Source organism: Panthera pardus, unplaced genomic scaffold (genome assembly GCF_024362965.1).
Source record: "Panthera pardus isolate Hobbes unplaced genomic scaffold, ASM2436296v1 HiC_scaffold_6, whole genome shotgun sequence".
Classification (NCBI taxonomy): domain Eukaryota; kingdom Metazoa; phylum Chordata; class Mammalia; order Carnivora; family Felidae; genus Panthera; species Panthera pardus.
In genome coordinates this window covers 123,925,140-124,501,855 of record NW_026526991.1, presented here as the reverse complement: position 1 = coordinate 124,501,855, position 576,716 = coordinate 123,925,140, and the positions used below count along the sequence as shown (strand labels likewise).

At 41.5% G+C, this 576,716-nt stretch overlaps 4 protein-coding genes, 4 long non-coding RNA genes, 1 other non-coding gene and 1 pseudogene across 28 annotated transcripts in view; 6 read left to right on the top strand and 4 right to left on the bottom strand.

Moving 5' to 3' along the window:
* Window positions 1-1,868, top strand: part of SLC39A12 (solute carrier family 39 member 12) — an 87,416-nt gene extending 85,548 nt beyond the window's left edge. For all 5 annotated transcript variants that reach the window (XM_019460646.2, XM_019460644.2, XM_053895124.1 and 2 more), the window contains one exon: window positions 1,279-1,868. In XM_019460646.2, the coding sequence (XP_019316191.2) occupies window positions 1,279-1,407 (129 nt within the window). In that variant the 3' untranslated portion in view covers window positions 1,408-1,868. The remainder of the gene's footprint in view (window positions 1-1,278) is intronic.
* Window positions 1,869-95,386: 93,518 nt separating this feature from the next.
* Window positions 95,387-481,401, top strand: CACNB2 (calcium voltage-gated channel auxiliary subunit beta 2). Of its 12 annotated transcripts, none has more exons than XM_019460628.2 (14): window positions 95,387-95,555; window positions 104,624-104,716; window positions 350,239-350,358; window positions 442,669-442,791; window positions 444,846-444,982; window positions 448,751-448,827; window positions 454,917-454,978; window positions 458,077-458,157; window positions 458,887-458,945; window positions 468,629-468,738; window positions 474,300-474,451; window positions 475,880-475,975; window positions 476,953-477,138; window positions 478,037-481,401. In XM_019460628.2, the coding sequence occupies exons 1-14, from the start codon at window positions 95,433-95,435 to the stop codon at window positions 478,529-478,531; spliced, it is 1,914 nt and encodes a 637-aa protein (XP_019316173.1). In that variant the 5' UTR covers window positions 95,387-95,432; the 3' UTR covers window positions 478,532-481,401. The 12 variants fall into 12 exon arrangements, with proteins under 12 accessions (XP_019316173.1, XP_019316175.1, XP_019316172.1 ...); XM_019460630.2 differs by lacking the exon at window positions 454,917-454,978 and adding an exon at window positions 454,431-454,450 and having other exon boundaries at window positions 95,388-95,555; XM_019460627.2 differs by lacking the exon at window positions 454,917-454,978 and adding an exon at window positions 454,152-454,285 and having other exon boundaries at window positions 95,388-95,555.
* Window positions 187,094-200,342, top strand: LOC128775050 (uncharacterized). The gene is made up of 2 exons (XR_008419640.1): window positions 187,094-199,265; window positions 199,317-200,342. It is a non-coding gene; the product is annotated as an uncharacterized LOC128775050 (long non-coding RNA).
* LOC128775049 (uncharacterized) lies at window positions 211,942-215,234 on the top strand. The gene is made up of 2 exons (XR_008419639.1): window positions 211,942-212,965; window positions 213,000-215,234. It is a non-coding gene; the product is annotated as an uncharacterized LOC128775049 (long non-coding RNA).
* LOC128775048 (uncharacterized) lies at window positions 250,167-258,433 on the bottom strand. Its single transcript, XR_008419638.1, has 3 exons — window positions 258,225-258,433; window positions 257,540-257,681; window positions 250,167-250,270 (listed from the first exon to the last, which is right to left on the bottom strand). It is a non-coding gene; the product is annotated as an uncharacterized LOC128775048 (long non-coding RNA).
* LOC128775051 (uncharacterized) lies at window positions 354,803-359,592 on the top strand. The gene is made up of 2 exons (XR_008419641.1): window positions 354,803-358,482; window positions 358,540-359,592. It is a non-coding gene; the product is annotated as an uncharacterized LOC128775051 (long non-coding RNA).
* On the bottom strand, window positions 473,798-543,675 carry NSUN6 (NOP2/Sun RNA methyltransferase 6). Of its 5 annotated transcripts, XM_019460640.2 has the most exons (13): window positions 543,119-543,672; window positions 540,975-541,130; window positions 539,058-539,137; window positions 525,581-525,690; window positions 523,612-523,765; window positions 515,160-515,241; window positions 510,552-510,671; window positions 504,763-504,907; window positions 489,452-489,600; window positions 485,959-486,084; window positions 483,172-484,267; window positions 482,770-482,832; window positions 473,798-479,771 (listed from the first exon to the last, which is right to left on the bottom strand). In XM_019460640.2, the coding sequence occupies exons 1-11, from the start codon at window positions 543,191-543,193 to the stop codon at window positions 484,055-484,057; spliced, it is 1,410 nt and encodes a 469-aa protein (XP_019316185.1). In that variant the 5' UTR covers window positions 543,194-543,672; the 3' UTR covers window positions 473,798-479,771; window positions 482,770-482,832; window positions 483,172-484,054. The 5 variants fall into 5 exon arrangements, with proteins under 5 accessions (XP_019316185.1, XP_019316186.1, XP_019316187.1 ...); XM_019460641.2 differs by having other exon boundaries at window positions 482,770-484,267; XM_019460642.2 differs by lacking the exon at window positions 543,119-543,672 and adding an exon at window positions 541,656-541,964 and having other exon boundaries at window positions 482,770-484,267.
* Window positions 504,046-504,234, bottom strand: LOC128775219 (U2 spliceosomal RNA). Its single transcript, XR_008419859.1, has one exon. It is a non-coding gene; the product is annotated as a U2 spliceosomal RNA (small nuclear RNA).
* On the bottom strand, window positions 533,967-536,967 carry LOC109273671 (60S ribosomal protein L23a-like; annotated as a pseudogene).
* A 4,790-nt stretch (window positions 543,676-548,465) lies between the features above and the next one.
* On the top strand, window positions 548,466-576,361 carry ARL5B (ADP ribosylation factor like GTPase 5B). The gene is made up of 6 exons (XM_019460626.2): window positions 548,466-548,818; window positions 563,295-563,355; window positions 564,937-565,084; window positions 567,962-568,045; window positions 570,412-570,563; window positions 571,931-576,361. Exons 1-6 carry the CDS (start codon window positions 548,770-548,772, stop codon window positions 571,977-571,979), a joined length of 543 nt encoding a protein of 180 aa, XP_019316171.1. The 5' UTR covers window positions 548,466-548,769; the 3' UTR covers window positions 571,980-576,361.
* The last annotated feature ends 355 nt before the right edge of the window (window positions 576,362-576,716 follow it).

The following is a 576,716-nucleotide window of genomic DNA, read 5'->3' as shown; positions in this document are numbered from 1 at the left end:
CATTTTTGGTTGTCCCAACTGGGGTCAGAGGTACAGCTGACATATGTCAGGCAGAAGTCAGGGATGCTGCTAAGCGTCCTACAACCCCCGTAACAAAGAATTATCCAACCCAAAATGTCAACAATGGCATGGGTGAGTTAAGTCTCCCCTCCAGGCTGACCTAATTTTCTAGGTTTCTAGGGAGTAGGTATTAAGTATTTTGTAACTGCTTTGGGAATTTGAAAGGTTATTAGGTTCTGAAAGCCTGTTTTCTAATAGAAATAACTATGTCATACTAGAGATCTCCGCTCACCTTCCCGGGGTGAGGGATTTGAAAGAATGTGAGACAAAAACACATCACAGGGAGGACAGATACGGCACAGGGAATATAGTCCACGGTGTAAGAGCGTTGTAAGGTGACAGATGACAGCTACACTTGTGGCCAGCATAGCATCCGGTATAGAGGTGGTAAGTCACTAGGTGGTACGCTCAAAACTAATGTAACGTTGTGTGTCGACTGTACTTCAATTAAAAAAAAAAAAGAAACCAGAAGAGACCCTTCAAAACTGAGAACACACTGAGGGTTCATGGGGGATGGGAGGAAGGGGAGGGTGGGTGATGGGCATCGAGGAGGGCACCTGTTGGGATGAGCACTGGGTGTTGTATGGAAACCAATTCGACAATGTTTCATATTAAAAAAAATAATAAAGGCCAAGTGAAAAAAAAAAAAAAAGAAAGAAAAAATACTACCTTGAGGTGCTGTTCCTAGATGCTCCCAGGAACATTTTGCTCTCAATGGTGTTAAAGCCATTTCACAAACAAAACCCTTGTCACTCGCCTCTAGGAGAGTAAAATGTAGCTTTAGGGCCTGATTCCTTTATTGTTCTGAAGGTCAGAAAGACCTTGAAGATCTCTTTGAAAGGAAACAAATATGTGCTTTGTAACAACCAGTAAGTTTAATGGCTCCATAAACCTAACAGAACAGTCAAAAGTAATACTTTTCATCTATTGTCTACTTTACAGTAAACAAAAATAAGAAGGATTGCGCTTGGTTTCAGTTGATAACTCTGTCATTTTAAGACTTCTGGCAACACTAGGATTCTTCTAACCGCAATCAAATGACTTAATTTATCTTACATTTTCAAATTTTGGTTGGGAGTAGGTATTAAGCATTTTGTAACTGCTTTGGGAATTTGAAAGGTTATTAGGTTCTGAATAACAGTCTCATGTTTTCCCACCAAACTTTTCCCAGCAGTGAATATATCTGGATCTTATTCTGGTTTTTTATTCTTTTTTTAGCTTCCTGAAATGACTCATGTTCAAACACGGCGACCCTGGTTGATGTTTCTCCTGCAGAACTTTGGATTGACCCTAGGTTGGCTTTCTCTCTTACTGTTGGCTATATATGAACAAAATATTAAAATATAAGTTAAGAGTCTCACACTTCTTCAAAAAACGAATTTATATGGCCTCCTTTTGTTTCTTTTGTCGTACTCTATATAGTGATTGTAAATTAATTATTGTTATCTTAGACAAAGTATGTGTCTTTTAGTTCATTAAGTTATTAATTTTATAAGGCACTTTTGTTTTAGGATACAAAGATCACGTTGCCCTCAATTGAAATTCTGGTTTTAGTCCCCAGCACCATGATAGAACTCGTATCTTTTTTAGTAATTAGGAAATTCTAAATTAATTCTGGGAAACTTTCAAACAATATTGTTTTGCTAATAAAGAACGTTTGTTTGTAGTATTTGAAGTGGACAGACGCCTGTTGGGATAAATTGGCTGCAGCTTCTGTGATATCAATAATATTTTTCTGCTTGTAAGATGACAAACCCCAAGGAAACTAAATGACAGACAAATGTAATAAAGCCTAGTGTTAATGTGGTGATTTGTATTACCTTCTGTTTCTGAGTGTCAGATTCTGAACCAACTCTTGCAAAACCAATATAGTATAGTTCTAGAAACCTTGCCCACTGGCTCATAAGTGATGTTACATCAGCAAACTCAGGAAGCCTAGAGGATAATACATGAACATTCTATCTAATCACTAAATGAAACCTGTTTTAGGTAAGGAGAACTGGAAACAAAAAGGGAAGTTCAAAAAAATGTTTTAAATAACAAAAGCTTAAGTCAGGCCGTAGATCAATGCATAAACTGTCACAGGGGAGGGGCAGAGAGAGAAGCAGACACAGAATCAGAAGCAGGCTCCAGGCTCCAAGCTGTCAGCACAGAGCCCGACGCAGGGCTCAAACCCACAAACCCTGAGATCATGACCTGAGCCGAAGTCGGACGCTCAACTGACTGAGCCACCCAGGCGCCCCTACACTGTCACAGTTTTAACAGATTGTGCTTATGGATATAATATTACTGACAATGTGATATAGTTTATATTTTTGGGAGGAAATCTAAACATGATTCCAGTAGGTAAGTTCATGAAATGTGCAAACAACGTTACTGACAACCTAGCCAATTTATTAAAATAGAAAATAACCCCGGCTTTAGTTATTTTTCTTGGAAAATAGAGGCCTAATATTTTTCTTATTTTTTTAATGATATATCTTGACAAGGGAAAAGGCCCATTTGACTGCCAAAAAGACTCGTAGCAACCAATCCAATCCGTCTCTCCTGCCTTTCTTACCGGTAAATAGATATTCTGCCTTGTCCCACCCAAACTCGATCTTTTTCTACCACCTTTATTTGACTTCAAAGTGAGGCGGGTTTCTTCTTCAGTTGTCCCTAGAGCCTGATTTCAGGGGGCCTCATGACAAAGTACAGCAGTTCACAAATGGTGGCATCCAGTAAGAATGAGGAAGGAACATAAGGCAAGCTGATAGGCCGCAAACATCCACACCCCCCCTCCCCAAGCAGGTGGGATGTGTGATACTCCTTGGGCACTCCTGGCTGCCCAAGAACAAAGGAAAGGGGGAAAAACAAATGGTTAACTGATAGAGATCATTGTCCTGCAGGATCTAAGCCTCCATCACCCCTCCATAGTGATGTGGGGAACAAAGGCAGAAGGAAATGGCAGATAGAACTAAATTGCCTTCTAACCTGCAGCCCATTGACAAATACTTGGTGTTCCTCCAGGAACTCCCTGTGTCTTAATGCTAATGCTTTGCTAAAGGGAAAAACAACCCTAGCTTGACAATAGCTAGGCCTCCAGTATCCCTTGAGTCTTCCTTAGCGTATGAAAATCTCGCTGGAAACTTCCCCTGGATTCCCACACCCCCCCCCCCCCCCACTCCATAGTATATAACCAGCGTCTCTTCATGGACTTGGGGCAGCTCTTCCTGCCCACGGGTCCTGTCCCCGTGCTTTAATAAAATCATCTTTTTGCACCAAAGACGACTTCAAGAATTCTTTTCTGGCCGTCGGCTCCGGACCCCGTGAACCCCGCTGTCACCCCAAAAAGCCTCATCAGGATCAACCAGGGGACTTCCTAAAACACAGACTGTTCCTCCCCATCCCGAGAGTTTCTGATTCTGTGAGCCTGGGTAGGGTTTGAGACTTTGATTTTGAACGGCTTCCAGGTGATCGTGATGCTGCTCGTTGAGGCACTCCTGGAGCTCCGCCGGCTCGGTAGAAGTCAGCCACAGCTGGCTTCGAGAAAGAGCAGGCACACAGCCCCGCTGCCCAAGGGCTGTGTGATTCCCGTTAAGTTGATTAACCACTCTGTAAACCTCACACTAGGCCAGCGTTCCCAGGTTGAAACTCCTTTCCCTTTGCCTCCTGGTCTCGGAGCAGAGGATCAGTTACAGGAGTTACTGGATGAGGAGTCCACAGACCTGCACTTGCACTCATAGTCGCCTTAAAGGTAAGCAGCCGCGACACCTAGAGCTTTGCCCTTCTTTTGTTAAAAAAGACACTCGTTTGTAGCCGAACAAAACCACCTTTGTGGTCAACACGGTGTGGAGGTTGCGTGCTAGAAGCACCTGGCGCCATTTGCGTTTGTCTCTATGACCCAAGTTCTGATTTTGACATGGAGCCTGAGTTTGTGCCAATTTAATTGGGAAAGTTCTGCTGGGTAAATTATTTCAAGTTCAAGTCTAGCGCAGTTTGGGGCTAGCTAAATTACAATTTGGGGGGTGAGCGACTCACAGCGTAACGTTCCAGGGAGAGTGAATTGAATTTGACCTCTAGGATGAGTTTGTGGGTACGGTGCAGAGGGGCTGGAGTGATTGGAAGGACGTTCTCGGTGAACGTTTTGCAAGCCTGTAGCTAGTGCCCTGATGGTAAACAGAGTCCTGGCCATCAGAGGTCATCTGTAGGATGTCACCCTAAGGATACGGGGGTAATGACTTCTGAGGGGCACCTTTCTGGGCTCAGCACTCCTTCCTTCTGCTCCCTGAGCTGGCTCCTTGCTAATCTACTGAGCAACCCCGTAGCCCGCGAGGGACCTCCAGCCACAAGCAATCTTAGAATTGCCAGCAATTCTCTTTTCCTCAAAACTGAGGGGTAATGATAAAAATATTAGGACAACTCTTCGCCTTCTAAATATGGGCAGAGTCTCAATTTGGGATGGCTGCACATCATCATCCCGTGAAGTTATCTAAATTCACGTGTTCCTGAAATTCGGGGTAAATGGCGTTTTTCCTGAGGCCAGATTTCTCAATAACCGTAGAGTCTTTCTGTTTACTAGGCCTAAATTTAGGATTCCGCTGTATTTCTACTTGGTGATTGATTTCTTTTGTCGTCACTGAGCTAGAAATGGTCCAAGAGAAAAATAAAAGAGCAACTCACACAGAAATCTTATGTGAACAGACATCTTTATGGAAGACGTCACCATGTCGCTGTGATGCCAAGTGCTGGGCCTGGGGAGATGGTTCCCGTACTGCGTGCTTCAGGGCGAGAGGGTTCTGCGTGTGTGCTCATGCGTTGTGGCCAATACCACTCTGCCCAGAACCCAGACTCTGGAGGTGAGACTGTGCCTCTTGCTGAAAGACGTACCGGTCAGGACGCTGCATTTTTACACTTCCTTTCTCCTTCAGAGCTGAGGGGAAGGGTCCTACCATTTGGCTGCTAATCGCTAGGGTACACGGGATTAATCAGATGGGGGGTTTTGTGTGATCATTAAAAAAATAGGCTTTTTTGAAACTGGAATCTTGGTTCAGAGACCAATACTGCCACTCAATAGTCTTGCAACTTGTTTAAACACCTATTTTCTTCTCATGTAAAATAAGGCTAAAAAGGGAACCTCACTCCTAGGATTGTGGTGAGGTCCTTAGGAGACTCTTACTGCTCATGAGGCCCTTAGCTCAGTGCCTGCAGAATGGAAATGGATCCATAAAGAGGAATTTATCATCGGTACCCGCTTGGTCGTCGGTTCTGTGGTTTACCTCCCAGGGCTGTGCTTTGGGTCAAGGAAATGTTTTGTCTTGGTGGAGAATGGAGAGCAAGGCTTTTTATGTAATCCTCTTGTGACACCTCCAAGCCAGCCCCCACCGGTCCTTCAAAGCTGCCTTTCACCTTTACTCACTTCTGGAGCCAGAGAGATGGGGGGTCCCCTCTGGTGGACCCTACTCTGCCCATCTCCCTGGGAAGCCTTCAACCATCATGATTGCCCTCAGTGTGAGCCCCGCCACCCCCCCCCTTTCTCTTTCTCTCTCATAATAAATGAAAACCCATTACGTTCTACTCCACTCACACTTCTAAGGCTGTGGAGGTTCAATGATGGAGCCTGACGGAGAGAAACCTGAGGCCACAGCTATTGTCACAACTTGATTTCAACTTGGGGAGACAAAAAGTAGTTCCACCAATTGCCCCTGTTACCATGCACCTGCTGAGGGAATGAAACCAGGTCTGAAAAGAGTCCAGCCCCATCAGGGTGAGCGGAGCCTCTGCCTGCTGGAGGCCTGGCCTGTCTAAACAGCCAGGTGCCCTCTGGCTGGCAGCACACACAGCCCGCGCTGGACCCCGAGGTCACCATGGATGGTGGCACTCTACCTCACCCAGGTGCTGCACCTCCCCCTAGGCCGTAGCTCCCCTCGCTGTGGCGCGATGAGCCCCACATGCTCACACTTTTACTTACGGAGGCAACTCTCAAAACCCAACGGAAATTGTAGGGAGTTTGAGAAGCTAACGAGGCTTTCCCAAATCCAGAGTGATCTTACCCCACACCCATTGCTTCTTTGAAGGGCCTACCTATGAAATGCGTTTGCTCAACTGACTGTACCCACCCCGCCCTGCCCCTGCCTCCATGTCCAAATCTCAGTGGCAGATATTTGTCGCGTGGACCTTCCCCCTGCACATTCCGTGACACCTCACCCCCGATGCACACGCCCCTTAACCCTTTTCACAAAGACTTTTGTTTCTCAGAAGCTTTCCTTTCATTATATAACTAACTCCCTCCACCTCCCTAGTCATACTGAACAACATCAAAAAGGTCTTCCTCAGGGAGGCTGGTTTGGCTCAGTCAGTTGAGCATCTGACTCTTGGTTTAGGTTCAGGTCATGATCTCAAGGTTTTGCGAGTTTGAGCTCCGCACTGCTCTCTCGCTCCCTCTCTCGCTGTCCCGCCCCCCACTCGTACTATCTCTGTCTCTCGCAAAATAAATAACTAAACTTTAAAAAATTTCTAAAAAATGATCTTGCTCTTCCCCCGCCCACAGAGAGGGATGCTTGGTCCAGCCATAACCCACCTGGGCTCCCACCGATTCCCATTCCCTCCAAATTTTGGCAAGTACCTAGGACTTGAGTTTTCTGGGTTAGGTTGTCTCATGGTCTCAGTAATTCCCTTAAATAACAAGTTATTTATTACTTAAATAACAAGTAATTCCCTTAAGTAACAAGTAATTCCCTTAAATAACAATACTCAGCCTCCTGCAGCGCATAAGGCTAGTGCTGGAACCCCAGTCAGACACTTAACTCTGATCTTAGCATAGTGTCATAATAGCGAACATTTTTATAGCATTTACGGTGTGCCAGATGCTGTGACAAGTGTTTTATGAGAGTCATTTAATTCTCTTAAGGAGCCTGAGAATGTAGGCCTAATACTATTTTCACGCGCCCTTTTACAGATGAAGAAACTGAGTCCCAGAGAGGTCAGTTAAACTTGCCCAACGTTAGAGAGCTAAGGCAGGCTGGCTCCAGAATCAGTGATCTTAATCCCTATATCACACAGCGTCTGTAGAGGGGAAACTGAAGTTTGGAGAGTCTGAATGATCACTTGAATTCTCATCCCTGTGAAGGTGTTGACGTAGGACTTAATTTAGATCTCTGACTGTAGTCCAGCCATCTTAACAAATATCTCCATTCACCCCTGGTCCTGCCCAATCAATATCTCAGTCCTTTGAGGTTGCTTTTACTACCCAAGTCATGTTGAAATCCGTGAGGATTTGGAGTCTAAGCAAGTTTTTTTTTTTAAATTGAGATATAACTGAATATAACAACATTATATTTCAGATATGCAACATCATGTCTCGATGTTTGTATGTATTGTGAAATGTTTACCACAATAAATCTAGTTAACATTTGTCACCACAAAGAGTAACACATTTCTTTTCTTGTGATGAGAACTTTTAAGATCTATTCTCAAAAACTTTCAAATACACAACACAGTATTTACATTTTTTTAATGTTTTTATTTATTTTTGAGAGAGAGAGAGAGAGACAGAGACAGAGAGAGGAAGACACAGAATCTGAAGCAGGCTCCAGGCTCTGAGCTGTCAGCACAGAACCCAATGTGGGGCTCGAACTCATGAACTGTGAGATCATGACCTGAGTCAGCCAAAGTTGGACAGTTAACTGAGCCACCCAGGCACCCCTACACAACACAGTATTGTTGACTATTGTCACCATGCTGTGCTTTACATCCCATGACTTAATTATTTTATAACCAGAAGTTTGTATCTTTTGACTACCTCCCTGCATTTCTCCCACCCCCATCCCCTGCTTCTGGCAACCACCAATCTGTTCTCTGGGTCTATATGTTTGGTTTGGGTTTTGTTTTGTTTTTTTTTTTCAAGATTCCAGTTATCCGTGAGATCATACAGTATTTACGTTTTTCCGTCTGACTTATTTCCCTTAGCTTAATGTCCTTAAGATCCATCCATGTTGTCACAAATGGCAGGATTTCCTCCTATTTATGGCTGTATAATATTCCATCACACACACACACACACACACACACACACACACACACACACATATATATGTGTGCGTTTTCCTTGACTGTGAATGATCCTGAGCACCTTTTCATATACGTATTGGCCATTTGGATGTCTTATTTGGAACAATGTCTATTCAGGTCTTCTGCCCACTATTTAATTGGACTTCTTGTGGGTTTTGTTTGTTTGTTTGTTTTGCCATTGAGTTGTATGAATTCTCAACATATTTGGGGTGTTAAATCAGATATCTAATTTGCAAGTGTCTTCTCCCATTTGGGAGGCTCCTTTTTCGTTTTGCCGATGGTTTCCGTAGCCGTGCAGAGCTTTTTTACCTGTGCTTTGGGTGTCTAATCTAAAAAGTATCACCAAGACTGGTGTCAAGGAGCTTACCACCTATGTTTTCTTCTAAAAGTTTGATGATTTCGGGTCTTAAGTTCAAGTCGTTAATCCATTTGAAGTTGATTTTTGTGTATGGTATAGGACAGTGGTCTGGTTTCATTCTTCTACATGTAGCCATCCACTCTTCTCAACATTATTGATTGAAGAGACTCTTTTCCCCATTGTGTATTCTTGTCTTCTGTGTCATAAGTTAATTGATCATGCACATATGGGTGTATTTCTGGCCTTCTGTTTTGTTCTTCTGATCTATGTATCTGTTTTTATGCCAGGACTATACTGCTTCTTTTTCTTCCAAGATTTTAGCTAAATTCAAGTTAGTTGACGTATAGTGTAATGATTTCAGGAGTAGAATTTAGTGATTTGTCACTTACATATAACACCCAGTGCCCATCCCAGCAAGTGCCCTCCTTAATGCCCATCACCCATTTAGTCCATTCCTCCTCCCCCCCACTTCCCCTTCTGCAATCTTCAGTTTGTTCTCTGTATTTAAGAGTCTCTTGTGGGGGCACCTGGGTGGCTCAGTTGGTTGAGCAACCGACTGCAGCTCAGGTCATGATTTCACGGTTTGTGGGTTCGAGCCCCGCATCAGGCTCTGTGCTGACAGCTCAGAGCCTGGAGCCTGCTTCAGATTCTTTGTCTCCCTCTCTCTCTCTACCCCTCCCCCACAGATACTCGGTCTCTCTGTTAAAAATAAGTAAACCTTAAAAAATGTTTAAAGAAAAGAGTCTATTATGGTTTGCCTCCCTCTATTTTTGTCTTATTTTATTTTTCCTTCCCTTCCCCTATGTTCATCTGTTTTATTTTATTTTTTTAATTTTTTAATGTTTTATTTAGTTTTGACTGAGAGAGAGAGACAGAGCATGAGCGGGGAAGGGGCAGAGAGAGAGGGAGACAGAATCTGAAGCAGGCTCCAGGCTCTGAGCTGTCAGCACAGAGCCTGATGCAGGGCTCGAACTCACAGACTGCAAGATCATGACCTGAGCCGAAGTCGGACACTCAACCGACTGAGTCACCCAGGCGCCCCTGTTTTGTTTCTTAAATTCCACATATGAGTTAAATCATATGGTATTTGTCTTTCTCTGACTGATTTATTTTGCTTAGCATAATACACTCTAGTTCCATCCACATCGTAGCAAATGGAAAGATTTCATTCTTTTTTATGGCTAAGTAATATTCCAGTGTGTGTGTGTGTGTGTGTGTGTGTGTGTGTACATACATACATCACATCTTTTTTATCCATTCATCAGTTGATGAATATTTGGGCTCTTTTCATAATTTGGCTATTGTTGATAGTGCTGCTATAGACTTTGGGGTGCATGTGCCCTTTTGAATCAGCATTTTTGTATCCTTTGGATAATTAACCTAGTGGTGCAATTGCTGGATCGTAGGGTAGTTCTATTTTTCACTTTTTGAGGAACCTCCGTACTGTTTTCCAGAGTAACTGCACCAGTTTGCATTTTGACCAACAGTTAGGTAAGAGGGTTCTCCTGTCTCTACATCCTCTCCAATATCTGTTGTTTCCTGAGTTGTTAATTTTAGCCATTCTGACAGGTGTGAGGTGTCACAATATCTTATTGTGGTTTTGATTTTTATTTCCCTGATGAGTGATGTTGAGCATTTTTTCATATGTCCATCAGGCAGTTATATGTCTTCTTTGGAGAAATGCCTGTTCATGTCTTCTGCCCATTTCTTCACTGGATTATTTGTTTTTTGGGTGTTGAGTGCAATAAGTTCTCTATGGATTTTGGATACTAGCCCTTTATCTGATATGTTGTTTGCAAATATCTTCTCCCATTTCATAAGATGCATTTTAGTTTTGTTGATTGTTTCTTTCACTGTACCGAAGCTTTTTATCTTGATGAAATACCAATAGTTCATTTTTGCTTTTGTTTCCCTTGCCTCTTGAGACATGTCTAGTAAGAAGTTGCTACAGCCAAGGTCAGAGAGGTTGTTGCCTGTGTTCTCCCCTAGGAATTTGATAGTTGCTGTCTCATGTTTAGGTCTGCCAGCACTATACTGTTTTGATTACTCTAGCTTTATAATACAGTTTGAAATCAAGGAGCATGATGCCTCCAGCTTCGTTCCTCTTCCTCATAATGGCTTTGGCTATTTGGGGTCTTTGTGGTTTCATAAAAATTTTAGGATTATTTGCTCTATTTCTGTGAAAAGTGCCATTGGGAATTTTCATGGGGAAATCACTGAACCTGTAGATTGCTTTGAGTAACATGGACATTTTAATAATATTAATTCTTTCAATCCATGAACATGGAATATCTTTCAACTTATTTGTGTCTTCAATTTCTTTCCTCAGTGTCTTACACTTTTCAGTGTACAGGCCTTTCACTCCCTTAGTTACATTTATTCCCAAGTATTTTATTCTTTTTAATGCAATTGTAAATGGATTATTTTCTTAGTTTATCTTTCTGATAGTTTGTTATAGTGTATAAAAATGCACCAATCTTTGTATATTGTGTTACTATATATTTCCCTATTCAGGTCTATTAATACTTGCTTTTTATAATTATGAGCTGCTATGTTGTGTGCCTAAATATTTATAATGTTATGTCCTCTTGTTGGACTGACCCCTTTTTCATTATAAAATGACCTTCTTTGTCTCTTGTCACAGTCCTTAAAGTCTGTTTTATCTGTTCTAAGTATAGCTATCCCAGTTTTCTTTTGGTTTCCATCTGCACAGAATCTCTTTTTCCATTACTTCACTTTCAGTCTGTGTGTGTCCTTCCTTCTGAAGTGAGTCTCTTGTTGGCAACATATAAATGGGAGTTCTTGTTTTTGCTCATTCAGCCATCCTCTGTCATTTGATTGGAGCATTTAGTCCATTTACATTTAAAATAATTTTTGGGGTGTCTGAGTAGCTCAGTGAGTTAAGCATCCAACTCTTGGTTTCACCTCAGGTCATGATCTCACAGTTCATGAGTTCTGCCCTGCATTGGGATTCTCTCTCTGTCTCTCTCCTTCTCTGTCTGGCCTTCCCACTCTTTAAATGAATGAATGAATGAATGAATGAATAAATAAATATTGTAAGTATGTACTTATTTCCATTTTCTTAATTCTTTTCTGGCTGTTTTGTAATTCCTTTTTTTCTTTCTTCTCTTGCTCTCTTTGAGACCTGATGATTTTCTGTAGGGGTCTTGGGTTCCTTATTCTTTCTCTTTTTTGTATCTACTATAGGTTTTTACTTTCTACTACTATGAGGCTTACATTAAAAAAAGAAACCCTTACATTTATAACAATATATTTTATGTTGCTAATAACTTAAGTGTGAATGTATCTGAACCTCTACATTTTTACATCCCCTCCCCACATGTTAGTTTTTTTAAATTTTTTAAATATTGTATTTTTGAGAGACAGAGAGAGAGAGACAGAGCAAGCATGAGTGGAGGAGGAGCAAAGAGAGAGGGAGAGAGAGGAAGACACAGAATCCGAAACAGGTTCCAGGCTCTGAGCTGTCAGCACAGAGCCTGAAGAGGGGCTCAAATACGTGAACCACGAGATCATGACCTGAGCCGAAGCTGGCGCTTAACTGATGAGCCACTCAGATACCCCTCCCCCATGTTTTATTTTTGATATCACAACTTACCTCTTTTTATCTCATGCATCCATTAACAAATTATTGCAGTTTTAGTCATTTTTACTACGTTTGTCTTTGACCTTCATATGCCTTTACAAATGATTAATCCATCACCTTTACATTAGATTATTCTAATTTTACTATATATTTACCTTTAACAGAGAAATTTATACTTTCACATGTTTTCCTTTCACTACTTAGCACCATTTTGTTTCAGCTTAAAGAAGTCCCTTGAACAGATTTTATAAGGCCTGTCAGGTGGTGACAAGTTTCTTTAGTTTTTATTGGTCTACAACTCTTTATCTGTCCTTCAGTTCTGAATAACTATTTTGCCGGATAGCATATTCTTGTCAATTTTTTTTCTTTCAGCACTTTGAATATATCATGTCACTCCCTTCTGACTTACAAAATTTCTGCTGGAAAAATCTGCTGATAATATGGTAGGGATTCCCTTGTACACAAAAACTTATTTTTCCCTTGCTGCTTTGAAGATTTTCTCCTTGTCTTTGAATTTGACACTTTAATTATAGTGTGTCTTCGCATGGGTTTCTTTTGGTTTCTCTGGAATTCCTGAATCTGTATTTATGTGTCCCTCCCCACTTTAGGGAAATTTTCAGCCACTATCTCTTCAAATAAATTGTCCATTTTACCCTTCTCCTTCTTGAACCCCTATAATGCAGATGTTAGTGTGTTGGTTTGTTTGATGGTGTCCTATAAGTCTGTTAAGCTGTGTTCATTCTTTTTTCTTTCTGATGCTTTGATTGGATTAGTTCCGTTGTCCTGTATCTTGAGTTCACTGATCCTTTCTTCTGTTTCATCTAATGTGCTGTTGAAACTTTAGTGTATCTTTCAGTTCAAATACTATATTCTCCAGCTCTGTGACTTCTATTTGGTACTTTCTTATAGGTACATTTTTTGTTGAAATTCTCGGTTTGTTAATCTACTCTTCTCCTGAGCTCAGCGAGCATATTTATGGCCGTGATTTTGCACCCTTTTTCAGGTAGATCACTTATCTCTGTTGCCTTGAGGCCTTTTTCTGAGGTTTTATTTCATTCTTCCATTTGGAACATATTCCTCTATTTCTTCATTTTTCCTTGACTTGCCATGTTGGTTTCTATGCATTCGATGAAACAGTCCTCTCTCCCAGTCTTGAAGGAGTGGACTTGTGCAGGAGATGAAATAGGTTGTTCAGTCCTGCTGTAGCTCTTGGTCGTCTCTCAAACTTTTGTGATTGTCCAAGGAGCCTTCTTTGCACTTCAGCGACTTCTAGCAGTTGAGGGTGTGCCGTCGTCTGTTACTGTCCCAAAGGGAAGGATGTCAATCAACACCTAGATTCAGGCTGATTAGAAGCTAGATCCTCAGGTAGTAACTTTTTAAATGTGTGAGTTTACATCTTTCAAAGGAAGAGTGGAAGGCAGGTGTTTCGGCTCCCTCAGCACTGAGCCCCCATGTGAGAACTCTTTTTTTTTTTTTCTGTCACCATCCCATTGAACCTTGAACACAAGCCACACTGGCCATCACAGTTAGGCTATTTAAAAAAAAAATTTTTTAATGTTTATTTATTTTTGAGAGAGAGAGAGACAGAGTGTGAGCAGGGGAGGGGCAGAGACAGAGGGAGACAGAATCCGAAGCAGGCTCCAGGCTCTGCGCTGTCAGCACAGAGCCCAGTGCGGGGCTCGAACTCACAGACTGGGAGATCGTGACCTGAGCCAAAGTTGGACGCTTAACCAACTGTGCCACCCAGGCGCCCTGATCACAGTTAGGCTATTGAAGGGTCTGTCCTCCGGGTGGCAGACACAAAAGCGGGGCTGCCAGATGTAAAAACTGGAGCTCCAGATTTGTACACGAGCTTCTCTCCGGGATATCCCAGCGTTCCGGAACGCAGCAGAGGGAGAACACGAAGATGGCACCCAGCCTCCAAGGTCTCTGAAGAAGATTCCTGTCAACCCTTATATGTGTGTATGTGTGTTAAGTTAGATGGCTGCCCCTCTGACCACAGCTCTAAAGACAACCTAATTCAAGACAACTTACACAGCAAGACCGGTTGCCTCAGCCTGTCGCCTCTCTGCCGTGCTCCGTGCACTGGAGCTGGTTAAGAAGTCTTTCTCTGTTTGCGACCGTCCTGTGGGACCTACCAGCATAAGACTCACTGGGCACCAGAGCCAGGCAATCTAGAGGTTTGCCCTGGGCAGCAGCTGCAAAAATCAGGGCGCCAGATAAATATAGAAGCTCCTTTCTGGGAGACACTGGTGCTAGAGTGAGACGGGGAGAATACTAAGGCGGTGCCTGCCAGCCTCTGTCTTTGAAGAGTATTTCACTAGGCCCCTAGCTGTGTGTTAAATTGGATGCCTGTCTCTCAGGCTGGTGCTTTTGAAAAAAAGCAAAGAGGTCTCTTTCACGAAAAGTCTGGGCACTTTTCATCCAGCCCTCTGAGCTGGGCCCTGGCATGGATGAGGCTCGATTTAAGAACTGTTTCTGAGCTCACTGTAGCCTGATGGGTCTAGGGGGGGCAAACCGTGTTGACTTTCAAAAATAGATGTTTTGGGGGGCTCATCTCTCAGGTAGAGGTCTTAAAGTTGGGATGCGGGATGTGGGCTTCAAATGCTTTATTCTTCAGGAAAAAGCTCAGGATTTTGAGTTCCTCTCGATTGTGGGTTGTCACGCTGGGGGTGAGGTTTTATGGTCAAATTGTGTCTCACCCTCTCCATCCCACCTCGATGTGGGTTTTTTCTCTTGCACCTGATATGGAAGCTCATATCACCTCAGCTCACGTGGGGGGCCCCCCCAGAGGAAATTACTCCTTAGTATCTATAGATTTATCTGTGGGAAGAGATAAGTTCCAGATCCTTCTACATCGCCATCTTGAACCAGAAGCTGTTTCTTTATCTTGCGATTTGGGGAATATAGCAAACAATTGCAAAATATTAGATGTACAAGGTCACGTAATGCGTTTATTATGCATTAAAAAACTGGTCTCATTTGGAATTTTAAATGCATTTCCCTTTTTAAAAATGCAGAGGGAAATACCAGGCTATCAGGCCAACCTGGAAAATATAGATGCTCTTGTGGATGCTAAGTCACCCGGATCAACAGTCACAATACAAGAATAGGTGGGAATAGATGTCCAAAATTGCCTAAATCTTTTTTGTGTCCAAGAGAGATAGTATTCTATGATAGTATTATGTGTGATGAAGCCAGGTAACAAGTACAGCACTGAAACCAACATTTGGAGAGAGTTCATGGAAGGAAGTTTTGCTTTCTTTAAAAAAAAAATGAAGTGAGGAAAGAGGACATATCGAGAATTATGCTTTAATAATAATGGTGATAGCTATGACTTAATTGAATTTCTTTATACAAGGCACTTATCGCCTTTCCTGTAATGCTTCTCTTGTCATTTAAGTCCCGTATGAGACCATTTTGGAGATGAGGGACTTGAGGCAGAAAGTTTAAGTAGCTTAACAAGGACACAGCACCTAAATGCAGAGCCACTGTGATTCCATGGCCTTGGGTCTTTCCCATCACACACATTGCCTCAGACAAGAATGACAAGAGCTCAAAAGGCGTCACTAGAAGTGATGTGCTCTGCAGGAATCCCCTTTTTGACACGTCTACCTCCAGCAATGGAACAAGCTGCTTGGGCATGAGGTGATTCCCCAGTTGGGCAAGGCTGTTATTAGGAGATATGGAGCTAGATGACCTCTAAGCGCCCCCCACCCAAGACTGGGAGCTGACAGCCGTTCAGAGGCATTTTGTTGGAGGGAATGGAGGCCGACAACCTATTTGTGCTGCAAAGACTCAAACTTCATACTCCATACAACTCCAGGAAGAGAAGCACTTTCCCATCTATTTCTGGAGCTCTTTTAGCTTTGCCAACTCTACCTGTGTGTTGTCTTTTCAAATATCCAGTTACTGTCATAGCCCTCAGCAAAAATGTTGAAGTCGACACTTTCCTTGTCTGTGTTTTCCGCCAGACTTTTAGTTCTTCCAGGGTAAAACGCTCTCTCTCACTCATGTTTATACTCTTAGAACCTAGCATTTAAAAATTTGTTAAAATGAACCGTCTAAAAAACAAATCAGAGGACGTCATTCCCCTATTTGAAATATTTTGTTTCTCCCTATTGCCTTCAGGAAAACGTCCAAGTTACTTAACACAGAATAACTTAATAAATGTGTGATTTGTTCTGTTTTGACTTCTCCCATTGCATTTGCATTCCCTCTTTGTTTGTGTTTTACATTCCAACCAAATCAGACTGCTTGTGTATTTTCCTTGTACTGTTGCTGTGTCTCACCTCCATGTGTTTGCAAGGTGGTTCCCTCTATCTGGCAAGCCTTGGGCATGACTTCCTTGAGAAGTTCTTCCCTTGTTCTTCCGCCTAAGTCTCCCCAAATCCAGTGGGATCCTATCACCATCTTTTCTCCTTCCATTGAATCTCTATCATGGTACCCATGACTCATATTATATATCACTGTTTAGACAGTGCTCCTTCCCACCAGACAGCGATCTTCTTGAGAACAGATACTACATCTTTATATCTACAGAGCCGTGATCTTTACTTGGCCCTTAGAAGGCATTTAGTAACTATTTGGTGAATAAGCACATAAATCAATTAAAGTGCTTTGGCAACTGAATTGAAAATTCAACCAATATTTCACAGTTGTTTCTTTTTTTAATGTTTTCAAAGTCTATTTGAAAAACAACAGAAAACCTCACAGAGATGCCATATTGCTTTGTCTTCACAAATAAGAAACAGATCTAATTTGCCTAAATGGCAGTGAAAGGAAGGAACCATCTCCATTTGCTTCTCACAAGCTGATTATCTGGTTACCTTATAGATTCCTAAGTTAGCTGAGGTGTGTCTAGAAATATGGCTTCACTTTGTTTTAAACAGCTATTTATGGTGACCACTGTTAATCCTTGGTGGAGATCTGCAAATCTTTAGGCTCCAAAGAATTACTTTGTATGAGTTTTTCTTGTGTGTGTGTTTTTTAATGGCATATAATTCTGTGTTCAGTATTGTTTTAATGCAAGACTTTGAGGAAGCTTCGATTATCAAGAGATTAGTATCACCTCTTAAATTTCTCTCCTGGCATAAAATTTATAAATCACCCTTCATATCGGAAACCTGTTGAGTAGAAGAGACCAGTCTAATGAAACCCCAGCCTAATCTTTTGGACGGGATCACAAGTAAGATATTCAAAGTACTTACCTATAGTTGTACAAGTATTAGCCTTGGGTTTTTGTAAATTACATAGAAAGTTTTTTCGTTATTATTCTTTTTTTTTTTAATTTTTTTTTTTTAACATTTATTTTATTTTGAGACAGAGAGAGACAGAGCATGAACGGGGGAGGGGCAGAAAGAGAGGGAGGCACAAAATCGGAAGCAGGCTCCAGGCTCCAAGCCATCAGCCCAGAGCCCGACGCGGGGCTCGAACTCACGGACCGCGAGATCATGACCTGAGCCGAAGTCGGACACTTAACCAACTGAGCCACCCAGGCGCCCCTCGTTATTATTCTTATAGTGTCACTAGATGGATAAAATGGTTAGCCTTGTGCTATGGACTAAACGCTGTGTGTGTCCCCCCTGCCCACCCCCCCCCAAATTCATATGTTGAAATTCTAACCCCCAAGGATGGTATTTGTAGGTGTGGCCTTTGGGAGGTGATTAGGTCATGAGGGTGGAGCCCTCAGGAATGGAATTAGTGTCCTTAAAAAAGGACCCCAGAGAGCTCACCTCACCTCCACCATGGCAGTACAGAGTAAGAAGACAACTATCTGTTGACCGGGAAGCGGGCCTTCACCAGACACTAAATCCTCCCATAACTTGATCTAGGATTTCCGAGCTTCCAGAACTGTGGGAAATAAAATTCTGGTATTGTTGGGCTACCCAGTTGCAAGTATTTTATTTTAGCAGCCCAAACAGACAAAGACACCTTGGTTTTCAGGAAAGGTAACGCTAGTGAGCCACTGAGAGATTCTTTTGCCAACTGCCCAGGCTACATGTAGCTGCAGAACTCAACTGTTGGTGTGCCACTGTTCAGAGTTTCCTTCATGACTAACACGGAAAAAGATAGGTGAGACATGTGACAAGATCACGGTTTAGGTATGGTGAGGGGTTCACACCTATCTTTTAGGGTTCACGTAAGAAGCACATGAGAGAGTGCAGTTGAGAGTGTCTGCAAACAGTAAATATCTCTACAAACAGTAGATTATTTCATTCTGGACAATTTATTTAAAGAGGAGACACACTCACATTTGAGCTCATTTAATAATATTTGTCTGATTGTCTAATTACATCCTACATCAGGGCTATTGTTGATCTGATGTCAAAGCCTTAAAAGTTAAACAGAGCTCTCTGAAATAGACATGTAATGTGATTATATACAACTCCACGTACAGAATCGGAGAATGCTTGGCCTACAAGGAAACTTTGATAGCTTCCAGCTCAATCTGTTATTTTACAAAGGTAGAACTTAAAATACCAGGAGGCTAGTATAATGTGGTGTGATCAGAAGTATGTTTGGGGGAAACAAAGTGTTGGCAGCAAGGGAAAGAGAGCTACAGAAAGAGGTTTGGAGAAACTGACTCGGCTTTGGGGGGAAAGGAGCTGGAAGAACTAGAGAAAGCTGTCCAGGCACAATGTTGGAAGGGGTGCCACAGCCTCCTTCCTAATTCCAGATGTTTTCTTTCCAATTAGCATTAAAGGATCCAGAGTCAGACGGGCTGGGGTTTGAGGCTCTGATCAGGTTGATGGCTGGGTCACTGCATCTCAGAATTAGACCGGTGTGTCTGAATTTCAACATCACCCCCAAGTCTCACTCTACTGTTGGCTCATCAGAAGATTTGGGAATCCAGGAAACGGAGATTGGGGCATCACCCTGACCCTGGCCAGGGTGCTGCACTTGGTGAGTTGCAGGGCTGAGCCCAGAGCCCAGCTCTCCTGACTCATCATCTCTCATCCACGCTGCCTGTCTATTTTGAGTGTATGTTCTGGTATGGTCTTCTTTCTGGGACCTTCGTTGTCTCTTTCTTCAGCCAGAGCTTTCCTTGCAGAAGGACTAACGATACTATTTATGTGACTCTATAACTGAAAGCATGAGAGGTTTGGGGGAATCATTCTACATCTACATCATATCACATAAAGGGAACAGCTAACCCCCATGCCCCTGCCAGTCCTGGGACCACCACCTTCATTTGTGATGTACCCATATGTACCAGGCACTGTGGTGGGGCGGGGGGGAGGGGATCTACTTCTTGGAGGAAGTTATTCTTACATGAGTCCACTGTTGTTTAGAGAACATATATAGCCACATATGGGTATCATTCAACCTTTCAAATGAATTTACTTCTTCATGTCGTCTGTTCAGTAATAATGAAATTTGTTTATTAGTTCTGGCTTCCATAGCCTGGCATATTGAAAGAGCATGGGCTCCAAGGCCTGCCTCTGACACTTGTTTGTGGTGGTAACTTGAACAAATTCCTTAACTGCTTTGAACCTTAGTTCCCATGTGAGGCAGATGTAACACTTTCTGCCTTGCAAGGTTGATATGGTATATGGAAGAAACATAACATGGTCCCTAGAATATAATAAGCGGTCCATATATGATAGCTGCCATTATATTGTTGCTTTTGTTAATAATATTTTTTTATCAGCCCAGATATAAGAAAATGGCTGAACACTAAACTGAGTTCATTCAAAAGCAATAATGATATTAACATTAGCGACATTCGCCAAGCACTTTCTATATCTTGGGCACTATTTTATAACTAATTGCTTGTATTATCTCATTTAATCCTTACAACCACCTTTACTACCTAAAATTCATGATGAGAATCAAGGAGTAAATACGAGTAAGCAGTTAGCCCAGGAACTGGCGTAGAGTAAGTGCTCTAAGAGTTTATCAAAGTTAAGAAGATAAATACTATTATTTTCCTCATTTATCAGATAGAGATGTTGACTCCCAGAGACTGTGACTCCGCCCAAGGCACGTGGCTAGTAAGAGGTGAAGCTGGGACCCAAAGCCTAGCAAGCTAATTCCTTCATTCGTCACCCTGAAGTGTCACAGCAAGTGGTACTATCATTTCCCACAGAGTGGACGTTTGTACCCCATGACCGAACTGAGGGTTACCTTCCGTAAACTGGTTGAGTTGCCTTTGCTCTTTCCGCTCACATAGGGACCTTGAAAAATCTCCATTCCCTCAAGAGACCACACCTTTTCCATCCACACTGTATCTCGCAGGGCAACCCAGATCAGAAATCTACATGCCCTCTTCCCTGAGTTTTTCTAGAATGTTCCTAAGTCCCCTTTTGCACAAATCTCTATATTCTTTGCCCCAAATCTCAGAAGACACACTCCTAAAAATGTGCATTTGTGTTACATAATCATACAGGAGAAGTTTGGGACACATTACCTCCTAGGGGCCTGTGTCCGGGCAGCCAGTGGTGTGACGGTCGGAACGTTCGCTCATTGTTAATACAATCATTTTTACCTTTTCTTCTGCGTAGCCCATATTTCATGCATTTCCACAGAAAGCCTCCTTTGGATTCTAAGCCTGTTATTTTGATCTGTACGATAAGAAAATCACTGTCATTTCAATCCGTAGCTCGCGGGGCCTGCTTTGCTTTTTTTTAAGGACGATAAGTTCTTAAACACAAGCGAGATGAAAACCATACCGCGCTTCCCTCGGGGACTATTTAAAATGTAAAATATAAATATTTCTTCTTTGAATGTACTTAACTTAGCAAGCCCGTGTCTGGTTTGTGTCCTTCCAGTCATCGCACTGGCGCTGTGTTTGCTGTTCCTTCATTTAGCTGAGTAGAAATGAGCTGGAGAAGCGAAAATCAGCACTTCAGCCTTTTCTGCGGAGCAGAGCGCGTGAAGCTTGCCAAATCTTCCTTGATCGCATAATGCCTCTCAGATAAGGTTAACTCTGCAGTAGGCCTTGCCTCGTGGTAGTGTTTTATGGTGACAGATATGCTGGCTCAGGGTCTCTTGGTGCAGTGGGTCCGGTGTCAGGAGAAGCCAACAGGACAGTCAACTTTCGGGGGCGGGCCACACGTCATCTCGCTTGGCTCTGCGTTTGGGGCTTGTGGTCTTTGCCTGGTGAGGCCCACCTCAAAACCACCCTACTCCCTACCACTCCTGCCCCTAACCAGGGTGTCCTGAGTAATTTGTGAACATGGAGACACTAAGAGAGTGGTAGCCTCTCTACCTTCTGGCATCTTCTTACTTCACCGAGCTTAACTGCCACACTTCAGGTCAGACTGAGAGTCATGTTCTTGCCTCACGCAGTGTTTAATTTTTTTTCATGTTTATTTATTTTTGAGAGAGAAAGAGCGAGAGCGAGCGTGAGCAGGGGAGGGGCAGAGGGAGAGGGAGACACGGAATCCAAAGCAGGCTCCAGGCCCTGAACTGTCAGCACAGAGCCCGACGCAGGGCTCAAACTCACAGACCGCGAGATCGTGCTCTGAGCTGAAGTTGGACACTTAACCAACCGAGCCACCCAGGCATCTCTCTTTTTACAGGTCTTTAGTTATGAGAAAAATCAGACAATGAAGGAGACTATCTGGCAAAGGAATAAAATGTCTGTTAAGACGGGGGACACTCAGGGGGTGCTTGAGTGGCTCGGTCAGTTGAGCATCTGACTCTTGATCTCATCTCAGGTCTTGATCTCAGGGTCTTGGGTTTGAGCCCCACATTGGGCTCCGTGCTGGGTGTGGAGCCTACTTAAAAAATTTTTAGAAGACGAGGGACACGTTAGTACCCCAGAGGCAGCACCCAGTGGGAAAGTGGCTTCTCAGTCTCCCAGCCACTGAAACCTTTCCTCAAGCACAATCTCATGAGGAAGCCCCATTAGAATGGGAATGGGGTGGGGGTAAAACAAATTTCATATAAAATTAGCATTTTAACCATTTTTAGAGGCACAGTGCGGAGGCGTAATGGCATTCCCAGGATGTGCTACTGTCCTCACTTATATGTCCCACTTGGTCCACCGCCCCACCAGACACTCTGTGGCCATCAAGCAGTAACTCCCCATGCCCGCGACAGCCTGGGTAGACCCCAGTCTACTTTACGTCTCTTTGAATTGGCCTATTCTAGGTATTTCATGTAATTACGCAGCATTTGTCATTTTATGTCTGGCTTATTTCATTCAGCATAATGTTTTTAAGATTCATCCGTGTTGTAGCAGGTGTCAGAACTTCAGTATCTTTTTTTTTAATTTAAATATAATTAACATGCGGTGTATTATTAGTTTTAGGGATTCACCGATTCTATACATTACTCAGTGTTCATCAAGTTAAGTGTATTCTCGGGCGCCTGGGTGGTTCAGTCAATTAAGCCTCTGACTTTGGCTCAGGTCATGATCTCACAGTTTGTGAGTTTGAGCTCCACATTGGGCTCTGCACTGTCAGTGCAGAGCCTGCTTGGGACCCCCCCCCCCCCCTCTCTCTCTCTCTGCCCCTCCCTCCGTCTCTCAAAAAATAAATAAACGGGGCACCTGGGTGGCGCAGTCGGTTAAGCGTCCGACTTCAGCCAGGTCACGATCTCGCGGTCCGTGAGTTCGAGCCCCGCATCAGGCTCTGGGCTGATGGCTCGGAGCCTGGAGCCTGCTTCCGATTCTGTGTCTCCCTCTCTCTCTGCCCCTCCCCCGTTCATGCTCTGTCTCTCTCTGTCCCAAAAATAAATAAAAAATGTTGAAAAAAATTTAAAAAAAAAAAAAAAAAAATAAATAAATAAACATTGGAGCCCCTGGGTGACTCAGTTGGTTGGGCGTCCGACTTTGGCTCAGGTCATGATCTCGTGATTCGTGGGTTCAAGACCCATGTAAGGCTCAGAGCCTGGAACTTGCTTCAGATTCTATGTCTCCTTCTCTCTCTGCCCCTACCCTGCTCATCTCTCCCCCCCCCTCTCTCTCTTTCTCTTTCTTTCTTCCTCTCTTTCTCAAACATTAAAAAACAATTTAAATAACTAAATATTTTTTAAAAAGATAAGTGTACTCTTAATCTCTTGTATCTTGTTCATCCCCTTCATCTATTTCTTTTAATGACTGAATAATATTCTATTGTATGCATATACTGCTCTGTGTTTATCCACTCACCCCCTGGTGGACACTTAGATTGCTTCCACATGTTACCAATTGTCCATAATGCTGCAATGAATATTATCATACAAGTGTCTGCTCAAGTCCCTACTTTCACTTGTTTCGGGTATACCCGTAGGAGCGGAATTGCTGGATTATTTGGCAATTCTGTGTTCACCGTTTGTTTGAAGAGCCACCAAACTGTTGTCCACAGCAATCGTATCCTTTTACATTCCCACCGGCAATGTGAGGGTTTCAATTTCTTCACATCCTCCCCAACACTTACTATTTTCCATTATTATTGTTATTATTATTCTTATTACCATCTTAGAGGGTGCCAAATGGTATCTCATTGTGCTCTTCCTTTGTATTTCCCTAATGACTAAGGGCGCTCAGCACCCTTTCGTGTACTTATGGGTTATTTGGGTATCTTCACCGTAGAAGTGTCTACTCAAGTCCTTTGCCTTTTTGAAGTCAAGTTTGTGTCTTTGTTGTTGAGACTTAGGATCTCTTCATATATTCTGGAAATATGATCAGGTATATACCAGATACATATTTTGGAAATATTTTCTCCCATTCTGTTGGTTATCTTCTCACTTTCTTGATAATATGTGTGGATGCACGCAAGTTTTTAATTTTGCTGATGTCCAACGAATCAACTTCACCTTTAAAATCTTTTTTAAGTTCTAATTTTTTTTTGAGAGAGAGACAGACAGACAGAGAGAAGGAGCAGGGGGAGAGGCAGAGAGAGAGAGAGAGAGAGAGAGAGAGAGAATCTTAAGCAGGCTCTGCACCAAGCCTGACACGGGGCTCATTCTCACCACCGCAAGATCATGATCTGAGCCAATACCAAGGGTCAGACGCTTAACTGACTGAGCCACCCAGATGCCCCTCAACATTACCTTTAGCTGCTTGTTTGTTGTTGTTGTTGTTGTTGTCTATCTCAGTATCCATAGCCAAATCCAACCTTACAAAAATTTACCCCATGTTGTTTTTGAACTTTTTTGAAGACTTATTATGTCTCTGGCACCTCCCATATATAATCTTATTTAATCCTTGCAGCAAACCTATGTGGTATTATTATCTCCTTTTGATTGATGAAAACACTGAAGCTTAAAATAATAATTTTCCCAAGATTGAGCCACTAGTAAAATGATAGAGTGGGAATTTGAACTGGGACATCCAAATTCCTAATAGATACTAATGTGGGGGGTTCAAGAATGAGATATAATAATTTATCTGATTTCTCAGGAATTTCCCCAAACTATAAGTTATGCTTAAAATACTTCCAGCATTCTTTATGCACTTTACTCACTAGTATGGGTATCTAAAATTTTGTGTTTGATGAGTAAGAAATATTAAGTTGAGTAGTATCTTTAAACCACAGCAAATGTTCAAATGTTGGAAAATGCCAGAAAACAGCGCTGGCTAGTATTCAAATAATGTAATATTTGGATCTCCCAAAAAAGTGAACATAACAATAAAATTCATGTGTAGAAATTGCCAATTTAAGGATTTATTTGCTTCTAAAGTTGTTGTTTCTTAGAACATCATCTATAGGACTTAAATAAAGCATACGATGTGTATAAACCTACTAATAGTTATTTTATGGGCCAGAATGACTCACTCTTAGCAGCAGGTAAAGTCAGAAGCACACACGTATAGCAACAGCTACAAGTAAGACTGGCTGGTTAGATCATAAATATTCCCCTTCTATGTTGATGGCTAAGCTTTCGTTTTTGCTGGAGAATTATATTTTCTCCTTTCCCCAATTTCTCAACTGATCTTCCCCAGGATATAGAAACACATACAAATTTTTTGAGAAAGGACAAGAAAGAATTCTTGCATGGAAACACTACTTAGAACCAGATCTGGATTTTTCCCCTTAAAACCCGTATTTTTGCTGCTGCTACAACTGGCAGCCTCCCAAGAGAGGCTCAGAAGGAAGAGGAAAAGGAAAAGAGCCCTCAGTTGTAGGATTAGGAGGTGTTCAGTATAACACGTTGAGAGTGTTTCTGGTGTGTATTTATTTCCTATTTCTGTCGTAACAAGTCACTACAAATGTAATGGCTTAAATTAACACAAGTTTATTCTCTCAAAGTTCCGGAGGTCAGAACTCCCGAATCAGTGTCACTGGGTTAAAGTCAAGGTGCCAGCACGAAGGTTCTGATGTTCTCTGTACTTTCAGCTTCTGGTGGTCACCTCTGTTCCTTGGCTTGTGGCCCCCTCCTGATGATCAAAGCCAGTCACTCCAGTCTCTTTCCATTTTGGGTCACCTTCTCCTCTTACTCTAACTCCTTCATCATCCCTCTTTTAAGGATTGCTGTGATTGCATTGGGCCCTTTGGGTAATCCCGGAAAATCTCCCTCTTCTAAAGCTCTTGAAATTAATCACATCTGCCAAGTCCCTTTTGCCCTACAAGGCAAGATTCACAGGTCCCAGGAAACAGGAAGAGGACTCAACTCAGGGACCGTTATTCAGCCTACTGCATTGGGCATGGTCTACACTTCCAATGAGAATGAAAGGCAGATGGGGGTGGCCAGGACCTACGAACAGGGGAGCCCCTACGGCAAGGTATGGAAGAATGTGCCCAGGTGCTAGTAATCCTTCATTGTACTAGGGCAAATTCAAGGTCTAAGACAACTCCACACGCTCATTTCCTGATCAAGGTCAAGAGCTGGCAAGAGGTCTGAATCTGACAGTGGACCCAGAGCTCCTGCTTAGGTTTAGTTTTAAAAGAAGATCTAGTCTCTTGGCAGGAAAACAGAGATGGATCAAGTGTAGCTTCAGGGCTCACAGGATAAGCAGAAGAACCAGTTTGTGCCTGCACTGGGAATTCAGAACGTGGAAAAAATGCAAAAGCATCGTTCTTTCGGCCTGAGGGTTAAGAGAGTGTGGGTTTTAGAAGTCGTGTTATTCCAACCTGGGATGGTAAGCTCTGTGTGAGTAGGTGAGCTGAGACCCAAGAAAAACATGAGGTTCTCTGTGGTTAGAGTTAGGAACAGGCCCAGGCAAATCAGATTTGCAGAAATAAAGATTTAGTTATTCTTAAGGCCATTGAGCATTTATATCTGGCACGCATGTACGTGTGCACACATAGGGCTGGGTGAATTTTAGAAAGTATATATATTTTATGTATCCCCTCTCCCAAGTGGTACATTGCAAGACTGTCTATAGCTTCCCGATACCAAAACCAATATGAACGTTGCAATAATTATACTCAAATTCTTCTCCCTACGGATCTGCGTGAGGATTTCTTTGAACGTATACCCGGAACAGGACAACATCAGTCTGACAGCTGACAACGTCAGTCTCCATTTCCTCCAGCAGTGCATGAGGATTCAGATACATCCCTGTCAACAGTTGTCATTTTCCATCTTTCTAATTTTGCCTGTTTATTAGGGGATGTGTCCTGTCTCAGTTCACTATCACATCATTGTTTCTTATGCTCCTTAGTCATGTGACTTTCCTCCGCTATAAATCGCCTTGTAGTATCCTTTGTTGACTTTGTATTGGAATTGTTACTTTTTCCTTGTTGATATGAGAATGTCTCTTGTATGCTCAGATATTAACCTTCTGTTGATTTTAACCATCGCAGATCATTTTTCCATCCTGTACCTGTCTTAATTTTGTCCACGATGTGCTTTGCTGAACACGCATTTTTAACTTCAGTGTAATCGAACTCATTAAGTTTGAGATTTATTGTTTGAAGATTCATTTGAAGAATTCTCCCCATTGTGGGGCGCCTGGGTGGCTCAGTCAGTTGAGCATCCGACTTTGGCTCAGGTCATGATCTCACAGTTTGTGGGTTCAAGCCCCGCATGGGGCGCCACACTGTCAGCACAGAGCTTGCCTAGGATCCTCTGTCTCCTTCTCCCTCTGCCCCTCCCCCGCTGACTCTCTCGCTCGCTCTCTTTCTCTCAAAGAATAAATAAATTTAAAAAAAAAGAGGTTTCCCCATCGAAAGTCACAAGAAACATCCCATTTTCCAATAACTTCAGGTCTTTAAGCCATGTGGACTCCATCTGTCTGGTGTTAGCTAGTAATTCAGATTTATTTGCTTCTGATAGTAGGTCCGCTTTGCTAACCGTAGCTATACAACAATCTATTCTTTCTCCATTGATTTGTGGTACCAGTTGACTATATATTAAATTTCCCTATACACATGGACCTGCCTCTGACTTTTAGTTTCTGTTTTATTAGTCTACTTTGATGCCAGACTGTACTGGTTTTATTACTGTTATTATGCTAAGTCTGAATAATTGATACATGTCCTGCTCATAGATATTCTTTTAAGAATAACTGTTAAAGACGTTCATTCTTTTCTTTTTAATTTGAGATATAATTCACCCTATCGTAAAATGTTCCCTTTAATGGTGTATAATCCCATGGTTTTTAGTGTATTTGTAACCATCGCTATACTCTGAACAGAACCTTTTTCTTACCCTAAAAAGAAACTTAAAAAAAAATATTTTTTTGATGTTTATTTATTTTTGAGAGAGAGAGACAGAGCACGAGTACGAGTAGGAGAGGGGCCAAGAGAGAGGGAGACCCAGAATCCGAAGCAGGCTCCGGGCTCCGAGCTGTCAGCACAGAGCCTGACATGGGGCTCCAACTCACAAGCTGTGAGATCATGACCTGAGCTGAAGTCGGATGCTCAGCCGACTGAGCTGCCCAGGTGCCCCTAAAAAAGAAACTTCATACCCACTAGTGATGACTCCCCATTTGCCTTCCCCAAGCCCCTGGCAACTTCTAACCTACTTTCGATCTCTATGGATTTACCTATTCTGAACATTTTACTTAAATGGGATCATACTGGAGCACCTGGGTGGCTCGGTTGGTTAAGCATCTGGCTTTTGATTTCAGCTCAGGTCACGATCTCACGGTTCATGAGTTCGATCCCATGTCAGTCTCCATGCTGACGTTACGGCGGCTGCTTGGGATTCTCTCTCTTCCTCTCTCTCTGCCCCTCCCCCACTTGTTTTCTCTCTCTCTCTCTCTCTCTCAAAAATAAATTAATTAAATGGAATCATACAATACAATACATGATCTTTCGTGACTAGCTTCTCTCACTTTGCAGAACATTTTCAAGTTTTGTCTGTTAGTATGTATCGGTAGTATTGAATATTTTTATTGCTGAATAATATTCCACTGTGTGGATACACCACATTTTGTTTATCCATTCATCAGTTAATGGATATTTGTTCTTATTTTTTACTATCATAAATCATGCTGCTATGAACATTCGTGTACCTGTTTTTGAGTGAACATAGTTCTCAGGTCTCTTGGGTATTTACCAAGAGTCAAATTGGTGGCCATATGGCAACTTTACATTTAAGTTTTTGAGGGACTCCCAAACTGTTTTCCAAAGTGACTGCACAATTTTCCATTCCCGCCAGCAATGTATGGGGATTCCGATTTCTCCACATGCTTGTTTTACTGTCAATCTTTCGGAATACAGCCATTCTACTAAGTATGAGATTTGCCTCATTTGGTTTTGATTTCCATGTTTCTTTCTTTTTTAAATTTTTAATGCTTATTTATTTATTTTGAGAGAGAGGGAAAGAGAGTGTGTGTGTATGAGCAGAGAAGGAGCAGAGAGAGTGGGAGAGAGAGAACCCCAAGCAGGCTCCGCACTGTCAGCAGAGTCCCACACAGGCTCAGTCCCTCAAAGCATGAGATCATGACCCGAGCTGAAATGACAAGTCAGACGCTTAACTGACTGAGCTCCCCAGGCGCCCCCTGATTACTATGTTTCTGATGACTAATGATGTTGAGCATCTTTTCATGTACTTGTTGGCCATTTGTACAATTTCCCTGCAAAAATATCCATTCAAATCCTTTGTCCATTTTTAACTGTGTTACTTGTCTTTTTATTGATGAGTTATAAGTGTTCTTTATATATTCTGGGACCTAGACCATTATTAGATATAAGATGTAAATATTCTCTTCCATTCTGTGGTCTGTATTTTCACTTTCTTTGAGTCCTTCCCATGGACTTTCTCAAACTTCCCAAGTTTTCCCATGACTGTGAGAGGCTGCTGTATGTTTTCATTGTTCAGTCCAAAAAGTTTAGAATCATTCTTGACTCTCCTTCTCCCTTAACCCACATCCAGTCTGTCAGGAAGTCATATTGGTCTGACTTCAAGGATAAACAAAGTCGGATCCCTTTTCTCCTTATCTACTCTTCCCTCCATCAGCGTTCCTGTCTTTACCTGGATCATTGCTTAGGCTCCGAGCTCTTTTCCCTGCTTCTACAACAACCCTCAAATTGTCTTTTCTCAGTATAGTTTCAGAATGATCCGGTTATAGTCTAACTCAGATTATATCACTCCTGTGATCAATTCCTCCTCAAATCCACTCAGAGTAAAAGCCAGACTCCCTGCTGTGGCTCAAGACACCTGCCAGGTCTGCACCCCACCCACCCCCTCCCCGCTGTGAACACTTTTCCTGCCGCTCACCCCGCACTCAGCTCTGCCCCAACCCACTGACTCCTTGTTGCCTCCCACCTCTGGGCCTTTGCACTTACTGTTCCCCTTACATTGATGCGTGTCCAAAGATGCCCACAGGATGCTGATTTTTCAGGTATCTGCTTAAATGTCGTATTTCCGCAAGGACGTCCTTCTTTACCTTCTTTAAAAATCACGCCTTATCTTCATCACCACCGCCATGGCCCTCCCTTTCCTGTTCCCTGGTTTATTTATTTTTTTCCATAGCACTTGTCCCCTGTCAATTACTCTATGTTGCACTTGCTTTGTTTTTGGTCAGTCTGTCTCCACCCCCACTTCAGCAAGTAAGTTCCATGAAGGCAGGGATTCAAAAGACATTAAGATGCACCAGACCACACGTTTTGAAACTTGACTGTTTGGGAGTCAATACAGCAGCAGTTTGAAGCATTTGTCTTTCCTGCTTGCCACGGATTTGGGTGTGGTCTTTCCTGCTCCCTCGTGCAGCGTGCTTTTCCATGGCGCTATGACCTCTACGAGAGTGAGTACTCTGTTCGTTTTTGTTTGCTTTTTAAAATCAAAAAGTGCATATGTATTTTAAAAAAGAAAAGGAATCACTGAATCCTCAGAAATCTGTTCTTTCTTTCCTTTTTTTCTGGAGGTGATATCTCATGGGAGTCTGGCTTCCCTTCCCCACCTAGAACACCCAGCTTCTCCTTAGCAGCATGCCTCACGCTCATGGGAACGCAGAGCAGGGAGGGCCTTAGAGCATAAACTCCAGGGTAAATTGCCCTCGGCCACCCAGCAGTCCTGCTTCCTCCATTGAGACCATCCCCTTGCACTCACTCTCTGGTATTAGTGTCTCCTTAAATTTATTAGCGTAGCGTACGTCCTGAAAGGACACAAATCATAAGTGCACGGCTCCGTGAATTTGCACAGGGTGAACACAAGTGTATAACCAGCTTCAAACAAAGAAATCCAGCCCTGCCTAGGAGACCCGCAGCTGGATTTGTTGCACTTTTAGCTGATGAAGGAGGCCGGGGCGAGAGAACGAACAAAGGGACCATAGAATTACACATTTTTTTAGCTTTAAAACCAGACCGTATCTTTTCAAAGACTGGCTTCCACCGAATGTGCCTGATATTTCTGGATTTCTGAAATGACCACGTGTGATCTCCGTGCACGTATTTGGTATACAATTTATAGTAACATTTTAGCTTTTCTCTCATTTAAAAAATAAACTTAATGTTTTATTTAGGGAGAGCTAATTTTGAATGTACGTGGCCCATTTGTCTTTTGATCCCGCAAGTGGATGGCTCCCGGGACAAGAAAGGCAGTGAGGCGCCGTCTGACTTGACTCTGAGATAACAACACTCTCCGAATCCTGTCCCTCCTGTCCTCAAAGCCTTGCCTGGGATCCAGGCTCTCCCTACCGTCAGCAAAGTAGACAACTGTCTATGCCCCTGAAGTGCGATGAGAGCCTCAAGCTCAAAACATCCCACTGGGTCATTGAATTCAACTTCCCTAAGTTTTAGTTTCATTATCTACAACCTAGTGCTAGAGTCCTAAGCCCCCTTAAAATGGAAATAATCATAGTAATCATGTGGTGGGAATTGGATGAAATAATGTATTTGTGGTAGGTAGAATATTACCCCCTTCCAGATGTCCATGCTAATCCCAGGAATCCGTGTATATGTTACCTTATATGTCAGAAGGGACTTCGTGGTTGATTACAGTTAAGGAACTTGGGATGGAAAAATGGCAAAGGGGAATTAAGGTTACAAGTGGAATTAAGGGTATGCATCAGTGGACTCAACCTAGGGATTTATCCTGAATTATCTGTGTGGGTCCACGTGTCATCAGAAGGACCCTTAAAAGTGGGAGAGGGAGACAGAAGAGAAGGTCAAAGGGCTGTAAAGAACTTGACCCACCATTACTGTCTTTTAAGTAGAGGAAGTGACCCTGAGCCAAGGAACACAGACAGCCTCCAGAAGCTGGAAAAGGCAAGGAAACGGATCCTACCCTAGAGCCTCCAGCAAGAAACATAGTCTTGCTGACATCCTGATTGTATCCCTGTGAGAATGTCACATTTCTAACCTTCAGAAGTGGGGGATAATACATGTGTGGTGTTTCAAGCCACTAAACTGGTACACTTTGTTATAGCGGACATAGGAAACTAATAATTTAAGATCCTAATGAAGGTCCAGGTACATGATAAGTGATCAATAAATACATGTTAGCTATGCAGGCTAAATAGGGAAAGGGGGGGATGAATGCTTCTAAAACCTTTTACAATTTTGTCCAAGGTTGACCCTGTATAAGTCATTGAAGGCCTGTTCCTAAATCACATAGAGATTCACAGAGCTGGGTGCAGAAATGAAAATAGTTTTTCCTCTTGTCAGAGTTGCCATGTTTAAGTTCACCCCTAACAGTCATTTTGCCTGGAAAGTGTGTGTGTGTATACATATACACATACGTAACTATATACGCCTACGTACCTGTATACAAATACGTACCTGTATACACGTATGTACCTGTATACACGTACATATGTATATATGCCTACAGAGCTGTATACACATACACATATATACACATAGACATATATACACATACATGCATATATACATATTCTATCAAAAACTAAACTAAATCTTGGGCTATAGCCGTGTCGAATGAATGCCCCCGATGTTATTGGTTACCATGATGTTAGTGCAGACCCCATCACCTCTCACGTCAATGGTTTTGACAGCCTTCCGATGGGTATCCTAAACACTGCTGGCTCCTGCCTTCCAATCTGTCTTCCGTGGTGCCTTTATGGAGATTCTTAAAAAAAAGTAAATATCTGGTCACGTCGTCCTCCGTGTAGGGCATTCAGTGACTTCCCATAACTCTTACAGGACAAACTCCTAAGCTCATCAGTGATTTTCAAAAGGACTTCGTAGTCTGTTTTCAAGGCCTTTTCGTTTCTAGAAAACTTCAGCTCTCACCGCTTGCCTACTTGAGCTCTGTGCCCTGGCCTACCAGGGTAACTCCTGCATCCCTAAATACACCCATTGCACCTACTTACCTCGTTATTTGTGCCATGCTCTTCCCTTTTCTGGAATGTCTTTCTCTAGCATCTTGGCAAGTTTTATCCAACATTGTCTAAAGTGTTTGCTGATCTACCCAGCTAGAAGTAGTCTCTCCTCTGCGTTCACACACCATCATTGTGCTCACCTGCTATCTTCTGAAACGGTGGTTTTCCTACTGTCTGAACTTCTCTACGAACACACAAGCTTATAGGGAAAAAGGGTGGGAATCGGGGGTACAATACCTTACACGCTGATGAATCCCACACAGTAGCTGCAATTGTGCCTTCCCTTAAAGGACCCAGGCCACGTGTGGCTATCTAGATTTAAATTAGTCAAGTTTAAGCCAAATTAAAATTTATTAGTCATACTAGCCACATTGCAACTGTTCAATAGCCATGGGTGGTTAGTGGCTACCATACTTGAGAGCATGGACAGAAAGTAATTCCGTTATCGTGGAGAGTTCTGTTCGTCAGTGCTGCTCTAGAACGCAGTAAGTGATCAGCGTATACCTGAGGAGAAAAGAAGGAAAGAAATAATAATGAGAAAGAAAGAGGAATAGGGAAGATAATTAAATTCCAAAAGGATGTCAGGAGAGATTGTCCAAGACTTTGAAGTGGGTGAAAGAGCTTGCCAAGTGTCCTTTCAACAAAGGGTTGGCAATCCCTTTGGAGATTATCTGATTCTGTAGCGATGTGTACCTTTGACTTATTATCTAGGCAATTGTACATCTATGTAAGGGAAGAAGTTAGCTTATGGAAAACTGATAGCCGTACAAATGATTCTTGTCCGCAATGATGCAAATGAATATTGTTCCACTAGAGAAACAGTTCATTTCCCGCTGGTATAAAAGATAATTTCAAGCTTTACATCTGATTTTCCATTAGATATTAACACATTTTACCTCTGTTAACAAATTTATTTCAGCATTCGTAATTGATTCTGTATCTCTCTGTTCTTCAGTCTCTTTCTTTCTTTCTCTCTCTCTTTTTGTTTTGAGAGAAAGAGAGAGGGCACAAGTGAGCAAAGGGCTGAGAGAGAAAGAGAGAGAGAGAGAGAGAATCCCAGGAGGGGCAGAGAGAGTGAGAGAAGCGGGGCACATCCCAAGCAAGGCTCCTGTTCACCCCACGTGGGACTCAAACCCACAAACCGTGAGATCATGACCTGAGCCGAAATCAGATGCTTTATGACTGTGACACTGGGGCGCTCTCTTTAATCTCTCTGAAATAGCCTTCATGTCTTACCAGTTCCTTTTTTGATTATTACATTGGTTTTTTTTTTTTCTAAGATTTTATTTTTAAGTAATCTCTACACCCAATGTGGGGCTCGAACTCACAACCTCGAGATCCAGAGTCGCATGCTCTACTGACTGAGCCAGCCACGCGCCCCATGTTCATTTTTGCCGTATGCATCAGATGCAGGTTGTTGACATTAAAAACATTGTACCTTAAGGATGTTGGAGGCAGCAGTGCTATGTTCAAGTGGGCTAGACATGGAAGCCTGGAGAAATGCACTGCTTGGGAAGTAAGCCTTAGGGGCTGTATACGCCCAACCTTATCTCATCTTGGCTCCCAGTGTGAATAACAAAAAGCAGAACTGTAACTTTCTGTTACTGACTCTCAGTTCTTTAGATTCTTCTGTCCTCTCTAATGGTTTTGGTTTTTTGAGTGTGTGTACGTTGTTTTTGATTCCAGTTCGTGCATGGCCACTAAGTCGTCTACCGTTGGCTGCAGCAATGATGAGTTTAGTTTTACAGTCTATCTGGTGCTTCTTACCAGATGGATGATGAAAGGAATGAGAGCCATGTTGAAAAATTTTTGAAAATTGTTCTCTAGCAGGGCAAAGCAAGCGACAAATGGAGGGAGGATCCTTTGCTGGAGGTCTTTTTTGAGCTACTGGTCCCAGTACATCTTGTTAAAATCAGAACCTGACAGTAAAGTGGAAGAAAGAGATTTTATTCAGGAATGATTGCAAGAGGGGAAGAGAGACCTCCACATAGAACTGGGATCAGTTCTTTTTTTTTTTTTTTTAAAGTTTATTTATTTATTTATTTTGAGAGAGAGAAGAGAAGAGGGGTAGAAAAAGTGGGACAGAGAGAATCCCAACCAAGCTCCATGCTGTCAGCACAGAGCCTGATGCGGGGCTCAGTTTTATGACCTGTGAAATCATGACCTGAGTCAAAGTCACGCTTTGGACAGTTCACCCACTGAGCCATGCGGGTGCTCCAAAACTGGGTTCGGTTCTAAAAATAGCATTTGCAGGTGGAGACTTATAGCCCAGGATCAGGGTGGGGTCAGCAGATGGGACATTACTAAGGAAACATAGGGATAAAGGGGATTCTGGCTAACTCAGCTTGACAGGACTTTTGCTAAAGGCAGGCCATGTGATTAGACATCACCTGGGGGAAGTGAGGGGGTCAGGAATTTGATCAGACATCAAAGTGATCAGTTATCAAGTGGGAGAATTTCTCTGTTCCTGACTTAGCGGGGGGGTTTGCTAAAATTGGGCAATGCACGGATGGACAGAGGAGTCCTGAAGTTGAGGCCTCATTGAGAAGAGAGTTCAGAGCCCCCTGACTCAAGTTTGTGCAAGGAGAGCGTCTTCATTAACAAAAAGGAGCTTTGGGGATGGCCTTTGGAAAGAAGAAAATTGCTTTGCCAAAGGTATAGAAACTGAGAATAAGTAATTAAGGCAGAGGCTAAAAAGTGGAAACCTTTTGAGTTAATTTTTTGGCTTGAAAGGTTAACAGGAAGGAAAAGTCTTTAAAAAGAGTCCCATGTGGTCAAGGTAGAAGTTTGTTACTTTGATTTTGTTTTATAGTTTGAAATGTTAAAATATATAAATATATATAATGTTAAAATATAAGAAATAAAGACAATAGGGGCGCCTGGGTGTCTCAGTTGGTTGAGCACCCCACTCTTGTTTTTGGCTCGGGTCATGATCTCAAGTTTCTGAGATTGAGCCCTGCATGGAGCTCTATGCTTGAGATTCCCTCCGTCCCTCTTCCTCTCCTAGGCTCACATACATGCGCTCTAAGAAAAAAATAAAGGAAGTCAGGAAGGCAAGAGAGAAAGAGAAAGAAAAGGAAGGAAGGAAGGAAGGAAAGGAGGAAGGAAGGAAAGAAGGAAAGAGAATGAAAGAAGGAAAAAAGGAAAGGGAGAAAGGAAAGAAAAAAAGAAAGAAATATAATGGTGTCAGGGAGGAGAGTGTAACCTCTACCCTCTTATATTGAGAGCCTGTCAATGAAATTAACAAAAGACAGATTCCTAAGAGAAAAAGATACATAGCTTTTATTAATACTTACATGCATGAGAGCTCACAAAAAGAAGCAAAACTCAAGGAAGTGGTTAGACTCGGGGGTTATATACACCTTTAGCAACACAGGAGGGGCTGGGCTTCAGGGTCCCATGTGTATTGGGGAAGTAACTAGGAAATTAAGAGAGATAAAGGTTATTTTAGTAAGATCTCTTTAAGCAAGTTAGCCTTGTTGCTGCCTCCCCTGTTTCTGGTGATGTGAGTTGCTCTTCTCTTTCTGGGCAGGGTGGGGAAGAGAGAGGGACACCATCACCAGTGGAAAAGTATGCGCTACCTTTAGGCAGAAAAGGGAAGGGCAGAGAATTCGTCCTGTATCTGTCGATTCTAAACTGTCTCTCACTCAAAATAATCTTGATGCCAAAGTGGCATACTTCAGGATGACTTATTCTGATTCCCTTCATTGGCTTTCTAGAACGGTATTAGATTTTGATGTGTGAAGGTTGATAAAAATTGAAGAAAGCAATTATTCATTCATTCATTCTTTCATTCGCTACATTTTTATTGACGGATACTGCTATGCCAAGCTCTTGGGCAGGAGCTAAAAACAGAAGGATGAGGCATATTCTTTGCTCTTTAAGGATTTCATACAAGCAGGAGACTGATACGGAAGAAAATTAAGTGAAACAGAATGCCCTAGGTGCTGCAGTATAAGTACGCGATACCAGAGAAATACAATAGGATAAATGGTCTGTTTTGGTCTGGGAAAAGCATATAAAACAATACAGGAATACATGACTATTGTAGTTACTTTCCATGGCTTCCCACGAGCTCTGAGCGCAATCTGAAATCAGTCAGTCTGTGACTCAGTAATGACTACTGTCAGGCTGCAGACTTAGCTAGCAAATTAGAATTCACCGGACGCCTTGTTCAATAAACAATTCATTTTCAGATGTTTCTTTGGTTAAAAATGCATGTCTTTGGAAGTTTTACTAGTTGCTTATTTTCTTTAGAGGAGAGTAAACCAACAAAATGGCAGCAATTACATTCATATCCAGTCATACATTACCATACGAATATATAAAATTGGAGGGCTTAGGCGATTCAGTGCAATCTCCAAAGTCGACTTCAGACTGTCTGTTTCACTAATGTATGTCCGGAATACCTTTATCTGACTTCTAACCCAGTCTGGGGAGCTTTGGATAGAATGTTTTGGACGGAATTTTGTGTAGCGACATCTGTTCCCTGGGTGAAAATGCATTAGCCAGATTTGTTTACTTATTTCTATGCCTCTGGTTAATCTTTTTCTTAGAAGTTACCAAGTAGCTTGCATGCAAATTCTCGCAAGAACTCAACCTTCCGTAATGGGCTCTTCTCAGCTAGCTAAACTTCTCTGAAATCTGCTGCTGTTCTCCTAACTGCCTGATATCTCTCTGCATACCTATTAGAACCCATTCTCAAATCTATCACAAATAAACTTCACCTTGCTTCAGCTGTCACTCACAAGCAGGATCTCTTTGAATTAAGTCAGTTGCCCTGAGCAACACTAACGTGCTACATGTTTCGAGGAAATCAGCATGACTCTTTGGAGGGAAAAGGGATAATTTTCCATGCTTCATGCCAGTGCAGAAATCCAACCTTGGTGCGACAATAATACAAATGCGCTGCTCTTCAATCACAATCTGACTCAATGGCTACTAATGCCAGAAGAAAGGTTCTTTTGTATGAAAATTCCTCCTGTGTCTTTGAACATACTCGTCTGTGTGGGGGCCATCCGGGTGGCTATGCCCCTGGGGGTTTTGCCAGGCGATGACAGCTGTAAATGGCCATTTATTCAGAAAGCCAGGCTGCTCACTCCTGTGTGCAGAGAACACAGCAATTATTTGAAATTACCTCTCAAAATCTTACCTCTGCCTTCATGTTTTTCTCGTTTAAAGACTAAGTTCACATTAGCCGGTACAACTTACAAAAGGATTTCCAGAATTAATTTTTGTCTGGCGCCATTTTTTTTTTTCCCTGGGTGTTTCTGTCAGGCTGTTCTGTGATTCTTTTTGAACATCCAGTCCTCTCTCCCACACACCCACCATTTTACAGACCAGGGAACAAACCGTGATGACCTCAATTTCCCAAAATTGGCGGAGCGGAGAAGAGGGCCCAGGGGTTCTAATTACAAACACCACTTGACGTGGGCCCAAGTATACCTTCTAGAGCGTTTTGTTTAGTCAGGTGCACACAGAAACTTGTTGCCACATTATATAGTTCTGAAGAGGATCCTTGAGACCTAAAAATATATCCATTGTGTGGTTTACATTTAGCTACACTGTTTGCTTCTCTCTCTGTCTCCACCTCTGGTGAGCCATGAGGAGCCATTGAGCCTTCCTTCTTTCTCTCGAAATCCTCCCATCCTTTCTTCCCTTTTCTTCTGGTCTTTCAGCCCGTTCACCTTCCTCCTCAGCTGTTGCAATGACCCCTGGGGTAGTGCCGCTTCCAGCTTTCCCCCTCACCCAACCAGGTCACCCTACTCAGAACCAGCAAGAAATAATCTTACCATGTTGGCCCTCAGGCTCCCCGTCCCTAAAACTGGAGTCCACGGTCTTGGCGGAGTTTGGTGATACCCTCTCTGGGATCTCTTACTTTCTCCATAAACATTTAAAATGGTCGTGTCTTTGGTCTGATGAGGAGATCTAAAATTAAAATAAATATTGAATCATCTGGGTGCTCATAACCTAATGTTGACATTGTCACCATCCACGTTTGTTTCTGTGTGTGCTTGTCCCCCACAGAACGGGTAAAAATGAATGCAGTTTTTCTTAAACTTATGGTTAGAACGATAAGGGAATTTAGGTTGAGTGAAATAGTGAAGCGGGGTTTGTTTTTTTTTGTTGTTGTTGTTTTTTGTTTTTTTTTTTAAAAGGCCATTTAGGCACAAAATGGCAATTTTCAAAATTGAGGCACATTTTGTGAATTTTTTGAGGATCAAATATAATCATGCTCACTGGTAGACGATTCCTTTGGAATTGTCTCCACATTCAAAAGCCTCAATCAGAGGGGCGTTAGTCATATTTGCACGTCGAAACACAAAGCGGATTTCTCCGCTTTTTCCCATGAGTTGGTCGTCTAGGTTTCTGGTTTCAGAGGCTGTGAGTTTCAAAGCCTTGCGCTCAGCACCTCGGAGTCTTAGGACATGTTTCCCCCTGCTGTGCCTCAGTCCAGCCTCCCGGCTCTGTGATCTGTTCTCAGAGGCTGGTGACTAAGTTTTTCGAATTGTCAGCTGCACGTTTCAGTGGAACAGTCCCCCTCCCCCGTTTTCTGGCTCCTCGTGGCTGTTTCAGCTCCAGATCACCCGCGTTGCTCCTCTCGTTGTCTTCTGGTTTCAAGACTTCTGATGTTTTTGTGCCTTCCCCAGGAGCGCTGCTCGATGGAGAGGGTAGGGACAGGAAGCATGTTCAGTACTTTGGGCGGACACCGGTGACTTGTTTATCCTGTAGCTGGGAAAGCCTTCTCGTGGGTCATTTCTCATATTCTTCTCTCCTGCGTTTGCCCGCCTTCTGCCTCCCGTCCTGCCTCCGCCTCTGTCTCTGTCACATGCACGCGTGTGTTTGCAGTGTCTGATAAATCACGTAGTTACTTTTGACTCCTAATCCCTCTCCTACGTAGCCATGCTTGAAAAAAATAAAAGCCATTGTGCAACACGTGAACTGGGTTAGGTCCTCTGCCAGTAACTTTCACACACTGTGTCGGCACCATTTTTAAGAAACCCACCTCTGCCATTCAAGCAAAAGAGGGGATAGCTTGGCTCCTATCTACAGACCAGCTCCATTTCTCAAAAAAAAAAAAATTCCTTTTACATCTGACACCCCACGATTTCAGCCGTGGTAGGGAGACTAACCATACTCATTGTGGTTGGAGTACAAAATGTTAGAGGGGGGCATGTTGGCTTCCCCTGGGCCAGGTGCCCACCCTGGAACCGATCACCTGGGTCCAGGGACAGGCATAGTCTCTTCATGTGGCACCTCCCATATGGACCCAGGGCAGGACATGCAGGGGGTTGAAAGAGGGGTTACTAAACAAATCATCTTCAGGAACCATTTCATATATGACATAGTATATGAAAATCTCAACGACCACAGGAAATCAATATTGTGATTTCCGTTTTACAAATAACGAAAGATTCTTGGAGAAGTTACGCCACACAGATGATAAGTGATGGGGTTAGATCAACTTCTGAATCAAAACTTACCCCATTTCCGCGATGACATACGATGTGATAATATTTGGTTGGAGACGAACATTGACTTGCTTTGGTAAAATAAAGGAATTCTTAACCACTTCTTACCCAGTATCGCTCACTGAACTTCACTAAAAGTCACCATTTTCTTACTTATTGGGTACTTTTATAAATCCAAAAAATATGACGTTAGAGCTACAAGGGACCGTGATCCTCTCTGCCCGAAACTCTACTGGACCTCCAGCCGCCTTCATCTCCATGTAAGCAGATGAAGCAGACCACTCTCCCATCTCCCAGTTCTTAGGCCCCCTGAGCTCCAATAACCCCCCCTCTCTCTTTCTCACTGTCCACTCTCCCCACCAGACCCCAGTTACCATACTCCTCAAACTGCTCCTTTGTAAAATCTTAAATCCAAACCTTGCCCTTGCTGACCACACCTTGCCTCTTCTAGTGCTCTCATGATTCCTGCTATACTTGCCTTTGTCTCAGTGAGGTATCCAATCCCTTTGCCCCCAATCGCCCTCCTGCCTTCCTCTCCTCCTGCCACCCTCCCCTTATCTTCCCATCCAACCAGAACAAATCCTTCTTTGTATCAACTAGTCTTTACCAATTTCCTCCAGCCCTTGGCTACCATGGTCTCCACATCATGCTGTGTATCAATGCCCCAACCTCGCACCAACTGAATTGTTTGTGTTCTCCACTCACTTGTACTCTTATGATGTAAAAATCACCAAAAGTACCGATTGGCACCACTAGGCATTAGTCCCAGGGCCCTCCTGTCCCATTCTCCACAGTGGCCATCTTAAGACTTTACTGCTTTTTTCAATTCTTCTGTCCCATAGTAGCCTTCTCATGGCTCAGCAGGTGACTTCAGGAGGAAAATCAAAGCCTTTTTAATGATAAAATTCTCTCACCTTCCAATCTGCAAACCTGTGACCTTCTTTAGTAAAACTTTTATCACAAAGGAACACCCGACCCTCTCTCTCTGGCCTCTGGGGACAGCTCACCTTCTTCTACAGATAGTCTTCCCACTTTCCAGAATCTTCCATATATTTTTATCTACAGCTCCTTTCTCTCAGAATTTAAAAATACTTAGTTCGACCCATCAAAACAAAACCAAAAATATAACTTACTTCTTTAAGACTGCTTCCGGTCAGTCACCAGTAGAATACAAACTCCTTAAGAAGAAAGAGGATCTTCCCTCAGCATAATCCCTGCTCTTAATAAAAATATTTATTCATAAATATTTGATAAAATTAATGAATGAATGCACTCATTCAGATGCCTCAATTCATAGATAAGGAAACTGAGGTCAGTTTATTGTCCAGGTGTCTATAATGCCAAGCTGGGTTTTATTAGCTATCTGTAGATGACAGGTGTTTAATGTTCCCAACATTTTAGTCAACAGGTATAAAAGTAGATATTTGAATGCAATATATAACATGGTTTATACTTAGTTTGGGATGCTTTTGAGATACACATTCTGGACTTGCTGAAGAATAATATCGTCCATGTATATGTAAGCTGATTTTGGATTTACTGGAACAATGCAAGTGCTCACAAGCAGCAGTCAGTTATTAAGTCAACACAGGAGCCAGAACCTTTTAAAATCTATGTCAGATCATGATACGCCTCTGCTCAAAACCCTCCAATGCCTCCCACCTCGCTCAGAATGAAAACCCAAGCCCTGATCACCAGATCCGGGGCTCTCCAAGACCTGACCTTCCTTCTGCACCCGATCGCTCCATTCCTCACGTATCCCTGAACCTGCCAGGCTTGGCCCCTCCAGAGCCTCTGCCCTCCTTCCTTTGCCTGGGAAGCTCATACCCCAGGACGCCACATGAGGGGTACACTCCCTCTCCCTCCTTTGCTCAAAAGTCACCTTCTCAGTGAACTCGAGGAAGCTCTCTATCAGTCAACAAAATTTAAAGAATGAGGTGCTGTGCTTAGAGAAAACGATCTTGGAGGATGTCTTCCTGCTGTGTTACGGGAGGAGATGACAGCTACCAGGGGCTTAGGGGAATTTCAGACAGACTTTGCCGTGGAACAGCTCACCTCCCCCTCTGCTTCCTCACGCCCCTTTCTCCCTTCCCAGAAGAAAGGATGCCAAGGTGCTGATGCCTCCCTTGGACTAGTCAAAGCTTCATGGCTCAGCACTCCCTCCCAGACATTCTGTTTCCCAAAGTGCCTTCCTGGGGATGCCTGGGTGGCTCAGTTGCTTAAACATCCAACTCTTGATTTCAGCTCGGGTCATGATCTCACAGTTCGTGGGTTTGAGCCCTACGCGGACTCTGAGCTGACAGTGCAGAGCCTGCTTGGGATTCTCTTTCCTCTCTCTCGCCCAAACACACACACACACACTCTCTCTCCCTCTCGCCCAAACACACACACACACACACACTCTCTCTCTCCCTCTCAACATAAACTTTAAAAAAAAGGGGCCTCCCCCTTTTCCTCTCTCCCTCCCTCCCCCACCTTCCCATCAAAACCTCCTTTTCTCAGAGCAACCGAATTTGTTGGGTGTTAAATATGTAGGCACTATAGGTAAAAAAATCTGCAATGATTATTCTCCACGCAGGTTGCTTGCATCTTAAAAGCTGAGCTTTTATTAGTTCAAACAAATAGCAAATTCGTAGATGATACAGGGAAGCAATTTTTGGCCAGGAACAATCCTGTGGAGACCTGGGCCTCCTTTGGGATCTAGTCTGACACCGTGACAAAACATCAGCAACCTTACTTTCTAGAGTCGACCAAACCCTGATACGTGAGGCATTGTTTGTAAGAGTTCCATAAAAAGTAAGTTATTGATGTACTGAGATCTTCATAACAACATGCCCTAAATAGTATTCTTCAATTTGGCATTTCACATATAGAGTTTTTCAAGCATCATTTTTTTTTTTTTAATTTTTGTAAAGCCAGTATCTCAGGATTTGAGCGGGGGCCCGAGTCCTACATTGTTTTTGGTTTTGGCCCAAACTGCTCATTAATCTCACAGTGTAGCGCCTGGCGATCATGACCTGAAGGATGTGCTCTGTTTCGAAAGGAAATGTTTGACCAGGAAGCAGGACAACTTCTCACAGGCACTTAATTTAACGTGGAAACCCAGCTGTTCCTTTCTCTGGAAGTCTTAGGAACTGTTAAGGAAGGTAAAGTGGGAGAATTGGAACGTGTACTCTGGTTCATGGGCCAAAACCATTTTCAGAAGAAGGACCTCCAATTGGCTGAAAAGAGAGCTCAGCACACGGTGGACACCCCCAGAATGAGAAGCCAGAATTCTCAGAGCATTGCCAACCAACACAGCCCGGCCTCCTGGAGCTGTCCTTTGTTGGCCGCTGGCCAGAGGAAGATATGTGGAGTTCTTGGGAAGCGTGCCCAACACAGAGTTCAAAGCTCCCTTTCTGAACAGATTCCGAGTCCCAGGAGATAAAAGGCCGTCACCAGAAGACTAGGGTGCTTCTCTTCGTGGCCTGATCTCCAAGTATTTCAGAATGTGCCAGTCTCCCTGAACCTAGTATCCCTGGCTGTTGCCTTTAATCATCAGCTTTACCCAAGCTGTATTTTGGGGGCGGCTTTAACAAAATGTCATAGCTTTAGAAATTACAGAGTGGTTAGAACAAAGGCTTTATGTAGAAAGGAGCAGTTGTATATAAACTCCCATAACGTAATTTTCCCCCAAATGATAGGATTCTGACTTGGTGCCTATGCAGATTTCAGATTGGATGACTGGTTTTGGATGTGTGTCAAGTTGGGAGGGGGCAAACTAAAATTCCTTCATTCCAATTTAACTTGATGTCTTCAGAGATTCCCTTAACTTGCCACCATTCTTTAAAGATAAGCAAAATATAATTATCTCTTTTTTTAACGTTTATTTTAGCGAGAGACAGAGTATAGGTGGGGAAGGGGCAGAGAGAGAGACAGAGACAGAGATAGAAGCAGAAGCAGGCTCTAGGCTCTGAGCTGTCAGCACAGAGCCCGATGGAGGGCTCAGACCCATGAGCCGGGAGATCATGACCTGAGCTGAAGCCAGACGCTTAACTGACTGAGCCACCCAGGCGCCCCAATGATGATCTCTTATCACTAAATTTGTTTGGCTTTGAATTTGTGACCTACCTTGGGGTCATTTTTGAGGGAATAAGAATGATTCTTTGTGGATCAGTGAGAATTAAGGAATACAATAAGACAAGTGAAGACGAGTCCTTCAGTAGGTACTGTGTTAGCTCCTTGAGGAAAATTACTATGTCTTATTGGATGGTTTCCCTAGAACCTAGTATAGTGCCTCACGGGTTATAAGTGCTCAGTACCTGTGTGTTGAATGACTAAATGAACAAACGAATGAATAAACAAAGGAATAAACACTGGGGACTTGGTTTTTTAGAAAGTATAATCTTTGGGGGTGTATAAGACGAAATCCTTACTATATTTAAAACAATATTGGAAAGGCTATATGTTCAGGAAGTTCAGATATGTCACTTACGGAGAAACCGTCTGGTAAACCTGTGAGCAGTCAGAGACAGAACACAATATAGCTCGAGTCAAAGCCCATTTAGGCCATCCAAGAAGTGGGAAATTGGATAGGTCGGGGCGGGGGTCACCTGGGATCTTCTGACAGTGGAGAAAATACTGAGAGTTCCTAAATAAAGGCAACTGGGATACAGTGAGTGTAACTTTACAGACATCCCCTGGCAAACACGGGTAGAAATGTACATTAGGGGCTACGTCAACATCTCTTTGAGTTTCAAGGTCCTATTAAGAGCTCCCCCAGCATCCCTAGGAAATGAACTTACTCTCACCGGTACCCCGAGCCTGGACAGGTTTGCAATTTGCATTCACTCTTCCCCGCTCTTTTCATACCTCGACTGTCTGAACTGGAAACATCAACTCTCTGAGCTCTTCCAAGAAGACCCAGGCAGCCTAGGGTGGGCTTGCATCCAGCAGGTGCTTGAGTGCTGCCCAAACGTCCCATCTGCCACTTTGGATGAGTCTCCTCATGGAGTCAGTGACGAGCTAGTTCAGGTCTGCACGCTTCATTTTTCATCTGTTTACCGTAAGAGGGACTGACTCTGGTCCATCACCATCAGGCTTAGTGAATCGGCGGTACTGGGGATTCTTTGACTGTGCCTGGAGGGAAGGGATAGACTTGGAAAGGCATGCATTGCCAGGCCCTCCCTGGCCCTTGAAGGAGGGACCCATGTGGGAACCACGAGGGAACCATGAGGACAGTGGGACCACAAGGGAACAGAGTAACTCTGAAGAGCCCCTGACTAAATGTTTTGAGAAGCAATATTGTAAAGGGGAGTTTATTAAGATGTTTTATACTGATATCCTTGAGATTCAGTCAAGTGGTTCCAGAATTGTTTTCATATATTGTTGCATTTGACCAACACTGGGAGCACCTTTTAAATTTCTCTTCCTTCCTATGTATCCCTCACGTAAGGCACTTACTTTTAGAAGGCTTTTTGTCCTCTGTTAATATTCTTTTATATTTTAGTTTATTTATTTTTGAGAGTATGAGCAGGGGAGGAGCAGAGAGAGAAAGAGGGAGAGAGGGAGAGAATGAGAGAGAGAGAATCCCAAGCAGTCTCCTTACTATCAGTGCAGAGCCGATGAAGGGCTCGAATTCATGAACCGTGAGATCATGACCTGAGCCGAAACCAAGAGTTGGTCGCTTAACTGACGCCCAGGCATCCTCTCTGTTAATATTCTGACATTAATGATCGAGTTCGTTGGCACATATCGAATGCCTACTGTGAGGTCAGCACTGCGCAGGCCCCTGTGTAGATCCTTCTACATGCCCAGTCTTGAGACTCAGTCACTTCAAAGAGATTATCATCTAATTCAGGAAATAGAACTCACATAGGGGAGGCCAAAGTGCCACAGGAAATCAGGAAGAGGGGCATCCGTGAGGGATGGGCCAGTCTGGGAAGGCTTCATGGGGAGCTGGAGCTGGGGCATGGTAGAATGAGGAATGGAATGAAAACAAATGTGGTACCTTGGGGAGGCTGGCCCAGTAATCTGAGGCAAGTAGTGTGTGCATGTTGGTGGGGCATGAAGGCATGACCTGCGTTGAGTCCCGGAGCCCAGGGAGGAGTTGCTACAGCAATTCGGGCATGTGGTGGTGAGAGCTTGGGCAAGGGTATTAACCATGAGAATGGAGAGTAGCTCAGGTCATTGAAATACATGGCAGGAAACGCAATAGGAAATCCTTTATATTGACTGAATGTAAGAACGGTTCATTATTTCTTGTGTTTCCTTCTCCCTACGATTTTATGCTCTAAATATCCTCAAACATAACGTTTTCTGAATTCCTGAGTACATTGAAGGTTACATCTTCATAACCAGTCTTCTAGCTGTGGCATATAACAGAAAATAGAATGAGGATATATGGTGGAGAATCACAGGAGCCTACATTCCAACCTGGGCTCTTAGTGTTGTGACCTTGGGCGAGCTAGTGAGGATTAAGAATGCTCCCTAAGGTTGTTGTGAAGATTAAATGTAGGTGAAGATTCCTAGCATAAAGGACCCCTTTCCTTTTCTTCCTTCCGGAAGCTCATGCAAATCTGGAGAACACCTGGCACGTTCAGTCCCAAGTTGTAGACCGTGGATTTGCCAAGTCCCACCATAGACTTCTCAGGACTCGTTTGCTCTTCACATTGCAATGCCATCATCCCAGTACTTACACAATCTGTGCCTTTCACAATTACCTTTCTGGAGCCCCACTTTGCACACTTACTTTGTTTGCCTTTTTCCCTACCACGATAGATATTAGAGTTTGCAACCTAAAAAAGCAAAACAATGAAGGCACACACTTCTGTAACCTAGAAGCGTTATTGTCCTTGGTCCCAGTGGGTCTTCTAACCAGGCCTTTATTTGGTCTTCCTATCAAGAATGTCTCTGTATTTGCTGTAATTATCTTGCAAATGAAGTCATCTTGTCCTAAGTGGGTGCCTTTTTTTTTTAATACAAAAATAGAAAGCTTAACTTCTACAATAACAGAGTTGAGTGTTACGCTTATTACATTTTGGAAATACATCAAATGGCAATGATTTAAAGAACAAGAAACGTTGTGTTTGAATTATTTTTTAGCCTTCTGATTATTTCACATTATCAGCCAGGTTTCTTATCTAACCCTTCCCCACCCATAGGCTAGGTGGGGAAGACGGGCTGCTGAAAGGTTACTTGAGATGGGAGGAGATGTCTTTTTTCACATTAATCAAGAGTAAGTTCTCCTGGCTAAGAATTATGGACTCTCCACAAGACTTAGAATTTGACCAGATCAGATTGTGATGTGCAGAACTGAATATCTTGACTATAAGGAAGGAAGGCTTCTGAGTTCAGTGTGAACTCTTTTGGTTCGGTTTACCTAAATTGTAAAATTTCAAGATTTTATTGAAGACTCACTGTGTGCTAAGTGTTGAAAATCCCAAGGATATTCTCAAAGAGCCTAAATGCTTGGGTAAGCAGGGGGAACATACTCTTACTGTCAAAACTGGCCCAGTGTAGGACACACTTCCCTAGAGGGACAGAATCCTGCTTCAATGGGAAAATGGTCTTTATATGGGAAAACACCTAACAGGTCGTTAGGTTCTATGAGTAAATTTCAGAGCCAGTCCAGATGAGAGAAGGAGAGAGGTTGTCTTCTTAATATGTAAGAGAGGGATAGAGGGAAAAGCAGAGGTTGGTGACAATGACCTTTCTCCAAGGAGAAGATGGCCAGTAAGCAAGTCTCTTTGCTACAAGAGACTGGGGAGTAATAGTGACACCCAATATTCAATTCTAAGTTATTCCCTGCTTTTCTACATTGTGCTGTGGTCCAACTTTGTCCCAGTTTTTAATAATCTTAAACTCCAATAAATCTATGTTTAAAATAACTTTCTTTGAAGAATGAAGGAGAAAAAGATACCCAGAAAAACTGTGAAAGGTTTTGTAATGGGAAAAAAAAAATTACTCAGTGTCGAGAGTACCCTTCTGTGACCCCCCCAGGTTTCATTGTCTTTTGGGCTATTTTACAACTCTGGAAGGGAGAATAGCTGTAGTGATACAAATGACTCTGTTTATAAAAATGCAAATTATGTAGAGACGCTGTTGATTATTGCCATGTGGTATTGACCACTTTTATTTTGATCGTCAGTTTCTTTCCACGTCTACGTGTGTATTTTTAGACCTTATTTGAAGCAGTGGGGATCATTTCACTGGTTCCCTCATCATTGGTGAGTTAAACAAAATCTTTGGCAAGTCTTTCTTTCACATTTGTACAGCCATCACAATTTAATTTTTGATGTTTAACATTTTTAAATTTTAACTTTTGATTTCAATATAGTCGACATACAGCATTATATGAGTTTCAGGTATACAAACACAGTGATTCAACATCTATACACATTATGAAATGCTCGCTATAAGTAAAGTTAGCATCTTTCACCATACAGAGTTAGTACAAAATCGTGGACTATATTCCCTATGCTGTGGCTTTTATTCTCATGGCTTCTTTATTTTATAACTAGAAGTTTGTACCTCTTATTCCCCTTTATTCCTCCCATCCCTACCCCCCCACCCCCCGCCCCTCCTGGCAACTACCAGTTTGTTCTCTGTATTTATAAGTCTGTTTCTTTTTTGTTTGTTTTTTTGTTTTTTTTTTTTTTGTTTTTTTTTTTAAATTTTTTAACGTTTATTTATTTTTGAGACAGAGAGAGACAGAGTATGAACAGGGGAGGGGCAGAGAGAGAGGGAGACACAGAATCCGAAATGGGCTCCAGGCTCTGAGCTGTCAGCACAGAGCCCGATGCGGGGCTTGAACTCACGGACTGTGAGATCATGACCTGAGCCGAAGTCGGATGCTCAACCGACTGAGCCACCCAGGCGCCCCTGTTTTGTTTTTTTAGATTTCACACAGAAGTGAACTCCTATAGTATTTGTTTTTCTCTGTCTGACTTCATTCACTTAGCCTAACACCCTCTCGGTCCACCCATGTTGTCCCAAATGACAAGAGGTCATTCTTTGTTATGACTGAACAATATTCCATTGTGTATATGTATGCCACCTCTCTTTTATCCATTCACCTATGGATGGACACTTAGGTGGCTTCCATAGCTTGGATATTATAAAGAATGCTACAATGAACATAGGGGTACATGTAGCTTTTCAAACTGGCGTTTTTGTTTTCTTCAGGCAAATACCCAGAATTACTGGATCCTGTGGTTATTTCTCTTTTTAAGTTTGTAAGGAACCTCTGTACCGTTCTCCACAGTGGCTGCACCGGTTTGCGTTCTCACCAACAGTGCACGAGGGATCCCTTTATTCCACATCCTTACCAACACATGTTTATTTCTTCTTTTCAGTAACAGCCATTCTAACTGGTATGAGGTGACATCTCCTTGTGGTTTCGATTTTCCTTTCCCTAATGATTAGTGATGTTGACTTCTGTATCATGTGTCTGTTGGCCGTCTGCATGTCTTCTCTGGAAAAATGTCCATTCAGGTCCTCTGCCCATTTTTCAATCAGGGTGTCTCTTCTGGTGTTGAGTTGCATGAGTTCTTTACGTATTTTGGATACTAACTCCTGATCAGATTTTTCATTTGCCATTATCTTCTCTCATTCAATAGGTTGTCTTTTCATTTTGATGATGGTTTTCTTCCTGGTGCAACAGCTTCTTAGTTAGATGTAGAATTCTCCTTTAACAAAGGAGATGGAGCGGGGAGGAGAAGGAGCATATGAAGAAGATAGGGGCCACACTTTGAGAAAATCTGTATAGATTGTAAACAACAGAAAAAGGTAAATAAGCAAGGATTGAGACTATATGGGGGGGCACCCGACTGGCTCAGTCAGTAGAGCATGTAACTCTTGATTTCAGGGTTGTGAGTTCAAGCCCCACATTTGGGGTAGAGATTACTAAAAGAAATAAATAAATAAGAAAAATTTTTTAGAAAGAATATATCAGGAGTTAGGATTCATAAGAAAAGATAAACCATGAAACAACCATCCTTCATTTGGAGGTTCAACACAGAATTCTTGGGGGTATGTGTTAGGGTTTTCACAAAGGAATTGTGCCGTAGATAGTTTATTTGAATATTAAAATAAAGAGTAACCCCAGAAAGGTGGAAAACCTGGATGCTACCATATAACACAGGTAAACACATAATTATAACACACTGTGATAAATTGTCAGATTGGAGATGTTTACAAATTCCATGAAATCATAGCAAGGACCCCTAAACCCGCTGATTATGTCAGTCAAGTTTTCATTTAGTTTTCTATTAGTGTTTGCAAGTTGAATTTTCAGAAATAAAAGAAGAAATATCAATATCTATCCATATCTGTCTAGCCCTTTCCCCATACATCTATCTAATCATCCATCCACCCATCCATCTTTGTATCGTTCTAGGGAGACCCTTCTTATCAGAGTAAGTCTCTCCATCGCTCGATGGACAGACTAGCAATTGTGCTCCAGGCAGAGTCCAACATTGTCAAAATAGCTGAGAATCCTTCACTTGTCTAATATGAGAAGTTGCTTTTGGAAATAAATTAGCAATGTCGTTCCTCTGGGAGGAAAGATACCCAGAAAGGGAGGCAAGGACGGTTTCATTCTCCAAGGAGCTTCAGTCCTCTGAGGAGTCTCAGTCAGGGCAGTGCTAGGGAAGGACAGGAGAGGGTGTTGCTCTGAAGGTCAAAACCTCGGGTTTTTTGCCCCTGTCTCCGCTGCACCATCTCAATTTCTTTGTCCCACCCTCACTCAATTATCCCTGGGAATTACCACCCTCAGTTGGCTCTGCCCCAGGGGCAAGTTTTTGAAGCCCTTGCTAGGAGGATGTCAGCCACAAACACAAAAATCAGAGGTGCCCTGGTAGTGAGGTAAAAACAGAAAGTGAGAGGTCACACAGATTTGACTTTTCATCCGACCTCCGTACTCTTCAAAGTGTAAATGCTTCACTTCCCCAGATATTTCTTATATATGAAATACTAAGATATCATGCTAACCTTAGAGGCTAGTTATAGGTAGGTAGGTAGGTAGGTAGGCAGGCAAACAAATATAATTCGTAGAACTTGGCATATGATGGATCTTCAGTGTGGTTTCCACTTTCCCCTGTACCACCAGCGAAGGAGAACGACCTAGATCTGAGAGGCCACAAAGGTTTTAGAAAAAGCTGAGATTTCCAAACAATTTTTTTTAGGGACATAAGATGAGAAAGGGTTTGGGGCTTCGGTTTTTCCGTCTTTCTGTGATTAGGTTTGTGCCTGTCTAGGGACAGATCTGTGGTTGGTTCTCAGTGGCAGTAGATTCGGTTTCTTGTTCTCTCGCCTCTTTCGGGCCCTACTGCAGTGAGAAAAGAATCCTGATTACTCAATAGCCTGTCCTCCATTGGTTATTGATCAGGTTTCTGGCCAAGACGCCAGGCTGCTGGAATTGTCACCTTCGAGCATCCTTTACAGCATGCATGAAGAGGGAGCAAGGGTTGACTTTTGTACTCACTATTCAACACGAGTACATTCTGGATTTGTTTGTGGCAGGTAGATTCGGCCTCGAGACTCTGTCACCCCCACAACTAGTCATCTGGTTGACTCCTACCCACAAGACTGCCTGTAGCTGGGAATAATCACTCCTCCTAAACTGCGAGGATGACTCAGTGTGAGCTTTTTGTCCCTGATTATTTTCCTGTAATTTTGACTTACATAGCACGATGCCATGGCCCTGGTAACATTCCTTCTCTCTTCATAGTACTGTCTGTAAACACATTGCTATTTCAGAGAGTGGCATCAAAGCCAAGGCTGGGAAAAGAATTTCCAGAATGTTCACGAGACGGTCCCATTTTAAAAGGATTTTCAGGCATGAGCAAGACCACTCAGTATTTCAATTCCATTCACCCTTCACTTTAACACTGGTGCAAGGTCACTCTACCCCCGCCCCCGCCCCCCCCCCCCTTATTTGGGAATATGACACAACTCTGCCCACTGGAGCTGTGGGGGCCCCTCAATACCTTAAACATTCTGAAACAGTGCTGTGATTTAGCTCCACATACTATTCATTCATCTGTAAACGAGCGATTTGTGATCATGGGAATCTGCTGAATACGGTTGTTTTAAAAAGAAAGAAGAAAAAGGAATGTTAAGCAATATTTTTGTGGGAGGAGTTTTTCACCAACAAGGTGGGTCAAAGCCCAAGCCCCAGAGTGCTTTCCGGTTTTGGAAGGCAGATGATGGAAGTTGCTCTGACCCCCTTTCAAGAGCTGACAGTCTTTTGTCCAGGCCCTGCTGGTAATATTAAAAGTTGCTCAGATTTAAACAATGGTTGCAGGCAACGTATTGCTCAAACTATTAAACTCTGAACGGAGGTGAAGATTGCAAAAAAAAAAAAATCACATCATTGCTCTCCTTTGCCAAATGGGAGTATTGTCCTCCTATCTGTCTTGCAAGAATATTAAAAGCTTTTTCATTTGTAAAATATTTTGAGTTCTTCCGAGAGAGAAGCTCTGTAAATACTAAGGGATTGTTATTTTTTAAACATCTTAGGAAAATACTCTTTCTATTAAATCATATTTGCACATGTGGATTTCTCTCAGACTTTAAGGCCTTACACTCTTGGTTCTGCTCAATTCTCTTGAAGTGAATTTTCACGTTTATGGTGGTTTGTGAACATCACAGCTGGTAAAACCAAGTCACAAATAAGACTGCTGTTACACTACAGCCAACAAATGGAAAGACCTACGTACGGATGTCTGCTTGAAATCGTTCTATGAGCTCGTGTGAGTCACCTTTCTCCCAGATTTCTTAGCTCCTGAGAGGTTCTAGAGAAACACACCTTGCTCCTTTCTTGAGTGAATAGTGTTGCTGTTATAATAACGAAGTGAACCCTCAGGGGGCAAAGCAAATTCCAACACACTCTATTGCCTCATCTATTACTGTCTACCAAAAGTTCCATTTGAAAGTGCCCAGGGTCCTTTTGAGAAGAGAGAGTGAACAGGAGCTCATATTTCATGGATGTATCAGAAGTGTGAAGATTAACCATTGTGTGTTTCTTTCATTTTCTTTTTTTGTTTTTTTTTTTTTTAATGTTTTTTGAGACTGAGCTGAAACCAAGTCCAACACTTAACCCACTGAGCCACCCGGAGGCCCCCATTGTGTGTTTCTTTCAGAGGCAACCGAGTTTCCTTAGTTTTATCCCCACGTATACCTACAGACCGTCAATAGGAATATTTCCTTTGCCAGGTATGGAAGCCTTGTCATTTTTCTTCCTACTTAATTGCCAAAACTCAAAGGCGCTCTTGTGATAAATCATTAATTGTTATTCTGATAACTTAATAGCCACCATTTATTGAGAACTCGCCAGCCCAGTAAGAAAGACTTCACATGCACGGTCTCATTGAACCTTCACGATAACCTGTGAAACAGAGAATAGGTCCATTTTACAGTTGAAGAAACAAAGGCCTAGAGAGAGAAAATCCATTGCCCAGGCCACGCTTCCAGAAAGTGGCAGCGTCGGAGAGTATTGATACAAGAAATTAGGGGCTGGTGTTGTGTTTTGCTTTGTTTTGTGATACTTTTAGCGACCCCACGTAAAAGGATAGAGTAACACGTCTGTAACTTTTTCTGCACATGTTAGTCTCCGATCAGCCCGGGGATCGCATATTAAGTCAAGAATGTCAATAGGCATTTGTGTTCTGCCTCATTCATACAGGACGGTCTACTGGGCCTAGTGATAGATACATCAGTGAGTTCATTCAACACTTGTTTCTTGTACAAGTCGTCTGATTTTATTTATCTTCAGGCCCTTGCTCCACTCATCCTTCTCTCCAAAGCCTTCCTCAGTTTATCTTTATCTTGTGTGCCTTAATACCCGCTTACTTGTTTTTCCCTGGTTCCTAAAATGGATGTGTGGACCCCTGGGGAGATACGAGATGGTTCTAAGTGATGTACAGACAAACATTCTTAACAGTCTTGGTTTTGTGTTGCTTATTAGAGAAATCCAACTAGCACATCAAATCTGTGATGTCACAAATATTATTGTTTACGACAAAGCCAAAGTTCTTTGTCAGTTAAAGATACTAAATAAATGACAGCAACGTTGGAAATATGATGTGTGACATCTGAGGTTAAGGAGATGTTGGGGAATACCATATAGAATGAGAGGTTATTACATTTGATAATGTTGTCTACTTTTTACTCTATGTAAATTTGATTTTGTGAACATGACCATTATCTTCATTAACACTTCTGAATACATCTCCATATGTTACTTCCTATACTAAACACATAGATACATTACTTCAGTTCTCTCTTATGACAACTCTGTGAGGTGTGTATTATTATAAGCTTGTTTTATAGAAGAGGAAACTGAGGGTCACAGACTTCAAGAAGCCTCCTCAGGTGCACACCGTAAACAGTAGAGTTAAAATCTAGGTCTGTCTTTTGTGGTTCTATACAAATGTCCATCAACTGATGAATGGATAAAGAAATTGTGCTTTATATACACAATGGAGTACTATGTGGCAATGAGAAAGAATGAAATCTGGCCTTTTGTAGCAACGTGGATGGAACTGGAGAGTGTGATGCTAAGTGAAATAAGTCATACAGAGAAAGACAGATACCATATGTTTTCACTCTTATGTGGATCCTGAGAAACTTACCAGAAGACCATGGGGGAGGGGAAGGAAAAAAAAAAGAGGTTAGAGAGGGAGGGAGCCAAACCATAAGAGACTCTTAAAAACTGAGAACAATCTGAGGGTTGATGGGGGGTGGGGGGAGTGGGTGATGGGTATTGAGGAGGGCACCTGTTGGGATGAGCACTGGGTGTTGTATGGAAACCAGTTTGACAATAAATTTCATATTAAAAAAAATCCAGGTCTGTCTAGTGCCAGGACTCATCAACCGCCTGTATGGCCTCCCTTATGTTTGTATATTCCTCAAGGTTAGAAATTGTTGACAAGTATTCTAGAGTCTAAAACTATTGCTAGAGTACTTTGACTTTTCAAGAAAAGTTTAGAAAGCTAGAACTTCTCAGACGCAGGGATGAATTTTTTAAAAGAATAAAGGCTTTTCTCTCTTAGAAGAACATGAAATATCAAGAGCTGGAATTACATTGTGTTCTTTCCAGTAATAAGAAGAGTGTAAAGTTTAAGATAATTTTCTATGTCTTTAATCAATCTTTAGAGACACTGCTGATTGAAAAAGAAAAAACAAAACAAAGCAAAACAAAAACCTCCTAATACCTTTGCTTCATCGTTCTCTCTCTCTCTCTCTCTCTCTCTCTCACACACACACACACACACACACACACACACACACAAACATACAATCCTTTCTTGAGATGTCAAGCCAACATCTTGTTTGGGCATCTAATATGGGGGGCATAACTGACTTTAATGAGAGGGCATAGCCACCTTTGGGGACATAAGCAAATTTTGTGGAATACATTCACTCTGCCGGTTTTCCCAGTCCATTGCTCGAACTAAAATTACCAATCCTCTCTACACCAAACAAAAAGAATAGCAGCCTGCTAAAATCTGTGGTGATTTAAAAACCCAAATGCAACAAAACCTGCTAAAGCCAGATTGACTCCATTTCAAATCCTTTCCGTTTTTAATAGAGCAAACTCTCCTTTATATTTTATTGATGAACCCTAGAGATAGATGTGGAATTTAGGTACATGGCATTCTTAATTATTTAAGTAGGTTCATTATGGTGGTTCTGGAAAGAAAACTTCATCCCATTTTCCCCAAGTCATTACCTTTATCAATTTCAATCTAGAACTAGTGCAGAGTTCCCCGGGTGGGTAGTGAAAATGGGCTAATCCCTCCAGCCTTGGCCTAGGTATATATATTAGTCAAGGCTCTCCAGAGAACCAGAATCAATAGTGTGTACATATATATGCATACAAAAAGGGGGTGGTATTTATCATAAAGAATTGGCCCAGGTGGGGCGCCTGAGTGGCTCAGTTAAGCATCAGGCTCCTAACTTCAGCTCAAGTCATGATCTCATGGTGTGTGAGATCAAGCCCTGCCTCAGGCTCTGCACTGAAATCTGGGAGCCTGCTTGGGATTCTCTCTCTCCCTCTCTCTCCGCCCCTCCTCCACTCATGTGCGTGCTCTCTCTCAAAATAAACGTTAAAAAAAAAAAAAGAAGAAGAAGAAGAAGAATTGGCCCCTGTGGTTATGGAGATAGGTAAGTCCCAAGATCTGCAAGGTGGTCAGCAAGCTAGAAACCTGGAAGAGGGAGTGATGTGATTCTAGTCCAAAAGTCAGCTAGGTTGAGACTCAAAAAGAGCCCGTATTTCAGTGTAAACCCAAAGGCGGGGGGGGGGGGGGGGGAATGATGTCTTAGCTCAAAAGCAGTCAGGCAGGAGGACTTTGCTCTTCTTCAGGGAAGAGTCAGTCCTTTTATTCTCTTCAGGCCTTCACCTGATCCAGCAAGGCCCACCCACATTAGGGAGGGCCTTCTTTACTCAGTCTACAGAGTCAGATGTTAATCTCACCCAGAAACAGCCTCGCAGACAAACCCAGAATAATGTTTGACAAAATCCACGTGGCCCGGTCAAGTTGACCCATAAAATCCACCATTACAATACACTCCCAGCATTGTAGTGGGACATCTTTAGACCATATCTCCTAATTCTCAGCCCCCGACTTTGCAGGGTTTCCCTAAGCCTGAACAAGTCCTAAGCTTCTGTGTACTTCCCAATGCGAGGCCCTTAGTAAGGAATCAATAAGTGTTGCTCAAATTGCTTTTTTTTTAAGGGCCAAGGACAATAAAAGCTTGAGGGAGGAAGATGGTGACAAGGGACTCCATCAGCTGAATTTCTGTTGTCTGTGTACTCAATCTGGATGCGAAGAAAATAGAATTCCTTGAAGACAGTAACAAAGGAGACCAGCTGAGTTGCATCACACATTGTAGATAAGAAGTAAATGTTTATGGTATTGAGGGTGTTAAGGAGTGTTCTGAAAGGTACATGGTCTCCAACAAACCGTATTTTTTTTAAACATTTCCATAATTATTAAAATGAGACGGTAAGTAAATTTTAAATGCATAATCACTAGAAGTTATAATAAATTAATACCTTAAGGCACATGGTTGCTTTCAGAGTGACCTTTGGTACTTAGTTCCAAGAAGAATGGTCCAGATACCTCCACAGGTTCTAGAAAATGAATGGGCACACAGGGTTTTGAGGATAAACTATGGCAATGATTTGCATTTTCTTCCTCATTGCCAAAAATAACGTTAATGCCTTCTGGTGTTCGTGGCAGGCAAAATAAATGCCCTTTGTCTTTCCCCTTGTCAGAAACACACTAAATCATTCAGGATTGTTTGAAGTAACTTCTTCTATTTTTGGTCCTGTTTTCACGAGCATGGAATCTCTCTTGAGAACCTGGGGAATGCTTTCTGTTAAAAAGTCATATTACGATATGTTGATTTGTGATGCCTATTTGTATGTGCACCCCCTTGAAGGGGAACCAGCTCACTTTGAGAAAGGGATGCCCTCCCCTTGACTTGGGCATTCAGCCAGAAACTGGGGGTTCTCTCCTTCCGGAACATCCTACTGGTCATACAAGAGCATACTGGCACACTGTGTCAAACTATTTTTAAAGGAAAATGAGGGATGATAATATTCTGCACCAGGCAAATGACAATAACCTGATGTCTCAGACACCAACAACCTCTTGCTGTCCTAGGGGCTTTTATCAATCATGTCCTACAGGAAATGAGTTCCATAGTTTGTACGCTGCCCTCTGCTGGCCCAGCCTGTATTTTCTGATGCAGAAATGAAAAGATTTTAGGAAGGGAAACTTCTGCATCCTTCTCTGGCTGCGACCAGCGATTACAGCTCTTCTAATGTAACCCGTAAGTCCATCCCCCCAAAATGCCATTTATATAGCACTCAAGGATCAGTTACTCTTTGCCAGGCAATGTAGACACTGAGAATATAACAATGAACAAATCACAGACCTCGCTCTGAACATGGTCTGGTAAGCTAGTAATTACAGCAAGAGGTGAAAATGTCCATATGTGCATAATGACAATGTTGGTGGTCTTTCTGACTGTGACTATAGATCATACTCGTTCTGTTGGTATAAAAAGACCATATCCTGATCTTGATGTACTTACCACAAATATTTGGCATTGTAGGTTTGCGACGCTCCAAATTTCCTTTGGGTGTAGGCCTGCTCATTGTTTGTCTGGAAGATTAATGATAAAGGATGCCTGTCTAGGAGTTTGGACACGTAGATAAAACGTGGTGAATGGTTAGGCCCAATGTTTGAGTCCGCAGTTACAGAGACATCCTAAATCATTGAGACATATCTAGAACAGCAACCCAATTTTTAATACACTTGATATTCTATACCTTCTGACCAATACTCCTCACCAAACGAACCGCACTGGAAATGTGATTTAGTGGGTTCAAGCTTAAAGAATAACAAAGTAGTCGTTTGCCGTTACATCAGAAGCATGATCGTAATTTAACTCAGAGGCTTTTGAGGGAAACGTAAGGATATGGATGATGGATGTGAGGTCAGAGGAAGGGGTGCAACCACGAAGGTTGGCAAAGATCTGAGATGGTAACGGAGAGGACACTTCATCTTTCAGTACATATTGGTTGCAGGTTTGGAACTGCACAATGAGAAGCCCGGGGGGTGGGGGCCTGGTAATTTCCCTTTTCTGAAGTTACGATAATTGCTGTTCAGTGGGATCTTGGTCCAGAGGCATCTGAGTCAAAGAAATTCCACAACTTTCCGCTCAGTTGTGCTTGTTCTATGATAATAGAATTAAATGAAAAATTTGTTTTCAACTCATAAAGTACCTATCAACTATAAAAGAATTTAAAGCAAGTCTGAAAGAGTGTAGTTACTTAGGTATCTTTTCTCACTAATAACCAGCTTGTAGTAACCCTTGCTTAGTTCGACCTCGTTTTCATTCGTCTTTCACACTTGAGTAGAATAACTCAGCCTGGTTTTTTGTTTTTGTTTTGTTCTATTTTGTTTTAGCATGTCCGTGGCTTCAAGAGCTCTACAGCTATCTTTTCATAAGAATTTGACATTGGAACTTTTCCTCTCGTTCTGGATTTTACTGAAGTTAAAAACTCCGTAGATTCTAACTTAATGACAGAAGTTACGAACGTGCCTGCTTCATACTCTTAGCCCTCTGAGTTCTAAAATTTTCTGTTATGTTCTCCATGACATCCATGTTTTGTCTTCCCTGCTGTAGAAAATAAGTAAATAAAACTATCGGGGAAAGCATGAATTGTAGAAAATATATACTTGTAGTAACTTAAAGTATTCATTTTGTTATTTATTTTTATTGTTCGAGAAAGGTTTCTGCTGGCATATAGTAACACTCCTTTTAAGATTTCTTAGCATTGGCATTTGGAATGGGGTGGGGGGGATCTGCCATCTGAGGGGAGGCCGAGACTGAGAAACAAGGCTTGCTCTGTGCAGGAGAAGTCAAACTTGGATAGCGGTCCACCAGCAACCAACCCAAACTTATCACTGGCTTCTAGCAAATACTTAGTTATTTGCTATAGCAGGTGAATGCTTGTTGAAGGAATAGTTAAATGGTGAGTAAATCTCTTTCTGTGCCTTGTATAACCAAGGGCTATTACTGGCCCAAGGACACACAATTACTTAGGGGACAAGCCCAGAAGCGAAGTCCGATTTCTTGACCTCTAGCAAATGTACCTCTGCATTCCACAACCCACCTGCACCGACAAGGACCAAATGTCACTCGGCCCTCCTTTTATCTGCTTTTTCCCAGTCGCGTTGACTGATAGAGTATAAAGGGTGGGTGACCGGCTTCGGTCTTCTCCGTTCTTTTTTTGGATTTGTCCAAGTGGGTCTTTCAAAGTCTTTGTTATCTGGTATGAGTGTTGTAAGAAAGTCAAACATAAAAAAGGTAGAAGTGAAGAGAGTCAGCACATTTTGAAAATTAGCAAAACTACCTAAATCTCTCACTTAAGTGGGTTTATATTTGACAAGAAACTGAAATATATCTTTACCCTATTTTCGACACCATAAAAGGTCGAGCCGATTTTAGGTATCTTGTGATCTGGAAAATAGAGGATTTGAATAGTCACTGGCCTTCCTACCCCTCCCCGTGTTTCTCACCATCAGGATGGTGATACTCAGTAACAAATTTAGTATATTTGGGTATGAAGTTACCCATAAACCCGCAACTCAATTTAGTCTTGAACGGTAAAACCTTATAAAGAGAATGCAGTTTGGGTCCTGAGGGGGGAAAAAAAAATCTCAGAATCTTTAATAACAAATGAAGTTAAATTGCCGTTAATTTATTTAAGCTGAAAAATGTTCTTCTAAAAACAGACTTGGATCATGAGACCCGTAAGGAACGTATTTGAAGATTCCACTATCAGAAATAGCCAGCATAACACAGGAAATGTGATCCTTTTTTGGACATGTAGCGAAGGCTCGAGTGCAGGTACTTTGACATTCTCTGATAAAGTGAAATGACTAAACATTTATCTGGATTAGGAGTTTAACAAGGGGAAGAGAGGAAGCCGTGTGGTCGGAAGTGATCTACAGGGTAGGAATGAAGACCAGCTTGATTTTGTGAGAGTGCTTTTCCAACATTTGTATTTCTGTGTCTCTAATATAATAAATATTCCCCAACACTTGGGATTATTTATAATACTGTGGGCCCTTCATAATCTGCTCGTGTTTTAAAATCTCTTTTATGACACTCACGTTTGCTCTTTATTGCCAGCATTGTCTTCTTCTCTCACTGTGGATTTTAATAAATTAAAAAAAATTTAATGTCTGTTTATTTGAGAGACAGAGACAGAGCATGAGCGGGGGAAAGGCAAAGAAAGGGGGAGACACAGAATCTGAAGCAGGTTCCAGGCTCTGAGCTGTCAGCACAGAGTCCGACGCGGGGCTCCGACCCACGAACCGTGAGATCGTGACCTGAGCTGAAGAGGGATGCTTAACTGACTGAGCCACCCAGGTGCCCCTATCACTGTGGATTTTAAACTTTTTTTTACATCTTCTAACTGCCTTACAAAGGAAATCATTAGGTGGGATTCTTCATTGTTTTCAGCCACTGGGATACTCACAATGTGGCAACTCACTGAGGTGGAATGCACAGCAGGGACCAACCCAGATGTTCTGTTCAGACTTCAATCCCAGCTTGGCCACTTGCTCGGATCTTGGAGCTTCAGACGCTATTTAAGTATTTGCGCCTACCTGCTTTGCATATTTTGCATATACTTTGCGTATTTAATAGAAGTTTTAAAACTCCTATAGAGTTGTCATGAGGATTAGATGAGACAGTCTATGTCAAATCTTAGTTTAGTGACCCGTCCTTAACAAAGGTTGGCTTTTATTGCTGTTATTATTTCCCGGGTCCCAGTGAGGCTCTTGGAGTTAGCTAAGATGTGAAAAAGGCTTTGTGTGAGGACAGGAAAGTGGGCGGGGCTCTCTCTCAGCCATTCACAGCTTAGCCTCTGGGACCTCATTTGATCATAAAAGGAGGGGAGTGTGTGTGTGTGTGTGTGTGTGTGTGTGTACATAGTAGGAGTGCTCTCGGGTGTTTCAATGAAAACCAACACAAACTGACTCCCAAAAGCATGGACTGCCATGCTGTTCCTTACCGAAGTTGTCTAGCGGGGTAAGGGACCACTTGGCACAACTCAGAGAAATTTTGTTTTTCTAAGGTTCCAGTCTTCATGGCAGTGGCTCAAGGTTTCACCATCCTTCCCATCTCCCCCAGCCTCATCCACCTTCCTGGATCTTTCCCTCCGGTGCCTTCCTGATCTTATCTCATGCAGTAAATGACTGCATTTACTCTCTGTAAATGACAGTGACCTCTCTGTCCTTCTATTCAGAAATCATAGCTTTAAACAGTCAACAGAATAGAGTCCAGCGCGTAAGCAGAAGAATGCACGGAGAAAGAAAAAAAGGTGATAGAAAGCAGTGCTGTTGCAGAGGAAGAGTAATAAATAAAAATAACAGAGGCTGTACCTTCTTTAGCTTCAGTTTTTGGCCTCCCTCACACCAGTATACCTGACAAGTTCATACGTGCTGAACTCTCTACTTGGAGTGCTGTGCCCTATCCCTGGGCTTCCGGTCTAACTGTTCTAAGAAGGGGGTTAAGAGGAAGTTGTTGGTTTTGTTTGTTTCCTTGTTTGTTTTAAGACGGAGGTATGTTTGCGTGCTGATGGGAACGCTCCAGAAGGAGTGCTGGAAGGGGGATGAAATAGGAGACAAATGGGGACATTTACCTACTCATCCCTTGAGATTCAGCTCAAAGACACTGCATTTTTCTGAAGTGCTCACCCCCCCCCCCCACACCTACCACAGTAAAAGACTCCTTTTTCTGTATTCTCAAATAACTTTGAACGTACTAATTGTGCCCCTACGTTCTCTCTCACTAGAACGAACGTAAGCCCCTCAAAAAGGGGAATCTCTAATTCGGTAAGTGATGGGTGAGTTTTTACTACCGTGCCAGGCTGTGTTCAAAGGGCTTAAGAGTCATCGGTGAGCAACACAGAAAGTTCTTGCCCTTCAGAGAAACTGCATTCTGTGGCAGGCACAGACAGCAAACGACAGAGAGGAGATAGCCCTGGATACAGTTAGGGGAGGAAGACGCGGGAAGACGACACAGTCACATCACGGGAAGGGCCCCAAGGCCGGATCTTCCTGGAATTTTGGAACAAGAGCAGGGAGAGGGGGAGCGAGGAGACAGTAGCCAGAGAGAAGGTTGGAGAAGTTATGAGAACCATATCATCTAGTGCTTGGAAGTCAACCAGGCTTTGGCTTTTACTCACATGAAATGCAGCAACAGAGTGACGTCATCTGACTTACGTTTCGGGAGGATCACTAAGGCTGCTGTGTGGAGCATTGACTCTAGGAGTACAAAGACAAGAAGTAGGAGGGGTGACTGGGTGGCTCAGTCGGTTAGGTGTCCAACTTCGGCTCGGGTCATGATCTTTCGGTTGGTGAGTTCGAGTCCCGCGTCGGGCTCTGTGCCGACAGCTCAGAGCCTGGAGCCTGCCTCGGATTCTGTGTCTCCCTCTCTCTCTGCCCTTTCCTGGCTCGTGCTCGCTCGCTCTCTCTCTCTCACACACATAAATAAACAGTAAAAAAAAATTTAACAAAAAGATAAGAACTAGGGAAGCCTGTGAGGAGGCTATTATAGTAATTAAGAGGAGATGGTGGGTGCCAGAACAAGATAGTAGGATTTTTGATGGTAAAACGTGGTCAGATTCTGGATAGATATTGAAGGAATTCAAAGTCAGCAGGAATTTAAGAAAGGACTGTTACGATTTGGGTCTGAGCCATAGGAGGGCAGGATTTCTATGAACTGATACAAGAAATACTTTGGATGGAGTTAGGTGTGAGTGTTATCAGTATCTCAGTTTTGGAGATACTGAGTTAGAGATAGCTCTTCAACACCCAAGAGATACATCAAGTAGACATCTGGGTATTTGAATCAGTATGGAAAGAAGACTAAACTGGAAATCAAAATGTGGAAATCATTGATACATAGCTGACACTGACAGCCATGTGACTGGAGTGGGCGTAAAGAGAGAAAGAGAGAGGACCTGATACCATTAACTCATCAGGACACAGGGACAAATGAGCAGAGGACACTGATGGGCCACCAGCAACGTATGAAGAAAGCCAAGAGAGCATCCTGGAAGTCAAGTGAGGTGATCAACTGTGTTAAAAGTGGATCACGAGATGAGGACTGACACACAGGAGCCATTTCCATAGAATGGAGGGAAGAAAAGACCTGACTGAAATAAGCTGAAGAGAGAACGGAAGGCGAGCAGTTGACAGCAATGAATGTCAATAGACTTTTTGAAGGAAGTTTGCTAAAGGGAGCAGAGAAATTGGTTGGAAACTGGAGTTGGAAGAAGGGGACTGAGAGGAATTTGTGGGTTTTGTTTGTTTCCTTGTTTGTTTTAAGATGGAAGTATGTTTGTGTGCTGATGAAAATGCTTCGAAAGGAGCGCTGGAGGTGGATGAAATAGGAGAGAAATGGGGTCACTTCTGGATCACTGTCTTTGAGAAGGGAAGGGGATATAAGCTCTAACACTCGGGCTTTATTAGCCCGTCTATATTAACGAGATCAAGCCCGAACTTTGTTTTCCTGCAGTGGCACCATGTTTGTCCACGGTCGATATCCAACGAATGTATATAATTGTTGGCTTTTTCGCTAACGTAGAGAAAGAAAAAAAATGTGTACTCTCTCATGTCTTCTTCTTCCTCTCTCTTTTATCTATACCATATTATACTACAGTCAGTCCCATTAGTTCACCCAACATTTTCATAAGAAAAGAGAGGTAGCAAGGTTGGCTAGGGGAGAATAGTTGGAGAAGGGGGCAGGCAGGAACAGAGACAGAGAGACAGAGAGAGACATGTGAAACTCTGTGAAACTTTTTTGTTCAATTATCTGACAAGCGAGTAAGTCAAGCAGTGAAGGAAATGCTGTGTTGCCTGTCCCTGCCTTACGTGTAGCCAGGTAGTTTTCAGGGTAACCTAGTTGTGAATTAACCAAAGTCCTCTGTCTCTGGTGGCTTTGCTGCTAACAGAGGGAGCTGTTTTCCAGCCCACTTTCTCTCCTTCTTTTCTGATGCCGCAATATTTTCCTCTCTTTGGCTCTGTCCCTATGTTCCCAACTGTCTTTCCACCCACACACGCAGGGACTGATTTCCTCTGTGGGACAAACTTTTTATTTTCCTTATAAAACTTGAATGTACTTTGTGTTGCTAAATTAGTTTTCTTTCTCTTCCGTGTCTAAACAGCCTGTTCTAAATACTGGTGAGAACTGACCTAGTGTAGAAAGGCGTTCTAAAGTTCCCTCCTAACATTTTCTGGTAATTAAGTATCTTCGTGATGAAAATTAAAAAAAAAAAATTAAATATCTAACAATGAAGCAAATCAGACCACCACAAAACTACCGTAAGAATAATTTAGCCAAAATTGGTGTGGTCTCAGCTGTTACCAAGGTGTTTGGTGTTTGATGATTCTGGACCTAGGAATAAATGGCACATACTGTAAATCTGACTGTTCTGGGAAAAACTGTCATTCCTCCTGGTCCCTCCATGTCCGAAGTACAGAATTAATCTTGGATTTCACAGAAGAGTTGATTTAGGGCTATTTTAAGAATTCCCTAATCCAGAGCTTCTGAGACCAACAATTGGCTTGGAGAATACAAGCTGATGCCAAATGTTTATGGATCTGGAATTTTCTCCTACCTACTTAAAAGTTATGGGTTCCTGCCATACCTTTATCTAATTTATGCAATGAGGCCTGCAGGTGCTATATTTCAGTCTCCGAACTATGACCCAGAAGCTGAGGTTCTTTGTTGAATTAACTTTTGACACCCTATGTGTGTATTAGAAATGGCAGACAGAGCTCCTATTGAGGAAGCAGGCAGTGGTGTTGTGCCCCAGGGGGACCCTGCTGTATCTGGAGTAGACACATACATGAGGAAATCGTTTTATAGGGTGACCATTGATTTACAATGGGGTCTGGTACTAAAGGACAAGATGGGCCAATCCCTATCCTACTCTCATAGTTTTACTGGGAAACATTGATAGAATTAGGCAGTTACTAATGTGAGAAAATACAAAGTTATGGTAAAATCAAGAGTGACCAGGGAAGCCATCATGGGCATGAGAGCTGAGATCATGAGGAAGCAGAAATTATCGGTAATCATAGGACACCAGCTGGTAGAAAGAAGGCTATTAACCCATGAAAGAGAAACATTGCTGCCTTGGAGATAAAAGTGTTAACTGACAACTGGAAGCAGACCCAGAGAGTTCAGGGCGTGAAGATTTCTAATTGTCTTGTGTAAGAACAAGGATATAAAATGGCAAATAGAAAATCATACTAGAGTCTCTCCCAGATTTGTGGTGAAGATCCAAGCTAGTCCTAGGTCCTGAGGCCAAAAGGATTGAATATGCAATTTTAAAAAGAGGATATACAAATGGCCAAAAACTAAGAAAAGGTATTGATCTTCATTATCAGCGAAGTGCAAATTAAAACCATAACGCACTACCACTGCCACTGAAAGATAATCCTGCATACGTCTCTTGTGCTTGTGCCTGTTGTGCAAGCAGAGATAATGCTGTGCTCTGAGAGCCTGTTTGTTTGTTCCAGACCACCTTTTCAACGATGTTTGCCTGGTGTACAGACTCCGAAAATACAGATGGTGTCTTCCCCGGGAGCAAAACCAGCCTGCTTTCTGCCCGTTAGAAAAGATTTGGGTTCCCTAACATGGGATCCCTCTCCTGTAATGCAACTCACTACTCACGCAGGTGCCATCTGGCTTTATTTGCATTGCTCTGCAGGAACGGAGACCCAGAGAACTTATGCAGAAATGTGCATATTCTAGTTTACTGTAATTGCTGTGAAAGAGCTGTCCTTCATCTCTGACCCAAGGAATATTGAGTCTCCTTTCAAGGTCCGTGAAGGTGGAGTAAACTAACCACTTTGAGTATGGGATAAACATCTCAGATTTTTGCCGTCCTTGACACTTGACACTCGACGTCCTCTGGAATGGCTAAAAATAAAAAGATTAATGATACCAAGTGTTGGAAAGGATGCGAAGCAGTTAGAACTCTGCCTGTTGTTGGGAATATAAATCGGCACTCCACTTTGGAAAACTATTTTAGAGCGTCTACAAAAGCTGAATGTCGTGTCTTAGGACTCAGTAAATTCATCTCCTAGGTGCACACCCAATAGAAATATGTCCACATATTTACCAAAAGACATGCACAAGAATGTTCATGGACACGCCTCCCAGGGCAAAACAACCCAAAAGTCCATTAACAGTAGAAAAGACAGATAAATTGTTGTATATTCATACAATGAAATACTGCACAGAAATGAAAACAGGACTGCAATTACACACAGCAACTTGGAGGAAACTTCCAAACATAACATCGAGTGAAGGAAGCGATGTACAAAAAAGAACATGTCATGCTATATTAAGAAGACCGCTAACATAGAGAGTCAAGAATCATGAGAGTGGTTTGTTTGTTTTTTGATGGTAGTTTGTGAAAGTCGGAGGGGGGTGGTACTCTGGGATTCTTCTCAGGTGCTAATAGTTCTCTCTTGATCTGAACAGTGGTTGTGCAAATGTGTGCTCATTACATGAAAATGCATTGAGCTATATACTACTCATGATTTGTGCACTTTCCTATATGTGTGCCGTATTTCTGTAAAAAGATTAAGAAAATCACAACTCTGCGGTCTTTTACTTAGCATAATGTGTTACCTTGAGGTAATAATTCTATCCAATAACAATCTCATTTAAGATTAAACTGAGAGGGTGCCTGGGTGGCTTAGCTGGTTGAGCATCTGACTTTGGCTTAGATCATGGTTTCATGGTTTGTGGGTTTGAGCCCAGCATTGGGCTCTGATCTGAGCTGACAGCTCAGAGCCTGGACCCTGCTTCAGATTGTGTCTCCCTTTTTCTCTTTGCCCTCCCCTTGCTTGTGCTCGCACGCTCTCTCTCTCTCTCTCAAAAATAACTGAATGAACATTTTTTTGAATGATTGAACTGAGCATAATTCAGGGTTCAATGGGTTTAAAGGGCATGAACTCCATCAAGAAAGCAATCATAATTATAAAATTGCTTTCAAATGAATTGCTTTTATGTTTATATGTCTTCTGTCACACTCTGTAATTTTTCTTATTTTTTGAAATGTTACCATATGTTATAGAGAGAATTATACTGATTCTGATTATTTCGATAAGATAAAAAATGAGAGTGGAGCGCTTGGGTGGCTCAGTCATTTGAGCATCCTACTCTTAATTATGGCTCAGGTCATGATCTTACAGTTCATGGGATCAAGCCCCATGTCAAGGTCTGTGCTGATGGCCTGTGCTGCCCCTCCCCCACTTGTGTTTGAGCTCTCTCTCTCTTCTCTCAAGATAAATAAACTTTATAAAAAAATTAAAAAATGAGAAATTTACTTAATTCAAGATTGTTGAAAACCAAAGCTTGACAAAGTCTGACATCCCTTTACTAATAAGGACTATAAAACCATAGTAAGAATGACTAGTATTTACTGAGGGCTTACTGTGTTCAAAGCGATCTTTGTCCTTGATGGATGTCCTTCAAAGGAATCTTCTCAACAACCCTGTAAAGTTGCGTAGTCCTTGAACTCTGCACACAGTCCCTACCCCAGCATTGCTTGTGGGTCATTTCCTTACTTTAAAGAGCATTACAGATTATGTTGTCAACCATCAATATACCAAAATAAACATAGCAAAGGTCATTTGTAAGGCGATAGCCCACTCTGTTAAGAAAAATGCAAGGTTGGGGAGCCTGGGTGGCTCAGTCGGTTAAGTGGCCGACTTCGGCTCAGGTCGTGATCTCGCGGTCCGTGAGTTCGAGCCCTGTGTCGGGCTCTGTGCTGACAGCTCAGAGCCTGGAGCCTGTTTCGGATTCTGTGTCTCCCTCTCTCTCTGACCTTCCCCTGTTCATGCTCTGTCTCTCTCTGTCTCAAAAATAAATAAATGTTAAAAAAAAATAAAAAAAGAAGAATGCAAGGAATAATTTTGAAGTAAAAAAATTATTGAAAATAACCACCATTCTCTCAAAACCTGCTCTGCAAAACTTAAAAAAAAGATGGATTACTCATAGTACTTGCTTGCTTGTGTTCTGACTCATTTGCCATTTAATATTACGTTAAGTGAAGGTAAAAAGGTAGAATGTTAACCCAAGCCTGTCAAAGTGGATCGTACAGAATTATGTCTAACAAATTTGAAAGGAGCTCATGTTAACCAGCTCTGGTCAAATATCCTTATTTGTCGAGGCCAGAATTTGTTGTTATATTGCATAATACCAAAGAAACAGAAGACTGGTCTCTCATAACACTGTTTGATGTGCCGCTTTAAAGCTCTCTGCTTATGGGAATCTACTCCTGAAGCCAAGACTCTACTGTATATTGCCTAACTTGACAGTAAATAAATAAAATAAAATAAAATGAAATGAAATAAATAATAAAAAAAATAAAGTTCTTTGCTTTGGGCCTTTGGTGGGGGCAGAGTAAGGGAGATGCCTCCTACATGGTTCTAATTCTTTTTTTTTTTAAATTTTTTCTTTATTTATTTATTTTGAGAGAGACAGAGACCGCACTAGTGGGGAGGGGCAGAGAGAGAGGGAGACAGAGAACCCCAAGCGAGCTCTGCTCTGCCAGTGCAGAAACTGACACGGGGCTCGAACCCACAAAACTGCAAGATCATGACCTGAGCTGAAACCAAGAGCAGACGCTTAACCGACTGAGCCACTCAGATGCTCCTAATTCTTATTTTTTAAAAGGGTCAACGACCATTTCTGAGAAGATGTTTAAATAAAACTTCAATATTTTTCCATTTAAATGTGCAAATTAGCATGTAAAAAAGAGGAGGCTTGGGGTAATTTTTACGAGGTTACATGTGAAATCAAGAGATGTATCATTTATGTGAGGCAAGAAAAACAATTTTTTTAACAAGTTTGCTTTGGAATTGATAGGAGAGGCCCAGAATAGGCCTATCCACGATTATGTAATCTTTAAAAATCATCCTTGATAAACCAGTGTTCCCACAGAGTATACAAATGCAAGCAATCTGTGTTAAGGACTTTTTTTTTTTTAAGGTTTATTTTTGAGAGAGAGAAAGTAGGTAAGTAAGTAAATAAGAAAGGGCCAGCGAGACAAGGAGACAGAGAATCCCAAGCAGGCCCCACACTGTCAGCACAGAGCCCTACATGGGGCTCAAACTCATGAACTGTGAGATCATGGCCTGAACTGAAATTAAAAGTCGGCATGCTTAACCAGCTGAGTCCCCCCAGGCGCCCGCTGTGTTAAGGACTTTTAATCATGAATCAAACGTGCCGTGGTAATAACAGATAAATTTCAGAAGTCTCTGAGACTCCTTCATAAGGTTCAATTTGTTCTTTTCTGACAGACTTCGGTGTACTTGTTTCTTTGGGTTTTCCTGCCACAGAGATTATGAATAACAACGAACACTTCTAAAGGGCTGGCTATATCAGCAACGCGTTTAAATTCTGTGCATCTACTTTTACAATTCCCTGGAAGATAGAACATAATGTATTAAGGCAATACAATAATATACCCCCCCAAAACATTTGTAAGTTATCATGTTCTTGTCCCCCAAATTCCCACTTACTAAGTCAAAGCATGGACACACATATCCGCGAGGTCTGCTTTTTTATATTGAGAGAAAGGACGAAGCCTTTTTTTCTTTCAGTTTGGATGGTCTGAATGATGGGCTAATTCATTCGTTCGTACGGCCGTCTATACCTGTGACTCTCTGTGGTAGACATAATGTTGGACACAAATAAACAGAAAGCAGGGGGTGGGCAGGGTAAAAATTCCAAGGATGGGGCACAGAAGAGTTCGGGGAGAAAGAGAGGAGCGTGGCCAGGGACCTCCCCTGGGACCAGCAGAAGCTCACACAGCAGCAAGGTCTTAGCAGAGAGAACTTGGTAGAAAGTTTTCTGCATACCAGAGATACTTGTCACAGTGTTTTGCTTTTTAAATGAATCTGCTGGCAGTGTTTTGATGTGAATGGAGAGAGAGGCCTCTGGACCACCACTCTGTAGAGGTTTCCAGGTGTAAAGTGAGAAATCTAGATTTGGGATTGCTGACTAGCCTGATGATGGAGGGAAGAGAAAAATAGAATTGCTTCGAAAGATATTTGTCAAGGAGGAATTAATGTAATTTCCTATCTGATTGGATGGAGAGACAAAGGAGAAGAAAGCTACCACGGAGGGTTCAGGCTGAGGCAATTAGGAGAATAGAATTTCCACTGTGGAAGAGGAAGGCAAGAGATTCGGTAACAAGATCTTATTTTAGATTTATTAGGGGGTTTTTGCTTTGTTTTGTTTTGATTGCTCTAATGTCAGAGCTAAATTTGTTCATCCGCAAGAAGATTCAAATGTGAGATTTTATGTTCTGAATCCAGAGCTTCTGTGAAAATATTTTCATCAAAATAATTGTTACCTATTCACAATTATTTGGCGGTTGCCTTAGCATTATAGCTATGGGGCCGGTAAATAGAAATGCTGGAGTATCAGTCCTTTACTTTCTATGAATCCTGTTTTTCCTTCTTTTCTCATTCCTTAGGATTGTGTGTCAGTGGGGTGTGGTCAGTCGTATGAGTGTGTGAGAGAGAGAGACAGAGACAGAGAGAGACTTGGGTCACCACATTTACCACTTGGCGCAAAGGAAGAGGCAATGAACACCCTTACCCTGGAGATACCTGCAAAGAGGCATCAGAATCCCTTTGTAAAGAACCCAACACTTGAAGGGTTCATGGAGGCCAGCTAATGCTGGAGAAGATATTGAAGGAAATACTTACAACAGAATTATCAATCTGAGCTTTTCGGCTGTGAGTTTCTTTCACACCTATTGTCTTCTTATGGTCGCCATGTATAAGTGAAAGTTATCCACACCTGGGGGAATATTCCTCATTCTCTCTCTGCCAATAGAAAAGAGGGAAGGAAGGTGTAATATTTATGGACTGGGTGCCATTTTTTAAAATCCTTATGCTCATTAGTACATTTAGGGGCCACAACTTTGAGAGATAGGGATGATTATTCCTAACTTATGGATTAGAAGCCTTCTCCAGAGGGGTGGGAGAATTTCTCCAAGGCCCCAGGGCACACAATTTGTGGGGATTCAAACCTAGGCCAGTGCCCTCTGGCGTGAAGCCATTTTGCAAACTGTAGTTTGATTCAGATGAAGGGACCCAGAACCTCAGACCCATTTAGAGCCAGACATGATGATGAGGTTCATTAAATAACAGCCTCGATCCAAGAAGATTTCAGCAGATTTTTCTCTCTCCCCTCCTCCTTCCTTTCTTCTGCCCTCCTTTCCTCTTTCTTCTTTCCTTCCTCTTAGAACATTACCTTTATTTCATAGATTAAAATATAAGTACATGGCAGGATGGTGGCCACATTTCACCAGGTTGAATTACTGTTTGTTTATCCATTTTATAATTAAATGATTCCAGGACAGATCCCTAACACCAATAGTAGAAATGATTATATTCCAATCAATCAATATAGATATAGATATAGATATAGATTGATATATATATCAATATTGATGGTATATTGATTGGAATATACATATATACATACATCTATATATACACAGAGATATATAAACCCAATTATCTGCTCAGCCTTAGGCAAGATGTTTCTCCTTGCTAAACATCCTCTTCCTCTTTATAAAGTGGGGACACTAATGGGATCTCTTTCAGAATTGCCATGAGGATTAACGTGCGAGGCACTTGCATAGTGCCTGGTATATATTAAACACATAGTACATGTAAAAAAATTCAAGTTGTGCACGCATCTCCTTGAAATACTACGCTTCCGATGCTTAGGGTTTAACTTGCCTACTTAATTTTTTTTTTTTAATGTCTATTTATTCTGAGAGAAAGAGAAAGAGATTTAGAGAGCAAGCAGGGGAGGGGCAGAGAGAGAGGCAGAGAGAGAATCCCAAGCAGGCTCCGTGCCATCAGTACAGAGCCTGACATGCGGCTTGCTCCCGTGAACCGTAGGATCATGACCAGAGATGACATCAACAGTCGGATGCTTAGCTGCCTGAGCCAGCCAGGCGCCTCCTTGCCTACTTATTTTCGTAAACCATTACGTCTTAGTATTCCAAGCCTATCCTTCCCTTCCTGCTGCCGAGGACGGCCTTGCTTCAGTCAAGTAAGCAGCCCTTCCCAAATGGTTATCCCGTTGGTGTGTGCGATCGAAGGCCCACTTCTGATCTCGCCACGTGGGGCTTTGCTTAAACACGTTCGCTTACCTTTACAAAGCTCTTTGGGGTCTTTTAGGATGGAAGAAAGGTGCTTTCTATATTATTATATGTAATATATTATTATTTTATAAAATCTATTTCCACGTATTATAAACGTATGTTTATATGTATACACTAGCTGCCATAAGGGATCTTGTGTCTGTTTTATATCTGTGGTTTATGTGACAGCCGTATGTTATTCCTCCCGACGTCTTCAATGGGCGGTATAAAACCTGTCTGCCAAAATGTGGTTAGACTTCGTTAATTTGTAAAGTTCTCTGGAACGCTTGAATTTAGTGTACCGCAATTAGTAGAAAATACTATTATCAGTACTCTAATTATAAAGCCCTCGTAGATGCCTCTTCAAGTATGGTCGAGACATTTTCCTTAAGTACATGATTCAGAGAGCTAGTAATTCTGGCATCAGGATGGCTTATCCGAAGAACATAAAATACTTACACATGTGCTGAAGTTCACTCCTTACCTTGTGCAGTAAGAGAAAATCAGGCTCAGGAAGATGTTCTGTTATATTCTCAAATCCACCCGCAAATACTTTCTTATGGAACGTGACAATGCAGGTTTTAGCTTCTCTTCTCTTTGCTACCTTATTTGGGCTACCGTATAAAGATGCTGAGTCATCTGGATTCTTTCTGAGAAATTCCATGTTTCCTCTGAAGGGGTTGCCTCCAAACAAGACAGAAAGGGGAAGAGGTAACTTGCTTTCAACTTCTCTCCCTAAAATCTTTGGATTTCAGAGCTGAGAGGAATGTTGAAAAATACTAAAAATGTCCTCGAATTTCCTTCTTCTTTTAAGTGAAAGAAAGTTAGGTAGCGCAGGTCCCCGGGGTTTGCGTCTGGAACTTGTTCTTAAGGGTTTTTTTTTTTGAACCACAGTATCAATCCCGTTGTGTTACAAACATTATCCAGGCCACCATGGGAAGCTGCCTGTCCTGTGTTGTCTGTCGTTCAGACATGTCACTTTGAGGCGTCTGGGATGGAGAATTCTCAGCTAAGTGGAAATAGTTTTCCACATGTTCAGGAAAAGGCAGAAAAGAGTGGGAAGTGAGAGAATCAATTCAGTGCCTTTATTCAAAATAACAGAAATACGGAAAATCAGCTAGATTTAGTCCATATTTACCATGATCACTGTTGATACTGCTACTCTCTAGGACCTCACCCTCATAAAATATTGGACCAAATTAAAATATTTTGAAAGATTCCGCATGAAGTCTCCTCAGTCTTTCTCTGAATTCAACAAACCAAAATATCACACACCCTAAGAAGTCTGGCTTGGTAGAGGTTTTTGACAATGGCATTTTAAATTTTTTCAAAATTTCACTCCCGAATTTTGAAACAGATGTAAAAGATCTAAAAAGCAAATTCCCTTGGCCACTAAAGTCTGTTTGATAATCCTAGTGTCACTTTCCTTAAATGATTATAAATAATACCTTTCTGTCAAAGTCATGTTTATAATGTTTAATGTTGAAGGCATAAACAAAGGCCACGTCCGTCTGGCAAGTGACTAAGCATACAATAAATAAATTGAACGTCATCAAAAATGAAAAACTTCTGTGCCTCACAGGACATTATCAAGAAGGTAAAAGGACATCCCACAGAATGGGAGAAAATATTTGTCCCCAAATATATAAAGAACTCCTACAATTAAACAGCTCAGATAAAAACGAGAAAATGACTTGACTAGACAATTCTCCCAAGAAGATTTTTAAATAGCCAATAAATAGGTGGCGCATGTTAAACCTCACTGGTTATTAGGGAAAGGCAAATGAAAACCACAATGAGACACAGCCACACACCCACTAGGACAGCTACAGTCAAACGATGGAAAGTAGCAAGTGTTGGTGAGGATATGGAGAAATCAGAGCCCGTGGATGTTGCTGTTGGGTGAGGAAAACATCGCAGCTACTGTGGAAAACATTTTGGTGGTTCCTCCGAAAGTTCAACAGAATCACCAGATGACCCAGCAATCCGCCCCAAGTAAAGAATTGAAAAGAATGACCTACCCGAAAGAATTTAGTTATTCAACCAAAAGCATACAGCACTCTTCGAAATAGCCGAGAAGTCGAAACAACCCAAATGTCTGTAATGGATGGATGGATGGATAAACAAAACGTGAGCGGACTTATTCAATGGAATTCTTTTATTTTTATTTTATTATTATTTTTTTGGAATTATTATTTAAGCGTGTAAAGGAATGAAGTTCTGACATGTGCCACGACATATGGGAACCTTGGAAACATGAGGCTACGTGAAATAAGTCAGAAACAAAAAGAATGAATACGGTAGGAGGCCACCTACGTTGAAATATCTAAACTACGCAAATTCATGGAGCTAGAAGGCAGGTTAGTGGTGAGCAGCGGCCAAAGAGAGGGAGAGATGGCGAGTGATTCGGTACCGGTCCGAAGTTTCCATCTGGAGCATTCCAGAGTTTTGGAAGTAAATGCAGATGGTAGGTACACAACACTGTGAATGCACCTGACGCCACTGGATTGTACCCTTTCAAAAGGTGACTTTCTGTTACGTGAATTTGATCTGACCGTACAAGAGGGAACTAAAATATCTCATTATGTGCTAGCCTAACAGAGAAGAGGGAGGTTTACACACAGATCGTGAAATAACATAGGAATTTTTGGGAAACGTTTGTTCTAAATACGTGTCAGAGATTTAGAAAACAGTAAGCGTTTGTTCTCACGTCCTTTTGTAAAGACGAGCCTCTAGGGAAGCGCAGGCTGATCGACCAGCAGCCCTAGAAAGGCAGTAACCGAAAGCACAAACATAACAAAAATGAAGACGGTGACTGACAGCTTGAGTGGCATTTTGCTGCAGATCGGCTTGCCAATGGAAATGCGGGGACCGTTAAAAATAGACCCGATGGAGGAATCCGAGCAAATGCTCGGGGCATGTCTGTAACGCGATTGAATTGAATTATAAAGATAAACTCTTTTCACTGTTTACACTAGTATTTATCCCGGCTCTGTTGAAATAGGGATTGATATTTGGCTTCATTTTGTAAGAATAACATCTCCCGGTTCTTCACAGATAGTTGGAGACCGTGTGCATTGTCTGAGCATTGCATTTGAGCTTGGGTAGAGCTCAGGTCCTGCCTCACTTAATTTTGCTGAGCCTCAGTTTTCTCAGCTGTAAGATGGAGGTCACAGCACCCTTTTCTGCGTGTGTGGGGAACGTAAGGGACCATTTCTGCAAAACAGACTGCCTGGCACAGAGTAAGGCGATTATTAAGTATTAGCTCTCCGTTTAAAGGAAAACCTTCTGTACCTAAGGTTGTCTCAGTGACGTTTAATATTTGCACCGTTTTAGGTGTAAGGTTTTCAATATTTGCACCGTTTTAGGCTTAATGTTTGCACTGTCAGGTTTTCTTCAGGGACGGGTGAGAGGAAACGTATTAACGTTTTGTAAATGGCAGTCTTTCAAGGTAGAGTACCATGGAGCTGTGAGCTTAACCTGAACCTTTTCTATGCCCTAAGAAGTGGGCTACTCCATACAAAATTCTCTATACAGTTAAAGATCATCATGAAGAGCCATCTCTGAATAAGCACCTTTCCATGGCTGTTGAGTCTCAAGGGTATTATTTTCTTATTATTTAATCATCTGGGAAGATACAGTCCTGAAACTGGGAATACAAAATTGGGAGCTCAGAGGAAAACCGAGGAGACTTACCTTACATTATAAATAAAATTAACTCAAATGGAGCAAAGACCTAGAGGTAAGACCTAAAAGTATAAAACTCTTAGAAGAAAAGGAGGGAAATGCTTTGCAGTATTAGATTTGGAAATAGTCAGTAGAAGAGAAAATAAATTGGACTTCATCAAAATTAAAAACTTTTGTGCACTTTCGTGCAACCTAGTGAAAAAGGCAGCCCACGGAAAGGGAGCAAATATTTCCAAATCATGTCTCTGGTAAGGGATTAATACCCCCACATACATAAAGAACTCCCATAACTCATGACAACAACAAAAAGCAACTCACTGAAACAACGGACAAAAGACTTCAATAGACATTTCTCCGAGAAGCTAGACACATGGTCCGTAAGCGCATGAAAAGATCATCAATATCACTAGTCATCAGAGAAACACAAATGAACAGCCAACACTTCACATCCACTAGGATGGTACTAGAAACAAAACAAACCAGAAAGTAACAAGTGTTTATGAGGATATGGAGAAATTGGAACCCTGGTGCGTTGTTGGTAAGGCTATAAAATGGTTACAGCCACTCTGGTAAATAGTATGGCAGTTGCCCAGATAATTAAAGATAGAATCACTGTAGGGGCACCTAGGTGGCTTAGTCCGTTGAGTTTTGGACTTCAGCTCAGGTTTTGATCTCAGGGTTCACGAGTTCGAGCCCCGCATTGGGCTCTCTGCTGTTAGCAAGAGCCAGCTTCAGATCCTCTCTCCCTACTCTCTCCCTCCCCCGCTCTCATGCACTTGCTCTCTCTCTCTCAAAAACAAAACAAAACAAAACAAAACAAAGAACTGCTATACGATCCAGCAACTCTCCTTTTGGGTATACACATAAAAGCATTGGAAACAAAGACTTGAACAGTTGTTCACGTCAGTGTTATTCACAATAGCCACAAGGTGAAAGCAACCCCCATGTTCACTAGCGGGTAAATGGATAAATAAAATCTGATGCATAAATATGATAGACTTCTATTCAGCCTGAAAAAGAAAGGAAATTTCTCCCCCCCCCCCCCCCACACACACAAAAGAAATTCAGAGACATGCTATGGCACGTACGAGCCCCGAAGACATTATGTTACGTGAAATAAGCCAGTCACAAAAGGATAAATGCCACGTGAGTCCATTTACACAAGGTACCTGGAGTAGTCAAATTCATGAAGACAAAGGGTAGAATGGTGGTGGCCAAGCAGTAGGGAGAAATGGGGAGTTAGTGTTCATAGAGTTCCATTTGGGAAGATGCAAAAAGTTCTGGAGACAGAGGGTGGTAAGGATTGCACGAGTGTGAACGCACTTAATGCCCCTGAACTGTGTACTTCAAAATGGTTCAAATGGTGACCTGTCTGGGAGGTATATTTTGGCACATGTTTTAAAAACACCAAATCTGTACACTAATCGGTTCATCACAATGAAAACAGTGAACAGCAGTAATAGACTATAACTTTTAGTTCAGATACATTTGCTTTTCTAGGGAATCCCCGTAGGCAACCCGCCGTCCTCTTGAGCAGCACGGTCCAGTGGAAAAACAATGCAAACCACATATGTAAATAGGTAAGCGATTTAAAAATTTTGAGCAGCCATATTTAAAAAGCGAAAGAGAGGAGGCCTGGGTGGCTCAATTGGTTAGGTGTTGGATTTTGGCTCAGATCATGATCTTGGGGTTTGTGAGTTTGAGCCCCGTGTAGGGCTCTGTACTGACAGCTTGGAGCCCGGAGCCTGTTTCAGATTCTGTGTCTCTATCTCTGTCCCTCCCTGCTCACTCGCTCTCTCTCTCTCTCTAAAAGAAATAAACATTAAAAATAATATTAGGGGCGCCCGGGTGGCTCAGTCACTTAAGCGTCAGACTTCGGCTCAGGTCATGATCTTGCGGTTCATGAATTCAAGCCCTGTGTCAGGCTCTGTGCTGACAGCTCAGAGCCTGGAGCCTGCTTCAGATTCTGTGTCTCCCTCTCTCTCTGCCCGTCCCCTGTTCACACTCTGTCTCTCACTCTCTCTCTCAAAAATAAACATTAAAAGATAATAATAAAGTGAAAAGAAACAGGAAAATTTAATTTTAATAATTTGAGTAATTTAGCATTTTATTTAGCACTATGTATTCAAAATCTATAATTTCAACATGTAGTCAATATAATATTATTAAGGAGATAGTTTTAGTCTTTTTTGTTGTACCTTGCTGTGGTTTAAAAATGTTCAAGTGTGGCACCAGCTGCATTTCAAGTGCTCGGTAAGAGAGCGGCTACTGAGTTGGTCTGCACGGCTCTGGGGGGTTTCCTTTTCTCCCGGAGCTGTTTGTAGACCGAGCTGAGAAATCGGACCTGCCACAGGGGGGACACAACACACACCATTCCAGTTCACCGCTGTGGAAGGAGCGTAAAGACCTTCCTCAATTTGGTAATATGACAAACCAGCCATGTTAAAACTGGCTACTAAGTGCAGAGATCCAGAGTGTGCCTGCTTATGGACCTAATGGGAAATGAGACAAAGGAACGGTTGGTTTGCTTTCTGAATGGTTTTGTTTATTTCTGCCTGGGGAGGCAAAGAGTGAACGAGAAGGTGAAAGGAGAAGAGAAAGATCACAGTTGTCGGGGGAGGCGGGGCAGGTGGTGGAGAGAGGGAAATTAACAAAGAGGCATCTGTGTTGGGGAGGAAAATAGGATTTTATCTTGGAACTTTTTTATCTGTGCATCACCATATCCTAAGGCCAAATCAATTTTTTTTTTTCCCTTGGCGGGGATATCAGAGGTTGAACACTATATTTACCAAGTGCAAAAGGACTGCCTATTAAGTCCTTCTAATTAATCTAAGGGATTAATAGCCAGAATATATACACAACTCCCCCGTTGATAGTACAATACCCTAAAGAAATCATATGCTATATGTAAAACAGCAAAGAACTTAAACCAAATATTGACTTGATTTATAGTGTGGTATCATAATAATAAGAGGGTAGACCAGTCTGGAATGATCTCTGTTTATAGTTGTTTCTAGACAGTTATGTTCACCTGAATTTCCTTTACTTTAGTGAATCTTTAGCGAATGTGGCACTAGGTACCTTGGATTATAAAAATGAATAGAAGAGGTGTCTTGTCCTAACAGTCTAGTGCAGAAGAGAGACAGGTTGTTATTTTCATGCCAGTTTGTGAGTGCCAAAAATAAAAATGTAAATAGCAAGGAAAGGCACTCCATCCCACACTCAGGTGGTGAGAAAGAGCTTCCTGGGACAGAATTTAAGAAAAAATTGGAGGTAGCCAAATGCAGAAAGGTATGCCCTTCGAGGCAGAAGGCAAGCATGAAGTAGTGAGAAGTAACTATCCATCCATGAGCGAGAACTTCGAAGATCCTCCTTATCAATTGAGAGGCATCATCCATTTACTACCTGAGTGATTTTTAGGAGGTTACTTAGTTTCTCTGAGCCTTGGTTTACTTTTCCTTCAAATGGGAACAGTAACAGTAACATCTCAGAATTGTTATATGAAATAAACAAGATAACCTATGTAAAGTTCTTAGTGTGGTGCTTTGTACAGATCAAGCATTTGATAAAAGGTGGGTGCTTTTAGCAAACGTGGATAAATATCTGTTTTAAATGCAGTCACTGTTCAAACAGGATTTCAAACATGGAACATGTTACAATCTCCTAGGAATAGTTGAATAAAAGGGCAAGAAATACATCAATCTGTATATGAAGTTCTATTTCTCAACCCAGTTTGCTAGATGCACTACACAAAGCTTTGTGAAAATTAACTCAGCAAAATCGTAACACAGACAACTATGATAATGTTATGTTGGGGAAGAATCTTTTTTTTGGTCCTATTTCTCAATCTTCCTGATGACTCCTAAGAGAATATTAGGCTGCTCCCAAATATGAGAACAAAAGGCTATTTTTACAGTATAGTCTTCCTGAAGTCTTACCTGATTGAAGTTTTTTGGATTAGTTATTGAAGATCATCATAAAGTTAAACATCAAGGAAGCATCCATATGCTTTAGTGAAGGTGGTATTAGGTACCTGGGAGTCCACAAAATACATGTAAGAGAGGTAAATGATGAAATTCTACCACTTTTTATTAAAAAATTTATTTTGATTCTTATTTGAGAGAGGGGGCACAAGTGTGAGTGGGAGAGGGAGGGGCAGGAGAGAGAGAGAGAGAGAGAGAGAGAGAGAGAGAGAGAGAGAATGAATCCCAAGCAGGCTCCGCATTCAGTACAGATCAGACCTCAGCACAGGGCTCGATCCCATGACCTTGGAATCATGACCTGAGCCTAAATCAAAAGTTGGACGCTCAACCAACTGATCCACCCAGGCGCCCCTCTACCATTTTTTCAAGATAAAAGTTCACTTCTGATGGGACGCTTCAATCTATCATGAAATGATTCTGCCCCCGTTTTATGAAGTTCTTGGTAGTCTAATTGCGCTTTTTGTTGCTTTGCTGATTCCTTTCTTGTTTGTTTTTAATTTCATCTTTTGAGCTTATGCTTATCAAGGTTTTATGATAGCAATCTTCTAACGGTTGAATTGAGGGTACATCCCTGTAGACAGGATTTCCATACGCTCCTGCCAGTGTCCATAGAACTGCCAGAACCACCCTTATACTTGGAGAAGAGAACACCCTGCCCGTGGAATTCGACACTCAGCACAGCACCGTCCGAAACATCGGCTCTCATGACTAACTCCATTCACATCCCCGGAAGAGACTTAACCCCATCTTATGTTCGATATCTTGGAAATAGGAAACATTAAGTCCCAATGCCACTGGTAATGATACACATGGATACCACTTCAAAGGCGATTCACAACAAAATAGAAATAAAATACCTCAGTTGACCTAGAACTCATTAGGAGATGGAATCTGTAATCAAAAATTTCCTGAAAATGAAAAGTCCTAGACCTGATGGCCTCACTAGTGAATTCTACCAACCATTTCAAGAAGGATTAACACCAATCCTTTTCAAAAATTGTTTATGTTGAAGAAGAGAGAATACCTCCACACTCCTTCTATGAGGCTAGCAATACCCTGATACCAAAGCCAGACAAAGAAACTACAAGAAAACTGGAGAGTACTATCCCTTCTGAACATTGATGCAAAAATCCTCAACAAAATACTAGCCTACCGAACTCAGCAGAATATTAAAAGGACTATATACCAGGACTAAGTGGGGTTTATTCCTGGAACGCAAGGATATTTTAACATATGGAAATCAATTAATGGAATACACCACATTAACAGAATAAATAAGGACAAGATCCCGTATGAACATCTCACTTGGCAGAAACGGCATTTGACGAGATTTAGTACCCTTTCATGATACAAAACACTCATTAAATTACCTTAATATAATCCATACATGAAAAACCTACAGCAAACATCATACTCGATGGTGAAGAACTGAAAGTTTTTCCTCTAAGACCAGGGACAAAGTAATGATGCCTGCTTTCACCACTTTTACTTAATGAAGTACTAGATGCCCTGGCCAGAGCACTTAGGCAAGAAAAATAAATAAAATGCATACAAATTGGAAAAGAAGAAGTAAAATTATCCCTGTTCATAGCTGTCATAATCAAGTGCTAACGATTCCACAGAAAGTCATTAGAACTAATAAATTCAGTAAGGTGTCAGGATAAAAAACCAACACACAAAAATAGTTGAATTTTTATACACTAATAGTGAACATTCTGAAAAGGAAGTTAAGAAAACAACTCCATTTACAGCAGCATCAAAAAAAAAATAAAATATTTAAGAATTAATGGTATATATATGTCATCTTGACTTAATGACCTGAAGAGGAAATTTACAGGTTTAGTAAATTTCTCCTAGTAACACTCACAGAACTAGATACTTACGGCACTTCTTGGTGGTTTTCTATGCATCCTCCTGAGGACCATAAAAAAAAAATGCTTCCTCTCCTAAACTACTGTATAATATATCCTATGAGACCCAGAGGAAAATTTTTCTAAAATTGGGGCATTCCATGGAGAGTCAATATTCTATATTTTAAAATGTACCTGGAAGTGGTAATGGACTTACTTCTCAGGATCTCTTTGTTCATAATTAGGGATATAAAAAATAGAGTTCAGAAGTAAATGAAATAAGATTGAAAGGAGAAGTCTTGATAAGGAAAAAAAAAATTAACCAAGGAAATGAAAGACTTATACAATGAAGTCTATAAATATTATTGAAAGAAATTCAAGAAGACACACACAAAAAATGCAAAGATGGGGTATCTGAGTGGCTCAAGTGTCCAATTCTTGATTTTGGCTCAGGTCATGATCTCACAGTTTATGAGATCAAGCCCTGGGTGGGGCTTTGCACTGACAGCACAGAGTGTGCTTGGGATTCATTCTCTCCCTCTCTCTCTGCCCCTCCCTGCTCTCTCTCTCTCCCTCTCTCTCTCTCTCTCAAAATAAATACATAAACATTTTTTTAAATGCAAAGATATCCCATGTTAATGGACTGTAAGACTTACTATTGTTAAAATGTCAATACTGCCCAAAATGATTTATAAATTCAGTAAAATCCCTATCAAAATCCCAATGATGTTTTTTCAGGAGTAGAAAAATCCATCCTAAAACTTAAATAGATGGGGCACCTGGGTGGCTCAGTCGGTTAAGCGTCTGACTTCGGCTCAGGTCATGATCTCTCGATTTGTGGGTTCAAGCCCCACGTGGGGCTCTATGCTGACAGCTGAAAGCCTGGAGCCTGCTTCGGATTCTGTGTCTCCCTCTCTCTCTTCCTCTCCCCTGCTCACACTCTGTCTCTCTCTCTCTCTCTAAAAAATGAATAAACATTAAAATAAAATAAAATTTACATAGAATCTCAAGGAACCTCAAGTAGCTAAAACAATCTTGAAAAATAACAGAGGTGAAGGACTCACACTTCCTGACTTCAAAACATATTACAAAACTACAGTAATCAGAACAGTATGAGACTGGCAAAAAGATAGACATATAGACTAATGGAATAGAATAGAAAGGTCAGAAACAAATAATTGCATATACAATCAAATGATTTTCAACAAAGGTGCCAAGACCATCTAATGGGGAAAGGACAGTCTTTTCAACAAATAGTGCTGGGAAAACTGGATATGCGCATGAAGAATGAAGAATTGAAGTTGTATCCTTACCTAATACTATATATGAAAATTAACTCAAAATCATCAAAGACCTAAACATAACATTGGCTTTAGCAATGATTTCTTGGGTATGACACCAAAGACATAGGCAACAAAAGAAAAATGGGCAAACTAGACTTTAGGAAAATTAAAAACTTATGTGCCTCAAAAGACATTATCAATGGAGTAAAAGGGCACTTTACAGAATTTGAGAAAATAGTTGCATATCTGATGAGGAATTAATATTCAGACTATATGGAGAAGTTCAAAATCTCAACAACAACAAACACAAAAATTGGACACAAGATTTGAATACACATTTCTTCAAAGAAGTCTAAATGGCTAATAAGCACATGAAAAGATCCTCAACATCACTAATAATTAGGGAAATGCAAACTAGAACCACAATGAGATACCAGCTTACGTGCTGGTTCTCCAAAAAAGTAAAAATACAACTACCATATGACCTAGCAATTCTAGTTTTGCATATATATCTACTTTAGATTGCTCAGGCTACTATACCAAAATGTCACAAGCTGGGTGGTTTATAAAAAATAGAAATTTGTCTCCCCCGGTTCTGGAGCATGGAAGCCCCAAATCAGGGTGCCAGCATGGTAGGATTCTCGTGAAAGGTCTCCTCTCGGTAGTAGATGGCCAATGTCTTCCTGTATCTCATATGGGGGAGGCACGTGCAAGTTCTCTTTCATAATGGCCCTAATCCCATTCATGAGAGCTCTGTCCTCATGACCTAAGCCTTGCCTCCTAATACTACTGCATTGGGCATTAGGATTTTAACATGTGAATTTGGGGAAGCAATTACCCCCCCAAAAGGAAAGCGGGGTCCCGAATTTGTACACCTACGTTCATGCAGCATTATTTACAATAGCTAAAATATGGAAGCAAGCTAAGTATCCGTTGACACATGAATGGATACAATGGAATACTATTTGGTATTAAAAGGAAAGGAAATCCTGATGTGATACAACATGGATGAATTTTGAAGGCATTATGCTAAGTGAAATAGGTCGGTCACAAAAGGACGGATACTACAATGGTTGCATCTATGGGAGTACCTACAGTAGTCCAATTCAAAGGGCCAGAGAGTAAGAGTGGATGATGGGGGTGGAAGATGAGGGGGAACGAGGAGTTCTTGTTTAACGGGTATAGGATTTCAGTTTGGGAAGATGAGAAAAGTTCTGAAGATGGATGGTAGTGATGATTGTACAACACTGTGAAAGTACCCAATGCCACTGAACTGTATGCTTAAAAACAGTGAAGATGAGGGGTGTCTGGGTAGCTCAGTGGGTTGAGTGTCCAACTTTGTCTCAGGTCATGATCTCACGGCTCGTGAGTTCGAGTCCCATATCGGGCTCTGTGCTGACAGGTCAGAGCCTGGAGCTGCTTCAGATTGTCTCCCTCTCCCTCTGCCCCTCCCATACTTGCACTCTCTCTCTCTCTCTCTCTCTCTCTCTCTCTCTCTCTCTCAAAAATAAATAAGCACTTAAATTTTTAAAAAAATGATTAAGATGGTAAATTTCATAATATGTATTTTACCATGATAAAAAAATTGAAAACAGGAAAAAGTAACTAATGTAAAAAATCCAAAATTATATTCCTAGACTCTAACTCTCCTTTCTCATTAATTGATAGAATAAGTAGATCAAGAAAAAAAATGAGTGCGGGGACACTGAGTGGCTCAGTCAGTTAAGTGTCTGACTTCGGCTCAGGTCATGATCTCACGGTTCATGGGTTTGAGCCCCATGGGGCTCTGTGCTGACAGCTCAGAGCCTGGAGCCTGCTTGTGATTCTGTGTCTCTTTCTCTCTTTGCCCCTTCCCCACTCAGACTCTCTTTGTCTCTCTCTCTCTCTGTCTCTCTCTTAAAAATAAGCATTAAAAAAAAAATGAGTGCAAACATTGAAGATCTGAAAAATACTACCCCACACAACTTAATCTAATTTCTATTTATCTAACATGCCACCCAAGCAGAATAGAACTTATTTTTTTTAATATAAAATTTATTGTCAAATTGGTTTCCATACAATACCCAGTGCTCATCCCAACAGGTGCCCCCCTCAATACCCCTCACCCACCCTGCCCTCCCTCCCACCCCCCATCAACCCTCAGTTTGTTCTCAGTTTTTAAGAGTCTCTTATGGTTTGGCTCCCTCCCTCTCTAACCTTTTTTTTTTTTTTCCTTCCCCTCCCCCCATGGTCTTCTGTTAAGTTTCTCAGGATCCACATAAGAGTGAAAACATGGTATCTGTCTTTCTCTGTATGACTTATTTCACTTAGCATCACACTCTCCAGTTCCATCCACGTGGCTACAAAAGGCCGTATTTCATTCTTTCTCATTGCCACGTAGTACTCCATTGTGTATATAAAGCACAATTTCTTTATCCATTCATCAGTTGATGGACATTTAGGCTCTTTCCATAATTTGGCTATTGTTGAGAGTGCTGCTATAAACATTGGGGTACAAGCGCCCCTACGCATCAGCACTCCTGTATCCCTTGGGTAAATTCCTAGAAGTGCTATTGCTGGGTCATAGGGGAGATCTATTTTTAATTTTTTGAGGAAACTCCACACTGTTTTCCAGAGTGACTGCACCAGTTTGCATTCCCACCAGCAGTGCAAGAGGGTTCCCGTTTCTCCACATCGTCTCTAGCATCTATAGTCTCCTGATTTGTTCATTTTGGCCACTCTGACTGGCGTGAGGTGGTATCTGAGTGTGGTTTTGATTTGTGTTTCCCTGATGAGGAGCGACATTGAGCATCTTTTCATGTGCCTGTTGGTCATCTGGATGTCTTCTTTAGAGAAGTGTCTATTCATGTCTTCTGCCCATTTCTTCAGTGGATTATTTTTTTGGGGGGGTGTGGAGTTTGGTGAGTTCTTTATAGATTTTGGATACTAGCCCTTTGTCCGATATGTCATTTGCAAATATCTTTTCCCATTCTGTCGTTTGCCTTTTAGTTTTGTTGATTGTTTCCTTTGCTGTGCAGAAGCTTTTTATTTTCATGAGGTCCCCATAGTTCATTTTTGCTTTTAATTCCCTTGCCATTGGGGATGTGTCAAGTAGGAAATTGCTGCGGCTGAGGTCAGAGAGGTCGTTTCCTGCTTTCTCCTCTAGTGTTTTGATGGTTTCCTGTCTCACATTCAGTTCCTTTATCCATTTTGAGTTTATTTTTGTGAATGGTGTAAGTAAGTGGTCTAGTTTCATTCTTCTGCATGTTGCTGTCCACCTCTCCCAGCACCATTTGTTAAAGAGACTGTCTTTTTTTCCATTGGATATTCTTTCCTGCTTTGTCAAAGATTAGTTGGCCATACTCTTGTGGGTCCAATTCTGGCGCCTTCCTATGCTACCATCTTCCCCAAGAATACAACTTATTTTTAAGTAGATACAAAAAATTAACCAAGGTAGATGATTTCCTGAACCACAAACATAAAGCAAATCTTATCAAATTTAAGATGGTTGAAAGTATATTCTCTGAGTATGATGGAGTCAAACAAAAAGTCAAAAGCAGAAATCTATCTGGAAAATGTCCCATATATATAGAACTTTAAGAACTCACTTCTGTATAACCCAGGGGTGAAAGAGGAAATCGTAGTTAAAATTAGAAAATATTTTGAATTACATGCAAAGAAAAATACAAGTCAAAATCTGGGGATGCAGCTAAATAGGTGTTTAAGGGAAAATGTATAGTATCAAATGTTGATATTAGGACAGAAGTAAGGTAGGAAAAGGTATCGGGGCACCTGGGTGGCTCAGTCAGTTGAGGGTCCAACTCTTCATTTCAGCTCAAGTTGTGATCTCACAGTGTATGGGACTGAGTCCCGCATCAGTTTCCTTGCTAATAGCACAGACCCTGCTTGGGATTCTCTCTCTCCCTCTCTCTCTGCCCCTTCCCTGCTCATGCTCACTCTCTATCTCTCTCTCTCCCAAAATAAATAAACCTAATCAAAAGATATGAAAAGATCTAAACTTTCAGCTTAAGAAACTAGGAGAAAAGGGAAAAAAACTAACCCAAAGCAAGAAGAAGGAAGAAAATGATAAACTGAAAAGCAGAAATTAAAAAAAAAACAAAAACAGAAAAACAAGAAAATCAGTGAAACATAAAGTTGACTTGAGAAGATTGATAAAAATGATATGCCCTTAGCCAGACTAATCAAGAGGAAAAGAAAAAAATGCAAGTTATTAACATCAGTAACAAAAAGGAAAAATGTCAGTACAGCACCTGTAGACATTCAAAGGATAATAAGAGATTCTTAATAACATTTTATGACAATAAAACTGATAGCTAAGATGAAATGAACAAATTCTTTGAAAAACATGAATAATCAAGGCTCAAGAAGAAATAGATCACTCGAATGGTCCCATATCAATTAACAAGATTGAATTACTCATTAAAAACAAAGAAACCGGGGCGCCTGGGTGGCGCAGTCGGTTAAGCGTCCGACTTCAGCCAGGTCACGATCTCGCGGTCCGTAAGTTCGAGCCCCGCGTCAGGCTCTGGGCTGATGGCTCGGAGCCTGGAGCCTGTTTCCGATTCTGTGTCTCCCTCTCTCTCTGCCCCTCCCCCATTCATGCTCTGTCTCTCTCTGTCCCCAAAATAAATAAAAAACGTTGAAAAAAAAAAAAAAAAAAAAAAAAAAAACAAAGAAACCTCCAGATCTACTAGTGAATTCTTCCAAATATGTATGAAACAAGTATCACTGAGTCTTTATGAACTCTTTCAGAATATAGAACAGGAAGTAACCTTTCCCAGCGCTGGCCTTCACTTTATGAGGCCAGCATTCCCCCAATCTATAAACCAAGATAGGCTAAGTTATACTTTAAAGTTAATTTTTTATACATCTTTTAGAAATTTTGGGGGCGCCTGGGTGGCTCAGTCGGTTAAGCGTCCGACTTCGGCTCAGGTCATGATCTCATGGTCTGTGAGTTCGAGCCCCACGTCGGGCTCTGTGCTGACAGCTCAGAGCCCGGAGCCTGTTTCAGATTCTGTGTCTCCCTCTCTCTCTGCCCCTCCCCTGTTCACGCTCTGTCTCTCTCTGTCTCAAAAATAAATAAACGTTAAAAAAAAAAAAGAAATTTTCTTTAATGTTTATTCATTTTTGAGAGAGAGAGAGAGAGAGAGAGAGAGAGACAGAGTGCAAGTGGGGGAGGGGCAGAGAGAGAGGGAGACCCAGAATCTCAAGCAGGCTCCGGGCTCTGAGCTGTCAGCACAGAGCCCAATGTGGGGCTTGAACACACACACTGTGAGATCATGACCTGAGATGAAAGACGCTCAACAGACCGAGCCACCCAGGCGCCCCAAGAAAGTTAGTTTTTTGTGTTTTTTTTTTTTTTTTTTTAATTTTTTTGTTTTCAACGTTTTTTATTTATTTTTGGGACAGAGAGAGACAGAGCATGAACGGGGGAGGGGCAGAGAGAGAGGGAGACACAGAATCGGAAACAGGCTCCAGGCTCCGAGCCATCAGCCCAGAGCCTGACGCGGGGCTCGAACTCACTGGACCGCGAGATCGTGACCTGGCTGAAGTCGGGCACTTAACCGACTGCGCCACCCAGGCGCCCCGAAAGTTAGTTTTAAAAGAACAAAAATAGGGGTGCCTGGGGGGCTCCATTGGTTAGGTGTCCAACTGTTGCTTTCAGCTCAGGCCATGATCTCACAGCCTGTAGCATGAAGCCCTGTGTGGGATCGAGTCCCATGACATGCTCCGTGCTGACAGCAAGAAGCCTGCTTGGGATTCTCGATCTCCCCCTCTCTGTCTGCCCCTCCCCCCCCCATCAAAATCAATAAACAAAAAAAGAAAAGAAAAACGTTTTGAGTAATGAGAGCATATCTAGCTGGGTTAGGTTTGGTATGATTTATCAGAAGACCTAAAGTGACAGACGTTTAAGGCAATATGAATGCTTATTCCTGCCTAACTTACAAGTAGGCAATTCTACGGTAGCTTGACCTGAGCCCCCCTTTTTCCCCTGCTCGTTCAACTTCAGCGCGTGGCTTTTATGTGGCTTCATTGTCTAAAATGTCCACTCCTAGCGTAGCTGATACATCTACAATCTGGCCAGCAGGAAGGAAGAGGAGGAAGAAGAGTACTTCTCTCCCTTTTATGGATACTTCCGGAAGTACTTCACCACACTTTGCTTACATTTGGCAGAATGTAGCCACGTAGCTGCGTGGAGGTGCAGCAGAGACCGGGAAATGCACGGCCTTTTATTCTAGCCACCCACATGCCCGGCTGCGATCGCAGCCTCCATCAAAGAGAGGTATGGACAACTAGGAATCTCGGCGACAAGTAAGCTGACTGCGTTGAGTATGGAAATTCAGATGTGTTTCTTTTTTTTTTCTTTTTAATTGTTTTAATGTTTTTATTTATTTTTGAGACAGAGCATGAGCAGGGGAGGGGCAGAGAGAGAGGGAGACACAGAATACCAAGCAGGCTCCGGGCTCCGAGCTGTCAGCACAGAGCCCGACGCAGGGCTTGAACCCACGAGCTGTGAGATCATGATCTCAGCCAAAGTCAGACACCCAACCGACTGACCCACCCAGGCACCCCCAGATGCGTTTCTTGATAACGCAGATCTCATTAGTCTATGGTCCTTTGATGCATGAGTGTATGTGTAGATCTCTCATAAAAGAGTCACAAGGATTTGGAAAGTAAAAGCATGGAGGACCAAAGCCTTTGCTTGTATATGGGACATTCCTATCAAAAGAATGAGGCCATAGGAGAGCAAATAATATGGGAAGTTGCATATTTTTCATTATCTGCCCACCCCCTCACCTTCCAACTCGACCTTCTAGCTGTACTGAACTTCTTCACCTTCCATTTTTGTATTTTCTGTTTGGTTTACCAGAAACATTTTTTTCCTGATTTTTTACATTCCCTCCCATAGGATTTTGCACTCATATTTATCCTATTTTAACTGGGTCTTCCTGACCTCCCCAAGTACAGCATTGTTCAATGCTATTACCTTTATTGCCCTGGATTATGGTGGGCACTCATGTGTGTACACACACACACACACACACACACACACACACATACACACAGACCCTGGATTAATAGCTCTTCTGCTATTCATAGCTTTTGTGAGATCAAGTTTACTTCTAGTAAGTACAATATTGTACTTATAACGTGAAGCAAAAGAAATGCATAAATCTGTTTCTCTAAACAAAAATCCAGTCTTGACCTGTGTGGCAGACCAGACAGGCAGCTGGGTCGAACCAAAGCCAAGTCTCAGAGTTGAGGTTTCAGAGACCTGTGGTGAAGTCTTGCCACTCATGAGCTGCTTGGGCTCGGTGAAGTCAGTCTCTGCTAGCTGTGGATCAAAATCCACTCTCCTTTTCTCCCGAAGGCACCCTACTGGCCTGTTATCTCTCAACTTGCCTTCTATGTTTTTCATATGACAGAGTTCCAGCCAGTAAAATAGAAGTGAAAGAGATGCCAGTAAAAACTTGTAAGCCCAGGACACGTCATCCAACTCAGACGGGAACAACTGGGTGACAACTAGGTGACATTAGAAACCACAATTTGAATATGGTAGTCACTCAAGACTTGGTTCATAAATGTCAGCACGAAGCAGAGTTACTTCTGATGGAGAACCACCACCCCAGCGTCAAAGGAATACATTTCTCATTCTCTGATCCACTAAATATTTAAGATGTACTTGGTATAGTAATTGGACTCATCCGAACGAACATAAGAGTGATATCTAATTCATAGATGAGATGAGGTATATAAATCCTTAGCACAAAGCCTGGCCCCTTGTATGTAAACAAAAGTACCAGTTGTTGTAACAGGGTTTGGATGAGAAATAAATAACAAATGAATATGTTTTATAAACTAAAAAAAGTGCTATAGATTATTAGATATTCCAGAGTTCTGTCTCTCCTAGGTAGTTCCAAGAACTCATGAAATCTTATTATTTCTATGAAGTCTTTTCTTTGGAAGTGAAATTAAGCTTTCCCTGACCACTTGCATTTCTGCTGTAACTGTTCACTACATGCACACACGCACACACACACACACACATCCCTCTTATACTGGATTTGCTTGCATCTTTATATGCTTTTAAATAACAGTCTGTAATCCAGAACATTCATTTTATAGTGTAAGTTTACACAAAGCAAGTGTTAACTTAGCGGAATGCATCATACCAAGTTAGGTCAGTGGCCGATACAGGTATATCCTTATGAAAATGCTATTAATAATGACAGAGATCCAGAAGTGTAAATGAGGTGAAAAATGATTTACAAAGTAACATGAAAAATCACACATGGTGCGTATCTGTCCTAAAGAGCTCTTACCCCAAGGTCTTAAACATAGTCATAAATCTGCAAGCAAGAGAGGGGTAAAGTCATTGTAATCACTGTTTCTCCTAGTTAGGGGGAAAAACCCAACTCTTAAATTTCTGGCTTCCTTGGCCAATGTTTCTTACTGGCCCCTGTTCTCATTTCAGAGCATTAGTAATGCCCATAATATGCTGCCCATTACAACAACTAATGAGCACGCTGACGTTTACATACAGCTTGAACAAATTAGTCATCTGCATTTGAAAGCCTCCGCTGCCGATTGTACATCCATTATTGCTGGAGGCATCTGCATAACTTTTAACATTGAAAAGAATTGGGCTTCACTTATCAAATTTTAGCATTCGTCTGTGGTTTTTAAAAATTGCACAAGTCAAGGTATGTTAGAAACATAACTGACCACGATGGCATCCATAATAAGCTTCTCAAGCCTTTTTCTATCTATATTTATTCTGACATTGTTTCCTTTTTGGGGTAGGGACAACATTGTCTTATATTTTATTTGAAATCTTTTACAAGGCAGACTAGAGTCTGAATGGGTACTGTTCAATATACTAATTGAATCAGCATAGGTTATAAAGAATTAATATAATGCTTTCATGGGATTCATGATCAGGTGAATGTCTTCCTATGTTAGAACTTGCAAAGTTGTATGCTATGTTTTAAGACACATGGAGAGTTGGGGTGCCTGGGTGGCTCAGTCGGTTAAGTGTCCTACTTCGGCTCAGGTCATGATCTTGCAGTTCTTGAGTTTGAGCCCTGCATTGGGCTCTGTGCTGACAGCTCAGAGCCTAGCTTGCTTCCGATTCTGTGTCTCCCTCTCTGTCTGCCCCTCCCTTGCTTGTTGTCTCTGTCTCTGTCTCTGTCTCAAAAATAATAAACATTAAAAAAAAAATTAAGACACATGGAGACAGAGCATTCATTCATTCATTTCCACAACTATTGTTTCCAGGCTCTAAGTGCCAGATATCATGCTTAATGCTGGGGATACTAAAATGAATTAAGACACAATTGATTGTTCTCAAGAAACTATGTACTGGAGGAGAGACACATAAAAACAGACTTTGGTATCATAAATTATATATTGGATCGCACATGAAACATTTACTTGCCCTTTGGCTCTAAGTTTTATTAGAAATGATTTGCTATTTTGTGATCCCTTTTAAAATGTAATAAAAGATAAAGTTCGATTTCCCAAATGGTCATAACTGAAAGTGAACATACAGATAATTCTATAAGAAGTCACACAAATGTCTTGGGAAAACACCGAGTTTCATCAGAGTGGTGGTTTTTAAAAACCATGTTAGAATTCATCCTTCTTCCTTCATTCAACAAGTATTGATAGGTTTCTCAGTGCTTATTAACTACACCGTAAGCCCCAAGAGACCTGGATTTTTGTTGTCTGTGTTCTCCCAGTAGCACAGAATAGAAGCTTGATTCAACTTTATTGACTGAATATTCAAAGAACTCCGGGTAGCCTGCCACAATCTGAGTGTGCCTTAATGAATAAGGGTGGCTCCTACCTCCCCACATAGAGCTTACAGTCTAATGAAAAACCGGACTTAATGTTCTCCCTGAAATTTTAACACTCTCTCACGAAAACTGAACACTTGTTAAATGAAAGACCCAGGAAGGTGATATCATCAGCAGATCATGAAACTAAAATACACTATAACTCCAACACTTTAAATACAGTATCTTTTTTATTTATTGTCATATACACATGCATGCATATGCACGTGCACATGTACAAAACTGCTGTTTTTCCCCCACAAATCTTATCTGGTGGGGTTTTGGGGAGACTCCCAGCCATGGCTACAGAGGGGTGTCTGGGCCACCCACACATATCCTAGCCAACAGCCTCCCAGTCTGTTGTGTTTCGAAATGTCACATTATTATTATTGTTAGTAGTGGTAAGTACTGACCAATATTTCGGTGCTTCTATTTGACATTCGGTAAAATTCAAATAAAAATGACCACTTTAACATCAAAGATGAGGAAAATCCGTGACACTATGGAGATGCCTCCATTTTTAACCATACCAAAACCTGTTCTTTAAGCCTGACTAAAATCAGTGCATAATGGAGACAGGTTTAAGCTGTGTTTGAGAGGAACAAGTACTGTATCCCACGATAATTTAAAAGGCAGTTGAAGCCTACCTACTGCAGTATATTTCCGTAAAATATAGATTTCAGTACACTAAACTTCATACCTTGTATTTTTACAAAACAATACCGATGCCTGGAAACCTTGTTCTATTGAATTTCGCTGTAGTAACAGTTGTGGAAATGCGAGGCGCCCTCGGATGGAAAAATGAATCCTATCAGGAGGATCTAAATGGGGGGCTGCGGGTGAAACGTTCTTGCTGGGTCCACTACCCTCTTTATCCAGAATTCAGAGCAGTAAAGAAGTGCCCCTGTTGTCCAACACGTGATACGAAGACTTCTCAACTTTGGAAGCACAAGCCCAATCTGGGAGGAAAGCAGTGCTGTTTGGCAAAGATGAAAACCAACAGAGGTCAGGAAGGAGAAACTTGGGACCGGGGTTTGGACCTGGCGGACGAGGCCAGCTGTAGATCCCGGCGAGACCGCACTTCCCAGGTCATCAGCCCCCGCGTCTCTTCTGCCACCGCGTTACTGCCACCATCGAGTGCCTTCCACTGCCGACGGGACGTCCTCCGCAGACGCTCGCCCCCTGGGGGGTGGGGGGGCGCCGGAGGCCTCCCCAGATCGCAGACGTGCAGCTTCGGACCGGAGCCCGGGCGGCCTCTGCCGCCAGCGACCTCGCTCCGGCCCGCGGGCTGCCCGGCTTCCCGCGAGGTGGTCGCGGAGCAGGAGGGGCGGAGAGCCGGGCGCGGCGGCCCGAGCGACGAGGCTCCCGGGCGCAAGGCCTCGCTTTCGTGGCTTTGAAAACTTTCCAGCGCGCGTGCCACGGCGACGCGCAGCGGCCGGGCCGGAGCCCACGCGGCCCGCGCCTCCCGCGGGGAACTTTTCGGCGCCCGGCTGCCTTGTCACTCTCGCTTTCCGACGCGCCTCCCCCTGGGCTCGCGCTCCCCGCGCTGCCTCCCTCCCTCCCTCCCTCCCTCCCGCCGAGGAGCTCCCCCGGGCGCCCGCGGCTCGCGTCCCCGTCCCCGCCGCTCCGCGCTCGCCCTGCCCGGCCGCCCCGCCGCCCCGCGTCTCGCTTTTCAAAATGGCCCGGCCCCGTCCCGCGCCCTGAGAGCGCGGCGAGCGCGGCGCCGAGCCCCGGGCGGCCCCCCGGAGCGGGGAGCGCGGGGAGCGCGCGGAGCGGACGGCAGGGGAGGGGGGGGGGGCGGAACGGGGGAGCGGAGGAGGGGACCCGCCGCCAGGGGCCGGCTGCTAGCTCCGCGCCGACTTTTCGCCAATGGTCCAAAGCGACATGTCCAAGTCGCCTCCCACAGCGGCGGCGGCGGCGGTGGCGCAGGAGATCCAGATGGAACTGCTGGAGAACGCGGCTCCCGCGGGGGCGCTCGGAGCGGCCGCACAGGTAGCGACGGCGCCGCGCCTTCTCCTTTCTTTGTGAGCATTCCGGGCGCCGACCCCCCGGCTCTCCCGGCGCCTCCTCCGCCGGGCTCCCTCGCCTCGCCGCTCCCCTCCCGCCCGGGCTCCTCCGCCGCCTCCTCTCCCCTCGCCCTTTGCCACCCACTTCTCCCTTCCCGGCGCCGGGGGACCCTGCCCCTTTCCGCCGGTCCCCGGCTCTGGCGCGGCTTCCATTTTTCTCTGCTTCCGAAAAGCGAGTGCGAAGGGGCGGGGGGGAGAGACCTCCGAGTCTTCAGAGGCTGCCCCCGGGGCTGCTGGGGCTGCCCTCCTCGCCCCTTCCCGGGAGAGGCACATGGATAGACATGAACCAGGCGAGCGGACTGGACCTGCTCAAGATCGTGAGTCCGGGTGGGCGGGAGGGGCTCGGCTCCCCCCGACCCTTCCGGGCGTGCTCGGAGCTGGGGTGGGGAGGCAGCGTGGGAGGCGGTAGGGGTGCGCAGGGGCGTGGGGCGCTGGGCCCCGGGCACCGGGCGCAGCCGGGACCCCCCCCCCCGCCCCCGCCCCCGCACCTGGGGCGTTCTGCCGCCTTGACGGCTCAGCTCCCCTCGCGCCGCTTGCCGCCGTCTGCCTGCACCCCTCTTTCTTTCTCTTGAGAGAGTTGGGGACGCGAAAGTTTTTATTTTTTCTCCCCCCCCCCCCCCGCCCGCCCTGAAATGTTAGCCGTTCCAGGGAGCCCCGGGACCCCCTTCCTCTCCGATGAGTATTAGCGGTTTCTGGAAAAATTCCGGTTCGCTGCTCGTTGTGAAATAGGAGATGTCAGTTGTGGGCGTTGGGCAATGATAAGGTGGTGGCTTTTACGTAAGGCTTTGGCAGGTACAGTTTGGATTACAGACACCTCCAGGTCTCAGCGGTAAGGAGTCTCTCAACTTTTATCCTGCCAGGGAGATGACTTCAGACTCCGAGCTGTGGGCTGCTGGGCGAGCGATGTGAGGAGGTTAGGATTACATTTCAAGCATCGTTTTGGAGAAATGTCTCTTTGCCTAGCGATACGGGCTTGTTGATTTCAAGCCTGCATTTGCTAGATTGTAATTTGTGGTGGTTACATATTTCTGTACTTAAAAAAAACTTATAAATATGTCGTTTCTGTTTTTTATATTTATATATGCTCAAGAGAGAGCGTGTTCTTAGAGTGTTGTTTCCTGTAGCAGTGGGAGGGAGTAGGACACGGTAATAAAGGTTACAAATGTTTTGTTGCCATTGTTGTTTTGATAGGGGATAGAAATTGACGGCTCTGAGATTCTGTTGATACCGTTAATAATGGCGGTGTCATTGGCTTAATCATGGAGCTTTAGTGAACTTTCTTTTGCTACCGGGAAATAACCTTGCTAACTTAAAACACATAATTCACTTTGAGATGGAAGAAAAATGTGGAAACCAAATTGTGTAATCAGAAATCCATTTCTTTCATAGGGGTAGCACAGCTAGCTTTTAGTCGGCCTTGGGCTGTTTGGCTGCTGAACCAGAGAGGGGACGTATAGCTAACCACCCACATTCCCATCTAGCTTCTGCTGGGGGACCTGAATTCTTACCAACACGTGTCAGATTTGTTCTAAACTCCTGATTTGATCTAGACTCTTAACCAGGTTAGATGACAGTGAGAAATGTACTCCGAGAACTCATTTATTTCTGGATGAAGGTCTTGAATTTTGATAGAAGAAAGGACTTTTAGGCCATTTTTTTTCTTTGATCTTCCTTTAGGGATTTTTTTTTTTTTAAGTTTTCACTCTTATGATAAAAATAGAGTTCCTGAATTCCTGGAGATCAAAGTTACTGCTGACAGAAAACATGACTACATTCAGATAAGAAATACTAAATTCACTTAGTGATTTATGTCGTTAAATGTAAGTCAACAAATTGTTGTTAGTTGCAGTTATGAAATGATTCATATGTGAGGAGACACCGTTTCTGCCTTCAAGGGTGACAAATGTGTGGCAATTGTATGGTACAGGACTCTAAGTGAGGTACTGAATCTTCTATGGTTTCCGAGGAGTAAAGATCACAAACGTTCTATATGGAGTAATCTGCAAGGACTTCATAGAAGAGGTGGCTTTTGAGAAGAGCTTCGAAGGGTGGGTGAGGTTTGACTCGAGATTGTTTCTCAGAGAGATGGTGGGAGCCATATAGGAGGTAAAGTCGCAAAAATTGTAAGTCTTGTAACATACTGATCATGTGTAGCTTGAAGAGAGTATGGAAAGGTACAGATTGGGCAGAGTTCGGCAGCAGATTGACAAGGCAATTTGAGGCCACATTTTGGAGGCATTGGAACCTGCCATGTGATGAATGATAGAACCATGGAAGGGGTTCAACCATGGAGTCGCATTCAGAAGATACACCTAGGAATGTTCTGGAAGGTATTTTAGAGTTTCAGGAGTCCAGAGGTGGAGCTGCCAGACAGGAGATTGGTATAACAGTCTGGACAAGAGGTATTAAGGCCTAAACTAAAGAGAGAGAGAGAGAGAGAGAGAGAGAGAGAGAGAGACAGAGAGAGAGAGACGATAATGGATACGACAGGCCCGTGCGTGAGACACTTCAAAGATTCAATGCACAGGAATTGGCTAGTGAGTGGATAAATATACGAGAGGGAGGAAGAAGGGAGGAAAGGATATTACAAGCAGGTTGGAGGTATAAATATTCAACTGTGTCCACATCCGTCTCGTTGCTTTCTCTACCTTCCAAAAATGAAAGCAGTTTTCCTTGAATTGTGTGTCTATCACCTCGGGTATTTGAGGGAAACTTTGCCATGCTTCTTTTATTTCTAATAAATCATGGCATCGTAGGATCAGAGGGCTGTGAAAACTTGGCATCTATTCACTGGGCAGGACAGGACAGCAGTAAAACCGCCTAAAAAGGGGGGGGGCAGGCTGTCTCAGGAGCGTCCCCCTTTTTTTGTGATACTGAGTAATAGTAAATCTACTTAGAAATGGGATTTTCACTTGCAAATGGTGTGTCTAAGCAATCACTGGTTTTAAGAATCCTTTTTTCTTTTTTTTTACCTCTGGATTTTATTACAAGTTCTGTATGAACAGAAGATTTAGATTCACAGACTTCCCATTCTCCTTTTTTATGTTAATAATCCTGTCGAGGGAGGGATGGGGCACCCCTCCTACACCCCAACCCTTTCAGTGCAGCACATAAACAACACGAATAAGTTTCTTACATGAGAAGAGGGTTGGCAGTCTAACTACGGGTTGTAAGTTCTGATGGAAGCAAATGGCATCGCTTTTTGGGTAACCTGCCGAACAGCGTCACTGCAAACTTGGACCTCCTCCAAAGTCGGGCGCCAATCTAGTATTCTGCCTCCAAAGCTTCAAATCTGCATTGTCTACGACTATAGCCCCCAGCCACGCGTAGCCTGAACTGAGATGTGCTCTACAAGTCAAATGCACACCAGATTCCAGAGACTTGATACGAAATAAAGAATATATGTCTCATTAATCATTTTTATATTGATAACATGTTGCAGTGGTAACCATTTGGATATATTGGTGTAAATAAGACACAGCATTGCCATTGATTTCCCTTGTTGTTTGCCTTTCTCGTGTGGCTACTAGAACGTTCCAACGACACGGGCTTGCATTATATTTCTGTCGGGCAGCATTAGTCTAAAATGTGGCACTGGTAAATCTCAGGGGAGTGGACTCGATGGTGTGTGATGACTGGGGGGATGGGAAGCAGGTGAAAGGGACTGAGAATAGGATAGAGACGGAGGAGACGGGCAAGAAACAAGACGGGTATGTCAGCGCTTTCTGCCCGAAAGAGATTGTAACCGGCACCTCCAGCCACACCTGAAAACGAACAGACAGTAACCAGAGGTCCTGTTTGTTTTGCTCCTAGCAACAAGACCCAGCTGGTTCCACCCCAGCGGAGTTTGCCAGATGCTTTTCAAGCATGTTGTAGTAATACCAGCTGATAGTGGCAACATCCTGAATCACCGTAGCAAGGAGCTTTATCTGAAAAGGGCAGCGGCCTTTCTCCTGGGGCTCTCGAACCACGTCCGTGTGGTTTTCCAGAAACACTTTTAGGTCCGAGGTAGAGCTTAGTCTTTTCACAGTCTCCGGAAGGAATGACCGTGGGTCTCGTGCGTCACGTTTTGCTAAAACCTTCCCCTCCGGGCCCCCCACCCCTTTCCTCCTGATTGGTATTTTCGTTCTGGTACCTGTTGCTGGATTTGATTCCGTTGAATTGCAGTGACGTAGCTTTAGTCCTTTCAGGAAGAGCTGAGCAAAATGTGTTAACCCCGTAATGGGTGGTGGCACCCTTCCCTGTGTGGCTGCAGCAGTAGTCACTGTCCTACAAATGACACACTCAGCATACGCTTACTGTCACAGCTACGCGGAGTTAGAATTAATTATGACACCACCACCAGTAGCCGAGGCTGCCTTAGAGTTCTTTCCAGGCCTGGCTGGAGGCTGCTTACGAAGAGGGCAAGGTTGATCTTCTCCTGCCCTCCCTGCCCCTGAACTTCCCCACTAGACATTTCTCTGCCGTCTGGCCTTGTCCCTCCTTCCTTGTCTACCTCCCGATCCCCAACGCAGTTCTCTTTAGGCTGCCTCTGGAGTCCTTTGTGTAAACTGATCCATACAGAAAAGAACTTACGGTCTCCTTCCTTTTTCCTAGGGAGGTAATCTCCATTACTTTACTCCTCGTAAAGGATCTGACAGTCTTGTTCGTACTAAGCTATCAGTAAATGAGGAGATTTAATGTCTGATTTCTCTCTGGATCATTTTTGCTTAGTTTGTCTGCGGTTCAGAGGGATAAATCTCAATGAATGCTAATCGAGAGAGATGGAAACTTAATTTCAGGTATCAGCATTATGCTGACGAGGAGCAGTCTGCAGGGAGGAGAACGGTCACCCTATCTATCAACCACAGAAGCGGCATCATTCTTGAAGCTGTCCCCAGGGCCTGCCAAGCCAACTGTGTGTGCACGGGTGGGCTCAAATCTACAGTTAACTGGCAACTTCTAAAATTAACTACTATTGTCTATTTCAACCATACAGAATTAGGTTTCAGTGATCTGTGAAATATGAACATTTAAAACTCCAGTCCAATTTTCAAAGTCATTTAGTATCAGAGAAGACATTCATTTACACAGAGCTGATATTTGACATCATCGTGACTGTTGGATATCATTTTAATAAGTCATTTATATACTTGTGGAAATTTCTAGAATTTTTTTCTAGTTTCTGAAATCTGACTTAGCTTGGTTGATGTTTTAGGAGAAGTAAAGGAGTTTAAGTTTACAGTTTTCTTTTTCTCCTTTTTGCTGTGGTGACAACAATTTGTTTTTAGTAAGCTTCACATAACTAACAGGCAGTGAGTGGAAATGAGTGACTTTTTCAGGCTGTGTTCCAAGAAGGATTTAGGGGTCTGCACGTGTCAGGGAGAGTATTATGGGTTACACTTTGTACTCTGGCCAAACACAGACTCCCTTTCTCCTCTCCCTTTGGTGTCCTGACACTTGGGTGACTCTGATTATGAATCATTTTATATATTGGGTGTTCATATATTTAGTGTTGCTAAAAAAAAAAATTTAGAAAAGCCATTTGTCCTAAAGAAGCTACATTTGCAGTAGCCCCTGAACTAAGAAAACTATATACTTCTTTTCCAGGTGGAGGCAAGTAAATATTTGATTAATCTTTCTTGCCTTCCTTTGTTTTGGGAAGATTTGGCCTTTACTTTCTTCTTCTTCTTCCTCCTCTTCTTCTTCTTCTTCTTCTTCTTCTTCTTCTTCTTCTTCTTCTTCCTCCTCCTCCTCCTCCTCCTCCTCCTCCTCCTCCTCCTCCTCCTCCTCCTCTTCTTCTTCTTAATAATTCCTGCAGATGAAATGCTCTAGTCTCCATTTTCAAGGATTTAGAGTAACTAAAGAGCAAGTAATTTCAGCAAGATGGACTTAATTTTAAATATTCATTGGATCAAAGGAAACTTTGCTTTGTAATGGTAGTATAAATTTTCACTAACATTTTTTAAAGTACATCGAAATGGACTATATTAGCTTTCCAAAAGATGCTTTAATTTGTTTTCCTCTTGATCTTGGGTATTGTTACAAGAAACGTTAAAAATTAAAAAGGAGACTATAGGAGAGAAATGATTGCTATAGTTAGTAAAAGGACAGAATAGAGGTGTAATTACGCATATCTGCTTATTTTAGCTTTTAATAAATTTGATACATAATGAATAAGGATTTGCTATAACACTATTAAGAAATGAACAAGTTAATACTTTGAATAAAGCATTCCCCTTAAATTTAAGTGAAGAGGAAAGTATATATACTTTAAAACTATCACCAGTTTGCATGGGCTTCGATGGGCCACAGTTTTTTGTTGTTGTTGTTTAGTTGGTTTTGTTTTTGTTTTTGTTTTAGTGTGCAAACTGTGCCTTAGTACAGTTGAAAACTGATAATCTAACATATATGCTTAAATATATATAGCATAGGTAGCCAAGTGCACCTGAAGTTATGTTTATGAACAGTGTTCGTAGGGGCCCAGAAAAATTAACATGCAGATACAATTAAACACTTTTTAAAGGTATCTGATTTCTTGCAGAGAACGGTCTCCTCCTCTGGGACAGAATGTCTGAAATATTGTGTGGTTTTCACAGTGCCTGTTGTGCATTTATGAGCAACCACGAAAAAGCTTACACACCAAAGCAGCTGAATAGTAAAACATATTTATCCTGAAAAAAATCTGAAGCAAATGACCATGATAGAATTTCAGACTCACTTTCCACCCATTTCAAAATGGTACTGGAAGGACACATCATGATGGAGTAAGGTTATATTTTGACTTTGTTCTCAAAGATGATTGTATGCTCCTCATGAAGACAAATAGTGTGTTTAAAAAAAAAAAGAAAATTTAACATAGATTTGTTCCCCAACCCCCAAAGAAACATGTTAGGCCTTTAATAAAAATCTTTCAAAGGTAATAAGTCTTTTTCTGTATGGAAATATATATATTTTTCTGTATGGAAATATATATATATATGTGTGTATACATATATGTATATATATATATATATGTATACACACACACACACACACACATACATACACATTATTTAAAGAACTTCTCATGCTTTATTTTAGTGTTCTTAGGCTTTGGAAGAAAGACACTTCTGTCCAAACCTTTGTATAATAATTGGAAAAGGAAGAACGCTCTTGAAAGAATGTTATTTTTCAACAGTTTACTGAATAATGTTTACATAAGTAAGAAGAATAAGCTGCTGAGTGAGGAGAACGTTGTATAATACATTGTGAAAGCCCAGCCTAGGTTGTCTTTCCTTTTATGAAGCTGAGAGTTAATTAAATGCCATGGAAACACATTTGTATTATACAAATCCCGTAGATGCTTGAAAGAGAACAAACATCTTTAAGAAAAATTCTTGCTTTAAGATTATACCACCGTCTCACTGATTGCAAAGTCCTGTAACTTAGTCATAACACAAATGTTTGTAGTAGATTTCAGTTCGCCTAAGTGCTACATATACCATGGTTTATGGGATATTTCTCTTTTTAATTAAAAACATATGTGTGTGTCCAATATCACAAAGCAGTATTTTCAAGACCTGAACACACTGATTTTTTTTAAAAGTAACTTTTGTAAATTCTGATGAACTAATGAAGCCTCTTTGAGTCTCATCATTCTAAATGTTATATACCTTACCCCACCTTTTCCCCACTCTTCCAGTCTGTGTGTGATATTACTTTTTATACTACGTATATTACTTCTTAAAATAAGTATGTCAGTTTTAAACTATTCTTCTGACCCTGTGCCATATGCTAGGTCTCATACTAAATGCTCTAAACCTGTTATTTCATTTAATACTTAACCCGGTGAGGTGAGTGTTAATATCCCCTTTTAAAGGAAGAGAAGCCTGTTGTTTGGAGAAGTTAAGACACTGGCTCACTTTCTGCTCTAGCAGGGTTCCAACCTGTGTGCATTGAACTGTAAAGCTCAGCCTTGAGCTACTTTTCGATTGTATGTTAATGTTCAATATTTGCAACGACGTTATCTTTGCCTGGAATTAAACAGAGATTGATGCATAGTTTATTCTCCGTGCTCCGAATGCAAACGGTAGACATAATAGGAAAAGCAAGTTCATTTGCATACGTTCGGGCTTGGCTCGATCCTGTCAATTGAAGCAAATTGTCTCACTTTTTAACGCCCTGTTCTGAAATGCTTGTTTTATTATCGTTAGGATTCTATAAAACTGATTTTTCCTGTGTGCTCAGCAAAATCGCTAAGTGGATAAAAAGCCAGATTTTCATATCCCATTCAAACATGACAATAACGGGCCAGGCATTTTTATGAACTACTTTTAATTTCATCGAATTCTCCACCTCGTCTATAGCCATTTCACCACTTCCAAAAGCAGTCTCTACATCCATTGATCACAGGAGGAGCTGGCACCGTGTTTCCTCCGTGTTCCCTCTGGACCTGTATAGAAACTTCTATATATACATATATATGTATATAAATAAGTTTCAGGGCCAGCAGAATTCATACTGCACGATGTTCTTCAGCCACCATATGCAGTTCTTACAAGTACCTATGGAGTTACAGATTAAAACATGAAAAACAGCTGAAATGGAAGCCCGCACCACTGGGCTGCTGGAAACAGCATTTCATTATGCACAATCTGTCGACGCATCACCTTTTCTCTCACCTTGCTGTTGTAGCTTCTTCGGTCTCTCCTGCACCGAAATCCTTGCTTTTAAACGTTTTTATCTTCAATGGCTTTGCCTCCAGATGACAGATATGCTAACAGATCACATAAGTTGTTTTAATTCGCACGTTATTGAACCCTTTGTCTGGAAACCTCTTTTCCCTATAAACTCACCATTTTGAAATCGATACTTGTGATTCCAGTGTCATTTTCTAATGATGCCCACATGATGGCAATTTATATTTTGTTTCGGTTTTTGACCCCTTTCTAGAAGTAGGCCTAGATTTTGGTGAAGAAGGTCTAACAATAATCTCATTTATCTTTTTTTTTTTTTTTTCCCTTTCTTTTGTAGTCATATGGAAGAGGAGCTAGAAGGAAAAACCGATTTAAAGGATCCGATGGGAGCACTTCCTCGGACACTACCTCAAATAGTTTTGTTCGTCAGGTAAGAGAGCTCTTAAATTTCTGGTTCACAGAGGTAGATTCAAATGAATTTAATTTTTTGAAGGTGATTTTTATACCATTACCCTTAAGATGTATGTGGTGCTATGGTACTTACTTGCAGTTAAAGTGAAAAGCGTGCAGTTTCATGTGATACTTAAAATATTTAAATTTTAAGTGAGATCACGTAGTAATTCCACCCTTTCCTGGCAAGTTGGGGAAAGACAAGTGTAAAATTCACTACAGAGGATTTCTTCGTAACAGAATGAGTGAACTCCAGCAGAAATGATTATGGCTTTGGGCGTTTTTTTTTCGGCTGGGGGAGGGAATCTCCTGTTGTGGGCATCCGTGTTGCCAACTATGAACTTGAAATACCGGTGTTCCCCTAGCTTGAGTTTTCCTCTTCCCTGTTGGGAATTGGATTAACTAAAGAGGAAACTGTTCTTGGTCTTGGAACGACTGAGGCTTCTAAGGTTAAATAAAGCATATGATATCTTTGCGGCATAACTTGAACTGCCTTTGGAGACGTAGCTTTTATTTCAGGTGCTATGTGGGGTATTCCTGTCCAGCTGTTTGCAACTGTCCCCTAGACAGTGAGTGTCCACATCTTTAACATAGAAAACGTTCACACGTGCTAACAGAAAGGATTTTAACTGCCAGAGCAAGAACACAGGCAGCCCTATCTCCGAGGGCAGTAGGTTGTGTGTCTAGACTAAAGTCTTGCCAGGTGTAGATGAGTGTGTATCTTCATGCGACTAACGCTTCTCGGTGGAAAAGAAATTGGGAAGGACAGTGCTAGACAGAACCTGATTCCGTGGCTGAAGGACTCCCAGTATCTGGCCCTTGTGCTCCGAGGAATATGTCGGCCACAGGTCTTTCCCCCCAGATAATGGCGGTCAACCGGAACACCTCCATTTCTCTTGGTGGCCACTTTTCCCGTTGCTTCTTGCGCCCCTGCTCCGACACGTCCCCCCACGGTTAGTAGCACTTGGGCTTCCGTTTGTCCACCTGCCGCACCACTGGGGATTCTGTTCTTGGCTGGTTGCTGCCTCCTTACACTTTCGCGACACAGACAAAGGATGATCCCTCTTTGGCCCCCAGTTCCCTCTCTGCAATGTCAGCTATGCCAAAGGTATGTCTGAGTAACTCACATGCAACGGGAAAAATCTTGGTTCTGGTCTGTGCCAGTTAAGAATTGTTTCGGTTGCAGGAAGTTAGAACAAGAGTTGGTTAGGAAAGAATGGGGCTATTTTGCTAAGAAACATTTAGAAAGAAAAACAGAGCTGTGTTTTAACGGTGTCAGAAAGAAGGAGCCGGGAAGGGCCCAAGAGGAGCCAAAGGTGTGTGCGTTGGCAGAATCCAGGCGCCATGGTCCTAAGAATAAATGAAGGGCCTGAGAAATAGTTGCTTAGCTTAGGTGAGTCAGTGCACAGAAAGTCACCCAAGGCCTTTTCCATTTCAAGCATCCATCTCGATTCTGCCTCTGGGACAAGGAGACTGAACCAGAGGAGTGAGAAGCCACAACTGTGAGTCATTATCTCGGGGCCGGACGTCCGAAGCAGAAAAAAAATAAGCTTCTTAGAACACGTGGTAGTTGTGGCAAAGCCACACAAAGCGACAGGCAGGTTGTCGAGATTGCATGGGAAGAGAAACTGATGTTTGAAGTGAATGCCGCGTTGTGGGCAGAAATGAAGAGTAAACCGAGTCCTCTGTTGCTCGTCTTCGTCCTGTTAAAAATGTCATTGTGAGACAATGGTTGGACTTCACTTTCCAGTTGCCCCTGGCCGTGGATTTCTCTTTCATGGTGCTTTGAGAATTTCATTCGTTAACTTCATTCATTAAGGGGTGATTGCCACACTGCATATAAATTAACTGCGATTTGCTTTTCTTCACGATAACTTCCTTTCGCTTTTGCGTTCCTGGTGATGTGTGTGAGATTCTGTGCTTGAAACACAAAGATTATAAAGAGAGTTGTTAAACTACTTAATGTAAATTTAGATCTATATTGCCAAAACTTATGTGGGCATTTAAGAAGACAAGACAAAATAAAGCAAAACAAAACAACAACAACCCCCCTCCCGCCCCCCCCAAAAACCCCTCTATCCTAAAGGGGCATCTCTTTGAAAGAAAATAAAACCCATCTTCCTGAGTCCTAGAATGAGGTGTGTGCCATGGCATGGGTTTGGGGTGATGATTACACAGGTAATGATTTCAAGGACCCTGAAGTGCCGACTTCCTTCCATCACAGAAGGAAAACCAGTGTCTGTGGCCAGAATGCTGAGTTAAAACCTAGTTTTCCTTCGATAATTTAATCTCTATTCTGTTCAAAACAGCATTCATATTTTGCTGCCATTTGAAAATAAGCAAACGTTACCTTGATAGAACTAGATATTTAATAGAGATGATTTCATCAGAGTGTTTGAAGAAATGCATGGTAGATGTTAGATTATTAAATCACCTGAAAGAACATCTTTTAAATGTGTTCTTTTTATCATAAGTAGATGTTTTGTTAAAACAAGTGACTTGTGTCCATGTATGTTACTTACCTGTCTGTGGCTGGGGCATATGTATAATTGGTAAATCACTACAAGTGGGATCTATTTAAAAATATCTTACAGTTAGATCATATTCCTGCCCTTGAACTAAAAATCATTTCCATATAACTTTGAAACCTTAGAATTACATTTTTAAAAAATATTATATTATTTGTAAAGACTTTTTAACTATTTGGTAACCACTAGGTACTTCAGAAAGTTTCAGAGTTTGGAAATGAAAATTTTGTATAATAAATATATTAAAAATTTCAAAAATAAATAACTGACAGAATAGCATAGACTTGGCTCTGAACGGAGTTGTATCTCCCCCCAATTCCTATGTTAATTGTGTTTGGGGGGGTCTATAAGGGGATGATAACAAGGTTAGATGAGGTCATATAAGAGCAGGTCCATAATCCTACAGCACTGGCAGCCTTATAAGAAAGAGATACCAAGAATGTGCACGCACAGTAAAATAGCCACGTGAGGACATAGTGAGAAGATAGCCATCTGCAAGCCAAGGAGAGAAGCCCCACCAGAAACCCACCCTGCCAGCGTTATGATCATGAACTTCCAGCCTCCAGAACTGTGAGAAAATAGATTCCTGTTGTGTAAGCCTCTCCCTCTCTGGTGCTCTGTTACGGCAGCCATAACAGAGTAATACAGGTATGTATATAAGGGGGCACGAAAACAGGCCTATTTTATGTATTTATTTATTTATTTACTCTTAAAGTAAACATTCTTACTGATCTGTAACAAAAATGCCCCCAAATGCACAAATCATAAGTGTTCAGTCTGATGAGATTTCACAGAGTAAGTCCCCATGTGGCTATCACCCAGGTCAAGAAATCAATATCACCAGCACCTGAACTCCCCCTTTTGACCCTTCTCAACCATTATTCCCTTCTTCCTTACTAAAGCTAGCCCATTACTTCTTCTTTTTATACCATAAGTTCCTGTGGCCTGTTTTTGGAGTTTTATATAAATAGAATCATTTATATCTGAATTCTTTCACTCAGCTTTACGATGGTTATATTCGTCTGTGTTGTGTGTTGCAATAAACGGTGAATCTTCTTTGCCGTATCGCACTCCACTGTTTAAATATAGCACAATTGCTTCTCTACTTTACTATTGCTGGACATTGGGTTATTTCCTGTTGGGGTTATTGAGAGTATGGCCGCGTACATGTTCTGGTATCTACCTTTGGTATGTGCACGCGTGCATTTTTGTTTGATCAGTAGAGTGGGATGGTGGGCCACGTGAACGTATGTGTTTAATTTAAGTACACACTACAAGCCAGTTTTCCAGAGTGGTTGAGCCAGTCTGCACTCCCACAAGTAGTGGGGAACAGTGTCAACTGTTTCACGGCCTTGCCAACACTTCGTATTGTCAATGTTTTTCCTTTTAGTCATTCTTGTGCCAGTGGTATGAATAGCCCTTTCCCTGATGACTAAGTCACAACTTACCCATGCTGGATTTTAGCCCTGTGGCTGTTTGATGAAAATTGTCTGCTAACCGTTTGTTGGAACATGTTGAAACATACTGGAATGCGGTAGAACGTGAACATGAAGATAAGTCTACAAAGTAGAAGGCTGAGAGGCCTTCACCCATGGTTTTATTTTATTTTTCCAAACTTTTTGTTGTATATTTTGTACCCATCATTTGTTCGTGGTGCTCTAACTAAAGTTATTTTGTAAGAAGGATCCTTAGTCTTAAGGAAAAGTTGCTTATAGATGGGTTTCTGCTTTAGGTCCTGAAGCAGGATAACAGGGACCATGAAAGAATTTCACAGTCATAGATAAAGATTCCCGGTTGTTAGTTCATCAGTTGACCTTAAGTTAACCAACTGAACAGTCTTCTGGTCCTTCACATCATCAGCCTGTTTGAGGTCAGTGATATTTCAGAGTCGGGATTGGAGGACGACTTCCTTCTTTAACTTAGTTAATTTCCCCCCGGACATCAGTTTTATGCAGGGGCTCTGGGAGAGGGGCGGAGCCCTGATCAGCATTGCAGCATGGCCACTGCCCATGGGTTGTTGGCTACATGTTTCATATATTGGTAGGCTTTTCCAGGTGCTGTGGGAACCGAGGTCGCTATGATTTCTACTCTATATAAGCTTGTTGTGAAGTGATGGCCGAGCTCACCTTATCTGTCAAGCATTTCAAAGACAGACCTTGTTCTTCCTCATATTTCCTAAAACCATTAGTTGGAGGGAAAGTTAATTGTGGTGTTTTTTAACTGTGGTCTTACTCCTTTATGCTGCAGCGGAAATGTTACATATATGCAATATATGTTCACAGTATACCGCACTTAAAATTTCCATAGTTCTCTTTGATGTATATTGTATCAGGAGACTTACTTAAAATGGTTTCTTTTCAAGAAGGAGGTGAGTGGTTAGGGGTCGCTGTGAAAGGACTAGAGTCTGAAGCCAGGCTGCTCAGTCTCAATTCCGGCTCTGCCATTTACTAGTTGGCCCTTGGACAAGCAGCTTAATCTTTCTATTCCCCAGCCTTTTTACCAGGGAAATAGTGCCGACTTCCAAAGTTAGTTGAAAGGATTGCATGAGTTCAAACTTGCCAATTGCTTAGAACTGTAGCTGGTAGCTAGAAAGTACTATTGAAGAGCGTATTATTATTTATAAATACTATAGGCCATTGAGAACATCAGTTAAAACCTGGATAAGAAGTAGAGCATGGCAGAGGAAATCATAATAGTTAGGTGATATTAATAGTTATCTATTATTTCATTGTTTACCGCGTATTCTTTCTGCACCTCTGTTTGAGGCACAGAGAGGTTAAGTAACTTGTCCACAGTCACATGACAGGTAGGGTTGGAGTCAGATTTTGAATCCAGGTAGCTGACCCCAGATTCTTGCTTTTTTTGGATAGGCTACATCTCCTTGTAACAAAAGCCATGAGTAAATCAAATTGAATGACAAGTGCTTTCTTCTTTCAGCTAAGGAAGACACGTGGAAAGATTTCTACCGGTGTCTTGACTGGAGAACACATACAAAGTTAGTCTGCTTTTAACTTCCTTCCCCACAGGAAGGTGAGGATGTCTTCAGCATTGTAAACATCCCCTGGACATCATGATGCAACAAACCAGCTTTATTCCCTTATTTCTTGCATCAAAAATTGCTGAGTTCCAGTTTGTGCCACCATTCAGCACACTCTGCCTCCTGTATGAGTAATGCCAAGTGGAAAAGTAGTGCTGGGAATGTTTCCTTTCTCCCACACACACTTAGAACACACACTTAGAATCCTGAAAGTCCTCTTTTTCTTCTTCTTGTTTTGAATACACTTGGCCGTGAACTTAAGTCCGAAATCACCTGCAGCATCATGCTGGTCCACTTTGAGGTTTAGCTGAGGCTGATACAGGCCCATGAATCATTCTTATTGTGAATCTGGGTAATTCCAGGTCCATATACAACACCTGGCTTTACAGCAGGTCCGTTAGAAATGGTTTTTTAGTTCCTTAGGCTGTTGCTTCATAAACAGGCATTTTAGTTTTAATTTGTTAAGAGGCAGAAAGTGTTAAACATGCCTTCTAGGCACCCTAATTAGAATTAATGAAGATTATTGTTCAAATTATTTATGTACTAAATGGTATTTAATATATAAAGCTGCAGTTATCTTGGATTTATTGAGATTATTACGATACCGAGGTTGTCTTCAACTCAGGGAAAAACTCTTTGTACTCTGGCTCTGTGTTGTGAACAGATATGTTGATAAAAGAACTTTATTCATCATCATAACAAGGCCAGCAAAGCTACCATTCTTAAGATTCTTGATGTGTAGGGCCTTGCTTAAAGTTATAGTCTATTAAGATAATTAAGTTGTCATATAATGTAGCTCTTTCCTTCCAACTTCATCACAGAGAGAGAGAGAAAGAAAGAAAGAAAGAAAGAAAGAAAAGAAGGAAAGAGAGAAAGAAAGAAAGAAAAGAAAGAAAGAAAAAGAAAGAAAGAGAAAGAAAAGAAAGAAAGAAAGAAACAGAAAGAAAGAAAGAAAGAAAGAAAGAAAGAAAGAAAGAAAGAAAGAAAGAAAAAGAAAAGAAAAGAAAGAAATCCCAGGGGTCTGTTGTCAAAGGAGGAGGAGAAAAGAAGAATGAGTAGTTTATTTTAGCACCAGAACCTAAGCGAGTAAATTAATTTACTGGAAGAAAAATAGGTGGAGAAGAGTAACAAGGCCTGCCTGGCATCGAAGGATAGAACGTTTGTGCTGTTCTTTTCAAGAGATTGTGCAAGAACCGCTAACTGTATAAATTCCTCGATACTGCCAAGGTCAGGGAAGCTATGTACATCTGCAAATGAGCGCTGGTCATCAAAGTTAAAGCAGCTCACGGGGGGGTGGAGAGGGCAGTGTTAGTCCTTCTCTCGAGCCCAGTCACTTCTCTTCTGTGTGCTCCCTTCCTTCCTTCCTTCCTTCCTTCCTTCCTTCCTTCCTTCCTTTTTTAATTTCTTCATTTTCTTAAAGACATGTGTTCTCCCTGGCTACATTTATGTACCTGGCAGTATTCCTAAGATGAACACCAAATGCTCAGCGGATGCCTGCCAGTTTGCTTTATTTGGACGACTCCACAGCATGGCAACTTTCATTGAGAGCAACGCCGTCATCTGAGCTCTGCTATAGGCCCTGCCGTGTATGGCCAGGACCCACAAACCGTTTCCACTGCTGATTTTCACAGGTCACCCTGGCTGTGCCAACTGGGGTCTTTTGTGCGGAGACTTCAGCCTTAGGAATCAGCAAGTCTTTTTTTGGAATTTTCAAGTGCCATTATTCTTTGGGGGCTCACGAGGGAGAACTCTGCAACCGATCTGGGATTGTGCTCTCGCCAACATATGTTGTGGTTGTAACAAAATAATCCTGTCGCTTCCAAGGGCTTCCAGAATACAAATCAGGATGACAAAATGGAATGAACCAAATATTTAACAGAAGGTTGCATGACACTTCCAGAACATGGTATTCTAAACAAATTCCATCTCTTCCAGTACCATGTTCTGGGTGCCGCTTTTTTGGACCTTTTATTAGTTCAGATTGGCTTTAAATGCGAATGATTAATCACAGAGACACACAGCCTATTTTTTAGTTTTGTTTTGCAAAGGCAGATTAAATTGTGATAATGATTACAGACTCCAGGCCTGCGCAGACTGATATGTTTAAGGCTGGATAAATCTTTCAGCCCTTAAATACTGGCTTGTTGCCTTGTTATGCTGTATTCGTCACAAACACAACTATAAATAATAACGTGGGAGATTTATTGCCACTGTGATTTCCTGTAAAGGTCTTTCTATCTTATTAGGCATTCACCTAGGTTTTGTGAAGGATAGGACCTGTTCTGAGACCTCTTAAGAACTCGTCTTAAATATATCAGTAGAAAAATACAGAGCTTTTTAGGAAAGAATTCCCTTGTTCTTTCTACCGTGTCAATCTATATACAGCCATGAATGTTTCACTTTTTTTTTTTTAGGAGGCATTTTAGAAAGTATTAAAACAAAATTTAGATTTTCGTACTTTATACAATTAGCTTTAAGACGTCTTTCTTGATGTAGGTTTTGTGGGAGAACAAGGGCATGATTAGCTATGAAATCTGCCCCATTCTCAGACTGTGGTCATGTATTTGGAACACCTCCTGTGTGAACTAGGTTCAATTAAGATCTCTAATTATTAAAATGGTTTTGTGGATTGAGGCATTTTTATCTTTGGATGTTTTTTTCCTATTGATACAAATATATAATTTTAAAACCGAGAATTATTTCTGCAGGTGTTTTTAGTTTCTTTGACCCTCAGATGTTTCAAATTATAATATACTTTCCACTTATGCCCCATTTTCTGCTGTTATTATCCATCCTCTTTTTGGCCAATGTCTGTAGTCTTGGAAGTCCTAGACTGAAGTAACCCCAGGAGATTAATCGAGAATTTACAAGTGATCTGATATGGAGTAACTAGTATGCCTAAGAAAATGGAATTTCATTAAATACTGAATTTGCAAAAACTGTGTCTTTCAGTTGAACGTTTAGAAGTACCACTTAAGATCACTTACTTAGCTTAAGGTTAATTATTCATGTGTCTTAGGTCTTCATAGACACCATACCTGAGATACTAGTCTGGTCCCACGAAGGGACACTCTTTTTAGGGACGGAATTATTGTCAGCTTCTCTATTGATTTGTTTCTGGAAGGCTTCATGTCTGATGGTTATCAGATGCTAGGGAAGTCCGTTTTGAGATTTGGGCTTATGGCTCAAAAATACTTGCTGTGGTTCAGTTCAACAAGTAATTATTCCAATTCTGTCGCATCATTAGTCCACATTCGTGACCAGGCATGTGTGTTTATTACGAAGACCCCGAGATGGAGTAAAGTGACCCAGCCCCCACCTCTACCTCAGATCTTATCACGCTTCCTTTCTCCATGTGCTTATTTTAGAGTTTGACCAATAAGGGGGGGCGGGAGGGATAGGAAAATAGTCACAGGAGGAGGGGGGAACATTTTTATAGAGTCTTCTGTGGCTACGTGATAGGGAAAATGAAGATGGAGCCCTTCAGGGAGTCCTTGTCCCCTGCACCAGCTCACTGTCCGTGTCAACCCTCCCAAACTGCCATCAAGTTTTAGAGAATTGTCTTGGCTCAGGGCCCTTCATGATTCCCTTATGTCGTTGGTGTCTGTAAAACGTTCCAGCGTCCCCTCCTTCTTTTACTTCATACCTGGTGTTGAGTCACCGGGGGACAGCTTGACTGGCTTCTGACCAGGACACGTTGCCTTAACTCTGCTTTCCCTTCTCCATCCTGGCTGAGAGTCTGGGCACCGGGACCTCACCAGTTTTTCTTTCCTGGAAAGTAGTATTTTCTCGAAGCCAGGGTCTTCTTTCTCCTATAGGTGGAAGCTTGAGGGTTTACTCCCCTTTAGAGGTCTCACTCCCATGGAAAGATTCATGATTTCTCTGTGGTCAGGGTGCTGTATTTGAAAATTGGTAAATGGGGGGCACCTGGGTGGCTCAGTCAGTTCAGTCTGACTTCGGCTCAGGTCATGATCTCCCCGTTCATGAGTTCGAGCCCCACGTCGGGCTCTGTGCTGCCAGCTCAGAGCCTGGAGCCTGCTTCGGATTCTGTGTCTCCCTCTCTCTCTGCCCCTCCCCCATTCATGCTCTGTCTCTGTCTCTCTCTCTCTCTCAAAAGTAAATATTAAAAAAATTTTAAATAAAAATTAAAAAAAAATAAAATTGCTAAATGGCCAACCACCTTTAAAAAACAAAAACAACCCCCGCCCCCCGCCCCCAACCAAACCAAACAAGCTAACTGTTCATTTGAAAGAAAAATACTGCAGGTGGTGTATTCCTTTGCTAGAGTTTTTGTAACTACGTACCACAAACGAGGCGGCTTCAACAACAGAAATCTATTGTCTCACAGTTCCGGAGGCCAAGACTATGAACTTGTCCTTCCTTCTGAGGCTGTGAAGGAAGGACCTGTTCCTGCCTCTCCCTGGCTTATAGGTGGCTGTCTTCGTGTTCATGCAGTTTCTCCCCCTTTTGGGTCAGTCTCCATATTTTCCCCGCCTCCCTTTTGTCCCCCCCCCCCCATTTTTTTAAAATTTAAATTTTAGTGAAGATACAGTGCAGTATTGGTTTCAGGAGTAGCATAAGTGATTCATCACTTACATCACCCAGCGTTCATCACACGTGCCTCCTTAGCACCCGTCACCCATATAGCCCATCCCCCGACCCACTTCCCTCTGTCGACCCATAGTTTGTTTTCTGTCATTACAAGCAGATCAGACATGTTGGATTAGGGTTCATCTGGATGACCTCATGTTATCATAATTACCTCTACGAAGACCCTATCTCCAAATAAAGTCACATCCTGAGCTCTCAGGGCTTAAGTCTTCAACATGCGGGTTTGGAGGGGGGCGGATCATAACTCAACCCACAGTAGATGGTGACTGTTACAATTAGCTTCATATGTAATTTTGTTTTCTTGTAGCTTCCATGTTTAACATGAAGATAGATTTACACTAAAAAACCAGCACAGAAATAAGTCAGAGAAAGACAAATACATGATTTCACTCACATGTGGAATTTAAGAAACATAGGGGAAGGGAAGGAAAAATAGGATAAAAAGAGAGAGGGAGGCAAACCGTAAGAGACTCTTTTTTGTTTTAGATGTTTTTTAACGTTTATTTATTATTGAGAGACCGAGAGATGCAGAGCGTGAGCAGGGGAGGGGTAGAGAGAGGGGAGACACAGAATCGGAAGTAGGCTCCAGGCTCTGAGCTGTCAGCGCAGAGCCTGACGCAGGGCTTCAACTCACGAACTGTGAGATCATGACCTTAGCCAAAGTCGGTCGCCTAACCAACTGAGCCACCCAGGCGCCCCCGTAAGAGACTCTTAAATGCAGAGAACAAACTGGGGGGTGCTGGAGAGGTGTTTGGTGGGGGACGGGCTAAATGGGTGATAGGCATGAAGGAGGGCACTTGTTGGGATCATCACTGGGTGTTACGTGTAAGTGACGAATCACTAAATTCTCCTCCTGAAACCATGATTCCACTGCATGTTAACTAATTTGGATTTAAATGAAAATTTTTAAAAAGCTAACATGTATCAGAAAAACATCTTTTTCTAGAATATTAAAGGAGTAAAGAGGTACGTTTCCCCCATATGTGTCAATGGGATTCCTGTATCTTCCTGTGTATGAAATAATACGTGAAAATTTCATGTATTTTCATAATTGATCTAACCAACTCAACTAATATGTCAATTATGAATTCTCTTCAATTTTCACTGTATGAATTTTCATTTAGATTATTCCATTTCTTCAAAGTATAAGACTTTCTTTCTAAGGCCTTGATTACTTGCACCTAAGGACATGTCAGGGATTTATAAAGTGTTCAAAAGGCTTGGGGCTTTTAGAGATTAAATTCATCAGTGTTACCCAGAATCTGGTTCACTCCTTAGCATACTTTGTGTGATGGGTAAAACACACATGAACTATTGCATATCAACAACAGGTGGGTTCTTTGTACTTAGTTTCGTGACACCTGTCGATATACACACACAAGCATTTTTGCATGTGTGTGTGTGCATGAGTATGTATTTGTGACTTTTAGGTTTTCCTTGTACCCTTTAACCTCTCACATTTAAAAACAGAGCTAAATTTGGGGCACCTGGGTGGCTCAGTCGGTTGAGCGTCTGACTTCAGCTCAGGTCATGATCTCACGGTCTGTGGGTTCAAGCCCCGTGTCACGCTCTGTGATGACAGCTCAGAGCCTGGAGCCTGCTTCAGATTCTGTGTCTCCCTCTCTCTGCCCCTTCCCCGCTCATGCTCTGTCTCTCTCTCTCTGTCAAAAATAAATAAACATTAAAAAAAATTTCTAAAGCAGAGCTAAATTGAAAAATGTACTGTGTTATGGCCTACCTCAGTGTTTTTCATTTGTATCAAGATCTGAGCCACTTAAAAATAATTTTTAGACTTGCATTTCTCACAGTGAATTATTAACTCTGTTGAGTTTTTGCAGTTGTGATTTCTAGCTTATAGTCATTTGATACCAAGAAGAATGAGGAATTGAGGTCCTCCTTTAATCTTTCAGACAATTATAAGGAGAGCCGTAGCAATGAAGAAAACCACATGGTCGGTCAGAATGCCCCGTTACGTATTAGCCACTTGTGGGGAAAAAAATCAAAGATCGTCTGGCAATCCCTTGCTGATTCATTTGATGGTGTTTACTGGTTCACCAAGGTGAGAAACATGCCGAAGAATGTTATTTACTCTTTTCAAGGTCTTATTTCCAGTAATTTTCCTTCACTAAGCCGGATGTGTTTAAGGAGTCCAGTCTAGAAATCTCAATGAAAGATTTCAGAGTCAAATGTGTCGTTAGCGTCAGAGCGCTGGGCGTGTGCATTGTGGAAACAGTTCCCAAGGGATTCTAATGCTTGCTCAGGATTAAGCGCTGTGACCTGGAAGGGATCAAGGGATCAGGCTGGGTCATAAGGAAAAAAATTAGGTAGGAAGCAGCCACCAGGAAAGTAGTAAGCCAAGACATGACTTACTGACATACAAATAGCTCTTTGGTTGTTGTTGTTTTTTTAAGTGTATTTATTTATGTTGAGAGAGTGTGTGCGCACACACGTGAATGAGTGGGGGAGGGGGAGAGAGAGGGAGGGAGAGAACGAATCCCAAGCAGGCTCCAGTGCTGTCAATGCAGAGCCCGATTTGGGGCTCAGTCCTACAAACTGTGACATCATGACTTGAGCCAAAATTGAGAGTCAGCCACTCAACCGACTTAGCCACCCAGGTGCCCCGGTGGCCATTTGGGAACTTAGAGGAAGTGTGTATTTTAGTGGAGGAGCAGAAGGGAGGCCTGTGTGAGCCCGGAGGAAATGACATTTCATTCAGAAGAGTAAGAATAGGAAGGATTTGAGCATTTACTCCAAGAACAATTTTATATTGAGATTTTCGATTTAAATTAAGAAATTCAATTTTAAGCACTGAAATTAATATTCAGATTAAATTAAGAATAACTTAAACATTTAAATGTTAAGCACACAGGGTATTTGGGGGATGCTAAGTATCCATGTGTATGGAATCTGGATGTATGGAGATATGGATGGGAGATGAAGTTAGGGCAGGTTGGAGGGCACCAGATCCCAGGGCTTCTGTGCCTTGAGTTACGCAGCAGCATCCTGGGTGAGAGAAGCTTTGAAAAAGTGCACTGATGGGTCGGCTGATTGGAAACCAGTCCCTGTCAAAGAGCGTATGAATATAAAGTTGATAGTGATAGCTAACTTTTACTGAATACTGATGGTGTGCCAGCCACTCTGGAAGGCACTTTATTAAACAGTAACCCAACTCACGGAGGCAGGTGCTATCGGCATCCACATCTAACAGGTGACGAATTGAGGCCTTAGGTTAATTGATTTGCCCAAGTTCATACACTTAGAGAGTCATTATTAGATCAAACTGGTATATTCTTGGGGACGTTTAAGGCGTTCGTTTGGGCAGTCAGAGACTTCAGGCCACACTGATGCTCCAAATGGGGGAGAACATGACATGGTAGTTCTGGGTCACTAGGCCAAAGCCATCCGTTATGACTGTGTGCGGAAGGCCCGAGGTCCAGCCACCTGAGCCGTGACTGCCAAGAGCAGGGCAACCTGTTGGGTCCCAAGAGTGGGGTTGGCTTCACGCTGAGCTCCAGTTCCATCAGGGAGTTAGGAGAGTCGCCTCTTTAGTGCTGAGTATATATGGGGAAGAGCTGTTCAAGGGTAGTGAGTCTAAGGGGACGCTATGTTAATCATACCATTCTTCTAATTTTTCTATAGTTTTGAACAATTTCAAAATAGATTGGGGCAGGGGGAAGTGGTGGGGTGGGAGGGAGAGGACAGAGTGCTGAGTAAGCTAACAGCAGAGCTCTGTGGGAGCCCTGGACCCCAGGGCAGGGGCAAGAGAGCTGTGCCTGCTGAACGGAAGCACACAGAGAAGGACGGGGCAATTTCTCTCTCAGAGATTCCCTCCACAGTGTCCTGCCTGCCTGCCCGCCCGCCTCTCCAGAAGATGTTTCTGGGGCCAAAGGGCCTAATAAAACAGAGCTGGGAGGCAGAGGCTGATATTTTCTACTGGCAACCTTATTCCAGAATTTTGCATTTAAAAAAAAAAAATCTTACAAGACTGTTTCAACAGGTAAAGTAAAACCATGTACAAATCCAATACAAACAGGTTTTCCTCACAGATGTCAAGAAGGTGAGAGGGTTTATGGCCCCAAACAGCTGTTTATCTTAATATCATATTATGGCTCTTTCAGTGAATTTGCACAAACCTCTTTGAACCAGCCATGCTGACTAACAGCCATTTTCCCCAGAGTAGAAGTAGTCATTAGTGGTCGTATAAGTTGAAACTCAGCCATTCTCTTTCTGCCTCAGGCCATTCGTTTGTGGGAGAGCAGTTGTTTGAGAAAATTAGGTTATTTGGTTACCAAGAGACACTGCCCTTTCCCCTATCTAATTACCCTCTTTTGGAAGAAGAATTGCTTAGTATTTGTTAGACAACTCCACGTGCTAATGGTGTTGGGGGAGATGTTTACGGCCTTCCTATAAAACAGATCAGAACAGTTTTACTGTTGTTTTGTTCATATAAGAAGCATCAGCATCCTGAAGATGTGATAAGTCCTGTGAATGCAATAAACTATGTTTTAATGATTAAAAAAAAAAAAAAGATTGCAGATGGCCCGATTTTCACACACAGTTGTTTTAGGACCAGACATCGGTGCTTAGTCTTATTTAGTCAGAGCGGAAAAGCGACTCTGGACTCAGGGTTTGAAGGTGCCTACACTTTATTTATGAAACAGTGTCTCCGAGCATTTGTCTGTGTCAGTGTGAAAACTATATTGGAGACAGGCCACGTGTGCGCGTTACCCTCTGACTCTGCTCAACTTTATTTGTACTACGTTCTCTTTACTGGTTCTCGTTTACTCATCTGCGTATCCACTCACTGACTCGTTCGTTCACCAACATGTGGAGTGTCTTTGCCCGGCACTGGGCCAGATAGAAAACAAAATAACAAGGTTCTTTCCAATCATCAAATCAGTCAGTCCTGGGCATGCAAGGTACAGCATGGTGACTGCAGTTTATAAGGCCGTATTGTGTGTTTGAAAATTGTGGTATAAATTAATTCAGATTTGAACTGCCTTGAGTTTTAAGATTCATCGCTGTTAATTTATAATGGAAATACTTAGGACCATAATGATAATGCTGGGTTACTGGAGAGCTCTGAGGGCCCTCTTCTTTGTGGGAAAAGATCACCGTAGTGATCTTTTCGCAATAGATACATAAATCATTTCGACGTTGTACACCTAAAACTAATACAATGCCGTCTGTCCCTGGTGTCTGAAAAAAAAACAAATAACAAGGTTTCTGGATGAAGATATCAGAGTGTTAAATGGATTCGTGCTTTACAGCCCGGTGTTACAAGTTCCATAATAGAGGCGAGTTCAAAATGTGGCAGAGACACAGGGAAGGGTCTGTGGTGCAAGGAGTTGTAGGTTTCTGGGTCAGGCATGTGCTTTCTTTTGGATTTTCGACCAAAAGAGTCTACTGAGAAAGTTAATTTACTTTAAAAAGCAAGCTTTAAATATAAATTGATCCTGTATCCATAATATGTGTGACAACATATATACATATATATGTATAAATGTATGCACATTTCTTTTGACAGATTATTTTAGGGATTGCATGATGAGTGTAACCTAGCATTATCGTTATGGTCCTAAGTATTTCCATTATGGATTAACAGCGAAGAATCTTAAAAATCAAGGCAGTTCAAGTCTGAATTAATTGATATCACGTAGATTTAGGAGCTCCTTTGCTTTAATCTCTCAACTTAGAAATCTTCCTGGATGTATGTTTGAGAGACGATAAACACTTTATTATTTGGCGACTAGTTTCTTCGGTGCACTAATTCTTTTGGTTTATGAGGTAGAGTTCAGGCTGACGAAGAGGGAAAAGGTCAAGTGGAGGGCCCTCAGAGCTCTCCAGAATTGGGAAGTACAAAGAAATTTGAAGTAATTTGAGGTCTCTAAACCGTCTAGATCCCACTATCTTCCTATTTTCCTTCCCAGTTACTGAGAATAAAACTGGAAAGGGGCACCTGGGTGGCTCAGTCGGTTGTGTGTCCAACTTCAGCTCAGGGCATGATCTCACGGTTCGAGCCCCACATTGGGCTCTGTGCTGACAGCTCAGAGCCTGGAACGTGCTTCGGATTCTGTGTCTTGCTCCCTCTGCCCCTCCCTTGCTCGCTCTCTCTGAAAAATAAATATTAAAAGAAAAGCAACTGAAAAGTCTTTCGAGCCTGTGGCCACCACTGCACCCTTCCTGACTAAGTCACCCCCCCCCCCCCGCCATCCCCCATTCATAAAGATCAAATGATTAGAATAGTTCTCAGCTTCTTAAGGGAAAATAGGTACAGATTAGGTAGGGGTGCTGGGGGGTGGGTGGGAGGAGAGCATACCCATCATTTTCCCTCTCTTTAGGCCACTCAGCCCTGCCGCTCATCTCAGAAATGCTTGAGCTGACTGTGGAAAATAGTGTTTTTATTTTGATTCGAGGCTCTGCTGCTCAGGACCTGTGTCACCTGGTAAAGGAACAGGAACCGTCAGCTCCTCTGGAAACTAAGGATAATAATACAGAACGGCCCTGGGGGCAGCCATTGGGAGGCGCCCTTCAGCCTGCTCATAATCTCTGTCATCGTAGATCTACAGTCCAAGGGAGAACAGAGCATTCCCTAGGTGAGCGCGGCTTTAAAGACAGGTGTCCTATCAAACAAATATATGTGACCCCAGTGGAAGCTACATGCCCACCAAACGAATGCATCTTCTCAGCAAGTTTCTCCAGGCCACCCGTCACCCCCATTTGGGGACACTTTACTTTTAGATTTTGCTCTAAACCCCTTTGGGTTGGAAATGCCGGAGGACCCATTATAATACCTCCACGTCTAAAAAATAACCAGGCAGATGTTTCTTCTATTCTGTGCAGTCGGATTGTCACTGTTACTGTTGTTCGTTTGGACTTGTTTTTGCTTATTTTTTTTTACTTCTTTTGCAAAGGAAGGCTGGGGAGGATGTTGATCGAGGTGGAAAGGCACTGCCGCTGGATAATCCCGCTACGAGAAGAATCCTTAATCAACACATAATTAACTGATTTTTTTTCCCCTCTAGAAACTGATTTTGAGCAGTGTCTCGCACACAAAGGACCTTCATTCAGCAGAGATGTGGTTTCTTGATATCTTAGTCTAGATTTGCGTCCTTCCCACCCACCTCAATTTTTCTAGTTTGTTTCCAGAAGCTATATTTAGAATACATCAGTCACTTTACACTGCCATTTTCTTTTTCATTCTCTGACCTCAGGAGCTAAAAGATCCATTTTGTCTATTCAGCTTGCCAACCTCACTCAAATATTTGAATACAACCTCCAGGTTTTTGGGTTTTTTTTTTTTTAATCAGTGTGCTTCTGGTGTTGCGTGTGGAAGATTGGCCTAGGTGATTTAGTGGACAGTTAGTTGGACTGTAGAAATCCATTTTTGAAAAGCAAATGTGTATTATTTACCCCAGGTAAAAGCTCTTGATGGATGATTTACGTAGACCCATGATATTAATTTGGTGGTGGCTTGTGTTTCCCTGCAAAGACCTTGTGAAACAGGCTTGACCTGGAGATGTTTCTTTTCTACAGTTTTTTTCATAGCCAAGCAATTTGAAAAACAACTATTTTCTTCTATTTTCTTCTCTTTCTTCCATTCATAATTCCCATCTTAACCATACATAACACATGGTGGCCAGGTACCCAGACTAGCCTAAAGAACCTGATTATACCAAATCATAGCTACAATAGCATAGAATTTCAAAGGCAATTGGGAGCGATAATACTGTGGCGTTTGTGGTAATTTAAAAGAAACTGATCCTTCCTGTTTGATGTATCTGACATGTATTAGAAAAAAAATAAATTTGATCTAAAGATGGTGAGAAGTAGATGGTGTAATGGTGGGTTGGTACAGCTAGAAAAGTCTGGTATGCAACGAGTAGTTCTTTGGTACAGGATATTTATGAGTTTACTAGGTGGTTCCACTTAACATACCTATTTTCGTTCTTGTTTTATACTTAAAAATAGGTGTTTTTTCCTGATCATAAAATTAAATATAGGCACACTTAAAATAATTTAAAAAATAAAGATTGCTCCTGATTACTATCCAGATCTATTTACATTTTAAAGTACAGTGTAGAGAATTAGGATAAAAGCATAATTGTATGGTAAAAATACTGCCCTCCAAATGAAGTTCTCTGAGCATAACTTCCGAGTATTTTGCTCAATTTTAGTTTTTTGTCCAAATGTGTATGTAATGTAAGGTGGACATTTTATTCTAGGACGTATAGATTAATGTTTTTGTTAGAAAATTTTGCGTGGGTGACGCATTTGCCTCCATGTTTATTGCTTCTATTTATGGCACCAATTTTTTTCACTTCCTCCCATCCTCCTTCCGATTTTCCAGTGTTGATCTGAAAAAACAACCACAACAAGAAGGTACATCAGTTAGAACTGTCCGCTGCAGGAGACTGTAAAGTAAGGATGGCTTGAGCAAAAGGAAATTCGGGGGGCCACTTAACTGTCAAGCCCAGGTGTTGGTGACCGGAGTAGCTCGTATGTCATTGGGCACTCGATTTCTTTCCATCTCTCATCTCTTCTGTCTCCCAGGTTTGCGTCATTCTCTGCTCTAGGTGGTGGCGGGATGGTTCCCAAGAGTGTTGGGTCTACCTCCTAACGAGATGAGTTGTCTCTCGTTGGCTCTGATTGAATGACTGTGCACCTGGGAGCTAATAGCTCAAGTTGTCCGTGATCAGCTGATTGGCCAGACCTCAGCTATGTGCTCTGCCTGAAAGTGGGAGTTGAGTCAACTTGACATAAGATCCATGGACTAAGAGTGAGAGAAGTGTTGCCTTCCCAGGAGAAATAGCGGAAGGCTACTTGTTACCAGGTGGAAGATGGTGGAAAAAAGAATGAGGTCCACTTTGGGGGGTAAATGAAGCCTATTGACCTGGGAATGTGCATGTAAATATATCCTTACAAGAATATGTGTTCGTGGGCATGTGTGCTACCTGTATATTTTTCAAATGATCAAATCATAAGAAGACCTAAATCTAATAATTATGGCCTTAATAACATTTGAGCAGCAGGAAGGTGCTAGAGGCAGAACAGAGTTACACCGGTTTTAGAAAACAATAAGCTATGTTCTTTTTTTTTCCCCAATGAGTTTATCATATGGCGATTTCTATAAAAGTAAGACACGTTCTTGAAAACGATTATCCTTGGCTTGAATCTAGTATTGCCAGGCTTTATGGCAACACTAGATACCTTCAGGGAATTTAATGAGATGTCTGAGAATCGTACTGATTGGAGGAAATAGCATATGAAGAGTTAGATCAGATTCTTCAAGTGATAATGATAACTTTTGCTCGGAATCTTGATTCAATGGAAAGGTTCATTTGCCAGTTGGTGAGGTGTTCAGCCCTGCATATGTTATATTCAGTACCACTGACCTTGTCATTGAAAGCATGCTTGGCACACCTCCCAAGAAAATTGTTGTTCTTGTTTTCAGACCTTTGTGGTACTAACTGCCCCTTATGCTTAACAGCACAGGGGATTTTGCAAGTGGAATTGGGTAGACCTGTTAAGGACGTCCAGTCTTGTCTTCTGCTGAGAATTAGGGTTCCTTCTGGCGTATGCTTCACTCAGTTTCTCCATCCAGGAAATGTAAGGGCTGACCTTTAGAAAGGGGATTGGGACAAATTAGGATGTTTTTCGGTTGTGAGTGTGAGAGTCCCATCTCAAACTTGCCTCAGCAAAAAGGGATTTGTTGCCATCCATAACTGTAGAAGGCTTGGATGCTACTGGAGATGACCAGATGCTGGCAGGACTGTGTTTTCCTGCACAGGTGTTGGATTTTCTCTTACCAGACAAGGCTTCCCCGTGTTGTGCAGGGACATGGCAGTGGGAAGTTCCAGGCTCCCTTCTTGCCAGCTTTGATAACAGAATACAAGGCTGCTTCTTTCTTTTCACTCCTTCTAATTCCAGTCCAGTGAACCACAGAATAGGACTCTTAACTTGACCTGCTTAGTTCACGTACCATCTTTTGGACCAATCTCTGCGGGCGTGGATGAAGGACCAGTTTGGTCAAATGTGTGTGTGCAAGGGTGGGCAGTGGTGCAAGTCAACCAGAGAAGGAGGGGAGGGGGTGTTGACAGAAGAAGTTGAAAAGGATGCAGGGCAAGCCAACCATCCGTGGAAATTGTTGACCTTCATTGTACGTGATAATTACAACAAGCGTCCCTTTGTCCCCTGCGCAATGTGCAGAGGGCAACATACACTTCATGGATATCATGTGTCCCTTATCATACGCTGTGTTTTTCCCATGAAACAATGGGTCCTCTAAACATACGTCTACATAAAGGATAGAGCGGAGTGGTGGGTAAAAGGTCTTCTCTCCTGGGGAATTACAAGGGTGACATCTTTCGAGGTATGAAGAGCTAGCACTCCCTCTGAGTAGTTGATTGAAAATGCTTTTCTCTTATCTCGAATTTTCACTCTTCCCCTTAGATTCCACTCGCATCATGCTTTCTAGTTTTTCATGCATTTTTTTTCATATATCATTTCTTTCCAACGATATAGCATCTTCTGAGGGAATGGAAATAGAAGTTCACAGAAAGTAGTCCCAAGGTCCCGCAGCTAGGGGACAGCAGAGGCAGGATTTTAACCCCGGTGTCCTGTGCCCAGGGCACCACACCTGGCTGTCTTTGTTATCACGATTTTGTTTTAATACTCATGTCTTAGCTCTGCTAAGAGCCTACAAATATTTTATTTTACCTTCAACGTCTGGCTTACTTACTGACACGTATAAGACTAGCTCGTCAGTGTTGGCCATTTAGTGGTAGGATTGCCTGGGAATTACAAGCCCAGACTCTTGATTACAAGCCCAGAGTCAGACTGGCTGAGTTGAAATCCATGCTCCCAAACTCCCTGCTTGTCTGACTTAACCCTTAGGAGTTTCAGTTTAGCTTCACATGGGGAAATTAAGAGGGCCTATCCTATGAAGCCACTGTGAGAAATGAAAAAAAAAAAAATGATGTAGATGAAGGAAAGCTATTTCATCAAATCCTATGGTTTACATTAGCCCGGTACATGGTAAACTCTGTAAATATTGGCTTGAAGGGTGCTAATGAAACATTCGTGCCGGTGACTTGTTTTAGGACAGTGTGTATATCCATACAGGATACCCACAGTAAGAGATGTATCCATGATTGAAAGATTCCGAACACGTTAAGGAAGAGGTGCCTTAGAGCTTTAGGTCGTAGGAGCATTGAGTTTGGTTTTAACCTTTTTGGGTGGGTTTAGGGTTCCTTAGAATCTGTCAAGTTCATTCTTTAATATTTTCTGCTGTTGCAGTTAGCATCCTATAATGAATAATTGGGGGTTCTGAATAGGGGGAGGCATACTTTTCGACTGTTGACTGTCACATGATTTCTTAACATGAAAAGCAAGGACATTGTATGTTTTGTTGATATTTAGAAGTTTGTATCCTGTGGTAGGGCCGTGTCTTGTTACATTTTTGTAGGTTTTGAAAACACGTGGCAATTCATGGAGACTTCTAAATGTTTAGATTTTACATTTCTATAAAAGTACCACAAATATATTTGCAAATTAGTAAGCTCAGGGGAACTGGGGGTAGCAGAAGTAGTTTGCCAAGAGAAAGCTGTAGTTGGTGAGTCTCAAATGACCTTCATTAAATGAGTACTTTTATTAGTAAAAATCTAGTAGAAACTTCTGGAGAGTGAAACAGAGACTGTGTAATAGTTACTGAATTGAAACTGTGTTCTACAATAGTTTACCTTTTGAATACTTTGAAAATTTGTTAAATCTTATCATCGCTCAAGACAAGTAAAATCTTAGTAGCATTGAAGGTGGCAATTTGAGACACCTTTACTTGTGACTTTAGATTTGCTTTACTGTTTTGCATGATTCAGGCACTGTGGAGGAGTGTGTGCACCAGATATCTGTTCTTTCTAACACGGATTCAAATTTAAATACAATTTGGATTTGTTGAGTATGCCCTTTACACTTTTCCCTTAACTAATACAAATGTTTAAACAACAAATTCATTGTAGAGAATTGGGACTTTTTATTTTGGTTTCAAGACTTTAAAAATAAAAATATAAATTTAGAAACACAAACCAAAGTGAAGAGTGTTACAGCATCAGTGAAATAACAATTCTTTAAAATAAAATATTAATATGCAACATATGAATAAAATAACCTTTAAATCTGTTCTATTAACCACCTTTAGCTAGAGACTGGTAAAACTATTTTATTTGGTTGAAATAGGGTCTTCTTTTTAAATCCTTTTAAATAAATCTATAGAATATTCCATTTTCCATGTTTCTTAAAACTAAACCCAATGTAATCACGTTGGCTGTTGTCAAAATTTGCACAGTGAAGTTTGAAATACAGATAATCACTGTTGCTGTTATGTTCCCCATTGACATGGGTTTGGTACTGGGACATCTCCTTTGACTGACGGCCTCCAAGTAGCAGAAACTTGAAAGATCTGCACTCTCCCAACATATTAGTTAGTTACCTTTATCAGTTTACTTTGTTGCATATTAAATAAACAAGATGTGTAGGTTGGGTCAGAATAAAAGGATTATGTGTGGAGAACAGGTTAGAATTACTGAAATATTAAATCAACATTAGGAACAAAGTGTTTATGGGAAACATTCATTTCCTTAAAGTTAACAGGTTCCTATTCATTAAGTCTTCAGAAATCTACACACACACACACACACACACACACGCACGCACACACACGTGCACACGTGTACACTCAACATGCAATTTATAGTACACCCACTCACATACATGCCCAGAGGCACTGCCAGGGGACAGGAGGCTCCAGTCTTTTGCCTTTTTAAAAACAAAATACCCCCTCGGATTACTGGTGTCCAGTAGAAAGAAAGCACCACCCTCCATGTTTTTTACAGCAGAAACCTAGCTTGGTGGGGGGTAAGTTCTTGCTCCTGTGCTTTTTACGGACACTTTCAGACTGGGTTGAATTCTGAATTCAGCATGTTGTAGATGAGAACACCTTCTATGTCTTCATCAGAGCCATTTCTAGTATGCCAAGGAAGATTCTGCCCTCCAATTACAATGACATAGTGTTTGCTAAACAATCATATGAGCGCATGCATATTTGGCTTTGTACAAACAGGGTAAGGAAGGTAAAAGTGTCAGTTGTTGGGAGAGTGGGAGGGGGCAGAGAGAGGAGAGGGAGAATCTCAAGTAGCCTCTCTATGGCCTATGCAGAGCTCAGTGCGGGCTCACACCCACGAACCGCGAGATCGTGACCTGAGCCGAGCTCAAGAGTCGGAGGCTTAACCACTGAGCTACCAAGGCGCCCCTACAATCTTTCTTTTTTGATTCATTTTATTCCTGTTTATTTCTTCAGGGTCAGATAAGGTCACAAAAAAGATAGTGATTTGGTGGAGGCTCTTTTCCCTTTTTCTGGTTGCATTTAGCATGGATGGTAGACACATCTGTGGCTGGAGGTAAGAAGATTGGGTATGAGGGTGCATATGTACGTGAGATGTAAGAGCTAGCAAAAAATCAGTGAAATCTGAATCACTGTTTCGGCCGCCTTCTGCTCCAAAGTTCGTAAGGTCTGACCTCGGTGTTGCCATGGGGATAGGGACTCAGAAGGAGCTACCGTTAACACGTCTGAAACGGAGACCCTTTGAGCCACAAGGGAAATGGTGCTGGGATAAGCTTGGTCGTGGAGCGCTGGGGGAATCCCTGGGTATTTCAGCTGCCAAACCCTGCACGGATGGGCGTGGGGGATCGGCCAAAACAGAGAGCATGGAGCTCTTCACTCTGACATTTTATTTATTTTTTTATTTTTTTTTATAATTTTTTTTTTTTAACGTTTATTTATTTTTGAGACAGGGAGAGACAGAGCATGAATGGGGGGAGGGGAAGAGAGAGAGGGAGACACAGAATCGGAAGCAGGCTCCAGGCTCTGAGCCATCAGCCCAGAGCCCGACTCGGGGCTCGAAGTCACGGACCGCGAGATCGTGACCTGAGCCGAAGTCAGCCGCTCAACCGACTGAGCCACCCAGGCGCCCCCACTCTGACATTTTAAAAACAGACAGGCAGACAGAGAGAGACAGAGAGACCAAGACTTAGCCACTCTGTTCTAGCCGAGACATGCATGTAAACAGACGATCACTTTCTAGGCCTTCCTACAGAATGGTTTTTTACCAGCTGAGGAACGACTAAATTTCCCTTGCGATGTCAGCTTAATCCTATGCAATAAATGTCAGTGGCTTTTTTCCACCTCCTTTCATGACAGTATCAGAAACCATGATGATCACACTGTGAGTTCTGGAGAGAGAAAGACCTTGTAGGTAGGTGCGGTAATGGCCCTTTCGATCTTGTGAATTGTTGCAGAGAGTTGATATTGATCCCGTGATTATTAGTAAGGGTGCTCCGTGCCCCTGGGGAAAAGGGAGGGTGACCCAATTAGCCCATCAACAGTTGAACTGGGGACACTGGTCTTCCTTCCCGCACTGCACCCCACACCCCAACACTGCCTTCCTTCCATTTAGTCTATAACATTGTCATTGTTGTCAAATCCAACTTGGACTTTGGGGGTCAGATACAGTTTTTTGTAATCTAGTTATTCTGAACGTGCCGTAGTGAGATGTACATATTTACCTCTTTTTATGAAAATTTTTTTTTTAGGATCTTTGGGTAAAGATACGGTCAAATCAGATTGTAAATTTAGAACTCCAGGATTTTTTCCAAGTATTTTAGTTTAGCAGTCTGTTTTCGTTTGGTGTTTCAATCTTTGTATTTGCCTTATTGCATTCTGGTTATTTTCTTTTGCTTATCAGTAAACACAGGCATGCGTGTGTTCAACATGTACTTCACCAGGAAAGAATGACATTAAAACTCTTATAGTTCAGGCAAGTGCCCCAAACTCCCCATTTTTCCCCAGGAGTCTCACCGGTGAATTTTACCTTTCTCTGATTGCCTAATTTCATAAAAAGACTTTCAGCTCATTGCTGACAAAGGTGGTGTCCTTCCTGGTGTTCTCCTTGCATATAGATAGATTAGGCTTTAAGAAAACGGTGACCTGAAGAATCCATCCTTAGGCTTCTATGTACAAGTTGGCATGACTACGGGGTCCGCTTCCTCTGCTGGCTGGAACCGGGGCTATTTATAGTCTCTTTTCTTGGCTTCCGAGTTAGTGTATCTGTGTATTTATGCAAGGGAGAACTCTGAGGCCATATAAGACTGTAGTTTAGAAACCTAGTAGCCTCGTTTGCCTTTTGCTCTCTGGAAGGACAGGAATGATACTCTGTTTTGCCAACACAGAAATGTAACAGGATGGAGTGACAAGACACATCGCTGTGGCTTCTCTGAAACCACAGGGGACACAGGCAAGCCTTGAGAAAGGGTCTACACACGGAGCAGAATTGGCCCAAGGATGAGTGACAGGGGGCGTCTTCCTGGACCAGGGGGCTGCTATCAGATGCACTAGATGAAAATCTTCAGTGCCTTTGGTAGGTGGGCAGTACCTCCAATTTCCTCTGCCTCCCCCAAGGGGCAGTGACGTTTTTCACTGAAGCCAGTGATCCCCCATTATGATGCCAGGGCAGCTAGGGTTACGTAATGCAAAGACCTCGGGCCAGATAAGACTAGCTTTTCACCTTGGGCCCTGCGGTCACACACGAGTCGGGTGATGTTATGAAGGTTCAACCTCCCTGGTCTCCAGTTTCCTCATCTACAAGATGGGGAAATCATATCCTGCCCTCACAGGGCAGTGTAGGGGCATAGGGATAAAGGTAACCACAAGAAAACGTCTGGCATGGAGCAGGTGCTAATCAAATCCTGAAAACTCATGGGCCATTTTTTCCCTCCAGGATCCACATTAAGGCTTTTAGCCAAGACGAAAAATAGAGATCAGAGGTATCTTTGGGATCCATTTCTCATTTCTTCTTTTTCTGCTTTCGGCATCCAGTGACCCAGGGGCACGCTGCCCCCTAGAACTCTCCATCTGAGCAAATGCCTGGACCCAGATGACCTCACTGAGTCCCTTCCCTGCTCCCAAAGCACTTCCCTCCTGGTGAAAGCAAAGCTAAGACTTTGAGACATTCTCACAGTCAGTAGCCCTAATCCAGTGAGTACAGGTGAGCCCGCCTGCTTTGGGGAAACCTCTTCACCTTTTTGGCACCTGGTACTTCTGTTGAGGTTTTTTAGCCTTCAGAAAAAAGAGCCCTCTGGCCCCACTCTCCTCACCATTGTTTTTTAATGGCTGGTAGTCAGAGTTTTGAAATTCCAGGGTGACTTCAAACCGCAGCCAAACGAATCCTAAGAATTTTCAGAGCCTGGTGACACCTGTGGGTAGGCTTAAAGCGCTCTGCTCGCCTCTGTTGTGCTGGCTGATTTTAGTATGGAAGAGCAGACATATGGGAGAAGGGCCGAATGGCAGACCCCCGATAGGGGTCCCCTGGGTGACAGGGGTGGGGAACAGTCTCCCCTTTGGCCCACCTGTGTCTGGGATGCCTGTTTACCATTTGTGAAAAGTGGGTGGAAGAGGTAAAAATGTTAAGTCAAAAATCGGATAATGTTTTACAGCAACGTAATTTAAACGTGCAGTGAGTTCAGTCATAATGTGCTACGTTGCTTTTTTTCTAAGCATGAAAGTCACATGCGCTCATAAGAGAAAATTTGAAAGAGTAGAAAAATTTGTTTTAAGTTTTTTTAATGTTCATTTATTTTTGAGAGAGAGAGACAGAGCATGAGCGGGGAGGGGCAGAGAGAAAGGGAGAGACAGAATCCAAAGCAGGCTCCAGACTCTGAGCTGTCGGCACAGAGCCTGACACGGGGCTCAAACTCACGCACTGTGAGACCGTGACCTGAGCCAAAGTCAGACGATTAACCGACTGAGCCTGCCAGGCACCCCTTAAGAGGCAGATAAAAATTACTCGTAATTCCCTCCACCTAAAGTTGTAATTATTATTAATATCTTGGGGGTCTGTATCTCTGTGCCTCACTCACACACACTTACATTATGTCATCACACACATGTGTAGTAGTTGAGAAAACGGTGTGCAAGTCAAAATTTCACATCCTTGTATTGTTTTCATTAGTAAGAGGCAGAGGAGCAGTGTGGTTGAGAGATCGTGCATTCGGACAGCCCTTATTTGAGTCCGTGCTTTGTGGCCAAGTATGTGATGGTGGGAGGAACTTCAGGCCTCCCTTTCCTCCGCTGCGAAACGTAGATACGCCGTGCAGTTGTGACGATTCAGTGAGATGTTTTCTGTAAAGTGCTGAAGGTAATGCCAGCACCGAGACCTCATTCTCCAAACTGTGGCCAAGGCAACATTTATAAGCAAGCCCTTCTGCCCCTGTGGGCTGTCTGTCCCCTCCTTCTACCCTGTCCTTCTAACCATTTTTTAAAATCCTACCGTTTAAAGGTAAACTCAAATGTTGCCCCATCTAGGGAAACTCCCCGGGTGGTGGGGATTCTCCTAGACGCATGCCGATAGGTGCTTCTGGAAGTCTGTGTGGTGTCGTGGTGAGAAGTCCCAGTGCTTCACCAAACTCCCTGGGTTCAAGGCCGGCTCTGTCATTCACTAGCTCAGCATCCTGGGGAGAGTTCCTTAATTCCTCTAGGGCACCGAGCGCCCCTCATGGTACCTACCTTACAGGGTTGTCAGAGGGTTAAAAGGGTTATCCCATGACAAATACTGAAAACAATGCTCAGCCAGTGTTAGCCGTTATCACACAGAACATCTGCATGGGGGTTAGTGACTTGGGTGTTGCCTTTTTCTTTTAGAAAAGCCTGGATTTTATCTTACTCGTCTTTGTATTCCCTGTCAACCCACCCGAGTGCCAGCCTGGAGCAGATGTTCAGTTTGCACTTGTGCGGTTTAATCGCTTTGGGTTGAAAGCTGCAGGGGGAAGTCAGGCCTGCTTGAGATGATGGCACGCCCAAGATTTTATTGCCGGAGCTTCCGGGTTGATGGAAGTATAAGCACTTGAGTTACAAAGGCTAAAGGAAATGAAAAGTTTTCTCCTTTATCAAGTTCGTATTGTAAGACAGTTGTAGAGTTACAGAATTATTGCGAATAGGGTACAGGGAGTTCCCATATGATCCACGCCATTTCACGCATTTACTAGTATCTTACGGTGTGTTGGTTACAATTAACGAGCCGATACCAGCTAGTGCCCGTCCTGTATTCACATTTTCTCCGTGTTCCCTTAAAATTCTTTTCCTGTTCCCGAATCCCATCCAAGATGCCATATGGTAGTAGTCCTGATATGGCCTGAGGCTCATCTTGGCTGTGATAGTTTCTTAGACTTTCCTTGTTGTTGATTCCCTTGACAGTTTTGAGGAACACTAATCATGAATGACTAGTTCCACAATACTTGTTCCACAAGTAGGATCTTTTTAAAGTTTTTAAAAATTAATTTATTTTGAGAGAGAGAGCACATCAGCATGTACACAAGTAGGGGAAGGGCAGAGAGAGAGAGAATTCTAAGCAGACTCAGCAGTGAGTGCAGAGCATGACGTGGGGCTCACTTAACTGACTGAGCCACCCAGGTGCCCTGCAAGTGGCGTTTTTAATCGAGATATCATTGACAGAGTACGAAATCCACCCTTTTGAAAATGTGTGCAGCCAACTCAATTTAAAATAATCCTGGGTGGCTCAGTTGGTTAAGCGTCCAACTTCGGCTCAGGTCATGAGCTCGTGATTTGTGGGTTCGAGCCTGGGGTTGACAGCTTGGAGCCTGGAGCTTCGCATTCTATGTCTCCCTCTCTCTCTGCCCCCCTCCCTCCCAACCCCCTGCTCAAGCTCTGTCTGTCTCTCTCTCTCACTCAGAAATAAACATTAAAAAATTTTTAAAAAATAATCCTTTGGTAGTTTTATTTTGTTAGAACTAAAATTTATTAATAAAACCAGATTTCCTTAAATTGTATACAAAGTGCTTCCAGATAGGAAGTGTGTTATTTAAATTCCTTTTATATGGTGAGCTCAGCTGCTTCTGGTGAGCATTTATTTGAGCAGGGTTACAATGCATTTTGGCAAAAGGGAACCAGAAGGTCATCTTGGGTTCTCTGTTGCCCTGGAAATGTTGAAAGGAATGAATTTGTTCTGGCATCTTGGACTGTTTTGGACACAGTTTCTAGCAGGGTACTTGTTTTTATATACTAACTGAAATAGTACTGATGTCAGAGTGGCTTGCATTTGGAAAACAAAAAGGAAAATGGAAATACATCTTTTTACCTTGACGAAAAGCTACCAACAAATGGGCAGAGATGATCCGTGAGTAGAAATCAGGGTGTGGGAGTGGGATTCCGGTTTATGCAGCTTTCACTGCATGCCTAGTTCGTTCGTTCATTCATTCATTCACTCATTCAGCAGATCTTTATTCAGTGCCTCCCATGTGCCAGAAACTGTTGTTAGTCCTTGAGATGTAGCAAAGAACAAAGCAGACAAAATCATGCACTCCTGAAGCTTTCACACGGGCAATGTAGACAGTCAACACATAAATGTACGTCAGGGGTGATGGGACACATCCTTTGAAAAAGGAGAAAGTGGGTCAGGCGATACAGAACGGGGGATGGGAGGTGTTCCAGAAATCCCTCTTTGAGTTGAACTTTAGGCAGAGACAGATGTATATTTGACTAAAAGTGCGTCTCCCGCATGGAAATTCTCTCTGGAATGAAGTTCTTTCAATTAAAATCCATCAACAAAATTAATGGAGTAGCTTTCTACCACTGTCACCAGGCTATGTTCTAGGGACTTTTAATGGTCAGTAAATGCCCAGTCCCTGCTTCCAAGGAACTTCCTGCCTTGACTGGGAACAAGATTAATCAATTAAAAAGAAGCCCTTCGTGACCAGTACTGGCACTGTGACAAGTGCTGGGAAGGAGGCGACAGGGGTCCATGAGCCAGGAGGGGGGCGGGGAGGAAGCCAGTCTCATCGGCTTGGTCAGGGAAGGCTTCCTCGAAGAGGGACGCTTGACCTGCAGGCCAACAGAGAAGGTGGAATGAACAGCGGTGATTAGGACTCAGGAGGAAGGCCAGAGAGCCTGGGCACCGGGAGCCAGAGAGGATTATGGGAAGACCATGTGGTGGGGGCAGTAGCCAGGAGTCAGTCACGAACTGAGAGAGGAAGTCTGAATCCCTTGGTGCCATTGCATTCTTGGAAGTGGGTATTCTTGCTATCATTAAAAGCGCCTGCTAGATGGTTCTAAATGAGAATACATTCATCTGAACATTTGTCTTGCTTTGACACTTTTGGAATTTACAGTGTAAGCCAAATTTTGTAAAGATAAGCTGGAATGTGCTATGATGCATCCAATTCAAATAGCCACCAATGAGAAGAAATCGATTGCATTGACAGCGTTTTAAAAATGATTGCCTGGGTGACTCAGGCAGTTAAGCATCCCACTTCGGTTCAGGTCACGATCTCACCGCTTGTGAGTTCGAGCCCCGCGTCGGGCTCTGTGCTGACAGCTCAGAGCCTGGAGTCTGCTTCAGATTCTGTATCTCCCTTGCTCTCTGCCCCACCCCCACTCACTCTCTGTCTCTCTCTGTGTCTCTGTCTCTCAAAAATAGATACACGTTAAAAAAAATGGTTGAGTAAGAACAAAAATAGATTCTTTTTAGGAAGACAATTTTTAAGCTCAAGACATAGAGGGTTCTTTTATTTTTCTTACGTGTTTTTAAATATCAGTAAGTGATATTTTAGAGGAGACGCTTAATTGTATTAGGCAGTGAGTATGGTACTTAGAGGCAAAACAGCCCTCGGGGAATGTTTTTTAATCTAAGAAAATGAATTATCTTTGTTTAAAGCTTTTCCTCTAGGACATTCAGTTACTCCATGTTGTGCATCGTCTTGTGAGAGTGTTTGGATCTGACATGCCCAGAATCCAGTGACTTTATAAAGACTGAACAATGCTTTTGCTAAGGATGCAAAAATGCCTAATCTCCGGCTTTTAAAATGTTTCTGCCTTTTTAGGAAAATCAAGATGTGATCGTGGAGTAGAGTTCGATGAAGGTCTTACAACAGCGGTGGGGGCGGGTGAATAGTGCTGGAGGGAAGGCAGTGCTGTAGTTGTCTTGGTCTGGCGAGGTTGGGTTTGGATTATGACCCTTCCCTGCAGGTGCACAGCAGATCCTGTTTGATGACAACGCGTTTCACATTCCCATTTGTTAAAACAGTTAACAAACACACCACCCAGATTTCCAATTGTCATTTAAATTCTTTCCAAAGCTTCAAAATGTTGACCAAACTGAAACTTAGGACCATTTTGTTTGTGTATTTCTAATTTTTTTTTTTTTTATTGTGAAAGTAGCAGAGGCTTTATTTGGGAAATTTAGGAAATACGAGAAAGTTGAAGGAGACAAGTAATCTCATCACTAATCATCTCCTTATGGCTTGTGAGAGTAGTATTTTAAATGCAAGTAGTCTTTTTATGATCATGGAAATGATATATACATACTTTAGAAGGAAAGATAATATATAACGAGATAACCACTGGTAAGGTTTGGCCGATTTCTGCAGTGTGTGTGTGTGTGTGTGTGTGTGTGTTTCATTTGGCCGATTTCTGCAGTGTGTGTGTGTGTGTGTGTGTGTGTGTGTGCGCTTCATATTATAAAACTTGAATTCAGATTAGTACTGGAAAGGGTTAAGGAATGTACTTTCAAGGATTGTCTATTAAAAAAATTTCTTCAAAGTAGCTCCTTCTTGAAAATCTTGGGCTTTCACATTTTAATAACATTCTGATATTTTCAAACTGGCTAATTTCATAATCTCAGTTGCTGCTTTGAGGGCCTTATTTTGAATGAGAATTTAATGTTTATGAATAGGCCATTAAAATAGTTACTAAATTATTTAGCCAGAAATTCCATTAACTGAACAAGAATTCAAAAATAAATATAGCCCAGAAAGGGGGTAAACATGTATCAAATAACTTTCCAGATATTGTACTTCTATATCCTTCCATACTTTTTTGGATGCATGTGTGTGTGTGTGTTTACACAAAATTATTTCATGTTGTTTGCATTATTTTATACCTTGTTTTCCTCCTTAAGTTGAATAATAGGAACACTTTTCTATTTCACACAACAGAATTTTCTATTAGCATTTTCAGTGGCTGTAAATTATGTGATTTTATAGTAATATCATAGTTGAAACAATTTTTTATTGTAAAACATTTGGGTTGTCTCCATTTTTTTCTATTACTAAAAACAGTATGGTTGTAAACACTGTTGCTAGATTATTGCCTGAAGATGATTTCTAGAAGTAGAATTTTTCAGCATTGAGAATATGACTAGTTTTGAAGCTTCTGTTACGTATTGTCAGCTTCTCTTTCTGGGCCACCGCATTCTTCTTCACATTTTCATCAACAGTGGATATTATCGTTTTTTAAAATACTGTTTTAAGTTTCTTTCTTTATTTTTAGAGAGAAAGAGCATGCACAAGTGGGATGGGGGCAGAGAAGGAGAGAAAGAGAGAGAGAGAAAATCCCAAGCAGGCTCCCCACTGTCAGTGCACAGCCTGATGTGGGGCTTAAACTCGTGAACTGTGAAATCAAGACCTGAGCTGAAAGTCAGGCACTCAACTGACTGAGCCACCCAGGCGCCCCTATCATTCTTTTAAGTTCTTACATACCTACTAAACACAGAAACGTGTCTATTGTTTTCAACTTCCCTATACCCTGATCTCCTCCCTATCATATTTTTGGACAGTTCAGTTCACGGTGTTCATGGAAAACTTGTAGGCACGTTCCGTTAAACGTCAGCACTCGGATGTGGACCTTGAGCAAACACGCTGGCAATCGATTTCAGATTTTGATAGTAGAGAATGGGAAAGGAAGCTTTGGAAATTCAGAACTTAATTCATATTTACTGCTACGTGATGACTGGCTTACGTGCCACTCAACTGGAAATTTATTCTTTGTGAGGATGTGTTCCCAGCATACACAACAAGCAATCAAACTGTCCAGTTGCTAAACTTAGATTCCACGTAAACTTAGTAGTAATTATTTGAGTTTGGGAAGTGCCCAAAATGCACGTTAATTTGATTTGCCCCCAAAATTCAAGTTAAACATTGTGTAGATTTTTTTTTTCCATTTCCAGAATTTAAGCTTTGCTAGTATGTAAGGAACATAGAATCCTCTAACTGGAGACGCTTTAGAATCTCTCATCCGATAGTCACATATTTGGAACCTAAGACATAGAAAGATAAAATAGCTTGCTTGAAGTCAGGTGTAAACTCAGAGCCCCAGGAAACGGTGTCTCTTGGTCTAGTGCCTTGTCCTTACCTCTGCAGCTGAACATGGAAACCTGCAAGAGAAGATGTCAACTCCTCCACTCCCTCCATACAGATGTGCCCAAGATGCACCCAATCTTTAGGTCAAAGCAATTGAACAAGCTGAAAAACCCTTACAGGTGAAGACAGAGTTGGGGCTCAGGACTGGCATATGAAGAAGACCCTTATGGAAATATTCTTTCCTGATATCATCACATGTTTAAATACTTTGCTCTTCTTAGGGTTTTCCCTTCACTTCACTTATCTGGGAATTACATTTTTATATGTGCATAATTCTTAGAAGTCGGAGATTACATTTGGCTTTCCTGTATCTCCCGGCACGACCTGTTGCCCGCCCTGCCTCTGTGCATATGGAGGTGATCGTGCTGACCCCGTGCCAAAAACATGTGTGGCCCCCCACGGGAGGAGATGGTTGGAGGAGAGCCATCCTTCTGTGAATGGAGTCCATCTGTGGTCCTTGAATAAGGCTTTTCTTCACGTGAAATGAAGGATTCACGTGGGTTTTGACCCTATGGCTTTATGCTGTTGACAGTGTTCTCTTCCCTAACAAGCTGACGAGTTGATGAAATGGGGCCATGGTCAGTGTCACACTTGGGGGCCTCTGGGAGGTGGACTCTGAGGCAGATGGCAGGCAGGAACCCACATGATTGGAAGGGTGTGGGAGTAGGAAAGGAAGCCGGCTATGCAGGGGGAAGTCGGGATGCGAAGCAGGACTGGCAGCAGCCTCCGTCACCACACGGGGAGCTCTGGAGCTTAAATGACCAGTCAGACTTGTCTGGGGTTGGGCTGAAATTGACTGGATTTTATTTTATTCTTTATTTTTATTCTTTTTTTGTTTCAGTACCTTGGCTTTTGTTTTTATTTATTTTTTAAGTTTTTATTTACATTCCAGCTGGGTAACATACAGTGTAATATTAGTTTCAGGTATAGACTATAGTGATTCAACACTTCCCATACAACACCTGCTGATCATCACAAGTCCCCATCACCTGTTTCACCCCTCCCCCACCAACCTCCCCTCTGGTAACCATCAGTGTGTTCTCTGCAGTTAAGAGTCTGTTTCTTGGTTTGCCTCTCTCTCTCTCTCTCTCTTTTCCTTTGCTCGTTCATTTTGTTTCTTAAATGCCATATGAGTGAAATCATATAGTATCTGTCTTTCTCTGACTGACTTATTTCACTTAGCATAACACCCTCTAGCTCCATCCACATTGTTGCAAATGGCAAGATGTCATTCGTTTTTATGGCTGAGTAGTATTCCATTGTGTGTGTGTCTGTGTGTGTGTGTGTATGTATAGACACACCACGTCTTCTTTATCCATTCATCAGTTGATGGACACTTGGGCTGTTCCCACTGTTCTGCCATTATAAATAACGCTGCTCTAAACATCGGGGTGCAGGTATCCCTTCGTATTAGTTTTCTTGTATTCTTAGGGTAAATACCTAATGGTGCAATTGTTGGGATTGTAGGGTAGTTCTATTGTTAACTTTCTGAGGAACCTCTGTACTGTTTTCCAGAGTGGCTACACCAGTTTGCATTCCTACCGGTGCAAGAAGGTTCCCCTTTCTCTGCATCCTCGCCAACACCTGTTGTTTCTTGTGGTGTTTGGGTGTAGCCATTCTGACAGGTGTGAGTGATATCTCATTGTCGTTGTGATTTGTATTTCCCTGATGACCCGTGATGTTGATCATCTTTTCATGTTTCCTTACCCTCATAGATGAGAGTCATTGGGTGGGGACCCAAGAAGGGCTGTGTGACCTTCGTAGAGGCACTTGTCACTGATGGGGCAGCAAGTGATTGGGGCACACATTCCAGGGAGCACTGCGGTCAGCATCAGTCATCATTGGATAAGCGTCTATACACATGAAGAAAAGACCACTGACCCTAGATATGGAGATAAGGAGTTTTGCCTCATTTGGTTCTACTCCAAGAATTGACATTTGTTGACCAGAGGCACAATGAATCCCTAATGTGTGTAAATACAAAACAAAATACAAAATACAGAATACAAAACAGGAATTTAAGACACTTCATCCCCTGGGGTGTGGGTGGGGGAAACTGACCCTTCCTTCTACTGTGGGTTGAGAACATTGAGCACCACACGTAAACCTCTGCATGCAGGATCTTGGGTCAGTGGCCATAGATGAAGAAGGGACCCGGCAAGGCTTGTCTGCTGCACAGGGTTGTGCTATTTGTACCAGTTGGCTCCTACAAGGGGCTTCCTGAGGTCCTGAAATTGGGGCTTGAAATTTGGCCCGTGCCCTCTCTGGCTGGAGTTTAGAAGAAGGGTTGCCTTTACTATTCAGTACACCTAGAGGGAGTCAATTTTGTTTATTTACGCACAGCTGTTGTATAAGCTGGTCATAGCCCTGCTCAGAAATGCTTATTGAAGACTTATTTTAAGTGTGTGTGGGGGGGTGTGTGTATGTGTATTGAGACTGCTTATATGTGCCTTTGAGTATGTGTATGCACACCTGTGTGTATATATGTGTGTGCACGTGTAAGGCTCTCATAAAGCTCAGGCCAGTGGAGGCGGGGCGGGGGGGGGGGGGGGGGGGGGAGGGGAGGGGGAAATGTGGTAACTCACACACAGAGAAGTCCTGGGCTTACTTCCTCACCTCCTAAGTCCCTTTATTGTTTGATCTCCTTAAGGACCCAGCCTGTTTCATTCATGTTTGTATCCTCTGCACTCCTTTTTTTGTCCTTCTTTTTTTTCTTTGGGAGAGAGAGAGCGAGAGTGAGTCGGGGAAAAGGGCAGCGGGAGAGAGCCAGCAGAATCTTAAGCAGACTCCATTCTCCGTGCAGAGCCTGCTGTGGGGCTTGATCCCAAGACCGTGGGATCGTGACCTGAGCCGAAATCAAGAGTTGGACGCTCAACCAACTGAGCCACCCAGGTGCCCCTGTACCCTCTTCACTCTTTTTTTTTTTTTTTTTTTTTTTTTTTAACATTTAGTTTTGAGACAGAGAGAGACAGAGCATGAACGGGGGAGGGGCAGAGAGAGAGGGAGACACAGAATCGGAAGCAGGCTCCAGGCTCTGAGCCATCAGCCCAGAGCCTGATGCGGGGCTCGAACTCATGAACCGTGAGATCGTGACCTGAGCTGAAGTCGGACGCTCAACCGACTGAGCCACCCAGGCGCCCCTTCACTCTTTAGAGTTGTAGCCTCTCCACAAATATAACTCAGAAAGGGACACTCCCACTGGCTTTGTACCCGTGGCCCCTGTGGATCTTCACAGGAAGATCCATGTGATAATATGGAGATATTCACCTTGGTTTTCCCCAATACGGAGGGTCCAAGAATATGATGGTGCAGGAGCAGCTTCTAGTACCTCAAATATGTTCCCTGCAGCTATTCTTGCAATAAGAGAGGACACAGTTGCCCACCTGCCATGTTTTCTCTATTTTCCCCTGAGATCTAACCCATCTGAGTGATTTTCCCACGTGGTAAGGACACTTAATCCTATATTGGCGGGGAGGTGGTGGTGGGGGGGGTGGTCAGGGAAGACTTCTTAGAAGATGCAGTGTCCTACTGAAATCTTATGATAGAATTTATCCAGGTAAAGGGTTTAAGGAAATGGTAGTGGTGGGGACAGAGGGAGTGTGAGGGAGGGAGAAAACGGGGGAAACCTTTGTAGGCAGCACGGTGCGTTCCAGAAACTGAAACTGAGGTGTTGGAGTCAGGCAGTAAAGATAAGACGGGGTTGTTTCAGAACAGGTCTTGAAGCCATGTTAAATAGTTTGCTCTGAGGGCGGTGGGGAACTATTGCAGGGTTTCAGGCAGGGGTGCGGCATCATTAGGTTTGGTTTTGGAAGGCCCATCTGGCCACACAGTGGAGAGTGCGTGGGAAGAGTGAGCGCTGGGAGTAGCCTTGGCCTTCCTTAACTGGTGAGGACGAATCTGCCGCAGGATGATGATGATAATGTCGCAAGGTGAGTTAGTGAAAGGGAGCGTGAAAAGAAATATAAGAGATACATGAATTGGAAGGGGCGCCTGGGTGGCTCAGTCGGTTAAGCTTCCAACCCTTGGCTTTGGCTCAAGTCATGGCTCAGGTTCATGGGATAGAGCCCCGCCTCGGGCTCTGTGCCGGCCGTGTGGAGCCGGCTTGGGATTTTCTGTCTCCTGTCTGTCTCTCTCTGCCCCTCCCCCACTTGCGCTGTCTGTGTCTCTCTCCAGATAAATAAACTTTAAAAAAAAATTAAAAATCTATATATGAATTTGCAAAAAAAGAAGGAGGAAGGATGACAGAACCGGGTACCTGGGTTGTTTGCAAAGTACTTGAGCTCCTTTTCTTATCCAACAGTTGAAATAACCCTGTAGACAAGTAGAATGAGAATTATTATCTCTCTCTTTTTTTTATAAATGAAGAAACTGGGGTTCTGAGAAGTTTACTGAATTGTCTGGTGACACAGAGCTGATAAAGGAACTAGAACTTAAGGCCAGTTGCCCTGTTATATTGCTTCTTTTATAATCCTCTGTTTGTTCCAGTGATTGAGTAAGGTCAGGGAAAATTAAGTACCTCCAAATCTAGTTTACTTCGTCTCCACTGCAGTGAAAAGGATTACAGTTTTCTCTAATAGAAGTACAAGGTACAAGTGGAATGAATAGTCTTTTTTTTTTTTTTTAATTTTTTTTAAGGCTTACTTATTTTTGAGAGAGAGGGAGAGACGGAGCATGAGCAGGGAGGGGCAGAGAGAGAGGGGGACACAGAATCCGAAGCAGGCTCCAGGCTCCGAGCTGTCGGCACAGAGCCCGACGCAGGGCTTGAACCCACGAACTGCACGAACCGCAAAATCACGACCTGTGCTGAAGTCGGACACTCAACCGACTGAGCCTCCCAGGCGCCCCACAAATAAAATGAATAGTCTTGAGGCAAGGGTCTACGATGGTAAACAACTGAATGCTGGGTAGCCATCTTCCCCCACCCACAGACCACCTCCTCTGACCTTCAGTGGGTGCACACAGAGGTGAAGAGAACAAGGCCAAAGGCATACTACATTACTTAGTTAGCTTTGTACCCAAACCCCAGTGGATTTGACAACTTGAACCTTCAAGGATTCTTTGTCCATACCAAATGGACCTAAGTGGCTTCTTGTTAAAATTTTCACTTAAGGGGTGCCTGAGTGGCTCAGTCACTTAAGCGTCTGACTCTTGATTTTGGCTCATGTCATGATCTCATGGTCATGAGATCGAGACCCGTGTGGGACTCCACATTGAGTGTGGAGCCTGTTTGGGATTCTCTCTCTCTCTCTCTCTCTCTCTCTCTCTCTCCCTCCCTCCCTCCCTCCCTCCCTCTGTCTCTGCCCCACTCCTGCTTGCATGCTTTCTCTTTCTCTCGCTCTCAAAATAAATAAACATTAAAAACATTTTCCCTTAAAATAATGTTATTGAAGGGCGCCTGGGTGGCTCAGTCGGTTTGAGCGTCTGGCTCAGGTCATGGTCTCACAGTCTGTGAGTTCGAGCCCCGCGTCGGGCCCTGTGCTGACAGCTCAGAGCCTGGGGCCTGCTTCAGGTTCTGTGTCTCCCTCTCTCTCAGCCCCTCCCCTGCTCATGCTCTGTCTCTCTCTGTCTCAAAAATAAAATAAAATAAAAATTAAAAAAAAATGTTATTGAGGTGAAATTCACATAACATAGAATTCACCGTTTTAGAGTGAACAATTCAGTGGCATTTAATACATTCACCTTGTTGTGCAACCACTGCCTGTGTCTAGTTCTAACACATTTCCATCACTCCAGAGTAAACCCCCTGTTAAGTACTTTCCCCATCCTCTCCTCCCCCAGTCTCTGGCAACCATCAATCTGATGGCTCCATCTGGCATTCTGTCTCTATAGCTGTATCTATTCCGGGTATTCGATGCGTAATTTCATGGAATTATACAATGTGTAATCTTTTGTGTCTGGCTTCTTTCATTTAGCATCATGGTTTAGAGGGTCATCTACACTGTAGGGTATATTGGCACTTCATTCCTTTTCATGGTTGAACGATACTCCGTCGTGTGAATGTACCATGAGTTGTTTATCCATTAATCTGCTGATGGATGTTTGGCCTGTTGTTTCCACCTTTGGACCATCGTTGAATAGCATTGCTCTGAACAGGCGTGCGCATGTACTTTTTTAAGTACCTGTTTTCAATTCTTTTGGGTATATGCCTAGGAATAGAATTTTGAGGTCAGATGGTGAGTCTATGTATCACTTCTGAGGAACCGTATACAAGTGTTTCCTTTCTCTCCCCACCCTTGCCAACACTTGTTATTTTCTGTTTGTTTTGTTTCATTTTATTATAGCCATCCTAGTGGATGTGAAGCATAAGTGGCTGCTTTTTATTAGGCCATTCCTGGTTTCCACCAGAGGAGAAAAGTCCCTTTAAAGTAGAAGGGAAACAGGCTAGCCTTTCTTTCTTTCTTTTTTTTTTTTTTGCCAACTGTTGTGGGAGGAAAGAAAATCTCCAAGGAGATTGTTCCTAGAAGGATCCCTAAAGAGGGAGTACCCTTCTGGAACTCAAGGCTTTAATCCCTGGGCCTGACCCCATGATCTTCCCCCTGCTCTAGCATGGAGGGCTGGTAGCTGCTTTACCTTGGAGGGACTCCCTTCTGTCATCTCTTTTTGAAGGTGGAATGAGCCAGCAAACTATGAAGGAGGGTGTGTAGGAAGGAAGCCAAAGCTTACTGGACACATAAATTCTTAGATTCATTCATTTATTCAGTACATATTTATGAGGTATATTTTATGTGCTGGACAGTCTTCTGGATGCTCATGATACATCGGTAACTCAAACAGATACAAGTCCTTGCTTTCCCAAGCTTTCCTTCAGATGACATGGGGGCAGATAGAAATTGAACAATAAACACAACGAACAAATTATATAGTATGTTGGAAGGTGGCAGGTGCCTTGGCAAAAGAGAAAGTAGAGCATGATGGGAAGGTTCTGGGGTGCTGGGATGGGACAGTGTGAGGTATTTAATAGGATAATGGGTAGACCTTTTGGGGAAGCTGGGAATTGACCACAGCCTGGGAAGACCTGGGCATAGAGAGATTTTCTGAATCAAAAAGCTTCACCCAGACAGCCTGAGATTCTCAGTGCAGCGCTGACGTCCTACTTCTGCTTCGCTTACTGATCTCTTATTCCTCACTTGTTCAGCTGTTCGTTTTCTTAGCCGTCTTTTGACGTTCGTCTGTCTGCTTCCCTTTGCCCAATGCACAAACGGGCCTTCCTGGTCATGACCGTCTGGTTAGCAACAGTGAAAATTTGGAGCCTCGGGCCCTTGAGCAGCTTGGGGCCCTTGAGACGTAGGAAGCCAGATGTGAGTGAACAAAATCTTCCCAACGGTAAGTGAGGTAGAGACTCAATGTTGTAGAGGCTTGTAGGCCATAGCTAGGCATGCTAGGATTTTGTTACTTTGTTTTCAGTCTCCTCTAGGAGGGACTTCTGGAAGACTTTGGAGATCGTTCTAGCTGAGAGTTCAGAAAACGTGTGATTCTCAGACCCCCCCCCCCCCCCCCCCCCCCCGCGCTTCTGGTGTTTTGCCAGTAGGGCACCCAACAAAGGCGTTAAGCTGGTCTGGTTTCTCTTGCAGTTCCCTCCTTATGTGGAGCTGTTTCTTTTGAGATGAGAGACCATAGCAAGGCATGGGCAGCTGTGGGGGAGCTAGACTGGCTCAGTGTCTCAGGAGGCTTGTACTTGGAAGAGGAGATCAGAATCATTTTGACCACGAGACCACATCCATATTCGATCTTATTTTTGCTGACTTTTCAATGTCCTGTGCTGATGTTTATGTTTTATGAAATGAACATGTCTACAATCGTGCTTTCAGCAGACCCATTGTGTAAAGCGGAGAATACAGTGTAGACAGCATGCTGTGCTTTCGTTCACTTCACAGTGGTCTCTGATTTCAAGTTTGGCCAAAGAGGATTCATTTCCGAGACAAAATTTGCTTCCGATATTAAACTTCTAGCTCTGGTTTTAGCATGTAGAGAACTGCACGTAGTCTGGTTATTAGTAAATTCATAGTCTCCAAATTTAAAATACATGGCTCGGTCTAATGAAGATAAGACGTTGCTTTAAATATCCAGGTGTTGCAAAGGGGAGCTCGGGAGCTCTGGAATACTTTTCCAAAATGAAATGGGGTTTCGGTTATTTTAGGCAGTCATTAAACAGTTGTTAGCCAGTTTAGTAAGTTTATATAAAACTGCATATTTCGAAGCTTTAAATGCCGCAGAAGTTCCAGTGTAAACAGAGGACAGAATCAGTGCTTTACACGGAAGCACCCAGCACTGTGCCTCATTCCAACTGAGGAAATGCTTACAAGTTCAAGGCCAGACGCAGGTTGACTCACCCCAGCAGTTAAAGAGGCTCTGGGGTATTAATCTCTTCAGGTTAGCAAGTCGGGGCCAAGAGGCCGGGTCCTGGTGCTAGTTCCGTGCGGGTCAGCTAGGTTTGCTTTGTTCTGCGTTTTGCAGATTGTGTCACAGACCCTGGTAAATGTCTCATAAATGCATTCCACTCTTCAAGAGAGTGTGGATTATGAGCTGCTGGCTCCTAGCCTGAGGGGGACGCTCAGCAACCCTCTGACAGGCGTGCCAAGAATGTTCTCTGTTAGGACTGTCAGTGCCTAACGTGGCGAAGACAGCTCTTGCTCTAAGTGACACCTGCCTTTGGTAGAAAGCTCTGGAACTCACGCCTAAATATGGTGACTGGCTCTGATGTTGGCCAATTTCTCCCTGAGTTGCTGTTGGAGAAGGAAAAGAAGGAGTAAAAACTGCTGTTGATTTCTGTGTGACGTCTTTGAACTTGAATTTATCAGGAGAGTCAGTCCTTTGGTACAGAGCATCTTATGCATTGGTTCACGAATTAAAATGCACGTGTGCTCTTACAAAGCTTTAATCTGCATCACTGCAGTGCCTTGTAAAAGTTCCTGATTCCGAGCCCTTCTCATCTACAGTGTGAGTAAGAGTAGCGATTAGTGATGCTAATAATAGCTAACGCTTCCCGAGCATTTACTGTGGTCCAGGCTTTGTTTTGTCCATGTTATGTATTATTATATATTCATTATTTTCATTGATATATTATATATTATATTCATTATATTATATTATATTGTATATCAATATATATTTTATCATTTATAATTATATCTTATTAAATATATTTTATAATTTATAAAATTTATATAATTTATAAAATATATATAATGATATATTTTATTAAATATATTTAATTATTTTCATCAATATCTATTATGTTCATTATATTATATTATATTATATATTCAATATATATTTTATTATTTATAATTATATTTTATTAAATATATTTTATAATTTATAAAATTTATATAATTTATAAAATGTATATAATGATTATGTTTTATTAAATATATATTTAATTATTTTCATCAATATATATTATGTTCATTATATTTTATATTATATTACATTATATTATATTATATATTCAATATATATTTTATTATTTATAATTATATTTTATTAACTATATTTATAATTTATAAAATTTATATAATTTATAAGATAATGATTATATTTTATTAAATATATTTAATTATTTTCATCCATATATTATATATTATATTCACTATATTATATTATATATTCAATATATTATATTCACCAATATATTATATATTATTACATATTATATATTCACTGGATCCTCAAAGTAACCCTGTCACAAGGAAGCTATTCTCAGTCTGGCCACCGTACTTCAACCCATTGCGTGAAACTGTCCACACAACAGCAGCAAGAACAACCCACTTTGAGTGTGCCCTGTGTGCCAACCACTTATTAAAGCAAGTCTTTACTTTTACTGTGTCATTCAGACTCATTGGTGTCTAAACCAAACTCCTCCCTAACAGAGAAGTGCCCTACCTTTTTTTTTTTTTTAAATCCCAACACCATGGCTGAAATGCCTTTGTATGTGTGTCCCACTTTATTTTCAAAATAATTTAGGAGGACTTTGAGACAATTGTCTTCCAGGCAACAAAGCTTAAATAGCCTATTTCTCTATTTTCCTGATTTTTTCCGTACGGTGTCTTTAGAGTGCATCCAGTCCTGAGTTTTTCTTGCTATTCCCAAATTTCGGATGCTCTCTTACGCCTCTCTCTCTCCTCTCCTCTTTCCCTCTGTATTTTATTCTCCGTGGGACACTCCATTATGCCTCTTAGCTACATGGCCGTTGCTCTGTTATAATGATCGTGACATTAGCCAACAATTTTCAGAGCTTTTTGACGGCAGGGAACTGTGTCTTATTCATGCTCTTGTTCTAGCACCTAGCACTGAGGCCTGGCACATCGGGAACGCTTGGTAAATGTTTACTGAATGAGCAAATCTCTTCCTTCCCATTCCTTCTTTTCTTCTGCCAATAACCTACTCCAGACACTCATTATTTTTCATGCCTAAGGTATATCAGAATGTGTTTGCCTGCACATAACAGCAAAGACAACTCAACCTGCTTAAGCAATAAGGAATTTTACTGGCTGACAGAACTGGAAGTCCAGAGATAAAGCAGGCCTCACATGGACTTAATCCAAGCACTGCAGCATTTCTTTGTGATTCTCTTGGCCCCGTCCTCCTTTGGCTAACAGTGTGGCGGCTACAGGAATTCGGATCCTCGATTTTGGCCACAGTGACATCGAACCTGTATCCGAAGAGTGCGCTCGTCCTGGAAGTTTCTAGGAGATGTCCCTTTGTGTAGTTCATTGGTTTGAAATGTGTCACGTATCTGCTCCTCAGCCGGTTCTTGTAGCCTGAGGATTGCCATATTCCAGTTAGTTTACAGCTGGATTTGTGAAACAGGCAATGACACGGAAGAAGGAATTACTCTGAGATAAAAACGGAGCTGGGTTCACTTCTCCAAGCAGTAGGCCTCTCATGGAGGGTGGGTGGAACGCTGACTGAAATTCACGGAACTGTTAGGAAGGGGCGCCAGACTTGCAGGTAGCAGCCATCAGTGTGAAACTTCCTAATTGGTGTTTCGCCCCCTGGGCACTCCCTCCTTCCGTGCACCTGCCACCAGATTCATCTCTCTGAAACGTGATGTTTACGATACAACACTATTGAAAAAATGTTAACTGACTCCCCGTTGCCTATTGGAAAATATTCTGACATTCAACCTGCTGTTTAAGACAGTCCCATTTTATCCTTAAAGATTCATCTTCTAGTTCTCTTCTGTACTAAAACCGGTATCATTTTTTATTTTATTTTATTTTTTTTGAGAGAGAGTGAGCGAGCGAGCAGGGGAGAGGGGCAAGGGGGAGAGAGAAAGAGAGAGAATCCCAAGCAGGCTCCATGCACAGTGCGGAGCTGGATGCCAGGCTCAGTTCCATAACCCTGGGATTATGATCTGAGCTGAAATCAAGAGTCAGATGCTCAAATGACTGAGCCACCCAGGCATCCCATTAAACTGGTATTATTGACTGAATGTTTGTCTGCCTCACAAATTCATATGTTGAAATCTTAACCCCCAATGAGGTGGGGCCTTTGGGAGATGATTAAGTCATGAAGGTGGAACCCTTGTGAATGGGATTGGGATCCTTATAATAAGGACCCCAGAGAGCTCTCTAGTCTTCTTTCTGCCATGTGAGAATACAAAGAGAAGGTGCCCATATGCTTTCTGGAAGAAGGCCCTCACCGGATCCCAATCATGCTGGTCTCAGGCTTTCAGTCTCCAGAACTGTGAGAAATAAATCACTGTTATTTATAGGCTACTCAGTCTGTGACATTTTGTTACAGCAGCCTGAATGGATTAAGACAGCTGAGTGTTGGCCAACATGGCTTACTAATCATTCTCTGATAATGTAGGTTTATACCTTTGCTTCTGTTTTTTCATTTCCTTTACATAGAGTGACTGCTTTCCTTCTCTGTGAACATGAAAGTTCTAACCTTGATTTCAAGATCCACTGAAGAAGAGAAAGACAAAGAGACAATGTATATTTAAAGCAATAATGGCTGAAAACTTAGCAAATCTGAGGAGAGAAATGGACATTCAGATCCGTGAGGCCCAGAGGATCCCAAATAGGCTTTGAACTTGAGTAGGGATACACTGAAACAAATTATAATTAAATTGTCAAAAGTTAAGGACAAAGAACTTTAAGAACAGTAAGGGAAAAGAGAGAAGTTACATACAAGGGACCTCTCATAACACCATCTGTGGATTTCTCAACAGAAACTTTTGCAACTAAGAGAGAATGGAATGACATATTCAAAACATTGAAAGAAAATAACTTTCAACAACAATTCTATACCCAGCAAGGCTGTCCTTCAGAAACAAAGGAGGGATAAAGACTTTTCTGAACAAAGAGAAGCTGTGAGAGTTCATTACTAACAGATCTGCCTTATAAGAAATGCTAAAGGGAGCTTTGTTAATGGAAATCAAAGAACAGTAATTAACACCATACAAACACAAAAAGGTAGGTAAATCTCACTGGTAATAGTAAATACATAGTCACTGTTACATTCTGCACTATGATAATAGTGATGCATAATTCGTTTACAACTTTAGTTTAAACATTGGGAAAAAATGAATGTAGTAAAAATAATCATAGCTAAAATATCTGTTATGTACGCAATATAAAAAACATGTAAATTATAATCATAATAATCTAAGATATTTGGGGGAGGAGAAGCAAAAGTGTAGAGTTTATGAATTTTATTGAAGGTAAATCATTACCAGTTTAAAATTGGGTGCTATAAGTTTAAGATATTTTATATAAGCTTTATGGTAACCACAGGAGAAAATCTTGTAGTATTTATACCAAAGAACATGATAAAGAAGGCAAAGCATATTGATACCAAAACATGTCAAAACAAGAAAAAACAGCAGTATATAAGAAACAAGGAACAACAAATCTATCAAATAAGCAGAAAACAGTTAACAAAATGGCACCAGTAAGTCTTTACCTATCAGTGATTACTTTAAACATAAATAGGTTAAATTCTTCAGTTAAACCACAATGAGGTAAAATGAATGGATTGAAAAAGTAAAAAGGAGAACAAGATCCACCAAGATCTCTGCCCATAAGAGATTCACTGTAGCCTTAAAGACACACATAGACTGAGTGTGAAGGAATGGAAATACACATTTCAAGCAAATGATAAGTACGAAGAAGAGGTAGCTATACTTATAGCATACAAAATAGACTTTAAAAATGGTAAAAAGAAACAAAGAAGGTAATTATATAATGAGAAATGGATCATACATCAAGAAGATAGAATAATTGTAAATATTTATGTACCCAACATTGAGGCACCTAAGTATTTAAAATAAAAACTAACAGAGGTGAAAGGGGAAGTGAATAGTAATACACTAATAATTGGGGACTCTATAACACTCTGCTCTCAACAATGGATAAATCACCCAGGCAGATAATCAATAAGGAAACAGATTTGAATAGCACTACAAACCAGATGGACCTAACAGACATTTACAGAACATACTATCCAGTAACAGCAGAATACAGTTTTCTCAAATACACATGAAAGATTTTCTAAGATAGACCAAATGGTAGGCTACAAAACATGTCTTAACAAGATCAAGAAAATTGAAATCATATCAAATCTCTTCTCTGACCACAATGGCTTGAAACCAGAAATCAATAACAAGAAGCAAACTGGAAAATTCACAAATACATGGAAATTAAACAATACTGTCCTGAACGACCAGTGGATCAAAGAAGAAATTAAAGGTGACATTTTAAAGTTTCCTGGAAAATGAAAGTGGAAACACAACATACCAGAACTTGTGGGATGCAGCAAAAGCAGTTCTAAGAGGGATGTTCATAGTAATAAACACCTGTAATAAAAAGCAAGAAAGAACCTAAATAAATAACCTAACTTTATGCCTTAAGGAACTAGGGGAAAAAAAGTAAAAAACTGAGCCCAAATTTAGCAGAGAAAAAGGACATAATAAAGATTAGAGAGAAATAAGTGAAATAGATAACAGGAAAACAATAGAAAAGAATCAAACTAAGAGTTGGTTCTTTGAAAAGATAAGATTGACAAACCTTCAGCTTACCTTGACTAAGCAAGGAAAAAAGAAAAAGCGTTCAAATCAACAAACTGATAAATGAAAAAAGAAGCATCAACATGATTATCACATGTAAATGAACCAAACTGGATCCATATCTTATATACTACTCACAAAAATTAACTCAAAGTGGATTAAAGACTTAAGTATAAGACCTGAAGCCATGAAACTCATTGGAGAAAACCTAGGAGCAAAGCTCCTTGACATGAGTTTTTGGATCTGACACCTAAAGCACAAGAAACAAAATAAAAAATGAACAGTGGGACTACATCTAACTTAAAAGCTTCTGCCCAGCTAAAGAAACCATCAACAAAGTGTAAGGAAAACCTACAGAATGGGGAAAACAATTTGCAAACCATATGTCTGATTAAGGGATAAACTCCAAAACGTATAAAGAACCCATACAACTCAATTGTAAAAACCAAATAACCCATTCACGAGTTACTTTCTTGCAATGGGAAATGCTCCATACGTAGTTTATGTGTGCCAGCTGTGAAGAGTGGTAGCAAAGAAGCATAGCTGAAGCACTGAAAACGTGAAGGTTCTATCTAGCTTTTTGAAAATTAGTAGTACAAATATTTGCCGGTAACCTACGATGCATCGGGCACTGTTCACGGTTCTGGAACTTGACGACAAGCAATGAATAACCAAATCCCTGACCTCAGTGAACTTACATTTCTAGTGGACAGATAAACAAATTAAAAAAAAATTTTTTTTTTACATTTATTTATTTTTGAGAGATAGAGAGAGACAGCATGAGCAGAGGAGGGGCAGAGAGAGAGGGAGACACAGAATTGGAAGTAGCCTCCAGGCTCCGAGCTGTCAGCACAGAGCCCGATGTGGGGCTCGAACCCATGATCCGTGAGATCGTGACCTGAGCCGAAGTCGGACGCTTAACTGACTGAGCCACCCAGGCACCCCCAGATAAACAAATTAATCTGTAGTAAAATGTCAGATAGTGTCAAACGCTGACAAGATGGAAGATAAGAGGGTATTTTGAAGGTAGAGAAATCAGGGAAGTCTTCTGACCAAGGCCCTTAATGGAGCTCCAGGAGATGATATGGGGCAGAGGGAACCCCAAGGGTACAAGCCTTGAGGAGAAAGCCTGCTTGACACACTTGAGAGCCAGCGAGAAGGCTGACATGGCCCGAGGGTACTGATGGATCAGGAGTGATGGGAGACACTAATGTCAGGGAGCCAGAGTTTGGATAATGTGCCTTCAGGTAGGCCGTACCGGAAGTCCAATATGACACGACATAGACTGCCCTTGAAGGACTTTCATCAGGGTAATGGCTTGGCCTGATGTACGTGTTACGAAAATTGCTTTGTCTTCTGTGTGGAGAAGAGATATTTGCGTTGCCAGAGGCGAGGCTCCTGTGGAAGTAGAGGTGAAGAATGACGTGTCCAGTTCTGGAATGTTGGTGGTGGAGTCAGGGCAGAGTGGTGGGATCCTGGACACAGGTGAAGAGAAGGGCAGCAGGACTTGCTGATGGAATGGCTGCCATTTGTGTTTGTGTGTGATTGTAAACGAAGGTGAGCGAAAAGGAATGAGGTAACATAATGGTGGCTTTCCAAAAAGAATACTTCATGTAGTTTGTGTTTTAAAAAATCAAATAGAAATCTTGGAACAATGGACATTTTATTTATTTTTTAAACGTTTATGTTTGAGAGAGAGGGAGAGAGACAGAGCATGAATGGGGGAGGGGCAGAGAAAGAGGGAGACAGAATCCAAAGCAGGGTCCAGGCTCCGAGCTGTCAGCCCAGAGCCCGACGTGGGGCTCGAACTCACGAACCATGAGATCATGACCTGAGCCGAAGTCGGTCGCTCAACCGACTGAACCACCCAGGCCCCCCAACACTGGACATTTTAAACTATTGCTCCCAAGAAGTGCTAAAAAGTTCCAAGGTTATTTAAAAACACTTAAATAAATGACAAACTAATAAAACCAAAGGGCCCTCGGAGAGATTATTTGCATTTGTGACATTACCTTCCAAAATCTCTACATTTTAGGCATCTTTTTTGTAGACGTGGTGTTAATTATATTTTAAAAATTTTGCTCTGTTGAAAATCTTTTTTGTGGTAGACATGATTAAGTTGAGAATGTTTTGATTATGTGACCTGTATCTGGTACTAACATTTACAATTGACCCAGTTTGGTATAATCTTTGGTATATCATTTGGCTTGCCTGAAATTTGATAAATTTGTCTTTCCACTGATAAAAAGGAAGGGGAAATTTGCTAGAATTAGTGCAGAAGAATAAGCATAAATACTTAAAAGTAATAAAATTTAAAATGATTAAAACAATACTTGTTTTAAAAACTATTAGGCATGTTTTCCGTAATATCTGATTATTCATTGTTTTATCTTTTTTAATGAATTCGTTCATTTTTTTTTTCCTTGATAAGGTGCTTACAAATGGAAACATTTATCATTCGTATACCCGGTTTTTCTGAGAAACTCAGAACTTTATCAAATCTATTAATTTTTGTAATAATTTTATGATTGTCAGGTGGCAATTATTTGTCCTAATTTCTTAGGCTGAGACAATTTCAGAGATAGGAAAATGAGTAATTGCCATTGGAATTTGTTTCCTAATGTCCCCCATGCCTGAGGTAACCTCTGTGTAGAACACCTTGCTTCCAGAAACAACAGGGTTTGGTACTACATATATTTTTTGCACTGAAATTCACCTCCGTGACATATACTCTTGTACAACGAAGTAAGAATTTGGTCTCAGTAGGATTACAGGGCTGATGTTCATTGGCTTCGATGTTATGGCCACACTAAATTTGTTGGATGATAGTGGTTTGAGGTCCCTCTAGGAGAGTTATTATTTGTTCACTTATTACTTAATAACTAATGACTTGCAGTACTTTATGGATGCCTTCCTCTTTTATTCATTCTTTCAATAGAAATATACTGAACACTATCTTTTTCTAGCCACTGTGGTTGCTTACTTACTAGAAATTGCAAAACAGGAATCCTGTTAGGTTTCTCACCCACTGCCTTGTAACAGGCTCCAGGGTAATTTTTACACGTCTTGTACAGGCTGAGGAATAAACAGAGATAACAAACAGAACAGAATAGGTACAATTTCAAGCTTCCCTCCCCTGTCCCTTCTCATCTGCTTTGATCGTCAGATTTTCTTTAATTACGTGGCAAAATTTTTCATCGTGTCGCTAAATAGAAAATGATTAAAATACTCATCTTGGTTGCAGGGCTCTTTAACCAGAATTTTACCAGCGCAGTGCTCATAGACTGTTCCCTGTTTTATTGGTAGTTAGATTAGAGAAGAGAGAGCACGTGCTTTGGATTCCTGAAACAGAAGGTGAAGGTCAGTGAAAAAGTTACCTGGAAAGACAAAACAGGCTGTGTGTGGACAGCCTCACAGTATTGCGTGGGTATGCTGACGCCTTTGGGTATGGTCAGACAGAACCACTGAAGAAGGTCATCCTGCATGATTTGGAAGACAAGCGTTCGCAAGATAAGAGAGCTAATTTCTAGTTTCTTCCCTGGCTGTGATTGAGTGCGTGTAACTATTTCCTCTGAGCCTCAGTTTCTCTAGCTTTCAGATGAAGGATTGGATATAGTCTGAATGCGTCCCCTTTAACATTCTTATGTTGAAATCCCAAGCCCCGAATGTGATGGCATTAGTCGGTGGGGCCTTTAGGAGGTGATGAGGTCATGAGGACGGAACCCTCATGAATGGGAGTAGGGCTCTTATGAAGGAAACCCCCCAAAGCTCCCTGGCCCCTTTCACTCTGTGAGGACCCAGTGAAAAGATGTGTCTATGAAGCAGAAAGAGGGCCCTCACCCGGCCCTCCCGGCGCCCTGATTTTGGACTTCCCAATCTCCAGAACCAGGAGAGCTCAATTTCTGGTGTTTATAAGGCACCCAGCCTCTGGTATTCTGTCACAGCCCAAACGGACTAAGATAGCACCGTGCTTTGTAATGTCCATAATGTCTTTAGAATCTGAGAGATGTGGGTGGCTGTGCCATTTCCTTCGTGTTATTTCTTAACTCCTCTAAGGCTTTATCTCCTCATCTGTACAGTGAGGGTAATGATATACAGTCTCTGAGGATTTAGGAAACCTCGAGATAATGTAGCTTAAGGATTGAGCATAGTGCCTGCTCCGTGAATGGCAGCCAGATAGAATAAATTGAGCAGGTTGCAACAGGGTCCTTATTTCCAGACTCACTCTCGGGTGCTATTTGGGGATGTTTATTCCACTCTGTGTTATGCCTGTGTGATAACCTCCATCTGAAATGTTGTAGCTCCTAGAAACAGCAAGTTCTTTGCCCTGTTCTCTTTGTCTCAGAAAGAATTCATTTTGTAATCTCATGTTTTCACATTGAAACTCGCTTTCTCGGGGCGCCTGGGTGGCTCAGTGGGTTAAGCATCCGACTTCAGCTCAGGTCATGATCTCACGGTTCGTGGGTTCAAGCCCCGCGTCAGGCTCTGTGCTGACAGCTTGGAGCGGGCAGCCTGCTTTGGATTCTGTGTCTCCCTCTCTCTCTGCCTCTCTTCCACTCATGATCTGTCTCTCAAAAGTAAATACACATTAAAAAAATAATAAAAAAAATAATAAAAAAAAAAAGAAAGAAACTCACTTCTCAACATCTATGCCGACGTTGTGGAATTAGGTTGGTTTCCTATCATCTCTCTTATCCAACTAGATTGGATTTTCATTGTTTGGAAAACTCTGTTAACAAGGTCCTCCCTAACTGAGCCATCCTTGAACGTCACCTTGACTGATGCTTTAAGCTTCTGTCACTCCCTCTCTGAAAATGCCACGCCATGTAGTTCCAGAGCAGGTAGTATCCTGTGGGTAGAAGGGGACACAAGAAGGTCTGTTCTCCTGCTGTAGCATCCAGATCCAGTCCTCGGTGAAAGTTTGGTTCCTTCTTCTGTATTCCACTCGACCACATGGAGGTAGATACAGTCAGGCTGCCAGTAGGGAGGGAGGGATTGTAATAAGCGGCATCCCACAGTTAGACAGCGGGCAAGTCGTGTCAGAGGTGTGGCATCTTCGCAAGCCAGGCACACTGGTGTGTGTGGTGTGAATTGTGAACCCCTGACCACAGAAGGGGCTTGTACCTAGGCTGGTGCTTAGCCATCTTTCCTTTATAGATGTATGATGAATATGCAGCACTGTATGTTTAAGGTGTACAACATACTGATTTGATACGCTTTTATTGCAGTCTGATTGCCCTGAAAGCCTTAGCTAACATCTCTTTTGCATCACATAGTTACCATTTCTTTTAGCGTTAGGAACAGTTACGATGTAGTCCCTTAGCATGATTAATGCGCAGAATACAGTTTTGTTGTCTGCTGTGACTGTGGTTTGTATTAAGTCTACTAGTTGCAAATATGTACCCTCAAACAGCATCTTCCCTGTTCCCCTACCCCCTCGCCCCTGATGACCACCATGCCGCTCTGTGGTTTTTCAAGGTTCCTTTTTGGAGATTCCCTGTCTAAGATAGCACACAGTATTTGTCTCTCTGTCTGACTTATGCCACTTAGCGTAATGTCCTCAGGGTCCAGCCACGTTGTTCCAATAGTCATTTTCCTTGTTTGACATGCATGGCTTTCTCTTTCCTGCGTGTATCCTTCGGGTGGCATACTTTGAATTAATGCAGACGAGCTTTTATCATAAAGGTAGCGATTTTATGAACAATTAAAATGTTTTGTTATTTTCCTACATCCCACATACTTCGTTTCCTATATTGCATCAACTGGTTCCTTCAAAAGGTGAGATGACTTACTGAGGGAGGAGGTATAAATAAATCAACAGCCACATACGTACGTATACACATAATATATACATATGTATGCATATGTATAGAGAGAAATTTTAGGGTTACATGTGAATGACTGTCACTTGTTTAGCAGAGGCTGGGGAGTGGGCAGCCCAGTTACATATATGGTAATGAGGAAGGAACAGTAATTGTGTTGTGATTTCCCTACCCTGCTTTTTTGCTGTTGACAGCTATTATGAAAAGCAGGTTGTCGGAATACGAAACACTAAATAAAGACCCATCATTTTATAAGAGCGTTTTATAGAATCTGTCTTTTGAAGTATAATAAAAATGTTCACAATCTATGTTTCTCTGCTTATGCCAATTACCCATTGTGTTTGTGCGTATTCATTTATGCATGGAAGTTTCGGGAGGAAAATACAGTCATTTTTGTAAATGTTAGATTTATAAGCCTCAGTAAAAACAGGCTCATTCAAACAAGAAAGCAGTCAGATTGCAAAATGGCAAATAAAAGGGGAGCATATCCTTATAGGAAACAAAATACTAAATTTTAACATTATGTTGCACGAGACAAAGGGACCTCCTGCAGACTTTTCAAGTGTTCATTTTGCTTGCACTGCTGCGGTTGGCTTACAGATGGTCCATGCGATAGTTGCTATAGAAACCAAACCTTTTTCATCAATCTCTCTCTGTTGCTATGGTGTGTTTGGGGTTGCTGCACGTAAACTTTTGTTTTAAGTGTCATTTATGTTTTTCATGACTGACCTGTAATGAAGCGTATCGATTACGCATTAACCAACAAAGTATAGCATGAAATGATGCATTACCACTAACCATCAGTTACTAAGCAGAATAGATGGACCTCAACTTATTTGTAGACATGTACTGTGCATTTGTTAACCAGGCTATTTGAAACATTGTGATAAAAAAAACAACAACCCTGAATTGACAGAAGTAGAATCTTTTTTTTTCTCGAGAGTGATCCTTTTTTGGGTAAGAGTTGAGATCTCCTCAGAGTTAAAGCTGCAGCGGGATTCAGAAATCCTGTATTGTGATTTTTGCTTTGACGTTGGATGTGTGGCTTTCGGCCAATCGTTAACCTTGGATTTAATGAAATTATGAAACGGTGGCATGATGGATGTATATATGGTACGCTCCACGAGGGTTGGTACACGCCTGTTTTGTTCACTCTTGTGCTTTTAGAGCCCGGTACAGTGTCTAGGAAAAGAGCCTGGAGCATAGGATACACTCAGTGTGGTACTTGGTGATGGAATGAGTACACACGTTGTTTCCGATCATATTTTAGTTTCTATGTTAAGTCAGTTTGAAGAGTAGGCGTCATTGCATTTTAATTCAACAGACAGTCATTGAATTCCTAGCTGTGGGAAAATGCTTCCCTTCTTGTTTGATTCCTTGCCCTTTCCAAAAATTTTGTCTTTCTTTCCTGAGATTCTGTATCCCAAAGACCCTAATTTTCACCAATCTGTGGATCTCAAGTATGTTGTTGTTGTTGTTGTCGTTCACATCTTAGGGTATGTGTCCTTGAACATAAATTTTCTGATCCTGGGGCACCTGGGTGGCTCCGTCAGTGAAGCGTCCGACTTCTGCTCAGGTCATGATCTCACAGCTCATGAGTTCAAGCCCCGCGTCGAGCTCTGTGCTGACAGCTCAGAGCCTGGAGCCTCCTTTGGACTCTGTCTCCCTCTCTCTCTGCCCCTCCCCCACTCACACTCTGTATCTCTCTCCCTCAAGAGTAAATAAACATTAATTTTTTTTTTTTTAATTTTCTGATCCTTCCTTTCCAGGTACATTATTAACAAGACTGTTGTCTATCCAGTGCTTAGAAGCAGGAGCCTTTGAGTCAGGCAGACTCAAGGATGCACATAACTACCTCTGCACTTTTGAGAAGGGTACTTCTCATTGCTAGACTCGGTTTTCTCATCCATATAATGGGGATAGCAATACCTACCTCATAGAGTTATTATGAGAATGAAATGGATTCATAAAGTACTAACCATAGCAACTAGCAGAGGGAGAGATTCATAAGCAGAAGCTCTTGCTCTCTATGTGTGCAGACAGGATGCACTTGAGTCTCATTTGTTGAAAAGTCAAAAATCTGCAGATTGATTTACTTTGTTTCCCTCCAATGCCTCTAACTGCTATATGCCCGCTCTTACTTTTTCCACTGGGTGGGGATATCTCAATACCATTAGGCATATTCTGTAACCTGCCAGTCCTTTTGAGGTATTAAGAAAAAAAGGTCCTGTGCAGTTTAAAATTCCAATCACAGACATGCTTCAGATGTGATCTCCGTGACCTCCAAGCCAGTCTCCTGGGTCTTGCAGTCGGATGGGGCTTGGGCTCTTCCATAAGTTCTTTCTTCTACTCCAGCAGCTTGGACGTGGGGGGCTGGGGTGGTGTTTAACTCCTCCCTGCTCCTCATCAAACCTGACTCCTCTGGTCATGTGGCCGAGATGGGAACTGAAGGCAGCGAAGATTCTGTGTCACCTGTCAGAGATAGAAGATGTCTCTGTTCTTGCTCTGGTCCTGCTCTGGTTCCCTCTGTTGCCGCAGAGTCCTGTGGGTGGGTCCCGGGGAGAGGGTATGCCTGGTCACAGTTTCCCCGGCCCCCCCCCTCCCTCCATGAGGATTCTCCAAAAAGGACCACCGTCTCCCCTCTGACTCTTGCCAGCTGCCCTCTCCCCTAGCCTCCTCCCCCAGTGGGGCGTTCTCTTTCTTGGGCTACTGCGGGGCATTCCCCCAGCAGCTGCCCCCATGGAGCCACTAGACAGGGTGACTCCCTGCAGCCCTGTTCTTCCACCCCCCTGCCCCCGCGCTGTGCTGTCTTCCCCCTTCCTTGTTGGCAGCCGTGGCTCCAGCAGGCCTTCTTCCCCCTTTTTTGGAAGGCTTAAGAAAATTGAGACACGAGACACAGCTGGGTCCATGCGCTTCTCCCAGACTCCAGAAGGCACATCTGGACTCTCCCAGGAACCCCCTAGCGTGCTGTGACCCGCTCCAAAGGCAGTGCTCGGTGAGGCAGAGATGCTTCCTGCTGGTGCTAAGACTAGGCAAGCAAAGGTCAAGATGGAGATGGGAGTGTCGTCGTCATCTTCTTCCCCTCCTCCTCCTCCTCCTCCTCCTCCTCCTCCTCCTCCTCCTCCTCCTCCTCCTCTTCTGTTTATTTATTATTTCTGAGGGGCAGAGAGAAATTGAGGTATTAAGCAAGGGAGGGGCAGACAGAGAGGGAGCCACAGAATCCAAAGCAGGCTCCAGGCTCCGAGCCATCAGCACAGAGCCCGACGCGGGGCTCAAACCCACAAACCATGAGATCGTGACTTGAGCCAAAGTTGGATGCTCGGCGGACTGAGCCACCCAGACGCCCCAAACCCAGTGTCCTCTTGTTGGTGGGTAAGGTTGGATGTGCTCACATACACAGATACTTCAAATTTTTCAGTCCTCTATGGAGCAGGGTCTGCTATATCTTAGTTAATAAACATTATATCCTAGAGCATTACAACACGTATAGTTATCATTTAACAAAAATTAAAGTTTATAACATATATGGAAACCGTATGGCGCTTAAGTCTATAATGTCAACACCTGCAGTAGCAGAAAGCTTAGAAAATCGCTTGCACGCATTCATTTGTATTTGATCCTTCATTGTTCTGTCCTTTCAAATGCATTTAACATATACATTGTAATGGACATGGTGTGTTACCTTGCGTACCATAGAAAAAGTACTTCATTTGTTACTTAAGAATAATTACTGTGAAACACACGTAGCATTGTACCAGCCGGAGCAAAAAGAAAATCACTAGGGTTGTGATGTTGAATTCTGCATGGTGCAAGTTGACATATGCTCGTTTGGTATGTGCTGCTTTGTGTTTTAATCTCACAGTTCTTCTCAAAACCCTGAGTTTTAGGGGCACCTTGCCGGCTCAGTCGGTTAAGCATCAGACTTGATTTCAGCGGAGGGCACGATCTCACGGTTCCTGCATCGGGCTCGGCGCTGACCGGCGTGGAGCCTGTTTGGGATTCTCTTTCTCTCTCCGTCTCTCACTGCCCTTCCCTTGCTCACTCTCTCTCACAAAATAAATGACTAAATTTTTTTAAAACGTGAATTTTAAAAAGATACAAATATTAGATGCATCCTTGTAGTCGGAGGGCCCGTGAGGTGACAGTTGAACACAAATACTAAGACCCAGGCTTGTGAACATGTCCGTGGGCTGACCGGCCCTTTTCTTAACCACCGTGAGGAACTCCAGAAGGCTATGCTAATGGCAGTTCTCTTTTAATGGGTCTCCTGCTCTTCCTCAGTCCTTACGGCTTGATCACCTCATCTGTTAAATTGTTGTCAACAGTCAGACTGATGCTCAGCCTGAAGAAGGTCTGCAGTCCTTTTCCACAGTCAACTCAGCTATACTGGAAAGGCAGCTCTTGTATTTTTTAAAAAATTTTCATGTTTATTTCTTTTTGAGACAGAGAGAGATAGAGCTCGAGTGGGTGACGGGCAGAGAGAGGGGGAGACACAGAATCTGCAGCAGGTTCCAGGCTCTGAGCTGTCAGCACAGAGCCCGACGTGGGGCTTGAACTCATGAACCGTGAGATCATGACCTGAACCAAAGTCGGATGCTTATCCTACTGAGCCACCCAGGTGCCCCCGCCCCCCAGAAAGGCAACTCTTAAACTTATTTTAGAGACGGTCTAAGCACCAGAAGATACCATGCTTGAGAGAGAAAATCCCTGAGCACAGATGAATCCCACAGAATTCTAAGGAATTGGTAAAGGGACATCTTTATAATAACACAGGGTGATACCGAGCTTCTCCTGTGTGGGATTCCGTGTGGTGTGCCACTGTTTTGCTTGATGATGGGGAGATCACTGAATCTCAGCTGAGAATGCTCCTATTTAAAGGGAAACTAAATCTTTATCCATTCATCCGTCGATGGACATTTAGGCTCTTTCCATAATTTAGCTATTGTTGAAAGCACTGCTATAAACATTGGGGTGCCTGTGCTCCTATGCATCAGCACTCCTGTATCCTTTGGACATATTTCTAGCAGTGGTATTGCTGGGTCATGGGGTAGTTCTGTTTTTAGTGTTTTGAGGAACGTCCACAGTGTTTTCCAGAGCGGCTGCACCAGTCTGCCTTCCCACCAACAGTGCAAGAAGGTTCCCGTTCCTCCACATCCTCGCCAGCGTCTGTAGTTTCCTGATTGGTTCATGTTAGCCACTCTGACCGGTGTGAGGTGTACCTCAGTGTGGCTTTGATTTGTATTTCCCTGATGAGGAGCGACGTTGAGTATCTTTTCGTGTGTCTGTTGGCCGTGGTTTATATATACAATGGAATACTACTTGGCAATGCGAAAGAATGGAATCATGCCGTTTGCAGCAATGTGGATGCAACTAGAAGGTATGATGATGAGTGAAATAAGTCAGTCAGAGAAGGACAGGTATCATATGTTTTCACTCATATGTGGTTCTTGAGAAACTTAACGGAAGACCATGGGGGGAAGGGAAGGGGAAAAAATAGGGAGGGAGACAAACCATGAGACTCTTAAATACAGAGAACTCAGGGTGGATGGCAGAGTGGGGGAGAGGGAAAATGGGTGATGGGCATTAAGGAGGGCACTTGTTGGGATGAGCACTGGGTGTTGTATGTAAGCGAGGAATCACAGGAATCTACCCCAAAAACCAAGAGCACAGGGTACACACTGTATGTTAGCCAGTTTGACAATAAATTATATTTTAAAAAATAATAATAATAGTAGAGGAAGTGACCATTCCATCATGTCAAAACATAAACACTTCTAGAAATAAATTGGATTTTTCCCAACGAAAAAATAATAAACCATGAAAAAAATAATAAAAAATTAAAAAATTAAATAAAAAAGCAAATAATAATAATAATAATAATAAACGGACACCAAATCTAATCAATGCAAAACAAATATAATCTTTCCCAGATTAGCTGCCATTCCACATTATTTACCGACTGCTTCCTTCCCCTGCTGTGGGTCATGGGTTTGAGTACATGTGAAAAATAATGTAAATAGTATGCCTTATTAGTGCTTTGAGGAAGATCTGCCTCAAAAATGACTTTTCATCACACGCACAAAAATGTGGCTTTTTTTTTTTTTTTTTTTATCATGTGCCTGAGGCAAGAAGCAGTTTAATGGCAAGATCAACTTCACGGAGCACTAAGAATTTTCTTTGATAGATGGATGTGTTTCTCCAGGGGCTTTCTGCTTTAACTTACAAATGGTTATTAAATTTTCAAGGAAGGTCTTCTTTTAACTCTCAAAGTCAACCTATTTTCGACTTTTACAGCAGGAAACCCAAGTGAGGATGTGCTTTTCCAGATGTTCCCATCATGCTTTTCATTAACCGGGCGGCTTTTTAAGTTGTTACCTAATTTTCATCTGTATTGTACCAGCAGTGAGAGGGTCTACCTGCAAATTTGTAAGAATATTGCAGTCCTTTTACTTATATATGCTTTATTGAGTTTATATAGAGTATATCCAAATTTGATGGTTTGAACATTATATTGTTGTAATTAGTGCCAACAACTTTGTTTTAAGGGAAACGTGATATGTAGTTTTTGTTTCACCTTAGGAGTTCATTGTTTCAAAATTAGTAATTTTCTTGAGCTCCTTTTGTGCCGACTGTTACTCTGGACACATTTAACAGGAGAAACCAAATATAGTCTAAAAAAAACCTTTTTCTCAACCCATATTCTTTGTGAAGATAAAATTTTTACTTCAGATATGCAAAGAGCAGTTTTGATAAACTATTGAAAACTCTTTACTTTCTTATTTTTTTAGTTTTTAGACAGAGAGAGAGAGCACACAAGTGGGGGAGGGGGCAGAGGGGGAGAGAGAATCTTAAGCAGGCTCCACTCGCATCATGGGGCTGGACCCAGGGCTCTGTCCCGTGACCCTGGGATCATGACCTGAGCCAAAATCAAGAGGTGGACAGACACTCAACCGACTGAGCCACTCAATGCCCCTTGAAAGCTCTGTGTGAATATCTAGGTTTTAAAATGGATAGAAACAAATGAAAGAAAGAAAGAAAGAAAGGAAGAAAGAAAGAAAGAAAGAAAGAGGAGGAAAGAAAGAAAAGATATGAAGGGAAGGAGAAAGGAAGGGAAGGGGAGGGAAGGGAAAGGAGAGAGAAAGAAAGAAAGAAAGAAAGAAAGAAAGAAAGAAAGAGAAAAGAAAAGAAGGGAAGGAGAAAGGAAAGGAAGGGAAGGGGAGGGGAGGGAAAGGAGAAAGAAAGAAAAAGAAAGAAAGAAAGAGAAAGAAAGACAAGAAAGGAAGGGAAGGAGAAAGGAAAGGAAGGGGAGGGGAGGGGAGGGAAAGGAGAAAGAGAAAGAAAAAAAGAAGGAAAGACAGAAAGAAAGAAAGAAAGAAAAGAAAAGAAAGGAAGGGAAGGAGAAAGGAAAGGAAGGGAAGGGGAGGGGAGGGAAGGGAAAGGAGGAAAGAAAGAAAGAAAGAAAGAAAGAAAGAAAGAAAGAGGAAGGGAAGGAGAAAGGAAAGGAAGGGAAGGGGAGGGAAGGGAAGGGAAAGGAGAGAAAGAAAGAAAGAAAGAAAGAAAGAAAGAAAGAAAGAGGAAGGGAAGGAGAAAGGAAAGGAAGGGAAGGGGAGGGGAGGGAAGGGAAAGGAGAAAGAAAGAAAGAAAGAAAGAAAGAAAGAAAGAAAGAAAGAAAGAAAAGGATGTCTTGCTTCATACTATCAAGCACTTAAAGCTGATTTCTCAGAGAAGCTTTGCTCAAGTTGATGAAAACAGATCCCCTGTAGGTTTACAGGAGGAGAGCATGTTCTCTTCCTCAGTTCAAAGGTGAACTGTTCTTACTATTGCCATGTTTCCATTTGGGAGTGTGACACAGTTGGGACCCACCTGGCAGGTGCTCAGGCTTTTAGACTGTATTGAAATATATTCGAAGTTGGTGACCATGGTCAGTTTTAAGCCAGTCTGTCAAAGGGATAATGCAGCTCCATAATAGAAATACAAACACACACGTATGTATGCCGCACCATTGCTTATAGAATCGTCTTTGATAAACGGGGATGGTTTTTTTTCCATAGACCTTGAGAGTTGGCAAGGGTTGCTGCGGTGGGGTGATTCTGTAGAGCCAATAAGTGGAACGTCACTGTGGTTAAGAGACCTGGTCTTGTGGATTCTAGAGAAAATCTGGGTTTGAGTGTTGGTTGTGCTGCTCACCAACTGTAACTCTGGGTTACACTTACTTACCTTCCGTAAACCTCAGTGTCCTTGTCTGAAAATTGATTATCATAAAGGACTCTCCCTTCTAGAGTTGTTGTTAGCGTCCAGTGTAACATGAATAGATCAAAAGTAACTTAAATTTGTCCTCTCAACCTTAATTGAGGAACTTAATTGAGGAACATCATAATTGACGAACTTAAATGCTTTTAAGGTAAATATAAAATATTTATAATATCTTGCATGCGGATTATGGAAAGGGGAATAACAGAGTTAGTTGATAGCAGTATGGCGTTTGGACTCAGTATGTGGGTTGGGATCAGGAGTCCTCTGTTTTCTTTCTTTTTTTTTAATGTTTTCATTTATTTTTGAGAGAGAAAGAGAGAGCGTGAGCAGGGGAGGGGCAGAGAAAGAGAGACACAGAATCAAAAACGGGCTCCAGGCTCTGAGCTGTCAGCACAGAACTCGAACTCACGAGCTGTGAGATCATGACCTGGGCCAAAGTCAAATGCTCAACCGACTGAGCCACCCAGGTGCCCTAGGGTCCTCTGTTTCCCATCTGTGTCTGTGGATGAGTCTCTCAGCCTTCCTAAGGTCCTCTTTCCCCCTCTATGGACAGACCTCGTTGTAGTCACTGCTTTGTAGAATGCTTGTGAAGATTTGATGAGATAGTGTCTGAAGCACCGAGAATGGGTCCTGGCTTGGAGTGAGGCCTCCATAAATATGAGCTATTATTGTTGTTGTGGATGGTTCTTCTTAAATGTTTATTTATTTATTTATTTTGAGAGGGAGAGTGTGTGCCTGCCCTAGCAGGGGAGAGGGCAGAGAGGGAGAGAAGAATCCCAAGCAGGCTCCACGCTGTCAGCCCTGAGCCTGACGCGGGGCTCAAACTCAAGAACTGTGAGATCACGACCTTAGCTGAAATCAAGAGTTGGACACTTAACTGATTGAGCCATCCAGGCGCCCCGTTGTGGATGTTTTCAAGAGACTGGGAGAAGTGTGTAGTAAGTCAGTTTGAAGCCGAGAGACAGGATGGGAGAAGACGAAGAGTAGAGAAAGAGGAAGATAGAAAACAAGGCTGCAGCCACGATGGGAGCTGGAGGGCAGGGGGTCTCTGCTGGTTTGGAAATGGAGTGGGAGACGCGCACCTGACTTTCTACTTCAGTGTGGGTATCATCTCTGAAACTCTAGTCTTTGAAATGCGTAAGTCTCCATTCTTTATATAAACATTTACTAGCAAATAACTTGATGGGCTCTCTTTTTAAAAATTTACCATGCAACCTGAAAGACCTGCAAAAAGATATAAAGAATAATAAAATATTGACGGGGTTCATATTTATCGCCAACACATTTGTTGCTCTCTGTGTAGCTCTCCTCTCTCCCGCTGGCAGAAACCGTCACCTTGATTCTTAAATCAGTCCCATGAATTTTTCATATTTTCATCATGTATGAATATGTCTTTAAGCAATGTAGAGTGCTGAGTATCCTTGTAGGTTTTCCTGTAAGTTGTATTTACGTGTTTTAGCTTCCTATGAAGGTTAGAATACTGGAGTATGCTTCTAACGCTTTTTGTCTGCTAAACATATGGTTGTAATTCATCCATAATGTTACACGTAGGATGGTTCACTCATTTTCACACAGTAAAGTATTCTATTGTGTGAATGTGGCACGATTCATTTACTGCTTTTTCTGTTAGTGAATATTTAGGGAGTTTCCTTTTTTTCTCTTTCTTTTTTTTTTTTTTTGGCAATGACCTACAAGGAAAATACTCAGGTGCGTGAGCCCTGCTACAAATGTGCAGGAGCTTTTCTGGGCAATGCTTTCATGATCCTTTCTGAGTTGTGGTGGATGTAGAAAATAATATTTTTGCAGGCCGTTCCCAGCTGCAGCAACTGGCCCCAACCCCCCACGCCTCCACCAGGCCTCCACCTGCTCCCGACGCTGAGTCTGGTGATTCCTCAGCCACACCTGGAACTCATTTGCCTCAGTGGCCTGTTTGAGAAGCTCTGCCTAAGGTATACCTTGGAATGGAATGCCTCAGTTGTCGAGCGTGAATATTTTTACCTTTATTAGATATTGTCAAATTGCTCTCCAGAATAGCTGTGTCATTTCTACATCCCAACCGGCAACACGTAAGAGTTCTCTATTCCAAATGATTGGGGTGCCTGGGTGTGGTTCAGTCAGTTGAGCATCTGATGCTTCATTTCAGCTCAGGTCGTGATCCCTGTGGGGTTGTGGGATCGAGCCCTGCATCAGGCTCTGCACTGAGCCAGGAGGCTAATTAAGATTCTCTCTTGCTCTCCCTCTGCCCTCTGCCCTGCTCGTGTGCACACACTCTCTCTCTAAAATAATACTTAAAAAAAAGAGTCCTCATTCCTCGACATCCTTATCAACACTTGGAAATATTGGACTTTTTTTTTTTTTACATTTTTGTCTGTCTGATCCTCTTGCTTTTATACCTTGCCTTTATATCTTTTGCTATGTATCTATTGTGCTGTTAGCTTTTTACATGGGGCTGTATAAGGTATTTCTATTCTTTTTAGTAACCCTTTGTCAGTTACAAGTATTGTAAATATCTATACCCAGTCTGTAACTTATTTTTCTTTGGATGAATGTATGTTCTAAATTGTGATGTTGTCCACTTCAACAATTTTTCCTTTATGTTTCTCATTTCTTATCTTGTAAGAAATCCTTCCCCAGTAATAAGGGCATAAAAATATTCTTCTGTGTTTACTTTCAAAATATTTAAAATTCTTGCTTATTTGTTTTTATGCTATGAGGTAGTAATCTAATTTTATTTTTTCTGTTTGGATAGTACATTGTTCCAGGGCTACTTATTAAATGGTATTTTTTCCCCTACAGATTGGCAAGGACAGCTTTATCAAAATACAAAGCACCTGTGCTGATTTCAATTTTAAGTTTGATATGTTTTGATTTTGAAAATAGAACTCAAGATAAAATTGTGCTTCCTCCTTTTGAAATTAAATCGCTGGATTCAAGTAAAGAGATTTGGGTTCTTAATCAGATAGAGAGCCAGAGCCCCCATACTAGCCAATAATATAAACAGTATGTATGGTAAGAGTCAACAATGTTAGACTTTTTTGACTTTGAGTCCAAGTTCGTGTTCTTCCACTTTGGGACTTTGTGGTAAAGCACATGAGGAAAAAAGGGAATAGAAGACCCTACCTCTATAAATGATCACTCCATGCAGCTAGAATGTCACTTGTGGGAGCAACATGGTCAAAACTCACTCCTGGTTTGTTAGCCTGGGGACAGAGGGAACTCCTGGGGCTGCTTTTCTCATAAGGGGTGTAGCTTGTGGCTACCATGGGGTGGCAGGGACTTAGCTCCTTTTTTTATAAAAAATTTTTTTATGTTTATTTATTTTTGAGAGCGAGAGAGACAGAGCATAAGTGGGAGAGGGGCAGAGAGAGAGGGAGACACAAAATCCAAAGCAGGCTCCAGGCTCTGAGCTGCCAGCACAGTGGCCGATGCCAGGCTTGAACTCATGGACTGTGAGATCATGACCTGAGCCAAAGTCAGTTGCTTAACCGACTGAGCCATCTAGGTGCCCCAGGGACTTAGTTCCTTAAAGTGAGTGCTAAACTTCTTTGGCCTTGGCTCCCCCATCTATTAAACAAGGAACATGGAGCAGGTGATTTCTCATGCTTCCAGCTTTTGTGAGTATATGGCATGTAATTCTGCGTAACTGTAAGTCAGGCACCAAAGAGCTGACCAGCAGCTTTCAGAATCCAATAGGTGGCCTTATCTTTGCTCTTTCAAAGTTGGGCGCTGTTTCATTTTATAATGCCTTAATATCATATTTGAAATAAGTATCAACTGAATTTTGGAGAGCTCAAAAATACTAGTTTTTGAATAATTTCGCCACTTCATTCCATAATGTAAGTCATCCTACAAACAAAAGTACTTTAGCAAAATTCTCCACTGGAAGAAATGTGGTCACCTTTATTGATGTGTTTTTAGTGACACACACATCAAATTTTCAGAGCCCCTTTGTGAGTGAAATTGCTATAGACTATGGGGGGGGGGAATTACTCTTTGATCTCCAGCACTGTGCTCATACATACCCAAAAATATCTTTTAGGCCACTTGCAAAGACATACAGTATCGTGGCTAAGAATACCGTGTCTGGAGTCAGATTAGAGTGCCAGTGGTCAAGAATTAGGAGGATGACCTTGAAGACGTCGATCAGTTCCCTAACCTTTGAATTAATTTGTTTTCTATGAAATGCAGATTGTAGGAGTAATTACATTCACATGGCCCTGAATTCACATGTAGGAGTAATTAAATTCACATGGCCCCCAGATAATGCATGTCAAATACTAATTGTTAGTTTACATAGCAACTGACCAATATGTGCTAGCTACTAGTATTATTACTGATATAGTTCTCTAATTTTTTATTTTTATTCATTAAATTAAAAATCATCGTACAGATCCAACTTATGCATTACCCTTTGACTACAGACTTTTCCCATTTTATTTCCCCAGACTTTAAATTTCTGTACCCATGGGGCTCTTGGGTGGCTCAGTAAGTAGGTTAAGCGTCCGACTCTTGATTTCAGCTCAGGTCATGATCTCACGGTTTGCTTTGTGAGTTAGAGGCCTACTTCCGGCTCTGCACTGACAGCACAGAGCCTGCTTGGGATTTTGTCTCCCTCTCTCTGCCCCTCCCCCCTTGCCCTCTGTCTCTCAAAATAAACTTAAAAAATAAACTTAAAAATTCTGTACACAGAATTGACATTATTTTCCCACTGCAGTTATATGATCTGGATCAGATTTTACTAAATCACTAAAAAGTGATTTCTCTTTTGATCATTTACATGTGGCGAAAAACTGTAAAGATAAAAAAGTTTCCAAAACTCTTTTCTAATATTCACCTACTTTTGTATGTAATATAATCCAGAGATGTTTTTGGAAGTTCAGCGTCCAAAAAACAAATTTTTAAGTTTTGTGTTATAAAGGAAGTTCCATCTCTTGTAGACAAAAAATGTTATAACGTCCTCTGTTATGCTTTTCCCAGCCCTGACTCCTCTGTCCTATGTGACAGGGTAGACATGTCCTGTCAGGCACCTGGGGGGAGGCCCCTGTGTCTATATAGGAAAAGAAAGTAGCAGCTAAATTCTGTTTCTGCAGCCCCAGGTAAAACAAAAAAAAAGCCAAGACTTCTGATACCGAGGGAAAAAAATGGATTACATGAGATTTCTTGATTTTCAGCCTACATTAGTGGAATGGTTACCATATAGGTCAACTCTAACTCGTTTGCATATGCAAACAACCTTGGCAGTTAATTATTTCATTTTTTTATGAAACGGTACATTTTGTGTTAGATTTATCTAGCAGCTGAATATAGATTCTTTGCCATGAAATTTGCATGATTATTTCCGGGCAGTCTTTCTTGTCCTAAGCTCTTTTTTAAATTATATTTTTATAAGAAATCCCTCCCAGTCCTATGCCCCAAAATGCATCAAGACTGCCTATTAAATATTTTGAAATAAAAGATTAATTCCTGATAATGTCCTCAGATTATCATACATGTTCCTTTCTGAACAAGAAATATTCTCTTAATTTTATTAATCAAAGTATAATTCCCACAAATGCGTAAAACCTACGCTCATCCATTATTCATGTCGTATCTCTCTCCCGTTGGAGGTGTGAAACCTGGGAACACATGGAAGAATTAATTAATGATAAGGTGATTAGTTAATTGTGGTTAATTAAAAGTGATTATTTTCCAAACTCCACATTGAACTTGAAAATACATGTGTTTCACGAACTATCCTTAGTACTTTTTATTTTTCCTGGTATGTATTTGTACTTACTTTGCAGTTCACCTTCCCCCCCTTTTTATTCCAAGCGTGGAGGGACACGTTCAGATCAGAAGTTGTTCATTTTATTTTCATTAACAAAATAAAATTGTATGTGTGTATAAATGTCCTTACGAATATTTGGCTGCCTACATCTTTTAACTTTAAAAACTGTAAAATGGGTGAACCACCGAAATTAATGACAAACAGGACTGGACCCAACTTCTGCTACGCACACACACTCGGGAAGTCAGAGAAACGGGAAAAACTTTTGCTTCCATTGTTGATACTGGTGTTCTATTTATACTCTGAATTATAGAATTAAACTTTTATTTCACAACTATATCTTTGGGTTATTTCTTTTTTAAAAATTTTTTTTTTTCAACGTTTTTTATTTATTTTTGGGACAGAGAGAGAGCATGAATGGGGGAGGGGCAGAGAGAGAGGGAGACACAGAATCGGAAACAGGCTCCAGGCTCCGAGCCATCAGCCCAGAGCCCGACGCGGGGCTTGAACTCACGGACCGCGAGATCGTGACCTGGCTGAAGTCGGACGCTTAACCGACTGCGCCACCCAGGCGCCCCTGGGTTATTTCCTTTTTAATATTTATTTATTCTGATTGAGAGGGAGAGAATGTGTGTGCAGAGGAGGGACAGAGAGAGGGGGATAAAGAGAATCCCAAGCAGGCTCCACACTGTCAGCGCACAGCCCGTCGCGAGGCTCTGTCCCATGAACTGGGAGATCATGACCTGAGCTGAAATCAAGACTGGGATGCTCAACCAACTGAGCCACCCAGGCGTCCCTATCTTTGGGTTATTTCTGGGGACCAGCTCGGCCTTCTTCTGAAAGGTGCCCACATCTCTTTGAGTTCCCTGCCTTTGTATCAAATTTGTTATTTAACAAATCGCAGAGCATCCTGGAACTGACTTGAAAACAAGCGTTTCTGGATTACACACAGAGAACCTCTACTTCCGCATCCATTTTACTCTACACAGGGATGATAGAAACATATTTCACAGGACAGCAGCCGCCTATCGGGGAGATCACCCACCATAACCTTGCTTGCAACCCCTCTCATTGTCGGATCCTGGGGAGGTTTGGGACGGTGATGTGATGAGAGCTTTTGAAGGCTTGGAGCAGTGACTCTTCATGAACGAGTAAGGAATTGTGCCATTACTGCACCAGCTGTCATGGCTGTGCCTCTGGGTGCTGATTCAGTATCCCCTGGGTCATCCACTCCAGGGTAATTTGCCCAGACCACGATAGTAGGCTAATACTTACTGTGATCACAAAGTAATACTTATTACTTACATGGCTTGAGTTTTAAAGAAAAAAAAGTCGGTGAAAAATCTTGGGGCTTTATTGGCCGCGAAATGCAAAGCTTACAGTGCCAAAATTATGGCAATTGGAGTCAAAGGCATATTTTGTGTTCCCTCACTTTGCTTGCTGTTTCCCATGATGGCATTTCATGGGAGTAGTGACACCTAGTGTTCCTTCCCAAGATGGCAGTGACTGAGCTCAGTAACTGTGTTTATTTCAGAAGTAGCCTGCAAACTTGATTACTCCTTCCACGGCCTGACTTTCACCATCTTTGAAGCACGTCACGTTCATCTAAGTCAGGGGCCCGGTTCGTTCCAGATTTTCGTAACCACTTGGGCAGGTCTGGCTGGAAGGCCAGACATTTTCTTGCCTTCTGGCCCAGCTCCACACAGTACTCAGCTCAGAGGCCCCCCATGGGAATAGGGCATTTCTGGGACCAATCTGAGGATTTGCAACACATTTTGAGTACAAAACTTCTTTCAATAAAAAGAGGGCACAAACTCAAACCTAGCCTTTTCTCCTAATGCATTTTGACCAAAATGGTCACTTTGAATCAGGTGTGATTGGAGAGGTCTTAAGAAATAAAAAGGAAAATGCACAAAATCTTCTAAGTCTATACGTGTTCTCACTTTTGCTGTTCTTTACCTCTTTTTGTAATGCTTGGGGTTTCATGAATATGTATTTTATTTGTACTTCTTGGTGCACACAGCAGAGAGGAATTGACTTTGAGAAGGGAGAAAAATCCTTAACCTTTCATTGCCCACTGAGGACGCCGTGTTGATACAAAAGCTTGTGCTTTTTATTTCTGGGTTTTTGTTTTTATTTTTGGGTCTAATGTTGGTGGCAAGTAGGTGCTTTTATTGTTTCTTTTCTAATCATTTCTCAACGCTTTTCTTGCTGGGCTGCAAACAGGCTTGTGGTCATGTGTAACTTTGAAATTCCCAGTCATTATCATTCTAGAATTCTCATTTTAATGTAAAACAAGTTTTTGTCTTCCCTGAAATTCTTGACTATGAAACTCTCCCTTAGAGTGTATCAGACCTTCCCATAGGCCCCTTCACCCCTTCAGTTTTTTTTTTTAATTAAAAAAATTTTTTTTTCATGTTTATTTGTTGTGAGAGAAAGAGACAGAGCGTGAGCAGGGGAGGGGCAGAGAGAGAGGGAGACACCGAATCTGAAGCAGGCTGCAGGCTCTGAGCCATCAGCACAGAGCCCGACGCGGGGCTCGAACCCACGTGTGAGACAGATCGTGACCTGAGTCGAAGTCCGATGCTCAACCGACTGAGCCACCCAGGCACCCCCACCCCCTCAGGTTTAAGCAAAAACAAAAACTGCATGGCCATTTCATTACTAGTAGATGTGTCCTAGGATTACAACTTTGTGCATCATCATTAGCTCCTGACTTGGTGAGTGATGTCAGTAATTCAGTGCTAGACTGTTTCTACCTCGGTTTAAGAGCATTTAATTGTTATAGACCTTTTTTTCCTTTTTTTCTTTTCAACTGAAAGCTGGTACTGAATAACACAAATGCTGATCTTTCTGGGAATGGGGGAAGAAAGTGGAAGCACACCGTCTGCTGGTTCCTTCCCTTTTTTCGCAAAGTACTTCCTGTATCTCTCTTAGGTGAAATTTAGCCATTCCTTAACCTCTCCACATTCCAAAACAGAGATCTCATGAAAAGTCGCTTAAAAGCAAACATAAATAAATACATCAGATTATAGATTGCTCTTAGGTGATGAGCCAGTGACAACACAGATGTATAACCTGGTCAGGATGGAGGTACTATAAATGATTTCTTTAACCAGCCCATTTATTTGGGCCAAGTTAATCAATTTCCTAGAGATAACGCAGGCATCCTTCCTGGATTATAAATGGAAACCTCATGTTCGTTCATTTCTTTATACATTTATTGAATAAATATTTACTTAGTATGCGCTATGAGCCAGGCATGTGGGATGTGTCATTGAACAGATATTTCTTATTATCCTGTATTCACTCCGGAAAATCCCCTGCCCACCTGGGTTTACAGTTTACGGGACAAATACAACTATACACAATAAACCTAGTAAGTAAGCCTATTGTTTAATATGGCAGAAGCTTATAAATGTTACAGAAAAAAAAAGAAAAAGAAAATGGATTAAAGGAGAAGGGGGTATATGTTTTAACCTTAGGGAGTCAGGATAGTCCTCACTGCGAGAATATTTCAGCAAAACTAGATGTGAGAAATAGGTCACGTGGGTATGTAGGAGGAGAACATTCCAGACAGAGGGAAAAACGACGGCAGAGGCCTCAGGAGGAAGTAGGTCTAGTGTGTTCAGAAACACCAAGAACACCAGTGTAGCTAGGGCAGAGAGAAGGAAGGGAGACGGTGTGTAGGGCAGGAGGTAAGAAAGGGAACCAGGCCAGCACATATGTTAAAACATGGTTTGTTATCCTCTGTGCAGCCTAGGAAAGGCCTGCCCTTCAGTCACCTTTAATAGTCTTTCCTTGCTGCAGACAGTTATGAGTATTCTGGCTTTTTGGTGGCAGTCTCACACTTTTATGAAGAGCCCCTTGTATCTTTGATATCATTCTACATCATGATTGATGTGCCATTTTATCCCGGTATTACCGTTTGGAAGACATTCTAAAGGTTTGGGGGAGAACTGAGTTCTCCCTGGGGCTGCCCTTGGGGCTATGATGATAATCGCCCTGCAGACCACTTTTGTGTAATGTGGCATTACCATTTAAATAGAAATATTTCCTGTGTGACTAATCTATAACAAATGTAAACCCATGGTTAGAGTCTGTCTTACTAAGCTCTGAAGTTATTTTTGCCATTAATGGGATGATAATAATGACATTCTGACTAATCAGTTCAACTTTGTTTTAGTTGATTAACCTATTGAGTTGATTAAACCTATTGATTAACTCACATAGACAAACTGATTCTGCATTCCCACTATATTAATCCCCCTTGAATCTAACTCAGTTTAATGAATTTGAAATGATAAAAGTACAGATTCTTTAAATTTTAGATCTCAAGGATCATTAGATATTGTGGGTTTTTTGTTTTTAGTTTATTTATTGTGAGAGGGTGGGGGGGGGGAAGAGAGAGAAAGAACCCATGGGAGAGGGGCAGAGAGAGAGGGAGAGAGAATCCCAAGCAGGCCCCATGCTGTCAGTGGGCTGGAACCCACAAACCACGGGATCATAACCTGAGCCAAAACCAGGAGTTGGATGCTTAACCAACTGAGCCTCCCAGGCGCCCCAGTATTCTCTGTTGTAACTTTTCCATTCCATAGGTGAGAAAAATAGATGGCCAGAGAGACTTTTTTGATGGGCAGCACAACCATTCAGTCAGCTGTGCATGTGTCTCAAATTTATCTTTTCTTGAAAATACTTCTTCCTCCAGAGTTCAGAATGGTATTTTTCCACTCCTGTTCTTACAAGAAGATAAGTGAATTTCAGACATTTGCTAGTTATAACCTGTTCCTTTTTTTGCCTCAAATATGAAATGACTCAGCACTCATTGTTCTCTGAGGGTGGGGACATATGTGATTTGAGCTGGTGGTGAAAAATAGGGGAGTCATGTGACTTGATAATTCAGTTTCCAGGTGCTATTGGCAAAGACATCTGACCTTCTCAGAAAGGTCAGCCTCTGAGGACTAGATATTGTTAACTTTAAATATAGTTACTAGAGAATGCTTTCCCTTATCCTTTGCCTTGCCTTCTTAATGCATACAGCCCTGGAACAAATTGTCAAGGACAAGTGGCCTAGCATGGAAGACGTATTAGAAATTCTGTCTGGCTCTATATGTCACTTACAGATTAAGTAGCCAGTTGGGGCATCCTCTGGCATATAAAAACTTGGGGAAGTTCATTTTTCACATTTACGTTTCCCTAAAGCTCAATAGCTTCTCTTATGCATCTTATCTCTGCCAAATTTTACTTTCAATCTTAGCTCTTCTTCTTAATTAACTACTTATTGGATATCATCATCTCTATTTCGATAGTCCAGAGGAACTCTAAAGGATGAAGTTTGAAATTTTCCATTTTACAAGAAAATACAGGCTCCCTTGTGATGCAAAGAAATTAACCTGGAGCTAGGCTGGCTGCTTTGTTCTAGTGAGAGAGAGGTGCTGTGCTGAGAGAGAGAGAGAGAGAGAGAGACAGACAGACAGACAGACAGACAACAGGAGGGGAGGGGAGGGGAGGGGAAGCCAGGCAACTTCCCAAAGGTCTTAGTCCTTTTGCTCAAGTCCAAGAATTTTCAGAACTTGATACGTGCTTATATTCCAGGGCAAGTGTATAAACCCATTCTAAGGCCAAGCAGTAATAATATTGATTGTGTCTTGGAGCCATATGGAAATTAAAGACTTGCTGTTTCTCATGCCATATGCACATCTGCTAATGCCTGGAACTATTGCGTGGTTCCATCAGAATTCATTAGATATCTCGCAAGGTTCAATTTGAGAAAAGTATTTGCTTGTGAGCACTGTACGTCCATTTTAAAAGACCGTGATATATCCATTAAAGAGAAGTAACATATTTGAAGACGATATCTCTTTCTCCCCAGTGCAGTTTTCCTTCCATTGGTTGAAGCCAATCCAGAATCATTTTATATCGTCTCTTTATCAAAAACTGTGGTGACTACTTTTTAAAAGTAGGACGGACTAAATTATCATTGGGGCAGAGTTTCTCTTTTTAGAAGTATTCCAGCTAGAGGTGCCTGGGTGGCTCAGTCAGTCAAGCTTCCGACTCTTGACTTTGGTTCAGATCATGGTCTCACATTTCACGAGACTGAGCCCCACGTCGGGCTCTGCGTTGACAGCATGGAGCCTGCTTGAGATTCTCTCTCTCTCTCCCAATCTTTCTCTCTCTCTCTCTCTCTCTCAAAACAAATAAATAAATAAATAAACATTTTAAAAAAAGAAGCATTCTACCTAGTACGTGAAGAAGGAACCAAGACATTACAGAGTTTCACTCTTGTGCGATCCTAATGCTTGATTGGCTTTAGGTGATGATGTCATAGCTGCTAACTTCTTAAAGGAAGGAAGAACCTGGCATATGTTCCTCCTGCTGGGAGTAATGATACACCCATAAAGTGTCCTTGGCACCTACTGATAGAAATCTGATCAAACCTCTAGATCTATAACTGGCAGTCTACACTGGAACACATTCAGTGACAGTACAGGAATTCAAAATCCAGACTGTGTAAAACTCTATGAGACAAATGGCCAGTTTTCTTCCGCAACCAAATTGCAAGGGGAGCAATGGACAGAGATCCTTTCTCTTTCCATTCTCAATTGCAAGAGAACAATGGTGGGGCTCCTGCCGATTAATGAAATTTGAGAGCCAGCAACCAGCTGCAGTGCATCATCCTTATTGAGATTGTGGTTTAAGCAAAAGGTAAAACAAAACAAAAAAAAAGACAAAAAAAAAAAAAAACCCACAACAAATGCTCAGAGACAATAGGGGAATTGTTAACAGACTGGATATTTTTCTATTATTACAGAATTACCGTTAATGTATTAGTTTGCAATAATGTTTCTTAGGTTCCTTTTTTAAAAAGAGTACTTATTTTGGGGTGCTTGGGTGGCTCAGTAGGTTAAGCATCTGACTTCAGCTCCGGTCATGATTTCACAGCTCGTGAGTTCGAGCCCCATGTCAGGCTCTGTGCTGACACCGCGGAGCCTGGAGCCTGCTTTGGATTCTGTGTCTCCCTCTCTCTGCCCCTCCCCCATTCACATTCTCTCTCTCTCTCTCTCTCTCTCTCTCTCTCTCCCCAAAATAATAAAACATTTAAAAAATTTCTTATTTTGAGAGAGAAAGAGAGAACGCACGTGTGCACACATGCACGAGCTGGGGAGGGGCAGAAAGAGTGGGAGAGAGAGAAAATCCCAAGCAAGCTCTGAGCTGTCAGCACAGAGCCCAACTTGGGGCTCAATCCCATGAACCACGAGATCATGACCTGAGCCGAAATCAAGAGTCGGACGGACGCTCAACCAACTGAGCCACCCAGGCACCTTCGGGTTATTTTAAAACAATACCAGTATTTCAGAGATACATGCCGAAAGATTCATGAGTGAAATGAAAAAATAGTATTAAACTTAAAAAGCACATTGATAAATTATGTGAAACCTGTCTCAACATTATGCTTTCATTCCACTGTTAACTTATTTTTTTATTGTTCTCTGTGTTACATAGATGACCCATAAATCCTATGGGACCAACGTGAGAATGTTTGATGTTTTGCTGTCGATCGCATACATATATTATGCGCACGGCACATAGACAAGTGACGGCATTTACATAAGATTCTGAAAATTACTAATTTTGCTTCAGAAAGAATTCTTTGATTTTGGTACTGTTTGCTCAATCTTTGCATATCTGCTCTTCAAAGGGAACTGTGGTTTGAAATCTCATACCCTGACCTTTTACTTATGTAATACTGAACACTGATTATTGATAGAAATCATCACAACTAGACAGCACTGTAGAATATTATATCATTTAAGGGGCGCCTGGGTGGCTTAGTTCAGTGGCCAACTTCAGCTCAGGTCATGACCTCACAGTTCGTGAGTTTGCGCCCCACATTGGGCTCTATGCTGACAGCTCAGAGCCTGGAGCCTGCTTTGGATTCTGTCTCTCCCTCTCTCTGCCCCTCCCCCACTTGTACACTGTCTCTCTCTCTCTCTCTCTCTCTCTCTCATATAAATAAAACGTTAAAAATTAAAAGAAAAGAATATTATATCATTTAAAAAGCGAGCCAGCAACAAGTATCCAACCAATGTTTGTGAATGAATAAATGAAATTTCATGTAATCTATTAATTTCTTTGAAAAAACAAAATATTATACTCTTAATACATTCTTGTTCAGTAATAACTGATTTTAATATTTTACAAGATCTTAAGAGGAATCATAATAAAAATATGCTACTCTTTAATACTTATAGAGAAATATCACATAAAGCAGAAATGCTCCTATATTTCCGTTTTTATTTTATTTTTTTTACATTAAGGAGCTTTATTTTAAAAAGGTTTTTTTTCTTTATAAACTATTACACAGTCACTAATGAAATCTTCAAAGACACCCAAAAAGGTTTTATTTCTTCACTAGACACAACCACTATGAGCGCTTTTATTTCTATTTGGTCTTCTTAAAAATAAAGCTATAATCATAGTAAGAAATATTCTTGCCTTCAGTTTTAGAGACAGAACTGTAGTACATAAATATTTTCTTTTACATTTTGTCTTGGTATTTTTTTTTCCTCTAATAAAAGAGGAACTTCGGACCTTTTTAGAAAATGAGAACTCTTCTGACCAGTGAAATATGTAGAAAGCAGATAATAAACACTGTCAACACTTTCCAGTAGCGTATCATTACATCTTAAAAAAGGGGGGGGGGAGCCTATTTTTAAATTTTTAAGAATTTATATTTGTGTATTTATTTGCCCTGAGAACAATGGGGCTATTTTAATGGCTGGAAACAGTGAGGTTTCATTTGGTGAGTACTACTTTTAGATGGACCTAGAGATTAGTAACAAAATAAATTATCGCAAGATATAAAATAAATAAAAATATTTCTCCTTTGCAGTGCTTTCCTTCCCTCCACTGGTGCTGATCAAAGCTACAGTTGTATTTTGTCTCTTTGTGTATGATTGGCCCCCGGAGCCTGGAGCAAATATTCGTGTATCTTTTACTTTTAACACAGCTACACTTTTGGACTCCATCCTCTTGGCCCTAAGCACGGTAAAGACCTACTTTCTTTGTGCCCGCTTCCCGTTTTCCTCCTCCATCCACCCATTTCTCCTTTCAAAAGAAATTTTGAATTCCTTTCTGGCCCCACAGCTCTGCATGTGACGAGGTTTACACCACTGGAGAAGAGACCACATGTGAAAAGTGACTTGTCTTTCTAATGGAAGGAATTCCATTCCGTTTGAGAAGATTGCCTCCTTGCAGTCTCCCATCTTGTAGCTGCTTTACATTCTCCAAAGGGTTTCTTTCTCTACGCCGTGAGGGGACTGAGCAGGTGTTAATCTTAGTTTAATGAGAAGGAGGCAGTTGGCCCAAGTTAGATCGAGCTAAAGAGCTCGGGCTGGACAGACCCGGACGCGAATGGAGTTGGAGGTGATGCCTGGAGGCAGGAGGCATATGTCCCACAACCATGACCAACCAAGTGTTTCTTGACGCTGACTGTGCAGTTGGCTCACTCTTCCAAGGTATTTACCCTGTAACAGGCTTCCGTGGTCTGTAGAGCCAAATTGAAGTCAAGCCACATCCCTGATTACAGGAGCAGAAACCTGTCAAAAGGCCTAAACTTGACCATCTGCATCTGGACCCAAATGTTTGTTGCAACCCAACCTTTCACCGCCTTTTTCCAGATTAGCTTAGTGTGGGCACCAAAAATGTTTGCACGTTTCTCTCATCTTTTCTAAGGTCATTGTCCTATCATCTAGGCTTCTTTTTGCTCAAGACCGGGGGTACTGGATTACTTCACAGGCTTTTCATTTCCTTCCTTATACGTGACTACTATTCATTCCTCAGTTTTCTGGGTTTCTATAATAAACGTCTAAAAAATGTGATCCATTGTATTTCCCATATTGGGAGGAGTCAATGGGACCTTTGAATACTGGAAATTATAAATTCCCTGGCAGGGTGACGGTAAACAAAGCAGAAACATGGCTAAGTAGCTTAACGGCACCTCCATTGTAATAAGTCTCTACTCATTGCAAACATTTTATGTGTCATCTCAAAACTATAGGAGTCTTTCACAATAAATATTCTATCCCTCATTTCCCAGAACAGGAAACCAGGGTTCTGAGAAGTATGACCAGAGTCAGGACTGAATATGGGTTTGTGGACACTATAGGCATGCTGTCCTCTGATCCTCATTCAAATAATGTTCAAATACGCAAAACATTTTCTTAGCGGGGGAGCAGGCTGGCAATGATGGTCAGGGATGCTTTTATAGTTTTGTTCACTGCCGCTGGCCCCTTCAGCAGGCATTGGACCTACTTTGACAACTTTGTAAGAGTTACCACGAGATCTGAGATCTTTTCCCAAATGATTCTGACAGTGTGGTAGTTCCCCCCTGTAGACCGGTTCTCTCCTTCCCACTCCTTAATTTTCTCTGATGCTAGGGTACATGGCTAGTGAGTGGTAGAGAAGGGGTTTAAAACCCAATTTACTGTGTCCTTTGCTTCAAGCTTCTGCTAGCACTTCTTAAGATTTATGACTATGTCATCAAATGATCATTAATGAATTACTGTACCTTGATGAACATTGATCAGGTGACTGTGTCTTACATTCTTGTGGGCTTTACAGTTTAAAAGAATTTTTTATAGCCATCATCTCATTTAAATCTCACCCAGAAACATATGAATGCGGTAGGCCAGGGTAGATCCTAACTAACGCATGCAGAACCCATGCAGAACAGGGCCTCAGTAGCGTCAGGACATCCCTGTTTTTTAACTCCAAGTTTTATGATTCTGGGTAGCTCGCATGTTACTGGATTTCTTTCACATGCTCCTACTGTTCAGCCTGGCAATAGGAAGAAAAGAGAGGGAAGGAAGAAAGGGTTACTTAGCAAGCTGCGATTTTGAAACAAGGAGGATGGCCACTTACATGAAACTGTTTCTTCTCTGGTAGCTTCTAAGGATGGCATTAGCAGCCCACATTAGCTGCTGAAAAGGACGCCTTCCTTCTGAAAAGACTATCACGATAACGCATTTCCTGAAATTAGAGTAAGAGTTTTATGTTCAATGACATAATGGGGTCATTAAGTCTTCATGGAGGTGATGCCATTGGAGATGGGTCTTGGTGAGTAAGTCAGAACTTATCCAAAGCCAAAGGGATGTAGGAGGCAAGACTTTCCTTACCGAGAGGGAGAAGAGGAACACACTCCCAGAGGTATGATAAGGAATGGAAGGTTGAAGAGTGGGGAGTCCTGGCTGGGCAGGAAGGTAGCACTAAGTGTAGCCTGGTGGCTGAAACCCTGGAAGCTTCTATACCAGAGGTTATAGAATCAAAGAGGTGTAGGAGAATAACGGCCCGGTTGCGAGGGTGGACTGATAGAGCAGGAAAGCCCACACATGGGCTACTCATATTCTTTCAGTTCAACACTTAACAGCATCAATTATGATTGATGTGTTTATCAGAAGAGTGAGCGCGATCAAGTGGGATCTTCAGTGTATCTTCTGGAAAGAGAAAAAGCAACAGTCACCATTTTTTATATTCTTTCAAGTGAGAAGGACAGTCTGTTTCACGAAGTATCATTTTGTGTACAAATTAAATCATCATAATCCAAAGGATTAATTATTCGAGGACTAGTTTAAAAAATAATACATTGTTTTTAGGCATTTTTACAGAGACTATGCCCGTTGAAGATAAAATATCTCAGTTGTGTTTCTTATGGAGTCCTGTGAATAACGTTCGTGTGTTTAGAACACGGAATTAGTATTACTAGTCTCATTTGTATGGGTAATATTGGCATGTTCATGAAGAAAAGACCAGTACGTTGCCAATCTGAAGAGTAGATCCACGATTTCAGTTACGTGTTTTTATTTGTTTATTCTTAGAAAACAAGAATGATTATTCCCATATTCAGGGGTTGAGGCACAAGTTCAAAACTTCAGTTGTATTTCTGCTTGGGAAAATAGCAGAGATCTAAAATTAGTCTTAGAAGACCACAGATATGTACCCAGCCAAATTTAATGTGGGATTTTAAAGTTCACGGAGTTAAAGAGTTGAAAGTAGCACTGTACAAAGCAAATAGAAAATGTACTTTCAGGCATTTTTTTTTTTTCGTTTTATTGGGTAAGATACCAAATCATGTGAGGAATGTATTTATACTTTTATGATGATGATACTTAAAATATTTGGCATCATGAAAAATATATTAAATATTAACATATTAACAAAACGAGTGTTTTTCTTTAAAGGGATTTCTTGGGTAGAAATCCCCTTGCTACATCCAAAGAGGTAGAAGGTTTCTAATTCATAGCAACAGATCTCAACAACTTACATGTGGCGCTGACTACAGGCGAAACTACAGTGTTAGAGCACTTTTTTTTTTTTTTAATAATTTATTGTCAAGTTAACTGACATACAGTGTGTATACAGAGCGCTCTTGGCTTAGGAAGTAGATTCCCTGATTCACCACTTACATACAACACCCAGTGCTCATTCCAACACATACAACACCCAGTGCTCATTCCAACAAGTGCCCTCCTCAGTGCCCATCTCCCACTTTCCCTGCCCTCCTCACCCCCATTAACCCTCACTTTGTTCACTTTTTATTTTTATTTTTTTAATATTTTAATATTTATTTGTGTGTGTGTGTGTGTGTGTGTGTGAGGGAGGGAGAGAGAGAGAGAGAGAGAGAGAGAGAGAGAGAGAGAGAGAAGAGTGGGGGAGGGGCAGAGAGAGAAGAAGACACAGAATCCCAAGCAGGCTCCAGGCTCTGAGCTGTCAGTACAGAGCCCGACACGGAGCTCAAACTCAGGACTGCGAGATCATGACCTGAGCCGAAGTCGGCCGCTCAACCTACTGAGCCCCTGGGCACCCCCGTTCACTTTTTAAAAGAATGTTTGGAATTGAGTTCTTTCTTTTTTATGTAGTTGAATAAATTTGAGTTAAGGCTTGCTAAAATAAAATTAGATATAGCTTTTGTCTTCCCATTTAGAAAATTGAATTATGGCTTGTAGCTCCTTCAGTATTGAAACTGGAAACCCACATTCAAAGCAAAAACAAACAAAACAACCACGACAAAAACGAAACAAAAAAGAAAAAAAGAAAAAGAAAAGAGAATCTTGTGATTGCTTCCTCTATAATTCAGCCTCACATCTTCCTGACTATGTTCCAGGAATATTCATTGCACTACCTAACAGAGGAAATGACTGGTATCACATTTTATACAGTAGGTTCACAAGGGTTAATTTTTGATTAGAGGGAAGGCAGAAGAGGGACACAGTGTCCCCACTGGTTAGGATAAAAATGATAGAACAGTAAAAACCATCTCCAAATCAACAATGTATATTTCTGCTCTAGTGTAAATTTCCTCAAACAGTAGAGAATAAAAGCAAGAGTGAGCTCCATTTTGTGGAGGGACCGTCCTCCTTTGTCAACTCCTCTGTTGGTCCAGTCTTTTTTCACATGATTATTCAACAAACAAATGGACATAATATGCAGAAAAACTTACCCATTATGGTATGATAGGAACTGTTGAAGAAACCCAACAGCATTAGTGTATGGTATATAGTTTCTTATGCTGGTTTCTTGAGATTTCAAAACATTTGTCACCTGAAACTTATGTAACATTGTGTGTCAGCTATACTCAAAATTTTTAAAATATACAAAGGAAATTAAGTAAGGATTTAAAACAACATTTTAAAGACATGTAGTAGTAAATCATGGTATGATAGAATGCAGATGGGGGAAAAAAAACCCAGTGTTGTCTTGGAAAAACCTATGAAATGATGTCTGAAGCAAAATATGCCATTCTTAAAGAATCCTCAACATTTAGAAGGAACCTTGAAGATGGTTTGGTCAAACCTCTTCAAATAATAACATACATACACCTTTTATTTCCTTAATTAACATAAGAAATTATTAAAGCCCAGGTGAACTAGAATTGAACCATGGAAAGGAGAGCCAGGGTTGGGGCAAATTACATTATGCTTTTGTAACTTTGAGTCAACAGTTCTGTATGAGAAGGGATTAAAATGAACTGTAGGTTCTTCAAGAAAAACCCATGAAATTACCCGATGGCAGGATGTATAGTATGCAGCTTGGGTCGGTGAGGGGGGCCATAGGGAGAAGGGTAGCATGCTCAGAACTTCATTATTTGTGTATTCTAACAGCATATATGGAGGGAGCCCTGGCTAGGAGTGGTCGAAAAGCAAACTAAAAAAATACTGCCCCCCAAATTAGGTATTTGACTGCCATGATAATGCATGACTCCTGGCGTATGCCGTAACACAGCCGCTGTGTTTTGTGTGTCCCCTGTGTATTTGAATTCTCTCAACGACACTGCTGTCTCTTTCAGGGCACGTGTCATAGACTGTAGTCTGTGTCTTATCGATAACATTGCACCTTCACTGGTGCCTTTTGTGGCACTTCACAAAAACTTGATGGTACAGTTAACTGTACCTTTAAATAACCGTACCTCTAAATAACTATACCTTTAAAATAGAAACTTTATATTCTTTATCTGTGTGACTCAGAGGTTAAGGATGGTAAAGATGTACCTTTCCAAATCAGGTACTTCTATTTTTCTGTACTCTCTCAGAGTTCTGATTACTTTCTCTCCCTCTCTCTCTCTCTCTCTCTCTCTCTCTCTCTTTTTAACTTAAGTCCAAATTAGTTAGCATATAGTGTGATAATGATTTCAGGAGCAGAATTTAGTGATTCATCGCTTACATATAACACCCAGTGCTCATCCCAGCAAGTGCCCTCCTTAATGCTCATCCCCCATTTAGCCCCTCCCCCCCACCTCCCCTCCAGCAACCCTCAGTTTGTCCTCTGTATTTAAGAGTCTATGCTTTGCCTCCCTCTCTGTTTTTATCTTATTTTTCCTTCCCTTCCCCTGTGTTCATCTGTTTTGGTTCTTAAGTTCCACATGAATGAAATCATATGGTATTTGTCTTTCTCTGACTGACTTATTTTGCTTAGCATCAGACCCTCTAGTTCCATCCATGTTGTTGCAAATGGCAAGATTTCATGGTTTTTGATTGCCAAGTAATATTCCATTGTGTGTGTGTGTGTGTGTGTGTGTGTGTGGTATGTTTGTGTACACACACATATACACACACATATATAGACACACGACATCTTCTTTACCTGTTCATCAGCCGATGGACAGTTGGGTTCTTTCCATAATTTGGCTATTGTTGATAGCGCTGCTACAAACATTGGGGTGCATGTACCCCTTCGAATCAGCATTTTTGTATCCTGTGGATAAATACCTATAGTAGTGTGATTGCTGAGCCATAACGTAGTTCAATTTTTAATTTTTACTTTCTGTGTCTTTTAAAGTAAGAGTTAAACTAGGAGCACAGCCCCTGACACGTCCCTAGCCTGAACCTCCTTGTAAACAAGACATATTTCTTTTCTTTTGTAAAAGTCTTAGCAATGATAGTGATAATATCTGCATAAATACATATTTGGAATAGACCAACCCCCCCGTATAAAATATTCTAATGCCTTATTTTGGAAGTTTTCCTCTGCTGGTTTTATTTTATTTTCCTTCCCCAAGCACATAAAAACGACCACAAAGGTATTTATACAAAACATTTCAAGCTTGCTTTTGAAGATAACGACGATACATATTTGATGATTTTATTTTCTTTTGGATTTAATAATAAAAGGCTAGAAAGAAGAGTTTGCCTCCAGGGAGGATAGAACGTTATCACTAATACTCCCCATGGCACTTTATATGTGATCACTCACTTGATTCTGATGACGAATCCATGCAGCCGATTATATTGTCCCCATTCTCATTTTACGGAAGCTTAGGAACAGAAGGAGCTTGAGTAACACGCCCCACAGTTACTCAGCCCAGATCTGAGCCCAGTCCTGACTCCACAGCACCATGTCCCGAGCCACTGTACTGGGCAGGTGCACTGGGCAGTCTCTGGAATGTAGTAGGAAAAATACAGGATGAGAATAGTTGGAATCTCACATTCATGGTGCGCAGTGTTGGTTTTAATGAAGACAGTTTATTGAATTATCTGTGAATCTCCACCAGTATCCCGTTTGGGGGTCCAAATTCTCCGAACTCTTACTGTAGTTGTTGGTCTCACAGGGAGCTGGTGTCATCACATGACAAGGCCGAGTCTTGTCAGCTTTGTCTGTTTGCACTGCCCTCTGTGTAGCTTTTGCAATTTTTGGAAACTTAAAAAAAAAAAAAAAAAAAAAAAGATTCTTTTGTGTACTCATTAAAAGCGTATGCCTAAGTTTCCCAGTATCTTAAATAGTTTGCAGGGCTTGGGAAAACACAAAGATAGGTTCCTCGCACGTGCTTTTGACATGAAATTGGCAAGAGTCTCGTCTAGCAGCTCTGCCCGGGCATCATACTAGCCTGGACCTTGATGTTCCAGAAATGACCGTCGTTGCAGAGAATGCTGAAGTCACACCGCCACCTTCCCATAATGCAGTTTCCGCTGGAGGATGGAGGATTTGAGCCGTCTCCCGATTGATTAGCACTGTTGCCCCTTTTATGCGTTTAGTGACCTGGTGATTGTATGTGTGTTGCTTTAAAAACTTGTAAGCCCTCGAGCCTTGGGAGCTACTCTCTGATGGAAACATCTGTTTGTTTCTATTACCGTGACTAGCTAGGTTTCTTGTCGTTAGGTTAAAAAAAGGATGATGTCCCAAAAAAGAAAGAAAAAAGGCAGTGCCCTGGGAGTTGAGGATTGGGGTTGGATCTCAGGCTGCGCCAAAACTGTGACTCTAAGGAAGGAAAGTCAGCTCTCTCGGTGTCATTGTTAAAGGAGCCAAGCCATTGTTGAGCGCTAACGGTTGAGTGCTAACTGTTGAGCACTGTGCTGTGCGTATGGTCTTTCTCGTCTTTATGGAGCTCCCACTATTTGTGAAAGAAGGGCTACCCTAGATTCTTCCGGGGCTTGGAAATAAAAGGAGGTCCTGAATACATGGGCCCCCTGTATTATAGCAAACCTTATTGAGAATTCATTTTAGTAGTAACTTTGGTTAAAAAAAAACAAATCATGTCCCCTCCCCTTGTCCACCCCAGTGTTAGAAAATAGCAAGCAAGTGCCTTATTGCTGGCCGAGCTGAGGGGAATCAGCCAGGTCTGTGTCCTGTCGAGAGGGACTGTGTCACCGAGTGCCCGCTGACCAGGAGCAGACTGGCTGGAATCCCCCAAATCCACCCAAAACAAATATGTTCCTGATCAGAGCTTGGGAGGCCCCTGCCGATGTGAACATAAGATGCATTCTTAAAGGAGAGCACAGTACTTCCTGTTTGCTGGCTTTAGGACACCTCAAGGACCCGAGGCAGGCCATACGTGGCTGTGGAAGATAGGCTGCAAAGTTAGATCCTGGCCTCAGAGGCCAGTTCAGGACAGACGTGGTGGGGCACCTGCGTGGCTCAAGTCGGTTAAGTGTCCTCTGAACGCTTGGTTTCGGCTCAGGTCACGATCTCACGGTTTCGTGAGTTCGAGCCCCGCGTTGGGTTCTGTGCTAACGGTGGGGAGCCTGCTTGGGATTATCAGTTTCCCTGTCTCTCTGCCCCTCCCCCACTCGTGCTTTCTGTGTACTCCGTCAAAATAAATTGAAAAAATAAACTTAAAAAAATTGAAAAAAAAAGACTGAGACATGTTGTCTAAGAGAGATGTGTGTTCTCCCACCCTGGCCTGAGGTTGTCGGGGGACAAGGCTGGAGTCTCGTTTTCTAATGTGCTTTGCACCGAACGGGGGTGTCGGGGTCACTTTTTCTCTTCAGTCTGTCTTCAAATGAGAAGAAATAGTGCAGCCTTGGTGAGATTGTAAAATGGCACGGCCCCTGTGGAAAACAGTATGGAGGGTCCTCAAAAACTTAGACACAGAATCATGGTAGGATCCAAGAGTATGCACACAAAAGAATGAAAGCAGGGACTGGAAGAGAGATTTGCACAGCCATGTTGACCGTGGCGGTAGTCTCCGTAACCAGAGCGTGAAAGCAACCCAGTGGCCATCAGTGGGCGAGTGTGCAAACAAAACGTAGTCGTGCTGGACGGTGGCCTGTCACTCAGCCTTAAAAGGAAAGACGTTCTGACACCTGCTGCAACATGGATGAAACTTGAGAGAACATCATGCTAAGTGAAATCAGTCAGTACAGAAGGACGCATACTTACGTGAGGTACCTATAGCCACCAAACTCAAAGAGAAAGAAAATAGAATGGTAGATGGCCGGGGGCTGGAAAGAGAGGAGAGGAGGGAGCTGGCGTTCGCTGGGTACAGAGTTTCAGGGAGGGTTGATGAAAACATTCTGGAGATGGATGGTGGTCCACCCAACAAAGTGAATGTGCTTGCTGCCACAAAACTGTACCTTTAAAACTGGTTAACAGGAGGGGCACGTGGGTGGCTCAGTCGGTTAAGCGTCCAGCTCGTGATTCCGGCCCAGGTCATGATCTCGCGGTTCGGTTTGGGAGTTCGAGCCCTGCGTCCAGCTCTGTGCTGACAGCGTGGAGCCTACTTGAGATTCTCTCCCTCTCTTTCTCTGCCCCTCCCCACCTCTAAGTAAATAAATAAATAAATAAATAAATAAATAAATAAATACACTTTAAAAAAATGTAGCCTCCTTGGGGGCGCCTGGGTGGCTCAGTCAGTTAAGTGTCCAACTTCAGCTCAAGTCATGACCTCAGGGTTTGTGTGTTCGAGCCCCGCGTCGGGCTCTGTGCTGACAGCTCATAGCCTGGAGCCTGATTAGGATTCTGTGTGTGTGTGTCTCTCTCTGCCCCTCTCTCTCTCTCTCTCTCTCTCTCTCTGTCTCTCTCTCTCTCTCTTGTGCGTGCAAAAATAAACATTAAAAAATTTTTTTTAATGCAGCCTCTTTTTCCAGAAAGGAGGGAACTGTTTGGCTGAACTAGAAGGACGTAATACAAAGTGGTTGAGATCAGACACTCATTCAGGTGAGGGGGCTGCTGCTCTGGACCTGCCACCAGCTGAAGACAAGTCCACTGCAGCATGTGGCCCTGCTCGGTCCTGCCCCAGACCTCAGGTTGTCTTGCTGTGATAGACTCTGTCAGCAAGAGGGGTGATGAGGTTTGGGTTGGTTAGCTGATGGTCGGCCAGGGTTTCTGATCCTGAGGTCCGAGGCTGGCCACAGCCTGATCTCGAGACTCTGATCCTGTACTATGCCATCCGGGCCTGGTTACTAGCCTGGTTGCCGAAGCACCACTGAGATCTCCAAAATAGGGGGGAGAAAGTGTGAACTCAAGTTATGGGGTTTCGTCTCATTGGCCTGTGAGGTACAAAGAAGGTGAAGGGGGCTCTGCAGATGCATTAGCACTTCCCGTTTCCCTCCCTGGACAATTCTCCATCATATCACTGTTTCCAGAGCCATCTCATTATATCTCCCAAAGAGCAAGGGGCCACCTTTGGCTGAAGCTTAAAGGCCAAAACAGAATGAAATGTACTAGTTTTGGGTCAAGCTGTTGCAGAAAAACATACTCTGTTAGGAGACATGTATTTGTGTTATATATAAAAAAAGCAAGTACCCCCAAAATGGCAGGTTCAATTCACAGCCTACCCATGCTCCACCATTCCCTGCTATTCTCTAAAGCCATCGACACCCTTGGAAATACTGTCTTCAGGGATCCAGGGATTTATGGCCCTACCCTCCCCCTTTCTTATCCAGAACATTGCAGCCCGAGCCTCCCTTTAGCCAGAGTCTCCCCTGGGAGGTTGTCTAAGTCTGACATTGTAGCTTATCTATGGGGAAAATGCCGGGGAGCTGGATGGTCCAGAGAGAAACTGCAGAGAATTATGCTCATTCACGGGCCCAGAATACTACGCACCAGGCAGAGTGCCAAGCAAGGTAAACACAACAATGGAAAAAGGGAAGGAAAGAAGGCCCCGCTGACCTGGGGATCTGGCAGGCTGGAGCATGCAGGCAGAGTCCTTGTCTCCAATGTGGTTAGCGCGGTTGTGGACGTACAGATGAAGGCTAAGGATGAAGAGGGAGCCACACACTGCTGGGGAGAGAGATGGGGAGTCAGAATGGGGGCAAGGTGCTGTGTAGGTTGAACTGTGTGCCCAGAAAGATACGCTGAAGTCCTAACCCCCCAGTACCTGTGAATGTAACATTATTCAGAAACAGCATCTTTGTAGATGTAATCAAATTACGATGAGGTCATACTCAAGTAGGGTGGGCCCTAATCCAACCTCACTGATGTCCTTATAAGAAGGGAAAACAAGTACAGATGCACACAGATGGCCATGTGAAGATGGAGGCAGAAACTGGGTTGAGGCATCCACAAAGCCAAGGAATGCCGAGGACTTCTTGCCACACCAGAAGCTAAGAGAATGGCACGGAACAGATTCTTCCCTGTAACCTTGAGGAGGAGTCGTTCTGCAAGCGGCTAAGCAAAGACAGGAAGAGGTGGGGCAGAAGAAAAACAAGAGCCATCCAGAAGGGGGGGGGCCCACTGGGACCCTGGGATATCAGGGTCCTAGAGCACACTGGTGTCCCCCGGTGTACCAAGAGAAGAGTAGGGTTATGACAAAGAATGATGACGGAAAGATAGGCAGGAATCAGCCCAGACAGGGCATTTATGCTATGCCAAGGAGTCTGGACTTTATTCACTGAGGCTTTCGTGGCTGATTGATTGTTAAAAGGCACTTTGAAGCCTCATGTGCTCTATTCCCTGTAGCTTAGAGCATATCCTAGTTCGGACCTGACGTTGTCTTGCCCCCTGGAGTTCTCCCAGATGGAAGGTCGAGCCAGATGTAGACCGACTTCAGGACTGGAAATGCGGCGACTGTTTCTGAAATCTCTCTCCTCATTGCATTTGGCGTTTGGTTTTATATAGCTCCCCGTCTCCATCCAGACACGACTCTCTGATTGGCATATAGTGTGCTCGAATCCAAACCATGATTAAAGTCTGTTTTGTTTTTCAGATTCTTGGCACCATTTTACGAAACTCTTCCAGAAATTCTAGTCTGGTCCTTACTTAACAAAACCAAAACGTTTGATATTGTATTCCAAGATTGCCCCCACGCATGTGTTCTTATTCTGCAATGTGGAAAGCCAGAGTTTTGGTCTACCTTGGTTCACATTTTCAATTCATATTTTCTTATCACAAACCCAGTCCGGTCTTTTCATTTTTCCCACTATTTAATTAATGATATTCCCAAACCTTCTGACTAGTACGTTGTCTCCATAATGTGAGCAACAACAATAACAAATCTGACCTCAACATAAGAAACTATTTGGCTGTACTTTCTTAACGGACTATTTTAAATCTTTTTGCATTTCTAAGTGGCTTCACTTAGTGTAGCATGAGTGAATTGGCTGCCAAGGGTACGGGATTGTAGTGATTCAAAATTTCCTCGCCATCTACCCTGAGAATGACTTCATAGTTGCCAGAATGGCTTCATTTAGATGATAGTAACTGTTACAGTGCCCTAATTTTAAAAACAGGGTGGAAAAGTACTAAAGGAAGATGCCAGAGGCCTGAGTTTGAGCCCCATCTCCGCCATTAACTAATGCAACAGAAAACCTTTCAATTATTTTTTGACCTCAGAGTTACAATGAAAAAGGGCCCAGTTAGATTGTCTCTAAAGTCTCCAATTGTGCAATTGTGAGTTTCTTTTTTTAACTAAAGAAGCATTGTGAACTCTGAGCAAGTATCTTAACATTTGATGGCAGCTGTAACCCAAAACTTGTTCCTGAGATTCAAATCTCATGAAAAGCTGGTCAACGATGTCAGTATTCTTTAGCAAAGTTTGCCACCTAGTGGCCGCAAAGACCGAAACAGAACTTTGCTTTAAACAGTGGAACAAAAGAAGGCTCCTTTGTGAAGTTTAATTGGCCACTGAATACAATGATACTGAGTTTTTAAAAATCAAGTCTATTTTAAAAGTAGGAAGTTGTTCTAAATACCAGTTAATCTCGGGTCTTAATTGTTCCAGGGTTTTTTTGTTGTTGTTTCTAGACCCTCCAGCTCCCACCCCACCCCTACCCCCAAATCTTATGTAAAGCACTTAAATGCTTTTCTTGGTCTCAAAGAAGGACTGGTGGGACCTGAGCCCTAAGTCTTACGTCCGTGCACATGCACATTGTCTTAGCCTTGGTGGATTCCTTTGGAGTCTTATGTAGACTGCTGCTTTATCAGCTGCAACAACTTCACGTGACCTTTGAATAGCCTCACGTTTTAAAAAAATATGTGAAAATCTTAGGGGTGAGAGATTAAATATTGTCTTCATAAAAATACTGGATGACCGGAATGTTAGGAACAGGTCATGCTCTGACCTAACAAAGCAAAAACTGTGAGTATTCTATTGACATTAGACAAATAGCTAAAAACATATCCTGCTTGACATTTTGCTTGGTTCCACTTGGACGTTCTCTTGGACAGTGTTAGTCTACAGTCCAGAAAAACATGTTGCAAAAGATTTGCTGTGACTCAAACAACTAAGCATCTTTGCATGCGTTTATAAAACTTAACCAAAAATTTGATTAAAGTCTTTACATAGAGTTGATGTCCACTCAGAAGGAGTGCCACACTGCTCTGCATTTTGGTAATTTGCCCGCAGTGAGATAACGAGATAGTGGAGGGAGTAACCAGGTAATTCATGATCAGTCTTTTATCTGGGGAACGAATCCAGCTGCTTTCTTGACATCTCCTCTTGGTCTTCTCAAAGACACCTCATACTCAGTACGTCCCAAACTGAGCTTGTGGTCTCGCCAACTTCCCCCCAGCACCCCCCCCCCCCCCAGACCTAGGTCATTTTCAGTCTTTTCTCCCTCTCCCTCGGACCCAGTAGCCAGTCTATCACCAATTCCTTTATCATTATTATTATTATTATTATTATTTACATATAGTTGATACACACTGCTACATTAGTTTCAGGTGTACAACTAGTGATTCAACAACTCTGTATGTTGTGCTGTGCTCCCCACAAGAGTAGTACCATGTGTCACCGCAGTACCATCGACTGTATCCCCTGTTCTGTACCTTCTATCCCTGTACCTCCCACTCCCCTTCACCCATTTTGCCCATCCTTTTACCCTGCCTCCCCTCTGGCAATCACCAATTTGTTCTCTGTATTTATGGGTCTGTTTCTGCTTTTTGTTATTGTTGTTTGTTTTGTTAGATTCCACATAGAAGTGACATTACATGGCGTTTGAGTTTCTCTGTCTGACTTATTTCACTTAGCATAATACCCTCTAGGTCCATTCTTGTTGTTGCAAATGGAAAGATCTCATCCTTTTTTATACAGCTGAGTAATATTCGATCGTGTGTGTGTCTGTACACACATTTTTATCAGTGGACACTTAGGTTGCTTCTGTATTTTGGTATTATAAATAAATTCTGCAGTAGACATAGCATATATCTTTTCAAATTAGTTTTTGTTTGTTTGTTTTTTATGAAAACCTAGGAGTGTAATTACTGGATCATATGGGATATCTGTTTTTAATTTGCGGGGCAATCTCCATATTGTTTTCCACAGTGGTTGTGCCAATTTACATTCCCACCAACAGTGCATGAGGGTTTCTTTTTCATCACATCCTCTCCAACACTGGTTATTTCTTGTCCTTTTGATGCTATCAGTTCTGACAGGTGCGAGGTAATATCTCATTGTGCTTTTGACTCGCATTTCCCTGATGGTGAGCGATGTTGAGCATCTTTTCTAGCGTCTCTTGGCCATCTACATGTCTTCTTTGGAAAATGTCTATTCATTCCTCTGTCTATTTTTAAATTGGATTATTTGTGGATTTGTTGGTGTTGACTTGTATGGGTTCTTTATATATTATGGTTATTAACTTCTTATCAGATATATTATGGGCAAACATCTTTTTCCCATTAGTAGGTTGCCTTTTTGTTTGTCGATGGTTTTTTTCACTGTGCAAAAAAGCTCTTTATTTGGGGGGTAGTTTCAGTTATTTATTTTGCTTTTGTTTCCTTTGCCTGAGGAGACACATCGAGAAAAACACTGCTACAGCCAATGTCAGTTGATATTTGTGTCTGTTTTTGTGCCAGTACCATACTCTTTTGACTATAGCTTTGTAGCAGTGTATCTTAAAATCTGGGGCTGTGATACCTCCGGCTTTATTCTTCTTTGTCAAATTGCTTTGGCTAGTCAGGGTCTTTTGCAGTTCTATACAAATTTTAGGATTATTTCTTCTGGTTCTGTGAAAAATACTATTGGTATTTTGATAGGGATTGCATTGAGTCTGTAATTTCTTTGGGTAGTATGGGCATTTCAATGATATTAATTCTTCCAATCCATGAGCATGGTATGCACCTCCATATGTTGTATTGAATTTCTTTTATCAATGTTTTATAGTTTTCAGGGTACAGGTCTTTCACCTCCTTGGTTAAATTTATTTGTAAGTATTTTATTCTTGCGATGCAATTGTAAATAGGATTGTTTCCTTAATTTCTGCTTCTGCTATTTCACTACTAGTATATAGGTACACAACAGATTTCTGTAATTTTAATTTTGCATCCTGCGAAATGATAATGAATTATGACATGAATTATAAATAAAAATGAATAATGAAAAGAAATGGATGATCATGTCATGTAAAACTAAAAAAAAAAAAAAAAAATCAAACACATCAAGTAAAGGCATTTAGAATAAAAATATTTCAGCAGGGGCACCGGGGTGGTTCAGTTGGTTAAGCATCCGACTCTTGGTTTTGGCTCAGGTCATGATCTCATGGTGTGTGAGTTCGAGCCCCACATTGGGCTCCATGCTGACAGTGTGGTGCCTGCTTGGGATTCTCTCTCTCCCTCTCTTTGCCCCTCCCCCACTCGTTTTGTCTGTCTCTCTCTCTCAAAAATAAACTTAAAAAAAATTTTAAAAAATATTTCAACAAAAGGAGATATAAGAAAAATATATAAGATGCTGCTGTAATGGAGTTTTAAAAATGCATTCAAGAGACTACATTTAGAGTAATAACAGAACATGCTTACTTTTTTAACGTATTCTCTACTTTGTTCCATTAAATATAAGTGACCTGGAAAAAGGTATATGGAAAACAGGAATTGAAAATTACTTAACAACAGACGTAAAAATGAGGCAAGGGAAAATAAAGGTAAAAATCATAATGTACTCGAAATTGATAAGGATAAACTTAAAGAGAGATGCGTGTAATGTATTTATCCTAGAAGATAAGCATCTTCTATGGAGGCCCCCTCTCCAGGATGGATGAACATAAGGCTTTGAGGAAGAAAGGGAATGTCTGCATTAAGGCAAGAGTGGCCGATCAGTGTCACTGACACGGAGGTGTTGGTTGCTACACGTGGCTTGCCCTAGAACACACGAAGCTGTCTTTTCTACCCTGTGTGTAAGGAACATGAGTAGACTCTAATGGGGACTAAGATGGTGAATTAAAACTGCATCACGGAAGATCACATCCCTAACGAATGCCGAGAGAAATAAGCGAGTGTTCATTAGAAAGGCAAACAAACAAATTTTCATCAACGGCAACCAAGGAGGGAAAGGGGCGTTGTCTAAAGGGATCCCTTTCAAAAGCTGCCATCTAAGGAAACAGAAGATTATGGCATGTCCTACAGTTCAATTCTGAAGAGCGAATGAGAGTGGAGTGTTCCTACACGTACCTTTCATTTTCCTTCTAAAAGTAAGGAGTCACGGGAACTAGTAAAAATCGGTGAAGCAGAAAGTAAACGGTAGGACCAACACTTTCCTGAAAAAAATGAAAACTTCAAACATACATAATGAATGGGAGCAGTTTTCGAAAGGAAAAGGGTCACTCCATCATCTCATTTCATAAGAATGGATAGAATATGAGAATTGTAGCCCTCAAACTGTAACTCAGAGGTGGAAACAATCCGATCTGGGGAATCATGGAAAGAATTTACTCCCCATATTATAACAAGTAAAATGAGGGGGCAGAACGGCCTAGGTGTGCCCAAGCAGGAACCAAAACCAGAAACAAAAGACCAAACAAAATGCTACAGGAAAAACCGCTTCAGGGGCGCCTGGGTGGCTCAGTCGGTTAAGCGACTGACTCTTGATTTTGGCTCAGGCCAGGATCTCATAGTTTGTGAGTTTGAGCCCCGTGTCAGGCTCTGTGCTGCAGCATGGATCCTGTTTGGGATTCTGTCTCTCTCTGCCCCACCCCCGAATAAATAAATAAACTTAAAAAAAAAAAAAACACTTTAAAAAGCATACAGTGCAAAAGAAAAAAAAAAACCCACACCCAAAGAAACACCAAGGTATAGGAAGAAATGTTTTATAATTGCTTCCTACGTGGTATGATTCATAGGAACATGGATTTAATAAAGTAACACTCATGGAAAACATGAAAAAAAACCCCTCAATAGAATAAAAAAAAAAAAAAGAGGAGCGCCTATGTGGCTCAGTTGGTTAAGCATCCAACTCTTGATTTTGGCCCAAGTCGTCATCTTGTGTTTCATGGAATTGAGCCCCACGTTGGGCTCTGCTCTGACAGTGTGGAGCCTGCTTGGGATTCTCTCTCCCTTTCTCTCTGCCCCTCCCCTGCTCCCTCTCTCTCCCTCTCTCCCTCTCTCTCTTAAAATAAATAAACATTTTTTTTAAAGGAGATAACAATTCTGAGGAAATAGAGGATCAAAACAGTATCACTTCCAAACTACCGTATCAATCAGAAGCAGCAAGGAAAAGATTATAAACCATAGATAACTGAATTATTGACACAGAGGAAAGGCTTGGGGTAATCATAGTGACTGCAGATGACAAGGACTAATATTAAAACAATTAGAGAAGAACTAGTAGGTTATAGAAGGCAGACAAAAGAAGAGCCAACGTAAGAATAACCGATACTTAGCAGGGGAAGAGGAGAAACTCAGTGAGACACAAGACGTATTCTTTGAAACGAAGAAAAGGGGAGCCTGGGTAGCTCAATTGATAGAGCGTCCAATTATTGATTCGTGAAATCAAGGCCCACGTCGGGCTCAGCGCTGACAGCTCAGAGCCTGGAGCCCGTTTCAGATTCTGTGTCTCCCTCGCTTTCTGCCCCTCCCCTGCTCAGGCTCCGTCTCTCTCTCTCTCTCTCTCTCAAAATAAATAAACGTTTTTTTTAAAAGAAAACATTCAAATGTTTTAGCAGAATGAGAATGTAAAGGTAGTGGAGTAGGAAATGACTCATTTATGCTGTCTGATTTGTTTTATCCTTTAATTACTAGGCAACATTTGCCTCCCTGCTGCACTGTGGGTGCATAAGCCCCTGTGATCAGAGCAGTGGAGCTTCCTAAGGCTGGACAGGCAGTACGGGGTTTGCAACATAACGCGGCACAGGAACGAGAGGAATGTTATAAGTACTGGGTTTTGCAACATAACGCAGCACAGGAACGAGAGGAATGTTATAAGTATTTGGCAATACGGATCCTTTTCTCTTGCTAAAACACAAAGGGGAATGTATCCTACATTCTCCCTGGGACATTCCTGTAGCTAACCAGATTTTGCAGTTAACCTGAGCAATTTAGGTGACTTCTTGATTGTTTTTATTTGTAACAACTTTTACTGAATTTAAAGTCCTATGTGTATATTTTACTGCAAAGTCCGAGAAACGACCTTTGAAATGTTTATACAAATAGTATGTATTGCTAAAATGAGCTTCTGTGTGATATACTATTTTGAAAGAGAAAAGTGGTAAACAAGCAGGTTAGTCTTTTTGGTTATTATGGTACATTCAAGTAACAATCGAGAAAAATGAGGGATGCATTAAAAAAATAATAGACCAATAGGATATTCAAGAAAACTCCTAACTGACCTTCAATGTATGCAACATATATAAACAAAAACACAATAAAACCATAAATATGTAACAAACAATATAAAAATTGTATCGGGATAAGTAGTTAGCTACCTAAAAAAAATTGGAGCCACACCTTACTATCAAAACGAATTAAGGAGTTAAATAGAACATGTCCTGGGGTAAAGAGTTTAATGTAAAATAAATCATGATTAGAGGGGCGCTTGGGTGGCTCGGCTGGTTAAATGTCTGACTTTGGCACAGGTCATGATTGGGGTTGGTGGGTTCGAACCCCGCATCAGGCTCTGTGCTGACAGTATGGAGCCTGCTTGGGATGCTGTCTCTTTCTCTCTCTCTCTCTGCCCCTCCCCCACTCATGCTTTCTTGCTCAAAAATAAAATAAATAGGGGCACCTGGGTGGCTCAGTCAGTTAAGCATCTGACTTCGGCTCAGGTCATGATCTCCTGGTTCATGAGTTCGAGCCTGGGTGTTGAGCTCTGTGCTGACAGCTCAAAGGCTGGAGCCTGCTTTGTATTCTGTGTCTCCCTCTCTCTCTGCTCTTCCCTCGCTTATGCTCTGTCTCTGTCTCTGTCTCTCAAAAATAAATAAACATTAAAAAAAATTTTTTAATAAATAAAATAAACTTTAAAAAACTAAATAGGGGTGCCTGGGTGGTTCAGTCGGTTAAGCCTGAACTTCAACTCAGGTCATGATCTCATGGTTCACGAGTTCAAGCCCCACATCCAGGCTTTGTGCTAACAGCTTGGAGCCTGGAGCCTGCTTCAGATTCTGTGTCTCCCTCTCTGCCCCTCCCTTACTTGCACTCTGTCTCTCTCTCAAAAATAAATAAACATTGGGGCGCCTGGGTGGCGCAGTCGGTTAAGCGTCCGACTTCAGCCAGGTCACGATCTCGCGGTCTGTGAGTTTGAGCCCCGCGTCAGGCTCTGGGCTGATGGCTCGGAGCCTGGAGCCTGTTTCCGATTCTGTGTCTCCCTCTCTCTCTGCCCCTCCCCCGTTCATGCTCTGTCTCTCTCTGTCCCAAAAATAAATAAAAAAAAAAATAAATAAATAAATAAATAAATAAATAAACATTAAAAAAAATAGATAAAAATAAATCATGATTAGACTAAAAGAGTGTTGATTAATCAGGACAATGAGAAAATAAAAAAAGTTTTGGTTTTGATGCGATAGAAAACTCACAAAGAACAATGTATTGTTATTTTAAAGTATTAAACTGTATAACAACAACGACCAAGCAAATAAAATGAAAAAATGAGCCGGGAAAATATTTGAAGCAAGTACATTAATGAAGAATTGAAATACCGCATTGTTTCTATGAATTGGTAAGGCCGCAGCAGTGAAGAAATCGAATTCAAAAGTATCTGTATCATAAATGCAATTAAGTAAAACTAGCTAAATTTTTAAACAAAACATGCAGAAGAAGATTCAAATTCATACATGGAGATAAAAGCTATTATTTTTCACTTCCTAACGTAGCAGTATTGTTATATTTTCAGTAAAACTGGAAGAAATTCACCAAACGTTCTGGTAGATATGAAACAAAACTATTTTAGAACTCCCAGGACCCCCAAGATAAAGTCCCTCAATTTCAACAGCAATCTCGACTTACTGTTGTATTAAATATGACCAAAAAGTAAGCAGAAAGTTCCTGCTAAGACATTTATTGAAGTTAAAAAACATGGTGATTCAGAAGGCTTTTGCACGGCTAGGTGGAAGTTTTGTGTTTAGGAGTGGGGCCGCTCAGCCCCCCTCCTGGGAACATGCTGGACAGTGTGGGAACAGGCAGAAAGGTGAAGAGGCCACCACCCAAGACGGGCTGGCGAAGTTTCAAGCGCAGACATTTGGGGGCGCCTGGGTGGCTCAGGCCGTTAAGCGTCCGACTTCGGCTCAGGTCATGATCTCTCGATTTGTGGTTTCGAGCCCCGCGACGGGCTCTGGGCTAACAGCTTAGAGCCTGGAGCCTGCCCCATGTTTTGTGTCACCCTCCCGACCCCTCCCCTGCTCACGCTCAGTTGCTCTTTCTCTCTCTCTCAAAAATAAGCATTAAAAAAAATAATAATAAATTAATTAATTAATAAAGTTCAGGCGTTTGGGGGTCTGAGGACTTTGAGCTGGAATCCCTGCTCTGGCACTCACCAGCATGCGTCCTTGGACACCCACCAGGGTGTCATCTCGCCCTGGGGACCCCATTTCCTCATTTGTCAAACTGAGCCACTGGTCATTGACCCTGCATTTCTAGGGAGAGTCACAGGATGCAGTGAACCCAAAGTAGAAGGAAGCATTGGCTCTTGTCATTGGCTCTTGAAAAGCACTCCATTAGCAGGAGCTGACTGACTTCTCCCTAATACAGTGTCCTTGCTATCTGCTGCAATGACCTTGGCCACAAGACCATGACATCATCAAAACCCCATCACAGAAGAGTCTGTTTGGAACCACAGATGTCTGGTTTCTTTGCTGAGATCCATGTAGAATAAGATCACTGAATTCTGCAGTGAATTTCTGACATCAGAATGTAACCTTTGAACAAAACCCATTTAAAACCTAAAAGTAGAATTATTAAACCATTTCCCAAACCCCCCTATGCCTGTGGAGATGGAGGTCCCTGTGGGGTACGACTTTTTCTAATGTGCAGTGTAATCTCTCGTTTAAAAAAAAATTGCCAGTGTGTATCAGGTGAAACATAACCCTGAGTCTTGCCCACAGCACAGACGCCCGTTAAGTGCACCGTGGAAATTTTGCCTGGAAGTTTGGGTTTCAGTTGGGAAATTCAAATTTCTGAACAGTGTTCCAGATTCTTTTGTCAGCCTTATGTAGGAGGACTTGAGGCTTGTCAGGGTTCCATAGCGAAGCACCCTTGGAGAAGGAATGGTCCTACTCTGCACACACAGACATGGGGGCTGGCTGTTCCCCCCATAGAGGAGGACTCCGTCCTAATCCCCAGGACCTGTAAATGTATTACCTGACATGGCGAAAGGGCCTTTGCAGATGTGATTTCGTCATCTTTTTTTTTTACCCTGTGAAACTCATTTGGGAACCTTTGACCTCCAGAACTGTAAGATAATACATCTGTGTTGTTTTTAGCCACTGAGTTTGTGGTAACTTGTTCCAGCGGCCATGGGGTGCGAACATAAGCACGTGGTATGTAAAATTGCCCCCCTCCCCCGTGTGCCCATTGTATGTGTCCAGGTGACGAAGGGAGGAGCTGCGGTGTCCTCGCCTGTGTTCACTTTTAGTTTTGCCAAAACAATGCAGGATGCGTTTCACCTTTTGGGTTAGCCACGTGATTACCTCTCCTCCACCAAGAAGTGAGAGTCAGCTGCTTCTGGGCATTATCCTCGCCAGCGGGGCGCGTTCTAAAGCAGACCAGAGAATTTTAATTGAAGAGAGAGAGAAGGTCCTGGGGAGGTGAAGGTATGGGGTTGAAGTGTTCCTACTTTCCTTTATACAGCAAGAACTTTCATTTATTTTTATTCTGACCTTGCTTTCAACTATACATCGTTCTCGTATTAATCAGGAGCTGGGAAGCAGCCCGCGGGCATCATGGGGTAGGTGCCGGGGAGGAGATGTTCAGAAGGGACCCTCCGTTGGCTCTTCCCATTCCAGGAGTGCAGAGAGCAGCTCTAGGTCAAAAACTGCAGTGCCTCCCCAAATCCCTGAGGGAAAACAGCCTTAGTGGAAAGGCTGGATGCTCTACTGGTGAAATACCAACCCCCCCCTTTCAGACCTCCTAGAACTGAAGCCCCGTTTCACATCCCCTAGCTATGCAGCTCAAGCCGGTTAGGTAACCGCTCTGTGCTCAGTTTTCCCGTGTGATAAATGGGTTCAAAAATACTAGCTTAAAGGATTGATGGGGAAATTAAAAAATATAAAGTGCTTAGCACATAGTAAGCACTCCATAAATGTTAAACTATCATTAGAGTTACTATAACCTTAGGGAACATCAGAATTTTTAAAGGAGGAACCAATAGGGTCTAATTTCACTGTTGTTGTTTTTTTTTAATGTCTATTCATTTTGAGAGAGAGAGGGAGAGGGAGTGGGGGGAGCGGCAGAGAGAGAGGGAGAGAGAATCCCAAGCAGGCTCTGTGCTGTCAGCACAGAGCTTGATGCAGGGCTCGATCCAATGAACTATGAGATCATGACCTGAACGAAAATTAAGAGTTAGGTGCTTTAACCGACTGAGCCACTTTTGAATGCAATTTCCTCTCTTTCTTTAAAAGAAATGCCTTTTTACAATATTATCCTTGCCTCCTCTGTTACATAAATGAAGCAAAGGTCGCCTCTGTGTATTGAACCATAGGTTATACATGTCTTCACAGAGGGCTGAAATCTGTTAGCTCAAAAGCCAGCTAGTACCAAATCCAAATTTTTTACATATCCAATTGTTTGTTTTTTGAAGAGGGGATAAGTAGGGGCAGAAGGAGAGAGAGAGAGAGAGAGAGAGAGAAAAAATCCCAAGCAGGCCCCATGTTCAGCATGGAGCCCAATGAGGGGCTTGATCTCTCAACTGTGAGAGCATGACCTGAGCCGAAATCAGAAGCTGGACGCTTCTAGCTAAGCCCCCCAGGCATCCCACATATCCATTGGTTTTAGGGGCACCTGGGTGGCTGAGTTGGTTAAGTGTCTGACCTCGGCTCAGGTCATGATCTCACCATTCATGAGTTTGAACCCTGCATGGGGCTGTCTGCTCTCAGCACAGAGCCCGCTTTAGATCCTCTGTCCTCATCTCTCTGTCCTCTCCCCTTCTCATGCATGTGGCATAGCCCAAACAAGCAGATTTTTAGCCCTTTAGAACCGCCTGCTTTGCTTAACCCACGAAATTTTACCCCGTGTGGACTGGCCACAAGGCCCCAATCTGCTTCAGCCCTTTGGAGATCTCTGACCCGGGGGCTCATGGCCATGCTACTGAGCGACCTTACCTAAGCCCTTCTTCTATTCCCTGTCTGCCTTCTCCTCCCCTTCTGAGTAGCCATAGTCTATGGACAGACTCCTGCTGTGAGGAACCACCCCCCCCCCCCACCATGCAAATCTGTCAGTCACCCAATAAAACTTCTGTCTGTCATCGCCACCTCAGGAGTCTTATCTTTTTCCTTGATCAACCCCCAGATCACTCAAACCCCCGCATCTTCTTTTCCAACTAACACCAACTTCCAGTAAAGGAACATTCAAGCACATTTTTGCTTCTCCCCCTCATAATAAGCTAAATAGAACCAAGGGACAGAAATGTAAATGTCTTCATTTTCCATACAGTTGCCCAATTTGGGACATGAAATGTTGGATATAGGAAGATTGTCAGGAATGCCAAATATCTCAAATTATTACATTCTTTCCATCACACCTTAAAAAAAAATCACACTAAGATTTTAGGCACATCTGTTGGTACTTTCCAAAATAAATCTACCAAATGAGAAAAATGAAATTCAAATGTATAAACCTAAGCTTAGAAATTCAGTAGGAAAGCCTCACTTCTCCAGAGCCAATTAAGTTGAGTTAGGACCCAAATGAACTGATCTTTATGAAGGAGGAAAAATGTTTATATCAAACATTCAAAGTTGGGGCTTTCAAAAAAGGAAAATTGATAGTTCAGTGATTTCTCCTTGGGAACTATCTTGTTCACAAGTGAGAATATTAGAATACTTCTGTGGTCTGTAATAAAAAAAAAATGGGGCAGATACTCTATGTTTTAGAAGTTGTTTATCCCTAACCAGGTGACTCTCCCCAAGTTCCACTCTTTTGATCTTCCATTTGAGAAGACTGTTTTTCTGTTGCATCTATCATTCTTGTAGCGTCTTGAACTCATTAGATCAAACAGGGAAAGAAAAATTATCTTGTCCATTCCTTTACCTCCTTGTTGCTCATTGCTAGTACAGTATTACGAAGGGAACTTCTTTTGAAGACACCTTAGGAAACAATGTCTGTGATCTCCTTTGCCATGTCTGATATTACTCTCCAAAAGCTCTTGTTCTATTCTATAGTTTTGTTTCTTTGTCACCGACGTCTTTTCATAGCCCATCATGCCTCCTCCCCCGTACCCTCACTTTCCTCCTTACTCTCTTGAGGTTCCATGATCCACGGATACATTCTCACCTTCGCTGACAGCACAGAGCCTGCTTGGGATTCTCTGTCTCCCTCTGCCCCTCCCCCACTCGCACTCTCTCTCGTGCTCACACTCTCTCTGAAAATAAATAAATAAACTTTAAAATTAAAAAAAATATATATATTTCAACCCAAATCTGTTTTCTGAACTTTGGAATCATCTGCTAGATTGCCTACATGACATCTCTCATCAATGTCCTATGAGCTTTTCAAAATTAATATCCCCCCAAAAGTACTTTGTTTGTTTTGTCCTTCAGGACTGCTCCTCCTTAAGTGTCCCTCTTCTCAATAACTGGCATGACCATTCACACAGTTGCTTGGCCCTCATCTGCCCCTCTTGCCATGTTGGGCTCATTCCTGGGTCTTTCCTTTCTCTTCAACACAACATCAATCAGTTCTGTCCCCTTTGCCTTTAAAAGAGACCCAGAATCCTAACACTTCTCAAGATTTCCTCCCACCAGTGCCTTAGAGCAAGACCTCTCTCTTTACCTGGACTGTTGCCAATAGTCTCAAAAACAATTTCTCTGTACCCAACACTAGCTCCTTGCATTCTCCATACAGCAGACCTTTCCCCACTTTGAAGGTGTAAATCAAATCATGTGTCCTTTGCAAAACCCTCTGATGATTTCCCTTCACGATGAGAATAAATTTGCTTCACAATTAGAAGAGAGACCTGAAGACCCTCAACGATCAAGTCCCTGGTCACTCACCTTGCTCCAACACCTGCGGCTGCTTCCTGTTCTTCCCATGGGCTGTGTGTATTCTCCCTGCATTTGCCTGGACTTTTCTTTCCCCCGATGGTCACTTTTCCTCCCCTTCCCCCTCCCACCCCCCCCCCCCCCACTTTATTCTGCTCATCTTCCCAAGAAGCTTTCTCTGGCCAACTTGTATATAACCCAAACTTCTATCTGTCCATCTTTACTCCCATCTCTCCCTCACTTCACACAAAGCAGAAAATTTGCATGTTGATACTTTTTAATAGTTTCCATTTCCATTGCCTGCCTGGTTCCATGAGAGCTGAGATTTTTTTGAGTTGCTCACTGGGGAACCTCCAGTGTTTGGAACACAGCCTGGTACATGGAAGGTACACAAGTGATCGTTGTTAAATGAATGGAACATTTAACACATTCTTTTGATTTGCTCAGCAAATAATTGAAGACAGCAATTAAGTTTCAGCTTAGGCTAGTAACCCCAGTTTATTTTGTCTTTCCCCAAGGCCTTATTCCTCAACATCAGTTTTGCATTTTAAAAATATGTGTATATTTTATATATGTTGTTATTGAATATTTTACTATACATTTATATACATTTTAGATATAAATATATTTATTAAATTTTTAATTTTAATTTAATTTTAAAATATATATATTTTAAGTAATATATGTATATTTTTTTCTACTTAAGTCAGGTAACTCAGCATTAGACAAATATCTAACAAATGTCTTAATGGATATGGCTTTTCCTGTTTTTTTTAACATACCAAATTATGGGTTTTTTAAAAAAAATTCTCATTGCCAACTCATTTCTACCTATTCTTTATTTTTAAATGTAAACACTATTCTTTATATTTTCTTCTTCTTTTTGCATTTATTTTTCTCTAAAGGGATTCTTATCTCACTGTATTTGTTTTGTATGTTATTCTCAATGCTTAGGCTTCGGCCTCATGTTTTCAATGTCAAGGAATACTTTAGGGTATTTATTTATTCATGAATCTAGCCAAACTACCAATACTGAAACCCTATTATGTACTAACAACATAATTTTTTTTAAGTTTATATATTTGTTTTGAGAGAGAGAGAGAGCACACAAAGCAGTGTGTGTGTGTGTGTGTGTGTGTGTGTGCGCGCGTGTGTGCGCGCGTGTGCGTGCAGGTGGGAGAGGCCAGAGAGAGGGAGAGAGAGAAAATCCTAAGCAGGGTCCACGCTGTCAGCTCAGAGCCCAACTTGGGGCTCAGTCCCACAAACCATGAGATCGTGACCTGAACCTAAACCAAGAGTCAGATGCTTAACCAACTGAGCCACCCAGGCTTCCCTAACAGCATAATTTGAAGAGGACTCACCAATATCATCAGTTTGTTTACAGATTTCAGCTTAGTACGTAACAGAAAGTTTGGTAATCTGGGAGGATATTTCCATGAAAGTCCCAACAGAACCTACATAACATTTGGCTCAAGTGATATTTTCTTACTTTGTTTCTAACTGGAAAATTTTAGGTTTTGTAGAGGAATCTAAAGTCTTGCTAAAGAGAATCTGTACAGAATCTTTGATCCCCTGTTGGCCACTTTGATTTCTTCTTGGCTGACATCCATTCTAGCGCCCCATCCATAGGAGATGCCCACTGATCGTCTTGAGTGAGCAGGGCCTCTACCCCTTTCGTCTTTTAAAGTAATTAAGTTAATCTGGAAACACTCAGTTTCACATCAGGATAGAAAAGAATAATACCGCATGCTTTCCTTTGAGGATGTGATAAACTAAAAAAGCTCATTAAAGCTATAAGATCTAAATTGAACATAAGGTGATATTAATACCAACCTAGTAGTCTATTTTGAGAGTGTTCACTAAGTGCCTTGAGCATCTATTCTAAAATAGAGATTTGGTAATTTTGGATGTAATTCCATTTCTCCTGAAATGCATGCAGACATTTTGCTGTCCCTTTGTCAGCTTCTGCTCCTGTCTAATCCTCCCCCAAACAATCTTCAAGCGATGTGAGAATGGCCAGTTCAGTGCATGTCACAAGGCAGTTAGTGGTTGACTATTTCGAGACATCTTTTCTAACTAGTTCCCGTGGGGTGTCCCCGATCGGATGGGGGAGCACCAAATGTGGGCGTTGTGATCGGGTGGTGAAAGAATTCACCCAAGGCAGAACAAAGGAGATAAAAACTTACTGGATACGCTGCGAGGGAGGGAGCAGAGGGCGGGGACAGCAAAGGAGAGACTGTCTGCAGTGAGGCGATGGTGAGGGGCCACAGTTCTAGGGCAGAGGGAGGGAGTACGGGAACATATGGAATTTTCCCTTTGTGGTAACCTTAGGAACTGTGCCTGGTTGTGATTGGTCAGTTAGGGCCCGTGGTTGTTTCCAAGTGGGTGGCTTAATGAGCCTGCCTGCTTTCAGCTCGGTCGTCGTGGACGTCACTGTGGGCCCTTTTACTTTCCTCAGGTTTCCAGGGCTCAAGCTTGTTCCCTGAAAGGGGCCTCTGGGGTTCCTCAGGCCAGTTTGCCTTGCCCCCACTTTGATCTCCCTTGTTTTGAAGATGTGGATTCTGAACTTCAAGCAGCGATGATACCAGAGCCTTTTACTTTTGGACAAACTAAAGACTTAAGGTTTAGGATCTGCAGAGAGGGCGCCTGGGCGGCTCAGTCAGTTGAGCATCCCACTCTTGATTCGGCTCAGGTCATGATCTCGAGGTTCATGGGTTCAAGCCCCGTATAGGGCTCTGCGTGGACAGCACGGAGCCTGCTTGGGATTTCCTCCTCCCTCTCGCTCTGCCCCTCCCCTGCTTGAGCTCTCTCTCTCTCTCTCTCAAAAAATGAATAAACATAAAAACAATTTAAGATTTAAGATATCCAGATACTTGTGACTCCCAGAGAAATGCACCGTAGTTTAGTGTAGGACTAAAAAACTCTATGCAAATTGCTTTAGATCTAGACAGCCTTTATCTAGGGCTTTCTCTATGACCGTTCCCCGCACCTTTGCTGTCTTAAAAACCCAGCAGCGCTCAAGTTGAAGCTTCAATTCCTACACCCCATTCACTGACACTACGTCCCTCCCTCTCCCATTCTCTGAAATGTCTCCCCGGGAGTGAGGTGTTTGGAAGAAAAGCCATTTACTCTGCCGCAGGCTGAGATGGGGTGGCCTTGTCGTCTTCTTATCTTTCATTGTACTTCCAGCTTGATTATTGTGTTGAAGTGGCCACAAAAAACTAAAAAAAAAAAAAATCAGTCTTAAGGTCACTAGCCTCTAATATTTATCAGAAGCTCGTCAATGAGGAACAGTCGTGGAATGGAATTCTTTGCATGGCTCAGAGCCATCACTGTCTAAAAGCTCTGGGGCCCTAGTGGTTGCAAAGCAGGAACTTTGGAGCCCCACAGATCTGGGTTCCAATCCTGTTTACGCTGCTTACGAGTTGCGTGTGGCCTGCACCGAGTTGCGAAACTCTGAAACCCGTTCCCTCATTTGGAACCCGGAGATTGATCATAACCGCACCTTCCTCAGAGCTGGTTAAGAGGATTGAAGGATGGTCCTCACTCCATGCGTGCTCTCTCAGCACCAGTGCACGGGAGCGCTTTCTTTGGCTTCCTGCCGTTGTTACTATGACCCTTGTGTCAGGCCCCATCTGTGACGAGGCCGGGGTCCCGCATGGCCCCCCGCTCCCCGCCCGCCCCCCACATTGTGTCACTGAGTGTTATGTGGCTGGAGACTTGTACTTGCCAGTGGAGATCGGGCTGACGTCCAGCTCTGTGAAACCCACCGTGCCATTTACCGTCGGGAGTGCCGTGTATCACTTTACACAATGTTCCTTTTTGTGGGGACCTCCAGGAGACTCCATTGTCTGGAGTTAGCGCCAGGCAGTCGTGCTTCAGAGCACTGGGGTTATTCTAAGCTAATGGGCAGTAAATTATGTAACTGACCAAGTTTCCCTTCTTGAGTTGGCCGCTAGAAAGCTTAGAGCCAAGTGGACGCCTCGTTTGTAGGAAGCGCATCGATTACTGCGGGGTGCACTTCAAGCCTCATGTCCGTCTCCGTTGTCTGTCCTCATTTTATTATTCTTTTTTTCTTTTATTTCGTGCTACCTAAATGTTACTTTAAAATGTAGTCCTGTAAATGGCGTTAAATTATTTCTAAATATTTAACAATGGGGATGGGGAATAAATACAGATAGGTAAAATAGATTTTTTTTAGTGTTTATTTTTTGAGAGAGAGAGAGAGAGAGAGATACAGTGTGAGCGGGGGAGGGGCAGAGACAGAGGAAGACAGAATCCGAAGCAGGCTCCAGGCTCCGAGCTGTCAGCACAGAGCCCAGCGCGGGGCTCTAACCTGTGAGATCGTGACCTGAGCCGAAGTTGGACGCTTAACCAACTGAGCCACAGGCACCCCAAAATAGGGTTTAAAAGAAACTGACTTGTTTCATGACTTATAGCTTCACTAGCTAACAGATGTTTACTTTTTATACGAAGATACCTGTGGGGCGCCTGGGTGGCTCAGTCGGTTAAGCGTCTGACTTCGACTCAGGTCATGATCTTATAGTCCATGGGCTGGAGCCCTTTGCTGACAGCTCAGAGCCCAGAGCCTGCTTCAGATTCTGTGTCCCCCTCTTTCTCTGCCGCTCCCCCACTCGTGCTCTGTCTCCCTCTCTCTCTTTCAAAAATAAATACACGTTAAAAAAATTTTTTTTCAAAGAAGATACTTGTTAGATAAGATGAATTTTCCAGTTGGTAAAATTTCAGACTTTGCAAGAACGAGACAGAGATAGGCTCAAGGGTTGGGCATGTTTTACAGAAAAATACGGGTGATTTGGAAAACCCGTAGAAGGGGAACCACTGAGCTCAAAAAATGTCTGTTGTATGATTGGATTATTCGATGAATCATTGTGTTCTACCCCAGGGTCAGCATATAAAAATAATTTTGGCGTTTGATAGAGAGCAGAGGAGGGCCAGCGGGCTCAGGAGTCAGGCTCCTTGATAGAAACCCAAGCTCTGCCATTTCCTTGGACAATTTACCTGACTTCATTGTGCCTCCATTTCTTTCTTTATAAAATGGATTTAAAACAGTACTTACCTCACAGGGTTCACAGGAGAATCGAAGGGTAACTGTATGAAGTGTTTAGAAGAGTGCCTGGCACTTAGTAGGAGTCCATAACTCTCAATATTCTTCCTTCTCACCTTCTGCCCTTGAGCCCACGGACTTTCAAAAGGATGTCTTTTGTCAGTTTTGTAATGAATTGCATAGTGGGGTTAGTCAGATGGTGGTGGGGGCTGATGCTGATGGTAGTCTCCATGACCAAGTAAGGAATTAAATAAAAACATACCTACATACCTAAATAAATAAATATATACATAAGTATATATGTGTGTGTGTGTGTGTGTGTGTGTGTGTGTGTGTGTGTATACACATATATATGAAACAGAATTCGACAATCTATCCGGAGTGTTGTCTGGCCACTTTAGAAAACAAGGTGTGCTTCTCTTTCCTGGTCTTTCCAAACAAACAGGAGATCAAAATCACTGCCGTGAAGTTTCTTATCCTGTTCTCATCGTAGACATGCTCATGAAATGTTGTACTGTGAATAGGGCGCTTTGCCTTTCATCACCGAAGTGTCAGTGTTTTCCTTTCTTATATGCACGTTGCATCTCCTCGTAGCTGTAATGAATGAAATGAACTGATCAGATCTAGTCTCTGAAAAAAATTAGTGCGGCCTGGAAAAATCGGAAACACACATGTTCTCGGCTTTTCCCCTCTCCTTCCTCGCTTCCTCTGCCTCCTGTAATAAATGCCTATTCATTGTTTCTTCTTCCAACGGTATCTAATAATGCTCCCTCCTGGCCAGCCACCTGTGATACAAAACCTAAAGTCTAGGTAGAGAGAGAGCGTGCTGGAGACATAGAACAGAAGGCGTAGGGTTTTTGTTTGCCAGCTGTCTTTGTTCAGAATCTGAGTGATAGGCAAAGTGGGGGAAATTGAAAGAAAATCAAAAATCACAAACAACAGAAATTAAGCAAACGTACCAAATATAAACCTAGGGATGTGTATTTATGGAGAGAGAGAGATCCAGGAGGATGAATGCCTGGGAGAAGAGTTTTTGAATGTTTTTGTTTGTGTTGAAAAGTGAGGGCAGGTTTACAAGTGGCTTTAGGGTAAGAGAGAATTAGAGAAGAAAGGAAAGGAAATTCTTGGGAAGCGTGGCTGTGAGTTCAAGGATTCTCTCTTGTGATCTTTGTGCCATATATAAGTTGATTTTCAATCACTTTTTGTTGTTAGATGGCATTTCTTTCAACATGACGAGGCTGTAAGAGACCTGGGACTTATTGGAGTTGCATGGGTTTCTCATGCTTTTGAATATAACATGCGTATTCTAACTCTAGAACACAAGGTGTATTCTGCGTATTCCAACTCTAGAACACAAAATGTGTTCTAGACTTGTGGTTCACATTTCCTGATTATTATTCATTTTGTGAGTATGACTTCTCCCCCAATCACATCGCATGTAACTGTTTTCTTTACTTCTGCTGCCGTCTGTATGTGGGTGGCAAATAAACAAGTGATGTCACTCTCATTACTGAGAAGAAACGCCTGGTTGTTGGTCTGAAACAAACAAACAAACAACCAGTAGATAAAGAGAACCTGGACACCCTGGTGAGAAAAAAATTAAAAAAAAAAAAATGAAAACAACAACAACAAGAAACTGAGAAAGAGAGACGATTTTCAGTCCGTAGAAGCTGGAATACAGTACAGTGGTGCGGGGGCCCCTGGGTGGCTGTCGGTTAAGCATCCGACTCTTGATTTCAGCTCAGGTCATGATCTTGCACGTGTGAGATCGAGCCCCACACCCGGCTCTGTGCTGAGCATGGCACCTGATTGAGATTCACTCTCTCCCTCTCTCTCTTTCTCTCTCTCTTGTTGCCCCTCCCTTGCTTGTGCGCCCTCTCTCTCAAAAAAAAAAAAAAAGAGTGGTACTTTTCAGTGGCTAAAATAAGTAGAGCTGAATGGAAGAGACAGAGGGCTAACGAGAGATCCTGTTCGGGATTCTGAGAGAAATGAGGATTGACCAAGAATAGAAGCAAAGTGGAACTGACGTGAAAATAAAGATTTATCATGGGTTGTGCTATTGGAGACTGAAGTTCACTAGTGGAGGGAAATACCCCGCACTGAGAGAAACAGGTATCTTTTTACATTGGGTTTCTTTTTCTGTTTTCTGTACTTGTGCTTATCCGCTTTGATTTCCCAAATCTTTCATGGTTTTAGCCCCTTCTCTTCCCTGCCACCTCCTTGCTATAAGATACCATCTGATTTTACTTGGATGGTTACGGCAGCTCCCAAGCTGCTCTCACTGCCTCCTCTCTGGCCGTCTTCCACTCTTGCTGCAGCTCCACTACTGAAGTGTGTTTTAAATGATACAGATTCTGGGGCGCCCGGGTGGCTCAGTCGGTTGAGCGGCCGACTTCGGCTCAGGTCATGATCTCGCGGTTCGTGGGTTCAGGCCCCATGTCAGGCTCTGTGCTCACAGCTCGGAACCTGGAGCCTGCTTCGGATTCTGTGTCTCCCTCTCTCTCTGCTCCTCCCCAACTCATGCTCTCGCTCTCTCTCTCTCTCTCTCTCAAAAAGAAATAAACATTAAAAAAAATTTAAATGATGCAAATTTGATCATGCCCCTCTACTGTATGAATAGAATCCCACTGGTGTTAGTGTAAAGATAAAAGTTGTTTCTGGCAATTATATACCTTTTTATCCTAATCTTGTCCCACCCTCCCGCTTCCTTTATCCTTCAGCTCTTAGACTGAGCATTCTTTCTTCTGTCACAAAGACCTTTGTAAATAATGTTCCCGCATTCGGAATATGGCTCCCATATTCCCTCTCCCTGCCCCATCTCCCCATCTCCCCTTGTCTTTTCCCCTGGGTTTTAGTCGCTCTGTAGTCAAGGACCATGGTTATTGGACTTGTTCTTTTATCCCTAGTGCCTAGGACATACGTGGCCATGGTAATTATTGACTGAATGATACTGTTGATGAAATAGACATTTGGTCCCTTTTTGCTTTTCGTTTGTTTTTACTGAAATCAGCGGAGAACTTTTTGGTGCACCTCAGAACACCAGGCTCCGAGGCTTTGCAACAACATAGTGTGAAGGAAGAGTTCAGTGAGTCTATGGGATAGCGTCTGTGGCGGGAAGGGAAACCATAGCCACAAAAAGAGCCATAAATGCTCCAGCAGAGTCAGCCTTGACAAGGAACCGTCAGCTTCCCTGCAGAAGGCCTCTCTTGAGCTGGTTTTATTCTTCTGTTTCAAAGAGTTTTCTTCTCCAGAGAAGCATTTCATCTGTGTTTAACACCCACCGGGTACTTCATTTCTCCTAATAGTAACGTAGAAAGGGATGAGTGAATAAACATGAATTCTCACACTTTCTACAGACTTCCCAGATGTAAATCCCTTGAACTTTTAAAAATACCTGGCCTTGGGGCACCTGGCTTAGTTGGTTAACATCCGAGCCTTGATGTCAGCTCAGGTCGTGATCTCACGGTTTGTGGGATCGAACCCCGTGTCAGGCTCTGCACTGGCAGCACTGAGCTTGTCTAGAATTTTCTCTCTCCTTCTCTCTCTGCCCCTCCCCTGCTCACTCGTGTGTGCATGGGCTTCTCTCTCTCTCTCTCTGTCTCTCTCTCTGTCTCTCTCTCAAAATAAATAAATAAACATTCAAGAAAAAAACCTGGCCTTGACAACATTTATCCGCACTTAGTTTTAATTTGCTGCTTTTGTCATTCTAGCTCTCATTGTCATCTTTTAATATTTTACCTGCACGCATCTTGCATCATAGCAAAATAGCTAACTTAACAATGCATTAGATTTGTGATTTAGCTACATGAACCAAACAGCTAGTTTTATTGACTTTATCTGATTTCGGTTTTTAGCGGATAGATATTTCTTGTAGACAATTATATAAGTTCAAAAGCTTCAGATTTCTACTAGTATTGAACTATGGACTAGTTTTTAAAACCAAACAGTCTAGAGATTTTTTTCTCCTACTTTTTAATAAAACAACACAGACTTTCACATTTAAAGGCTTTGCTAATTCTGAGGGCGCCTGGGTGGCTCAGTTGGTTAAGCGTCTGACTTCAGCTCAGGTCATGAGCTCGTAGTCTGTGAGCTCAAGCCCCATGTCAGGCTCTGTGCTGACAGCTTAGAGCCTGAAGCCTGCTTCAGATTCTGTGTCTCCCTCTTACTCTTTCCCTCCCCTGCACATGCTCTGTCTCTCTCTCTCTCTCAAAAATAAATGAACATTAAAAAAATAAAAAACAAATAAAGGCTTTGCTAATTCTGTATGTCCTAGAAGAGAAAATCTGAAGTCTCAAAAGTGATGTTCAAAGTACTTCACAGTCCAGTCCCATGCTGCTCTCTTGATTCTCTCCCACTCCCCCACTGCCCCCCCCCCAACTTTAGAGTCTGTGAATTAATCATTCATTCCAGAAACACTTCGAAGTACATTGTTTTGAGGTACTTTGAGGTATTTTTTGAGGTATTTTGAGGTGTTTTTTTGAGGTATTTTGAGGTAACTACACATTTAGCTTCTATAACCGAGGTCAGATTAAAAGTGACAGACAGAAGTACTCTAGGAGTTTATTTCTCTTTCACGTCACAGCCTGCATGCAAGGAGCAGAAGGACTAAGGACTGAAGAGCGTTCAGTGTCCTTCTCAACTTGAGTGGCTCGTAAATGGTTCCAGCTCTCAACACTCTGTCCACGGTCAGAGCAGCAAGACAGGGAACAGAAAAAGGGAAAGGCAAGCTCCATTCCCTCTGAGGACAGGACTAAGATGTTGGCGTGTGTCGTTTCTTCCTGGAATGTGGAACAGAATCTGGTCACATGGCCATACCAAGTTGCAAGGGAGGCTGGGGCATTTCTCCTAGCCCAGCAGCCACGTGTCCATTTCTGTTGCTCTTGATGAAGTCAAGAAGGGACGATGGGGGAACCACTGTGCATCTTTGTCACACCTGCTACGTGTCCATCACCGCACTCAGTGCCAGGGGTATAGAGATGGGTGAGGCCTGGATTCTGGGGAGAACCCAGTTTAGTTTGAGGGATTTAGGGTATATACCTGTTCTCGGAATAGATCGTGAACATTTAACCTGTTTACCTTTTCTCTACGTTCTCTATAAACAATGCATTTTGTATACTGCGTATAATCCTCTGTGCTTTTGTATCTGCTGCCCCATTGCCTGGCATGATTTCTGCCCCTATTTTCCACTGGATGCAGTTCTACCTACCCGTTCTGCTAAGGCTACCCCGAGAGTTCCCACCTTCGAGAAGCCATTAGCATTCCTTTCTGGTAGAGGTAAGAGTTGTACCATTGGTGTTCCCATAACACTCAAATTCTGTGTTCTCTTTGCTCCGTTTTGTTGTAAGTCCCTTAAGACATGTAGGGACTGTATTTTATTCATTTCCTATTTTGAGCACCTAGCAAGCACAGTGCTGAGCAAATAGAAGGTGCTTGAAAGATGTTTGCTGAATCAAATTAGAGCTTGGCATCCTTTCATGGATTCTTGAATGGCAAGGTGGGTGGAATCTCTAATGAACTGGGGATCTCCGTCATATTGCGGATAATGATATCAGAGTTAATAAAAAGTTAAGTGAATTCCAAATCAAATTCAGAATCATAGAAGAGATCATGTCTCCAACAGTTCCATCTTATTCTAACTAGAGTTCATTTTAATTCTTTATTTTTATTCAGTTATTCTAGTAAATGTGTCTTGGCTGAGATTGATGAAGGGTCTTCAAGAAAAAGCCTACATTTGAATTATAGGTTCTCTTATCTCGCTAAAAATTATATCACATATGTGGGGTGCCAGGGTGGCTCAGTCAATTAAGTGTCCGACTTCAGCTCCGGTCATGATCTCATGGTTTGTGAGTTTGAGCCCCACATCGGGCTCTGTGCTGACAGCTCAGAGCCTGGAGCCTGCTTCAGATTCTCTGTCTCCCTCGCTCTCTGCCTCTCCCCTGCTCACACTCTGTCTCTCTCTCTCTCTCTCTCAAAAATAAATAAACATTAAAATTTAAAAAAACTATATCACATATATTTCTCACTAAAGTTTCTCTAAAAAATCAAATTTATGTCTTATCTACGGGAAATCCATCTTGGATGGTCTAGAAGATGTTGAGTTTTTTTCCCCCCTCAGATCTCCCTTTAAAAGCCAATTTGCAATGTAATTTAGAAATTTTCTTTTCTTCTAGGTTTCTGATGTCATCACAAAAGTAGCCTTATTGTCTGTCTATAATTTATTCATTATTTCCCTTTTGGACCTTCTGATACATGGAGGATTAATTAGTACATGATAAAGCCATAGAATTTTCGTAGACTATTTAAATTACATAAATTACCGGGTGTAGTAATACTATTGCTTATGTTACTTATAGGCAAAACACCTGCTTATTTGGGGCCTTAGTTACTTTATTAGTGAAGGAAGAACATTCAACTAAGGCAGGACTTGTTTTGTTGTTTTGTTTTTTTTCATCTCCAGTAGCCCCTTGGGCTGTTACTAATAATAAAGATTTGTTACTTTAAATCATAGGTTTTAAGGAAATAATGGTGAAGTGTCGACAGTTCATAGGCTTGCACTTTCTAGGGCCTGAAGAGCGTAGCGGTGTGATCTTCATGGGTGGCGGGAAATAGTTAACCTCTCTTCCTGAGTGGCAGCAGCCTCTGGAGTGACTTGGGCATGGGGTCAAATGCAGATCATTAGCTGTGGCACACTAGGAGGCTGTATGAATCCTTGCTTGTTAGAATGGGTGATACCATACAAATTAATAGTTTTACCCCCAAATGCCTTAATAGTTCGTCTTCTCAGGTGTGGCGTGCACAAGGCCTTTTGGAAGAATGTTATGATCGGCTCAGTCTCAGCAAACTGTATCTTTAGAGAAGAATGTAAATTACAGCTTGCAAGGAGCATTCATTTGTAACATCTCCTGCTTTGCAGGCACCCTCACTTTGTGTCTCGTGTCTAAATCGTAGGCGATGGATCATCTAATTAATGATATTATCTAATTAATCATGTCTGACTCTGATCAGATTTACTTACCGGGGTTATGTTTATTTCATGTGCTGTAACGTAGGAAGTGAATATTTTGGCAGTGAGCGCCCGTGTGCGCGCACGCACACACACACACACACACACACACACACACACACACAGAAACCTGTGTGTAGCTGCAGTGATCAAGTGAGTCGGGTCCTGAGGCCACTCCAGCAATCTTTTCTACAATTCATGTGAAACACGTACCACAAGACAAAGCGTCTGACAGTTTGGAGGGTGGTTCTGTAGTCCTAGGAATCCAGAGTGAATTAAAGTCTAGACTCCGTCATTTTTCAGGGGAAAAGGGAGGAGGGAGAAGTCGCAGATCAAATATGCCCGAAGTGTTACAGAGAGAACACGGAGGCCAGGATGCTGCTGCTGGTTTGAGCGCTGGAAGGGAGGCAATAATGGCAGAGCAGCAGCGGGGGGAGCCGTGCGCTCAGAAGCAGTAGCATAAACAGCATCAGGAGTAGGGCCTCCTCTTGTAAAAAGCAGGATACTGCAGGCTTGTGAAAGGCAAGATTCTCTGATGTCTGACAGTCTCCTGAGTGGAGAATGGCTACTGTAAAAATGTTGCCAAGAAACTCTACCGATCCGGACGGTCATAACTGTGTGGTAGTAATAGTTACCTCAGGAAAATAAATTTTACTTTTGGCCGATTTTCTGGTCAGTAGACAACTCCCCGAAGAAGATCTCAAATTACCCGAAAAAAAAAAAAAAAAAAAAGAAAAGAAAAACAGGGACAACAAAGTTTTGGCATGCTCGCAAGGACCCGTGGTGTTTTTTAGAAACTACCTAGGAAGGCAGAAGCTAAGTGTTGATTTGCCCATGCCTCTTACCTGGGAGCACAAGGTGGGAAGAAATGGACAGTGGCTGTGATGAGACGAGGAGGCACAGTGCAGCTCGGTGAAGCCACACGCTGACTGCGTTCCGCACCGCTCTTCATGCAGTGCTGTGGGCTGGTGCATCGGCGGCGAGTACGGGTGTCCTATGTAAGTTTCTATTGCTGTAGAATTGCAGCTAGGGGCTGAAAATACGGTTCGTGTCTGTCTCGTGCATGTTGCCTCTCTCGGATGTTTTTAATCCCTGTGCTGAGTATCAGCCAGGGAATCAGTCATTGGTACTACGAGTTTTCAAGGCACCTGAGGTATGGGAGATGCTGCGATTGTTCCGGAGACGTTTTTATAGATCTCTGGTGCCGTGTTACTTTGATAAGATTGGAAATCACTTGCACGGGGATTGTTTGGGAAGTCCATTGTCTCAGAGATCTGTATCAGTTCAAACCAGTTGATATTCTCTTTTCCCTAAAGGAGTCCTTGTTTTCATGTGTGAATTATGGCATGGGAAAAAAAAACATTATCTCTTTTAGAGAGGGATACTATGGAGTTTGTGAAATTAACGATAGCCACAGAGGCTCCTATTAAATCCTATTTTGCACAGCTTCAGAAAAAGCGTAGATGATAATCGCTTGGTGGATGACACAGCTGTTGCCACTAACGCCAGGATTTATCGCAGCTTTATCATCCTGTGACTATTTCACTGAAATAGCCCTTATTTCACGGACCTGCTGTGTTTTGCAAAATGGCTGTCTGAGTATTAAATTCTACAAGGCAGGCTTCTGCAAACACTGAAGTATCACTACTTAAAATGATTGGATGCTAATTGAAATATGCTGTGCAGTGCGCTAGCCGGCAGGCTCTGGGGAAGCGCCGGCTTTATTTTCCTGCTCTTTTTTGCATGCGGCTACTTCATTTTCAGGGACTGATGTGAAAGAGGGAGGACAAGAGGTTTCCGCAGGCTAGCCAAACTGCAGTGCTGAACGGCTTCACACTGGTCTGCGATTGCTGGCTGCAACACAAATGGAAATTCCACAAAGGGAGCTAATCAATACTTAAGGGTGTCATGTAAAGAAACCCGTGACCTTGGAAAACTGGCCACCAGCACAGATAGTGCGTGACACTTCCAGGACAAACAAGGTCAAAATCTGATAGGATCTCAATAATAAAGTTGAGGATGGGGAGTTGGAGGCAGGGAAGGGATGACTGCTTTCCCATCGGATCCGAAAGAGAATATTCAATTTTGTTAAATAAGGCAAAGCGTGAGAAGCCCCTTTCACGTAAAGGTTTCTGTAATTGTTGTATATCCAGGGCCATTTGTCTTTTGAATGCAACAGTTGATACGCAAGGAGTGAATGTAGTAGTGAGGTAGGCAGCAAAGGTTTTTAAAGACGACATCTGCAGAAATAGTTGGGTTTCTTTTTTTCTTTTACCCCCAACAGAAAAATCAATTCTTTTTTAATAGGAGTTGAGGGGAAAAGCGTTAGAAAGTTTTTTAAAGTGTAAAATTATCCACATAAAGAAAAGCTTAAAAGTAATTTGAAATGAAAAATCCCTATTTTTCTAGAATAATGAAGGCTGACAGCTCCAGACCTTTATGTATTCCTGTTTACTCTTATATAATGAATCAGAAGAAATCTGTGGTTACGTGGCCTATTGGATAGAGGAATTCTGAAATAAGGCCTCAAAAAAGTAATAATTTTTCTCCTACTTATCTTTGTCCTTTTTCTTACACTGGACATGTAAATAAATGGAAGAGACAGCACGATCTGTAATTTTTTGGAATGTTGATGGAAAGTTTAGAAGATTTGGCTCTCCTGCTCATTCTCAAACTTTTTTTTTTTACCTTGCATTTTGGTTAAGGATCCACAAAACTTATAGCACAACTATATTTTAAACAGATAAAAGAAATTCATACCTTTGTCAGTAGAAATAAATTTTCCTTTATTTTAGAACATTTATCTCTGGGGAATTCTAACCCGTAACCCACCTACTGTTTTAGTCTTGTTGCTTTGGCAGTTTAAAGTATGGATTGCAATTTTCCTTAGAGATAGCCACCCCAAAGCTATAGGTCTGTCAAATGTGAAACATATTTCGTTTCTGTAGAGGAAAAGAACTCTCTGTGAATGGGTCTTTCTGTGAGATCTCTAACTTGCCTGTAAGTCTCCAAATGACACATTGAGTCTCGGAGCTGCTCATTGAATGACTGGGAGACAACAGGGCAAAGGACAGTCCAGAACTGTGTGTGGGAGCAGTGACCGGGCCCTTGGTCACTGAATACCCCTTATGTGGACTGTCCTGGTGGCTTTTCTCCAGCCAGTGTCCATTTCAGAGGACGATGGCTTAGACCATCATGCCAGTACCGAAATCCAGCTGAAGCTTGGGAATTTACAGTGTGTATAAATTAAAAAATATATGTATTAGCTCTAACATACAAATCAATTGGGGTGTGTGTGTGTGTGTGTGTGTGTGTGTGTGTGAACCCTCTGCTAGTTCTTATAATTTTTTTTTTTTTTTAGTATGACAGCTTTCTTAAGGATTCCTCCTACTCCAACATTGTCTCAGAAAGAATATGAAAGTTACGTGGGTTTTGAATAAAGTTATGTACATATGCCATAGTTCTTCATTTCGGGGGTTTTTATCTTCCACAGCTGTCCCCTTTATTAGGGCCCCTCCCCTAATTTGCATAACCCCACCTCCACATTCAAAAGCATTCTGCGAGTGACGCCCACCCTGCAGGCTGTGACCCCTTTCCTTTTCTTTGAGACTCAATGCAGAAGCCTTTCTCTTTGGCATTCTTCTTTGACTCCAAGACCTAGTCTTCATTATTTGGTTTACCCCTCATGATCATTCTGTTTGAACCCTACTTCCTATGTCAGAAGAAATTCCTATTTTTATCTAAACTGTCTTGCTATTTTCATCATATTGAATGACATGAAAACCTGTCAGCTGAATAAATACTCTTAAGCTTAAAAGGCTATATAAGCATAGTAAGCCCTGTGTGCGCCCTTGTGAAACACTTCTAAACTACTGACATTTGCATGCACTGGAGAGCAGAGACGGATACGAACTCTTTTCAGTAAACGTTTTATTGAGGTACCGCCTCCCCGCAGAAAAGCGCAAAAATCCTAAGTGGCGACCTTGACGAGAGTTCACAGGGTGAACCAGCCTGTGTAACCAACACCCAAACCAAGAAACCAACCAACATCAGCACACTCATGGTCCCTTCCGCACACTGATCACGCCCCCGCCCCCCAGCCAGGGCACCCACTCATCTGGCTTCTAACATCCTGTTTCCAAATTTTATACAGCTGGGCTCATACAGTATATACTTCTCTGTTCAGTTTGCGTCGTTCATCATGATACTCACAAGATTCATCCATCCATGTGGCTGCACGTTGTGGCTTATAACCTGTTCATTCTCATGGCTGTATGGCATTTCATCACGTGGCTGTACCGTATTTTAATTACCCATCTGACTGTTGATAGGCCTTTGGGTAGTTTCCAATTTGGGGCTGCTATAAATACTGCCTCTGTGAACATTTGTGACATGCTATTTTATGGATGTTTGCATATGTACTTCTGCATATGTATATGCATATGCCAAGTCGTGGGGTATATATATGTGTATTCAGCTTAAGGTGATAGTGGTAAACAAAGTATTCCGAAAGTAGTTCCGTCAATTTATGCTCCTACCAGGAGTGCCTCACCAAAACTTGGTGTTACCTCTTACATTTTAGCCCGCCTGGTGAATGTGTACAAGAACTCCATTATGTTTGTACTCGGCATTTCTCTGATGACTAATGAAATCAGGCACCTTCTCATACACTTAGTGACCATTTGGATATTCTCCTTCGTGAGCTATTTGTTCAATTCCTTGCCTCTTTTTCTATTAGGATATTTGTCTTTTGAGGCTTTTTTCTTCAGAAAAGAATAAGCAGTGGGGCACCTGGCTGGCTCAGTTGGTAGAGTGTGTGACTTTTGATCTTGGGGTTGGGGGTTCGAGCCCCGGGCTGGGGGTAGAGATTACTTTTAAAAAATCTTAGGGATGCCTGGGTGGCTCAGTCGGTTGAGCGTTCGACTTCAGCTCAGGTCATGATCTCACGGTTCGTGAGTTCAAGCCCCGCGTCGGGCTCTGTGCTGACAGCTCGGAACCTGGAGCCTGCTTCGGATTCTGTGTCTCCCTCTCTTGCTGCTTCTTCCCTGCTCACGCTCTGTCTCTCTCTCTCTCAAAAATAAATAAACATTAAAAAAAATGAAAAATCTTAAAAAAAAAAAAAAAGAACCAGGAAGAAGTTGATTGGCATGGTGATTAGCCAATATTATACTGTGGTGATTAGCATAATAAAATGCTTAGCGACAGAGGGGTATATATAGATATTATTGGAGCTTGCACTCAGGCTAACCTGGGTGTGATTCTTGATGTTCTCACTTACTTACTCTGGGTTAGTGGGGGGTTATTTTCTTTTCTGAGACCCCCCACTTTTCTGAGAAATCTGTATAATTGGGAAAGTAGGAAAAGCTTACAGGGTTATTTTGAGAGTTAAAATGAAATAATGTTTGTCAGCCCCTAGTATATTGCCTGGCACACAGTTGTCTCTCCAAAGCTGGAGGCACTATGAAATGAGATCGTGAGACCAAGTGACGATAGTAGGACAGCGGTAGGGAATGGTAGTGAACAAGATGGGGGGTGGCTGGCCTCAACTGGCTGGTTACTGCCTGTGTTAGCTACTACAAGTCTTGAAAAGCCTTGACAAATGCGTTAGATGGTGGAGAATGACCTAGTCTGTTACCTGTCTCCTATCAGAGCACTCTGTCCCTGGTATATGATCACTTCTGAACTTTCAGAGCGTGTAAACGGAGTGAGATCACCCAGTGATGTCACTTGTGTATAAACAGTTGACCCTTGAACAACACAGGTTTGAACTGAGCAGGTCCTTAAATATGTTTTCCTTATGACTTTCTCAATAACATTTTTTTCTCTAGCTTACTTTATTGTAAGTATGCAGTATATATTACATATAACATACAAAACATACAAAATGCATGTGAGCCGACTGTTTGTTATCAGTAAGGCTTCCAGCCAGCAGAAGGCTATTAGTAATTAAGTTTTTGAGGGAGTCAAAAGTTATACATGGATTTTCAACTACGTTGAATAAAACAAGCATGTTGTTCAGCAGCGAACAGTCTAACATAACTTCTGAGAAATTCAGGACTCTAGGTAAATTCCAATTGTTATTGTTACCTAATGCACAATCGTATAGACTTTTACAGAGTTTACAAAATACTTTTATAGCCCATTATTTCATGTGATGTTAAAGTAACCTTTTTAAGGCAAGGCAAATGATGATATCCCCATTCTATAGATCAAGAAACTTCAAGTGAGGAATAACTATTGCCTCAGGCCTCAAAATCCAATAGGGGCCAACCTGAGATTTAAAGTAATATGTATTCTTATCCATATATAGTGTTCTGTGCCTCCTGCTTGGGATGTATTTCTAAGTTTAAATAATGGGATTAAAATTCAGTTTAATTAACGCTAGAAGTTTTTAGTGCATCTGAGTATAAAAATCAATTATCATTGAACTTGAGAAATGTCCAAGTTGTCATTGAAGAGATTTCTTGTAGTAGCATTGTGGGTAATGTACCCTTTTGACTTATTTCTCTCACAATTTCTGCTTTATCCAATTCTCACAATTGTCTTAACTAGTTAACTAGTTAGGTCAAGGTACACATTTACTATTTTTGCATTGGAAAATAGGTTTTTCATGGAAAATGACTTTTTAAAGAGTTTTGGTGGCTTCCATTCTGTCCCTTCACAGATAAAAGAGTCAGATTCATAAGCACAGTAACATATATATGTAAATGTATATATGGATGGATGGTTACATGTGTATGTGTGTACGTGTTTACACACATACCTTAAATCACTTGGAGCTTTTCCAGCTATGACTTCAGATGTTTTTGAAGAGTAATATTTGGTGTTTTAAACCTGCCTCTCGTTTAAAGTCAAATTTATATACGGTTTTCCTATAAGTGTATATACATTCATATACATTTAAAGTCAAATTTATATACGGTTTTCCTATAAGTGTATATACATTTATATACATTTAAAGTCAAATTTATATACATTTTTCCTAGCCCATTTTTCTCAAGAGATTGCTGACTTTTCAGGTTTGGGACTGCGCGTGTTTGTGATAGCTTTTAATTTGGGCCATATTAAAATCCTTGATTTGACCCTTCAAATTTTTAAGATGCCGCTGATCCTAAAAAATATTTTTGAACTATTGCTCGTCTCTATAGGATGTGACAGTATCCTTCGGAAGGCATGCTTCCATCAGAGTAGAAGACCTCAGCTTCAGAAATGACAGCCGCACATGTTTAAAATACCTCACAATAAAAATACTGCTTGATGATGTACTTTTTTAGAGCTTTAAGTTTTGCTTTAATTATAAGCTTCAGTGCATGAGGACATCTTATTAATAGAAAACGAGATGGATGAACATGCCTACAAACATTAAGGAGCATGGGGGGGGAGGTATGAAATTCACTTAGCAGTCTGCATCCTTTGGGCGTGTGTAGAGAATGAGCCTCCTGATCAATTGTCACAGGTATGGGATCATCCAGTTGCTTTAAAGCCTCTCAGCACATTGCTGGTTGTCTCTCATTGCTTTCCCTTCCCGTTGGAGTGGCATTTGTTTTTTTGTTTGTTTGTTTTTTGGAAGATCACATTCTTTCAGCTTAATTGAGGTATAATTGACAAATAAAATGGTAAGGTATTTAAAGTGTACACCTGATGATTTGATATATATTGTGCAAAGATCCCTTCCATCTAGGTAACATGTCCATCACCTCACACTATATGTGTGTGTGTGTGTGTGTGTGTGTGTGTGTAGTGTGTGTGTGTGTGTGAGAGAGAGAGAGAAAGAGAGAAAATGTAAGTATCACTGTCCTAGCAAATTTCAATTATACAATATAGTGTTATCAGCTATAGTCACCATGTTAGTTATTAGATCCTCAGACCTTGTTTCTTATTGCTGAAAGTATGTAACCTATTACTAACCTCTTTCTATTTTCCCCACTCCCCAGCTCCTTCCAGCCACTTTTCTACTTTCTATGACTTTGATTTTTTTTTTTAATTTCCACGTTTAAGTGATACCACATAGTATCTGTCTTTCTTTGTCCAGCTTATATCCCTTAGCATAATGCTCTCAAGCTCCATCCGTGTCGTTGCAAATGGTAGGATTTCCTTCTTTTTCATGGATGAACAATACTCCATTGTGTGTGTGTATCTCACATCTTTATTCCATTGCGTATGTGTATGTATGTATGTATGTGTATATATATATTCACATATCTACATTCATATATACATTCATATGTATACATTCACACACACACACACACACACACACACACACACACACACATCTCACGTCTTCTTTATCCGGTCCTCTCATGATGGACAGTTACATTCTTTCCATATCCTGGCTACTGTAAATAATGCCACAATGAACTGGGCAGTATGGAGAGGCAATTTAAAATGGGAATGACAGACTCTGGAGCAGAGGCCTAAAAGCCATACCTTGTAGACCCTTGGGCAAGGGTCCATCACTCTGTGCCTCAATTTCCCTTTCTGTTAAATGAGGAATAACAAGAGAATCTTACTCCTAGGTTTACTGTGAATGTTATATGTGTTAAACTATGAAAATACTTGCCGCATAGTAAGTACTCAGTGAAGTGTGAACTGTTTTAATTATTGTAATTCCTGCCTCCCTCTGCTCTGAGCACCTCTCCTGTGGTAAGAAGGTTGCTGAAAAAGAGCCGTCACTTTCAGAAGGATAAACTCATTGTTCGAAAGAAAGGTTTTGTAAAGTTTATCTACTTACGGAGAGCTTCAGCTGTCGTCAGCCACCTGTTCATTCACGAAGGGATTACTCAGCACCTGCTTTTCGCCCACAGCTAACCAGAAAGTTCAAAGTACAGAGAGGAACTGAACCCCTAATCCCTGCCTTCAGGAGGGCCTGGCTTACTGGTGGAGACACATGAGTTTATGGAACATTAAAATATTGAGTTAACTGGAATATCCAACAATAGGAGACAACAAATGGTATGCCACCTGGAAAGAATACCAAACAGGCATTAAAGGAAAAACAGAGTGACATGGAAGGAGGTCTGTGTTCTGAAACTATGGTACCCAAAAATTAAGTTGCAGAGCAATGTATATGGAATGATCACATTTACTCTGTGGGTGTTTGTATCTATATTGGCATCCGCATAAGAAGAGTCTAGAAGGCTCCTGGGCTCCTGGGTGGTTCAGCCGGTTAACTTCAACTCAGGTCATGATCTTGCAGTTTGTGGGTTCGAGCCCCACGCCAGGCTCCAGAGCCTGGAGCCTGCTTCGGATTCTGTGTCTCCTCCTCTCTCTGCACCCCATGCTCATGCTCTGTCTCTCTCTGTCTCTCAGTAATAAATAAATGTTAAAAAAAATTTTAGAAAGCTATAACAATGTGTGCCAAGTTCACAGAAGTGGGATTATAAGGGACAGGTGGGATTTTTACTTATTATATCATTTGACATTTTCCAATGAGCATGCTTAATTTTTTTGATAAATATTTAAGAAGACAAATGCCTTTAAATTACTCTTTCCCTCTCCTTCTTCTAGAAAGGCTTATAAAATATAAATAAATACATATAATGCATATTTCAGCTCGTTAGAAAACATTCCACTTGAAGTGCATTGAGTGAAAACAACCCAGAAATTGAGGAATCTGTGAATTGAGAAGTTGTCCTATGTGCTCACAGAACTATTGTGAATTAAGAAAGGCCGGGTCTGGCTGGTTTCTTAGGCCTGTCCTTCCCGGGGGGTTACATGTAGATGTGCTCAGCTTGTGGGCCAAGGTCTAGTCCTTCATGCATGCTTAGGTTGCATGCTAAGAATTGGTCTCATGCAGGCTGGTCAAGTCTTCTTAAATTCATTTGCACCCTGCATATCTTTACTGTTAGCACATTTCCTAAGCAAACGAAGATCAAAAGGAATGAATAGATGCGATCTTAGCGGAGCAACGTCAATCATCTTAAGAGGTCTTTCCATGCCTGGTGGAGATCTATGCCTGCCTAGTGGGTCTTCCTCACTGAGGATACACACCAGTCAGAATGGTCAGATCATCAGATGCATTAGCCATGGTCCCACCCCACTGTCCCACCCTGAAACAGCTTACCCTTGACTTCTGTGATACCTCATGCACCTGTTTCCATATTTCTCTTCCTCCTCCTTCTCATATGCATGCTATGACTTTGTTTTCTTATTTATACTGGTGTTCCTTCAGGCAGTCAGACATCTGTAGTCAGTTCTTAGAGAAGCTGATCAACACCAATATACAGTTGAAAGAGGCTTGAAAGCAGTCAGAGTGGCCAAAATGAACCAATCAGGAGACTATAGATGCTGGAGAGGATGTGGAGAAACGGGAACCCTCTTGCACTGTTGGTGGGAATGCAAATTGGTGCAGCCGCTCTGGAAAACAGTGTGGAGGTTCCTCAAAAAATTAAAAATAGACCTACCCTATGACCCAGCAATAGCACTGCTAGGAATTTACCCAGGGGATACAGGAGTACTGATGCATAGGGGCACTTGTACCCCATTGTTTACAGCAGCACTCTCAACAATAGCCAAATTATGGAAAGAGCCTAAATGTCCATCAACTGATGAATGGATAAAGAAATTGTGGTTTATATACATAATGGAGTACTACGTGGCAATGAGAAAGAATGAAATATGGTCCTTTGTAGCAACATGGATGGAACTGGAGAGTGTTATGCTAAGTGAAATAAGCCATACAGAGAAAGACAGATACCATATGGTTTCACTCTTACGTGGATCCTGAGAAACTTAACGGAAACCCATGGGGGAGGGGAAGGAAAAAAAAAAGAGGTTAGAGTGGGAGAGAGCCAAAGCATAAGAGACTCTTAAAAACTGAGAACTGAGGGTTGATGGGGGGTGGGAGGGAGGGGAGGGTGGGTGATGGGTATTGAGGAGGGCACCTTTTGGGATGAGCACGGGGTGTTGTATGGAAACCAATTTGACAATAAATTTCATATATTGGGGAAAAAAAAGAAAAAGGCTTGAAAGAAGGAAAACCTTAAAAAAAAGTAGATTGAAGAAGAAATGGCTGAAATAATGCAAGGAAAACCATTCTTACTTTGTATCGTTTATTTACTTATTTTGAGAGAGAGATGGGGGAAGAGGGGGACGGACAGAGAGAGAAAGAAAGAGAAAGAATCCCAAGCAGGTTCTACACTGTCAGCCTGGAACCCGACCTGGGGCTCGATCCCACGAACCGTGAGATCATGACCTGAGCCCAAATCAAGAGTCAGATGCTTAACCAACTGAACCACCCAGGTGCCCCAGAAGCAAAACTATTCCACGTATATGCTGATGGCTCCTAAATCTGTATGCCCAGCTCAGATACTCCAGCAAGTTTCACAGACGTGTAAACACTGAACAAAGTCCAGACATCTCTATTTGGGAACTCTGCAGGCTCTGCAAACACAGCCTGTGTAAACCTGACCCCGTCTTGCCCATCCTGCTCCTCCTTGTCTCTGTGCCTCCTTCCCTTCCCACCAATGCCTGCATCTACTCCCACCTCATCGGGCAGATTGGAAGGCACTGGCATCCTCTGCCTGGTCCATGCCAGAAATGAATCACTTTCCCTTCCCTTCACTCTCCGACCCAGTCAGTCGTCACATCCAGTCACTTCTACCTCAAGATCTTCTCTGTCCCAACTGTCTCGACCCTAGTGCGGACCCCAGTTGTGTCCCTCCCCAGATTACTGCAGCAACCCCTTTGACTGGTCTCCCTGTCTTACTTGTAATTCTTGAACCGTCCTTTCAGCACATGGGAGCAGCCATTGTGACTCTTGTCAAATGCAGTCCTGTCATTTCCTTGCTCAGAACCCCCAGTGGATTCGTGTTCTCTGATCGGCATGCTGCTCTCCTGATCAAGCCCTGTTTGCCTCCTGGGCCTTAACCCCTAGCATCTTCCCACTCAAGTCCCAGTGGCACTGAATGTCATTCTTTTCCCCCAGTGCGCATTGCGCTCTGTTGCCTGTGCTCCTCGGTAGAGGCTGGGGTAGTGTCCGTGCTCTTTTCCTGCAACAGCACTTACTATGCCTTATCACAGTTACTCCTGTAAATGTGCCTCTTTGAACACTCTGAGTTCCCTTTTCATGGTTGTATCCTGATTATCCAGCAACAATGTGTGCCTGTGGCACATGGTGACGACATATTTGTTGAATGAATAAGTAAATAGTGCTGGAGAAATATGATTAAATTGTTATTTTTTGTTCCTACTGGTCATTATCATGTGCAACTTTTATTTTATATTTATATAAATTCATTATATACATGGGTATATGTATGCACACACACACACACACACACACACACACACACACACACACACACACAGAGCTTTGTGATGATACAAAGTTAAATTCCTTGGTGTTTTCAGTATTTACAAAGTAGAACATAAACTTTGTTGCTAGACTTTGAAACTATTTACTCTTTAGGCTTCTTCTCCCTGCTTAGATTATTGATATTCTGTTCATTTAGGATCTGAAACAGGAAACAGGCATTTACCCACTGGCAAGGGCCTGCTCTGAATGCAAAAGAGATCTTAGCTTGATTTAAATGATGAAATTAGCCAAAACCCATGAACTAAGTCCTTTTAAAAACAATGGTTACAAAATAGGTAAATGTGATTTGTTTGTTTAAAAAAAACATACTTTAAAGTATCCTTAAGCACGGCCATTTCAAAATAAAAACATCACCGGATTATTTTTTTGAAGCCTTGAATTAAAGGCTTTAACAGCCATATGTATTAAAAGCTACCCTGTCTTTTCCATATTAAACTAGCGGCTCCTGTTTTAGATGTGTCATTCGCTGCACACCCCCATCCGAGCTCGGGCAGGTAGCAATGCTCTGACCAGCCTTTTGTGTTGTTGGCTCAAGGCCTTCTATTGCCAGATGACCTTTTTGCTGAATAGATCTGCTTCCCATTGAGCCGGACTCCTCCGTTGGTATTACATTGAGATATCAGCCAATTCTCTTCCGTTTGAATCATCAGAAGTAGCTTCATTTATTGTTTACTGGGGTTCCCTCCCTCCCCCCTCCCCGACCCTGGCACTTTTGTGATGAGCATAGTGCCTTTCTCCTCCCCATTGCCAAAGGAATACATAATTTATATAACCCTCTCTGATTTCCAAACAGCAGCGCAGAATGAAGGGGGTAAGGGGCAAAGTGGTTTCTTTCAGGACTGACAAAGGTCCTGGGTGTGTTAGAATCTCTGCACGTTGTGTCTCTCGCCCTTTTGGAGGGTCTGAGGGGAGGGCAGTGGTATCATGGGGTCTGTGAAGCTTCCCCACATGAGTCAGTGACTTCTCTTGGGTCATTTGCAGAACAGGGTGGAGGGGAAAGGGGGAAGGTTAAACACTACACTTGAACGATCTAAAAATCTCTTTTCTTCTCTCTCCCCAAGGTACGTAGCTCTTTATTAATCATCACTTTGCAAAGCTTTATAAAGAGTGGATAAGATAAGGTAATTTGGGGGTACACAGTAGAAAATCACCTCTTTCTAGGGCACCTGGGTGGCTCAGTCAGTTAAGCATCTGACTTTGGCTCAGGTCATGATTCCACAGTTCGTGGGTTTATGAGTTCGAGCTTTGTATCAGGCTCTCTGCTGTCAGCACAGAGCCCGTTTTGGATCCTCTGTCCCTCTCTCTCTGCCCCTTCTCTGCTCATTCTCTCTCTATCTCTCTCTAAAAATAAATAAATAAAAACTTAAAAAAAAATCCCCTCTTTCTAATTTAAAACAGAATTCATTGGTTGTTTATGGCAGTGTTTCTCAATGTGTTCTTTGGGGCACTAACATGAGAATTTTTAGGAGTGTTTGTCAAAAAAAAAAAAAATGCACATCCTGGGGCACCTGAGTGGCTCAGTCGGTTAAGCGTCTGACTTTGGCTCAGGTCATGATCTTGTGATTCGTGAGTTTGAGCCCTGCTTGGGCTCTGTGCTTACAGCTCAGAGCCTGGAACCTGCTTTATATTCTGTGTCTCCCTGTCTCTCTGCCCCTTCCCATTTATGCTCCATCTCTCTCTGTCTCTCAAAAATGAATAAATACTAAAAAAAGTTTTTTTAAATGCACATCCCTAGGAACGATCCCAGACCCATAAAATCTGCATCTCAGGGATGGATCTTCATCATTTAATTTTTAATAACCTCTCAGTGTGATTTTTGTGCATCCTGTGACTTGCGGAGATCTCAGAGAATCCAAGGAAATTTGAAAGTTGGGGTGTCAGGAACACAGAGAATCTGGATTTGTGGCTACACTCTTCAGCGCCCTTCCTCTAAGGTGAGTCGGCTCACCTCACGTCAACTTGTGTCGGGTTACTCAAGGTTCAAATTCCTCAGAGAGGATCTGAGTGGCCAGCTTGATCTTCTCAGGCCAGGAGAGGGGCAAGGGCTACTTGACTGAAAATGCAGAAGAATTTCCCAAAGTAAAAGGCAAGTGTTGTTTCTAGGGGGAAAAAAAGAAAAGAAAAGAAAAGAAGAAAAGAGAAAAGAGAAAAGAAAAGAAAGGAAAGAAAAAGAAAAGAAAGAAAAGAGAAAAAAAAAGAAAAGAAGAGAAAAAAAAGAGAAAAGAAAAGAAAAGAGAAAAGAAAAAAGAAAAGAAAAAAGGAAAGGAAGTAGGTCCCGGTCAGCATAAACCACAGATGATCTTTGCACACACATGGAACACAACGATAGGAATTTTTAAATGAACCAGGCTCTCTCATGGTTAAAGCTTAGGAAGTGAGCATTAACAGCCTTAAGTTCAGCTGTGCTGATGTTCCTTGGTTACATAAATGGGGATTATGGAAGATGGAGTCTGTAGGAGAAATCCAGAATTGCCTCTCCAGTCGAATCAGTGCCTGGTAAAAAACCTGTCAAGAGTCAAGACCTAATATTTGAATTGATTTAAGTGACCAATAATGACTGTAAGCATTTTATTCAGATATTCTGTAACTATTGGCAGCCTGTTGAATTACAAGATTGAATTACAACTGAAGTTCATAGAATCAGCTAAGGAACAGTGTGAAGAGTGTGAAGAGTCTACCAATAAAGGAGCTAAAATAAAATACTATATATATATATATATATATATATATATATATATATATATATATATACACGTATATATATATATATATTGTTTCTCCTTGAGCAACACTGACCTGGGGACCATGGGTCTGAGCTGACACAGTTCTGATGAATGTCTAGCATGAATGATAAAACATGGATTTCATGTTTCTAGAAAGTTCTTTTTTTTTTTTCAGACCTCAGACTCTCCCTTCCCCAGGAACCAGGAATCTGGGATCCCAGCCCCCTCTTCCCTCACACCCATGTTCCCAACCTCTCCTTCCCCCCAGCCCTGGCCTTCCCTCATATTTCTAGAAAGTTCTACCCCTTGGGAGTCTTAACTAACCTCTAACTGTTAAATCAGAAGTAGGGTATCCTGTGTGCGATACGCTGTGTGATAGGCCACACTGGCAAAATCTGTTGGCAGCTGTCCTTGTAGCAAGGTTAATTTGGCTGAAATAAATTGACTTGTCTCCTGATTTTAGTGAACTGAATTTCAGTTCCAGAAAAATAGAGGAAAGGAGGCACCTGAAGTAGAAAGGGATAAGAAAGAGATTTTACAAAGTTGCTTCAAAGTATCAGCACCTCAGCACTTTTTTTTTTCTGAACAAATCCTGAAAATGCCTTTAAAAGGGATTTAATTAGTTGGTTTAATTTAGTTGGTTAGTTCCTGAACCAACTACTGAATGTCCACCCCTCAGATTTGAATAAGGTGGCTATACAGACAGACCCTTGAACTTGTAATCTTGTGTTTAAGGGTTTCAGCAAGGTGGGCCTGTTCATTTTTTTCTTGTTGGGAGGGAAGAGAGACCAAAGCTTCTGCCTGTCCTGTCTCCTCTTCCTTCGGTGTCACAAACATTTTAAAACAGAAATCTTTGGGGTGCCTGGGTGGCTCAGTTGGTTGGGCGTCCCACTTCGGCTCAGGTCATGATCTCACAGTTCGGGGGTTCGAGCCCCATATTGGGCTCTGTGCTGACAGTTCAGAGCCTGGAGCCTGCTTCAGATTCTCTGTCTCCTTCTCTCTCTCTGCCCCTCCCCCATTTGTGTACATGCTCTCTCTCTCTTTCCCTCTCTGTCTCTCTCAAAAATAGATTTTAAAAAGAATAATAATAAAAGAGAAATCTGTGTAATTTTTTTTCATACAATGCAGACCTCTAGTTAAATTCTTCTGGTTTTAAAAATGTTTTCTTGGGGTGCCTGGGTGGCTTAGTCTGTTAAGCAACCAACTTCAGCTCAGGTCATGATCTCACAGCTCGTAAGTTCAAGCCCCATGTCTGTCTCTGTGCTCTGAGCTATCAAGCTCAGAGCCTGGAACCTGCTTCTGATTCTGTGTCTCCCTCTTTCTCTGCCCCTTCCCCGCTCGCACTCTATTAAAAATAAATAAAAACATTAAAAAAAATTTTAATGTATTCTTTTTAAGAACCCTTGCTCAGTCCCTCTTGAAACAACCAATTTCATAGATTTTCACTTGTGAACCATGATTATAGTGTGCTCATTAGTGTTTAAAATAATAGAACTCTTATTTCTACAGACCAAGGAGCACTTAAAATTTTGAAATGAATCTTTACTTTAAAGGCAAAAGCCATCACTGCTAGAAGGTACTTTTCTGATCTTTCATTTTTTCCCTATACGATTCCTTATTGCACTGCTTCTCTCATTGAACTTGACTTTTGAACTCTGATTGACAGTACAGTCAGATTAAAGAACACTCTTAAAAGGCACTGATTGGCTTCTTTCACCCTACAGACCCATGAAAAATGAGGTGACAATCTGACTTTTTTTTTCTGAGTTGATTGGATGTCTGTGTTTACCTTTTCAAACCCTTGATGAGACATGTACTTCTCCATGGCATTTTTTTTTTTTTTTTATATAGGTGTTCAGGCAGTGAGGATTTCTCTCTGACAACCCTGTTCCATTACTCTCTGGAGCAAACAGCAGTCACCTGGCATTTGACAGTTTCATCTATGGTTCAATTTCAGGCTATAGTTAACTGCTAGACTTCCAGGTCCAGTGGGTCGGGTATGAGGACTGATATCATTATTGATGTCAGACAGCTACTACTGAATACTAGCTCTCAGGATTCATTTCCCCAACATTATCCTGTTAATGCTGGTACTTCTTCATAAGGGGGAAAGGGTAGCCTCCTAATAAGGAAGTAGATGCAAGAGACTGCAGACATAAGGATTTTTGAAGATTGGCTTCTAGGATCTGATGGAAGGGTATGCACAGAGAATTACTCTCCTTTTAAATGAATCGGTACATGAAGAAAATAAAGGTTATTCCTATTCTCCCATGCAAGAGTGGTTTTTAAAATCTATTTTAATTTTTTTTAATGTTTATTTATTTTTGACAGAGAGAGAGAGAGAGAGAGAGGGACAGAGCATGAGCGGGGGAGGGGCAGAGAGAGAGGGAGACACAGAATCCAAAGCAGGTTCCAGGCTCTGAGCTGTCAGCACAGACCCCCAGATCATGACCTGAGGTGAAGTGGGACGCTCAACCGACTGAGCCACCCAGGCGCCCCTAAAATTTATTTTAAATAGTGGCTCTGCCTTTTGGAAAGTGCATACTTGCACAAGAAATGTTTTTACCAATGGCTTCTAAATTACCACGTGGTCTAACTAAGCTCAGGATTTTAAATTTCAGAGTAAATCTTCACCGTCAGTTTTTATTAGTAATGTGAACCTATTTCTCTAGTTTCCAGCTATGTGACTTGATTGCAACCAGAATGCTGAAACTTTGTTTAGATGAAAGAAGGAACTTACGATTCAACCGTTCTCATTCTTTGCCAGTCTGTCGTAAGTTTCAATGAGTTGGAGTATTAAAATATGTTTTCTAGCAACTTTAAGTAATAACTAATCAGTCAACTCAGAACATCAATGTACCATGCATTGTTTTCTGCCTCACATAACATGAAAGATTAGAACTTGCAAGTTTTGGGCAAAAAAGCAATGATCTCCATTTCATAATAAACTCAGAAACAAAGAGTGAAATTGATGTCAGCAATACTATAAAGAAGTGAATAACGATGCCAACCTTATTAGAAATGCCAACCACGTCCTTGTCAGCCTGTAGCCATGTGAAATTGCCAAACGCATCGTTACTGCCAAAAGGCAGTATATATGAACTACATAGACTGCCCTGACCCACAGCCCCACTGGCGGCCAAAATATGTGCGATTAGGGTAAGCGCTTTGACTCAGGAACGTGAGTGAGGGAGTCACAGACTCACTTGCCTTCAGAAGCAGGCGCTGAAAATTTGTCATGGATGAGAGGGAGAGTCATGGGGAGTCACAGCAAGTCCAAATTTTGAGTAAAAATATGCAAGGAAGCAGAAGCTATGTGGTAAAGAGTATGCATCAGAAAAGGAGAGAGTCATCAAAGTGGCTCAGGGTGCAGAAAATAGAGCTTTGGGGAAGCATGACCTATGAAAACAGCACTCAGGATGGCAGGTTGTGTTAACAGCAGAACACATCCTGGGGCGCCTGGGTGGCTCAGTCGTTTACGTGTCCAACTTTGGCTCAGATCGTGATCTCACAGTGAGTTCAAGCTCCGTGTCGGGCTCCATGCTGACAGCTCAGGGCCTGGATCCTGCTTCAGATTCTGTGTCTCCCTCTCTCTCTGCTCCACCCCTGCTCACGCTGTGTGTGTGTCTCTCTCTCAAAAATAAATAAACATTAAGAAAAGTTTTTTAAAAATAAAAAATAAATAAATAAAATAAAAATGGTTCCCGGCCTTTCTGAAGTCGACTGTTCAGTTTTTCTGAGTTCCTGCAAATGTGTATCCTTTAAACAAGGCCCTGCCACATGTGGGAACTTTAGTGATCTCCGTTCATTTGAACCAAGTGGTCCAAACTCCAATAAAACAAGGAGAAAACATGATCACCTGAGGAGACCAGAGTGAATACCAGATGTTAGTCTAAGCTTAAATGATATGCATGACAAATCAGTATAAAGTGGAGATTAAATGTGTCTGCATAGGTTCATGAAACAAGAATGATAAAACATGATTTCTCATGCACTGTAGAGGCAAACATACATAATTTTTAGCTTAATCATGTTTAAGTTTATTTATTCCATATGTATTTAGTGCCTGGCACATTTTAGATATTCTGTTATTCTTTTTTTTTAAATTTTTTTAATGTTTATTAATTTAAGAGAGAGAGAGAGAGAGAGTGCGAGCAGGGGAAGGGCAGTGAGAGAGGGAGACACAGAATCCGAAGCAGGCTTCAGGCCCTGAGCTGTCAGCACAGGGCCCGATGCGGGGCTCGAACTCACAAACTGCGAGATCATGACCTGAGCCGAAGTCAGATGCTTAACTGACTGAGCCACCCAGGAGCCCCCATATGGTTTTATTCCTGAGGGACATCAAAATGAATCCAAGAGTCCCTTTCCTCCAGGAACTTCTAGTATATGCCTAGAATAAAACAACATCTTCTTCATTTTTAAAACAATGTACCGCTTTTGAATTCTCAAACCATTAATCCTCACGTAGATTACCCGTGGTCTGGGAAATGGTCTGGGAACCAGTGTCCTGTATGTAACCAGTTATAATATAATGTGGGTATTTGCCTGTAAGTTTCAGCTCAAATCTTGGATTTAAGTGAGTAGCTTCCGTGAGTGTTCACAAATGGATCTTTTCTTGCTAACACGTGAAGATTTGTGTACCAATATATCTAATTAGAAGGAAGTGACTACACCTAATATTACTGACTACACACGTTAAATATAAGCCTCATCATACAAGGGCTAGACAGGAATACAAAGAGGCACAGGCTTTCTGTATAGATTTGATGTGGTAAGAAGTAAGTGGCTGCCATGTTCATGATCATAAGTCTATGTGGATATGAGTGGGGACACGCAAGAAAGACTCTTGAAGCCAAGGCAGCTGGACTCCAGTATGGAAACTCGGGAAGACCACGGTCTCCTATATTGTCCAGATGAGGTGATGTAAGGATGAGAATCGCAGTGATGGGCACTGTTGAGAGAGGGAAAAGGAAATGAAACCTAAATATGCTGATTCTTATTTTTCCCCTTTTTACTCATAAAACATTATTTATTTAGACCAAAACTTTATTTGCCCTCCAATAGCTAATAGCTATTTCCAGCTAATAGCTGGAAAATGGCTAAGATAAGCAAAGATAGTCATTTGGCATTTCATGACCTATTTTGGGTTAATCACCCCCGTGAAAATAGTTGTTTGTTTTTTAATTTCTAGGAAGTTTTGGTTAAAATCGAGGATACTTGGTAAATCTCATGAATCCTCACTACGTATATCCTTATCAAGGACATTTTAATTTCGCTGGTTGGCCAAATTAATGAAATCTGAATGGCTTTGGCCATGTTTTTGAAAGCCGTCCCAGAACTGGTAAAAACAAATGGTTCTGTTCTTTCTGGAAGAAGTTCAGATAGGCCCCCCTCCCCCCGCCTCCATGACCTCCCTCAGTTCCCTCTCCCCTCTCCTCTCCCCATATTCAGTATCAAGAGCCAGAAAATGGTGTTGTGACTATTATTCAGTGACAAGTCATTGTCGATGACTCCCTCCAAAGGGACAGGAAGCTGTGGTTAGACCCTTGCTCAGGAAGTCATTGTTTGATGACATTTTCCATGTCCTTGTCCTCTCTGGGTTAGATTACTGCAGTGTGCTGTGCTGGGATGTGTCTTTGAAGTTTACTTGGCAGACATTTGTATTATCATTTCAGCCAACATTTTTTTCTACATAATATGTCATAGTAGTATATATTAAAATGATGAATGTGGTTCTTGCCCTTGAAGAATTATGAATCCAACAAGGATCAGCATTTAGTTGATAACCCATCATAGGATGATAAATTGTCATAGGAAGTATCATGACTTATTGACAGAATTTTAGGCAATCTGTTAGAAATATTCATATTGGAAAGGCGTAGTCCCTGGCACAAAAATAGGCTTAATATATGCTGGATGGATAAATAAATAAATAAGCAAGTGTACCATAATTCTAGGTGGATTTTATTTCCTTCCCACATGATGCTTTCTTTCCCTGATATCTAAAATATGAATGCAGTGGAGATTCTTGTTTAATAATTGGGTATTTATTTGTAAGTGACAAAAACTAACAAGTAACAATTGAGAAAAAAAAAGATGACTATTCAGATTGATCTAAACTAAGTACAGAGCTCTTCAAAGTCATGGTTTCTAATACCTCTGGCTTCGGCAAAAACAATTTCCTGTGCAAGAGAATGAATTCTGAAGCCATTTCATATCCTTAGAGCTAAGTTTTTATAAACTGTATGTTTCAGGAGTCCATCAATTTATCCATTATATTCGTCAAAAATTAAGAAAGATTTATACGTTGCTAATTGGCCTCATGCAAAAACGTGTACACACAGTTTGGTTTTGAATAGATCTGAGTGCTATTTTGAATCGTTAATACTGTGTGTCATTTTCCCACAAATAGCACATCTTCATTTCGATTATAATGTTACATTTAGAGAATAAGAATAAGAATAATTAACAATGAGCATTTATTGGGGCACCTGGGTGGCTCAGTCGGTTAAGCATCCGACTTCGGCTCAGGTCATGGTCTTGAGGTTCGTGAGTTTGAGCCCCATGTGGGGCTCTGGGCTGACAGCTCAGAGCCTGGAGCCTCTGTGTCTCCCTCTCTCTCTGCCCCTCCCCTGCTCACGCTCTGTCTCTCTTTCAAAAAATAAACATTTAAAAAAATAATGAGGACTTATTATGTACTATGTGCTAGGTAGTCTTCTCATTTAATCCTCATAACCTGTGAGTGATATAAAATCCTTTGCTTTTTACATGAAGAAATTGAGGCACACAGGGACTGTGGCCAAAGTTGTACAACTAATAAATGCTAGGGCCAGGATTTGAATCTGAGGAGTATATACTCCTCTATTCATTCCTCTTAGGGCCTCTGCTAGTCATCACGGACACTCTGTGCATGTTAGAAAAGGGACTGTCTTTGAGCGGACAAATGAGAAAAATGCCACCCCCCACGGGCAGACGCGGCCTCTTTGGATTTCACCGCTAACCTACCCTTTTGGCCAGGGCATTTGTGCAGTGCACAGAACATACAGCACTGCATGGCAGCCTCCTGTTCACCTCCTCCACGACCTGTCAGTACTTTCGTAACTCTCAAGCAGCTTTCACATGCATGATGTTACTTGATTTTGGCCTCAGCCGTACTAGGTACACACGAAAGTTAATTATCCTTCCTTTACAAAGGAGAAATCTAAGACTCACCCAGGCATATGCATCGATCACACAGTAAGTACCTCATGAAGACCAAGCAGGAAACCGGGAGCAGGGAGATCCCAGGTACGGAGCCACTGTGTGCTTGACCATCTGCATGCTATACATCTCGTTTCACACAACGCTCCCCAAAGCTCTGCGAGCCAGTTGTCACTGGAGTCTCTATGTGGATCAGGAAACAGGTCCAACCAGGTTAATTGCCTTGCTCCAGTTTCCATATCTTATAAATAAAGGAGTTAGAATTCAACTCTGGGCTGTTTGACTCCGGACCTGCGCTCTTTCTGCCATGCTTACTCCATCTCTGCTTGAGTCTATCGGATCATTAGGTGTAGACGTGTCCATACAAAATAACAGTCATTAGTGTTGGGTAGTTGGAGTTTAGGATAAAGCCCTGCTTAGGCAGACAAAATAGCCTACAGGGCATACCCTAGGGAAAATAGTACTTGCAGTTTTAATAGATTGGAATAAGGAGGTAATACTTTCAACAGGGAGAACCGCTTACTTCATCGGGATGCGCTAATTGAGCACCTGTTAAATGCCAGGCATTTAGATGTAATGTGAGACACGGCTCTGAAAATGGAAGCACTTATCCTCAAGGGATCACAGTCCAGTTAGTGAGATAACTAAAGGGCCTGGATGTGAACACTTCAGCTCCTCAGTAGTCTCCAGGGACCTCTTTCAGTAGGGGCTCACTTCGTGGATCCTCAGAAGAAACGCTCACAGATTTGGAACTTCACAGATCCTGGAACTCCATTCTCTCCTGAATAGAGTGGATGCATCTAATCATAACAGGCCTTGTTCCCCAAAGGAAGAGCCTGAGACAGGGACTCCGTGCAAGCAGTGCATTGGGCCGGTGGTGTCTGGGAGACAGGCATGGAGAAAAAGCGACACAGAGGAACATCATCAAGGTTCTGGGCGAGGGGTCTAGAGTGCCCCGGGACCTCCTGAGAAGTGTACCAAAACCTCCCAGAATTGTCCACTCTGGGTAACAGTTGGGAGCATTTGTGGCCTATTCTGATTCCTATTCATTGAGAGTTGACTCTAGGGACAGGGGCTCCCCCTCACTTCTGGGTTCGCTGGTAGGCTGAGTGGCTGTTTGCAGGATCTAAGACTGTGGGCCAAGGAGGAGAACGTTGCATGGCCTGGCTTAAAGTAAGAGCTGTGTCTGGAATCAGAAGTGGGTTGAGAGTCTGGGACCCTGTTTCGGACCCCTCCGTGTGTGGCAGCGCTAGTTGGCTTTTCTTGTTACAACTGAAAGAGACCAACCAAGCGGGAGGGCGTAGGCATCAGACTCTGGAGGGTCAAAGCTGGGCATTGCCCTGGTCCCTTAACCTCTCCGGGTCTCCATGGATGCCCGTCTCCCCTCACCATAAGCCACATGCCCAGTGCTCGTGCCCTTACACGGTACTCATTCCCTCCAAATCTGGGCTGGTGCCGTTACTCACTTTTGACGAGAAGAGCATCGTGGCAGTAATGCCGTGTGCTGTTTCTAGGTTAGATAAGAACCCTTGCAGCTCCCCGCAGGGTTTCTTGGGGTGCCTGCTCTTGGAATAGTGTCTCTTGGGATCTAGGTGGCATGCTATTAGAAGCTTGAGGCACGTGCAGAAGTCACCTGGTTTGCTCTGGTCACCAGCCCTAGCTGAGCTCCTGGCTGACAGCCCGCATCAACTGCCAGCCGTGTGTGTGAGGCATCTTGGGTGTCCAGACTAGTCAAGCTGTCGGGTGACTCAGCCCCAGCAGCTCTCTGACCATAACCACATCAGAGTCTCCAAATGGAAACAACCCAGCTGAGCCCAGGGAACCCTCAGAACCATGGCGCGTAATAAATTATCGTTCTAAGCCACTAAGTTTTGGGACAGTTTGTTACGCATCAGTAGTTCAGTGGCACAGGATAGAAATCAATTATTTCTTAGATATCAGCAAGGTTTTACTTGGGCACACAGCCGCTATGTCAGTTTTTTACCTTTTACGTACCACGAAGTGGATCCTTTGAAATAAACTTTGTGGAATAATATTGCTGCTTATCCGTTTTCTCATGATAACGTTATAGATGAAATTCTTAGATTTATTGTGCCATACGCCCTTTTGTGGTCTGGGAAAGCCCAAGGGAGTCTTTCTTAGAGCAGTATTTTTAAATGCGTATTGTGAAATTTGTAGAATTACGAAGGAAACTAATCATACGATGTCGTAGCTGTCAAAATATTTTAGAAATCAAATCTCTAATATGTATATGGTAAAAATGTACTTCCTATTAGTAGATTACATAACAGTACTAACAGTCTTGAAAGAATCTTACAGAGACACCCATGTACTCACTCCCTAGATTCTCCCATTAACATTTCATATACTTTCATTATCACATATCTGTCCATCTAAGCATCTATCCACCCATCGGTGCATCATCAAACCGTCCTAATGTTTTTGTCCATGTCAATGTAAATTGCAAAGCAAATTGCAGATTTCCTCTAAATAACAGCGTATATATCATAAACTAGAGGATGGACATATTTCAAGATACCGGAAACAGTTATAATCTGACATGAAAATATGCGTGATTCCCGTGGCTGACATCACAGGTACTGTTAATACTACTCTAGTTTGTTGCTAACATTCATAACTGAGAGAAATGCTAAATTTCAGTCAGAAGTTACTGAGAAGAAGATGCAGTGATTTTCCATTCAAGTTCATGAACTCCCTAGATTTTATTCATTCATGGACTCCTTGGGCTCCCTAAGCCCCACGTTAAGGGACCTCATGTGTGAAACGTGCAGATAGTCTCTTAATTAATGTAAATTGTAAGTCAAATACATAAAATAATATAGGTGTACTTTAAAACTCAAGTTTTAAACATAAAGTGTGGCATTTTTTTCCTTTAAGGTTCTACAGTGAAATTAATGGAAGAAGTTTGGAATACTCCAAAGAGTCATTGAAGAGAAAAAGAAGGGAGGAATTATTGAATTGACATCTGTGTTAGTTTGCTAGGTCTGCTCTAGATACCAAAAAGCCGGTGGCTTAAAACAACGGAAATATATTCTTACAGTCTGGAGACTCTGTGTCCAAGGACGTATCAGTAGGGCCATGCTCTCTCTGTGGCTCTAGGAGAGAATCCTTCTTTGCCCCTTCCAGCAAATATCTCTTCTGGGGTTTGCTGGCAATCCTTGATGTGCCTTGGCTGGTAGATACTATCCTCCAGTCACATGGCCGTCTTCTGTGTCTTCACCTTTTCTTCCCTTTGTGCACGTCTGTCTCTATGTTCACGTTTGCATAGACACCAGTAATGACACCAGTCCCGTTGGATTAGGGCCCACCCTAATGACCTCATTTTAACTGATTACCCCTATAAAGAATTTACTTCCAAATAAAGTCACGTTGTGAGGTACTGGGGGTTAGAACCTAAACATACCTTTTTTGGGGGATATAATTCAACCGATAACAACAGCGGACCATCCCAACTCCAAGGACCAAAAGTTTAGTTGTAGTTTGAAGCCAAATATGTCTAGAAGGATCTGAGATTAAATATGACTGGAGTTACATGGTCTGGTCTTACTTTGTACACAGTAAGAACAGTAAACTTGTGCCAGATAGCCCTTTATGATTGTTAGAAAATTTAAAATCCAAAAATTCAAATGTAAGTAATCGCTGGCATTCATGTTTTAGTCAAAACATCAGGTTCCAAGTTGCTTTATCTATTTTTCAACAGGGTTACACTGCAGAAAATGTTAAAAGGAAATTCTGTTCAAAGCACGGTTTTAAAATTCATAGTGGAATTGTACCCGATTAGTCAACAACAGTTATTGAGCAACTGTGAGTACTGTATTCCCTGAAGAGAAAAGAATATAGTAGATATGAGCCATGTCCTTACGGGGTTTATAGCATAATAAGCCAGATGCGATTTACTCACGCACACAGACTCACAAGACACTCAAAGGAAGTGTTTTTTATTTCAAAAATCCTTGTTATCTCCATGTTCATGTCTATCTAAAATCTTTTTCTGATTTTGAATTGGTGGAAAATTCAGCTCATGTTGGTCATTTAATTGTAACGTCAGGTTTTTCTTTTAAAACATTTAAAAATTGGGGGCACCTGGCTGGTTTAGTCTGTAGAGCGTGTGACTCTTGATCTCAGTGTTGTGAGTTCAGGCCCCACGTTGGGGGTACAGATTGCTTAAAAATAAAATCTTCAGAATAATTTAAAATTTTAATAATTGTTGGGGCACATGGATGGCTCAGTCGGTTAAGCGTCTGACTTTGGCTCAGCTCACGATCTCACGGTCTGTGGGTTCCAGCCCCGCATCGGGCTCTGTGCTGACAGCTTGGAGCCTGGAGCCTGCTTCAGATTCTGTGTCTCCCTCTCTCTCTGTCCCTCCCCTGCGTGTGCTCTGTCTCTCTCTCTCTCAAAAATAAATAAACATTAAAAAAATAATCATTGTTAATGTATTTTAGTAAATAATTTTATTTTAAAATTCAATATTGATTAATACTGCCTCTACCAAAACCATCCAGAATCATGAGGAATCAACTTGATGAGGTTGTTGTTGTTTTGAGTAAGATAAAAATGGTAAAATACTTACCATATCGAACATTTTAATAAATGTTGGCTCTTATTACTAAATCTGTCGAATGTACAGCACAGAATCACCAGTCATTTAGACCCTTTGCCTGTAGTACTGATCTTCATGTGGCTCACTGCAGCCCTCATCTTTGTGGCTTTATACATTACAAAAATGTAAACCAAGATACAGTTGACCTTTGAATAATGTGAGGGTGAGGGTAGCCAACCACCCACACAGTTGCAAATCTGCACGTAACCGTTGACACCTCCCAAACTTCACCGCTAATTGTGTGCTGTTGACAGAAAGCCATACGGATAACACAGCCAACTACCACATTTTTTGTATGTTCTGTGTATTGTAGACTGTATTCTGACAAGAAAGTAAGCTAGAGAAAAGAACATATCGTTAGGAAAATCGCAAGGAAGAGAAATGACATTTATAGTACCGTACTGTATTGAAAAAAAAAATACCCCTGTATAAGTGGATCTGATCAGTTCAAAGCCATGTTGTTCAAGGGACAGCTGTATTTCTTGTGAGGAACCATAGAACATTATTATTTTCAAAATAAGTAGGAACCATAATTCCACAGAATTCTTAGACACTTAAGGGAAACATATGGTCTTTAAAAATACATATATATAAATTCTTCGAGATTGGAAAAGACCCAAAGAAAAAAATCCAGATGCCATTTGATTTCAGAGAGAGAGAGAGAAGTCTAGAAAGCATTGCTTTGGCTCAGTGGGTCCTCATTGAAAGGTATTGAATATCTCTAAATCCTAATTCCTCATTTTTAAAGTGTTGATATTAATACCTACTTCCAGGATTGCTTGGACCTGAGTATATGTAAATTCCCTTAGGCCATGCCGGTCATGTAGTAGATGATCAGGAAAAGGACTTCTGGTTCCCAGCCCCTTCTGTAGTCTTCATGACCTCAATCTCTTGGCCAAGATGGTCAGTCTGCTAGGAAAAAAATTTTCAGTGAAATGGAAAAAATGCTGTGCGTTTCTTTGATCGTGATTTAACTTTCAATCTGAGGGAACATTTAGAATTTGGAAGAAAAACAAAGTAAAAAGTGAAATAGATGGTTTGCTCCCCCTCCATTTGTATCTGTGCAGCTTCAGGTGGCCAGGTTTTCCCTTGCTCACGGATTCCCTCCTGCAGAACCTTCCAGAATGCTTCCGTCTGGTGAAGAGAAGGACCACAGCATGGTGTTGTTCCAGTCGCCTGGTGTGGCTTGCTGAGGGAGAAGGCAGAGGTCCGCCTGTATAATCCGATTTCATCAACTCACACTAATCACTACTGATAGTAGCAAAATTTAGCCTGGATCTGCTTGGTTAATCTAGATTGACAGGAGGTAAAAGAAAAGGGACGCAAGGACACAGAAACAAAGGGAGGCGAGCCAACACTGATTTCCAGCCTTGCTCTTCCATCTGGGGCTTCTAAATTGTTCCCCCCTGGGGCTTCTATTTTTCTTACCTTATAAACAAATGTTGCTGGTTGTTAGGAGACCAGCCTTTGCACGGAGCAGTTTTAGCCACAACAGGTGCACTGTGAGTCTCCGGGACCGCGAAAAGAGCAGTTCCTCCGTGAGGCTGCGCAGAAGGGACTTACAGGTACACATTGTACCTGAGACTATGTATTATTTATTGAAACTGAGCTCTGCATTCTCTTTCTCCTCTGGGCAGCCCTGGAGCCGGGCGCCTCCTAAAATGGATGCCACCAGCAGCTAACCTTGCAAGGTCTCCTAAGTGCTTACTTTCACTCTTTCCCTTGCTAGTGATTGCAAGCCCTCGCCGGCAAGCTTTCCATTTAAGCTTGGGGAGCAACCGGGAATTGCACTTCAGCAGCCGAGGGAGGAATTCCTCTGTGATTTTGGACTTTTCCACATGGATTCAGGTGTTATTTTTTTAAGGAAGTAGCCCACTGCGGATTTTTGCGGCTGTAGAGAAGATACACATGTTGCGGCTCCCGCCTCCACATACGGAGTGATTCAAGTAGTGATCTGTTATGTGTGTGTTCACATGCTTAGTCCTGAGAAGAAGAATGGGTTACCTGAAGGTCATCTTCGTTGTTACTTATGACATCCGTGTCTGGCAAACCAGGCAACTTTTTGCATTTGGGTAACAAAGACATTTGGAATATACTCCGTTGGATTTTCCATGTTGGTGAAACTGTTTTTGGCCACCTCCATACTGCAGGTTGCCATGCTAAAACCACCTAAGGGTAAAAATGTCTCCTGGGTAAGTAGATACGATTTTATATGTCTTAAGATATAATTTGAAAACTGAAAGACCTCTCGTGGTTTCCTGTTAGTAGAAGTGTTTGCGAGACTTTCAGAAAGTGTTCGCCTTAGAGAAGCGTAGAAGTGTCCTCATTAGTGTTCGGAATCCTTTGGCAAAAGCCTGGCGGTGTGCTTGCTAAAATATGGACGATGACAGGTGTGCTTGCTAAAATATGAACTATAACACATGGAAACTCTCAGTTCGTTTTGCCACTTTTAAGTTGCTTCGGATTCACATCTGCACCCAGAATTTAACATGCATCAGTGCAAAGTCAAGGCTATGGTTTGAAGATGTTTTTAACTGTTCGTGCTCAGTAAAGATAGCATACATTGATAGTATTAAGTCAAATTTTACGGGTAGGATGTGCAGAGTTTTCATTATTTGGGCCTACCGTTCCCTTTTTTTGTCCTTCGAAGCACGATAGCAATAGTTATTTCTCAATTTTACACGTCTGATTAAATTCTGTCAATCAATAATGGACACGTACGAGGAAAATATAACATTCCAGGAATAACATGACATGTTAATCCTAATCAAGTTTGACTCTTGAATGTTGTTTCAAGTTAGTTTCCTACAAAAGTACAAAATATATTATATTGAGCTTCAAATAATGAGAACAATCTGTAAACTCTTAAACAAGTGGCTTTCATTCTCTGCTATCATGTTTAGCGAGCTCGATACATTAAAATTAACAGGCAAATGGATTCCCTTGTACTCTCCGTATAAAGTTGGGTCTCGAACACCAATGTTTTTAGCCGGCACCGGCACGTGCAACCCAACCATATTCATTGCAGACTTTGTTAGATTTATGATTGTGGTCTTTGCTTAAAGTAACTTGGGGAAAATAAATGATTCTATTTTTACTGCCTTAATTTGAAATTTAGCTGATTAGGCTTTTCTTTCTTTCCATGAAAGAGCACAGTACATACTTGAAAATGGTGACTGATTTCTTTTTTTTTTAATATTTTTTTTAACGTTTATTTATTTTTGAGACAGAGAGAGACAGAGCATGAATGGGGGAGGGTCAGAGAGAGGGAGACACAGAATCTGAGACAGGCTCCAGGCTCAGAGCTTGCAGCACAGAGCCTGACGTGAGGCTCAAACTCACGGACCGTGAGATCACGACCTGAGCCGAAGTTGGCCGCTTAACCGACTGAGCCACCCGGGTACCCCGACTGATTGCTTTTCTTGACGGTCGTTCTGTATACTACTTAAGGAAAAGAGATGTATCTTAGTTTGAAACACAATTCCCCCAATTATTTCAAACAACTGGCAACATTTTTTGCGAGTTGTTCATTTTCAGAAATTAATATTGGTATTCTTTGTCTCAATACTCTTGCCGCTGTTGGTTTTTCGTCTCATCCCAGTATAACCAAGGGGTATGAGTCACAGACTCGTGGCCTATTCAGTGAGTTTCTTTCCCACTCTGTAAGGATGTCTCCAGCAGCTAATTCTGATTTCCAGTTGGGTCTCTGCCACTTTCTCCCAGTACATAAACACCGAAGAAAGGAGTAGTTGCAAAAGTATATCCCCTCCCTCATCCGATTAATCCCTTCTAAAAGATTAATTCTCCCAAAGCAGTGTCTGCCTAATGGGGTGTTTCTGCTGTGAGGGCAAAACTCGAACCATTTTATAAGCTTCGATCACCATCGCGTCTGGTTTCCTTCAGACTCAGTTATGCCAGTATTTTGTTAAAAGTTCAAGTTGTTGGCTAAAAATGTAAAAACTGATATTTTAATAGAGTCGGGATACTTGTATTTTTTTAGGTTACAGTTTTCACTGTCTATTCCACTGTATAAATGTATAAATGTCACTGTATAAATGTCTGTACCCGGGCTTGTCAGAAGCAAAGTTTAGGAGTTGAATTACTGTTACATACAGAGAATATAGTAATTTGGTTCGTGTGCGTTGATTGTGCAGTGAACCAACACTGACTGTTCATTGGTGTTATGAAATGACTTATTTTAAATATAGGGCACAGACAGACACCTTTGAATGTTGACCTTCGCTTCGGATTTAATCAGTGTGCTTGTTTTAGGCATTGGATGACATTTCTCTGAGTTTTTTGGCTATGTGGAGGGAAATGTATCTGGTAGTCCTACCTTTGCCATTGGCCACTTTCCATTCGAGCATTTATTTAGACTTGAAGTCAAGAGAAGAATAAAATGATTCATCTCATCTGAAACCACACAGGGAACCTCTCTTTGGAGAGAGTGGGTCTTCCATCTCTCTCCCCCTGGTTCGTCTTGAGTATTCCTTAGATATGCCTTGCCCCGTCTGGTAAACACGAACACGTATTGCCGAATATCACAATCCGGAGGGAAACGCCACTTTCTTTTTGTGGGGCACCCTCTAAGGCAGTGTGTTACCTGGGCACCTGCTCCTATCGTTCCCGAGAGTTTCCCTGGCTCTAAAATAAGTAAGAACAGCAACTACCTGCTTCTCTTGAGATGTGAGGGTTAGCAGGTCCTTTTGCTGTGCGGGTTCGACGATCATTCCACAAAAATTTACTGGACGCCTCTTCTGTGATATTCTCAGCACTGAGGAAACAGCAGTGAATAAGATACTCAAAAATCCCCGTCTGCCCTGAGCTCACATTTTAGTGAAAGGAGACAGACAAAAAGCAAACACATAAGCACTGCGCAATGTGGTGAATAAACTAGAGCAGGGACTGGCTTAGAAAGTGCCAGGAATTGGGGGGGGGGGAGGGTTGCCAATTCCTTGGTCAAACTATTTGAGCAAATACTTCAAGAAGGTAACAGAACCAGCCGTGTGGAAATGTAGGCACCAAGTATTCCCAGCAAAGGAACGTTCAGGTACAAAGGTCCTGAGGCAGGAACGTACCTGGAGTGTGCTAGCATGGCTGGGCTGCAGGGACCTTCTTAAAATTGCTTTGTGCCTCCTGTATACACTTGCATTTCTTTGGTAACTGTTTCACTGGGGATTCCAGGGCAGATCTCAATGCCTCTATTCAAATCTCAGAGACTGGAGGTATGCAGAGGCTTCCTAGGACAGCACTCACCACACTTGCCAAATAAAGGTTACAGACAGCACAAAGAAAGGGGAGGGAACGGATTATCATGGCACATTCATGCTTGACAGAACGTGTTATGGCCCTTTTTTTCCCCCTTTGGTTCTTTATTTCCTTTTTTTAAATTTATTTTTTTAATTTAAATCCGTTAGTTAACATACAGTATAATAATGATTACAGGAATAGAATGTTAGTGATTCATCACTTACGTACAACACCCAGGGCTCACCCCAACAAGTGCCCTCCGTCTTGCCCATCACCCATTGAGCCCATCCCCCCCACCCAACACCCAGCCAGCAGCCCTCAGTTTGTTCTCTGGATATGAGTCTCTTATGGTTTGTCTCCCTCTCTGTTTTTATCTTATTTTTGCTTCCCTTCCCTTATGTTCATCTGTTTTGTATCTTAAATTTCCACATATGAGTGAAATCATATGATATTTGTCTTTCTCTGACTCACTTATTTCACTTAGCATAACACACTGTAGTTTACCCAAAAAGTGTTATGGCCCTTTAGAGTTCAGAAGTTTGTTTATTTTTTAATGTTGTTGAGAGTTTTACAAATAAGCATAATTAATGATGCTTTTGGAGTAACAGAAATTAGAACAAATTTTAAAGTAATGTTAAAGATAGTATCAAGAGGGGCGCCTGGGTGGCTCAGTCGATTGAACGTCCGATTTCGGCTCAGGTCATGATCTCGCGGTCTGTGAGTTCAAGCCCCGCGTCAGGCTCTGTGCTGACAGCTCAGAGCCTGGAGCCTGCTTCGGATTGTGTGTCTCCCTCTCTCTCTGCCCCTCCCTCGCTCAAGCTCTGTCTGTCTCTCTCTGTCAAAAATAAATAAACATAAAAAAAAGATAGTATCAAGAAAGAATATTTAGGGGTGCCTGGGTGGCTCAGCGGGTTAAGCATCTGATTTCAGCTCAGGTCATGATCTCCCAGTTTGTGAGTTTGAGTTCCGCATCAGGCTATGTGCTGACAGCTCAGGGCCTGGAGCCTGCTTCAGATTCTGTGTCTCCCTCTCTCTCTGCCCCTCCACCACTCACGCTCCCTCTGTGTGTCTCAAAAATGAATGAACATTTAAAAAACTTTAAAAAAAAGAAAGAATATTTAGGAACAAGGATTCAGATCTATGGAACACAGCTTTCCCAATGACAGTTTTTTAATAAAATTTTTAAAGTTTATTTGTTTATTTTGAGAGAGAGAGAGAGAGAGAGAGAGAGAGAGAGAGAGCGCACGAGCAGGGGAGGGGGAGAAAGGGAGGGAGAGAGAATCCCCAAGCAGGCTCTGCTCTGTCAGTGCAGAGCCGGATGCAGGGCTCAAATTCATGAACTGGGAGATCATGACCTGAGCTGAAATCAAGAGTTGGACGCTTAACCGACTGAGCCACCCAAGCGCCCCTCCCAGTAACAATTTTTACTTTTTGTTAGGATACAGTTAAGTACACAACATGAAACTTTATTGTGGAATCTCCACATATTCTTTGACTATAAAAAATTCTTTCAGAAGTCTGGGTTTTGAGACATGGTCATGTGGGCATTTGTTCATTAAAGCTGTATGGACCCCTTAAGGCTGTAGATGTGACTTTATGCCAGACTGACCTACTTTGTTGAAAAGTTGCTCTGCCCTGAAAATACAGAAATAAAAGACCTGACTTAGGATCCAGTCACTGAGCAAACTCCCTTGTCGTTCTTTTAATTCTCAAGAGCTGAAATCAATCACACTCAAGTTTCTGACATCCCAAACCTGTGATCCCCTTTAAAATTATTATTTCTATATAGTATGTAGTATATTTCATTAGCTGCTTTTCTGTTTTTTTACTTTGTACCATAAAAAGCAAAAATAAAATTTATGTAAAAAAATGAAGGCAGGCTATAAAGGACATAAATGAATTATATTCTCCTAACAGAGTGCTAGAGATTAAGTAAGAACTCAGAACTTTGATCAATTCTCGGCCTTTTGGCTAAGATCAAGTGTAGAACTCAGAACTTTGAGGTCTGCTGTCTATTTCTTGATAGAGATGCTCCTAGGAAATGCATTAAGAATGCACTGTTATTATCTTATAAAATACATGTGACTAGAAGTTAGCTAAAAGACGAACATGAAAATAAAATATACTACAAATAGGATAGCACCCTAATAGGTTTCTGACGTGGAAAAGCTATCTGTCCTCCAGCAAGAAACTCTATCTCCCCTCCTTGGTCAGTTGACTCTATATTTCATCTTATTTCCATATAAATGTCTTATTCAGGTTGTCAAGGATTCACTAATCTTCTGAGTTTTTTTTAAATTAATTAATTTTTAAATTTACATCCAAGTTAGCCTATAGTGCAACAATGATTTCAGGAGTAGCTTCCTTAATGCCCTTTACCCACTTAGCCCCTCCCACCTCCCCAAACCCCTCCAACAACCCTCTGTTTGTTCTCCATATTTAAGAGTCTCTTATGTTTTGTCCCCCTCCTTGTTTTGATGTTATTTTTGCTTCCCTTCCCTTATGTTCATCTGTTTTGTTTCCTAACGTCCTCATACAAGTGAAGTCCTATGATATTTGTCTTTCTCTGACTAATTTCACTTAGCATAATACCCTCCAGTTCCACCCATGTAGTTGCAAATGGTAAGATTTCATTCTTTTTGATTGCCGAGTAATACTCCATTTTATATATATACCACATCTTCTTTACCCATTCATCCATCGATGGACATTTGGGCTCTTTGCATATTTTGGCCACCGTCGATAGTGCTGCTATAAACATGGGGGTGCATGTCTCCCTTCGAAACAGCACACCTGTATCCCTTGGATAAATGCCGAGTAGTGCAATTGCTGGGTCGTAGGGTAGTTCTATTTTTAGTTTTTTGAGGAACCTCCATACTGTTTTCCAGAGTGGCTGCACCAGTTTCTGAGGGTTTTTTTTTAACCTCTCTGATACATACTTAATGTCTGTCTTGATGAACTTAAAGTTGAATGGTGTTATTATGACTTTGTCAGAGATTTATCTCTTCTTGGCTTCACTTCATTAGATATATAAGTTTCGCTGCAGTATCTAGACTACTGGTCTTTCAGTAACAGTTTCTGAAAATATCCAATTTTATATTTTCCTTTTTTATGCTCTGAACATATGCTGCTGTCATCGGAAATACTTCCCTATTGTTGTTTTCTCCCCTCTTTCTCCTTGTTGGGATACATTAGGTTTATTATACCTATTTCAAACACCTGTGCAGATTTTAATATTTTTCACCTTCGCTCACAACTGACAGGAAATCAGAGTGGGTCTAGTGATACAGATAAAGTATTTACTTTTGCTCATAGCTGCTGAGGTTCTTCCAGAATTTCATGTGTGGAGACAGTTTTTTTTTTTTTTTTTTTTGTCCTTCCTATATATATATTTTTTAATTTTGTTCTCTTTTCTTTTCTTTTTTCTGAATAGACTCAGGGTACCTGCGTGGCTCAGTTTGTTGTGTGATGGATTCTTGATTTTGGCTCAGGTCATGATCCCAGGCTCATGGGATCAAACCCTGAGTCAGGCTCTGTGCTAAGTAGGGAGCCTGCCTAACATTTTCTCTCTCTCTCTCCCTCCCTCCCTCCCTCCCTCCCTCCCTCCCTCCCTCCCTCTGCCCCTCTCCCCAGCTCGAGCTCTCTCTCTGTCTCTAAAAAGTAAATAAATAAAAATAAATAGATAAAGTCTACATCTAGACTTGGAAACCTGAGAGATTGTGCCAGGTGGCTTTAGTAAATACTCATTTATATAGCTTTATATAGCCAGCCACAAAGCATTAAGAAATATGTAACTGATATGAAAATTGCTGTTAGTAATTGTGTTTTTTATATATTAAAATGTGCACCTTTTAAAATAATCGCAGTTCTCACTTACACATCTAAAAGGCACTTACACATCTAAAAGGAAACAAATCATCATTCCCTGTCTCCAAACTAATGCCTATCCTCTGCTTTCCTGTTTCTTGTTTCTGTTCCTGGTGACATTCCCTCATCTACCCAAGCTCACAGCATTGTTGACAGATTATATTCTACTTTAGAGGGAAATTCTGACTTTAAATCTTGTTTCTTGCACCAGCTGTTGGACCTTGATATTAGTGACCTCTGAGGTTTAGTTTATTCATCTGTAAAATGGGGATAATAAAACTTTCCTGGTAGGAATGTTTTTAAAATAATGTACATGAAGTACTTATCATCGTGCCAGCACTCACAAGTAATTTGTTAAATTCCACTTTGTTCCCTTCATCCTTTTCTTTCCAATCCCGTGGCTATAGCACTGATTCAGGGATCTCTTGCCTTGAATCTCCTAGACTCTGTAGCAGCCCCTGTACTGAGTGCAATTCCAAACTTTCTCCTCTCCAAGTCATTCCAAATATTTCTCCTGTTCAGTAAGTTCCCTTAAACCCAGATTTCCATCCATTCTCCAGCAGACCAAACCCTTTACGGATTCCTCTCTGTCCGTTGAGAAAGTTAAGCCTTCTTGAACGCAACTGATTCCCTTCCCAGAGAAGACGACCGAGGGGTCTAGAATTGCAGGCAGGGCCCTCTGTCACCCCTCATCCCCGGCTTCTTTGTCTTGTGTTTGAACTGTGGTCTTAGAGCTACAGTGAGCATCCAGCTGGTGGAACTTCTCTTCCAGGGTTCTTGCTGAGCTAATGTCTGAGTGTAAGGGAGAGATTCAACTCCACTACATGCAAAAGCTTCACATAGGTTTCCCTTTGGGGCTGGCTCTCTGCCTGGGTGTTCCTGGGTCTGAAGATCAAGGCCTGGAGGTCGATGAAATACGGGTAAGGAAAATCAAATAATTACCCCCGAATCACATAGTGATATGCTGAACTATTTCCTTTTTCTATTTGGTGAGGGTTTAAAAACAGAGAGGACTCAAGCAGGTGCATGAAAGATACCATTAAAATCTAAACTTTAGGGGTGCCTGGGTGCCTCAGTCAGTTAAGCGTCTGACTCTTGATGTTGGCTCGGGTCATGATCTCACGGTCATGAGATTGAGCCCCGCATGGGGCGTCACGCTGAACCTGCAGTCTGTTTGAGATTCTTTCTTTCCCTCTCCCTTTGCCCCTTCCCTGCTCATGTGACCTCTCTCTCTCTCTCTCTCTCAAAAATAATAAATAAATAAATAAATAAATGTGAACTTGAAAGCACCAAATCCAGACCAATAAGAAGGGTGACATTTCTTGGGAGAAGGTGTTGATCTGTGTCCTAGTTCATGTTAGATACCACATCTGAGGCACGTAGAGCCCAGGCAGGGGAGGACCAGTTGTGAATCGTGCCCTGAAATCAAGAGATGACACCATTTGCAGTGGGTGATCAAATCACAATATGCTCAGAGGAGTCTGAGTCTGTGCCCCGTTGGAGGTTTTGCTCTTACAGCCCTTACTTGACAGCCCGGTGGGCATTAGCTGCCTGGACCAGCAGAGACCAGAGACCTTTCAGCCGGGCAACCCCACCGCCTCAGGAGAAGGGCGGGCAAGGCAGCCCTCCTTCTACAGAGACGGAAGGGACAGCAGAAGGAAAATAAGGATGGGTTGGGTACTTCTGACCTGGGAAGACTGCTGAGTGGACTGTGGGGGGGGGGGCGTCCCCTCTCAGCAATTAGATGGTGACATATTCAGGGATGCCGCCTTTGGGGGGAGAAGGTCGGAGAGACTCCACTGTGGACAATTTCAAATTAAGTTGCTAAGTAAGTATTAACCCCGTTTCAGGGATTTGGTCAGATGAGGGTGTGCAGAAGTCCCAAATCATGCCTGTTGCCTCACAACAATGATGACTAGTGACTTCTGTTTCCAAAAGTGTTGTCGTTTGGACAGCAAATTCCGTGGTCACTCTCAGTTTCCCATGGAGTATGAATGGATGAGTAAAGAGGAGAGCAGTGGCGGGGAAGACTGGGAAGGTCCCCGCTGTCCCCGCAACAGACTCTGCTGTGAGTGTTCTCAAACCCAAGGAGGAGGGGAGGGGGCATACACCTGTGGCATCCGGCAGGGACGCATCAGCTTTGTGACTCTGGGAAGGCTAACTGATCTTCTCAAGGATCCCTTTCTCTTCCTGCAAAATGGGGGATCGTGACACCCACCTCACATGGTGCTTGTAAGGATTAATCCTAAGAGTCCAAGGAGCGTATGTCCTGGAGACCAGAGATGTCACAAGAACAGTGAGACAAGCCAGGCTACTTAAAATCACCTCTGGTGCCGATCTAGAATTCCCAGCCTGGCCCCGAGGCATGTCTGCATCGAGTTTCAGTCGAAGGTTCTGGCCCCGTTCCCCACCATTTCCACAGATAGAACCTCTAGCGCTCTGAACACATGAGCATCCGTGCCACATCCGTGCTTCTGTTCCTGCTGAGCAGCTAACAAGCGGACACCCACACCCCTGAAATGAAATTGCTGCTACTTCTGAACCAAGTTTAAAACCAAGTCTTATGCGCAGAGGTCGCGGGAAAGGACAGAGATCATCAGAATTACTCTCCCCACGTATATGCGCAGCCCTTGTGTAAAGTAAGTCTGCATTTATGTCATGAAACCTAACAGAACAGGGGCTGCCTGGGTGGCTCGGTCGGTTGAGCGTCCGACTTCTGCTCAGGTCACGGTCTCACAGCTTGTGGGTTCGAGCCCCGCATCGGGCTCTGCGCTGACAGCTCAGAGCCTGGAGCCTGCCTCGGGTTCTCTGTCTCCCTCTCTGCCCCTCCCCAACTCGCACTCTCGTTTCTCTCTCTCAAGAACGACTAAACATTAAAAAATTTTTCGAATAAAAATAAATAAATAAAAACCCTCACAGAACATACCGCAATAAATGTCAAAAGTCCAGGTGTTGATTACGTCTTCGATAACTAACCCGTTTTAAATGCCGTCGAAATCTGTTCGTTTTTATCATCACCGATGACTTCTGGGGGGGGGGAGAAAACCCCACAGAGTATTTAGAATTCCCTGGGGAAGAAAGAGAGACCAGATTTCTCCTAAGGACTAATGCCAAGCCAAGCAGATAAGCCAGGAAAGAGCACTGTTTTAATTTGCAGTCGGCCACAATATCGAGGTGAGAGGGAAACTATCATAACGTGGAGGGAGATCCCACTGCTTTCAAAAAGAGAGACTCCTATTCAGGAGGGCAAGCGAGTATTTCTCTCCCCGGGGGAGTCTGAGATGTTCGTCTTGGCACGGTTTGCCAGTTCTTAGGTCTTCAGCTTATGATCTTATTAACTTCCCAAGTCAAGCCAGGGGAGCGAAATGGGCTGCCTCAAGCTGTCTTTGGTAGCAGGAAGGAAAGCGCTGGAAGGCGGACGGAAGCGTCCTCGCGTCGCTCCCACCTGGTTGAACAAGCCTCTCCGGGTAAATCCAGGGCACCTCCCCGCAATGTGGGAGAAGATGCACATACCTCACACTTCCTGGGGCCCCAGAAAATAACCCAGGGGAGGCATTCTGACTGAAATTAGCCTAGCCTGCGGCAGGGCTGGGAGTGGAAACGTCACCAACCTATCGAAGCAGGAGGGAGAAAGAGCACTGCCACACTTGTCTCAAAATTACCGCCGTCAGGCGTCCCGGCTTGACACAAGAGAAATCAAAGTGGAACCACTCCTCGGCGAGTCAGCGCTGACCGGCCTCTGGGGCCCGGTCCCAGCGATCCACAGGACCTGCGCCTTGGCAGCCTGGGTCGCCTGGTCGGCCTGGAGCCATCTTAGTGCTTTGCCCACGTGAACGGCGGCAGCAGCAATAGCAGTGAGAGCACATATTTTTAAATGTGAGTGACAGGTGGGGGTGGACTTTTCTAGACTTGCAGGCAGATTGCAGCCTGGTGCAATCTGGGCTAAGCATATCTAGCCTGCTTTCTCCGCAGAGCTCTCCTACAGGTCCGTATCTATAAGCAGGTGTCCTTTCTTTTCTTTTCTTTTTAAGTTTATTTTTATTTATTGAGAGAGAGAGAGAGAGCGCAAGCAGGGGAGGGGCAGAGAGAGAGGGAGAGACAGAATCCCAAGCAGGCTCTACACTGTCCGCGCAGAGCCCGATGCGGGGCTTGAACCCACAAACCATGAGATCATGACCTGAGCTGAAGCGGAGTCGGATGCTCAACCGACCGAGCCAGCCAGGCGCCCCAGGCGGGTGTCCTTTAAACTCGGAAGCTCTGTGGGGTCGTTCTGGGGGTCATTAGTCCCGCAGCGGAAGTCCCAGTGAAGGGATTCAAGCGAGAGCCTTGTTGGCCCCTCGTGTTGCCTCCAGAGAAAAGGGATCAGAGAGAGCTTATTTTTATTTCTGTTTTGTTGTAAAGTCTGTTCGGGAGTACAGGCGGAAAAGCAGGGATGTGAGAAATGTTGGAGCGAGGGAGAAAAAAGAAAAAAGAAGAAGAAAACACATCTCAGGGCCACACGTCTCTGCTGACAGACTTGCCTCTTTGCAGGAGAGCCCGTACCGAAGTCTTAGAAGCTGTAACAGCTCACAAGACTATCTTCACTTTCTGCCACTTTCTCAATAATCTGGAAAAAAAAAAAAAAAAAGAAAATCCTGAGACATGTCAGAGGGACTGCCTGTTGGGGCCGGCTGTCCGCTGGGGGCACATCCCGGCTCTGCCCTCGACCAGTTGTGGCGCCAACACCATATCGTCACGAAGACGGGCTTCTCCCCTGACCGATGGGGACAGTTACATCTGTCCTACCCAGCGCCAACAGTAAAGAGCAGAATGCTCCCTGGGAGAGAGCCTTCCCCTAGAGAACATTATAAGCGTGCGACTTTATCAAAATGAGATTGAAATTCCGTCAGTTGCTAGAAAGACGATCGGTGTTCTAAACCCAGAATTGCAAGTCATGGTGGCAGTGGGCAAGGACGTTTCTCGGAACACAGTGGGCAGGGGTGTTACCTCAGAGGCGGGAACGAACTGTCGCGCCTCCATCGCAGAGGCTGGAGTGTAACAAGAAGGTATTAAATACATTTGTTTCAAACACCGGCTTGTGAAGATTGCTTGTTTCCCCAGATTTCCAGGTGAAGGATAAATCTGTGCTCATTTGCACCATTTTTTCCCCCCTTGTAACCTAAACCTGTTAATATCTATATTCAGCAAAGCTGGCATGGTTGCCTGGCAACCTGGCTTAGTGGGTTAACAAGGCACCAAAGCAAGAAGTGAAACGCGGCTTACAAAACCGTGATTTATGCTGCCGCGGGACAGAATTTCATCCTCCGCGTGGTGTGTGTGGACTTCCATTTTCAAAATATAAATAAGCCTTTCCAAATGTTAGCCCAGGGCTATTAGGAGTTTAAACATCATGGCATGTTAGGCAGCATTTCAAGGTAGTGAAGTAAATATGGAGGAGACATTTCTCTCGGCTCGTTCATTAAAACGGGGGGTCGTGTTTTTGTTTTTGTTTTTGTTTTCCTGGTAGGTCGTCTTATACTTTCCACTCTCACTTTTCATTTCCGCAGCAGGGAGACGTATATACGTTGTTCTTGGAATACGAGGTGATGGAAATTGAAGTGTCAACGTCAGGAAGTAGAAGTTTAGGGTTAGTTACTGCCAAAGAGATATTTTTGTAAAGTGTACAAGGGAGGAGAAAGAAGAGTGAGTGAAAATGACTTTTCTCACGCAGATTTTTCTACCCTTCCACCTTTATACACTTTCTTTTCCTATATTCTTCCCCATGGAGACTTTATCCCCTCTAATATTAAGAACAAGGAAAGCCTTTGGGGTAAAGCAAAGCAATATCCTCTACTTCGTGGACCAGCTAGGCAGCGCGGCCACATCAGAATTTGAAAGCTAAGATTGACGTTAGCTCTCGTTTTATTCTGTTACTTGTTTCAGAGTTCAGGTTTTATTAGGTAAATTCAGTATTCAGAGGAAGGTAAACTAAAGGCCTCGGAATCAAATCCTTTTTGAAATAAGACGAGGGAATTATAGAAGATAGGACGAATAACCAGGGCTCTGAAGATGTGGGTAAAGTCTGACAAGGATGAGAACAGAAGACTGATAGGACTGAACTTGGTAATATCTGCGGTTATCGGCACGAATCCTCAAAATCTGCCCAGAGAATATCTCTTCATGTTTCCTACGTGACGGAGGAAGCCAGTCGTTCATTATTACTTTGCTATCAAAGGGTCATTTGTGTCTGTTTGACGCTCTTCTTTCTTTCATCCTTATTCTGTAGTTGATACGAATCGTGGTTTCTCAAGACAGACTGGAAGTCCAGATTTTATGTAAAATCTCCTAATTTGCAAGTGTTGACTTCTGTGAAAACAAACGACCTCAAGACTCTGTAGGCCAGGCAGAACGCACCTGGAAGCCAGAATACGCTCGGGGTTGCCATTTGTGACTCCTGGTGCAGGGGAAGAAGAAAAGAGGTTGATGGAGGAATCCTAAGGAATTCTCACGTGTGCAGAGGACACAATAAAAAGTGAGGGGTTACCAGGGAGGTAGGACAAGGAAGAAGATCGTGCGTAATACAATAGTAACTATGGATGCAGAGGATTTCAGGACAAAGAGAAGGGGTATCCATTGGGTCAGAAGTGACTTTAGCGAAAGGGCATTGGTGATCTTAGAAGAGGTCTTTCAAGGGGTGGGTGACGGTCAGGCACAAAGGCAGTGACTTACAAGAAGTGGGCGGGGGATGAAAGCAAAAACCAGCAAAACGAAGCCTACGGTGTCCAGAAGGTGGAAATAGGCCACAATCACTTGGAGGGAGGGAGTTGAGAGACGATGTGAACATATTTGTAGACAGAGCACAAGTTTCTGGAGCAAGTGGCGGAAGAGAAGACCAAATACAGAGGACTGTGTGGAGCCTGGGTGGCTCAGTCGGTTGAGCGTCTGACCCTTGATCTTGGCTCAGGTCATGATCTCGCAGTTTGTGAGTTCAAGCCCTATGTAGGGCTCTGCACTGACAGTGTGGTGCCTGCTAGGGATTCTCTCTCCCCCTCTCTCTCTGCCCCTCCCCTGTTCTCTCTCTCTCTCTCTCAAAATAAATAAGAACTTAAAAAAAAAGAGTTTAAAGGGAAGCAGAACACAAAAATGAAATATGTAAAGGTTTTGTGTGTGTGGAAATGACATAAATTTTGAATTGACATTTTAGGGGCACCTGGGTGGCTCAGTTGGTTGGGCGTCCAACTCTTGATTTTGGCTCAGGTCATGATCTAAAGGTTGTGGGGTCGAGCCCGCATCCGGCTCCGCACTGAGCATAGAGCCTGTTTGGGACTCTCTCTCTCTCTCCCTTTCTCTCTGCCCCTACCCCACTTATGCCTGCTCTGTCTCTCTCAAAATGGATGTGTAGATTTAAAAATAAAATAGATCAAGAGAGAGAATTGACATTTTAGTTGACATCTTGTGTAGTTGACAGTAGAGGTGAGGTACTTGGAAAATGAGAAGGGCAGGCTGAGTTGGGAGGAAGAAGGAGAAAGGTCTATTATGAAATAATTGTAAGCATCGTTAAGAGTCATGATGAAATTGGGTCAAGTGATATGTATTGAGAATCTCCAGCAATTCGCAGTAACCCTGGAGAAAATGACTAACATTTTCTTTAAAAGTAGTAGGCAGACACTGAAGATAGGGAGTGAGGACTGGCAGGTTGCTCGAGATTGTACTGTGGACACGTCGGACCTTGGGAAGCAGGTCAGAGAGAGAAGCAAGTGATTGCAGGAGGTCAGTAGCCCAAAGATAGCACAGAGGTATTAAAGGACTCAAGGTCATGGGAAAGGCTAATTGCGGGTTTATTGTAAGAAAAGTAGCCAACAAGGTGAAAATAATAAGATTATGATCAGAAGAGTTTCAGGATTTGAAGTCCCTTAGTTAAAACAATTTGGGGCTGCTTCAGATTCCCAGTATCCAATTGGGGCAATATCCAATTTGGAGCCTGCTTCAGATTCTGTGTCTCCTTCTCTCTCTGCCCCTCCCCTGCTCATGCTCTCTCTGTGTCTCTCAGAAATAAATAAACGTTAAAAGAAGCTTGTCACTTGATAAACATATAAAAGATAAAAATTCCCAAGTTGTAACGAAAGAAAATTAACTCAAAAGTTTATTATCCTGCAGAAGACAAAGAATAAGTTTGATTAGTTTTTTAGCCAGAAGCATGGCTGGCTGGCTTAGTAGAGCATGTGACTCTTGATCTTTGGGTCATGAGTTCAAGCCCCACATTGGGTGTAGAGATTAATTAAAACAACAACAACAACAACAAAAACAAAAACAACTTGGGGTAGAGACCAGAAGAGGTAAGAATTACGCATGTGAGTTCCTAGTGAGGAAGTGAAAGCCCTCTATCCGGAGAGAGCCAGGGACCTAAAGGGAAGGACAGAAGTTTGCATGTAATGTCCCGGGTGAAGGAAGAAGATATAGTAGAGAGGAAAGGCACGCAAGGTGAAAGAATGTTTGAACTGCCTGGGGGGAATATCTCAAAAGTTGGTAAATAGACACTCTTCCATCATGGCGTTTATCATAATTTACAGTTAGGTACCAATTATTTATTCTTAATACTTTTCTTCCCTCTCTATTAAATTGAAGCCAAAAATCAAATTTTATCTCTTTTGTTCACCACTGAACATAATACCTATTTCCCAGCACAGTGATGGCTCTTAGTAGGTATAATCAATAAATACGTTGCATAAATTAAAAGATAGCAACAGGGGTGGGAAGGGGGTCATGCGATTTGATGTCATGGACTTAAAAAGGTGTGAGGCCACTGACTGAAATGAATGGGGAATACTTTGAAAGGGTCAGTAAGAAGCTTGTCTCTTGGGGCACCTGGGTGGCTCAGTTGGTTAAGCGTCTGACTTTGGCTCAGGTCATGATCTCGTTGCTCACAAGTTTGAGCCCTACATAGGCTCTGTGCTCACAGCCCAGAGCCTGGAGCCTGCTTCAGATTCTGTGTCTCCTTCTCTCTCTGCCCCTCCCCTGCTCATGCTCTCTCCCTTTGTGTCTCTCAGAAATAAATAAACGTTAAAAGAAGCTTGTCACTTGATAAACATATAAAAGATAAAAATTCCCGAGTTGTAACAAAAGAAAATTAACTCAAAAGTTTATTATCCTGCAGAAGACAAAGAATAAGTTTGATTAGTTTTTTAGCCAGAAGCATGTATGTTTCTCACTGTTCAGTCGTCTAAAACCAAAAAACGTGATTGGTTTGGGACTAAACAACATATAGCAACATTTTAGACTTTTGTATTTCTCGAAAGATCATCATAAAACGGCAAATACAATTTACAATCGCAACGCTATAGGGAAGCATCGACTGATTTCTTGGGCTACCCTTCCGTTTTCCCACAAGGTCACTAGCAGTAGTTCGTGCGATCTGGCTTTTGGGGTCATAATGAATAGTGAGTTGGCTGTGCGTCCGCCTGCCAAACACAGCCGTAAGAATACCAGGTGTGCGGGAGCCAACAAAGTTACCGAAGGCGGAAGGTATGCTTGATACCTTCAGCCCCTGGCAAAATGAGTCAGGTGCATTACTTGACAGCTTGTTGGGGGGAACGAGTTGTCCCTTTTGTATAAGATGTCATAAACTCACTGATGTGTATTTGCTGATGTCAGCCGGAAAATGAAGCACTTTCAAAGATGTAATTTTTAAACAGAGGAATAGTTGAATATACGCTGACTCGGGTCCTTACTTCTGTTCGGAAGCATTACAGAAGTGCATTTACTTTTTAAAAAATGTTACACCCTCCAAGTGATAAGTTCGGATTTTTTTTTCCTCATGGTCACCCCCACCCTTTTTTTTTTTTTTTTTTTTTGCAAAACCTAACATTTTCAGTATTGAAATACAGGTAGAACTGTTGTCTGACACGTTCCCCAAATAAAAAAAAAAAAAAAAAAACAACAGATGGTAACTTTCTGGACCAAATCTGTTATCTATGCTTTATATGTGTACAAGGGAGAAGTAAGATTTATGCTTGGATTTTTGTGAAAAGGGGAAAAATAGAGGAATATCCAGAAAGAGAGAGGACAGAGTCACAATATCTCCAGAAGTTACCAAGAATCTTCATACTGAAACCAGAACTTGACTAGAAAGTAAGTGTTCCCCGAGAAAGGGGAGACAGGATTTCTGGACCAAGGCCACAGGCTTCTGCCCTCATCCATCCATCCATCCCAACACCTTGAATGTAATAGATCCTTAAGAAGATGTTGATTTTATTTGAGCCATGAATTGCTACTTGTTTCGGAATGGTTATCCTGATAAGGAGTTCAGTGAGAATGAGGCAGGCGTGTGGTTTTAGACATGCATATAATAAATGGCTGATGGATTAGATGGTTAGAATCAAGGTAGGAAAGAAATCTAACAATCAACATTAGATTTGCCAGTTTCAAAAAAACAATTAAAACCTAAAGATATCTTTGAGACCAGTTGTTACATGAAGAAGTAAATATTATAAGAACACTTACTTTATTCATCCAACTAATAACTATTGAGCACCTACTATCCTTACTGAGGAATCAATGATAAACAAAGTCCTGGCTGTCCAGGAGCTCACCATCAAACTGGCAGGTGGGGAAAGCACAAAATCAACCAACAAATAAATATATGAGATGGCAGGTGTTGAAAAAAGATGAAGCCAGAAAGAGCAGAAGAATGATGACAGGTTAGGGCATGGAATGCATTTCTCTGAAGGGTCGTCAGAGAGGCCACTCTTGCTAAAGTAACGCTCGGTCCAGAAAACGAGAATTTGATGCACCGTGTGGTACTATTCCAAATGATGGTAGTGCTACTAATTCCAAGCCTATTCGTAGATACTCGGTTATACAGTTTTTCATACTCGCTTTATTCTCAAATAGTTTACTCTCAACTTTGAGTAGTTCAGCTTTTCTCATTTTCCGTTGCCTTTTCAGGAATGTGTTTTAAAGCTCTGTCTTTAAAATTCTGGAATTTGCCAGTTAAGTTTGGATTCTGTATTTCTTAAACAACATCTCTAAAGTCTACTTTGATGGCAATAATTAGGTTTACTATAATTGTTAAGCCAAGAACTTGCAATAAAAAATAATTTTTAATTTTTAAGTTAGGTATATAAAATACATAGGTTATCGAAAAATTCTTTTCTACAAGTTTAAAAAAATTTTTTAATGTTTATTTTTTAGAGAGAGAGAGGGAGACAGAGAGACAGAGTACAAAAGAGAGAGGGACAGAGAGAGAGAGAGGGAGACACAGAATCCGAAGCAGGCTCCAGGCCCTAAGTTGTCAGCACAGAGCCCGACGCGGGGCTTGAACTCACAAACTGCGAGATCATGACCTGAGCCCAAGTCATACTGAGCCACCCAGGTGCCCCTAGAAGTTTTTATCTCTCAACTTTTCTGTCCATTTACTATATATTTTTTTCTTACTCATTTTTTTTTATTCTGGCTACAATGCAAGCATTTGAAATATCCAAATAGAATGAAAGGCTAAAAAATGAAAAGTAAATGTCTCCTTCTACCTTCTAGTCCCTCCCTCAATTTTATTCATCAGGGAAAACCACTGTTAAGAGGGTTTATAAAATTTAATTCATATGGTGGTTATGAGTATAAATTTAAGTATTAGTTTATCCCCTATTTAGTAATTTACTAACTTTAGACACTTGAAAAGCTGAAGAATTTGAAAGATACTACCCCCATCTCTCCTAACTTCCAGTTTTTATTAGCTATTTTATTTATGCCAGTTATATTGTTTCGAAACTGGAATTAAACCTTTGGCTTCATTCTATACTATGATTATTAAAAATGAAAATAAATAGCATTTGCAACATCATGATTATGGAGACATCATTTACATATTGGATCCAGGGGGAAGGAAGTGGACTCTAATGCCATTAGAAGTCAAGGGTGACTCTTCATTCTGTCCCAGTTGATGGATTCTCTTGTGTTTTCTTTAAAGTTTCCATCTGCTTCCTCTCAGTTCTATTAGGCTAATAGTGTGGTGGATATCCCATGAAGTTCTTATTCTTGGGTTATTTTTTGTTTTTGCTAGAAAAGCCTTAGTAATTAAGTGTGTGTGTGTGTGTGTGTGTGTGTGTGTGTGTGTGTGTGTGTGTGTATTATGCACATTTAAAAATCTCTTCTTTTGGGGGCGCCTGTGTGGCTCAGTTGGCTGAGTGTCTGAGTCCTGATTGGGGCTCAGGTCATGATCTTGCGGTTCATGGGTTTGAGCCCTGCATTGGGCTCTCTGCTGACAGCGCAGAGCCTGCTTGAGATTCTATCTCTCTCTCTTTTTCTACCTCTCCCCCACTCACGCACACACTCTCTTTCTTAAAGAAATTTAAAAAATTGAAAATCTCTTTAGTATATTACACATAATAATGTATCTTGGCATGGAGTTGTGATTTCAAAATGTATTGTTCCCTCAGAACTTCCTTTCGTTGTTTTTCTTCAATCATGCAGGGCTGCCGATGAGAAACCCACTATTAAACTAATTCTTTTCTTTTGTAGATAATTTGCCTGTTTCTCTCTAGAGCTTTTTGTGTTTTTTCTTTATCCCTTGATTTCACATTTTTATCAGGACATGTCTGGGTGTGAGTCTTTTTCTCCATCATTCTATTTAACTTTGGGCCAAAGTGTCAATCTGTTTCTTACATTTTTCTCTACTAAATAAGATAAATGTTGAAACACTAGGAGCAATGCATATTTCTTAACCTCTTATATTGTCCCTCATTTGTTCCCTTTGGTTTCACATACCTCCACTTTGGTCTTCAGATGCTTCCATTTTATTAACTATCTTGGCCGTTGAATATTTTTAGGCCGGCAAGTATATTTTAATTTTCAAAAACATTCTCATTGCCTCATTGTTCCTTTTTCAAAGCTTCTCCTTCTTGTTTTGTAAATTCAATAATCTCTTGACTTTCTGAAGATACTACTTTGGATTTTTTTTTTTTAATTTGCTTATGCTCCTTTGCTTTATTTCTGTTCTTTCAAGGAAACTTTGGATCTTCTCTTTTAGATTATTCTTTGTCTTTATTTTTCAAATGTATGGTTTTCCCTATTTGTTCATTCATACTTTTGCCTGAGTGCCTGCATTGGTTCATATAGGTGGTGGCATGGGTGTCCTCTAACATTTTAGTCTTGCTTCTCCCATAGACTTGTCATGTCTGGGAGAGTGAGCTGTGGTTCCGTGTGGGTAAAGAGGGTGGGATGGTAGTTAGCCTTCTCTGTGGGTGGTGTCATCAGGGAACCTCCAGGCAGGAACCCCGAAATCCACCTGATTTAGGAAGGCTTTAACCCTTAGGGGCAGAGCACTTTAGGTCATCGCTGGGAAAACCTACCTTTTCTTCTCCCACGAGAACCCCTTCCACGCTTTTGAGGATGTCAGTATGTTTACCTAAAGCTTTCTTCCTCTTTCAGTCCCAACACCTTTTAAAATGCATTTATATATTTAATATTCCTTGTCTTTTTTTTAAGCATGGAAGTAATCTGACAAAAACTCTCCAAGTAAATAAGCCTTATGAAATAAATTAAAATTATAATTATAAATCCGGTAAAATTTAAAGTCTCCTAAGTATTCGATATGGCACATAAACTTAGTAAGTTTTCAACTGAAAATCCCGAGTCTAAACCAATTATTCAGTTACCTACTTTAAGTTGAAATGAAAAAGCTCACCTGCCAAATTCTCTTAAATGTTAAAAGTGCATAAAATACAAAGCATTCAAGTCTCCTTTGCATGAAAATGCTGATTCTATTCGTTTAGTCATTGAGACACATTAATTTTAAATTTTTCTAGGCTTCCCCTCCGAGGAAATAATTTATATTCTCCTTCCTCAGCCAGTTAAGATTATAGAATGACCAGAAATGTTGGCCCAGACTCTGAATGAATCCTTGTCAATACCACGAGACAGGCCTAGCCCTCCTAAGGTCACTTTATCAATGTCCTTTGAACATATTTATTTAGGGAGATGAGAGTGTGGGTTGGGGTGGGGCTGTCCAAAGTTCTCCTCCGCTTCTTGGTTTCACCACTGTGTGCTCTGGGTTGTACTTCATTGTTCTTCAGTTTTTAAGATTTGTAAATCCCTTTTCTGCCTAACTGTAAAAAAACAAAATTCGTAAACCCAGCCCACTTTTTTATGTATCTTCTAACACTTAGGACTGTGCAACTCTCTTGGAGGACATTCAGAGGATATCCAGCTGATCTCCAGAGAGCTCTCAGGACTGACTTTTTTTTGTCACGGTGTTCAAGGTCACGCCGGTGACAGTTACTGACTGAGAGACAGAGCAAGTGACTGCTGACCTCTAGAGGATGCTCGATGCAATAAATGATCATTTTTCTGTGCTTGGTTATAGTGAACTTGGGATAGTTCAAGTAAAGTGCATAGCCCAGGCCTGGCACATAGTAGGGGCTCAGTAACCATTATCTTTCATTATGGCTACATCCAGTAAATAACTATCAATAGAAAATATTCATATGTAAATGAGAAACTTTTACACACACGTTCAGCTGTTTGGTGTTGTGTATCCCCTATCTTCCCTTTGTTTTGACTGGTATTTTATTAACCTAGTATTCCAGTATAAGTTACCTGTGTAGCCGAGTTTCTCAACCTCAGCATTGTTAACATTTTAGGCTGCATAATTCTTCGTTGTGGAGGGATGCCCTGTGTACTGGGATTTAGCAGCCTCCTTGGTCCCTACCCACCAGATGTAAGTAGCAACCTCTCTGCAGCTGTGACAACCAAAATTGTCTCCAGACCTTGGCACATGTCTTCTGGGGAAGGCAGAGTCACCCCTGGTCAGGGTGAACCACTGTTTCATGGTGACACCAATTTGTGGTTTTGTTTTTTTGTTTTTTTTTTTCAATTATTTTTGTCTTTGCTTCTCCGAACTCGGTTCCTATCTCGGGAGTTTTCCGTCTTTTGCCCTAACAGCAGCATAGAGAGTATGTCATCACCTCCTTTTTCTCCCAAGCTCAGGGCCTAAAGATGGGAATGCAATTGAGATTAAATTCAAAGCCTTATTGAAATTAGTAATCAACCTATTAGGGGAAAGAATGTTTCCCGTAACCCATAAGATAGCACTTCTTGTGAGCCTGACTTTTGCCGTTTAAGAGACTTGCGGATGTATTCCATTGAGACAAATGGTATGTTCCCACAGTAATACACAACATCGTCGTCTTCTCGTTCATCATTTTCAAAGAGCTCTTTCCATTTGGGGTTTGCTGCAAAAATAATGGCTGGTAGGCCCATCTATTTACGATAAAGTTACTTCCTCTCCATTAAAAATATTACAGGTTTTCGCGGAAAGGAATCCCATTTATTAGAGGCTTCTGGACAATCAATAAATATGTTGACGTGAAGTGTGAAATACCAATGACTACATGGTAACCTCAGAGTGTTATTAGCTTTTTATATTCAGTAAATATTGAATATTGAGTGAATGGAGATTGAGCGTAACGTACACTGAATTACGTCACGTGGAAACTCTATATAATTATCCTAACACCAGTGTTGTAGTTAATAGCTTTAAGGAAGAGAGAGTTGTTATAATACCATTGTGTAATGCCGTTAACAGTTGGGATTTGGAAGAAAGGGGAAAAAAACCGTTTAATTGACCAACCTTTCAAAAAATAACCCTAAGGAATATTTCTGTTGTTAATGAATTTGAATATTAATTATATTGTTCATTTTGAATAAGAAACCTAGAAAGATGCTTGACTATGCTGTTCAGTAAATTGTTACATCAGTAAAAATCATAGAGTTCCCACCCCCTTGTTTTTCCTTTTTGTTTAAGTCTCAAAAATTACTTGCAGAGAGGTAAAAACATATTTAGACAATTGAAATTCCACAGTTCATCTTCTCATATCCATGGGAAAAAAAAGTAAGTTAACCTTTCTAAACATTCATCCTCAATAACTGACCCAGTCTATCACCATTGCCCTCAGTTACCTCTTGGGCACTTTTTTGTTTGTTTGTTTATTTATTTTTGAGAGGGGGGGAGGGGCAGAGAGAGAAGGAGACAGAAAATGAAGCAGACTCCAGGCTGTCAGCACAGAGCCCAACGCAGGGCTCGAACCACGAACCGTGAGATCGTGACCTGAGCTGAAGTCGGACGTTTAACCGACTGAGCCACCCAGGTGCCCCCATTGGCTATTTTTTATTTACTCGTGGGCTGAAAAACTTGGTAGTGCATATTCTAGTGGATTTGCACTTAGGTATCAAGCAACCCTTGTTTGATTTTGAGCAAATTTTGGAATGCCCCCAAAAGTCATTTTATTACAAGCAGAACAACCATAGCCAAGAAACTAAGGGTTTGACTAAAAGAATCATTGCCTTACTTAATTTACTTGATTTGTGGTTAGAATTACTGTTGACAGCGCTGAAGGGGAACAGAAAGTCCACATTTTTCCTTCTAAGGAGACTATTAGTAAACTCTTCACATACCACAAAATGCAATATTCCTGAAGAGCAAGCCAGGAGGAAGATGTGTCTCTTCAACACAGAGGGAATTAGGAAAGCAAGAACAGCCTTTCATAGAGAAAGCCGCTGAGCTCTGGGATGTTTTTCTCAGTTGAGTGAGAAGTTGATTTGGAGCCTCTGCAAGCTCTCAAAGCCCTCCGTACCCCCAACAGAACCAGTCACATTCATTTCTTCCATCAACTTGGAATATGAATGTGACGATATAACTAGACTTCGAGAGATGGCTTCAGCATGTGTTTTAGCGTTTTGTGTTCTTTTAGGAATACCACAGTACCTTGGGGATGTAACCCACTTCTTCCACGGGCTCCCCGTAGAGCAAATCAGTGATTCAGAAGGCGTGCGTCCGTGTGTGTGTGTGTGTGTGTGTGTGTGTGTGTGTGTGTGTGTATTAATAGCCTCAGTACTCCAGATAGTCCACAGCCACAGGAGCCATGACTTCCTATGAGTTCTAACCTGCAGAATGAAGCTATCTCTTGCTCTTGGCCCCATCTTTGTAAATTCTGGGAGGAGTTGGGGGTTGTCAATAGTGAGAAATCTCCTGGGATGAGAAAGCTCCCTCGGGTGTATTAAACTCTGATTTCCAAGAGAGCTTCGCTGATGGCAGGAATCATTACAACGAGCTCGATGACACCCAGAAAATACTGTGACTCATCTTTCAGCGATGAAACCTCATGGCTTAGAATAAGCAGGCAGTGAGCAGATATTTCATGGTTAGTATTTGTTGATTATTAAGGGTCTTTGCTGTTCACTGACTCTGTGTTTTGTTGTTTGCTTCCTTTGTAAATATATGTATGACAATTTCTTGCTTTATGTAAACATCCTACATTTCTATAATTTTACAAGATGACCTTGGAGGAGATGAAATAAAGAGATTAGAAATAATGATTTGAGAGGGTGCCTGGGTGCCTCCGTCAGTTGAGCATCCGACTCTTGGTCTCGACTCAGGTCATGATCTCAGGGTCAGGGGATTAAGCCCCGGGTCGGGCTCCACACTGAGCCTGGAGCCTGCTTAATTTTCTCTCTCCCCCTCTGTCCCTCTCCCACACTTGCTCACTCTCTAAAATAAAAAAAAGAAGTCATGACTTTGAGGGCTATGAAATATGTCTAACTACACGATTTCATTTCTTCCAGATAAAGTGGGAAAAATAAAAAAATTTTACAAAAGAAAATAGGGTGGTATTTTATGTTCGTTATATTAATTTCTGATTTGAATGAATGTGAAAGAAACAATTACTGTATTTGTGAGCCTAAAGCTCAAAGTAGATGACAAAGTGTCAAAATGACATTAAAGGAATAAATTCCCAAAACGTCTTATTTTTGCATTAGATACCAGAGCTCTGTAAGTCATTTTACATTAATAGACTTTTGATGTTTTTATATGCACAGCGTTCACAAATGCATTAAATATAAAAGTTTTACTCTCTGCCTGCAAACACCTACGAATATCTTTTAAGATGAAAAAACAGTTTTAGAAACCAAATGCATATAGAAAATTGCAACCCAAAACCACCACCTTTTCTATAGTTAAGCAAATGATGGCGAGCAAACTCCCATAGAACCCCTCCAAAAAATGTCTAAAAGAATAGAACATTTCCCAGCAGCCCCCAGAAACATCTCTCTGCCTCCTTATCCCTTCTTCTCACCACCCCTGCCTAGAAGTCACCACTAGCCTGCCTTCTTAACTTTGATGGTGATAAACTTGATTTTTGCAACAGTTTATCTTTTCACTCCCATACACATCCCTATTCTCTATAGAGTCGTTTTGCCTAGTTTTGCGTTATGAAACTATGTAGATATGCTTTGGAGGCTTGCTTTTTTTCCCCCCTAAATATTATGTTTCTAGGATTGGTCTTTGATGTTTGTTTGTATAATCCATTGTAGAGACTCTATCATAATTTCTGTGTCCTCTCTACTGTTGATGAACATTTGGGATGCTTCTAGTTTTTGAGGACTAATAGAATTATAGTGCAGTAATTATGAACCTGACTCATCAAGAGAAGGTGCCCTTGGGTTCCATATATTTAATGAAGGAATACATGGAATCAGAGATCACTTACATCATCATGCACCTGTGTTATTTTTGCGCACTTAAAGGAATGGGTTTTAATACCAGAAAAATCACTTACTAGGAATGTCCTAATGAAAAGGTAGAGTTACGTTTGGTCACTACAGTGAACTGGAGAACAGAAGCCTAGGACGTGACCTGTTCCTAGTAGATGTTCCTATCCTTTTATTCTCCTATCCGGAAATATTAGTAGTGAATTTCTTTCAGGTACGTTTTAAGAAGTAAGAATGTGATTGCAGTTCTTCGAACGTATCAAAATGAAACAATATAAACTAGTTATCTCAGTCTTAAAGTCATTTGTAGGGGCGCCTGGGTGGCTCAGTCGGTTAAGCGTCCGACTTCGGCTCAGGTCACGATCTCTCGGTATGTGAGTTCGAGCCCCGCGTCGGGCTCTGTGCTGACTGCTCAGAGCCTGGAGCCTGTTTCAGATTCTGTGTCTCCCTCTCTCTCTGACCCTCCCCCGTTCATGCTCTGTCTCAAAAATAAATAAACGTTAAAAAAAAAAAATTTAAAAAAAAAGTCATTTGTAGAAAATGACATATGCCATTAATAACCTGCTGATATACAACAGATAGAACATTATGCACAATGGTACAATGTAGGGAATACGCAATATACCATATACTAAAATAGAGAAAAATACTATTTTAAACATCTTACTGAGCATAGGAGTGAAGGTAACAGCAAGGAAGGCAAATGAATCTTGGCTAATCACTTTTGCTTTTGAAGAATTAATAGGTCATTCATTTATTCATGCACCAAGTATTAATTAGACGCCATCTGTGTATTAGACCACAGTGATTCTAAGACGAGTGCATACAGCTATTGCTTATGAAGTGCTATAGACTTAGAGGAAGAGAGGGATATTAGGTAACTCTTTGCATAAACAGAGTGATTGGTACCGTGACAGAGGACTATGCAATGGACCACAAAGGGAGGCTCTCCCCCCCTGAGAAGATCAGGGAAGGCTTCTGAAAGAAAGAGAAGCTTGAATTGGGTCTTAAAATATGGGTGGAAGTCAGCCCAGGGAGTTGCAGGTGGGGCTCATCCCACAGCAGAAATTTTGCTATCATTGCCATCACAAATAATGAATGGAGGAGGGCCTGGGCAGCTCAGTCGGTGAAGCATCCCACTCTTGATTTCGGCTCAGGTCACGATCTCACAGTTCATGAGATCGAGCCCTGCATCAGCTCTGGGCTGACAGCTCGGAACCTGCTTGGGATTCTCTGTCTGCTCTCTCTCTCTGTCCCTCCCCCTGCTTGCTCTCTCTCAAAATAAATGAATAAATACACATTTAAAAAATTATTCAAAAAATAATGAATGGATGGTAGAAATATTCGAGGAGAAATAAACCAGTCGGGAAGTGAGTAACATAGAATGAGCAACAGAAATTATGCTTTAAAAATAGTTTGTGTTTGTTGGGACCTTAATGTGCGCCAGACACAAGGCTAAGCACTTCCCGTATGTTATCTCGCATAGTCCTCACATTCGCCCCATGGAAGATGTACAGTTAGTGTCCCCAGGCGTGACGATAGTCACAGCGATACAGTGACCTGTGCTTAGAAAGGCCCTAACTTTGGGTTAATGCTCTGCCAGTGCCATCTTGAAATTTTTAATAACTTTGGACAAAGGGTGTCACATTTCCATCCTGTGCCACACCCTACGGGTTATGTGGCCAGTCCAGAGTGTTTTTGCAGGAGGAAAGTCACGTGCCCTGGATCACATAGCTATTAAGCTGAAGACTCTAGCCTAGTTCTTCGGGACGCTGATTCCTACTGTCTTAACTCCTGTGCCTAGTCTCTTGTGCCTTCTGTTGTCAAGACAAATGAATAACAGAAGGTAGGAGAAATTGCAATTAATCCAAGTATACCGCCATGGAAAGAAAACACAATCAGTAGATCAAAAGAAAAAAAATGGACTGAATGCTACTTTAGGAATGAGCGAAACGTGATTTCCTCATCAAGGCTCCCTCAAGTTAAATGTGGAAATCCAACACAAGTAATTAGTAATGTAAAGCCTTATTCCCCAAGTAAACAGAGCTTTGAATTCCAAATCATGTTCCACGGTGACTGTGCTGAATCTTGGTCATCCAAAGTGTAATTGGATGTTGACCCAACTCTGCTCTTTCTTGGTAGTTTATGCAAGAAAAGCCAAGAGTGGAAGATTCGTGGTGTTAGCGTCCAGGGGAAAGGAGCAGATGGGAGGAAGAGAGACAGCCAGCTCCTCCTCCGTCAGACTCCTCATCGGTACTGCTGTGCCCTCTGACTGCATTAGATTAAGAATTGAAAATAAATAAGATCGCATTTGATCTTTTTTATTTTTAACATTTTTTTTTTTTTTTTTTTTTTTTTTTTGAGACAGAGAGAGACAGAGCATGAACGGGGGAGAGGCAGAGAGAGAGGGAGACACAGAATCGGAAGCAGGCTCCAGGCTCTGAGCCATCAGCACAGAGCCTGACGCCGGGCTCGAACTCATGGACCGTGAGATCGTGACCTGAGCTGAAGTCGGCCGCCCAACCGACTGAGCCACCCAGGCGCCCCTCACATTTGATCTTAATAAGCACAGCTCACTTGGAGGAAGTTTTACTTGAAGGCGTCCTCATTTTCCTTTGGAATATGGCGGTTTACTCCTCTCACCAGGGGATGTGCTTCAAATTTTTATTAGTGCTTCGAGTTAATTCAGAAAGTAGGAAGTAATGGCTTTTTTAAAAGCATTTCCTTGGACAACCCTTCCATGAGCACTAATAAGTCAAAGTTCCGTGATAGTAAAAAATGATATGTTAGAACATTCCTGATTTGTTCATTCTGTTTTTAGAGAAAGCCTTGAAATATGTTCTTATGTTAGTCCAAAGCACCTGTGGACTTCAGGGTCCAAGACAAGTGACCACAAAAGAACATGCCTATGATATGAAGAACATGTTTTTTTATAAGTGTATTCATTACGTGTTCATAACAAAAACAACATAATTCTCTTTTGATGCATTTCTTCAGCCTCCAAAAGTATCAGATGTACTTAAATGCTGTCTTGTGGAAATATGCACATCTGGAAATACTAAGTTGCACCAGCAGTGTTTTTAATGACCACGTTCATGCCTGTACTCGACGAAGGGCAGAAGTTTAAGACTAGCTGACTGACTTCCTCTCATGAATGGGCAGGGTTCAGCACGCAAGGGCTCCTGGAGCCAGGACTGAGTGGGGACCAGCAGGGCTGGTGTCAGACTTTGGGGCAAAGGGAACTTGTATCAAACGCCTGACCGAAGGCAGAATGGGAACTGCGGACATGTCAGAAGTACCAAATTCTGGAAGCAGATAGAAAGTTAGGACTGGATACGATAAAGAGCTGCCTGTGGAGAGGTTAGACTCTGCAGCCAGTTCTGGAAGGATCCAAGGTACCCAGACACAGGGTGTTTCATGGCAACTTCAAGGGCTACTTTTCATGGTATTCATTCAAGAGCCACAAGAATTCAAGGCTCAAAGACTAAATCGTGAGCAATGATGAAACCCGAGGAGAAAAGACAAGAATCTACATGGCCCTACTGCAATAGTTTTCTATCTTCGCTGCACATTAGAATCATCTGGGGAGCTTTGAAAACTCTTCATGCCCAAGCTGCGTCCCAGACCAATTATGTCGGAATCTCAGGGGGTACAATTCAGGCATCGGTAAAGCTTAAATCTCCCCAGTGATTGCACATTGCAGCAAGACTGGTTTCAAGGCAGTGGCGGTGTTTACCTGATTTAACCACTTATGTGTCATATGCGTCACAATTCACACATTAACCACATTATACTTGCGTATACTTACACGTAAGGTTCAGTTAGGTAGTTGATCTACACACACGCTTAAGGAGTTCTGCTTATCATAGTGCTCATGATCAAAAACTGGGGCCTCTCGGGGCGCCTGGGTGGCTCAGTCGGTTAAGCATCTGACTTCAGCTCAGGTCATGATCTCGCGGTTCGTGGGTTAGAGCCCCACACCAGGCTCTGTGCTGACAGCTCAGAATCCTGCTTCGGATTCTCTCTCCCTCTCTCTCTGTCCCTCCCTTGCTTCTGCTCTGTATCTCTCTCTCTCTCTCTCTCTCTCTCTCTCTCTCTCTCTCTCTCAAAAATAAATAAACATTAAAAAAATGTGGTTGTGAATATATTTTTTTCCTCAGGGTTGCTACTTCTAAATCATCCTGTAATAAAAATAATGGTGTCAGGGAGATGGAAGCTTTAAAAATGTGTCAGTGTTTACAGTAAAAACTAGGGAGTAAATGTTTACATTTTTATAATTTACACTAAATTTACATCTAGAAAACTAGGATTAATTTCGCTACCTCATTGGAGGAATTAGTAAAATGAAATCACATGATAAGAACAATTACATTTTAGCTCATGATCATATTTTTATTTATTTATTTGTTTATGAGGAGAGAGAGAGCACGTATGTGCGAGCACAAGCAGGGGAGGGGCACAGAGAAGGGGACAGAGGATCTGAAACAGGCTCTGCACTGACAGCAATGAGCCCAATGTGGGGCTCAAACTCACAAACCAGGAGATCATGACCTGAGCCGAAGTGGGACGCTTAACTGAGCCACCCAGGTGCCCTGTTCATGATCTTATTTTTAGCCTTCTGTGTTTCTGTAGTTCCTTTATCCCTAATTCATTGTTTCCCCCTAGATCTATTTTTAAAATCTATTTTCTGGGTGCCTGGGTGGCTCAGTTGGTTGAGCGTCCGACTTCGGCTCAGGTCATGATCTCATAGTTTGTGGGTTCAAGCCCCGCATCAGGCTCTGTGCTGACAGCTCAGAGCCTGGAGACTGTTTCATATTGTGTCTCCTTCTCTGTCTCTGCCCCTCCCCCACTCACACTCTGTCTCTCTGTCTCTCAAAAATAAATAAATGTTAAAAAAATTAAAATCTATTTTCTTTACTTATTTTATTCTATTGTACTGAATTTATAAATTCCTGGTTTTAAAACTTATGGCTGCAGGGCACCTGAGTGGCTCAGTCGGTTGAGCGTCCGACTTTGGCTCAGGTCACGATCTCTCAGTATGTGAGTTCGAGCCCCGCGTCGGGCTCTTTGCTGCCAGCTCAGAGCCTGGAGCCTGCTTCGGATTCTGGGTCTTCCTCTCTCTCTCTCTGCCCCTTCCCCGCTCATGCTCTCGCTCGCTCTCTCTGTCAAAAATGAACATTAAAATTTTTTTTTAAAACTTATGATTGCTAGCGCTAGGAGGTGGGGGAAATAGGGAGAGGATAGTAAAAGGGTGCAGACTTTCAGCTACACCATGAGTAAGCTTTGAGCATCTAACATACAACAGAGTGACTACGGCTGACAACACTAAATGTTCCCACACACGCTACAACAAGATACCACCACATGGGGCCATGAATGTGTTGACTGAACTGGATAGGAAGCATCCTTTCACAACGTATACATATATGTCAGACCACCGTGATGCACACTTGAGGTATCTTGCGGTTTTGTATGTCAATTGCACCTGCCTAACGTTGGGATTTTACAGATAACACAGAGCAGTCATAAAAACCACATTCATTATTTAATCCTTAAAATGTTTGGCAGACTTGACTTAGGTGTAGATTGTATGATCGATCAGCTTGTAAATGCAGCAGGCTGTCAGCTAGGCTCCTTCCAGAACCCACCGAGTCAACAAGCTTTTTCGAATACGAGTTAAGTGAAAATTCGGTTCAGCCAGCAAGTGCCAGTTGTTATGACTGACCTTTCTAACCTGAATTAATTGTGGATCTCCTAGAGATTATACCTGGAAGCTCTGACTGATTGAGACGACTGTATAAAGTCATTTTCCTCCAGCGTGTTTATTGGAATAGCAATTTTAGAACTTCTAGTAGGAGCACCAAGTCATTAGCCTCTCTTTAGAGTGACTAGTTCAACGACCTCTCTTTATATCGGAAGCTTCTGAGGCTCCGGGCGTGTCCAGTAACTTAACGAGTTAGTTAATGGCAACAGGGTTGGAACTAACTCAGTTCTACTATCTCTGAGTCTAGTGCACTTTCTTCTTTACTGAATGTACTTCTAGGTTTGACTCGATTGTGGACCAGACCGTACTCCGAGAGAGCACGTTCCTGGTGGTAACATTTAAGCTGAAACTAGCAGGATGGACAAGCCATCTGTTCTGTATTCACTCTATTGGGAAGGCAAATATGATATACACACATCCATACTTTGGGTACCTTCGACTGTTGCTACAACCTATAGAGAAAACCAAACAGGGTCATGTGATGGAGAGTAGTTTCACCTTGGTCCTAGAGGTCAGGTCTTCTTTGAAGCGATGAGTTTCACTGAATGATGTAAGAAGGAGGCAGCCATGTGAGTGTCCATGGGGAAAGCATTCCAAGCGGATGGAAGAACAAATACAGACCCCTGACACAGTCTGGGGACGTAGGGAAGGCCAGTGTGGCTTCAGCATGGCACCCACAGGCAGATTGAGGGGATATGAGGTCAGAGATGTGGCCGGGAGCCAGTTCTCACCAGCCCTACGCACCGTGCATTTACAGCTGCAGTGAGAAACTATTAGAAGGTTTTAAGCGGCAGAGCGATTGAAGTGAATTCATGCTTTAAAAAGCCAACTTTGGCAATCTGTGGAGATGGGACAGCAGCCATGACATGAGTCAGGGGCTATTGGTAAGCAGGTCACGAGAGAGGTGGCAGGTTGGCTAGAGTGGACAGGACTTGCCAGTGAGTTTTTTAGTCTAGTCACAGGAGGGTAGAGGTTCTATTCGCTGCAGTGTGCAAGACTTGGGTGCTGGGGAGAACAATCAGGAGTTCTTTGGAGACGGGTGAACTCAAGAATCCTACTGGAAATCCACGGGCAGGTGTCCAGTTGGTGCTACATGTAAGAGCCTGGAACTCAAAGGCCTGGAATATTTAGGAACACCTCACAGAAATTGGGAGTGGGGAATCCAAGAGTAGGGAATAATTATTCCCTTGATTCAGGTGAGAAGTGAAGATTTGAGGAGGAAAATCCTTCAGATGGCAGGATAGAGAAGGGCTGGGAGAAGAGAGTTCTGAAATGGGATATGTGTGTGTTGGGGTATCTCAAAAACACAGTGCAAAACCCAGTACTCACCTCCTTAGTCCCCAGCACATACCTCGTACTGCAGAATCCAGTGGCAATCGTTTGAAAGGGTCATACTGAAACATTATGCATAACACATTAAATTATGTTGGTTCATTCAACTACCATAGAAAGAAATTAGCAGTTTTTCTTATAGATAACTCTAGAAAGACATTGAATGATAAAGAAAGAGAGTTTTATTACGTTAAATGCAGGTTGCAAGTACCAAAAAATTCTAAACTATATTTTTTGAAGTCAGATTTACAATAGAACAGATCCATGGGAGGGATAAACCGGTCAAAGTGTCTCTCCCCACCCCCACCCCCAAACACCCTCTCCTCCTTTTATTTTTCCTAGCATAGTCTGAAGAAGCAGCTTTGATGTAGATAAAATTATGTGGCTCTTTATTAATAACAGTACTCAGGGATATTTTCAAGTAGATCTTAGCCAATAATGAGGGAAAGCAAACAGTAGAGAAGCGTCCCTTTCAGCTCGTGTAATTGGTCAGCTGTGATGTGCTTGAAATTAGCATGTTGTTTCAAATACAAAGTTGTTTGGCCCATGCAAGTTCTTAACTAATGGTAAAATTAAAAATCATATATATATATATACATATACGTATATGTATATGTATATGTATATGTATATGTATATGTATATATATATATACACGTATATGTATATGTATATGTATATGTATATGTATATGTATATGTATATGTATATATATATACGTATATGTATATGTATATGTATATGTATATGTATATGTATATGTATGGCAGCTCTTTTATCAAGGAGGCAGGAAGGGCAAAAAGCTAGCTGAGTTCCATCCACTGCTAGATTCTTTATGAAATTAAAGGAGGGGAGCTTCATCAGAGTGGCTCCGATTTAAATGAAGATTCTCCCCTCACCTACAGCTCAATGAATTAGGGGCACAGTTGATAATAGACTATTTACGGGAATAAAATATAAGGAAAGAGATTTAACAGTACAGCTCTTTGGGTTAAATAGTACAGCTGTGGGGAAAAAGCTGCTTTGCTTTTCCTCATAGGTCATCCGAATCAATGACCAGTAGGAATTTGTTGGATTTTGTTGTCACGTGTCATAACAAGATTTTTTAGTGACAACATATTAGTCGGGTGGAAAGAAAACTCAATCATAGATGCGACTGTTTTCATTTTGTTTTGTTGTTTGCTTTTTCTATGGCATTTGGAACTGTTTCTTATTTTTATGTCTTGAGGAAAACAATGTGTTTAGCTGTTATTTACCAAAAACACATGTGAGGTTTAGCGTGTACCCACACGTTAGAGTTTTGTTTTGCTATTATGATTCACTGTCTGGCTAATGCACGCCATAATTATCTGTATTTGTACACATATCATGGCCTTTTGTAATCAAAGACGACACTACTGATGGCAGGAGCTCTCAACTGGGGTGTGGTCAAGGGAATTTTTTCACAACCCTTGCCAGTTAGATAAACAGTCTGGCCTTTGAAGTCTGGAGTGGCCACTCGAAATACGTTGATTCCCAAATCTTGCCTTTTTTTTTTTTTTTTTTTTTGTCTCCTGGCAACATAACCTACTTCTACTTTGGCCACCACCTCCCCATCCAAAAAAGTCTTGCTGGTGTTTTAAAGTTGAAAACAACAAATGGGAAAGTTGCCTCCGCTTGAGGATCCAGTACTACGGAAGCTGTCCTTCCGGCCTTCTGTTTCTGCAGACAGATAATAACAATTCTGCGCACGAATGTAGCAGTAAAGAGAACCCTTCTCTTGGCAGATTGGTGAGCATGCTTCTTGAGTTATGGAAATAGCACTCCAGGAGTTCTCTGGGCCCGATGTCAATTTCATTAAGCCTTTTTAACAGTTTAGCAAAGACAACTCGGGGGCAGCTCGGGGTATGGAGGAAGGGAACTGGAAACAAGCTAAGGCAAAAGATTGGTGCTGTGAATGCCTGCGGGAACAGCAGAAACCTCCAGTCTTTTCCTCTGAAATCCGACACTGAGCTAGCCAGTGGTCTCTGTGGGCTTCTCCTGTAGAAAATCACAGAATAACCAGGCACTTGGCCGGGTTCCCAATTCACAGTGGTCAGCTTCTCTGGTCCTTGTCCTTTGCCTCTCCAATCCTCTCTCCCACTTTGAGGCAACCTGAAAGAGATCTAGGTATGGTTTGAATTTTAGTCAGTCATCTTAGGTTATACTTTAAAGTATATACAAAGGGTACCTTCGGCTTTCTCAGCCTCAGCACTATTGACCTGTTGGGCTGGAAAATTCTTTGTTGCGGGGGACTGGCCTGTGCAATATAGGATGTGTAGCAGCGTCCTTGGCTTCTACCCGCTGGATGCCAGTAAACCACCCACCCGTCCCAGTGTGGCAATAAAAAATGTCCCCAGACATTGCTAAATGTCCCCTCGGGGCCAAATCATTCCCAGCTGAGAACCACCCAGTTATAGGAAAGAAAACTCACATTTATCTCGCATCTCTGATCTGCCAGATGGGTACTAGATGTTTTGTGTAGTCCTGACAGTTCTCTTGTGAAGTTTTCTCCCCTTTTCATAGATTAGGAACCTGAGGGATGGCAAGGACAAGTGTTGCTATCTGTTTTGTTTTGTTCTGGGATTTTTATTTTCTAATACTTAACAAGCAAAATGTGTTATCCAGGGAAATTATTTTATAACGAGAAAAGACAGAAAATATTATTTTTAATATTTCATTCTACACTCTGTCTTTTAGACATTCCCTAAATTATAAACACTTAACTTGAAAACTTGCCAAATGTATGAAGAGCCAAAAAATCACCACCTGGGTGCCCTTGCTCTTTCTTTCAACCCCCTGTTGTTTTTTGCTTACCTGAAACCAACATCAGTGATTGGCATTTTTCCATTGTAAGTATCTTTTGGTGGCATTATATATTAATATGGGCTAGACTTGGGAGGCTAACAATCAAACATGTCATTGTCCGAAGCATTTTAAATTGAAAACTCATGTCCAAGTTTACTTTTTCAAACTATTCAGAACACTTACCTGAAATAAAGGTACGATGAATTTGTGTCACAGGTTTTTAAATTCATCACGGAAACTGACAGGATGGTAAAACCAGTGTAAAAGATTATGGAAGCGACCTAAGTATTTACAGTCGCTGAAAGGAAGATAGGGGGCTAAGATTGTTAAATTAGATACAGAACTGGTTACCTCTCTACAGGGCAATAAAACAATCATTTTGAGGGTTATCTTTTCTACAAAATGGAAATCATTAGCATTTTTACTAGACAAATTTGTTTCTGCTGGTCAAATTCATTGGCGTTTTTAATAGCTTTCTAAAAGTTAATAGCTACCCTCACAAGTATATAAAATATTCTAATCCAAAGTAAATAGTGCGTTAAACAAAGGTTTCTAATTTCCCTAGAAAATTAGATAATCCTTGATTGCCTGTTACACACCTAAAACTTTTGGGGGGGTCAAAAAATAATATAAGCCCATTGTAAAAAGTTTGAAAAATACTAAATTTTTTAGGAGAGGAAAAGAATCTACCCTCAAACCACTACCCAGATGCAACCACTATAAATAGACTTCATGTTCCTTACAAGTTTTTCTCTAAATATTTGTAACAGTGGAGTCATTATTATGAAAAAAAAATTGGTAGGCTACTTTTTTTCTTTTACTTATTCTCATATATCATATTTTTTGTTATATAATGAAAGTGTCCTATAAATATTTTAATGTCTGTATAATGGTTTGACATTTTTGTACCATCCTTTTTGCTATTTTTTCTAATTATAAAATTATTTCTTTATTATGAATAAATAACGCACTTAGGAATTTTTCAGACTTACAAAAAATACATAGAAAATAACAGAATGGCCAATAGTGGAGGTACAACCTCATTAAAAAAAATCAAATCAAATCAAATTAAATTAAAAAAGGGGCACCTGAGTGGCTCAGTCGGTTGAGCGTCCAACTTCAGCTCAGGTCATGATCTCACACTCCGTGAGTTCGAGCCCCACATCAGGCTCTGTGCTGACAGCTCAGAGCCTGGAGCTTGCTTCAGATTCTGTGTCTCCCTCTGTCTCTGCCCCTCCCCCACTCATGCTCTATCTCTAAAAAATAAACAAACATTTTTTTAAAAATTAAAAAAAAAAAGTAGAATATAGAGGCACCTGGGTGGCTCAGTTGGTTGAGCGTCTGACTTCTGCTCAGGTGATGATCTCATAGTTTGTGAGTTCAAGCCCCACATCAGGCTCCATGCTGATTTTAAAATGCAAAACGTATTCTTAACTTGCAGGTTATGCGAAACGGGTAGCTGGCTGGATTTGGCCCTCAGGCCGTAGTTTGCCCATGTATGCCCTGCTTGATCCCTCACCAAGACCTGGTGTGTTTCAGATATCTTAAATGTTTCTACTCCAGTGGGTGTGAAATGGTGAATTGTGATTTTCGTTTGTATTCTTGACTCGTAGTGAAGTCAAGCATTTTTTCATGTGTGTTGGCCACTAGGATTTTCTCTTCTGTGGTTTATTTATTGATTTTTCTTTTCCTTTTTCTTTTATATTGTGGGTCTTCCGTTTATGGGCTTTGAGGAGTTCTTTCTCTCCTCTGGATGGTAGTCCTTTGTTACATGCTTTGCCGACATGGTCTTAGGGTGTTGTGGTTATTGTTCCATTCTTTAAACTTGTCTTTTGATGAAAGGCGTTTTCAATTTAAATAAAATTAAATTTATCCCAGTGAGATTTGGCTGTGTGGAAAAAAAAAATGTAATTCTCTTGTACATGGGGAATGTGAAAGGTGACCACAAAAGAAAGATCTCACTTTTCTTGTATGCGAAAGAGGAAATATTTCTTCACTGGATGTGAGTAAAAGAATGTTCTCACTTTTGGTCCAAACAGTTTTCAGTCTAGTAGTTTTCTTGAATGCCAACAGCCCGTCCAGTTGTGCAATCTGTTGTTCTATAGTAAAGAAAGTATCCTAGTGCCGCCCGTGGGCATGCATTTGACATTGATGAAATGCTACTTGGCTTTCACAAGTTTGCAGGCTTTGCTCTTGCAAGCCAGCTGACGTAACTGGAAGTAGAAAAGGACCCTCCCCCTGGCGTTGGTTAATTGACTTTGATGAGCTTGTCTGCGGTGCCTAAGTGGTTCCAGAACAGAGAGAACTGTTCTAATCTGAAGAACTTGAGAAAGTCACACTGGCTGGCCAAGGCCGCACACCTCCAGCCAGCAGGGAAAAGGAGAGCAGTGGATATGCTGGTCAGCAAAGCAAGACTTGGCTGCCTTGAGCTTTTTTCCTGAGTTCTTGCCCCGGTGAAGCACATTCTTGCTCTCTGGAGAGCTGGGCCCACTCAGAACTGGGCTGGCATGCTTGACCGACGCCTCATGTCGCCTCAGACCAAGCACATCATTCCTGGGGTAAGCATGCGGGCAGGGAGGCAGGCCAGATGCACGGTGTGGTTTTGAGCAAACGGGAATGTCTTTTGTTGCTAATGAGCTCAAGCTACATCACATCACATCACGTTAGTCGCTTCACTTTTTAGGAGTTTTTCTTATCTTGCCAGAAATGTCATTCGCAGTGTGATTATGTAAGTGTTCAGGTGGTTTAAGCAAGTAAAACCAGAACTCTGGTTTTAAAGTGTATCTAATTGAGAACAGTTTAGCAGCTTGGGTTGGGGGGGGGGGGGGACTGGGAGAAACTGGAAGATGAAAATGCTTTTTCCAGCTGTAGACAGTCACTTGTTGCATTGTAGATGACACTGACAGCCCAGCCACTGAGCTACATGTGTAGCTCCTGAGGCCTTTCTGCGTAAATCAAGATGATGTAGCTTCCTGCACGGCTGCCGTTTCAGATTTCCTTGCCATTTGCCGCTTCAAGAATTTGTGAATTTAATGAAATGCAGACCCGCGAGCCTGGCGTTTAAAATCCTTGAGCAGAGAGCTTTGCCACACAGAGGCCGGGTCTTTCGATTTGGAGTGGAACTTTTAAAGAAGAGATCGCATTGTTATTGGAGCCCTTTGAGGAAACACGTCAAGAAAGTAATCATCGTTCTAGAACCCAACTGTAAACGATAGCCTGTGAAAACAAAAACCATAAGCTTACAAGTATCTGTGTTAACAGGACACAAACATGTCACTTTGAAATCAGTGAAATACAGCTTGCCTAGAAATTCTTTCCAAAGTGTCTCTTTTGTTTCCAGTTCCAGGCTACCCTAAATTCATCTAATGAAGAAAGAAAATGCTTGCTAACACACACCTGTGTGTGGTAATTACTGCTTCCTTCCAGGAGCTCTGGGGACAAAAGTATTAGCACGGGCAGGAAGCTGTGACATGCGTTGCTTAATCTATGTGATTTTAATGCCCTTTTATTGGGTCGCGTCTAAAATTTTCTAGGCGCACACTTGGCTTTGCCCCATTCAATTTCATGTGCCACAGTTGTACTTCTGTTGCCTCTGACATAGCTGCCGATATGCACACTGATTTTCAAGGGTTTCTGAGCAGTAGATACGTCACACACACACGTGTCTGAGCTTTTCAGATGCCACTGGCATTTGATTTAGAAATTAATCAGTACCTGTTTGTCCTGAGGGACATCTGGAATCATCATCCCCATACTCTTGCCTGCTTTCTAAGAATCTTATCACACACAAAATAGCTGTTAAGGTCGTTTCTGCAGAGGCATTGCCTGACGAATTAGGAAAATGTATCATCTGCCACCCGAGTGGCGGAGTACCCCAAATTGCCAAATACATGCCAGCGGTCATTTTGAATATTTTCAGCAGTGAAATTGGGCACAAATACGTCACGGTGGTTTAATTGGGATGTCAGTCTAGATGACTTGAAAATAGTTGAATGATTTATCATGCAGTTAATTTCAGTTCTGTCTTGAAGGATTAGGGGGACTCTGCACAGGGACCTTTTTCAATCCGTTTAAGTTACTTCGTCTCCCCAGATCCTAGATTTTTGTTTCCTGTGACCTAATCACTTCTTGTTTTAACTAATACCGGTGTTTGAATAGGCTGCTAAATACGCGGACTTTTGTCTTAATGGTTAAAGTTTAAAATAAGTCCTTATAAAGACCATTCTCTTTCCATTTAACCCCTTCATCCAATCATGCTCAAAATTCCCCAATGATGACAGAAACTATTCTTTCAATTGGGACAATAATATGAATGGATAGGATCCTTTATATACACATATGTATACGGATACATTTATGTGTGTACGTAAATGTGTTATGGAATAACTTTTTAGGATGCTGAATAAGCTATATGGTCCTTATTTTTTTTGTTCTAATCAAGTATGGATTTCAGTTTTTATATCACTGTACTTTTTTAAAGCCACTGCAAATCCCAAATGTACAAAAACACATTTATAAACCATACAGTTAATTCTTATCTTAGATTAAAATGATTAAAATGAAATTAATAAGTTCCTAAAGTTTGGTATAGGTAGTTACCTTTTCACTGCCGAAGGCAAAAAAAGTGTGAATCTGACTAGTATGTTTGTTGTCTATATATGAATTCTGGTATTGTTGCATTGTTAAGTTTCTTAAACTTGAATATTCTTTTTTTTTAATTTTTTAGCACACGTGCGCGTGCATGCGCACACAAACGCACACTTGTGGGGGAGGGGCACAGGGAAAGAGAGGGAGAATCTTAAGCAGGCTCCACACTCAGCATGGAGCCCAACGTGAGGCTCCATCCCACAACCCTGGGATCATGACCTGAGCCAAAATCAAGAGTCAGATGCTCACCTGAGCCCCCCAGGTGCCCCAAACTTGAATATTCTTTATGACTGAAATTGTGTGCACTCCCTCTGTGTCCTTTCCTCCCTTCCTTCAAACCAAAACGATCTCTCAGACTTGTGCAGGGTTTTCTCTTGATGCAGCATGTTACCCACAATTTCACTTTTTTTCTGAATGTGGTTGAGAGCAAGTGTTCGGCTCCAGTCAGGCTTGACTTTAAATATAAGGCCGTTCCCTTCGTAACTGTGTGATTGGCAAACTTAGGTAATTGTAAAATTAAGAAAAATTATACCTGCGTTTCGGGTATTTGTGAGAAATTTTCTTAAAAGTCACAGAGCACATAGACTGCTTAGCACAGTACCTCTAGTTACTAAGGGGACGCACATGCCTATGTCCCTTTTCTGCAGTGTCTAAAAATGCAAGAACTTAGCTCTGAGATCGCAAACCTCTCCGTAGGAGAGGCTAGGGAAACTTGTGAGCAGGTTTTTATTTGCATATTGGGAGGAAAGAGATTAAAATAAATAACAGTCCTGTGACGTGGGACTCCTAACTGGGTATCTGGCCCTGGGATCAGAGGGCTTCAAGAGGGCAAGTGGAAACTCTCCACAAACTAAATGTGCATATTTGAGTCTTTGTACCCATTCACATTTTCTAGCTTCAGGAGATTCTCCACGTGGCCTTCACCTCCCAAATGCAAAAGCGCCAGAGCTCCCGGATGGCACTGAGCCTGAAAGAGCAAAAAAGATGATGTAGGTTAAGTATTCTAAGAAGTCTAGGAATTTTTGAATTATTATTCTTTCCGTGTCTTTTACCTGTGCATTGCTAGAGCCGTTTAGAAGGAGAAAAACAAGAAGTTGACAACGGAGAAAAACAAGAAGTTGACGTGTGCCTGTGCATTCTGAGGGGAAGGAGACTTTCTCTTTCTTCCCTTCTGGGTTCTTTGGCTGGTCTCATCATGAAATTGACTTGAAACAGATGAACAGGAAAAAAAACAAATTTAATTTTGTGCCTACGGGAACCCATAAAAATCTGAGGCTCATGTAAATGACCAAAGCAGGCAGCTTTTATGCCTTTTAGAAAAAGAAACAATAAACTTGTGAAGAATTGACAGAACAGGGGTTTGGGCTTGAAGTAGCAAATTAGTGAAGAAATTACAAGGTTTGTTCACACAGTATTTTTGGCCTTGAATTCCCTGTCTTTGGTGGTAAGGATGCTTTCTATTCTCCTGGCACGGAGAGGGTGCCTTCAAATAGGAGATTTATTTTCTGCCCTCAGGGGGACAAAGGAGGGTCAGAGTACCCTTCGTGTACCAGCTGTTTCTTGAGTAACTTTAATTCAAAATAATAAATATGCCCAAATGGCATATCTTGGAGTCACATATTCTGCTCTGCAGGCCTGCCTTTGAAATCTCCAAGAGGTTTCACAATTCAGAAGTTGAGTTGGTAGATCGTTCCAGGATTTTATTGAATTAGTCTCTTAGCCTTGAAAATAAGTCAGTTAAATTTTAATCGAAGTATAGATGACATACAATATTATTTAGTTTCAGGTATACAACCTGGTGATTTGACATCTATCTATGCACACTATGAAATGCTTGCCACAATAAGTCTGGTTACCGTCTGTCACCATACAAAGTCGTTATGATATAATTGACCCTGTGCCCTATGTTGTACATGACATCCCCATGCTTTATTTTTTTTGTAACTGGAAGTTATACCATTTGGTAATACCAACTGGTGTTATACCACCCATTTTGACCATTGCCCTTCCCCTCTCTCCTTTAGCAACCACCAGTTTCTTCTCTGTATCCACGAATCTGTTTCTGGTTTTGTTTGTGTATATGTTTTGTTTTTCAGATTCCACACATGAGTGAAAGCATGTGGTATTTGTCTTTTTTCTGTCTGACTTATTTCACGCTGCATAATACCCTCTAGGTCCATCCGTGTTGTTGCTAACAGCAAGATTTCATTTATTATGGCTTTTTTAAATGAGTGTGTTCATATGTATGTGTGTGTACACACACACACACACACACACACACACACACACACACACATATATACCATGTCTTTATTCATTCATCTATTGATGGACACCTAGATGATTTCCAGATCTTGGCTATTGTAAATAATATTGCCATGAACACAGGGGATATATCTTTTTAAATTAGTGTTTTCATTTTCTTTGACTAAATCATACTGAGAAGTAAAATTGCAGGATTGTATGGCATTTCTATTTGTAATTTTTTGAGGTACCTCCATACTGTTCTCCATAGTGGCTATACCAGTTTACATTCCCACCAGCAGTGCATGAGGGTCTTCTTTTGTCCACGTCCTCACCAACACTTGTTATTTCTTGTCTTTTTACTACTAGCCATACTGACAGGTGGAGGTGATACCTCATCGTGATTTTAATTTGCATTTACCTGATGATAGTGATGTTGAGCCTGTTTCCATGTGTCCATTGACTATTTGTATGTCTGCTTAGGAAAAATACATATTCAGGTCCTCTGCCCATTTTTATTTTTATTTTTATTTTTATGTTTATTTATTTTTGAGAGAGAGAGACAGAGTGTGAATGGGGGAGGGGCAGAGAGAGGGAGACACAGAATCCAAAGCAGGCTCTAGGCTCTGAACTGTCAGCACAGAGCCCGACGCGGGGCTTGAACCCATGAACGGTGAGATCATGATCTGAGCCGAGGTCAGACGCCTTATCGACTGAGCCACCCAGGTGCCCCATCCTCTGCCCATTTTTAAATCAGATTGTTTGGGGGCGCCTGGGTGGCTCAGTCGGTTGAGTGTCCGACTTCGGCTCAGGTCATGATCTCGCGGTCCGTGGGTTCGAGCCCCACGTCGGGCTCTGTGCTGACAGCTCAGAGCCTGGAGCCTGTTTCAGATTCTGTGTCTCCCTCTCTCTCTGACCCTCCCCTGTTCATGCTCTGTCTCTCTCTGTCTCAAAAATAAATAAACGTTAAAAAAAAAATTTAAATCAGATTGTTTGGGTGTTTTTGGTGGTGAACTATATGGTTTTTTAAAAATATTTTGGTTATGAACCCCTTCTCAGATATATCATTTGCCAATATCTCTCTGTTCAGTAGGTTGTGTTTCATTTTGTTGATGGTTTCACAGTTGAGTCTTCAGTAAGAGGCATTTCTATGGAAACAAAATAAAATGAAGGGTTAATGATTAGAGCTAATTATAAACCCGGTCAGAGTTCTGTGGGTCATTGGTCAAGATTCCTAGATTGGACTCAAAGCATTTTCAGATAGAATAAGGACAGGGAGTAGCAATCTGACAGATTTCCTGGTTTGCAGTTTGAGTGTCTCTGGTCATCTTCCTGAGTGGCCACAACAGCAGGCATGAAGATTTTCCAGACATGAGCTGTTGTGGTGATGTCTCTGAAGTTTACATCAAGTTGTCCAGTTATAGTTTGCATGGCTTTGGAAAAAGAACAATGATTCCAAGTCAGAAGTGTGGGAGAAAATTGGACATTTTGGAAAATTGGAAATCGGTTATTTTGGAACGTTATAGCCAGACAGTGGAGAAAACTAGAAGATTTCAGGATCTGGTTAGTTTACAGGTAGAAAACATAACCTCAGAAACAAGTAACGGGACTGGAATCTGATACCCAGAAGGGTTTATTACAGTTTTCCATTGACACAAAATTTTTCTCTGTATAGTTACCCTATTTCTCTCAGAAACAATCAAAGTAAGACTAATTTGTTTGCAAAATAAGTCTAGTCCCATTAAACTTGGCTTGGTTATTTGTATAAGTGCTGTAAAAATAGCAATTGACCGTACAGACTTTTCAAAGTTTGCTTTGCTGAAACTTTTTACAAGGAATTTTAGATTGAACTCTTAAAAGACCTCTTGAGGCTAGGAACCCAAACCAAGGACTTACCATCAAGTCTGCCATCTGACTTTGCCTGTAAGACCTATACATTTGGGTTAATTCCTCCCTTCTTGAGGTTCCCCAAATATCCACAGGTTCCTGAGCCTGCCAGAAAGTGGCCTTCCTAATTCACTTGGTAAGGCTGTCTGGAACCCGTAAGCAAGGTAACAAGCTCTTTTTCCAACAGCCATGATTGGCTGCATTCAGTCAATAGCTTTTAGTTTCTTAAAGCCGTCTGGTCATATTTGATTTTACGCACGTTGTTTTAAAATATGGCATTCTAGTCAAGGCCTTGGTAATATTCCAATTGTGTCCTCTTACAAGGAGAAAAGATTCTTATTAAACTTATGCAAATAACTATATTGCCACAAAAATAAGAATAATCACTGAGTTTTCAAATTCTGGGGAGATCGGGTGGGTCAAAACAGTAATTGTTTTCTCTTTGTTCATGGGAACTCTTTAAAATTGCTGTAGGTCATAGGAAGATGAAGGAGGGGGTAGAAAGAAAAGGTTTTCCTTAAATCTGGAGAAATAAAACATTAAAGAACCAGCAGTGTTTTAAACAAAAAGTCATGAAAATTGTAATCATCCTCATCGGTTTGTTCAGCCCCATGTAATTAATTCTTGTTCTGCTTGAATCCAGTTTTTCCATTAGTTCTGGAAATTTTTACCCAGGTCAGTGATATGATCTTAAAGTTAATAGAAAGCTGTATTCTAGAGTACTGGTCAGAGTCCGTTCCATGAAAGTCTCTGAAGATAAAACATATTTGCAAAAGCATCAGAGTAAAGCAGTAGCTTCTGTAAATGACAAAAGAGTTAAAAATGGCCATGGTTAAAGATCTGATGAGAATTCATTATAATGCAGTTGACAAGGGAATTTGGTTGTTTCTGTAATATGCATTTTAAAATAATAACTAGAATTGTGACTGATGGCATTATACCAGGACACATCAGAGTTTTAGGAATTTCATATAATTTCTGGAACACTTATATTAATAATTTCCATATATATATATTGTAAAGGAAGTTTAGCATCACTTCTTATTTTTTTAACTTTTTTCAATGTTTATTTATTTTTGAGAGAGACAGAGAGACGAGCACAAGTCGGGAAGGGGCAGAGAGAGATGGAGACACAGAATCCGAAGCAGGCTCCAGGCTCCGAGCTGTCAGCACGGAGCCTGATGCGGGGCTCGAACTCCCGAACCGTGAGATCATGACCTGAGCTACCCAAGTGCCCCCTTGTTTTTAACGTTTATTTATTTTGAGACAGACAGAGAGAGAGAGAGAGAGAGAGAGAGAGAGAGCACACATGAAAGCAGGGGAGAGGCAGAGAGAGAGAGGGAGAGAGAGAATCCCAGGCAGGCTCCATGCTGTCAGCCTAGAGCTGATGCAGGGCTCAATCTCATGAACTGCGAGATCATGACCTGAGCCGATATCAAGAGTTGGACTTTTGACTGAGCCACCCTGGCACCCCAGCATCACTTTTTATTTGAGAGTGCTTCCTATCACCTCTTATTTGATGATTTAACGTATCAAATAAGCCTAATTAGTATAACGTCTCTCTTTTTATAAGGGGTGATGAAATAAATCTTTTGAGATATTCTAGGGACCCTCTAGAAAATCCCAAACTTAGTCTGAAGTCAAAAAGACTTCATTCAGAATTTGATTTGGGGAAGCTTGTTCAAAAATACTGAAAGGTTTTGGGGGGTGCACCTGGGTGGCTTAGTTGGTTGAGTGTCTGATGTCAGCTTAGGTCATGATCTCATGGTTTTTGAGTTCGAGCCCTGCATTGGGTTCTATGCTGTCAGTCTGGAGCCCACTTTAGATCCTCTGTCCCCCTTTTCCTGCCCTTTCCCCACTCATGCTCTCTCTCTCTCACCCTCTCTCTTTCTCTCAAAAATAATAAGCATTAAATTTTTTTTTTTAATATTAAAAGGTTTTGGGGACTTGACTAAATAGGATTGTGATCATTATGAAATTTAAGACTTAATTAGCTATTTAACCAAAGTGACAATAAAAGATTATAAAAACAAGTATAGAAGGTTACAAAGTTGTGAGCAAAACTTAGCTCATTTAATATTGAGAAGATTCAGTTTTCCTAAGTAATCCTTTGATTAAAACAAAATGGAGATCAGGAAATTATTTTGGTAAGACACAAAATCTTTGCTTTCTAGGAAGATTACTTAAAAGGTAAATAAAAATTTTTGCAAATCTCTTATTATCAGGAGCAGACCAATAGTTGAACAAAACTTTATCTCTCTTGCAGATGAAAGAAAATTAAGATTTAGTTTTATGTAAGCACACTATTAAAGCTTATTTTTAAAACCTTTATGTTAGTGACTCAACTTTAGCCAACTTGGTTACACAAGAAAAAATTCCCTCTCTCTTTTTTTCTGTCTCTCTTCCCAACTTCCTATTTCCATTCAGTTTGTCCTGGTTTCCCTTTTTCTTATTCTGAAATAACCAGTTGTATTTTAGTACAAAATTATTATCTTTTCTCCTAACAAAAATGCATCTCCATCCCTGATGCTTTTTCTTGCCCCAAAACCTATCTCACTTTTCTTGCATACAGATGTGTTTCCTTTATTTTTTCTACTAGTTTAATTACGCTTTCTAATTACAATTCATTCTTAACTCTGAGAAACCGTAATTTCTAGTAAAAACTAAGAAGTAAGCAATTGTGAGCTATATGTTGTACCAGCATTCTTTAGATTGGCAAATGTATGAATACATTTTATAATTCTTAGAAACATAGGCTTCCTAATAGTTTAATTTTTCAATGTGGTACGAGACATGTTTACTAACAGACCCAAATATCTTTAGTTCTTCTATAATAAGAAGCCGAAATTAGGTAAAACTTAGGTTCAGTAATTAATGTTTCATTATTCTGTTTTATTTAGAAATAATCTAGGTAATACCATAAGACAGTTGTTTAGGATGAGAACTCTCTAAAAACTTTTCCCCAAATATAGACTTTTTTCCAATTCACATATCCTTCATGTGGCCATTGATCGGTAGGATCTTGTAATCTCAATAGCAACTCAAACCAATAAGCTTTTTAATGGCTTAACCATGGGTACGACAGGTGTCCCAAAAGAGTACAAAAGGTGCAGCCCTTACAAGACCTAGAAAGTTCACTCTCAGAGTTAGCCTAAGAAAGCAAAGACCTTCATTATCACAGGGGATTAGAAACCTTTCATTTTCTGCTGCTAATCTAAATTTAGAAAAAGAAAGACTCTCACTGCTATTGATCTCAACAGATCCTGCAGGCAGCGATCCAGGAGACCGATGGGTTAGGCATCCTTACCTTCTGCTGGCTCTTGCCAGGGGTCCCAGGATCTTGCAGCAGCCGTAGCCCTGGAACAAACAGGCGGTCAGCCAGGAGAGAACCCCACATTGGGCACCCAAACTGTAGGGGAGGAAAACATTTCCCTTTTTCCCTTCTAGGTTCTTTGGCTGGTGTAACAATCACATCGAAATAAGACAGATGACCAGGAGAAAAGCAAATTTAATTTCATACATATGAGAGCCCATAAAAATATGAGACTCAAAGAAGTGACAAAGCTGAAAACTTTTATGCCTTTTAGACCAAGAAACAATGAATTCGTGAAAAAATGATGACCCAGAGAGGTTTGGGCTAGGGGCAGATTAGGGAAGAGGTGACAAGCTTTGTTTATACAACCTACTTGGCCTTGATCGCTGTCTCTGGTGTACTGATACACCGAGGGTATCGTCCCATGAGAGATTTATTTCCTGCTTTCTGGGAGGCAAAGGAGGGTCAGAGTGTTCTTCTTATACCAGCTGTCTCTTAAGTGACTTCAAAATAATCATTATTGCAAAGTGGCATATTCTGGGGTGCCATATCTGCTGTCCTTCAATTCCCATATATTACAAAACAAATAATGATCTAAGGTTATAGGTTCCTGCATCGTTTTTCAGGTATAACCTGTATTTCAGTGGAAACAAAATGTTACAAAGTCCTGGTGGCTAGTATACGTACATGAGGATGCTTTGAAGGATGACCGCAGGGATGCTGGCTTTAGGACCTGGAGATGTCAGAACGTGTGATCTCACCTCGCCCCATAAAACAGCGAGTTCATAGAAAAGCTAATTTTGCACCATCCTGACAGAGAGTTGCCAAATTATCTCTGCTGTTAAAATTGAAAAAAAGCTTGAAAGAGAGCCTTACACATCCCACTAATTCATTAGAAGTGATTGATATTAAAAATATAAGAAATATCACAGGAAACGTGTGTGTAGGAACACTACAGTCGCATCTCTTTGGGCCAGATATGTTCGTTCTGGCAAATTACGTCCCAGTCCTTTTTATAAGCTTACATATTTTTATGGTTGTAACTATAGTATACAGACTATTCCTAGGTGCTGCCTTTTTCCCTCGGCTGTGTTTTGAGATGACTTCTAAATCATGGCACAGTATAGCATTGTGCAAACTTACCGTGGTGTGTCGAAATAAAATGGTCATTTATTGTTGGCATTTTCGTTGATTTTACAATCTTGTTTTTATAGGTAAAGAAATCTGTAATAGCAATTTTGAGCATATGGTTTTTGGCTCTACTAAATCACTTCCTTGAGGTAAAGTCTCAGATGGGGAGCTATTTGCACAGTGAGTGGAGTTGAGTGTTTTTATGTCTTTGGCTCTGCTTTCCATATCTCTTTTCAAAATTATTGCACCAGTTGCCAGTGCCAACATAATAGTGATAATATACTAATTTTATAACGATACACCCCATGTTAATGTTAATGTCTAGTTACTTTAAAATATAAAAAAAAATTAGGGGTGCCTGGGTGGCTCAGTTGCGTCTGACTCTAGATCTTAGCTCCGGTCATGAGCTCGTGGTTTCATGAGTCCGAGCCCTGCGTCAGGCTCTGTGCTGATGGTGCAGAGCCTGCTTGGGATTCTCTCTTCTCCCTCTCTCTCTGCCCCCTCCCCGCTCATGCTCTCTCAGTCTCTCTGTAAATACATAAATAAGCGTAAAAAAGAAATAAAATGTAAAAAAAAAATGACACGGCAACGCTTTCATTTCTATTTAGTAGACTACTAGCAAAGGTGAATGTTAAATAAAGTATTTGTATATTCTTTGGACTTCTGTGTACGTATTTTATTAGGTTTCCTGGGTTTAGAGGCTAATGTCACTTTTATTTGTTAGATATTAACAGAATTACAGACTGAACTATTAGTTTTTTTCCCCGTCTAGTCCCTGCCATTGAAATACTTCCTTTCCTAAAAACTGATCTTCCAGGGTGCCTGGCTGGCTCAGTCAGTAGAGTTTGTGACTCCTAATCTTGGGGTTGTGAATTCGAGCCCCACGTTGGGTGTACAGATTACGTAAAAATTAAAAATTAAAATTGACCTTCACATTTATATCGCGGCACCCCGCTTATGTCACTCAAGGGTAGCTCGTGTGATGTAGTGGCATTAAAATCGACGCTAAACTGGTCACAAAACTTAAGCCTTGATTTTGGAAAGCCAAACAAAAAACTTTGACTTTGTTTAGATATCTCACTTACTTTTTGCAGAGAACTAATGACTGTCCACAAATAAGAAAAAGACCACATTTGGCTCAAGCTGTAGCTCACATGAGACGTGTGTTCTGTCTTGTCTTTAGGTTCATAGAGTTTGCACCGTCGAGGGCAGCGTGAGCCGGTAGGTCATCAGGTTGTTGATTCAGGGCTGTTAGAACTCAGAAAGGGCTCTTCCACCCTAATAGCTTCCTGTGGGGCTCCCCCTTAAGTGGTCATACCGGTGGGAGGGGGGCTGTCTCCCCAACTCTTCCCCTAGGGTTGGAGAACTGGAACTTTCTGTACTCTTTCTTGGTAAGAGACCTGCGGTCATTTTGACTTGAATGTAATGTTGTTTGTTAAGCTTACAAACGGTACTTGTCTTTAAACCTTCGTCCGAGTGTAGAACCAATTATTTGGGTTAGTGGCATTTCAGGCATCAGAAAAGAAAAATCTGACCCTTGAGATCATACATAAGATCCTTAACTGTGTTACCAACACATAAAATAGATCTGCCACAGTCCCAAAGGTTCCACACCCTGTGCTACAGGTGCCCTCTTGACAAAGTCTGTTTTGTACCATCCTGGGCCTCCTCATCTTCTTACTTACTCATGGAGGACAGAAAATGGCCTTGATTTGAGAACATGATAGGATTTAGAACATGATAAAATGGACAGAGCCCACTGCATGGAAAGGGGAAGAACGAGATTTTTTTCTTGGTTCGAATTCTTGCGTCTTCATTTGGAAGCAAGTCAATTAACATGTCTAGGTTTGTTTAATCACCTAAAATGAAAGTAGTAATTCTTATCTCTGGATTCCTCTATATGGGAGGTTGTAAAGGCCCTTGGGGGTGATACAAAATACTTCTCAGAATCTCAGCATCTCAGAATAGCTATTTCTAGTTTTGTCTTTCCTTTGAAGCCCTGATGATTGCTTGAAGAACGTACCTTCGATACTAATACGTATAAAATCAAGTCATCTAACCTCACATTATTTTTCCCCAATTTTTTCTTTTTTTTTCCTTTCCATTTTTCTTTCCTTCTTTTCTTTTGGACCTCTCTTGTCTTGGCATCAGCACAGGTATTTCTGCATCGTGAAACCTGAAGAGCCTGAGATTCCCCCCTGCTGGGTCCAGGTTTATGACCATTTTCATGACTTGGTTTAATAAGGTTTAATGTTCAATAAAAACACAGGCTTGGAAATATTTCAAGGCTAAGTGCCACATCAGCGGGTTTTGTGAATCATTCCCAGCTCTGCTTCCATGGCTTTTACAGTGGGTTTTCAAGGTAGACTGTGAATAATTAATGCTAATGTGATGTTTGGGTGTTTTTTTTTTAACACAAAACTCTGTGCATGCACTCGGATATAACAATATGAAAGGGAAGTAACTTCACAATATTGCCAAAAATATTAATCACCTCCACGTGATATGTGTTGAGTACTACCCAGGTGAAATTAAGTGAGATCTCTATGGTTGACAGTGTTACCATTTATTCAGATAATGTTAACAAGATAAAAAAAATAGGTATGCATCTGTGCAAATACAGTGACATCAAGAACCACAAATGTCTCTATTATAGACAATAAATATTGAGAGAATTCTCAGGGTTAAAGATTGGTTGCAAGTGCAGAAGTTGTGGAATTCAGTTCAACAGCGGTTAAAGAATAGGTTTGTGAACAGTCTCTTTCATATGATTGAGTTAACATGTTTTTCTCTGTGGAGATCCAAGTTCGTTATGGGGCTTAATAGAAGTCTATATTGGGGGTGGGGAGGGGGAAGGGCGCCTGGGTGGCTCAGTCGGTTGAGTGTCCCTCTTCGGCTCAGGTCATAACACGATCTCACAGTTCGTGAGTTCGAGCTCCACGTCGGGCTCTATGCTGTCAGCTTGGAACCTGGAGCCTGCTTCAGATTCTGTGTCTTTTTCTTTCTGCCCCTCCCCTGCTTGCACTCTCCCCCAAAAAATATTTTTCAAAAAAGTTTATATTGGGACACCTGGGTGGCTCAGTCACTTAAGTGTCAGACTCTTAATTTTGGCTCAGGTCATGATCTCATTGTTCATGGGATCAGCCCCCATGTTCGGCCCTGCACTGATAGTGTGGAACCTGCTTGGGATTCTCGCTCTCTGCCTCTCCCCCCCAGTTTACACGCTCATGCCCTCTCCCTCCCTCTCTCTCTCTCAAAAATAAATTTTAAACAACAAAAACAAAACAAAATATTTTTCAAAGTTATTATATGTATTTTTAAAAAAAATGTTTAGGGGCGCCTGGGTGGCTCAGTCGGTTAAGCGTCTGACTTCGGCTCAGGTCATGATCTCACGGTCCGTGAGTTCGAGCCCCGCGTCAGGCTCTATGCTGACAGCTCAGAGCCTGGAGCCTGTTTCAGATTCTGTGTCTCCCTCTCTCTCTGCCCCTCCCCTGTTCACGCTCTGTCTCTCTCTGTCTCGAAAATAAATAAACGTTAAAAAAACAAAATTTTTAAATAAAAAATAAATGTTTAATGTTTTTATTTTTGAGAGAGAGAGAGAGAGAGAGAGAGACAGAGCATGAGCAGAGAAGGGGCAGAGACAGAGAGGGAGACACAGAATCTGAAGCAGACTCCAGGCTCTGAACTATAAGCACAGAGCCCGACGTGGGGCCCAGACTCACAAACTGTGAGATCATGACCTGGGCTGACGTCAGACGCTTAACCAACTGAGCCACCCAGGCGCCCCTATGTATGTATTTCTTAATGTTTATTTTTGAGAGAGAGAGAATGCACACACGAGGGGAGAGGAAGACAGAGGATCTTTGCACTGACAGCAGTGAGCCTGATGTGGGGCTTGAACTCTCGAACTGTGAGATCATGACCTGAGTCGAAGTCAGACACTTAATCATCTGAGCCACCCAGGTGCCCCCAAAAGGTTTATATTTTAAAGAGACCTCCAACCTGTCTTCTCTTTTGTGTTTCCTATGAGTGGTAGGAATTCAAAGACTGTTGTAGAAGTTGCTGTGGGACTCAGGGACCCCTTGAGAATGTCACTTGACTGCTTCTGTCTCACCGTTGAGAGACGTGATGTTGTAGCCGGAACATCTAGTTGGTGGAGACGTTGAAAGTTATTTGTTTCAAGAGAGCCCAAAAGAACAGTTGTTCCTGAGCTCCAGATTAATAAAACTACTCCAGCTTATAAAAGACAGTTTGTGTGGATAATAAAGTGTCCCCGTTGCTGATGCGGTATCTGCTTTTGGGCTGAGAAAATATGTATCTGTTAAATTTCTAGAGCTGAGTGAGAATGCCTGTCTCCTCTGGGACTGATTTAATGCCAGGAAAAGTGAAGGCATTGTGCTAAGTGAAACGAGGCGGCCACAAGATGGCAAATGCTGGATGTTCCATTTAGATGAGATACTTGGAACAGACCAACTCATAGAGACAGAAGGGAGAACGGTGGTTGCAGGAGCTGGCGGGGGGGGGGGGGGTGCGGGGGGCGGGGGAAGGAAATGGGGAGGTGTGTCTAATGGGAACAGGGTTTCAGTCTGGGATGATGGAAGTTCTAGAGATGGATTAATGGTGGTGGGGGCACAACAGTGTGAACCTACTTAATGCCACTGAACTGCGCACTTCAGAATCGCTGAGATGGTAACTTTTTTGTTGTGTCTGTTTTACCACGAGTTTTGAAACGCAATTAAAAAAACAAAAGATCTTTATAGTAAGCCTGTATGTTGAATGAGGCCAAATGCCTCGTATGTATTATCTTATATAATTCTCACAGCAACCCTGTGCAGTAGACACAGGATTTTCTCTAGTGAGGAAGAATCTGAGCACAGCCAGGGATGTCTCACGTCTAGGGAGCCCCCGGGCGCCAGTGACAGAAGCAGGAGAAACCACCCACCTAATCCCGCCAGGAGTCAGCCAGACACCCTAGACCTTCTGCAGACCAGCTGCATGGTCCTCTCTTAGAGTTCATGAAAATCACCCAACAGGCCGGCTGCCCCCATGGTCTCAAAATTAACTCGTGCTTTAAACATCCTTTTAACCCTCTGGGGGCGCCTGGGCGGCTCAGTCGGTTAAGCATCCGACTCTTGGTTTCAGCTCAGATCATGACCTCACGGTTCGTGAGTTTGAGCCCTGCATCTGACTCTGTGCTGACAGTAGGAAGCCTACTTGGGATTCTCTCTTCCTCTTTCTCTGTCCCTTCCCCACTCAGGCTATCTCTCTGTCTCTCCCCCAAAATAAATAAATAAATAAATAAACTTTGGGGGCAAAAAAAATCACTTTAACCCTCTCTAAATGGACCACTTTCATTCAAATGTTTTTTTTTTTTTTTGATGTTTTGTTTTGTTGTTTTTTTTTTTTAATCTCCCAGGATGGTCCATTAGAAATATGAAATGAGCTGTTTTTCCCTTATCTTTATGTCCCAGCTCCTTTTCAAAAAAACAAGAGCAGACTCATTCCCACAGGGAATGTATGTAAAAGCCAAGTAAAGATATTTTCGTAAAGACTATGTTTATCCCATTTTTCTTCTTTTCTTTTCTTTTTAAAATTTATTTATTTTTTTCGTCGATACCATTTTAAAACAGTTTTTTTTCCTTGCTGGAATCCACATTTATAACCAGATTGCACTAAGGTTTTGTTGGTGGTGGTAGTGTGTTTACTTCGGGGGGTGTTGTTTTGTTTTGTTGTGATATGTTTGTTTTGCACTTTTAGGCTTTGGACCCAGTACATTCTATATCCCATCACCCTGGTGGATTGAAGATTGCAAGACCATCCTGGGATAAAATAAGTTACGTAGAACAGGGAAGAAGCCCCGTTAGGGAATGGGGGGCTAAGAGATCTTTCTCTGATTCTGGTGCTTGTTGCCTCTTTTTTTTTTTAAGTTTATTTATTTATTTTAAGAGAGAGAGGGGAGAGGAGCAGAGAGAAGGAGAGAATCCCAAGCAGGCCCCGCACTGCCGGTGAGGAACCTGATGCCAGGCTTGAACGCACAGACAGTGAGATCATGACCTGAGCAGAGATCAAGAGTCAGATGTTTAACCCACTGAGCCACCCAGGCACCCCTGGTGATCAGTGCCTCTTAAATCCTTCTACCCCTGTTTTTCAACTGGGTGAAATGATGAACCTGGAGACACTTGCTACACGGAAAACGCAGTGTCTTTCAAAATCTTGTTGGGAACACGTGCTATTCCAATGTTCCCCGTTTCCTACCTTTTTTATTTTCCCATGAGAAACCAGCTGGTTTGTGCCAGCTGAGAGAAATCATTTCCAACCCCGTATATCTGCATCATTTCCTCTCTGCCCTTAATTCGGAACAAAGGAAACAAAATAATAGGCCAACACAATGAATTAAATCAAGTTCTTAATTACGGAATTAGGAAACTTTTTAACATCATTTAAGAATTCCGTGCTTGCATTTCTTTCAAAGTTGTAGAGTCTATTCAGAGCATTTTCCTGATTAGTTCCTCAATTCAGTAAGTCAGAATGCTGACAGTTTGTGCAAACCTAGGAAAAATAATTGTGACACTTAAAATACAAATATAGACATGCAGAATTTCAAATCCTGTATCCTCTTGGTGCTTTCTCAAGGCCAGTTCAGTTTTTCCTAATAAGGACGTTTGACTAGCTTGCAGAGCTCTTGACAGATGATATTTCTACAGGTCTGTTTTTTTCTGTGCGTTCACGGCAATGCCTGAGCTGAATGAGCTACATTGGCCTTATTCACCAAACGCGTATGCTGCCTAAAAGTGCATTTTAGCCCAAGTCAGTCTCCTTATACTACGTTCTTACCCTCAGAAAGGATAACGTCTCCTTATTTGGTATTCGTGTTTTCTTTCAGATTGCATGAATTGAGATGACTTTTACATAGCACGCCTCATTACCGGGCTCCTCTGCGAAGCAGGGAAAAACATGGCGTCTGGTGTTGGTAATTCTTACACCACCAGAGAACATAACTGCTTTATCGCACGGGGCTCTGAAGATAGCACATGTCACCACTGTATGAATGCTCTTAGGTTATGGAATTTGGTCAGTGACTAACGTTATCATGCATGTGTACTGAAGTAGAGAACAGTACGATTGATAAATGATGAGGGAGAAGAGTAGCCAGAATAGTAGGGTGATAAGCAAGTACATGGGTTAAAAGCATTCCAGGAGTTCCATTTATGAGAACTTGTAGACACTTTGTTTTACTGTCTGTTTGTTGCTTTGGAAGAGCTTCTCTTAATGAGACTTGTGCTTTTCCAATAATATATACTTCATTGTTATATGAAGGACAAGAGGCTACATGGTTTTCGTTGCAGAACTGTGTTTTAAGTAGTACTGAAAGGAACCATTTCTTCATAGCATTGCATGGTGTTTTTTTTTTTTTAATGTTGATTTATTTTGAAGGACAGAGAGCATGAGCAGGGGAGGGGCATGGAGAGAGAGGGAGACACAGAATCTGAAGCAGACTCCAGGCTCTGAGCTGTCAGCACAGAGCCCGATGCGGGGCTCGAACTCGCAAGCCGTGAGATCATGACCTGAGCCAAAGTCAGACGCTTAACCGACGGAGCCACCCAGGTGCCCCATTTCATGGTGGTTTTTAAGGGAGAATGTTTTACGTATAGTATTTAGCAGAATTTGAAATTATTAGGATATTGGATTTTCTCGTCTTCTGAGAAAATGGATGAATATATAATTTTGAATCCATAAAATCTATGAATGGTATATGGGGACATATTTTCACTGTCAAACATGCATCATGTTGAGTAAAATTATAAATTATAGTAATATTTTAAGAAGGTCATTTTTCTTCTTCATGAAGTGTTTTATTCAGTAGCAGGTAAATGTGATCTGTTCCGTACAAGAAAAATGAAAGATAAAAAGCTTCTTATAATTTTTTTAAGGGGAATATGGTTCCTAAACAATAATACAGCTTAAATTTTAATTCTAGGGGTGCCTGGGTGTCTCAGTCAGTTATGCGTCTGACTTCAGCTCAGGTCATAATCTCATGGTCTGTGGGTTGGAGCCCCGCGTCTGAGCTGTAGGCACAGAGCCTGGAGCCTGCTTCAGATTCCGTGTCTCCCTCTCTCTCTCTCTCTCTCTCTCTCTCTGCCCTTCCCCCGCTGTGCTCTATCTCTCTCATCCTTCAAAAATAAACATAAACAATTTTTTTAAATTTTAATTCTAGTTAATCTGAAGCTTTCAAATTAGAATTTAAAAATGTATGATTCTATATGAAATCTGTATTTTTACGTCCTTGGAAAAATCTTTGTGAAGGATATGACTCTTCTCAGCTGTTGTTAGCTCAAGAATTTTATGGTATAAACTAAGTGTGTAAGCATTTCTTTTCTTCACCCTGGGCTGATCTGGGTTGATTTAGTGTAAGGTACGCACCAAAGTAAAATGACCTGCAAAGACATCTGAAACTAATAGAAGGGAAAAGCAGAGAATGTAGTGCCCCAGGGATTAAGAACTTTTTGACGTTTCTCATTCATTGGCCTCTGGTTTGAGAGTCTGAGCTTAGATTTCCAGCTTAATTTTTCTTAAAAAAAATATCCTTATGCTGCTCTCTGGCAGTTGAGGGCTTTGTATTAATCATATCTATCCTAAAATATCTGTTTAGTCTGCTAACTCTGACAACGGCCCTTATCTATGTGTTTGGCCAAAGGAATTAGAATGAAATAGTATGACAAAGTTTTATTTCTAGCACAAATAAGTCTTTCTAGACATCAAACTCTGAGTATTCTGGTTAACGTTTTGAAAACCCTTGATATTTATCAATACCAGCAAGTGGCTGATAGCTCAATGAGTTCTTGATTAGTATTAAAATAGAATTGATGAAGGGGGCCTGATTGGCTCAGTCAGTTAAGCGTCCGACTTCAGCTCAGGTCTTGATCTCACAGTTCCTGGGTCAAGCCGCTTGGCTTGTCGGGCTCCTTGCTGACAGCTTGGAGCCTGGAGCCTGCTTCAGATTCGGTGTCTCCCTCTCCCTCCCTTTCTCTGCCCCTCCCCTGCTCACACTCTCTCTCTCTCTCCCAAAGTTAAATAAACTTAATTTTTTTTTAATTATTTAAAATAGAATTGATGTTTCTTTAAAAAAGCTGGTATGGGCTTTAATTGTATGAGTGACATTGGGCACACCACCAAATGTCTCTGGGAGTCCGTTTCCTTATTTTTACAATTGAATAATAATGATATAAGCCCTATCGACCTCAAGGACCAAATACCAAAAATATGTACATCTTGAAACTAGTAAAGTATGGTAATAAGGGATTAATCATTTGACAAACATTTGTCAAGGACTGACCTGTCATTTTCCCCCTGACTTGAGCCCTTACTCTGCTTGCCTGGAGATTCCAACAGTCTTGGGAACAATCTCCTTGGTGTACATACAGTCCCTTGAGAGCTTCTCATAGTGCCTGGTCCCAATCCTTAGTCCACCCTCCATATTTTCTACCCCTGTGCAACCTTGCTCTGCCCTTGAAAGGGCCCAGAGGCTGCCAGGAGAGTCCTGGGGAGAGAAAAATGGCAGCCAGTGCCAAGGAGTGGGGCCCGAAGGGGGGGCTGAATGAGGTAACAGGGGTCACTTGTGTCTGGTGTATCCGAGGCCAGAGGATAAAGGCTTAAAAGAAAGCCAGAGTTAACTGTGTTGATTTGTTAACTGTGTTGATTTGTTTCCGTGTAGTGTTCGTTTTGCAAATTGTGTCTCAAGACGCAGTGGGACCAGAGGCCTAATAGCAGGGGAATGGGGGTACGTAGGAGAAGAAAGGTAGAGCAAACAGCGAGAGGCAGCTTCTCTGCCTCTGAAAATAGGTTCGTTGCCTACATAGTCTATGCAGGGATTGGCAGCATTCAGAGAATTAAAATATAAGACATCTATTGGAACCACGTGTGGTTTCTTTCTTCAGGAGTCACTTCCGAAGTGAGGCTATTACAGTGTTTCAGGGTGCCTAACATAATTAATACCTCTCACACTTCTTGTTGTTTGACTTTTCTAGAATTTTGGATTCTGGATAAAGAGCCTATCTTTTGTAAATCTTACCTATAGCTGTTCCTTTCTAGGTGTGAACCTAGTTAGAATAATCATATTAAAGAAAAATGTGGGCACCTGGGTGGCTCAGTCGGTCGAGCGTCTGACTTTGGCCCAGGTCATGATCTCACAGTTCATGAGTTCGAGCCCCACATCTGGCTCCAACAGAGCCCACTTCAGATCCTCTGTCCGTCCCTCTCTCTTCTGTCTCTCTCTCTGTCTCTCTCTCCCCCTCCCCTGCTTGCACTCTCTCAAAAATAAAAGTAAAAACATTTAAAAAAGAGAGAAGTTTTTAAAAACTGGGTTTCCATATATAACCGTTTGGTATTGATTTTGACGCAAATGATCATAACTCTCAAATAAGTGTAGCCGTTACTTTTTTTCTTTTTATGCCACAGCAGAGTTTTTGGTAGAGCTGAGAGCTCCACTTATAATCAGAGAAGTGTCTGGTAGGAGTCCAGCTGGTTAGGCTCCCTGTGCAGCGTCTGAAGGAACTAACGCACAGGTAAAATATGAACAACAAGCAAACAACAACAGCATCTCTCTGGAAGGATTTCACAGGGATGTTTCTGCTGCACCTGGGCTGTAGCGCCCCCACCAGATCCCAGGAGACGGGATCTTTGCAGCCCGAGCAGGTCTCTGGTGCTTCTAACATATCTTTCAGTTTTGGGGCCGGAGCTCCCGGAACCCCATCGGTGCCACCGTGGCCCGGACCTCTACCCAGCTGTTCTTCTGCACACTGATGCCTGATTCATCCACGTAACCGGCCAGTCTAGCACCCGTGTCGTATCCCGCTCATTTCAGGCACTGCCGAGACACCCGTCACCGGCAGCATCATGTCCCTTTGACTTGCTGTGGTTCATCATCATTGAGTTTTTGGGTTTTTTTCCAACGTCTCCAACAAGCCAAGTTCCAGCCTCACGGCCTTCGTGGTTGCTGTTGTTTTTCTTGGAGCATTCTTTCTGTCCCTTCTTCTTGTTCGTAAGCTTTCAGTGAAGCCACGATTCTTCAGAAAGGTTTTCACTGACTTCCCTCCACAAAGCGGTTTCTCCTATGTGTCCCTGTCACGGAACTGAGTCCGTTTCCTTCATACAAATGCAATTATGTGGCTTCCTTAAGGTTCACACCTCTCGCAGACTCAGTTTCTTTTACAAATGCTTCCTCATGCCCCCTTTATGATCTTGAAATGAAAATCACAGTTAATGTGAACAACTATCACGAAATGTATAAAACTCCAGTAAGTACTGATTTCTTCTTTAATTTTTTTAAGTGCTTATTTATTTTTGAGGGATAGAGAATGCAAGTGGGGGAGGGGCAGGGAGAGAGAGAGAGAGAGAGAGAGAGGGAGACACAGAATCTGAAACAGGTTCCAGGCTCTGAGCTGTCAGCTCAGAGCCCAACACGGATCTCGAACTTGGGAATGGTGAGATCGTGACCTGGCCTGGAGTGAGACACTTAACCAACTGAACCACCCAGGTGCCCAGTAATTGATTTACCCTTAAGTCATGCGTGTTTCAGTTTGTGATCGTACAGATACGACCACACTGCAAGATGTGACAAAGTCGTCACATGTCTGCCCCTGTCTGTAGGTGCCGTGGCTGGGGCAGCTGTGAACGAAGGTTAACGGTGTTATATCACACTGGGGGGTGGCTCTTGGAGACAATACTCAACAATTCTTGGTAAAGTCCCAAAGAAAGTACAACCTTCCACTGATTGACACAGGACGTTCATTTGTAGAAAATTCAGTATATTTGATAACTAACCAAAAATGCTTTGTGCTTATATGCAGAATAGAGTTGGGTTCTGGATTTGGATCATTTCATCAACAGCTTTTTCACCTGCATAAGTTCCAGCAGGACAGAGGGCATGAGGGGTGCACACCCATTTTATTATGACGTGAGACTGTTGTGCACAATGCAGGACATTTATACCCCTGGCCACTGCCCACAAACAGCCTATAATGTCCCTCAATTATTGAGACAACCAAAAATGCTGCAACAAATTTCTGGAACACCTTTTTAGAACACCTGGTCTAGGCTACAAGCTCTGCTGAGTGCAGAAGCCATGTTTGCCTTGTCTGTGCTGGCAGCCTTGATATCTAGCAGATGATCATAGCAGTGCATGATAAATAATTAAGAAACGAACGGATGGATGAATGAGAAAGCATGGAAACAGGGAAACATGCTCATCCATTCAGTTAAAAAGTGTGTACAGAGCAACTACCATAGATGCTCTGCGCTGGTCTAGGACCTCGGAATACAGCAGTTAATGAGACAAATACCCCGAGCTTGCTCTCTCTCCGTATATGAAACTACTTGGTGACTGTAGTGACACCTAGATTTCCTATAAAGGACGACTGTAACTTTGGTGTATCGAGTTTTGTTTAATTCAGAACACATACTTTGTATAGTTAAGTCACTTGATTATGATGGAGAAAGCTGGGTAGAAAATAAAAAGCAGTGGAAGGAAGTCAGGTTGGTGAACTGTTTTTAAAAAGCAAATAGAATAAAATGAGTGCCTGAAAATAACATAGTTATTTATAGATTCCTTGTGTCTGTTTACACGGCATCCTGGGCCAAAACATTTAAATCAAAATCATTTTGTTGTTGTTGTCAGTTACATGGCAATAGAGTGCTGTAAGGGGCTCTTTTCCCCTGAGCAATACATTTTACATTTAGTAAATTTACATTTAGTAGGTGTATTGGAGGCAACAGACGTGCCTTCTTGAAATGAGGTGAAATCGTAAACCTGAGTGTTAAGAGGCACCCATCGGGGGCATCTGGGTGGCTCATTTGGTTAAGTGACTCTTGATTGGGGCTCAGGTCATGATCTCACAGTATATGAGATCAAGCCACACATCAGGTTCTCTGCTGACAGCTTGAGATTCCCTCTCCCTCTCTCTCTGCCCTTCCCCCACTTGCATTCTCATTCTCTCTCTCTCTCTCTCTCTCTCTCTCTCTCTCTCTCTCTCTCTCTCTCTCTCAAAATAAATACATAAACTTAAAAAGAAGAGGTGCCCATTTGAGCATTTTGTAGTTAGTGTATCTTCATATCTATATGGCATTTGCTTTGGAATCCCCCACCCACGCTTATGCAGTTAGTCAACTAGGAGATAATCAAGCTAGGGGCCAAAGGGGGGCTGAGGGAAATTGCCAACAGCTGAATATGTCTGTGAAAAGTTGTATGTTCTTACTCGCGATTCTGGAAGCTTCAGCAGGAGATACTATGTCAGCTTTAGTTTACGCCTTAATAGAACGGAAAAACTGGTCACAACTGAAAAGGGACATTTTTGGGGTCTTAATAACCACTGAACCACTGGCTGCCATTTATTTTTTTCCACTTCCACATTATTTAGGGAGCTATTTTGTAGGCACAATCTGAAACCAAAATTGCCAGTGCCCTCTGAGATGCCTTTGTTGCCACCAACAAAAGTAGATGTGGTGTCAAATGATGCTTATAATTTACAAGTGATTTTTTTTTTATTTTTTAAGTTTATTTATTTATTTTTGAGCAAGACAGAGACTGCATGAGCGGGAAAGGGGCAGAGAGAGAGAAAGAGAGAGAGAATCCCAAGCAGGCTCCACCCTCTCAGCACAGAGCTCTGTGCGAGGCTCGATCCCGCAAAACCGTGAGTCGAAACCAAGAGTCGGATGCTCAACCGACTGAGCCACCCGGCATCCCAACAAGTGATGTTCTTCTTAAACTGGCGTGTTTATTGGCCACAGCCCTTGAATTTGAAATATTATTCTTTGAATCGTTCTCATGTTAAGGTTGACTTTTATGCTTTCTACTGTGGTGAATGATACTGAAGACTCCTGGGTTGTAAATTTGAGTCTCCAGTGCAGACTGCAGATTGTTCTGCATTCAACATAAGCCATAAATACAGGACCATGGTCTTATACTGGGGATCACACAGCAGTGCAGAAGCATGGCATGGTCCCGTGATTTCTTTGATATCAGTTATTCAAACAACCTCAGAAATAGGTGGTATTTTTTTTTTTCTGTATTGTGCAGAGAAGGGAACTGAGGCTCAGAGTATTTGGTTTTTTAAACTAAGATTTGCTGTGTGCTTGTAATTACTCATTTATCCCTCATGGCAGTCACGGAAAATAGGATGGTGTTTCCATTCTACAGATAAGGACACTGAGGTGCAGAACTTTAAGTGACAGCTTTGATATGGAACTAAGTTATTGTGGTGAGAAAGCAAGACTCCAGAAAGTAGACTCCGGAGCTTGCCCCCCAGAAACTACTCGGTGCCTGCTTAGGGACCTGCGGAATACACAGCTGACAGGTCGCAGAGCAAAGTTGTCCGATTTCATGTTCGTGGCCTCTTTACCATCCTCTGCTGCAAACCCGGGGAATTTTCTAACTATAGGTAGAAGGCATCATGAATGCCTTCCTCATCATCAAAGCCAAGAACTGTCCATGGTCCTAATGCCTTCCGCCCTTTTTTCAACTCATTTTTCCTCCCTCTCTCACACATCCTGTGTTTTCTTGCCTCCTTCTCTGAGCTCAGCATCTCATTCTTGGCTGACTTTGTCCCTCCCCCCCCCCCCCCCCCAGCATCTGGTAAGTTTGAGTGTTACCTGGGGTTTTTTTCTGAAACTTTCTATGATTTTTATGTACTGTGAGAACTCTGCTCTGCAAGTTCTCATCTCCTCCCTGGATTCAGCCATCACCTTTACATAGCCATCCTTAGATAGATCTTAGAAGCAACAATCCGGGCAGAAAAGTGCATCTGTTATGTGTTTCTCCAGGGCTGCCAGACCACTGTTATCCTGCTCAAGGTGAAATTTGTAACTGTGCTTCTAACTTCTGTACTATTACAACTACACATTTACCCATCGTCCGTGTGTTTGGCAGCTAATCATCAGTGTATCTCTTGGCGGTTCACCTATTGCTTTAAGCCTCATTTGCATGTTGTTTCTGTACACATCCAAGTATCCTGTTCTTTCTAGCCATCTTTTTTTTTTTTGTTACCTTGTTTTAATGTTTATTTTTGAGAGAAGGAGAGAGGCAGACAGAGAATCCCAAGCAGGCTCTGCACTGTCAGCACAGAGCCCCATGTGGGGCCCGAACTCACAAACCATGGGATCATGACCTGAGCCGAAATCAAGAGTCAGATGGTTAACCGACTGTGCCACTCAGGTGGCCCACCATCTTTTTGCCTTTTAAGGACTTCTTAAACATGCTTTTTAGAAAACATTTTCAGCTTAATTTATATTTCAAAAAAGTGGTTCTCAAATTAGCACTGTGGATATTTTTGTTTTAGTTATAACTCCTTAAGAAATGTTTACCTAATTAAAAAAAGGGAGAGAGATGTTTACCTAAAGACCTTTTCTTCCAAATGTTTTGTTAGTAGTAGTACAGACTTGTAAAGTTCATAGAAATTTTACCAGTTTTATCTACTTATTTTTCTACATTGTGTGATTACTATTTCCTCCTTGTTTTGTTTTTTACTAAGAGATTATATGAGTGTTGTAGTCATTTGAGAAGTTTAACACAAAAGTAGTCTCAGGTGAATTGATTTAAATTTCTTGTTTAAAAAAATTGAGATATAATTAATGTATAACCGGGGCACCTGGGCCGCTCAGTCTGTTAAGGGCCTGACTTCGGCTCAGGTCGTGATCTCATGGTTCGTGGGTTCAAGCCTTGTGTCAGACTCCGTGCTGACAGCTGGAGCCTGAGGCCTGCTTCAGATTCTGTGTCTTGCTCTCTCTCTTCCCCTCTCCCATTTATTCTGTCTCTCTCTCTCTCTCTCAAAAATAAATAAACATTAAAAAAAATTTTAAATCAACATATTATATTAGTATCAGGTGTACAACTTAATTATCAGTATAGATTACAAACTGATCACAATAAGTCTAGTTAACATCAGTCACCACACATGGTTACAGTTTTTTTCTTGTAATGAGAAATTTTAAAATCTACTCTTCTTAAAAAAATTTTTTAATGGTTATTTATTTTTGAGAGAGAGAGAGAGAAAGAGAGAGAGAGAGGTAGAGTGTGAGCAGGGGAGAGGCAGAGAGAGAGGGAGACACAGAATCTGAAGCAGGATCCAGGCTCCTAGCTGTCAGCACAGAGCCTGATGTGGGGCTTGAACTCTTGCTAGTTACTAGTTATAGTCTTGCTAGTTATTTACTGACAGTTTTTCTGCCTTACGCTTTTAATGATTGTGTGTGCTCTGAAGGTGAGGTATGAGCCTATGAGTTCCTCATTTTCCTTCCTCTCCTGGTCCAGTAATTTACTAATCATATAGTGTTTAATAGCATCCTTTCAGTGTTTAAATGTTTTTGATGGTAGGACTAGACAGGCAACATGATATATTTGAGAAAAGCAAGCATTTGAGCTAGAGGGTCTGACTTCACATCCTTGCCACCTAAAATCTCTGAGTATCAATTTGTTTTTTTGTAAAATACTAAGGATAGTAATACCAATCAAATTGGTTTGGTTTAAGAACAAATAAGTAATTTACAGGAAGTACATTCTATGTCACACGCTACTATAAAAATGTTAATATGGCAGTATTTTTGTGAATGCCTTTTAAAAGAATGTGGCCTTCAATGCAGTTCAATCTTTTGATCTGTCTACCTTTCTCTTTTTTTTCAACATCTTCAACCACTTCTTTCTTCCCCTGCCTGTTCTCATACTGGTACCCAGGACCTGTGGCTTTCTCCCAGGTGTTGCTACCTAATTTGCTCTCCTTGCTTTCTATCTCTTTCTTCTTTTCTGATTTCCCTCTTTGTATCAAAGCCCCATTTCCCATGCAGTATTTCTTTCTTCATTATTCTTTAGCCTTCTTTCTTCTTAGTGTGTATAATAGGGTTCAACACTGACAGGAGATTAAAGAATTCTCACAAAATCAGTCTGTACAAATTCTGTGTGTGTGTGTGTGTGTGTGTGTGTGTGTGTGTGCATTTTATGGTAGTGCTTTAGGCAAGTGCTGTCTTACTCATACGCACAGTGTCGGGAAGTTGGAGGTAGAGGAGAGGTTGAAATTCATCTAATCCAGTCGACTTGGTTTAAGGATGAAAAGCGCGTATGCAGAGGAGTTAGTGACTGGCCCTGGATCTCAAGGTTAATTACTGATTGAGTTGATAGTTAAGACTGTTTCCGGAGTTCAGCCCACTCTTGTTTCTCTGTGCCTTTGCTATCCACTGTATTGTGTGTCCCGTCCTAGAGTTTAGCTAAGGACATTATCTGGGGGTTAGTTTGTTCCCAGCAGGCAATCTAGCTGATTGGCTTCGGGTAAGTTATTTAACCTCTCTGGCCTTGAGATTCTCATCAGAATCTGAGAGGACCAAGTCTTCAAGGCATCCTTATAATTCTCAATCTTCCTTCATGTAACAAACTCTCTGATGACCAATTATCTACAAGTGCAAGGTGAGCTGGATTCATGGTTTGCCTTTGTGTTTTTTTTTCCCAAATGCCACTCAAGGTGGAGCTTTTCCTACATTACTGTACTGCATTTTGATCTGGACAACCAATTAAGCTTGTCCAGTATTTGGTTAAAATTATTTCTAATTAAAACATCACAGCTTCCTTGGCGGAGATCCCGTCCTTGTATTACAAGGATGTTTGGCAAGATTTTTGTTATCATTTTGTAAAAGGCTGTGGGAAAATTGAAGCGTTTTGTTGAAATATTTTCTTTGGATCATAATGTTGAGACAGAACAGTGTGACATTCTTTTATACACCACCTGAAAGTTAACGAAAGAGGCACAGAAAGAAATGTGTGCCGGTATCTTGTTGAAATGACAATGTCAGAATAGGTTAGCTAATTTGACTTCCGGGTGATTCAAAATCCAGTAAATTACTACACCTTAATTTTATGCAAACTAACACTCACATTCCCTTTAAATTGCTGGAAAATTCTTTCTACTTATTTACATAAATGGACATTAATCCTGAGTAGTATGTTTATTCCCTGTCGGCTTGGGTTCCTATGATGTTTGCTAGCCCCTCCATTGAAAACTAGGTGTCTAGGTGGAGGTCATGTGACAGGGTGGGTCCCTTACCAGAGAAGTGAATGTTTGTGTGTGCTCTGAAGGCGAGGTATGAGCCCGTGAGTTCCTCATTTTCCTTCCTCTCCTAGTCTAGTAATTTACTACTCACAGTGTTTAATAGCATCCTTTTCTTGGGTCTGTTTGCTTTTAGTAATCAATGAACCTATTTACATCAAAAACTGGTTTTGTTTGGGTGTGGAATTTTCACTCAGTTTGCCAGACCATCATTTCCTGAAGTGCTTGCAAATAGTCATTTTTTGTCTTTCGGTGCCTGAGAGCCTATTTTAAGAGCATTGCCAAGCGTGGGAAACTAATAGCACTATCTTCCAGCTGTGGAAACAGTATCACTGTGATAATGCACTTCAGCTTCCTGTAAAAGGACCTCTTGCTGGCTATGCTGAGAATCTAGTTCGAGGTGTAGAAGCAGTATGTGCGATGATGGCAGTGAGCATTCGGAAGTGGTAAGAAACTCCTTCTAATGTCATTGACGTGTGGCATTTTTAATCAGCTTTTTAAACCATTTTCAGAGTTTGATTTTAAACTTGCCTCTCAAGCGCCTGGCATCACTAACAGAAATGGAAAACAAATCGCTCGTGTCTAAAGGACGAGCCCAAATGTTGAAATACTGCAGAACAAAGTTTGAAATCAAACATGTTTTGTATTATTTGCTATAGCTGAGATGATTTTTGTACTTGAACTTGGATTTGAAATGGTTATCAGTATCTTATGATGTCTATTGAAAAGGTGTTTTAAAAAGTCCTTGTAAGTGTAATGATAGGCAATTAAGATTCCTTAACAAAAATATTTTTAATTTACCAGTGAAATCATCTGTTAAATATCATTGAAAGTAATTGAATTGAAAAGTTTTATGTCACAAAATCTCTTCAGATCCTTTATTTGTAAATAGTAAACCGTTAGGAAAATCTCAGTCTTTCCTTAAACATTAAATGCATTCCTTGTATATTAAAAAATATTTAAACTAAGAGTATATATATAGAGTATCACATTGTTCTCAATCCATAAAATATGTAAAAAAATCACATGAATCTGTACATTATGCAAAATGAACAGCTAATGTTTTTTATATTTCAAGAGTTACAGACATATAACTTTGAAAGTGTCAAAAGGCATTTTAAACCATATGTTTCTTTGAAGTACTGTATTGTTCGATTCCTTAATACATTCTGATTCCTTAATAGCCTGATGAATTGAGGTGATAATTTGATCTGACTTTAGAAAGATCTATTCTCAGTAAATAATACCACAGTTTAACTAATAAGAAATAAACCTGTATTAAATAGTGGATTTCAGTTTTCTGGTCATATTCCACTCAAAACCAAATTCCCTTTTTAGGTGTGTGTAGGAATCATAGGATGAGATGATTTCACTTCTTGTTATGTAGCCAGAAGGAAAGAAATTTCCCAAAAAGCAACTGAGATTTCTACTTTAAACATAGCAAGTTGAAATCACACAGTTGTCTATTTAATTTGAGTTCTTTATTTCAACCATTGGCATAAGATCACAATGATAGATACAATTCCAAAATGAGAGCTAAAGGTTTTGTTATGAATTTCAAAATGGTCTTCTCTAATATGGTCATTGTTTTGTAACACCTTTTATTTTATTTTATTTTATTTTATTTTATTTTATTTTATTTTATTTTATTTTACTTTACTTTACTTTATTTTATTTTATTTTATTTTATTTTATTTTATTTTATTTTATTTATTTTATTTTATTTTATTTTTTGAGAGAGCACGGATAGGGGAGAGGAGCAGAGTGGTGGGGGTGGGGGAGAATCTCAAGCAAGTTCCACACTCAGCATGGAACCTGACACTCCACGGGGCTCGATCCCATAAATTCACCTGATGAATTTGGAATTCATGGAATCATGACCTGAGCCAAAACCAAGAGTTGGACACTCAACTGACTGAGCCACCCAGGCACCCCAAGACCTTCTTTTGTCTCTTGATCTTTGCTCTCAGGTGACTGTCAAGATGAGCAAAAACTTTTTTAAAGAGTAGGACATGGCTCTATTCAGATGTTCATAAGAATTTGAAGTGGTTGCAAAATTATAAATTTTCAGAATAAGACACTTTAAACTCCTACTAAACAGAAATGTGTCCAGTGTTTAAACCCTACTCTCCCTTGTTACTGTCTACACTGCATGCGGTTCGTGCAGGATTTTCAAACTCTTTGAGAGTTGTGCTCAAGCCTAAGCTGTCACAGACAAGAAATCTTTGGAGGAATGAAGTTAACATTTTAAGAAAGTATTGCTGAAAATGAGTTCCAGGTTTTTGTTACTTTTTTAATAAAGAGTATAAATGAATACAGAAAATATATTCCTTAGAATTCACCCTAATGAGTATTTTAGGAATACAAACATTCATTAATTAGCCCTCATGTGTTTAAAATACACACCTGTTGGATATGGTTATGCACAGAAGCTGGTTTTTTCATGAATAATTTCTATCATTTTTGCATAATTTTAAGGAACCATATGTTCTATAATGAAGAAAAATATTTAAAGTATGCAATCATGTTAAACAGTTACAGCATGAGTCACTATATATATATATATATATATATATATATATAATTTTTTTTAAAGTGCTGCCTGTAGGTGACAATAGGAGCTAAAAGGATTTGAAGTGAGCTATCAATGTAAAATCACTGTAAATTTATTAACTTAGGCAATTTTGGTTATTGAGACCAAATTTGGAAACTTTCTTGTGTTTAGGTATTAAAATGGCTTTTAAAAATCTGAAAACCAGATTGAAACATGAATTGAATACTTAGATTTGTGTTTGTTTTGTAAGAAGACGTCTGCATCACTGTGTAAAAAATGACTTTGGTGGCTCGTCTAGGTTTTATAACGTGCCAGGACAGGTTCATTTTACGGATGTCATAAAGAACAGTTACGTGCACTTAAAAAAATAAATTACTTTCCATGTCATTTAGCTCTAAAGTCCTTTTTCTGTTTTTCTCCCTGTGAGTCAAATATTCCATTTGTATCACTAATGTTTTTTGTAGTTTTGTTGCTTTATTGAATATTTGAAATGTCCTTTCAAATATAGCATAGGTAATACTTGTCCAAATTTGATATTTCTAATGCATCATATCCAAATTTTAATTTTTGTGGGAATGTAACAGTCATCATTGATGTGGTCTTAGTTTTGTTTTTTTTTAAGTTTATTTATTTTGTGGGAGAGAAGGAGATCACATGAGCACAGGAGGGAGAGACAGAGAGAGAGAGAGAGAGAGAGAGAGAGGGAGAGGGAGAGGGAGAGGGAGAGTCCCAAGCAGGCCCCTCACTGTCAGCACAGAGCCTGATGCAAGGACTCAATCTCATGAACTGTGAGATCCTGACCTGAGATGAAATCAAGAGTTGGATGCTTAACCAATTGAGCCTCCCATGTGCCCTAATGTGGTCTTATTTTTAATAAGAAACATGTGTCAATAAGAAACACATAAAAACATGGTACAGTTGAGAGGACCGAACTTTAAAAGGTGTTTCCTTGTTGTGTCTTGTTAAGGGTGTGGCACAAGTAGCGGAAGTCATAAGAAGGGAGAAGGTATGTGTCTTTTCCGTTTAGAAATTAATAAGCGAACTCACCGACAAATGGGCCACCCCCTCCCCATTCTTAGAAGTATCTATCCTGCTTTTGGCATGCTCTAGCCAGCCGGTACTGTTCTTTAGAACTTTCTCTGATGATTGAAATACGCCGTATCTGTGCCATCCAATATGGTAGCCACTAGCCACGTGTGGCTATTATGCACCTGCAGTGTGGCAGTGGAAGAGTGTCTGCTAAGAATTTGTAATTCAATGTAAATAATCCTGTGGTAGCTTCTGCTGGACTTCTTTCGATCCAAAGGGTGCTCCATGGACCACCTCGGAGCCTGTTTGGAATGTCAGAATCTCAGGCCCCTCTTCAGACCCTCCTGAAACAGAATCCACATACTAGCAGCCTCTCCGGGTGGATCATGTGTTCACTGCCATTTAGCAGGGCTGGTCTATAAGGCATTCCTAAATGGACTAGATGGCTAGAGGAGACAAGTATTCCAATTGCCAAGGGCCTATATATTTTTTTTATTTTGGAGAAGTTAATTGTTGAGATTCAAAGAGAGGTAAGGAGCATACGCTTTGAGGTTAGACCAGGCGTAGAAACAGCTTTGCCCTGTGTTGGCTGTGAGCGATCCTGGGCGTGCTGTCCTACGTAAGGCGTGGTTCCCCTCTGTAAGGGACAGATGCTCGTGATACGGTACCTGCCTCAGTGTTGTGAAGACGAACTGACATAATGTAGGCAAAGTGTTTACACACACGGTAAACCCTCAAGAGGACTGGTTTAACTTACACTGTTGTTAACTCGTATTACATAAAGTTGTGCCTTTCAAATGAGACAGGCAGACTAAACTTAGCAGACTGTGTCTTTCTTCTAAATCTACATTGGCTTGGAAAAAGTCTCCAACGATGGTTGCTTATCTTAAAGAAAAGAGGGTCTGAGTCCATTGGTTTGATTTTTGACACATGTTACAGATTTAGGATCAAAGTGTGAAGCAACCACCCGGCCTCTTTAAACCATGCAAGAGTCCTTCAATTGCAGATCTGAGAGCATAGCAACTGCTTCCCCTTCCTCCCTTAGAGTTTATAGAGTCCCCAGGTGCTGTAAAACGTCTCGAAAGTTCTGCCTCTCTCTAGTTCTCACAGTTGGGGCCGCGGCAAAGCGGAGCTCTGCCCTCCTGGTTGCAAGATGTGAACGGACGGGTTTGGTTGGCCTTCTTTGGAGTGTAGCCAGAATTTCCTTTTCAGCAAATTCTGTTTTAAAAAGAATGAACCTAGGGTGAGCTCAAACTATTAGTCACAAGTTTTCATCTTTATTAATGGTGCTTCATCAGGAAGCTAATCCAAGTGGGGGTGGGAGCCGTCTCCTAGTTAAAAATAAAAGCACATACTTACTTAAAATTCCCATCATTCTTTTGCCACTAAAAAAGTAGTCCATGCTTACAGAATATAAATTTCGAAGTGCTTTTTAAAATTTAACCATTTTCCCACTGTTGGTTTATTTAGGTTGTTTTACACACACATAAGTGTGTACACATATACACACACACATCATATATATGTATGTATATATATATATATACACACACACATATATGTATGTATGTGTGTGTATATATATATATATATGTGTGTGTGTGTGTATAGATATATATAGTCTCTGTCCTCCTCCATATATATGTATATATATATATATACATATATATGTGTATATATATGTGTGTATATATACATATATATTTCAGCTTGGGGTTCTCCCTCTCTCTTTCTCTTTTTCTGCCCCTCCCTCGTGTGCTTGCGTGGGCTCTCTCTCTCTCTCTTTCTCTCCCCAAAAATAAGTAAATAAACTTAAAAAAATAAAAATAAAACCACATCAATGGCAATTCTTACATCCCCACAAAAATTAAAATTTGGATATCATGCACTAGAAATATCAAATTTGGGGGTGTCTGGGTGGCTCAGTCACTTAAGCATCTGAGTTCGGCTCAGGTCATGATCTCTCAGTTCATGAGTTTGAGCCCCGTGTCGGGCTCTGTGCTGACAACTCGGATCCTAGAGCCTGCTTCGGATTCTGTGTCTCCCTCACTCTCTGCTCCTCCCCCACTCATGCTCTCTTTATCAAAGATAAATAAACATTAAAAAAATTTTTTTAAGAAATATCAAATTTGGACTACTATATATATATATATATATATATATATATATGATGTGTGTGTATGTATATATGTGTGTGTATCATATTTCTTTGCATCTTTATTTCCTTCACATAGATTGTGGAAAAGAGAATTCAGTATACTGATATACTTTTGAAAGAGTAATATGCCTTTCCAAATTGCTTTTCAGAGAAGTTGTATTAATTTACGTATCCACCAGCAGTGTTTGAGTTCATTTCGCTGTAATATTGACTGTCACTTTAAAAATGATTAATTTGATGCGGTGGAATATTATTCAGCCATAAAAAAGGAAGTCCTGCCACCTGCAACAACACGGATGGACCTTGAGGACATTCTGCTAAGTGAAATAAGTCAGAGAAAGACAAATACTCTGTAAGCTCACTTATATGTAGGAGGTGCGCAAAACGGGTACAGTTGGTCTAAAGGTACCAACTTCCAGTTACAAGATAAGTCCTGGGGTATAATGTGATGACTGTAGTTAACAATACTATATTGTATATTTGAAAGTTTCTAAGGGAGTGGATCTTTTTTTTTTTAATTTTTTTTTTAGTGTTTATTTATTTTTGAGACCGAGAGAGACAGAGCATGAACGGGGGAGGGGCAGAGAGAGAGAGGGAGACACAGAATCGGAAGCAGGCTCCAGGCTACGAGCTGTCAGCACAGAGCCCGACACGGGGCTCGAACTCACGGACCGCCAGAGCATGACCTGAGCCGAAGTCGGACGCTTCACCTACTGAGCCACCCAGGCGTCCCGAGAGTAGATCTTGAGAGTTCTCATCATAAGAAAAAAACCTGATAACTATGTGTGTTGATGGGTGTTAAGTAGATTTATTGTGGCGATCGTTTGATTATGCAATGTATATACATGTATCAAACCAGTATTTATACGCCTAAAACTAATATAATGTTATATGTCAATCATCTCAATTTAAAAATAAATAAAAATAAATAAAACCTAAAATAGAAAGTTTTTAAATAATTTGATAGGCAAAAGTATCTCTCTTTTTTTTTTAATGTTTATTTATTTTTGAGACAGAGAGAGACAGAGCATGAATGGGGGAGGGGCAGAGAGAGAGGGAGACACAGAATCGGAAGCAGGCTCCAGGCTCTGAGCCATCAGCCCAGAGCCTGACGCGGGGCTCGAACTCATGAACCGTGAGATTGTGACCTGAGCTGAAGTCGGACACTCAACTGACTGAGCCACCCAGGCACCCCAAGTATCTCATTTTTAACTTAAGTACCTAAAGATTTTTTATTATGGTGAGGTTAAGTGTTTTTTCATATTTCTTAGCCATGGTTGTTTCTTCCTTATGTATGTGCCCTTGGGTGAATTACTTAACTCTGTACCTTGTTTTTTGTTTTAATCTCAAGTCACTTTGTAAGGTCACTGTGAAGACCAAATTAGATAATATTTTTCACGTACTTGCCACAGTATGTGTTGTATAGATGTTCATCGGTCCTTGGTGAAAGTCTGATTTATGGCTTTTGTCCACTTTCTGTTGCCGTTGAGTTCCCAGGATTTAGAGCCTTATGGGGCACTGACCTTTCTCACTTCTTTGCATGAAGTGGGAGAGGATGTAAGTTTCTGATGAGCCTGGTGACCGTTATTTCTGAGGATGCCAGGAGCGGAGTGATGGAAGTCTCCTCACTATGAAAGTTGAATCCTCTCTGTATATTCACAGACTAATGTTATTATCCCCGTTTTATAAATAAAAAAAAAACAAAGGCTCTGAAAGTTGTAGTGGCTTGTCCAGGGTATGACGGACCTCTCGTCCCCTGCTCCCTCCATGCCGCTGGGGACTATGGTCCCTCAGCCCTTTGAACTGTACTTGAGGTTTACATCTTGCTACCTAAGGCAATCCTGTATGCTTGTTGATGTCAACCGTGGAGCCACGTGACCTGAGTTCAGACCCTGGCTCTGTCACCTACTAGCTGTGTGACGTCGCCAGCACAGTCACTTCATCTGTAAAATGAGAATGGTAGTAGGACTCACCTTTTGAATTGTCGTGAGGGATAAGGTCGTTGATTTATGTGTAAATCACCTAGGTCAGTAGTTTCGTACACGACAGGTGTTATATACCAGCCAGTGAGATCATAGTCCCCAGCGTCGGGGACGTGTGTGGCCAAAGGCCTATCCGACATTTTTTTTTTTGAGAGAGGGAGAGTGAGAGAGCATGAACACACATGAATGTGTGCCCGCGCGAGGGAGAGGGGCGGAGAGAATCCGAAGCAGGCTGCGTGCCCATAGCGGAGCCTGATGTGGGGCTCAAACTCGCAAACCGTGAGATCATGACCTGAGCCAAAATCCAGGGTCAGATGCTTAACTGACTGAGCTGCCCAGGCGCCCCCTACTGACATTTTCAGCGTCTTGCCTGCACACCATCGACTGTGCACCATTCTTGGAATGGAACTGCGGGGAGATCTCTTGGTGGGCTAAGAACTTGTGCTTTTGCTCACCCCATGTCACAGTGAACCAAAAAGAAATTTTTGTTTGGTGAGAATTTTACCAATAGGGATTTAGTTTTGTACAGCCGGCAGGTCAGAAATCCAGAGTCCCTTTGTGCTGCCCACTTGCTGTAATTCCTGAGTGGAGGAGGTCACCAGGAAGGCCACCCTTACTGTCATTTGTACTTTTTTTTTTTTGGAAGACACCGAATGCCCTCACAAGGCCATAGTCCGCCGAACATCAGCTCAGTAGCATGGCTCCTGTCCACACAACGTGTGCATCTCTCCCTGAAGAACTTCACTGTTGGTAGCACAGGAAGCACAGGAAGTTCCCCAAGTTTGGGGGAAAACCATCAGAGAGAGAGAGAGAGAGAGAGAGAGAGAGAGAGAACAGAACTTTGCTGTGAAGCAAAATCATTGCCAAAAAGGCAATCGCATTTCCCTACTGACTGGCCAGCTTCACCTCAGGCTGCACCGTGAGAAGATCGTAAGGAACCTTCTTTGTGAAGGTTCTCATGGTCTGGGATGAAGGCAGATGCAAGGCCTTCCCCCCTCATTCATCTGTTCATTCAGCAGACATTTATTGAATCCTGACTGTGCTTCCTCCTGCCCTAAGCCCAGGTTGAGGGGTATCTCATTCTACTTTTGTATCTTAATTCCGATTTCTGTTTCTCCCAAACAAGGCTGGACAGCCTAACTCAAGGGCAGCAACCCGCTGTGCAAGGCTGACGAGGTGGGAGAGGATGAGGAGAACAGCTGTTATTCGGGGGATATTTATGTGAGGCGCTGGGTCAAGTGATTTATATATTGGAATGATTCAGAACACTTTTTTTTTCTTTACCACCCACTCTTTACAGATGAGGAAACTGAGATTTAGGGAGGGTTTTTTTTAATGTTTATTTATTTTGAGAGAGAGAGGGCACGAGTAGGGGAAGGGCAGAGAGAGAGGGAGAATCCCAAGCAGGCTCTGTGCTGTCATCGCACAGCCCGGTGCGGGGCTCGATCCCATGAACCATGAGATCAAGACCTGCGCCAGAACCAGGAGTCAGCCATGTAACCAACTGAGCCACCCGGGCACCTCAAGATTGAGGGGGTTTTAAAAAGGTGCTCAATTCAAGCCCCTCATCAGGCTCTGTGCTGACAGCTCTGGATTCTGTGTCTCCCTGTCTCTCTGCCCCTCCCCTGCTCACACTCTGTCTCTGTCTGTCTGTCTCTCTCTCTCTCAAAAATAAATAAACATAAAAACTATTTTAAAAATGCACTTAGCTAATAAGAGACAGACCCAGAATTTCAGCTTCGGTTAAGCTGACTACAGAATCCAAACCCTTCATTGTTCTGTGCTGCTTCTCTCGTGAGGTCAACCTGGTGGTTTCTCCGTTTGCTTTCTTGAGCGTTGGGGTTAACCTGTATGTTCCTTCAGATTTTTCAGTACATTTTTGTTTTGTTTTGTCTTGATTTAATGACGAAGGTGTTAAGAGTTGTTAACCCAATGGGTATGTGATTTGCTTTGGAGAAGGTGTCCAGTAGATGTCTCTGGAAGTCCATGTGTCATTGGGACGCACTTGTGTTGTTTCTGTGTCCAAGATGATGCTGATGGGCAGCCTTGAGGAGGTCCCATTTCCACACTAAATGTGGGATGTAGAGATAAAGAACAAAGTGTGAGAGGAAGACTTGAAGACTTAGGTAGAGAATAGAAGCGAAGGTAAGAATAAATTAGCTTCCTCCATTTGCACCTTCATTTGCATTGTAGCACCTGCAGTGACATAGAGAAAAATAATTAGAGGTATACCAGGATGAGATAGTGACTAAGGAGAGAAAGAATGCCAGAGGACAACACAACTCTAGAAATTTACGACATACAGTGATGTTTGGCCGAGGTTGGAAGGGTTGCTGAGGTCACCAGACGAAGCAGGGCACTAGATGAGTGAAATTAAGTGTTCCCTCGAGTTTCCAGGAAGGTAGAGAGGGCTTAGGGGAAGGTCAGTGGCTGGAGAGGTGCCAGGTAGATTTGGCAGGATGGGAAATAGAATTACAAGAACACCTTGAGGGGTCAATCCTCAATTAATAAGAAAGGGAGTGTCTCCTCGGGTTTATAGTAAAGATGAACAGGTGTCGTTAGAGATAAAGCAGAGGCGATATAAAAACTAGTAAAAGTACATGAGCTGCTGACTAATTTTTTGACATCCTTGGTGACCAAGGTAGGTTTTCTTTGTAAAGTGCTTGGCGTCCTAAATGGTCGGCTTATTAGCCTTTTGTATCCTGTGCAACAACAGAATAACAAAGTCGTGCCAAATGGCATTTTCCCCGACACTCGTGTACCGGTCGTGTGCTTTGCCAGTATTAACTTACAGCTCACAGCTGTGTGCACCAGCTCCTTCCCATTTTCCAGATAAACTCAGCCTCTGTGATGTTTTATATCTTGTCCAAGGTCACCCAGTTAAAAAGTGTCAGGTTTAGTATTTGTTACACTGCCCGCCAAAGAAAGGGTCCTATTTTGGTGAAAGCAAAAGGCTGTGGTAAGACGTAGCCCTAGGAAAGATCCCTGTTTTCTCTGGTGTTGGAGATTGGAAGTGAGTGTGAACGGAGTGCTTTGACGTGTCCTGTGCTCTATTATTTTGTCCTGTGATTTCAGTCCCCCTAGGCTGTATCGATGCCATAAGGAGGAAGGTACCTGTATCTTTATTAAGATAAAGTTCCCCTCTCTCTCTGCTCCTCCCCCGTTCATGGTCTGTCTCTCTCTCTGTCTCAAAAATAAATAAACGTTAAAAAAAAAAAAATTAAAAAAAAAAAAAAGGGGGCGCCTGGGTGGCTCAGTCGGTTAAGCGTCCGACTTCAGCTCAGGTCACGATCTCGCGATCTCACGGTCCATGAGTTCGAGCCCCGCGTCGGGCTCTGGGCTGATGGCTCAGAGCCTGGAGCCTGCTTCTGATTCTGTGCCTCCCTCTCTCTCTGCTCCTCCCCCGTTCATGGTCTGTCTCTCTCTCTGTCTCAAAAATAAATAAACATTAAAAAAAAAAAAAAATTAAAAAAAAAAAGTTCATCTCAATGTGCTAATGGGGATGAAGTCCGTTGTTAAATTAATCATTTTGCAAATCCTCTGAGTGGTAGTGTTTACTCTTTGGATTGAGCTTTCTTTCGAGGCCATGCATGGGAAATATGGCAGGCAACGTAAACTGGCAAAAGCAGCTTTTAACTGATGAAGACCTTTAACTTATTTTCCTTAACTAACCTAAGTCCTTGAAACTGAGAAATGGAAGGCAGTATTCATCACAAAATACTGCTAGCAAGCAAGTGAAAATTCACTTTATAGGAACATACAGGGGCCCGTGCTCTGGGCAATGAACTTGGAGTTTATAGGCCTGAGCACGATAATCAGTAGATGTGAAGGCCGGACAGTAAATGCCGGAACAAGTGATGTCGTATATGTGTATGTTTGAAGGATGGTTTAATTTCTCTGGTTTGTTGATCCATTGAAAACCACCCTGGCCTCAAAATGCCGTGGACAAAGATTTGGAGGAGAAAAATACTTTGTCATCAGTTAAGGTAGTCACGAGATTAAAAACCAACTGAAGTTTATACCAGCTTAAGTATAAATAATTTTGGTTGGGGAACTCCTCGGAAGGGGAGGAAATATATTGGGCCCCATACATAACCTCCAAAATGAAACCCTTCAATTACTTTGTAAAAAAGAGGAATTGGAGTAAGGAATAATGAGACTAGGTAGGTATCGATATTATGCAAACTATATAATTTTAAGCCTGGCATACCATGTAATGGAGAAGTTGGCAAGCTTTTTCTGTAAGGGTCAGACAGTAAATATTTTTGGCTTCGAGGCCATACATTCTCTGTCACCCTCACGGAATTCTGTTGTACCACAAAAGGAGCCATTGGTTCATGAGACACAGAGAGAGGCAACAGGCTGACTTTGGCCCCAGAGTTGTGATTGGCTGGTCCCTGGTATCATCTGGGGGGTTTGAGCCCTGAAGGTCTTTTTATATATATGGCAAAAGTGAAATGCTTCCTACACAAGCCCGGTAGCAAATCTGAGAACGCATTCTAGGTGCCCCTTTGTAGAAACACTATTTTATTTGAGGTTTTTGAAAATTATGCTTGGCCAACTCAAACATTAACCTCTGCTCTTTAATTCAGACGTTATATTCACATTTCTTGCCAGACCTGGGAACTGACTGAAAATAATTATTATGAAAGACACAGGGCCCTTGAACCCTTTCTTGTGGCTATTTTGAAGGGTCATTGTCTTTTAGCTAATTAGGAACCAGGAACATTATGTTTCAGCTGCTTGTGGAAGGTATTATCCTTAGAGAAATGGTCTGGGCAAGAGTTTGTATGGGGGTGCCGGGAACAGAGAGGAGAAAGAAAACCTGGGAGGGCCAAATTACAGGCACCAGCAACAGAGAAAACCCAGCCAGTAATTAGAGTAAATTTCTGAGTACAAATCCTCAAAATGCGTCACTTTTCACATTTGAATCCCAATGCATTATACTCAACAAAACGAGTACTTGGTGATATGTCAACATTTTAATTCTGAATGAGTGTTAATTGGGTATTTTAGTGCTGAAATTATTTGTTACCTAAAACACTGACACAACCTGAAGTTCCCTGATTTTTATAATTATATAGCACAGACAGAATTTCCTTCTCTAGATTTGATTGCTTTTACAAAATGTATTTAAGGCACACGCTTTAGATCAATTAATAATTCAGAACTGTAATTATTAGACTCCATGGTGACTTGGTATAGTAACTCTTCCTGAATCAGCCCGTTCACAATTCGGGGCTGGTTGGAATTGTGAACTTCAGCCAAAAAAAAAAAAAAAAAATGGAAAATATCTCCTCTCGATATAATGTACATGGTGACTGTAGATAACACTGCCAGCTGGTATATTTGGAAGTTGTTAAGAAAGGAAATCCTGACAGTTCTCATCTGAAGGAAAGAAAAAAAAATTTTTTTTTATAATCTATATGAGATGATGGACATCGACCAAACTGTCTGTGGGGGAATCATTCCATAATATATGTAAGTCAAGTCATTATGCTGTTACATCTCAGTAAAACTGGGGGAAAAAAATTCCTCCCTGACCTCCCTTTACTTGTCACTTCCCTAGAGCAAATGTGTTGAGTGGCTGCCTGACCCAGTACCGTGCTAGGGGCTTGGACCCAGTAGGGAACAATGCAGCCAGCGACCCTTGCTTTCCTGGACCTATTTGTTATATAATACATTTGCATGCCTAATATAATTTCTTGCTCTCTCTCTCTTTTGGATGCTTACTCTGATTTCTCTAGCAGAAATCATGTGGGTCTAAAAAAATATTTTTATTGGGGTAGAATATACATAACAATATTTAGCACTTGACCTGTTTTTAAGTGTGCAGTTCTGTGGCATTCAGTGCAAGTTTTAAATACGAATTCCCCATCTCCTCTCCCCACCCTGGCCCCTGGCATCCACCATTCTTTTGGTCTCTGTGGATGTGATTACTCAGCTGAATGATAAGAGTGTTTGTCCTCTTATGATTGGCTTATTTCACTCAACATAATGTGTTAAAGGTTCATAAGAAACTGTGTTTCTAAAAGAAATGTTTGATTTTCTTAAATTAAAATTTTTAATTTCAATTCAGTCAGGCGAAAGGGTTTTTTTTTTTAATCTCAAGAAGAGCAGTGTTCATAATTCCTTTGAAAAAATATATTTTTTTAACGTTGACTGACTCACCAAGCAATATTTTCGTTTTGGTTTTGCCTTAGAAAGAGAAGATTTGATTTGTTGTAAACCCTTGTGTATTACAGTCTACTAGGAGAACAGAAGTGCCCTCCTTGCATGGAATTAAGGAAGTATTCTGAGGATGGTCCTGTTTTAAAAGACTTTCTAATTCAGTGGCTCAGTCAGTTAAGCATCCGACTTCGGCTCAGGGCATGATCTCGCGGTCCGTGAGTTCAATCCCGGAGTCAGGCTCCGTGCCAGCAGCTGAGAGCCTGGAGTCTGCTTCAAATTCTGTGCCTTCCTCTCTCTCTGTCTGCCCCTCCCCTGCTTACACTCTGTCTCTTTCTCTCTCAAATGTAAATAAATGTTTAAAAAAATGTAAAATACTTTCTAATTCCTTTTTTTTTTTTGAGAGAGAGAGAGAGAGAGAGAGAGAGAGAGAGAATCTTAAGCAGGCTCCACACCCAGAGCACAGCCCCCGTGGAACTCCATCTCAAAACCATGAGATCATGACCTGTGCCAAAATCAAGTCACATGCTCAACTGACTGAGCCAGCCGGGTGCCCCTAAAATACTTTCCAAAGTAAATCAGAAAACTATGAATTAGGACAATTCATTTTTGCAGGTTATTTTTAGAGAAAGATGTAACAGAATTGTCTTTCTTTGTTTGGAAAAGAAAATGTGAGTAGGAAAACAAACACATACTATCCCCACTGGGGGATCCTACTTTTTAGAAAATGTGTAGGTTTTTCTGCCTGCGATCCCAATTTTATGTTAATTAGCACACTGCCCCCTGCGTCAGGAAAACTGTTTGCGGTGCCTTCCCTTTCCTGGTAGGCTGCCTTGCTTGTAACCACCCCTAGGAGCCACTCTGAAGAATGCAAGCAGCAGAGGTGTTTTCTGAAAGTGGAAGGAAGTGAGCTCAACGGAGTTGTTAATTCTTACTCTCCAGTGCCCGCTGGGGAAATTATACTCCTGGCTGCTATCCTTTGGCTCTGCTGTCAGTAATAACAGGTAGGAGCCCCCACCTCTCCTACCTAATAGAAGGTTCATTTTCCTGTGATTTAATTGCCTACAGAGGTTGGAATTGTGGAGGGCTAAAATTGTATTTGCGAGCACTGCATTCATGAAATACTTGGCTCACACGCACAGAAATAGGCCCTGAAAAATAATTGCTTGCTAACGATGTGCACGCATGACGTGGTTCCCCCAGAGCTCTGAAATCCTGCCACAGTCAGATAGGGTCCACCCTCCAGGCATGTCTCTGGACTGTACGTGGAAATATTCTTTTACTTTGTTCTTCATGGAAATCACAAAAGAATAACTTGAAAAGGGTTGGGCACTCGTTATGCAGTGAGGCTTTCGTGTATTTTTACCGTATCATTCTAATTTCTTTCTTTTTTTTAAATTTTTTGGATGTTTATTTTTGAGAGAGAGACAGAGCACAAGTCAGGAAGGGCAGAGAGAGACGGAGACAGAATCTGAGGCAGGCTCTAGGCTCCGAGCTGTCATCACAGAGCCCAACACGGGGCTTGAACTCACGAACCCCAGAATCATGACCTGAGCCGAAGTCGGACACTTCACCGACTGAGCCACCCAGGTGCCCCTCATATCATCCTAATTTCAACAAAATTATGTGTAATTATAAGTGATATACATTGGGAGTCTGATATGATTTGCATCTTTCAACTTACTGAAGGAGACTAAAACTGTTGGGTATAGAAAAAAAAGAGAGAGAGACAGAGAGAGAGAAACGAAAAGAAAAAGACCATGCCCTTCACCTCTTGTAGTCTTGTCCAGATTTTGCCAGGCTCTTCAGGAGGGTTGTCTCTTCTGCTCAGCTTTGCAAATGCTTATCATCCCGGGAACTGATTTTCCCTCTGTTTACCACGGCTTTCTCTTTCTCTGTACCGAAACGCCTTGTTGACTTTGCTGGGGGTCTTTCTCGGTGTTCCTCAGACGATGGGATGGTACAGGTTCGGTTTTATTCATGACTGGATGCCACATTGGTAGGAAACAGAAATGTTATACTACGTGCCAAACAATCCATGGGACACTCAGTAAGGCTACTGAAGTTGTTTTTGTGTTTAACACCAAATATTACCCCAACTTTGATATGATAGACCTTTACTTTAAAAACATTTTTTTAATGTTTATTTCTTTTTTTTAACTTTTTTTTTTACATTTATCTATTTTTGATAGGCAGAGAGAGACAGTGCACAAGTGGGGGAGGGGCAGAGAGAGAGGGAGACACAGAATCTGAAGCAGGCTCCAGGCTCTGAGCTGTCAGCACAGAACCTGAGGCGGGGCTCGAACTCACGAGCCATGAGATCATGACACCCCATGATAGACCTGTACTTTATTCACTTACCCAGAATATGTACTGGGCAACGACTGTGCACCAGGGTCGGTACCAGGCAATCAGCTCAGAGTAGGAGATCCAGATATTAAAATGAAGCCCCTCACATGGTGGTAAACCCGCTTCTTCAGGGTCAGAGGGCAAGAGGACCAAAGGAGGCCCAAATAGTGCATGCCTTTATGATTGCGAACCAGTTTGAATTTACAATTGTCCTTGAAATGCCGCATGGAGATCTGGCAGCGGAGAGAGCTGACATAGAGACCTCACGTCCCCCTGGGTCTGTCAAGGTCCGTGAGGGGCTTTTGCATGTGAGTAGAAGCCCAGCCTACACATTCAGGCCCCTGCTCATCACTGCCAACCTCCCTCATCATACAGCTGCCCCTAGCCACAGCTGGGTCTAGGAGTGTGCACGCGGGCAGGGAAGTGTATCTTGAGAAGTGTGAACTTGGGAAGAAGCCCAGGCAGACCTAACAGGCCCGTGGCCATTTGGTCAGCAAATTCCGGACGCTCCAGTTCCCAGACTCTCTGAAACTACCCTGTATAATATGGTAGCCCTTGCCATGTAGGGCTATTAGGATGTCAATTCATCAAAATTAAGTGAAATTTTAAAATTCGTTGCACTAGCTATATTTCAACCCACGTGTTGTCTAGAGGCTATCGTGTGTGTGTGTATATATAGTATATGTGTTGCTACAGGACAAATACAGATTTTCCGGCAGAAAGTTCCCTAGTTTGGAGGAAAAGACAGGGGCTGGGAGTGTACAGGCACCACTTTCCCATATCTAAGAGTTGTGCTGTGTTTGCAGAGCGTGGGGACAGGGTTGCTGGAGGGAGGGGGGCGGGGAGTGGGGTAGCCAACGAAAAGTAAACACTGACTAAATAAGTCTTTGCATCATGTGAGAGACTCTCCGAAGAAGATAAGCCGGGTGATGTGATGGGAACTGTAGCCAGAGAGGAAGAAGAGCTTCAAGCAGTGGGAAAGACAGAAGTAGAAGTTCAAAAGCCAAGAGAGTTTCGTTTGTCCCCCCCAAAAAAAAAGAAAAAAGAAAAAAGAAAAGTCAAAAAGGCGATGTTTATGGCTGGCAGGTAGCGAAGGAAGAGAAAAGTAGTGCGAGATGTGTCTGGAGATGTAGGCAAAGGCCAAAGTGTATCAGCGAGACACGGGATTTATTTTTTAAGTGACATGGGGGGCAATGGGAACGTTCTGTAAGGGGGAATGTTGTGAGCTAGCGCGTTTGAAGAAGTTTCCTTTGGCTCCCTGCGTGGAAGGGCTGGGGGCGGGGCAGAGGCAGAAAGACCAATCAGAGCTGTAGTCGGAGCCCACACAGGGCGTGAGTGATAACTAGGCTTGGGGTGATGCGGTGGAAAGAGGTGGATGATGAGATTTTCATAGAGCTGAACAACAGAGCGGATCCGTTTGCAGCCAGCACACATTTATTGAGTGCCTGCTGTGTACGAGGCCCTGTGCTAGGTACTGGGGACTCAATGGTGAACGAAAGTCACACTGACTCCTGCCTTCATGGAACTTAGGTATTCGTGCAGAGAGTAGAACCATGAATACACATGTAAGTACAGCAGAAAAAGGGGATTAGTGAGTAGCTGATGGGTTGCCTTTTTTTTTTTTTTTTAATTTTTAAGTTTATTTATTTATTTTGAGAGAGACAGAGACAGCATGAGTGTGGGAGGGAGCAAAAGGAGAGGGAGAGAGAGAATCCCAAGCAGGCTCTGAGCTGCCAGCGTAGAACCCCATGTGGGACTTGAACTCATGAAAGTGTGAGATCATGACCTGAAATGAAACCAAGAGTCTGATGCTTAACCGACTGAGCCCCCCAGGCGCCCTATGGATTGCCATTTTAAATGCTACGGTTGTTACGGGGTGCCTGGGTGGCTCGGTCAGTTGGGCATCCGACTTCAGCTTAGGTCATGATCTCACAGTCTGTGAGTTCAAGCCCCACGGCGAGCTCCGTGCTGACAGCTCAGAGCCTGGAGCCTGCTTTGGATTCTGTGTCTCCCTGTCTCTCTGTCCCTCCCCCACTCATGCTCTGTGTCTCTCTGTTTCAAAAATAAATAAACATTAAAGTTAAGTGCCACAGTTGTTTTGGTCAGTTTTGTGACCTTTGATGTTGGAGACTTACAAAGACATTTTGGGAGAAAAGAAGAAAGCAACTCCAGAAATAGAGTTAACAGAGCCAAAGAGGCCCAGGGTTACTAGAGGTCCTGTAGTCCTCCATGGAGTCAGGGCTAAGACACCCCCCGACCTCCTGAATACCCTGCAAAATCAGTAAGTTCAGCTTCCTGCCTCTGGGTAGTTTTGCCAATATCAGTGATCACATTTTTTGTTTTTTTGGTTTTGTTGTTGTTGTTGTTTGTTTTTAAATTTTAATCCCAGGGGGGCAGGAGGGAGGGGAGGGTGGGTGATGGGCCTTGAGGAGGGCACCTGTTGGGATGAGCACTGGGTGTTGTATGGAAACCAATTTGACAATAAATTTCATATTTAAAAAAAAATTAAAAAATAATTTTAAAAATGTAATTCCAGTGTAGTTACCATACAATGTTATATTAGTTTCAGATATACAACATGTGGTTCATTGTTCATCACAAGTGTATTCTCAGTCCCCATCACCTGTTGAACCCACCCCCTACCCACCTCCTCTCTCGTAACCATGTTTGTTCTCTATAGTTGGTCTGTTTCTTGGTTTGTCTCTCTTTTTCTTTGTTCGTTTGTTTTCTTTCTTAAAGTTCACATATGAATGAAATCATATGATATTTGTTCTTCTCTAATTTTACTTACCATTCATTATACCCTGTAGATGTAGCCATGTTGTTGCAAACGGCAAGATTTCACTCTTCTTCATCCAACTCATCTATCAATGGACCCTTGGATTGCTTACATAATTTGGCTGTAGTAAATAATGCTGTGATAAACGTAGAGGTGCATATATCTTTTCAAATTAGCGTCTTTTTGTTCTTTGGGCATGATACCCAGTAGTGGAATACCCAGTACTGGATCATATGGTAATTCTATTTTTAATTTTTTGAGGAACCTCCATACTGTTTTCAAAAGCAGCTGTACCAGTTTGCATTCCCACCAGTGGTGCACAAGCGTTCTTTTTTCTCCACATCCTTGCCAACACCTGTTGTTTCTTGTGGTTTTTTTTTTTTTATTTTTAGCCATTCTGACAGGTGTAAGGGGATATCTCATTGTGGTTTTGATTTGCATTTCCCTCATGATGAGTGATGTTGAGCATCTTTTCACATGTCTTTCGGCCATTGGTATGTCTTCTTTGGAGTAATGTCTGTTCGTGTCTTCTGCCCATTTTTAATCAGATTATTTGTTTTGTGGGTGTTGAGTTGTATAAATTCTTTTTATATATTGGATATTAACCCCTTATCAGATATATCATTTGCAAGTATCTTCTCTCATTCATTTGGTTGTCTTTTTGTTTTGTTGGTGGTTCCCTTTTCTGTGAAAATGCTTTTTATTTTCATGTAGTACAATAGTTTATTTTTGCTTTTCTTTCCCTTGCCTCAGCAGACATAACTAAAAAATGTTGTTGCAGCCAATGTCAGAGAAATTACTGCCTGTGCTCTCCTTTAGGATTTTTATGGTTTCTGGTCTCATATTTTGGTCTTTAATCCATTTTGAGTCTATTTTTGTGTATGGTGTAAGAAAATGATCCAGTTACCTTCTTTTGCAAGTATTGTGATCATGGCTTTAAAAAAAATACAATTTCAAGCATTATAAAAGGTTCCACAGTGAAAAGCAAGTCCCTCCCACCCCTGCTTGGCCCTGGATCCCTCAGGTTTCCTCGCCAAAGGCCATCACTGTTAGGTGTCCTGGCGTAGAGTTCTCAACTGTCAGTGGTCAACAGAACTATATGCAGAGCTTTAAAAAGGACTGATGCCTGGTCCTGCCCCTGAGTTTCTGGTTGAATTTTTGGGGGATATAGCCCAAACATAGATATTTTTTTAAAGTTTTATTTGTTTAAGTAATCTCTACACCCCATGTGGGGCTCTCATGACCCTGAGAGTCACACACTCTTCCTACTGAGCCAGCCAGGCACCCTCGAAGCACAGAGATTTTTAATATCCTCTCAAGATTATTTCATGTGCAGCCATTTAAATGTTCTAGAGGTAGCCTAAAAACTAGCATATGTATTCTCAAAAAAAAAAAAAATATATACACACACACACACACACACACACACACACACACAGAGACAATACCAGAATAGTATCTACTGTTTTGTCTCTTGCTTTTTTTTCTTTTTTTCTTTTTTTTAACTGTAAAATATATCTTGGAAATTGTTCCATGTTAATACATATGGCTATATATAGGCCTTATTAGTTTTAATGTCTCAATAATAGGCCATAATGTAGATGCACCATAATTTATTTAATCAGTCTCCTCCTGGTAGATAGTTACATTATTTTAAGTCATCTGTAACACAAATAATGCCATAATGAACATTCTTATATATACATCCTTTGCATATATTTGTATATACCTATAAAATTAATTAGAGGTATTAATTTTAAGAATCAGAATTGGGATTATTGGTCAAAGGGTAAGTGAATTTTCAATTTTGATAAGTGCAACCAGATTTTACCCTTAAGGGGCAAAGATGTGTTCCACACTAATAAGTGCTTTGCTTTTCATCTTTGCCAAGAAAAACTAGCATTTTCTTTGATTTTGCCCCTTTTAACATCATAATGAAAGTTGGACATTTTCTATATGCTTTCTAAAGAAACCATTTCTCTTTCTGTGAATATCTCCTGTCATTTTTGTCCATTTTTCTCCAATAGCATTGGTCTTTTTCTTACTAATTTCTAAGATCTATTAACATATGAAAGAAATGAACCCTTTGTCATTGGTATATTTTTCCCAATGTTATATTGATTTTTATTTATCATTTTTTATTGTATGTAATAAAATGTATGCTTTTTATGTTTTGAAATTTTAAAATGTGGATTGGTAATTGGTGCAGGTATCGTCAGCTACTTGAGGACAAGGAATGTATCGTATTTCTTCTTGTATCCTCAGTGTCTGGCACATGGTAGTTACTTGCTGAATGAATGGTTGGATATAAACATGATGATGATAAAGGATCGTTCAAGCTGATTGCGTGTGTTCATCCCAGAAAAGTTAAGGAATTAATGGTATTACCATAATGGAATTGCCTTGGTAATTTGAATGCATCAACTTATGCATGCAGTATTAAGTGTCCAAAGGCATATCCAGATGAGTTCTCTCAAAGGTTTCCTTTTTCTCATTAAGCTCTAGCTCCTTAAACGTGCTAAGAGCATTCTCCTCTTCAAATTGGTCCTTCTGCCTTGAAACATTTTCCCTTACCTCTTTGTGTAACTTGTTGCCTGTTAACTTCAGACCCAGCCTAAATATGATTTTCCTTTTAGAAGCCCCTCCTTGTTCCCCCTGCTACATTTCCTCAGAGCACCCTGTGCTTCTCCTGGATCGTCGCTGCCAAAATTGTCATAAAATAATGTTTAGGTTATTACCTCTGTAACGTCTGTCTCCTTCACTAGACTGTAAACCCCAGCCTTGTCTTCTTCTCAGATTGTATGCTGGCCCTGGGGATACGGAGGTGAAAAACACAGAGTTTCTGCCCTCATCACGGGCACGAAAATACAATCATATATTCTAATGTGTGTGTATATTGGGAAGGGAGAGATAATAATAAATTTAGTTGTACGCAATGTTAAATGATTGTTATTTAAATGAAGTGGAAAACCTAGTAGGTGTTATCTTTGGTTTGGAGTGCTCAAGTTTGGTGTGTCTTATGTTTGTTTGTTTTAATAGCTTCCTTTAATATTTTTTTAAGTTTATTTATTTTTGACAGACACAGAGAGAGAGTGTGAGCATGAGCTAGGGAGGGGCAGAGAGAGAGGGAGACACAGAATCCGAAGCAGGCTCCAGGCTCTGAGCCATCAGCACAGAGCCCAATGCGGGACCTGAACTCACGAGCCGTGAGATCACGACCTGGGCTGAAGTTGGACGCTTAACCAGCTGAGCCACCCAGGCGCCCCTGGTGTCTGTTTTAACAGTAGAAGCATCTGGCATATAACACATGAATGCTGTAGCAGACTGCAAAACAGTAGTCCTCAGGCCATAATGCAAGAGTCAACAGGCATGGGCAGCAGCAGTAACAAGATCTTTCTGGACTTTGCCAAACTGGCAAGCCATCTTCGTCCTGCTTGATGGAAGTTTTATCAACAGCTCACATCGTGATCTCACGGTTCATGAGTTCAAGCCCCACATGGGGCTGGCTGCTGTCAGCACAGAGCCGGATTCAAATCCTCTGTCCCTCGCCTGCTTGTGCCCTCTCTCTCTCTCTCTCTCTCAGTCTCTCTCAAAAATAAAGAAACATTAAAAAAAAAAAAAAAAGATATTTACTTCTCAGAGCTGAGAAGGCTGGAAAGTCCAAGATCAAGGCACTGGCAGATTCAGTGTCTGGTGAGAGCCTGCTTCCTGGTTCACAGACAGCCTTCTTACTGTTACGACCTCATGTGGTCAAAGCAGCTAGGGAGCTCTCTGAGGTGTCTTTTACAAGGGCACTAATCCCGTTCACATGGGCTCCACTCTGATGACCTAATCAGCCTCCAAAAGCCCACCTCCTAACACTATCACCTTAGAGATTAGGTTTCAACATATGAATTTGGGGGCGACACAAGCATTTGGTCTATGGAACCGTGTACTGAATATTTGCAGTAAAAACGCTTCCTTATTTGTGAGACAGGAAATATTATATGAATTGCTTTTTATTAAGTGTTCTTAATAGAGTCGGGGTTTTTAGCATGAATAACATATTAATATAACCAACAGCACATCTCCCTCTAGCTACGCAGTCTAAAATTCGCAGCAAATTTCTAAATATAGATTTGTATAAACCAGATTGTCTCTAGTTCTTAAATCACCTTCTGAAGGTAGGTTAGCTGCTTAAGGGATGCATTAACTATTTTAGGTCAGTAGGGTACTTTGCAGTGCTTTATTACTAAATGCTCCATACCACTGGCACTTTTCCAGCCAAATCCCTGATCGGGTAGCCTATTTTTAATATTAAATCTCTCTGAACCAAAGTCATATCTTTCTGGAAGGTTAGACTTTTAGAACAGCGTATTAATAATTTACTACCAAGTTACTGAGTCATTTGGCCTGCTTAAGTATCTAACCTAGTAGCAAAAAATTATTTAAGCAGTCATATGAGAAAATTCCAATGTTTCAAGTGGAAATGTAACATAATCATTTTAACACATTTTTACAGAGAAATGTAGTTCTTCAAAATGTTAACATTTCAGGTTCAAGTATTTTTCTTTTAATTCTTATTTCTTACCTGATGTAATTCCTGTATCAACATTCTTGCTTTCTTCCTTCCTTCCTTCCTACCCGCCTGCCTTCCTGCCTGCCTTCCTTCCTTCCTTCCTTCCTTCCTTCCTTCCTTCCTTCCTTCCTTTATTTCTTTATTTCTTATGCATGAAGAGTCTTTCAGAAGACCCAGAGTTTGCCTCCATTCCCCACTTGCAAAACAAAAAACAAAAAACAAAAAACTGTTAAGGTTAAATCAACAAATTAGGGAAAATATATACCTGCATTGTTTTTTTTGTAACACCAAAAGTATTTTCAAGATAGTTTGTTAGATTTTTCGATTGCATTAAGAGCTTTCTACTTTTGTTAAAAAATGGTAACATTACAGAAAAAAATTTAAATTAGCTCTCTGAATTAAAAACAACAGTGACTCCAACTTTACCTCTTCTGTTCATCTTGTGTACTCCCAGTATTTATATATATGTGAATGTATGTATTTATAGAAATGATTAAGGGATTTTTATTTCTTTATTTTTTTAACCAAATATAATGATCATTAAGAATTGCCTATAATGCCCTTTAGCCTTTGTAACTATTATTAAATATTATATAATAATCTAAGTGTTGTATGGGACATATTTTAGAATTTTAAGACAGATCCCAGAAGTGAAATCATTAGTCTAAACGCATATTAGTCTAGATATGTATCTAGATACAAACAGAAAGAACATTGTTTCCCCAAAGGGTTTTTTATTTTTAAAAAATTTTTTTTTTCAACGTTTTTTATTTATTTTTGGGACAGAGAGAGACAGAGCATGAACGGGGGAGGGGCAGAGAGAGAGGGAGACACAGAATCGGAAACAGGCTCCAGGCTCCGAGCCATCAGCCCAGAGCCTGACGCGGGGCTCGAACTCACGGACCGCGAGATCGTGACCTGGCTGAAGTCGGACGCTTAACCGACTGCGCCACCCAGGCGCCCCTCCCAAAGGGTTTTTTAGAAGTCAAGAAAGTATCAACAAAGTATCAACAAGACCTGAAAGCATCTGTGTTAATGTAACTTCACAACACTGAATTGGTACTTTGCAAAGAGAACTAATTTAATGGGAAATGGTATTGTGTCTCATTCAGCAGGCTGAACACTTTTTCCGGACGCTTGTGACTAGTTTACTTTTTGTGAATTTTGTGTTCATAACCTCTGCCTATTTAATACCCATTGATCTCTTCCTCTTTTCTTATCAACGAATATAAACTCTGTATAAGCAAAGAAAATTTTAGAGGGTAAAACCTTGAAGGACGGAAGCCCTATCCCCTTTGACAGCTGTGTGGCTCCCTGGGGGGACACATATGATGACTCTCCTTTAATGTGTGTAGATGGATTGTTCATTTGCACCTGAGAGCATTCACCCTGGAAGGCAGGAGTCAACAGTTACTGTTTGATTGTTCTGCCACTCAAGGAAAGGCTTGCTGCTGGACTTTTGTATCTGTCTAGTTTGTTAGTAGCGTGCCTTTTAAATATATTACTCAGAATGGCTTAAAGAAATATCTTCCTTCTGTGCTGGCTTGATTTTTTTTTAAATTTCTTTAATGTTTATTTCATTTTGAGGGAGAGAGAGACACCGTAGGGGAGGGGCAGAGAGAGAGGGAGACACAGAATTGGAAGCAGGCTCCAGGCTCTGAGCTGTCAGCACAGAGCCCGATGTGGGACTCGAACTCACAAACTGTGAGATCATGAGCTGGGCCGAAGTCGGATGCTCAAAGGACTGAGCCACCCAGGCACCCCTGTGCTGGCTTGATTTTTTAAACTCTCTGTCTTCCTAGACATTATATGTGTAGTCACTTTTTCTGTTGTGAATTTAAACTCTCTTCCCATAGACATAGTGGGGCTAGTGCATGAGGAGTAACAGTCAGTAAACAGTCATACAATATGTCCTATTTACAGCGTTTTTTCAACTATCTCTAAGGAAATTTTCAAGAATTTTCTTTCTAGTAGCGTTGATTTTTTTTTTTTTTTTATATACTCATTTTACTGAGGGGGAAATTAGCCTGGGGCATATTTACATGACTTGCCTATGGCTTCTCCAATGGGTCATTAGCAGTTTTAAGACTGGAGCTTTGAATCCCTGGAATGAATAAATACAATTAATGGGAAAAGAAGCTTCATAGAAAATGAGCGCTAATCATATTTTCAAAATGCAAAGCCTCTCTTAACATGTCTTCGAAGAAGGATGCTATATAAATTTTATGTATAATAACTTTTTTTTTTAAGTGGCTTGCTTGTTACGGAACATGTTTATCTAATCAACCGACCATAGCTGACATTTACACTAAGTTGGTTAAGTGATATTTGTTGAGGGTTATGATGAAACACCACGTGTGTCTTCAGGCTGAAGCCTTAGTTTTATTCTCTTGCTCCCGATGGTGAGTTATTTATTGGTCATTCACAATCCAGGTCAAATTGCTGTTGCTGTTTTTAGTAAGGGGGAGACTTGAGAATGTTTAGGGTGTTTAGGAATGTTCAGGAATGCTAAGGGGAGGCCCCTCTAGTGAAAGAGCGTTAAGATACAGGATGTGGGGGAGAATAGTCTCTCTCTCTAGTAACCCTTATTCATTCATCCAATGAATGAATTTATAGAGCAAGAATGCTGTGCCTGGTACTATTCTAGGCCCTTGGGGTAAATGAGTGAAGGAAACAAACAAAAAAAATCTCTGCCCTCAGGGATGTTATATTCTATTGGAGGGAGATAGAACCCGAACAATAAATATAATTAATAAATTCTGTTGTATGTTAGAAGGTAAAAGCACCATTAAACAACAACAACAACAACTAGGGGGCATCTGGGTGGCTCAGTCGGTTAAGCCTCCAACTTGTGTCGTGATCTCGCGGTTTGTGAGTTCGAGCTCCACGTCGGGCTCTGTGCTGACAGCTCAGAGCCTGGAGCCTGCTTGGGATTCTGTGTCTCCCTCTCTCTCTGTACTCCCCTCCACCTCCCCCCCCCCCCCCCCCCCCGCAGCTCATGCTCTGTCTCTGTCTCTCTCTCTCTCTCGAAAATAAACATTAAAAAAACGGCAGGTAAGTGGAATTAGAGATCGTGGAAGGGGAAGGCCTTCGGGATTATCGTTTTAAATAGGATGGTCACGGAAGGCCTCACTGAGAAGGTGACCGCTCAACAAAGCCTTGAAGGAGGTGATAGTTGGCAGTGTGGAAATCTAGAGAGAGCATTGCTGGTGCCTGTGAGTGATGAGCGAATTTGGAGCAGAAAGGAGTCTGTGTATGGGGAGGAGCGTGTGGCAAAAGGAGGCAAGAGGAGATACCAGCAAAAGAGACTTCGAAGGAGCAGCCAACAGGTGAGAGGAAGACAGAGAGAGAGTGGTTTCCAGAAGGTGTTAATGAGAAAGTGCATAAAGGATGGGGAGTAGACTCCCATCTATCAAGCTCCTGATACGTTGAGAAAGATGCATACCGAGAACTGACCTGTGGCCTTAGCCATCTGTCACTGACAGTCTTGGTGAGCAGTGATGGCCGAGTGCAGGGAGTCCGTAGCCTTAAGAGGAAACGAGAAGAGAATTGAAGGAAGCGTCAGCAACTTTGAAGCATTTTTTGTCTACAGAGGAGAGCAAAGAAATGGGATGGGGGCTGGCAGAGAATATGGAGTCAAGGGAAGGTTTTCTTAGGCAGAGGGGAGTCATATAGCCCGCGTGTGTGCCGGTTAGAATGATTCAGTGGGAAGACGAAAGGTAGCGTTGTGCACGCAGAGCTTCTGACAGTATCTATACCCACCGTGACTTCCTATTACCCAGAATGCCCCACGTCTGATTCGTTCACTCCTTTTCCCTCATTCAGTTTTTTTCAGCAATATTTGAAGGAAGGTCACCTCGCCCAGGCCACAATTTTTCTGTTTCTTGCCTACTCGTTTCCGTTTTCATGACTGAAAGATAAAGTTTTTTGGTAAGAAATTATATAGCGTGAAACGTTTTTGTCATCTATCACCATCAATCAGTAAATTGATATTAAAGGCCTAAAAAACTCCCTTGGTACCCACCCCCCCACCCGGTGCTGTAATTATGAAAGGAAATTATTTATCATATGTCTAAAATCCCAAACTCACAGTACCATTAAAATTGGCCCTCTAATTCTAACTTTTCAAAATGGTTCTTTTTACTGGTGTCAAATTTTGCGAATTTTGGGCAGGGTTTCTTCTACAAAATATAAATAGCCATCATAGCCTTCCTTTAAGGAATAGGTTGGTGGTAACAGTGTTTTAATATATTACTCTTTGTTTAAATGTTTATTCATTTTTGAGAGAGAGACAGAGTGAGTAAGCAGGGGAGGGGCAGAGAGAGAGGGAGACACAGCATCCGAAGAAGGCTCCAGGCTCTGAGCGGTCAGCACGGAGCCCGACGCGGGGCTCGAACCCACTAAGTTCGTCACGACTCGGGTCTGTACTTGAGTAACTTAGGCTTCAGTGCTGAAAACTAGCAACTGTTCTATTGAACATAGGAGATGCTTGAATCCCAGCCAGCTTCAGGCAAGATTAGCTGCCAAGGAGGCTATCGAAGGCCAGCTTGCCAGAGTTACGTTCATTTTCAGGGAAAAGAGAGAAATTTAAATAGCCGGTTTCTTGACTTCCATTGTTTTCCTATTCTACTTTTCCACTCTCCGTTGTAGGTAAGTAATGAAAAGAAGGCTTTATAATTTTGAGATACTCTGAGGGGGAGGCAGATTTCAGGGTAACAGCCAACCTTTGAGTCCTTCTTTAACACAAAACAGCATTACATCGATGAATGAGAAATTATCTGTTTCATCGGACCTTCACTGTGTCTTTTGGGAAGATAAAACTTGAGGTTCTCTGAAGATGTATATGTGGTGTGTGTGCGTGTGTGAGAGAGAGAGAGAGCAACCTAGGTTTAGCAAAAATAGAACTAAGAACTTGGAAGTCCTCTTGGCATTTTATGGCCAGTGGAAATGGCCATACATGTGCCTGACGGACAGAAAGAGATACGTTTTCAATGAAAATAAATAGTAGTTGTATGTAGGGATTTGTTCTGTCTGTTCTTTTTATGAACCGATGCATGCCTGAGTTGATGCATCCATTCAGTTTTGAATTCACTTCAGAAGCTGCCTCCCACCTCTGTTGATTATTAGCTTTGTCACCTCGGTTGGGTTACTGGCCTTCCTTGTGCCTCAGTGTTTTCTTCAGTGAAGACAGAGATAGAGATCAAACATTAAATTATGTAATGCTAGTGAATCCACCCCATGTCTAACACAGTGTGAAGCCTTCATGAAAAGTTAGCAATTATTATCATTCATATAGGTGGTAGCCTGATCTTAATAAATGGCAATAAATCTTAATAATTTGCTCTGATTGTTAACCTAACGTACGACAATCTCAGAAATAAGCTATTTGCTCTTAGGAGATAGTACTGGGTTGAGAAGGAAGAAAATCAGAGCACTGTGTTTAAATCTCAGGAGACATGATTTTCCCAATAATGTGGAATTTACTGACAACTTAAATGCCACTTCTGCTTGAGAAATTCAGATAGGAATAAGGACCTGTACTGTCAGGTGATGCCACATAAATGAAAAGGATGCCCCAAAATTCATATTCCAGGTATACTTGAGTATGTACTACCTGCAGGGTGAAAAAATGGTGAGGGGGAAGGGAGGGTGTTGAAAGAAATACTCCTGAAAAAGGAGCATGTTTAGCTACACTGATCTCTTTTCTTTTCAGTTCCTTAAACTTCTGAGTATTCCTTGTCCTCAGTCCTTAGCAGACGCTGTTCCCTCTTCCTGGACATCGCTTGTCTTAACACATCCCCAAGCTGACTTATTTTTTCTTTCTCTTTTGAGATATTTCAGCGTAAATCACATCTCAGAGTGTTGTATCGTCACCCTGACTAAAATAGCTACTTCTTAGGGCACCTGGGTGTCTCAGTCGGTTGAGTGTCTGACTCTTGATTTTGGGTCAGGTCGTGATCTCAGGGCCGGGCGATCGAGCCCTGCCTCAGGCACTGAGCTCTGAGCCTGAGCATGAAGGCTGCTGGAGAGTCTCTCTCCCCCTCCTCCCTGCTGTTCACTTGCGCGCATGCATACTCTCTCTCTCTCTCAAAAAAAAATCTTTTTAAATATAAATAAATAAAATAGCTTCTTTCTTCTCACCATTATTATATTCTCACAGCCGGTTTTGTGTTTTCTTGTTGTGATTATTGTTCTGATCCCCTTAAAAAAATTGGTCTCGTTCAACTAGATTTTTGGGCTCCATGACAGACACGAAGCTTTTGTCTTTTTCATAGTTATAGTCCCAGCATTTAACTTAGAGCACATAGACTTGCAAAGTAGTAAGTGCTCAATAAACGCATGTGGCTGATTTTGGATTTGGTTTTGGCAAAATGTAGTTTTTTCCTTCAGTATGTATGTTAGTGCCACAAAGTGTCTAAATTTACATATGCTCTTGAGAAAATTGAAGCAATATTTAAAATTTTTTTTTTAATGTTTATTTATTTTTGAGACAGAGAGAGACAGAGCATGAACGGGGGAGGGGCAGAGAGAGAAAGGGAGACACAGAATCCGAAGGAGGCTCCAGGCTCTGAGCTGTCGGCACAGAGCCCGACGCGGGGCTCGAACTCACGGACCGCGAGATCGTGACCTGAGTGGAAGTCGGACGCTTAACCGACTGAGCCACCCAGGCGCCCCAGAAGCTAGTATTTTAGCTTTTACATAATCCTACAAGTTACCACACAGGGATGAACTTGCATGGATTTATTACCATCGCCTAGGATAATATTTTCACGTGAAGCCAAATGGCAGGCCGATCACATTTGAGATTTTCATTGATCGAATGGGTATGCAAGTTCTATGACATTTGCGAACCCAAGTATACAGTATTCGTGTCAATGCGTTTCATCCCAATAGTCTGTAACATTTTTAAGGTTCTTGAGGCAGGAAATTGTCATTATTTGTAAATGGTAAATGGGTTTTATTCCTGAAGAAACCAACAGTGCAGGGGGTAGCAATTCATTTTCTTAGAGATCCAGATCTCTTCATAGAAAGAAAAAGTTAATTCTCAACTGTGAAAAGAGGCGACAATATGAGAAATGAAAGAATTCTCTCTGCCAGCTAATGCACAGACAATACAAGATGGAAGTCTTTGCCTTTGGTCTTTGGTTTCAGAAGTCCTTCCCATTCTGCTTTTTTCTAAAAGCGTGGGCCTGAGGAATATGGCGGTGGAATGTCTGTCTATCCCATGGCAGGTCAGGAGGAAGCAACTGAATTCAGACTTGCCATTGGCTCAGCATAGTCCTATACAGGAGGAGGGTCATTTGAAGTCTTGAGGGTTTTGGATGGAGCGTAGATTTATCTAGAATCGGGGGAACCCTGGAATACTGTGAGAAATTGACTTTGTCCAACAACATTGCTTAGTCTTCATATGAAGATTCCCTATAAAAATAGATGGACACTTTAGGATTGAAGATGCCATTCCTGAGTAGGCTTATGACTCTCGCTCCTCTGGCTTTAGAAGAGAAAATACAGGAATGCTCAAGAAAAAAAATGATGCTGGCAATATATATGATTGAAACAATAGAGTACAGCGTCAAAAAAGCAAACTGCATATGGAGAGCCTGGGTGGCTCAGTTGGCTGAGCATCCGACTTCGGCTCAGGTCATGATCTCTTGGTCTGTGAGTTCGAGCCCCACGTCAGGCTCTGTGCTGACAGCTCAGAGCCTGGAGCCTGCTTCGGATTCTCTGTGTGTCTCTCTTTCTGCCCCTCCCCTGCTCATGCTCTGCCTCTCTCTCTGTCCAAAATAAGTACATATTAAAAAAAAAATTTTTTTAAAGCAAACTTTCTATATACAAAAAAAAGTATGCTTTTTGTGCAAATATTAGGCATAAATTGGGGGGAAAAACAAAAACTGAAGAGTAGTTACAAAGAATGAGGTAATTCGGGTGCCTGGGTGGCTCAGTCGGTTAAGTGTCTGATTTGGGCTCAGATCAAGATCCCATGGTTCTTGAGTTCGAGCCCATCATCCAGCTCTGCACTAACATTATGGAACCTGCTTGGGATTCTCTCTCTGTCCCTCTATCTGTGCCTCTCCCTTGCTTGCATCTAGCTCTCGCTCAAAATAAATAAAACAAACCTTTAAAAAAAGCATGAGTTAATCCAGTTAACTAAATTTCCTGTGAGCAAAGCACATGTATTTGGAGTTAAGAGTTCTGAGGATAAAAGTGAACGATCCTGGATGAGTTTTGGTAGACGTTAGGGTACAAGTTACGTTTTGGACCTGTACAATGAGGGATGCGAATATTAAGGTGTAGGAAAGGAAATATTTGTAGCTAAACTGTGATATACCCACCTGCAAGGACAAAACTACAGAAGACCAGCTCATCACATTGTAGCAACCCAAGAGATCAAGGGCACATCTTGTAATGAACTTACTCTGGAATTATGGAAATGACAGCCAGCTGTTCCTGACTGAAGACTGCTTGAGGCAGAATGACCCAGAAAGTCCATATGGTACCAAAGGCAAAAGCTTAATTAGATATATTACTAATAACTGCATAAATCCACACTCCCAGAAGGAAGGAGATTAATTGTGCATGTTGGGAGGGTGACTTTCAAAAATGCAAGAACTCTGGAAGCTAAAACATGCTATTATTTAATAGTGGTTATCTTTGGGTGGGAGAATTTAAAGTGACCTTTATTTGTGCGTCTCTGCAATGGGTACATGTAACTTCTATAATGAAAATATTTTGTTGCCATTTTTCTGCTACTACTACAGATCCAAGGAAAGAAAGTATGGTGGCCCCTTCTATCAACCTCACTAAACATCATTTGGGAGTCACATCTTACATTGTAACATAGTCAAAAGTTAATTTATTATTGCAGTATTCAAAAGATCATTGCCAGAAGTCACTGTAGAGGTTTTTTGTTTGTTTTTTTAACTGCTTGATTATTTAAACCTGGAAACAGGTCTCAACATGACTGTGCAATTAAAAGCTACATCTGATTATTAGCAAAGGACTTTTTAAATCATATTTTGTTCAAAAGGGAACAGGATAATGCACAGTTATGTGTGTGTTATGCTCTTACTCTCCTTATGGGGCTAACTAATGACCGAAACTTTGTATCTTCACTGTGTTGTGAATGGAACCTTCTGCAGGGTGATTGGGTTTAAAATGCTAACATTTGTGACAATGGGGCCTGAAGCCTTTTGTGAGATAAAGCTGTGCTTCCGGGTAATTTTCTACTGTGCTACACTCGCCATGAGAAACCCTCTGGGAAGATTAGGAATCCCCCTAACGTGTGTGGATGGAGAAAATTTCATTTCTCCCTTGTGAATTTTTTTTTTTTTAATTTTTTTTTCAACGTTTTTTATTTATTTTTTTTTTTGGGACAGAGAGAGACAGAGCATGAAGGGGGGGAGGGGCAGAGAGAGAGGGAGACACAGAATCGGAAACAGGCTCCAGGCTCCGAGCCATCAGCCCAGAGCCTGACGTGGGGCTCGAACTCACGGACCGCGAGATCGTGACCTGGCTGAAGTCGGACGCTTAACCGACTGCGCCACCCAGGCGCCCCTCTCCCTTGTGAATTTTACTGGAATTAGAAATTGCAATGCATTTTATATCTCCCATGCATTTTACATTCACTTCGTAAGAATATAAATAACCCGTTTATTGATTTATGGATAACACAGTTGGGGTGTATTCAATCTATAACTTATTCTAAAGCCTCTATTCTGTATTTTCTAGCATTTAAGGCATGAAGATTGGTCTTAGCCCACAAAAGAAGGGAGAAAGAGATGAAATGAAGGAAGAGAAAAAAGTAGCAAAGATTTTAAAACCTCCTGTCATGGGGCACCTGGGCGGCTCAGTTGGTTAAAGGTCAGACTTCAGCCCGGGGCATGATCTCACAGTTTATGAGTTCGAGCCCGTGTTGGGCTCTGTGCTGACAACTCAGAGCCTGGAGCCTGCTTGGTTTCTGTCTGTCTGTCTGTCTGTCTCCCTCTCTCTCTCTCTGCCCCTCCCCTGCTCGCACACTGTCTCTCTCGCGCGTGCTCTCACTCTTTCTCAAAAATAAATACTTTAAAAATTCATAAAAAAGTAAAAATAAAACCACCTGTCTTTCATTTGCATGACACTTTACAAAATAATCCCCTTCCCTACCACACAAACAAAAATGTAGTTTGGAATGCAGTGTTTGAATTTTATGTTTACCAAGCCATCTAGAAGTGTGTATTTCTTCGTAAAGAAGAAATGTAATCTCATTGGTAGAGGAAATTAATAAGTATCTTTTCTTCTCGAGCTTCAATCACCCTGTTTATAAAAAGAGTTTGGACTCAGCTATTCCGTAAATCTTAACTCGAGCTAATAAATCAACTGCACTTTGCAATTTCTTCATAATTGTTGTTCTGGCAGTTCATACTGTTGTTTCTTCTAGGGACTTTATTTCAAACGGTAGTTTCTCAGCTGGAGAAGCAGTTCAAAGTCATTTTGAGCTCGGTTAAACTCATTGCTTAGAGCTGTGATTACTTTCATGTCCTAATTAAAGGGGGAGATCTGTCTCCTGCATCTTGTTTGGGGAGTCACCAGCAATCAAGGGCAGTTTGATGTTATGATTGATGAGCACCATTCATCGCTTTCCACTGTCCAATGATGCCTGCGTGATATTGCTTATCTTTGAATTGTCTTATGGCATAGGATATACTCTGTGTAGCAGGGTAATGGAAAGGGCTCATTAAATGAAAAGATTGCATGCTTTGTCTTTGAGAGGCTGTTTCCACTGAAGCAGAAACATGACAAACATACCATGTGCCTGTTACTATAGAACCGAAAAGCCCTCTCCAGCTGTTTACACTTCGGATGCAAAATGGCAATTTGACATAGACTAACAGTGTGATGTAGGCATCTGCGTAAAAAGGCTACATATGGAGCATGCCCAGTGCAGTGAGTGCCTCCTCCGCCCTCCCCCTCCAGATCTCTGAAGATAAGGCTTGAACTTTGCACTTGCAAATGTCACTGCATACGTTTTGCAATGGGTTTTTTTAAAAAAGGTTCTCTTACAACTAATTTCCTGTAGCAACCCAAGCGCAAAGAGGAGAATATTTAGAGTAATAAGATGCATTAAGTTTAGAACGAGTTGATGCCTGTCTTTGAATGCACTTGAAGTGTTCTTTATTTTTAAAGCAGTATAAGGCACTCGAGTGTTTGTTTTCCCCTCCCTGGAATGGGAAAATAAGCATCTCCTTGGATTGGAGTCCTCCGGGGTAGGGAGTGAAAGCCCCGGTGGCAGGAAGGGACGGAGAAGAGGGGCTTGCCCAGAGCATGGATAGGAAAGGAGCAGGGGCTCTCCAGGGCTCAGCGCGCACTGAGGATCCGTGCCCGGGGCTGCAGCTGCGGATGAGAAAGGCGCTGTCTGGCTAATGAAGGCCACCTGGATCAGGCTTCTGAAAAGAGCCAAGGGAGGAAGGCTGAAGAATTCGGATATCTGTGTAAGCTCAAGGGCTTTCGTCTGGGGGAGATTCTATATTGTCATTGCTTCTGCTGTTGTTACAGTGAGTGCTGGCAGGGGCTCCTGTGATTTAGTAATATGATCCTGATTGCAAGACAGGGAGCGAGGGAGAGTCCTATAATTTTCCGAGCTCCCTTGCCCGTGTTGTGATTTATTGCCGTAGAAGCCATCCCGGGCAGGTGTTTTCTTTAGGCAGCTTTTATCAAACGTCTATTTAAAGCGATTGGAAAACGCGTTGCTTAAAGACTGAGTGAAACTGGCTGCTGTTGCCTTACAGTTTTGTCCGTGAAGGTATCAGGTGAATGAAAAGGTACAAAAGGATGCTTAAGATTACCGTGGGAGTCATCATCTCCCGGTAGTGACATTTTGGAGAATTCAAGTTTATGACTGGTTAGGAGTTTCTTTTATGGGTTTTTTTTTTTTTTTATTAGACGTAGCTTCTTTCTACTTGCAAATACTTGCTTTAGTGTGTAGAATGTTCTCGAAGCCATCCTTGAAACCCCTCTATGCCCTTCAGCCGGGCACTGCACCACGGAGCTGGTTTAATTATAAAGGGACTTGCTCAGGCTTCCAGAAAGGAGAGTAATCGGAACATAAGACTTGGGAAGGAATGGTCACTTGGTAGGCACAGCTCGCCGAGGGAACGGTCTGCAAACCAGAGCATGATTTTTCTCGATGGTTTGCCACAAAATGGATTCTTTTCTCCTCTTTTCAGGAATGTATGGCATCATCTAGGAAGCTAACTGCTGTGTCAATGAGACTTTTCCAATGCAAACATCATAGATGGAATCTATTTTAAAATGCAAATTTCTCTCTCAAGGGTTCGGCAGACTCCTACACCAGCCGTCCGTCCGACTCAGATGTTTCTTTGGAGGAAGATCGGGAGGCGGTACGCAGGGAAGCAGAGCGACAGGCCCAGGCCCAGTTGGAAAAAGCAAAGGTAAAACCATTTCTCCCTTGCCAAGCTCTTTCTTGGCCGCTTGTGCTGGGTCTGTGATGGGCCACCTGTGGAAGTTTCGTTCGAAGCCGATGGTTGGTCTTTTATGGCATTTCGTTGGTTTTCAAGAAGTACCAGAAATGGAGTGTGTTGGATTGATTTCCTTGATAGGAAAAGGAAGTGTGATATACGAGAGTGGCCTTGGCTTTTCCGTTGTGTTGTAATCGAAGCAACTTGTTTCTGTGGGTGGATAGTTGATGGAGGCACTCAAAAAAGGATCCCCAAATCTACAAAGAGGAAAACCTGCTTCTAATCACAAAGTGATTGTAACTTCATTATTTCGGTAAACCATTTCTCTGTTCAGGAAAAGCACTTTCCTCAGGGCAATTGTATATTTTCTTAGACTGGAATGGTCTTTTCCCCAAATTTTACTGCATAGGTGTTTTGTAATAGCATTTTCTTATATTTAACAAAGGGATTGCATTCTGCTTTTCAAAAATAAAGCAATAAAGGATTTTATGGGTTCAACGTGTTCCTTCCTTTGGAACATGTTCTCCTCCATTCTAATAACAAAGTGTGTATATGTGGAAAGGGGAACTGGAAATCAGATATAAAATCTGTAAGTACAGTATTTAGCCACGAGGATGGTGCATTTCATTTCACGCATGGCAATGATTTGAAATCTTTTTTCCCGTGGAGCCATTCAAATGCCAGCAATTTCTAAAGCATAGATTGTTGTTCAAAGTTACGGTATCTTGGCTTGTGTGACACTTGGTAACTTTTAAATGAACACCTTTCACGCAGTCGTTCCTTTTTGGGTTTGGTTTTGGGTTTTTTTTTTTTTTTTTTTTGAAAAAAAAATTGCTTTGCCAAAAAGAATTAGGTACTGTGTTGATCTTGCTAAAAAAACAATCAAGGGTGGCACGAGGCACTTTGGCTGGCTGCTTCATCTCTGAGAGGAGTAAAATCTCCGTGTGTTGCTATGGGAATTGTGGCTTGGAGATTCTGGCTGGAATGCACGGACGGTCCTTATGTAATATTCATGGCCTCTCGCACAGCTGCCATAGTCGTTTACAGAGCAACTGCCAGGAGGCCTTGACTTTTAAAAAGCAGTCTTTCCATACATCAAAACGGTGTTCTCCCCTCAGCTGGCAGGGAGGTCATTTCCAGATCTGACACCATCTTGACCGCAAGACGGGTCCTGCACAGCAGGAACAGGGAGCTGATGAAGCAAGGCGTGGGCCTGGTTTGCTGTCGGCTCTTCTGCTCAACCAGACTTCACCGTTTAAAACCTGATGATGCCGCAGTACAGGTGCACTTGGAGGACATCAGGCCAAGTGAAATGAGCCAGTCACAGAACGGCGAGCCCTGGGTGGCTCCGCTTACACGAGGCATCTAAAGCCCGACTCCCAGGAGCAGAGCCTAGAATGATGGTTGCCAGGGGCTGGGAGGAGGAAGTGGGCAGTTGCTAACCAACAGACCTAAAGCTGCAATTAGGCAAGATGAATAAATTCTAAATTTTTTCTTAATGTTTATTTTTTTGAAGGAGAGAGAGACACAGTGTGAGTTGGGGGTGGGGGGGGGGGGGGTGGGGGTGGGCAGAGAGAGAGGGAGACGCAGAATCCGAAGCGGGTTCCGGGCTCTGAGCTGTCAGCACAGAGCCTGATGTGGGGCTCAAACTCACAAACCACGAGATCATGACCTGAGCTGAAGTCGGACGCTCGACCGACTGAGCCACCCAGGTGCCCCAAGATGAATAATTCCAGAGATCTGTTGTATGACATTGTGCCCGGAGTTATCAGTCCTGTACTTTGCACCTCATAGGTTAAAAGAGTAGGGTAGATCTCTTGTGAAATTTCTTACATACATATATATATATATATATATATATATATATATATATATATATATACTTATATATATGTGTATATATATCTTATATGCATATATATATATCTTATATGCATATATATATATATATATACGTATATATATATATAATTAAGTACTGGAGAAGATTAAACAGTGAATGTATGGCTAGCAAAGTTAATTGCCACAAGTTTGCCGTGTAGCTAATATATGTTGAGTTTGAGAATCTGAATTCTTTATTCTATATTTTGCACCAGGGTACAAAGAAAAGTTTTGGGGGGGGGGGGGCGGGGAATAACAGTTTGTGTTCCAGAAATAAGAGTGTTGTATTTGCACTAATTTATTCATGTGATTTTCACGTACCGAAATTAAACGGTTTTCCAGATTCGTGTCACATCAGCATACAACCCTGTGTCTTGTAGGTTTGGTTTTTAAAGTCTTCAGTTACATGCTTGGGGCATTTTTGTCCATGACTGTGTTTCCGAAGCCCTCCATTAGGGGCGCCTGGGTGGCTCTGTGGGTTAAGCATTTGGCTTGTGCTCAGGTCAAGATCTCATGGTTGGTGAGTTCGAGCCCCGTGTTGGGCTGTGTGCTGACAGCTCAGAGCCTGGAGCCTGCTTCGGACTCTGTGTCTCCCCATCTCTTGGCCCCTCCCCTGCCCATTCTCTGTCTCTCTCTGTCTCTCAATAATAACAAATGTTAAAAAAAAATTTTTTTTTAAAGTATTCCATTATGTGATACAGCTGCGTAGAACTGTTAAATTTATCTTTTAACCAGCCTGGACCAAAATATTCATCCCAGACCAAACCAGGTTCAAGTTACTTGTCATACAGACTAAAAAGTTTATTGTTACGAATGACTTAGAAGATGAGAGGAAAATGAAGGGAATTTAAAACAAAGGCAAAACAGTTGAAAGACTGTTTCCTGTGTTTAATGAAAGGAGTTTATTTCCATCCATGTTTCTTCCTTAAAATTCGGTCAATATCTTGAACCTTTGATGTATTCAAACGAGTGAGACACTAGGATGAGGGAGAATAGGACTATGTTCTGAAAGAACATGGAAGGACTAGGATTTAAGTGTACTTTATGTGAAAATCATGGTTCGGTAGGTCTGGTTTATTCCTGAAGAATGGATGAAGAACAGGGATGGGAGAGGCCTTATTCATTAGCTTATGTTTATCTGTTCCCCTTTCACTGTCCCTTCCTTTATGTCAGTATGACTTTTCCAGCCCTTTTATATTTTTTATGTAGTCATTTAATTTTTAAGTTTATTTTGAGAGAAAGAGCTCACGCACAGGTACACGCGAGCAGCGGAGGGGCAGAGAGAGAGAGGGAGAGAGAATCCTAAGCCGGCTCTGGACTGTCAACGACGAGCCCTGCGCTGGGCTCAAACTCACGAACCATGGGGTCAAGACCTGAGCCGAAATCAAGAGTCGGATGTTTAACCGACTGAGCCACCCAGGTGCCCCTGTGGGCCCTTCTGTAAAATGAAGCCTTCAAGCTTAAAAATACATGAATTCGTCATTTAATTTTAGATAGTTGAAAACACATTGCACATCCATTCTGGAAGAATCGAAAGCTTTGCACATTTCTGTTGTAACCATCATAGCATCTCTCAAACGGGAAGACTTTCTCAGTGGGTGCTGTATCTCACTGCTCCCACAGATCACATGCAGTAAGGCTGTGCAAATGTCTGGAATAAACCTCAGCAGTATTTCAGATCCTGGCCCTCTTTAAATATGAACTACATGATCCTTAATTGCCTTTAAGAGCAGGTCTATAAAATAAGGTGATTGCCAAGTACGAGAAATGAGAGACGCTGCCTTTTGAAATTAAGTGACCTATAAAAGTTTCTATAACCAGGCACTCTGTGCTTCCAGTGAAAGTCAGTACTTTTCCCTCCTACTTTGCTATGGTTTCTCTTAAAATAGTAAACTCTACAGTGAACAAATTATGTATTAATTTTGAGGCACAGAAAAATCAGCTGACATGACCTTGTGTTTGTAGCTTGGGGTTTTCCTCCTAAATGCATGTTTCAGTCCTTTTCGGTTTTTATCCTGCTTTGCAAGTCTTGCCTTATTGAAGCTGGTGCCCTTTGATTTTTGCCTTTATTCTCATGCTGATCTTTTTGAAAAGACAGCTTTATTGAGGTGTAATTCGCTCATCTGAAGTCTACAATTCGGTGGGTTTTAGTTTGTGCACAGAGGTGTGCAACCATCATCACAATCGATTTTAGATATTCACTGCTCCTTAAAGAAATTCCGTGTTCTGGGGCGCCTGGGTGGCTCCGTCGGTTAAGCAGCCGACTTCGGCTCAGGTCATGATCTCGCGGTCCGTGAGTTCGAGCCCCGCGTCGGGCTCTGTGCTGACAGCTCAGAGCCTGGAGCCTGCTTCGGATTCTGTGTCTCCCTCTCTCTGACCCTCCCCCATTCATGCTCTGTCTCTCTCTCTCTCTCAAAAATAAATAAACATTAAAAAAAAGTTAAAAAGAAATCCCGTGTTCTAAGTTAGCACTCCCTACTCTGTCTCTCCAACTCCCTCAGCCTTGGGCAACTACTATCCAACTTGGTGACTCTTGATCTGTGAATCTGGGTGTTGCATATAAATGGAATCATGAAGTAGGCTATCTGTTGTGACTGACTACCTTCACTTAGTGATGTTTTCTTCCTTTCTTTTTTTAATGTTTATTTTTGAGAGCGCACAAATGGGGGAGGGGCAGAGAGACAGGGAGACTGAGGATCTCAGCAGGCTAGGTTCTTACAGCAGCGAGCCTGACGTAGGGCTCGAACTCACGAACCGTGAGATGACGATGACCTGAGCTTAAGTTGGATGCCCAACTGACTGAGCCACCAGGTGCCTCGGTAATGTCCTCAATGTTCATCATGCTATATCGTGTGTCCGTACCTCATTCCTTTTTATTGCCCAGTAATATTCCATTCATTGTATGTGTATATTACATTTTATTTACCCATTTATCACTGGTGGACATCTGGGTTGTTTCCACTTTTCGCTCTTGTGGATAATGCTATTGTGATCATTCACCTACAAGTTTTTTGCACGAACATATGTTTTTGTTTCTTGTACGTATATATCGGGGAGTGAAGTTCCTGGGTCACATGACCATCTTTTTAAAGTGCAAGAATAACTTTTTTCTTGTCCCCCTTACTCCCCAGAGCTGATCCCTTCTGCTGTATATGCAGATACTCTGAGTTAGGAAGTCCGGATGTGGAAAGGACTGGAACAGAGACGAAACAGGTTCAGTGCAGTGTTCTCAGCAGAATGGATTAGCATGAAATTTTAAGTTGACCGTTCTCTCAACAGTGAATGTCTACTTATTAAAGAAATTGTACGGGGCACAGTTGGTGACTACACGGGATGTAGAGCCACAGAGAAGCTTCACTTTTTTGACATCTTGCCAACCCGAAAACGTCTTTATTCTAGCCTCACATTGAATTAATAGTTCAGTGAGGTATAATATTCAGGTATGATGAATCTTCTCTTTTGGGAATTTTGAAGACCTTAGTTTGTTGTTTCTGCCTTCCAGCACGTTTGATATGCTCACCGGTGTCATTTGGGTTTTGAGGGTTTTGTTTTTTTAATTTTCTGCAATACATAGAACTGATCGGCCTTTGGGATTTGGAGATTTTGCATTGGTGTGGCTTTCGTTGATCACACCCAGCTTCTCTTATGAATGTTCATTGTGAAGGACTTGTCACTTCAGTTCCGGGAAGCGACCGATTTTTATGTGGTCATTTTTTCCACTGTATATTCTTCTTTTTCGTGTTCTCTAGTTTGTCAGATGTTTGACTGGACCTTTCTTCTGATTTTTTTTTTTTCCCTCTGTCTCCCAGTCTTTTGGTTTTACTGAGTCTTTCACCACTTATCTTCAAACCCATCTACTGAGGTTTTTGTAGTTGAACATTTCTAATTCCCAAGAGGTTTCTTCTCCGCTCCCTTTTTATAGTTGGCTGTTCTTACCCCATGGCTGTGAGATTTTCTCTTATATCCCATATGCTATTAATTTTAATTTTTCTCTATGTCAGTGCCCTTCAGACTTTTAAAATTTGGTATTATTTTTTACATACTGGAGACTTTCTTCCAAGATTTGCTTTTTGTCGGTCTATACATAATTAAGAGCAAGACCTTGTAAAGCTCCCTGGAAGCTCTAAGTGCAATGGCAATGGTTTTTGTTGATATTTTGTAGGTGTAGAGGGGAGGGAGTGCCTTTCATTCCGTCTGGTCCGTGTTCCTAGCCCGGAGTCTCTAGCCTTTTGGTGTTTTATGTTCTGTCTCTACTTTGTTAATTGCCACTATCATTTTTTTTTTCTTTTTTTTATTTTAGAGAGCCTGCATACAAGCAGGGGAGAGGGGCAGAGGGAGAGAGAGAGACAGAGACACAGTCTGTTTTTTTCAATTTGTTTAAACATTTATTCATTTTTGAGAGACAGACTGTGAGTGGGGGAAGGGCAGAGAGAGGGAGACACAGAATGGGAAGCAGGCTCCAGGCTCCGAGCTGTCAGCACAGAGCCTGACGCGGGGTTCGAACCCACCATCTGTGAGATCATGACCTGAGCAGATGTTCCATCAGCTGAGCCACTCAGGCACCCTGAGACAGAGAGAATCTTAAGCAGGCTCCATGCTCAGCACGGAATCCAACACGGGTTCCATCCCAGGACCCTGGGATCATGACCTGAGCCAAAATCAAGAGTTGGAAGCCCCAGGGACTGCCCAGGCTCCCTGCCACAATCCTTTTCTCTAGTCTGCATTTTCGTCAACTCTGATTTCCTGTTCTATCTGTGGATTTATACTTTCTTGAAAAAAAATATTTTTAGGAAGAAGCATATGTTCATTTGACCATGTTTTATTCCCTCATATTCATCAGTAAACATACTTTATATAAAAGAGAAAAAGTGTTTCTCATATTGCCTTAGTCTGTAAATGCCTTAGGCATTGGGAGAATCGGACCCAATTGGAAATATTCCCCGAACTAGCCTTTTCAGAAGAAAGAAGAAACATGAGTGTGTTTATTCACCTTCAACCTGAAGATGACCTTTCAATTTCAAAAATATTAAACATTTTTTAGTGGTATTTATTAATTTTGAGAGCGAGAGAGAGACCACGTGAGTGGAGGAAGGGCAGAGAGAAAGAGGGAGAGAGAGTTCCAAGCAGGCTCCACACTGCCAGCACAGAGCCCCACGTGGGGCTTGAACCCATGTAACTGTGAGATCATGACCCGAGCCAAAACCAAGAGTCAGACGCTTAACCAACTGAGCCACCCAAGTACCCTGAAAATATTCTTAAAAATGTGTCTGATTGAGTAAATTCTGTGGGAAGTAGGAGAGAAGTCTATGCATTTGCCTATATTGCATACTTTCTTAAACCTACAGGATAGACTGATGGAGAGAATCGAAAGAACACGTGACAGGTATTAGACTAGAAAGGTACTCCTGCGGGGGGGGGGGGGGGGGGAACATGGTTAATTGGTGAAAATCCAGCAGAGAGATCTCCTCATAGGAAACAAAAATATGGCAGACTTTCTTAGGAAAGTATTTGAGGCTAAAATTGTTTTCCCATCACTGATCTCAATGCCGTCTTTTAATTTTTGCATTGAAAAATTGTCAACTCTCCTTTGCTCGTAGCAGTCACCTTCCAAACAAAGCTAGTTAACTGGCTAACTATGTCCAGTCTCCAGCAGCGTGGGCTAGTTTATTGTCCCAATACACGTTGGCTTACATTGCCTTTTTTTTCTACCTGTAAGAAATCAAAAAGTGCATGTGAGCCCCTGACCCCGTTTCAGGCTTCTCCATTAACTCGTAAGTGTGACTGGATGGGTGTGGCCCTGTGCCCTGGTGCTGTAATTCTGCCCATCTCCAATGGTAGGTGACAACGACAATAGTAATAACCGCAATGACAACATTTCCTGCAGGATTACTGCTCATGGTAGCCGATTTGAAAGACACGAAAGGGAAAGCAAAGCTGTGTGTCTTGAGAGCATTTTGAAGTACTTTTGAGCGGTTAGGATCACGAAGTACGTACAGAATTGGTTCCTGGACAGCCCTTTATGTCAGAAAAATCCTCCCGTGTTCTCCCAGTTGGCTTTTGCCATGGAACAAACTGCTCTCAGTAGCTTAAAGTCACCACCGTTTTTACTTGGGCCCCATTCTCTTCTGCGTGATCACCGGCCAGCTGGCGGGTTGGCTGGTGACCAGGCGACTGGGAGGGCCTCCTGCATGTGTCTTCAGGTTGACCGCTGTCCGTGTGGGGGTCTCCTTCTTTTCTAAGGCGAAAGATTTATACGACCTGAAGAGAAACCAGAGCATATCTCCTTCTTTTCTAGATGGTCTCTCATCCCTCAGCAGGCTGGTTAGCTCTGTCTCATGCTTGCTTGAGGGTTACAAGCACACCAAGAGACACCAAGTCCCAGTGGGCGATATTCGTGTCTCTTCTCAAGTCCTGTTTGCTAGGGTCCTGTTGGTGAAAGCAAGCCATGTAACTAAGCTCAGAATCAGTGTGCAAGGGAACTACTAAGGACATGGATCCAGCTGGTGAATTGTTGTGGCCATTTTCTTTTCTTTTCTTTCTTTTTTTTAAGTTCATGTGTTTATCTTGAGAGAGAGAGGGAGGGAGAACCTGAGCAGGGGAGGGGCAGAGAGAGAGGGAGAGAGAACCCCAGGCAGGCTCCTTGGCCCCTGCGCAGAGCCCGTTGCGGGGCCTGAACCCACAAAGTGTGAGAGGCGAGATCAAGAGTCGGATGCTTAATCAACTGAGCCACGTACGTGCCCCCTCATGTGGCCATTTTCTGTGAAGAGCCTGCCCTGCCATTTTGTCTCCCTTCCTGTCTTGGAAAAAGAAATCTCTCCATACCTTTTTTTTTTTTTTTTTTTAATTTTTTTAAATGTTTATTTATCTTGAGAGAGAGGGAGAGCACTTGTGCACAAGAGGGGGAGGGGCAGAGAGAGAGAGGGAGAGAATATCCCAAGCAGGTCCCATGCTCATCATAGAGCCCAATGTGGGGCTCAATCTCACGACCATGAGATCATGACCTGAGCCGAAACCAAGAGTCAGAGGCTCAACCAAGTGAGCCACCCAGGCGCCCCTCTCCACACCTTTTAAAACAAACAACTGCCAGGCACCTGGGTGGCTCAATCATTAAGCATCTGACTTCAGCTCAGGTCATGATCTCACAGTTTATGAGTTCGAGTTCCACATTGGATGAGCACGAGCCCCAATTCAGGTGAGCCTTGCTTCTCTCTCTGCCTCCCTCTCTCTCTCCCTCCCTCTCTGTTTCTCTGCCCCTTGCTCACTTGTGCCCTCTCTCTCAAAATAAAATAAAATAAAATAAAATAAAATAAAATAAAATAAAATAAACATCCATCTTCCCTCACATCCCATCTCTCCGTTCCTGTTAGTGCCAACCTTAATTTCACCAGGTTTCACCCCCCTGTTTCCATTTCTTTTCCTTCTTCCCCACCTCTTTGAAACTCATTTCTATCTCTTGTCTTTCCACTGATAGTGACAGAAAATCTCCTGGGACTTTCTAATCAAGCCAGTTGACTTTTTCTTCCGTGTACCCTTGACTTCTCTGGAAGCCTCCCTTGTCCCGTCCCCCCCCTACTGTATCACCTTCGTCTTTTAGCTTTTGACTGTGACACAGGTCTATTTCTGCTACCTCTCTGGTTGATCCTTTTCAGCCTCTTGGGCTGCTGCTTTTTGTTCCCTCCCCTGAAGTATGGAAGTCCGTCCAGCCACATGCTCAGACCTTGACCTTCTGGCGTGCCCTTGGTTTTCCCACTGATGGGCTCCTCAGGAGCTGCTGCACGGGCAAAGGGGCGCCCTGCGATGTGTTCTGTGCACTCCTTTGGGATTCAGCCAGAGCAGCTCGTTCCATTCATGTGACATAGTGGGACTCCCATGTATGTCTTACTCTGAATATAGAGCTTCACCTCGACACCGAGTTTTAAACCGTGGCTACCTTCCGCTCACTGCCTTGTACTTCCCACGGCTTCCACTTTTTGTCCGCAGCTCTGCCCCAGCCTCTCTCCCTAGCGTTAGTAATGTCACGCCGTCTTCTCTTTGGTGTCCCTATCAGTTCTGCCCCGCCACCCCCATGTAAAATGGCGCTCCCATTTTTTCTCTCAAACCCTCTCTTCTCTGAGCTTTCCGACCTCTGTCAATGTGAGCTTCGTCCTCCTAAGTGAAGCCTTAGTGCCCGGATGGCAAATCTTTAACATAAAGGGTCAGATAGGAAGTATTTCAGGTGCCTCGGGTCTCGTGGTCTCTGTCGCATCCTGTCAACTCAGAGAAACCTGGATTCGCATTCCATCTCTGCTGTGGACTGGCCGCCGGACCTTTTGCTAAGTTCCGTGTGAAGCTTATTTGTAGCTCCAGTGACAATCGCGTGGGCTGGTACGTGCCACGCCCAGGGTTCCCAGTCGGGTCTGGGTTGGGCACAGACGAGGTACACATGGCCCCTGCCATCCAGCCCAGTGTCCAGTGGGGAGTTTGTATTAGAAGTTACGAAACCGCTCTTGCCATTTCTCTTGAGTTACGTCAGGTCAGCATACGCTGTTTGGTGACTACTGCATTCAGAATTTATTTAAATTTATGTTAGTTAACATGCAGTGTAGTATCAGTTTCACGAGTAGAGCCCAATGATTCATCACTTGCATACACACTGAGTGCTCATCCCAGCAAGTGTCCTCCTTAATGCCCATCGCCCGTTTTTTTTTTTTTTTCAAAAAATTTTTAACGTTTATTTATTTTTTGAGAGACAGAGACAGAGTGTGAGCAGGGGAGGGGCAGAGAGAGAGAGGAAGACACAGGATCTGAAGCAGGCTCCAGGCTCCGAGCTGTCGGCACAGAGCCCAATGTGGGGCTCGAACTCGTCAACTGCGAGATCATGACCTGAGCCGAAGTCAGATGCTCAACCGACTGAGCCACCCACGCGCCCCATTGCCCATTTAACCCATCCCCCCACTCAGCTCCCTTCCAGAAACCCTCAGTTTGTTCTCTGTATTCAAGTTATTAGTTTCTAGCTCAGTGGTGAGGGCTGTATGGCAGATCAGTAGGTCCAGTGGCTGCAGACCTGAGTCGGAAGTGATGGGCATTGACTCCCTCACGTCTTCTTCACAGCATCTCATCGCATCCGGTCAGATTGTGTCCCATCCATCCCCACGATTGAGGCTCATGTCCTGTCTCCTGAACTAGACTTTGAGCCCCTTGAGAGTAAAGGTGTTCTCCGTGCTTCATCTCACTGGTACAGATTCCTGCCTCAGTTACCAAGAGTGAGCTACTCTCTCATGTCTTCTCTTGCTCTTCTCATGTCTTCTCTTCTGAGTAACATCTGAGTATTTTAGGAATGAAATTACACATTGTTCTGTATTTCCATGTGGTTCTATTATCTTGGCAATTTACCTATGAGAAGGGGTAGGAGTTGCATGTTTTGAAGATAACCTGGTATTCTATCTAATTCAGCACTCTTACGGTGGATTTATGGTTTTATTCATGGAAGTTCTAGAGGGCCCCCATTTAAAACCACAGTCTTGTGCAAGAATCCATATAAGGACTGTTAACATAATGCAGACTTCTGGCTCTTTCAGAGCCATAAATGGCTTGGGATGGATTATAAACTTTGCAGCTCAAGCTTTTTTTTTTTTCTTAGAGAGCTGTAACTGAACATCTTTGTTGTATCGTTATAAACAGAGCCATAAATACGTGATTCTTCTCTGTTTTCTCTACCCAGTTTGAATGGGGAACAACACAAAGACTTTTTACACCCCGTTTAAAGTCATCCTTTCCCTGCTCTTCCGTTTTGCCCCCACCAACAGCTAAATGAAAGATGTTGGAAACTGTGAAACAGGAGAATGTATTCAATTAGCAAACATTTAATAAGTGATTTTGCTGCTGAGTTAGGAGCTGAAGAAGGGAAATCAAAGATGTGTTAGATGTCGTTTCTCCCTCAAGAAATGCATGTTGTAATGATGATGCCAGACATGTGTGTCACTGGGAGTAATGTGTTAAGTGTTAAACTAGCAGCAGTGGGTGGGGGTGGGGGGCTGGAAGACCCCAAGGAGGGCAGTTGGGATTATAGATACCTCCACTGTTAGTTAGGCGAATGTCTCTTTGGGGGCACAGATTTTGCTAACCTGCACCATGCATTTTTTTTTAATTAGAGCAGGGACAGAGAGAGAGAGAGAGAGAGAGAGAGAGAGAGAGAGAGAGAGAGAGAGAATCTAAAGCAGTCTCCATGCTTAGCACAGAGTGCGACGCAGGGGCTCAATCTCATGACCCTGGGATCACAACCTGAACCAAAATCAAGAGTAGGTGCTCAACCGACTGAGCCACCCAGGCGCCCCACAACATGCATTTTTAAGGCTAGCAAGATTGACTGGTAAACGAGGGGCCCGATAAAGGCTGATATTTTGGTTTAATTTTGTTTATATCCCACTTACTTCCAATTCACCTTGAACTAACCCTCTTCATCATTTTGAAATGTACATTTCAGTAGTGTTAACTATGTTCACACTGTTCTAGAACAGGTCTGTAGAATGTTTTCATCTTGCAGAACTGAAATTGTATTCCTCCTAAACAACGGCTCCCTATCCCCCCTCCCCCCAGCCCTTGTCAGCCACCATTCAACTGTATATTTCCATGATTTTGGCTACTCTAGGTAGCTCATATCAATGGAATCATACAGTGTGCTTGTCCTTTTGTGACCGGCTTATTTTACTCAACATAATGTCCTCAAGGTTCATCCATGTTGTAGCATATGACAGAATTTTCTTTTCTTTTCTTTTTTTTAAAGCTGAATAACGTTCCATTGTATAGATATACCATATTTTCTTTATCCATTCATCTGTCAATAGATATTTGGGCGGCTTCCACCTCTTGGCTATTGTGAATAAAGCTGTACTGTTGTTTTGGGGTTTTTTTTGTTTTATCTTGGATTTTTTTTAACGGTCTTGTGAAGCTCTTCTGTCAGCAAGTAGTAATTAAAGCTTGTGTTGTAAAGTGTCTCAGTGTTGAGCTTTCCAGTGTATTTTACATTGCTTGGTCCTTTGCCACTACTGAGTGAGGGCGGGAAAGCAGATACAGTTACCCCATTTTAAGAATGAGGAAATTGATGTGATATTGAAGGATCTTGCCCAAGGTCACTGAAGTCGTAAGTGGCAGAATGAGGACAAAAACCTAGGCTTTTGGTAGGATTCTCTTCTGTACTTTCACCTGGTCAGGGAGCACCTCGTGGAAAGATATAAACCAAGAATGTACTAATGTTGCCTTTTTGTTTCATGATCTGGAAGGATTAAAGGACTACCTTTTTTTTTCTTTAATGACAAAAGCAAAAAAAAAAAAAAAGAAGAAGAAGAAGGAGGAGGAAAGGTAACTAGGTAACTAGTACAACAGTTTTACGAGTAAAAACACCACCTCTGTTGTTTTTGTCTTTGTTTTTGGCTGTGGCGTCACATAGAACAATTGGAGTTCGCAAACAAAATATTCATCTTTATTCCCACTTTGTAAGTTTTGCTTATGATCCTTATGCCACTGATTTGGAATGATGTTTACATTTTAACATGATGTGAACAAAAATCTTGAGTTAGAATTTCTTGATGGGGGTGCAGGGTGGCACGGTCAGTTGGGCGTCCAGCTCCTGATTTTGGCTCAGGTCATGATCTGGAGATCGAGCTTGTGTCGGGGTCTATGCTGACAGCGCAGAGTCAGATTGGGACTCTCTCTCCCTCTCTTTCTGCCCCTCCCCTACTCTCTTTCTCTCTCTCTCTCTCTCAAAATAAATAAACAAACTTAAGCAAAAATTCTTGAATCTACTGTGTTGTTAACGGATGAGCTTTCAAGACATATGTGTGATACTGTATTCTTGGTTAAATGGAATGTGCCTGAAAATATTTGAATAGGATCTTCCTATAAAGAAATGGAAAAATAATATCTAGGAAATACATTGTAAGAAGAATATTGAAGAAACAGCTTACGTAGGCCAAGGGAGAACAGATTGAACTTACAATGAAACTATTTGAAAAGAGATTTTGAAAGTGTTGTCTGTTCTACCAAAAAAAAAAAAAAAAAAAAAAAAACAGGAACAGTCTAAAAATCATAGCAGCCAAAAATGTAAAGTTAAATTTTATAATTGACTAGAGAGAGTTGAGAATATGTTGTCAAGAAAGACTAGGAAACTGTCTTAGTGATGGTTTAGAAGAAATTTGTGTGGCTTAGAAAAGTGTTGTTTTTTTAAAAACTAAACCCTGGGGTGCCAGGCTGGCTCAGTGGGTACAGCATCTGACTCTTGATCTCAGGGTCATGAGTTTAAGCCCCATGTTGGGTGTAGAGATAACTTAAAAAAGTAAACAAGGAAGTAAGATTAAAAAAATAGTTGCAAAAACAAAAAAGGCAAAACAAAACCCCGTCTTTAGGAAGGAAGATGTGGGGCACAGTTAGCTGTCGGTTATGTTCTAGTGATTCCCTACTAATAGTTCTCTCTACTGATACATGCAGAAATAATGCCCATTGCTTTAAAAAGAAAAAAAAAATCTTTACAAAGGAAAAAAGTGACCATTCTTGAAGATCTGGGGCTAACACTCTGCTTCCCTACTCTCTCAAGGCTGCGCCAGGAAGAGTATTTGGCAGGTGGTGGGCAAAACTGTAGGCAGTCAAGTCTTCAGGTCTTTTTGCTTTCTGGCTCCATTCCCTGGGATTATTTTTTCTAATGTTTATTTATTTGAGAGAGATAGGCAGAGAGAAGGAGAGAGAGAATCCCAAGCAGGCTTCGTGCTATCAGTGCAGAGCTCGACACAGGGTTCGATCTCACAAACCAGGAGATCGTGACCTGAGCTGAAATCAACAGTCGGAAGCTTAACCGCCTGAGCCACCCAGGCCTCCTCCCCCCACCCCCCACCCCCCCCCCCCCCCCGCCCTGGCATTCCATGGATCATAAACAACTCAACTCTCCCTTTTGTCCTCTGAAAGGAACTTGAGTCATCCTTGAATGAATTATTTATTAGACCACTTTTAATCTGACGTTGGAGTCACCCTATATTCCCTACGGATGACAGTTAAGTTACAAGTTTGTTTACAAGACAACTCAAGTGTCCTACGTTGGCCCAAAATTAAAGCTGACCTTTGACATATGCTACTTGGTCAGTTCTGTGGGTTGAAGTAGCCTGAAGCATGTAATAGGTCTTATAATGGATGTGCACAATGAGTATGGAAATCATTTGGCTAGCTGAGAATGTTCACATGCTACAGGAATAATGCATTCGTTTAACACACTTGTGTATGGTAAGCACGATGCTAGAAGATACGAAACGAGTAAGTCTTGCTCCTTGATCTCTAGGAAGTCCATCTAAGAGGACGCTTAAATGTCCTATATGGTAATACATCATGTCACCTTATTCATGTCCTCGCTTTGAAATGAGAGAGAGGGGCGCCTGGATGGCTCAGTCAGTTAAGCGTCCGACACTTGACTTTGGCTTAGGTCATGGTCTCACGGTTTGTGGGTTTGAGCCCTACATCAGGCTCTGCACTGACGGTGTGGAGCCTGCTTGGGATTCTGTCTCCCTCTTTCTGTCCCTCCCCTACTTGCTTTCTAGCTCTCTCTCAAAATAAATTTAAAAAATAAACTTTAAAAAAAAAAGAAATAAAATGAGAGGGAGAAGTTGAGCAGAATGAGGCCCGGGTCAGTTCTCATGACTCCTGTGGGCGCTAAGGTTTCTGAACCGCTGTGTGTTTCGTGCCCGTCTGACCAGATGTCTCTGAGCTGGCATCTCAGATGTGGCAATGGAGTCAGCCTCCAAGTGATCGAAGGTCAGCTCTAAAGGGAGATAGCCCAACCGTAAATAGTTCATTTAAGCTTAACACATTAATAAATGTATTCTCTGGCACTTGTCTTTTGCTATAAAACCAACGTGTTCGTTGAATATGAGTCTAATGCATGTTTCACCTCTACAGACAGACGCCTTCAGTTTAGGGTATACTTTGACATTTGAGTTTGACTCCATCCAAAGGGATTTGGGTTCCAGAAAATACAAGAAGAGACGAAAAGGATTGATTTAAAAACACAGTCCTAATAACTTAGACCTTAAAATGACCTTCATCGGAATTTCTCCTAAATATCTTAGTTTTCCAACACAGGAACCATTTGTTTCTTATCTTACACTTTTGCTAAATGTCTTGGTAAAATAAAAAAGCAAGATTTTGGTAAAATACAGCATACTTATAATGAAAGAGAGGAGTTTGAATGATGTTTCTTTTTTCCTAAAAGTGTACGTGGGTGTCCAATGTTTTGATCTTAGTTAAAGGTCAGTCACTTCTTGTTAAACTCCAGCCCAAGAAAAACTGTGAACTCGAGTTAGAAAAACAAAACAAAACAAACAAACAAAAATGGGTACCTTATAATCTTGACCGTTGAAATAATTTTTTATATTTCCCTGAAATATGTATGCTGTTTCCTTGGATGAAAAATGTTTATCATAATATTACCAATGTGGAATTCTTTTTTTAAAAGATTTGCTTTTTTTGAATAGTGTTTCTTTATGTCTTCTGGATCACAACTGCCTTTGAATATATGATAAAATCCATGAGCCTTCCTGCAGCATGGCTTCTCTTTCCAGGTCTTCATGGGACCTTGGAACAAATGCCTGGTTCCTAAAGGTTTACAAAGTACAAGAAACTTTGTTGAGAACCCAGTGTTGGTGGTCCAGTTAGATACCTCCTGAACTGTGGGACATGGTCCGAAGGATGAGACATGTTTGCCTTTGCTCTGGAAGCTTGAAATTACCACATAAACTCTTCGTGGAGTTTTCCTTTTCGCTATCGTGTTTAGTCTAGTGTGGAACCGGAGGTTGGGGAAAGATCCGATACTCTAAATATTTCTATGTGCTATCTGGCTGTTAAGGGTGTTCCAGTTAAAAACGGTTGTCAATGGCTAGCCATTTCAGTGTTTTGTCTTGTTTTCGGATTCTTCAATGACCTGTATGAAAATGGACACAACTGAAAGATTCTTTCAAGTTTAGCAGACAGCAGAAGCTACTTTTTCTGTGGTTGGCCCTGGCCGTGTGCCCGTGTTGGCTCACTGGCCTTTGAGCTTCTGAGCTGCTCTATCTTGTGTCAACTCCCATCAGATATAACCTGCATACGTACTCGTTTATCCTTGCTGAGATTATCTGTGTGATTTGGACACTGACGACGGGCTGTTTGGAGGGGAGCCTGCCCTCAGGTTACAGAACATCAAGGCTACCTGAAGCCTGATTGTTCTTTTCCCCCAGATTAGACAGAAGCTTCCTGCCATTTCTCCGGCTTCTTGGAAAAATAATTGAAATATTAAGTGTTCCCAACAGCAGGACTTGGTCCTGCCCAGAGGTGTAGGGTTCCATTGAGAGGTTCACTATATTCAGCAGCCATGAATGAGCTCTGATCTGACGTGGCTTATTCCTCTGTCCCAATAACCCCCCCTCATCCCTCATCCCCTCCTGCACCTTCTTGCAGTCCTTCTTGCCCCACTGGGCTTTGTTTTCTCCCTAAATGTGTAAACTGGGAGTAACCTGGACTAAGATGGTCCTGTTGACATTTTCAATTTAATTCCTTTGTGGAAGCATAACAAGTATTTGTGTGGATTGAATGAATTACATGCTGCCAGTGTGATAGGGAATGTGTGAATTGAGCTCTAAACCTTTTGCCATCTGTGTCTTCTATAACTTAACTCTTTTAGGAGGTTATATCTTGTCCCCACAGGGGACATGTGGCCTCGGAGAGAGGATTTAGGGATGTGTAGTTTGTTTCTCTTTCTAGTATAGTAAGTGATATGCGGAATGACTTTTGGTTACTTAGTGCATTTCTTTGGTGAAAATTAAACATTGAATTGTTTGTGCGGTGCCTAGGTGGCAGTTGAGTGTCTGACCCTTGGTTTCGGCTCAGGCCATGATCTCACAGTTCATGAGTTCGAGCCCTGCATTGGGCTCCATGCTGACAGTGCGGAGAATGCTTGGGATTCTCTCCCTTTCCCTCTCTCTCTGCTCCTTCCCTATTCATGTTTTCTGTCTCTCTCAAAATGAACAAATATAAAAAAAAATATTTATGGTAGAGATAACTGAGGAAGTCTTTTCAGAAACTACATTTTGTCAAGTATGGTCCCCCCCTCACCCATGCTGCTGCATAAGGCGTGGGGTGAGGGAACACGCTGTAGGAACCACATCTGAACAGAGGTGGTCTTTGCAGGAAAACGGCATGCCCCCACCAAATGCACAGATTCCTGACTAGCAGGAATTGTTGTTCTCAGTCATAGGCAAGAGTCCATTCCAGCCCGGCTTCTGAGGAGCTGTTCTGTTATGTAAAGATGAGATTATAAATGGGGTTATCTTTTAGAGAAATTGAGGTCTATATGTAAAATGCACCTGGTGTGTATTCCACAAACGTATTTCCAGAATTTTTGGTCTTTCTGAAGTTTGATCACTGTCTTCTTTGGAATAGTGAAGAAGAGAGATCGTAAAGTAAATGACTCCAACATAAGACATAAAAATGGCTAATGTGTTCCCATGTGTAGATCATTCAGTTTGCTTTTGTATATGGGAATACAGCTGAAGAAGAAAGCTGCAATTCAATGACTTCATGATCATTGGAAAGAGTTTGTCTTCTTGGGTACTGAGAAATATGCCATAATTGAAGATTGGTTAAGTAATAGTAACATTTTTCTGCAGGTGTTGACTATATATTATGCTATAATAGAAGTTTATTAGAAGTAGGATGTCACCTTCTCGATGACCTTTAAAGTAAATTAAATACTGCATATAAAAGATTATTTATAAGAGGTGGAAAACTCGTGCACCCGTGCACCCACGGCCCTGATTAAAGATAGAGAGCATTGCAAATAGCTTTGAAGGCTCCCCTGTTGTCCTTATACATGCCGTCCTCCCTCTCAGAGATTATTGTTAGGCTGAATTTGGTGTTTCTCCTCTCTTCCTTTTCATTCTGAACCATGTATGTTTATATTCCATATAACCTACCCATATAACCTATTGCGTCGTTTTTGTGTTTGGAGCAGTTATTTAAATGACATCCTATTAAGATGTGCCTTTGTAACTTGCGTGTTTTGTGTAACATTACATTTGCACATTCATCCGTGTTGACTTTAGTCACAGTAATTTGCTCACTAGTACCCATATATGGTAAAAATGCCCACGGGCAGTGGACATTTGAGTTAGTACATGCAGTCCCGGTGTGGAAAGTCTTATACTTGTCTCTGGGTATACCTGTGCAAAAATTTCTCTGGGATATGCATAAACAACAATACAGTATGTGTGTTTTTATTTTTACCGGATGGTAGCATCTAGTTTTTAAAGTGGTTGTCTTCATTTATACTCCTGCCATTAGACTGGGAGAGTTCCTTAGTTCCATATTCTCTATAACACTTAATATTATCAGATTTTATTATTTATTTATTTATTTATTTATTTATTTATTGCCAATGTAGCACAGGTGCAGAATTTAAAATCTCATTGTGGTATGATTTGCATTTCCATGATTACTTAGGAAACGGAACACTTTGCATATGTTTATTGACCTTTGTTTTCTTCTTCCGTGCGTGGCTTTGGATTAATTTTCTTTTTTCCTTTAGTTTTTATTATTTTATTGTTGCCTGGCTTTGGATGAATTTTCAATCAAATGGTCTTTTCCTATTGATTTGTACGAGTACTTTGTATATTATGTATCCACTTGTTGATTATTTTTATTACTGAAAACTTTTAAGGAACTGCCTTTTTAAAAAAATTATTATTATTTTTTTTTTTTGGAGGGAGCAAGAGAGAGCTCCTGTGCACGTGGGGGAGGGGCAGAGAACGAGGAAGAGCAAATGGCAAGCAAGCCCTGCACTATCAGCCCAGAGCCTGACACGGGGCTCTGTCTCACAATCTGCGAGCTCACAACTTGACCTGAAATCACGAGTCGGAGACACTTGAGGGATGGAGCCACCCAGGTGCCCCTATATTACTGAAAGCTTTTAATCTGTAGCTGCTCTTCTCACATTTTTGTAGCAGTCTTAATTTGAATCAAGCAAGACTTACCATCCCTTCTCTTGCTGTTTGTGCTTTGGAGCCTCGTTTAAGAAATTCTTTCCCACCCTCGGCTTATAAAAAATTCCATCTTTATTTCTAATGGTTTTACAGTTTTTGTCTTTCATATTTAATTCCTTAATCTCTCTGGAATTGGTTTTTGTATATGGAGTGAGATAGAGATCTAATTTTAAGAAATAGCTTGTTGTCTCCCCAGTGGTCTGAAATGCCTGCTCACTTGGAAATCAATATTTTATGTGTGAGTAAGGTCTGTTTCTTGGCCTCTTTTTCCGTGTCAATGTTATGCTACTTAATTACTATAGCTTTAGAATAAATATTGGACATGTTAACCTCACAGCCTTCTTCAGGAAAGAATTGGCTATTCTTAGACCTTTGTCCTTCATACAAATCTTAGATAACAAGTGTGAAGTTCATCACACACACACACACACACATACACACACACACAACATTGAAAACAGACAAAAACACAAAAACACTAACATACTCAGGTGAGATTTGGGGTTATATTTAAAAAATTTTTTTAAATCTTTATTTATTTTTGAGAGAGAGAGACAGCGTATGAACAGGGAGGGAGCAGTGAGAGAGGGAGACACAGAATCTGAAGCAGGCTCCAGGCTCTGAGCTGTTAGCACAGAGCCCAGTGCGGAACTCGAACCCGCAAACTGTAAGATCATGACCTGAGCCGAAGCTGGATGCTCGACCAACTGAGCACCCCGGCGCCCCTGGGGTTATATTTTAATCTGTGGGTCAACGTGGGAGAAAATGCTTTTGTTGTAATCTTAAGTCACCTTATCCATGAATATGAAATATCTCTCCATTAATTTAGTCCTTGAATATTTTGTAATTTTTTCCATAAAGGTCATGCTCATACTTGTTAGATGTGTTCCTTGGTATCTTACATGTATATATATTTAGTTACTATTGTCTAGTCCCTCTGTCTTACTTTCTCTCTCTCAAGTTATAATTTCTCTGCTGTTGTAGGAAAATGCAGTTGATTTTGTATGAAAATCTTTATAAATGTCAATCTTCCTAAATGCTTATTAAATGCTAATACATTTTCTGTAGATTCTTGAGTTTTCTATCAAACCTAGACTCAACAGTTATATCATGTGAATAATGAAAATTCTATTTTTTCTTCTCCAATCCTTTTAACTTTTCAATGTATTCTCATCTTACTGCACTGGTTAGAGCTTCCATTCAAGTGTTGGGTATCCATGGTTAGAGTAGGCGTCCTGGTCTCTGAATTTTTAAAGACCATGCTTTTATTTTTTATTATATATTTATTATTTTTAACTATTTTATTTTGCTATTTATAATGGATGTGATTTTCTGTAGATACTCTTCATCATGTTAAGAAAGTTTTCTTCTATTTCTAGTTTGCCAGGTTGAAAAAAAAAAAATATCACATACTGGGGCTCCTGGGTGGCTCAGTCCGTTAAGCGTCCAGCTTCTGCTCAGGTCATGATCTTATGGTTTGTGAGTTTGGGCCCCACACTGGGCTTTGTGCTGACAGCTCAGAGCCTGCTTCAAACCCTCTGTCCCCCTCCCCGCCCTGCCCCTCTGCCTCCCCAACTCGCGTGTTCTCTCTCAAAAATAAATATTTTACTTTTAAAAAATCGTGTGTTGATCTTGAATGTTATCAGATGCCTCTTTTTATGTCTTTTAAGATGATCATATGATTTTTTTTCTTTAAATTTCTTATGTGGCATATTAATAGATTTTCTATATTAACTGACTCTGCACCCTTGGTAAGTAACATTTTCACAATATTCTATCCTTTTTAATATGTGGCTGGATTTTTCTTCCTAAGATTTTAATTTTTTTTTTTTTTTTTGGAGGTGTTGGATGTGTGGCGATGACAGAAACTGGCCTTTAATTTCCCCATTTTGTTTCCATGTGGCTTAAGAGTGAACTTTGCTACGCTCATAAAATTTATATTGTTTGTTTGTTCATTTTGATTTTTTTTTTCTTCCCCTGGAAGAGTTTCTGTTATGTTCTGATTACTTACTCCTTGAAGAGTTTCTAGAACTTACTGTGGTTTTTTGTTCTTTGGTAGAAAGACTATCTATCTATTTATTTATTTTTAAGCTTAATTCATCCATTTTGAGAGAGAGAAAGTGAGCTTGAGCACAGGAGGAGGAGGCAGAGAGAAAAGATCCCCAGCAGGCTCCTCCTTGTCAGCAAGGGCCTGAACCTTGGGTTCATGTCCTGAGCCAAAATTGGATGCTTAACCAACTGAGCCACCCAGGCTCCCCAGGAGGAAAGATTTTTTTTTTTTTTTTTTTTGACATTTATTTATTTTTGAGAGAGACAGACCATGAATGGGGGAGGGGCAGAGAGAGAGGGCGACACAGAATCCGAAACAGGCTCCAGGCTCTGCGCTGTCAGCACACAGCCCGACACGGGGCTCGAACCCATGAGCCGTGAGATCATGACCTGAGCCGAAGTCGGACACCCAACCGACTGAGCCACCCAGGCGCCCCAGGAAGAAAGATTTTTAAACAGTTGATTCAAATTCTTTGGTTATTATAGAACTCTTAAGGCTCTTCACTCCCCTAGTGTCATTTTGGGTATTCTAGCTACCCTTGCTCTTTTTGTTTTTCACCTATATTTTCAGATACTTTAGTCCTAGATTTATTTATAATCGCATTGTCTTTTTAAACGTCTGTAGTATCTATAGTTACATCTTTTTTGCCCCCTGTCAATTTTTTACTTGATCTTTCTCACGGATACTCAACTATTTGTTACGATTTTCAAATAAAGTTTGTAATTTTCTCTACCTCCTCTTTCATTAATTTATTATTTTCTCATCTTTTTTTTTTTTCACGGTCATTTACGTCAGGTTCTTAGCTCTTTATTTCTCCTCCTCTTCTCTGTTAATCGTATTCACTTTTTACATTTCTATTTTTGTATTCCACAAATACTGACTTGTGGCATTTCATTATTGTTCAGTGAGGTTTTCATTTTGATTTCTTACGTGAGCTGTGAGTTATTCATTAATATCTTAATTCCCAAATGCATGCAGGTTGTCTTACTGATGGCATTTCTTGCTCTGTCCTTGGGTATTAGGTTTGTGTATTTTAAAAAGGGCACAGGTTAATTTATTTTTTTTTATTCAGTCTGACAGTTTTTTGTCATTTTAAAATACAGTGTTTATTCTTGCTTTGATTGAGATCACACAAATTTGTATTTATTTTGTACTGCAGTCTTGTGCTTCTAGCATGTTCCAGGGTTTCTTTCTTTACCTTCCATCTTATTTCTTTTTTGTTTCATTTTCTTTCATTTGGAAAGAGTGAATTGCCTTTTGTGTTTGTTTTGTTTTTTTGTTTTTGGTTGTTTTAATCTGTTTTTACTCTTTACTAGTTTGGAAGTGATACAGTTCTGTTTTGGGTTTTTTTGTTTGTTTATTGTTTTTTAGTGGATACCTTCAAAATTTTAGCAAGAATTCTTAAAGTGATCTAAAGTTAATCAGTGCCCCTGCTTTTGGACAAAACATTTAAGCCTGATAACTCCTTTCTGACATATTTTGGCCAATAATTTCACTTAATCTGCCTTTAACCCTATATATTAAATATTATTATTATTTATAAAAATATATAAATTTTTAAAAATATATTTCATTTGTTTGCTACTGACTTTGTTCACCATTTCTTTCAGGTATCAGGGATTCCTTCTGATGTCATTGAAATTTATCATTTTTTTAATGTTTATTTATTTTTGAGAGAGACAGAAACAGAATGCAAGTGGGTTAGGGGCAGAGAGAGAGGGAGACACAGAATGCGAAGCAGGCCCCAGGTTCTGAGCCATCAGCACAGAGCCCAACACGGGGCCCAAACCCACGAGCCACAAGATCGTGACCCGAGCTGAAGTCAAGACGCTCAACCGACTGAGCCACCCAGGCGCCCCTATCGTTTTTTTAAGTGTATTCATTTATTTTGAGAGAGAGAGAGAGTGAGTGATCAGGGGAGGGGCAGAGAGAGAGAGAGAATCCCAAGGAGGCTCCGCACTGTCAATGCAGAGCCTGAATTGGGCTCCGACTCACGAACTGTGAGATCATGACCTGAGCCAAAATTGAGAGTCGGATGCTTAACTAACTGAACCACCCAGGCGCGGCCCTGAAATTTATCATTTATAAGTTTATTTCATGAGAACATTTTTGATGAAGAAGTTTCTCTATTGGTCTGGAAAAAAACTCATTTATGAAAAATAGATTGTTTGAAAATAATCTTAAATTGATAGTTACTTTTTCCTGTCACTTTTGGAAGATGATATTTTACCATCTTGTAGGTTTTTGCTCTTGAGTCCGTCCTCAGAGTAACTGCTGGCTCTTTGTGCACACTGTCTCTTATTTCCTGGCTGCTTAGGATCTCTCTCTGTCTTTGGTGTTCTGTTGTTTGCGATCTGTCGTTTGCGATCTGTCAAGCTACAGAGTCTTTTTTTCTTTTTTCTTTTTTCTTTTCTCTCTTTTTTTTCTTTCTCTTTTTTCTTTCCCTTTCACGTTCCCACTTCCTTCCTTTTCCCTTTTCCTTTTCCTTTCCTTTTCTTATCCTGATTGGAATTCATCGTTATCTCCTGAATCAAGGATTTGAATATTATACCAACTCTGGGAAATTTTTTTTTCAATATATGAAATTTATTGTCACATTGGTTTCCATACAACACCCAGTGCTCATCCCAAAAGGTGCCCTCCTCAATACCCATCACCCACCCTCCCCTCCCTCCCACCCCCCATCAACCCTCAGTCTGTTCTCAGTTTTTTTTTCCATTTAGTTTCTCTTTTTTTTTTTTTATTTTTTTCCAATATATGAAATTTATTGTCAAATTGGTTTCCATACAACACCCAGTGCTCATCCCAAAAGGTGCCCTCCTCAATACCCATCACCCACCCTCCCTCCCTCCCTCCCCCCATCAACCCTCAGTTTGTTCTCAGTTTTTAGGAGTCTCTTATGCTTTGGCTCTCTCCCACTCTAACCTCTTTTTTTTTTCCTTCCCCTCCCCCATGGGTTTCTGTTAAATTTATCAGGATCCACATAAGAGTGGAAATATATGGTATCTGTCTTTCTCTGTATGGCTTATTTCACTTAGCATAACACTCTCCAGTTCCATCCATGTTGCTACAAAGGGCCATATTTCATTCTTTCTCATTGCCACGTAGTACTCCATTGTGTTTATAAACCACAATTTCTTTATCCATTCATCAGTTGATGGACATTTAGGCTCTTTCCATAATTTGGCTATTGTTGAGAGTGCTGCTATAAACATTGGGGTACAAGTGGACAGGAGTACTGGGAAATTTTTTTTTAATTAGTATTATTTAATTTTTTAAAAATTTACATTCAGGTTAGTTATATAGTGCAACAATGATTTCAGGAGTAGATTCCTTAATGCCCCTTACCCATTTAGCCCATCCCCCCTCCCACAACCCCTCCAGGAACCCTCTGTTTGTTCTCCATATTTAAGAGTCTCTTATGTTTTGTCCCCCTCCCTGTTTTTATATTATTTTTACTTCCCTTCCCTTATGTTCATGTGTTCTGTTTCTTAAAGTCCTTATATGAGTGAAGTCATATGATATTTGTGTTTCTCTAATTTCGCTAAGCATAATACCCTCTAGTTCCATCCACGTAGTTGCAAATGGCAAGATTTCATTCTTTTTGATTGCCGAGTAATGCTCTGCTGTATGTATATATATGTACATACACCACATCTTCTTTATCCATTCATCCATCGATGGACATTTGGGTTTTTTCCATACTTAGGCTATTGTTGATAATGCTGCTATAAACATTGGGGTGCATGTGTCCCTTTGAAACAGCACACCTGTATCCCTTGGGATAAATACCTAGTAGTGCAATTACTGGGTCATAGGGTAGTTCTATTTTTAAATTTTTGAGGAACCTCCATACTCTTTTCCAGAGTGGCTGCACCAGTTTACATGCCCATAACTCTGGAAAATTCTTCACCATTATCTGAAAAGTTAAAAAAACAAAACCTAATCTAGCATTGTTAGTTAACCTTGGTGGAATGTTTGTCCCAAATGTCTACTGTCCCTCATTGCCAGAATTGGGAGATACATTAATAAAAGCTTCAAAGGTCCATTACCCAAAATAATAGGGAAAAAGAAACTTTTCTAAGTAAGACAGGTATAATGTCAACAGACCCCCAGACTCCTCTTAAGTCATGATTCTCAGTCTGACTAAATACATACACGAATCTTAGAACTAAATAGTCACACGGAGTGCCCACAGTCTGCATTTTTGTTGTGTATGGAGGGAGGGAAAGAAAAAGGAGACGTTTATTTTTATCCTTTTTAAAGTTACATGTAGGGTTTTTTTTTTTCTTTTTAGGGATTTCCGGTCAACCTCTAAAAGTATCTCATTAGAGGGGTGCCTGGGTGTCTCAGTCGGTTAAGTATCCAACTTTGGCTCAGGTCATGATCTCGTGGTTTGTGAGTTTGAGCCCTGCATCGGGCTCTGCGCTCTGAGCACAGAACATGCTTTAGATCCTCTGTCTCCCTCTCTCTCTGCCCCTGTCTCTCCCTCTCTCTCAAATAAATACACATAAAAAATATAAAGCTATCTCATTAGAGTTCAGTGTGTCAACAAGGGACCACATAGTATGAAGTGTTCTCACCTGTGATTTCTGTTGAGACATGTTTCCAAAAGGAAATGGCTAAGAGTTGATTCTGATACGTAAACGAGCCAGAGGATTGTGGTAAGTACATATGTCCTCCGCTCTCATTTATCCACATGAGAAACCTACGTTTGCATTTGACGTGTCAGTCAAATGGATAATTTAACTAGATCCTCTCTTAATCATGTATATTTGGGTTTGGTCAGATGCTTTTGTGGTTGTATTTATATATAGATGTCTCTTCTTCTGAGATTGTATAACAGTTCAAACGAACGTAGAGTAAATGTCAGTTTGTTTATCTTCTCTGCTCGTCTACATTTGGCTGTGGGAATAGAATAAATCTGCTTTTCTCCTGATGCCTAAAGTAGGTCCTGAGCTCTTTTTATAAATGTCTCAGCAGTGCCTATGAAGCCTATTTTGCCTTTTCCTATGGTTATTACTTATAAGAGCAAACATATTCTATTTAAGTCAAGAATGTACTTCAGGGGGGCTAATGAAAATGTCGACTTAAACACAGGCTTTATTCCTAATAATCCACGATATGAAAAAAGGAAAAGCTGACCACATTTTCCCCTTTGTTTAAAAGCTTTACATATATAGCATTATCTTGTTCCTTGAAAAGCCAGAAAAGCAAGGAAATTAACTGACAGAAAACTACAGTGCATTCATCTGATAAAAGTCAAGAAACAAAATGGTTAAGCCCCAAGGATGTTTTTTGTTGACCCCATAATTATCTCCTTCCTGTGGTCATGTATCTGCCACAGGATTATTATTTCTCTTTTTAAGAAAGAATAAATTAACTTTAGAAATGGGGAGGTGTGATTGCAAGCCTTATGGATAAAACTGAAAACTCTTTTTAATAACCCAAAATGCCAAGCTACTCACTAAGATTTTCCCTGGAGTCTGAAACTAGCCAAAGTTTGAACAAAAATACCACATATATTCTCTTTGAAGATCTAAAATTTTAAATATGGTAGTGAACACATTTGTCACCCCCAGAGCGCTTTTTTGTCATCCTTCCTTCTTGCCCTTCCTGATATCCTGATGTTCATTATCTTGATGGTGGTAGTTACATAGTCACATAAGCTAAAACGTGGCTTAGTTGGTTGAGCATCTGACTCTTGATTTCGGCTCAGGTCCTGATCCCAGGGTCGTGAGATCGAGCCCCGAGTCAGACTCTGCACTGAGTGTGGAGCCTTCTTGGGATTCTCTCTCTCTCCCTCTTCATCTCTTACATAATTTTATGCCACTTCAACCTCAAGAGAAGTGTTTAAAAATAAAAAATATAAAAATAAATTTGCAAAGACATTTCATGAATCTCAGGAAGAAGGAATGTGCTTGCTTTGTATTTCAAAAACAATGAGCAAAACAGCCAAAATAAATGTTTCAACACCACTGAGATACATGATAGATGGTCTGTGTCTGTCCCTTGTTACTACTGCCCAGACATCGAATCTTCCCTTTGGGTGGCTCCATGTTGCGTGCTTGTTAGTTTTTTACCTCCTTAGGGTGGAACTGTTTAGATGGTATTCTTGATTCTTTTAAATGTGTAAATATATATGTATGTGTGTGTGTGTGTGTATGTATGTGTGTTATACATGTGTGTGTATGTATATATGTATGTATATTTATTTATTTGACAGCCTGTTAGCCTTTTGCCAGAGCTGCAAATAAGTACAAAGACGATCCAGATCTCCTGTGAGGGGACCGGCATGCTCCCAAGAGCAGAGGAGAGCAAAATCTGTTTTAGGAACAGCAAGCAGTTTAATATACCTGGATCAGAGACTCAAATGATCAGTTTCTCTTTTGGAAAGTTAGGCTATTTTATAGCTCGGCATTTCTCATACCCCAGTTTTGGTGGAAGCCAGGTGATGGATTAAGTAAGCCTCAAGGTCTGCTCTTGTTTCTGTAACTCAGCAGCTTTGTGTGATTTGCATTGGGTCATCAAACAGTGGGGCATAGAATGGTAAGAATATGTAAGAATCTGTATGTGCTGATGCCGGCTGGTATTGATAAGCAAAGAAAAGCCCGTTCTCGTACAGACGATAGATGGAAGCAAATGGTGGGTTCGTGAAGGATAGTTACGGTTAAAAGTTTAGAACTGTATAAATACCCCTCGCATGAAATAAATTTGCTGTGGCAAATTTGAAACTTCCTAAGTCTCTGGATTTTTCCCCCAATCAAAATCATTGTCTTTAATCATACGTTTGTTATTTTCGCCGCACGGAACTTCCTGGAATACAGCCATTGTGTGAGAGCAAACCGTTTGACGATATTCATATCCATTTTGACAAGAACTGTGGTAGAGTTGCACGGATTGCTGCATCAGTTAATTTTGAGCTCCCTCTGACAGGCACATGGCATGTTTTATAGAAAATAGACGTTTGAAAATGTAGGGCACTGAAGGGCACCTGGGTGGCTCGACTGGTTACTCTGACTTCGACTTGGCTCATGATCTCACGGTTCGTGGGTTCGGGCCCCATGTCGGGCTCTGTGCTGACAGCTGGAGCCTGGAGCCTGCTTCGGATTCTGTGTCTCCCTGTATGCCTCTCCCCTGCTCATGCTCTGTGTCTGTCTGTCTCTCTGTCTGTCAGAAGTAAACATTTTTAAAAATTTTAAATACAAAAAAATAAAAATGTAGAGCACTGAGAGTTTGGTCATTAACTTGAATAGAAAATGGTTTGAGGGTAGGTTCTTCTAAGTCATACTCTGAGGGGAGAGGTGAGAGTGGGGAGGAGATTTCCCATATGGTACAACTTAAAAATTTTTTTTTAATCTTTATTCTTGAGAGAGAGACACAGACAGAGTGGGAGCAGGGGAGGGGCAGAGAGAGAGAGAGGGAGACACACAATCCGAAGCAGGCTCCAGGCTTCAAGCTGTCAGCACAGAGCCTGACGAGGGGCTTGAACTCACAAACCCGCGAGATCATGACCTGTGCCAAAGTTGTACTTTTAACTGAGCCACCCAGGCGCCCCAACATGGTATGATTTTAAAGAATTACTGAAAACTAATTCATAGTGTCTTGTATTGAGCATCACTTCACCTCTATCGTGGTTTCATCAAGAAAACAAAAACCACTTTAAATATTTCATGGAGGAAGGAATTTAATACAGGGAATTAGAAGCTTACAAAACCTAAAAGGGACTCGAGAAATAAAGTCGGGGAACACTTTTCAGGTTTGCCAATAGCTTTAGGGGAATCAAAATGTTGGTAGAACCAACTGATCACCACAAGAAAGTCACCCCCGATCGTTCCAGCTGCCTGAAGCCCTGGGTAGGGAATTCTCCGGACAGAGCCTAGAAAGGCATTTCACAAACTTTTTGGTCTCAGGAACCCTTGACATTCTTGAATGTTATTGAACATCTCAAAGAGCTTTTGTTTATGTAGGTTACATCTGTTGACATTTATTGCCTTTGAAATTAAAACAGAAAATTCAAAACGCAAGAATGCACAAGTACACGTTCCCGTAGCCATCAGAGCCATAAAGTCATCACAGGTCCTGTGGTTTCGGGAAAATTCTACTCGACAATCATTGGACAATAGAAGTGTAAAAGGCAGGGGCGCCTGATTGGCTTAGTCAGTTAAGTGTCTGACTCTTGACTTTGGCTCAGGTCATGATCTCATGGTTCATGGGTTCTAGCCCTGCATCGGGATCTGCACTGACAGTGCAGATTCCCTCTCACTCTCTTAAAATAAATAAATAAACTTAAAAAAAAAAGGCAAATAACATCTAAGTGTGATTATGAAAGTACTTTTGACATGGTGAATTCCTTAAAAGAGTCTCAGGGGAGGGGTGCCTGGGTGGCTCCGTGGGTTAAGCGACCGGCTCTGATCTCTGCTCACGTCATGATCCCACAATCTGAGGGTTCGAGCCCCACATCGGGCTCTGCATTGACAGTGCTGACCCCACTTCACATCCTCTGTCTCCCTCTCTCTCTGCCTTGCCCGACTTGTGCACTCTCTCTCAAAAATAAATAAACAATAAAAGAGAGAGAGAGCCTTGGAGACTTCTGGAGGTTCTTGAAGCATACTTTAAAAACCGCTGGCCTCTGGAACTGGAAAAACCTCTTGTCTGTTGGTGGTCTGGCAGCATGGCTCCTCTCTGCCATCCGTGTGTGTCTCATACAAGTGCCTCTCGCTGGGGGAATCCAACCTGGGTCCCAGCCGGCAGAAATTCTAGAAATCTGAGTGCTAGGTAGCCATGCCCTCTGATGCATGGGAGAGGCTTGGCTGGGGTCGGGGACGATAGTGCCGAGCTTGGCAATAGATAATCCACCACAACATTTCATCACCAAAACCCGATTTGACCGGATAGCACACATGTAAATGATGACGTTTCTGTGAAGGTAGGATCAACTTTGCTCAGCCCTTCCCAATCACCACCCCTTTACCTCAGTCTTTGACAGAAATGAAGCTATGAAGTCGCCACCAAGCACATCTTTGACTGCTTTCCACCCAAATTTCCAAGAGTTAGCTATCCTGGAAGCTAGTTTGTGTAGGCTCAGGCACGCATAGACAGACACACATCGAAATCGTTGAGATCTTCTTAGAGCCTGAGAAATTCTAGTCGTCTTCTGAGAACCCAGGGAACCCAGACGTTAGAAGTTGTCATGTAGATCAGGCCTTAGGAGCAGGATGCCTTTTTAAGCACTATAAACATCTAGGGAGTGTTTTGAGATCATTTTTAGAGGATTCATAAGGTTAATTTTTGAAAAAGGTGATCAGAATAAAAAGGAATATTGTACCTTCGATGAAGTCTGTTGTAAGTGAGAAGAGGTGGGTATTACCCTGAAAATTCTTAAAAAATTTTTTTTAAAGTGTGTTTTCTTTTGAGGGTTGGGGGACAGATGGAGTGAGAGCGGGGCAGGGGCAAGAGAGAGAGAGGGAGGCACGGAATCCAAAGCAGGGTCCAGGCTCAGAGCCTGACGCAGGGCTTGAACTCACAAACCTCGAGATCATGACCTGAGCTGAAGTCAGACACTTAACTGATTGAGCCTCAGGGGTTCCTACCCCGAAAATTCTTAAGCTGGGTGCAATAAACGAGTAAAACATAAATAGTGAATGAACTGAATTTTATGTTCATCAGTAGTCGACCAATAAAAGTTTTCCCCTCTTTGGTGGAGAAGTTCAGAAACGTCTGTTTAATTTCAAATTTGAACAAAATCTTAGAAACCGTTTCAAGTATATTTCGCTATACTAGGAATCTGGGCAGCAGAGTATGCATTTGAACCTTCTGGAATAATTTATTCATTGTGAACAAAGCAGAGACCAACAACAACGAATAAAACTCATCACCCAATCAAAACAGTGCTATTTCCTTTCTATTAATCGTTGCCACATTTCTCCTCCCTGCCCACTATCAGTAAGTAAAAATTTAAAAAGGACTTGTAGGTAAAAATCCTTGAAAGTTCTGCTTAGACCACATACACGTGTGGATTAATTCTCCTTGGCATGCATGGCTTTATAATCAGAAGCACTGTTGCTTGCAAAGCATATTTGGTATTTTTTAAACACAAAAACACCTGAAAAAATAATCAGAGGTTCTTAGACGTACAAAATGTTACTAGGTTACCATTCCATGTGGGTGCCAAAAGCAAATGAGCTTATACAACCGAACAAAAATAAATCATGTTTATTTTTTCCATATGCACTTAGAAAGAGAATATGTAAAAATAAATGCTCAGAAAAATAAATTTGCCAAAGATTACCACATGTGCCTGAACAGAAGATGGGCCTCTTCCCAAAACAACATTCCTCAGAAAGGAGTGAGTCACCTTATGTTTGACCCCTCACACAGTCTCTCTTGGTGCAGAGAGCACGTTCTTAACTTTATTTCGAACAACAGTGCACAGTTTGCTAAAGATGCATCAGCCTGAATAATCTCAATCAATCTTATTTTGGGGAGTTTATAGAAGTCACTTGATAAAAATGACTTGAACTATTTAAATGTACATTTAAATTTAAATGAGACTTACCATTTATTTCTGGGAGATGTGACCTCAAAGTTGTAAACACTGGATGCTGTTGTAAACTCAAGGGTTCAAAAAGTATGGTTTCCAACAACCTGGATGATAGTTTCCTCTGGAAAGGAGCTAGATGACTCTCTGTCTCTACTGATGTCCACGAGATAGATGCAAAATTCAGAGAAAGTTGTTTCATGAAATCTGAATAAGAGTTTGGAAAGAGGGACATCGGTCAATTCATATATGTTTCTATGCCCGTGACACTTCAATAACGTTGTGAGTGACCAAATTTTAAGTAAACGTTTGTATCGGGACAAGAGAACTACCTGCTGTAACAAACTAGGCTAGACCTCTCATTGGTCCACCACAGCGTAGAGTTGCTTATGTATGTCACAATCCCAACGTCCCTTGAGTGGCTGACCTCCACACAGTGACAGGGGGATAATGACTCTCTAGGAAGAAAGTGTGATTAGCAAGGGTCTAGAATATCTGCCACAGCTTTGACCGTCTTCTCTGGTCCTTAGAGTTGGCCAAAAAAAGGTTTAAATTTGTCACTTGTGAAATGTGAGGTTAATTTTGACAGTATCTACCTGAAGATAGTGTGAGATCTCACAGGTTAAGGGCTTAATCTCACAAAAATGTACACCCACCATGTGCATCAGATACCAATTCCAAGTTTAGTTTGTCACCTGTGCTTCTGACCAACTAGCTATAGATTGGAGGGGATTCTTATGAACTTTTCCTTGGGTTTGATTCATTTGCTAGAGCACCTCCCTAGAACTCAGGAAATGTTTTCATATTAAATTACTAGTTTATTACAGAAGGATAGAACTCAGAAATAGCCAGATGGAAGAGATCCATAGATCAAGGGATGAGGAAAAGGGGCCTGGAGCTTCCCTGCTGTCTGGGCGCACCACTGTCCCCCAGTCTCTGTGTGTTCACCAACCTAGAAGCTATCGAATGATGTCCTTTTGGGGTTTTTATGGGGGCTTCATTTTCCAGACGGGGTTGATTAAATCACTGGCCATTGGTGGTTGACTCAACCTTGAGGCCCCTTCCCCATCCTAGAGATCAGGGGTGGGACTGAAAATTCCAATTCTAATCACTGGGTTGGTTACCCTGGCAAGCAGCCCCCAACCTCAGGTTACCTAGAGGCTTTCCAAAAGTCACTTCATTAACATAACAAAGACACCTTTACTGCTGTCAACACTTGGGAAGTTCCAAGGGTTTTAGGTGCTCTGTGCCAGAAACTGGGAGGAAAACCAAATACAGATTTCTAATTATAAATCGCAGTATCACAGGCATCTTTGGTAGTTGCCTGAAAACTCTAAAGTCCTGGAAAATTATTTGTTTATTATTAGATTTTTAAAAGATGGGGCACCTGGGTGGCTCAGCCAGTTAAGTGTCCGACTTCAACTCAGGTCATGATCTCATAGTTTGTTGGTTGGAGCCCTGTGTGGGGTTCTGTGCTAAGGACTCAGAGCCTGGAGCCTGCTTCAGATCCTGTGTCTCCTTCTCTCTCTGCCCTTTCCCCGCTTGTGCTCTGTCTCTGTCTCTCTCTCTCAAAAACAAACATTAAAAAAAATTTTTTAAGAGTTTATGTAGTCAAAGAAATTAGCATTGAAATAAAGTGGAAATTTGTTAAAAGTGACTTTTCCATCAATATAGTTGGATTCAATGATTGAGTGAACACCTACTTAATTATTGTAAGTTCCATTTTCAAAGTTTGAGTATCTAGATTCCATATTCTTTGAAATATGCTAGCTGATAAGTGATATCAAAGAATAGAATGTCATGTAAAAGGAGCCCAGATCTGTGCCTGTGGTTTAAAAAAAAAAAAAAAAAAAAATTATTTATTTATTTTGAGAGAGAGGGGGAAAAAATGCAAGTGGGGGGTGGGCAGAGGGAGAGGGAGAGAGAATTCTTTCCAAGCAGGCTCCACACTCAGCCTGGAGCCCAACAGCAGAGGGTGGTGGGCAAGATTGATCCCACGAACTCTGAGATCATGACCTGAGCCCTGAATGGAAATCAGGAGTCAGATGCCCAACTGACTGAGCCACCCACATGCGCCTAAACTCTTCTTAATAGTAGAAGACTATTTTTTTTTTTTTTCCTGGCATATGAAATGTTCTGTCGAACCTCAGCTGGTGAACCAGATTACGGGGCTCTATTGGTAGTCTCGGAGAAGGGGACTTAGAGCCTGCCAACAGGTCTTTTAGAGGATGCTGATTTATGTATGGTGAAAGCCTGCCTTGCTTTCGCATCAACTCTTTGATCCGAGTTCCATCCCCTCTGGGTCTTGCGGAGTATATAATCACCTCTTCCTCCTTTAGACACTTTCTTTTCCAGGCTAAAAATCCTTGAGTCCTCATCTGACATGTGTTTATGCCTCTTTACCAATTCCTCCTGTCTGAATGTGCTATAAATATAAGTCTGACAAAGTAGGACTCACATTGAATTAAATCCTTTAGTTGTGATCTGGCCACGCACTAAATAGAATGGACGAGGAAGGCACGTGGATTAGCGGGGAGGTGAAGGTCGTTGGGAGGAAAAACTTGTCCTCTACACTTTTAGGTGAATTCTGCCGGATCCGTGAATAAAACCAACAAAAGACAGATTAACAGGGGAAAAGGCATATAGTGTTATTCATTTTTTTTTCCTAAAGTTTATTTTATTTACTTAGCACAGGAGGGGCAGAGAGAGAGAGAGAGAAAATCCCAAGCAGGCTCTGCACTGCCAGCACAGAGCCCGATGTGGGGCCCAGATCCACAAACCAACCATGAGATCATGACCTGAGCCAAAATCAAGAGTCAGACGCTTAACCAACTGAGCCACCCAGGCGCCCCAAGTGTCATTAATATTTTTATGTTCACAGGAGTTGACAGAGAAGAAATGGAACTCAAAGTGGTTGTTAGACTGAGGGAATTATATGCTGGTTTTTAACGGAGGAAAGAAGGTTTGGCTTTCAAGAGATGGTAATTATGGGGAAGTGAATAGGAAGTAGGAGAACCAGTGGAAGAAAAGGGTTATTTTAGCAAGGTAAACTTCAGAAAAATTGTCACACTATTTCATGTATAGACAATCTTCTGTGCTTGTTATTCTGTGGGGATAATAATAAGCCCCCGTGGGCATGTGATTATATAAACAATTGGAAAACAGGCTGGATTCCCCCAACAATTGTATGCAAAGACTTTTCTCACTGTAGACCTATCAACAGATAAAGACTTTCGTGCCTCATTATTCAAAAAAAAAACAAAACAAAAAAGAGTTGCTGTCCTGTTGCTGGTTCTGAGGAGGGAGACAACCTTTCATTCACAAGGGAAATCGATGCCCTTGTTTTCGGCCCGGTAAGGAGAAGGCAGAAAAGTCTTGCTGTGTCTGTTGACGCGCAGTTGCCTTCAGCTCAGAATAATCTTTATGCCAAAGTTTTATTTATTTATTTATTTATTTATTTATTTATTTATAATATAATTTATTGTCAAGTTGGTTTCCATACAACACCCAGTGGTCATCCCAACAGGTGCCCTCCTCGATGCCCATCACCCACTTTCCCCTCCCTCCCACCCCCCCCATCAACCCTCAGTGTATTCTCAGTTTTTTAAGAGTCTCTTATGGTTTGCCTCCCTCCCGCTGTGTAACTTTCTCCCCCCCTTCCCCTCCCCCAAGGTCTTCTGTTAAGTTTCTCAGTATCCACATGTGAGTGAAAACATATGGTATCTGTCTTTCTCTGCCTGACTTATTTCATTTAGCATAATACCCTCCAGTTCCAACCACGTGAAGGCTGTTTTAGAGTAGCGTATTGTGTATCCCTTCCAGAATACCTGATCCCCTTCCCTAACTCCCTTTACTCTGTACTGTTTTCCTTAAGGGCTTAAACCCCCTACCTCTCATTACAGCCTTCAAAATCAGACTGCAAATGTCTCCTCAGATGATCACACACACCATGAATTAGGATATTTGAAGTTTTGGTTTTATGTTTATAAACCAACTTCATTATTCTGTCATTACAAAGGTAAGAGATCTTACTGATACTTGGATGAAATCTAGACTCACTCTTCATTCATTCATTCATTCATTCATTCATTCATTGCGTGCCCCAAGCCATGTCCCAGCCACAGGGAACAGAAGTAAACAAAATCCTTGCCGTCAGGGAGATTGTGGTCTCTTTGGGGGCAGCAGAGCATACCCGGATGTACATACGTAACTTGATGTCATAGTAAGTGCTGAAATCCCAAATTAAGAAAGGCAAGAGGATGAGGAGTTGGAAAGTGAGCAGAAATAGCTTCTCAGAAGAGGTGATGTTTGAACAGAGACCTGAATGAAGTGAAGGCATGTGCATGCCGATATTTGGAGGCTAGAGTATTCTGGGCAGTGGGAATAACAACGGAAAAGGTTCTGAGCACATCCTGAGAACGACCCAGAGACTGTGTCTGGGTGTGGCAAAAGGCTGGCAGGTCAGCCAAAGATCAGGCGGCCACCTTGTAGGCCATGGGGAGGCCTTTGGACTTCCTTGTGAGTATTGGGGGGTCCAGTAGAAGGTTTTGAGCAAGAGAGTGATGTCATTTGTTTAAATCTTAAATTTTAAGAGCACTGAAAGAAAAGGAAGAAGGAAAGAAAGAGGAAAGCAAAGCAGTGGCTGTTTTGTGGGGAAAGGCTATGGGATCAGGAACAAGCGTGGAAGCAGGAAAACCAGTCAGGCAACCAGTAGTTGATCCATTAATTTAATAACCATCCAAAACGGAGAATAAGGCTTGCCTAATGAGGTTAGTTTTGCATCAACATTTTCTGGCTCTAGTGATTCTGATTTTATTTTCTAAGTACTTTCAAGCTAGTCTCCTTGTAATTCCTTCTAGAACATTCCATGATTGGGGAACTCATCCTCTGAAGAAGGCGGGCATACAATGTGAGGTAGCGGAAAGGGCTTGCCCTTCGTAGTGGACACTCCTGATTTGAACTTGGCTCCCCTTAGCTCCAGTAGAGTAAGCGGAGGCCCGGTTCCCTGTGTATAAGTGAAGGTGATAATACTCCTCTTAAAGTCCTGAAGTATGTATCCTGTAACTTAGGGGCTCAGCAAATCAAAGTTCTTTTTCTCCCCATTTTTATTTCACTTCAGCATTCATTTAACCCGATTGTACCATCTGTAAGGGTATGAAATAGGTTTTGTTTATGTTTGTGTCCCCTACGGAGTGCCTGAGTCATAACAGGTGCTAAATTTAGAGTGAATCAATGAGTCTGTGCAATGGTTGGCAAGTTAGCAAACATCCCGGTGTCCTAACAGAAGGAAGAAGCTACTTCTAGGTGAGAAGCGCAGTGGCGGTGGTGGTGGCCGTCAGCGGTTCACCCAGAGTCCCCGAGGCTCACCGTCAGGTTGACCAGGGGACCCCTGAGGCTTCGGACAAACAGGGGACTCATGTGCAGGGCAGTGGGGAGCACCCAGGACACTTACTAGCACTTTGTGCTTCTCTATTTGGTTTCTGTTGCTGTTTGTTGTTGTTGTTGTTTTATATAAAGTTTATTTATTTTGAGAGAGAGTGAGGTAACGTGTAAGCAAGGGAGGGGCAGGGAAAGTGAGAGAGAACCCAAGCAGGCTCCACACTGCCGGCGCAGAGCCCGACGTGGGGCTTGAACTCACGACCCATGAGATGATGACCTGAGCTGAAATCGAGAGTCGGATGCCCGACCGACTGAGCCACCCAGGCGCCTCTGTTTGTTGTCGTTTGATTTCACACTGTTTCCTGAACATCTAAAGGGAAGTAGTGACCCAGTTAACTACCTCAAGGCAGCTTTGAAGGGCATCCGCTCGTTTGAGCGAATGTTGTTCTCGCGGGAATGCAGACCCTTTGTATCCTCTCTGGATGACCCAGTATAGAAGATGGCATTCTGCTCCCCATCTGGGTGCAGGGAACTAACGTGAGCAGTTCTGCTCATATATGCACTCTCTTAGCCCAGCCCCTGGAAAGTGGTTGCTTTGCATTTCTCCCTCCAAGTGCCCTTGATGATCCCGAATCCTTTACCCTGTGGCTCCTCAAACCTGTCCTTGGGATGTGCACACGGCGGGTCAGACACACAGATGGGACGGGCCCACAAAAGGGTACTCTTGTGAAATATGTTTATTTTAAAAACCTACATGAATTTTACCTTTACTCCAAAATATGATTTAAGAGGAAAACATTTTAGATTGCCTAGCAGCTAAATTACTTGAAACATTTTGCTCACGAATCTTTCATAGAATGGACAGAGCTAAGAGAGAATAACTACTATTTATCTCTTAGAGCCTCATACGCCTGTAGCCTGTGTTATGGGCTGAATTGTGTACCCCTCCCCCCAACCAAATTCATATGTCGATGCCCTGACCTCAAAATGTACCTCAGAATGTGACAGTATTTGGAGATAGAGCCGTTAAAAGAAATAATTATATTAAAATGAGGTCCTTTGAATGGGCTGTAATCCAGTATGACCAGCATCCTTATAAAAAGGGAGATTAGGCCACAAGACGCTCCAAGGCTGAGAGGCAACCACGTGAGGACATAGTGAGAAGGTGGCCTTCTGCAGGCCAAGGAGAGAGGCTTCAGAAGAAAGCAGGCTTGCCGACACCTTGATCTTGGACTTCCAGCCCCCAGACGTGTCAGAAAGTACATTTCCCATGGCGCCTGGGGGGCTTAGTTAAGCGTCTGACTTCAGCTCAGGTCATGATCTCGCGGTTCATGGGTTCAAACCCCGCATCGGGCTCTTTGCTGACAGCTCAGAGCCTGGAGCCTGCTTCAGATTCTGTGTCTCCCCCTGTCTCTGCCTCTCCCCTGCCCACACTCTGATTCTCTCTCTCTCCCTCAAAAATAAACATTAAAAAATTATTTTTTAAAAAAGGAGATACACATAAGACAGTAAAACGAGAAATACCCTGGCTGAAATATTAGTGAAATTAGTAACATGGCATTTGGAATTGTTAACCAAGGGAGCAAAGGCTAAACAGTGACGTCAGGAGAAACAAATAGACAAGAAAGAGCAGACTTGGTTCCACTTTTGTCCAGTGGTTCTACCAACTTTGACTGCATTTACCCTTCGTTTTGTTTTGGAAAGATTAACTAGCATTTCCAAGTTTTTGGTTTTGTGTTTTTCACCAAAGTATTTGTGGCTCACTTGTTATGTAACCGATTGAATTCGTTTCAGTCTTTCCTTCTCAGAAGTATCTCACGTGGCGAGGACAGTAGTAGAAATCATGCTTATACGTTGCTTCTGCCCATGGTGTTTTGGGCAATAACTAATATATTAATGTTATTCGGCTATTTTTCAGTTCAGGATGGAAGTCTTATTGGGAAATTGAACACTCTGATTCTTCTCAGAAACAGGAGGGGACCTTGTCTAGCAGCTGGCCCTTGGGAACTGGTACAAATTACTATGTCTGATAGTGTATCTTGAACTGTGATGTTTATAGCTACCAACAGAGCCTCAATTTACCAAAATTATAGTGCTTAGTATTTAAAAGAGGCTTGCACTTTAAGGAAGAACATAGAGTTTTCTTTTCCCTCATGCATGTACCGACCACATTTTGGTAAAGGAGTTTCCAATGTCATGGGGTCTGAATTTTAGAACACTGGTTTCTTTTTCTATGTACAGGTCAATGTAATTTGGTTTTTATTCATTATCCGGCTTATTTCTAGAGCTTTCGGAGCAAGAGACTGTGTTAGGTACATCTGGGGAGGTAAATGTGTATGAGAGACAGTTTATGTCATTTCCATGCCTCATTCTGAAGACAGAAGACCAAACAGAACGAGTGCAATGAGCACAGTGCTCTGGGATTTCAAAAGGAACAGTGACAGGGACGCCTGGGTGGCTCAGGCATTTGAGTATCCGACTCTTGATTTTAGTATATGTGCTGCCGAAGCAACACTCGACTCTTGATTTTAGCTCAGGTCATGATCTCACGGTTCATGAGTTCACGTCCCATGTCAGGCTGTGTGCTAACAGTGAAGAGTCTGCTTTGGATTATCTCTCTCTCCCTCCCTCCCTTCCCCCCCCCCCTCCTCTGCCCCTCCCTTGATTGTGCTCACTCTCTCTCAAAATAAATAAACCTAAAAAAAAAAAAAAAAGGAGTAGTGACAGTTTATGACTGGAACATGAGGAAGTTTCCTAGAAGTGGTGGGATTGTAGCTGAGCTGTGAAGGATAGATAATCTTTGAGAAGCTGTGATTTTTTTTTTTTTAAGTTTATTTATTTTGAGAAAGAGAGAGTGTGTGTATGGGGGAGGGGCAAAGAGAGAGTGGGAAAGAGAGGATCCCGAGCAGGCTCTGTGCTATCAGCGCAGAGCCCAACACAGGGCCTGATCCCATGAACCATGAGATCATGACCTGAGCCAAAATCAAGAATTGGACGCTTAACCGACTAGCCACCCAGGCGCCCTGAGAAACTGTGATATCATTGGAGGGTTTTTCACGATGAAGCAAGAGAGTAGCATGAGCCAGAGCATGGATCTGAGGACAGGTGAGGGTCAAGGGTCTATTTTAGAATCGATAAAGCAAGAGGGTACAGAAGGATGGAGGCAGGGCCAGGGATGGCAAGCAGGGGTTGATCTGGGTTAGAAAAAAACTTTGAATGTTACTTTCTATATGAGGGTGCTTGTTCTTTAGTTTTGTGGAGATTTTTAAATCGGGGAGTGAAATGTCCTGAGCTGTACTTTCAGTGAAGTAATCTGGTCTCAAACTAAGCACACTGGATTCAAAGTTTAAGGAGAAAGGAAGTGAGCTGGTGAGTTGCATAGTTGGACCAGAAGTAGCAGGGCCTGAAGTGGAGAAGTGACCGTAGGGCTGGAAATAAAGGCTCCACAAGGAAAAGTCATCCAGGCTGGGCAAATAATCAGATGTAAGAGGCAGAGGTGAGATGGTTGATAAAGGTCACATTCTGATAAGTATCGGTAGATGTGCTGAGTGACACTGGTTCGTATTACCAAAGAAATTAAGACCTTGGTCAAATCATTTTGCAATGGCATGTTTCATTTTCTCTGTGCAGGATTTCTCAGAGCTTCTAATGTGCTAATATGTACTGTGAATCTCCTAAAAGAAGATGGTGTTGTCCCACTTCTCAAATTTAGTTGTCCATGGACACTCTTAAAAAAAAAAAAAGAATTTCTAAATCATGTATTATTTTCTGGAACATTATTTTGGGACATGCTACACTTTATCTGGAGAAAGATGATGTAGTTACTCAAAAGTGGGGAATTGAAATTAGTATTTGGTTTGGGCCAGAGACAATAACTTGACATTGGGATGTGTTAAGTTTGAGGTGCCTTGGACTATGAACCTGGAAGCATCTAGAAGGCTGCGAGGAACTGCAGCTTAGAAGGAAGGTTCTGTTAGGAAGAAGAATTTGGAGTTATTGTCTAGAGGTGATCATTGAATCCATAACTTGAGTGAAGCTAACTAGAGAATGCTGGGGAGCATTTGTCTGAGGATAGAAGGAAGAGAACTGCCAAAGGAAGCTGAGAAAGGATGGTCCCAGAGCAGGAAAACTGGGATCTGGCTCTTTCAGAATATTAGGATAGGACTTTGAAGACCAAGGAAGTGTTTGGCAGAGGGATCCAGGAGGAGAACTTTAAAGTTTGGAAAGTAAGGCATCACTGGCCTTGGAAAGAATAGCTTTACTAGAACATCACAGAGATGGGAGTCCTGCCTAAGGAGTCTTGGAGTGTTTTGAAGAGAAAGCATGAATGGGGCACCTGGGTGGCCCAGCCAGTTAAGGTGTCTGGCTCTTGATTTTGGCTCAGGTCATGATCTCACACATCATGGGATCAAGGCCCTCACTGGGCTCTGCATTGCAGAGCCTGCTTGGAATTCTCTGTCTCCCTCTCTCTTTGCCCCTTCCCTGCTTACATGTGCATGCTCTCTCTCTCCCTCTCTCTCTCTCTCTCTCAAAATGAATGAATGAATGAATGAATGAATACACAAACTTAAAAAGAGAAAGTGTGAACAGAAAGTACATCATATTCCTTATTTAGAGAATGGTATCAATGAAATAAAATAGTATTTTTTAGTTTTTATTTATTTATTTTGAGAGAAGGAAAGAGAGTATGCACACATGAGTGAGCACAGGAGAGACAGAGAGAGAGAGAGAATCCCAAGCAGGCTCCATGCTGTTAGTGCAGAGTCTGACACAGGGCTCGATCTCATAAACCATGAGATCATGATCCGAGCTGAAATCGAAAAGTCGGATGCTTAATTGACTGAGCCACCCGGGTGCCCCTAATGAAACTTGATAGGAGGAGCAGGATTCAGATTTTTCTTTTTTTCCTTAAGAATAGAGGATTGGGGCACCTGGGTGGCTCAGTCGGTTAAGCGTCTGACTTCAGGACATGATCTCGCGGTTCGTGAGTTCGAGCCCCGCGTTGGGCTCTGTGCTGACAGCTCAGAGCCTGGAACCTGCTTTGGATTCTCTGTCTCCCTCTCTCTCGCTGCCCCTCCCCTGCTCGTGTTCTGTCTGTCTGTCTGTCTCTCTCTCTCTCAAAAATAAATAAATACTTAAAAAAAAGAATATAGGATTAACATGATGAAGTAGAACATGATTAAGTAGAAGCAAAGAAAAGGATGTGTAATGGGGATTATGGGGATACTTGCTTTCCTACTAAGTTCCTGCAGTAGTAGTTCTTAAATGTTGGCCTGTGCCAGAAGCCCTTGGCGGGGGGGGGGGGGGGGGGGGGGCGCCAGGAAAACACAGACTGCTCAGCTTCAGCCCCAGAGTTCCTGGGTCAGCAGCTCCCAGGTAGAGCCCAAGAAATGGCATTTCCAACGGCTCATGCCGTTGACGTGGGGACCACAAGCTGAGGGCCTCTGCCCTAGAGAAGGGATAACGTGGAATCCAGGCTGCAGGTGGAAGGTGAACGTTGAGAGGGAGAAAAGACACGTCTTTGTCAGAGAATGACCAGAAGGGAAAGAAGCAACAGTGGATAATGACATGTAAAATTTTGAAGTCAGGTTAGAATATAGATGGCAGCCACTGGAAGTGAAGAATTAGGAACTAGAATCCCAAAAGTTGTCCCCGTGGATATTGAGACAAGGAAGAAGGGACAGGGTAAAGAAAATGCTGTGAGCCCAGGGGCACGTGGGTGGCTCAGTTGGCTGAGCATCTGACTCTTAGTTTTGGCTCAGGTCTGCGTCTCATGGTTTGGGAGATCAAGCCCCACGCTGGACTCTGTGCTAACAATGCAGAGCCTGCTTGGGATTCTTTCTTCTCTCTCTCTCTCTCTCTCTCTCTCTCTCTCTCTCTCTCTCTGAAAATAAATAAGTAAACTTAAGAAAAGAAAAAAGGAAATTTGGTGAGCCCAGTGCTGAAACTATCAGGAAAGGTGGTGTAGGGGAAGAAAAATTATTTTTCTTCTACTCTCCTAGGTTCTCTGGCTGGGGCTGTGTAAAATTAGAATGACTAAAAGATTAATGAGAGAAAGACAGTTTCCCCACACGTGTAGCGCACTTTCTGTGGGAGATAGCTCAGTGAAGAGCAACTCAGGGGGGGGACATTAGAACTTGGGTTCTGCAGCATCTTACAAAAGAACAGTAAATTTTCAGGGATGTGACGAGACAAAGTAAAAGAACTTGGCATTTTTTAGTACGGCAGATTGTGGGAAGGCAAATATATGGGGGAAACTAATGGAGTGAGGTTTATCTGTGCGGGTCTATCTTGGCACCAACTTTCCATCTCCCTCATGGCTGTAAACTTTCCACGAAGAGGGGATGTATGGCAGTCCCCATTTTTCAAGAGTTTTTACTTATGGTCTCTTAAGGGAAGCTCTGGGAAGGTATCTTCCTGCATCTCCTCTCACTGGTGTCTCCAGCTCAAAAGAATACTTATGCCAAAGTGGCATATTTTCAGGTGGCATATTCTGCTCCCCTATAAGTGGAAGGAATCTGCCTTCTGTGAAGTAGGTTACGATTGTTGGGGTCCTGTGGTGTGGAAATGCTATCCCAGAAACAAAGGCGATACCAAACTCCTTCAGTTAAAAAAAAAAAAGAAAAAGAAGTAGGAGAGCACAAGGCTTCCATTGCAGGAAGTCATGAAGTCATTGATATGATCAGGCTACCTTACTAGTTTAGCTAAGACAGAGTCAAGGAGGAAGAGCGTCTGATGAGAAGAGCAAGTTCTTACATAGTATTTTACATCCACTACTTTCATCTTCTCAAGGACCCTGTGCGGTTGATACTATTATCTCGATTTCACCATTAAAGACATGAAGTGATGAGAAGCCAAGAAATTTGCCAAGTTCACATGGTTGGTAAATGAGAAGACCTGGGATTGGATCCAGTCTATGGGGAACTTGATAGAATCTCCCTGTGCTTATTTGGTGCATTTGACATTCTGTCATCCTTTTGCTAGGTCCCTTCTCCAGGTACCAGGGCTTGCTGAGGAGAATGCCAGCCCCAGAGACTTGTCTTGAGGTGCCTCCCGGAGTACTCTGGCTTGGGGAATGTTCTAGAGCTGCTGTTACCTAGACATGATGGGACATAGGTCGGTTTGAGTGCAGATGGGGAAGGCAGCATGTCAAACTTCAGTGCCGGGGCTTAGAACAGGAAGCTGGATGAGGCAGAATGTTCAGAGTACAGACCCAGAGCTGACAAAGGAGCCCAGGCCCTCCAGAATGGAAGGCACAGGGCAGGTGGCATAAGGCAGGAGAGCATTTCATTGGGTACAGTGACTCTACTTCTGTTCATCATAAAATTTTTGTTTTCTCTGCTCCTTGGGTCTATACAGTTCTCAAATTAAGATGTCTGTAAAGCCCAAAACTGTACTATTCAGGCACAGTTCCAACAGTCTTAAGGAATGAATGGTTTGTTAAACACCTAGATGCTACATTTCTCTGTCCTTTATTTAACAATTTTTTTTTAATGTTTATTTTTGAGAGAGAGAGAGAGAGTGAGCGAGCTTGAGCAGGGGAGGAGCAGAGAGAGAGAGGGAGACACAGAATCTGAAGCAGGCTCTAGGCTCTGAGCTGTCAGCACAGAGCCCAATGCGGGGCTCGAACCCACGAACTGTGAGATCATGACCTGAGCCAAAGTCAGATGCTTAACTGACTGGGTGACCCAGGCTCCCTTCTCTCTGTCCTTTAAAAAAAAAAAAAAAAGCCATCGTTAATGGAATCGCAAGATTTGACCAGAGGAAACCCTTCCTTACTGCCCTATGCCCATTAACACATCCAACAGAGTGAATAGTGTCTCTTTACCAAAGTGATTTTTTCATTTCCTTGCTAGATATTTATCTCATCACCTAAACACCAGTGCTTCTAATTATTGGGAAAGAATAAGTGTGGAATGTGGTAAATAATATGAGGAGGTAGCTCACCGGGGGCTAGCGGCTGAAGATAGAATCCAGGTGGTAAGGGAACCCCAAGATTTGGGTGCTCCTTCCTACTTCCTCTTAAGAAGGCATCTCAGGGGCACCTGGGTGGCTCAGTCAGATGAGCGTCCGACTCTTGGTTTCAGCTCAGGTCATGATCCTACAGTGGGTGAGTTCGAGCCCCGCATCGGGTGCTGACGGTGCAGAACCTGCTTGAAATTCTTTGTCCCTCCCTCTCTCTCTGTGCCTTCCCTCTCTCTCCCCCCGCCTCTCTCTCAACATAAATAAACTTAAAAAAAAAAAAAGGCATTTCAGTGCAAGGGGAAGGAAACAGTGCAGGAATGACTCTCATGCTCTAGTGTATGTTTTTATAAAGGAAAAAAAGAATCACTACTAGTATTTCAACCTATTTCTTGGAACATATTTCCCATCATCAGGGAATCAGTGGCAAAGTTTGTAATATCAACCTTACGTAAGATAGGATCTCTTCGCCTGAAGAGATTTTTGTGTAGCCTGGATTAGATCTGGGGGGAAATGCTTGCAGACCCGGGGTTTGCGGGATGCATAGGACTTGGAAACATTTAAGCATTTCCTCCGTGGTTCTTGAATTTCCCCTCGCTTCTCAGCCCACTCGATTCGAGAAAAGCAACCTGCTTAATGGAGGCATCGGAAATCAAGAAGCAGCCATCTGGGTGATTGCATCGAATAGATTTTCAGGTGCAGTTCCTGAAAAGGTTTAGAACCATCGTAACAGGTCTGGCGTTACCGGACCAGATAGTCCGGTAGGCTCCCACCTGTTCTTGGCTTTGTTTCCACTTTGGTTCATAGACCCTTCAGGCATAAGTACCGTGTTTCTGTCATCAGCTATCTCCAATCTGTCATGTCGATTTAGCACTATTTTAAACTGGATTGTGACAGAATTTGTTCAATATGAAGTTTGCGTGATTCTGCGTGGATTAAGAAACAAAATGGCTTTAGAACCATGTTCTCCCGCTAAACTACCTTTTTCCCCCTGCAGAAAAATGGCCATTTTCTTGTTCCTTTTCTTCCACCAAAGAGGGAGGAGGCTTTTCACAAATAGGGAGGTACCACCCCGGTGCCCCCTATACCCACATATTCATCCGTGACCTAGCTCTTTCTGTCTGTCGGAGAAACGTTTTTGTTCCTCCAAGCCCTGGTGGCCACCTAGTTCATTATCAGCGCTACAAACACAGACGCACTAGTGAAACCTGCATTTTCATTGCATTTAACTTTGAAAGCATGTGTATATCAAATAATGCTGGTCATATCATTGTCTACATGTAGATAGGACTCAAGTGATTACACTTTTATGTATTCCTCATAATCTCTTGTGGTTTTCAGTTCAGTGTTTTAAGAGCTATATAAAGTCACTTCACCAAGGTAGTTGAAAGAGGTGGTCCAACTTCACAGTTGGCTTTATTCCAACACCCCCGCCCCCACCCCATCTTCCTTTTTTAAATTTTTTTTATTAAAAATTTTTTTAAAAATATTTTTATTGACTTTTGAGAGACAGAGCACAAGTGGGGGAGGGGCAGAGAGAGAGGGAGACCCAGAATCCGAAGCAGGCTCCAGGCTCCGAGCTGTCGGCACAGAGCCGGACGCGGGGCTCGAACCCACAAACCGCAAGATCATGACCCGAGCCAAAGTCAGACGCTCAACTGAATGAGCCACGCAGGCGCCTCCCCATCTTTGTTTTCCCAGAGCTCCAATTCCAACCTGTGTCCTAGTCCATTAAGGCTACCTTAACAGAATCCCATAGTTCAGGCTTATAAACAACAGAAATGTATTTTTTACAGTTGTGGAGGCTGGAAGTCTTTGCTCAGGGTACCAGCATGGTCTGTTCTGTGTTGCAGACAGCCATTTTCATGTCGTACTGTCATGTGGCCAAGAGAGGGCAAGATAGCTCTCTGGGGTCTCTGTTATAATGACCCTCATTCAGGAGGCTCTGCCCTCAGGACCTCATCACCTCCCACAGGCCCCGCTTCCTAATTACCATCAACCTTGGGAGTTAGAATTTCAATACGTGAATTTGAGGGGGGGGACAAAAACGAAGTCCATCACACCCTATAAAATTTTTTATCTTACTGGATTGTTCCTAACTCAGTTGATTAACTTATGCTCTTTCGGAACAAGCCAGAGTATGCATAAATAAAAATAAGCAGAACCACAGTAGCACATTAAAAAAAGAAGAAGAAGAAAAAAGAAGAATCTAGCCAATGACCACATTGAAAAACTGCCTTCCACCCACTGACCTCTGCAACGACAGAGGTCACCGAGATTGGCCATACGAATAGAGGTACTCTACCTAGTATGATTTTTATATTTTTCTGTTCACTGAAAGGGTTCTCTGTCCCACCGACAGCACCCTGGCTGTTTTTGTGAAGTCTGGTCATTCCTTAATGAGCGTTCCTGGTGGAGCCCTACCAACATATAAACGATTTAGTGTGGATGAAGGTTGTCGTATTTCTTCCTGACATCAGGCTTGGGTGAGGGGGCCAAGACGAAGCAATCAGAGACTGTCAGGTAAATTTATTTTCTCCACCACTCGGGTTAAAATCAGGTCTTGGTGTTACAGAAATTCATACTTCATGGAAAAACCCATCATATCCCATGTTGTGAAACAAAAGTAACCTCAAAAAAAAAAAGAATTCATTTTTTTTTCTTCCTTCCTTGATTATAGACCACATTTAAAAATTGTTTTTGAAAAAATAGACATTGTACGGGTCTCGCATATGTATGTGGACTTTTTGTTCAAACAGCTCTGTAATACTGATGTTTACTTTCCTGCCAATGTTCCCCTTTACGTCAAAGCAAAACATCGGTTTAGTAGATGTTGATTCTCAGTATTTGCTCCAGTACAGTGTCCCTCAAAGTGCGATGTCCCCAGATCAGTAATATCAGCATCATTGGGAAGTTGTTATAAATGTAAATTCTTTAGGCCCTACCCTATATCTACTAAGTCTTGAACTTTGGCTGTCAGTGTAGGCGGGAAGGGCCCACCCTCTGTGTTTCAACACACCCTGCAGGGAATTTTTAATTTAAATTTTAGTTAGTGCTCATCACAACAAGTGCCCTCCTTAGTACACTTCACCTGTCTAGCCTATCCCTCCACCCACCTCCCTCCATCAACCCTTAGTTTGTTCTCTATTGTTGAGAGTCTCTTGTGGTTTGTTTTCCTCTCTCCTCTTTTTCCCCCCCTATATATTCATCTCTTTCTTTTTTTTTTTTAAGTTTATTTATTTTAAGAGAGAAAGAGGGAGAGAGAGAGAGAGAGAATGAGCAAGGGAGGGGCAGAGAGAGAGAGGGAGAGAATCCCAAACAGACTAACGGAGCTCAAACTCATGAACTGTGAGACGATGGCCTGAGCCAAATTCAAGAATCAGATGCTTAACTGACTACCCCACCCAGGCACCCCAGTTTTGTTTCTTATATGCCACATATGAGTGAAATCATATAGCATTTGTCTTTCTCTGATTGACTTATTTCACTTAGCATAATACATTCTAGCTCCACCCACATCGTTGCAAATGGCATGATTTTATTCTTTTTGATGGCCGAGTAATATTCCATTGTGCATATATACCACATCTTCTTTATCCATTCATCAGTCGATGGACATTTGGGCTTTCTCCACGGTTTGGCTATAGGAGAGAAAGAGTGCTCGATAGACATAGTTTGATACATGTATACATTTTGGCTAATGCTGCTATAGACATTGGGGGTGCATGTATCCCCTTGAATCTGTATGTTTGTATCCTTTGGGTAAATACCTAGTAGTGCAGTTGCTGGATCATAGGGTAGTTCAATTTTTAGTTCTTTGAGGAACCTGCATACTTTTCTCCAGAATGGCTGCAGCAGTTTGCATTCCCACCAACGGTGCAAGAGACTTCCCCTTTCTCTGTATCCTTGCCAACACATGTTGCTTCTTGTGTTGTTAAATTTAGCCATTCTGACAGCTGTGAGGTGGTATCTCATCATGGTTTTGATTTGTATTTCCCTGATGATGAGCGATGTTGAGCATCTTTTCATGTGTTTGGTAACCATCTGGATGTCTTCTTTGGAAAAGTGTCAGTTCGTGTCTTCTGCCCATTTCATAAATGGGTTATTTGTTTTTTTGGGTGTTGAGTGTGATAAGTTCTTTATAGATTTTGGATACTAACCCTTTATCAGTTATGTCGTTTGCAAATGTCTTTTCCCATTCTTTACGTTGCCTTTTGGTTTTGTTGATCATTTGTTTTGCTGTGCAGAAGCTTTTTATCTCGATGAGGTCCCAATAGTTCATGTTTGCTTTTGTTTCTTTTGCCTCTGGTGACGTGTCTAGTAAGAAGTTGCTGCGGCCAAGGTCAAAGAGGTTACTGCGTGTGTTCTCCTCTAGGATTTGGATGGTTTCCTGTCTCACATTTAGGTCTTTCATCCATTTTGAATTTGTTTTTGGGTGTGGTGTAAGAAAGTGGTCCAGTTTCATTCTTCTGCATGTCATCATCCAGTTTCCCCAACACTATTTGTTGAAGAGACTTTTTTCCATTGGATATTATTTCCTTCTTTGTTGAAGGTTAGTTGACCATAGAGTTGTGGGCCCATTTCTGGGTTTTCTATTCTGTTCCATTGATCTTTGTGTCTGTTTTTGTGCCAGTACCATACTGTCTTGATGACTACAGTTTTGTAATACAGCTTGAAATCTAGAATTGTGATGCTTCCGGTTTTGTTTTTCTTTTTCAGACTTTCTGTGGGTATTTGGGGTCTTTTGTGGTTCCATACAAATTTTAGAATTGTTTGTTCTAGTTCTGTGAAAAATGCTGGTGTATTTTGATAGGAATTACATTAAATGTGTAGATTGCTTTGGGTGGTATAGACATTTTAACAATGTTTATTCTTCCCGCCCATGAGCGCGGAATGCTTTTCCATTTCTTTCTGTCCTCTTCAGTTTCCTTCATAAGTCTTCTATAGTTTTCAGGGGATTTTAGTCTACACTCATGGTTGAGAGCCATTGCTCCAGTGAAATACCTGCCTTGTATTTCTTCTGGTTCTTGTCATCTTTACTGTGTGTTTTTACTTGTAGTAAAATTCAACCTTAACTTCACTACCTCAACCAAATTTTCCAATTTCCAAGTATTTTCTTACTTCTGGCTTTTGAGGTAGACTCATACAAAGTTTGTAAATGACTTATTTCTCTAGTAAATTGGTAAGGAATTTAAATTAATAGTTGGAGGGAGGAGGAAGTTGAGATTTTTCTGCCAATACTTTACTTACTATTCTATATTTCAAATAATCCCAACCACTTTATACACACACTTGTGGTAATACCACTTAAGGATGCCAAGTTTAACAGAATTTCCTTGTCAGAAGGTGCCTCATGTAAAGATAATGGAAGTTTCCCAGAATAAGAACAGCTGTGTGTTAGGTCACTGTGAGAATAATACCAAACAGAATCATGGCATCAGTCAGGGAAATTAAAGTTTACATTTAGAATCTACTGTCAGACCTTTAGAAAATCAGACACTTTTATCTACTTTTTTCTTTAAGTTTCTTTATTTATTTTGAGTATGAATCAGGGAGGGGCAGAGAGAGAGAGACAATATGAATCCTAAGCAGACTCCACATTGTCAGCGTAGAGCCCAACTGGGGGCTGGAACCCATGAACCGTGAGATCATGACCTGAGCGGAATTCAGACGCTTAACCAACTGAGCCACCCGGGTGTCCCTATCTACTCTCTTTCAGAATTAAGAATTCACAAGAAGATGACGCCGATAGTGGCATACTGAGTGAAAAATAGGACTTCATACCAGTGAGAAATTAAGAATTCATCCAATAAAGGGGCGCCTGGGTGGCTGAGTCGGTTAAGTGTCCGACTTTGGCTCAAGTCATGATCTCGCTGTTATGAGTTCAAGCCCCGTGTCGGGCTCTGTGCTGACAGCTCAGAGCCTGGAGGCTGCTTCAGATTCCGTGTCTCCCTCTTGCACTGTCCCTCCCCTGCTCATCCTGTGTCTCTTCCTCAAAAATAAATAAACATTAAGAAAAGAATTTAAAGAATTCATCCAAGTAAACTGTCTCACTAATGGTTGAAGAGAGTTCCATCACACTTGTTCAGTTAGCTTTCACTGATGGTTCAAATATGAAAGAGTCACTGCTTTGGAGGAGCTCAGAGTCTGGTGGAGAAGCCCAGAACACTTACAGAATCGGACAAAAACTACCATGTCAGGAGCCTTTGTCTGAGACTCAACCCTACCATAATACCCCAATGGTGGACTTCACTGGGGAAGAAAGATCAGCTATGGCCAGGAGCCCAGGGTAGCATTTTGTAGTCCTGAGTTTAAACTGGATGTGACCCTGGCCAGCTAGTTGTATGACTTTGGAGACTTTATTTTTTGATCCTCAGCCTCCTTTTTTTTAAGACCGGGGCGGGGGGGGGGGGGGGGGTGCGGGGAAGAGGCAGGAAAATAATACCTGTCTCTAGATACTATGAAACTGGCATAGCGTAGTGCTTCATTTTTTCAAGAAATTTGTAGTAAATTCTAGCTGTGGTGTCAGGCAGTGTGCTAGGGATGGATAAAACCAAGGTAAAATCCCATTGTGACGGATGTCACCCCATCCACTTAGTTGTTCAAGCTCGACCCACCCTCCATTCCTCTCTGTCCATGTCCTCAGCTTCGGTTATTTGTCTGTGTCCATATCTTTCCATCTCTGCCGCTGCCACGCTAGCTTGTTCACCTGGATTACGAATATCAGAATAGCCTTCCCAACTGTCTCCTTCTTTCACCATCGCCTCCCCTGATCTTCGGTCCCCATACAGCCAGAGTGATTTTCTTAACACTTAAATTGGATTCTGTCTACAAACCTCTTGTGGCATTCCACTGCTGTAAGGTAAATCAAGACCTCTTACCAGGGTTTAAAAAGCAGGGCAGGAACTCGCTTCCGTTGGCCCAACTTTCCAGTATCATTTCCTGCCAGTCTCACGCTCCACCTTTCCCACCCCATTGCCTCGCAGCCCCTCGGGTCTTCCTTCCTGGCCTCCTCAGCCCTGCCCTCCCAGGGTCTTTCTGTTGGCCTGTTAGGCTTGGAATCTGTTCTGTCCGTTGGATCACGGACTTACCTCTCAGGTCCCAGCTAGGTATCATCTCCTCTGAGATTTCTTAACCACTGTCTTTCCTACCACCCTGTTTATCTCCTCCTCAGAACTTTCACTTAGTAGTTGATAGATTGTGTCATGCATTTACCTCCTTCCTGGCTTTCTTTGTCACAACTAGGTTGTAAGTGCCAGGAGGCCAGCATTCTTCCTTGACTTGTTTTTCACTGTACCTTCAGGGCCAACCCCAATGCCTTTCTCACAGTGGAAATAAACACTGAATGAAGAAAGACAGTCTCTTCTTTTGAAGTAAGCAGTGTAGTGAGGGGATTAAGTCCAATGGCCATTTATAAAGTACCATGATAGCAGTGATAGGGAAGGATTCATCCCTTAGGGGCATCCAGGAGAAAGTATTACCAAATACTTACAAGTAAGAGAAAGCATCTTAGAGAAAATCATGTCTAGAGAGTTCCAGGATCTCTAATAAGTAACTATTTTGGAGCTTACAGTATTTATAATTAATTTCTTACAGTTTTGACATCAAAACAGTGTTTTTAATCTTCTGGTGTTGTTGTTGTTATCACCTCCTTAAGGAGGAACCTTTTCTAGACAGGTTTTTCCTAATCACCATCCTCTCTGCCCAATGAAATTATGTCCCACAAATATACTGTACATCTGGCTGTGTACTCTGTATATATCTGTGCTTTACACATAAAAAGAGTTAGTTTTTTTTTCACCTTCTAAGAGGAAATTTTTGGCCCCTTGGGGGTACAGTTGCCCCCATTGAAAATGCATGTATCAAAGCATTTTAATATAGATCATGGGACTAAGTTTTCAAGAAAATGCCATTGATATGGCTTTGTAGTACTTGGCATTTAAATGTCAAGTGCACTGTGTACTGTTTAAAGAAAAAGGTGTTTTTCCCTCCATTGGGGGGAAAAGATGAACATTTTTTTAAATGCGATATACATGCTTATCGAAGTAAAAAAGTCACCATGCGGATTGTAACGGAAGTTCACATAATGGTGTCTGCCAGCGTGTGATGGGGCACCTGCCTCCATGAAGAGCATGAAAAGATATATTAGAGGAACTTGTATTTTTAGGGGAAAAAATGTGACAGGCAAATGCACAGTAATCATTGCACCGTTCGGGAAGGAACATGTGGGGGCTGGTTGATTCTGAGAGTACTTGATGATATATTAAGGAAGATGACTTAGGAAGAAGGTGTCGCCTAGAAGATGATTTAGAAATGGTAATTAAATTATTAGGTAAATGAGTGCTGATAAAGTTACCTGGAAGAATCAGGGCTAGGAGAGCTGTACTGAAGGTTCATGGAGATAAGAAAACACTTCCAGAGAGGGTCTGTCATCTGGCTTATATCCTGCTGTCACTGTCGCTAGAGGTCAGTGCTGTTGGGAAACGTTCATTAACACAGGTAGATACTACAGGCTGTTCCTTGGACAGCGAAGAGTGTACGGTCCCGGTGGGAATGCTCATAGAGGAGTTTTTAATCCTGGAAGGTAGCCCGAGGGCAAATCGTGTATCACTCCACACTTCCACTTGCTTATCTTTCAGGAATTTTAAGAAGGTTAAAGCCCTGGTTGGTTAAATGGTTTCACTCTGCGGGCTCCATTTGTATTCTTGCTGTTCTTTGGCCCCTACAAATGGACCCTGCTTCCGTATTATAATAAGAAGGGCATAACCCAGAACGTGGCGGCCTTCTAATTCTGTACTCTTAGCAGAATTTCTTTTCATTAGCCAAGTAGAATTGAGCTTTGCTGATGTGCAGTGAAATGAGGCATGACTTAGCTTGATGGTCCACGAAGGATGCTCAGTGAGGGTGACATTTAGTTCCTTTGTGGCTGATGTTTCTATTTATACCAAGGATAGTTTTTGCAGTAACACAAGAGACAAGCTATTTCCCGGTTTTACGGACATAGACATCCTTTTATTTCATTTCCCACTTAACCAGCCTCCTTGTTGCCAATTACTCTTCTTTCTCCTCTATTTAATGTAATCTTCACTTTCTTGACAGGTTAATGTAAATCATCACTTTCATAATGCATCTCCTTCGTGAAACTTCCCGCCAATCGTATTCCCTGCAGACTGCTGAACTTTAGTAACTGCTAACCCACATGGCTGTCCTTTTTCGCCATTTTTTTTCTAAGACTCCAAGGTTTAATCTGTTTCTTTCCCTTAATGCCTCTTCCGTTCAGCTGCCTCTCAAAGCCTCCAGTATCTCCTGCTTACAGCTTTCCTTCTGTTCTTTCTTATGGTGCCCCTAACTTCTGCCTTCCATTCCTGGACATAAGATGCGGACACATCCTAGTTAATATACGTAATGATTCTCCTTTCATACTAACTTCAAAACAAAGTGTCCCCGCCTAAGTTCTGGCAATATTTGGATACATGCTGGTCACCCCAGTTCATTCTTCCTTTGATATTATATAAATTAATCTTGTGGATTCCTTTCAGGCCTCCTATGTCTTTTTACCCAACCAGTGTTCCAACCCTGGAGATTGCTTGCTACTGTGTATTTTGACATATTATATACGTGTAGTGATGACTGCACTAAATAAATGGGCATCGCGTGAATTTTATTTGTTATTCGAGCACTTAAGTAACAAATGATAAAGGATATTGGATGACTATTGTTTGGATGAACATATAGCACAGAATATGCCCTGTAGGAAAGTTTTCCCCTTGAATACAAATTCATAGATTATTATTATGATATTGACCACTAAGAATTTTTTTTCCATTTTTACATGATATTGGGATTTTTTTTTCTTTTTGCATTTTTAGGGTGATAAAACATACATAAAGTTTATCGTTTTATTTTTTTTAATTTAACATTTATTTTTGAGAAAGAGAGAGAGACAGAGAGTGACAGAGGGAGGGGCAGAGAGAGGGAGACACAGAATCCGAAGCAGGCTCCAGGCTCTAGGCTCTGAACTCTGAGCTATCGGCACAGAGCCCAATGCCTGGCTCGAACCCACGAACCATAAGATCGTGACCTGAGCCGAAGTCCGATGCTTAGCCTACTGAGCCACCCAGGTGCCCCAAGTTTATCATTTTAAAGTCTACTGTTCAGTGCCGTTAAGGGTATTCATTCACCTTGCTGAGCAACCATCACCACTGTCCCTCTCCAGAACTTTTTCATGTTCTCCATCTAAAGCTCTGTCCCTGTTAAGCACTAATTGTTCATTCCCCTCTCCACCAGCCCCTGGCACCGAACATTCTCTCTCTCCGAATTTGACTGCTCTGGGAGTGGTACTGCCTCGTATAAGGGGGATCATACAGCAATTGTCCTTTTGTGATCAGCTTATTTCACTTAGCATAAGGTCTTCAGGGTTCATCCACATTGTGGTATATGTCAATTCCTTTCCTTTTTAAAGCCGAGTAATAATCTCTTCCATGCATCTCCCATGTCTTGTGTATACATTCCTCCATCGGTGGACAGGTGGGTTGTTTTCAACTTTTGGCTGTTGGAATGATGCTGCTATGAACACGGGTGTGCAAATACACCTCCAAGAACTTTTATTTATTTATAATTTTTTAAATGTTTATTATATTTGAGAGAGAGAGAGAAAGAGACAGAGCGCAAGCAGGGGGAGGGGCAGAAAGAGAGGGAGACAGAATCCGAAGCAGGCTCCAGCTTCTGAGCTGTCAGCACAGAACCTGACATGGGGCTTGAACTCACGAGCCATGAGATTATGACCTGAGCCGAAGTGGGATGCTGAACTGACTGAGCCACCCAGGCGCCCCAACCTCCAAGAACTTTTTAAATTTTTTTTAATGTTTATTTATTTTTGAGACAGAGAGACAGAGCGTGAACGGGGAAGGGGCAGAGAGAGAGGGAGACATAGAATCCGAAGCAGGCTCTAGGCTCCAAGCTATCAGCACAGGGCCAGACGTGGGGCTCAAACTCACGGACCATGAGATCATGACCTGAGCCGAAGTCAGATGCTGGACCGGCTGAGCCACCCAGGCACCCCTACCTCCAGGAACTTTTAAGGAAAACTCAATTATGTACAGAAAACTTACGCTATTATGTTAGACTATATAAATTGAGGCATAAATTGAGTTCCTCCTACACAGGATAGTCCCTTATTTTAAAATGCTGCTGGGTAATAGTACTTTCCAATTTAAATATGTAACATCTTCCCCTGGTCGAATAGTGTGCTGTTTTTCAGCAACTTCTTTTTATTGTACAAGAAAATTAGGAAAAAAATGTTTAGAGACCTGAATATAAAAATCAACTTATTTTTAGTAGAACATATTTGTTCTCAACTTGGCTAATTGTTACAGATAACTACCAATCTTGGATTGTAAGTATTGTAAGCTATCGAAACATTAGTTTGAAAAATAAATAATAAGGTCTGTTAAGGTGTTTGGTTGTAGGTGAATTTATATCTATCTACACAGTAGCAATTCGAGATAAAAATATTGAGGTCCTAGTTGGAAAACAAATTTAAATATTGTCTACACAATATTACACAAATAAAATACTGTGTACGTCTAGAAAACACGTGAAAATATCATCCTAATTAACTTTCATGTTTCACTATTGATTTGCATGTGTTAATTTTTACTTGTATTGATTCTAAGAGTTTTTATAAACTCCACGAAGATGAAGATTTTGTCTGTTTATTGCACACAGAAATCATTAATATTGGATGCATATAAATGAATAATTATATCATTTAGAAATGATAATAGATTTAGAAATCCATAGATTCCTTTATGCCTTAAGGTGAAATTAATAGACAGAAAATAGACCCCCCAAAAAACCACAAAGGACATAAGTAGTATCAATAAAGTTGTGATTTTTTTTTCACGATTTATTACCATTCTAATTTGAATGACTAATTCAAGGCCTATACATTCTAGTATGAAGGAAGTAAAGAAGGTGAACTTTTACAAAGCTTTTTCAAAATTTGTGCCTTTAATAGTAATGCCTTTTAATGCTTATTTACTTATTTTGAGAGAGAGAGAGTTGTCGGGGGGAGTAGAGGGAGCCAGAGAAACAGGAGCCAAAGCAGGTTCCATGCTGCCAGTGCAGAGCCCCACGTGGGGCCCGATCCCACGAACCCCGAGATCATGACCCGAGCTGAAATCAAGAGTCAGAGACACTCCACTGTCTCTGGTCACATAGGCATCCCCTGTGTGACATTTTTAAAAAACATATAGTCTGGGTTTTTCTAAAAAGTCTAAAAAAGGAATAAATAAATAACAATAAAAAGAGCTCTGATTGCTGCCTTAAGTTCACGCTTGTAATTGTGAATACTATAATGTCATATACTGATGGCACCAGGAACATAGGACTTGTTGCCCTTTGAGCCTCCCGGCCACCTTTGCTGTGTTCTGCAGAAATGCCCATGTTCTCTGGAACAGTTGTGGAGGAAGGAGTGGCCAAGACCATCCGACTGGACACGTGCTTTTCTGGGCTGTGGCCGTCGTCTTAGAGCTCCATGGAGCCCACCTCCAATGCAGAGATCACCCCTGTGCTGTGGCGTCCCAGGTCCCTCGGGCTTCACGGAGTCATGTAATAGTTCTGCCAGTCAGGAGCTAAAATTTTTTTTACCTGGATGCTATTCCGTGGCATGACCAGTTTTGAAATTAAATTCAGCAAACATAGCAAATAATGTCTTCTCCCCTTTATATTGTTATCCATAGGATAGCTAATTTAAAACATTCATAATATTCTGGACGCTGTAAATCAATTGGGCGTCCTTACCACCATTTGGTAAAGGTAGAGTATTAACATATTTGGGGTTTCTTTTAAGAAAATCATATTTTATTGCTTGTTTTTATGTGTGTTGTGTATATACACACATACGTCTTTTCAAAAGACCAATGAAATAATGGAAATCCATAATAAGACATGGAAGAAATTGGGGGTGTTGTTTTCATTCACGTTTTATCTTCTCATTTGTGGTTTTCGTTAGATTAACGTAAGGCAGATTGGGGAGAAACAGAGCTAGTCTTCTAGCCCAATATGTTGGACGTTTGCTTCCACGTTTATAGTCTTTCTGTCAATAGTGAGCTCTCGAAGGTTGAGTAGGGATAAGTTCTCATGGAAGGGTCCCCAAATCCATTACTTTACAGGATTTATGCAGTAATGGTTCTGATGTTTAAGTAGGAATGATTTTTTTTATATCTGTAGGAAGATTTCAAAGTATTCACCCTTTTTTTCCTGTAGGAGTTCTGGTAGATACAGATGTGGAGGTTGAGTTCATTAATTGTTCCAGGGAGAATTTGGCAGATTACAATGCGTTTCTAAAAAAGGGACTTCCCTTTTTGTCAACCTCTCTACACCAGTGTTCCTCCCTCAGTTACTCTCATGTCTGGAGGGCACTGTTCTCAGGGTGCTTGGTTTGTCCAGCCCTGTCTTCTGACCTTTGTCCGGAGTGATTCTGTTGCTGTCACCATCTTCTCTGGAGTGACCTCACTCTGGGTTTCACTTTCTGGTTTGGTAGCACTCTCCCCCCACCCCCACCGAGTTCCCTTAAAATCCAGTGTCCATGGTTTTTCCCTTGATTCTGTTTACATAAATTTATGTTTTCAAACTGATTGCCCTTTGTTTAAAGCATTTTGGTAAAATCTCTCTATTTTTTGGCCCTTGTACTTCTATCCAAGTCTAGACCTCCTCAGACAGTACAGTTGGGAGATGCCAGTGGCCCCCAATCTGGCCTCTGTCATCACAGGGTGGAGTTCATCCATTATCTGGTAAGACATACAGCTACCTCAAAGTACTACAGTCTTTTTGGAGCTTCAGAGAGAGGGCTGAGGTGTCATTTTTTTTCCCATCTTGGATGTTCATTTATTCTGAAACCAGATGCCTCTCCACCCTCATAGTCAACAGTTCATCCAGTTCTGGGGAGAGACTACTCTGTCTTGGCCGGTTGCCCACGCAGAAACTAGCAGCATGAGATCGATCCTCAGCAGCCTTGACTGCACGGTCTTTCTCCAGAACCCTGCAAAATGTCCAAGGATCCTGGGCGAGAAGATTCACAATAAAAATTTATGAAAATGTGTAAAAATAGAAATAGTTTCTCACACTGCCCAGAAGAGAGCAAATAAAAGCTATTTATTAAGCATAGGTAGTGTTTTAATATAATCCGAGATGGTTTTCCTACCTTCTCCTCTCTCCTCAAACTAATTATTCATTCACTTTGGGAGTTTTTTTTTTTAAGGTTTTTTTTTTTTTTTTCACTTATTTAGTTTATTGATCTCACTTCATGCTGAGAAAACAAAAGTTAGCAGATGGTAGCACTCTCATCTTGCCACCAGCCTGTAAACTTGTCTTCATTTGGGCTCCATGTTTCCGCCTTCCCTCCTTTTAGAACAGAGGAGGCATCTCCCCTGCTGTCAGATTCCTTTTTTTTCCTGTTTCTCACCTCCCCGGGACTTCCTGTCTTTATTCATCTTCTCTTTCCTGCAGCATCCAGTCTTTCTCTTTCTACTGGATCATTCCATCAGCATGGCATACTGTGGAGGTGCCCGTCCTAAAAGCCCTATGTCCCAGCTCCTTCAGCTAAAGCTTCATCTCTCTACTCCCCTTCCAAGCCAGATTTTCTCAAATGAATGGTCTGCACCTAACGTCTCCTTCCTCACCCCTCTCCTCACTGCCCTCTCCAGTTCAAACTCTATCCCCTCAATTTCAACAATTCCAACAATTGTTCCAAGCAAGGCCATCAATCTCTGTGCTGCAGATAAGTCAAAGGCTTTGTTTTCTCTTATTCAACTTGTCAGCATTCAGGATGGTTGACCACTCTTTCCAACTTGAAGTGTTGTCTGCTCTTGGCTTCTGTGATACCATGTTCTTTGGCCATCCCTTGCCAAGTTTCTCTTTCTGTCTTTCTGTCTTTTTTTCAGGGTGAGGAGGAGTAAGCTCCTCCCTTTATACTTAACCTCTCAAAGTTAGGATTCTTCGGCACTCAGAACATGGCTCGCTCATCTTTTCGATTCTCTCTACTCTCTCCACTCCGAATTCCAATTTATATTTATAGCCTATATAGCATCTCCACTTACGTGTTCATTCAGACCATCTCCAAAACGTTTGCATCACCCAAATGTACCCAGCTTTACCACTACAACACTAGTCCAAGCCACCATCATCTTTCATCTGGGCTCTTCTTCTCTTCCTCCTTTCCAACATGTTAAAGAAATAAAATTAGAGAAAATTGACACCATGAGAATTTAAGTGTGGGGCAAGGAGAAATGGAAGAAGAGAGAATACATTGGGGGGGATATATATATATATATATATATATATATATATATATATATATTTAGAACAGACTACAGTAGAACAGACTATAGTGAGCCAGTGGGAAGGAGCCCAGAGGCAGGAGTCCAGGCTAAGAAAATGGGGAAAATATGAAAGTTTTGACTAGATGTCTCAATCCTTGGACATGTCAAGTTGTGGATAGTCGGCTGGAAATTCTTGGAGGCAGTTGGATATAGACAAATAGAACCAAGTCTTCGGGGCCAAATATATAGACCTAGGAACCAGCCATTTTAGGTTATACCTGAAGCCATGGGAGTAAGTCTAATCACTTAGGAAAACTCTATAGGTGAGTAAATAAGAGTGTCAGTCCTGCTTCCCAGCCTCCTGTTGACTTCTTACGTCTCCCTTCTGTTTCTTCTTCCAGCCCTAAGTCCGCGTTCCTCCTGTCTTCCCAGCCGCACATCACCTACATTTACCCCTGAGTACTCCCCTCCTAGGATACATGCGGGGTGAAGCACGGTGTCCCGGGAACCTTTTCAGCCTCGTTATTAACAGAGATAAGCACGTACATCCATGTTCTTTATAAAGGTTTTGGCACTTCATAATATTCAATTATCTAGACCTAGTAGGAAAGTGACAACACTTGACACAAATACAGTCACACCCTCCCGCACCCAAACAGGGATGGATTATCTGACATTCCAGTTCTGGTGCACGAGGCCAAGAATCTCAAAGTAGCAAACAAAACTCTCCAGTACTTAAAGTAATTGCAACATCTAGGCACTGAAACTGGAGTCTGTTTTTGTCTATTCTACCTACACTTCTAAAGAGCTTGGTTTTCCCCCTGGCTGTTGGTTTTGAATTATAAGAAAGTCCTACATGGAAATTTCTCTTGTGATTTGGCAGAAGGAAGAAAATCAGATTCCTTTGTAGTCACTTCGTTTGATGATCCATTACGGGTACTAGCAATTGACGAAAGACTAAGAGACTCTCACTTAAATAGAACTTCACATCCTTCATCCAAAAATCCTGGCTTTCTGGGGGCACCTGGGTGACTCAGTCGGTTACGCATCTGACTTTGGCTCACATCATGATCTCATGGTTTGTGGGTTCGAGCCCCGCATCGGGCTCTGTGCTGACAGCCTGGAGCCTGCTTCGGATTCTGTGACCCTCTCTCTCTCTGCCCCCCCCCCCTTGCACTCTGTCTCTCTCTCTCAAAAATAAAACATTAAAAAAAAATTAAAAATCCTGGCCTTCTGGTCATAGGACAAGTTCTAGACCAACAGCTATTAGAATGTGTTAATAGGGGTGTCTGGGTAGCTCAGTTGGTTCAGTGTCTCAATTTTGGTTTCAGCTCAGGTCATGATCTCACAGTTCAGGGATCGGAGCCCCACATCAGGCTCTCCGCTCTCAGCGTGGAGCCTATTTGGGATTCTCTTTCTCTCCCTCTCTCTCTGTGTCCCTCCCCTGCTCACTCTCTCTCTCAAAATAAATAAACTTAAGAAAAAAAAAAAAAAAAAAAGAACCGTGTTAATGAACTGGAACTTACGTTGAAACAAGTCTAAACAAAGTGGAATTTAAATGAGGTCGCGATAACGTTGAAATAATGTTTTAAGTGCAATAAGATGAAACAGAAAGGCATTCTGACTTTTTTAAAGACTCCGAAACAATCCATTCTAAAACCATTCAGCTGAAATGATACATTAACATCGCTGCCTCCTTTTGTCACAAACATCAGAAATTCCTAGTTGTGGTTGGACTGCCGTTCACACTTCACCGTGAGATGCTCCACACTCAAAGGTCCATCTGTATTCTCCGGGAATGCGGAGATCCAGAAATATTTATTGAGTGCCCAGTATATGCCAGGCCCTGGGAAACGGTGATGCATAAGAGGTGGTTTCTACCTCGACAGGCTTATTACCCTCTGGTGAATTTACAGTCTGGTAAGACAAGACCTGCATGAAAGACACAGGGCAGAGCAAAGTGGCAGATGTCGGGAGCCAGGGGAATGGCATACACATGAAGCGCGAGAGGATTCCACAGCGGGGAGAATCCCCCCCCCCCCCGCCAGGAGCCCAATGTCTTTGACTTTCCAACTCAACTCAAATGGCTTTGTCCTGTGGCGCTTTTCTGTCAATCGGCTTCTCTTCTAAACCCCTCGCCAGGTGCCAGGCAGAGTTGACCGGTCCCTTCTCTATGACACTGACACTTCTGTTGTTCATTCTCCACTTTGCTGAGATATCCGGGATGCGTGGCAGCTGTCGGCATCTGTCTCTCTTTGAGATTCGGGTCTCCTGGAGACTGTGGGTATGTCTTCTTCATCTTGGAATTTCTCCTGCCCTCCTGCCTGGTGTGGTACCAGACTACTGTTAGTGCCCCTCGAAACAGTGTTTCTTGCGTGAGCGAATCAAGAATCGAATGAATTTGCAAGATACGAGCTGGCCCTGAAGGAAGGTCGCAACATGGCATCTTTTAAGTCATTAAAACAAAAAGCCTTTATACCCAGGCACATGGCGATCAGAAAAAAATTAGACTATAAGTAGGGGTGCTCAAACCTCAGTGTGTCTGAGTTACTTAAAACTGGTAAATACGCAGGGGCACCTCGGGGGCTCAGTTGGTTAAGCTTCCGGCTTCGGCTCAGGTCATCATCTCGTGGTTTGCGGGTTCTAGCCCCCTGTCCGGCTCTGTGCTGACAGCTCAGAGCCTGGAGCCTGCTTCAGATTCTGTATCTCCCCCTCTCTCTGCCCCTCCCATGCTCATGCTCTGTCTCTCCCTGTCTCTCAATAATAAATAAATGTTAAAAGGATATTTAAAAAAAAACTGGTAAATATGCAGATAATATGGACCCCCACCTCAGACTTCATAAGTCTGAATCTCAAAGCACCTACATTTTTTAAAACCTCCATGGGTAATATATACCGTCCAGGTGGAGAATCACTGAAACTCTCATCTAGTTGACATTTTTGGGAATGAGGCATTCCATATTGGTTTTATGGTTAACTGGTCCCGGCTGCTGTGAACAAGCAAATATTTTAAATTTGATGGAAGTGCATCTGAAATGCTCTCCTGCCTTCTTAAGCAAAAGCACCACACATAGTTTGGTCCTGCCTTTGGGAGTTCATGGTAAGCACCTGGAACGTCACCATCAGATGCCTTGGTTTTTCTTATTCCTTCCTTCATGTCGGTCTTCCGGTTATCCTGTCTCCTGACACCACTGTTGTGTCGCTGATATTTGTTGCTCCCGTGCCATTGACATACTGCTTTTAATGTGCCACTGGCTTAGGACAATGGACAGCCTAACTTGTTAGCAACTATATGTTGAATGAAAATCGATCTCATGGACTTGAGGAGCTTTCTCAAAAATTATTTTGGGTGCCCCAAGTTGCCTTTGCTTACTTCTGGCAAATTTCCAAAACATACCCAGCCCCAGAAGGCTGATCTCTAGTAGAGGGTGTGTAGAATTACTTTGGAAGAATGACATTCAGGCAAACTGAGGCATAGAGACTTCATGACTTTCCTGAGTCGAGTTATTGTAAATAAACCAGGTGCAGTAGAATTTGCATGATTCGAGACAGTAATCTGTATAAAATTCAAACTACATCCATAGCAAGAATATCTGGCTACTTGGCAAGAATAAATTTAATGTTTGGTACAGTTTCTCTGAATTGTCTGTGCTTTATTTTAAAACCTGTTTAATAACATTTGTACTTTCCACCCTGACACATCACAGGTACCGAGAGGTTAGGAGATCTGAGTCTATTCATTTTTGTATGTAGCCCAACAACTTAAACATAGACTATGTTCACTGTTCTTTTTTTTTTTTTTTTTTTTTGCCTGCTCCTGCTATAAATCCATTTTGTAATCAAGAATGTATGTGAATTGGGGCACCTGGGTGACTCAGTTGATTGAGCATCTGACTGTTGATCTCAGCTCAGGTCATGAGTTCAATCACCACATTGGGCTATACGCTGGGTATAGAGCCTACTTTAAAAAAAAAGAATATATGTGAATTAATAAATGAATATTTTACATAAAATTTCCAACTTAGGAATTGCTACCTGAAAATATGTGTAAAAAATATCCCAACAGCTTAAACATAGAATATACTCACTGTTTTTTGTTTTTGCCTTGTCATGCTATATAAATTTTTTTTAACATTTATTCGTTATTGAGAGAGAGCATGAACAGGGGAGGTGCAGAGAAGGGGAGACACAGAATCCGAAACAGGCTCCAGACTCCGAGCTGTCAACACAGAGCCCGATGCGGGGCTGGAACCCACGAACCGTGAGATTATGACCTGAGCCGAAGTCAGACGCTCAACCGACTGAGCCACCCAGGTGCCCCTGCCTTGTCGTGCTATAAATCCATTGTGCAGTCAAGAATGTGTGTGAATTAATAAGTGAACATTTTACCTAAAATTTCTAACTCAGGAATTGCTACCTGGAAATCTGTATATGAAATGCATTCTATGTAAGGAAGCCAGATGCTTGCACGAGGCGAAAGAATCCAGGTTTTTGTTTTTTTAATGTGTATGTGGAAGGAAAAAACTTGAAAATTATGTGAATGACCTCAAGTACAATGACTATAAGTACAAAATGTAGCTTAAATGTGAATGACCTTAAGTACAATGACCATAAGTACAAAATGTAGCTTAAGTTTTTAATGAAAACTAGCATCTTTTGGGGGTAATATGCCAATGATATCCTTAGGAAGCTAAGTAATGATGTGAATAAGCTTCTTATTGGGTTTTTTAAAATAAAGGGTCAGTACTTTCATTTCCTGTGTTTAAAAATGCCTGCATCCCTGCACATTTGTGTGTATTACTAATGTATGCATTACATGTGTATGTATTTTCATCCATTAATATAAACTTCTCAAATACGGCAAAGTGTACACATGGTTCATCTCTGTCTTTGGATTTTCTTCTTCTCTGGGCCAGCCTCAGTTTATTCGCCAAAATGTTCCAGTTCAGCAGATTCTAGGACACTCTGGCTTTTCCCTCCTTTAGACTGATCTTCATAAGCATCTAGCTTGGGCGCTTCGGTATCTGGTACACAGTAGGCATAGCAGTGTGGGGAGGGCACTGGCGGCAAATAAAAAGAAAGATAAAGGAAACCCTCTCTGCCCTTAGAGGAGCTCGGTCTGGTCAAGAAGACGGACGCGTAGGGCAGAAAGCGAATGAATGTGTGAGCCAAGTTCCAGAGTTACCATTATCCTGCATTATCCTGGCTCCAAACAGGAGTTTGTGGCCTGGCGGGCACTGCTTCAAGTCCCACACACATAGCATGGTCAAAGACGACGTATGAACGGTAAGGATTGGGAAGGTTGTCAAATGAGTATTTCCGCATGACCTTAAAATGAAGAAATTCTGGTAAATTATGATTTAAAAAAATTAACTACCTTTTCCTCACAAAACGTTATTAAAGTGTTTATCTTCACATCTTACCGGTTCATTCCTGTTACTCTTATGTTCTCCCCAGATAGGAAATCACGATCCGGCTGCCATTTGCCTTGTTAAACTGCCCTTAGTTTTAGGCCTTTCGATTTAACGCTTCCTCTGGAGCACTTGGTAGCAAAAGCCTAAAATGAGAGCAGAAATTGCCGTGCAGTGGAGTTGGAATTATGGGTTAGACAGAGTCCGGTCTCTACCCCATCTAGCCATGTGGTTTGGAGCCTGCCATCTGATTTTCCTCATATGCAAATGGAAGTGATAATACTTAATTTATCTACCAAAAGCATTTGACTTTTGACTCAGAAGGGGTCTTGAAATTTTCAATTTACAGTTGAGGTGAAGAAATGATGTATGAAGGCTAGGTAGAAGGATGTATGTAGTAAATGATGAAATGCCTGTAAAGACGTCTTAGGAATTTAAGTCCCTACACCAACATCATGTAGCAGTCATCTGACATCATGACGTCACCATGTATTTTTTGCTTAACTGCTTGTAGAGTACCTACATACCAAATAACAAGTATATCCCACCCCAGTTCTGTTAAACTTCAGAATCTCCCTGCCTAACCACTCATCTCGCTCTGTGTCTCCTTCACAACCATCATCCCTCCTACATCTGCCCGTGGATCTCAGGTGTACCTTTGAGGTCTAGGTTCCCCCATTTTCTTTTGGTGGAACATAGCTTGCTGGCTTCACTTCCTTTTCTGTCTTCTTCAACCCCACGATTGACCAGCTGAACATTTCTGGATAAGGAGTCTCAGTTTACTGCAACTGACCTCTCCCCTCCACCTGCCCACCTTGTTTCCACGATGAAAGCCACCTCCTCAACCTAATGTTAACACCGCGAGTGAGGGGGTGGGGAGTCCATAGAAGAGCTTTAGTGACCTTGGTTCAAATTAGGTCTGGTTTGAAATTGTGTCTGACACAGCTGTGTCCCTTTATAATATGGTTCATCGTTTACTATTTTCAGTTCAATCTTTAGGAAACGAGTGGCCTTTTAGGACATCTTCCAGAAAGTTTTAGTCTTCAAACTCTGTGTGCTCCTGAATATTCTTCATAGCTTTGTTAAAAATGCAGTGTTTTAGGTTGGGGGTGAGACTCGCCATTTAGATTTTTAACAAGCTCCACCCCCAGTGTTTGAAGATGGCGCAGAACACCGTTTGAGCGTCGCTGTTATGAAACATATTCTCTCTTCAAATGGAGATTTCCATTCTCCGTGAACACAGGAGGTGTTAAAACGAACGGCACGGCACACTTTGCGTCGCTGTTGTGTGCTATCAGTGGTTCTTCATCGAAGATATGCTCGAGAGTGCTTTTAAAGGCCATCAGGAAAAAAATTACTCATGTTTTGACTCCACTCCCTGGCAATTCAGTGCAAGGTTTTCCGGGGGGGCTCAGCAGCCTTATTTTTTTTTTAAGTATCACAGGCGATTCTATTTGGTTTACTATGGGAGGATACAATGAAAATAAATGCAGGCTTTGAGTAGTAGTATTTTGATTTGATTTACGTTAATATGTGAATAAATGTACGGTCAATTTTGGAATTGTTATTCAAAGAACTTGTGAAAACAATATACAAATCGATAGATTCACCACCATCCTTTAAAAAAAAAAAAATTGCATCTACCCAAGCCTTGAGAACAATATGTGTTATGCTTTCTCCTTCCCTCAATGAAATCACATTGAAATTCAGACTCACCAGTGCTAGTTTATATTCAATTCAAGACAGCAAGCCCTAAAATAGCCTTAATGACTCATGCAAAGCGTTTTCCTAGGAACAGACTCTGGACTTATTAGTGTCTGAAGCCATCAGTCAGTCCTCATCTGGTGCCCTGGTGTGCTAGGAAGCAGTGCCAGAAATGTGTGCTTTCTCCTATCTCTTCCACCGTCACACAGGGAATTAACGTAACTTGCTTTAAATAGCCAAAGTGGAGAGGGAGATTGACTTTTCAGTTGTTCTTGCTTCTTAAAAATACTTCTCTTTTCCTGGCTGTAAAATAGCAATTGAAAACTACCGTGTAAAGTTAAAAATAATTTCCTGAGGTTTCGAGTGTGTTTTCCACGTATCAGAACCGGGGCCAGGGTCTAATTGGACACGGAGCACAGAACCCGGATGCAGCTGCCTGCCACGCTACTATCTGTGACCTTGACCGAGACCCAAAATTGCTGGGCTTCATCTTTTCGTGTTTAAAACGAGAGGGCTGGCTTCACTCGCGAAGGGCTCTTTTTGCTCCCAACGTCAAGACGATGAAACATCTATGCTTCCAGATTTTTCACGGAAGTTTCTCACCTAGAAAAAAGAGCCTTTGAAAACTATATAATGAGACTTCTTGTAGGAAGGAGCTCTCCTTGGTGAGGCAGGGGAACATTGGCACATCTGAAGTTGGCCTCCGCTCATGAGATGATAACATGTCAGTACTCAAGAGCACCCACAGACCAGTTAGCTCACATACAAGGAAGCGAGGGACAGCGAGGCAGGGTGAATTTCAGGGACTCTGGTTTTGGACTCACAGTGTGGCAGCAAGCCAGGTGCTTAGTCAAGCTCATGAACTAAGGTGCCGTTGGTCAATCAGCGTGGATTGTTCAGCTGTATGAAAGTGGGATGTAACTCACCAACCGCTTTCCTCATTCATGCATTCTTACTCAGAAACAGCTCAGAGCCCCTGGAGAGATGGCCTGGGTATATGAGCGTGTATATGGCGTGGGTATATGAGCGTGTATATGAGCATGTATATGGCGTGGGTATATGAGCGTGTATATGGCCTGGGTATATGAGCGTGTATATGGCCTGGGTATATGAGCGTGTATATGGCCTGGGTATATGAACATGAGGCACCAGGAAGCCTCCAGCTTGCCTCTTGTAAGATCAGACTCAGCGTTGGCTTCATTAGCCTGGTCATGGCTACTAAATGTTGGGTGTGTGCTCGTCCATGGACCACATTCTGTGAGTATGGCTCCAATTATTGCTCTCTGGTTAAAGAGGTGCCTTGTCGATACTTTTCCCTGACCACCCCAGCCTCTACCTCCACTAGACTGGCAGAACTCGAGATTGGTTAGGGAGCATCCTCTGTTTTGATGGTTACCATTTTTCACGTGTGTCCCCATGCCAGGCTCTGTGCTGAGAGCGATGTGTGTTCCAGCACGCTTCAGATTCCCAAAACCCTCTTTAAGATTTGGGAACCGGGCTTAGAAAGGTTTATATGCACCGGGTCACACAGTCGGTTCAGGGCCAAGGCTGGTTTACCCAGGCCTTCTCAAATATGCCGTGACTGCTTCCTGTTGTACTTCCTCACAGCACGTCTGGGGAAACCCACTGACTTCTATTTAACCACAGTTCAGAATCCTTATCACTTTTGCGATTTTAATTTTCAGGACAGTGTCCAATTGTGATGTTCTCTAGGACTTGTTAGAGATTTAAAGTGTATACAGCGAAAAATGTGTGGCGTGGTGGCATAGCCATTTGATATTGAGCATGAAATGCATCAGTAGTAAACTTCTTTAGGCCGTTAAAACAAGGGAGGGGATGTCAGTTGCAAGCCCAGCCGATAGCGGTATTTGTGTTTTTATCCACGTACGACCCAGTTGGGAAGCTTCTCTTTCCATCAGAGCATGGACACAGATCTGGCTGTTTTTAAGCTTGAGGCAAACAGACCCTGGAATACAGGAAGAACACAGAGCGGGAGGCGAAGAGCTTAAGGGCCACACGATAGAAAGACATTCTCAGATTTCTGAGTAATTGACATCAAGAGTTTTGGGGGGCGTTGTTTTGTTTTGTTTTTGAGGAAACACCACTTCTGTATAAATTTGCCAAAGTGCGTATTCATAGTGAGATTCAGACAAGTGCAAACAGGCTGTTATTAGTAATAAGAGACGTAACAGAGACCCCAAAGCTGCCATCCTGGGCAAAAATGTACCAGTGGAGCCTAAACGTGTGAGCCTGGGAGGCTCCGTGCTGGATCAGGAGAGAGGATTTCTGAGCCACCCAACCATAGAAGGAATAAAAGACAATTAATATAGGGGGCGCCTGGGTGGCTCAGTCGGTTGAGCATCCGACTTCAGCTCAGGTCAGGATCTCACGGTTCATGAGTTCGAGCCCCACATCGGGCTCTGTGCTGACAGCTCATAGCCTGGAGCCTGCTTCAGATTCCGTGTCTCCCTCTCTCTCTGCCCCTTCCCCACTCACACACTCTGTCTCTCTCTCCTTCAAAAATAAATAAACATTAAAAAAAATTTTTTAAAAGGCAATTAATACAAAATTATTTTATATTAATATAATTACTATGCAACGTACCCTTAATAATGCACTTAAAACTAATCATACTTATGTTGCGACAAGATTTGTTGAGCACATTTTTCATTCTAAAAGGGGAGTTTCATTTTTCTTAATCATTTTGTTGTCTATATAAAGTTCCAGATGAAAAGTTCCCTCTGGACTATCAATAGCTATCTGGAGCTCAGAGAGGGCCTGCCCATTAGAGACAGCCATTAGAGGGTGGAGAGAAATAGGGTGGTAAAAGGCTATAGACTTTCAGTTATAAGATGAATAAAGTCTAAGGATCTAATGTATAACATGGTACCTATAATCGATAACACTATATTGTGTGATTGAAGTTTGCTAGGAGAGCAGAACTTAAATATTCTCCAAAATGTAAATATGGGGGGTAATGGATTTGTTAAGTAACCTGATGGGGGAATCCTTTCACAGCGTGTGTATGTCTGTGTGTGTGTGTGTGTGTGTGTGTGATCATGTAGTATACTTTAAATGTCTTATTATTTTGTCATTTATACCTCAATAAGGCTGGAGAGGAAAAAAAAAAAGCCATGTAGAAAGCAATTACAAAAAACAACTCTCTTCAAAGCTTTTCCTTTCCCCAGGTGTACTGCAAATTAATTAGCAGCCTAAATAATTATAGGAAAATCAGCATACCTGAAATTCAATAAAATGAGCAAGATGCACAGGAGTAAAAAGAAGTAGATCATTTCTTTGTTACTACTTCTCCCAAATTCTTCTATTATACACGGGAGGGGGAAAAATCCTATAGATCTATGACTATTTGGGTGCTTAAAATTGTGGTTAATATTAAGTGCTTCTCCTTTATTAAAAGTAGAAATACTTGGGCTGCCTGCGTGGCACAGTTACGCATCTGACTCTTGATTTCTGCTCAGGTCAGAATCTCAGTTTGTGAGTTTGAGCCCCGCGTTGGGCTCTGTGCTGATGGTGTGGAGTCTGCTTGGAATACTCTGTCTCTGTCCCTCCCCCCCACTACTTTTATTTCCACATAAAAGTAGAAATACTTGATTTTGTGGAGGAAATCGAGACATACATAGATATATTACTGAAACCCTTTCTTTGACTTTTTTTTTCTGCCAAGAGTAAACACAAATAACCACAGAGCTTATGATCCAGTCTCTCGATAGGCCTGTGTTATGAAATTTCTGTAGGCGTACCTGGAGTTCTTAATACAAATTCCAAGAAAAGATGGCTTATTGGGAAGCATAAAAACTTAAGAAAACTTTGGGGAACCACGGTTGGGACTGACTTTCTTTCAAAAGCTGTTGACACATTGTTAGGACTGTCCTCTGAGGCATGCATGAAGTACAAAGGAAGACATCTCATTACTTTTATTGTCAAGCAATGTTTGTAATGTAAAACATTGATGTCCCTAGTTGACCGTTATCCATTAAATGTGACTTTGAATGACGCTGGGCTATGTCAGAAAAACTAACTTGTACTCAGAGGAAATGAGTTATCAATATAAATTTTTTTTTTTTTTAATATTGGAGGTGTGAAGCTTTTTTCTCTCTGGGTTACCAATCTGTTTACTAAAAGGCTGGCTCTCCTCTAGAGAGGCCTTCTAGAACAAGGCAAGTCCCTCTCTATGTAAGCACTATGGTAAGTACCGTCACATACAATGCTTCCCTTTTGTAAAACCCATCCTGACTGCAGTGAATAATGTTGTCATGTCAGTATTTCTCTCCTGCTAGGATATCCATCTCACAGAGCAAAAAAACATATTTTTCCTGTTGATCTCTGTGTTTCCCCTAAAGAGACAGACTTGCCTATAGAGGAACTGAATAAACACCTGATGGATTCAAGAGGAAATTATTTTTTTTTAACGTTTCTTTGTTTATTTATTTTAGAGAGAGAGAGAGAGAGAGATAGGCAGAGGGAGGGAATCCCAAGCAGGCTTCCATGCTGTCAGCGTAGAGCCCAGCACGGAGCTTGATCTCATGAGCCGTGAGATCATGACCTGAGCCACAATCAAGAGTTAGATACTTAATTGACTGAGCCACCCAGGCGCCCCTAAAGAGGAAATTACGTATTTGATCACTGAGCTGATTTCTTCCAAGTGTAAGTAGTTAAACTGTAGAAAACACAATTCAAAGCTTTTCTCCAGCCTATCACCTTGAGACTTAGGATATAGTCTGGCTAAGAGAAAACAGAGAATTTTTCCCCCTGTCAGTAGGCAAGAGAATTAACACATCTTTCTGGAGGGAAATTTGGTGACATATATCACACCTTTTTTGATATCAACACCTTTTGACCTGAGAGTTTATCTGAGTTAATAATTAAGGATGACATGCTTTAGATGTGTTCAATGAACTGAATGTTTGTGCCCCCGCCACCCCAGAACTCATATGTTGAAATCCTACCCCCCCACCCCCCCTCCCCCCACCATGTGAGGTTATCAGGAGGAAAGGGCCTTTGGAAGTGATTAGGTCATGACAGTGAAGCCCTCATGAATGGGATTAGGGTCCTTATAAATGGGACCCCAGAAGCTCTCTCGCTCTCTTCTCCACCAGATGAGGATAAAACCATAAGATGGCAGTCTGCCCCTGGAAGAGGGCTGTCACCAGGTCGACCCTTCTGGCACCTTCTTTGTAGACTCCCAGCTTCCGGTACAGTGAGAGAGAAATTTCTGTTGTTTATGAACCACTCAGTTTATGGTCCTTTGTATAGCAGCCCGAACTGATGAAGATAACGTGTTTTTTAAATAGAAATAAGTAAACAAACAAGCAAATAAATAAATCTCCTTCTGCACCCCATGAGGTGCTCCCAGCCTTGCCTGCTTCTTGTTCGACCCATCTCTGAGGCAGTCCATCTGCGTGGGCTTTTCCTGCACCTCACTTCCTGTTCGCCTCACCCTACTCCGGGTCTTTCCCTGTGGACAGTGAGGTGTTCCATGTAGGACCATGAGTACTTGGAAGCCCAGGGAATCACACCAAAGTGACCATACCTATGGCCAGTGAAGAGGTTCAGTCACACCCTCCTCCTGACAGATTGTCCTGAGGCACAGCTTATGTGGCTTTTCAGAGGATAGTCCAGAAGGTTTAAGCAGTCAATCACGCCTAATGGCACCCAAGTCCACAGTGGGTCCGCTTCTTTCTCTCCTTTGCTTTACCGTGTGTCTCTCACTTCTTTTCCCTGGAGTTTTACTCCTCTGTAAACACTCTGCCTCATCGTCTGCTTTCTGGGAAACTGAGAGCTTCTCTAATTAGTGACATAAGACATAGTATTTATTCAGTGGGCATAGATCTGTCCAACCATTAAAAATGACATGGCAAGGGGCGCCTGGGTGGCTCAGTCGGTGAAGCGGCCGACTTCGGCTCAGGTCACGATCTCGCGGTCCGGGAGTTCGAGCCCCGCTTCGGGCTCTGTGCTGACAGCTCAGAGCCTGGAGCCCGTTTCAGATTCTGTGTCTCCCTCTCTCTCTGGCCCTCCCCCGTTCATGCTCTGTCTCTCTCTGTCTCAAAAATAAAAATAAACGTTAAAAAAATTTTTTTTAAAAAAATGACATGGCAAGACAGTAGTTTTTTAGATGAAATAAACCGGTTACAGAATTATATGTTTAATATACTATTTGGGGTTTTTTTGTTTTTTGTTTTTTTTTAAACAGCGTGCGTGTATATCAATCAGCTCTTCAGTGTTCGGTAGAGAGTGGAATTGTAGACGATACTTCCTCTCTTTGGTTTGCTGCATTTCCTAAATTTTCTATTTTTGTGGTTAATTTTTTTTAAGGGAAGATTCAGTGGGGTATATTTTTGGTAAGAATTTTGGCCGAGAGATGCAGTAGGACCATATGTAAAGCTATAATCGAGGAACAATGAATTTAAATTATTTGAAGAGTTATCAGGTATGAATTAGTGAAAGTTTATGAGAAGTTATGAAATAAGTAAACTTTACAGTATTTCCGTGGCATATTATGACATGTAATAGGAATTTTGGAAAAGTTAGAGAATGAGTAGAAATTTTAAAAACTGAAACTTATAAAAGAGGCTGTGGTCTCTCTTGATGACAGGACAGTGGTTATAAGAGAATCGAAAAAGACGTAGGTTTGAATTCCAGATCCTCACTAGACACATGGCCATAGGGTTTTTATGGAGACCAAATGAGATCTGTTTCAGCATAGTGGCTTCTGTGTAGTAAGGACTTAATAAATGAAAGCAGTTATTAGTTATTACAGTCCAATCATATTAGAAAAAAAAGTCTGCTGGGGCGCCTGGGTGGTTCAGTCGGTTGAGCATCCGACTTCAGCTCAGGTCGTGATCTCACGGTCGATGGGTTCGAGCCCCGTGTCGGGCTCTGTGCGGACAGCTCAGAGCCTGGAGCCTGCTTCCGATTCTGTGTCTCCCTCTCTCTCTGACCCTCCCCCCCCCCGTTCATGCTCTGTCTCTCTCTGTCTCAAAAATAAAAATAAACATTAAAAATTTTTTTTAAAAAAGCCTGTTTACCAAGCTACATCATATCTTTCTATTGCCACAAATATGCCCAAGTAAGTAAACATTGCTACTTCTACATTCCCACCCAGTAGCCAACAGCTGTCTGAAACCCTGACTCCCAGAAGGCCATTAGGAAGTGGAAAATATCCCCTGACTTGCCTGAAGATGTTTGAGCAGATACTTGAGATGCCTTTCGTAAAGGTCTTTAGAGTAATTACAAGTGTTAAAGTAATTGAAGAGGCCATTAGACTAGGGTGGCACCAATGCCTTGGGATCCTAAGAAAGCACCCCAGAATTAAGCCAGAGTTGATTCCTGTAAATGCCCTTGTATCCCAGGAAACAAAACGACCAATTACTAATAGCCAACTAGGCTTTTGCAAATAAGGCAACCGCTGAAGCTGGAGCCAGTCACTTTCCTTGCTTTGCTTCTGTGTCTTCTCCACGAAAGCTTTTCCCCTAGTTCCTGCGGCTGGAGTATTCCTAACCACTTTTGGTTTGGTGATGCCTGATTTGAGTCGGTGTTTGGTCAAATGCAGTCTTGAAAATTGTAATACGCCTCAGTTTATCTTTTCACGTGAGTTAGTATCAGAGTTTCACTGTAGACGTGCACATAGTAAACTTGCATCCAAAAATCTGAAAATCCAGCCCAGCCCGTTATCAGCATTAGCCATGATTACAGATTTTTTTCATGTATCAGAGTCGATTTGTGCTTTCTTCCCGTATTTGCCCCTTTGGGCCCTGTCCTGCCCTCGCAAGCATTGTGCTAGGTAGTGACTACTCACTATTTCTTTGGATACTGGTACAACATTGAAGGAAGGGTGGAGAGATAGTTTTTAAAAGTTTCTCCAGAGTAAATGATCAGACAGGGGCCCCTGGTCAGAACTTGCCACTCACAGCTCTCTGTGCTAATTGAGGCCCTGCGAAAACGTTGGGTTTTGGTCACGGAGATCGTTTGCCTCATTTTTTTTTCTTTTTAGGAAAAGCAAAGCACTCAGTGCAAACTAAGCAAAACAACATAAATACACACAAACTTGCCTAACTTTTGAGCACTAGAGCAGTGTGGACTTAGCTGAAATTGCAGCTGTTGGAGAAGAAAGTGAAGATTAAAGAATTAAAACAAAAAATACTATCTCTGTCTCCCAAGTTTGTCAGACTGTCCTTTGTAAAGGCTTTCCTTGCCTTTGTTTAGAACACTTCTTGGGAAATTCTTTGTAGTGTATAATTTTCCAAGGATAGAATAGACATTTTTATACCAGCCTGAATGCACAGCAGTACTTTAGAAACAAACCACCATTGGTTTGTCTTAATTCTTTCCTTCTTATCCTTGCAGTGGAATAAAAGTACTGAGCAGAACCTCGATGGCAACATGTCCTTAACCACTCGTGTTAAGAGGTTCTGAATGTTTCTGGGCTGCGCTTTGTGGACTGAGGCCCTTTGGAGAACGATGGGCCTGGTCCCTGTTGATATGACCCGACATCATCACACCTTTTATGTTGTTTTTAAGGTTTGCACTTTCAGAAAAGTGGACACGATATAATTCGGAGACAACCAGCTAAGGAATGGGACAGTCAGGTAGGGTTAAGCGTAACATTCAAGCAAACAGAAAGAATGCAAACAGAAAGTAGTTATTCAGGAGTTGAAACAGCAACTACACAAAAGATACAGCCACCCAACAGCAGAAGAAAGCCAGCAGGTATGTTTGAACCCACAGGAATCCAGACTTCTGTTTGGGTTTTTTTAATGTTTTATTTATTCTTGAAGAGAGTAAGAGACAGCATGAGCGAGAGAGGGGCGCAGAGCAAGAGAGGGGCGCAGAATCCAAAGCAGGCTCCAGGCTCTGAGCTGTCAGCACTGGGCCCGACGCAGGACTCAAGCTCACAAGCTGTGAGATCGTGACCTGAGCCGAAGTCGGATGCTCAACCGACTGAGCCCCCCAGGCGCCCCAGGAATCCAGACTTTTCAACTGCCTTTGCTAAAGTGCATTGGTCTGCTGTAGACACAAGCTCTCCAGCTAGAACTTCAGTAGGTTTAAGGAAGGAAACCCTGTATCCTGCACTGTCCTGCCCTTTGACCTATGCAGTGTTGGATTTTGAACAAAGCAGATGTTAAGTAAATGTGTATTAGAAAAAGAAGGAGTGATTTTTTTTTTAATTGACTTGACATTTCCCTAATTTTCTTTGAATTTTGAGTAAAGAAATTCTCTTTGGTTATGAATGACTTTTATGTCAAAATAATGTAGATTCAAGTCGTGCTTTTTACCAGAAATAGAAACCAGGATGTTGATTTGGGTAAGGCAACGGTGCTCGTCTGCTTTGGCGATCATAGCAAAATACCATCAACTGCGGGGCTTCAACAACAAAAATGGACTTTCTCACGGTTCTGGGGCCTGAAAATCTCCAGTCATGGTCTGGCGAGGTCTGTTCCTGGCAAGGACACTCTCGTTGGCTTGCAGAGGCCCCCTTCTCTCTGTGTCCTTGCTTGGCGTTTCCTCCGCGTGCACCCTCAGAGTTCTCCAGGGTCTCTTCCTCCTTTTACCAGGACACCAATCCCATTGGATTACAGCCCTATCTTTATGACCTCATTTCACTAACTTCTATAAAGATCCCGTCTGCAAACACAGTCACACTGGAAGCTAGGACTTCAATATCTAAATGCAGGGAGAGGGCGACACAAACATTCAGTCCATAACAGCAACAGAAGACAGGTTTTTCAGTGTCTTTTTTTATGCTTAAAAAAAAAAAAAAGGAAGAAAGAAGGAAAGCAATGAGCATAAAGTAAAAATTGTTTCTGATTTATACCATTAACTTGCAAATAACTTGAGAAATACTGTTATCAGGCTTGGTAAAACTAACCAATAGTAAAATTAAATGTAAACACTTCTTTTCTTCTTAACGATGCTGGCTTAGCTGAAAATGACTTCTAAGTAATACTCCCTTCTAAGGCAAGGAAACACACATTGCACAACCCAGAATAAATAAAATCGAGAGCTTTCTCCTCGTATTGGCTTCTTGCCCAGCGACTTGGAGTTGTTATGCCTTTTGAAGATACTGCTCGAGGGAGAGACAGCCTCACTTGGGAAAAGAAGCCAGTATGTTCTTATTGCAGGGGAATGCTTCACAATCATCGCACAGATGATAGAGGAACTCCGAAAATTGCTGATACAGTCTCTGTTCTTTGTACGGATTTCTTATCTGATAAAGTTCTCCATGGGTGTTTGCTAATCCTTTACATTCCTTCGTTGAAGACCTCAGATCCAAAGCGATCAATTCTTGATAAGCAGAAGGAAAGACGTGTGCTACACTTCTGTGTGTGTGTGTGTGTGTGTGTGTGTGTGTGTGCATGCATGCATATGAGGCAGACTCCTGATCAGACCAGCTTTGTTCTCATGATGATCTAGCCATTTGGTTTTATAGGCCCTTAGCTCTATGGTGACAGAATATTGTGTTGAGTAGGTATCGCCTAAGCACCTGATAACTGATTCTTCTAAAAGAAAAAAAAAATCAATCCCTTAATTGAGTCCCTTAACATTGAGTTATTAATGTATACCTGCCGCTATGCAAAATACTTGGAGCCCCAGCAGCGTGATTGCTGGATCAGAGGGTATTTCCATTTTTAAGTTTTTGAGGAACCTCCATACTGTCTTCCACAGTGACTGTGCCATTTTACATTCCTACCATCAGTGCCTGAGGGTTCCCTTTTTTCCATAATCTTTACTTGCACTTGTTCTTTCTTGGGGCGCCTGGGTGGCTCGGTTGGGCGGCCGACTTCGGCTCAGGTCATGATCTCATGGTCCGTGAGTTCGAGCCCCGCGTCGGGCTCTGTGCTGACAGCTCGGGGCCTGGAGCCTGTTTCAGGTTCTGTGCCTCCCTCTCTCTCTGCCCCTCCCCCACTCACACTCTGTCTCCCTCTCTCTCCCTCTCTCTCTCTCTCTCTCTCTCTCTCTGTCTTAAAAATAAATAAACATTAAAAAAAATGTAAATACTTGTTTTTTCCTTGTCTTTTTAATACTAGCCATTCTGACAGGTGTGAGGCGACATCTCATTGTGGTTTTGATTTACATTTTCCTGATGATGAGGGATGTAGAGCATCTTCTCATGTTTCTGTTGACCGTCTGGATGTCTTCTTGGAAAAATATGTGTTCACGTGTTTTGCCCATTTTTTAATTGGACTGTTCTGGTCTTGTTTTTATTTTATTTCTGTTGAGTTGTAGGAGTTGGTTTTATATATATATATAAATATAAATATATACATATTTATATTTATATATATAAAAAATAAATATATATAAATATATATATACGTATCTATATATGTATATATATGTATATATATATCTTGGTATCAACCCCTTTTCAGATACATGATTTTGCAAATATTTTTCTCCCATTTGGTGGGTTGCCTTTTTTATTTTTTTGATGGTCTTCCTTGTGGTACAGAAGCTTTTTAAGTTTGGGGTAGTCCCACTTCCTTGTCCCCCTTAGTTACTTTTGCTTTAATTGTTTTTGGTGTCAGATTCGAAAAATCATTGCCAACACCTGTGTCAAGGAGTGTATCCCTTATCTTCTAGAAGTTTTATGGTATCACCTCTTACATTCAGGTATTTAATCTACCTTGACTTACACTTTGGATACGGTGGAAGATAGTGGTCCAGTTTCATTCTTGTTTTCGTAGCACCATTTATCGCAGAGACTCTCCTCTCATATATTCTTGGCTCCTTTGTTATAAACTAACTGACCCTCTACACATGGGTTTACGTCTGAACTATTGTGTTCTATTCATTTGTGTGTGTTTCTATGCCAATACCATACTCTTTGATTACTATAGTTTTAGAACATAGTTTGAAATCAGGGAATGTAATGCCTCCAGCTTTGTTCTTTTTTCTCAAAATTGCTTTGGCTAATTGGGGTCTTCTGCGGTTTCATATAAATTTTAAGACAGTTCTGTTACAGTGAAAAATGCCATTGGGATTTTAATAGGGATTGCATTGAATCTGTCGATCGCTCTGGGTGCGTATGGACACTTTAACGGTCTTCTTCCAGGGCTTGAGCATGGAAGAGGTTTCCATTTATTTCTGTCATCCTCAATTTCTTTCACCAGTGTCTTGTAGTTTTCAGTACACAGGTCTTTTATCTCAATGGTTACATGTATTCCTGGGTATTTCATCTTTTTGATGCAGTTGTAAATGGGATTGTTTTTTTTCTCTCTCTTTTTTTATGTTTTCTTTTTTATATTTGAGAGAGAGAGAGAGAGAGCGTGCAAAAGCAGGGGAGGGACAGAGAGACAGAGACAGAATCTGAAGCAGGCTCCAGGCTCCGAGATGTCAGTGCACAGCCCAACGCGGGGCTCAAACTCACGAGCCGTGAGATCGTGACCTGAGCCGAAGTCGGACGCTTAACCGACTGAGCCACCCAGGCACCCTGGGATTGTTTTCTTAATTTCTCTTTCTGATAGTTTGCTATCAGTATATAGAACTACCACAGGATTTTGTATTTTGCTTTTGTATCCCGCAACTTTACTGAAATCTGTTTATTAGTTCTGACCGTTTTTTTGGTGAAGTCGTTAGGGTTCTCACTGTATAATGTGTTATCTGCAAATAGTGACAGTTTTACTTCTTCCTTCCCAATCCGGATGCCTTTTATTTCTTTTTCTTGTCTAATTGTTCTGGCTCCCAAAGTCTCTTTTCAATTAACAGCCACTACAGTACTTTGAACATGTCGGACCGTATCATTCCACTGCTGAAAACCCTCCAGTGACTTCTCATCTCATTTAGAGTAAAAGCTGAACGTCTCAATTGTGACCTGAAAAAGCCACATAAAACCTGAGAGCTCTGACCTCATCTCCTGCTCTTTTTCCTGGTTTGCTCCGCTCAGCCTTTCTGACCTCGTCTTCCTCTGACACGTCTCTGGCCTGCTTCCACTTGAGAGCCTCTGCGCTTGCCATTTCCTCTACCCCGAGTTCGGATGCCTGCATTCGCTCACCCCCTTCGTGCTTTGGTTCAAGTATCTTCTGCCCTTTAGCTTGTGCCCTGGCTTTCCCTTAACCTTATTTTGATTTTTCTTTTTCCACAACGTTTATCATCTTTCAACATACACTTTGTCTATTAGGTCTGTTATTTATCATTTCTCTCTCTGCTCTAGAATGTCAGCTCCCGGAGGGCATGAGAATCTTAGTTTCTATTGTTCACTGTCCAAAACAATGCCAGACACGAATAATGAATGAGAGCTCTGACGAGGCTTTCCCTAACTACCCCATTTCATGTTGCCTGTTCACCTTTCCTGCCTGGTTACTCTCTATTCACATAACTTTTCTTTTCTACTTTTTTCATTATTTGATATCCCCTCTGCTAGAATATAAAATAAGCCATGCGAGGGCAGGGACCCAAGATAGTAAACACATCCTTATAAATATTCATTAAGTGAATCAGTTCTCAAGAAGAACTTTGAATCTCTCAAATCAGTTAGCAGCATATATAAATTTTATCTTGTGGCAAATCTGATTATTTGCTTATTCAGTTCGATTCAGCTGTCAGAATACATAGTCACATTGCTTATATCACCATGGCTTGATATATTTTGCTATTAAAGAATTCGCAGACTGTCCTTGGTAGCTCATAATAAATTAAGCAAATATGTTTTAAAAGTTCAATGATTGGAAAGACTCACGGCAAGATTTTTCAGTATGCTATAGAATCTTTCGCATGTATGTGTAGGGAATAAAGTTGAAGATTTTCATTCCATATAGGAAGGATTTTTGATTATCACTGAAGTAGCAAATGATGCTGAGAAGTTGTACAGAGAAGGGTAACCGGAAACTACAGTATTAATATGTAGAAAATAAAAGCGATAGCTCTGATCTTATTCTTGAAAGTACATTGCTATGTCTTCGGGTCCTAAGTATTTCCTGTGGAAGACTCAATGCTGATCCCACTTGAGTCATTTTTAATGAATTAGAAGAATATAGCGTGTTTTATAGGAAATGATTATGTACAAGTAGATCAAAAATCCAATTTGATTTTTAAGCTCTCTTTTCTCTAATCTCATAATAGGTATCTGGGTCATACTTTTCCTTAAATTTCTTTTAAAAATATTGGAGCTCCTGGGTGGCTCAGTCGGTTAAGCATCCGACTCTTGATTTCGGCTCAGGTCATGATCTCATGGTTCATGGGATGGAGCCCCACGTGGGGCTCTGCACTGACAGCCTAGAGCCTGCTTGGGGTTCTCTGTGTCCCTCTGTCTCTGCCCCCCCCAAAAATAAATAAACATTAAAAATATATTGAAAATTGAGAGTATTTGGATAAATCCATTATAGACATTCAGACATTAACTTTGGATTTTTCTTTTATGTTATTAGATATGACAGTTTCAGAATGAAAAAGGAAAAAACACACCTTGCTATTGAGCATAGTAAAATGCATCTTTACATTAAGAAGTCAAAGCATGAAAATTCAAGTGACCCTATTAATCATGATCAGAAGTTCGTTTTATTTGGGTGAATTTCATTTTGCTTTTTAACAAAGTACGTATTCTGCCGCTAGCACCTTTTTAATAAACCGAAGGTAAACATTTTATTGCATCCATTAAAATGATTGGTTTCATTATTAACTCATTAAGTCATTGTTTAGGAAGAAAACTAGAAATAGTGCCATAAACTTGTGATAATCTGTTTTGCTTTGTTTTCTGATAGTCTGCATGTGAGATCATACAATATTTGTCTTTTCTGACAACTCACTTAGCATAATGCCCTCAAGGTCTATCCATGTTGTCACAAAGGGCAGGATTTCCTTCTTTTTATGACTAAATAATATTCCATTGAAGCCTGCTTCAGATTCTGTGCCCCCTGCCCCTCCCGCACTCACCCTCTCTCTTTCAAAAATAAATACGAAAAAAATTTTAAATAATACTCCATTCATCTGTCAATGGACACAGGTTATTTCCACGGCTTGGCTATCGTAAATGTGATGCTGTGAACATGGGAGTGCAGAGATCTCTTCAGCATAGTATTTTTGCTTCCTTTGGATATATTCCCAGAAGAGGAATTGCTGGACCCAAATAGATTTCTTTTAACTTAATTATCTCCTACTTCTAATAGCCATGTACCAAAAGCCTTAGGTCTAGTGATTCCAGAAGGTTGTGAAAACAGAAGAATTTGCTTCTGCTGTAAATGTCACGTGTATCTCTAACAGGAACCTGCAGGCTCACACAGACCTGGCCTCTGGAACACTAATGCATCTTCCTTTGGTTGTGAGAAAAAGCAAGACCTGTGGCCCCCGAGCTGTCCAGGAATATCCCCCCTGCAGTTGTTCGATGGGCTCCCTTTCAGGCGTGGTCAAAACTGGATTCTGACATCCACGTCTCAGCAGAGTAGAGCTTATGGTGGCATGATGGACTCTTAGAGGGTGCTAGAGGGCGTGAGTCAGAGCAAAAGCATCGAGGAAGAGGAACATTTGGGAGGGTTGAGATACGAATGGGCCATCCTTCCGGGTCCGTGGGCTGGACTGTAGCGGCTCTGGATTCAGCCTGGGGCAGGCGGTGGTGAAACCAGCGTGGTTTGGATCTTCAGCATTCTGCCGTACTTGTAACTGTGTGTCGTCGTGTCCGGAGAATTCCACCCCAAGACTGTAAACTGACAAAAGCTCCCCAGGAAACCACAACCGAAGCCAAAGAATCCTTAGTGATACTCCAGCAGCTGCCACGGGAAAGGGACCTAGAAAAGGAATCCTTCCAAAAGTAACAAACTTGCAAAGCAAAGTTAGAAGGCTCCCAGAATAACTGGAAGGCCAGTTAAAATCCTTAAAGTTAGTCCAGGAAACATTTTATCATAAGTAACTTTGCCTGGCTTTTTCTTACCCTTTTCAAATATGGTATATATACTATAAATTCCTTGTGCATATATTCCCTATAATATAGTCCTCCTATGTATAGTACATTATGCTATAATATAGTAGCTGTGGTCTTGTAGCTCTCCCTCTGCAACATCCTCTGTGGCATTTTTGGAAGCCATGAGACCGCGTGTGTTTTAATATCTCAATTCTCTGTGCGTGAAATTGAGCTTTATATGTTGTGGAAAACAGAAGAAAGAACATTTATATACAAATAAACAAAAATCATGATTTGACATTGTTATTGATTTGTCAGACCACAAAATGATTCAAGTGCAAAGAGGCAGAAATACATGACCTTTACAGTGAATGCCTGTAGTTCCAACACGGGAACTGCTCAGTGTTAGCTGTTTTTTAAAAATGGACTAGGGGTGCCTGGGTGGCTCAGTCGGTTAAGCGTCCGACTTCGGCTCAGGTCACGATCTTGCGGTCCGGGAGTTCGAGCCCCGCATCGGGCTCTGTGCTGACTGCTCAGAGCCTGGAGCCTGTTTCAGATTCTGTGTCTCCCTCTCTCTCTGACCCTCCCCCGTTCATGCTCTGTCTCTCCCTATCTCAAAAATAAATAAACGTTAAATTTTTTTTTTTTTTTAATTAAAAAAATAAAATAAAAATGGACTAGGGGAGGGGTGCCTGGGTGGCTCAGTTGGTTAAGCATCCGACTTCAGCTCAGGTCATGATCCCCCAGTTCCTGGGTTTGAGCCCCATGTTGGGCTCTGTACTGACAGCTTGGAGTCTGGAACCTACTTCGGTTCTGTGTCTCCCTCTTTTTCTCTGCCTCTCCCCTGCTCATACACTCTGTCTCTCTCTTTCAAAATTAAATAAATCATCAAAAAAAATTTTTTAAATGGACTTGGGGCGCCTGGGTGGTTCAGTTGGTCCAGCATCCAGCTCTTGATTTCAGCTCAGGTCATGATCCCGTGGTTGTGGGATGCAGCCCTGTGTCAGGCTGTGTCCTGTCAGAGCTTGAGATTCTCTCTCTCTCCCTCTCTCTCTCTCTCTGCCCCTCCCCCCAAAATAAATTTAAAAATTAACAAAAATTAAATTGATTAAATTATACAAGGCAGACTTTGACCTGATTTTTTTTTTACCTTCTGTCCCAGCCAATTTCTGAGCATTGTGTGAAAAATATAATTTTCAAGTGTTCAGAATTTCACACAGACATTTAAATGCTTTAAAATTGCCATCACTGTACCCCTCTGAGTGAAAGAACCCAGGCTTTAGAAAGAGATCGCTGGGTTTGAATATCACCTCCATTATTTGTGACCTAGGAGAACTTGTTTGAGCCTCACTGTCCTGACCCAGGAAAACCAGTTGTTCTCTGTGTAATATACAGCACACCATTCAGACGTCCCATGATGGTAGTTCTTATAATTTTATTATAAGTTGTGCTGCGTACAAGATGAAGAAGGACTTGGAAGAGAAGAATAGTAATTGCTTTACATACGTGTTATTTATTTGTCCCCCTTTCCAAACATATCCGAATGCAGACTGAAAATACCATTGTGAAATGACATAGCCATAGTGTTTTGTTTTTTTTTTTTAACAAAGTTTATTTACCTAATTTGAGAGCCAGAGAGAGAGAGAGCGAGCATGGGAGGGGCAGAGAGAGAGGGAGAGACAGAGAGCCTGAGCAGGGGAGGGGCAGAGAGAGAGGGAGAGACAGAGAGCCTGAGCAGGGGAGGGGCAGAGAGAGAGGGAGAGACAGCCTGAGCAGGGGAGGGGCAGAGAGAGAGGGAGACAGAGAACCCCAAGCAGGCTCCGCGCTGTCAGCGCAGAGCCTGACACAGGACTCCGTCTCCCGAACCGTGAGATCGTGACCTGAGCCCAGACCGAGAGTTGGACGCGTCACCGACTGAGCCACCCACGCGCCCCAGCCATAGTGTTTTGAAAACACGTTTGCGTAATAGTCTGGATGATGAAATGCTCTGCTCTTCTACAAGGTGATACTCATTGGCTGAAGAATCTGTTCAGCTTTAGTTCACAGGCTGAAGTGCAGCAAACGTTTAGTTCTGTGCACCAAGAAGGCAAGTACAAAACGAGAGGGGTTTACCAACCACCTAAGGCTTTAGAGCACATGCCGGACAGAAGGGACAAAAATAGGCAGAGGAATCCATCAACCTTGTTAACCTGGGCACAGGCGCGTGAGAAGCAGAGACTGGTGGGAAGGTATGTCCCCACCTCACGGGCCCTCCAAACAAGTTAGCCGGGAATCCCAGTAGGAGACAGCAAAAGTAGACCCCAGCAATAGCCCTGGCCTGAGAATAAAGGTCTTAGGCTATTTATGAGGCCAACAGAAGGTGGAATTGAGAATCACGTGGTCTCCCAGTCAACTTACTTACCCCATAGCTTCCGTGGAATAGGGTGATTCTAAATCTAAATCTAGGAAGGGGAAAAATACAGTTTCAAACAAAGAGGGAGGCAAACCATAAGAGACTCTTAAATACAGAGAACAAACTGAGGGTTGATGGTGGGGGCAGGGGGGGACAAGTGATGGGCATCGAGGAGGGCGCTTGTTGGGATGAGCACTGGGTCTTGTATGGAAGCAATGAATCATGGGAATCTACTCCCGAAGCCAAGAGCATACTGTGTTCACTGTATGTTAGCCAACTTGACAATAAATTATATTTAAAAATAAATAAAAACAGAAAGTAAATCTAAATCTGCCCTGGGATTTGAGTACTGTTCGACAGTAGTCCTGATAGGACCTTACCTGGGGCTGTGGGCCACCTTTATATATGTGTGCTTGCTGCCTTTCTTCTCCACCTTTCCCGACAGCTGTGACCAAGTCTTTCAGGCACACCTGTGAGGCTCTGGAGGTCAAGAGCATCCAGAGGACAATTTGAGGGGAACCTATGACCTGGGGCAAAGCCCACTCCTCAGAGCGTCCCATTAACTTCTGGTCCAGAGGCCTGGGTCAGCCTTGCTTCCCTCGAGACCCAGAGCAGTGTGGGGGCTCAGCATGTCCGACAGCTCTAGATCTGTCTGTCACCACCACCACAGTCCCCTCTGTCCTGGTGTTCCTAGGAAGCCTGGGTAGGGCCAGGGCTCCCTGGCTTCTATTTGTTCTTCCTCTTTAGGACTTTGCCTTAACCTGAGGAAGGGAGCAAAAAAAAAAGAGAGAGAGAGAGAGAGAGAGAATAAACATCCACTGGCCTCAAAGCGTAAATGCCCCGACAATCAGTTATGGCCACAAATTGTTCGAGTGGATCCCATGAGTGTGGAGTGGGGATCAGCTGAACCACGTCCTGGGTCCTGAGTGGAGATGTGGCAGTGGAAGAAGCATAAAAACAAGGCAGGCTTCTGGGCCGTAAGTGCATGTCTGAGTGGGAACGAGGCCGAGGGGCCTGAGTGATGAAAGGAAGGAGTCCTTGAGGCCTGGACCGTACCGCCAGGAGGCCAGAAATGCAGAGGTCAACTGAAAGCAGGGTATGTTTAATTTTTAAAAATGGTTTCATGGGATAAAAATGCAAAGATTCCTTAAGACACGTTCCCTTGGGACTTCATGTTGGTTAAAAAATAAAGCCCCTGTGACTTAGGACTCTCAAAGAAAATCAGAATTAAAGAGCTAGGATAGTGTAAGCAAAACAAATCTGGGAAAGCCTTACCATGTTTTCCCATCCAAAAGAGTATGAAAGAATCCACGTTGGAGGAAAACATCTTGAATAGAAGAGTGATTTAGCTTGTATCCTATGGCAGGTATTCACCTGTTTTAACTGGTCTGAGCAGGGTCACACTGAAAGAGCGCAGAGAGAACAGTTCGTGTAGGGCCTTAAAAGACGGGTGAATATGGGCAAACATTTATTTAGGTGTGGCATTTATTATGGTGGACAGCAAGCCCATTTATTGAGCACTCTCTCTGTTCCAAGCACTGGCCTGGCCTTGTGCGTGCATTTTTTGTGAGTTGGGTTTTGGGGTTGGGGGAGCGTTGGTTAGATTCCACATATAAGTGAGGTGATACAGGAATTTGCCTTAGTCTAACTTAGCTTAATGCCCTTGGGGTCCAACCGTGTCATCGCAAAATGGCAGGATTTCCTGTAACTTGTGACATACGCATTTTCTGAAATCTCGCAATCACCCTGCTGTGTTGGCATTATGACTCTCATTTCAGCCACGAGGAAACATTGCTCAGTGAGAGTAAGAAATATACCCAGGCCGCTTACCTGGTAAGTGGCAGAATCAGCATTCAAATCCAGGCCTTTTAAAATTCCATACGAATGAACCCATACGAATGGAATTGATGTGGAAAACGTCTTCCACATAGTAGGTGCGCTGCTTGAGCTAGTGCTGAAGTGAGTTCAGGGAACCCAAAGTGACATTGTCATTTGGTCCCTTTGGTTGGCATCCTGGGGTCTTTGTCTCTAGCAGGTAAGCTCTCGTAGTTTGATAAAGCCTTTTTCCTCCTGTCCACTTTCATTGTTGTCCATTCTAATCTTAGAAATGTAGTTCCTGAAGTGAGTATCGTAAGGGGTGGGATTCTGCTGTTCTTTCCTCCCTATATGTTGTATAAAGCTGATTCCCATATACAACTCCATATGCAGGGCTAGAATTATTGGTTACGGGAGGTGAGCCAAGGAAGAACGCATGTTCTGTGTTGATGTCTTACCTGTCAGAACAGAAAATTATTATCTGTGGCCCTTGTTCCTACATGCTGGCCTTCACCACGCCTTTAGTTTGTTTTTCTGTTTTTCAGTGTCTCCTCTTCCTGCTACTACCTACAGTCTTTGAAAAGTTAACGTGTAGAAGACCTGAGATTTCCATGGGATCCTCTGTAAAGTTGTATATTTAAAATTTATGTCTTCCCATGATGAAAAAACATGACGCCACATCTAATCTCTCTATCCTCCAAGGAATAAAAGACCTTCAGGGAGGGGCGCCTGGGTGGCTCCGTTGGTTGGGTGTCTGACTTCAGTTCACGGGTTTGAGCCCCGCATCAGGCTCTCTGCTGTCAGCGAGGAGCCTGCTTCAGATCCTCTGTCTCCTTCTCTCTCTGTCCCTCCCCCACTTGCTCTGTTTCTCTCAAAATAAATAAATAAACTTAAAAAAAAAAAAAAAAAAGACCCTGAGGGAAATGATCATGCTAACATAAAAAAAAATTTTTTTCGATCTGTATTTTTATGATGCGAAACTCTCCTGAATAATAGAAAGATGTATTCAAGAAAATCCTATTTCTGGGGCACCTACGTGGCTCGGTTGGTGAAGCGTCCAACTTTGGCTCAGGTCACGATCTCACAGTTTGTGAGTCCGAGCCCCACGTTGGGTTCTGTGCTGACAGGTCAGAGCCTGGAGCCTGCTTCAAATTCTTTTCTCTCTCTCAAAAATAAATAAACAGTAAAAAAAATTAAAAAGAAAATCCTATTTCTGGCAGCAAACCCAAATCTGATTAAGACTACATCTTCTTTTAAAGGGCACCATTGTATAGTGCTGGTTGCAGTTTAAAATGGAGCAGCCCATTTAGACAGTAGTTTGGAAAAGAATTTAAAAAGGTTTTGGTAACTCATGGCTTACTCATGCTACCCCTGGGAATCTGTCCCAGGGAAAGAATTCTAAATAGAAAGAAGCTTTTCACATACAGATTTTTTGAAGTAGAATATTTATCATAGTGAAAAAAATATAAACTCAAGTATCAAAAAAAGGTAAATGGTTTGAATAATTTTAAACGGCAGATTTAAAAAGCATATTGCATGAAAATAGTATATTACTTTAAAAGCTGGATAAAAACGAAATACCTTATGATTATAGCTGTGGGAGTAAAATCTATGTATGTAAAGAAATTTCAAGAAAAAATGGAAGCACCATCACTATCAATGATTGTGTTTCAGTGAAACAATCACGGGCAACTTTCTGTTGTTTCTTTTTTTTACAGTCTCTATTTCCATTTGAGGATGAGTACCTTTTATATCGGTGAAGATCATAGTGGATAATATGAATTAGATTCTAGAGATTTATGCCCAGTTTATGTCTACTCTGCTCTTGCCCAGGATGTGGTAGCCTTTCTCAGTCTGCATATTGTGGATGGATCTGTGTGACTTCATGGCTTTTAGCTCACTCCTCGACCCAGACGACAGTTCTGTAGAACAAATTAAATTTGGAAGTAAAGATGGACTCTCTATTCCCAATCCCTCCTTTCCCTCCTGACAAGCAGAGTCAAAGAAGACCTCCTTCAGAAGCGAGAAACGGCTCAGAAAAAGTCCACTGGCCCATAACATAAAGAAACACAATGCCGCTTAAGACAGTACCACTTCTGTCTTTCTCTGACCGACTTATTTTGCTTCGCGTATTACATTCTAGTTACTTCCGTGTTGTTGCAAACGATGAGATTTCATTCTTTTTGATCGCGAGCAGTATTCCATTTTATATGTATATCACATCTCTATCCATTCATCAGTCGATGGACATTTGGGCTCTTTCCATAATTTGGCTATCGTTGATAGCACTGCTGTAAACATTAGGGTGCATGTACCCCTTCAAATCAGCATTTTTGTATCCTTTGGATAAATACCTGGTAGTGCAATTGCTGGGTTGTAGTGTAGTTAGTTCTATTTTTAGTTCTTTGAGGAGCCTCCATACTGTTTTCCAGAGTGGCCACACCAGTTTTCATTCTTCCCCTTTCTCCATATCCTTGCCAACTTCTGTTGTTTTCCTGAGTTGTTAATTTTAGCCATTCTGACAGGTGTAAGGGGGTATCTCATTGTGGCTTTGATTCGTCTTTGCCTGGTGATGAGTGATGTTGAGCGTCTTTTCATGTGTCTGTTAGCCTTCTGGATATCTTCTTTGGAAAAGGGTCTATTCATATATTCTGCGCATTTCTTCACTGGGTTATTTGTTTTTTGGGTGTTGAATTTGATAACTTCTTTACAGATTTTGGATACTAACCCTTTAGCAGATATGTCGTTTGCAAATATCTTCTCCCATTCTATCAGTTGTCTTAGGAGGGCACTTGTTGGGCTAAGCACCGGGTGTTTTATGTAGGTGATGAATCACTGGCTTCTACTCCTGAAACCAATACTATACGATATGTTAACTAACTTGAATTTAAAGAAATAAATTTAAAAATGTTTAAAGTTTATTTATTTTCAGAGAGACAGAGAGAGGGAGTGGGGGAGGGGCAGAGAGAGGGAGAGAGAAAATCCCAAGCAGGCTCCACACTGTCAGTGTTGAGCCTGATGCAAGGCTTGAAGTCACAAATGGTGAGATCATGACCTGAGCCGAAACCAAGAGTCAGACGCTTAACTAAGCCACCCAGGTGCCCCCAAATAAATAATTTTTTTAAAAAAGACAGTACCACTTTTCACCATTTCTGAGCTTACCTATTTTTCCACCTTGCGGGTAAACAGGAATTGCCTAACTAGAGGGCAAATACTTACCTGTAAATTTTCAAAGCATCAAATAACAAAGGTTACCATCTTTAATGGCTGACCCAACTCAAGGAGGAAAAATAATAGAATTAAATGTCATTGATTTTCATAATTCCCTGCAGCCTTCAAGAAGATATATTCTCTGGTTCTTTTTTCACCCAAAACACTGTCCCCTGTCCCTCCTACAACTATGTCATTAATTAAAGTAGCTGTTTGGGGTAGGAGTGGTGGTTGCTAAGTCTTTTTCACTGAAAGCGAAGAAGGGCACTTTATCTCTTGTGCTTTCCAAGAGAACGGTGGCCTTTTTCTAGTTTGGAAATGGGTGGTATGTGGCTGAGAGCGGAAAGATTTTACATGTTGTGAATACTAATAAACTGTTTTGTGATAAACAACCGAGGTGGAAAAACCAGCAACGATGACGGTAGAGGGGCCCCTGGGTGGCTCAGTTGGTTGAGCTTCCGATTCTTGATTTCGGCTCGGGTCCTGACCTCACAGTTTGTGGGATTGAGCCCCGCATCAGGCTCAGTGCTGACAGTCAGAGCCTGCTTGGGATTCTCTCTCTCTCTAAAAAAATAAATAAAAACTTTAAAAAGAAATGACAGTAGATATTCGGTGTCTGTTTGTATGTTGGAGGGGAAAGGGAGGAACACTGTTGTGTTTTTGGTTTTGGTTTTTTGGGTTTTTTTGAGGTTTTTTTTGTTTTTTTACTTTTTTCTCCCTTTCTTTTCCCTCCTTAGACAAAGCCCGTTGCATTTGCTGTTCGGACAAATGTCAGCTATAGTGCAGCCCACGAAGATGATGTTCCAGTGCCAGGCATGGCCATCTCCTTCGAAGCAAAAGATTTTCTGCATGTTAAGGAAGTAAGGAAAATCATTTGAATTTCTACCCGCCTGATGTTTTCACCTTGAAACATCATTTCTTATTTCTTATTGCCGTGAAATAGCATCGCATAGAGCTCCACTTGCATAACATGCACAAATTCAGCGCCTCTCAACCTTTTCTAATATAAATATAACCTTTTTAAAGAAGAAAGAAGTCACAGGCCTCTTGCAGTTAACCTCAGGGCTCCCCTGGGCTCTGTGACCCAGAAATTGGGAATTACTGGAGTAGATGATCCTTTTTTTATGCTTAACCTGTACTTTTCTTTTAATTTTTAACCTTGGCTGCATGTTGAGTCCCTCTCATGTCTCAAGTGTAACCATCTGGGGGAGAGTTAATAATAATGCCTAGAATTCATGATCTCTCCTCTCTGCTGACAATGTCTGAAGGCAGACCACTGGTGCCCTGATCCTCCTTTTGGGAGTAAATGTCTGCAGCGGAGGGAGAATCGTGGGAATCGGAGCCATCGATGCAAGAAGCAGATAGCCAGACGCTCCCTTTTCCTCCATGCCGGAGGTCTCCACCTGCCATTTAACAATGACTCCTGCCTGTACATTGGAAAAATTCACCCTTAATTAAGGCTTATTTTGAGTCAATCTTTACCAAATGCCAGCTGTGCAGAACATGGCATTAAGCGACCAGAAATTCCCCCTCAATGATGTTCTCAGTGTGTGAGCATGAGGTTTCCCCGGACCTGCAGGAGTGACCACTGGAACAGACTTCCATCTAAGGGATGATGTGTCAGGAAGAATGTATGTAAATTTAGCTGCTCACTAAAGTAAAGGAGGTGAGGACTCCCAATTAAAAAAGCCTAGTCAATGGGGCGCCTAGGTGGCTCAGTCGGTTAAGCGTCTGACTTCGGCTCAGGTCACAATCTCACGGACCGTGAGTTCGAGCCCCGCGTCGGGCTCTGGGCTGATGGCTCAGAGCCTGGAGCCCGCTTCCGGTTCCGTGTCTCCCTCTCTCTCTGCCCCTCCCCCGTTCATGCTCTGTCTCTCTCTGTCTCAAAAATAAATAAACGTTAAAAAAAATGTTTTTTAAATAAATAAATAAAAAAGCCTAGTCAAGACTCTAATAAAAAAAAATTTATTAAAGAAAAAATAAATCCGTACTCTAAAACTCTGTGTAGTAAAGAGGTGTAGAGAGGTACAGTTTCAGCCTCGATTCAGACATGTTTTTATATGTGTAAGAAAAAGAAAGCCTGGAGAATTGAGAACCTACCATTTCGTTGACTTTTTAGAAAGAGATACGAAATACTGGCTGGAAAGGAAAGACCATAAAAGCTGTCAGAAATGTTGGCATGCCTACAATCTGACTTCACAGGCAGAAGTTAGGTTAATCCAGGGTCCCGTTCTGATGGCTGATGCTTAAAGACAGATCTCTTCTCTACCATGGAAGGAAAAGAAAAACAGAGTGGCCAGTCTTCTTTGAAATGTTCAAGAATAGACTGGCAAAGTACTATTCCATTGAAAGGATTAAAAACAAATCATAAAGATGTAGGATAAACATTGTATCTGCAAGAGAGAAATTGTCAACATCCACGTAAATGGAGAAATCATCTGTGAACACCATACCATTGTAACTATAAACCTGTTTGCACAAAGGGAAATTTGGCCCCGGAACAAAATATTTCAGGTAGATTTCAGTATTTATCTCTGACTCTTAATATTTTTGAGCTATCTGATTACAGAAGAGAACTCTGTAGCACTCCCTGGTTCTTAATGGGAAGAATTGTGAATATTTGAACCAGGGGCCTGCAGAGGCCGCACCGAAGTTCAGGCTAATCTCACATAGTACCAGGAAAGAGAATGAGGGGTAAATCCTATGGTGAATTGCTGAGCTTACTGGCCATACTTCAGTCTTACCTGTTCAACCCATGAAAGCCTTAGGCTTTCTCCAGTTGTGATGTCGAGGCATAGTTAACTGTATTCGCCATAATATTTCTCTCCACTGAAAATAGTTCATGTAGAAGAAAAACAATCTGAATGCATGAACTGCTGTGCACTGATCGTAACAAATTTGATTTTGCGTTTAGAAATTTAACAATGACTGGTGGATAGGGCGATTGGTTAAAGAAGGCTGTGAAATCGGATTCATCCCAAGCCCAGTCAAACTAGAAAATATGAGACTACAGCATGAACAGAGAGCCAAGCAAGGGAAATTCTACTCCAGGTATGAGAAAAATATCAAGTGTCTTTGTAAACGTCCAGACTGTGTCGTCATTTATGTCCTCTTGTTTTCTGTGTTCCACAGTCTTTATTATGTGTTGAGTGCTCGCTTCGGCAGCACATATACTAAAATATTATGTGTTGAAAAGCAGACTGGTGATATGGTTTATTGATAGAATCACAAATCCTGCATTTTCAAGCCTTCATCCCAGCATCTGATTGTCATCTTACTTGGGAGAGAATCAAATTAATTGTTGTCGTTAATCATAAAGGCATGGAGTATTAAATGTGGGCTTCAGTGCAGAGGAAATTCTCAAGTCCTAATCTCTTACCGAAAACACTGGGACACTGAGCAGCCTTCATGACTAATCCGAGTGTCCGTGGTAGCTGCCTGGCATGGCAGGAAGGTGTTTTAGAGATGATGGTCTTAGACTTTACTGGCGAAGAGCAGGTCTTGTGATCTGTGACTTCATTTTCACTTAGGAAACTCAATTTTCAGTTCTACCCATCGCTAAGCACGTAAAGGGAAACTCAATATGAAACCAGTTAACGCTGCCTTTGCAGATAGCAATTAAATGAGTTATGTAATAAGCTGGGGCTGAATAATCCTTCTTAGGATTCTTGAGGTTGTGTGTCCCTCATTAAAAGAATCACTGGAGGAGCTACTCAGACATGGAGTGAATTTGAAATTGAACCCTCTGCAGACGAGTCCGAGAACACGGCCTGATTCTTCTGCTTCTCCTTGTGGGAAGGGATGTGATTGGGGCAAACCTTTTCACTAATGTGAATTGCTAGGTTTCTATTTTCTTGGTTATATTTTGTTTCTATAATGCTGGAAGATCCTTTGCCAATGGTAATATTTTAGCATAGGCAAGATTTTTTCCCCCCAAGTATCTGCAAATAAGTCATCTAGAAGATCTTTTTTTTGGTTTGAAACGTCCCTCTTTTTTAACGGGAATTTTGTAACTGTCAGGCTGTTTGAGTTCAGATGGATTCCTCCCTTACTTGGAACCTCTCCCCCCCTATTTGGCTGTCATTAATCCCTGGGCTATTGGGGGCTCTCAGATTGTGAGATGCATTTAGTCCTATAAAAGTGGATGCACGCAGATCAACAGTGCATGCACATTTTACTTGTAGGGTGTTAGAGATCAGATCCTATTCGTAAAATTTCCAGCGTTCTCCTGGAAAAATTATTATTTTTCTAATCTCTGTATTGATAGTAGTCTCTCAGTACTAACTAGTAAAATCTTATAATGTGAAAAAATTTTCTTTTCATAGGGTATATATATTGCTGTTTTGACTTTGGTGGTATATAGTTTGTTGAGGTTTGAAGTGATCTCAGATAGGGGATTGTTTTGATTTTGTTTGTTGAGGATAATTCAGTATTTTCAAGCATTTACCTGGTCAAACAAGTTTAGGACAGTACTTGGTAAGAGCAAATTACCTTAAAGCTGTTCCCAGCCTTTAATCTGTTCAGCCTATGAATCTGGGTAGTGGGATGGGGATATTTTTCAGGTGTCTACTAAAATCATCTTGAACGCTTCTTGGTGCATGTCTTTGGAATCGTGTTTTGTAGAATGTATTGTAGGAAATTTGGGATGGGTTTTTACGGAGATAGACTTCTATATCTTTCTCTGCTTATTCACGTACAAACTGAGAATACTTCCCAAGGAGTAGGAAGGGAGAAGCTTTGGCCAACATTGTTAAGGAAGCACGGTTTCCTCTGCCTCCCAAGCGGGCATCCCTGGTCTGATGTCGGTCATCAGCTCAGCTTTATAAGAACCTGTGGGCACAAGAAGTATCAGCGTTTCCACTTCACGGATGAGGCGACAGGCAAAGAAGCTAGGGAACTTGACCGAGCTTGCACAGCTCGTAAGTGGTAGAATGAGGATGAGAACTCGATCCATCTGACTGTAGCCAGACCGCAGACGGACGACCATGCTGTGCCGCACATCGTGTGGCAAGGGCCCGTTTTTATTTACTATATTAGATCGTATTGCTTTTGCATTTTTTCCCTGAAAGGACCATATAAACTATCTGTATTTGGGGAGTAACGCCTCATAACTTATTCTAGGGAGCTAGGTGACCTTTCCTAGACCTGTGGATCTTTTCTTTTGATTTTCTTGATTTTATTTTGTCCTGGTTACCTAAGTTTTTGCCTCAGTATGTGAAGGTGTTTTTGCTTTCAGAGATCTTACGTTTGTCTTCTAGCATCCGAAATACGGTTTGATTCTGAGGACATAGCCAGCATTCAGCAGTATGTAAAAAGCCGGATGTTTTTTAAATTACAAAAATCAACCGACATCAAAAGTGGTAAATGGGGGCAGAGCTCAAGAATGTGGCATTTGTCTGGAATTAAAAGTTAAGGGCAAATTTGCATTTTGAACATTTTGACTGTTTGCAGTGGTTGTCGAAATTTTACACAATTCAAATAATACTTTGACTTTTATTAAAATTCAAAGAGAATGTAAAACAGACCCATGCTTGAACTGAAATTACACTTAGTACCTTAGAAAAAGGAAAAGCAAAACCAAACAAACACAAAACTTCTGGAAGAAAATGTTTTGGTCCTGGTAATGGGTATTCTTACAGCTTCTATAAATACCACTTTTTATTAATTTTATATGCAGTCTGGTATTCTTATTAACTGTACTGGAGTACCTGTTAAGAATCGGAAAAAAGATACAGAGGCCTCCTGCTAGCTACTTAAAGTTTTTGACGTTTGTCTATTTTATGCATCAAAATGCCAGAATAGCAGCAATACGGTTGAGCCTGGTTACTGGTATTTTAGTGGAATTTATATTTTTATCTTAATGTTTGTGTAACTTAAACATTGCCCTTTGGTGCATAGACACTGTAGCAAATTCTTTCAAGTACACCCACGATTGGCTCTGATAATAAACGTTAGGCACTAAGATCGCCTTGCCAAAACTGCCTGTCACTCTTGTACGATATTCCTTTGCATCTTCTTCCTAAGGGGCCATTTGGTAGTCGGGCATTTAGCATGCTGGTATGCCGGTGAAAAAACATAAACGCTCTGATTCCGATAACTTTATTCCGTAAAGTTGCTAAGACGCTGGCGTGTCTTGTTTCGGATTTTAGAATTTGGTGGTTCTGAAGCACACGCTCTTCAGTTTGTGCCTAAAATCCCCAAGTTGAATCCTCCGTGGTAGCCAGGCTGGAGACACGTTCCGAATACTAACTACTATCAGAGGGTTAAATCATAGAACACTTGGGTGTGTCATGCTCCGTTGTGGATCTTTTAAAGGGTAGCAAGTTGAGTATTGCCGTGTTTTTCTTTTGTAGGTTGCTCACGAAAGCTTGCGTACTTTCAATCTTAATACACTGACAGTAACCCAGCTAAGACAGAGAAGCAGGAACCACACAAGAAGGAAGTCATAAGTTTTGGTGTTAACTTTAAGGTTCTATGCATTACTTGAGAAGGTGGCTAACATAAAAAGCAAAGGGCATCTGCTGTCATCTCTCTGTGATGCTGGTGGAGAGTGTGAGGGCCGCAGATATTACCCTAGTTCTCTTCCATTCTCTCAGGGCCTTTTAAAATTAAACCTTGAACTTGAAACAGAGACTATTACATGGCTGTTTCAAGTACTCCAGGAATCTCCGCTGGGAAATTATTATTTGCCTCCTTGCAGGAAAGACAAGTTTAAAGTTCAATAAAAAGACAGTGACTAATCATGTTTATTGAGCAATAGAAATGTTCTAATGTCTGAAATAAGCGTCAGGTGTAACATGTATTTTTGCTTTACTTCAGTAAATCAGGAGGAAATTCATCATCCAGTTTGGGTGACATAGTACCTAGTTCCAGAAAATCTACACCTCCATCGTCCGGTAAGTAGGTAATAAGTGCGAAACGGTACATTCTGCATTTCATGCTTTCCCCAGTCTGACCTAGTTGTGTGAATTTACATACCCAGAATCACCGCCTGAACCCTAGAAAGGTTCAAATTGGTCGGACATAAGAATGCTCACATGGGGTAAGAAACAATATGGGGAAATTTTGGCAGGGCTTGGAAAAAAGGAAATATGTCAATGTGTTCGCTGTAAGTTGCCTGGATGACCAAAGTGATGAATGTATTTAACTTTTTATCCCTACGTACTTCACATGGTGCCCAGCACCTCGTCCTGGGCAGTAAATGGGTGAATACCCACCATCAGACACGGGGTAATGTGCGTTGGCCTCACTGTTAAATAAAAAGAAAAGAAGTATAAATGCTTTGGAAAGGCAAGGAAAGGAGAATAAAATGATGGAGTGATTGGTCTGACACGAGCTTTACCCAAAAGGCTCTTTGGAAGATTTAAGAGATATGTAGAAATATTGAAAAAGACAGAAACACCCATAAGAAGAGTAACTACTGTTTTCTTTCTAAAGCAGTGGAGAAGCACACCACATTAAATTTGAATTCAGATAAAGAATGAATAATTTTTTTAGTATAAGTAAATATTGTATGAGAAATACTTACAGTAAAAAAAAATTGTTTATCTGAAATTCAAAGTGGACTGTATTTTTCTTTAGTAAATCTGGGAACTCTGGGGGCGCCTGGGTGGCTCAGTCAGTTGAGCGTACGACTCTTGCTTTCGGCTCAGGTCAGTCTCATGGTTCGTGGGATCAAGCCCCACATTGGGCTCTGTGCTGACAATGCAGAACCTGCTTGCTTGGGATTCTCTCTCTCCTTCTCTCTCTGCCCCTCCCTGCTCTCTCTCTCTCTCTCTCTCAAAATAAATATACATTAAACAAAATAAAGCTGGCAACTCTACCATTCTCTGTAGAACTTGGAGTTCTATATAATTAGGAGGCCAGTTGGTAGAACTGCAGAAAGCCCAGGGGTATCAGAATCTTAGTTTGCTAAGAGAGGCAATTGGGACTCAGAGGAGGACTCCAAGGAGTTACCAGCAGAGCGTTTGAGTGAAATGATTCCTCGTGTGATTCCAAGGAAGCTGGAAGAGGGAAGCGTATACATCCGCGGAGAAGGTAGGGAAGTAGGTGCCCTCTAACTGGTATGTCTTAAGAACAGGATTCCCCTCGGACTCCTGATCAGGCCTCCTTGCTGAATGTTGGTGGCTTTCAGAGACCAAAGGCTTCTTAATAAAAATGATACAACTTCTTTAAGTGCAAAATCTGAGCACAATAAGAAATAAATCATTTTAGGATGCATATTGATTTCAAAAACCATGTACGTACAGCTTGCAGTAATTCTGAGTTGTCCGAAATTAAGTAAAATCGTACGTTTGAAATGAAAATTGAAGCCCTTTTAGATGTTAGGTAAGGCTCATGCCTTCCCTTCATCAGTGGAGGGTAGCTACTTACTGAACACACAGGGGAAAGGAGGCTGATCTCCACACCTTCTCAAATATGTAAAGTTACCGAGATTATGATATCAAGCTGTACCCTTCATATATATCTTAAAGACTGTCTCAGAGGCTCCAGAGGACTGGCACTAGGCTCCTGAAATGGGGAAATGTCACATCATATTGTGACAGAACTGCAGCCCCGTGCCCAGAAGTCCACACCACTCCTGTAGACGAGGAAGATTCTTCCATTTCCATAAACTGGGCTGTGGCCTTCTAATGGTTTTGGCGATGTGAGAGCAGGCCACGTGCATTTTGAAGAGTGAGTTAGTGTGTTTGTAAAATAACATTTCATTTTTGCAGGCAAGTGTCCGTCATCACTAAAACTAAAGTTCAAGTTACTACAGCAAGGTCAAGATGATTTAAAACTTGACACAGGTTTTATACAGAATACAGGGCTTTGCAATACCTTTTCACGAATAGCAAGAATAGAAAACACTTGGGACTGAAAAGACTGGAGACATTGGCCAACCACAAAATTTATAACAGGAACCTGCTATAATTTTCATATTTCAACTTCTCTGAAGGAAACCTTTGGAGAACTTCTGCAGAGATGTTTCCCCACCCCACCTGCAGGGTAGACTGCCTAATTCATCCAGTGTGGACTGGCCTGCAAAGGTAGCTTTTATCTTTATTTCCCAGAGGCCCTGTCTACAATTCACCTCACCCATCGCTAGGCCAAGGAATATAAGCATTTGCCTAAAGTACATATTCTTGGAGGTTCTCAAGGATTTGGAAAAGGAAGAATTTCCACTTCATATCTGAGTGACTGGGTGGTAGTCAGTTACAGAACACATACCCCCCTACACTTACACGCATATGCCCACACGGGTCCCCCCAGGACGCCACTCCACCTGACCCACGGGTCTTAAGGTGAAGTTTACAATTTAGATTTCAAAAAATGTTTCCGAGGCTCTCTACCAGAAAAAAAAAAAAAAGAATCATTCTAGTGAGGACCAATAAAAGAAGCTATTTTCATATTTATGGAAGTAGTTTTTCCCACGTAAATACTAATGTTTGCTAAGGTCTGCAAACACAAGTATAAAACAGAAAAAGGGTAACCGTCTGAGTCTAATAAAGCGTATGGAACTCTGGCCGAATGTTTTAGAATTCTCTGCGCTTCAGAGTGAACCCTGATGGCTTTTAAATTGAAGTTAACCATAAGTCAGAACTAATCAGTTGGAAAGTTCTCAGTTGGGGATTTTGAGCCCTTGTGTCCAAATACAGGTAAATTTCAAACCTGACTCAGGTTTTGAGGCTATGTGTGGGTCGCCAAACATCTGGGCAGTATCACAGCTGAACTTTTTATGCATATCCACTCCTACTATAAAATTAAAAAAAAGAATCCATCCACTGGGGTACCTGGGTGGCTCAGGTAAGCATCCGACTTCAGCTCAGGTCATGATCTCCTGCTTCTTGAGTTAGAGCCCCACGTCGGGCTCTCTGCTGTCAGCATGGAATCCACTTCAGATGCTCTGTCCTCCCCTCTCTCTCTGCCCTTCCCCTACTTATGCATGCTCTCCCTCTCTCAAAAAAAAAAAAAAAAAATATTTCAAGGATTAAAAAAAAAAAAAAAAAGCCCATGCACTGATCAGAGCAGACCAGATTCAATGGCCAAATCATAAAATCTAATTCATGAACTTTGCAATCCCAGGGTCCTGTCAATTCTGACATGCCAGTAGGTATCCTCGATTTCAGAAAGGCTCTCAGGAAGTACTCTCCCCAGAAGGTCGCCTTTATAAGCCCAAGAAAAGATGAGGAAGGTAAAAGTATATGGGCACGTGCCACCGGAAGGGAAAATGATCTGACGTTGGTTAAGATAGGTATTAGAAATCGTGAAAAACTGACCCCAATCCTCTCCATCGTATCCAGGAAGACACTAACAACCTGCTTCCTAAGTGGGGAGACAAGGAAAACCTTACAGGGTTGTACAAAAGCATCCATTCAACCCCGTGGGCACATTTTATAGTGTTTCCATCAAACACTACATGCTGAGCCTTTTAGCGCCTCAGTATGCATGGATGCTGCACAAAGAAAGACTTCATTACTAGGGAGGTCTAACTAAATATTTGGAATTAACTCAGCCTGTTATTACCTTCACTGGAGAGAGAGAATCCTACCTCCTCTTTCCGCAAGCAGTAGTTGGTGTGTGCAATATCATGCAAACAGTGCCAGGGAGTTACTTCATCGCCTGCCTCCGACCTAATCCGATGAATCAAAGGAACAGTTAAACGAGCGTTTCATTTAGTTTTCAAAAGGCTGAGTCACCTAATATCCGTCATCGCTTCAGAATTGAAGAGTGATGTGACGGCTGCCGGGTGACCTGCCCCCGTCGAAACGGTCAGCAGCGGCTGCCGTTGCGTGAACCCGATGTGTTCCTCGCGTGAAGGAATGGTAGGGGCTTTGCAGCACCGAACTGTCATGCCCAGATGGCAGTGAAGATATCTCTGAAGATACTGTGGGTTTTTGTTAGACGGAGTAGATTTTCTCCTATTCCTTTCCATGATCTCAACTAAAGCATAGACTGATTTTCTCCTGAGCTCACCTCTGTGGTACCTTCCTGAACCCTGACAGTGAGGATGCAAGCCCTCTTGGAAAGCACAGGGGACTGGAGAAGGAAGGGTACCTGGTGGAGAGAGGGCTCACCTGGAGAGGCAGCGGGGTGCGGGGACGGGGCAGGGGCTCGCAGAGGCAAACCTGGGTTCCGAGACCTGGCCCCGCTGAGTTTTTTGCCAAGAACAAGTCCCTGAAACTCTTTAGGAGTTTATCATCTCAGCCTTAAAAATAAGAGGGTTGAAAGCGATCTTCCAAATACTTTCCAGCCCTGATTGTGCAGTGGAGAAAATTCTGTAGTAATGGCACGTGGAAGCATTTTATACAGTTCAAAATGAGATTATGGATCATTTTTCACTTAACGCTTAATCTTTAAGTGCTCCGGTTTTCAAGGCAGAAGGTTTTAAACGTGAAATCAGGTTGAACCACACACCTGAACCTCTCGCTCTCCAGACAAGGAGACCCGTGCCACATTCTCTTGGGTCTTTGTGTCCTTCCTCTCTGCCTCTCTTATTAGATCCAGTGGCTTTACACAAATCACTAGAAGTCCCCATATGTCATTAGAATCATTTCATTTGGAGATCGTGGGGTCCAGTGCTTTCTAATTAATAACTAATGAGGGGGATACAACCATCTTGAAATAGTTTTAATGCTGTCCTTCCAGGAACACTCCCTGAATCATTTGCCTCGTGTACGACTCCTTTCTTTGCGTTGCCTGAATTTAGGATTTTCTATTCTCACGTTCGCTCAAATTCCTGTTGCATTTTTAGCGAAGCTTTTCACGTTGCCCTTATTTTCCCACAACATCAAGCAAAACTCAGAAGCCTGGGGCACACCGTGATAAAGGTTTCCAAGAGTAGTTCCTCATTATCTAAAAGCTGAGTTAAGTATCGGGAGACGTGAAGCCAAATGTTCTGTACCATACTTATATACAGTTGATGTGGAAAAATGTCAGTGTTCTGTTTGAAGCTACACCTTAAAAATGTTTCTCTGGAAATATTATCCGAGAGATCTAGCGTAACTTTGTTCAAGCAAACCTATCACGAAGGGGATCTTTCGGTGGTGTTCGATTTGATTACATGGCATTCTTAACGTGCTTTACCTTGAAATTTTACTTTGTTTACTGTGCGGAGCACTCGTGATAGATCTTTTACTATGGTTAGTTTTATTTGCTTTCATTTTATTTTTTTTTTATAACCTGTTTTTCCTCTCCTGTCTACCTGATGATGTTTGAATTGTTTGTCTGTATATAGCTATAGACATAGATGCTACTGGCTTAGATGCAGAAGAAAATGATATTCCAGCAAACCACCGCTCCCCCAAACCCAGTGCAAACAGTGTAACGTCACCCCACTCCAAAGAGAAAAGAATGCCCTTCTTTAAGAAGGTAACATTAACTTCCAAGCTCCCGTCTGCTCACCTGCTCAACCGCACTGCGCCACACTTCTCGTCCTGTTGATTGTCTGCGTCTTTTGATAAGCCAATAACGTGCATGCTCTGTTATTCTTTGTTTCTTTTCCACGCTGCTGTAGCTAAGCAGAAGCAGAGATCGGTAAGTTTACATTGACATAAGCTGTGTTTATCCTGCCACTGGCATCATTAGCATTAAGTCCCACGGTTTTATTAAACGCAGTCATTTCTGTCCCAAGAAAAGAACCTATCAAACAAGCTCATGGAGTCCATGCATTTCAAACTGACTAAATTCAGGGAGTGACCTGTTCAAGCGCTATTACAGTACTTATCCTTTTTGATGGAATAATATCTACCACCAAGGGAATTTGTTTAAACCTTCCAAGATGTCAAAACACTGACAAGTCCATATAATGCACCTGTATTGTGCATGCTTATTCTGTCTGTCTTTGTCTCTTTTCTTTTTTCCAGAAATTTAACTTATATCAAGCATATTAAAACCATGATTAGATTCTGATTGATGATATCCAGATACAATAGCTTGTACTAAAAAAAAAAAAATGATTCAATTTTTAATTTAGTCAGTATTTAAACTTCTGATCCACTAGGTGCAAACTCTGCAGATGAACAAGACCAGTGGAAAACTGCAGGCTTGTTTTGGCGGTTTACTGTGAGTTTTTCCTATTGTCATATATAAATCCTCTCCCGATGTTCTTGCCTTCTCCCATAGTCAGGTCGCAGCATCTCACCTGTTGGATAACAGGGCGGTGGCCGTGCGTAGAGCCTTTGCCACCGGCCCGCCAAGGTGCCACACAGTGATGCTCCTTGTCCCCTGACTGGAAACCAGGGTATTCCCAAGTGCCCTTCACTCCAAAGGCTGTCTCCTTTCACACATTTTGTAGCTTGAAAGCATTATTTTTTAAAGACATTCCCCCCACCCCTGACACACACACACACACACACACACACACACACACACACACACACAATCGCCATTCAGTCCTTTCTTCTCACACACACCACTTTGCACAGCCTACTGCTGTGCTGTCTTTTGGAATCCTACTTCCCAGCATCACCATGTCCAGCATAATGATGGGTACATCGTGACATGGATGCAAGCATTTTGCTACATGGAGGAACTCTAAAATCATCCATGAAGTGTCCGAGGCTGAACTGTGAAGTGTGTTGGTGTTTTTCTTTTTCTTTTTCTTTTTTTTAATAACTGATGGTTACATTTATAATAGAAGACCTCAGCACTCCAGGCAAAAATGAAAACCTGGATTTTTGCGTTAACGTGGACAGCCCCAGCCTGATGTACGTCCACACCAGTGGGCCCATCTCGCTGGTCCTGTCTTCTCGGCGCAGCTAAAACTTGCAGCCAAGTGACTACCAGTCTTCATAGCACAGATGCCTAGAAAATCTGCATCCTTCAGATGCTCTGGATCTTACAGAGCAGTGACCTGAACGAAAGCCACGTTAGTCAAGATGTGTTTTTTGAAGTTTGCTTTCTCTTAAATTCCCAAGCCTTACGGATGTCTATGAACCACGATTTTTTCAGCTGCACAGTTGGAACAAAATAGGGCTAGCGGGAAAGGGTAGATAAAAATGATGGTGTCGTTATCACTAGGGCACAAAGTACCAATATTCCATCAAATAAGGTAATTTCTGTAGCTCCCCTATCGAATACGAAGCTGATTGATGACCGGCATGGGTAACCCTTTGCTAGTTGGTAGCCACAGACCGAAGGAACCAAGACCTTATGTATGAAATCCTGGGCCGCTTAACCCTTACAGGCTTGAAATAAAATTTCTTGGTAGCCGTTGCTGAAATATGTGCAATTTATATTTCTGATCCCAACAGTGGAAAAGGTATTCTTCTACTGAATAGTTATAAGGACTCGGCTTCTAAACAGTTTCAGTATGATCCCAGGTGTTATCAATGTAATAACAAATATGCTTATGATGCCTTCGGCACTGGTATTCATTCTTCTTGTGTTACTGATTATGTGGTGAACTTCAATGTAGAGCTCAAAAACCAAAAGCCAACCTGACATTCACCGATAAGATTGTTTTCCATCTTTTAGGTTGCTTTTAGAGTGGTGCTCGTGGCATTTGTGCTGTTACTGTATTATGTTTGTCTTGTTTTTTTTTCTTTTTTTTTCCTGTTTGAAAATGTATTCTACCTTTCTTGTGTCTATTAAAATTAATTTTGAACACTAGCTAAAGTTTTAAGGAGTAAAATTGGACAGCACATGGCAGCGTTATTTTTGTCCCCAGAATGGATCTGTCCTCTACTATGGGCGGAATTGCAGGTTGAAACTACAATGTTTTTTACCGCCCACTCCCAGCCCCCACCTGAAGCAAGTTAAGTTTAGTCAACGTCAGAAAGTTTGCAGTGGGCAATTTTAAGCAACCATACACTGTTCTTGAGCAACAGGCTGATGCAGAAATTGCATTCATGTTTGTACATCAGTTTTTCAAATTCTTAAAATAGTTTAAAAAATTTTTTTTTGTCTGTGTGATTCTTTAAACATATAGTTTTCAGGCACTCCTTAATGCAGGAAGATTCAGATACTAATGATTTGTGTACCTCACTGTGGGAGATCTTCTCTCTCTCTCTTTTGCATTAAAAAAAGTCCTCTGGGGTCCGTGTAAGCATTTTCTGCTATGGAAATAGCCAGTTTTAATGTGATCAAACAAATTAGCTGTTACCTGATTTTTTGGGGGAAAATTTTTGATCATTTTATGTGAAGCGGTTAAAGCTGAAACTTTTTGGAAGTTTTAGAAATTGCTACAAAATGTAGCTCATTCCCTTGTTCTTCCAAGAAAGAAAGAAACTATCGTGGAAAGGCATGAATTAGTTATGTAACAGAGACATGACCTAGGCCGCTCATGAGAAGCATATTAGATGTGCGAGTTGATAATGAACCTTTTGAGGCCCCTGCAGCATGCTTGAATATGTTATCACACATTAACCCCCTTTCTTCCAAGGCACGTAAAGGCTACATTTTAAGTTTTCAAGTTCCAAGGTAGAGAAACCCCGAATCCAAAACCATGAATCACTAACCTGTGATAGGGATCCTTAGAACAGGCCTGCCTATTAATTTAAATTCTCACAGTAAAATAGGGATTTGCAAGTATTTGGTAATGGGCGTTACAATGTTCTGAAATTAGGTTTTATCCAGGTAAGACCAACATTCAGGATGCAAAGCTAATGAGACCTTTTTTTTTTTTCTCTGCAATTAACCACGTTAGTCCGATCACTCAGCTCTTCAGAAAACTCTGAAATGCATTTAAAAAGCAGTATTAACCTCCAGTCCAGCCTAAACACTTCTTCTGCATGAGGCATGTTTCTGTCCTTCCAACTAGATTTTGCTGAAAAGCAGCACTTCCTGCTTTAGGAACTAATATGTCAGTAGTATTTCTTGAGGCGAGCAAGAAAACTGTAGACAATCCAGTAAGTTGAAAAACCTTAGGAAAATAAGCCCACCGTGCTTTGCTTGGGTTTATTGAGGAAAGAGGCAAGTAAGAAAAATAAAAGAAAGAAAGAAAGAAAGAAAGAAAGAAAGAAAGAAAGAAAGAAAGAAAGAAAGAGAAAGAGAAAGAAAAAGAGAAAGAAAGAAAGGAAAGAAAGAAAAAAGAAAAGAAAAAAAATTTTTGGAAAGCCGGTGCCTCCTATGACAGAGTTCAGAAAGAACAATTTATACTTAAAATATCTCAGCTCCCCCTGCCTCTTAACCATCTGAAGTCCTCTCCTCTCTCTCTGCAGACAGAGCACACTCCTCCTTATGACGTGGTACCTTCTATGCGACCCGTGGTCTTGGTGGGCCCATCTCTGAAGGGCTATGAGGTGAGTGGCTGCCCTCCGGAGCACACGTGACCTCCACCAGCAGCACTGCTTTGTGACTCCACCTCCCTCTTGAATGGGGACCTTAAAGAGCTCGTAGCAGCGAAGCATGTTATTTTCCGGGCTGCGGTACATAGTGCTTCCTGTTTTGTTCTGTTTTGTTTTTATGGCTGTTGCTTTGGAGATGTTGCTAGCTTTAGTTTACTCAGCCTGGGGGGAAATAGTATCAAACGGAGAGTGGCCCGAAACCACTTGCGATGTCATGCTATTGTCACTAACACGTCAGGATAAGTTGGGGGAACGTTCCCTTTTTTTTTTTTTTTTTTTTTTTAATTTATTTATTTATTTTTGGGACAGAGAGAGACAGAGCATGAACGGGGGAGGGACAGAGAAAGAGGGAGACACAGAATCGGAAACAGGCTCCAGGCTCCGAGCCATCAGCCCAGAGCCCGACGCGGGGCTCGAACTCACGGACCGCGAGATCGTGAGATCGTGACCTGGCTGAAGTCGGCCGCTCAACCGACTGCGCCACCCAGGCGCCCCGACGTTCCCTTTTTAATTGTCACTGCTACCACAACTCAGCAACGGAAATAACGTGACAGTCTCCCATGCTACTTTTTCCAAAGGGGAAGCACAGGTTTTTAAACAGTCTGAGGCGTAGAAGCGTTTTATCCTAATTAGTACTATTTTTATCGTGTCTTATTAATTAATGTATTGCTTGCTCAATTGCAGGTCACAGATATGATGCAAAAAGCGTTGTTTGATTTTTTAAAACACAGATTTGAAGGGCGGTGAGTATTTCAGGATACTGGATTTTGTGGATTTCTCCTCGACGATGACACAACCCGGGTGGGACAGGCGTGTGATCCCGAGAGAAAAATGCCCTCTGAGGTCTCTATGGTGATGGGCAAGAAGTCTCATTCAGTTCACTCTGATTCAGTAAATATCTGTCATACTGGCTCAGCACATCCTCAGCCCTGGCCTAGCCAGCTCTCTGTCCCTGCACCTGCACCTATAAGCTTTTGGCCTGTTGACTAGTATCACCCTAAAGTCAGCTGGCTCTCAATGCTGCACAGATACAATATACATCGTCTTCTCACTTTTCTGACGTCTGTACCATCTCCTCTCTCACCAATTCCCAAGCCCCTTGTCATCTGTCTCCCCCATGGAGGCAAACAGAGAACCTCTAGAGTCCCCACGCCCACACCGAGCCCCACTTGCCTGTTTGCTGGAATGCCCTCTATTTTTCCCTGTCACTACGTTCCTAGCAATGGCCAACCCAACGACTTGGGCACTTAGATCCCTTCCTACCCCAACACAGCTGGAGAATCCTTTCCTTTCTCCTTATCGCTACTTCTCATTCTAATGGAAACTCCATCAGCATCTAAAAAGGTACTTTCTCCCTCTGAAGAAAGTTCCAACGCCTGTTCCCCTCTGGCTGCTCCATTTGTCTCCTTTTCTTTACAGCCAAGCTCCTTGAGCACGGAGTACACACTTGTTCTCCTCTCATACTGAAGTGTACTCCAGTTACGCATCCATCGCTCAGCCCAAACTAGTCCTGTCAGATCGTCCGTGACTTTCACCATCGTTAAATCCAGGGGTGAATCCTCAGCCCTCCTCGTAACTGACATGTTGGACTGCCTCATCGTCATTTAAGTACTTGGTTTGCTTGCTCCCTGCAAGCACACTTTCCTGGTGTTTCTTTTATCTCACTTTGTCTCCTTTCTCTCCTTGGCTGGTTCTTTCTCATCAGCTAGACATCTGGGAGAGCCCAGGGTTAAGTCCTTTGGTGTTCTCTCTTCTATTACACTCATTCCGTGAATGATTTCATTTTAAGGCTTTAAATAGCACTCCTTCGCCGGTCTGTCCTCCGAATTCTAGACCCACATACCCAGCTGCCTATTGGGATCACCACTAAGATGTCCAATGGATTTCTCAAACTGAACCTCCCAACTCCCCTAAAGCCTGCTCTTCTCGTAGTCTTCCACACCTCAGGTATAGCTGCTTCATCTTTTAGTTCTAATACCCATTAGCCGCAAATCATTGAATCATTCTTTTTTTTAAGGGTTATTTATTTATTTTGGGGGGGGAGGGGCAGAGAGCGGGGGAAGAGAGAATCGCAAGTGGCCTCCAGGCTGTCAGCACAGAGCCCGACACGGGGGTCGATCCCACGAACAGTGAGCTCATGACCTGAGCCTACGTTAAGAGTCAGACACTCAGGGCGCCTGGGTGGCTCAGTCGGTTAAGTATCCGACTTCAGTTCAGGTCACGAACTCACGGTTTGTGGGTTTAGGCCCCGCGTCAGGCTCTGTGCTGACAGCTCAGAGCCTGGAGCCCGCTTCGGATTCTGTGTCTTTCTGTCTCTGTTCCTCCCCCACTTGTACTGTCTCTCAAAATTAAATAAAGATTAAAAAAATTAAAAAAAAAAAAAAAGAGTCAGACACTCAACCACCTGAGCCACCCAAGTGCCCTGAATCATTCTTGACTATTCTTTTTCTCTTACATTCCACATCCAAATGCTGTTGTCTGTATCTTTAAAATAGATCAAGAATCTACCGACTTCTCACACATCCTCTGCTATCCTTTTGGTCTAAGACCCCATCATCTTCCCTGGATTATTATCATAAATTGCCTCCTAACTGGTATCATTGCTTCTAACATTGCTTCCTTAATGTCTCTTCTCAATTCAGCAGCCTGAACAACCCTGTTAAACTGTGAGCCGGTTCCCATCACTGGGTTCAGACCCATCCCGTGACTTCTCTTTTTACACAGAGTAAAAATCAGAGTCCTTATAGTGGCCTTTAAGACCCTCTCTGGTCTGACCACGCACACCCCCACACCCTGCCTTACTTCTGACCTCATCTCTTACGCTCTCCCACTTGCTTATTCTGTTCCTGCTGTACGGACTTCCTTGTTCCGGGAGTGTGCCAGACAGCCAGATACATGCCCACCTCAGGGCCTTTGCACTTGCAGTTCCCCGTGCCAGATACTCTTCTTGGTATATGTGCACACACATACACACACCCATCCCCTCTTCCTTCCTTTTTTCCATGAATCTTTTATGTATTTATTAATTTTGTTTGTTGTCATTCTCCCATAGTTGGAATGTAAACTCCATGAGGGCAGGTTTTTTGTTTTTTTGTTGTTTTTTGTTGTTGTTGTTGTTGTTTTTAAATCTCTTATATGAACTGTTGTGTTCTCAGTGCCTGGAACTGTGCCCATTGTGAACAATACTTGTGGGTGACTGTTGAATGAATGTCTCCTATATGTGTCCTGCTAGAGAAACGCAGAGATGTTGAAGCCATTCACTGTCTTTGTGGACCTTAGGTGTCGACCATCAGTTGAAATTTCGACCAGTGACATATAAAGTGAATGAAAGGGCAGCTCAGCATGTGTGTGTCTGGGGTAAAGAGAGGAGGGAGGAACACTGACAGGGATGTCCTCTCTAGGAAAGGTTTTAAAGTGGTAGCTAAGATTTCACCAACTCGAATTAGAAAGGCATGTCCAGACATCAAGGTGTGGTACAGCATCATGGGGAAGGCAAGCTAGCTAGAGGTCTTTGAGTCAAGTCCCTCGACAAGGAGTGATGGGTAACAAAGCCAGGGCCATATCTAGTGGGTCGTGTTAATTGGCTTGGACTGAATCCTTTTCCTCTTTTCCCCTTCCCCCTCAGCTTGCTTCAGCAAGTTTTCTTGAGCATACTCTATGTGCTAGGCATTGCAAGGAGCAAAATCAGACAAGGGCCTTGGCTTTATGGAGCTTGCCTCAAGTTCACTGAAAGGAAGCCTTGAGTCAGATAGTCAATGGGCACTGTGGTCAAGGTTAAGCCACTTCCTGAAGCATCAAAGATATGATAGGAGTCTAAAACGGAGACTTCGAAATTTAAACAAAGAGTTGATTGTAGGGGATGTGGGAACAACCTGGGCTGGTTTAAATCTCTGCATTTTTAACAAGACAAATTTGGTGCCTCTCCTCGATACTCCTTTCCTTCTTGTATCCTAACAACACAAGTACAATAGATGGTATCTGTGGGTTTCATTGTTCTTTTCTATTTCTTAATATACTGCTTTTTCCTTGACCACACGTGCTTCTATAGCCATTTCTAATTTATATTGGCTTTCAGCAAGGGAGGCCAGGACAAGAAAAGGACTGAAAGAGACAGAAAAGGAAAGCAGACACTATGATTTGAGGTACAAAAAAGACTTGGTAATCAAGATCCACCTAATCAAATGCTCCTAATTTGATTTTTTCCCCATACCTTTATGAAATATTTTTCACTGTGTACCAGGAAAACACAGTCTCTGGCTTGGTCCAAGGCGACATGTCGGGCACTGGCCAAGTGAAAAAGGCATAGTCCTGACCAGGCTCAGTTACTTTTCAGTTCTCCGTTGTTGCCTCTGTCATTTATCCTAGTTTGGGATGGTCTTCTTGAGAATGCACACCCAGAAAATTCTGTTAGACAAAGCACTATGCTTTCTGTCACTGAGTTAGCCCACTGTCCTTTCCAAAACACCAAAGATGGAGAAATGAGATGGTATTTCCTTGCTGTCTAAACCTAGTAAGTTCTGAATTGGGAAGACAGATGCCAGCCATAGGGTATATCTTGGACCCATGTTCTAAAGTATTAGCCATTCAGGCTGATTTCATTTAAGAGACAAATGAACCAAATATGTGAATACTGTATTGATTTGCTGCTTCTGGCCAGGAGTAATTTCCACGTGGTTTTATTAATGGGCCTGCCTTGGCTTATCTGACCCAGAAAGCTCACGTTTAACACTCTAGGCTTGGGATCACCTAGTAAAGATCCTCAAAGGAATTAACAGGGTCCATAAGATACACTTACAAAAATCCATGCAAAAATTGAATTTTTTAACACATGGCAAGACATCCAGAGTCCCGGAATCATTAAATGTCTTTTGGTTTTGGCACGAATAGGGGAAGGAAACTCATCACTTCCCTATACGTGGAATTTTAGAAGGGGAAAACTACTCCTTAATTATCTATTAAATAAACTAAATTTATTTTTAAAAATTGGAAGCCCAAGGGGAAGAAAATATAAGAGGAGGTGTTGGTGAGGAAGAGACTGTTGACAGGAATTGTTTTCTGTTCTTAAACCTAGTTAGGTTCATTTGTTGAAGCCCTGGAGAGTTGTCAGAATCGTGATCCTTGCTGTTAAATAGCGTTAAAGTGTGTCAGGTCAAAGAAGAGATGCTAAATCATTATCTTCTCTCTGTTGTGTGCGGTGGAGGAGCCCATTTAGAATCAGATCCATCCTAACCAACTGTGTCGTGTAAACAAAGCAATCTTCGGATTCACCTTGTAGGACATTGACAGGTAATTAACAAGGAAATTGAGGACAAGAAGGAGAGCTACCATCAGTGATAAATTTGGTTTTCCTTCCTAGTGACTTTGCAAACGTTAGCCGTCAGCACTGAAGTGTCTGGAATGCGAGCTGAACTGTAGGGATACGTACGCTGTTGAATCTTCTGTGAGCGAATTTTACTGGAAATCAATAATCCTGGGAAACATTACATCGCTGTATTCTGTCGTGTGGATAATTTGCCTTAGATGTGAAGACAGCTTCTTCTCAACTGGTGGTTATCTAGCCTGGATGCATATTAGAATCCTCTGCAGCACTTTAAAAATAAATCAGAGCAAACAACAAAGGCTTTGTGCCGCCTGTGACCGAACCCAATCTCTAAGGAAGGACCTAACGTCACTTTCAAAGCCTCCATGGCAGTTTTGATATTCCGAGAGGTTTTAGAGCCACGACTCTAAGTTGAATCGTCCCCCAAATTTTGCCCTTGTAATTTTCAAGGTCCCTCTTTTGGCGGAACCCCAGGTGGTGACAATCCCCAAGGCACACTTAAGGAGTTGAAATAGGATAGTGACCCCACTTCACACAGCTGACAGAGCTGCCCACCGAAGCAGGTCATTGGGTCCTCAGCTGAGCATACCATGTGCACAAAGGTCTGAGCATGTGAGGGAAGGAGGATGTGTTATTATAGAAAATCCCCTCCTGCTGCTGAATCAGTTTCCCCACAGGCTGACTGTGTGGTGCTCTCTGGTCTCGTCTGTCTGGTCACCACTGTGTGCCCCGGGCGGTGCCCATCACCGGGCAGCTTGCCTCCCAGGGAGTGCCCAGACCCAGACTGTGGTCGCCAGCAGTACCTGGGTCCCATCCAGCTGTACTGCTGCAATGCCCCCCACTTCAGATGCTCACTCTTCCCTCCGCCTAGAACACCCTGCTCACAGTGTCCGTGTGGCTCATTCCCTCACTTCCTTCATGCCCCTGACCAAAGGTCAGCTTTCCTGAAAGGTCTTCCCTGAACACAAATGTACCCTGCCCTGCACCCCATCTGTGTCTTCATGACCCTCCATTATTTTTGTAATAGCTTTCTTACCACCTGGCATCACACATCTGTCTGTTTCCTTCCTCTCTCCCTACATCCCACAAGAATTTGAGTTCCAGAAGAGCACCCTCATGGCTGGCACATAGTAGGCACTCAATAAATCGGTGTTGGATGAGTGACCCCCTCCGTGGTCAGGCAGATGCTCCGTTGTCACCTCCTTTGCAGCTGGAGCTTCCCAGATTGTGTCACCCTAGCTACTATACCCACCCCCAAATAAACAAAAACATGTTAAACGATTACTAAGCATTGGGTGTTTCACCTGTAGCCTGATTTCACTTGTGAATGCATTTTGAAATAATAATGAAACGATGTTTAGATTGATGTTTTAGTGTCTTTTCTGGTTATTGCTTTTCTTACATGTTAAATAAAATTCTCCTCAGTGGACAGAAAGCCCAAAAATCCAATACTTATTTTTTTAAAAAGAGCAGTCCCACTCAGCAGTAAGAAAAAATGGAAATGTGCAACAATGTGGCTGAATCTCAAATCCATTATGAGAAGTGGAAGGCGCTCCATTCAGAAGGCTACAGTGATATTCTGGAAAAGGCGAAGCCAGAGGGATGAAAAGCAGTTCTTTGGGTGCCAGGGTTAGGGAAGGGGGGAGAAGACTGACAATAAAGGGGGCAGCACAAGGGAATTTGGGGGGGGGGTGTTGGTAATGGAACTATTTCTTATCATGACTGTGGTTGCAGATAGAGGATTCTATGACTTGGTCCAAATTGATGGAATCAGTCACCAGAAAGATGAATTTTGTGACACATAAACGCACATTTCTTTACAACAGCCCGTAGTCCCTTCCCCCATTTTACCAAATGCCCTGTGCTTCAGTTGACAACCACTCTAAACTACTTTAGGTGGCCCTTTTGCTTCGTTACTCCTTACCTCTAGATAACGTGCTCGATTTGCTACTTGAGTTTTCGGTGTTAGGCTTTATCTATTGACTTCCTACCTTGCAACATATTTACCTCTCCTGCATCTTACAGCTGTTTCTCCCATACCTGCACACATCTCCTCTTTCAGTCTCCCAACGGTTAAATCCTAATTTCAGCTGGTTCCATTTTTACTATGTATTATGACCTTGTGGGTATAGTTCTTTCTTTGGTGTTTTCTCATGGGAACCATGAGATAAGTAATTTTACTTTTCATGCTTGCTTAACTTTCTCTGTATTCGGCCCTAACTGAGCCCTTAATTCCCCAGTTGTCTGAACCACTCCGCGCCCTCCCCCCCCCACCCCTGCAGCGTATTGAAATGCATCCTGTAGTCACTCAACTTCCTGAACCTCTGGGGGCCTTCTGTCATTCTGCGACATCTTTCACCTTTATTCTTGGGGTTTCCTTCGCCCCCCCCCCTTTTGGGTTGGAGCCCCTCTTCTTTAGATCCTTTGATCGCTTTCAGGGTTTACCCTGTCATCTCAGTCCACAACATCCTCTAGTAGTTTCCCTAGAAAAGTACAGAGCTTTTGGAGGCCCTGAATATCTATCTAATAGTGTCTTTAAGCAACTCTCCCATTTAATTGAGAGTTAAAATGGCTATAGAATTCTGATTGGAATAATTTCCCCTTAAAATTCTGACAACTTTTTGCCCCATTATCTTCTGGCTTCCATTGTTGCTGTTAAGGATTACAGGACACGTGGGGCACCTGGGTAGCTCAGTTGGTTAAGCATCTGACTTCGGCTCAGGTCATGATCTCACAGTTCGTGAGTTCGAGCCCCACGTCAGGCTCTGTGCTGACAGCTCACAGCCTGGAGCTTGCTTCAGATTCTGTGTCTGCCTCTCTGTTTCAAAAATAAATAAACATTAAAAAAATTAAAAAGAATTACAGGACACTTAGTGTGGGACCTGTCTTTTTCCTTTGTCCCTCATGTCATGAAATTTGTGAAGACTGAGTCCCGGTGTAGAACTTTGAACCTTTGTGCCCATCCTTTTCAATTTGGATAATCAGACTCTTATGGAATTTTTTTTTTTTTTTTTGGTTTCCTTTCCTCTGCTTTCTTGATTCTCTTTTTTTCTGGGACTCTTATTATTTGGAAGTTGAATCTGCTGGGTAATTCTCTAACTCTCATACCTTCTATTTTCTCTCTTTTTGCCTTTTACTCTTGCTTTGTTTTATCCTTTAGATTTTCTTAACTTATGTTCCAGCTATTGTTTTGAATTTTTACTTCTACTTTTTAATTTCCAACGACTCATTCTGAGTTTCTAAACAGAAATTTGTTAGTTTCCTGGATATAATAATCTCCTGGCTTTCAACTTTGAATACAGCTGGCCCTTGAACAACACGACTTTGAACTTGTGTGGTTCCACTTACATGAGGATTTTTTTTTTAATGTTTCTTTATTTTGAAAGAGAGAGAGAGAGAGCAGGAGGGGCAGAGAGAAGGAAAGAGAGAATCCTAAGCAACCTTCACACTGCCAGCACAGAGCCTGATGTGAGGCTTGAAACCACGAAACTGCAAGATCATAATCTGAGTCGAAACCCAGAGCCAGATGCTCAACTGATTGAGCCACCCAGGTGCCTCTGCCTCATTTTTTGAGAAAGAGAGAGCAAGGGAGCATGTGTACATGAGCAGGAGATGCGCAGAGAGGAAGAGAGAGAATCCCAAGCAGGCTCCACGCTGCCAGCGGAGAGCCTGATGCGGGGCTCAATCTCAAGAAGTGTGAGATCAGAACATGAGCTGAAATCAAGAGTCAGACACTCAACTGACTGAGCCACCCAGGCGCCCCTATGAGATTTTGTTTTTCAATAAATATATTGGAAAATTGGGGGGAGGAATTGTGACCATTTGAAACATCCTGCCGGTGAACCAATTAGAAATACTGGAAGATTAAGAAAAAGTTAGGTATTATTGTAAGTATACAGAATATATAACATATAAAATATGTGTTTATAGCTTATTTACATTATCAGTAGGGCTTCCAGTCAACAGTAGGCTATTAGTTAAGTTTGGGGGCAGTCAAAAGCTCTATGTGGATTTTTGACTGCACAGGGTGTTGGTGCTTCAAACCCCCATGTTGTTCAAGAATCAACTATATTATTCATACTGTTGCTTTTTCTGTTTGTTTTGGTCTCTTATGTTAGAGCTTTTCCTAAGACTCTCAGGGAGCGCTGTGGGGCTCCTAAGAATGGGGGTATCACGTGATCACTTGGAAATTCTGTGCTCACAGGTGGGGCTTGTCAGCTTTATGCTTCCCTATAGGACAGGCTCACTGGACCATCTAATTGGAAACCTCCAATGTCGTTATCCTGGGGTGTCCTCCCCTTGGTAGTCAGTTTTCCCATGGAAAGATCTTCCATTCTGACCCCTGGAGGAAGTAAGCCTGGCTGTCAGAACTGTAAGACAGGGAAGAGGGCTGGTGGCCCAACATTTAGAATCCTTTCTTTTCCATCTAGTGTCCCTGTCCTCTCTCTGCCTAGGGTCTCCTGGTCAGAGGCCCTGTATTTTACTGCCTGTAGGGAATCAACCAGTGGTGTTAAATCACACGGGGAAGGGAGTATCACCTGGCGACTCGAGGGGAGGTGGGGGGGCTAGAACTCGGAAACAGACTTTTCACCAAACCTCGTGTTTTTAGTTTTGCCTTCTTCTTCAGCGGTATCATGAGGCTTCTATTTTACTCAACTATTCCCGTTACTGACTTAGATATTTACTTCTCTGGGTCTGTCATCTTACTGTTTCCAGCTTCCAAATTGTGGTGCTCTCATTTCTACCAGACCTAAAAGGAGCCCCCTAATTCCTTACTGTCACAACACCCTATCTGTCCTCTCTCTGACAGCCATCTTGATCTTTTAATTATTTTGTTAATTTTCTTATTTATTGCCCATCTCTTCCACTAGACTCTTAAGTCTGGTAGAGCGCTTCGCCCTTGGTAAGCACACAACAAATGCCAAGTAAGGAGGTGCAGGATAAGCCAAAATGAATGATTAGTCATTAACAATTCATTAAAAATGATTTTCACCTGAAAATAATGTTCACTGTATATCTCAAATCTAGATGCATTTTGGGAATGTACTTCTATCCCCTTTTATTCAGCTAGTAACCTCAGGGTCTTCTGTTACTTTTCGCCCACAGGATATCCATCACAAGGGTCACGGCTGACATCTCGCTCGCCAAGCGCTCAGTGTTAAACAATCCCAGCAAGCATGCAATAATAGAAAGATCTAACACAAGGTCAAGCTTAGGTAAGTCTGTGCAGTGCTGATGAGCTTAGGCTATTGAAACATTTCTCTCCTGACGTTGCCAATGAGAAGCTCTAACTAGATGATAATTCCGTGTGTCATAGAGCAGAGAAGAAATGGACCCGTGTTGCCAACCCGTGTTGCCAGGGGCAGGTGTTACAGTCTTAGTGATTTCATGATGCAGAAAGATTTGTTAGGATAGTTGCGAGTTAAATGTTCCACTGGCTGTCAGCATTGTTTTGGTTGTGTTTTTTTCCTTTCCCCCACTAATGTGAGCTTGGGTGTCATTGATGTCTTTAATGCCGAGTTTCCTCATCTAAACAACAAAGAGAGAGAGAACTACCTTGTAGAATTATTGTAAGGATTAAACATAGTATGTTTTCCATCAGTGATGGCTATTATCCAAAGACCCTCGGTAACTGAATTATATCAATGATTATGTCATATTCAGGATAGTGTGTGTCGGGGGGATGAGTAGGTGTTGAGATAAAAGATAAAATTAGTTACTGGCCATTTTTAACTGATACTATGTACAAAAACAGTATAGAGATTTTACTGAACATGTCTACAGGGTTGTGTTTGGATACTGTTTATAAACGTGCTGATTTGCTCAAATGAGATAGTTTGGCAGTTACTTCTTTTCTGTGGCATGTGCTTGGAGTTTTAGGTTAATCATGGTCACATTTCACTCACTGGGTTGTTAGGTTCTGTTATTATAAAGTAATTTTTCTGAGAGTTTGAGATTTTTTTTTCAATTTAAAAAAATTTTTTTTAGTTTATTTTTGAGACAGAGCATGAGCAGGGGAGGGGCAGAAAGAGAGGGAGACACAGAATCCAAAGCAGGCTGCAGGCTCTGAGCTGTCAGCACAGAGCCCGACGCGGGGCCCAAACTCACAAACCACAAGATCATGACCTGAGCAGAAGTCGGACGCTCAACCGACTGAGCCACCGAGGCGCCCCTGAGAGTTTGAGATCTTTATATAAATCATTATATAAATCATAGAGAAACTATTAAAAATAATAAACTATCTGTTAGTAATATGTAGAATACCTTAGAAAACACAGTTTGGTTCCTCACCTAAAAAACCCTCACTGACTACACTTGGGTAATAGAGCACTGGTTCTGGGATCAACCCCCACGGTGAGCTCTGAGCTGACAGTGCAGAACATGCTCGTAATTCTCGTAATTCTCTCCCATCCCTTCCCCCACCCCCCCCCCCCCCCGCCATCACTCTCAACACTTTTAATGAAACTTTTAGAAAAAAAAAAAAAAAAAAAAAGGAGGGAAGGAGGTAGAGAGGATGATAGGGACTTAAAGTGAGAGTGAAGAGAAGCTTCTGGACAACACTGTTCTTTACCTTAGCTGTGAGTGTATGGTTTAAAAGAGGGAGGTGGGAGGTGCCAACAGAGAAGCAGAGGAGAGATATTAAGGGATTTGGAGCTTACCCTTAAGGCATTATGGAACCATGTATCATAGGTTTTAGGCATTTATTCATCCATTTAACAAATACTTGAGTACCAACCATGTGCTAGGCATTACTGTAAGTGCTGGGGACACAGATGTAAAGGACACCAACTCCTCACTCTCATAGAGTTTTTATTTCATAAGGAACACATGGACAAAAGTGAGCAGATAATAAAAGTCCGTGGTTCAGGAGTCTGGAAAAAAGCAGGCCAAGGGGTACAGAAAAACTGAGAAGAGTGATTTTTTACATGGGGATGTTGGGGGAGCCTCTCTGAGGAAGCAACGTTTTAGCAGAATGACTTATGTTGTGAATTCTCTGGCCTTACAGTAAGCTACCCGTGAAAAGACTGTCTCAGGCAGAGGGAGCTGAAGGTGCAAAGTCCCTGTGGTGGGAGTGTGATGTGTTTAAGGGATAGCAAGGAAGCCAGATGTGGAACGAGCAGAGGCCAGGGGTTGGGAGGATGAGGTCAGAGAGACTGTGCCTGATCATGTAGGACTTTGTAGGCCTTTTATTGTGGATGCGGTAGAAAGGTGTAGGAAAGCAGGCGTGACACCATAGGACTTGTGTTTTAGAAGGATCACTGACAGCATTGTGGAGAAGAGAATGGAAAGGGGCAAGAGCTAAGTCAGGGGAAACTCAGATTGTTGAGGTTGTTTCAGGGAAAAATAATGTCCTCCGTGCAAAACCTAATCAAACGGGTGCCTTTAGAAGCATCTCCTCTCAGTCCACTTCTTGCCCTGTCAGGTCATTTAGTAGTCGTGGTCATTCATCATTCAACTTAGAGATTAAGAGGACTGACATCAGACAGGGGTGAAGGGAATGAGTAGAATGAAAGGAGTCCAGAGAGAAGAGAGCCGGGATCTGGCAATCTGTTGAACCTGGAACATGAAGAAGCCGACTCCAGCACGAGCTGTAAGGTTCCGCTTTCAGGAACTGGGTCATCAATGGTGTTATTCTGGGGAGAAGGAATTCAGGAGGAGGAGCTTGGCTGGAGTACCGGGCTGGGTAGGGGGATAAGGAAAATGATGACTGCGTTTGTGCACACGTTGAATTTGCAGTGTTACGAAGCACGCAGATGTCCAGCAGGCAATCGATTGTATAAACAGATCTGGAACTCGGCAGAGGACGGGGCTTAAGGTGCAGTCAATTCTTAGTAAAGTCTCCATGGACACTGAATTAGCAAATACGGAGTCTTTGCTCCCAGGGAAACGCAGGGGTAGGTTTCTCTGGCGATTTTAAGTTTTTCTTATGGTAGCACTAGGAGATAGGTACTTATAGCAGGAGAATGGTCCAGTGATGCCCGTACATGTTGAATTACAAGTTGTGGGCGTTATGTGGACTCTGTTGTAGAGGAAACACGTTTCATGTTACAACGTAGTACAAAACCGATACTTTCACATTCCAGATACGTAAGTTTATGTATATGCTATACCTTAAGATTCTTCTATATTTAGTAGAGCTTAAATTTGAGAAGATAGATCCTCACCTCAAAGATCAATTTCAGCTATCACTTCTTTTACAGAAGGATGAAAGATCCGGTACAGTGAAGATATAATTTGATAGGTAAAAATTTGCTTGATGCGTAAGCTTTTAGAAAAGCTCCATTACAGAAACCAAAGTATAGTATGTTGCCTTTGGAGTTCATTATGCTGATGTACCACTGTATGACATGAAGGGAAAGAAAACTTGGAAAAATGTGAAGCTTTAAGTCCATCTTTTGTACTGTTTTGGGGTGGTACATGACTTCTTTGGATGGACAGACGGCTTTATTTGTAGCCATAAGATTCATACAAGTTCTAACTTTGTTTTTCCAGTTGTAATGTTGGTCAAGCATCACAATCTAAGATACCTACATTAGATACATTTCACACTTAGAGAATGCAGAAGAACATTACACTCTTAAAAATATTACTTGAATTAAGATAGTTAAGCCACAACAAGGTTATAAAGCTGTAGCAAGGTTATAATTGGAATAAAAATGTAAAGATAAGGTAAATGTAGAGAATATGTAAACAATATTAGTCATGTTTTAAAACACTATTATGAAAAGAAATCAGAATATACCATTTTTATTTTTTAAACTGTTATTAAATTCAGTTATGTAGGCAAGTTAGAAGTGGAAGGAACTTCAGGTATTTATCACTCACTTTCGACATTCATGGCCAGTCTTGTTTCATCTCCAGTCCTCTCCTTTGTCCCCCAACTGTCTCTGGATTATTTGGAAACAAATCCCAGACATCATTACAGATTTTATCTGTAAATATTTCAGTACCTATTTCTAAAGATTAGGGACTCTCTTTATTTAAACCATAATGCCATTATCACATCTTAACAATACATCCCTAGTATCATGAGATTTCCATTCAGCCATGTATCATTTCCTAATTGTCATATATATTTTTTATATTTTACTCACTTATGCGTTGTAAATATATAGAGTCAAGATGCGAATTAAAGTCCACAGTGATTGGTTCAAAGGTCCTTAAGTTTCTTAGTCTATAGTTTTCCATATATCTTTTTTTTTTTTCCCTTGTAACTTTTTGCTTAAAGAGTCTGGGTCACTTATGCATAGTTTTCCATAGTCCAAAGTTTGCTAACTGCATTATAGTGTAGTTTATTTAATTGTTCTGTTTCTTATAAACGGGTAGATCCAGAAGCTTAATCGGGTTTTGTTTTTCCTTCCTGCAAGATTGTCATGAGTACCATGGAACCAAATATTATTTTAAAGCTGGTATTGCAGGTGGTTTAAGTCCAGATTTTAAAGACATCCGGGTAAATAAAAGGAGTCTAGTCATAACATATTGTGAGGCAGATGATTAGTGACTTATCTTTTCTGCAGTAGTGGAAGTTATCTCCAGGAGTCTTCCGCACAGAACCAAATAAGAGGACTTGAAAGGTATTCTGTAGGGCTAGGAGTCTCAAGGAACCCGCCCTTCATGGTCGTAGTAGACACTGCAAGCTGCATGCTAGGCTTGACAGATCTATGCTTCTGGAGCTTCTGGCTATTTCACTTTAAGCTTAAAAATTCAGCTTCTCATTCACACTACATTTCGAGCGCTCAGTGGCCGCAAGTGCCTAGTGGCTGGCTATCGGGTGGACGGCATTGATACAGACTATTTCCGTCATCACAGAACATTCTATTGGACATCCTGTTTTAGATTCTAGAGAGATCATGGGGTAGACAGACTGAATGAAATTTCCCTGGTGTTCAAGCATATTTTTAGTTGATAATTTCTCTATAAACCTTATCGTTTGGATTTTTGCTTTTTTCTGTTTTTTTTTTTTTTTTTTTTTAATGTTTGTTTGAGAGAGTGCAAGCAAGGGAGGGGCAGAAGGAGAGAATCTCAAGCAGGTTCCATGCTGTCAGCAGAGAGCCGGATGCAGGGTTCGCGCTCACAAACCCGCGAGACCATGACCTGAGCAGAAATCAAGAGTCGGATGCTCAACTGAATGAGCCATCCAGGTGCCCTGTAGTGCTGCTTCTAATGGAGAACTACCCTTTTAGAATAGGAATACTGCAGGACCATTCGTCTGGTGGTAGAAACCATGAAAAGTGTGTTTTTGGACAAGTTTGTTATAGATACCATTAACGTCTCTCCTGTTTTTAATGTTGTATTTCAGCTTGCTAATACATTTGTCTAGATTATCATATCCAGAAAGCATACCAATAGGTGACAGTATAAACACAGATTAAGCTGATACAGTGAAAAGAAAGGTGGTGACAGTTGCTATGGTAACGTGGTCAGAAACAAACACATTGTTTCTATTTTACAACATTTTTATGAAATGATTTCACAGAGTGAAGTTTTACAGCACAAAAAGTAAGTCAGCACCGATAGCCAACTATTTTGATTCTCCTACTCAAACTGTTATACTGGAAGCAAATTTTATAGCTCGTTGAAAGACTTCCCTCAATTCTAAAGGTACTTTGGAGAGACAGCTCTTTCCAAAGGATACCTTTTATCAGCTCTGTTACCTGTGAACATTAGCCTACTGGCTGTCCTACCTGCCTTCCAGGTGAAGAAACAGTGTAGCATTTTACTTGATTTCTATTGGGTCTAAAAATACTTTAATTGAACTCTGCTTAACCTTTTACAGCGGAAGTTCAGAGTGAAATCGAAAGGATTTTTGAACTTGCAAGAACATTGCAACTGGTAGTCCTTGACGCAGATACTATTAATCATCCAGCTCAACTTAGTAAAACTTCCTTGGCCCCCATTATAGTATACGTAAAGATTTCTTCTCCTAAGGTAAGTGGGGTTGTTCTTGTCTGCTCTCTAATCACACTTCACTATGGCGTTTATGTTGTGCTTTACACTTGTAAAAGGCTATGTTTCTAACATCAGGAGTGTGAAGAGACAGGGTAGTCAAGAGTTCTTAATATAAGCAAACACCATAGGTTCATGGCTTACAACAGTGATTCCTAAAAGTGTGGTCCCTGGTTTCCTGGAGGAAGGTTCTGAGAAACTTGCTGAGAGTCCACAAGGTCAAAATGATTTCCACAGTAATACTGAGACATTATTTTCCTTTTTCAGTGTTTGGGCATTTGCACTGATGGTGCAAAGGTGGGTAAAAGTTAAGTGTCCATGACTCGAGACTGGTACCAGACAGCACCCACAGTGAAGAAGACCACCACCGTGCAGTCGCACTGAGCAATGTCCTGACACAGGAGTAAAATTTGACTCTTCAATACAAGCCTTTTCAATATCCTGTGTAATGAAACAGGAAGTACATTTGAAAGTGCTTCAGCTACAGTTTTAGCAGTTAGCTATCTTGAGGACACTTCGAAATACAAACTCAAGTAGCTTTTTTCATGGAACACCATTTTTATTTCAAAGAACAACTGGCATACTATGTTTATTCAGACTGGCTTATTTGGCAGATCTTTTCCCATTTGTCACCAGTGATAAAACTGAAGGTTTCAAACAAAAAAACAGAATTTCAGAAAATTCGAATCTACCTGAGAGCTTACCAGCTTCTCAAAAGACAGACTTTTCTGAGATTAGTGGTAATAGCAAATATATTCTTTTAAAAATGTGTCCGAAGATCTGAAGAACTCCGTGCACCATTGGTTTTCCAGATGATGAATGAATGATGTTACAAATCATGCCTGGTAAAAGATCCGTTCAAATTTCGAGACGGGGCAATGGAATTTGAGAGTGAGAGAAGTTCATGGATAGGGTGTTAGCTTTCACGTGCAGACTGTCGTGAAGAAAGTAGTTTGGTGTAATGTTAAAAGACAATATCCACAGTTACCTGCAAAGGCTACTAAAATACTCCTCCTCTTCTGAATTCCCTGTGTGTTGAAGGATAAATTTCTTCACCTATTCCAACCAAAACAGTACACAGTAGCAGGTTAAAAGTAAGTGTAGCTAGGAGACTTTGCAAAAAACTATAGATAGTTGTACAAAAATAAGTAATATGTTCACATGTAACAGGCGTATGTTCTAAAGCTCTTGGGGTTCTCAGTTTTTGTAAACACAAAGGAGCCACGATACCAGAGGTTTGGTAAGCTTCGGCATAAGCTCCATGCTAGCTGGGTATGTTTTTTGAAGCCTGCACCTGACGTGTGTGTGAACGCGTTAATTCTGCAATCTTAGACATTTTGTAGCTCAGTCTATTGAGCTGCTTCTTCAGCTGAGTGCAGATGTTCTCCCGTTACACCCTATCTCGCACAGGTTTTACAAAGGTTAATAAAATCTCGAGGGAAATCTCAAGCCAAACACCTCAATGTCCAGATGGTAGCAGCAGACAAACTGGCTCAGTGTCCTCCGGTAAGTGGTCTCTCGGAACGGTACAATCCACTCCGCGTCCTCAGACCTGGCATTATATCCACAAGGCAGGCACACAAACACCGGACGGAATTCTCCCCACCGAGCCGTGGTCCTCACTCCCAAGAGGTGAACTGTCCCACCCGTTCCCACAAGCGCTTGTCTAGATCATGGCTTACAAAAAGCTACAGTGCATTCCGTGGTGACCGTGCACTGTTAGTATCTAATTGTCTTAAATGAAACAAGATTGTGGTTTCAGAAATTTCGTTGCTAAAATGGATTTGGGATTACTATTCACTTCTAATAATAGGGAGCAAATTGCTGGCTCTTAACAACTGAGAAATTGATTTGAGACCACGTAAAAACAAATTTCTGAACACTCAAAACACCTTCTTCCTTCTAATCCCTCCTTTACCTATCATGCTTTGGGACCCTAGATCACCTCTGGGTTTTTGTTTTGTTTTGATATGCAGGTATAGCAGAAGCTATAAGAGTTCTGATTATATTAATTTTCTGTTGCTTAGAATATTTTGAAGTTTGCACCCTGTCAAATCATCTGTGGTTTCAGCTTTTTTCTGCCAAATTTCATGTCCTAAACGGGCCTCAGTCATTTCCAAGATCAAGTTTTTCATAGTCTCCATGTCAAAAAACAGGCCTCTTCTGTACTGTCCAGATTGTATTTTTGTTTTCTTTTTTTACTTCTCTTTTCTATCGTGTCCTAAACAACTTTCACGACACCTTTCATATTCTGGTGATTGCCACGGTTAAGCATCGAGGGTTGTAAATGACGACCTCAGGCGGACAGACGGGCAATCACACTCAGCAGGGCAGTCAGCCAGTTAGGTAAGGAGAAAGCAGGAGCACACGAGCAAATACAAAGTGGTGCAGCTCTTGAGCCCCTCCCTCGTGTGAGTGTGTGTGTGAAACTCACCCGGTGCGGGGCTGGCTAAGGGCGCCGCCTGAAGTGTCTGTCTCTGCAGGAGCTGTTTGACGTGATCCTGGACGAGAACCAGCTGGAGGATGCTTGTGAGCACCTTGCCGACTATCTGGAGGCCTACTGGAAGGCCACCCACCCCCCCAGCAGCCATCTCCCCAACCCTCTCCTTAGCCGGACTTTAGCTACTTCGACTCTGCCTACTAGCCCCACTCAAGCCTCTAATTCACAGGTAAGAGGAGCTCTTCCTTACGCCCTAGAAACCGAGCTGCCTTAGGTCACATGGCCGGGATCCACTCCCAGTCACCCAGCACAGCACTCCTTCCAGTTAGAGCAGCTCCATCCACACTGAGTCTTTTACGGGTACACAGCTCCCACTGAAGATCGTAAACAAACCAGGTAAACAATATACCACAGACGTATGTAAACTTTAAAACTCCCTAACTACATGTTCTAGAAGACAAGGATAGAATTTCCTATGCCATCTATGTAGCACAACCATGGAATCAGACTGCCTGGGGTCACATTCCCGCTCCACCGCTTACTCTGCATGTAAGTTTGGATAAGCTCCTCACGTGCCCCTTGCCTCACGAAGACTGATGGCAACCTGTCCCCTACGGCCGCTGCATTAATGAATTAATCCACAAGACAGACTTAGGACAGTACATTCCTCATGCTAAGTGCTGTTGGGAGCACCTGTCATTTTACTTTTTTCCCCTCAATCCAAAGCCAACATCTTAAGCATTTTTTATCTTCCCATGTGTATTCAGGTAGAGGTAGTTAAATGTGCACTTGTGTGCAGAAAATCCTTAGGGCCCTGAATCTGATTTGAACTCCAAGAGAACATATAAAAGGATCCCCTCCCCCCTTCGTTTAGTCATTAAGGGGAAAAAGAAAGTTCCTCCGGATGCTGTTGTGGGCTCTTACAAATTCAAGTCCAGTATAATGTAGTACAAACCTTAGAAATGCCACTGGGTGTTATCAGACGTACGGAGTAACTGAGTAGGTGAGATTTCATTCTAGAAACTTAGAGGGGAATAAACCTGAATGCGTGGGCTTGCTTTTCTGACATGTTAGTTCCTGACGCTCTGGCCTTGGCTCATGCCTGCGCCGCCTTCCTCCCGTGCCAGGGTTCTCAAGGAGATCCGAGGACTGCGCGCTCTGCTCCTGCCCGTTCCGCCTCCCAAGCTGAAGAAGAGCCCTGCCTGGAACCCGTCAAGAAACCCCACCACCGTTCTTCGTCCTCCGCCCAGCACCACAGCCATCGTGGTGGCACGAGTCGAGGCCTCTCCAGGCAGGAGACGTTTGACTCGGAAACGCAGGAGAGTCGAGACTCTGCCTACGTGGAGCCGAAGGAAGACTACCCCCCCGAACACGGGGACCACTACGCCCCACACCGCGACCACAACCACAGAGAGGAGCCCCACGGGAGCAGCGAGCACAGACACAGGGAAGCCCGACACCGTGCCAGGGACCTGGATCGAGAGCAGGACCACGGCGAGTGCAACAAACAGCGCGGCCGGCATAAATCCAAGGATCGCTACTGTGACAAGGATGGAGAAGGCATAGCCCGGAAACGGAACGAGGCTGGGGAGTGGAGCAGGGATGTTTACATCCGCCAGTGACTTCTGCCCTCTTGTGTGTTTGTTCTTTTTTTTTTTTTTAAAGTCTTGTATGACACCATCCTCAGACTAAATCTCTGGGGTCTACGTTGCAGTCAGATGTGATCTGTCTTGTATACTCTGTATTGCTGTTGCTTGAATAGCAATAGCATGATTGATAAGGAGTATTAATATACCTTTTTTTTCCTTTTGCAAGTGCTACGTAAGTTGGCCTCGTCTGGCTGCAGTGCTCCGGTTGTATACTGGACTCTTCAAAAACTGTTTGGGATAGCTGCCACTTGAACAAAATCTGTTGCCACCCCGGTGGCTTTAGTATTTTAAGAAACATAGTTGATGTTTTCAAAAATGTAGTTAATGTATCCAGCAAGCCAGAATTGGCCCAGATAAAAGTGGAATTTCCTGATTCTCCAGATTTTTAATATGTAGGCACCAGATCTGCATACTCATTTATCCATGGACCACTGTTTCTTGCTTGTACCTCTGGCTGACTAAATTTGGGGACAGATTCAGTCTTGCCTTACACAAAGGGGATCATAAAGTTAGAATCTATTTTCTATGTACTAGTACTGTGTACTGTATAGTTTGTAAATGTTATTTCTGCAAACACCTTCTTATGATAATTATATATATAATATATAAATATATATATATATATGTTTGATCACACTATTTTAGAGTCTTAATGCCAAGTCAGCAGATTTGCTTTATGAATTACAGGGACTAGAGATGCCCACCTTCAGGAAATTTGTTATATCGTCTAGACACCTACCCCCGTTCTCGTAGAAAGTCTGTACATACTGTAAATACGCGTGATTGCTTGACTTGAAAAGGTTTGATTTCTGAATGTTTTACCATCCTTGTAAGTTTATAACTTTGACCATAAATTATGGTAAATATAACCAAACTCCAAAGGTTGTTCTAATCCATGCAGTTCACACCGATTGTGACAAACACGTTCTGAGTAGTTAGTGTCTTATGTCGCTGCACTGGACTTGACGAGCCGGACCTCTCTGTGTGCAAGTGCGTCTGTGTGTAAGAGCGGTACGAGTGTGCACGAGTGACTGAGATGGACCCGAGTGCTGAAGACTCGAGACTGATGACCTAGAATTCTACCCACCTGGCTTTGTATTTAATTGTGTTACGTGTCGCTTTAATAATCCGTTGAGCAGTCAGGGAATGTGAGGAAGCTCGCTGCCAAAGGTGACTAGGAAGGCATCCATGTGCTGGCTCCTTGTGTTTGCTCCTAGAGTAAGAACACAGGCAACTTTTAACTGTGAGTGTTTCACTGGAAATGTACAATCTTTGTGTGTTTGAGTATTTGTTTTAGTGAGAAATGTTTACACAGCTTGTAGAATTATTTCGTGGGAAAATAAATTTTTCTAACTTCTCCCACCTCCTTTTCTAAACCTTGCCTATCGTTCCTGTGGTCTCTCTCCCCCAGATTTACCCTTCATTCTGTTCCTTACCACCAACTCCAACACGTCCAGTGTCCGTCAAAACCCAGAAGTGCTTCTTACAACCAAAGTTTCCGCTCTTCAGAAGTAATCAGGGCAAAATGAGGGGACTTGAAGTGAACAAAACATTAAGAATATCTTCCTATGTTAGACACCTGCTCTGAAGGGGAGCCCGGAAGATGCTGTTCTCCACGCGTCAAAGATAGCACTGTCAGCAGCTCACAGTGTGGTTGCCACGCTAAGGCTAAAACCTTCTCCGTGTCACTTATGTGTCCACTTTGTCCAGTTATGACTGGACAGGTAAGACAGTATTAGGTGTGCAAGTACCTAGCACCTGAAGTTTGTCCCTGGAAAAGGCCCATCTATAATTGCCTAACTTCAGATCTACACATTGTAAAATTATTATTAAGTGGGTTCATCTAGTTTTGTTCTGCTTCTTTGATTATTCCAGGTTCTTGCCAAATATTCTTGGAGCTTTATATGTAAAACTGTTTCACATTTAACTCCTTATTTCCCTCCCTGCACAAAAAAACTCAGTTTTACAAATGAGTTACACTTTAAGGGTTTTACCCGCTAATGGAAGAAACATTTTCCTCAGAATTAATCTTTTTGTTAATTAGCTCTGTACTGTTGACAAATTTATTTACTGAAGATAAAAACGGGAGTCGTAAACATTTTTGATGTAAAATATTCGTATCATTGGGAAACCATATTCCAGTTACAGTTACCTGTATAAAATATTTCTGAACTTTCATCCCGGTTAATGACTTTGGAATATTTAAATTCTTGAAATATAACTGGTATTTATCTTACTTGCTGCTACCACTAATCTTTCAACGAGTCATGCCAACAGATTCCGGTTTTAAAATTTGTATCTGGATTCTTAATTTTTCACTTTACTGTGAAACATAGTAGTCCAAATCAGAGTGTTCCTCAAAAGAACTATATTGCAGGATTTGACATGAACATCTATATGTGTGTAAACAGTGTGTTCTAAATTTGTAAATGAAGAAATAATCCCAAGGGCAATGGGAGATTTACTGACTTGTGGAATGTAAAATTAGTCTCTTCACTCAGCAAAGGCTTAATCTTAACCTACTCAGTTGTAGAATCATGATCTTTGTAGTCGACCTAGAAAATGCTGGAAATGTCCTTAATAGTTCTGTGTTTTATTGTCAAATCCGTTTCAGTTTTTCCTATGCTCTTTCTCTACTGCTCATTTAAGTTACTGTTACAAAAAGGTGCTGCTAAATGTAGGATGTCTTAGTCATACTGTACTTTGGGACAATGCCACATTTTTAACATGGTCTGCTATGCATTCCTGTTAAACATTCACTGTCAGCTACACTGAACTGTTCAACAAATCTGGTTTAAAGTCATTCATATAAAACAAATAAAGAGCTGGCTTTCTGCACTGTTTACTAGTAGAAGTATTAATTGCCATTTTAGGGATGATTCTGATAGCTGAGAATACGTCCTCTTTTCAACACCAGTGCCCACTTGTGGAGCAGCTCTCTCAACGGCAACGCTAATCACTGACGTTACTTTAGCGACGTTCCCGTGATGTCGGATAAAATGATCACGTACAGTAGGTAAAGATCCTTTAAGATCGAGCAGAGTAATCTTTCTCCTACATTAGTTTTACATGTGTGGCAATTCTTGATTCAGAGTGTTTTTATTATTCTTTCGTTTTTAAAATGAAGATCCATCTTGATGTCAAACTTAAATCCTCACCCTCATCCCTCTGCTCAATGATACAATGCTACTAGTCTTGGACACTAATCTTATTTCTATGTCAAGGGTCACACTGTTGGAGAAAACAGCCACTAGATCGTTCTGGGTCAATTATTTAATTCTGGCTAAATTGTATTTTCAACTACTTGTACTTCACTTTACGATTTAAAGTAAACTATGGCACAGGGTTTTGAAGTAAAATGTACTCACTGTTAAACTGAAATGTTTTTGTTTCACAAGAATATGTTAACCCTAAGTATGTTAAGAGATAATATATTAATTGTCCTCCACATTTCCCAGATTTTTTACCCTTTTGTTCTATTTTTTTCCTCAAACTTAAGTCCTTTAAATGTGTTTTATTTTCCAATTTGCCCTACTTTTTGAAGGAAAGAAACCCACTGAAACTGTCTATGTCAAAGCAACAATTTTTAACAATATTCTTTGTCCTGCTGTTTTTAATATGCAAATATTTTTCATCAGTTTTGCCTGCATTGTTTGTATTTTGACATTTGTCAGTGTTAATCAACAGTTTACATGTTTACTGCTGGACTCCCGGTCTGTGATTTTCATCCCAGCTTAGCACAAAAGGCTTGGCAGAAAGCAGGGGAAGAAATGGATTTTTTTAAAACACACCGGAAGTCTGGAGAAATGTGGTGAGCTCTAGAGACAGAAGTGCCACAGGTAAACGTGTTTCTCTTTAGTCCAACGACATCTACTGGATAAAAGGCAGAATGAAGGATATAACGAAGTCAGTCACACATTTGAATCTTATGGAGCCTGAAATATCTTTTCCCCCATTAAATAAGCATGTATTGATGATCTGCTCTAAAGCAGCGACAGAAAAAACAGGGTTCTTGCCTCCAAGACTTTCCCAAGCATGGGGGGAGGGGTAAAGGGCATGGCCAGTAAACTAAGAGTGAGTGTGTTAAGTACCATGACAGCAGCAGAAGTAGGTCCTAGGGATATATGGAAAGACAGAAATGCCTAAGCCAACCTCGGAGAAGGATATTCAAGAAAGGCTTCTTCAAAGAAGAGGCCTGCTGAAGAGCTTACCTGATCCGAGAGACCTTGCAATCTTGATGGACACAATAGATGGAAGAAATTCTGAACAGAAACCTAGGAGGGAAAAAAAGGAAACTATCAGGTAGTTGTTCCCAGTTGTCCACCTTGTATGCCCAAGGCTGAGAAACTCTGAGATGATTCAAAAGGAAGTTAACAAAACATTTAGATGTATTTAATACTGTATAAGGGCTGGGTATTGAGTACTTAAATATATCTTCTCTAAAAAGCAATAGGATGAAGCAAGCCTAAGGTTATAATTAATTTTTAGTAAGAGCAGTCACATTGCTGCTAACAGTGGCATGTCTGGTCACTTTTAGGGGATGTTCTGGATTTTGCTGGATTCCAGATTTGATCATGAGGTGCCCTTTTTTTGTCTTCATCTACCATACTCACAGTTGCTTTGTCTGATGTTGGGAGTTCTGTGAATGTGTTGATGTTCAACAGAACACCAAAGCTTGGCTCTAAGGGTCAAGCCAGTTCCCACAGTTATCACAATAACTTGCAGAACAGGTATTCCAGGGGATGATGAAAGGTAGTACCCAAACTGTGGAATACTCTCATAATTTTAATCTACAGAGTGAAGAAAACATTGTAGTTTTCAGTTTAAAAGCATGGAAAAAAAAAAAAAAAAGTAAACATGGTGAAGACACACTACCATTTAGGAGAGGTCCAGATTTCATTTCAAAGAGTTGACTGATCAAATAGTAAGCAGAAAACCTCAGATAAAATGCTCACCTCAGTTATGAGTACATGAAAAGCGTTATAGTTCCCAGGCCCTGAATTTTTAGAAAACTACCACCCCTTAGGAACTCTCAAGAACAAAACACTACTTTTTATCAAATTAAGTATTACTCATTTTATTTCTCTTGTTATCATCACAGATTTTAACATTAAAAATGATTTGTATTCTTCATACATTAAAACACAAAACCCCAAATGAAAATATGCTCCAGATATCTGTAGGCATCTCATTTTCTTTATACTGTGCTAAATTCTTAAGAAAAAGCATATTTTAAACACAAAATATAATCTTGTACCACCCCCCAACTACCTCCTCCGTGAAGCGGTCTCTTAAGCCTCTTGCTCCCTGGTACAACAGCTGGCAGCCTTTTCTGTTTCCTTAGCAACTATGTCATCAATCACCAGGCCTGACAACAGTTTGATTAAGAAAAAACAAAAACAAAAAACACAAAAAAACGGAGGCAGGAAAGGAAGGAAGGAAGAAAACCAAACAAAACCATAGAGCTAATGTTTGGAACTTTCGTTTCTATGGATCCTACGTGCTTTTGCATTTTATGAATTTTGCAATAAAAAAACCTATACAATCTTTATTTGCCAGCCAAATCGTGTCTTCTATTCTGGCATCTCCGAGAGAAGCAATGTCAGTGTCCCGAACTGGCACAACAGATGGATCAAATCGCTGCAGCTGTTTCAATTGTTCAAATGATAGGCCGGCTCCCATCATTCCTTCTCCTCCAATCTGCGGTTCCTGTGTGGAGAAAGGGAAAAAAATACGAACATCCTATAATTAGTAAATGTGCCTGTGTACAATTTAAAAGACAAAATTGAGGTATAAGTACCACCACTTCCAAAAATAGATAAATGTTATCTCTGTGGAATGTACGTGCGGCTTTTCTCGGTGGTAACAAATGGTCACCTGATGAATGACTATCTGTTAGGACCCATCTGCTCATCAAGTACTGCAGCTTTGCCACATTTTAGCTGTATGTATTTTTTTTTTAACGTTTATTTTTGAGAGAGAGGAAGAGAGACAGTGCGCGAGCAGGAGAGGGAGACACAGAATCTGAAGCAGCTCCAGGCTCTGAGCTGTCGGCACAGAGTCCGACGCGGGGCTCGGACTCAGCAACCATGAGATCATGGCCTGAGCCGAAGTCGGACGCTTAACTGACTGAGCCGCCCAGGCAGCCCTGGCTGTGTGGTGTTAAGCAAGTCCTGTCTCCTCATCTACGAAACAGATCAAGTACTCAGTTCGAAGACTTGAAGAAGGTGGTGGTATGCCCGGCATACAGTGGCCAGTCAGTGAAACATCATTATCAACAACAGTAATAAATACAAATTCAGCTTTATCATCACATTCCCCAAAGCGGACCTAAAGGTGCCTTTCTCTGACCCACACCAATTGGATGATCAAAGTCTTCTATTGTTTTTAAATGTACTAGAACAATTATTACAAAGAGATAAAGTAAGACTGTGTCAGTTGGTTTAGAAAACAGAATCATAAGGAACTGAGTGATATGTGTGAACCATGACCGCAAAAGATCGACAATCCTAACTTCAGTCACCAATGCACAAACGTTTGCGTACTACTGAAAACCTATCGTTTATTAACTCCTGGGCAGAAAGTTTCTCTCTCTTCTAGGTATATATTGAGTATTGTCTATACATACACACACACACATAAAATTCAAGTGAATTCTGAAGTCTTCCTTTCCTCTACAAAGCAGTTATCTTAACTTCTGAGTCTAGAAACCACCTCTCAATTTTTATTCATATATCCCAATTACCTACTAGAATTCTGTACAGGAAGGTTACTGAGGTTAGATGTTCAATGTATCTAATTGAATGTGAGTATTGTTACATATTTAAATTAATCTCAAACATCATGAGGTAAACATAATATACTTTTGATAAAAACCGAAACAGGTCAAATAAAGTGTAAGAAAACTTTTAAAATGTTACATATTTTATGTAACAAATTGTGAAGAAGCAATAATCCTGAACCATTTTCTCCCCTCCGCTAGTCTTCTGATATGCCAGTTATTACAGCTTATTTGATTGAGAAAAAAAATGCTCAACATACTCCATACCAGCAAAATGTAGGACCAGGAGAGGAAAGGAATAAACAACTCTTTAGGAAAAAAAGGTCTGCATAAACTGAACAAGAGCCACAGGTGAAAGAAACCTGTAACACAAGTACACCTGAGCTCTGTGGCATTTTAACACAACGGCAAAGAACGAAGACGGGGAAAAATGCTGGGACGTGGAAATTCTCTGTTCATGTCAAATGGATCTCACTGGAGGAACATGCTTGTCTATTGCAGTATTTGTTTCTGAAGTTTCGCTGGACACATTTTTTCATATGACAACCTCGTGTTTATCGCCACACTCATGATTCTGTGACTTGTCACATTACACAGAGAAAACCGAACTCACTCATACCTGGGGCTGAAGCTGGAGGCAAGGAAAGGTTGCGAGGGCCCAGGCAACCTGTTCTTCGTTTTCCGCCAGTGTGATGGTGCACGTGCTGTAAACCAGCACGCCCCCCGGCTTCAGCAGCTCAACTGCCTAAACAAACATGTGATCAGACTACGGGTGTACCACAAGGCAAAATCAACATTTTACAGGATTTTATATCTGTAGGACACCTTTCACGTGTTTGGGATAAATGTTCTGTATGATCAAGACTCACTCTCTGAGTCGAGTGTTCCAGCCCAGGTGCATTTCGCGCTCTTGGAACTGTTAGTGCGCTGAAACCAAGACTTTCCTAAATGTAAGCATTCACTTTCACTACTTTAGATACCCCTTTTTATGCCCCAAATCACACATGTACACTTTGTAAGCCATCCTCCTTTCTGAACTCTGTAGTCATGTATTCAATCGCCTTCTCCATTTGTCTACTATCGAATTTGACGTGTCTCAAACTGAACACCTGTCTTCCAAGACCTTTTAGAGAAGTGCTATTTTCAGGCCCCCAACCGGAGATGATCTTTTACGCCTCTCTTTCTCCTGCACTCCCATCCGCTAGCAAATCCCATTGGCTCTACCTTTAAAATATATCCAGAGTTTGGCCACCTCCCCTGCCATCATTCTGGTCCAAGCTACACCGTCTTTCGCCTCCTTCTCAGCCCACCTGCTTCCTTGTCTGCCCTCCTACAATCATCTCCAGACAGCAGCCGGAGAGCAGTGTTTTTAAAACTCGTCACTTCTCAGCTCAAAACCCTTCAAATGTCTCGACTTATCACTCGTGGTCCAAGCCCAGGTCCTTACGGTGGCTTTCAAAGCCCTACACAGAGCAGGCCTCTGGCTGCCCTTCTGACACGCCTCGCTCACTCTGCTTTAGCAACACTGGCCTCTGCTGTTCCGGAACACACAGGGCACAGGCCCACCTCAAGATCTGTGCACAGGCTTGGAAACTCTTCTAATTCTCTGCATTGCTTCCTCACAATCTTATCTCTGTGTATATGTCACCTTTCCAGGACTGCCCTCCCTGACCATCCCAGGTAAAACTACAACTACTCAAATCCAGCAATCCTACCTTCCCTTCTTTAGTCTGCTCTGTTACTATACATAATAACTTACTCATCTGTTTATATCTTCCTCCCCATTTGGAATAGACACTCCATGAATAAGGCAGGGGTTGTCATTCTTTCACGGCTATATTGATAGCACCCAGAACAGTCCATACTGTGGTATGGTCAGGTGCTCAATGAATATTTGTCCAGTAAATAAATGAATCAAGAAATAAGGTGTTAATAAGAAAATTAATTTTTCCCAAATAACTAAAAACCGTATCTTTTCAAACTCCTAGATATTTAAAAACATTAAAAAAATTTTTTTAATGTTTATTTATTTTTGAGAAAGAGACAGAGCAAGAGACAATGAGCGGAGGGGCAGAGAGAGAGAGGGAGACCCAGAATCTGAAGCAGGCTCCAGGCTCCGAGCTGTCAGCACAGAGCCCGACACGGGACTCAAACCAACGAGCCGTGAGATCATGACCTGAACCAAAGTTGGACACTTAACTCAGTCACTCAGGTGCCCCAATATTTAAAAACATTTTAATGAAAGTCTTTAAAATACATCCTATACATAGTATACTATTACACACACACACACACACACACACACACACACACACACACACACACACACACTATATGCCATCTGGTATTTATGAGTATGAATAAACTATATAATAATATATACCATCTATACTACATATATGTATTTTTATTACATATAGTATATATTTGTGCCTTCTTAACTAGAGTATGCTGATGAAAATTTAAACTTTGTAAATGTGTGCCAGTTACTGTTTTAAGCATTTTACATGGATTTTCTCAATTTACTTATAACCATGAGGCATAGTTACTATCTCCCATGAGGTGACCCTATCAGGTGGATTTATAGTCCCCATTTCTCATATAAAGAAAACAATGTACCTAAAGTCACTCGTGTGGAAGCTGCACAGTTCCAAACAAGATAGTGTCTGATTAAAGTCCACGTTCTCCATCAACACAACTCCGCACTAAACGGCAAATGTGCTATATTCTGAACTCTCTCTCGTAGCTATTCCTTTTCATTGAGATCACTGCATCTACTCCTAAGAAACCTTTTAAAATGTTCTTTCTGCTTTGACCTAAAAAAGAACAAAAAGCCCAGTCTTTTAAAACAGTGTCTTAATTGTACCCTCAACAGAGTGGGTTTCAACCCTAAGTAAAGCTTCCTTTTTGCTGTCTGCTGTTTTAACTTCCAGGATGTGCTCCTTGAAGACTGAAGAAAAAGTTGAATAATCTACCCTGAGTGCCACCTTTGGGTATAAAAGGAGATACTAGAGAGATGAGCAGAAACATGCTCAAAGGTAACTTTAGAGACTGCATAATCACAGGTACCCATTTGCTGCAGCCTATGTATTTATAACTGCAGGGCTGAGAGAAAATAACAAAGTCATCTTTGATCAAATGCTCTCTACATTCTGCGAAATCCACCGAATCACGTTCGCAAGCCAGAAAGAAATCCTCAAATGTTCTATTTGGGTTTCTCTTGAAACGTGCTAGAGACCAGTGAAATTAGCCAAGCTTTTACGGTTCTTCTATATTCTACACTGAATGGTCACTTCTCATTTTTATTGATGTGTTTCCCTTCTCCTGGACTCTTCCCATTTCTAATACACTACCGAAGATGATCCAGGAACCCTATAAAAAAAAGAGTAACTCATTTATATCCCATTCTTTACACATCAGTTAGCAACTATGATGTTAACAACTCAGTGACTTCTTAAGATGTATCAGAAGGTTGGAGACCCATTAAATGTCTCAGTGAAGAAATTCTGCCTCTGCCTGTAATAAAGAGTGATCAACACAAATGAAAGCTTCATTATTTAAACTGGGTTTTCTCTGTCCTTTTCCATGTGATAAAGCAACATAAAACTTGACATTTTAACCATTTGTAAGCGTACAGTTCAGTGGCATTAAGTACATTCACACTGTCTGCACCCATCACCATCACCCATCTCCAGAACCTTTCAGTTTCCCAAATGCGAACTCTGTACCCATTTTAAACACTAATTCCCCATCCCTCCAGCCCCTGGTAATCTTTCTTCTACTTTCTATCTCTAAGAATGTTCCTATTCTAGTTACCTCATAGAAATGGAAACAGACAGCATTTGTCTTTCTGTGTCTGGCTTATACCACTTGGCGTAAGTTCCCAAAGTTCATTCATGTTGTGCCAGGATTTCCTTCCTGTGGAGAGCTGAGTAATATTCTATTATATGTGTACACATTTTCTTATCCATTCACCTGTTGATAGACAAGTGGGTCGTTTCCCTATTTTGGTTATTGTGAGAAATGCTGCTATGAACACTGCTTCTCGGTCTTTGAAACATCAAAGTAGCGAAGGTCAACTTTTTTTTTCACATCAAAGTATCATCACCTACCACAGTAAAGAGTTTTCTCTGTAATGGCTGATATGATGTCACTTCTTTCAAAGTCCAAGAACAAGCCATGTTTGGCCTCTGTCCCATTCCACTGCACGGTGCATCAAGAAGAATTCGGTCAAAAGATTCTCGTAAGAATGGAGGTTTTCCTGTGAAGAGAATTATAAACATACTTGTTATGTGCCTATAGGTGTAGAATAGAAAACTCCCGACATAGGGGTGCCTGGGTGACTTAAGTCTGATGAGCGTCCGACTTTGGCTCAGGTCATGATCTCAAAGCTTGTGAGTTCGAGCCCCGTGTCAGGCTCTCTGCTCTCAGCACAGAGCCCACTTCGATCCTCTGTCTTCCTCTCTCTCTCTGCCCCTCTCCTGCTCGTGCTCTCTCTCAAAAAAAAAAAAAAAAAAAAAAAAAAAAAAAAAAAAAAAAAAAAAATATATATATATATATATATATATATATATATATATATATATATATATTTAAATAAAAAAAAGAAAACTCCTGAGATAGAACCAATTATCAGAAACTTAAAATCATCATCTAGACTACAAAGAAAAACAATTTCTCCTTTCAAGTAGCTGGTAAAGCTAATTCTGACATATGTAAAAAGGTTAACAATGTAATTATTATAATTGAGGGTTATTCTGTTGACACAGTGCAAATTAAGGCCTAATCATATGAGACTTTGTATCCCCAATGTCACAAGCCACAATTCATCAGAGCGAGGACCTGGAATTCATTCTAGTCATACTGAGAGCGGACACTTCTCTCGGCAATCCCTACTGCAGACAGCCCCCCAAAACAAGAATACCTGTTAGGTTCTAGTCAAATATACTGGTTCTGAGGTTCCTCACTCTCCTCGCTTTCATGGCCATCAGCAAGGCTATGCTCTAGAGTATCTCCTTGTATCACATGAATAATTTTCTCCGCTCCGACTTCTGAGTTATTTAGTGTTACTGGACAAAATCATGAAACCGGTCTGTTTATATATTTCTGCTATTTAATAACTGCAAGATATTGCTGCTGACTGCCCTCACAGGAAGCCAGCTGACTGCCCACGGGAACCACAGCAATGTTCTGAGAACCACAAGATCACCTGCTTTTCTCTGACTGCACAACTGTCATACGTGAGCTCTTATCAATTTAACTCATCTCCACCTATAACCATCCCTGCATTCTCACCCACAGTCTCAGAAGATCTTCTCAAAGTAAACAATTATTTTTAAGGTTTTTGGTACATACTGAAAAAATGCTCCAGAAAAATTATAGCAATTTACACTTTCATTACGATTATACTCATTCTCCTAAAAATCTTCATCAAAGAAGTTATTATTGTTGTTGTTGTTTCATTGGCCATTTCTATTTTTCCTTTATATGGTCACCTCTCTTGTTTTGTCCTTTTTCTACTTAGACTGTTGGCTTTTTCTTACTGATCAGAAGAGCTATAGGGGTAGTAGCTGCTTTCTGCACATGATTAGCTCCAGGATGCTTCGATGATCTCCTTTTGCTTTTCCAGCTCTCCAACATCGATTTAACACGTTCCTTACACTATTTTTTTATACCAAATTGTCTCTCTTAGAAAACCAAAAACTCTCCCACAGCTACCTAAATCTCTTGAATAAACTCCTTACACTAACAAATAAAGACCTCTTCTCTAGCTTCTCGACTACTCCATGTACTTCCCTAGCTACCTTTCTCAGTACTCAGCCACATTCACCAATGTTAAAAAAAAAAAACAAACCAAAAAACCCACATCACTTTGTTACCAAAAATGTCATGAGCTTTGCTATTTCCATGCTTCTGCTAATTCTATTTTCCTGAGATGCCCCAGCACTCATTTCCACTTGTCAAAATGCTATCTACCCTTTCAAGCCCTAACAAATGTCACCTCCTCAGCCTAAACTCTTTTTTCTATTGTCCCTAGAAGAAGTAATCCATTCCTCTGAGTTGCCATAGCATTAGGTATCTTTTGGATGTATATATATTTTTTTCCTGAGAGAGGGAGAGCGGGTGAGCGTATGAGCAGGGAAGAGATGTAGAGGGAGAAGGAGAGAATCTTAAGCAGGCTCCATGCTCGGCACAGACCTCAACATGGGACTCGATCCCATGACCCTGGGATCGTGACCTGAGCTGCAATCAAGAGTTGAGTGAGCCACGCAGGCACCCCTTGGATGTAGAGTCTCATACACACTAGCGTTCAAGTGTTACTTCCATCTAGACACTGAAAATTCCTAAAAAACAGGACAAGCAAGCCCACAAGATACCTTTGTATGGACTAGAATTAAGGTATGCGTATCTCTAGGTTAACATAGTTCTGCACCATGATAAACAGAGCACAGGCTGGCCTTCAGCCCCTCAACATATCCCCCAGCCAGGCACCCTTGTACAGAGCAGAAGCAAATGCCATGGCCTTGACAGGGATAGGGACAATGCCAACTCACTGAACTCACTGTTCTTAATAAGTACCATTTTCACAGAAAGCAGTGGGTAATTATACAAAAATTGAGACATTCCTAAAAATATTCTAGACCTGTCTGAGACTAAGATCACCAAATGACCACAAAGATACCTGGTGCAAGAGAAATCTCTCTTGTTCAAAAGTAGAAAGCCATGAAATGAACATTTAAGGCTTGTATGCAGTTTAGGAGTACCCAAATTTTTATTTATCCAAAGCTTTTCCTCAATATATATTCTTAGAACAACCTTCAGTGATTTCTAAAACTGCATTCGTTTGGAGTGGTGTATAATTTAGGAGCAATTTTATGATGGAAACAATAAGACTGGGACAACATTTGGAATGAGGGGATACAGACCTTCTCCCCGGTGCAAGAATTATAACTAGTAAAAACTGTAACAAAAGCGAAAACCACCATTTAAAGTCTCTAGAAAATGCCTGGGACATACATCAAATGAAGAAACGCTTATTAAAGAAAATCTAAGAAATGTGAGTATCTGTGGTATCTGAGCCACGATCCACTCACACACACTCTCTCTCAAAAAATTAACATTAAAAATTATAAAATAAAATCACCTTAGTATGCAACATAAGAATTTTAATCATATTAATTCAATTTACGGAGCAGGTAAAAGTCACCCTGAAGTAAACTGGAAGAATTATTGATTTTGTGCTCTTTCATTTTTCAAGTCAGTATTTATTCCATGTCCAGTTAACAATTTTTGTGCATATAAATTTATGCACTAGGAATACAAATTATTTAAAACTGTGAAAAAATTATATTTTCCAAAGATAGCTATGCCAATACCTTCCATCCCACATGCCCTTCAATTTGACATTGACTCTTCTCCCACAAGAGGTGGGGTCTAATGTTCCTTTTCTTTTATTGTGGACAAGAGCAGAACTGATACTACATGACTTCTGGACTAAGTCATAAAAGGTTGATACAGCTTCTGCCTGGGGCTCTTAGGACACTCATTCTCAGAACCTAAGCCACTTGGTCTGAGAAAGCCCAGTCGGTACACATGGGAGAGGCCACGTGTAGGTCCTATCTGAGAACCACCATCAACCTCCAGACATGCACGTGACAGAGAAAGCTTTTGAGATGACGCTTCCCTCAGGTACCCAGTGACTGCTAATTGCGTCAGATACTCAAAGTGAGAACCACTCAGAGGTCCCAGTCATTCCCTCAAACTGTGAGAAATAATAATAAGATCACTGTTAGGTCACTAAGTGATGAAATGATTCATCAGCAGTTCATACCCAGAACTGTTTAAAAATCAAAACCACCCTGCAACTTGACATCAGTGCATGGTTAAGAAGCCACTGAATCAACTTCTTGCCACCTTACACTACACACCTCACTCATCCGCTCAGAGTCTGTCTTTCAACTTAAAAAGAAAAGAAAAATTTTATTAACTAAAAGGAACTCAGAAAACACGGGGTGGGGGGTGGTTGTTAAATGGCAGAATAGGAAGATCTTGAGCTCACCTTATACCACAGACACTAAACCAACAACCGTATCTACTGCAACTGATTCGGAAAGTCTGAAGACTGGGAGAAGAGACCTTCCACAGCTAGTCACAGAGAGAAGGCCGTATCAGAAAGGGTAAGAGGGGTGGAGACAAGGTCGATAACCAAACTCCTCGTGTGAAAAACCACAAAAGGAAGGGACATCACAAACATAGAGGAGTGAGTGGATCAGGACCCACAGCAGGCAACCTCAGTCCTGGGCACTTACTGGGAACATGAGTCTTCACGATATCTGGCTTTGAAAATCAGCAGAGCCTAAAAATGGGAGCTCTGACAATCAGGCGATATCAGTTGATTTTTCAAGAGAAACTCTGCAGCCCAGAAGGATGCCTTCAAAGTGCTGAAAGGAAAAACCTACAACCCAAAATACTCTACCCGGCAAAGTTATCTTGAAGCAGAAATGAAGGAGAGATAAAGAGTTTCCCGGACAAGCAAAAGTTAAAAGAGTTTATCACCACTAAACCAGCCTTATAAGAACTGTTAAAAGGAATTCCTTAAGAGGTAAGAAAAGCCTGTAACTAGAAGAAAAATATAAAAGGAAAAAAACTTCACTGGTAAAAGCAAACATAGAGTGACCATAGTAAATTAATCACTTATAAAGCTAGTATGGAGGCTAAAACATTAATGTTGGGAAATCACATACATCTACCAAAATCAGTCAAGGAATATACAAAATAAAAAGACATAAATATGATATCATATACATAAAATGAAAGGGGAGTCAAAATTTATGCTTTTAGAATGTGTTCAAGGGACGCCTGGATGGCTCAGTTGGTTGAGTGCCTGACTCTTGATTTCAGCTCAGGTCATGTATGATCCCTGGGGATATGGGATCGAGCCCTGAATCTGGCTTCACACTAAGCATGGAGTCTATCCCCTCCACCACCACCACCCCCCCCCCCCCGACTCGTGCTTTTTTTTTTAATTTTATTTTTTATTTTTTAAAATTTACATCCAAATTAGTTAGCAAATAGTGAAACAATGATTTCAGGAGTAGATTCCTTAATGCCCCTTAACCATTTAGCCTCTCCCCCTTCCCACAACCCCTCCAGTAACCCTCAGTTTGTTCTCCATCTTTATGAGTCTCTTCTGTTTTGTCCCCCTCCCTGTTTTTATATTATTTTGGCTTCCCTTATGTTCATCTGTTTTGTTTCTTAAAGTCCTCATATGAGTGAAGTCATATGATTTTTGTCTTTTTCTGACTAATTTCATTTAACATAATACCCTCCAGTTCCATCCACGTATTTGCAAATGGCAAGATTTCATTCTTTTTGATTGCCAAGTAATACACCATTGTATATATATATACCATATCTTCTTTATCCATTCATCCATCGATGGACATTTGGGCTCTTTCCATACTTTGGCTATTGTTGATCGTGCTGCTATAAACATGGGGGTGCATGTGTGCCTTTGAAACAGCACACCTGTATCACGTGGATAAATGCCTACTAGTGCAATTGCTGGGTCGTAGGGTAGTTCTATTTTTAGTTTTTTGAGGAACCTTCATACTGTTTTCCAGAGTGGCTGCACCAGCTTGCATTGCCACCAACAATGCAAAAGAGATCCTCTTTCTCCGCATCCTTGCCAACATCTGTTGTTGCCTGAGTTGTTAATGTTAGCCATTCTGACAGGTGTAGTGATATCTCATTGTGGTTTTGATTTGTACTTCCTTGATGATGAGTGATGCTGAGCATTTTTTCATGTGTCGGTTGGCCATCTGGATGTCTTCCTTGGAGAAGTGTTTATCCATGTCTTTTGCCCATTTCTTCAGTGGGTTATTTGTTTTTTGCTTGCTGAGTTTGATAAGTTCTTTCTAGATCTTGGATACTAACCCTTTATCGATATGTCATTTGCAAATATCTTCTCCCATTCTGTCAGTTGCCATTAAGTTTTGCTGATTGTCTCCTTCACTGTGCAGAAGCTTTTTATTTTGATGAGGTCCTAGTACTTCATTTTTGCTTTTGTTTCCCTTGCCTCCGGAGACGTGTTGAATAAGAAGTTGCTGTGGCCAAGATCAAAGAGGTTGTTGCCTGCTTTCTCCTCGAGGATTTTGATGGCTTCCTGTCTTACACTGAGGTCTTTCATCCATTTTGAATTTATTTTTTGTGTATGGTGTAAGAAAGTGGTCCAGGTTCATTCTTCTGCAAGTCGCTGTCCAGTTTTCCCAGCACCACTTGCTGAAGAGACTGTCTGTATTCCATTGGATATTCTTTCCTGCTTTGTCAAAGTTTAGTTGACCATACGTTTGTGGGTCCATTTCTGGGTTCTCTATTCTGTTCCATTGATCTGAGTGTCTGTTCTTGGGCCAGTACCATACTGTCTTGATAATTACAGCTTTGTAGTACAGTTTGAAGTCCAGAATTGTGATGCCTCCTGTTTTGGTTTTGTTTTTCAAGATTGCTTTGGCTATTCGGGGTCTTTTCTGGTTCCATATAAATTTTAGGATTATGTGTTCTAGCTCTGTGAAGAATGCTGGTGTTACTCTGAGAGGGATTGCACTGAATATGTAGATTGCTTTGGGTAGTATCGACATTTTAACAATATTTGTTCTTCCTATCCAGGAGCATGGAATCTTTTTCCATTTCTTTGTGTCTTCTTCTATTTTTTTCATAAGCTTTCAGTGTATAGATTTCCATGTATAGATTTCAGTTTTCAGTGTGTAGATTTTTTACCTCTTTGGTTAGATTTATTCCTAGGTATTTTATGGTTTCTTGTGCAACGGTAACAAGATCCCATTCTTGTGCAATGGGATCAATTCCTTGATTTCTCTTTCTGTCACTTCATTGTTGGTGTATAGGAATGCAACTGATTTCTGTGCGTTGATTTTATATCCTGCAACTTTGCTGAATTCATGAATCAATTCTAGCAGTTTTTTGGTGGAATCTTTTGGGTTTTCCATATAGAGTATCATGTCAACTGCGAAGAGTGAAAGTTTGACCTCCTCCGGCCGATTTGGATGCCTTTTATTTCTTTGTGTTGTCTGACTGCAGAGGCTAAGACTTCCAATACTATGTTGAATAACAGTGGCGAGAGTGGACATCCCTGTCTTGTTCCTGACCTTCAGGGGAAAGCTGTCAGTTCTTCCCCATTGAGGATGATATTAGTGTTGGGTAGTTCATATATGGCTTTTATGATCTCAAGATATGCTCCTTCTATCCCTACTTTCTTGAGGGTTTTTATCAAGAAAGGATGGTGTATTTTGTCAAATGCTTTCTCTGCATCTATTGAGAGGATCATATGGTTCTTGTCCTTTCTTTTATTGATGTGATGAATCACGTTAATTGTTTTGCGGATATTGAACCAGCCCTAGATCCCAGGTATAAATCCCGCTTGGTCGCGGTGAAAAACTTTTTTAATATATTGTTGGAGCCGGTTGGCTAATATCTTGTTGAGGATTTTTGCATCCATGTTCATCAGGAAAATTGGTCTGTAGTTCTCCTTTTTAGTGGGGTCTCTGGTTTTGGAATCAAGGTAATGCTGGCTTCATAGAAAGAGTTTGGAAGTTTTCTTTCTGTTTCTAATTTTTGGAACAGTTTCAAGGGAATAGGTATTAACTCTTCCTTAAATGTTTGGTAGAATTCCCCTGGAAAGCCTTCTGGTCCTGGACTCTTCTTTTTGGGGAGATTTTGATTACTAATTCGATTTCCTTACTGGTTTTGGGTCTGTTCAAATTTTCTATTTCTTCCTGTTTCAGTTTTGGTAATGTATATGTCTAGGAATTTGTCCATTTCTTCCAGATTGCCCACTTTATTGGCATATAATTGCTCATAATATTCTCCTATTATTGTTTTTATTTCTGTTGTTTTGGTTATGATCTCTCCTCTTTGATTCTTGATTTTACTTATTTGGGTCCTTCCCTTTTTCTTCTTGATCAAACTGGCTAGTGGTTTATCAATTTTGTTAATTCTTTCAAAGAACCAGCTTCTGGTTTCATTCATCTGTTCTACTGTTTTGTTTTTTTTTTTGGTTTCGATAGCATTAATTTCTGCTCTAATCTTTATTATTTGTCTTCTGCTGGTTTTGGGTTTTATTTGCTGTTCTTTTTCCAGCTCCTTAAGGCATAAGTTTAGGTTGGGTATCTGAGATCTTTCTTCCTTCTTTAGGAAGGCCTGGTTTGCTATATACTTCCCTATGACCACCTTTGCTGCGTCCCAGAGGTTTTGGGTTGTGGTGTTAACATTTTCATTGACTTCCATATACTTTTTAATTTCCTCTTTAACTTCTTGGTTAGCCCATTCATTCTTTAGTAGGATGTTCTTCAGTCTCCAAGTATTTGTTACCTTTCCAAATTTTTTCTTGTGGTTGATTTCAAGTTTCATAGCTTTGTGGTCTGAAAATATGCACAGTATGATCTCAATCTTTTTGTACTTACTTAGGGTCATGCTGTCTCTTAAAAAAAAAAAAAAAAGAACGTGTTCGAACTTAAGTGACCACCAACTTAACATAGACTGCTATACACAAGTGGATGTTATAAATGAATGCCATGGTAACCACAAATAAAACCTATAACAGATACACATACACAAAAAGAGAAAAGAACCCAAGCATAACACTAAAGAAAACCACCAAACCACCAAGGAAGAGAGCAAGGAAAAAAGAAAAGAACAGAGAAGAACTACAAAAATAACCAGAAAGCAATTAACAAAATGGCAATAATTATGTACCTATCAATAACTGCTTTTAAGTTTAAATAAATGCTCCATTCAAAAGACAGGTGGCTAAATGAATAAAAACCAAGACCTGTCTCTAGGCTGTCTACAAAAGACTTGTTTCAGACCTAAAGATACAGAGACTGAAAATGAAGGGATGGAAAAAGATATTCTGTGCAAACAGAAGCAAAAAATTAAAAAGCCAGGCAGAAACACCTATGTCAAACAAAACAGACTTTAAAACAAAGGTTCTAATAAGAGATAAATAAGGGTATTACATAATGATAAAGGGATCAAGCCAGCAAGAGGATATAACAATTGTAAATATCTATCCACCCAACATAGAAGTACCTAAATACATAAAGCAAATATTAACAGACATAAAATGACAATACAATACTAATATACAATAATAGCAGTGGACTTTAACACCTCAATTACGTCAACTGATAAAATATCCAGACAGAAAATCAACAAGCAAACAGTGGCTTTGAAATACACATTAGACCAAATGGACCTAACAGATACAGAACATTCCATCCAAAATAAGCAGAACACACATTCTTTTCTAGTGCACATGGCATATTCTCCAAAGCGGATCACATGTCAGGCCACAAAACAAGCCTCACTAAGTTTAAAAACGCTGAAATCATATCAATTATCTTTTCCAACCACAACAATATGAAACTAGAAAGCAATTATTTAAAAAACAGAAACAAGAAAAAACACAAATACATGGTGGCTAAACAACATGCTACTAATCAGTCAATGGGTCAATGATGAAATAAAAAAGGAAATAAAAAAATACCCGGAGACAAATGAAAATGGAAACGCAACAGTCCAAAATTTTGGGACATAGCAAATGCAGTTCTAAGACAGAAGTTTGCAGTGATATAGGTATACCTCAAGAAACCAGAAAAATCTCACATAATCTGACCTTATAACTAAAGAAACAAGGAAAAAGAACAAAGCTTAAAGTTAGAAGTAAATAAAAAGATTAGAGCAGAAATAAATTGAGACTAAAAAAAACAGTAAAGATCAATAACTGAATAAACAAAATTAATAAACCTTTATACAGATTCATCAAAACTCTAATAAAATCAGAAATAAAAGAGCAGAAATAACTGACACCACAGAAATAAAAAGGATTCTAAGAGAACACTACAAAAAAATGATACGCAAACTGGAAAACGTAAAAGAAATGCATCAATTCCTAGAAACATACAATCTCCCAACACTTAATAAGAAATAGAAAATTTGAACAGACCAGTTACTAGTAGTGACATTAAATCAATAATCAAAAAACTCCCAACAAACACAAGTCCAGGGCCAGATGGCCTCAAAGGTGAATTCTACCAAACATTTAAAGAAGCGTTAATACCTATTCTCAAACGATTTCAAAAAATAAAAGAGGAAGAAAAACTTTCAAAGGCATTCTAAGAAGCCATCGTTAGCCTTATACCAAAAGCAGACAATGACACTACAGAAAAAGAAAACTGCAGGCCCACATCCCTGACACAAAGACAGGTGCAAAAATCCTCAAAACATTAGCAAACCAAATTCAACAATACACGAAAAGGATCATTCACCACTATCAAATGGAATTTATTTCAGGGATGCAAGGATGGTTCAACATTCACATACTAACGTGATACATCGCATTAACAAGGGGAAGGACAAAAACCACAGGATTGGGCACCTGGGTGGCTCAGATGGTTAAGCATCCAACTCTTGCTTTCAACTCAGGTCACGATCTCATGGTTCGTGAGTTAGAGCTCCACATCAGGCTCTGTGCTGACAGTGCAGAGCCTGCTTGGAATTCTCTCTCTCTCTGCTCCCCCCAACTCGTGTGCACGTGCGCTCTCTCTCTCTCAAAATAAATAAACTTAAAAAAAAAACAAAACAAAACCATAGGATCATCTCAATAGATGCAGAAAAAAGTATCTGACAAAATGTAACATCTCGTCGTGATGAAAACTCTCAACAAAGTGGGTTTAGGAGAAACATGCCTCAATATAATAAAGGCCATATATGAAGCACACATAGCCAATATCATAGTCCATAGCAAAAAAACTGAAAGCTTTTCCTCTAAGATCAGGAATAAAACAAGGATGTCCACTCTCACCACTTCTAGTCAACATAGTACTGGAAGTACTAGTCACAGCAATCAGACAAGAAATAAAATGGATCCAAATTGGTAAGGAGAAAACAAAACTGTTACTCTTTGCAGATGACATGATACTATATATAGAAAACCCTAAAGATTAAAAAAAAATTAGAATAAATGAATTCAGTAAAGTTACAGAATGCAAAAATTAATACAGAGAAATCTATTGTGTTTCTATATGGAGAAGGAAAAATAATAAAATAATCCCATTTACAACTACACCAAAAAGAATAAAATACCTAGGAATAAATTTAACCGAGGGGAAAACCCGTACTCTGAAAATTGTAAGACATTGAGGAAAGAAACTGAAGACAATACATATAAAAAGATATGCCATACTCGCGGATGGGAAGAATATTGTTAAAATTCCCATATTACCCAAAGAAATTTACAGATTCAATGCAATCCCTACCAAAATAACTGCCGTGCTTTTCACAGAATTTGTACAGATAATACTAAAATGTGTATGAAATCACAAAGACCCCAAATACCAAAGAAATCTTGGAAAAGAAGAAGAAAGCTGGAGGTATCACAATGCCAGATTTCAAGATACACTACAAAGCGATAGTAACCTGGAAGAATATGGTACTGGCACAAAAAAAGATCAATGGAAAAGGATACAGTGGTTGGAAATAAAACCATGCTTTTATGTTCACTTAATTAATAAAAAAGGAGGCAAGAATATGCAATGGGGAGTGGGGAAAAGATGGTCTCTTCAATAAATGGTTCTGGGAAAACTGGACAGTTACATGCCAAAGAGTAAAACTGGCACACTTCCTCATATCAAACACAAAAATAAATTCAAAATGGATTAAAGACCTAAATATGAGACCTGAAGCCATAAAATTCCTAAAAGAAAACACAGGCAGTCATCTCTTTGCATCAGCCTTAGCAACATATTTATGGATATGTCTCCGCAGTAAAGGGAAAAAAAAGCAAAAATAAACTATTGGAACTAAACCAAAATAAAAAGCTTATGCACAGTGAAGGAAACCATCAGCAAAATGAAAAGGCAAACCTACTGAATGTAAGATTTTGCAAATGATATATCTATCTGTAAGGTGTTAATATCGGAAATACATACAGAACTTCTACAACTCAGCACCAAAAAAACCCCCAAAGAACACAATTAAAAAGTGAGCAGAGGACCTGAAGACATTCTTTCAAAGATGACATACAGATGGCCAACAGACCCACAAAAAGATGCTCAACATCACTAATCATCAGGGAAATGCAAAATAAAACCACAGTAAGATCTCACCTCACACAACAGTGAGAATGGCTAGTGTCAAGAAATAAATAAAGACAAGAAATAATATATAAGGATGTAAAGAAAAGAGAAATCTTTTGCACTGTTGGTGGGAATGTAAATCAATACAACTGCTATGGAAAACAGTATGGAGATTCCTCAAACAATTAAAAATAGAAATACCACATGATCCAGTAATTCTAGTACTAGATAATTATCTGAAGAAAATGAAAACATGAATTCAGAAAGATATATGCGCCCCCACATTTACTGCAGCATTAGTTACAGCAGCCAATATACGGAAGCAATTCCCAGTGTCTACGGACAGATGGATAGAGATGTGGTACACACACACACACGGAATAGTCAACCATAAAAATGAAAGGCATCTTGCCATTCACAACAACATGGATGGATCTAGAGGGTATGTAAAATAAGACAGAGAAAGACAAATACCATAGGATTTCACATATATGTGGACTCTGAATGTCAAAACAATAAACAAACAAACAGAAATAGACTCAAATACAGGGGACAAACCGGTGGTTGCCAGCAGGGAGGCGGGTGAGTTGATGGGCAAAATCAGTGAAAGAAATTAAGAGGTACAAACTTCTGGCTATAAAATGAGTAAGTCACAGAGATAAAACAAAACAAAACAAAACAAACAAACAAACAAAAAACCACAGTGTAGGGAATATAGTCAATAATGTAACATTTGGGGCGCCTGAGTGGCTCAGTCGGTTTAAGTGTCCGACTTCAGCTTATGTCATGATCTCACGGTTTGTGGGTTTGAGCTCTGGGCTGACAGCTCAGAGCCTGGAGCCTGCCTCTGATTCTGTGTCTCCCTCCCTCTCTCTGCGCCTCCCCTGCTCACACTCTATCTCTCCCTGTCTCTTAAAAAATGAATAAATGCTAAAAAAGAAAAAGTTAATAATGTAGTAACATTTTAGGATGACAGAGGGTGACTTAATTGTGATGAGCACAGAATAATGTACATAATTGTAGAATTGTTATACTTGAAACTAGTAACACTATGTCAACTAAAATAATAAAAATTTTAAAAATCTTATGAATAAATGTAAATGGTCACCATCACCACCTTGGCACTACAAAGCCTTCGTCAGACTGCTAGCTGTTCTTTAATGCCCATTATCCTCTTTTCCTACAGTCATGGTTTGCACTGGGCACACCGCTACACTGCTCAAGACTACGTTTTCCAGCCCCCACTTGCAGCTAAATCGATCAAATGACTAATCTGGCCAGCTGTAGTATGCATTACTAAGAATTCTGATATCCTTTCCCTTCCCCTTGAAAGAACCAGAACATCTATCTTGGGCCCACAGATGACATTACCAGGACTGAATGACCACTTCTGCTAGGTGAGACCAAAATAAACAACGAAAACAGAGAAACAAAAAATGCTTTTATATTTTCTAAGCCATTGAATTCTGGGTCTCTTTGATACAGCCTGTGAGCCTATACCCTAATATAAATCCCCTGGCTAACTCTTTTAGGTTAACAATAACTGACCATGAAATGCTGTTCTCATGTCATCAGGCAATTAAGTCTGACCTATTCCCACCTCTGTAAGAAGACAAATCATAGTCCAGAACTTGTTCCTCTGAACAATCCCTATTTTTCTAGGAAGAGTTCCATGTGCTGAATTTGTTTATTCCCGTGTGGTTTATTACACATTAGGTAGGTATCACAAAGTAACTCCTCACTTTCCAGGAATCTCAAAGATATGGTGATGTTCACATTACTGATGCATTTTCCATCAGATGTCTTTTGCCTGACATTCTAGCTTTAATACCCCAAATCAAACTACCATCCCGTATCTGTGACGAAACAAGTCTTGATGCAAAAAATACCTAAAGATGACAACCTAGGACCATTAGCTAATAAAGTGATGTAAATGAGTGAAAACTCAGTGATCAACTATTCCAAGTCAGTTAACATATGTCCCGCTATAGCACTGGAGACTAACCTCTAAAATGGCTACCCCTACATCTCGATTGTTCTTACCCTAATCTCAACCTATTATGCTTATAAGTATGATCACTTTATTCAGTGATATGTAAAAACTGGTCACCTACCGATGATTTCAGTAAAGTAACAGTAATGGATTATATTGAGCTGTCCATTGTCTACTAGTCATTCTTAAAAAAAAAAACAACAGCTTATATGTGGGAACGTTAGATGGGCTATAAGGGGTGGGGAATCCAAACCATGGCCTCAGTTTTTTAAAGTCATCTTTAAGGGCACCTGGGTAGCGCAGTCAGTTAAGCATCCAACTCTTTATTTCGGCTCAGGTCACGATCTCACGATTCTGTGAGATCAAGCCCCACCTCCGGCTCTGCGCTGACAGTGCAGAGTACGCTTAGGATTTTCTTTCTCTCTCTCTCTCTCTCTGCCCCTTCTCAGCTCACGTGCTCTCTCAAAATAAATAAATAAACATTAAACATAAAATAAAATAAAATAAAAGTCACCTTTAATCAGGTAGGATTTTTCTCCCCTGGACAATTTTCATTCCCTCAAAAAGGTGCACCATTCCTGGGAGTACTGGGAACACAGGTCGATGCATGGAGTGGACGGAGCAAGTTCCTGTTCCATCTCCTGGTGCCAAAGTCTTGCGATATATTGTCCTCAGAGAGAGGACATGGCAGATATTCAACTGATAAGAGCAGGTACTACACTTGATCCTAGCCAAAAGGCCAAGAAGTGATTAATCAAGTAGCATCTTTAATCGATGCACATTGTGGGAACACGAATGCCAATTAGTTCATTAAAATATGCAAGTTTCTGGAGTACTTCATGAAATCAAATCTAAACAAAGAAACAGAGCTATCGAGTGACTTAATACAACATTTTGTTCTAAAACAAGACATGTGGCAGTTTTTCCTCCCTTCCTAGCTCCACAGCCCCATTCTCTCAAGAAAAATGGAGAAAACACAATAGCCCAAGAATCATAAAATTGAAAGGCTAATAAGCTTTCTGAGATTCAACATGAAATTAAGACAAATACAGTAAGACCAAAGGGTTTGACCAAGTCTTGGGGATATGATTGCACATTATTAAAATCTGAAATTTAGGGATGAGATGAAAAGCAAAATGCTATCTATTATGGCAACATAGCTTAAATCCATGCCAGTTTCGAGGTCTTATGGATATTTTAAGGCTAGAACAATGATAGCAAAATCTACTTGTTTCCAAAAGCCGATTACAGAAGCCTATAAAGACAAAATTTAACTCACCTTCAGCATCCTTAACCATATCCAGTTTAAGAGCCTTTGTTCCATCAAAGCAAAATGCCTTGATGGAATTCAGCCCTAACAATAAAGCATTCTGTTTTATTTTTTCTACTTTGTTGGATATTTTATCCAGTGCTATTACTTCTCCCTAAAAAACAAACAAACAAAACACATAAAAATAAGGTGTATACCCAAAGCAGTCATGAAAACTATCAATACTGTGGAAAACTGATGAAAAATTATGGTCTTCTCTATTTTACTACCACCCTTAGTTTTAAAGGTGACTTCATTAAGCATCTGACTGCTGCTTTTGGCTCAGGTCATGGTCTCACGGTCATGAGATCAAGCCCTGCATCCTTCTCCATGCTGGGTATGGAGCCGGCTTGGGATTCTCTCTCTCCCTCTCTCTCTGGCCATACCCCACTCGCTCTCTCTTAAAATAAACAGTTTTTTAAAAAAAGTCAATGAGGATGATACCACACTTCTACAAATGCCTTGTGACATTCATATGGTTTTAAAAATATGCTATGAAATGATATTGCAGAGATGGTGAGATTAACTCTTCAATGTCTTTTCTTGCTTTTTTTTTTAATATACAACATCCTTGTATGACATGTGCATCTAATGCATAGACAACAATGCTGAAAATTTGCTGATGATGTTCCTAAATGTGACACCAGGTTAGTGGTAGACACAGTTTTCCTATTAATATTTTGACAAACAGGAAAACCATTTCCAGAGAGTTGAACTGGAAAAGTAAGCAACAGCAACTGGAATAAGTTTCAAATGCATTACTGTGGTGATGGGTGAAGGCTGCTTTTACAGAAGTACAAGACTAGAGGCTATACTCACATAAAACTTGCTTAAATATCAAAATAAATAACAACACATCAAGAACAGCAATAAAATCTGGAATTCACGCAAGCTCAAATATTTCTATTCAAAGTTGTTCATTTCTGCTGGCGGCCCACTATGGGGGAGTCGCCCAACTCCAACTCAACTCTCCACATATCCCCCACCCTTTGGCACTCACCTTGCAGTCCCTTGCCTTTCCTACTTGAGCTGAGCCATAGGACTCGCGTCAGCCAATGGGATGACGGTAAATGTGATACAAAAAGAGCTGTGGAAAGGACTTGAACAGGTGGCTTTGCTCTCTGCTTTGCCCTCTGTGCTCCTAACCTTCAATGTTTGCCCTCTGCTGGGCTGGTCCCCTGACTACCCCCTAGCAGGGAGATAAAAGAAAGGAACCAGCAGCAGGGAACCCTAGTGGTCTCTGCTGAGGTCACTTTAGATAAGCCAACACCAGCCAAATTCAAGTGAATGAGCCCACCCAAGACCATGGGAACCCCTAGCTGGCCTGCAGCTGATCAGGTGCACAAGCAAGCCCTGCAGGGATCAATTGAATCCCAGACTCCTGAGCTGAATAAGTGCTTAGTCGTAGGCTGCTAAGGTTTCTGTGGTCGTTTTTACACACTAGAAAACGGAACAACAAAACATGGACACACTTAAAATACCCAGATTCTCTTTGAAATGACTTCTTATTAGAGAACACAAAATATCTGTGAACAAATACTTCTAAGCCAACACAATAAATATCATATACCATAAATTAAGGGGGGGGATTATGATTACTTCTTCAAGGCATATCATAATCTTCACAATTAAGATTTCAAGGAATCTAAAAAAGGATCTGCATTTACACACCACAACTCCATAAAATGAATCTTGTTCTGCATTTTACACTCTGGTGATATTTAATGCATTTTTCCTTAAAGTTTTTACTGTTACCAGTTTAAATTCTTTTTGGATAAACAAGAATATAAGTAAACAGGCAAGTATATCTCCTCTAATGAACCCAGAGTATTAATTCCACAAAATTTAAACAAGTATCTTTTTCTTCCTTACTTACCTTAAGGCCACTCACTGAGGTTATACTAGTGTTACCGCAAGTGTGTCTGTGTGTGTAGGGTACCTGTGTACAGAAGGCATACATATACACACGCAGTACGTATATATACAGTGCCTATATATAGTGTTTGTAGATACACACATACAGTACAGAAACAGATTTTAACCTTTCAATGTAATTATTAAAAATATAAATTTATATATGTTTTATCCCTCTGTGACACAGTGAACGTTTCAGAAGTTACGATAGTATTATATACTAATATGCAAGCAATGTGAATTTTCATCAGAAGTCTTTGGATAAAATGATTTGCACTGATGAAAGGGAAAAGTTACAATTTCACCTTGACACAGTAAATGTTCCTATTATTTTCTGTGCAAGATTGCTTGTAAATTGCTTAAGCATCCTAAAAACCATCAAATACAGATCAAAAATAATCACCTGGCAAAGTCCAACACTTGGCACTTTGGGGAGTGGGCAAATATTACTTCTATGAAGTAAATCAGCCAAAGCAGAAGGGCTTTGGTAAGACTTACGGACGTGTATTTCTATGTCAGAAAGTCTTACACCTCAGGTAGGTAAGTTTTTATTTATAAATTAGTACTGTGACAAAAACTGTTGAGTTTTCTAGGTGCCTAAGAAATCCTCCCACTGAAGAAATGTGAGCTAATTCGGAAAATCAAGAATGGATCCACACTGCCTCAGTCTTTTACTGTCCTGGCTGTGCTCCTCACCCAGCTTAGATCCCACGTGACATCAAATCACTCTCTTCTACACATGCTTTTGTGTCTTAGATGTAAGCATGGCAAAAATGCTGCTGTGGTTAAGCTCCATTCTTCACCAACCTCCTGTCTACCCCCAGGCAGCTTAAAAAAAAAAAAAAAGCCCATCATTATCCCAACTAATCCTGCCTCAAATTCATGACCGTTGTCTTCAGGGAGCCCACAGTGCTAACTGGATTCCTATGGCGTGTCCACACCCGTCCTCACTTCCACTTCCTGGACTGGTATTTCCTACCTCCTAGCTCTTACCGCCTCCTTCCCCATCCCCATTTTCATCTGATGACCTTGCTTCCTATTTCACTGAGAAAAGCCAAATGATCAGAAGAGACCATCCAGGTCCTCCCACACTGACCAGCCCACCAACAGCTGCACCTATGTACTCAGCCTCCCTTCTTATTTCCACGGGATAAACTGTCACAGGCTACCAACTAAAGCCACTTGTGCATCAAATCCTAGCCCATGTCACCTCCTCAAAGATACTGTCCAGGAATTTTCCCTGCTTTCTCTGGTGTTACATGTTTCCCCTTTTAATGCATCTCTCATTAGCATATAAACATTATCATTTCTCTCATCCTAAAAAAAGTATTCCCTGAGTTCACCTCCCACTACTGCCCCATTTCACTGCATTCTTTTTTTTTTTTTTTTAATGTTTATTTTTAAGAGAGAGAGAGAGAGAGAGAGAGAGAGAGAGAGAGAGACAGAGCATGAACAGGGGAGGACAGAGAGATAGGGAGACACAGAATCCGAAGCAGGCTCCAGCTGAGCAAGAGGTCAGCACAGAGCCCGATGAGGGGCTCGAACTCACAAACTGCGAGATCATGACCTGAGCCGAAGTCGGACGCCCAACCGACGGAGCCACCCGGGCACCCCTTCACTGCATTCTTGTACAAATAACTACCCTCACCACGACCAAAGGAGCTGTTTTGATTCACTTTTTCAGATTCTTCTCATTCTCAATCCAAGCAAGCATTTCCACTCACCAAAACTGCTCATGAGAAGCTCACCCATCACCTAAATGGTGCTAAGTCCACTGGTACGTCTTAGTCCTCCTTCTACGGGCCCGGCAACAACATCTGACACAGCTGATCTCTCCATTGCCTTTCAGTCCCTTCCTTCACCTCGTTTCCAGGGTAGCACACTCCTCTGGTTTCGCTCTGACATAGCTGGCCACTCCTCTCCTTCTCCCAGCTTCTGAATGTTGGCACACGGTACCCAGGCAGCTCAGTCTTCTGGCCTCTTCTACTCTCTACTGCCACCCACGCTAGTTTTATGCCTTTACACATTATCTATATGCTGATGGGTCCAAATCTCTATTCCATATATGTTTACATTTCCAATCCAAAGTTTTATTTCCAGTCCAGGCCTCTCTCCTGAACTCCCGGCTCAAATACCCAATTGCCTGCTCATGGTCATCCTCTGGATGTCTGACAGACACTTCACTTTATTATCTCCAAAACTCAATTCTGACTTTTCCCTGCCGAACTTGCTCCTCCCAGTCACCCCCACCTAGCTCTCTCTCTCCGTTGCCTCAGGCCCAAATCTGGAGGAGTCACCCTCGATTATTTTCTCATGTCCACAACCCACTTCCAGTGCGTCTGCCGCTCCTTACAACCTCACCTTAAAAGCCACTCCAGAACTTCCCGCCTCCATGACGCTTCCCTGAATTACGGTCTCCTAACTGGTCACCCTTGCCCTCTTACAGCTTCTCTTCAATGCGGTGGCCAAAACGATACTTGAAACAGTAAGGCTTATGCCACTCTCTCTTCAAAACCTCCAACGACTTCCCATCACTCGAGTGCAGGTGAAGTCCTGACACACCCTGCAAGCTGCTCTACCCAAACGTCCTCCCCTGGGCCCTCCCTCTCCGACTGCTCTTTCTCTACCCGTCCTCCTCAGCAAACTGCAGAGGCTCCTCAAACAAGTCAGGTGCCCTCCAGCCTCGGCACACTTGCACTTGCTGTTTCCTCTCACGAAAACACACGTTCCGCAGACCTCCACATCGCTCAGCACCTCCAAGTCTTTCCTCAGAAGCCGCCTTCCCAGTGTGGATCTCCCTCCCCACCCTCCTTCCAACTGCCTCCTCACTCTCCGCCCCCCAAGAACCCCAATTCCCCTCACCTTCCTTCACTTTTCACCGTAGCCCTCATCGCAATCACATATGCCAGACCCTGTATTCATTTAGTTTAGTATCTGTCTCCTCGCAACTAGAATGCAAGCTACATGAAGAAGGTGATTTTGGTCACGGTGGTTTATTGCTACACGCCCAGTCCCCGGCACATGGAAGTCCTAATTAAATATCTGTTTAATCAACTAACAATCAATTAAAATCTGACTTCAGATCAAAGTAAGTGAAGACACTAGCATGTCTCAGTATTTTAGGAACCACTTAATTGTATGGAATTTGAAATAAGAAGAAAGATGGCATCAGCCAGCCGTATCCTCTTGGGCTGAAGTACCGCAATTGCAGCAGAGAATGGTTACAAGGTCACACTGAGTACTAAACAGAAGACTAACCCATAATGAAAGAAAACATACTGTCAAACACATACACACGGAGGTACAGGCGGTAAAATGTGAGATAAAGTTATCCACGACTTACTCTATCTTGTGACAATAAACCAAGCTTGGTAATCAAGACAGATCATACAGCTTTTGTAAGTCTCAAGATGTGTCTGACGTGTATGATATAAGTACATATGCATGGATGGATGTGTAATTCGATACTGCAGTAATGTGCAGTCAAATTAACTCTTAGTGGCAAAACTGAATAGTTTAAAAAGTATCAAGTCTTATACTTAAGAACATAAAAAATCTCTTCAATGTTTCATTTAAATGTATATTTATGAAGAAGACTTCTACTTTACAAATGTACTAGCAAATTTGGGATTTAAGAAGATCTTCAAATGCTGTTTACAAATGATAATTATATACTACACTCAACATGTGATGAATCCCATCCGTGAAGAGTCTTCACTTTGGATGAATCTATAATAATTCAGATTATAAATGTCTGCATGTTTCCTAAGTTATATGTAGTGCTACTTTCAACACTGAAATACGTAATATGTTGAGAGTAGTGTTTGCTGTGAAGACAGTCTTACCTGATCGTGCATTAATGCTGCAATGTGTGTAGTTTTGCCTCCGGGTGCTGCACACAAATCTAGAATCTTCTCTCCAGGTTGAGGATCCAGAACATGAGTTACGACGGCAGATGGCAAATTCTATAAGGGAAAACAAAAAATCAATTACCAATGACTCTAAATTTTTTTAAATTATTATTTTATTATTTTAATTTTTTAACATTCATTTATTATTGAGAGACAGAGGATGAGCATGGGAGGAGGGGCAGAGGCAGGGGAGACACAGGATCCGAAGCAGGATCCAGGCTTTGAGCTGTCAGCACAGAGCCCAGCGCAGGGCTGGAACTCACAAACCCTGAGATCATGACCGGAGCTGAAGTCAGACACTTAACCAACCAACTGAGCCACCCAGGTGCCCCTCTAAATCCTTTTTTTTTTTTAATGTTTATTTATTTTTGAGACAGAGAGAGACAGAGCATGAACGGGGGAGGGGCAGAGAGAGAGGGCGACACAGAATCGGAAGCAGGCTCCAGGCTCTGAGCCATCAGCCAAGAGCCCGACGCGGGGCTCAAACTCACGGACCGTGAGATCGTGGCCTGAGCTGAAGTTGGACGCCCAACCGACTGAGCCACCCAGGCGCCCCATTTTTTAAAGTAGCCTCCATACCCAGCGCAGAGCCCAGCATGTAGCCCAGTGCAGGGCTTGAACTCACAACCTTGAGATCAAGACCTAAGCTGAGAACAAGAGTGGGGATACTTAACCAACTGAGCCACCCAGATGCCCCTAATGATTCTAAATCATTTTAAAATTAAGAATCACAGAACATAAACACATCTTTGGAGGCAGTCCAGTACAGCATCCTCCACCAAAATACGGTTTCTGTAAAAATACTAGTGTCAGGAAATTCACAATTTCCTAGATTATCCTTTGATCTCATAGGACCTTCACACGCAAGACACACATGCACAGATGCATTTCCCTAATCAATTTAGCAAATCATGTTTTTTTCTCAACAATTCAATATTTTTTTAAGTTTATTTATTTTGAGAGAGAGAGAGAGCAGGGGAGGGGCAGAGAGAAAGGGTGAGAGAGAATCCCAAGCAGGCTCTGTGCTCTGAGCACAGAGCCTGATGTGGGGCTCGAACTCATGAACCGTGAGCATCATGACCTGAGCCAAAGTCAGATACTTAACTGACTGAACCACCCAGGTGCCCCAACAATTCTCAACATTTTGAAGGTCAAAGCCCTTTTAGAAATGTAAGAAAGCTCTAGGTTTTTTTCTAAGAAAATGTATAAAATTTTGCAACTTCAGGTGCTTCACCATCTAATGCCCACTTAAGAATTCTAGTTTTATGCTAATGCCAGTCAAAGACATTTGGGTTCCTATCTCCCCACCATGACCACATTTCTGTAGGAGAAAAGTAAAATGTAAAAAAATCTTATTGTTTCTGATTGGCACCCAGAAATGTATTATGAGACTGGACAACTCAGATACCGCAGTAGTAAATTATACTGCAGTAAGTTATACCTTACCTGATTATTAGTATTGATCACATAAGGACTGCTACTCTAGGATAACAGTTTGCCTCAAATAAAATAGAAATACTGGGGCACCTCGATGGCTCAGTCGGTTAAGCATCTGATTCTTGATTTCAGCTCAGGTCATGAGCTCATGGTTCACAAGTTCAAGCCCTGCATTGGGCTCTGCGCCGACAGCACAGAGCCTGCTTGGAATTCTCTCTCCTCTCTCTCTGCCCCTCCCCCACTCATGCACACATGCTCTCTCCCTCTCAAAATAAATAAATATTGTTTAAAAGCTAGAATATTACAAAGCAATGCATTTTCTTTAAAGTAATGCAGTTTTTAAATTACTTGGCAAGCACAGAGCTATTTAAAGTTTAAAGGTGTCCATTCGTTCTCACATTGGAATTGTATCCATTAGTATGTTCTCAAGAACTGGGAGAAGGTTACAATGCTCTCAAGTGAATCCAAGATTACCACTTGAAAACAGAAAATCAACGTGAGAAAGCAGACACAAATGAGCAAGTACTCCCCCTATGGAAACAGGAAGCATTAAAATCAATGCAAATCATTCAGGCATCTGAAGAGCAGTCCCTCCACGTTAAACACTAAAAACAGCTTAACCTGTTACAGAGTTTCTCTTCAATGGTCTAATTTATTCCCAAAATATTTAAAAATTGAACTCCAATATGAAAACACTAAAACATGTATGTGGCTACTAGAGATTTGGTGATTCCTTATCTGAAGACAACTGGTTATACTTGTCTCCTAATAACATTAATGTATTGGTCAAAAATGACAGAAATCTGCAATCAAACATAAATAATACATTAAGAACCTTCTGGCAATGCAATAAATTGAAATTATCAAACAGTCCAAATGAAAAGGCTTCATTAAATATTTAAATAATGACAAACTTTTCTTAAAATAATTTAGTCTACTACCTTTCTCTACAGTATATCCCAATCCTAGCTACACAAGAGAATCACCTAGTGAGTTTTTCAAAAAGGTTTAGTCCTGATCTAGAATAGTGAAACCAGAATTTCTGGCAATAGGGCCTAGGCATCAGTGTTTTCAACACTGCCCCAAGTGACTCTAACGTGCAGCCAGACGCACCCCATTGCTATGCTATAGTGATTCTCAACCTTAACTGCACATGAGAATTGCGTGGGAGAGCTTTTAATCGTCCTGACCCAGACCCCACCGCAGTCAGACCAACTAAAACCAATTCTGGTGCTAGTGCCCAGGCAGTAGTATTTATTTAAAAGCTCCTTAGGTTGTCCAACCTCATCTGGCTCTTAAATTAATTATTTACAAGGAACGAGGCAATGAGAAAATTAAGTTTCAGGCACTATGTTTTATTCCAGTTAAACTAAAATGTTATTAGAATATAGCTGAAAGCAGTTCTTGTAAGTATTTAACTGCTAAACTTTTAACTGACAATTATTTCAAATGTGAAGGACATCTAAGATTATTTTGAGATCCTGTGGACTGTGTTTAAGCAATTCAAAAGTTCCCTTTTGACTGTGAAAAGCCAAATGGTATTACACAGTTGTAGTTTTAATGATTGTATACAACACTCCAATTAACTCTGAAAAGTATATTCTAGTATATAACTTCAAGTGCTAAAATGAAAAATAATCAGTTATCAATAGCCCCTTACACATACACATACCCCAGCAAAACAAAGTCTCCAATGCAAAGCTTTTGCATTAGCTGTTAGAAGTAACAAAGAATATAGATTTGGGGATAATGCCAAGGCCAAGAGGTATCCAAAAGCGGGAAAGAGAAAGCGAAAGAGAACCCCACAAATTTCCCCAGGAATTTTTCAGCAGCTCTATAATTCCACCCATTCTATAAACTAACCTCACCAAGTAGGTAGACAAAGGCTACCAGTTGCCAAACTCTTATGCTTATGAAATATGATTTCTTCAAGGTGTAAATTTCTTCAGCCAGTCATCCTATGAACTACCTTGTGTCACAAGTTAAATGGCTATTGAACATCATTCAATAATGTGTTCAGTATCAGCTGTCTTAAGTTGTAAGCCAGTTAATGCTTGTGGTAATATATTCCAAGCACCTAGCACAACTCCAAATTTTAAAACAAAGGCGGGGGGCGGGGGGCTGGCACAGATTACCAAAGAAAAATTTGAATAATAGCGTGTAACTATATAGTAGGTTATATATCCTATGTGTTACACCATCACTATTGTAGAATCAGATAATACACATAAATCTGTTTTCCTGTTTGTTCCCATTAGAAATAATCTTTGGGTTTATGTCTTTTGATTAAACACTGGGCAGAGCAGAAAGTAAATGGCATGTGCATTTAGGTCAGGGTTCAGACATTACTAATTATGAATTGTATATGACCTTGTCCAAGAAACCTAACAGATCTGATACTCGGTATCTTCATTACATATTGGGAGTAGTAACAATAATACCACCTAACCAATGAACTGTAACAAATCAAAAGAGTTACCATCTGCAAAAGTATGCAATAAACTGGACACGGCAAAATAAACTGTCATATCACAGCAATTGATAACCACCTGACAAAAATGTGTTAGTAGTAAATCATCTGCATCTCACTCAAAGTTACAAATACACTTACATGTATATTAACGCATGCATTATTTAGACATTAATATTTTGAGATGGAAAATAATGGTTATAATGAGCTGTTAAAGCGCCTTTGGGCAACAGAGGGTTAAAAAAAAGTTTAAAATTCAGTTGAGGGGCACCTGGGTGGCTCATCGGTTGAGCACCCGACTTGGGCTCCGGTCATGATTTCATGGTCCATGAGTTCGAGCCCAGCATCAGCTCGCTACTGTCGGCACAGGACCTGCTTCAGATCCTCTGTCCATCCCCACTTCTCTCTGCCCCTCCCCCACCTGTGCTCTCTAGCAAAAATGAACATTAGGAAAAAAAATCAATTGAGAAAAAGAGAGTACGTACAAAGTTTTTTCCTACTGCTCATTAACAAAAGGTAGATCAGAAAAATAAACCACAAAAAATATGGTAATAGAAAAAAAACACTGTATTTGAAATAACTCACTGAAGTTATGTTTCAATGTTAATAAATATTTTGCTTTGACAAATACTTACCTGTAAAAATAAGTAGTTGGGCAGTACATTGTCAAATGAGGGGCTGAGGTATATCGGTTCTGTCATTCTTATGCCTATGCCTCTGAAAAGCAGAAAATCTGACATTAGTCTGTATAAAGTCCATAGTCTATACAAACTCCACTTCTGGGAACATACCCAAGCAGCCCAATAAATATAGGATGTTCTGCCTTTTTAAAACCTCTTTAACTCAACACCACAATCCTTAGGATATTCCTGTGAATTGTCTATGACTCATTCCCTGCAGTAGAAGGCCATCAGGAAAACTAAAAAGGATAAAGTTACATAAAATTTTCATTTAGGCACAAAGGAGTTTTTCAGAGATTTGAACAAACTGAAAAAAGCAAAGAACGGCTTGAATCTTTAAAAAAACAACAACACACAGTTATTTAATTAAAAATGTTATTTACATTAACATACAATAGTTGTATTGTTATTTTACCTTTTAATTCCAGTATACAGTGCTGTATTAGTTTCAGGTATACAATATAGTGATTCAACAATTCTATACATTATTCAGTGTTCATGAGAATAAATGTGCTCTTAATCCCCTTTATTTCACTCATCCCCCCCCTACCGACATCCACCTCCCCTCTCATAACCATCAGCTTGTGCTCTAACCAGGAGCCTGGTTTTTGATTTGTCTCTTTTTTTCCCTTTGTTTGCTTGTTTTGTTTCTTAAATTCCACATGAGTGAAATCATATGGCATTTGTCTTTCTTTGACATCTGAGTCTTTATTTATTGATTTATTCTAATCTTTCTGGTAACAGATTCATGATCACTGTTAACAGCAATCAACAGTTTCTGAATCCTTCAGTTTGGAAGGCACTATGCTAGGTACTTGTATGAAAAACAAAAATAGACTTGGGGCACCTGGGTGGCTCAGTCGGTTAGGCCTCCAACTTCAGCTCAGGTCATGATCTCACAGTCTGTGAGTTCGAGCCCCACATCGGGCTCCGCGCTGACAGCTCAGAGCCTGGAGCCTGCTTCAGATTCTGTGTCTCCCTCTCTCCCTGCCCCTTCCCTGCTCATACTCTGTCTGTCTCTCTCTCATATAAATAATATACGTTAAAAAAATTAAAAAAATATATACATGTATACTTAAGAGTCATGCCGATGCTAAGAAACAACAAACATGCCACACAACTCTCCTCTCAACTCTTTAGAGAGTAATTGCCCAGTATTGACACAATCCTTACAATGAGCTCTGTCCCATTTTATAAGGGGCAGGGGAAATGATCAGAGCAGGAAGTGCAAGGGCCCAGGAGAACATGGTGGATGGTGATTCATCAGGACAAACATCGCAATCTGAGAGAGGCTGTCAGAGACTATCAAAGGCAAGAGGAAGTACACAAATAGTTAGAGAATGCCAACCATGGCCTGGCGTATCAGGCCACACCACAAAGAGGAAGAAGAAAAGCCAATCAACACCATGTTCCAGGGATTTAAGGGGCACAGAAAAAGCACAATCTAATAATAAAGGCAAGGATGAGAACAGGATTGAACCCAGGTGCAGGAGTACACGTATAGCATCTCAGTATGGACATCGAGAACAAACTCACAGCTTCTGAACCAATCCTGGAGCAGAAGCATCCATTCCAATGATCTGCACCCTGCCTGACATAGGTAGTTGGGCTAATTTTACTCACAACGCTCCTGCCACCAAATGTGCAAGGTTTTCTCTCAAACCACCCGCGGGTCCTGCAATTCAGTTCAGTTCTGGCTCTAACTGCCTGGGATTATCGGGAGACTGCATAGGCTCAAAGGTTCAATCCAACAAGACCGGTCTCCCTCCAGATGCCAGCTGCACATCCCAAGGTGCCGCCTGGACTTCTGATCAATTGGCTATAAATTTGGGGGTTTCCACAGTGCCCTCCCGGTTTGAAAATTCGCTAGAACTCACAGAACTCAAAAAAGCACTTAGTATTACTAGTTTACCATGGAGGATTCAAGTTAGTATTGGCCAAATCAAAGGGATGCGCAGAAGGTATGGGAGAGGCGCATGCATCACCACCACCCGCCCCCCTCCCCCCAGCACTTCCATGTGTTTACCAACCTGGAAGCTCTCTGAAGCCCACCATCTAGGAGTTTTTATGGAGGTTTCATTACACAGACACGATTGATTAAATCACCAACTGCTGGATATTAAGTGAATCTCCAGGCCCTCTCCCCACCCTGGACGTCCAGGGGTAGAGCTAAAAGTTCCAACTTTCTAACCACGTGGTTGGTTCCTCTCGCTAGTGCCATCTAGATGCTACCTAGGGACCCCCAGCTACCAGTCTTCTCATTACCATACAGAAGACACTCATCGCTACGGAGATTCCAAGGACTTGGGGAGTTGTGTGCCAGGAACCCAAAGACCAAATTATTATTATGCCTCAGAAGGATAAGTTTATACTTCCCTTTGAAGTGAAATAATTGCTGTAGCTATTCATGGACTGCCATCGCAGTGAAATGACTATCATGTCCACTTAGTTCTAACATCCTTTGTCATACAGTAAATATGAACTCCTTTCTCCCCCTTCCCATGCCTTTTATCCTCCCTCGATGTGTCTGCATCTCTACTTTTAATGAGAGTTAATTAATCAGTTCAGTCTTTGGTCCTTGCTCCAGCTGGGATCAAATCTAGCCACTTCCTGCACAGTTGCTGTCCCTGACAAGAAAAAATACAAAGGAACCTTCTGAAAAGTCACAGCCTCACATTCAAAAGTCAGTCATTTGTTGGTATAACTGGTATACTGACCTTGATCAACACCTCAACCCCTGCCCAGAGTCCGAATCCATTATGGAACACCTTGAATGCCAAGACCCACCTGCTCACTCTTTTGTAATTTAAATGAATTTGTGACTCCCAGGACACTAGTCCTCTGAAAAATACTCAAAACATTAACATTTATAGGCCTGCCTTTCTAATCCAGTTCCCACCTAGCGTTTCAAGTTCTGCTATTTGGGTATCTCCTTCTGACCACCAGCACAAGTAGGTTCGTCCATACAGTATTTAACTTAAAATACAACTTTTTTTGTTAGGTGTATCTCCATATAATAATGCAACGCACCAGATCTCATAGGAAAAACAGGCTGTTAGTAAATTAATCTACCTCTATGAAGTCTAAGACTCAACTCTGCTATAAGTCAAGAAGCCAAAGGGTGCAAACTTACCAACCAAATAACAAAGTACTACTAGTTGACGTAGTTCTAAAATTCCACAAGAAACATGGTGTATGCACAGTGTTCCTTGCTTGTGGAAGCATGCTTTTCCTCACATAGGCAGAGAAAGAAATCCTAACAGCGTAACTGGATGCGGAGTTTAAAAGTTGAGTTTACAAAAGAGTTTTCTGAAAGATGGCTGCCTGCTACTCCCACCAAAAAACATTACTCAGAAAAGTCTGTCAGTGTAGTAGTTCTGAATAATATAAGAGAATGAAGAGTGGAAGAAGGTTCGAGATGGCAGAATAAAAAGATCCTGAGCTCACCTCCCCCCACAAACACAACAAATGTGCAGCTGCATATGGCATAATTCATTCTGAAGGGGACTTAGAGATTGGATGAACAGAGCCCCCACAACAAGAGACAGCACCAAGATGGGTAGAAATGGCAGAGATACATTCCTGATAAGGAAAAAGCCACACCCCAGGAACAACATTCCATGGTCAGAAGGGACCTCAAAGGAATCTTATCTCCCTGAGGAGAGATCGAAGCTCCACATCAGGCAACCCAACCCTTGGATCCTGCATGGAGAGATGAGCTTCCAAAACAGCTGGCTTTAAAAACCAACAGGGAGTAGGTCCAGGAAAATTACAGAACCACAGGGAAAGGAAAACCCACTCAAAAAAGCCTTCCACACAGACTCAACCCAGAAACCAGTACAAATGGTTTCAGATCAGATTAAAAAACCACATCAAAAAGAACAAAAAAGATCAGAGCCAGACCAAAAAGCACATGCACCATGGAAGTAGACCTACTTACTAATCTTGGAACAACTGCTGAAGGGGATGGAGGAGACTCGCCCTGGGGGGTAAGACACTGGGGGCAGCCCTGCTGATGCTGGGATGAAAGGCACCATTTTGAAATTTCCCTCTAGACCGCTAAAGCCACGGTGTGCATCCCACTGAGAACCCCATACGACCCCAGCCCTCAGCAGGGCCTTGCAGTCTACAGGGTGATAATTCCACCCACCAGCACACCTGCAGCCATCAGGGATGGGCCTCCAGCTAACCAGGCAAGGGAGGGAAGCCGGCCTCACCCAAGAATGCACCTGGAGCTACTGAGGGGCTGCCCCAAGAGGAGGACACATATAGCCCATCCAGGGAACACCCCTGAAGCACCTGCGTCTGGTGGTCGGTGCGAGGGAATCGCACTTCTGGGCCCTACAGGTCATTTCTTACAGAAGGCCACTCCTTTAAGACCAGGAGATGTAGATGAACTATGGAATACGTGGAAATAAACATAGAGTTAGGGATAACGGGGAGACAAAGAATATGTTTCAAACAAAAAAATAAATCAAAAGAAAAAAAAACTAAACGGAGATAAACAATCTACCCAATACAAAGTCCAAAGTAATGGCCATCAAACTGCTCATCAAACTCAGAAGAAAAATGGGTAAACACAGAGAGAATTTCAACAAAAATAAAATATAAGAAAGGTCCAATTAGAGGTGAGGAATAACAGAAATAAAAATACACTATAGGGAATAAACAGCAGATTACTGATATAGAAGAAGAGAGCAGTGATCTGGAAAACAGGGTAGTAAAAGTTACCCAAACTGAACAAAAAAATGAAAAAATAATTACAAGTGTTAAGGATAGTTTAAGGGACCTGTAAGCCAACATCAGTGCACTAACATTCCCCTTCTTAGGGTCTCTAGAGGAAGAGAGAGCAAAAGGGGCAGAAAACTTATTTGAGAAATAGTAGATGAAAGTGTCCCTAATTTGGCAAAGGAAACAGACATCCAGGTCTAGGAAAAACAAAGAATCCAAAAAAAGATGAACCCAAAGATATCCCCACCAAGACACATTATAATTAAAAATGTCAAAAACTAAAAACATAAAGACAGAATCTTAAAAGCAACAAAATTTTAAAAAGCATTAGTTACATATAAGGGAACCCACCCCCTACCCTGCACATCACGCTATCAATTTCTCAGCACAAATTTTGCAAGCCAGAAGGTAGTGAGTGCCACAGTATTTTCAAAGTGCTTACAATCAAGAATACTCTACCCAGAAAGGGTATCATTTACAATTGATGGGGAGATAAGAGTTTATCAGAGAAGCAAAAGCTAAAGGAGATCATCACCACTAAATTAAATTTATAATATTAAAGGGATTTCTTTAAGCAATAAGGAAAAGGCCATAATTAGAAATAAAGATATATGAAAGAAAAAAAAAATCTCATTGGTAAAGGAAAATATATAGTAAAGGTAGTGGATCAACCATTTATAAAACTAGTCTGAAGGTGAAAAGACAAGAGTGTAAAATCACCTATACCTATAATAATTTAGCTAAAAAATACATAGGATAAAAAGATGTAAAATATGATGCCATAAACATAAAATGCTGCTGGGTGGGGGTGGGGAATGTAGTGATTTTGGAATGTGTTCCTAATTAAGCAATCACCAACTTAAAATACACTGTTATATACATAGATTACGTATGAATCTCATGGTTACCACAAACTGAAAATCTAGAATGGGTACACACACAAAAAAGAGGAAGTAATCCAGGCATAATACTAAAATCATCAAGTCCCAAGAGAAGAACAAAGAATTACAAATACAATCAGAAAACAAGTAACAAAATGGCAATAAGTACCATATAAATGATCTAAGCAATGAGTGGGGGCGCCTGGGTAGCTCAGTCGGTTAAGCATCCTCTTGGTTTCAGCTCAGATCATGATCTCGCAGTGTCATGAGTTCTAGCCCCACGTCGGGCTCTGCGCTGACAGTGCTGGGGAGGCTACTTGAGATTCTCTCTCTCCCTCTCTCTCTGCCCCTCCCCCACTCGCACTGTCTCTCAAAATAAATAAACTAAAAAAATTTTTTTTCACAGAGCATGAGTGAATGGCTAAAAAACAAGACCCATCTATATGCTAACTACAAGAGATTCACTTCAGACCCAAAGACAAATACAGACTGAAAGTAAAAGGCTACAAAAAAATATTCCATGCAAATGAAAACTAGAAGAAAGCTGGGGTAGCAACACTTATATGAAACAAAAAAGGCTTTAAAACAAAAAGGCTGTAACGAGACAAAGAAGTGCATTAAATAATCATAAAGAGAATCATTAATAACAGTAACAATAGGGGACTTTAACACCACACATACATCAATGGATAGATCATCCAGACAGAAAATAATCCGATAACAGCTGTTAAGAACACATCAAACCAGATCGACTTGATACATACAGGATATTCCATCCCCAAACAGCAGACTACACATTTTTCTCAAGTGTACATGTAACATTTTCCTAGATACACCACGTTAGGCCACAAAACAAATCTCAATAAATTTAACATTTAACAAGACTGAAATCACATCAAGCTTCTCTTCCTACACAGCAGAATGAAACTAGAAATCAGTTGCAAGAAACTAGAAATCAATCACAAGAAGAAAAGTGCCCACTGATAGATGAATGGATTAAGAAAATGTGGTATATATACATATACACACAGGAATATTAGTCACAAAAAAGAATGAAATCTTGCCGTTCATGACAACATGGATGGCCCTCAAGTGTACTATGCTAAGCGAAATAAGTCAGATAAAGACAAATACTATTATGATTTCACTGTGGGATCTAAAAAACAAATGAACAAACGAAACAAAATAGAAACAGAATCATAGATACAGAGAACTGATGGGTACGACAGGCAAGGGGGTGACAGTAATGAATAAAATAGGTGAAAAGGATTAATTTTCCAGTTATAAATCAGTTACCAGGATTAAGTTATGGGGGTTAAATAAGTTACAAATAAGATTAAATAAGTTATCAAAAGTGGTGCCTGGGTAGCCCAGTTGGTTAAGGGTCTGACCTCGGCTCAGGTCATTATCTCATGGTTTGTGGGTTCCAGCCCCATGTCGGGCTCTGAGCTGACAGCTCAGAGCCTGGAACCTGCTTCGGGTTCTGTGTCTCCTGATCTCTCTCTCTCTGCCCCTCCCTCGCTTGTAGTCACTCACTCACTCTCTCTCAAAAATAAATAAATAAACCTGAAGGAAAATTTAAAAATAAAATAGTTATCAATAAAACATGGGGATGTAAGGTATGCCATAGGAAAGATAGTAATATTGTTACAACTTTGCGTGACCACAGATGGTAACACCTTATTGTGGTGACCATTTTCTAATGCATATAAATACCGAATCACTGTGCTGTATACCTGAAATGCAATATTGTATGTCAATTATTCTTCAGGAAAAAAAAAAAATGAAGCCAGTCACACACACACACACACACACACACACACACACACACACACACACACAAAGAGGATGAGGCGTGTACTACTAACAACAGAACTGAAGGAGGCAGTCAAAGCATTGATTCCCAATTTGAGACCCAAAGAAAAACACAACATACATATGCTTTATCTTCATATTCATAAGCCGTCTAAGAATAAAATATTTGCTCTTGGCCATTTGGAAAGCGCCTGCTTTCCAGAGTTAGCTAATCCAATAATCTGTTACCTCTGAAGAAGTAATTTCAATCATAAACCCAAATCACTGCAACATGAAAACTGTTCCAGGGATCAGGGACATGGTCCAGTTCTCCGCGGATAAACGCACAGCTTTCAGTACCTCTACATCAGCTGTCAGCGGTGGGGTAATGGAGCTGTCCACGGAACTCCTTAAACAGTTTAGGCCGAAACGTGAAGCAAAAGCAGACTCTGGACTGCCCACAGATTTGATGTGTTTAGAGCCAGGAGCAACCTGAGATGATTTAACAATAACTGTATCTTAATTTGGTTTGAGTAAATCCAAACACTAATCCTTGACCACAAGTAGCCATGTGGCTTTCTGGTAAAAATTGAATATAAATTTTTTGCTTTTTAATTTTTATTAAAATCATAAGCTTTTCCTTTCACAAAGTCAGATTGTTTAAAAAGCTCTGGATAGGTCACAATTTATCCTTTTTCAAGATGAGTACTGTTCCCCAAAGATGCAACAATTTTTAAATCAATAAAATTCACAAGGAAAACTGAAACTGACAACTACAGTGTGACTATGTGCTTACTCAGGGCACTTTAATCTAAGCACCTACTCTTTCACCTAAAAGCAATTTTTCAAAAAACATGGAAATACTCGACGATTATTTTCCAGTTGAATTTATACCAACAAAATTTTATAATGCAACTAGATCTATTTTTGACATTGTTATTATTTTCCTTGAATCACCAGAAAGGATGTACATTTCCCCCAAACAAACCTTGACGACATACTTCAGTTCGGGTAGCCCATTGAAGATTTCTTTGCGGCTTAGCTCAGAAATCCCATTGCCAAGGAATACTTTCGTTCCATCAAATTCTTTGGCTCCTTTCTTACATTTGCCTTTAATATCAGAGTATACAGAAATAACATCTCCAGCTTTCATAACTAAGAAAGAAGAAAACCAGATGATACTAATTAAACTCTGTTTTGGTAGGAGAATAGTGAACATTCTTTAAGCTGGACTGGGGACATGAAAGGGCATCACGAGTGGGTATGGAGGTCTAAACTGGCTCATTATCTCAAAATAACCCCTTACAGAAAATACTGCTTTTTGCTTTTAAATGTTCTGTAACAGTAAATCTAACTGAAGACTTTTTTCTAGGAAAACAAAAGTCTTCAAAACATTCTATCTGAATTGGAAGAATTTAGCTAAGCAGAAAAGGAAGGTATCTCCTACTTAAATTATTTTCTCCAAACCTAACATTCCCTAAAAAATTTCATTTAAATTTTGGTATCTTTGGCTCAATCCTCAAAGTTCTAAGGTTCCTTTAAAAAGATCCCAGGGCACCTGTTGAGGGCCTGACTCTTGATTTCGTCTCAGGTCACGATCTCACGGTTCATGAGTTTTAGCCCCATTCATGTCGGCTATGTGCCGACAGAGTGGAGCCTACTTGGGATCCTCCCTCCCTCCCTCTCTCCCTCCCTCTCTCTCTCTCTCTTTCTCCTCCCCTCACCCCACATCCCCATTCCTCTCCCTCCGTTTTCACTTTTTTTTTTTTTTAAACGATTCCTCAAAAAAGTATACTAAAATCCCTTAAAGAAATTTTTCTAAATCCCACAACCCTGTTATTTCTTTGCAGGTTTCCTATTATAGCAGTTACAGCAGGGATGTAAATGATAAGCACAAACATTCATTCATATATATATATGTGTGTGTGTGCATGTGTGTATATATATGTATGTGTGCACATATACATGCCCATACATATACATGTGTATATACTCACAACACCTTGAAACTACAGAGTACAGAATTTATCTCTATGGTTAAGTCTAATTTTTATAGTCATTTCATTAATTTCAGTAACACATCCTGATGACTTTCAAAATGGGAAATTGCATTCCACTTCTTCTTAGACCTAGCCTGCCACAAATTTGTCTAGCCCATTAACTTGACCACAGTAGTGAGTAGCAGATCAGCCAGAGCTAGAACTGTCCACACAGATCAGGGGTCAGTGAACTTTTTCTGTAAAGGGTGGTAAGCAGTTGAGGCTTTGTGAGCCACATCAAGTCTATTGGCATATTCTGCGTTTTAAAACAATCTTTTAAAAATGGAAAAACCATTTTCAGTTGTGAGCCACGCAAAAGCAGACACGGGCCAGACTTGGCCAGTGGGCAGTGGTTTAGCATACACTAATGTAGGTCAAGTTATTTATTTCACAGACAAGATAACTGAAGCCCACAGACTGAATAACTCACCAAGAGATCAAAACCCCGTCTCTTGATTTCAAGCCCAATAAATTAGGACTGAACCACAGTGACTAACTTACTAAGCATAATGTAACAGGTCATCAACTGAGTGAGTAAATTAAGAATATTGACTTTTACTCCAATATTAAAATTCCAGGTACTGAAGGTTACCCACACAGTGACAACGGAAGTCTGAGGGCAATGGACTTAAGAATACAAAATAAAATCTCACTGACATCTTACACTCTATTAATCAGTAACAGTCCTCTGAAGATCATCTCACATACCCTTATAAGGAAAGGAAAAAACTGGCAGACCTTACATGGATGCCAAATTTGTTAGACTGTATCAGATAAACCTCTCGCTGGCTATCCCGAACGTAAAACTTGGAAAATATCCGATAAACTTGAAATGCATCTGAGTGATAGTTAAATAAAGTTTCCATTTGATCATGTACACGGATTTTAAAGAATCTTTTATTTTACAGAGACGCTTAAACATTATACTTACATTTCGAAGCTGACACAATTCCGGGAACGTAGACGTGGGCCCCTCTTAACACTGCATTGCCACACTGTGCTCCAACAACTGCTTCACACTGCTGTTTTTTTATATTCCTCCTAGGGATGTAAGATGAGCAATTTAACAGAGTAATACACCCCCAACCAAACTTTTTAATGTCTCAACCTAAACCCTTAAAACCTCTTTAGTCTTGACTGTCCTAAGATAATCCCACTAATGGATAACTAAGAAAAAGCAAGCTAAAAAAAAAGCTGAATAGAGAAAGTAGTTTAGAGAGTGGGGTGGGACACACTTGAGAAAAGAAAAAATAGAAAGATGTCCATCTGGTGGAAGGCAATAAAGTGGCACCAAAAACTGCTTACTCATTTAATGAGCATTGCTGTTTTCATAACAGCATTAGGAGGGAAGAAAAATAAAGTCCCTGTCTTCAAAGACTAAAAAAGACCCTAAACAGACAATAAAACATTTCTAAAATGGTATACTGCTGCATGGTAAACCATTTGTATTTTAAAACAAAGATGTCTTTTAGTCTTCCTTTACTGTCCAACTTTTTTGAGTGTTTTCCAATTTCTCACTTCCCATGCGCTCCTTAGACAACTAACACCTGGGGGTCACTTCTAACACACAGAAAAGACTTTTCTAAAAGTCAGGGGGTGCCTAGGTGATCAGCCCCAAATAAAAATCGTAAGCACTGAGTCTCTGATGAGCGACCCTGGTTGGCAACATCTCACAGGTGTTGTCAAAACTCCGTGCAGCATAACTGTGTGTGTCCTATCTTCCTTCAGTAATCTCCCGATGGTCAAATCTCACTAAGCTTCTCGGCTTTATTCCACTCCTGTCTTACATTCTCACTGTTCATTTTCGATCTATGTCTTAAAGAGGTCTAGTCCCCACATTCCAAAACATACTGCATTTCTTCTCACCTTGCATTCTACCCCTTGGCAATCTCAGTATTTCAATAATCACTTACAAAAATGACCTGTGTACTCGTATGTTCGGCCTTTCTAGACCCTGGACTGGCATTTCTCATCACCTGCAGGTAACTGTATGTGCGTGTCCCCTAGTCACTTCAAGCTTATCAAGTCCTAAACAATGTTACTTTTCTCTGATCCACTCCTTCATCCTTAGCACATCCCAAATCTTCCAATCCTTCTGTTGCCAATCTTGAACAAAGTGTCATCTGCTTCAATAACCAAACCGGAAGTCTCAACATTATTTTAAATCCCTTTTTTCCTAAACCTCCTTACTCGACATATATTGCGTTACCAAATCATGCCACCTCTAATTCTCCGACAGGTCTTCTGGACCCATCCTCCAACACTGGACCTATATCAGCTCTTGACTTAATTTCTGAAATAGCTTTTTGGCTTTTTCACCCTCGACCATTTTCAGATCTTCTTTATGTCTTTGGCATTCTGCAGTTTCATTCTGAAGTAGACATGGAATTATTTTTATTTTTGGCTTCAGACTCATTGTACTTCTTACATGTCTTTCATAAATCCTGGAAAATTCTTAGCATTACACTTTTGAATATTGTCTTTCCCCCATTATTTCTATTCTTTTTTTTTCTTTTTTTTTAACATTCATTTGAGAGACAAAGAGAGACAGAGCACAAGCAGGGGAGGGGCAGAGAGAGAGGGAGACGCAGAATCTGAAGCAGGCTCCAGGCTCTCAGCTGTCAACACAGAGCCTGATGCGGGGTTCAAACTCACGGACTGCGAGATCATGCCCTGAGCCAAAGTTGGATGCATAACCAGCCACCCAGGAGCCCCAAATCTATTTTTTTAATATTTATTTATTTTTGAGAGAGAGAGAGAGAGGGAGAGAGAGAGAGAGAGAGAGGGAGAGAGAGGGAGAGAGAGGGAGAGAGAGGGAGAGAGAGGGAGAGAGAGGGAGAGAGAGGGAGAGGGGGAGAGGGGGAGAGGGAGAGAGGGAGAGGGAGAGGGAGAGGGAGAGGGAGAGGGAGAGGGAGAGGGAGAGGGAGGGGGAGGGGGAGAGAGGGAGAGAGGGAGGGAGGGAGAGAGAGAGAGAGAGAGAGAGAGACAGACAGACAGACAGCGTGAGCAGGGGAAGGGCAGAAAGAGAGGGAGACACAGAACCCTGAAGCAGGCTCCAGGCTCTGAGCTGTCAGCACAGAGCCCCACATGGGGCTTTAACCTGTGAACAGTGAGATCATGACCTGAGCCGAAGTCGGATGCCCAACCAACTGAGCCACCCAGACACCCCTAAGAACTCTGATTTTAAAGTTGCTACCAGAGGGGCGTCTGGGTGGCTCAGTCGGTTAAGCATCCAACTTTGGCTCAGGTCATGATCTCAGTTTGTGAGTTTGAGCCCTGCGTCGGGCTCTGTGCTGACAGCTCAGAGCCTGGAGCTTGCTTCAGATTCTGTGTCTGCCCCTCCCATGTTCATGCTCGCTCTCTTTCTCTCAATAATAAATAAACATTAAAAAAAAATTTTTTAAGTTTCTACCAGAGAGCTCTACTCTGCTAAAGTTCAGGGGGAAATAGGATCCTTCGATTTGCTGTATATGCTGTTCTCACTTATGGAGGTCTGAATCTTAGTATATAGCATTCAACCATGAGAAATGTGTGTGGCCAGCACTGAATGTGTGTCACTCAAGAGTGGTTTTGCCTGGCTTTTGCCAAGCACCTCATGAACTGGCTTGGGATCAAATTTTTATGTTAATTTCCCAGACTGCAGGTTTCAAGACCACTTGGGTAGTATGAATTTGAATTCCAAACCTTTATGAGGTATGAACCATAGTTCCACATTCTCAGATTTGTCTTCTTCAACCCAGATCCTAAGACAAGAGAGATCAACTCCTGATTATTGCCTTGCACTGACTGCTGGATACTTCTCAGCTCCTGGGGTTAATAGCCTCTTATTAAAATAAAAGGCCCTAGGGGAGCCTGGGTGGCTCGGTTAGCTGAGCATCTGACTCTTGATTTTGTCTCAAGATCCCAAGGTCATGGGATCAAGCCCCATGTGGGGCTCCGTGCCAGGTGTGGAGCCTGCTTAAGATTCCCTCTTTCCCTCTCCCCTGCTCGTGCTCTAACACACACACACACACACCAACAAAAGAAAAAGGCCCTAGATTTAGGAGACCAACTAACTACCTCCCCTCCCACATCCCCCAACCCTAAGTATGAGCCCACATGCTTTGTTTTCAGTTACTCTTCATTCTAATCCCTGAATATCTCACTCACATTCTCAACCACCCAGGTGTGCATCTTCTGGCCTTTTTTTTATTTAGTATTCCTAGGTTGTGTGTAGCAGAAACATTTTCAGGTTATCTAGGTCACCATATCGTTGGAAATACAACACTCTGAAATGGTTTGTTTACAGTCTTGCAATTCATCTGCTTTCAAAAAGTTTTTCAAACTTTTTGGACTGTAACCCAATGTTACAAATGCACTTATTATCACAACCCAGTACACATATGTAGGTGCGTGTGTATCTGTCAAATGTTTCATGAAATATCTTCACTGTGTGCAATGCACTAGGATACGTTACAAAATAATATCCCATTTCTTTTATAAAATAATAAAAAGACATTATATTGATTTTACAACCTACTAATGGATCGTGATCTGCACGCAGTTTGAAAAACAACTTTATGTACCACTAATATTCTTTAGCTCCTATGTTCTGCGCAAAAAAAAAAACAAAAACAAAAACAAAAAAAAACCTAAATATTCCTTAGTTGAAAAAATCTTTTTACATTTGACAGCCAGCCTCCCCTAACTTCTTCAACCTCATCTTTCACCAACCTCTCTGCAAAAGCAACTGAGTAGACAAACCTGATCACTTTTGTCATGAGCCACCTTACATTTTCACACCCCCATACTTCTCTCCACCTTGCATACCCTTCCCCCATCTTACCTCATCAGCCTACTGCCTGCTCACTTTCAAGGCTCCAATGAAATAACATCCACTTGCAGAAAATCTTTACCAATTTTCTTTTACTCAAGTCATTCCTATTCTGTGCTCTGATGGCACTTCATGTACACCTTCACTGTTAACGGTCTGACTCACACCAAAGTTTTCTGTTTTTAAATGAAACAACTAAGTTTCATTCATCTTTGTAAAACCCTTGGGTCCTCCACATAGCACCAATTCAAAAAATGTCTTGTGGCATGGAAACTTGTAGTGTGAATCAGAGTATTTTATGGGGATAACCATTTCATGGAGAGGACAGAAGGAAAGACTATGGAAAAAAGAATGAAATCCTGCCATTTGCAACGACATGGATGGAGCCAGAGTGTGTTACGCTAAACAAAATAAGTTCAACCAGAGAAAGACAAATACCATATGATTTCACTCACATGTGGAATTTAAGAAACCAAACAGATGAACACAGGGGAAGGAAAGAAAAAAAAGAGAGAGAGGGAAGCAAACCTTAGGACAGTCTTAACTATAAAGGAGAAACTGAGGACTGCTGGAAGAGAGGACGGTGGGGGATGGGCTAAATGGATGATGGGTATTAAGGAGGACACTTGTGATGAGCACTGGGTGTTATACACAAGTGATGAATTACTAAATTCTACTCCAGAAACCAATATCATATTATATGTTAACTAGAATTTAAATTAAAACTTGAAACAAAGAAAAAAATAGAGTTAACATAGCAAGCCTGAATAGCTAGCCTTTCTTGGGAAGGCATGGCTATAAGGTTGGTCCTTGGCTGGCATCTGGGAACTTAGATTTCAGGCGGGTACTCATGGTTACCTGACAAGAATAGCTCACTATGCTTAAATTGCCTGTATAAATAATAAGGTTGATGGCCAACACTGACTTTCCTTCTGGGGGACCAGAATTTCCTTCTGGGCATGTACCAAGCAGGGAGTACCTACATGATCACCCCCGAATAAGAATCCTGGTCACTGAGCCTCTCATAAATTTCTCTGGCTGGCAACATCTCATGTTGTCAAACCTGTTGCTGAGGGAACTGTTTCCTGTGTGACTCCACTGGAAGAGAATTCTGTAAAGCTTTCAACTGGTTTACCCTGTACTTTTTCCCACGTGCCCCCCCTTTCACTGATTCTGCTTCAGATGACTTCACTGCAATAAATCATAGTCACAAATAATGCTGAATCCTAGGAGTCATCCTAGAGAGTCATCAAACCAGGGAGTGGTCTTAGAGATCCCTCAACACTAGGACTAATTGTACAAAAACAAGTATCGAAGTGTAATTCAGCTTTCCTGAAGGGGAGAGTTGTAGGCAGGAAAGATAAAAGGACATGTCAAAGTTGATGCAGGGCCATAAAACCTGCCAAAAGCTTGACTTTTTACTGCAATGTTTACAAATAAAGGAGTAAATCAACACCATTGAAGTGGATTTTCTGATAGCACAGTCATACAAATAAAAGGGAAAATAGAATGAAGGTACTCTGATTAAGAAAAAAATATTAAAATAGCTTTAAAAATGAGGGGTCTAGGGGCGCCTGGGTGGCTCAGTCGGTTAAGCGGCCGACTTCAGCTCAGGTTATGATCTCACGGTCCGTGAGGGCTGTGAGTTCCAGCCCCGCGTCGGGCTCTGTGCTGACAGCTCAGAGCCTGGAGCCTGTTTCAGATTCTGTGTTTCCCTCTCTCTGACCCTCCCCTGTTCATGCTCTGTCTCTCTCTGTCTCAAAAATAAATAAATATAAAAAAAAAAAAAATGAGGGGTCTATGAACTAAAAACTGAGATTATGAGAATGTCCCACTAAAACATAAATGAAAACATAAACTTATTTATTTGGCATTTTTTAACTGCACATATTAGCAACTCTACACCAAACAGGAGATAATGAATATAATTTTAAGATGTTACATATTACTGCATTCCAACAAATATTTTTCAGCAGGGTTGCCATCTGTTTTAATCATACATGTTTGTGCAATTGCTGGAGTATTCTATTGCATTTACCATATTATTTCATATACATAAATAGTAATTGAAATATTAAAGTGCTGATACTAGCAAGATAAGAAAGATAGAAATCGCGCAGGCTGAGAGAGGCAAATCTGGCCTCCTTTGGATCTCCAGAGATTTATGCTACTGGATTAGTTATTCAGTTGTGAAGGAAAGAAAAAATTTTCTCAACTGCTAAAAATATTTTGTTGAGATTTTTGTCAAAAAGGGAGGTACACTATTAAAAAAAATGGAGAGGTTCTTAAAAATTATGAACTGAATATTAACCTAAAACATTCTACTAATCTAAATGCAGTCTTTAGAAAATGCTGTTTGGGATAGGATGTTAAAACACTTTTTTTTAAATAAGTTTATTTATTTATTTTGAAAAAGAGCGAGAGAGAGAAGAAGGGGCAGAGAGAGGGGAAGACAGAGAATCCCAAGCAAGCTCCTTGCTGTCAGTGCAGAGCCCTATGTGGGGCTTGATCCCAGAAACCGTGAGATCCTGACGTGAGCCGCAATCAAGAGTTGGACACTCAACCAACCGAGCCACCCAGGTGCCCCTAAAAACACTCTTATATCAAGTGAAGGCCGGCATTCAATTTTCTTCTAGGTTTTTCACTAAAGTTGACACGGATACCATCAAATGCAGCATCACAACCTTATGTTCAATTTCATTATGTTGCGAATGATAAGATCTTCCCAACATTAAAATATACTTCATCAGTATTAAGTATCATGTTAAGTATCCTGTTAAGTAACCTGAGGGAAACTGAATTTATGGTGAGAAATTACTTTTAAAATTGCTCACTATCTACAAATAAAGTTTAACCTCTATGTTTTGATTTTTTAATTTTAAATGCTTATTTTTGAGAGAGAGAGAGAGCACATGCACACAAGCAGAGGAGGGGCAGCGAGAGAGGACAGAGGATCTGAAGCAGGCTCTGTGTCGACAGCAGAGCCCAATGTGGGGCTCGAATCCATGGACCGCAGGATCACGAGCTGAGCCAAAGTCTGACGCTTAACCGACTGAGCCACCCAGGCGCCCCTGTTTTGGTATTTTCAGTAACTGTATGATATTGAGCATCTTGTACAAGAGTAGGAAAAGAGTAAGTGTGTGTATTTCTGTTTCTGAAGTCTGCAGAAATGGAGAAAAAAAAATCAATCCGAGAAGGACATGCCGCTTATAATAAAACTAAGGAACAGCTAGCTACATTCCCAATGAGGAGGAATAACTGCCTGACAAAGAGAAATGTGGATCAAACCTAGTTCCTCAACAGGGTATGAAAAGGAAAGGCACCTAGAGGCCTAATCAACTATTTACTACTCAGAACCAGGACAGGGGGTCCAGGTGGAGAAAAGACGATCTGAGGTCTTGTCAGTACCCCATCCACAGCATATCAAGCTGAAAGAGGAACAGGACTGTCAACACTGGCAAGCAGGTGTCTGTGTTTCCCTGAGAAATCTGGATAAACTGCCTGGAAGAAGCTAAGGGAAGGGGAAGAGCAACCAAGAGCAGTGCTCCTCGCCAGAGTTAACGAGGCAGAAACACAATTTAAAGCCCCGTACAAAAAAAGCGGTGAGCTAGAAGTCTTCACAGAGAGCCTCAGCCTGTATCGGCTCCACTCACCAGGACTAGAAATTTGCTGCTAGGGAAAACTTGGTGAAAGCATTTCCAGAAAACACATCTGTTTGGTCGTCTAGGGACACATTTTACCCCATTGTATAACATTTTTATGCGATCTGAAGAGAAACCAGAGTATTCTATAACATTTTTGACCAAACTACAAAGGAGATGAAGCTACGTGAATGTAACTGTTTCTACTCAATGAATAATAAACAGAAAAGATTCATTCGACATGGGACCTATACATAGGTAGTAGCCAAAACAATATTACAACACCAAAACACAAACAAAAACCCAAGGAAAAGAACGCCAAATATGTCTTTGTACTTTTAAAAATAAGTAAAAGGAAAAATTCAAAAATGGTATATAAGAAAAACAAGATAAAAAACAGAAAATAGTGGGGCACTTGGGTGGCTTAGTCAGTTAAGTGTCCAACTCTCGATTTTGGCTCAGGTCATGATCTCATGGTTCGTGAGTTCGAGCCCTGCATCGGGCTCTGTGCTGATAGCATGGAGCCTGCTTGGGATCCTCTGTCTCCCTGTCTGTGCCCCTCCCCTGCTCATGCACTAGCACTCTCAAAATAAATACTTTCAATCCGTTAACGCAATGTTCTTAACTTCTGTTGTGTAACCGAGATAAGAGAGGGTTTCAAAAAAAACAGAAAATAGCGAACTGGGAAATAAAATGATAATAAAGCCTCTGAAATAAGAACACAACAGGCTTCAGATGGCTATTTTTAGAAAGGCCTGCTTGCAAGGTCCGCCCTTGGCTGGCATCTGGAAAAGACTGTGAGAAACAGTTCCCAACACTGACTTAAAACCTTCCCTACCAAGAGTGGATTATTGTTCCTAAACTGTTTGTTTTTGTTGTTGAAAAAATTTATATTTAGATTTAGCCAGCTGGACTCAGTTTAGTTGATCCCAATTTTGTTGGCAACATCCAAAGCATCATAGTCAGGAGCCAATCGAACATATGCTTTCTTTTCTCCATTGGGCCTGATCAGAGTGTTGACCTTGGCAATGTCAATGTCATAGAGCTTCTTTACAGCCTGTTTGATCTGCTGCTTGTTGGTCTTGACATCCACAATAAACACAAGAGTGTTGTTGTCTTCTATTTTCTTCATGGCTGACTTGGCAGTTAGGGGAAACTTGATGGCATAGCGGTCAAGCTTGTTCCTCCTGGGGGCGCTCTTTCGAGGATATTTGGGCTGCCTTCGGAGATGCGGTGTCTTGGGCCGTCGGAATGTAAGTGACGTGCGGATCTTCTTTTTTTTTATGACTGTGGACGCCTTTCAGCACTGCTTTCTTCGCCTTCAAAGCCTTTCCTTTGGCTTCGGCTTTGGGAGGAGCAGGGGCTTCCTTCTTCACCTTCGGCTCCATCTTCGTGATAGGGCATTCCTAAACTGTTTGTATAAGCAATGTGCTTTATTCTGAACACCTGTTTTCCTTTTGGGAGCCTGAAATTTTGGTACATGCTGGGCAGAGGGTGACCACATGACCAGCGCCCAATAAAAACCTTGGCCACTGGGTCTAGTCTCTAATGAGCTGCCCTCCTGGGCAACTATTTTACTCGTGTCACAATTTGTCGCTAGAGGAATTAAGCATGTTCTAATAAGTCCATCGGGGAGAAGACTCTTGGAAGCTTGTGCCTGACTTCTTCCAGACTTTGCCCCATGCACCTTTCCCTTCTAGATTTGCTTTTGTATCCTTTTGTGTAATCAGTCTTCCCCAGAAGCACTACAACATGCTGAGTCCTGACTCATTCTTGTCAATCACAGCACCTGAGGGTTGGTTGTCTTGGGGTGCCCCAACACAGGAATATCTGCACTGGAGATCCAACCTACAGAGTCCTAGGGTCCTTATAATAGAGAATACAGAAAAGTACAACAAAAATATTCACAGAACTACTGGTGGACTTGTAACTAAAAAGTTATACTGTTTGATTAAAGAGCAAGAGAGAATAGTGAAAATCAAGCTATATCCTAGCCCAGTTTCTAAAGTTCAATGATGAATTCATAGATCTCCAAGTAAAAACTACTCTTGTGGGGGGCTGGGAGAGAGGATGTTTTTTTGGCCTCTGAATTTTTTTTTTTAATGTTTATTTTTGAGAGAGAGACAGAGTGTGAACAGGGGAGGGGCAGAGAGAGAGGGAGACACAGAATCTGAAGCAGGCTCCAGGCTCCCAGCTGTCAGCACAGACCCAATGTACGGCTCAAACCCACAAAGCTCAAGATCATGACCAGAGCTGAAGTCAGAGGCTTATCCGACTGAGCCACCCAGGCGCCCCGACCTCTGATTTCTTCACAGCAACACTTGACGCCCTGACGCTGTAAAAGCAATGTCTACAAAGTGTTAAGGGAAATAACATGGGACCTGAAACCACTATCAGTCAACCTATTGTTTAAATATAAAGGCAACAGGCAATTCTCAAGCAAGAAAGTAAATACTTTGGAGAGGAGAATACTGAATTTGGAGACGGGAAGCAGGGGCTGCAGACCGGATAAAGGACTATACTCGCTAACCAAGAGAGCAATCAAGACAAAGAACTCAGAAATGAACTATTAGAATTAAAAGTAAGCACTGCATCCATTTGAATTGTGCTTCCAGAATAACAATGTTATAAACCTCTACAATGCTAAAGAACACAGTAAATAAAAACTGGCTGGTGGAGGTTTTAGGGGATAAAATTTAAGAACTTCCTCATTTTTCATAGTGGAAACTCATAAGGTAATAATAGTGATAATGAATTTTAAAAACAAAAAAGAATGGATTTGCTCCTTTTAGAAGTGAAAGGGAGGTATGTGAATCTATTCTCCTAAATGACTTTTGAATACTTTCCTGTTGTAACTCATCATTTGTGTTTTTTAGTTCACAAATGTTCTGATGAGTAGCCTAGATCACTACAAGGAACAGGATGAAAGGGTTGCTAAATTCAGAAAATAATTAAATTATCTACACATTTTAAAAGAGCTAGCATAGCCAGTATTAGCAAGAATAAAAGATCTGAGGGGCACCTGGGTGGCTCAGTCGACTGAGTGTCCAACTTCGACTCAGGGCATGATCTCGTGGTTCGTGGGTTCAAGCCCTGCATCGGGCTGTCAGTGTGTAGCCTGGAGCCTGCTTTGAATTCTGTGTTTCCCTCTCTTTGCCCCTCCCCTGCTCACATCCTGTCTCTCTCTTGCTCTCTCTCTCAAAAATAAAGAAACATTAAAAGAGAGAAAAAGAATGAAGATCTAAGAATCTCTCATATATTGCTAGAAACATTAACTGGTAAAACTTATTTTTTTTATTTTTTAACGTTGATTTTTGAGAGAGAGAGTGAAAGAGCGAGCGAGAAGGCGCGCACGCATGAGCGCACAAGTGGGGGAGGGGCAAGAGAGAGGGAGACACAGAATCCAAGTAGGTTCCAGGTTCTGAGCTGTCAGCCCACAGCTCAACTCGGGGCTGGAACTCACCAACCATGAGATGAGATCATGATCTCAACTGAAATCGGACACTTAACCAACTGAGCCGCCCAGGTGCTCCTGACTGGTAAAACGTTTTAGAAGGCAATAGGTCTCAAACTAAAATATGCACAGACCAATGAACCAGTGATTCCATGGGGTACCAATTTATCTTGTAGACATGCTTATGCAAGTCCACAAAGAAACATCTTAAGAATATTTACTGTTGGTAATAATGAAATGTCCATCAACAGAAGGATAAAAAAAATTTTTAAGTATGCAGCTATTAAAAAAGAATGAAATAGCTTTATATAGAATTAGAGACAATTATGGACATCTTTCTATCTTGACTGAGGTGGATCTTAACCACACAGCTATACAAATTTGGGAAAACTCAGCCAATGATACACATAATTAAGATCTCTCCATTTCACCGCCTGCAAATTTCACCTTAAGAAACAAAATAAGGAACTCGGGGCGCCTGGGTGGCTCAGTCGGTTAAGCGGCCGACTTCGGCTCAGGTCACGGTCTCGCGGTCCGTGGGTTCGTGCCCCGCATCGGGCTCTGGGCTGATGGCTCGGAGCCTGGAGCCTGCTTCCTATTCTGTGTCTCCCTCTCTCTGACCCTCCCCTGTTCATGCTCTGTCTCTCCCTGTCTCAAAAATAAATAAAACGTTAAAAAAAAAAAAAAAATTTAAAATAAGGAACTCAAAAACTCCTTCTTTTTAATGCAAAAGAAATACATACAGTATTTCTTACGGTAAATATATTTGCAGTAAATATAACACAGAAATGTTACAAGTGAAAATCTCCTCTTACCACTTTTCTCCTAATCCAACCTCATCAGAGTTAACCACTCAGAATTAACCTCTATTAATAGTTGGGTATGACGGCACCTGGGTGGCTCAGTTAAGCATCTGACTCTCGATTTCAGCTCAGGGCATGATCTCATGGTTGGTGAGTTCAAACCCTGAGTTAGGCTCTGTGCTGATAGTACAGAGCCTGCTTGGAGTTCTCTCTCTCTCGCTCTCTCTCCCCCACCCCCCGCCTTAAATTAAATAAACTTAAAAAAAATAACTTTATGAAAAAAAAATAGTACAGGATGTGAGTTTAAGCCCCACATCGGGTTCTGTGCAGAGGAGTACAGAGCCTGCTCAGGTTTCTCTCCCTCCCTCCCTCTCTCTCTTTCTCTCCCCTGCATGCTTGCTTGCTCTCTTTCTCTCAAATAAACTTAAAGAAAGTAAATTTAAAAAAAAAAAAAAAAAAAGTTGGGTTCGTTAAAGCCTCCAGACTTCTAAATATAAATATACATAAATGTATAGTTGTTTTTGTAATTACAAAAAAAAAACAATTTGTAATTATCCTATGCATGGCAACCTCCTTTTGATAATTGTGAATTCTTCTCTTATCGGTACATATAATTCTCCCCCATTAAAGGCCATGTTTCACTGCACAGATAAATCTTAACTTACTAAACCAGTGCCTTACTATTGACTGCTTTACTAAATTACTTTAAAGCTTTCACAAAATGAGCATTTTTCTATTTAATAAAACTCATAGGGGTACAAAAAAATTAAACCATAATTAGGGATTTAAAATGTTCTGGGGAAATGAATTCCTATTATAATATGAAAAGGCTTTTTTTTCCCCAATTTTCAAACGTGTCTTCCAAATACATAAATGAGTAGAACATTGTTCTACAGAACATACACAATAATTTAATGTAACTGTGGATTAAGGAATAAAATTTTACAAACATATCACCTACGAATGTAGGAAATATGTTGCTTTGTATTTTTGTGTAGTTCAAAAAAAAAAAGTTTTATATTAGCAGTGGAAGCTCTTTGTTTTTTTGTGTTTTTTTTTTTCAATTTATTTATTTTGAGAGAGAGAGGCAGAATTCTAAGGAGGCTCCACACTGTCATGACATGAGCCGAAAACAAGAGTCAGACACTTAACCAAATGAGCCACCAGGTGCCCCTTTCCTCCTACTTTGTAAGTCACTTCATTTGTTTACTTAAAGTATTAAGAGAATCCACAACTGGGGTGTCTGAGTGGCTCAGACAGTTAAACACCTTACTCTTGATTTCAACTCAGGTCACTATCTCCTGGTTCGTGAGTTCGAGCCTCGTGTCGGGCTCTGGGCTGGGCTGTCAGGCTCCCAAGCCTGCTTGGGATTCTGCTTCTCCCTCTCTAAATAAATAAACAAACAAATTAAAAAAAAAAAAAAAAAAAAAAAAAAACAACCAGGAGGAGGAAAAACAACCAATCATTGCACCAAATGGACATAAAATGCATTACTTTCAAGGTATTTGGGCCCATTCCTAGTCTTTTTTGTAACATCTCCCACGACACAGTATGAAGTTGGCATTTTTGAACTTGTGAATTCTTGTCTATCTATACAAAGTGGCTAATAATACAGAAACTCAGTGTTATCACCCAACAGTAAGAAAAAACCTGTGACAAATTTTTAGAATTTAATTGGAAATGGAAAAGTTACAAACCTAGGTCCAATAATAGGAATAAGTAAGACATCCTGAAGGTCTGGATGTTGAAGAATAGGAACACTTAATCCATTAAATTGCTGTTAAAAATAAACAGAAGTATGAAGCAATCAATATAACTGATAAATTTCAACTTACAGAGCTTTTCAGTGTCATTATCTAGCAGAGCATGAAGCTTGGTTTAGGCTATTCTCACTTTATTCCACATAATACTATGGAACAAAGACTTCAAAACAACTATATTTTCTGTATATTTTATTCTTCTCTATGTCTTCCTAAGGTTCTATTTTGCTTACTGTTTGGTTTTATAAAAGCCAACCCATATTTACCTTAAATGACTTATTTTGAAAACACATATCCAATATAGAATTGCATGTAGTACTCTTTCAATGAAAAACTCTAAACAGGACATTAAAGATTACGATTAATATTATTTATTATATACAATCAATACGGGATGCCATGTCAGTTTTGGTGAGGAAAATAAATGCTTTTTGGCAAAAGTTCAGGATTTTCAGTATCCTCTATCATACTTGGGTCTTCAGACTAGAAGTGGGTGCAGGGCCGGGAGTATAGGTGCTGAGGCCAACTCACACAGTCTCAGGAGAACCAGTTATGTGCATCTCTTCCCAACCATCTTCCAAAGCCAAACCATTTGACATCCTCACCTATAACGTATGAAGGTTCCAGTTTCTCCACATCCTCACCAGCCAGATGAAATTTACATTATTAAATCCCAATATGGGGCCCAGAGAACTCTGGGGAGACAAAGCACCCACTCTTCCATCATCCCATATGGGACATCTCTTTAGGACACACATGAGTTTTGGATCATGGAAGGAGAAAGAAAATAAATAGTCTGAGACCCCTTTCCTGCTAGAAGTAGGTACTGCTCTACCATCAATTTCCTATGTAGTGCTTAGGGGTCAATCTTCTGCCTCACTCTTAACCTTTAAGAGACTCAAAGCCCATCCATAGTCAATGTCTGCCTTATCCTAGATACTAGTTACTAGTAATACTAGATGCTATAGGCCCACTGGACTGGAATACTAGAATATGTAGACTCCGGGAATAGTTTGCTAGAAAAGAAAATAATCTGGATCTGCAGGAGTTATAGACAGTTGTGATGGGCCTCAGAACACTGTCCTACTACCTGAAAACATATACATGACTGCATAAGAGTATTAATTTTAGTTGTTCAGAGGAACTGCTTATATTTTGTTATTTGTTACATTTAGTTGCTTAGAGGAACTGCTTACTGTCATTACTCTCAATAAAATTATCACTATCAATATTCAAAATCGGATTACTTTTTCTACAAGTCTTATTATTACACTAGTTTGGGTCTCATACACTCAGATCCCATAGCGGGTAGTTCTTACACATTTTCTCACAACTTGAAATTTATAAAACTGTTCTTACAGACAATATAACAAACATTCCATAAATCTAATGAGATTAAAGAACAATAAGTAAATCAACATCAGTGATAATTTTCTGAAGATTTCTTAATGTTACATCTTCATTAAACTAATAACACAGCCTATAATAAATATATAAATAAAAGCCCTTTGATTATGCTTGCATCTTACTTTCAATTTACGCACTAATCAGGTAACTTATTACAAAACCAGACTTTTAGGGTTAGAACGGATCTCTTCATATGTATTTTAATGATGAAGCAACTGAGGCCAGATGAGCTGAGTGACCTACTCAGTCACTGTAATAAATTCTGAATCACAAGTGCTGGGTTCTAACATTACCTCTAACATTACCACTTAACTGAACATTCATGATCTTCGACTTCCTTAGGTGTAAAATTGCAATAGTACATTATGTTCATAGATTTTAGAGAACAGCAACATGACATAGACTGTAGAAATGTCATAGACACAATGACAGAAAATTTGCACATACCTTCCGAAGCTCATCCAACAACAGATTTTTCACATGTTGCACTGAGGCGAGATGTGTGTTTACTCGGACAGTTGTGAACGATGGAGGGTGTGACAAGTGATTTAACAGAGTTTCAAATCTCCTTTCTGCTTCTTGTTTGCCTAGAGCAGATACAACCTGAAAAAGAGGAAAATAACAAGTTAATGTTTCAACGTCCCTTAACAAATGAACTAAAAATTTTAAGAACATGAACACCCATTCGTTCAACTAATGAAAGACTCAACCAAGTTTCCTGTGATGAACTGAAGCTTTACGAGACATGTATTTTCCCATTTTTGTCATCTTTTCTTCTTAATGTGTATTTTTGAGAGGGTATGAGTGGGGGAGGGGCAGAGAGAGAGGGACAAAGGATCTGAAGCGGGATGTGCACTGACACATGAGCTCGATGTGGGGCTCCAACTCAAGAACCACAAGATCATGACCTGAGCTGAAGTCGGACGCGGAACCCACTGAGCCACCCAGGCGCCTCCCATTTCTGTGATCTCTGAATATACCCTGCCCCACAGCATCTTCATAAACCACTTGCCAGCCTACTAACCCACCAGCCTCATAGTATTAGTACTTTCTCTAGTGTATTAAAACTGACCTTTACCTCCAATACTTTTACAAAGTAATGGCTTTTCTTTTCGTGAAATCACTTACAGTTAGCGGGTTTGAGGCAGAGATGGTGTCAAAGACGGACATTTGGATCTTCTTTCATAAAAGCAATATTTATTTTTTTTAAAACCGCTGGGAAAAATTTCTGAATGCCTCTATTTCTCTTAATACGCTCCTTATATTTTAAGTTCTCTGAAATCTAGAGAATGTCTTTTCTCTTTCCATGCTGTCTAATCCCGTAAAATAATCTTTGGAGGGGCGCCTGGGTGGCTCAGTCGGTTGAGCACCCGACTTGGGCTCAGGTCATGATCTCGCGGTCCGTGAGCTCGAGCCCCGCCTCGGGCTCTGTGCTGACAGCTCAGAGCCTGGAGCCTGTTTCAGATTCTGTGTCTCCCTCTCTCTGACCCTCCCCCCCGTTCATGGTCTGTCTCTCTCTGTCTCAAAAATAAAACGTTAAAAATTTTTTTTAAATAATCTTTGGAAATAAAATGCAGAAATCAAATCTAACAAGTCAGCTTCAGCAATATCTTCACGCACGATTAACATTTAGGTGGCTTTACTTTGAACAGAAAAGCAAAGACTTAGAAGTACAAAGTTGCCTAGAGGCCGGATCGTAAAATGTCAAGAGCACAAGCTTGGCAACCAAAGACAGTATTCACGGAGGACTTCTGTGCGAGGCACTGCGAAAAGCACAGAGAATGAGTATTTGTTGAGGACTGTGTGCCAGAACAACGCCAACTGCTTTCTCAGGATTAATATTCCAAAGCAACCTTGTAAGGATGTGTATTTTTAACATCCCCAGTTTTCGCAGAAAAGGAAATTCAGGCTAAGCGCTCTGAAATGATTCGTTCAAAGCACAGAGACACAAACCCAGGACTCGGGACTCCAGATCTGGGTTTTGTCATTGTACCTGAGCTCTTCAGGCTTCAGATCTCAGTCCTGTTACCTCATAGCGGTGTCACTTTGGCCTCTTTGGACCCTCCGTCCTCTCACCTGTTAAAATGGAGAGGCAATCTCCACCAAAAGAGAGCGAGCGAGAGAGCGCGAATATTAAGATGTAAAGGTCTGCAAGCCACCTAGCACAACGGGTGGCATTTGAGGCATTAACAGCTTCTGGCATCCCTTTCACCAGACTGCCACACTCCAAGAGTGCAGCTGTGACTTGTCTGCAGGACTTAAGTTCTCGAGAACAGGAATCTTTTTGCGCTCATTTTGCAAGCCCTTCAGTGCCACGCCTACTGCCGGGCACAGAACCGCTTTGTTCCCCTCCCTTCTTTCACGTTCCTAAGGGTGGAAACGTATACACCTCATTCACCTCTGATCTCGAAAGCACTAAATCCCTACGGGGAAGATACCGGCCGTTTTTACATTCGGAAAAAAACAGGCAGAAACAACGGTGTCAAGATGAGTTTTCGCTTTAGGCCTCTTTTTTTTTTTTTTCTATTTCTCCAGAGTGTGTAAATATTTGAATTTTTGCAAATATCACCTACCAGGTTTATTTGACCTACCTCCTTATTCATAAAACCCTCCTTAAGGTACCTTTCAACCTCAAGTCTCAAAGATATTTTAGGGAAAATAGACATTTTGGCGATAGTTTTGTTCTCCTCCAAGAAAAATGCTGGAAAACGGTGATTTTTCTCTTTCCGAGTGAACAGTGAGCAGCGTGTTGTCAAGTGAGTAACCACCCACACGCGCCGGGACCGCCAGATGGCCAGGAAAATCGCGCCGCTCTTTCCAAGTTATATTCGGCTTTTGCGGAGGTACATCCACGCTTTCTCGAGCGTCGCCAGTTCAGAGCAGCTTCCTCGCCTCCACCACACCCGTCCTTGGTCCTCCTTTAGGGACGCTCACGGAAATCACTGTGAGGCCACGTCACCCACGTTGCAAAAACACCACAAGAAAACTAAACGGGGGGGGGGGGACGGGGAGACAAAAAACAAACAAACAAACAAAAACCCTGACGGGCGAAACCGTTGCGAACAGGCCTGGGAAAGCGACCCGCACCTGCTCTAGCACGTTCAGCCCTCTGAACCTAATTTCCAAAACCGCGCCCCCCAATTCCTCTGCCGAAAGCCGCTTCCGGCCTGCGTCACTTCCGGCGACGCGGCCCACCCTCCCTGGTTCCCCAATCCGCAGCCGCAAGTTGCCGCTACGTCACGTCCCCGGAGTTTCCCAGCGCGGTGGGTGGCGCGTCCACGTGCGGGCGGTTGGATGCAGGGAGGGGCGGCAGCCCGGGGGAGCACCTGGGTCCTGCGCCTGCGGCGGGTGTCAGGGCAGACGAGGAAATGGTGTGGGTTAAGTCGAAGGCTTTGCTGGCCTGAGTAAGTTGAGAGGGCCAATTAGTTACCTGCTGGGTGACCTGCAAAGAGAAAGGCAATTTATTTGAACCTGTAAGTCACTCTTTGATTTCGGAAACGCATGCTAGTCTGACTTCAGCGATGAATGAACCACGTTATTCAAATTTTCGGAAGCTGGGTTACTGGTGGGTTCATGTCCATGAATGATCAGTTAAAACTTAAAAACCTACACCTAGCATTTACAGTTAGTTGAGTGAGGCTAGCAGTTACCTGTATCATAGTTGATTTATACTTGAAGGCTCTGAGACCCTTGACATAATTTATGTGTTACGGATGAAGTAAAGGATTCAAAAGGAGAAGGTACCTAATGAAAGTCAGACATTTTATGATTGAATAGGTAGCTAAAAATAATTGTCTCCTTAGAAAGTCAGGATAAAGACCACAGCCACCTGTCATCTAAAACGAATACCAACTCTTTTCACCATGGTATACTTCAGTAAGTTCATGGGATTTTTCCGTGGCTAAATCATCTAAAAGTTATTAGAAAACATGTCTAGATCGGGCATTTCCAAAGGAATTTTTGCAGCCTGAACATTACAACCCTAGCACCAATAATGGTTGGAATCTGTATTTAGGAGATAAGGGAGAGGAAGGAACGAGTTGGACTAGATTGTAAACTCCACGAGGGTAGAGACTTCATCTCACCACTGCATACCCACTGCCAAAACACGTAATAGGCACTTAAATGTTGAATGACTAGATGAATGGATAGGCATCTATGTGAACTAGAGAATGAAAACTGTTAAAGCATGTATTTGCTGGAAACTAGTTTACTAGTGAAGCACATATAAACAGTGCTGAGGACTTTTAGACTATCCTTGTCTAGACACTATCGTAGTGACAGGTTGATGAAGATGCCTCTTAGTGTTCTAAACTTGGGTCCAAGACAAACACATACCAAATCTGAAGTTGGCATAGTGCAAACATATTGTCTAAGCAAAGGAAGAGCCCTATAGGAATATACCCATATACGGGTCATTTAGGTTGTATTTGCTTCATGGGATAATATGGCTGCCCATGTGGAGAAGCAAAAAAACTTAGGTACAATCTTATCATCTTAAGTCTTAAGTTTGTAGTGCTCCAGAGCTTAACCTTACCAAAAACCAAGCATATTCCAAAATATTCAATTTCATGAAGAAGGTATGAGGGGATTAGGAAAAAAAGTCTAGAAAGGCAGGAAATCTATCAACTCATCTGGAGGCTAAAGTCAAAGTGGACATAATCTTAATAGTGTAGGAGAGTTGTTTGTTTTTGAAAAGTTTCATTCCTAGTTGGCAGAACATGCTGTCCTGAACTCTTCGTTCAAGCCATGCATGCAGTTTATCTTAGTTAACAGTAATAAGTTGAATTCAGTTCCTGCTGTAGCCAACTCTTCTAAGTACTATCTAAATTTGGATAATTAGTTCCTTGTGAGGAACAGTAGTTACAGTTTGTTGCTTTTAATTCCCTAGTTGTTCAATGTTTCATTTTTTCCTGAAATTTTAATTTGTTTTGCTTTATGTACAGTACTTTTATCTTTTTCTTAAAATTTAGTGAACTGGAGAGAAATATTACTGGCATCGGGTTTTAATTAAAGGAAGTTATTTCCAACTAACACTTCAGAAAGTAAGTTATAATCCTAATGACAGTATTATCACGTTCCTTTTTCATGATTTTTTTTTCTTTCATGAATTCAAAATCTATTCAAATAGTAACATTTCATAGAACAGTGATACCTTCTTTGGATTAAGGCTACGCTGAAATTAGTTTTTAAAAGTTTTTAAAGGAATGTTTTCAGAAAAAAATTAGCAAAGGTGTTTTTTAAGTTTAAAAAGTGCATTCAGGGGCGCCTGGGTGGCTCAGTCGGTTAAGCGGCCGACTTCGGCTCAGGTCATGATCTCGCAGTCCGTGGGTTCGAGCCCTGCATCTGTGCTGTCAGTACAGAGCCTGGAGCCTGTTTCAGATTCTGTGTCTCCCTCTCTCTGACCCTCCCCTGTTCGTGCTCTGTCTCTCCCTGTCTCAAAAATAAATAAAACGTTAAAAAAAATTTTTTTTTAAAAGTGTATTCAAAATATATTTAACAAGTGTATTATTCAAAACTCTTTAGTTTGATTAAATTATTGACAAGTATTCCTACTATAATATATATAATACAAATATACAATATGAACTAAATTGTATCTTTTGTAAAAGATAATACTGGTATGCCAGCATGAGTTCTGTTTAGATAATGCGGAACTCTATTTTTGTTAATCAGTTATATTTGCTTTTCAGTTGTGAGTGATTTTCTTTTCTTACAGTTAATAAAAATTTCAAATTCCTAAATTGGCAAATAACACTTTCTAATGTGAAAAAATATTTTAAAAATATTTCAGCAGTCCTGGTGTCAGGTAAATTGTAGAGAAAATGATAAAAATTAGAACAGTTCTTTAACATAAAAGTTTCAGACATTTTGGAGCACCTGGCTGGCTCAGTTGACTGAGCAGGCAGCTCTTAATTTGGGGGTTGTGAGTTCGAGCCCCACACTGGGTGTAGATATTACTCTAAAAAAAAAAAGTTTCAAACATTTTGAAAGAATAGCACCAATAGAAATATCAACAGCCTTGCTCAAATATATTCATTCCACCACTGAATTAAAAGTGAAAAAATACTTCAAATTTACTTTCTAAAGTATCATTACACCATCATAAAAATATTTAAGAAATAAGTAATTTTTTTCCTCCGAAGCTCTGCAAAAAACAAAACTGCTTTATTTCAGAAACTGTTTCTTGGAGATCCAAAAGCCAGAAAATAGTGGAATGTAGTTTATATATATATATGTGTGTGTAACAATTTGAGAGGCTAAGTTACAGTATCTGAAGGTTTTTTTATGAATAATGAAACTATGATTAGAAATATCCCTTTAAGCCTGTTTACACAAACACAAAATCATTTATATTGGAGCCAATTCACGATCCTGACAGATAAACTAATTTACATAGGCTCAGTACATACCTTTTCCTCTACATGGGACGTTATAACTTGTCTTTAATATGAGAAAGTTGGAGTACATTATCCCATATAAAAGTCTTCAAGAATCTTTGTGGTTTTTTTGTTTTTAAATTTTTTTAACGTTTATTTATTTTTGAGACAGAGAGTGACAGAGCATGAACGGGGGAGGGTCAGAGAGAGAGAGGGAGACACAGAATCTGAAACAGGCTCCAGGCTCTGAGCTGTCAGCACAGAGCCCCCCCCGGGGGCTGGAACTCACGGAGCATGAGATCATGACCTGAGCCCAAGTCGGCCGCTTAACCCACTGAGCCACCCAGGCGCCCCCAAGAATCTTTGAATCATAACCCTAGGAGGATTTCACAAATCATACATTTCATTTCTCTTTCTACAGCTAAGGAAGGTTTGGCCTGTTAAAAGGCCTTGTTACCTGAGTTAAAATCTACCACCTGATCGAAGTCCAGTTCAATTAAGTTCTCTCCTTTACTGATTTCAGGGGCATTAGGTTTCATGCCAGGTTATGCAGCTTTTAAATTTGTTGGAACTTAACAAGGCAAAGAAGGTGGAATTGTGTAACAGTGTACAATGCAGGGACAGATTGTAGTTACTTGTGTGAGCATATAAGACAGAGATGTTGAATCACTATGTTGTACACTTGACGCCAATGTAACGTCGTGTCAAACAATACTAAAAAAAAAATGATTACAAAGTGGAATTGAAACGCTTAAGTAGAGAATTGGCTTTTTGACTTAAAAGGTTAGCCAAGAAATAAATTGAATTCAACTCCAGCTGCAGACAGTTCTTCCAAGTATTAAGTTCATAATATACATATTTTTTAAATTCCCTAGTCCAACCTTTTCCTTGACATTTCGGTTTCTTTGATCTAGGACAGCACTTGGAGCTTTTTCCTCTATTTTGTTGAACGGGAGAGATTACTGGGATTCCATTTCAATCAAAGGAAGTTATTTTCAGTTAATGCTTCAGAAAAGTTTTGTTTTGTTTTTTTGATTTGGGCTCCATGAAAATTCCGAATGCGTGGCAACTAGGCGGCTTTAAGTTAATCACACAACCGAACTTTGTGGCTACCGGCAGTCCATGGATCGTCTCCCAAGCAATTCTATTTCGAATTAAGAATCACGTTAGAACACCAAGCTCGCCTGCCTGCCCACGATGACAGCTGCGAGAGAAACACTCCTCATTTCCGTGCAGTAAAGGGCAACAAACGGCAGCTTTTCGGTTAGAGGAGCTGCAGTTGCCCCTAGATTTAGACGGGGGAGGGCGCACTTGCCCAACAGCAGAGACTCAAGAACTGGAACGTGACAAAAGCTTACAAAACGCGACGAGTTTAAGAGCTCACCTAGGGAAACTCCCGACTCCCACGACGCCTAACCTCCCACTCCGCGGGCAGTTTGAAGCCCGCCCCCCGGAAGTGAAACCGAAGGAAACGCCACGTCGAAAGCGTGGGTAAACGCAAGCGCGCCGACGTCAGTCCGCGTCCTTCCGGCGATGGGTGGTCGGGAATCGGGAGGGGAGGCGGAGCGGAGGCGGGGCTTGGGGCTGGTAGAGGCTCTGGTGGGTAGGTGGGTTCAGACCGAGGGTACTACGGGTCGGCGTTGGGCTCAGTTGGCTCGAAACAAAGGACTATCCGGTAGGGACTCGGCGCGGTGCCTTCTGACCGGTAGCTGAGCGGCCGATCGAGGCTTCTTGGCCAGCCAGTGCCGTCGCCGCGCGGTCTCAGTAGGCTTCTCCTCGGTTCCCTACAGCCAGCGCCGTGGTGGGGGGCCCGGCGCAGCGGCACCTGCTGCTGAGGGACCCCGCGGCCCGCCCAGGTGCTCATGATGGGGCTGATCTTCGCTAAACTGTGGAGCCTCTTCTGTAACCAAGGTGAGAAGGATGGAGCTGCGCAACGGCTTGACTGCTAGGAGGAGAGTCTGGCCGCCTTAGGGGACAGCCGGAGGCTGGGCTGTCGGTGGACAGAGGCGCAGAGAAGTGCTTTTCCCGAGGGGGCGGGTAGAAAGTCGGTATTTTAGGCTGGGAGAAGGTGCAGGAGGGACAGGGTTTGTGGGAGAAGTGAGGAGTGAAAAGAGGAGTCTTTTGGGATCCCAGAGTCCAAACTAAGAATTTTTGGATTTCAGCAAAGCAAAGCGAAAAGCACCTAGTGATACCTGGAGGCATTTTGCAGGCCTGTTCTATCTCTAGTTAAGCATCCCGTGTCTTGCCCCATGAGTGTGCGCCCAGAAACCTATCAACTTTTTTTTTTTTTAATTATTATTACTGGTGCTACTTTGTTTACCGCCCAGTTCTTTAAGCCGGTGTGCCTTCACGTTCTGATTTCGCCTGCTCCATCAGACTTGGGAATGAGTTGTCTCGTGAGATACACGGGTTTCCGGAAATCTGCATCCCAAACCCTTTATGCCTTTCTTAGGTATTAGAGAACTAAATGCTTTTGGTTCTGTATAGGAGGTTGTGTGTCCGTAATTAGTCTGGGACAGGTTATGAGACATGTGGAAGTTGGAAGTCCAAAGGGCCAAGAAGTTGTAAAACCTGTTCTGAGTCAGAAAGAATGAGATGTGATGTCTTCTGAAGAGAGAAAACACCCAGACCAAAAAAAAAAAAAAAAAAAAAAAGTGGGGGGGTGCTGATAATAGGTAAAGTCTTAGCCATTCTTTGAACAGAATGCTTTTCTTAGCAATTGGAACTACTTTTTAAATTCAGTTTCGTTTTCTGTTTAATACCCAGACATAATAAAAACCAGTGTTTTATAATGATACCAACTGTTACTGCTCACGTGGGTTTTTTTTTTCCTGGATTTGAGAAGTGAAGAGAATGAAATGGCTTTAGTTCACTTGTTCCATAGCTGAGAACACTAGTCTTTTCCAAGATTATAAGTGAATGTATACACACACACACACATACATGCAATTACGTTTATGTTTGCAGTTACCACAGATATCACATTTCAGGTAATTTCAGAGTGCTCGGAATTTAATTCTTTAACGATATCATCTGTACATTTAACATGTGATTTTTTTTTCAGTAGTTTATATTTTCCAGTCCTTGTTACTTGAGTTCACTGCTATATGTAAAGCAGCATTTTAAAACATGCTAAAGACTATAAAGGTCAACCCAGTTATAGCCTGCCTATCTTTTCGCATAGTTTAAGAAACAAAACAGTACCAAAGTCTTTGTTTCTCCTTGTGTAACCCATCCTATTCCTCTTCTCCACTGTTTTAGTATTATTATTTAATTAATCATTTACTTATCGGACCTTCCTCAATCAGACTAGTGGGGAATGGAGGGTGTAGGGGAAAGATTTAGGAGATGAGGAAAAGCATTCATAGGCTGCTTCAAGTCCCAGAATTTGTCAGGCCTCCGCAATCCCCATTACTACTTAGAATTTTTCTTTTCCTTTAACTTCCCTGTTGAAAATTTAGAGCTAGTGGTCCTCCTGTCATTTTATACTCACTCATTCATGCAACTGACATTTAGTCACGGGCCATAAGCCAGTCTTCAATTAGGCATAGCAGATAGGAAGGCGAAAAACAGAAACGGTAACACAGTTAACTTGTTCCCAAAGTACTCAAAGATCAGTCAGTGAGACCTATGGGGGAAAATGCAGTGCGGTAAATGGTTTAACAATGTATAAAAGTGTGGTGATGATTGCCAAGAAGTAAGTGATTAATTTTTTCTCAAGTGGATCCTGGAAGACTACGGGAAAAGGTATACTTGTACTTTAATGTAAGTAGGAGTTTAGAGGGCATGCTAAGTAGACTGAGTAGAAGGGGCATATTATTCTAGGCTGAAGGACTAATAATATGCAAATGGGAGAGGAATCAAATACTTTGGTACATTGAAGGAAGCTGAAAATAGTTTAGTTTGGCAGTATCTTAGTTTGCCTGTGGGGAGTTAGAGATGAGGCTGGAGAGGTAGCCCCTGGAGGCAGATCACAGAGGGCCTTGTGTGTGGACCAACTAAGACATTAAACTGTATGTACAGAGCAAGCCATGGGAGCCGTTGAAGTGTTTGCTCATTTTATGTTATTTTTTAAGCAGGGGAATAATGTGAACAGACTGCTGCTTTAGTCCTGTATTTTTTACTTTCTGTATCAACGACACTGACAGTCTCAGCATTTTCCATTTTCACCACTGTCATACAACTAATCCAGAGATACTCAAATGACTCAATCTTGGTTGAGTGTTAGAATAAATAAGCCCAAGGCTGTACCTTAGACCAGTTGGATGAGAATGCGGCAGAGTATCCTGGGCATCAATGCCTAGGTGATTCATATTTGCAGCCAGGGTTGAGAACTACATATCTTACTTTAAGGACTCCTTTCCCTTGTCTTTTTTTTTTTTTTTTTTTTCCTTCCAGTATTTGCCTCCCATCTTTTTTTCCTGTAGCATTTTACAACACAAAGCATCTTCTCTTAAATTTGATATCTTTCTGGGAATAAGTACGCTAAAGCGTGTTTGACTAAATGAAACTATGACAAAGTACACAGGTTCAGCAATTTGTGCTAGAATACATTACTGGGATGCAGTTATCAATGAAGGCAGTAATTTCAAATCGGATTATCTTACAGACTTGTGTATATATCTCTTTCGGTAAACACTTCCATATTTTTGAATAGTATGCCTATGTGGAAACTTGAAGCATTATCATTTGTCCTTTGAGATGTAATGGACATAGATTGTATTAGTTTCGGGTGTACTAAGCATTTGTCTTATTATGGTAGAAGAGCTCTTAAGGCCCTTTTCCCTTATCATCCCAATACAGTGTTTTGGTTTGATACGCACTGTCTTTTCATTTTTAGTGATTGCAAAATTTAGTCGCTCCTGAGCCACGGTGTAGGTTTCCCTTTTTCCTATAACTTTTTCCCCCTAGAGTAAATAATTACAACATCCCATTGCTTTAGTTTACTTTGTATGTTTGACTAAGTCCTTTCATTCCATCCCAAAACTCCCCATACAAGTTTCCCCATAATACACTCAGTCACATGATTTAGCCTTCCTCGAAGCTCCCTCAGTATTCCCTCCTGCTCCAAACTGCTCTTGCTTCCCTCTGCCTGCTACACAGCTGTGCTGGATTCGTCTTTACAGTCATTCCAGGAATTGCCTTTGCTTTTCTGTTTTATTAGGACTTATGTCTTTCTTGCTTTCCTCTTATTTATGAAGCACATCCTACAGAAATGTCCTGCGAAGGTGTCCAAAGCAGTCACTTTTTTTTTTGCGATTCCGAATGCATGAAAATGTAGTAAGTCTGTCCTGAAAATGTATTTGTCCTCATTTTTGATTTATAATTGGGCTGAATATAAAATTCTGAGTCGGAAAACCTTTCTTTCAGAAGGTATTTGAAGATATTGTCATTGTCCTCTAGCTTCTAGTGTTGTCGAGGAGACCAGTATCGTTCCTCCTCTGATCTGTTTTCTCTTTCTCTTTCTAGTGGACTCTTGGACTTTTCTGATCTTCCCTGGCATTTTTATTTTTTATTCTATTTTTTTAAGTTTATTTACTTACTTTGAGAGCGAGAGAGGGGGAGAGAGAATCCCAAGCAGGCTCCATGCTGTGAGCATGGCGGTGGATGCAGGGCTCAAATCCATGAACTGTTAGATTATGACCTGAGCCGAAATCAAGAGTCCAATGTGCGCTTAACCGACTGAGGCCCCCCAGGAGGCCCGTCCCTGGTATTTTTCAATTTGAAATGCACATGCCTTGTTATATGTCTTTTTTGGTTCACTGTGCTAGGCCCTCTGGACCTTTCCAACATAAAGTTGGACGTTTTCAGGTCTAAGAATTTTTTTTTTTTTTTAATTTCTCTTAGGATTTCTTCCTCTACTCTTTTGGAAATATTACCGATCGTATCGTGCTACTTGATTATCAAGTATTCTTTTCCATTTTACTGTCTTTTCTTTTTTTTTTCTCCCAGTTCTGTTTTCTAGGATATTTCCTTTGTCTTCCAGTCTTCATATTGAGTATTTTGGTTCTGCTATCATATTTTTAATTTATGAAAACCTTTTATTTGCTGAATGTTAACTCTAATCGCTTTTATGGCATTGTTTCATAATACTGTGTCTTCCAAGTTTCTCTGAAGTTTTCTTCTCCCTAATTTTCTGTTTCTGCTTCTGTTTGCATTAGCCTTTCCCACTGGAGGCTTTTCCCTTAGATCTGTTATCATTTCATCACGTGCATAGACCACAGTTTGTTTATTCATTTGCATCATGACTAGTTGTAATACGTGAATAGTCTAATGACTTTTTGTAGACATGTTTTCATTTCTTTTAGGTAAATGTATAGAAGTGCAATTTTATTTAAGTATATGTATAAATTTATTCAAAAAAATTTTAATGTGCTTTTAGTTTTGAGAGAGACAGAGAGACAGAGCATGAGTGGAGGAGGGGCAGAGAGGGAGGGAGACACAGAATCCGAAACGGGCTTCAGGCTCCAAGGTGTCAGCTCCGGCCTTGAACTCACAAACCGCGAGATCATGACCTGAGCTGAAGTCAGACTGACCCACCCAGACGCCCCTAAAGTTTATTTATTTTGAGAGAGAGAGAGAAAGCATGAGCAGAGGAGGGGCAGAGAGAGAGAATCCCAAGCAAGCTCAGCAGTTATCAGCACCAAGCCCTATGTGGGGCTCAAACCCATGAACCCTGAGATCATGACCTGAGCCGAAATCCAGAGTTGGATGCTTAACTGACTGAGCCATCCAGGCACCCCTAGAAGTGCAATTTTTAAGTCATAGAGTAGATATGTGATTAGTTTTATAAGAAACTATTAGATTGTTTTCCAGAGTGTTAAACCATTTTTATACTCTCATCAGCAGTGTTTGAGACTTCTTTTAACATCCTCACCAACATTTGATGTCACCAGTCTTTTTAATTTTAGTTATTTTGTTAGATGAATAGTGATATCTCATTTTGGTTTTAATTTGCATTTCGCTGATGACTTTTGGGTATTAATGTGCTTTTTTCATGTGCTGACTGAACATTTGGATTTCTTTTGCAGAACGTTCAAATCCTTTCCCATTAAATTTTTTTTCTTTAAAAAAATTATATATAATTATTTATATCATCTGGAATTGAGACCTTTGTTAGATATGTTTTGTGAATATTTTATCCCAGTCTTTGGCTTACTTATTCATCTTCTTAATGGGGAGTTTTTGCTAAGTGGAAATTTTTAATTTTGGTGAAACCTGATTTTTTTTTTCAACATTTTTTTTTTTTTTAATTGCTGCTTTCTGTGTACTGTTCCTTTCACCTACAAGCTTTGGCTTTTATGCTTAGGGCTGTGAGCCATCTCAAGTTATTTTGCAGTTATGACGCAAGTATAGGGGGTTAGAATTCATTATTTTTTTTTTTTTTTTTTTTTTTTTACATGGATATCTGCTTGTTCTAGCATAATTTACTTGAAGACTTTCCTTTCCCAATGGATTGCTTTAGAGCCTTTGTCAAAAGACTGGGAGTCTTCTCTCTGGACATCCCTCTTCCATTGATCTGTATGCCCATCCCAAAGCCATACTACACAACCTTGATTATTGTCCTACTTCTCTGTAAATTTTGAAGTCTGATAGTGTCAGTCCTCCGACATGTTTGTTAATCTTTTCAAAGATTTTAATTTTCACTGTTGTTTTCTGGTTTTTATGTTACTAATTCCTGCTTCGTACTTCCTTTCATCTACTTACTTTGGGTTTACTTTAATTCCCCCACTCTTATGAAGACGGTGTGTGTTATTGTTCTTGTCCCTTTTTCCATTCACATGTAACAATTTTTTAAAGTTTATTTACGTACTTTGAGAGAGAGAGGGAAAGCGCAATTGGGAAGGGGGCAGAGAGAGGGGCAGAGAGATTCTCCAGCAGGCTCCGTGGGTCAGTGCAGAGCCCAACTAGGGTGGCAGAGTCATGAACTATGAGATCATGACCTGAGCCAAGATCAAGAGTCAGATGTTTAGCCCACTGAGCCACCCAGGCTCCCCATATATATAACGTTTTAAAGCCATAAGAACTTCCTAAGAAGTGTGTTAGCTTCATTCCACAAATTTTAATATGCTGTATGTCATTCAGTTTCAAAGGTTTTAATTATTTTGTTTGTGATTTCTTCTTTGACTTATGGATTATTTATAAGTGTTTAGTTTTCAAATATTTATTTTTCTAAATAGCTCATTATTGGTTCCTAACTTAATTCCATTGTTGTCAGAAATATCCTCTGTAAGATTTCCATCTTTTGTCAGTCTTATTGAGGCTTTTTTATAGTCTATCCAAATGATCTCTTTGGTGCATGCACCACTTGTGCCTGAAGGAAATATGTAATCTGCAATTGTGTGCAATACTCTATAAATGTTTATTCGGTTATGGTGGTTGTTAGCATTGTTCCGATATTCTGTATCTTAATGTGTATTTCTGCCAGACAGCATAGGGTGTGATCTTGTGATTTTTTTTAATGTAGTGTGAAACTCTGTCTCTTTTAATTGGAATGTTTGGGCAAATTTATCAATATGGTATGATTTATGGTACAGTCAGATATTAAGGTGCACTATTTTATTATTTCTTCTTTGTCCCATCTACATTTGTTATGTTTTGTTGTTTCTCTATTCCTCCTTTCCCACTTTGCATTAATGGTTTGGTTTTTATTTTTAGAATTCCATTTTATTTACTGGCTTTTTCAGTGATCCTTTTTGCATTCTTTTTATGGTTCTTCTAGGGATTGATTACAACATGCATTGTTACCTTTTCTCAATCTACTTAGTAAATAACACTTGTAAAGTGTAAGAAATGGTATGGTTATACTCTCTCTTCCCCTAGTCCTATATAACCATACGGGTTATATGCTATATGTATGGTATCTACATTAGTTATAAATTATACAGTACAGTGTTTTAATTTTAGCTATAAACAGTCACATATTCCTCAATATTTTAAGAAAGGGTAAAATTTCCTCTTACATTTACTTACATTGCTATTTTTGATGTTTTGAATTTCTGTCTAGTATAATTTCCCTCCAAATTCAAGAATTTCAGCATTTTTTGTTGTGTAGCTATGCTGGTGATGAATTCTTAGTTTTCTTTCATCTGAAAGTGTCTCTATTTTGCCTTCATTCTTGAAGTATATTGTTACTGAATATAGCATCTTAGGTCAATATTTTTTTTTCTCCCTTTAGTGCTTCAAAGTTGTCATTCCATTGTCTTCAGGCCTCCATTTTTTTTCCTGTGACAGCCAACATTCATATATTAACTTCCCTATCTAGTCTGTCATCTTCTCTTGCCACCTTCAGAATTCTTCCTTTATCTTTGGTTTTTAGCAGATTGACCATGACATACGTAGCTTTGCTTTTCTTTGTATTTACCCTGTTTGCGTTTTGCTGAGCTTCTTGAATTTGTAAATGTTTGAATATTTTTATACTTACCCAGTTCACTTGTATTTCTCAAATACGGTTGTTTCCCCAAATTGCCCAACATAACCCATTACTAAGTTATAGAGTCCATTCAGTGAGGATCAGCATTTAAAAAAGAAATGAACAGGGGCATCTAGCGGGCTGAGTCGGTTAGAGCATCAAGCCCCACATTGGGCATGGAGCCTACTTAAAAAACGAAAAAATAAGTAAATAAAGGAATGATATTCTACAATAGAAACTATCACAGTGTATCTCAGTAAAGGTACCGTTTTGTGAAACTTTTATTTCAGTTGTGTGCATCCTGGGTCATCAGGCAAAATGTATTTAACTGTGGTCATTGTCCTACAAGTTCGAAAACCGTGCACTGTCTCTGCCCCTTAACATTTGCCTTCCCGGGCGCCTGGGTGCCTCAGTCGGTTAAACATCTGACTTTAGCTCAGGTCCTGATCTCACCACTGGGTTTGTGAATTCGAGCCCTGCGTCGGGCTCTCTGCTGCCAGCGTGAAGCCTGGTTGGGATCCTCTGTCCTCCTCTCTCTCTGCCCCTCCCCCACTCACTCACTGTCTCTTAAAAATAAAATAAAACCATTAAAAAAAATTTGCCTTCCAGAGTTTAACCTTCCCCTGGGCAACATTTGAATTCTCTAGAAAACTGTAGAAGTTAAAATCAACTTCAGTATTTCCTTGTCGAAGCCTTTCTTCTATTGCCTTTGTGTAGCAAGTTGGAATCTTTGGGCTTAGGCCCTTCACTGTGGTCTGTGATGGTAGAGTGTTCTACCTATTAGACTCTTTGATGTCTTTCCTTTTTATCTGTATTTAATCCCCTTATCTACCAGAAGAGTGTTTTTCTTCTATCCAGTAAGCTGTTCTTATTTATTATTCTGTAAGACTCAATTTTGTCATAAAGATGGGGAGGCATCACACTGGGAGACCATTAGCCAAACTTCCCAGCATGTTATTTAGCCTAAGGCTCACTTTTCTCTTCAGTAAAAGGAATACCACCACTTTCTTATGGAATGATGGTGAGGATTAACTTCCACAATGCCCAGAAAACAGTCATACCGACACTCTGTAATATTCCTTTTTACTGTTGACATTTATTTCCTCGGCTGAGAGTTGGATTCTAGATCTCACTTATCCTTGGGAATATTACCGTAGGATTCTTCACACTCTGTAATATTCCTTTTTACTGTTGACATTTATTTCCTCGGCTGAGAGTTGGATTCTAGATCTCACTTATCCTTGGGAATATTACCGAAGGATTCTTCGGTATCTGTTGCTTTGTACTGATGATGGTGTATTGTAAGTGCTTATTTACATATCTGCCTTTAAGATTTTTGAGGGTAGAGAGCTTGCCTTGTTAGTCTTAAATGTTACAGTCATGCATAAAATGAACTCAATAAATGTTGAATTGTTGCCTCATCAGATTTATGTAGCTGCTCTTGACGAAATTTAGGCATCCAGGAAGACGGATACTGTGGGGGAGTGGGAGAGACTGAAGAATTTGGAAGGGGAATTAATGCTTTATAGCAAAAAGAGTGGGGCAGCAAATGCTGACTCTTACCAGTGTTTACTAGAACACATTACTTAAACTCATAGGACCTTAATTTCTTTTTTTTCTTTAATGTTTACTTATTTCTGAGACAGAGCATGAGTGGGGAAGGGGCAGAGAGAGAGAGGGAGACACAGAATCCGAAGCAGGCCCCAGGCTCTGAGTGGTCAGCACAGAGTCCAACGCAGGGCTCCAACTCAAGCCTCCAACTCACGGCTCCAACTCACAGACTGTGAGATCATGACCTGAGGCAAAGTCTGTCGCTCAAGTGACTGAGCCACCTAGGCGCCCCGATAGGACCTTAATTTCTTATCTAGAACATCAGCAAGATGGCCCAGGTCAATAGTTAACATGTTTTTGGAGACCTTGGTTCCTCAGAAATGCCTTTATAGGTGGCACATTTGTAGGTGAAGAGGTGGGAGAGAAGGAATAAATCTCAAATTCTGCAGTCTGTTCCAAGCTATAATGTTTTATGATTCTATAACCAGTATAATATAAGACAGAGTTAGTTTATATGACGTTTCCTTTTTTTTTTTTTTTTTTTTCCCCAAGAGCAGACTTCCTTGGGTGCTCATCATTGCTGTGCAGGCCTTCAGACCTCAGTTGGTGACATCCTATCTTCTGACTTTTTAATACCTACCCCTTGCAACCATTCAAACTCATTTTCTGTATATGCGATACCCGAAATTTGCTGAATCACCAAATTTGGCATGGAGTATTTTTCCTTGTTTAGTTGCGAAGTTGTTTACATACTCTGCGTTCGTTTAAGGCTCTTGTTAAGTGACAGTGTTGGTGCAGGTATGTATCTAGAAGGTAGTGATCCCTATTTCATGATATCTTTTGGGCTTTCTTGTATTTTAAAAACACAAGTCGATCATTTTATCACACGAATTTCTTTGATATTTCCTCCACTTATTTTTTTGAAGTTTCTTTTTCCATGATTTTTCTTTTTAGCCATCTTTTACCTGTGTTTGTCTATAAGCAAGCACTCTTAATAATTTTGTTTTGAAACCTCATTCTGTGTAGGCTTTATGTCTTTATGCCCTGCTTACAAAATAGTATGCGCCAGCTTTTAAGGAGATCCAAATACCATAGCCAAGAGTGCAGAGAAACTTTTGTGCAAACACTTGATGAAAATTAAACAAAAGCTGTACAATTGGACCTTCATTTAGGGTAAATAAACATGCTTTGTGTTGACTCTGGACAGGCATGGATTCCTAAGTAGAACTGGAAATGCTCTCCTCTCAGCCCTCTATTCTGGGAAGAGGTGCAGCCTGGTGTCCTGGAAGAGATTTCTAGTAAAATGTGGTGTCAGGGTAACTGTCTCATGGTGTGCAGGCACATTTCAACATTTGGATTCATTGTAGCTCTGATACTTAGGGTGATGTTTTAACCCAGACTTATTTGGCTGTCCAAGAAAGTGTGTAAGTTGCACCCACTCTGTCCCCAACACACACATTTCTGGCCCCAAACAGGGGCAGCTCCTTCTCTGTGATAATATACTGATTTTAATAACACTACTGAAAAGCAATAAAGAGGGTAAACTTCTGATTACATTTGCAAAAATCATTCTAAATAAAGAATGTAGTATTATCTATGTTCATAGTTTTCCCTGTTTGAGGTTAAATGAGAATCGATTACGTCTCTGTCTGTCTAAACTAAATACTTCATTTTCATGGAGAGTAGTTGGGCTTAAAAGAATATATAGTTTACATATCCACGTTGAGGATCAGTTGAAATTATAAAAGCATACAGTTGTATGGTTTTCTCCTCACAACTTGAGACATTTCAATTCTGGTGAATCAGAAATCCCCACTCCTGGCTCCGCAAGTAAAAGTGATGTTAAGTGTCTGACGTTCATCTGATTGGCAGCAACTTAAAATCTGACTGTTAGGATAGATTCTTTCCCCACTTCACCGAGACTGAACTGAACTAGAATGATACATTTTGAAAGTTTTTTTTTTTTTTTTAATCTATTAGGTAAACAACAAAAATTATTGGGTGATATAGTACAAACTTACAAGCATCATTTTTAGTATCTGCTTTAGTTAACTGTGATAGGTGAAGGAAATCATTTTACCATGACTGCAGGAAATCACTAATAGTTACATAATTTAGCTGATATTTTTGTTCCTGTACATAAAACAAGGTCTGTATGTTGGCTGTTGATTACACGCAGCTGAAAAGCAGCACAGAACAAGTACCTTAAGCCATGTTTTTTTAACGTCAAGTGGTATCAGATGATTTATACTTTATTAATCTAGACACCACTTATGGACATTTAGAGCAGCATATGAATTTCCTTTCCTGCTGACAGTAAAGGTAGGTGCCGTCCGTGTTCTTCTTGAATAGGTAAAAGCTTGACTCACTAGCATTTATGAGCTCAGGCCCTTGGTCATTGGCATACTCAAGTAGCAGCAAAGTACAATGGAGGCCTTTGAAGATGGGAGGAAGAATTACAGTTATGCCGCAGAGTACAAACAGCTTTTATTTTGTACTTGGCTTTTTAGTAAATGCCCGTTGAACTTGATTTCCCTCTTACTGTACAGATGATGTTCAAGAGGTGCTTTTTCAAAGAAAAGATTTAAAATGCACTCTGTTGGGGCTCCTGGGTGGCTCAGTGGGTTAAGTGTCTGACTTAGGCTCACATCATATCTTGGCGGTTCGTGAGTTTGAGCCCCGCATCAGGCTCTCTGCAGTCAGCGCACTGCCCCCAACGAGCCTCTGTCTCCCTCTCTCTCTGCCCCTCCCCTGCTTTCACTCAGTTTCTCAAAAATAAACATTAAAAAAGTTCAATACAATACATTCTTGGGGTGTCTGGGTGGCTCAGCCAGTTAAGTGTCCAACTTTGGCTCAGGTTTGTGGGTTTGAGCCCTTCGTCAGGCTCTGAGCTGACAGCTGGGAGCCTGGAGCCTGCTTCAGATTCTGTCTATCTCTCTCTCTGCCCTTCTCCCACTCGTGCTGTCTCTCTCTCTCTCTCTCTCTTTCTCTCTCAAAAATAAACATTAAAAAAATTAACAAAAATAAAATATACTACACTTATTTCATGCTTTTATTGTTTATGTTTGTTATTTCATACTTTAAAAAAATATTTAGCTCTTTCCCATTGATGATGTTTTGTTAGAATGTAGACTCAGGTTGCACCAGAAGGTAGGCCTCAGTTTAAGTGAAGGATTGATGTAATACCTTTATTATAAGACCGAGGTGAAATTGTTTTGTCTTAATTGCTAGAATTCCCTATTACTGAGGGGAAAAGGAATCTGAAAAAGACCTGAAGTTAATCACTCAGTTGAAACTGTCATAAAACTCATGTTCTCTTCACCTTCAGAGTTCGTCACCTCTGACTTAGTTCAAATTGGGGCCAGTCTTTCAGAATGATGCATTATGAGGGCAGGGCGCCTGGTGGCTCAGTCATTAAGCATCGGACTCTTGATTTCACCTCAGGTCATGATCTCACAATTCGTGCTTGGGATTCTCTCTCTCCCTCTCTCTCTGCCCCTCTGCTCTTATTTAAATAAATAAGAACTTGGGATTCTCTCTCTCCCTCTTTCTCTTATTTAAATAAACTTTAAAAAATGATGCATTATTTATGACTTTTCCTGTCGCACGCCTTCAATACTCTGATCATCATCATACAAAATGTGAAGCGAGGGCAGGGCTGTTTGAAAATGGCCCCGGGTGTTGGTTCAGTTTAGTGGCCTCAACAGTGAACCACGTGGTACTACCTTCTGTTTTCCTTTCCCAGCAGAAGTGTCCACGCCCAAGTTTAGCTTACTTCCAGACTACTGGCTTCCTTCTCACTCCCGCAGGGACCCTTTGGTCTCCAGATGCTGGGCAGGTGGTTTCCAGCTGTCCCCAAAATTTAGAATGCTTGTTCCTCCACTGAAAGAGGGTTCTCATTCTTGGACTGTAAAGGGAGAAGAATAAAGATTGGCTCCTTTAGAAATTAGGGGATATGAACCAAAGAGAGTCAAATAAGGAGAATTATAGTGAGTTATAATAAGCGAACAAGTTCTGTTCTTTTTTGCGTCTTACAAAGCAGTTTCTGCCATAGTGAAAAAAGCCCTTCGAGAGAACCATGTCCTTAGTCCTGTGGTATTACAGGCAGTACAGACAGTGTTCAGGTCGTTAAAGACGCATAAAGATTCATAGTTTGTCACCTAAGAACTTGTCTGTGAACAATGGCCTCTCTTTTTGACTGATGCAGTATAAACACTCTCGAGTAGGAATACGAGCTGATGTCTGATGTATAATCCGAGTTTTTATATTATCACAGGTTAACAAGGGGAGCAGGGTTCTGATAGGAAATATGTCAAATCGTTGGCTACAAATAAATCGATTGTGTTGTGGTTCTTACGAAGGTTCCCTGGTAGCTTTTTAAGCCTTCTGCCCTGGGGAAGAGAGGTATCTTTAATATGTTCTGTAAAATCTAGAAAAGATGACTCGGAAGTGTCTTCTCTGCGTTCAAAAGAGGTTTCAGAGTATGTACCACTTAACAGAATGATTAGATGGGCCTTAAAATCTATCAGTGAAACAAAGGTGCCAGAGGGAGAAGACTCAAGAGGTTTTTGTTGCGTGAGGAGCAGAAACAGTATCTACTCAGAAGAGTTGTAAAATCCAGATTGAAAAAGCCTTGAGAACTAAGCAATTGCTTATTTATCTTTAAATTAATGGAAGGAGGGGCACCTGGGTGGCTCAGTCGTTTAAGGGGCTGAGTGTCCAGCCCTTGATTTCCGCTCGGGTCGTGATCTCACGGTCTATGGGTTCAAGTCCCACGCCCAGTGCCACACTAACAGTGTGGAGCCTGCTTGGGATTCCCTCTCTGCCCCTCTCCTCTTGCGTGTGCACGTGCACGCTCTGTCTCTTTCTCTCAAAATAAATAAACTTCGGAAAAGAAATAAGATGACGGAAAGAATGAGAAACTGATGGAGAGAATACGTGTGTCCTGTTGGTGACAGGGAAACCTTTTCATTTTTGTGTTTTAAATTGGATTTCTTCGTGAAAGTAAGAAACCGCATGTACAACTTCCAGGTGTAAAAACAACTTGCTAAAAAGCTGATTTGATTAGCAGAGGTGACAAGCAGGTGTGGAAAACAATTTTTTAAAACTTAGGTTGTACGTCGTAGTGCCTTGTCAGGATCAGAATTTGTGTTATTCCCCCCACACCGCTTCTCTTGAACTTCCCTCTAAACCCGGATCTCACATTCTAAGTTTATAAGACAGCCAGGTGGAGAACATCATACTAGATGGCCTCCCTTAACGTAGGTAACCTTGACATCGTGAAGCTCTGTTTACTCTGTGTTTTAACAATCCAGTAATAAGAATCCGACGAATGATCCTCATTAGAAAGCTAACTAATAATCATTGTTGCAAGCATGTAATTGTAGTAGTGTTAAATGTTTCTGGTTTGTTTTCTTTTTGTAGAACACAAAGTAATTATAGTGGGACTGGATAATGCAGGGAAAACCACCATTCTTTACCAATTGTAAGTATAGTTATTTATTTAAACAGTCTTCATTATTTAAGTTACCAGAACCAATTTTGTGTAATTAATAAGATACCATTGTAATATCCCGCAAAAAACTAAGCGTAATGGTTTTTGTATTTTACCGAGCACAAAATTTGTTTCAAAAGTGAATAAAAGGGCTGTATGTTTGGTACAGCCTTCACAAACCCTCGTCTTTTTCTGGCCTTGAAAGAAAGACTTAATATTAAACTAAAATAAATAAAGCATCCATCATAGTGCTGCAGTGAGGTGATAAAGTGCACTTCACTTCATTCTTCCCACACTGCGGTTCATACAAGGAGACCAGTATCTCTAGGAAGCTCATTGCTACTCTCTTGACTAATAGCTCTGAATTGTTTCAACTTAGGCAGACTTGTCAAATCAAAAGAAATGAAGATCACCCCTGAAAGTCCTGCTTTTGTCACTCGCAGCCAGGAAAGGCTGGAGGCTTCCAGAGAGATACATTAATACTTGAAGGAAGTTTTAACAGCCTGTCAGTCCACTTGTCAGATCAGAGTAGCTCCCATCATCCTTTCAGGATTAATGAAATGATCCATGTTAAACAGTGGAAATGGATCTATGTCCCAAGCCTTTTAACAAGTAGTTGTAAGATACGGTGCTCGATTGTGTGACTCTTGTCTCTTTCCACCTCATCCTAAGTCTGTCACCTGACAGCTGTCTGGAAACACTTCACTTAAGCAGTGCCTAATGTGTTTTTCGGCTCCTTTGCTAAAAAGCTGCTAACTTGTGGCTTGTTGTTTGACAGTAGAATGACTACTTGTTTTACTTTAAAACATTCATCCGTTATCAATTATGTATTTTAATGCGACTCTGCCTTTAAACATCAAATGTAAACATTTCAGAAACCTGTCAGTTATTGAAATAATTTTCCACATAGCTTCAAAAACATGTAAGACCCAAGAGACAGTTGGAGACTTCTTTCAACACAGTAGCAGCGTATTATAGGCAAATACATATTTGTTGAATGAATGAATTAATGTGTCTTAATGCATAATTATGATAAACGTGGTATGAGCCTTAGTATTCTAAATATATTTACAGTTAATTTTAATTAAAATTTTCATTTGCCTGTAGCCTTATCTTTTTAAGGCTGTGGTTTAGGTTAATAGGCCTGAACTAATTTTTATGGCTGACCCAAGTCTCAATTTTCTCACGTGGACAGGCTTCAGAATTATACACAGCCTGCTATTCAGTGGTTGCTACTTTGCGAGCGTTGATGTCACAGTCACCTAGAAACTTGCTCTTTCGGGAAAGGGCCCTGGTTCTGCTCCGATAACAAGGGCATGGTGGTTTGGAATTTTGGCCGCAGGAATACAAACTCACACCACAGTGTTTCCATCTCTCCAGATCAAGCCTTTAGTTTATTCCATTAAGAGGAAAAAAAAAAAAAAAAAAGTCTTCCTTCAAGGCTTGTTCTTTGTCTAGGTGTTTGCATTAAATGTCCTCCCTGGTTCTAGTTTTGGTGCTGTCGTTGGTGGGATAAAACTTCCCTCCGGTTCTCAAGATTTACAAAAGATTTGTTATGGTGTCTTTCAACAGCTTAATGAATGAAGTGGTTCACACATCTCCAACCATAGGAAGCAATGTTGAAGAAATAGTTGTGAAGAACACGCATTTTCTTATGTGGGATATTGGTGGTCAAGAATCACTGAGGTCGTCCTGGAACACGTATTACTCAAACACAGAGGTATACTGAGCCAATTTCTGAATGTTAATAACAAGGACCACAGAGTCAACCCAGAAAATAGATAGGCAGTCCCCACGAGGCAGGTTGGCAGTTGCTTTCCAATAAGATCCTTTTCGGTAAGGAATTTGAGGTTTTCAAATACCAGAGGGAAGGCAAGTAGAAAGACTAATGCCCACTGTTGGTTGCACGCCCGCTGCAGGGCGGACTGTATCCGGATAGTTCGTCCTCCCAGTGCTCCTGTCAGGTCTCTGCTGTTGGAGAAGGTGGAGACCGGGATCAGTTAGATAACCTGTCCCAAGATCTCACAGCTGAGAGAGGCTCTGGTTAGGGAGGAATAAAATATTTTAAGCATAATTGAATACAAGATTTTCAAATAACGCGAATTGAGCATTCAAAATTTTGGTGAGATTATATTTTAGTTAAAAAAACAAATGGTTTTGCAGCACCCGCCCCCAACTTCTCTGTCACTTATTTCGCTACTTTACTGCTTCCGAGCCAACCCAGGAAACAGTCTGGACTAGCTTCTATTTCTGTGTTTATTTCTTGTTAAGCAGGTTTTTTTAAAACCATGCAGTGCTATCGAGACAGATTTATCTTTGAGTATACTGATGTACAATTGAATCCGTAATTTCTCTTTACAGACAGGGACGTCTGACCAATTATTTTTTCCTAAAATGAAGCCTATTAAAAATTGAGTGGCTTTTTTGAAGGGTGTGTGCAGAGGAGGTGGGGAGAGGCAAGGAATTTTTGGTGAATAAGTTTCCTTTTTAAATAAACATATATTCCTCTAGATTTATACTGCGATAGCATATGTACCTATGCATATATATTCCAGTGCAATTTGTGATTGGTCCAACCAAAATGGCACATCCTAGGTCTTTAACGGTTGTAGTAGCACTTAACTTTTCTTATTTGAAGCGGGGGGATAGGTCGGTAAGCAAATACGGTTCAAGGTTAGCTTAATGTATACTTCTATAGTAAAATATTCTGCAACTAAAGATGTTAGAAAGAGAGAAACAACCTTTTACCATATGGCTACAGTTGCCCCTTGAATAATGCCAGTGTTAGGGACACTGACCCATGGTGTGCCCAAAAATCCACATATACCTGGACTCCCCAGAAACTTTACTAATAACCTACTGTTGAGCAGAAGCCTTACGGATAACAAAAAGAGTGGATTAACACACCCTTTGTATGTTGTATGTATTATGTGCTGTATTCTTACAATAAAGGAAGCTAGAGAAAAGAATGTTATTAAAAAATCATAAGCAGAAAATACATGTACAGTCCTGTACAGTTAAAGAATCACATTTAAGGGGATCCGCTCAGCTCAAACCCATGTTGTTCAAGGGTCACCTGTATTTAAGCAGCATAGCTCTTGGTGCCCTGTCAAAGCTCACAGTTAACTGCAGTTGTGTGGGAGAGGAGCCGTTACTTTTGATGAAGAGGTTAGAGTTGATTCTAGCTGATCCATGTATATCGATAACCTTACAAGAGGGTAGTTTTTGAAGTTGCAGAAACTCTAGAAGACTCCGCATGGATCCAGAAAGACATATGTTATTAATGACACCGTTTGCATGAAATGTTTTTTATAATAAGCTATTTTTCTTATTTAATTTTTTTCTTCCAAATTTGTATGTAAGGTCTGGTTAGTTAACAGAGTGTAATATTGGTTTCAGGAGCAGAATTTTAATAAACCATTTCTATAAGAATTCACAATTACTACAAGAACCTATGGCCTTTATCACAGCACACCAGCACGGCACCTAGCATTTGCAATCTTAGGTTCTATGTCACGGGCCTGCCCATGTGACGTTTCCCCCATGGCCTTCTTCACCATTGTCGTCCTCTTAACTTCTTCTCCGTAAGGAGTCCTCCAAAAGCCCAGTGTCTCCATTATAAGACAAGGAGTTCAGCTGCCGATGAATTCCTGCCACCTTCCTCTCATTAAGTTCCCTATGTTCTGTCCATGCGAACTTGCCATGTTTCTTACCTTTATTCCTTCCATTTTCTTCCTTGCCCTTCACGGTTTCTAGGCAGATTTCTCCACTTGCCTCTTTGCCTAATGTTAAGGTCATCTGAACAATCTGGTTTCACCCTCCCCCTCTCCATTTATTCTGAGCCAGTCTATTAAAACCTTTAGCATCGCTTAATCTCACTTTTTAACTTTCTTCTTCTAAGATTCGATTAGGGGCCCTTTCACACTGTATCTTATTTTTCTTACCAAAGATGCTTTTATTTCTAATGTGTAAGACCCCACGTTTTTCATATACACCTTTACCAACAGTTTTCTCCAGCTGTCTTTGCTTGCTGCTCTTTAATTTCACCTACACCCACTCTAGCGTGTTAACCCCTAAGTGGGTATGTTTCCGTGTAGCACATTTTTTCTGGGGCTCTTACTGTTGGCATTGCTATGTAAAAATGTCTTGTTCATTAGTCTGTGTGTGTGTGTGTTTTTCTCTTTTTCTTTCAGACTAACTTGTGTGTCCCTAGTAGGCAGAAAACTGTCTCAAACATAAATAACTACTGATTGCTTAAGTCAGCGGTATAGAGTTTTAGTGGAAGTTATTTAAGTTACTGTGACTTTCTTTTTAAAAATTATTTTTTATTACTTGCATTTAAAATAAATCCTAGTGTTACAGCGTATTGTGTATTCAAATATCACCTTTTTAAAATAAACTCGGGCATAGTTTTTCTTTGTTGAAATGATGAGTTCTTTTCTGAACATGTGGATTTTACAGTACAATACAAACTCTTCATGAAAAAGACCATTTTAAAGTAATGATGACGTCATGAAAATATTCCGTCACTTGAGAGTAGTTTTGCAGAAAACTTCAACATTCCATTCAATTTTCTTTCTTTTTAATTGTCTTCTAGTTCATCATTCTCGTGGTTGATAGCATTGACAGGGAACGACTAGCGATTACAAAAGAAGAGTTATACAGAATGTTGGCTCACGAGGTAAATTTTGAAAGCAAACGTAAACAGTGGAGTAAGGTATCTGTGTGCTGGTTTTGCTTTTTTACAAAGATGATATGCTTTGCCGTGGGTTATTTCATCATTAGCAAAATGTTGTATTTTGATGGACGTCTTGAAGTCAAAAAGTTTCATTATGTTTTCAGACTTGAAAACAACTCAGCACATTAATTTGTAGCCTATTATTGTTATTGATAAGATTTTTCAAGGTTAAAACTATTCATTCATGTCTTAAAGAGTCCAATAAATTGAAGCAAGAAAGAGGGAAAACTTGAGTGTTTTTTTCCAAGAGTTTATAATCACTGAAAATTCTTTAGTGAATAATCTGAGACCACTTGATTCTAACAATTTAAGATAGACCAAAACACTTAGGTAATAAAACACATCCATCCACCTACCATCCAATATAAGATACTAAATATCTTATGAGACCCCCCCCCAATCTCATTTCCTTCCTTTCTCTCAAAGAGTCCTAAAAGAATTATATTATCCTAAAAGGAGTGAGAATCAATCCCATGTATATTTTTATATTTTCCCTACATTTTTATTTGTCAGTTGTATAAAATACTGTATTTCATTGTTCATAAAATCTTTTTTAAAAATGTTTATTTTTGAGAGAGAAAGAATGCACATGGGCACAGGAGAGGCAGAGAGAGAGGGAGACAGAGGATCTCAAGAAAGCTCAGCACAGAGACAGACACGGGGCTTGGACCCACGAACTGCCAGATCATGACCTGACACTCAGGCAACTGAGCCACCCAAGCGCCTCATCATTGTTCATAAAATCTTATATATACATACGTATACATATATATACATACGTATACATACGTATATATATATGTATACGTATGTATATGTATGTATATATACATATGTATGTATATATATGTATATGTATATATATATACACACACACGTATATATGTGTGTGTATATATATATACATATACTTATATATATATACATATACTTATATATATATACATATATACTTATATATATATATATATACACATATACTTATATATATATATATATAAGTATATGTGTATATATATATGTAACTCCGTTTGGGGGGTTTTGTGCACAGCATTGTGATTATCCACATCAGCACATACGGCATTGGTTTCATTCCTTTCAACAGCTATGTAGTATTATTTTGTATGAATCTATCACAGTTGATCTGTCCTTCTATTAATGAACATTAGATTATTTCTAATATTTTGATAATATGAACAGTTCTGCAGTGAGCATAAATGAATGTGGTTACCTTATACCAGTAGTCATGAGCATTGCCCAGCCTTTCACCTTCTGCGCTCTTCTTTAAATTTGGAGAAATTCTTGGGGCGCCTGGGGGGCTCAGTCAGTTAAGTGTCCAACTCTTGGTTTCGTCTCAGGTCATCATCTCATGGTTTGTGAGTTTGAGCCCCATATGGGGCTCTGTGCTGGTAACACGGGGCCTACTTGGGATTCTTTCTCTCTGCCCCTCCTGTGTGTGCGTGCATGTGTGCTCGCCTGCTTGTTTTCTCTCTCTCTCTCTCTCTCTCTCTCAAAACAAATAAATAAACTTTAAAAATAAATTTGGAGAGATTCTGTACTGTTTGGCAACATATTACCGTATTTGCCTATTAGAATATTGCTTATATAGTTTTTTTTGTTGTTGTTTTTTACATTTATTTATTTTTGAGAGATACAGACAGAGCACTAGTCGGGGAGGGATAGAGAGAGAGGGAGACACAGAATCTGAAGCAGGCTCCAGGCTCTAAGCTGTCATCAGCACAGAGCCCGACGCGGGGCTTGAACTCACAAATCGTGAGGTCATGACCTGAGCCGAAGTCAACTGCTTACCTGACTGGGCCACCCACGCACCCCTGCTCGTATAGTTTTAAATCAATGTTTAAGATGCATGTTTATTTTACTTTGAGTCTGACCCCTTTGGCCCAACAATATAAAAATAATTTTTGATGATCTAGCTTATGTTATTTAGCCTATCTTTGTTAGAGCGAATCATTAAATCACTATTGAGAAAATTTATTTTCATCTCGATACAATTTCCATTTATTCGTTTGTTTATTTAATTGAGGTTTTATTTTTTAAGTAAGTTCTACTTCTGGTGTGGGGCTTGAACTCATGGCCCTGAGATCAAGAGTCGCATGCTTTACTCACTCAGCCAGCCAGGTGCCCCTCAATAAAATTTTTTAAGTTAAATATTACTGCCTAATCAATCATTTTAAAGTAGAGGGATTTCATTATAACTGTCCAGTTGGACATATTTGACCTTCCTGCTTCATTAGTTTAATTTGAATTGTGCTATTTCATGTTTTAGAAATATTTCATATTGATTGCAGGATTTACGGAAAGCCGCAGTCCTGATCTTTGCAAATAAACAGGATATGAAAGGGTGTATGACAGCAGCTGAAATCTCTAAATACCTCACCCTTAGTTCAATTAAGGATCATCCATGGCACATTCAGTCCTGCTGTGCTTTAACAGGAGAAGGGTAAGTGCTAAACAACATGGGGGGAGGTATGACTTCTGTCAAATTTCTGTTTTTTAAGGCAGTTGTTTCTTCTTTGATGCTATTTTGGGTTTTTGTTTTTGTTTTTTGGGTTTGTTGTTGTTGTTCTTAAAGATAGTTTTTGTACTTCAATTTTATAAGGTAAAAATAATTTTAGTCGGTTACTGTTGTTAAATTACACTTTAGCAAAGTTACTGACGCATGTTTTGTAACTTTTAATATAAACAGAATATTTTAGCATAAAATGTCAATAACAAACTTTTGAATTAAGTTTTCACAATCCAGAATTTCAGTGGATATTCATTTCTTGTATCATTTACTAACTGGGCGGCGGAGGTGGGGGACTGTAGTGTTGCCTGAATTAAAGAGGAAGCTTCAAAGAAATTTCACATTTCAGTAAAGGCATAATTAAACCTGAACTTTCAGCTTTCCACAAGAGTACATCTCCTTTATTATTCGGAGTCCTTTGGTGGGACATACTTCAAGAGACCAAACATTTAAGGGGCGCCTGGGTGGCTTGGTTGGTTAAGCGTCCGACTTCGGCTCAGGTCATGATCTCACGGTCCGTGAGTTCGAGCCCCCGGGTGGGACTCTGTGCTGACAGCTCAGAGCCTGGAGCCTGTTTCAGATTCTGTGTCTCCCTCTCTCTCTGACCCTCCCCTGTTCATTCTCTGTCTCTCTCTGTCTCAAAAATAAATAAATGTTAAAAAAATAAAAATAAAAAAAAAAGAGACCAAACATTTAAGACAAATGCTTATGATGGTGTATTCTTCTCTCCTCAAAACTTGAGTTTGGATAGAGTAGGCCAAAGAGAACCCAGTGTGCCACCCATGAATTATCCCATTCATTTCCAGGAATTTATTTATCCTCCAACCAACCTGACCTTCTTAGTTATGCTCATATTAGAAATCGCTTGTAATATAATAGCTGTGTAATATAATAGACGGTTTTGACCTATACTTTTAAGACTGAGCTGTAAGCATTCCATTCTTTAGAATTTAGGAGGGCAGGGCAAAGTTCCTGTTGCCTTTCTATAGTGGTTTCAGTTTTAATCTTACAGGGGGATGAGGAGTATTTGCAATCTTGATGGCAAAACTGCCAGAGCTGTTATCTTCAAGATGAGACTGAAGCAATTTCCCAGTTACTCAACTGATTAACATCATTTTTTCTAAGTGAATCTTCCACTTAAAGATTCCGCTTCGTACGGTGTTACCTCCATCTTGTCATTTACGTGTATAAATAATTATCGTAGTACCAACAGTTGGGGAAGACTTAAAAATAATAAGTGTGCTTCCAATTAGAAAGTTGAAATATTTTCATTTTGAAAATACTTCTCTCCTTTGTTTCAGGTTATGCCAAGGTCTAGAGTGGATGACCTCCCGGATTGGTGTGAGATAACTTTTTGCCTGAAAAGAGACTGCTCTATTTATTCTGTGACATGAACATTTTCCTAGTACCTTTGGCTGCTAAGGCAGCAGCATGTTTAATTTATAACAACACAAACCTCTATGAGCAACACTTGAATCAAGTGCAGCTGAACTGGAACATAAAAGATTTTTTCTTAACTTTTTTTTAATGCACTAATCTTCAGTTGGATGAACATAACGTATAACGGTGTTTTCGGCAACATAATTCTTCTGACTGCTGATTCTGATTATTCAATAACTGCCTTGTAAGAAATGTTTGTCATATGTTTAATGTTTTCTGAAGTATTGTGATAACTTTAATGACCAATTTCTTTCATTTCTTGACCACCTCCTTTCCCTACCAGACAATTCCTGGTTTCACAAAGTAGTAGTGGAAATCATCAGGCACTGCTTGCAAAACTAACCAGCACTAAATATTTGCTCCCTCTTTAAACCACTTCTCTTTTGGACAGAACTTATTATAGAGAAAGGAATCAGCCTCAAAGATATATCTGTAAGGAAAATTAACCATCATGAGAACTGCCTTCACAGAAGTTAATTTCACCCAATTATTACAAGTCATGGAATAATTTTAAGTTACGATTAGCATGGAAATTAAGCAGGCTATTTATCTAAAAGAATTAAATTTACTTTTCTGCCTCCAACACGAGATTAGTTTTTGGCTAAAATCTAATCAAGGAAAAATACTTGAAAGCCCAACTTTGATGGTTAATATTTTAGAGGAATCTGATACTTCAAAAATGTCACGCATTATTCAACACGTACATTAATTATCACAAGTTACTAAAGCATACCAGCACTGATATCAAAACAAGACACTTGGAATATATCTCTTACTATCAGTGATAAACAAGTGTATTATCAGCAGAAACTTCAACTACTCCGTCTGCAAGGGAGAGTGCATCTGCTTGGGGCAGTAGCCAAAGCAGAAGTATAAACATTTCCTTTCTTAAAATTTGAAATTGCGTGTGGATTTTGAACAGTGTTTCTACCACCAGCATTGTATTACTTAGAAAGCCATACGGCTTTCCGTAAGTCCATCTGAGGTTATAGTGTGATAGGCTTGAAATACTTGCCACCTCTCTTGTTAGTTACCCCTCGTGTTCTAAAACTTTGGTGAATTACAGGAAACTGCTGAATCTAATCCTAGCTTTCAGAGCATGCCATGAGACCCAATGTCAACACTAACATAAGTTAAAAAGTAGGAAGGGAAAGAGTCCTAATCTATCAGAAGTTCATTGCATATCATTAAAAAGCTTTCCAAGGCAGTGGTCTAATATGAACAGTAATCTAGGGCATACTTAAGAGGGAGGACAAGTATTCTAATTTTGATCCCCTATTTCACGTGTGGGATTTTGCGATAATGAAAGGGATAAATTGCATCCCTAGAGAATAATACTTCCTTTTTGCAGTATTTTTTTTCATGTGGGTCAAAAATAGGATTCAGTGTTGATACGAATATCTAAATACCTATTCAAAAATGGTATTTTAATTTTAATAGTTTTTATTGTAAATTGGTTTTAATTTTGCTCTGTTTTCAGGTATACTTGATCTGTTATATTTAGTCTAATTTAGTTGAATGAATGTGGTAACATTTTCTATTTAGTGGTAGCACACCCTAGAACTGAAAAATGGCCAGAGGAAGGCTTTCTGGACTTTGGGAACTAGTGGTTTATTAACCTTGTTTTGAACCTTTTTCTTAGTGACTCTATACTGGGTAGAGGATAAATGTTGATTTTAATAAAATCCATAATCCTAGAACATGAGAGGAAAGCAAACATAAATCAATACGGATGCTTTGCAGTATATGTTTGGGGGCAGGAGGAAGTACAAAGATACAATTTACCTGAAGCACACTTTGCCAGAATACCTATCTTGGTTCTAGAGTTTAGCCATAAATTCTGAGGATAATTCTCTTAACTCCATCCTGAGAAAACACATTTAATAGTCCTGTATCTATTCTTCTTATGAAATTTATCTTCTTATATCTAATAGGATTGGCTGGCTCAATTTTCTTCTATCAAATTACACGGTTTTGGTGTTTTTTTTGTTTTGTTTTGTTTTGTATTACCACATCAGCATTATATTGAAAGTGTTTTTAATAGTTGATTGTATTTTGTCAAACATCTAGTATAGATTCAAGTTTGCTATTTAATTTTTTAAAACACAGTTTATTTTCTTTTCTAAATTTTTTAAAAAAGCATTTTGTTAGTTTTGAATCAGAAATGGTTATGTTAGCTGTGTTGAAAATGAAATCAACATCCCACTAGTTTCTGTGGCAATGACTGGGAAAAGTTCAAATAGGAAATTCATGTAAGACTTTTTAAAAGTGTTTTATAGGTTCTCGTTAGATATTTCCTGTTACAGTAATATGAAAACTGATTATCCTTTACTCCAAGAGAATGTTTTGACCCAAGAACTTATCTAATGCTAAAGCATTGATTCTGACATTCTTTGTAAATCAACTGTAAGATACTGTCTGATGAAAAATGTAAATTTGTGATTCGTGCCTTTATTCACACTTTGAGATGAGTTCTCAGTTTTGTACTCTACCTGTTCTTTAGAATGCAGATTAGCAGCTAATTAATTTGACAATGACATAAACTCGAGATTCACTCTCCCTGCCACCCCTTCAGTTGCCTAGCAAAGTTTCTAGTAAGTAGTGGAAAGCAAAGGACCCACCCACATTACTTTCAGGAGAATATTCTATATTCTGTTTTTATTTTGAGGATAAAGAAACAGAAGTTTAACAGATCTTTTCAGTATTTTATTAGAACTAAAATGTAACTGCTACCCAAGTATGGATTTCTCTTCATTTTGAACATGTCACATTCTTATTTAAACACATGGCTTTCATCGCAGCCCATTTGGGAACTCTTAGAATTAACCGGCCCTTTTATATGGGAATATACTACATAATATGTATTGTTAGTGTAATTTAGTTCTTTCAGATCTGAAATGACATATTATCTGTTGGAAAACTAATGATTAAATACATAATTTCTGCTTTTACATTCTGTGTTAGTATGCTTAAAGGTAAAATTTTATTCTATATTCATTAGAGGAAAGATAATAAATCCAAGCTCTGTTGTTAAAAATAATTTTTAAATGGGCACTACCCCTCTAGCCATAGTCATTCTGATTAAGCACAAAGTAACTTTTATTTTCTGGAGCATAAGAGAAATTATTTTCCTATGGAAACAGTGAGTGATACAGGCAGTGCTGTAAACAGTATTCTCTGAAGAGTTATGGAAAGTCAACAAAAGCAAAGAAATTTAAAGAAAACAATAAATCTTTATATTTTTAAAAATCTTTTTGGTGTAGTATCCTAGAACAAATTCTAAATGGAATTGTTTGTGACTAGCACTCTTAATTCTTAACTACGTAACATAAAACTATATCAGTAGAAAAATGTACTGGTTATGCCTGTAGATGGGTAAGTTCCTTTGACATTTATCTTTGAAGAGCAACTTCATGAGTCTAACTTTTCATCTATGGCTTTGGATCCAAAATATTTCATATCCAGTGCAATTCTAAAGGATCTTTTATATTTTGCTGGCATAAAGTCACTTTGAGATTCAGTCTGATGAGTTGGATCTAGTAGAATATTGTGTTGGCTGTCTAAAGAAGTGGTTTTGAATTTGAATTTGGCCCTTGTGTGTCTCGTGACTTTAGACAGTTACTGTTCATGGTCTTTCTATTTTTTCCCCCCCACAATGAGGAACTTAAGCCCACTAAAAAAACTCCACCATATAAAGTCCTGAATCCTTAAACACTATATTAAAGTTGAAAAACCAAAAAAAAAAAAAACTAGGAAAGGACCTGAAATATGAAATTAAATTCACTTCTATCTATGGTTGGATTCCCACCTCATTATCATTTAGTTTATGAATACAATCAAATAAAACAAAGTAGCAACTAGTCACTGCCGCTCAGCTTCACTAAGCTAATGACAGTGCAGAAGAGAAAATAGGCCATATTGCCAAGGAAATGATTTTAAGCTGCTGATAAAACACCAGTGTGTGTTTAAAATACTCTCTTCTGGAGAATACCTGGCTTTCCCGGCTTTTACTAATTAGAAGTGGTTAGTTTGTTCAGAGTTTATTGGCTTTCGATGCCACCCCAAACTCCAATTCTGTTGGACTTTCCGGTATTGAAAGGATAGTGCAGTCAGGCGGTCAATATTTTACAGACATCTGTATAAATCTGAGAGTAGTTTATATTCAAGGTTAGTTCCTTCAGTAATGTCTGTCTCATCCTTATTTATTTAGTATTACTGTGAAGACTGTAAATCCAAGTCAGCTTTCCAAAATATTTTTTTTAGGAGTTCCAGGTGGCCAAAATTAAATCGAGAAGGTCAAAACAAAAAAATTTTTTTTTCAACTTCTCCATTTTAAACTAGAAGAAGTACGGTGTTCAAGAGGTCCAAAATCAGATACCAAATCATGCAGATGATTTGGTAAAATGTTTGGGAAAAGTTAACTTGGAGGTATCGAGTCATACCTAGAAACGAAGGTCAAAACAGTTGATAGTGAAGATAAACATGAGGTAGAAAAGTCTTCAAAAGGATATTAAGTAATAGAAAATGTGGATGAAAACAGTGAATTTCCCTCGTTAAGGCACTTAAAATTACTAGAAAGCACAGTCTTTTACTCTAGAACTAGATCTCTTACTTTTAAAGTGGCCATAGGACCAAAGACTGATGAGA

Bases quoted from the DNA above. Each gene is read 5' to 3' on its own strand.
- NSUN6 (XM_019460641.2), bottom strand. From the start codon at position 543,193: ATGTCTATTTTCCCTAAAATATCTTTGAGACTTGAGGTTGAAAGGTAC. The intron at 539,138-540,974 runs GTATGTGCAAAT...TATTTTTAACAG, and splicing joins TGTTGGATGAGCTTCGGAAG to CAATTTAATGGATTAAGTGT. The intron at 504,908-510,551 runs GTAAGACTGTCT...TTTGTTTTTTAG, and splicing joins CAGCATTAATGCACGATCAG to GGAGAAGTAATAGCACTGGA.
- ARL5B (XM_019460626.2), top strand. From the start codon at position 548,770: ATGATGGGGCTGATCTTCGCTAAACTGTGGAGCCTCTTCTGTAACCAA. The intron at 565,085-567,961 runs GTATACTGAGCC...ATTGTCTTCTAG, and splicing joins CGTATTACTCAAACACAGAG to TTCATCATTCTCGTGGTTGA. The intron at 568,046-570,411 runs GTAAATTTTGAA...TATTGATTGCAG, and splicing joins ACAGAATGTTGGCTCACGAG to GATTTACGGAAAGCCGCAGT.
- CACNB2 (XM_019460627.2), top strand. From the start codon at position 95,433: ATGGTCCAAAGCGACATGTCCAAGTCGCCTCCCACAGCGGCGGCGGCG. The intron at 444,983-448,750 runs GTATGAGAAAAA...GCTTTACTTCAG, and splicing joins CAAGGGAAATTCTACTCCAG to TAAATCAGGAGGAAATTCAT. The intron at 448,828-454,151 runs GTAAGTAGGTAA...GTCTGTATATAG, and splicing joins ATCTACACCTCCATCGTCCG to CTATAGACATAGATGCTACT.